This window comes from Motacilla alba, chromosome 3, assembly GCF_015832195.1.
Source record: "Motacilla alba alba isolate MOTALB_02 chromosome 3, Motacilla_alba_V1.0_pri, whole genome shotgun sequence".
Lineage (NCBI taxonomy): Eukaryota > Metazoa > Chordata > Aves > Passeriformes > Motacillidae > Motacilla > Motacilla alba.
This window is the reverse complement of record NC_052018.1, coordinates 85629250-86188808: the sequence shown is the minus strand read 5'-3', so window position 1 is coordinate 86188808 and position 559559 is coordinate 85629250. Positions and strand designations below refer to the sequence as shown.

At 41.9% G+C, this 559559-nt stretch overlaps 6 protein-coding genes, 1 long non-coding RNA gene and 1 other non-coding gene across 14 annotated transcripts; 3 read left to right on the top strand and 5 right to left on the bottom strand.

The window, feature by feature from the left end:
• Positions 1 to 1663: 1663 nt before the first annotated feature.
• On the top strand, positions 1664 to 23472 carry LOC119699284. Of its 2 annotated transcripts, none has more exons than XR_005256381.1 (3): positions 1664 to 1704; positions 19155 to 19408; positions 20079 to 23472. It is a non-coding gene; the product is annotated as an uncharacterized LOC119699284 (long non-coding RNA). The 2 variants fall into 2 exon arrangements; XR_005256382.1 differs by having other exon boundaries at positions 1669 to 1704; positions 19155 to 19253.
• An 11172-nt stretch (positions 23473 to 34644) lies between these two features.
• Positions 34645 to 124751, bottom strand: PLB1 (phospholipase B1). The gene is made up of 60 exons (XM_038132168.1): positions 124149 to 124751; positions 122525 to 122854; positions 113673 to 113769; positions 110094 to 110131; positions 108925 to 108988; positions 108388 to 108446; positions 106926 to 106957; positions 106001 to 106044; positions 104968 to 105052; positions 104442 to 104493; positions 103219 to 103305; positions 102673 to 102735; positions 101292 to 101374; positions 98863 to 98926; positions 98106 to 98210; positions 96551 to 96640; positions 92854 to 92916; positions 91977 to 92057; positions 90398 to 90464; positions 89628 to 89686; positions 88464 to 88537; positions 86908 to 86951; positions 85953 to 86061; positions 85011 to 85062; positions 83070 to 83150; positions 81198 to 81263; positions 80402 to 80502; positions 77622 to 77703; positions 76908 to 77012; positions 76167 to 76262; positions 75632 to 75703; positions 74933 to 74992; positions 74467 to 74527; positions 73692 to 73750; positions 71818 to 71885; positions 70812 to 70855; positions 69447 to 69555; positions 65616 to 65667; positions 65397 to 65477; positions 64233 to 64298; positions 63703 to 63803; positions 62788 to 62869; positions 62204 to 62308; positions 60452 to 60547; positions 59297 to 59368; positions 57638 to 57709; positions 55341 to 55401; positions 54624 to 54682; positions 52038 to 52096; positions 50809 to 50852; positions 49487 to 49586; positions 48040 to 48091; positions 46190 to 46270; positions 45104 to 45169; positions 44456 to 44550; positions 43220 to 43301; positions 41798 to 41902; positions 40612 to 40707; positions 37080 to 37154; positions 34645 to 36597 (listed from the first exon to the last, which is right to left on the bottom strand). Exons 1-60 carry the CDS (start codon positions 124749 to 124751, stop codon positions 36376 to 36378), a joined length of 5373 nt encoding a protein of 1790 aa, XP_037988096.1. The 3' UTR covers positions 34645 to 36375.
• A 5708-nt stretch (positions 124752 to 130459) lies between these two features.
• FOSL2 (FOS like 2, AP-1 transcription factor subunit) lies at positions 130460 to 147677 on the bottom strand. 2 transcript variants are annotated; one of them, XM_038132991.1, is made up of 4 exons: positions 147544 to 147677; positions 141338 to 141592; positions 137650 to 137757; positions 130460 to 136143 (listed from the first exon to the last, which is right to left on the bottom strand). In XM_038132991.1, the coding sequence occupies exons 1-4, from the start codon at positions 147640 to 147642 to the stop codon at positions 135634 to 135636; spliced, it is 972 nt and encodes a 323-aa protein (XP_037988919.1). In that variant the 5' UTR covers positions 147643 to 147677; the 3' UTR covers positions 130460 to 135633. The 2 variants fall into 2 exon arrangements, with proteins under 2 accessions (XP_037988919.1, XP_037988920.1); XM_038132992.1 differs by lacking the exon at positions 147544 to 147677 and adding an exon at positions 147020 to 147526.
• Positions 147678 to 176657: 28980 nt separating this feature from the next.
• Positions 176658 to 338415, bottom strand: BABAM2 (BRISC and BRCA1 A complex member 2). 3 transcript variants are annotated; one of them, XM_038132575.1, is made up of 12 exons: positions 338148 to 338278; positions 334613 to 334772; positions 317219 to 317295; positions 305193 to 305287; positions 288401 to 288595; positions 284559 to 284633; positions 250509 to 250618; positions 214892 to 214991; positions 212881 to 212951; positions 211092 to 211174; positions 196512 to 196665; positions 176658 to 178293 (listed from the first exon to the last, which is right to left on the bottom strand). In XM_038132575.1, the coding sequence occupies exons 2-12, from the start codon at positions 334738 to 334740 to the stop codon at positions 178230 to 178232; spliced, it is 1152 nt and encodes a 383-aa protein (XP_037988503.1). In that variant the 5' UTR covers positions 334741 to 334772; positions 338148 to 338278; the 3' UTR covers positions 176658 to 178229. The 3 variants fall into 3 exon arrangements, with proteins under 3 accessions (XP_037988503.1, XP_037988505.1, XP_037988504.1); XM_038132577.1 differs by lacking the exon at positions 334613 to 334772 and having other exon boundaries at positions 338148 to 338415; XM_038132576.1 differs by lacking the exons at positions 334613 to 334772; positions 338148 to 338278 and adding an exon at positions 332125 to 332669.
• A 20-nt stretch (positions 338416 to 338435) lies between these two features.
• On the top strand, positions 338436 to 410755 carry RBKS (ribokinase). The gene is made up of 8 exons (XM_038132579.1): positions 338436 to 338609; positions 358471 to 358603; positions 363875 to 363938; positions 366688 to 366750; positions 373908 to 374072; positions 379295 to 379386; positions 388991 to 389179; positions 409521 to 410755. Exons 1-8 carry the CDS (start codon positions 338560 to 338562, stop codon positions 409692 to 409694), a joined length of 930 nt encoding a protein of 309 aa, XP_037988507.1. The 5' UTR covers positions 338436 to 338559; the 3' UTR covers positions 409695 to 410755.
• Positions 410680 to 416874, bottom strand: MRPL33 (mitochondrial ribosomal protein L33). The gene is made up of 4 exons (XM_038132580.1): positions 416821 to 416874; positions 415820 to 415838; positions 413120 to 413226; positions 410680 to 410994 (listed from the first exon to the last, which is right to left on the bottom strand). Exons 1-4 carry the CDS (start codon positions 416840 to 416842, stop codon positions 410945 to 410947), a joined length of 198 nt encoding a protein of 65 aa, XP_037988508.1. The 5' UTR covers positions 416843 to 416874; the 3' UTR covers positions 410680 to 410944.
• Positions 416875 to 443528: 26654 nt separating this feature from the next.
• On the bottom strand, positions 443529 to 443615 carry TRNASTOP-UCA. The gene has a single exon. It is a non-coding gene; the product is annotated as a tRNA-Sec (tRNA).
• Positions 443616 to 473139: 29524 nt separating this feature from the next.
• LOC119699247 lies at positions 473140 to 533631 on the top strand. Of its 3 annotated transcripts, none has more exons than XM_038132477.1 (5): positions 473140 to 473770; positions 492351 to 492426; positions 493681 to 494171; positions 516435 to 516485; positions 531259 to 533631. In XM_038132477.1, exons 1-5 carry the CDS (start codon positions 473666 to 473668, stop codon positions 531385 to 531387), a joined length of 852 nt encoding a protein of 283 aa, XP_037988405.1. In that variant the 5' UTR covers positions 473140 to 473665; the 3' UTR covers positions 531388 to 533631. The 3 variants fall into 3 exon arrangements, with proteins under 3 accessions (XP_037988405.1, XP_037988403.1, XP_037988406.1); XM_038132475.1 differs by having other exon boundaries at positions 516432 to 516485; XM_038132478.1 differs by lacking the exon at positions 516435 to 516485 and having other exon boundaries at positions 473141 to 473770.
• Positions 533632 to 559559: the final 25928 nt, after the last annotated feature.

Genomic DNA, 559559 nt, shown 5'->3' with positions numbered 1-559559 from the left:
ACAGCCATGAGCCCTAAAGGGGTTCTAGTCCTGGTTCAGGACACAGCGAAGGCCTACAATAGCTCCTTCAGTCTCCTGGAGAAGAGTTGTGTTGTGCTCCAGTTTATCCCATCGTCTGCATGATGGAGGGTGTGCCGCCGAGCACACCTGCCCTGCAGTTGAGGCAATGCTATAATTTAATATACTTTGTGATCAGCATTTTAAGAGTTTGAATTTGCTATTTCTCCATTATGCAATTACATAATAATAATAATTTAGCTAACATAATGTATGTGGAGTTTTGCTGTTGCTTCTTATGTAAATTAGAGAAATTTAGCAATATGTTGCAAAATGGATATGTCTGTTTCAGGCTGAGATGCAAGAGGTTATATTGATTCAGAATAAAATAAAAAGAAGCTGTTGGAATGATCTATTTTATAGAGAAATAACTATTTAATTATAACTCTTTATCCCATGGCTTATTCACTAACGTAGAAACTGCAGAGCTTCAAAGTATTTAAATTTTAAAAGAAGACCAAACAAAACCCCTCTGTACTTCTGTCTTTTTAGAAAAATTCAGATATTTAAATGTAGGTTCATAAACTGAAGTTATATACAAATGGAGAATTTGAGCCTGAATTTTGAAAAAGCAGCATGAGCAACTAACTAAACATTAAGGAAATAGCTAATCTTTAGGTAGAAAAGAACACTTATTTTAGTTGTTAATGTGCTCATAAGAAGCAGAGACACTATATTTAAAGTATGCTCCAGAAGAACTTATAAAGAAATTTGAAGTCAAATTTACATGTCAAAATGTGTCAGACAGCTCGACTTCTACCAAATTGTAGCAAACACTTCTCATTCCCATTACATTATGTGGCATTTTTATTACCTATTAAGTAATCTAATTTAACCCTCTTGTTCCAAAAATAGTTCCCTCGCATGCAGTGTGGCTCAGAAGAACAGGAGGTGGATGAGACCACAGCAATGAGTCACTCTGACAGGTTTAAGCCTTTAGTTAGCAAAACCTGGCCTTACTCTCAAACCTGGGTGGGCTTGATCCAGAGGAGGCCACAGCTGTCATTTGGGTCTGGGATTGTACACATGCCCTCCCAAAAGGGTATCCCAGGTCCGCAGAAAAATACGTGGCCATGGCTGTGCTTTCCCTGGTGCCAGCTCTGGCTGGAGCTGGTCATTCCAAGCTCCTGCTCTCCCTCCCCACTGTGATTTGCCATCCTTGCCACCGTGCTGATGTGTTTCTGGGACTGCACTGCAAGTCAGGCGTCTGCAGTGATCCAGATGAATAACAACTCCCTCTGGCTCTCTGGAAAGCGGTAACTTTAACCCATGTTGCTCTGGGGGTTCTGGTGTACAGCAACCTCCCAAAGACCCATGTCTCAGCCCAGCTGAGGACTGAACTCTGTGGTATGAGGCTGAAACTGGCAGTGGCTGGTGGAGGAGGGGGCTGGCTGAGCAGCCCCCAGAGCAGTGGGGTAGCTGTACCATCAGTGGGCTAGCAGGGAGGCTACAGCCCCCAGCTGCGGCTCTTGCATCCTACTGAGTCATCCCATGACTCCAGATAAGCCTTGTGCCTTATCGTGCCTCAGCCTGCCACCTGCAAATCAGAGATAACAAAATTTAAATAATTCAGAAGAACATAGCAAGGCTTAATGGAGGTTTGTAATATGTTTTGGACTCCTTACATACACCAGTGGGGAATTTAAGGTATCGCTGTTACGGAGCGTGCTGCTAGTAGTGCTGTCTTCCTTTAATAATCCCTGCAAACTCCCTGTCTTCCTACTCTCATTATCAGTGCTAGGCTTTGGTGTCATTGTGTTGCTTGGACACCTTCTAATTTAAATTTCATGTTTTGATTTCTGGGTGATAACTTCAAACACCAATTTTCTTCTGCTACGCTATGCAGCCTTTTGCTCATTTTAATGAAACCTAGCAACCATAATGTAAATTGGAAATAACTACAGCCTATTAGACTATTGAAATCCCTGAAGATTTGAATTATTCACTATTAACAGAACTTGTATAATTATAGGTTAAGATATCACTTAGGCATTTAGCATACATCAGCTCCACTGTTAATTTTTAGCTCTTGATCTGTATTAGTAACCTCAGCTGGCTAAATTAAAGGATATGCCTCCAATTAGCCTAAATTTAACATTCAAGAACACATCTCTGGTGGGATGATGCTTATAAGTTTAGAACATCCAGGCAATTTCAGCTGATCTACAAAGTATCTATCACAAGTGGAAGAGAAAACATTTTCTTACAAACACTTCTGTGACTTTCACAGGGGTAAAAGAAAAAAGGACAAAGCTATATTTTGTGTAAGATCCAAAGCCAAAAGTGTGACAAGCATTGCAGTCCTCTGCCTCTGTAGGGATCCCCAAAATGTTTGTACCTGGGATAGAGGCAGATGGGTCATTGAACGAGGACCTTCAGAAACCAAAACACTTAGTCTGAAGCAACAAGAAAGCATTGAGATACACAGAAAAAAAGGGGGAGCACTGACATTGTTAGCAAAAAAAAACCCTAAACCAAACCAAACCAAACCAACACAGCAAACAACAAACCAGCAAAAAGTTGTTACTTTTACCCAAGAACCTTTCCTGTGTTTAACACAGCAGGGCTGGGCAGGACACTTCTGTTTGTGCACTGGACGTGTGAGGTTATGTACTGCAGCGCAGGCAGTTGTGGCACCTGTGCAATGTGTGGTTATCACAGAGTTTGGTGCTCTAAAAACAGCACTCTGCACAAGCTGAGTGTCAGAGTTAAGCAGTATAAATCCCTTATTCAAAGCTGAGCTCCTTTTTTGGGATTGTCCCCAGGAATTTTCAACATCTTATTTCCAATTAAATGACCAGAAAAGTTAGTGTGACGGAGTTAAAATCTCATGTACTCACCCAGTAAAATAAGGGTGCTTTCTGATCTGAGTAAACTGTAATTGTCTGGTTAGGGATCTTAATAACAGGATTTCAGCTACCACTGGGTAGTTTTAACTCCTTCTTGAGGGTAAGAAACTCGGCTGCAGTATCTTTGATAACACTCAGCATTTGTCTTTTTTCTTCTGAGACCAATGAGACCAGACTTTCTGTTTGCTAGTGTACAAATTAACTCTTCTGTTCCACTAGGAAGGAAAGATTCCTGGTAACCATCTGTGTATTTTTCATACCATTTGATACCTGCTTGAGGTGATTTGCTTGCAGTACATAGTCCTAAGTAATCACACTTCCACTTCTGCAAAGCCCTTTAAAAATATGTAGCTAGAAAATGGTTTAGGCTTCAAATCAGATGATGAGTCTGTTCACATGTGCTGGTCAGAAGATGGAATAGAATCTTAAAGCTTTTGTCTTGGCCAACACTGAGAAGAAGTACAGCTTTTCACATTGTCATCTCTTATATCCATAAATTCAATAAAATAAATTTCAGTAAACATGAGTGATCTTGTAATGAGGAGAAATGCAGTGCACTTGGTAGCTGTATAATTGTGTCATAAGTATAATTCAAAAACGGTTGCTAATATTGATGAGTGTCTCCATAGGAAAGCTCTGGGTGATAACAAATCCTCTTGCTGGGAAATCTGCTTATAAACTTATTATGGCAACCATTACAGAGAAGGGAGAAAGCACTAAACTGGAAAATGCTATTAAAAATGTAATAGGACCCAAATTATTCAAAGATTAGTCATGACATTCATTCAGCAAAACTTGTTGCAAAGTGTGGATTTTATTGGAAACAATTGGAATCAAAAGATTATACTACTAATACCTAACTATGGCGTATCCAGAACAATTGAAAAAGAAAAAAGAACATTTTCGGCCCACAGCACACTGAGGATTTTTCCTCAGGTTTTTTTTTTTTTTTTCACTTAGGAAATTGGACTGTGTCATATAAAACCTTTTGTCATGCTAAGCAGTCATTGTAGTATGTGCATCTTTTTAGTTAGACCTCCAAAATTATGGGAGTGCCTCACTCCTTAGACGGTTCCTTCTGGCCATGCCAAATTCCAAAACCATAATGCCCATAGTTGTCCTACCAGCCTCCAAATGAGGGCTTTGGTTGATGAATCTCAGATTTGTGACATCCTCCATGCACTTGCAGTCCTGTTCCTGAGCAACCAGGTGTGGTCTGAGCACAGGCAGTACTGGTACTCCAACGCCTCTGTTCCATGAGGCTCCTTCAACCTTTCATTCCTCTGGCTGTATTGCTTGTCCCTGATGCCAGCGTTATTTGTGTCCTGTGTGAAGCAGATGCCATCTAGTATAAAATCCAACAACAGCTCTGAGAATAAGGACCAAAGCTGAGGTGCCTGACTAATTCAAGGCAGCTCTCTGATGAGCACATGCGATTTTTCATCACCCTTTGGAGGCTGTTTATTCTACTCTGTGGTTGCTGGGAATGCCTGTATGCCTGACTTGAGTGCTTTGAATCACCCTACATGGACAGAGACTGATTTCTCAGCCCTTGCAATGTCTCAGTACAGCTGCCTAAGCAGTCTGGCCTCCTCCTCTGCCTCTCCTTGTGTGGGTTTATGCCTGAACCCTTGCAGATTTCTCTTTAAAACTGTCAAATGTTTAAGGAGTTTGGATTTATCTCATCTACTCTGGAATTTTACCTTTAATTACTTAGAACAAAGACTTGTCCAATTCTAATTAAACACCTTTTGCCTCAAGTGCAGACTATTCATGCTTTTGCATGATCATTTACTTTTAAGATTTTGAAAGCATTTTTCACTTGCATGCTCCAGATGGCTTGCCAGTGACAACATTCATGCATTTAGTTCTTTTCTCTCATTAAGCCTGTGGATTTTCAAAATATTTCTGGAATGCGATCTTACAGTTTTCTCTCTCTCTCTTATTTTTTTTTTCCTTTGCCCTTTTCAACCCAAATGCAAGAAAAAGTACAAAATAGGTGTTTCCGTGTCTGACTTAGATGTTGATGTTTTTCGGATGGAGGAAGAGTAGAAAGAGTACAGGCAGAGCTTACTGAACTAGTGATGCCAACAGTCAGAAATACAACAGGCAGGTACAGTACTGCTCAGTCGCTGTAATCCTTTAAATGTGACTATTGTTGTGGGTCTTCTGGGCAGTCAGGACTTGGTGAAGCGAAGGAGAGATCTTGACTCCATTTCAGAAGGCTGGCTTATTATATTATGATGTATATTACATTAAAAAAGACCACTCTATAACTATACTACAAAGAACAGAGAGAAAGATTCATCAGAAGGCGAGACAGGAATAGAATGGAATGAATAACAAAGTTTTGTGACTCCTAGAGAGTCTGAGAGCTGCTGCCTCCTCGATTGGCCACCAAGTAGAAACATCCCACATTGACCAATCGAGAAAGCACCTGCTGCATTCCACAGCAGCAGATAACAAATTGTTTACACTTGAAGCTGAGGCCCTTCAGCTTCTCAGGAGAAGAAAATCCTAGCAAAGGGATTTTCATAAAATATTACAACTACATGTGACCTCCTGCCCAGCCTTCCTGGGTACATCTGCTCAGTGAATTGGAAGAATGAGCCAAGCTATTGACAACCTGAGCTGGTAAGGCTTCCTCACACAGCCTCACACAGATGCAGTCTAGCCACACCACAGACAAGAAAAGAGTCTCCTGCAGCTGGTCATGGCAGCCAGAGCCAGCAGCTGGATGGGGCGAGGGAGAGCCTGTTCCTTGTAGGGCACAGTCTGCCTGGTGTCCCATAACATCTCTTAAATCCCTTTTGTCCCAGCTGCACCCGTGCGCCGATCAGTAAGGATGTTAGAGCTGGCATGAGTTACACAGGAGGGTGAAAAGTCATATAAATGTGTCAGTAAGCAGGAGTAGGACAAGCAGGACTAATTTTTTGCATGTTTTTGTACTTCCCAGAGTGTTGCTTTTCTCATTATACCACCCTCTGCCAGTGGGAGAATCCCATTAATGCAGCCTTTCTCTAAAGGATCAGGCCTGATCCTCCCTCTCAGGTGGGCTGCTGTCCTGTTGACTTCTGAACTGCGTAAGAGTCAGACCCACTGTGTGGCTGGGGAAGGGGAAGTTTTGGAAAACAAATTATGCTTTGTTAAATGGTTAGAAGACACGCTACTTAAATAAGCACTTAGCTCCATTTACATTTGAAAGTTTTGTTGTGCTGCTAGAGTTCTGCCAGTAAACTCCTCCTACATAATTAGAGGCTTTTTGCCTTTAAGATGCATTCCAGTCTGGCAAGTAACATAAGCCATAACATCAAAACCACCACTTCTTTTTGAATTGTTTTCTTTTTTTTTTTTTCCTCTCTTTTTTTCCCTTGTATTATTGTGTCTATGCAAGAGCTTTTGTTGAAGTAGTTATGTCATAAAAATCACCCTAAAAAACACAAAGCCTTCAAGTACAAACTAAAACCTTATCTACCCAGCCAGATGTTACTGTGCTTTAAATACAGTTATGGAAAACCAAGGTAAATTTGTTGGAATGTGCTGACCACAACTGAACAGTCATCAGAGATGAAGTTAAATCCCATTCATCACTATATGAGCTAACCCTATATCCAGAGTCGTATACTCTAACTTGGCTTTTTCATAGCTGTGGTTGGACAGGGACTGTTCAACTTGCCTTAAACTATATCAAGTTTTAATAGGGCCAGAATGAAATCTGCTTTATTTCAGTTTATTTTTCACTAGCATTATAAAATATTTATTCTGACATTTGTTACGTTGGTTGTCATCTCAATTAAGTGTGTTAAGCATTCTTCCTTTTAGGCTTTCATATTCATTTGCCATTTTTTTTGATACCATGAACTCTAAGAATATCTGAGATCCCAATGGGAAAGAAATGTCTGTCACTTTGATACTCCCCATGATCTTTAAATGCAGACCCCCTAAAATTTTTTAATTGCCTAAGTTAAACTATTTTCAAGCATTAATATAGCAGATTATCAACACAAATGACAATATATCTTCTTAGCTGAGTATCACTTTCTAAAGGATGTCATTAGACACACTCAGATTCACTTTCCTCAGTAGACAGTAATTTGGTCTTTCTAACAGTCGGCCACATATTAATTATATTTCTTTCACATGAATGTTGCTAGCTTTCCCCAACAATGCTAATGTTGCCCTTCAGAAAACAATGACAAACTTTTATAATTGGCAAGGCTAGGACCTGAAGAAGTAACAGAAATTTATTTATTAGGCCCCACAGAAAATCCATACTACCTTACACATACAGTGCAAGCTTCACTCACTGATACCCAAAGTCCATCTGCTAATGAAGGACTGGTGCCAGATTTGCCCTAGAATCAGTCACAGTTTGTTACTGAATTCAGAGGAGGTAGATTTAGGCCTATACTAAGTAAAAGAGAAACCTAATTCTTCTCTGAGGTGCAATTAATTCTGCAGTGTGATGTGGAGCAGTTCAATCAGCTCTGCTTGTTTCCCGGAGGTGAGAATGCCCATGGCCAAGCTGTGAGAACCAGCTAACAGTGTGACAGCTGAACAGTTTGTTGAGCCACAGTCAAAGCAGGAAAGGCCAAATGATATATCCTGGTGATACCACGGGCAAATGTGGCTGGACCACATAAATAGCCAAGCTGGAAGTAAACTAGGCATTGTATCTTTATTGCAGAAAGCACTGGGGGTCTCCTGCTTGCCACAGATAGGGTTTGTGCCTCACTCCAGGCAGGTATCATGGCTCGTGATGCGTTTGTACTGCATCTGGCAAAGAGAGTCTGGCATGTCACTGTGACCTCTGTGAGACTTTATGTGACGATAATCCTTGGAGAGATCCCTGCCACCAGCACTTAAAGGTACAGAAAGGCTGAACCAGGAACCAGGAGTGCAGTTGCATACTGGCACGTGCTTTCAGTCATGGGAGACTAAATAGACACAGTGACTGAGGTTTTCAGCGGACCATGAGAAAGTCAAACACTTGGATATATTTTTGTATTGTTTTTTGCCTGCAAAAACAATGAAGGACTAGCAGCTGATATTCCACTTCAGGCCAGAGCCTCACATTGAAATAATGAAATTCTTGCTTCACTACTCAAGCAAACAGACCCAAGAGCATTTTTTCTAAACACAAACAAAAGTGATGCAAATGCAATTTTGTTGCTGGCACACGGCCTCCATGTGTATTGCACCCATTACTTTTGCTTTGGTGCCAGGCTGAAAACAAAATATATATAAACCTACATAGCTGTTTAAGGTCAATCCTGCCAGGCAAACAGTAGGGTTTTCTCTGACCATCTATTTACCATCCATCATTGTCATCTGTATCACCACAGGAGAGTATCATCTCCTCTTTGCTCTAAGTGTTTGCTGTTATCCTCTGCAGCACCAATTGATTTCCCAGTACAGATAATAATAAACACCCATAACAGTTACATAATCCACCCACAATTTTCCAAGAGAGGACATAAAAAATTATGCCTGTGAAAAGCAGAAACTTTTGTCTTCAAAGAATACTGTGTAATTTTGGTAAATAGTCTTAAATGTATATTTCAAGTGTAGAATTCCAAATTCCAATTCCAAAGATTCATTAGTTGTTATGTATCTTTTAGCCCTAGGCCACTGACTGAATCTGGACCACACAGTAGTGACAGAAAGTTGTTACTGCCTGGCAGCCAAGGGGGGGAAGAGGTGGTGTTCCATCCCACTCAGGTTTTTCATGGGCTGCTGACCACAATACAAAGACCCTGGCCTGAACAATGTGCACAGATTAATCATCTGACTCTGATCTGGGAATTATCCCTTTTGATTGGGGTAGATAAGCAATTGCCCTGCATGGCAAGCAGTCTTACCACTGACCTTTCTGTATTTATCGTATGAATAATTAATACAGGCAGATCTGTAGCCAGTCCAAATTGTCAGAGTTTGGGTCATTGATTTCAGAGTGATTACCGTTGCTTATGCTGCTGAGGAGCTGGTCCAACAGGGTTTATACACATTGATGGAAGCCAGATTTTTCGAGAGCATTATGTATACTACTTATATATGCCTACTGTAGACATATATAATTCTTCCGTTTTTTAAAGTTGTAAAATATCTTTCTCAAATTACTTGCAATCAATCGATATCCAATGCATTGGATTCTTTTCCACCCTCTTACTATACCAGATGTCATTAATTTTACAGCAAATTGGAGTAAAACACAAGGGTTTAGATTTTTGAAAGTGCCTTATGGTATTTTTGCTGGGAAACTACTTTCAAAGTTGGGTAAGGCTTTTTTTCTTTTCTTTTTTCCTGTGCATTCATTAATCCAGTCTCAAATTCTGATATTTCTGTCCTTTTCAACCTTTGATAGATAAGAACAGGGCACACCATAGTACATTCAGAATTCCCATTTCACTGCAAACTTTTAACTTGCCTCTATAAATACATAACTCATTCTGCTGCTAGTGGAAGGTGTGTGTCCCCAACAAATGATATACCAGGTATTAGTGGTGTAAAACTCTAAGAACTCTAATATATAAGAAGTACACCTGTCATTACATATTTCAAGACATGGGCAGAACACCTTTTTTAACTGTCTCAAAGGAAGCAGCACGCGTGCAATCTCATGCTTAAGAACAGCCATTTCTGCTTCTCCACATCACATGAACAACAGTAACAGCTGGTGTGATTAATGAAATGAACCACAACCTTCTCCAACCTGATTTGAGTGTTTAGTTAGTCAAAGCAGTTCTTTACTTCCCATGTGACAAAGCAATGGCGGTTCCTATAATTAATAAAAAAACAATAATAAATAGTTCTGAGAATATGAGCTTTATGAATGTTTACTGAACGTTTGAACAACAGATTTAAAGAACCCCAAACTCCTCCAAGCATGACTATATAACCCCATGTTTCCCTGTCCTGAGTTTCTGGAGGCGAGCCGTAACGCCCCAGTGGCTCCAGTGTGGGCGAGAGGAGGGGACACAAACCCACGTGAGTGAGGCCACTGGCCAAACTCCCCATTTGTGGCACAGCTCTGAGGCACACACGCCCACAGAGGTGTGGCTGTGTTTTCAGTGCTGTAGGGCACACGAAGATAAGCTGGGGAAAGAGTCTGGGCAAGTGGAAGATTTGCATCTCCTCATGGAGAACCCCATCAGTGGGGTGATGACAGACCCGACGTGGGGGCCATGTCTCATGGCTGGCTCGTGGTCTGCACTGGTATCAACCTGAGTAGCACAGGTCAGCCTGGCAAAACAGCACCATGTTTACCCTTTGGTATTCCTAAATGAGGCGTTGCAATGTTTCTTTTTCATCTCTGCAGCTGCCATTTCATATTTATGTGGTGCCACACATCTTCTCATCTGCCAAGAGCTTTTAACTCGCAAGACATAAAATAAAACCCCAAAGCATCTCATCCCAGCCACAGCAAAATGGAGTTTTTCATCATTTACTTGGTTCTTTTATCAGCAAAGCAATATTTCTTTGGGGGAGAGGCACAGGGACCTATTGATCTACTGACTTTGATGTCAAATTGGCAGATCACACATAGCCTCCCCAAAGCTTCTCTCTTGCTGAGTACCCCACTTTCCCATGGTTCAGCAGCCTGACCTCCTGAAGGGGGACTTACTCAAGTAACATGTTGCTTTTCCAAATAGCATTTTCTCTTGCCAACACCCATCTTGTCAATGAGCAATTCCATGACCATCAGTGACTCTGGTTACACACTGGACCAAGTAAATGTTTTGTGTACTTGAAGAAGATCTGGTGCATTTGACTGGAGCTGCAAATAGAATGGACTGAAACACAAAACCAACTTTGGCTTTTGAAGAAAGCTCAGTGAAGTAAAAGTCTGGCGATTCTAACAGAGGTTAAAGTTATTTGACCAGGGTTGAATTTGAGCTTGTGAGAAGGGCAAATTGAGAACATGCAAAGACTTGAAGAATAGTTCCCTAAACAAAAAAGGTACTTTATCTGATAAGCATTCACATTAATTTTTATTCAATCTCATTCAAGGAAGTTGTTTTTTTGGTACCAACAGATTATGTTAAGATTAGTTCTGAACTCCTAGAGAAAGTGGTTGGTCTCTGCTTCTGAGCCATGACTGCATCCTCAATAACTAGAAGACAAAAGAGCGGTTTTGTGGCACAACAGCAGACAAATGAAGAGCCTACAATCCTGGGAGGGGACTGATAAGGGCAGGCCCAAAGAGAGGCAGAGGCATGACCATTTGCTTATCAAGGAAAGTCTGAGGTAGGGCAAAGGCAAATCTTTCTGTCAAGGTCTGGTGCAGACAGGAGAACCTTACACCCAGCTGGTCAAGCTCTTAGTGCAGGGGACTCCTCTTCCAGAAACAGGTAAGCTCCTAGCTGTGGCCTTGCCATACAGAATACATGAAAAAATAATATAAATAGTGTGCGCCATACATTGGAATGAAAGAGGGAGAACTGTGACCTAGTGCTGATTAGCCCATGACTTTATTCTGGCTTTTTTGCTTTGCTCTTCTTTTCCTAAAGTTTTCCAGTGTTTTTATTTCTCCCTCTCTCATTCAAGTTGTGTTTGAGAAACTGCTCCTCTCCACGGACTACAGTGGGCTTTGGATCAAATCCTACAGTACATTTGCAGCTTGTTAAATTACTGAACATGCTTGCTTCACAATCTTTGTGCTATATATTGCTTCATCAGATGAAACAATGATGAAATTTGATCATATGGTCTTATTCCAAGGAAGGCCAATACTCTACCTTAGTCAGAACTAGCATGCCAGCTCAGCTTTTTAGTCCTTTGGAAAGCTGGGCTCCACTTAGCACAGGCTTTCACTGCTGGTAGGTGGCCAGACTTACAATACAATAAATTACTTGCTCCTGGAGACAATTGTAATCAGATAAACACAGTGAATTCTTTATACTGTCTGGAAGCAGGCTCTAAACAAAACCCCATTTCATACAGCCTGATGTGACTGAGTTATTGTTATTTTATAGGCATACATGCATTTTGTATGATGGCTTACTTTTAAGGATGTTTATTTTTTCAGTAGTGATGTCTATCTTACTATCACTATTAATCCAGGCAAAGGAAACCTGTGGCTCACAGTCCCTTGCCCATATCTGTCCTCATTCCCAGTACATTCCAAGGATGATGCGAGTCTGAATTTATGGCTCATCAAAGCGCATTAAGTATGGGAAAGGTTTTTTCTCTTCTGATTTAACCTAATAAGTAACCATAAAGAAACCAAGAAGGAGAAAAAATGGTTCAGAATAGGTTTCTCTGCATTAAACACTCAAAGACTGTGAAAAGATTATGCCATCATTACCAGAAGATAAAGCTGGCATAAAGGAATAATATGTATTTCAATGTTGTGAACAGTGAGGTTAAAAAATTAATTAAAGAACCTTGCCCATATAGAAAAGATGGTGGGCTAGTCTAGTCTCCAACCCGTAAATGTGAAAAAACATTTGGGATTTAAAGTGGGTGCCTCAGCTGCTGCTTTGACAAAGACCTTTAACCTATAATTAAATTAGTAAAATCATGAGTTAAGTTGTTTGGGGTTTTGGGGGGGGGGGGGGGGGCGTTTCTTTGGGTTTTTCAGGGGGTTTTTGTTTTGTTTTTGTTTGTTTGGTTTTGGTTTTTTTTGCTGGGGTTTAGCTAGTTTGCTTTAGGTTGTGGGGTGGTTTTTTTGGTTGGTTAGTTTGAGTTGGGTTTTTTTGGTTTTGTTAAATTGCTAAAATCTGTACCTGCCTTAAGACACTAAAACTGCCTCTGTGTCCAAGGAACTAAGTGCCCACAACCATAGCATGTTGGCTGCTTCTGTGGCTTTGTCAAGGAGACCTCACTGGCAGGGTTAGGGAAGGCTCCAGCTCAGTGGATCTCAAGCTAGGGTTATAATAAATATATGGAGACTTTGATACCTCTTCCTTGCCTTCCTTCCCCCTTCCTTTTCTTATTAGCTTTGGTATCAAAGACCTTCACCATGTAACACTTGTTACTTGGACTTCAGAATAAATGCATTCAATGGCCACGAAACCCTACAGAGAGCACACTGCACGTGGGTTGAGTGAGCAGGGGAGAACACTCAGGGACAAACAACTCTCATGCCTGTACCAATTCCTACTCACTGCATCTGCACATCTGTCATTCATCTCTCACTCTTTATATTTGCTAGCAGATTTATTAATATCCAGGCCACTAAGCAGATTTTCTCTTCAAAACCTGTGGCCCCAATTCTTAAGAACACACATTGTATCCCTTAAAAGGACAGAGAGGAGTGTGTCTGCTTGTTTACATTTGATTAGAAAGCACAGCCAATGAGCTAAATTATGACACATTTGCATAAGAAACAGTGAAAATTTGCTTGATTAAGAGTTCCAATAGATTTCTGTTTTCTGGTCAGTACCTGCCCTGCATTCAACTCACCTTATGATGATGGTTAATTCTGTCAAAAGTATAAATAAAACAACCTAGGGGGTCAAGCCTAGAAGCCAGGAGCTGTGTCCCCTGCCTCTTCACATCCAAAATGCCTCATGTTAAAGAAGACTGCAGCACAGCTACTTAATTGTTCAGCTACTTAATGGACAACAAAACCAGTTAAGCATTTCTGAATCCTAGTCTTACACTGGCTGTCGGTTCTCTAAAGAGCATCTTTTCACCTTAGAACCTAGTCCAGAACAGTAAGAGACCCCATAGTGAAGCCTCACATACAGGAACATTTAATGAAACTAACACCCAGTGGTTTAAGACAAATTGTGCACTTCAATTTGCTTGAGAACATCCTATGAATGTTGGAGTGGAAGGATTTTTTATATTGATGGCACAGGCTGGGAGAGTGCTCACCTGGGTCTGTTCCCTGGCCTTAGCTAATAACTTCTAGCATCACCCTGGGCACACTAATTATCTCCTGGTTACATTTAGAAAAATCCCATGAATAGCTTTCCAAAGCCAGCTTTTTTCAGAATTCTTGATGATGTGAAATCATTAAATCAGGATTAATGGTGTTTCTAAAAATACATACCTGTCTAGTCACAGGTTGTTCAGTCCGATGCAGGAAAAAAAGGTTAAATTGTACAACACAAGCAGAGGTTCAGCATAGATGATCATAACAGTCCCTGCTGGACTTAATATCCATGAATTAATGTATGACAGGGGATAAAGGCAGTGGGACATCGTGTGATTACTGACTCCAGCTCCTGCTCCCTCTTCTATGAAGCAGCTCCAAAGCCTGGCAGTTTACACCCCCCACTATATCCCTGATGAAACAGATCATCAATTCATTGCTGCTGGGCTACAGGGCACTGAAAACCAATGGAAGAGGCTACATTGTTTTCTTGTGCAAGAATACGTGGATTTTGATCACAAATGTAGGGATAAGCAAAACTTCATGATGAAAGCAGAAAATCAAGGGTCAGAACAGAATTTTCCTGTCTCTGTCATTGCATAAGTAGCAGACATTTGGGATATCTCGTGCTATATTTTTTGGCTTTTTAAAAACCTTTTTCCTTTCTTTTCTTTGAAGCCTCAGACACTGACCATTATTCAAGTCTGAATCACAGAATGGCTTGGGAGGGACCTTAAAAATCAATGAGTTCCAGACCCCCTGTCATGGGCAGGGACATCTTCCACTAAACCAAATTTAGAGAGCCTCATCCTACCTAACCTTAAGCACTTCAGGGATTGGGCATCCACAACTTCTCTGGGCAACCTGTTCTTGTGCCTCCCCACCCTCACAGTAAATAATGTCTTCCTAAAATCTAATCTAAATCTGTCCTCTTACAGTTTAAAATCATTCCCCCTTACCCTGTCACTAAAAGCATGAAAATCTTAACAGGTTAATGACTTCATCCTGTGAGGTAAACTTTTTAAAATATGGTAGATTGGAAGAGTTCTTTGTCAAAAACACACAGAGTAGCTGCCTTTGACAAAAGAAATTTTTTTTCAGTGTGAGCTTTTAGCTTCAACTGTTCTTCAAAAGTAGATCTCCCAGTGCTGACTTAAGGCAGTGGTAAAGCTTCCATGTGATTTCAGTGACCCAACCCTCTGCCACTGTTCTTTTTCCATCCACCCAGCACAGTGAGTCAACTGACTGCATTTAGGAATTTGCTGCACACCTGTAATTTATTGTGCTGTCATCTCAGAAAGCAGTATTGTTGAGGAATTACATAGTCTTTCCTTTAGAATTTACTGTCCCAATAAAATTATTCAACCAACCTCCGGTTCCTAGAAAACTCCACAGAGGAAATCACATTTTAAAGAGGGTCCTTTCTTATCAGTAACAACCGAGTAAAAAGTGAATCATTGCACATGATTTGATGTGAAACACAGATGGCCTTGGAGTGGCAATCAAATTTAAAAAGTACGTTTCACAGAAAACATTAAGCTGGGTTGTTGGAAAAGGTTGCCCCCACACTTTGAAGCATTTTTTGTTTTAATGTAGTTACCAGTTGTTTCAGGATGCAAGGAGGAGCCCACCCAGGGCAATTGATGTGATTTAGATAAGGGAGATGCACAGTCTCATGCCAATGGCTGAGTCTGATGAGTGACAACACAGAAAATCCAACCCAGCCTTTGCTTTGAGTCTGGCACCCATCAAAAGCCACCTCCCAAGGACACGTGTGACACAAAGCCACGATCTGCGACGAATGGTGAGGGCCGTGAATGAACACAAAGCTGGTTTGTCCTAAGCCCTCCCATGCATGAAGCTCAGTGTAGAGGGCATGTTTGCCAGCACCGAGGAGGTCCATCCTCCCCTTGCCATGCTGTTAGTGATGCCACCACTCGGCACAGCACACGCACTATGTGACTCAACGGGAAAGCAGCCGCACCACGGAGCCGCTGCCCCCATTGCTCCATCAGGAGTGGTGTGCTGCCCCCATTGCTCCATCAGGAATGGTGTGCTGCTCCCATTGCTCCATCAGGAGTGGTGTGCTTTACAAACACTGACGTGCAAAGACCCAGAACTTCTTCTGCTATGGATTTACTACTCCATTCAAGGGCCAGCAAAGTTATGCATGGAAACACAACAGCCTTAACATTCTTCCAGTGCCTCACAGTTAATGTCAAAGAGTTTTGAAGAAAAAAACATCAGTTCCAGAAACTTGAAATCCCACTACCTATGAGATCCAAGTCCACAACAGTCCTCCATTTTTTTTTTTTTTTGAGAGAAAGCCCAAGATTATTCTGCTATTTAGCTGAATCAGTAAGGAATATCATTTTCATGAGTCTTTAGAGGCTATACAGAAATCAAGAGCACCATCCAAGTTTTGCACTAATTTGCTATGGTTAGGTCACTTAAACTCTCCATTCTCTCTTATTCTTTCCCATAAAGTAAAGCCAATTCTAATGACTGCTCTTATGGCAGAAGTGCTGGAAGATTTAATTAGCTAATATTTTTCCAGCAGGGGAAATAAGTACAGTACTCAGCAAATGCTGAATGTTATCACTAGTGCAGGAACAATGGTGGATAGTAAGAGTGCCAGCCCTTTTAGCTAAGGGAGACATAGAAAAAAAATCTGTTTATTGAGATGGGTTCAATTTTTACACATTTTCACAACTGCACATTCCAGAACTTGCTTAAAACCCCAGACATTATGAAATCACACAACCTATTTGCTGCTTTTTGAAACCAGGAGAGTGACTCCCTCTTCTCCAGAAACACGCTCCAGTCTTGCTTCTACTGCTTCTTCACATACAACTTTCCATTACATATTTTAAAAATCTCTATGCCAGGCAAAATTAATTAGTTCAAAAGTCTTACAGAAAACAGATTTATAAACTTGTTTGATAAATGCTGTATTTCAGCCTAGGATGGTTTTTCTTCACACATTAACAGATGAAAGCTACATGAAATGATGATAAAGTACAGGGTCAGAAACTCAGGTAGTATAAAAGTACTCTTCAGTTGGCTTAGGATGACTTATACTTTGAGGATCTGGACACGAACCAAGAGGAAGCTTGCCAACAGAGCTTTTCCTCAGCAACTGTTTCTTAGAGAGGCCATTGCAATCCCAAATAATTTCCTCTATTAAACCCCTGTTCCAGCTCAGGAGTTCCTTCCTTTTGCTGTAGCAATGGGAAAATGCAACCAACAGCATCAAACCCATCTGTACAAGTAGTTTAACTGCACAGATCCATGATTAGTATTTTAATTTGTGCACTGTGCTTACCAAAGAAGCTTGAGAGCCAGCTTCAATTCATAAGGAAACATATTTTTCAAAGCCATCTGAGCTGACGTGTTCACAAAAGAACACTATCTGACTCACTGAAATCAAGATCCTCCTCAGTAATAAAAACCTGGGGAAAGAGAGGATTTGCATCTTTCCCAGGATGTCAACAGGATTTGCTCAATGACAAGACACACTGATCACTGGCAGCCTAAATCCAGCACAGCAGCCATCAGCAGTTAGTCCTGTCCTTGTAGATACCTTAGATGTGTTCATAATTTCCCTCATTTCATCAATTTCATTGAGATGAGAATGCTCACATCAGTAAACACACACATTTGGTGAAATAAGCTTGTATGATAAGACTACACTCTGTACTGGAGTTTCACTGCTACCAGAACATGCAGCTCTGAGCCATCAGCTGCCATTGCCTTTGTTCTCAGTAGCCCTGTGTGAACACACAGACCCCCTGCACGTAGTGAGTGATGGCAACTGACAGGGGAGGTGACAGAGGCACAGAGAGAAATTGGTGTTAGTGCTCCTCTGCTGCCAGGATACAGTCCAGGCTTGTGGTTTGGGTTGTGGTCATTAAGGAGCCCAGCAGAATAATATTTTTCCTTATTTCCCCCTTCACTGTAGCATTCAATTTCACTAGGTTTATAGCTTGCACAGAGAAAGTACTGCTAAACATAGATGAGAAAATATATACTACATACAGAAAATACATCCTTCAGGGACATCATTTCCAGATATCATATTTTTCTGGTTGTAAAACAATGCCTCAGTATCTTCAGCTGTGCATGGTGATATGACAAACCCAACACAGTCATATCAAGGAATTTATCTGTTTTCATTTTTTTTTCCTGCCACCAGCTGTATGAGAATCATTTACTTAAAAGCAACTTTGGAATACAAGTATTTTGACCTCAAGCACATCGAAACACCTCCAGGCAGCCTCCATGCAGGATCAGCTGAATATAGACCCATTTCCACCATGACATGAGGAATAATGTCATTTGATCTCAGTCTTTTTATCTTTTCTAATGCTTTTGTCTCTTTTGCCTACTCCTCCTGTTACCTGGTGTGCAATATGCACCTTAAGAGATCCAGGGTACATTGTCTCAGAGAAATAGCAATTAATTATTAAACCTGTCTCTATAACAGCCTTCCAGGTGTTGAGACAATCTGTAAGCTAAGCACTGATGTTTATCTCTCTAACACGGCACTACTGCATGAAACCTGTCAGCCAAACTGCTGCTGAAGCCTTTTCATTTTTATTCATTTTTATTTTTTATGGAATTGCCTTACAATGGAAAAAATGCCTATTTACAAAAAAAAAAAAACCAAACAAACAAAAAACCAAAAAAAACCCAAAAAAAACCCCAACCAAACAAACAAAAAACAAAAACACAAAAAAAAAAAAAAAACCAAAAAAACAAGGAGACAATCTGTGGTTAAATCCTCCCTTTTGTCCATTCTGGGCAGGCATTTGTCACCATGCAAAACATCACACTGGTTTCAGTACTGTCCTTATCACCTTTGCTGTGTAAGCAGTCAGGAGCTGGAAACCTGGAGCCGGGCTTAGATGCTGCACTTGCCATTTCCAAGCCAGCTCATTTCTTGTGGGATTACACATGTCTACACATCATCTGACTGTTGTCAGATGATATTAAGGTTGTCTGTGGAAGGGGAATGGAGCGGGTGAGGGCTGAGAATCTGCTGCCAGCAAAAGAACCCCAAAATTGTGGGGTGAGCTTTTGTGCCCTGCAGTTGCCAGATGAACCTTTGGTGATTAGATTTCCTTTGTCTGCCTTTACCAGTATTATTACAGTTATTTTTTTCATGGTCTGTAACAACACATTAAAAATCCCTTTCAGGGATCTAAAACTATTGTCCCAATCACAGTGCAAACAACCTAAAATTAACCTAATAAACACTAGAAGAGTCCAGGTTTCTTATGGGTTTGTTCCTCACAATTATTTGGAGGTACAAACTGAAGCACTTTTTTTGGTGCCTAACTACTGTATCTCCCTTTCGAATTTTTTGGTATCTTCTAAGATAAAATGTATCAGCTACTTTTCTTTCTGGCATGTGACTCCAGGATTCCTCTCTGCTCCAGCTGGCTGCCTGCTTGTACAAAACTTGCAGGAATTCAATTCGCTTTTAAGCCCACTCTCCAGCAGCCAAATCAAATCAACTGGTATTTTCAACAGTTATCTGAGGATGCACAGAACATGATCACCCTATTTCCTGAGGAAACCAGACTAGCAATTGCTACTTCTAGGAGCTAATCACTTGCAATGGATGTATGAAATAAATGGGAAAATGAGAAGATGGCAGAAAGGCCAAAGTTAGGTAATAAGAAGTCGAATGTTCCATTGTGCAAGCAAATGAACATTAGTCAGAGTACAATGCCAAGAGCTGGCACCAGCTTTGCAACCAGGCAAGCCATTTAAAGAGAGGATGGGCAGCCAGGAGGGAGGTGGCAAGGTGGCATTTTGTCCCAAATCATCTTCTAAACGCAAGGCAGCACGGGGGGAAACTCCACTCGAAGGGAACAAGTAGGAGATGTTTAAGCAAAAGTGGTTGTGTCAAATGAGCAGGGATGAGCTTCTCCACCCTGGATCCATGTGCTGATCCAGGGAGACTGACCTGCCTCCATGCCCCATTTGCCCCATGATTTGCCATTCACCCTGGCCTTGGCCTGAGGGCTCATCTTCTGTCTTTCATGGAAACACTCCTGCTGCCTCAGCCCAAATGGAGCAAGGAAAAGCTTACTTTGTAAATTCACACACGAGCAGGTGGAGAGCTGCTGCTGTAGGAAGCCAGCAGACAGTAACTTTTTGCATTGTTTGCAAAAGAGGTGTCTGCCACATCCTCCACAGGGCAACTGGTCCTGGGGAGGGACTGTGTTTACAGGCACCTTCTGTACAAAAGTGAAATGCTTGCGCTTTTCAGTATGGGGAAGGGAGAGGGAGTTAATGTGTGTTGAGAGACATCTCAATGTGTTTCTGGCATTTTCCAGGTTACAGGAGACATCTGGGCTCTCACCTTTCTGCATGGGTGGCTACTGGAGTTCTGGATGGAAAGAAACCCCAGATTTAAAGAACTTCTGTGGCATGTTTTGGCCGAATGAAAAGCAACAGCAAACAGGTGCTAGTGGCTGAATGGTAGGAAATGTAGCCCACAATGACAGAGACTGTGGAGCTAGGACTACTCACATGTAGTTTCATGTATCCATTAGACAATGTCACATATTCCATTTGATCAAATGAAGATGAGCCTGGAATAAATAAATGTGAGAATTACTAGCTGAAGTGGTAACAAATCAGACACATATGCTTTGTCTCTAGAAAAAAACTGCTCCTCTTCCTCTATCTGCATCAACAGCAGGAGCTGGCTCTTACCAGCTCTTTCCCTTTTCTGGCTCTCTGCTGTCTGAGCTACCTTGTTCCAGGGGAGCTTTTTCCCCACTGGCTAAGCCTGATGCTTGAAGGCCCATGGAGGCTTTAAAGCTGCTTACAGATTGCAAAGTGACCTTTTTTAGACTTCAGACTGAGATAGACTCATGTGAACTCAGAGTCTCTGAACATGGGTAGCAAATTGTCTTTCATATTTCCAAGCTGTCATATAGTCATTAGTTATAAATAATAAATGTCACATGGCTTGCAAAATACATATCCAGCCTATTTAAGAATGCTTAATGCTTGTGGTAAGTTTTTTATCTCTGAGTATTTTCATCTTAACTAGTGGCTTCAGCCATTGGCCTCAGAACTGCCTATAGGAAGGAAGGAGAAAGGTAAATATCATCCATTATACTCTTAAAAGGTGAAGAAAAGAGAAGGACTAAGCCAAAGACAGAGCTTGGATGAGACCCAGGAGGAATGAGGGTGGACTTGTGCATGCATTAGCCATCATGGTTGCAGTCTTTGCAGAAAGGCTGTGCTTTATGCCTGCTTGTTGCCAGACACCGGGCAGGAAGATTTTCTGCAAGCCCCATCCTCAGCATCTGGCCTCTGGGAAAGGCAGGACAGGAGGCAGAGCGGGTCCCCACTCCTCCCAGCTGCACCCCAGTGCTGACTGCCGTGCCAGTCTGCAAGGCAGGCAGCGGATACACATCTTGGCTCCACGTGAATATTGCATGATTCCTCTTTCCTCTCTCCAGTTCACTAAGCTCTCATTTCCTATGCCTCTGCTAGCACAGTTCAGGCTGAAAAATAGTCTTCGTAATGCCCAAGCTTGTTTGCTTTCTTTGGGGATGTTTATTCAATATCTCCTCACTAATGAGTCAGGTTTTTTCTATGATCCACAAGGCATCAATATTGCATGTGCTCAGAGACCTGAAGGCTAAGAAACACACGGATGCTAAGCACTGTGTATTTCAAGCGGCAAGTGTTTTGTTAACAGCAACAGCTAAACAAGCCAGGGAGCAGCCTGAACTTCTGGAGTCAAAGCGAGATCAAAGCACATAAAGGTTAATGGGCAAAATGCCACAGGAGCCATTCTGCAGTGGGAATTTATGATTTACAAGCGTACCAAGAAAAGACTGCTTTAATCACTAGATTACGCTAAGTACTTGCCAATTTTAATACAGTAAACCACAATTTTTTTTTCTTACTTCAGCATCAAAAAACTTCCCTTTTTAAATATAGAAACATATAATCAGATTCTTATCAAATGCTTTCCCCCTCCTTCCCCAAGAAAAGTATTCATAATATTAATAACACCATCAAGATCTCTGAGAAAGGGGTGCAGAGGATTGGGGCAGATTTTACCTCTTCTTCCCTGTCCCTATCCTGTTTTGTGCCTCCTATGACTATTTGCTTGGAGGCACTTGTCCCATTTGCCTGTGCTGCCCTCTGGATTATTTTCCCCATGACTTGGTGCTGTCCTCTGAGCACAGAAATCCCCTGATGCTCTCCCCAGTAGCCCTGTGTACCTCAGTTGCCCAGCACGCTCCTTGGACAACAACTTTGCCAAAACAAGGGGGCAGGGGATGTTGAGGAGCCCCCCAACCACATGTCCCTGGTGCCAAGGACATGCCACCCAGAGGGTCACCCCACAGCCAAGGGAAGCTGCTGCAGGAGAGAGGCAGCAACCCTGGCTCACCACCTCCTGAAAATGGCATGCTAAAAATTCTATTGTGCACTTAAATGGTATTTATAGACACCATCAATCACAGAGGTCCTAAACGCATTAAATCAAAATTAGTTTAAAAACCAGTGTTCTTCAAGACTCCTAAAAACGGCTCAAAAAGATGATATCATTATAGCCCTCTCCTAAATTTCATGGTTTTGTGTAGGTCTCTGATGCTCAGCAGGGCTTGGTTTACACTGAGGCTCAGCACCTGGCACTGGTATCCATCAAAAAGGGGAACAGAGACAGCAGGAAGCACACTCAGACTGACCCTTTCTGTTACAGGGAACAGGGCTCACAGCTCCCTTACCTTAATGAAATGAGTCAGTGATGTAACACCAGTACAGATTTAGTGTAGAATAAGCTAGACTCAGTCTCACAACCTTCAGAATTGGTAAAAATCAAAAGAGACCACAAAACCAGAGCCCAGTCTCTAAGCCAAGGCAAACAGCTGACCTTTTGCTCTGTTTTTAAACTCCAACCTGCCCCTCCCTGTCCCTGACCATAACTGGGCACAGCTGGGTGCCCACTGCTCGCCTCCAGCCCAGGGGAGGTTGAGGCAGCAAACAGAAAACATATGTGAACTACAGACCTCTCTAAATTAGCTGTATGCAGTATTTTTCATTCTTGATGTGGTAGCATTTTAGGCAGTGTTGGAGCGCTCACAGGGGTGCAGTTTCTTTGGCTAAAGCTTGCTTTTTGGCCATCTGAACCTAATTTATGCAGCTGTAGCAGATGTGCCGTAGCCGAGGACACAGGGATAGCAGCAGGCAGTAGCAGTATACCAGAGCAGAGTGATAGGCACAGCTCCTCAGTCATCAGTGGACATGTATATTGCTATCCTGAGTTTGACTCTTCGGTCTAAAATGAGTTACCCCCTTGAGTTTGGATTTTCCTGGCTACTTGTGTTTTTATTTATGTTTACCAATTCATCAGTGCTGCTTGCAAAAATAAGATAGCACTTACAAGCTACTCTCAAGAGAAAAAGCATTTCACATTCCGAGTTTTACTGGAGCGATGGTACTAGAAGCAGAAATAATGCATAAGTTAGTGAGTCTCATTGCAGTAATGCTGCTTATTCCCTGCATAACTAACCTGCAAGGGTGGAGGAATATTAAGTACCATGTAGGCCACTGATTTTCTTATTCATGCAAAACCTCCACTGCAAGTTTAAGCAACGCCTATACCTATCGTGCAACAGAGTAAGCTGTGATGCAGTTTGCTTTCTCTTCATTAATGTAATTTGTTTCTATCCCTTCCTCAGCTCCTCCTTTTTATTTTCTTTTTTTTTTTTTTTGGTTACTCTTCTGCAGAAAGTCAAACCACAGGCAGCTTTCTTCTGCAAACAAATCCAATTAGTTAAGATTGTGGATGGATTAAGATTTAAGACCTCACAGAGACGCCTGGATGGAAACCCTTTACATTAGCTGGTTCTTATTCAAAAACAAACAAGGATGGAGGGCAGCACCACATTTAACTTGGGGACTGGTGGGTGGAAACCACCAGATAATTAAAGATCTCTCTTTATCACCCTTGAAAAGGGAGGGTCAGATAAGGCAGGATATGACCCATTACTGGCAAGGACAGGTATGTAGGTCACTGTGTCACATGGAAAGACACAGCAGAACCCCGAGCAGCAGCCTGCACACAGTGGCCCAGATCAAAGAAGAAATTGGGGACACCTTCACAAAGAGCTCTGCCCATGGATCAGGGAACAGCAGAACAAAATAAAACACCATACCCGGCTCTCCTCTCCCTCTGGAAAGACAAATGGTTATCTTGGCTGCTGTCAGGAGATAGCTGATGAAAGAAAAAAACTTTTAATGAAGAATTCCTAGGATTTTTTAGGGCCAGAAATACAGAGGGCAAACAGGTGCAGGGAGTATGCAGACAGCTGCATGTACAGCACTACTGACTTCTGCTTGATCCCACTCTTCCTGGAGTTCTTTCATCCAGAAAAACTGTCAAAGCCAGGAGAAGGGAACAAAGATTTCTCTCCTAAGGCATGGAACACGAATGAGGCAGATGGCAGGAATAATACAAAGGTTTCAGCCATTCACTTTTTGGGAACAGGTTAGGAGAGATCTGAATCCAGCTTCAGCAGGGTGAGCCATCAACTAATCTGCAGCTCTGGCTGAATAGCTGCTATTGCTCTTGGAAATAAAAGTTGCCAGCATGTAGATGCCAATAAAGTCCACATGGTCAGCTAAAACTGATTGCATGAGAGAATGCTGGAGGAGCAGCTACCCAGCAGGAGTCACTAAGGGTAGAAGTGCTGACACTCACTTCTCCACTGCTTTCTAGTGGTGACTGTTTAGATCCATGCGACTCCAGGAGGCACCACGCTTGTCACCTGCCCGGCATTCCCGTGATTATACAGTGTTGCACAGCAATAGCATCTGACTATTTCCCTGCATCAAGATGTGGGTATTTCAGGACACAGTATTTTAAATAACTGTTTATACAGTAACAGCTGGCTGCAATGAAGTCATCAAGTGTTTCTGAGGTTATTTAGTACTGCAAAAAAATCGAACGAGAATCTGCCTGAGCTCCTTAAACATGGTCTGTGTCCCAAAGGGTGCCACAAAACCCATGAAAGTGGCAAGAGCTCAGCACTGCAGCAGAAGTTGCTTTGGGTGCTAGCAACCCAAATTTTGGCAGTGTTTGATCTAACCAGCTTGAATATTGGAGGAGAATCCTAACACTGCAAAAGCCTCTTTTGTGATGAGGGTGATTAAACACTGGAGCAGGTTGCCTGGAGAAATGGTAGATGCCACACCCCTGGACACATCCAAGGTTGGGTTGGACAGGACTCTGACCAGCCTGATCTGGATGAAGATGTTTCTGATCATTGCAAGGTAGTTGGACTAGATGACCTTTAAAGGTCCCGTCCAGCCCAAATATTCTGTGATCTCAATTGCATCAGCTATTCCGCCCTCATCAGAAAGGTACTGTTGCACTCTCTACTTCTGCTGCTACCACCTCTGAGCAGAATGCTGCCAGTTTATCAAGAATATCTGCCACCAACAGAGCTTATTAGAGGATAAGAGCTGTCTTGTTTGAATGCTGAGTTGGAAATGCATTTTCTTTTCACATTGTAGTAAATGTTGCAACCCCCTGGAAAATAAATGTTTGATCATAATGGAGAAACAATGTTTTTTAGAGTCTGCCTGTGGAGTTTTTGTATCATTATGAAAACAAACATTTTATATGGAAGAAGGAAATTTATTTTTAAAAGTCTCCAAAAGTGAAAGCAAGACACTTTGCTACCATCCAAACTTTGCAAAACGTTAATTTCTGTAGAAGTGTGTTTTTTTACTGGCCTTCAATAGTTGTAATTGGGTATTGGTTTTCTGTCCAATTCTAGTCAGAATAGCAATATCCAACAAGGTGTGCTGAAAAATTATATCACATTATATGGGCAAAAATGTACTTATAATGTATTTGTAATGTCAAAAGAATGATGTTGATAAATGTCGTTTATTTCACTCCGGGGGGGTGGTATGAGAGATCCGCCAAAGGCTGGTGGGACCCAGGTGAGCCTATGCTAAAAGAACTGCAGGAAGAGCTGGACCATCAAATCTCTCCAAGGGAGCAGTAGACAATATGAAAATATTAGATTAGGGGCAGAGTGGTCATTTTGAGCAAGTTTGTATTTAAAATTGCCAAGCAAGCAGAAGGTTGGGAGAGACCAGGAACACAAAACCTGGGTTCCAGTATTAGCAAGTCAAATTGTGAACTGACGTCAGGAACACAGTGATGATTATGTCATGAATTTCATAATAGTTGGTGCAGTTTCCTGCAGCTCTTGCTCTTGCAACTGTTTCGAGCCTTGAAAGTTTAGAAAGCACTTCAAACCAAAAAAGTAAATAAAACAGCACATCCAACTAATTATTAAACGGCACCAAACTCTCAGGGTTTTCCAGCAGACAGCTCATGCTGTGTGATGGTCTGAGTTGAGCTGATAGTGCTGGCTGCTCGACTGGAGAAAATTTTGTTTTCTTGAGGGGAAGGTGACTAAGAGGGGGTATCTGTTTTTAAAGATAAGAGGCTAAAATACAGTGGCAGTGTGGTTGGTAGGAATGAATAGCTGTAGGTTTCATGTGGCTTTTTTTGTCTGTGTGAGAGATGGAGCTAGGAGAAAGACTAAAAGTGAATCCTAGCTTTCATGACAATCTTTACTTGCTCCCCATCTCTTTCATATATTTCTTACATAGCACAACAGAAGCTTTTGGACACCTGGGAAATGCATCACTAACTGGGATATATATGCATATATACATGTGTGTATAAATTTTAAATATCTGCAACCCTTTAGTCACCTTGGGCCTTGTAAGAAGCAAGAGCCACGACATGCAAGAGGTACCAAAATAAGATTGTAGCTGCCACAAATCCATCTTTAATCCTCCTTTAATTACACGGGCCAGTGGGGCATTAACGCTGAGACAGCGCCGTGCTGCAGAGAGCTCCAGCAAGTGTAAAGGAAGCAGCAGCACCTGATGGTGCAGGACTGTACAGGACAGTGTGAAGTGAAGGCTGTAATTAGGAAACCACTTTATTGTGAAGCAGGCAGCCCAGTGAAAGCAGCTGATGAGACCAGCTGACTGCATCTGTATTGACAATAGCCTGCTAGCATCATTAATATCTGTCATTGTTTTCCCCCCCACCCCAGCTCATCTCTGAGTGCATAGAGTGAGGTAACCTCCCCACACCATAATGACCAAAATCCTCAGTGAATTGCTTTGCTGAGAACTACCCTGAATTTTTGTGTTGCGATGGCCACTATGTTGGGTGGGGGGGGGGGGGGGTGGGGAGAATTTCATCCCTGGGCTTACCTACGGCAAACAGCCAAGAAAGAATGGCTGCATCCTACTCCTGCTTCACACACGCTCCCTCATGTGTGAAGGACATGGAGCAAATACAGAAAATACAGCTAGGCAGTGATAGATGCAAAGCAATGGACTATGCTCAATCCCAGCAGAAAGATAACAAATGCAAGGCACTTCCACAGAGCTCTTCCTCACTGAGCTTAAAATGCTCCTCACACACTCAGTGAATTCATCATTCCTGGCTCTTCTGAGAGGGGGTCAAAGTCCAATGACCTGTTGTCCTCTCAGGAAGACTGGGGCAGAAGGAGAGAGCAAGGTGCTTCTTTGAGGCCTGACACTTGAACAGAAAATGAATCTGCTAACTTTCAGTGCTTAATTCTGAAAAATTTAGCTTATATGCCTCAAAAAGACCTTTGGAAGTCCCTGACTAATCTGTCCCTTGCATCTGGTACCCCATACTCTTTTCCTCCCTGAGGGTATTTTGGGCAGTTTGGCTTGGAGAAGCTGACAGCTTCTCTGTGTATGCTGATGGACCAGCCCTCTGCTTTTCAGCTCAGCTGTGAATGCAAGTGGAAATACACCCAGGAAGAAAATTGCCCTTTTGCTGCCCTTGATGCACCTAGACCAAGCCTACAGCATTTTGGGTCTCCAGAGCTCTCAGTCTAGCAGCTTGTGAAAACATTCTGAATTTACTACCCTTTTAACCAGCAAAGAAAATAAATCTTCCTTGCCATAAATGCTAATGTTGGTGCTCTGAGAAATCCAAAGGGAGGCTGCAGAGGGAGAGAGAAACATTCCCCATGCGATGATTAAAGTGCCAGTTCATGAAAGCTGACGTCAGCGCATGCTTTCAGGGTGGCAGAGCACTTTGCATTTATCCTTTCCTTGTTTGTGCTCCATCTGGATGGGCTCCAGTGGAAAAATAAACAGAGGGAAAAGGAGAAGCTAATGCCTTTCTAATACACTGCTGAATTCCTTTGGTTTCACACAGAGAGCAGGCTCTGAAACATCTAGATTCTGCTTGCCCAGTTCAGTGAGATAAAAGAAACTGAAGGCAGCCGGTGCTCAGGCCAAACTAAGTCATAATTAGATTGTCATAGCAAACAGTCAGCTGGGGCAGCTCAAAGGAAGACCAAAGGAGAGTACATAGGGAAATAACATCTTAGGATTTGATAACTTGCAGGAACAACCCTGTTTCCCATCAAGAAGATCCATCCCAACTCACAACTGCTTTCATATAAAGTTATGAAATTTCAAAACTTAAAATTAAGCTACACAAGTAAGCTACAGGTTTCTGCTAAATATGGTCTGGTGGGAAGACACCCAGGAGCAGTTCCCCAACTCCATGGTTGGGAGACAGAATAAGCACAGCCAGTACTAGGCTGAATAGTGAATCAGATTTCCATTCCCCAGGATAGACCAGCACAGGGAGTGCCACTAACTCCCTCTTTCCATACCTTTTTTTTCTTTTTTTTTTTTTTTTTTTTTTTTTTTTTTTTTTTTTTTTTGTTTCTGAGCTGCTATTGGAGTCAGTGGGAAAGGCTTACCCAATCACTATGGTCACACACATGCTGCAACTGCTCCAACAATTACACTGCAGGGTTTCTTGCTGAAGATGGCTGCTGATCTGCTGATAATTTGGTCTTAGAGCTACACACTGGTACTGTCAGGCAGCAGGGATGATGATTGTGCATGACCGTGGTTTTGGTCTGTGGTCACTCTCATAGCTAGCAAAACTACTTTGTACAGGCAGATCAGGTTGATAAATACAGGAGTAGCTTAGCAGTGAAGCTGCCTCTTAAACACTTTAAATAATAGCTTTGCATTTACTGGAACTATTCAAAAGAAGCAACTTTTCTTTCTCCTCAGACATGCTTATGATTTAGTGTTGGTTCCCATTCAAAAGTCAGGATGGCAATATAAAAAAATCAAAAGGTTCCAAATCAGTAATATTTTTCAGCTGAAAAGTAAGTCAAAAGGCAGACATCCTGCATTGCTGAATATTCTGAAACTAAATAGCCTTTGAAATAACATTCTGAAATGAAAACTTTCACTTTAGGTCCACTTTCCCCCAAAATTTTTCTTTCATCAAGTAAAAAAATGAAAGACAGACCAACAGCACAAGAAAAAAAATCTCCATTTCATCAACCTAATTTCTTCTCAATAGGATCCACTTTTTCCTGTTCTGGAGGACATACCATCAACCAGGTAAACAGATCCGAGAACGGATCCCTAAAAATCCCGACTCTTCCTACTCTACTCGGTGTGCAAGGATCCCTTCAGAGCTCGGTGCAACCTGCAGCCTTGCACCTTGCAGGCTGGAGGTGGATCTTGGAGCTAATTACTGGGTGTGGGAATGCAAGTGGCAGCACGATGGGAGGGCAGTGAGTTTCCCTGTCGTCTCCCTTCCCCACCCCACAATACTCAGGGCCCCGGGTTCCACCGCAGCGCTGCCCAGTGTCTGTGTGCGCACACGGAGCATCGCGGCGGACCCAACGCCAGTAGAGTTTGCTGCTCCCCACCCCTCTCTCCCCCCGGAACAAACTGCCAATATTTGCCGTGTTTGCATTCAATCTAAGGCGAAAAACAGGCGTTGAGCTGGCACAGCCACCAGTCTCTCTGTGTTAGTGATGGAGTGATAAATCGTACGGCAGTTACACAACTGGGCTGTGTCTGTGGAGCCAGGACTGCTGGGTTTAATCTCCTGCTCAGTCACTGACTCATCACGTAGCCTGGAGAACATCATTTCACCTCTCTGCACATAAATTTCATCATCCTTAGTTGGGGAGGTAATAAGGCTATCTCACAGGAATGTTAAGACACACAAATTACCGTCATGAATATTTGTAAAATTCTCCAGATGATGCTGTGACAAAGGCAATAAGTTTTTTGTTGTTGAATAAGTAACAGCAAGGGGAACGTTCTAATTGTCAGGCTGGCTTATTTACTTACCTGGTACCAGAGATTTCTGGCAGCTGTGACAAAATGATGTCTCAGGTAGGGGAAAGGGTGAAGAGGTTGTTTGACTACTGCAGTAGGAGCAGCAGCAGGAAAAGGTCAGCCCAAGCCACAAAAACAAGTACGTGATAGATAAATGTTATGTCAAAGGCTAAGTGGCATTTGTGGCATTTTCAGCTCAGATGCACAAGCAGCTTATGTAGATGACACAGTGATGCAATAGGTATGTCTAATCCTGTTATCAATGTTCCACACAGTGCCATGTCATTTCTTCAGAGTACATGCTGAACTCTGGTTTTGGACTTTAGAAGCATTTAGATACCTGAATTTCTGCTTTTGCGCCTTCCTGTAGGTGCCATTTTTCTTGCCTACAGTGAGGATCTCGGTGTCTGTCCTCCACCTCAGGCTGCCTGGGAAGCACAGCCTGGGTATGTCAGCACCTCTGATCCCTAGAGGGTCTGGGATGAATCGTCAGGGACATGACACGATTCATGCAGTCACTCAGTTTGGCTGTGGGATATTTAGTAGATGCTGCAACCCAGGCCCTAGAGGCTGTACTTGCAGACAGGCAAGGTTTCTGAGGGTTCCAAAGTCTATGCTGAAGTAATATAAGATGGTTGCTGAGAGAGCTAAGGAGAGAGACAACCTGGAAGCTTTCAAAAGATGCACCCTTGATTTTTGTTGTCTAATCTATCCCAGCTGTGTCCTCCCCACTTGCTCCTAACTCCTGTGTTTTCCTTTGATCTGAAAACTGATTCAGAGGATACCTGTGGGCAGCCTGGCAAGTGCAGGTAAATCCCTTGTGGGTGGAGGAGAGCTGCTGAACCAGGCAATTCCTGTCTCTTTAACCAGTGCAAGAATACAGAGCATATCTTCTGCCTCATCCACCCACTGTGAAGCCCTTACACAAGGCCCAACTTCCCTGTTGCTGTTGAATTGAACCACAGCTGAGCAACCCTGGCTGTGGCTTCACTTTGGGGATTCTCTCCTATCACTACCTAAGCCCACTGGGGCCCTCAGGTGGTGCTTTCCATCACCTAAGCAACACAAAGGGTAGCTAAAGGGCTTTCCTCCATGGCTAGTTTTTAATACCAAAAGGAGATTTTATAAAATCTTTGATGGTTAAGATAGGGATACTTTGAAGGTATCATGCTCCTTTTCTTCACAGCCATAATAATTTTACACCAATGAGAAAGCACTCTTAGACATCTGAGAGCAGCTGGCTTCTCCAGCTGAAATAACTCACTCCAGGGTCAACCCATGGATCAGTGGCAGGAATTCCTGACTGCCTCTCACCCCTCATCCGAAGGGACTATTAAATCCTTCTTGTAGGGAAGCAGAGGGCCTGGAAACTAAAAGCATCCTACCACAGAAAAAGATTCACGTAACCCATGCTTCATCCAACAGAGAACATTAGCACACTGTCATACCCAACTTGTACAAATCCTGCTGAAGGCCTGCAATTAGAGAAAACCCATACAGTTCAGCAAATCATGTTTTCTCAGTGAACTTAATGCAGTTATGACTTCATCATGAGTGACAATTTCATAGATCACAGAAATGGAAAGAGACAAGGAAACTTCCTATAGCCAATGAATTGTTCCAACCACCCCTTAAATAAGCTCACCTGTGTTTAATAGGATTTATTTTCTAAAACTGCTCAAGTCCTGTGGTTTTTCTGTCCTTTGCCTTGGGGTACTGTTCTCTCCAATGGTCAAAATCAGAACATTTTTTAATTTGTGCTAGAATGGTCATCAAAAGCATTTAAAGATACCAATTTTCAAAATGAGTATGAGAAATCTACCATTCTCAGAAAGACGGTGAAACATCTGATATCCATCAAAGTGGTGGCAAGGACACTTAAATGGAAGATACTCAGCATGTGCTAAGTTAAAATGTGCCAGTCTTTCTTCCTCCTTCTTCCACCACCCCCTTTTTCAATACAGACTCCTGGACTCCTGCTGGAGATGCTTCTCAGGTCCCTGGCTGAGCAAACCAGGTACTTGGAACAGAATTAATTTTAACACAATAATTCACAGGAGCATCCCGCCTTGTTGTGCTCAAAGACCTATGATACCCAGAAAATTTGTTTTATTTAAGTAATATATAAACTACTTTATGGATAGATATTTTTGTCCTGCTGGCCCCAAAATCCCAGATACCTTCCTTCTAAAAACACAAGGGGGTGCTTGGGAGGGGTGGGGAGGGGTAGAAGAGCAAGCATTGCAAACCTATGATCCTCCAATAGCAAATTCTTTAAATATTCCAGGAAGCGTAAATCACAAATATGGAGAGCTGTAAAAATCCAGAGCTTTTCCTTTCTTTAGGTGGGGCTGTTTCACCTCAATGTTTTAGCAAAATATCCTCAAAGTAACAAAACTCTTGCCCAGATGAACCAGGCTATCACATACTGCCTAGCTGTTAAAATGACATCATTTGTCATTAGCACATCTCACCATCTAGAAGGTGGTGGGAGGAAACATTTAGCAATCTCCAAAGCTGTGCAAAATTCTCTGCAGATGTTTTTTCTGAACTTTCTCTCTCTTCCCTAAGTTCACTGAGCACCTAAACAGGATTTTGGGGCAAACTGACCCTAGACCTAACGAAGCAGAATGCAGGCACTGTACCGTGATGAGAGGAATGTCCATCAGCAGTAACAAAGAAGGCCTGAATTTAAACTCCAGAACTGCTGAAGCTGCAGGCAAATGTTTGCCAACACTTGTCAGGCTTCATCTCTTCCCTGTTTGAAGAACAGATTGTTTCTCAGGACCAAGGAACAGAGTAATATTTACTCCAAGTGTCCTTCTCAACAACATGAGCTGTTGGCCAGTACCCACAAAGGTCCTTTGGATAGTGACCACTCATGTGGGCTGAGCTGTGGCTCTTCTCCAGAGGAAGTATTCATAAAGCCTGTTTTCTCAGGATGTTAGAAAAGCACAAAAAAAGAGATGGTTTTCAGTGGCAGGCAAGACCACCATTGGCCATAGCAAAATCCTTGGCTAAAATGGCATCTAATTGATCCATTTTTCCACAAAGATTTAAAGTTTCTTCTAAGCCTCTCCTTTTCTGCTTCAGTGGGCAATCTGTCTATTCAGCATCCGCTGAGGCAAAATGCCGTAAGGGCATTTGAAACCAAGGGCATGCCATTACAGAAAAAAAGGAGGAATGGACAACTGACAGATAAGATTACATCCTGATTGAATGTGACACTGAATGCAAAGTATCCAGACCTAATTGGTTGTCATTCATTCCAGATTCACGTTACCTTAATAAGCATGGAGGGAACGTTCAGCAGTAACATCTTCATGGAAATGATTTTGCTTGTGGAACAGCTGCAAACGGCATGGTTCCTGATTTATTTTTTTAATGCCAGTGCATTTCACCACATACTTGAGTCTACAGAAGAAAGATGCCAGAAGATACTTCCATAGACTAGATAAAAACCTGCTAGTTCCTGTTCCAGCTCCTACTGTATTTGTGCATTAAAGCTACACCAAAGCTACAGAAAGTAGGGGAAGTCTTCTGTTGCATTACCAGAACAGAGCCAATATAATTTAAGATTGATGATTTCCCAGTTCCCAAAAGCATCAGTAAAGGCAGCATTCCTTACAGGGCTAAATGCTGCAGGGAACTGCAGCTCACCATTCAAAAGCAGAATCACCCAGGCTCCTGCACAAGAATTATTTCCACTCTAGAATCCTTCAGGGTAGTGAATGAGCTAAGAGCCATCTTTCCTCTCACTTCCCAACTGGCTGCCCTTCTTGTAATTTAGGTTTCAGAAGCTCAGGGGGCACAAGCATGAAACCCAAGAAGCACTTGTACCCATCTCAAGGCAGGACAAGCCTGATGTGAGAGGCTGCAGCATTTTGTAACTCTAACTCATGCTCCAGGACTCCCACCCCACTTCCTGCACGCACCTATGATTTGGAAAGGTAAATCAGTACTGAACAACGGTTCTTGAGTTTCCTTTGAAATACCTAGATGAAAGGTTCTGTAGAGAACTATTATCTTTTTACTTCTTCCCAAGCCAAGAGTTGTATGAGCAGTGTCTATCAAAGCTCACAGTAGGGAAGACAACTCACAGGAACAACATTAAGGGATGAGAGGAGATAGCAGCCTTTGGATGTTTGCTCAGCTTCCTCACACATGAGGCTTATATTTTTCCAATGTGTCTGAGGCATAGGTGCTATGGAATACACTGAAATCTTGTCTCCTGATTGGAGGTTGTGTTTGCTTCCATTTCCCAAACTAAATAAATACCAGGTAGATACTTAATGAGCCACAGTTCAGACAAGGACAGGAAGAGCAGCCTTGTGCTGCACTGGAACAAGATTAAACTGCTTCTGGTTCACGTTCTAAATACATCCCCATTTAGTGCCGCATGTAGAGCTCACAGACACACATCTGTGGGTATGATGCAGGTAAATAAAAGCCCTACTATTAACAGCCCTATCTTTGAGAGCAGATCAAAGAAGAGGTGGGTGCAACTACAGCCCCTGAAACATGACTATTTAGGTTGTACTCTGCCCACCTCTTTTTAACTTTAGCAAGGACACTGACAGAAGTGAAATGGAAGAAGAAGTCTGAACACCTTCTGCATGCAAAATAATAAATTTAGGGAACCCAGAACACTTTCTTCTGGGAAACATTATAATTTTCTACTCATTTGCATTTCTGGAGTGGAAATGTAGTACACACTACAAAAAATTGCACCAGTGCAAATCTCACTTTGGCTTCAATAAAATTAAAAGGTTATGTATTTAACATAGGAAATAAGAAAGATATTGGGAAATAAGATAATGCACATCTTGTGAAGAACCTTTTGTACTAATAGATCACATGAATTGGCCTGCAAGTTTAAAACAAGGATGGTCTAACTTCAAAAAAAGGATGGTCTCTGAACTCCTGATTAGAATTTAAAAAACAAAACCAAACAAAAAGTGAAAAGCAATTTTTGCAAGCTCTTCTGTGGATAATAACCATGGAGTCTCCAGCCTGAGAGACCTGAACACCACAAAAGGTCCTATGAGAAGGGTTAAGCCAAGCTAGCTTGCAGGTACTGCATTTTTGTTTAGACCCCTTACTAGATGCTAGTGAAGAAATTAATCACAAGAAGACTCATTCTGGAACCTGCTCCCATACAGGGGAGGGCAGATGGATACAGGACTGTCCCTGGACTATCAAGCCTTGTAGGAGAAGTGACAGATGCGGCCCAGCGCCACACCCAGTCCCAGATGGAAGGAGCCTGGAGTCCAAGGCAATGCAGAGTTATTCTATCTGTGCTGCCCAGCAGTGCACCAGGGATACCACGTGGATCCAAGTTGTTCAGAAACCAGTTTAAAGATGTTTCCATGGCATTGTACTTGCCCATGTAGAATCACCATAGCACCTTCAAAACAATGGTCTTGCTGGAAAATAACATGAGAAATTGCAGCTGCTGTTTATCTCACTCATACCTTACTGTTGGGGAATACCAGTCACAGACGTGTCTCTAACATTTTAAATAGAGGTTTGTTGGAGAAAAGGACAGATGCACAATTAAGAAGCCAAGATGCATGAACAGGTGTTCTTGCTTTGTACAATTGAGTAATATTCATGAAACAGACAACTGGACCCCAGAATGAAAAAGCTTTTAACATTTTGTCCTGGTTTCAGCTGGGATAGAATTAATATTTTTCATAACAGCTGGTTCAGTGCTGTGTTTAGGATTTTGTATGAGAATAACATTGATAGCAAATCAATATTTTAGTTGTTGCTAAGTAGTGCTTAGTCTAAACCAAGGACTTTCAGGTTCCCTTTGCTCTCCCAGCATAAGAAGCTGGGAGTGAACATGGCCATGATAGCTGACCTCAGCTGGCCAAAAGGGATATTCCATGCCATAGAAAATCACGCTTACTATACAGAGTGGGGGAAGGAGGCCAGGATCACTGTTCAAGGACAGGCTGGGCATCAGTCAAAGGCAATGAGCAATTGCAGTGTGCAGCACTAGTTTTTCTTGAGTTTTATTCCTCTCTCTTTTTTGTTACTTCCCATTTAATTTCAATTATTATTATTACATTTTACTTTATTTCAGTTATTAAAACTGTTCTTATCTCAATCCATGGGTTTTACCTTCTTCCAGTTCTCCTCTTCATCCCACTGAGAGGGACTGACTGAGCAGGTGTGTGGTACTTAGTTGCCAGCTGGCATGAAACCACAGCATTACTTTGAACTTCATCCTCCACCTGACTGGTCCACAGAAGATAACTCTAAAATACGTTACTGATCAATGTTATTTGGCACAAAAATCCCTGGGCAACCAAGAAGCTTCATTCATATCCAACAGGTTTTTTGTTCTGCTACTCTCTGTGTCACAGCAGAGAGCAGTCTCATCATAGAAAGATGTTTGTTCCACTTGTGTTACAGAGGGGTTGTTTTAATGTTGTTTTCTGTGTCAGCCTTACGTTGGTGCTTCTTGGTTCTTCTTCGTGACACAACCCAGCCAAGTAAAGAACCCACCAGGACTCCGGCTACTGCAGTCACAATGACAGCCCAATAGGGGACTGAAGATTCTGTTTTCTCCAAGTTGAGATCTGAATTTCCAAATCCACTATTTCTTCTCGTGGAAAGGAAAGGTTTCTCCTACAAAGGGAGAGCAAAGGCTTTATTGACCACAGATCACCCAACAAGTGGTATTTCAAAAATATGACACTGTCCCTTCTCAGAGAGAAATGGTATATCTTTATACAATCAGCTGGTTTTGCCTTCTCTCTATCTTAGCCCAAACACTCTCGTGCTCCATTGTCTGAAAATTCCAAGAACACAAAAAAGATGCCACCTCAGAATCACAAGTGGTGGCATGACTTCCTAATTTGCTTGCTGCAAACAAGCAAATGGAAATGCACAGACTCATTAGAACTAGCTTTAATGAAAGGCTTTCCATTGCAGTGAGGATAAAGATTTTTGTCTTAAATATTAAGTAGATTTCCCTGTGTATAACAAAACAGGAGTATATTTTAGCTATTTGAAACCTTCACACACTCTTTTAAAGAGCTCTACCAGTGTGAAGAAAGGAGAAAAAAATAGAGGTAATTAATGGAGAGAGCACCTTGACCTTTACTTACAGGGTTTGGACACTTGAGTTTTGATCTGTCATGGGTAAAGTTGTTGTAAGTTTGCTTTTCACCAACTGGTTCCAGCTGAAGAACAGAAAAGCAATGTTAAACTTAATGATGAATCTTTTCCTTCTCAGACTCTCTTGATTCAGACAGTTACAACTTCTTATCCAATCTTCTGCTGCTTTCAGTAACAAAGAAGTGTGTTAGAAGGAGCAGAGGAAAGTTTGCAAACATTTTAACACTTGTGAACTGAAGACATTGAGACTGGCTGCAGAATAACTCCCTCGGAAGCGAGGAATAGGGTGTTTATTCCTTTTGCATTGCTCTGAATACAATGCATTTTAAATGTTCAGCTAAAGCAAAGTGGTTCACTATTACACCCACATCTACCATGTACTCGTCTCAAATGGCAGTGTAAACCACAAAGGAAAAAACCCACATGACAGATGTTAGACATATTACTTAGGACATTACTTAAGGAAAGGTGTCAAGGTGCCATGGTGATGGGAGTTACTTCAGAAATGAGAGAGTTACAGAGAGAGGATGGGACAATGTCAGCCTTTGCAGTCTTCACTCGGATAAGAAATTCCCTGGGAATTTTAGCTGAGGCTGGGTTCAGTATCTTGCAAGAAACGAGTTACAGGAGGTTTTTATATTATCAGTTGGCAGCTAAGTTGCAACAGCTGACCGTAGGCTCACCCTGAGCCCATTCCCAACCCAACATAAAATATGGCCAGGCTAATAGCAGGCAGTTGTCCTTGGCTAGGAGTGCACATACTACTGGTTGCCATAGTTAAGCTAACAAGTAGAGGCTTGCTCAGTCATGTTAACTGAAGTGTTTACAACTGTTGTATGGACATGCCTGAAGTAATGACTACAAGATTGGTCCACAGAGAACTGCAAAGTTGTCATCCAGCACTTCTGGGAATACTTCACAGAGAAGGGCTGTTGTTTCTGCTATTGTCCATACAGGCATTTACTGTCCTCAAGGGATTAAAGTGTCAGCTGCATGCTGAAGAGAAACAATAGAGCAACAAGACCAACACAACATGGAAAAAAGAAATTTTATCCAGAAGATTCTCATATGGAAAAACTGAGAATACTTTCTCTCTCTTGTTCATTTTTAATAAAATATCTAAAAAACAGAAAGAAGCTAGCAAAGACTGAAAAATAAAAAGATATGAACCAAAGAAAATATAACGAGGGAAGAGAAGAAAGCTAACAAGTGAAGATTAGAAGCAAAACAGGATGCCAAGTTTTGTTGATTGTTGTACGGTCCTAATGGACTCTTTTATGACTCCTAATCACTTGGCCCACCTACCAGCTAATGCAGTGAAGACTGAATTTGGTAGTCTTTTTGTACCTTAAAGGGAACAGCTCTGTTATTTGTACAATGTATGGCTCATATCTTGCAGCATTCTGCCTGAGGTGCAACTGGTTATTTGTAGATAATTGTAATTCTTCCCAGGCCAGGGCACTTGGTGAGGATTCTGGCACAGAGCCCAGACAAAAGATGATAAAATGCAAAATTCTGTAACCACCCATGCCTACTTCATCTCTATGCAATCTGTTCTTCGGGAGCATTAGCTGCTGGCCTTTGAAGATGACAGTATCGTCAAGTCCATGAGCATACAGGACAAGTTCTGGAAGAAACCCACAGCTCCTCTAGAGCATGTGGCAAGCATGGAGGTAGAACACAAACCAAACACTGTCCACATGTCTCCTCACCTCGGCCAAAGACCTGACAAGGTGGGTTTGGGACCAGTGGAAACCCCTTAACACTACAGAGTCCTCTGACCTCAGAGAGCAGAAGCACACTTTGTTTTGCACGAAGCCAAAAGGGCGAAGAACATTATGGCAAGGGAGAGACTCTGTAAGCCATCCCAATCCCTGCATACCCACACAGTGGCCAGGCACAGTCTGGCCCTTTATGTGCCCTGACAAGAATCCGTGTCATTTGGCCACAAGCCTGCAGCCTGCTGAGCTTTTCAGGGAACAGGGAAACAATACAGCCTTACAGTAAGCTCGCACAGCCTTGCCGTACAAGGACTGCAAGGGAAAAGCAGGGATGTGTTACAAGAACTAGATTTAAATAGTAAACAGCAATATCTGCAGTTGGCATAGACCGACAGATCTCTATGGGAGGGAATAGTTGTGCTTTGCATCAGTAAGAACCCGATCCCTGCCACCCCAGTAGAAAGCTTTGTGTCAATATGCGTAGGAAATGAGTGACAGCCTGGACAGAAAAAAAAAAAACTCTGATGGCATAGGAAAAAGGACTGATGGTGATTCAGGAATGAGTAATGGCCAATAGGAATACCACATGGCAACAGAAACCGAATTTAAGACCGCCATATGCCCAGGTACTGTCCCTTTTTTTTTTCCTTGAAACCCTCAGCCATGCTCAATTTGAATTTTTCTACATTTGCCTGGGGTTTCTGGCCCACCATTAGCCCTGTTTAAGCTATGAAGCAGAGTGAAGCCTACCAGCCTGCTGTCATCTGGAGTCCCAGGCAGGGAAACCTGATGGAAAACAGGCAGATTTGCTGTATGTGCACAAATCAATTACTCCAAGCATGTGCTTGCATTGTACATTTTATAATCCTGGACCTACAGCTCATGTGCTATGCTGGGCAGCTGCACAGATTCCTGCCCTGCATTTTCCAGTCCTTATTTTCAAGCTCATTCTGGGGTATTCTGTAAGTTTCTTATCTTGCTCAAACTTTTACTTGGACGGAAAAGAAATTCCCCTCCATTTCTGTTTGTTTCTTGTGCGAACCAGGATGTAGGATTTCTGCTAGCACAATGTATTTGGCTACTGGTGTTTACAAGACAAGGGGAGGAAATGTTGCTGTGGCATAAAAATGCCATAGTCTTCCTTCCAATGGGGGAAACGTTTCTGAAAGCAACTGTGACCTTGGAGTTATCAAGTCTGGCATGTACCTCTGACACCTTCTTCCAACACTATTCAAAAGCTATTCATTTCCCCCAAAATGACAGATGGGATGTGATTACAAGCATCTTAAGTTTGATTTCAGCCCCCCCATTAGTTTCAGTGACTCTACTAAAACTGCCTCAGATACATGAGTGGGTGGTACAACATACCCATACTATTAATGGCAGCAAAAATTCAGTCACATATATGTTTTCCTAATAAATACAACAGAATTCACTGAAAAAGGGCAAGATCGTTGAACAGACATTTTCAGCAAACCCACAGAACTGAATGTTTTAGGCTGATTTTTTGTTTTAATGCAAGTTGTTTACCAAATCAGAAAGGAATTTTTTGTTACTTTAAGACTCTTGAGAATTCCCATTTTGAATGAGCAAAGACTTACACTGTTTCATGCAATATTATCAGTTCGGATTACATTCCTAAGCAGTGCAGAGTGAGAAGAACCTCAGAGTTGAGCAACCCCCTCTTGTTAGGATATCAGTTTTATGTCTTGCTTACTCTTTTGTTTCAGACACCTTTCTCATGACCTTTTGTAGATACTGCTACCACAAACACATAGAGATCTAAGTTGTAACCCCTTACCATATTGTTCCAGAGAGCCATGGCCATCTCAGCATAGCCTCTCACACTGAAATGAAAGCAGTCTGCAGCAAAGAAACTCATATCTGGCTTGCTAGTCTGCAATAAAAGCAAAAATTATTTCTCAGCAAATTTCAAGCTTTGAGATCTGACATACTATATCTAATAGTGTACTGTACTAGATATTCCCACTTGACAATTTTCGGTACCTTCCTAAAGGCAATATTCTCATGTTTTCACACTGGAAATAAACTTAGGTGCTCCAAACTATGGGCTGATTACTGCATCTTGAGACCTTCTGTCTAATGCAGGCTGCTCAACTTCACACAAAAATTTTCATAACAAAACTAAACTTATCATTAAGTCAACAGTCACAGCTGTTACATGGGCCCTGCCATTGACCCAAATTTCATTTTGTACAGAACTGATAGAAAAGTGCTTATTATTGCTTTTTAAACTTCTGTGACTCAGACTTACAACATTTCAAGGGTTGAAATTTCTTCTGAATTTCAGACAACAATAAAAATGGTAGGCTTATCCAACTATGGTAAATGTCTCTCTTAGGGGGAATTTGCCTCCTCACTACCTGTATGGTGACCATTGCTTGACCTTTTAGGTTGGCAGGAAAAAAAAAAGGGGGATGGTATGAAAAAAGTATCAGTACTGTGCAAAACTGGGTTGTTTTGATGAGGATTCATGCTGGATATTTGTATCCTTAACTACACAGCATACATAATGCTAAGGCTGGAGAAAAGGAGGAGAATCAGTGTTTGGTTTCAAAGGCTGCTTCCTGTTTCTATGCTTGGATGAGTCAGAGATTCAAGTGCTGGTCTCCATTTGAAGAAAACCTGAACACATTCCATAACCTAAATCGGGAAACTGTGGTGAATGCTAACCAACCTCTTCAACAAAGGAAGCAACATGCAGTTCAGAGGAAAATCAGAGGGTGCCTAGTTTATGGGTGCATGCTATGAATGTTTCCTAAAGCCATTTTGATTCACAGGCAGCACTGTGAATCTTCTTGCGAGACTTCCTGACTTCTCCTCCCTCGCTCTTACCACGGATTCCACGCTGCACCACTAGACTGCGCAGAGAGAAGAAAACACAGTCCTTGTGGCATGGATCTTACTGGCTTAAGAGAAATCAAGATACTGGCCCTTGCATAATGGGAAAGCAAAACAGGACTCACACTATCCAGGGGCAACAAGGTGTTCCGAAAGAATGGCTGGATAACAACAGCGAAGTCCTGCCGCTGCTCGTACCGACCGCTGTTGATCAGCTGCAAGGCTTCAGCCTGCGCGTGGTGTAATCAGTGAAAACACAGGAGTTACTTACAAGGCTCATCCAACATTTGTCAGCTAGCAGAAACATGCAGATTAAACATCTTACAGTGTAGGAAGCCACAAATCGTTAGCGTAAATCCAGCTAAATGTTATAAAGCAGTCAAGAAAACAGCTAAGAAAATAATTTGGTTCATGAGGAGATTTTAATGAGGAAAATGCACAGAAGCTGGATTTTTTCAAACAAAAAAAGTAAAAAATATAAAGTTGCTTAATTAAAAAAACAGAAAAAAATAGTTCAAACCTTAATTATAGAAATCAAAACTCCACAATTGCAATGAGATTGAAATTTGCAGAAAATTATAATAAAAGGAATGAGGCCCACATTTTTACAAGTGACAAATGAGTCAAGAATGCCAACTTGAGGTTGAAGCACACTTGATTTTTCAGAAAGGTGTTCTTGAATTAAAATAATACTTAAACATTGAAAAATTACCTGCCCTTTCAAAAATTATGGTCACAGACATTCATACAAATAAAAAACCCCATGTCATTGTAACTTGCCATCTTATGGGTATAAATGCTAACGCTCCTGGTCATACCTCAAATTCCTTAGTTAAGGAATATCCCCTCTTCCTTAGTTAAGGAAAATGACCCCTCTAGTAGGCTTATACAGCCATTACCCAGGGTGAATTTCTTGGGCTTTGTCAGATTCATTGGACAACAGCCACCGCCAGAGTCAGAACATTATGTGATCTGATACAGTGATTCCTGTATTCATAAGAACATTGATGGAAAAAAAGCTTCTGCTCCAATCCAATAGCTATTTATAGCCTCTGTTAATTTTGAGTGAATCTTACGCCTGAGGCTATGAAAAGTTACTCTCAGATAGCAAGCTGGCCCATGGTTGGTTTAGTTAATTTCTTCTGCTAAGAGTAACCACAAAACAGCTGATGCAAGGTCATTTGTCATTCTTGCAGTGACATGTTAATTCATGTGAGCTACTCATTGGACTCATAACAGACAAACAAATATCAACAAAGCAGCCATCATTACTAAATCCTTTTTGGCCGTGGAAACAGCAGCTGGAAACAGAACTGGTCTCCATCTGCATCCAGCTCAGAACTGAGGTCAAATGAGAAGGCAATGTGGAAAGTCTTGCACTGCTACTAACTGGTTACCTGGGTAGGGTTTTGATTAGGCTGTAGCCAAGCTGTTTTCCAGTTATTCCTCTCTGTACTGCTGAGGATATGCATGACAGGAAGGGCAGTGAGGGAAGCAATATAAAGAAACACAAGTGAAGATGACCACCTACAGAATCAATGCATTACCTGAAAATCTCTGTTAACTCTCTTAATTTCTTGCAATTCTGAAGAATTTTCCTCTGGGTTTAAGAAACATGGGCAAACTTTCCTTCAATGAAAGAAATACTAGAGTTAAAAGCCAGTCTAGAACAGTTTATTCACAGTTCTTCAGCACTGTGTGCCTGCTTCAAGAAGCTCAGGAGAGGTGCTCAAAGCTCACATGCAAAAGGGAGAGCCACCTTGGTGGCTTAGGAATGAACAAATATTTCACAAAAGAAAAATCTCTACTGACTTACTTTTCAAAATGAACACCTACCACAGGCAGAAAGAGCTGCAGGATCCGCAACTCTTGAGTCAAACGCAAAAAAAGTGTTTAGTGTGGCACACATCAGCAGGAAATCACACGCATTAGAATAACAAGAAAACCCACCCCATGAATGGGCTTACAGCAGAGTTTCAGACATCTGGGAGTGTGAAGTTAGAAAAGACAAATTTTTCATGTAGTCTGAATCCTTGCACCACTCTGTTTTATTATGTTACCTTCATAACAAGAGGTAATAACTTGTGCTTCACTGAAATTCATCTTCTAAGAATGTGCTTGGAATGAATATGAAGACATTGAGCAAGTTCATCAATTCATTATTTTCCCTTCCAGTGTGTTCCTGTAGTTAATCACTTATATTTTTTTTAATCTGTGCCTAACTTAATTGGAATTCAATTGGCATTGCCTTGCAACTACTGGTCTTTGTTATACCTTTCTCTGCAAGACTAAAGAGCCTTTTCACATTCATTCTGATGTTTTTAAAGGCACTGCTGCTTTCTAAAACAAATCTCTCAACCTTCTTTGAGTTAAGATTTTGGTCTCCTTCATTAGGTGCAAGGAGCAGTTCCTGGCTGTGCTCTGCAGCCCAGCTTGCACCAGAGCTAAGGCAGCATTGGATACAAAGAGAGGAATCAGGGATGTCAGCCTGTGCTGCTGACCAACAGATGGCTGGGCAAAAAAGCCTTCAAAGTTCAGCAATCATATGTTGACTTGTGCTGTGTCATGCTGCCTTACAGCTGAGGAATGAGAACTCTGCTATCTACAGGTGCAGGCTTTTTAGCTGAAGCATTGCAAGAAGTAATAGAAAATTGATGGGTGCATCAGGTAAAGGCAGCAATGCAAGTAACTTGGAAAGCTCAGTGTGGATGTCGTCCTGTCGAAATTGAGACTGAGCCAAAAAAATATCACTTTGTAGGCAAAGAGCTGTTTTGCTCACTTACTTTGCTGCCAAAGCACACTCTGAAGAGCTTGCTGTGATTTGACGCAGTCCAGAGAACTCCAGCATCTCCACCATGTTGATAAAGACTCTTGGGAGCTGCGAGGATTATAATAACCAGACACAGAGACATGTTACAAATAACAGAACATGATACCACTACAAAGAGCAAGAAGTGCCATCCGTAGGTCAGGGAGTCAGTGCAAACTGCACTGGCTGCAGCCAATGGCATGTGCAAGGATGATGTATAAAAGGAGGGGGAGGGAGACATACAGTGGATGTCAGCCAAAAAAATTCCAGCAGCTAGTACAAACTAGCTGAAATGCTGCTTCACTCCCTGGGACATTTCCATTTGCTCTAGGGTAAATGAAACTGTTCATGGCTGGTTTAGCCACGGAAACTGGCTGTAGGGCCATGTTTGGGCCACAGCATAAATATTGTCAAACATACATTTTTTTCTGAAACTGCAGCTCTCTTTCTCAGGGCATTAGCTAGTACAGTCATTGAAATGCAGCACTGAAGGACAGTCTGACTCCAGCTATTTGAAAGATGACCTTGTATGAAACATAATCACTGACAGTCTATCAGAGGTGAGAAAAACATCAGTGTACTTGCCAGGAACATAGCTTGCTAGGGTATCTTAAAAGCTTACCTCCTTATAGAAAATATCCAGAGTGTCCTGAAGGTGCTTTACATACTTTTGCACAGAATAGGTTTCCTATTAAAAATAAAATTTAAAAAAAATTTAAAATTGAGTCAGTCTTTTTCAGGAACCAACAAGGTGATCTATGAGAAGCTATACCAACTTGATGCTCCTTTTTTCTTTTGTCGGCAGATATATTTCCAGATCAAGACGTTTACTGGCACATGTACAGAGGTTATATATTGCTCATGCTTTTATACCATTAATATATTTCTCTGATCTCTGTAGAAAATCCTGAGATATCTTGGCAGAACCTTTCCCTGATAATGACTATATTGATCACATTTTTGGATTTTGGGTTGTCTTTTACGGGACCTAGAGCAGACTGATATGCCTTATGAACAGAACAAGATCTTTTTTTTCAAACTGCCCATCTGGAGAAACTGATATGAAGGCAGTCAGACCCCACAAAGCCCACAAGCAAAACAACTTTGTGACTGTAGTTATAGGGGTGTAGCTGTGGGGACAAAGGCTCCAGGCAGCAGCCTGTAAAGGAAAGAGCAAAACAGAGAACAGTGCCTGGTCTTTTCAACAAGCCGGGGTTCAGACCCCCAGTCTGTGCCACACAAACAGTTTTAGGGGGGATGACCACTGACAGCTAAAGACATATTTTTCACTATAAACTGATGTTATTATTTTGGGTGTCATTCTGAAGCAAAAATTTGGCATCCTCAGTAATTATTGTGTGGAGATGTTTTCCAGAAGACTTCACTTGTGTCCCCTAACATGCCTGAGACACCACACCGATTACTTTGTCCAGTTAAGCAGGGAGAGCTCTTCAGTTTAATCTTTGTGTTTTGTTCAATATGAGCAGGTTCCTAGTACTCAAATAATGCATTTCTCCAGAGCTGCAGTACCCCTGTATTAAAAGCTGTGCATTTGTTTCTGATACAATAAAGATGAAAGGGGCAGGACTTCTAAGTGCTTTTTAAACAAAGAGAAACTTTGGCTCCCAGAGAGAGAGAAAGGTTATGTTTCCAGGGCTGGTCACCTGCCAAATGCCTGGATGAGCATGCCTAATTCAGAGATACAAACCTTGTCCAAGCAGTACTGGCATAGGTCGCTGCCTCCAACAAGGATGGTAATCAGCTTCCAGTCTTCCTTGAAGTTGATTTTCTAGTGACATATAAAATAAACAGATTGCAGATTCCATTGCTTAGGCATGCAGAGGTAACATTCACAAATAGGGCTAAATGGGCACAGACAGTAGGGCAGAACAAAGGAGGTATGCTGAGTTAAGCTGGCAAAAGAAAAGCATCTCTCCAGGGGGAAAATCTGAACTGTTTGCTAGTCTACTGCAATTCACCTTGGCTTCTGTAAGGAAATTTCCTTCAGCAGACAAGCTCTGTAAGGGTAACCAAGCACGGAAATGTGTCTGTGGCAGCAAGCATCCCTAAATGAATGTCAGCTTCAGAACAGGGGTGGACAGCAGAGATTTGCCAGCCATGGCTGCACACTGCAGGCAGCGTGGGGATTAAAGCCGTGTGGGAATGCAGGCTGGAGTGACTCATGTGGCTGTGGAACTGGAGCTGCTGGGGATCCCTGCCAGCTGGGCAAGAATTACCCCGTGGCCAGGAGGGGCAAGGGGTGCCCCAGGGAACAGACAGCTGGATTAAAATAGAAGAGTCCAGGAGGCTGGTGACTTCACTGAGCTCATATAAGGGCAGCTGCAGCATCCACGTCACCACAAGCTAACAATAGGCGCTGCTGAGAGCTGGATCTCATCAAAACATTTTGTAACATTCAGTACAAAGAAAGGAATCAAAGGCAACTATTTTTAGTGTAGTGCATTTACATAACAAACATCTGCGAAAGGATCCCACAAATAGAGGGAGGGCCTGGGAATCACCCAGGTCTGAATTCTCCTCTTTAACCAGCAATTTGCTCAGAAAGACTTTCATGAAGAAGCAATGTTATGGCAGGGATACACCCCTCTCCCTTTTTAAAAAAAAATGCATAAAAAGCTGTGAATAAAACAAAGCACACAGCCTCTCTTCTTCTCTTCTATTGAAAAGCCATGCCAGCTCTCTTCACTCTGCCAAACAATTGGCAATGCAGAGTAACTGACAGTGGGGTGAGCATGCAGCATCCATCAAGAGTTCTGGCATGGAGAGCCACATGCTTTGACAAATCCTGCTTATTCAGTGCCTTCCTTTCCCATTCAGTCTGAGCCAAGGAGCACCAGGCACTCCCGTTCCCTTAGAGGGAATGCTCTCCCTGAACCAACAGCTCACGCCCAGACAGTCATCCACTCAAATTCAGCCAACACTCAGAGCAGGGCAGCCTTGGGTTTCTCAGATTTCTTCCCCTCCCTGCTTTTGATGCCCATTGTTGCCCTCAGTGCAGTTGGCAGGTAGACATCATTCCACAATTCTAGATCCCCTACTAATTCTCTAAAAGATTATGGTGTGACAGACATTCATCCATTCCTGAGGTTTCTGGTCACTAATTAATTATTTGCCTGCTCAAAACCGGACTTTGAGAGGGCTTTTTCTCCTGCAAAGACTTCATAGTCCCTCTTCCCAGTATTGTGGATATTGTGACTCATGTCAGTCTGCTGACCTACCTGCTTCAGCAATTTTACACTCAGCCTTCATGACCTTCACGACCTTCACTTTGAAGGTTGATGCTCAACAAAGCAATCCTGTGATCTCATCAGAGCCTTCAGATTTCTCCTCTTCCTCACTACCATCCTTACATATCCTAGCTGCACTGCAGCCTACATTAGGGGTAATTCATCTGGCACATTCATCTTGGAAAGCACAGCAGAGACAAGGACTTTTCTTTCATCAGTAAAGCACTCTTCATGACTCAAGCAGCCCATTAATTACAGTCATCTCCCAGAGACCCCGGCAGCACGGAGGTGTGGCCCAAATCCCACTCACCGAGCTGCTTCTCATCAGCTCCACCAATGCACGTGCTTGGGCTGGCATGTCACTAGGAGAGAGAACAGAAGATTTCAGATGTGTGCTCCAAAAGCACGTCACCTTCTTGATCCCCACTCCTCATCACAGAGGACCTCAGGATCAGCAGAAATCAGAATAAGGAAAGTGATGCCTTAAAAGGCTGAGCAAACACTGAAGGACCAAGTTGCACAAGTGAATAATCTGAGCTGAAAAGGCTTCAGCTGGGATGGCTGCCAAGTGGCAGGCAACTGGTATGAGTTCTTCCCATCTCAGACTTGGCCTTGGTACATTTTGTTTGGGAAAAAACACTAATGCCCAGATGCACAGAGACATTGAGTTTCATAACTCGCTTCAAAAATCCAGTGGGGGAGTTTGGTGCTGACACAGAAGCTGGGCACCTAACCAGCCTTCCTGATCTGGCCTTAAATTCCTATGGCTTGTCTTATGGCTGGAAGAGAGTGCTTACATTGTGGGACTGCCAGGCTCGAGAATCCCAGTCCAGCTCTGGACAGGATGCAACATCCATGGGCCAAAGCACAAACCATGCTGAGACACCAGCTGGAAATGAGCTCCTGATATACTAGGAAAAGATTGTGCTTGAGCTAATAAGCCCTGACTCTCTCCAGCAACTACACAAATGCAGTTACATTATTTGAATTCCTCAAACCATATTGATCACGCTAAGTCAGCTTTGCTCAGGCAACCTATGAAATATTTAGTAGCTATACAGGCTTTGATAGTTATCCTAAATCTCTCTTGCAGCAGATTTAATGGTTGTTAAAGGTGTCACAAAAAGCTCTGGAAACAAATTTTGTGAGTATTCATGGAGCAGGCACAGTGTAAACCATACAAATTCTTACATGCTTTGGTTTTTAACAAACTAGTAGATTTTTTTTTCTTCAGAAAGAGAAAGGAGTTATTTCCCAGCTGCTTTTTTTTCTCCTTTGCACTGCAAACAGGGATAATTTTTAATGCCATTAGGGTAGAAGTGGGCTTCTATTTGTTAGTTTCAGGCACATTCTCTAGAAATCAAGGGATAAAAGAGATGCTTATGAATTTTTTCCTTTTTACAGATATTGCCTGACAGTGAATTAGGGACCTGTACACTGAAGACTGAGCAGAAAAAGGTACTGCTTGAATTAGAAGCATAACTAAGGCATTGGCTCAAAAATTATAGGCAGAAATAGAATAAAGAAAGGAAGCTTGAATCAAATTTAGAAGAAGATAACAAATAAATCCCCCACATACTGCATTGAATTAAAAAAACAAAACCCTGAAACTCACAATTGAAAACATCAGATCACAGAAACATGCTGAGTACCAGCAGGTCATCAGCATTACCTCAACCCTGACATGCCTCATAAAGGTAACCTGCCAGTCCCTCACTTCTCACCCCTTTGCCTTTCTCCTTTGGGATTGTCCTTACCGTGCTGCAGCATTTCTCTCCGCAACGTTGAATCCAGCTGTTTCCTTAGAACTGCCAGTGGAGAAGCCAAAGAGGTTTGGATTGAATTTCTTCAAGATGTCTTAAAAAGGAAAACCACAGTGTTTAACCATTCACAGTAAAGCCAGCAGTGTTGCCTCCCTGCAGAAGTGGGAGCCAATCGAGTGGCGAGAATATGGACCTATGTTTTCCCCTCATTCACTATCACTTACAGGAGCTAGAGACACTGCTAGCTCTAGTTACTGTCCAAATTTCATCACTGCCATTATTTCTCTCCATGGGCCTGAGGAACCAGGGCCTGGTAGCCCAGGAGATGCATAGGTGGATGTTGGGCAAATCACCAGTCTTGAATTTGTCAGAGTATTCGTGGTTACTTTCTTTCATGTTCCAGAAGCAGATTCCCTGAATATGGCCCTTTACCTCTTACTCCCCCAGCTAGATAATAATACTTGTGGCAGAGAAATGAATTTTCTTCAATTTTCTAGATTTCACTGAAACTTTCAGTGGGGAAGCATGATGCCTGAAAACTGTTACTGTTGTTGTTACTGTGTCCATAGTACTGCTGTCTGGAACCTCTTTATAGAATCTCATTCAAAATGCATAAATTAATTGTACCTTCTATTTTCTTCAAACACAGTGATATGCCTGGTACAAGGCAAAGCACATCAGATTTTATTACTAACAATTGTCAGGTATTGTCAAAGTGCTCCACAGCACAGATCACGTACAAATAGAGCAGCCATTGCAAACCAAGTGCCTTCCAATTTATTGTCACATTGACCATTAAATGGTTTCTATGGCAACTACAGGCCAAATTACACAGAACACTAGGGCAAAAAAATTATAGTACTTTTAGATTTTTTTCCAGTGCTATATAGCAACTTGAAATCATCTGGAAGAACCACAACTTTGTCAACAACCCTGGCTAGATGGACTGGTAATTGTTTCATAACCTCTCATTTGTCCACAGACATTACAGTCAGTCACTGGAAAGCACAAAACAAAATAAGGGAGGAACAGGTCTGCCATGAACTTCTGTCACCTTCAACACATTTACTCCTAATTCTTTTGGCCAAAAGGACGATACAATCACATGCAGGTCCTGTGATGTGGAGGGGCTGAATCAACTTTAGAGCTAATCAGGTCAGTCTGGATCTCAGCTCTCACTCACATGAACTACTTATACCCACAAGAGATGGACATCCCCACCATTTTCAAGGAATTACCATTTCCAGATGTTTCCTAGCATCTACTTAAACCACTTTCAGTGTAATACCCAACTTCTGCTTTTTTAGGATACTCACTGGGTAAAGTAGCCTGGATCTCCAGAGTGTCATCACCCCCAATACTACAAAGGGAAAGAACAAAATCATGCAGTAGGGTTAATCCTGCAGCCATCTGTCTTATTGTCACCACATGTTGTTGTAGCAACCCAAGAAGGAAAAAAACAACCTCCCCCCCACTTCCCAAAAATATTTGCTTCAAACAGGACTAAGGAGATAAACCACAGGAATTCAGGGAAAGTAGTGAAGGGATAACTCACATTAAATAAAGCAAGGCAGCGCTAAGATAGAAGCTATGCCTTCAGGCTGGGAACAGACCATATTGGGAGAACTGATTTTTCATCTGGACATGCTGGGATACCTACCACAGAAAGGCATATTTCCTCACTAAAGCTGCCCCGTGTTACCTTGCTGAAGCTACATTTGCACACAGTTAAGCATAGTAGAGGCTGCATTAAATATTCATTAACTACCTATTTGCAATGCTGCAATGCCAATTACATAAAGCCTCAGCCTCACCATTCAAAACTTGTGTGCAGAGCCAACACACTCTTACACCACTTGTGGCAGCCCTCCTGAAAGTATCCATGCCTGCAGACACATGGAAAGGGATGAAGAGCGAGCAAAGAGGACAACGTACACATGCACACACTTATCAACCATACACATGTCCATAGGGAGCAGGCAGTTTCCTTCCACTCTAGCATGGATATCGAGCTTCACACCCTCTGACGTACATTGTTTGCCCACTTTGCAATAGCAAAGGTGTTTGGAACATCTTCACTGAGTATGTATGCAGAGCTCTTGCCATGTTCATGCCAACCCACACTCACTCAGACCTTCCAGCATTACATACTGCAGTAGATAATCACAGCAACATTTTGAATACGCTCCAGAGAGACTAACAAAAGGCTAAAAGGTACTGTGACACAGAACCACGCTTGTAGCAATCAGGTTGGGTTAACACACACATACACAAAAAAAAAAAAAAAAAAAAAAAGAAAAGAAAAGAAAAAAAGAAGCAAGAAAAAGCACAGCCCCCCCACCCCCCCTGCAGGAATCACTCCTTTTCTCTTCCAGTCCTGACTCCTCCACTCCTCCGATCCTTACCAAGCAATACTTGCTGCCAGCATCCTTCCCCTGAATTTACATATACAAAGATGTAACTACACAACCAGGTGACTCACACTTTTAACTGTGTGCAGAAAAACAGATTAAAAAAAAAAAAAAAAAAGAGCATTTTCTCTCACCTCCAGGAAAGTCCCCTCCAGTCTGTTTGTAGGTCCGGTACTTTGGCTCCGACTGCAGTCTGGAAAAGATGGAAATAACAATTGATAAAATACTAAAAGAAAAAAAGCCCTATGAATTTAGGTGAGATAGACATCATGTTTTGAAAGTGCTGAAACATTCTTTTAACATTACTCTGCATCCAGCCAAGCTTTTGCAATATCCCAGCTTTAGCGTAAGTGGTCTGTGTCCTTATTCACCACCACACACTGGCCTGTGGGCAGCCCTGCATCTCCCATACTCCAATTTTCTCTGCTTCCCCTCATACGCAAAAGGAACCCATCTAGATAGCAGACCATGCAGCACCAGAGGCGATGTAGTCCAGCCAGAGGATGTCAGATTGTAAGGTCAAGGACATAAGACTTTAAAGCTGCTACTCATACTGTTTTAGCAACCCAGTGGGACCCAGATTAACATCAACGGCTTTGTATTTGTTTGGATTTTTTTTCTGATGGAAAATGCTTCATCCTGGCATTTCCTGAAGAAGGATGATTTTGAGAGACTTAATAATCCAGGAAAAAATCCCCAAACACTGATGAAAAATCTCCGTCCAGTTTTAGCTGTACATAAATCAGAGAAGCTGCTTTTTAATCTGCCAAGAAAACAAATCTTTGGTGTACAATCCATTTTTCCTCTCCTGGATCCAGTCTGCTACTTAACACACAGATTTGATGAGGTGTAGACAGGATTTTTTTTGCCAGTATAGATAAGCATGTTGGTGTGTCTATTGCTTTCACTGTGCATTGGTGCTAGAGAAGTCAGAGAGATGAATTCTAACCAGTGACATGACTAAATTGCTCAATGTTTCATTAATCTCCAACTGTATCTAGATTGAGACAGCCTTTCTTCCTGCACTGTGAACTGTCATATCCTTCAAAATTAAATAAATACATAAAGCCATCAGAACAAAGACCTCTGTGCTGAATTTGGGTGGCTCACAGGATGGGAACAGACCTCTAGCAAGATCGGCACCCTGACTCACATTCAGGGCAGCAAATATGAGAAGGGGTTCTTCTGCAGCTTTACAGGGTTTTAGTGGTCTCACCTACTTTTCTATTCTTCAAAAAGCCAAGGCACCAATTCAGCCATAAACAGTGACTGCATTCAGGGATCTTGTGAGGAGTACAGGAGGACAATCTATGCCTTGGTGGACCTTGCTGCTGCAGTCCCCCTGTGCCAAGGATAGTCACCCCGTATGAAGAGCACAGGGCTGCTGTGGGAGATGTGACTATGTGCACTCATGTGGGAAATACTTGGCCACTTTTTCTGGTCCCCCCAAGTAAATCACTCAGTAAAACCCCCAAACACACCTTGCTGTGGCAGCGGCAACTGGTAGGAACTGCATGAAGAATGACATTATGAGAAATTGCCTTGCTCAGCTCTTGAGACAGAGATGTCAAGCATCATAATCTGGCCCCTATGACTAGGGCTTTCTGAGATATTTCATATATTAAAAGAACTAGTATTTTTAAATAAGAGATCTGTGCTAGTGCACATACCTAGCATTTGATGAGGGGGAGGAAATAAAGCAATTAATTTTAAGAGTCATGGTAATGGATAGGAGGGAGACTTGTAGGGCTTTACTGGTTTCTTCTAAAAAAAGCTCAAAGCTTGGCAGCAGGGGGAAAGCCAGGATTACATGAGGTCAAGCAAAATCAGGTTCAGAGCTAATGAGAAGGTGCATGATACATAATGAAACATGCACACCTGCCTGCAAGATAAGCCTGATCATTTAAGGGCTTCAGACCCTTCAAGTCCCTCTGAACTCAACAGGAACAGAAGCTGCTAGAATGAGCACTGGTTTAGTTCAGGAGTTAAAATTCATGGAAACTGTTGACGCAAATGGTTGCTTTCATCCCATGCCAGAACAATTCTGCAGGGCTGTGTAATTCTAGAACTTTTTCTCAGAAAACTTCAGTGCAGATCTGCAGTATTCCCTGCTATTCTTCTCTGGGGCCCTTTCAGTGTTTTGATTGTTTGGGGTTTTTTTGCCTACTTTTTGTTTTAAACTTCCATTTTTAGTACTTGAAATACATCAGAACTATAACTGGAAGACATCTAGGAATGCAACCCAGGAAGCAAAATCTGGAAGCAAAACTCTGAAATACAGAAGTATCAGAATTATCTCAAGTAGGAAGCACTTCAGTTTGCAGTCACTTATTTCCATGGGAGTTTTCAGCAAAATGTCTTCTTGCATCAAAAATGTCAACTGCTTTCACTTCTTTTTTTTTTTTTTTCATGTCAGATGAGACTAATCCTATAAGACAGACACTTCCCTTTTCAAAAACACTTGGATAAACTGTATGCAATAGAGAATGGGATCCCATTTCTGTCCTGGCCTGAACTATTCATTACTGGATTACACAATTGCCAGTGTCACTCATATCCCTTCAGGCTATTTCTTTGCAAATGGAACCAGGTAGGTGAGTTTTGCTTTGCCAAGCCAAAGCAATTTGCTTTCTATCTGATGATGCCTGATGTGACAACATCTGGGTAGAAATTGACAACTGCTCTTCTCATTGTAAACGTGGGAATCCAGCAGTACTCACAGTCACGGAATCTCCTAGTGCTCCTATGGCTTTGATGTCAGCAGGCCGTAGCTCATGGACTAAAAAGCAGTAGAAGAATAAAAGCAGGATTACTGACAACTGACAAAATACTGCTTAATAGAATAAATATGCAAGTCTTAGACTACAATCTGATGGCATTTTTGCAGACTTTCAAGGTAGAAAAAGCTTCAGGTTCTGTGTGTCACCTAGGCAAAATGCGTAACTTCTTGCCTTTGCTTGCAACAGTGCATTACACTAACATGGAAAGAAATGAAACTTGAAACAGCTTAGGTAAAAATGAAAACAGACTAGATATGTTTACAGATGCATACATTCAATCTCTTTTAACTGACTTATAGGTCCAGGTCATAGATCAGTATTTCCTATTAAACATCTCCCCATAAAATCTTCAAACTGCACAGAGCACTTGCACTGCACTCCTGGGCAATTTTAACCTGCCACGTTGCTGTATGATGAATGATGTATAAGATACATGCATACAGTAAATGTGATCACATTTATCCACAGAGACATACCTGCTGTCATGCAGAACTCACTGTGAATGGCAAGACAGACTTCTTCCCTTTGCTGCTAAATATATCAGCTTTTATTGTTTACTTTCCATGTAGGATGTGCAATTTCAACATCTTATTCCTTTTAGAAACAACAGATGAAATTTTTCCTATGTATGATTTTAGATGAGGAGTTCTTTCTCACCTGATGTTGGGACACGACTGGATGGAGTATGACCAGGACACGACAGTTCACTGCCCCAATTCTGAAATGAGAAGTTACAAAATTGTTTCATCTTGTAGCTAAAAGTTAATGTGAAATTTCATATACAGTTTAGTTGTACAGTGTAGGGCAAAACCAAGTTAAATATAGATCCTAGTTTGGTGCCTATGTAGCTCAACAGTTTTTTACACCTCTTTGTGGAATACTACCCAAGCAATCATTACTTCTGGTGACATTTTCTAGCCAAAGCATAAAACTCTTCCAAAGGCAAAACATTTCATCTTGGAATACTGCTTATGACAAAGTTCCATAAGGATGACTATTTTTCCCTCTCCACTGCCTAGAAATTTTGTCCATGACCTACAAGGAGGGGTCTCCAGGTTTGAAGTCTTGCTCTATCTCAAAAGATGTCAGATTTGAAAGCAAATAAAAATCAACAACAAAATCCCCTGCAAAGTTATCATGTTACACTAATGTATTGTATTATTAATGTTTTGTTATATTAGCTGGTAAAGGGTTTGAAGATAATTCCTAGGAGGAGCAGTTGAGGGAACTGGGGTTGTTTAGCCTGGAAAAAAAGAGGCTCAGGGGTGACCTTATCACTCTACCTCTGCATGAAAGGAGGTGTGACAATGCAGGAGTCTGTCTCTTCTCCCAGGCAACCAGTGAAAGAACAAGGGGAAATGGACTCAAGTTGCACCAGGAAAGGTTCAGGTTGGATATTAGAAAAATTTTCTTCACTGAAAGAGTGGTCAAGCATTGGAAGAACCTTATATATTCTATTATTATATTATATTATCATTCCCCATGTACTTTGCCAGGAACCTATTCTTTCCCTAGATACTTTCAAAAATGGCTTGCTTTTACTGAATATAAAATTTCAAAAAACTTCAAAGCTTTAAAAGTTCCAGTAAAGAGTAAACAGTAAAAAAAACTGTTAGGCTATAAATAATTGTACTTTACCATACATTTTTAGGTGACATAATAGTTATTATGTCACCTAAATTCCACCAGTTGAAGATATTGAATCAAACACACATTGCAGAACACCTTAGTTCACCAGCAGAGAGAGCTGATGAATGTCTTCCCCTGCTTTTTAGTAACAACCAACCATATTGGCCAAGAAGGAAGCAAGGGAAAAACTAAAATTGTTCCAGTGGTCAGCCCTTGCAGGAGCAATGACAGCTGTGTACATAGATCGGAAGGCCAGCCCTGCTAGAAGCAGGAGATCAGGCTAGGGATGTCCTGAGGTCCCTTCCATCCTCAATTATTCTGTGATTGCACAATTCTACCAGAGTAAAACTACATAGACCAGTGGTCTTCAGAAAGCATTGCTGCTGTTAAAAAAACATCATGACAAATTCATCTGTTCCTGCAAAAAGATGTCGGAATATGCTCCACTATCAACCACTGAAGTCGGGTTGCAGAGGCTAGAAAGGACAGATAGGCTTATTTTTAGATCAGAAAGTGTTGCTTTACCCTCTCTCTACTCCTTTCCTTTATCGCTTCAAAAGCTGTTGCTCTTAAGATTCAGTGGAATTGCTTATTAAAGTAAAACTCTAGCTCTACGGGTAAAAATCCCATATCAGTCCTGAAAACTATGACTTGATAAGACAATAACTGCTGTTCTTGGTGACCATCATGGCACACAACAATTTTGATAATTGGGTTAGTCATGAGCACTCCCAGTATGTCAAATTACCCCAGTTCATTTTGACTGCCAAGCAAATAACTGCTCCATTTCTTCAAGTCCTACGCACAATATCTGTTTCTCCAGTTTATTGAACATGCCTCATGACAGTTGCTCAGTCGTGGTGGAAATTAAGTCCCTTTGAAAACGGGATTCCTATCACCTTTGTATGGGGTCACACATCCAATATGTAAAGGTGACTGCCCTCTACAGGTTAAGCTCACTTGAGTGTAATGAAGAACAGTGCCTCCCGAGGAGAATATCTAAATTTGCCTCAGATTATTTGGGGGTCAGGATTCTAAAGTAGTTTCTCCATACTGTGAGGAACTAGTTATATAAATTAATTGCACATTCCAGGTTACTTACTTTGGTTACAGTTTTGATACAATTGCACCATTAATATAATTAATTTTGTTTGGCTTTTAGGAAAACATTTGTTTACACAATGAAAAGTGCAATGCAAGGCAGAATTCTCTTTCCAAAAACTGGTAATAGATTATATAATCTATAAATTCAGGATTATGTGTTAAGAGATGAGATGCAGCTTTACAGAGTTTGCCTAAAGTGCAGCAAAAGGTGCAACAATTACCTCTATTGGCTCTCTAGTGGGCTCCACAGGTGTGTAGTTGCTATTCCTGTATGTTCCCAGGAAGGGACTGTTCTGGAGAAAGAGGAAACAAAATAAGAGAAATAAGAGAAACTGGTCAACAAGCACATAGCAAGTGATATCAAGGTATCAAGTAACCAAGAAAGTAATTGCCTAAAATATAAAATTGGAATCTGGACTTTGAAACCATGCTTCTTTCTTAAAATTAATAGAATTTGTGTTTAGTATCTTAGGACAAAAATCACATGTGCCAGATGCCAATTGCAGTTTAATGTTTTCCTCTCCTAATAGTCCAAATTAGACTTTATTAGAAGTTTAGTCCATTTAAAAGGTGCTGATGTAGATTCTAGACAAACCTGGGCAGATCTTCTGTGTCAGCAGCAGGGAGATGAAAGATTGCCTACTGAAAAGATCATTCTTCCCTCCAAGGGAGGCTGTAGAAATTTCATTGTTATTTTTCTCCCCTACTAATGCAGCATGCATTTAAGAAGACATGCACATCATACAGGCTAAAAAAATTTACCTGGAGGCTCACTTACTTCAATCAAGAGAAACTCCAGCATCTGCATAAAGAAGTCTTAAAAAGCATTAACATTAGGAGGCATGTTTTTATGGTACTTAAGGTTGCCTCAAAACAAATAATTTTCTGTGGCTACTGGCACTTTTATCAATGACCTTTTCATTGCATTTAGGCTTACTAAAGGCTCACTATTTCTGAAAAAAAAATGGCCACATATCTTTTCAAGGGATATAAAACTTTTCTTTGCCTACTTCTGAAAAGCAACATCTTTGAATAAGAGTGAAGGAGGGGAAAGAAGCATAAAATCCACATTATTTGGCACTGAAGAAGTTGCCGAGTTCATTTAAGCTGCTTGGAAAGAATGCTGGGTAAATGAATGAGGATCAATTTAAGCAAATCAGAGGACTTCTGAAATATGCTGGTTAGTAACTCAGAAGATTTTCCTTGTCTGACAGGATGGACACAATATGGACAAAAGCCTCGTGCATAACTTGAATGCCTGCCTCCAGACCTAAGAGAACTTAGAACTCAGCTCCCTGATCTGTTCAGTTCTTCAGCCTTCTTGTTGAAACTGCTGAAGAAAGGGAGCCAGTTACTGCTGCCTGCAGCAGTCATTTCCACGTGCTGGTACCTAGCAACTGTCCTGCAAGTTCAGCAGCTTGTTGTGTAACTGCAGAAGCAGCTTCCAAAGAGTCTGAAGTATTCCTCTTATGGATCAGGCCAGGAAAGCCAACCTGACACTAATCCAAGAGACAACAGATTCTGGGTTTTCAAAGCTGCTGTGGTGTCCAAACCTCATTGATTCTGATGGGAAAGTTAATGCAGCATATTCTGTTTGCTGCTTGAGCTGCCTCTGTACTTCACAAACAACAAAAAGCAACCTCTGCTTCAACTGCAAACACACAAATCAGCATGTTGGCACATGCCAGTCTGTATTCGTGGCACAGCAAAGTGGCCATGGGACACCAGTGCAAATATATGAGAACACCTGCTCACTCAGAGGTAAACAGAACAAAGCTTTAAGTAAACTTATTCCAGATGGACCAAATCCCTGCTCTCTGAAGCAAGCAGAAGCACTACAGCTTCGTGACAGCCAACTTCCAAAATGTGGGTGTGTTTACCTGAGCTGGACAGCCAAGGACGATGTCAGCTGAGAAATCAAATGTGTCAGCTTTCTGGCCCACAGGCTGTAACTGGAAACAAAGACAAAAGAACCTATTTTTTAATCATGTCAGTTCATCTTAAATTTGCAAAAAAAATCTAATTAAAAAAAAAAACTCTGACATAAATATACCTTTCAAATCTATATAAAGGTGCCTGTATTTGCAGACCTAGATTTACAGCCAAGGCTGAAATGCATCTACTTCCCAGAAAGAACATGGCAACCGCAAAACAAAAGAGCAGCTCTAGAAAGAAACTTAAAATGGGAAGTGGAAAGCTACAGTGGATCAGTTTAAACTCCTGGAGGATTTTGGCAGGCACATGAAGTACCTTGGAATTTTGCCAGAAGGCGAGGTCATAAACTTTCTTCTCTTGCACAAAAGACATTAAGAGTGCCTCAATTTTTTATAGCTAAGCTGCATGATGGCATCTCCAACAAAAGGTCGTTTATGTGTAGAAGATAATACCAAATCTAATTAGAGGTACTGCTTGATGATTGCAAGCAATCATGTCAGCTGTTAAAATATTAATCCAAAGTATATGGAAGTTACTATTCAGGATCCAAGACACTGCCTCAGACTGCTGGGTACTCCTGCACCGCAATGCTAACTAAAATGGGTTTGCTTAAGCAATCTTTAGTGACTCATCTTTATTGAGCTTAACTCATTTCCAAAAGTAGTAAAACTGAACTGAATTAAAGCCACTTTAATTCCTAATGAGACATTAACAACACAGGGATTTAAAACAAACATCTAAGTAATCCGTTTTAAATTGACAGATGCAGTTACAATTCTTTATTTGGTGGTTTCCCACTGCAGCCCATAGAAACATCCTTATTAAATAATATTCTGCCTTGCATAAAAACAGATGAAGAAGACTTGAAGTCACAAAATGACTGTGATCATGCACTTGGAGCACCCCTCTCCTCACCACACACTTAAAGAACCAAGAAGTTCTAGACAGAGAGCAGTGCCAAAGCCAGAGGGTATTTAACTAGTTAAGGAGAGACAAACACAAAGTCCAGTGTTATTAACTGCAATGCTTATTACAGAGATATTTTAATGGCAGTCGGGTCTAGGTGAAAATCTCATTGTATGCAGAGCCTGTCACCTTACCACAGTATTCCACAGAGCCCTGGCAAGCTGAGAATGGCCTTTCTGGCTCGGATGGAAGCAGTCAGGAGAAAAGTAGGAGACATCTGGTTTCTTGTTCTACAAATAAAAGCATAAAGGACATATGAGTGCAGAAAAACCCCACACTTCCAATTTGGAGTTGCTGAGGCCAAATCAGAGCCAGAAAAGAGAGATCCATGTTACTTGCTCTCCCTGCTCCATTGCAGAAAGGCTCCCAATTACCTGGCAATACAAACTGTAATTCAGCAGACCCATGAACTACCAGAAACGCTTAGCTAGAGATGATTATGTGCCTCCATGGGCAGATCCCTCCAGAAGTAGTAAAACCACAATTTTCAATTATGGGTACAATTCCTCTTCAGCTTCTGCAATAAGGATGAGTTCCTCTCCCTGGTTCCAGTTGTCATTAGAGCTGGAACCACAGGCAGCGTTATGCTCTGCAGTACCTTCTGCAAAGCTGTGAGTTTTGAAATGATCAAGAAGCAAGTAAGTGTTTAGTGGAAAGCAGCCAGTCTGACCAAGCACACCAGAGCAGTCTCCTTTCTAAACAGAACTGTACTTTAATACAGGGTTAATACAGGTACTAGAGCATCTGGAGGAAATGGAGTCTGAAATTTTAAGTGTCTTGTCTGTCACATGAATACTGAGACTAGGGTCACACATGACTGCAACAACTATTTTTGGTCAGAGCAGTTCTTTCTCAAAACTTGAACAGTTTTTTTTTTTCAGTGTGGTTGGACTTGCTTTTTAGAGGACTACTACCAAAATTTGCATCATGTCTTTTGAGACAGAGTTTTCAGTTCAGGAACATCTGAATGTTGTGTGAGATAAGAAATTGAAAGAGCATCCTGAACATCTTAAAATCTGAACTAATGCTTGAGAGACTACAAAAAAATTCAGAAATATTTTGCTTCTTCTGTTTTTATTTTTGTGTTCTCTACCCTCAGTACCAAAATCCCCATGACTTCTCATGGGCACCAGCTTCACGCACAAACAAAAGGCTTCACCCAAACAAAACAAAGAGGCCTATGAAGCAAATTTGTCCCTAGCAGCACCTTAACTTTTCAAACTTTCACCAGCTATTGCAAACATTTTCAGAATCAGTCCAGTTCAATTACACCAGAGCAACCCCTGATCAATATTTTGTTCCATCTCCTCTCAGCTCCAGGTATGTCTGAAAATAGTTTCAGCTTTAGTGAAAGTTTGAGTCTTTTCCTAGATTTACCCTTACTGGAACTTGCCATTCAAGGAACTGAGATATACATCAACATATACATATGAACTACATAAAACTACTTCCATGAGATCATAGGTAAAGTTCCCTTTCTGTCAGACACAGAACAATGAGTTATGTGGCATAAAGGGGAGCTGATGCCATCGTCTTCACTGAGCAATGCAGCTATGTTGCTTTAAGTGCAACTTAATAACTTCGTCTTTTATTAATCATGTAGTATTTTCAGGAAGAAAAATATTTATGTACTTCAAAGAACATACACAAACACATCTCTTAAATCAAGTTTTGACTCATTTTCCAAATCAGTAATCGATATTGACAGAACAATACGTAAAACTAAGAACTGCTTAGATATGAAGAAATCTGTTGTACTATACCAAAAATCCGCAACTTCTCATAAGAAAAGCACAGAACAAAGTGAAACTATTTTGAATATGGTCTCTATAGGTAAGATACCCATCCTTAGTCCTTTAAATGCAGAGATCACCTTTAAATCATACCTGATCAAGAGGAACCTTCAGATTTTGGAGGAAAGGCTGGATGACGACTGTGAAATTTTCATGAGTGTCATATCTGCCAGACTCTACCAGTCTCTGAATGCCAAGCTGCAAGAAACAAAAAACCACCAGCAATACTTCAACTACATCTCTGCATCAAAAACCACCAGCAATACTTCAACATCTCTGCATCATAACTATTTTCTTTGTTTGCATTTTCTGAAAGCACTGGCATCAAAAGAAGTTTTACTTGTTAATTTAAATAGCCACAGCCATTGGCAAAAGAAGGCTGAGATGCTGCAAAGGGACTGAGAAAGATGGAACACTATGCTGAAACTGTTTGTCAAGGACAGGGTTTTTTGTGACTAAACTCCCACGATTAACCTCTACTAGAAAACATCTTTTTTCTGAAGACCTCTGCTGCTAGTTTTGGTCACATGATAGGTTTAGACAGCATCAAATGAGCTCTAGCTGAGTTCCTAGTTTGGGTAAAATACAGATATGATACATTGCTAAAGTATTGCAATCCAGTCTTAAGTAAAGTATTCCAGTCTCCAGCTAAAGTATTCCAGTCTTAATAGTCATACCTGGTAAGCTTTGATGGCGTCCCTCACCATTGTTAAATTTTCTGAGTTTTCTTCTCCTGTGAAAACACAGCTACACAGATAACTGTGGGGGAGGTTAAAGGAGAAAACAGGAACAGAGTTAAACATCTGATAATGCAGGTACCACCCTTTGTCATGCAATGCCCTCACGACATGGATGTAATAAGGGAATCTGTACAATCACATTTTTGTGAAAACATCTTATTGTCCTTGCTATTGTAATTTCACACCTTAATCTTATTTTCTGCCTCACATGAATGATACTACTATCACTAATTTTGGTTTCACACCCAGATATATCAAAGTAGTGCACATTGCACAGAGGGTAGGTTTGTTTCATTAATTACACCCTGGCATCCAAAGGCCCTGCAAACTGACAGAGGTGCACACCAGAGCCCCTGGGGAACTAGAAAACAGTACTTTGAAATGTACTGCCTGTTTTACTTCTGAGCTGACACCTTTCCAATCAACAATTCCTTCTGCATTCCCAAGACAGAGAATTTGTCTCAGTCTGAAAGGTCAGCAAAGAATGCAAATTACACATTGCACTAAAGACTCTGAAACGGGAAACCTGCCTAGTCCTCAAAAACATCATGTTCCTGCAAAAAAAAAAAAAAGGCCGGCAAATCTAAATGTTTGTGCACTTCAACCCCATCTTGAGGAACCCTGTTTCAGTAACTTTAACCCTAGCCTTTGAGGTGTACATTATGTACAGTTCCAGATATGGAAAACAGGTGAAAGGCAAGAGAAGGAAATGCCATCAGGCAGGGTGATGTCAGCACTGCGTGGGAAGGAAGTCCACAGGACTGTGCTCCTACCTTTAACATCAGTTCAAATTATGAGAGAAGCACGAAATAAGAACGCAAACAGGACAAAAGGAATTCAAACAAGCCTTACTCTGCCAAGTAAGTGGGGCACTGAACTGAAGGGTCCACAAATAGCTGTCTCAGAGCGGTGATGTCCCCCACATCAACCAGACTCACTAGAGCTTTTGGAACCTGAAAGGTAAGTCAGACTTTGGTTTAGAAGAAACTGGTTACACAGCCCACAGTGCACTTATTTTACCCCAAAGTCCAGCCATTTGACGTCACTTCCCTTTCTCCACCACTGGAAGGATAAAAAAATTTAAAAGATTGAAAAAGCAACAAATCCTCCACCAGACTCCCCCAACTCAGCTTTTGATTTTTTTCCCCACACCACAGCTCAGTGTTATCTGTCATTTCAGACTGCATCTCACTACTGCACAGAGACAAGACAAAATAAAATGTTTTTTGTACCAGTCAACAGCATATGTTTTGTACCAGAATGCAAAAAAAAAACCAAAACAAAAAACAAACCACAAAATCAAACAAACAGAAGAGCCTAGCTCATCAGTCAGTCGTGCCTCAGTGTGAGCTAGAATGCTGGGATAATTTCACAGTACTTGCCTCCTTGTGCAGAAAATCAAGAGTTTCTTGAATCCTTTTGATGTAATTCCCAGCTGAGTAGTGATCCTGATAGAAACAGAAGAGATTACTCTCAAATGGAGACTCAAGGAATTTAGGTTGGGAGGCTGGAGAATCACATTAATTCACTTCTTTTTCTGCCCTACAACACTGTGGTCAGTAGAATGTTCTTGATTCTTTCTAGAGGCTGAGGATTTTAAACATAACAATTAGTCCAAAACATAGGGAGGCTTGGTGAAATTTTGGATTTGAAACAAACCTTGTTGAGTAGCAGCATATTTAATCCAAATCCACTGGGCCCTTCATGTAAAAATGCAGGAAGGAACCCAATCTGAATGCATGCTGAACAGCATAAACCAAGCAGCCACAAGCGTGCTCACAGCCAGCTGATAAGCTCTCATAAAATTATGTGAAATCATTGCTAGTCAAGGTCATAGCTATAAATAAGGCTATAAAACTTGGCAGCAGCAGCAAAGATGCCTAGCAAGGCTCCTGCAGAAGAAGCACGTTTCTCAAGCACAAGGGGTTGCAGGAGAATTGAAAATGCTCATAAGAAGTGAGCATATTAAAGGCAAGAGAGTGAGAGCTGGCAGTGAAAGGTGGCCTCTCCCTGTCGCCTGCCCACTCAACTCCCATGACCTCCTTCTGGCAGCCCTAAAGGCTCCTCCACAATCCAGAGAGGCATAGCATTCAAATAAGACTGAGCACTGCAGCTACTTCCCTCATATATACACCTCACCAGTTCCTAGCACCTCCCCACACTGTGAGTTATGGCATAATGACAATTGTAGGTTACACTGCTTTGAACTACCACTGCCATTCTTGGATGTCTAAAGAGGCCAAGCTAGAGCAGAGCAGTTACCACATCAGAGGAGTGAGGCATTTCTTCCTTTCCCTTTTTTGCTTACGGTCAAAAAACAGTAGTCAAAGCAGTAGTTCTTATCCTGGAGTAAGCCAGAGAAAACAAAACCATCCTAACTCTGCTGCTGGTATCTTTTTGTATCAGGGTATTGCCAGCAACAACCCCTGTCAAAACCTAGAGCAGCCCATATATAACTCATGTTATCTCTGTGAAGGCTTTATGATTTCCCTTGAGGTGTTTCTACACTGACACCACGGCTGGAGATAACCAGTGTCACTACTCACAGGGTCTTTGCAATAGACGCACAGATCGTTGGCTCCAATATGCACTGTTATGAGCTTCCAGTCAGCACTGAAGTCAATTCTCTGTGCAATAAAGAAGAAAATAATGAGCCTGATTTTCTTTACCTTTGTGATATGCACAGGGTGTCATTGCAGGTGGATCTGCTGTGTGAAGCAACACCTATTCACGTTGTAAGTTTGAAGGAGTCCCAGACAACTTACCTGATCAGTTTTCATAAGACTCACAAGCCTTCTTGCTTGGGTTGGCAAGTGCCTGGAAAAAAGGAGAACTAGTGAGTGAAAGTAACACCCATATTGAGAGATCAACATTACCACGCTTCAGACATCTTAAATCAAGTTGACAGATATCAGAAGGGTTGAGCGAGGACACAGTACAATACTCATGTTGCTGTGATCAAATCGCAGGTTCACATCTTGGTAATAAAATCAACATCAAATCAAACTTGATTATATAATTATATTATTGATGAATACAGATTTTAGTCAAGTTCAGTAATTAATCTGGAACTGTAAGTTCAGCTCCTATTACAGTGCTTAGCACCTAAAACAGCTGAAAAGCCAAATATGGCAACAGTTGTAAGCAGAGGGCCTCTGCAGAGCTAGGCTGCTATCAACCTATTCCTTGTAGACTAAAACACAGGAATCTCCAGTCCCAGTACTTAGCTGACCTCTTGAGCAACATGCGCCTGAAGAACATAGGTTTCAGAGCTCACTGTGCACACCCTCCTCATTTTTGTAGCCTGCACCTACAACACATAACTGTACACTACGTGTACACAACTATTCCAGGGTAATTAAAAAAAAACAATAAACCTTCAAGGTTACTCAGACAAATTAAGATGCTTTCCTACAGCCAGGTGAGTACTCTCTTTCTCTTTTTTCTGTACATATATATACACACAAAGATAGACAAATAGGATAGATAGATAGATAGATAGACAGACAGACAGATAGATAGATGATTGATAAATAGATCTCTAACATGTAATGTTTTGAGTTTTGAGTTACCCAGGCTGAGTGCCTCAGTCAAACTTTGTTTGACTGCCCTGACAGATTGGTCTTCAAATATGCATAGGGAAGAGAAGAGAATGGGGTCAGAAATGGAGTTGACCTTCCAGGCAGGTCTGTGGTTCAGAATGAGCTGCATCTCCCTCCAGGCTCTTGTTAAAGACATTGGCTGTCTATCATTTCTGGGAGCATATCAGCTGACATTAATAAGCATGCCACTTGTTTTGTATGGCAACCAGAGTTTAGCTTCCCTTTGCAATGCTTTGTTTACTGTAGGAAAAGAGAGGTCTCTCACCGCCCTTGTCCAGCTGAATACTGATCTAACACTGGCATGGGAGCATCTACTGAGGAATGAGCCCTGTCATACACCTACTTGAGACACAGACACTGTGTGCATGCAGTAGTTCTTATCACCATTACCCTTGTCCAATGTCATAACCTACTTATTTATACTGCAAAGCTATCACAAGCCACAAGTGGTCACAGTTTCCTTCTGCTCTTACTGTGGAAATCCCTAAGCTAGGACATTGTCTGCAATATTGACACAGAGGAAAACACCACTTATTGATCTGACAGTCCACAACATAAATATTTGATTTCTCATACAGTCAGTGAGGTGCTGATGCGTCCTGAGCCAATGCAAGCAGCAAGATCCAATAACATCTTGAATGAAGTAGTGCCAGCAATGATCCAGCCTTGAACTGCAGTTTCAATCAAATTTAGACCTTGACCAATGGAAACAGTTTGCTAATGGGAAATACAGATATTCACAATTCCTGTCACCTGTTTTCTCCTCTCACCCTTAAATTCTTAACCTCTTTTTTTTTTTTTTTTTTGTTTCCACATGAAATTAGAGACCTCAGCCAGGCTCTGCTTCAGCAACATTACTCAGATCTATCCTTAACTCTATCATGTACTTAAGCCCTTTGGCAATGAATGCAGATAGATTTAGGAACATTTTGCTGTATGAGACCTGCATTATTACATTTTCATCTATTTCAATAAAGAGGTCTTCAAAGCAGCCATGGATTTAATTCTAAGAAACCCTTATACCTGGATCCATAAGCTGGTAAGGCTGCAAAACTATCTGATTTCAGAAATGTCCCAGCACCTCTGGAAAGCACTTTCCAGATAACCATAAAGCAAGACAGGCCAGGTAGCAATTCTTAAATACCAGCATTAGCTGGTGGACTTTTTTTGCCCTGTGAATCACTGGAAAATGGATGGTTTTGGCTGATGAAGAATAAATGCTGAATTGCATCATCATTCCAGGATCAAATACCTAAAGCAGGAGAAATGTTTCCTTATGTTGCAATACATTTCAGTACTTGACTAGGATTGAATTTATCTTCTCAGGTACATCAAGAACCAAAACATTATAGGACAGAACCCCAAAAGAAGTATTTGGGAGTTCAAGAATAGTATTTTACAGGACTTTACTTTTGCACAACTTTCTGCAGAGAGTTATGAGACAAAGAAACAGAAGACAAGCAGAAATCTGGCATGATTTTTGTCTGTGTCTCCTTGCTGAATGTTTACAAAACATGGTTACAAAACAAAAGACAGCTCAATTTCATGTTTATCCAGTCCAGTCACTTGCAGGGGAAGAGAGAAAACTAATTGGTATCGATGAAATAGGCCATTTTCATTAGACTAGCATCCATCAATTCATTTCAAACAGTTAACAAATAGCTATTTAATAGCATTGCCTCAGTTGCTGATACAAGCTGCCCTAAGTCAAAATGGTGACTTAAGAGTTTGTGTATCCTGTTTCAAGTCCTCCCACCAAACCTTTTTGGGATTTAGCTGATAAAGAATATGAGACAGGCATCTCTCTCATTCTTTCATGCAACAAGCAATAGCTGGAGGTAATCTGGATACGTGCTGCATAGAGTATTTTAATAAATTCTCATTGATGGCTGAAGCACATTTCACTGACATACACAGTTACATTCGGTCATCACCAGATAAAAAAAAACACCTTCTTTCAGTTCTGTGGGGGCTGTAAGATACAGCAGTGGACCCAGCACCCTATTTCTGCCAGGAAATCCAAGTATTTACTGAGATTACCAGAATAATCAGAAGTTACACAGGGCCTACAGAAGAGCAATAAAAAAAAGTGATAAATCCTAATAATCTTTGCTTAGATACAGCAAACACAAACACCTCTTGGCTTCTGAACTTCACTTACAAGACTCCTTTGGGAAGCAAGATTAATTTTTCTTTAAACAAACAAATTAAGGTCTGGGTAATAGCAACTCACAATGTCAAATCCAGGCATGGTCTGCCAGATTCTGTGCCCAAACTATGACTGAATTCAAGCAGCCATCTGTTTTGTTAATTAAACAGCACTGACTTTGAGTAAGTATCCAGGGATTTCTAGGATAAGCAATATAGCAACGCTCAACTCACGCAGCTTCCCAGGGTGTGACTAAAAGCAAAGAGCCAAATTCAGGTGACTGCAAGACATTACAATCCCTATTATGTTGGCAGAACTGGCTCCAACTGCACCAGGTCTGCAATGCACCAAAACCCATGGATGACCATTAGTAATTCTCTTTTTTTTAAGATTCTAGACTGGTTTTTTCCCATCTCTCTCCTATCCTTTCCTGCTTGCTTATCCAGAAACCTGAGGCCAGAATTACGTAAGACTTCATCCTGTTTTACCCCTAGTTTCTCTTATCAATTCATTACATGTTTAATTTCTAAAAACACTCACATTCTCAGAGATTTACTGACTGATAAATAGATAAATGAATAGATGTTGAACAGGAAGAGTAGAAACCTCCCAACTGTTTCTGCCAGTTTCTTGTTTGTGGATTTCGTAACGAGGACTGTTAGTTTCATTTGAAAGTTCAGCTATGAAATAAACCCATACGTTTAACGTGTTTTGAGCCAATTTCCACTCTAACTCAACTGGTTCTGCTTGCTCTTCAGAGCAAGTTGTGACAGCACATGAGACAGTTGAAAGGCAATTAGATGAAGCATCCATCACCTACAAATGTAAAACAAAAAGCTACATACTCAGCCAGCGCTCCAGGAACTGCCTGGTTAAGGAATGCATTGGAATCATTCTCATTCCCGATACCAGTTGAGTATCCCATGATCGTAACATTGAACTCTCGAAAGACGTCTGAAAAACAGAGGTGGCAATGAAGGCAAAGGACTCCAGCTGCTCCCTGCCTGCAGCGACTAGAAGACCACACCAGCACTGCCACAGTTTTGCTCTCTAACAGCACAGCTGGTGCCGGTCAAACTTAACAGATTCACCAAGCAGTGGAGAGAGGGGTCACCAGCTGCAGTGACTCAGACAGCAGTGTGCTTGCAATGCCCTGCACTGGTACCAGCAAATAAGATGAGCAGAACTGGGGACTACTGTGCGCAGTTCTCTCCCATGTTGTAGTGGTTAAAGCCTAAAACAAAATTATCAGTGATATGATGTTGACTTTGTGAAGCGAGTGTGAAGGGTCCTTCAGCCCAGCTGGAGTTAGTTTTCAGCTAAAGCATCTGGTTCTGCTTCACTGCTGTGCAAAATCTCATACTACTGACAAACATGAAAAACAAAGCCTCAGGTGCGTGGTTCTGATGAAGTTACACCATGTTCTCCATAGTAGTTTCCAAAGGGAAGTTGGCAGAATAACCTATAGCGAGAGTGAACATGGCCACATTGCAAACTATAAAATCTACTTCCATCTCAAAGACTGAGTTTAACCACATTTTAGCGCGGGCTTTATCAAATGCAATAGAACTCAATGAACAATTAATTGCTTATTCTAATTATATTCCTGTTACATTCTGCTTAAAATAATGGCCAACATAAAAAAGAACATTTTTTATTTATTATTTATAAGAATTTACTGGCCCTCTTCAAATGGAAGTTTATTACTACAACTGATCCAAATTGAAAGTTGAGTGACTCTACATCCACAATAGACTGAGCTACGTAAAGTTACCGGTTTCAGTGAAGAGAAAGTTAAAATTATTCCTTTCAGGTTACATGTATGAGTAGGCAGCTTTATTTACCAAAGAGGCCTACTCTATGCAAATATTTCTTTTGGAAAAATTGTGATGGAATATTTATTAAAAGCAAATGTTAAGTACATCATGAGCACGGACATAGCAAGGTTATTCAGAAATTCAAATACTCACCAAAGAGTTGAAAAGGGAGAGGGAAAAGAAAGCAAAGGAATTTCTATCTGTTCTCAGCTTCACGGATGAAGGCAACTTTTTATTTTTTAATCGTAGCATACTGTTTCTTTTAAAGAAAACAGTAAAACATAAACATTATGCAGCTTTGAGATACGTAAAAGCTCTCTATAAATCTATCAGAAATTAGTCCACTGCATCTCCTCAATCTTGCCATTTATATCTAGCAAAGCATTTACTTACTAGGTAGAGTAGTCACATTCTCCAACGACTCATCTCCTCCAATACTAAAATGAGAAAGAAAAATCCCATTAACTCACCTCTTGTCTGGACACAGGCAATAAACAAAGTGAAAACCTGCAACATATCATGGGGAAAAGCAAAAGGATATTAATTTGGTAACTATCATTCTATCAGAATCCATGGAGACAACAGAAGTGGCAGTGCTATTGGGGAGAACAGGTGTGGTTTCAGTGGTGAAGATGCTTGTCACAAAGATTTACTGCTCTTGCAGATGTACAAGGGTACAGTCAATCTTTTATCAAGTGGCAGAAAAATGCCTGACATAGCTTTATACTCAAATACTTAATTCATACTTAAGTACTGCAGATTAGAAGGTCAACTCTGAGGCCCATTCCAGCCTCATGAAGCCCCTCTAAGGCAACACCAAACACAGACAGCCCTTGAGTGACGAGAGAACTTCAGCAAGTAGCTCCTCACTCCTCCTGCTATCTCCACAGGGATATATTTCTCCAGCTTTTGTGTTGACATACTTAGGCCACGCTCCAGCTTACACAGAGGTATTAGTGCAGCACAGAACTGCTTCAGTCAATATCAATAGAGCTACACCACAACAGCAAAACAATTTAGTCTTTTATGACTGCGTGTTGCTATATGCGGCAAAAGCTCTCTGGCCAAACAAACTATTTTCCATGACACTACAAAAAGTTCAGAAATAGAAAACTTTGAGAAGTCCTAAAACCAACCAGTTCTGACTTGTTTTGTAGATTTGCAACCTGACATCCCAACATATAAATACAAACTGTTGCAGGCAGCCAAAAATGAAAGCATAAGATCAAAAAGCTTGCTTAAAACCCACTGCTGAAAATGCTTTCTGTAAAGCTACCCTTATGACAAAATCTTGATACACCTTCAAGAAGTGCTAGCCTGAGAAGTCGCCTTTTTTCCAGCTTTCTGACAGCTGAAAGACCCAAAACACATCTTTTCATCACCTTGGCTGATGACTTACCTCCAAGACAGTCCCCGGTATTGAGTGGTCACATCCTGGAGGGTATCTGAGGCAATTCCTGAACCAGCCTGGACATTGTTTTTCATTAACCAAATGAAATTAAAGCACAATTACTAATGCAATAGTAACTAGTAATACAAATACATAAACAAATACAATTTACTAATTTAAATAGAATTACAGAGTTGTTTTATTTACTTTTTGAGTGGATGTCTTCCAAAGATTTAAAATGCATCTGACTTTTCCCAAACCTTTCTCCTGAAGGATACAACAATACCTTTCATAATTATTTCAAAGCATCATATTGTATATATGACACAAAATGTATGATGGAGCTGTGGAACAAAGACATGGGTCTAGATGAGGTAAATGACTCTTTTATGGTTGCATTAGTCAACAGTGATAAAAACATCTCAATCAAACACACAAAATGGCTAATGATACGAAACACTACATGAACTCAGCAGAGAAAATAAGCACATATCAGAAAGAAGCACCATAACTCATATATACCAGTCTGAAAACCATTGTGCTAAATTGAAAGATTTATAACAGAACTGGAGCAAGGAGGAAGCACTCTCTACACTTACCCTGAAGAAAGACGAAAGCTAGCAACTACAATCCTCCTAAAATACCTCCAGAATTCAGCAGCAGAGTTCCTGACAGTGATTGTATAGTTTCATTCTAAATCTAGGTGCATGTTAGTACTTGAGTACAGTACTATTTGCTGCTACCTTAGATTAAATCACAATACTACATTTTCTTCTATGTATAAACTTCATTGAAATAACAGGAGATTGGTGCTCAGAATAACTATGTAGAGGCCAAGTGCAGCTTTAAGACAGCAATACACCACTGCATGTTCTGTGAAAGCAGATTCTATTCCCAGTTTCTACAGACTATACTTAGAAGCAGAAACACTGCAGGGCCCTAGATATCACAATACAGCAACCATGACCATATACAGAATGTATTTTGTTTGTTAATACTGCAGGTTCACATCAAAATGCTTCTATTTATTTCAGTAGCCTCCTGTGTGTAGGAGCTGTAGCACCATGTCTGCCAGAGAGTTGTAAAGGGCTCACAGTTTGTACACACAATGTGTTTGTTGTGAAGGCTTGGATTCAGAGAAACCTATGTTCCAATTACATCTTTCTGTCCAGTGTTTCCTTTGACTGGCTGTAGAATTTCAATCTTTGACCAGTATGAAAACATAAGGCAGAAAGGCATAACTGGAATATAGCATGTCTGGATTTTGAAACATATTCCTTCTTGACTACCAAAGATAATCATCAGCAGCAAGAATTGTATCGTGATCAAGAAACCAGTTGAGAGTTAAAACAGACAGAATAAAATGACTGAATATCTTCTGAAGTGCATAGAGTCAGAGGGCTCTGACCCCATACTTCCTTATCTCATTAATGCTAAACTGATTAAAATGCTATTATCCAAAACCACTTAGCTGCATTCTGATCCTGAAAGAACTGAGTATGAAAAACAGGCTCATCAGTTCATTCCTATGCAGAAAAAAACTTTGAAAAGAACAGTAACCTAAGCCTTGTGCTATGTCCCATTCATTTCAACAGCATCTGATCTCTTCTGCCTCCAATCCAGCACCTAAAATACCTATGCACCTGTTTAAAGGATTTGTCTGTGTTTTTGCCTGAGTTCAAAAGCATGAATACCTGAATACGTGTGTGGAGGAATGGAGCGTTGGAAGACTGACACCTTCTTTCTTAATTTAGCTGCTAGATCTATTATAATCCATGAATGAACAGATCTTCACTTCTGGGTACAATAACTATTTCCCCCCCCTGGAGTGGGCACACGTTTGTAGTTTCACCAGGAGAACAGTAAAAACACGTTCTTCTTACCGTCAAAGAATCCCCAAGGGCTGCTACAATTTTCACATCAGCTGGCTTTAGGGAATGCACTGCAAAGGAAAGAGATACAATTGAACCTGGTTAAGAAATAGCTATTTTTTTCCTCTACTGTGTCGGTGAAATATGCCATTGTCATTGTGATGCTCTGTCACATTGTTTTTGCAATACCCAAGTGATAAACTGGAAGTTCTTTCCAGCTCATCTCCTGTGACTGTAGCACCAACATATGCATATTATTCAGTATTTCAGTGGTTAACATCATGACTGAAAAGACAGGAGAGCAAGGAGCAAATAACAATAAGTGGCAAACAATATCCAGCACGAAAGTGAAGGTAAAATAATGCAGAATTACACAAAGCAGGAGCAGCACATTAAACACTTCAAAAGACTAAGGCAAAGACAATATGAAGTTATTTGAAAACCCAAATACTGCTAAATTCCAGACTGACATGAAAAAGTTGTATTTCCAGTTTCTTTCCACGACATTTAGGTGGAATAGCTTATAAGCTATGTCAGCACTCAAATCTGGATTTCATCACAAGTTATGTTGCAGTTCTCCACTGGCAGTGAGTTAAGTGAAGCTACTTAGTCAGGATGCTACCTTGTGTGACAATGTGGCATTGAATCTGTTAAGCATCTGCTGAAAAACATCCTTTCTGAGCAATGTTTTTCACAGTCCAGCAACCATTTCAGCCAAAAATTAACATTCATCTTGAAGGACAGCTGAAGGTAATTCAACCTCTTAACATAAAACAGGCAAGATTACCTGAAGTTGCAGGAGGGGAGGATGGAGATCTGTCCTCACATGGCAGCTGACTTCCATAATTCTAAAGAGAAAAATAAAGCTGAAGAGCATTTGGCTTGCAAATACAGTCAGTAGAAACTAGGACCTTCCCAGAAGAGGCCAGGTTGATAAACCAGAGTCTCTTCAGCATGTAATTAACTAGACAGGTCTTGGTTGCTCAACTCAATAGTCATATTCAGCATTGCTCAGAAGAGTGCAGCATCCTGTACTGACAGCAGTGCTGTTTGGGCACGTGTTCTTACAGGTGTTTTCTGATACATTTTGTCTAACTCAGGGAGTACCTCCCTGCTCTGTGCCATGCACTCAGCCTCCCAAGCCCCTCTGGCCAAAGATTGATTTGCCCTGTGCTGCAGAACATAACTCATTTGGTTACCATACAGGAACAGATGCAGCAGAGTAACAGTGGGATGGTGATGTTGACACTTACTGCAGTTTGGTTAGGGTAGGTATAATTACTGTTCTTATATGTCCTCAGGAATGGCTCAGCCTACAAAACAAGGCAATCTGAATCAATGCAAAGCAACAGAGGAACACATGGAGATTTCCATTCCCCAAACTTTGGCTCTCAGATGTCTGTAAATGATTAGCAGCTTGACACAAATAAAACAGAAGGATTAAAAACAAACAAACAAATAAATAAAAGGCCTTTTTAAAATTTGGGTAGCAACAGTGTACATCTGGGTTATATTTTTAAAACAGAAGTTAGAAAATACCCTCAGGACCCCACTGTGTGTGTCTCACAAGAAGCTTGTGGCCCCACTGCAAGGCATTCCCAGTTAATCCAGCAGAGCTATCCTGACTGGTACCAACACTGCTCTGTTTCCCCCCCACTGAAGCTCTGCCATTCAATGTGGATACTTGATGATCTTGGTTAGGTAGGCCAAACACCCTTCCCTTGTGTTTTAGCCAGCTGTGATGTGTGACTCTGAGGAAGCTGACTCCTGTTTGCCCTCCATCCTCTCTTGGGTGAGTGCTCATGCTCCTCTTAGTGGCCGTGGCACAAACTGTATGGGGAGGAGCAGATCACCCTCACAGAGCCAGAGCTCCAGGCAGGGGGTAAAGACTCCCACAGACCCCCAGCCACTCCCTGCACTTCCACATAAACACAGACACCCTTGTAACTTACCTCAGATGGACATTTGAGGACAAGCTCATCATCCAACTTCTGACTATCTGTCTTCTCTCCTACAGGCTCCAGCTGGGGGGAAAAGGGGATGCACAGAGGAAAAGCAGATGAGTACCAGAGAGCAATGGGTGATGCTGTGCTGCCAGTAATTGGAAACCACCTCTGCAGCACAACAAGACAACTGCAGGGCACTGCACCAATGCTGGCATCTGCCCCAAGCACTGTTTCTTTCTGTGCTGAAGAGGCTAATTCCCACACACCTGGAATGTGGCCTGCTGGTCAATGTGCCTGGCAGATGTCATCTTCCTCATAGACACAGCCTGAACACACCCAGCTTTAACGTACCCCAAGATTTACTGGCTTGATATGACTGGGCTAACAATTCAGGTGACCTTTCTTCATATGATCACTCTTTCCCTTTGTAAACACAATTCAGAAGAGATATGGCTACCCAGTAGATCTCTGGGGCATTTTTGCTGCCAAGGGCAGGATGAAGTGAACAAGGAGAGAGCAACACAACCTTTAAAAATCTTACCATGTTGTTCCACAAAGCACGTGCAGCCTGGGAATGAGCCTTTTGGCTGAAGTGGAAACAATCTGGGGCAAAAAATGATTCATCTGGCCACCCCTCCTAGAAAACAAAATAGGTGCTGTTACACAGGCAGCAAATACGCAACAAGTTGTGTATTCCGTCTTCTCTCTTCCAGTGAGATAACCCAGGTGACTTCTAAACAAAGTATCTGCAAAGGCCTCTGAGGCAAACAGAATTAAACCAGGCCAGGGAAAGTTAGTAACTCAGAACTACAAAGCCTTTTAAAACTCTTTAATACACTATTCCCAAAGTAATAAGGAATACACTGTGACTCTGAGTACAGAATACCTGGGCAGAGATATTAATTTCTTTATTTCCCCTGAGATTTACACATTACAGTCCTTTGAAACATATGGGTTTTCATACCAAAGGTCATTTACCAAAGTACTGGAAAGGACTTGATGTATAGGGAATGTAGAGCAAGTGCTTCCTGATGAAGATTTTGACCTAAAATATCTACTTCATGGCTGTTCAATTGCAGTGCCCCAAATCAAGGTTTGTATTCCTGTCTCCCAGTTTCTCATATTCCATAAGCATTTCATGCAATTTTGGATGGTAACTGAATATACTAATTAATTACTACGTCAGGAAACTCCTAGCTACATTTACAGCTAAAATGATTTTGACAAGTCTGTGGCATTGCACTAGGATTTAATGTAGGTGTGGTTTTCTTGTTAGTTTTACCTGTGTTTTTGGCATTTCAATATTAGTCATAAATGGCTGCATAACCACTGTGAAATCATCCTTCGTGTCATACCTTCCACTCTCCACTAACCGGCGGGTTCCCTCCTAAGGAGTAAAAGAAAAGTTGTCATTGTTCCTTCTTCTGTGTTCAGCTCATCAAGCTGAACACCTCACCCAGGGGTTACCCCTCCCTCCTGTAGAAGGTTTTCAGCTCATGCCAGGCAGCCAATGGAGCCGCCTTTTTGAGACACCCATCCTGGGCTTCTTTACAGAGAGGCAGCCTGGGGATGGCTGCCTGACTGACAAGGACTGGCAGCCTGCTCAGGGATTAGGTTTTCTGTCAAAAATATGTCCTTCCAAAACCACCAAAGTGTTTTTGGTTTGGCTGACACACTGTGCCTGAAAACTTGTTCCTGAGTTACCATGTTGTTTGACTTAACCTGATTTTCAATAACATAACTTATCAAAAAAACTGCTGACTCTCTGACACATTCTACTTTCTATGGCTCTGTAATAATTACTCTTCTCATCTGTTTTGTTGGTTTAGTGAAACAGAATTGCAAAGATCCTGATCCTACTTTTTTTTAAGTCACAACTACAAATATGTCATTAGAATGAGTGGAAACTGTCCTCCACTTTCAAATTAGTCCACCTGTGGTCCCTTGATCAACAGAAGGATGATATTAACCTTCTAACAAAAGCAATGTGCCTTACCTGATACCTTCTGTTAAAGTAGATCAACTTCTTCAACTCATTGGAATTGTTCTTGGGGTTTATGACACAAGGACACAGGACCCTGTGGGATAAGAGCATGGCACTGAGATTTGCTCTTCCTTTTTCCCCCTGGCTTCCAATCTGATAAGCTGCAGGATTAAAAGCCCTGAGAGGGTTTTCTTTGAAATGCCATTGAATGAGAGCATTACATCTCACCCCTGAGTTTCTTCATAGCCCCAATTCTTGAGCAGAAACACATTTATTAGGCATAAATTAATGAACAGAAAGTGAGAAAAAGCTTCCATGCAAGCAAAAGCCACACTGTGTGCCCATGGCAAGGTTTCAGCAGCAGGAGTGGTCTCTGTGAGGAGGGGCCAGGGCTGCCTGCTCTGGACACAGCTCCAGCAAAACAGCCACAGGGTATGGCTGAGCCTCTCAGCCAAGCTGGTGGTGCCTGTGAAAACCTACCTAAGAATGGGCAGAAAGCACCAGGGAGAGAGAGGAGAGAACAACAGCAGGAACAAGGAAGAGGCGCTCCATGGCAGAACAGGCACCCCTGGAAGGGACCACAACCTGTGGATGCACATGAGTGTAGGACTCATGCTGGAGCACAGGACAAGAGTGAGCAGGAAGGAGTGGCAGAAAGATACCAGATCCAGACCCCAAGCCATGCCTCACTGAAGGGGCTGAGGGTACCCTGCAGCAGTAACAAGGGTGGGGGGAGAGATGCTTGGAGAAAAGCTGAAGCTGAGAAGGAGGGAGGACAGGTGCTTTAACTGTTCAACTTCTTTGTTCATTCATTTTCCAATACCAGAATCAGTAATTAAATGTTTATGCTCATGGACACCAAATACAGTTAAGTTCCCCAAATCAGGTCTGTTTTGCCTGCAACAATACTTGGTAGGTGGCCTCCCAGTCTATTTTGACCCACGAATTTTCTTGATCACAGTCCTTGTTTTCTCCCTATTGCTGGGGTAGGGTGAATGAGCAGCTGTGGGAGTGCTTGGCTGGCACCTGGGGCCAACCCTCCCCAAAAAACTGTTCACAAGTACACTTGTGCAACATGCTTTGCTTCAGAACTGTGCAAGCATCCTTCAAGATGGAGTTGCCACAAATTCATTCTAATCAGCTGAGAGAGTCAGAGGTTATAGTGTGTATCACAGCAAGGCTGGTAGAGCACCAAAACAACCACCAGGACTGATACAGAATTCTCCATCCTTAGAGAGCCATTCTAACCTGAGACATTTTAAGATTCTGTGAACTCATATTGGCCACCTTTATCCCTCTCCTGAGGTTTTTATTTTTCTAGCACATGGATATTTTTGGGATGTTCCATCTTCCTGGGCATGTCCCATCACTACTGCAGAAATCCACATTAGAAGAAGGACTCCTTTCAAATATCCTGACAGTGCGACCACAGTAAAGCATCCCTGAGTGAGCTCTTAGAGAAATACCTCCTACAGAGATGCAGCTGATATATGTAAAATATCACAGCTCTCTACTGTGTCCAAACTTATCTTAATGGAGACCAACTAACAAAAGCTTTTACTTCCACAGTACATCTATATGAGAACAATACGAATCTAAATTGTGTTTTCAGAAGTTCCATAAACACGTTACACAACATTAGTAGACACATATTCTCTTTAGGTTGTTTGCTACTCTTAGAATAAAAAAAGAAGACTTTCAAGATCAAAATCCTCCTTACGGTGGTTCTTCTACTCAGTAGAATGGCATTTATTGTCCCACATGGGCTCTCCTTATCACCCTGTAAACTCGGCTTGCTGCCAGACTAGAAAATGTTAAATTCAGCATGGCACCTGAAATTATGTGGAAAGATTACAGCTAATGTGAGACAATCTAATCTTAAAGGCTTTGCTAACTATCCTTGTCCAGTGATTAGGGCCATGAGATACCTGGGTATTCTAGCCAGTAACCTTTGTAAAAATAAATAAATAAAAATTTTAAAAACTACAACTGGCTATTGGGAGTACCAGCACCCTGAGTTTCAAAACCAATTTTTCACTGACAGCCACAAGGAAGCCACAGCAAGAGGGTTGCATCTCTTCTCTCCTGTAAAACCAGTGGCTGCCTACATTCACAGGACAAAGTTATTCTCCCCATCTGTCCAGAAAAGCAGAGACTTGCTTTTCTGAAAAGAAGCAAGTCCTCCCAGAAGCAGCTCCAGGGGACAATGCTGGACCCTATCTGAGTCACCAAAAGTCCACTCAGGGTGCAGGCCTGCCACCTCAGTAGTGGCCTAACACTGATCTGGAAAGGACTGCTGAGCCAGAAAGCAACAGGTGGCACAATGAAGCATCCAAAACATCTACTTGAGACACTAATTAGAGATAAAACTAATCATCAGCAATGAGATTACAGAGACTGAAAATTGCAGAAGCAAGAGGGAGAGTTTTAAGTGCAGAAAAGTAAATCTGTAAATACAACTAGAAAACTTGGTGTCTTAGCGTCTTCTCTATTTTCATCAAAGAGTGCCCAGCTAAGCTTTCTCTGCTGTGGCTTGAACTCACTTGCAGGGTAAGAGTGGAGCCAAAAGTGGCACCTTCATAAGAAGCAATAACAGCAGGGCTCAGATACAGAGACAGCAACAGCTTCTTCTAAATGCTGTGTTGAAACCAAAATGTAGAGACAAGCACAGAGAAAAATGTTTGGTAGTTGGAAATACTAGATCCTTTTCCCTTTAAGAAAAAACTTCTCATGAAGACGTTGCAGCCTTCTGTGAACAAGAATGCAAGCTGTAACATAAATCATCTGCAAACCTCATAATCAGCTTTGGGCAGTTATTGTTTTTCGATTGATGCAGCTCCCGGAGCCTTGCTATGTAAAGCATCGTCACCAGGTTCACATATGCCCGTGGAACCTGCCAAGAGGACAAACAAATCCTTCAGCAAACTCCTGGAGCACTGAGTATTGGTTTTGTCCCTACACAGCCACACCAGACCTTGGTAGCAGCCTGCTGATTCAAGCATTGTGTATTATTTATGACAGAGGTGCTCAAAGTACTTTCTCAATAATTAATTCCCCACACAAGCAATACTAAATTACAGCCCCTGCCTGCACTGCCTAGCTCTATTCTAAATGTTGATAGCTGGTCACTTGAAAATGATGGCTTCAAAAAGGTCCAAACTAGTTGTTATAGGTCTCAACAAGACCCAGACACCTGCTAACTCCTCAAGTATTCTCATCATTCTTCATGTTGAATATCAGAATCTCTCTCTTAATGACCACCAAAATATACTTATTTGCAGTTTAAAGAGCAAGCAAAGCATTTTGCAGTCAGTTAATAATGTTTGTTCCACACTGTTATAATGTTTTTTTGATATTATTTGCCCACAGCACATCAGCTAGAACTGAGAACATCCTTATTCCTTTGGTAAAAAGCTTCATCAGCTCTTTTTGCCTTTCACAAAGATTTTCCTGTAAGCAAACACCTCTGGATACAGTAGTATTCTGCAGATGAAAGCAAGGAAATAAATTCTTTATCAATAATCAGTGACTGCTTTACAAACACAACAGAAAATCCCTGCTCCAACATACTAGAAAAGTTTGCTTTACCTCTTTGTGAAGTAAGTCCAAAGCTATTTGTATATTGTAGGTGTAATTTTCAGGAGAATAGCGCACCTGTTAAAGCAAGAGGGTTGAATTTTATTATTAGTTTACTCAGGCAGGGACAAGAAGGACTAGCTGATGTCTCTCACAGTAGTGTTTATGTTTCTAACTCTTGGGTCAAAAGTAACAGAGTCATAGGCAAAATGGTCCTGCCTCTGCTTTTCTTCCTTCCCATCACAGCTATCTCATCAGCAAGAAAAGAATGAGCAGCCACTGGATACCAGCGAGGGTGAAAATTCACAGGGTATAATCAGACATCACAACATCCTCAATTCCTAGGCTTGCTTGGGCTGGTCTTAAAAGCTCAGCTAACAACTTATTAACGGGGACCATGTATGGGAGAGAATAGTTTGTGTAAGTTTATTTCTGCTGTATGGAATATTAGATCACATCTCCCATGTGTTCCTTGCCTGCCACAAATAATAACTGGCAAAACTTATCTGTTTAGCTGGGCATGAAATCACTTCATATACTTGTCTTTCAGGGCCAAAATTTCCTTCGTCCATTTTAATGGTTTTAACACTCTGATTTCATCGTCTTAAGTAATCCAACACTCATTTTTTCACTTGTGGGACTACAACAGTCACATAAACTTTCTTTTGACACATGCTGGTCTTATTTTCAGCCTTTTTTCTCTCTCATTTGATTTCATGCAGAAGTTCATTGAGAGCCCCACTTGCCTATTCTACAGAAGCAGACAGCTCAGATCCCTTGCTCATTTCCTAAGTCACAGCTCACCGAGAGTGCTGTCTGTGGTTGGCACTATTTGTACTTGTGCCACACGAAGATCGCTGCGATCTTTGGATGCACACACGCTCATGTCACTATAGGACACGAAATGAACAACATGCACACTGCTGTTCTCGAGGTGAAGAAAAAAGGGGAATGTTTATTTTCTGACTCCAACATTTATAGTTTTCCAAAAATGACAGTGGATTGGAGGATGACAGTGCCACCTCTCCAATGACACTGGACAAACCAACAGTCCATCAAATTTCTCCTCCTCCATAAAAGAATTCAAAACAATGAATTATTTACAGAAAGTGTGTGAGAAAGCTCGTTACAGGAATGTAAACATCAGAAGGCTTAGAAAATCTTAAAAAAATCAGGGCGACAAGCTCTCTCCTTGCCACCCACCCAGTCATGTGAAAAGGCACTTGATGTTTGGGTTGACAGCAGAATGCAGGAATGGTTAATTTGCTCCTTCCTTGTTTTATAACCATCTCACTGTGCTGCTTTGCTGTTCTTCCTGATCCAAAATTAATCATGAAGGATGATAAGTATGTGCTCAACTGCCTGTGAGGAGGTAACTCTCATTACTAAGTGAGGAGTCTGCCACAGCCTTTCACCTCCCCTACAATCACACATACTAAAGGCTAAATAGTGTATGTATGTTATATATATATATATATATGTATTCTACACTACATATAATTGAATTGGCACAAGCTGTGCTTAGAACTTTCCCCATTGCACTGAAAATATTGAGAGTACCAAGTAAGACTAAGGAGTGTGACAAGGCAAAGAGGAGTAAAAACACTTGGCATTTTATCTACAGGAGGTAAAGTCACTATGCTACAAAAAGTTATCCTAGTTAGCAGCAAAGCAAAGTCTCAACAATTATGTAATTTACAGGTGTTCTAAAGGTATCCTGAACATTATGCTGAGCAAGCTGAAGGTCTCAGTACAGTTGCATTCCAGAGCTGCACAATTAAGACCTATGCTATTTTGGTCTCACCCACCGCATTCCTCCCTCTTACCCCCTGCAATAAAGACCCTGTGGTGTGACTGGCCCAGTTCCTGCTGCAGGGAACTTACTGGATTCTCGCAGAATTTGCAGAGGTCATTTCCTCCTATGAAAAGTGTTATGAGCTTCCAGTCGTTCTGGAAATCTATTCTCTACACAGAGGAGATGGAAGAGAAGTTTTTAGTTAAAAAAAGAAACGGAGGAAGATGCTAGCAACATACTAAATACAAATTTCCCATTTCTCAGAGTACATGGCTATCATTCCCTAGGCATCCACAACAAAAACAAGTTTGCAGTCATGACTGAAGATGTAGAAACTGCTGTGATCTAAACCAGAATTACAATATCAATGGCATCATGGAAAACTATTTGCTTCAGTAAACTGTTGCTCAAAATCTGGTTGCTTTTCTTAGTAATATCTTGTGCATACAGAATGACTCTTCCTGCAGTCCTAGAAATATATCTTCATTCAAAAATTATGGTATGTGTTTTACTGTGTGATAAATAATGCAGCTATCCTGCTGGTAAACCCTGGAGGACAATATATTTCAGACAAACTGCAAAGAACAGTGGGGCAATATTAACTCTATTTAACAATGATGGCAAAATATTGCAGCACTTTTTGTTTCTTCAAGGATTTTGCAAAGGGATAGCTAGCTAAATCAAGGTAATTATGCTACAGTAAATAAACACCTTCTTAGCTTTGAGGAAAGGTTCAGATATGCTTAGTAGCATGTTGTGGATGTTGTGTTCAATATTCTAATGCTTTAATTTCAGTGCAAAGCACCAGTAAAAAAAGCACCAATAGTTCATCAGCCTCTAGTGGTTTAAAAACATCTCTCTTCAAAGGCTGGAGGCAACATATCCCTGCTAGTAAACACACTGTTCAGTAGTTTGGTCTCAAAATGTAAAAAAAATTAAAAAGAGGGAGAAACTCCCTTCTGCAGTCAACAAGTGTTTTAAAAAGTGGAGGTAAAAAAGATCTCTTAAATCAAAGATATATGACCTCTACCATGAGCAGGCTTTCTCATCAGAAGGGACTTCACTAGTTATATAAAAACAATTATTACCTAAAATAAAAGATATTTCCACACATTTCTGTTAATGTTCTCAGGGCAATAAATGTGGCATAGTGCTTAGAAACTTTGAATGAAAACCATCCAACTGTTCATTGTTAGTTGCTGCTCCTTTTAATCTCATTTCAGATGCATCCATCAGATGGAAATCTTGTTTACAAAAAAGTGAACCAAGAAGGAAGGTACTGCAAATATTTTTGCCAATATGTACGCATCAGAGTATTTACACTAAACATACACACAGATATCTTGAAGGCTTTTTGGCTGCTTTCCAGCTGCACCATTGGAAAGCCAAACTATTATAGTGTAACTTAGGTCATTGATTGCATAGCACATTTGTCAAATTACAAATAGCAAACATTCAAAGCACAAGCTGAGGTGAGAAATATGTAAGCAATCCTCAACCTAATGTGTATTTTACAGACCATTGATTAAATAATTTGTAACAATAAATGTGTAAGTCAAAAATCAGCTGATGACTAGATGAAAGAAGGGACTAATTTGATTTTTTTTTTTGAAAACACATCCCTTCTTCACTTCACATGTTCACTCCACATGATTTGCTACTTGAAAATCTTGCCCTCAACATCCTAGCATATATCATTTTTGCTGGAAAAACCACCTGCTTACAAGATAATTAATAGCACCACAGAAAAATCCTCATAGAGAAAGAGTTCTGTTATCTTACAGGGTGACACAGGCTGGTAGCAGAAGCAACAGCCCTGCATTTACAGCCACTTGCAGTAAAAATGATGAAAAGGTTACAATTATCTGGGTTTGATAGCAGCTATCATATGCTGGTACAAATTCATTTAAGACTAAGGTATAGATTATTTTATGCTGAACTCGTGCTCTGCACTGGGAAGTTTTATGCTGTAGAAACTAATGATGCTATGTCACTTCATTCTAAAGATATTCATGACATGTTGAACTCACATTATCATTTTTCATGAGGTCCACCAGTTTCCTAACCTGCTCAGGAACATCCCTAAAATAAAAGAAAAATAAAATCATAAAATGCATTAATAAAAATTTAAAGAAAGAATCCTGCATAGATAACAAGGCAAATAGGAAAGCTGACTAATGGACATCAAAAACCAAAAAACCCCAAAGAAAGTCCAATTTTCATTGAATGGAATATATGATATAGCAAACAAAGGCTATGTTTTGAGACAGTGAGTGAAAAAGAAAAAAGAGAAAATAATTGGCATCCAACAGGCACTGGGCTATTTTGCAAATGCTGCATAGTTTCTGTTTTGCCAACTATATAGAAAATGCACTTTTTTCTTCCCACCATCAGACAGATGCTATCAATAGACATAGCTCTAAAGTGTCTGGGCTCATACCAATGTTATTATATGGCCTCAAGGCACTGAAGTAGGTCTTATAAGAACTGTTACCAGTGGAAAAAAAATAGGATATGAATTGCACTGAAGAGGGTGCAGGGTGATCTCTAGCTAATTCCCAGCTCTGGCAGACCAGGAATTAAACAATCCACAACTTTCTCAGTCTCTACACAAACCCTTGGTCCTGATGACAAGAGGGTTTGAATATACCTCCTATGAAGTGGAGATATCTTTTGTCTGATTCACAACAGGACAGCTTTCTGAGTAGTGCTTGTGAAATGCTGTGGCTTTCTTGGCTGAAAATGTCAGAAAAAGTATCACTTATGTTGGTGATTTATTTGCAGTGTGATGAGGACTTTGACAAGGATTAGAAACATTTCTTGGCCTTCATGCTACAGGTAGGATTAAAAAATATGTGCCTATTAGACTTACTGTGCTCCTGCCAAAGTCCAGGGTTTGGGCCTTTCTAAGTCACAAGGAATTTTATAGAAAAAAATCAAATTCCTATTAAAATTAAAAGTTTTCCTCTTACTCTGCACGAGCTCCAGTCACAGCTTGGTTTAATGCAGAATTGTTTGAATTCTGTGTTCCAGTGCCAACGGAATACCCTACCAAGGATGGGTTGAACTCACGAAGAATATCTGCAGAAAGAGACAGCACCCTGAAATATTGTTTCCTGCAGCAGGTAACAAATGAGGCAATAAAGGTTAGACTTTAGTAAAAGACCATGAAAAAGCTTTAGGAGATAGGTATGAAAGGTTGAACTTTTTTTTAAAGTATAATAAACATGGAGATTCATCACCCTACAACCATTTCTCTGCCTACAAGATTTCTGAATTTCAGGAATTCAGATATCTCACGACCTAACACAAGCATCTTGGCTAGCAATGCCATTTTGCCTGGCAAGCAAGGATGGGTAACCATATACTCAGGCAGGAGAACCTCATGCCATCATGCTCTAACTGCAGACAGGTTGGAATCAAATCCTTTAGCCTGATGGCCCCAGATGTATTAACCCCAAAGACCCCAGATTCCCTTCTAGATCTTAGGTTACAAACCAGCCTTACAAACACCTCAGATCTAAAATGTCCTGACCTTTAAAAAGCATGTAAAATCTGATCTTGTAATGTGATTCTGCCCCTGCCTAAAACAACTTTCCCATACAGTCAAAATAGTTTCTTTAGGCTATGAGCTAAGACCTTTGATTCATCTGTGACCAAACACATTTTAGACAGAACTATAACCAACAGAAGAATACTGAAACAACCAAACCTAGGAATTACAAAACACACAGTTAAGTCATGCACAGCATATTACAGCCTGGTTGTTAAGCAACTTTTGCTCAGCAGTGGACATTAAAAACAAAGGGACTGCTTGTGTCACACTACAAATTTTAACCCTTTTCTCCTGTCTCCTTTTATAATAACAGGTATTCAAATAATAAGCAGCACCACATACTTATCAAATTTACCGAAAAAGCCACTTACTTGGTAGTGTCGTAACTGTGCTTATGTTTTCATTTCCTCCAACACTGTAAAGAAGAAAGAACAGGAAAAAAGTGTTGGTAAGGTACGTTGGACTCGGCAAGGCAATGGACAAGGTAGAAGAGTGCCCCCTTTTGGGGTTACAGCACAGGTACAGAGCGCGCTGCTGGCTGTGCTGAGCCACCCGCGCTCAGGGTGCCTGTCCCCAGGGGGTCACCAGATCAGAGACACTCTCAGCTCCAGCAGAACAGTCACATTAGAAGCCCTGTACAGGGAGCTGTCCTTTCAGCTCTTTCACGTGTTTTAGCATATTTTTTAACCCAGCTGAAAGAAATGAGATTTTTTCCAAGGCTGCCACTTTAGCTACAATTGCACCTATTAAAATATTTATAGCTTTCCATTTAACATATCTAACCAAAACAGAAAGTTCTAAAAGCATATATTTCAGATGATAAGTAAAATCAATACCTTTGCCTTCCCCCATTGCCTTCCCCCCCACTCACATTTCACTCAACTGGAAGAATACTTCTAGACTGGTGAAATTCACCATTAGGTCCGTGTGCTCTTCATTCTCCTTCATGTTGAAAAAAATTACTACCATACTTGTTGCAAAAAAAAAAATCTCAATGGATTTCTATTAAAGACCAAAATATAAAATGTTTAACTTAGAACATCTCTATAGTGATCCTTTAATCTGGAACAGATTTGAGGTGCAAATGGAAGTGCTTGAGGCCAAGCTGGATGGTGGCACCATAGTCTGGTGAAAAGTGAGCACCCTGGTCTAGTGAAAAGTGTCACAGCCCATGGCATGGGGGTTGGAACCAGATGATCTTTACGGTACCTTCCAACCCAGACCATCCTATGATTCTGTGAATGTGTTTAAACTTCTTATAAAGTTGTGGTGACTTAGTTTGTTAAAAATGATGAACAGAAGATCAGCCTGACAAGTTTGGTGTTAAATCATACAGTTGCAAATTATCAAGTGAGCATGACTGCCTTTCTCCAGAGTCTTTTTGATGTGTCTAACAACATGCTGCATATGTAAAAGTCTGTATTGACTCATAATTGATAAACTGTTCTCCATGATGTAAGCAATACTAGGAAAGGATCAAGGAAAGAGATATTGCATATGAAGCAACAACAGAAAAGATTTTTTGTAGACCACCAATGGGTGGTGTGTGCCACACCGGGCAAGAGCAGACAGGGTACAGAAAGAGCAGGGACAGAAATGCAGAATGAGTAGTGATGCAATGGCAATGGAGTTTAGAAGACCCCATTCCAGGGTCTCCTACAACCGTGAGATTGAAAAAGAACTTAACAAGGACCCCATTTTTCCGTCTACCCAGGTCTGCTCCAGACATGCTACATTGTACTCTAGATAACCACTAGCTGGAGTATTTTCTTTATCACGAGTAACAGTACAACCATGTGCTGTCATGCAAAATGTGACATCAAATCCAAGTTTCCACAAGCCTTCATTTGCTACAAAAACAACTATATCGATCCAAACTGAAGAAAATGGATTCTCTCCCACTGAAGGGAAGATTTCTGGGACTCACCTCCAAGACAGACCTCGGTACTGAGTCAGGACATCCACAACATCATGGGGTCTGGATCCTGCCCCATTACCTGCCTGAAGGAAGAGGAGTTCACCTTCAGAAAATGAGCATTGCTACAGTAACTAGTTCTCTGACTGATCCTAGTGAAAACAACTTAAAAGTATATTCATGAAGCAAGCTATGTCATCTTCCCAAAATAAAACAGATTCCTGTTCTCAAGAAGTTCAAAGGCTGAAGGTATTTTAACTCCACTCCAGGGAATTACCCTCTTCTATCAACTTCATGATTAGATCAAGTGGGGGAAAATTACTTGAGAATGTTCAAAATACTCAGATAATTCTAAATTTACATAAGGAATAAATATGACATCAGTTGCTCTGAATTAATAATTTATTATAATGTTCCTCACTTTAAAAAGTTGTACAGTGATTTTATGTCTTTCCCAGTTTCTCCAAGGAAAAAGACTACAAGGATTTAATGTGACAATTAGCACAGAACATGTGGGAAACATGAATTATTATAAGAGCAGTAAAGCAGTCACCACAGATTGGAAAATCACAGCCAGTCTAGGGGTAATGAGCTTACATACTACAAGGAATAGTGTTAAAATAAAAAAATCTCAAGGCAAGTTCCACTCGACACACCTGATACTCTATTGCAATTTTAATCATATATTTAGTTAGTATGAATCACTATGGCTTTATAGGCTTTGGTATTATCATATATATATTGTTCATATTATATAGATACACAGATATACACAATCAGATGCAGAACTTTTTCTTTTTCTTCTTCAAGCTGCTCACTAATAACTTTCAGGACCAATACCTTGGGAGCTGCCAAAAATCGAAAGAAATTGTGAAGAAAAGCAATTGCTCCAAGACCACTCCAGCAGAATAGTTTTGCTGCTACACAATCTAATCTTACATTTCTTCCTTGTGTGACACTCTTGTGGTCTTCAAATGGGAACTTTGCACTCCGATTAGACTCATGATCTGATTATCAATCAGCCAAGGTGGAGTATGGAAAAAAAATGTGAAAAACGTGTTTGGCTCAATAGGGCATGGTATGTATATCATTTCCCAGGTTAAAAAAAATCAGAAATTTCATTGCAAGTTTTTCATTGCTAGCTTTATCAATGGCTATCTAGTCATCTTTACTTACTGTGAGTGAATCTCCCAGGGCAGCAATCACCCGAATGTCTGCTGGTTTCAAATTATGAACTAAAAAAAACCCCAAATGTTGTGTAAGGGAAAGAACAAAAGAAAACTACAAATTGTGATGGTTATTAAAAGTTTTCCTCAGAATAAGCATAATAAATCATTGCAAAGACAATATTTTTAATATTCGTGACAGCATCAGTTGAGCATGACAGAGACTGATAGGCATCAAATCCCAAACTATTCTTGGTACCATAGCTGGGCAGTAGCTACAGTGACAAAGGAGTCAGCAAGATTGCAGTCTTGAATTTGTTCTTCCTCAAATTTCTTTTAATTGGTGAAAATGACTGAAAAGCAGGCACAGCTCTGGTGCCAGCACAAAGCAGATATTTAGAACCATCACAGGTTCTGAGGAATGACAAAACCTACCCAAGGAACTCCATATGGGTTTTTGCACCTCAGACTGCACTAACAAGAGCCCCCTACAGTTTTTTCCCCCCTGGAAACGAAGGACCTGACTGCCTCCTATCTTTTCCACTGTCACTTTCTTTGTACATGGAAGATGCAGCCGCATAAACTTTCATCACCCTTGAGGTAGTGAACTCGCATCTTGCTATACAACCACTCACATTGCTCCAAAAAGACTCTTAAAAAACACAGTCAAAAAAGTGCACTTCTGCAAAGAAAAGAGTGCCTCTCCTGCATAAACCCAGTTCTGTTCTCCTTCTGTCATCAAATGAAGTAGCTCTATGACAAAAAGGCGTAGTACTATACCTGAAACTGGAACCGAATCAGAGGGATCCCGGTCAGGACAGGGAATATTTGTTCCATAACTCCTCTCCTGCAAAGACAGGGCAAGACTTCACATCAGTCTCACTCTACTCTGGTCATGGTAAACTATTTATGTCTCAGAGCATTAGATTAATGGAATCCCCACGTACTTTGTATACAACTACCCAGCTCAGCCTGCCCTCAGTCTGTGCCTCTTGAAGGCAGACACAAACTCAGCCTGCTCAGAAGTTGTGCAGCCTTATGAATGCAGCACAACTCTTGCCTACCAGTGGGGCCAGTTGTTTTAGACTCTGAGCCATGTTGTGCTCAGCTACGCAACATCTGGTGTGCCCACACCCTGAACATCTTTTGCAAGAAACTGTTTGAACATCCCTGAAATACCCTAGCACAAAACCATACCTCTGTCAGCAGGCCACGTGCCTGCCTTTTGTGTATGCAGTCCTGTATGTGCAGCCAGGAATTTGCCCTCCTGGCTCTTTTGGGTTGCAGCCTACTGACAGAAATACCTCCAAAGTCTACTGTTAGTGAAGGGCTGACCATCAATATACCAGAGCAAACCATCACACAAGACTCAAAGGTGTGTTTTGGCTCCAAATCTCCCTGCAATATTCCTTAAGTAGGCTAACTTGCCTAAGGAAATGATACTTGTATGTCTTGTCCCATTTTTCTGGATCGGGTTTTTAATTTTTAATTTAAAAACCCAACAAAACAACCACAAACATAGTATTGCTCCTCACATCCTTAACACCTCCTACACTACAGCTATTTCCAAAAATCAAAGTGGTAGGTACCATTGCCTCATGGCAAGGTCTGTACACCCCAAGTAACCATCAAAACACATGACACTATAATAAAATATGAACAGAAATGCATCTTACAACTCCAGTTACAAACAGGTCATTTTGTCTAGATGGTCTAGGGATTGTGTTCTGAAAATGAAAATGAACAATATCAATTCACTCTGCTCATTCTTGGGAACACCAAGTTCTGCCCAAAATCAGAGTACTCTGCCTTAAAAAACATAATCATGGATCTTTTTCTCCACACATCTAATCTGAAACTATCTCACAAAAAAAAAAAAACCCAAAGAAAACAAAACAAACAAACAAAAAAAGCCCACCAAAAAACCCCACCAAAAAAGCAACCATATTCTTCAGTTTTATTATGGCAATGCACAGGACTAAATCAGACCCACACAGTAGTTGGATCTGATCTAGTTTCTTCCATAGTAGGGCTAAATAGCCCCATTTTTCACTATCTTCTTATCCCAGGGAAAATAACATTTTTATCCGGATGTTTAACATAGGCTCTCACCATTGAAGGCAAGACTCACTTTAGGCTAGCTGAACACACCTACCTTATCCACACTCTACAGAATGCACCAAGGAGAGAATTTGCTTTAAATATCTGACTATTTCGTCAAGCACAGAAGTAAAGAGCTGGAGTTTTGCATTTAGTTTTCCCAGGTAGCATTGTTAATTTAGGCTACAACACACTCTTACCCACCTGGCCCACTCCCTGGAATACGCCCAGCCCATAGATGAAAACAGACCTACTATACCTGAGGTGTTTCTTTGCGGTTTGATGTCCTCAGGGAAGATGAGTAGTTACTATTTCTGTATGTAAACAAGTATGGATTTTCCTACAGAGTGAAGAGAGTATATTTACCAATGCTGAGGAAAAACGTCAGCTGACGTTCAAGTCTTCTGGCTACGTTTTCTGAGAGAAAAAAATCTTTACAGTTTTAATTTCTGAATGAACATTGCATTAGTGAAGTAAACCAGGTTAGACTTGAAAGTTAAGGCCTGGTCTGAAGCCGTGTCCTAGGCATGCTCTAGGCACAGCACCACCTCCTGCCTTAAACTTAACATCAAACAAAACATAAAATTCTATGTCTTTGATATTTTAATTGCTGCTCAGAAGCTTTTGGATGCCAGTAATATTTTATCACTATCAAATTATTGAAGTCAGAGCTTAAATGCAAAAGCATACAAGAACCTGTTCTTTGAACACAAGATGCTCCAATCCTGACTACTGACAGCTGCAGGGACTAAATTAGTAAAACGTGGCAGCAGAGGCAAATCACAGAAAAGCTAGATTATATAAAATATATGGATTCAATTTCATTGGTGACACAAATCTGAATATTGATAATGCACATCATACCTGCAATTAATAAATTCAGATTAGCTAGATATATTTTTGGACAAAAAAATCTGACAGAGATGATTTAATTTTTTCAAAAGTTCTTTTTTTCAGAATTTCATCTATAGAAAATAAAGACTCTGTGTCACTGAACTTTAGGAACAGTCAGTTTTTGCAGTAACTTGGGCAAGCGCACATTCCCAAAAACTCCAGAAAACAACAACAGTATTTGAAAACTTGGAAATTCTGCAAATAATAAATAAAATCACAAAATAACAAGGAAGCCCTTTTACCTGAGATGGACACTGGACAATTTTTGTGGCACCATAAGGCTGCTTCTGTCCAACTGGCTGCATCTGGAAAGGGAGAGAACAGAGGAATTGTACACATGCTGCGTGGGGGAAGGAAGGGAGAGCAGCAGCAATGCAAAGGTTCTAGTGCCTGAAGTTTTCCATCAGGATCATATACATATATCTAAATATATATATATTTTAAAATTTCTTTTGCTTATGATAAATATTTATCTATGCATAATATACCACATGTATACCTACAAAAGCAAGGAACTGAAAACAAGTCCTCTCACATGAGCAGACTGTCTTCCCATCATGACTAAAACCTCCATCCAAACATTCTGGCTCTTGGGAATGCTGACTGTGTAAGTGTTGATTGTTTATCCTACCTTTCAGAACTGTTTCATTGTTGACACTCTCACACATGTTAGGAAACACCAAAAGGTGCTTTCCTACTCCATACAGAGACTTAATAACATTTATGCTTGTTGGCCTTCTTGAAACAAGATAGAGAGGGGATTATTGTAATGAAAAATTATGGAATTATTCAGAAAATAGTGACTGCACAAAGGGACAAACACCAAAAATAATCACTTCACCTGTTCAGGCAGCTTGCTGAGTGCTAATTAAATTGCAATCACACACAGAGGAATTGGCTGAGGGTTTAGATCCCTCAGTGCATGTCTGCTCAGCTTGGCACCAGCAGCTGCCAGGACCAGCAGCCTGCACAAGAAACAGGATGCAAGGGACTGGAAAACACAACAGCAGCAGGCTTGATGTCACCAATACACTCTGTGCAGGAATGCTATATTCTATTTTGATTCTTCCATCAATAAAAATAATGGGAAAATTCAGAGAAATAGAGAAGAGGCTTACAGAGTTTATACTCTTTGAGAGAAACATTTGAAGAAACAGTCTGCTTTTTTTTGGGGGGGAGGGGGCAGGCAGTGGGCAATAAAACTAATTTCCCCAAAATGTGCAAAATAATTTATGTGCAAAAATTAAAAAATGAAGCTCAGAGAAAAGATACATTGGGATACGTTCCCATCCTCCTAGGAAGAAACAAAGTAGCTATTTAGTCCCATTCTTCAAAGAAAATACACTTTAACACCAAATCATCCCACAAAACACAGGATACATACAATACAGTATTTCTTGACGAGAAATTAAGTTCAAACCAGTGTTAGACACTTGAATGCGTTGGGAGTTGGGTGACAAGAACAAATTTCTCCAGAAGGCAGTAAATTCCAGCTGGCTCAGACACACTGCTCTCCCAGCAAAGACTGACAGCTCCCATGGAGCTCAGCTGCACAGTCCTGGTCAGGGAATAGGGCACTAGGGCTGTACTGTGGCCACCAACCCTCCCCCAAATTCTAGCACATCTGTCATGCAGGCACCTAGTGTGGGGGTCTGCTCTGTACTCAGCAGGTTCTGAGGCATCACAAACCCCTGAACACAAAACAGAGAGGCATGGGCAGCCTCCCACCATGCTGTTCACGTTTGGGTTCTTGCCTGGTTTAGTTTCTCTTTTGGCTGCAGGATAGGCTTGGATTTTGTTTCTGTAACACAAAAAAAGTGCCAAAAGACAAGAAGCTTTTACTCTTATGAAGTTCTTTACATACATGAATGGAGCTTTGACCTCAGATACATGTCCAGAGGTAAAATTGAATAATTTTGGCAAATGCCTATGATGAGGCTCTCTCTGGTAAACATCAAAGCTGTCCAACTACACAGACAACCTCTCTCAGCTTTTCCAATGTCATTTATCTGACTGTTCTCTGGTGTGCTTAGCATATGAATTGCATTGGTCCTAGAGAGTTAGAACAGTTTTGGTAATATCCAGCCCTGCCTAGGACAAGCCCTTAGGACATGATGGCTCAGCTCCTTCTCAGTCAGGCTGAAGTGCAGCCCTAAGGCTAATTGCCACTAGATTTTCAAGGTTCTGCCCTTTGGCCAACAAGCAGGTAAGTATTCCAGGAAAGAGGCTGGTACCAAGCCTCAAAACAAGGTCCTGACAGACTGGCAGAGAGCAGAAGAAGGTAAACCTCTGAATGCAGTTTCATTCTGCTATGCTTCCACGTCCACAAGTCACGATTCTTGATTTTCTATCAGCTCCCAAGACTGTGTTATGGGGTTTTTTAAAATTTTTAAAGAAGTCAGCTGAAACTGTTGGCTAGATTTCCCAGCAGAACTGGAGAGACCTTTATCAGGCAAGGACACCTGCTAGTGCTTTTTATGCTGAAGGCATCTTTCACTTTTTTTTTTACATCATGGCAGAATACAGGCAGACAAGGCAATCACAGGCAGACAAAGAAGCAACCCTGAAAGGCTCCTTTCCGATGATTGCTACTGTACTCTGAAAAGTCCACTTAATCAAAGAGAAGTCAGGAAAAGAGATGGCAGAATGAGTTGAGGGAATTGTAACCACACAGTCTTCCTTCAAACCTGCAGCAAAATGTGGGTTTGCTACATTTTGCACCTCCTCCAGCTCACCTAGGCTGTCCCCTCACTAGAGGAATCACACTGAGAAAAAACACTGAAATAAAGCAGAGCAAGTATTTGTCACCCTTATGACAATGTTTTGGTTCTGGTGGCTCCACAGCATGCTCACTGCCCAAGTCTGGGTAACTGGCCCTCATGCAGCCAGCCTTAAAAGCACAGCTTCATTTTGCTTATCGTTTTTCACCTCTGCTATTTTCACAAAATGCTCCTGGGCAACCAGAGTGACAAGAATAGAGTAACATGACACAGAATTCGTTGCTAAAGGACAGAGCAGAGGAGGACAAATAAAGTCTGAGCAGAAAAGCATTAGAGACAGAAAAATGAAACAGAGGGCATCTATTTTATGACGGAAGAACTGAGGTAGGAACTGTGACATCATCACAAGGAATATCACAGATAACAGCAAAGGAGATAAACGGACCCAGCATGGCTGTTCCAAGGCTACCACTGCAATAGGTTATCAATTTTTAACTCCTTGGCTGCACTAAGTCCTACTAACTTTAAAAGATAACGTATTTTATTAAAGTGACTGTACTATTCTTCTAAATACATCATCTGGTGATGATAGAAGCCTCTAATAGAAACCTCTTCCTGCAAATTATGCTTCTTTACATGATCAGGACTACAACAGCATTATTATGGCTTGAAGTAGCATAAAAGAAAACAGCTGGATAGGACATCCAACTCTAGAGGACATAACAAGAGCTCCTCAAGGTTGTCTATCACCTTTTCACTATGAGCAACAGCAGCACAAAGATGATGGTTAAGGAGGAGACAGTGGTATAAGACTCATTAGTACAGCATGGTGGGGGATGCAGGACACAGTAGACAGGAGTATAATTCCTATAATCTCAGGTTAGGACAAGCCTCAGTCATCTTGTGCTGTGCTGTCAAAGAAGTAAGATTAGCAAAACCAGGATCTGTCACAGCTCATTTAGTTCATGAGGCTTCCCAAAGGGCTACTTTGAAAACCTTTCTAAAAAGTTCTTAGTAGAAAGTAGCAGCAGAGTGAGATTTGTCTTGGAAGTGTAGGGCATTTAGCATTATTCAAGAGCAGCCTCCCTGCACAGCTGAGGATAGCAGTCATGGGATAATTTTTGTATTCTTCCTTCCCCTACCTCTTTGATATCCAAAGCCTGGCTCATGCAGGGTTGCTAAAAGTTCAGCAAGAAACAGCCTCTGTGGTACTGCTTACCATGTTGTTCCAGAGGCCCACAGTCATGAAAATGCAATCTTCCAGAATATCTACTTGTGTCTTTGATGTGGTAATCAAATCATCCTTGCCCTGAAAGAGAAAGTACCTTGAGCATCATAAAATAATTAAGAGTATGGAAAAATTAGTTATTCAGTGACAGAAGTTCTCAATCCATTAAAAAATATTCATGTCTGTGAGAAAAATCAATCTTTGGTATTTTCATTAAGCCACTTACCACTGATCCCAGTTACTACTGGTGGGGCAAGATAGAAAGATGCTGTTTTTGTAAATGATTGTTGCACATCAACAGGACAATAAGAGCAGGGCAATAACACAGCATGATCACTATAGAGGCACACAGTAGAGAAGGAAGACATAGATGCGAACACATGAATCATTTGGAATAAACAACACTTCTAGTTTATACATTCCTTTAAAGATTAGAAACATGCAGAATTTGTCTTAAGAGGGAATGCTGAATTTCAAATGAAACGTAACTGCTGGAAGAGTTTGGAAGGTTACACATGGTGACCTGCAGGCATATCACAAATCAGAAGAAATAAAGAATCCACCTATGACACTTGATGGCATTTAAAGAAATAACAGAGCAAATTACTGACAGAAAAAGTAATGCCATGAAAGTTAGAAGTCTGCTATTTGCATATGGACCAGCCATCTACAAAAAAACCCTGGCAAAAGACAACCCCAGCAGCAAAAAGAAGATTTTGCAACATAGCGAATCCTTTGTTTTCCTGGAAGAAGAATTTCTTCTCCCAGTTCACTTTGTTCTGATACTGATCTGAGAGGAGCAACCTCAGATTTATGGAGCTATTATCATGATGCTCAAAAATCCAGACCACGAGTCATTATCAACCTATTTTACAAAAAACCACCTAATGTGATGGATTTTGATACTTCACTCTAAGTGAGTCATTCTTCAGAAAGTAGTATTCTCCCTCTTCATTGCCAGATCTTAGACAACCTTGACCTTTCAACTTCCCTTTTAAGACCACTTATAACAAAACCATGCCTGACATCCTAGGCAATCCCATCTTTATTCCCTACTGCATACGCCAGAAAAAAAGTCTGAGTTCCCAAACTCATTGCAGGGAAATAACTGTACTTTCAACATAGTTCATAAACACCTTTATCTTTTGTCCCTCTAACCCTTCTAAATACTTCACATCATCCATTTTTTTGCCTTTGCCATCAAACACCTGAGCATAAACAGGGATGAATATGGTGGTGACTACAGAGATATGGAAAAATCAGCAGCACTGACAGCTTCCATACACTTGTGACTTTAGGTGCAGAAGTGCCAAAGCTTGATTTATCTTGGAGCATAGCATTCAAAAACACAGGATCTCTGACTGGTGCTGTTTAAATCAAGTTCCACTCTCAGAACTTCTGTGTCTGATCCTGAGGTATGTTCCACCTGTGCCTGACTACCCTTGTCTTCCAGAATTACACAGCCTAGGACAGGAAAGCCTGCTGAATATTGCACTCAGTCTCAGCAGACAACTCAGAAAGATTGGAGCAGCTTGAGTTTCCTCACCAGTCTGAGCAGCAGATTTCTTCCTTGGAAAGAAGGCTGAAGAACAACAGTGAAGTCATCCCTTTGATCAAACCTCTCAGACTCCAACAGTTTTTCCAAAGCATCCTAAATAGACAACCATTTAATGAAATAAGTATTATTGGGTAGAGAGTGTAATATATGTGTGATTCATCAGGGCTTAAAGTACATTTAAATTATCTCCATCCCTAATAAATCACAGAAATAAAATTGTGTAATCCAGAACAAACATAGTAATTTAATGAAATCTTGTTACACATCTGGAAAAATCCTTGTAGCTATGAGAAAGATGGTTTACCATAATTTTCTTTGAAAGGGCAGCAAGCTTAGCAAGGCAGTGAAGTGTCCTGTTTGTTGCCACCTTAGCCTGTTTAAAAGAAACTCTAGCACAACTGTCTTTGCCTTAACAGAAAATTTCCCTCTTCTAAATGAAGTGGCATTTTACTGGACAAGATGGATCATTTCTCTGATGGGATATGAAGAATCCTATGTTGCCAAAAGTTATGTAGACATTTAAAACTTAAAGAGATACTAAGATTACTCAGGTATAGATAGAACTTATTGTCAATAATCCTGAGGTAAGAAATGGGATTGGGATTGCTATGGATATGTGATAGAAAGGCTGTTACTCAGCTTCCTCACTGCTATTCCTCCCTTACCTCCTTGCTTCAGGCCAATCTGGCAAATGAATAGACATGTCCCACAATATGAGAGCCAAACAACACAGAAGATGCCATACCTGATAGGACCACCTCAGTATGCTATCATGTAATGCGGAGTGTTCAACATAATTGCACTGATTCCTGCAGAAAAGAATTAAAAACATGAAAGACATTATGAATTTTTGATAAACAAGGTGGATATCACAAATTCTTTTCAGCCACTGACAAGTACATACTAAAGAGTAAATTGTTTGATTTGTAGAAAAGGCTACATGGAACACGCTATTTTTTTATATAAACATAGAATGATGCACATTCCCATATCCAGAGCTTTGTATCTCTTTTTGATTTGAACGCCTAGTCAGTTGACAAGTATGCCAGACTTAGATTAGCACAGGATCTCACAAGCTAGCAAGATGCTCAAGCTTAAAATAACACCTGCTCTGGTTTTCAAACATTTCCCTCCCTGCAGTCACACAGGAACATTGAACAAACTCAAAATACTTCCACAAGAACTTTTTCTTTAGTATTTGACTTGAAGACCTGCATCTAGAAATGTGGATGGAAACTGTGGAAGGTTACACATGCTAAAGGATGATTGGCACTGTCAGATTTCTGACCTGCAACATGAGATGGGTATACTGCATATTTTTGAAGCTAGGTGGAGAATTCTGAGTTCCTAGAGGTGTAGATGGGAACAATATAAGATACACATAAGTTTAGTCAGGTTCCAGCAAAATCTACTTCCTTGAAATTTCCTGGATGGACTGGAATCTGAGAAAGTTTCTGGGAGGTTTGCAGATATAAGCAATAAGTACAAAGCTGTAGCTAAACACATAAAATTAGAGTATTCTGATAAAGTGCTATTATCACTGCTGGTGAGTGAAAGAAATATGAATTCAGGACCAGAATCTTACCCAAGCCTAACAGAGGAACCTCATAAAATACATGAAGAGAGTTACATGCCTAAAAATGGGGTTCACATATTACTTTCAGTGCAGACGCTTCTAGCTAGTAAGAAATTAGGAAAGGAGGGAACTTTAAACCCCAATATGTCCTACACTTCAGTGCCTAAAGCTAAGGCATGGCACTGAAAGTGTCAACCACTATTATCCTCTTTGACTTTTCAAATTTCACATTTTGGTATGGATCTGTATTTTTCTCTCAAAGCACAGTTCATAATGACAACTTAGTAACCAAATACTGGAGGTCCTTATCTGGACAGGATCTGGGACTGAGGCTGTCTAACAAACTACTGGGAACTGTGTTTATCAACCAGATAAACACAGCTACAAGAGCATGCTGACAACAAGAAAGCAAATTGCCTTAAGTACAAAAGGAAATATAATAATTCCTCAGAGGAAAAAAAATAGATCCATTTCTTTTTATTTTTAAGGCCTTCAATACATGGCAAGGCCCATATTCCTAAATACATCTTTTCCACATTTCTCACATTTTACCCCTTCATGTTTGTGCAGGAGAAATAAGCTAGAATGCCCCATGCAGCCACTTATGACAAGGAAAGCTTCTCCTCTCCTTGTATTTGTTAAGTACATGGTTACATAGCAGCCAGACCTCTTCCCCTGTTCTATCAGAACATCTCCAAGGTTGTATACTTGCAAAGCTTGTGAAACACTTCAGGATGACTATATTAGTACATATAGTGTCCTATGCCATGAGCACAGGGGAAAAAATGACTGTGGAGTAAGACAATGTGTAATCTCACCAGCTGTAAACTACTCCATCATAGCTGCTCATGTGCACACTCCTACTCCATACTAAATCGGGACACAAACTACTCGTGCTTTTGTTACAAAGTACTGAGCAAGACAGATAAATAGATGCAGTTACCATAAGGAACTGACAACTTGGATGTTCTCTACCCTAGCATACCCTAATCCCAAGTAGAATCTTTCCAATAGCCTTTCCAATAATGTCCTTTAAAATCAGTTGCTCATTTTGTGAACATTGACACGTAGAAATTTAAACTTTCAAAGAGCCTACAGAGCTTCTGACTTGAGAGTTGCTGAACAAAAGTATCACTGAATAAAAAACTGGGGGTAGCTAGATGATGCAGTTTTGTGACCATAATCTAAGTGCCAGGTGTGGCTGGGATGGAGTTAACTTTCTTCAAAACAGCCCCTATGGTGCTGTGTTTTAGATTTGTGGCTAAAACTGTTGATAACAAACCAGTGCTTTGGCTCTTGGTGAACACTGCTTGTACAGTGTTGAGACTTTCTCCTTTTCCTTAACTCTGACCCAGTATTTAAATATGCTGTCCAATTTGATAGGATTAAAAGCACTAGCTTCCTAGTAAAAATATATCTTATGAGAGAGAGCATATCAGAAACAAAGTGAAGACTTAAAAATCTTTTACATATTTTTGTATTAAGGGCAGAAAAACAGTTCAGCAGATTGTATCTCAGTCATAAAGTCAGTGCATATACATAGGTATTTGTTGAACACCAGCAGGAGACAGTGACAAGAAGTTAAAGAAACCTGTTACCTGGCATTACTGTAGTCTTGGCACGCAAGAGAAGCAGTTGTGACCTCAGTGGAATCCACTAGATTTACGAAGGCCTTGGGAACCTGCAGTAATAAAGTAAAAATTATTCATGCTAGATTTGCAATTAAAGATCAGCAAGCAGCAATTATGGTAAATTACGTCTACAACTTCACGTGTATTACCTCTGGCCTGGGACTCTGCCTACACAAAATAAATTATCTAAGTCTTTGCCAATTCTGTCCTGAACCCTGATCCTATGCCTGCTATCTAGGATCATCATTTATGAAGTACTTGTGACCATGCTTTCTAAACTGAGACACAGCAATTCATTTTACATAACCAAAATGGCCACCGGCCAACTAAACTGAACTCAAGTGAACTTGGGACTACCATTTTTGTGGCAACATAGCAATGCAAAGCTGGGGACGAAACATCCTGCATAACAGCACAAGCACTCATGGAACCCACCACAGCTCTCCCCCGTGCAGAAAGCAGCTTTTCATTTACATAATGATATTTCACTTTCATAAGTGCACATAAACAGATTCTGGAAATAATAGTGGAGAGAATCTGAAGAGAATGTGTGGGTGGAATTTCCCCCATACACAACATTTGTCGAAGTCAGTTGGAGAAAAACGAGTGGTTGTAGTCTGATGCAACCAAAGTATAGCAGGTTTAGAATATGCTGTAGGCCTTCAATGCAGCAAAACAAAATTAATGGAAGATGCTATTGAAATGATTCAGTTAAACAGTTTATAGCCTGCTTTAGTAGAAATCTATCCTCATCTAGTCTACTATCATTAGTAGAACAAGACACAGCGCAGAATGCTTTCCAGAAACCATCCTAGGTAAGCAGATAATTCTTAGCTCAGCCAGCTAGAAGACCTTTAGAAAGGCTGAGATTTTTAAATTAACACAAAATAGGAAAAAAGGTCTATTATAAGTATTTTAATGGATGTTTTCCCTGGTCTGTAAGAGTTGTCACCAGGGAGTTAGCAGCCTGTACACTGCCTAGGTGTTCCACACCAGTAATTAGATACCAGTTACTTTCACCAACAGCCCTGTTAAACATACCTTTCAGACCTAGACAGATGTACTCCAATTTTCACAGAAATCATTTAAAAATACCCAAAGATTGAGTGGTACATTAGCTTGTGTTGCAAAACAGAGCAGTTACCCATCCATCCTTTCTATTTGCATGTGTCAGTTTTTTAAAAACAGGAGTAAAACACTTAGTGAAAACAAACAGAGCCAGTGGGTTGATGTTAATGAGACTGGTGTTCTAAGTCATGTGAAGAGTGATACAAGCTCTAGTCTAGTAGGGGAGACTGGAAAAATACACAAAGAGTTTAGCTATTCAGGGTTGATGAATATGTCTTACCTTCTTATACAAAAAATCCAAGACAGCTGTAAGTTTTTCCAGATTTTCCGATATGCAGTTCTTCTGTAAATGAGACAAGAAAGGCCATCAAAACTAGTAGAAAAAATAGTTATCCATTTCTTAAAAGTCACAAACTACAAACTCTGTGTATCGAGCTGCATACTGAAGAGTTATTAAGAATCACCCTATTCTAAATTCAGCCTTAGCCAGCAACAAGTAAATAACAAGTCTTGTAATTCAACCGCCTATAAATAGAGAACTTGACATATAGTAAAAAAAGACAGGGATAGGGAAGAAAAGTATCTTTACACTTGAAGGTGGAAACCAATTGTTCTACTAAGACATCTCAGACTAGGGACGGCAAATTAAGTATAGATGTTTATAAATACAAAACACGTTGTGTGCCAGGAGCTTACATCATTGAATCGAGGCATCCCAACATCCCAGACCTAACTACTCCTTTGGTTCCCTATGGTAGAGACCAGAGTATGGGAAAGTGTCTTAACTATCTGCCTTGACTACTAAACCACCCCACAAAGCACTTACCAGTTGTGTGGAAGCACAGGAGGAACATGAGGTTTCAGCACTAAAAAACACTGTGATCAGTTTCCAGTCATTTTGGAAGTCCATCATCTGGGAGAAAAAAATAAAGGAATCGGATGACCTCTTTGCTATTCTCCTCTCTCACGCACAATTTGCTGTGGGTTCAAAACCAGCAAGACCAAGCAGTAGTCCATAGCCCAGTCCTGACCCTCTTGGTCCCTTCCATTTGACAAACCGTCCAGCTTTTCCTTAGAGGACACAGCAAATGGATGGTTAGGCAACAAGTGCTGCAATTAAAATTGAACACAAAGCTCAGAATAGAGCCTGAAATTGCTGCTGCCATAGGAGACTCTATTGGAAAAAATGGGCATGGATAGCTTAGCACAGAACTTGATATTGCCTCTTTCCATCACTGTTGCAGCTTGCCAACAGGATTACTGTACATGAACTGCTGAGAAGAGGTCACACTAGCAGGTCAAAAACTAGAACAAAAAAATCTGACAGCTAGAGCCCTGCTCAGCAATGCTGTGTTTATTAGGCAATGCTGTACAATCCTGAAAAGCCTTGGTTAGAACCACACAGTTCCACAAACATGCATGCTAAATCCCTGCAGAGCAAAGAGGCAACAGCAGAATTGCCTTGGCAATTACATTTTCCCATTATTTCAAGACTACTTTGCGAAATAACATCATGGTTAAGAATAAAGGAGAAATGAATGCTTAAAGCTCCAGGATGGGACTTATAAATGGGACTCAGCTGTGAGTGATAATTCAAGGTCTCACCAGCATCACCAAAGCATATTTAGGTCTTTATTGGCCTTTTTGAAAATATGTTCCTAAAAGACCAAAAAGGAACTTAAGAGACAAATACTGAGAATTATTATTTTGGGTTGACTTCTCAGAAACACTGGCACAGTTACAGAGTGTAGCTAGCAGAAGTCTCACATCTTTAGCCAACAGAAAGTAAACATACTGGCTTCCCTACCAAGCTCTTCAGTTGCTTTGACAAAAGTAAAAAAGGTTGGATACTTCCAGAACAAAACTCTGCACTTGAAAAGCACAGAATTGATTCTCATTTACAACAGAAAGACTGAAGTCTGTTAACCTCAAGAAATGGCATTTTCTGTTTCAAAAGTTTTTTGAGTGCTGTTTAAGTATTAAGCCACTTTTCTGCCTTTTTCTGCTTCAACGCCATGCTTTCTGAATTGTTCTGTGCTTTAAACAAACCTGATCTACTTTCATAAGCTCCACTATTTCTTCAGCTTGATGCAGGAGGTCTCTGAAAAGAAGAAAAGAAGAGAGAAATTATGAAGGCATCAGTAAGGTTAAACTTTGGCTGATTTTTACCATTGAATCAAACACCGTTTGAAGATTCAGGTTGGATTAATCTTTTACTAAAAGTGTTTCGATTAGACAATTGACTGTGCTACCCAGAGAGCTTTGGGTGATTAGCTCATATTCAGCTATCTGACTTTCAGACATATGCACTTAGATAAAAACAGCAGCTTAGTAGGCACACCTCAACTTCCATTTGAGCCAAAAATTTGTTTTGCAGCTATAAAAGAGACCTGATGTTAACTCTGGTGATACAGACCCCAAAGTGGGGCTTTGTTCTTCCTGATTCTGACAGGTGCCAATTGAGCCACAATGACAGCCTCTGCCAGTACTGAGCACTGTGAAGTGCTCCAGCATCAAAGATTTCCATCCTTCCCCTTGTACACCAACTGCCCAGCCAAAAGCCCCTCACACTCACCTGGCTTGACTGTCTGGCATCTCTCCTGCTGTGCCAGGTTGAGGGGACACATGTAGGACCGAGGGGTCGAAGGTGCTAATGAGAGCTGAAGGACACACCCAGGTTAGGAGATTTCTGCATCCAACAGACTGCTACTCTGCTGATTCATTAAACATAGCTGAACTAAAACAGCACCAGAACATGCAAAGTCTAACGATCTCTTGGGAAGCATGAGAAGTATGCCCAAGCTCGTCTGCAGCTGTTTTTCTTGGTTCTATTCCTCACCTTGTGAAATGAAGGCTTGATGTCTGAGTTTGCCTCCAGACTCAGGTCAAAACTCAGACTCAACTCTGTCCCCATCTCATGTCAGCCACAAGTATTGTAGGTGGGCTTAAATAGAGGCAGCTGTAGAAATGAAGCTACTGAGAAAGGCGACCCAGGGAGACTCATAAAACACCAACCAATTGCCATGTTTTAAACCTCTTTTACAGGGAAATAGATGTCACACCAGGAAGATGATGTGGAGGGCAGGACCCTGGAGCTATGTACTACATAGCATTTCAGTGGGCATGAAACTTCTGCTTGCAATACCCTTTAAGCAAGTAAAGGCTGACTTCAGAGACAACCAATAGGCAACAAATTCCCAGATGTGGTGCATCTATGGCAGTCCCAGGATTAATTCTAAGCACACAGCAGTTCTGGGCAGGCAAACCCACACAAGATTGCAGTGGGCCACAAGCACACACCAGCAGAGACTGCGTAGTGGGTAGAAATAAGAGGCCAAAAAACCCTGTTGGGCATTTAAGAATCTTGCAGCAGTTTGTCACACCCCTTCTTCACTGATGTTTGTCTACCCAGACAGTCTCTTTAAAGGACACGGACAATCCAAGCTGGCTGAATTCATGGTCCCACATACACCACTCCCCAGGCTTCCCTTACACCTCTGCAGTGTGCCTGTGCTGCACCTGCTCTGCAGCCCAGAAGAGCCCTGGAGCTCCTGCCAGCAAGCTGTTAAATTAATTTGCTGAAGTTTTAGTGTGATAGTAAGACGCACCTGCTAAAGTTGTCATGCTTAGTTCAAGTAAGTTCTTTCCTGTGCTATAGAAAGGGAAGAGAAAACAGGAAGTTCCTGTTATTACATTTCTCAAAGAAAAATTATATTACAGCACAGCCTCAATTTCTTATTAGTTATGCTGCATCTCAGAGTGAAATTCATGGCAGCTGTTGCAAGTAAGAATGGGGCCTTTCTTTCCCAAAACTGTCATGTCATCAGCTACTGCTGAGTAAGAACATAGTCTCAGATCTCAATTTTTTGTGTCTCTTTACTCTCTGCATGTTGCAGTACTTGTGCTTGCTTATACATAGGTACAAGTGATGCAGGGGCTTCTCTGTGTATACCCACATACAATGGACACAGATGTTTTAAAAAACTTAGTCTTTAAAGTTTATCTGTGCCAGCGCTAAATCCTCATCTGGAAGGCTGTGACTCAAAAGATCTGCACAGACCTGCAGCTACAAGGTTTAGCCATATGTTCACTCACTGATTTGGATCTGCTAAAGGGGTATGGCAGAAGGAAATGGCATAAAGCTTGTCCATGAAGCACTGGGAACCAGCCAAGCAGATTGGGTATCAGTAGTCCAGGGTATCTGGACTACGGAGTTCTCTCTTAGCTCTGATAAATCCGTGCTTTCTAATCTCTAACTAGTGAATTATTATATTTACTGCCTAGGATTTATCACACAGCAATGACTCTTAATCAAGGGTATTGAAACCCTAAAGTAATTCTATATCCTGTATAAGCACAAAAAATGTGCTACCAAAGGACAGGGAAAGTTTCAGTGTCCCAAAATCCTTTCTATTTTACATAGGCTTTTTGCTCCTCTCTATAAAACAATAAAAAAATTGCTTGGGCCTAACTCCTGCACTATGATACTATAGAGATTAGGATAATGAAACTTATAAAAGCTAACCTTCTTACCTTTGGAGTAAATCCTCACCACATCCTGGTGTCTGTGAAAAAAGAATCAATACAAATAAAATTAATTAAAGTGTAAACTAGACCTAGGTATGATGCTCCCCTACCATACTTCAGTCCTGTTAGAGACAGTACTGTTTTCTACATACTCTTCTCCATTGTGTTGTAATCACTCACAGATTTAGATTATTTTCCAGAACTCCCCTATTACAGTGCATTTTCATAATCTGGTAATCCTTTCTTAGTTACTGCTTTCATTAATGATTTTTTTTACATGTGACTTAAAATAGAATTTGACTCGTTGAAATCAAATTCCATAAAACAAAATGCTATTCTAGACCAAATTTCTCTGGATCTATTCCTATTCCTTTTCAACAAGGGACATGACCTGAAGTCATTTAGATAATTTACATAGATGGCACTCAGACAGAAAAGTGTCTGTTAAAAAGAAACTACATCAATAGAGGAACTTCACTGATTTCAGAGAGTTTGATGAGGAAACAGTAACAGAGATGTTTGCCCTAGGAAAGCAAACATTCTCTAAAAGAAGATCATTTACATGTTTTTCTATGACACCCCCACAAGCAACAAAGACACCAGCACAAAGAAGACTTGTTCCAAAGGGCCATGCACCTGATATGGGTGAAGCACCTTTGCATTTGGGACAACAATTTTTTTCAAAAGAGAGAGGTACTCACAAGGAGTCCAGAAGTGCTTTTGTAAAGGAAAAGTATGATATATTCATGGATACCAATTCAAATTTGAAAGTTGTTTTGTAATAAGGGAGACTCTCCCCCATTTTCCACAGTTGCAGTCTCCGCAATGGCTATCAATTTTTGCTCTACAGGGATTTCTACACTTCCTCAAAGCTTGAGAATTGTGGTTAAATGCTTTTAATTGGGCCTCAAATCTGTTTCAGATATCCACTTCCAACTATCAATACAAATAAAGATCACCCAAATCTAACAATCTTACTACAGGCAGGAGAACTTTACCCACTGATCTATACAGCAGAAACATATCTTTGTGATTCTTGGAGACCTTCTGCCTTCTAGGTAGGAAACCAGTTTCTACAGAAAACACTTGATGAGGTGGAAAATCTACTGCATTTCTCAACAATCTGTATTTGTTCCAGTTTGAATTTTCCTAGCATCTTCTTCCAGTTATTCTGTTACGCTCATTGTTAGGAAAATCCATGCACTCTAATCAAATATCATGGTTCTCTGCAAGAGCACTGTGATCACATTTCCTCCTGCACGAAGTCAGCTGGCTAATTTTAGACGCAGGGTATATTGGAACACTGAACAGCAGGTATTTCCAGCCATTTTTTCACCAGAAGTCTTTGATGCTTATGGAAAGACTGAAGTCCTGAACACCCTGAGACCCCAAACTACATCATCAGCTGACTTCATCATCACAACGGAGGAAATGGGTCACATTCAGCACATTTCCTGCTTGTACTTACTCTTTGCAAACTTCCTATTGCAGTGACTGCTTTAATGTCAGCTGGCCTTAGAGCATGAACTGCAGAAAAGCAAAAGACTTCAGGTTATAAAAAAACCCCAAAACAGTAACCCCAAAAGAAAGTTACATTCACCAGTATATTAAAACAAAGTTGGCTAAAATGGTAACAAGTCTATACTGACCGCTTTGATTGGAGGTTTTAAACTAGTCAGAAAGCATGAGAAACATTACTCAGGTGTTCAGCAAATACTTTGGGTGTTCAGAGGCACTGAAATGCTCAACCATCAAGCAAGAAAAGACTAAAAAACACTGCTGGGAATGACTGAAGTAATAGTGGCATCCCAAATCACCAGCTGAAGAAACAAAGGCAGGAAAGTAATCACAAGTGGAACAAAAAACTAAGACGTTTATGGAGCCTAGCACCACTTCAGTCAATCCCATACACAGGCATCCCCACAGACAGCTGATTTCTGCCCCAGCCCATTCTCAAATAATTTTGTGAGGGAAAGCCTCTGCAGAGACAATATCAAACACAAACCTGAAGATGAAGGGGTCTCAGGGAACGTCACCTGCTCACATGAAAACTGCAAGCTTCTTAGAGCCTTAGACATAAACAAATAAATATGGTTGATTGCTTAGACCTAACAAGGAAATTCGTTGAATGAGGGGTCCTACAGGCTCCATTCTCACACATAACCAAGATTTTACTCATGTAAACAACTTCAAAGAACAATTACACCTCTGTTAGAAATACATGGGAACACAGATCTGGACAGCTGCATTTTCAGTTAACTCTTCTACAACTTGACACTTTCTGCTCAGTTTTCTTACTGGCTGCACTGGGCCTGAGCAAACAATGAAATGTGCTGAACACATCCTGCCACATCCATTGCTGCAGTGATGGCTTAATCTGGAAGAGGTCATATGGACAGCTACTGCAGGCATCTCTGTGTGCCAAGAGGCAGCCAACTGACACAAGAAAACATCTCCAATACACAACAGGAAAGGCAGAATGAATGAATTCTTGCTCCTTAACAACACCTGGCCAGGTGATCAGAGAAGGATGTGAGCGATGTTATTCATTCAGCATGAGAGACAGCTCAGCACCAGCAGGAACACTGTTTAATGCCATCCTATATCCTTATGGTAGGCACAGTGCAACATCAAGTGCTGTAAAGGGACATGAAAGGCAATCTTTGCCTCCCCAGGTGACTTGGCAAGGGGTTCCCTCATCACAATGACCACAAGTGGCTGTCTGACCATCCCTAATACCTAAAGGTAAAATTTATATAGTGACAAGGGTCACCAAGGTACCCACGCATTCCCTACGCCCAGCTGGAGGACACTAATGGTGTAGACACTTTACACTGTTATAAAGTAAATAAGAGTTTCATTCTGTGTTTCTAAAAGAGCAACAGAGCATCTAGGAACAAGTGTTAACCACAAACAACCTACATACAGGATATGCAACCTAATAACAAACATTGCTCGGAGAAAACCTCATTTCCTGATTGTGTTCTGTAATCTTGCAGCTGCACCATCACATTGCTGACTCACTGGCTTTGCATTTTTTCTTTGCAGAAGCAGTTTAGAGCAACAAGCTGTATTCTTTCTTCTTCTGCCTGCCTCAGAGGAAGCAACAGCTTGACAGGTAATTATAGGTATTGAAAACAGAAAAAAAAAAAGAAAGTTGTACTCATACTTTACCTCTAGTTTCTCATATTCTTCCTGATCATCTGCATTACCTTAAAAACATTAAAGAAATGATTATGCTATATTTTTTTTACCTTAGGGAAAAAAAATCTTCATGAGACATAATATACCTAATAGCACAGAATCTGGAGAGAAGGCACCTTTCTCATCTGCCCTGCTTTCCAAAGATGAGGCTCATCCCAACAACCAGACATATTTTCTTTGATTTTGTATACTAGAAAAAGCTTTTAGCTATTATAAACAGGTGAGATCTCTTCAAATTAGGGGAATGTGATGAATTTAGAGCAACAGGTCATTAACTGTGGATCCCCTCAAACAACCCCATCCTCCACAGGCCTCCCCAACCTGTTTCCTTCTTCAGCACATTTCATACACTGCTGTAGTCTCATACTGTCCAAATTTAGAGTACTTTGAACATGTACAAGGTGAAACTCTTTGGAAAGAAGCAATTAACATTAATCTACATCTTCCACAGTCAGGGAGCAGCATAACACTGTTGTGAGTTTGACACAGTGATACAGAAACAGCTGCAATTTCTTCTCTTAGTAGAGTGTTGGCAGACAAAAGAGCCTGCGGAGCCAGGAGTCAGGCCTGTAGATGTTTCAGTAAACATTATTCTCTTTCCTTGAGCATACACTTGGATTTATGCAAATAGATTTTGTTTTTTTCTAAAATTTCCACTAAGACAGCCACAAAGCCTAGGTCATCTGAACTTCAAAGCATGCTCTCAGCTGTTCTTGCTTGCCCCACTGAAACCATCAGCATCCAGCAAGTCCTATACAGAATTAGAATAATTGTCCTTTAATAGTCAAGAGCTATTTTTGGAATATTTAGCCCTGCTGAGTACTTCAGGCTTGTACACCTTTCTTTCCATGTCAATGACAGAGTAAGAGCTGAGCCAGCTCAGTCCAGCAGGTGAGACATCCTCAGGGCAGCCAGTGGTGCTCAAGCATGAGCTCAGCATGAGCTATTTGCAAATTTATATTATTTTTACCACTTTGTAGAAGATTGAGATAGTTTCCTGGCTGTTGTGTGACATATTTTTAACGTTTCAGCCTGTTCAGTCTGTGGGTTTTGATGATGCTTTACTCAAGGCAATAACCAGAACTCCAACTCTGGGATACTGGAGGCAAAAGCAATGAGGAACTGTCTGCACCACACAAATCTACTGCAGGAACTCAGTATCTGAGAATTTTAACACTAATTTCAACTAGATTTGAGAATAGTTCCTTAGGTTATATCGAGAGAGAAAGAGGATCCAGTCCCAGCTTCCATGACTCAAGGAGTTGGAGGAACATTTTTAATGTGTCAGACTGAACAAAATCCCATACCTAGTCTGGGATTTTGCCCCAGACAAGATCCAAATGCAGATGCTTAGGCAAAGAACAAGGAAAATACAGCTATATTTCCATTTTCTATCCTCCCAACTATCCATACTATTGTGCTCCCCGAGCAAGCAAGTACTTAATTGCTTGAAGAACTCCACGACATCTTTCTTCCACAGATTTGCCTACTTGTTTTTCTAATAATTTCACACTTTTGGCTTTCCTCAAGAACTGTGGCCAAAAATGCTTCATCACTCAATTACATATTGGAAAAAAGTACTTCTCATTTGTTAATAACCGGATTGTTTCCTTGTTGCTCTTGTACAGAGTAGTCATTCCCTTGTTTCTGCAAAATTTGCCATTTTGCGTGCGCCTGTATGTCTTTATCATATACCTACCCCTTCTTCTCCAGGCTGAAGAGTCAGTTTCTCTGATCTCATGTTGAAATTTTTTCCTATGTCTGACCACTCTCCCGCTTTATCCTCCTCCTAGGTTTTACTACATCTTTTTTGAGATGAAAAATCCAGACCACTGTCAAGATGCAGGTGACATGGCCCCATACATAGCAGCAGCAATGTGTTTTTTATGCTGTTCTCTTGCTAACTGCTGAAATAATTTCTCCTGACTATCACTAGCACTGATGTCTTCAGACAGTTGTGTTCTGGGGTCAAGCAGTACCTATTCAGAGTTCACCATAGTGCACACATAGATAAGAGTAATATATAAGAGGGAAACGAAGTCTAAATTTTCATTCTGAACATCCTGAATGGCTATGCATCAGCAAGTTAGAATCCACCCTTATCCAGATCACTTCTGAACATGTGCAGAGCCCATAACCCAACACAGATCAGTATGAGCATCACCCTTAATAAAATGGACATGTTCATATTTCTGCTTGGCTCACTCCCTTGGGTGGATATCATCTAATCCTGGCAGTTCTTTCACTGTTTGTTGTCAGTTTGTTCAAGGATTTGGTCGTTACTCCTCTTGTCCCCTGTGCTGAAAGGCTTGGAGGGCAAGGCCTTTTTTAAGCTGTTATGCAAGGACACCGAAGACAAAAAGAATTTGTCAAGCTCCCACAGACTCCATGTTTCAGAAGAATTTGGAAAATGATTTATTGGTTTTCACTCCTTTAACAATGATTCATTGTTTCTCTTCAGATTAATTTTCGTCTTGACTGATTAAATTTTAACCTCTTCAGTTTTCTTAGTTTGTTTTGGATTTACACTTTCCATAGGATGACTTTTTAAACTCCTGCTACTCCCAGTATTATACTTACCCTCTTACTATACCATTGAATCATTCTAACTTACATTTTCAATTTTCTTGACATAAAGAAAGTATTTTTCAGACAGTTATCCCAAAAATTGGGAGAAATATTCCAACTCCTTCCTCCCTTGCTCTTATGGTTAATATGTTTCAACAAACAATTCTTATAGGCTGCTATCAATCAACATCCTTTTTCCTGGAAGTTTTCAGAGGAACTCCAGCCACCATGCATAGTTTTCACGAAATGAAGACGCTCAGATGTTACAATTTCTTCTGATTACTTCAGGAACCAAAACCTCCTAACAGTTTATTATTTATCAGAGTACCTTATGATCCTCTGAAGACAGTGATTATCACAGCCTACTGCTAAGGTAAAGCACTAGTAGTAGTTATCATTATTTTCTTACAGGCAGACACCTGAAGCACAGAGCGAATAAAGGCAAAGCACACACAGCATTTTCAGTCTTGAGCACCTACAAAACTGTCATTGGCACCAAACATGGACTTCAGAGACCCAGTATAGGGAATAAGGGCTCCCCCCTACCCTGAATAATACAGAAATCTGAACAATGCCTGGAATGTCAGGATGCTGACTAACCTTTCACTTAATCTTCTATCACTGAAAATAAGATGATCATAGTTATGAGTTCAGTGAAAGCCTCTGCTCCTTGCTTGAATTTCTGCACCATTTTGGCACCAATCTCACCACTAGTCTAATTGTTTGGTGGTGTTTCTCTCACCAGAATGCTTCAGTGCCTAAGACACAGTCTATCCCCAGAACAGTGCAAACGAATGAACACATCTTCATCAAAAAATGATCAAACATACCCAAAACTGCATTTAAGATCACAGTTTTACTCACAGATTTTCTTCATCCTGCTTCTAAAACTCCTGCTATACACCCACCTTGCAACAACTAAAAATAGAGGTTCCCAAATACTGTGCAATGCAAATTTTCAAAGGGCCTTCCAAAACTTACCTTCTGAGGAGAGCAACCAAAGAAACAGCACACCTAACAATAGCTTCATGGTAACCACCTCTATGAATGATAATCCTGGAGTGCTCTGTGTTAGATGCTAAGGCTGAAAAGAAAGAAATTATCTTCCTTTTTCTCCTTTATACCTTAAAAGTTGATAACTCAGCAGCCATAAAACTTATTAGCTTCTACCTTTGGAAAGCAAAGTGACGATATCTCATTTCATTGCCCATCCAAGGGTCAAAGAAGGGCACAGTTTCTCTCACTTTGTTCAGACAGAGCTGGCCATTTTTCAGGAGAATTCTCAGCAAATCTAAGGACCAAGATCACATGAGTCAGCTTCCAGCAGGGTCAAGGCTCTTTCAGGCAATACATAACATATTAGGTCAGCATTAGCCTGCCTCTGCCAGGAAGGGAAGGAGCCTCTGCTCCTGAGGTGACAAGGACAACTGAACCCTATGCAGCAGCTCACACTCACCCAAAGAGGAAGGTTGTGCTCCTCCTTTTGTCTCTTTCCCTACCTGTGCTCCTTTCTTGCCTTCAACTAGACTCACACTGTGCCTGTTTCTCTTCCACGAGTTCCTCTTCTGGCAGATTTTCCTTCACTGGGTTGTTCCTCACCAGTATTTGCCGTAACAGAGCAGTGCCAGACAAGCAGGATCAGTAACTCTGCCCTCACACTGCACAGGTCTCCAAACCCCTTGCTGTGACACTGTCACAGTAGCAGTCACTTCAGAGGAGTCAAAGAGCATGCAGAAATGCCAGCTAGACTGTGATACAACTCCCCCCAGGGAGACTACCACTATGCCTCAACTACAGCATCAGGGTCAAACTTCTGAAGGGCAGCCTGCTGTCCTCACACAAAACACCAGAGGGACCTTTGTCCTCTTCCGAGCCCACAGACACCCAGAGAGAGCTCCTACATGAATGATGGGAGTCTGCTTAAGTAAAGAGCTTTAAATGCTTAAATAAGCCACTAACACACCCAACTCAGGCAGTCTAACCCATCCTTCAAAGGGGTTTTTGTTTATTTTGGCTTTCTGTTCTTTCATGATAGAAATTTGACATTCTTTGAAGGAACATGTTGGAGGTAGATCTTGTGCTCATTTCTTTTCAAAAACCAGGAATGCTATATTAATTCTGAACACGAACAGCTATTGTTCAGAGCAACAGGCAAGGAGGAATGTACATAGACCGGGGAAAGAATTCCTCCACCTCCTGAATCTCCACCCCCAACTCAGCAAAAGCATACCAGCACAAGGGGCTTCTCACCTCAGACACAGCTGCATCTTCAAGTCTGAGAGGGATGAGCTCATTCTGCTTGGGGGTCTCACACCTGAAACAGTCTGACACTCAAAATCCTTTAACCAGTAAGGTAATGAAAAGATAAAGTCTTGCTCACTGTCAGAGCACAACACCACACTGGCAAGCCCTGCGTGGGCTGAGCTCAGTGGAAGTCCCAAGCTCCGGGTCAGAATGAGAGAGGTTCAGGTGAGGCTGGTCAGGACCATTATCACCTCTCAGTCAAGGCGGCATTGCACAGTCTCAGCATAGATGGGAGTCACCTTTGGTGGGTTTTGTCACTACATCCAAGGGTTTGTGGCTGCTTCACTCCTCAAGGGAAACCTCTCACAATCCAAAGTTTGAGAAACAGACTTCTTGAAGACCCCAGAATGCCTCTTCCTCATTGTACACCGAGAAGAACATGAAAAGGAAGGTAGCAATAATTCATTCATTTGCCATAAACCACAGATCCAAGAGTAAGTTTAGCCTTTACACACTGTGACATGTTCCAGAAGCAAAACAGCATTAATTTCAAGGCTTGTAAATCTCTTGTAAACACTCCTTCCCAACACCAAAGTATCAAAATAGCTCCTAGACTGAACAGCAAATGACAAGTGGCAGCAAAGATCAGAAAAGCTTGCAAAAGGGAAAAGAGAGAATTTTCTGTTAGATATAAAAGGTGTCAGACACAAATTAAAGCTTCTACATTATTGCAAAGGCAAAGCTAGATGCAGCTAGAGAAGGCAAAGAGAGTTCCAGACCATAAACCAACCCTCAGCTGACAGTATTTAGGAATACCCTAGGGAACTCCACCCATCTAGCTGATTACCTAACGATCAACATAGAATGTCTTGTGTCTTCTCTAAAGTGCCTGCTGCTGCTCAGGTGGGACGAAGAGCTAGCTAGGCCTGGTAGTTAACCCTGCCTGAATCATGTGAGTCTTCTTGCTGCTTGCCTGGATGGAGAGGGCTCATAACTGAACTGGCACAGAAGAGTTTTGAGTGAGATTTGGTGGTGAAAAGCAGAAGTTTTGTGCCTTGGCATGTTCTCAAGCAAAGGACCTGTTTCACAGGTCTACACCCAACTGTGCAAAACACCACCAAAAAAAATAGTCAAGTCCCAGTTACCATTCTAAAGCCAGCAACACCCAAACAGATATTCAAACACAGGTGCTAAAGCATATTAGCCAAACTCTTTGGTTCATTGCTACATTTTTAGGTGGCTTATAATATACCTAAAGCTCCACCTTTCATACCTAGTATGGGAGCCACAGCTGGGAAAGCCATGGGATTTTTTTTGTAGCTTGTCTTTAAGCTTTTCCTTAAGTCCTCTGTTAAAGAGAGCTTTTTCTGGCATTTCTTTTATTCATGCAGAGTACCAAAACCCAAAAACTCTTTCAACCTATCTAAGTCCTCACCTATAGGACCACTTTTTAAAAATACAAATAATGAAAGTATGGCTGCATATTAAAATAAGAAAAACCCAACAATAAAAACAAACAGACAAAAAACTCCATAGCACTCAACCACTCACAATTAAACCCAAGATGTTTGTACTTGTTCTGAGTAAGTTAGGGAGGTAGCTTACTCAATTGCTAATAAGCAGAGGTCATATATCAGTGGATAATGTTATTGCATCCACAAAACTATCACGTTACACTGGCATAGCAGAGGACTTCTTGTGGAAATACAAAGCCAACCGAGCTTCCATTTCATTTGAAGATAGAGCCTGTCTGCAACCTGTCACTGCTTCAGCTAATCCTACTGCCTTGAACAAGGCATTAGATTTTGAATTTTGTATTTAGGAAGCATATCCCTGAATAATTTCATCTACGAGGCACCCATCTGTGATGGGTAGAACATGACAGTGCTTACAAAAGCATTAAGAATCAATCATATACAAAAGCAGGACATGTCACATGTCCTTGTGATGTTGTGCCGTTGCCTCCTCCTGCTGTGATTCACACTGCTGGTAAATTTAGTGCATACTCTGGACCTAAACAGAAGTTCTTCCTCCTCAGGGAAGTTCAGACATGCAGTAGAGGGTGAGGAGATCAAGTGAGGCCAGGGGCAGGCAGGGACATGAATCATCAGGCAGCAGTTCTGCGGCTGCAGCAGGCAGGAGAGCTCCACAGCTTGAAGGAGGCTGCTACCACCTGCTGGAGGGAGCACAAATCCTCCAAGGAACGAAGAACACAAACGTGAATGCAGAACTGGAAAGCATTTATCTGCATATGGTCAGATTACTGACAGTAGGCAAAAGGCATTGTAATGTTTAGTGCACTCCTCTAAAAAACTCAGGCTTTTGGAGTCGCAGATGAGAAGGATAAAAATTATTTCTAAAATGGCTTTAGAAAAAACATCTTGGTTAAAAAAAAAAAAAAAAAGCAAACACAAGGCCTGAAATACACTTCCCTAAATTTTTCTAAGCTCAGCGCATGGTTGGACTCTGACTTTTATAGTTAGGATCTGCAAAGCTGCTATAAAGACCTAAGCTGTGGCAGTACGTACATAAATAAGCAAGGTCACCACCACAATTATACCCATTTTTGGATGAGCTATGAAGCAGTGCCCTCCAGCAAGCACCTATCAGCAGATGAAGGCAGAAACATAACAACAAAAACTCTGATCCAATGTTAATAATTGAATGAAACTTGAAATTTCTTCCTTGTGCCTTAAGCAGGGCACAACCTCCCACACAGATTGTTTGATTGCTTGCTGAGGGCACAAGCCCTTTAGCCACTCATCTGTGGCTAGCACCAAAGTACAGCCTAAAGTCCATCTCCACAGACTGCTCGGTGCTGCAGAGAGGCTGGTGGTGTCCAGCCTGCCTCTGCAGCTTGTGTATCTGCCACGGGTCCCTCAATCCCCACCGCCTGTCACAAAAACACGGTGTGCCCTCCGCAGCAAAAGCTGGAACTGCTCCTCACTGCCTGTTCTAGCAGCTGCTGGGCCTTTGATACAGGTGAGCTGCAGATCATGCCATAGGCTGAAATCCTCCCAGCTCCTCGGGGCAGGAGCCCCTGAAGCCTGATAATAACTGCAAGGCTACTGAGGACTCTAAACAGCCAGAGAACAGCAGAAGCCAAGATTTAAAGATCCTCTGCTAAAGACTCTTTTTACTGACTTTTCTGTATTGTGAGGATTCGCTTAAGTCTGTAAGCAGCAAGAAGGTGGGGACCAGATACTTCCTGTGGCCTCCTCAGTTGGCCCCCTGGTTATCAAATCAGGAGATAAAGCTCATTTCTGGGGAGCCCTGTTTACAGCCACAGACTTGAAAGGGTTCACCAGCGCTACCACAGCCTTGAGAAAGCAGTGCTGGCAGGAAGGCAGATAGAAAAGGGAAGCAGTCTGCCTGCCTCTGATAGACAGTGATGGCATTCAATGGCAGGCACCAGAAAACATGAGCTCCCTTCCTGTGTCTCTGGGTGAGTTTGTTGCTGCTCACATGCAAAATACCTAATTCTCAAGCATTTGCATGGAAATCAGGCACCTAAATAAACACCACTGTGAGTTGAAGGAGTCATCTCAAAGTGCTGTGTTTCCCTGTAACATAAAAACATGAGTATTTCCTTTCTCCTGTTCTTTTCCATTAAGCTATAAAATTCCCAAAGCAGTGCCAGCTTTTGGCTGTTTGTATTCACGCCACAAAGGGGCTCTGTTGTCAGCCAGAGCTGTAATTGCAGCAGCCAGTGTGGGAAGCTCCTGACTCTCCTGTGTTCTCTGAAGCTCTTCCCACATGAAGGTGCAACATACAGATCCTGTGGGGTCAGCCTGTCTAGGTGCCACGGTGTCCCAGACTTGCCAGTCCATCTATGCACATCCTAAAAATCCTCTGTTTACCTGGCTCCCCAGGAGAAGTTCGTTTCTCAGCCCATCTTTACACGTCAAAAAACGTATTCCTTTGACCTCAGTGAGCCGGCCCCAGAGGTGCTATATTCCTTTTGCATCATTAATACTTGTGCTGCTCTTGAAAAAGGAAAAAGAGAAGACTGTCAAGTGGTAGCATAGTGATTGAGACAGGGGAAGGAGGTAAGGCTGCTTTTCCTCATATGGGATAAGACTGTTTGACTTTTCTGGCTGCATTTGCACCAAACTCTTAGAGACTTCTACACTCCACAGCCCTCAGGGTTGCTCAGTTTTTGTCCATTAGCAGCAGAAACTCCTGGAGCCAGGAGCATAGGGCTTGGTGTGCTCCCTTCATGTACTTCACACAACACAAATTGTGCCAAACACGTCCTCCCATCATAGTGCTCACCATCTATGCAATGCTCTGATTTGTGGCCAAAAGAGCCAAACATCGGCTGTCCAGGTGCTCTGTGTCTTTCTTTCACCCAGTGAGTGGAACTGCATTGAGGAAAGCGTGAGGGTAACAGAGTCAGCACTTAGAGAAGTGGGCTGAAAGGCCCTTGGACACAGACACGCTAATTTTACTAAGGGGCCGTGCAAGGCCAAGCACCTGAAGCCTTCTGTAAGTGTGAAGAGGTGCTTACAGAAATGAAATATCCCTTTGTGAGGCAAAGGAATCACAGGAGAACAGCAAGCAAGCACCATCAAGTCAATCTTAAACCTGAAGCCACACAGAGCTCAGCACTCCAGAAAGGGAAGCAAGTAAATGGGCATAAAATACATAGGAAGGGTGAGCATACAGAAACTACGGGAGCCAGACTGGACTAGAAATATTTATAGTGCAGGGCAGAAACGAGCATCAGTGCTCTGGCTGGAGCACATGGCCAGTTGGCCTGGGTGACAAACTGCGTGAGGAGGGTCACGCCTGCCTAGCCAATCTGTAACTCTCGCAGTTGCCACCAGAGGACACTAAATTCCTACATTTCCACTCCTGAGCGCAACCAGTATCCTGACCCTTCGGCTGAGAGTGGGGAGGAGCTGCACCTCCAGTCCTTAGGATGAGAAGTCCATGCCAGGGGATTCTTGATGTGATCTGCGTTTGTCCAGGTATACCACCCCATTCTCCCTCCCAATCAGAAGCCAATTCCAAGCCTGCATGTTTTCAGTGACTGCGTGCTTTGAAGACCAGAAATAATATGGAAAATAACAGTGATTCAAACCAACGCTAGATGATTGGAGACCAAAAGCCACTGCCAGCTGAACAGATGCTCTTATCCCATATTTCCATTGAAAGAGTCTTCCAAAATTCACAGCTCTGCCAGGCTTCATCCTGACATTTCAGCAGAATATTGCAAGAATGCCATCAAGTGCTAGAGGCCTTTGTTTTTAAGATGGAAAGGCTGGGCTCTGGAACGAGCTATGGGCACAGGCATGGGCCTGTCCATAGGATTTTCTAAACAATTAATATGCACATTATTGTTTGAAGTGATCTCAATAAATTGCAAAAGCTGCTCAGAATCAACTGGATAACATTCAATAAAAACACAGCAAAGTAATACAACTGGGAAGGAGAAATTAAGTGCACAAATGGATGACTTGGAATAATTGGTTAAGCAGTAGTACTACACAAAAGGATCTGGAGGCATGAGAGTGGATCATATAATGAGTCAACAGTACACTGCAGTTGCAACAAAAACACTTCTTTTGGGATATATTAATGGAGTGTCATAAGCATGCCACAAAAAGTCATTATTCTGTTTCACTCCAAAACAGTGCTCCCTAATGCTTAGCTTTGTGCCAAATTTGGGACACTAGCCGTTTCAGAAAGATGGAGTTAGAGCAGACCAGCCAGCCCAACAGAAAGCTTAAAAAACCTTAAGGAAAGCTGGATGGATTGGGAGAGAAAGAGAAGAGTGAGTATGGCTGCTCTGACCGCTGTTCTAGCCAGCAGCAATTACCATGCATCTGTTTCCCTGGCAGCTCAGAAGAAAGATAGGCAGAGGGGTCCCAGATCAGTGTGGAATGAAGGCAGACACCAAACCTGGGACTAGTTTGGGTTTCATCTCAACAGGCATCTCTGTTTATCTTACATAAGAGGGAAGGTATGCAGGTGGGGGATGGGAGGGGTCATGAGTTTTGATGTGACTGTCAGTGACAACCTGGAAACTTGCTTTCAGGTGAGGAACGGTCCTTTTAACACAACAAAGCGGCACACCCACGAGTGCATACACAGACCACACCTACTGGAGCCTGCTTCCACAGGGTTGTTTGTACTGCAAGCAAAGGAGAAAATAAAGATTGGAGACGGAGCTTGCTTTTTGCCCATTCCTCCCCCCACCCGGGTCAACCTGTCCCTATGAATACTACAACGAGGCTGTTCACACATTACTGCTTTCTATGGCTCCTGGGGACCTTCAAGGTCCTGCTAATATCACTGCTCTAAGATTCCCAGCCCTTACACCTGGTTTCCACCAAGCACTTAAATAAATTTGGGCATGACCCCATTCAGCAAGGCCTTAAGCTTATGCCTACATTTAAGCACAAACTTTAGAGCACGGGTTCCATGGCTTCTGCAAACAAGGCCTTTACCTTAAAAAAAACATAGATAAAACAACTTTTCATTTAGCTAAGCTCAAATGCTTCCCTCAAACTCCTTGAATCTACCTCCTCTCTGACACTGAAAGAGATGCCTTGCATAAGAAGACTCCCTTGCTTCCTCTCTGCTGTAATTCATCAGCTCTTCCCTGCTCCAGGGCACGTACCTCTAGGGACAGATGAAATCTGTTCCTGTTTGTTACTGTGCAAAGCTAGATCTCAACAGCAGTGATAAAGGCCTTTGCACATCCTAGCTTGCTTTCTGATACTTCCCTTTTCTCTGGAATTCATACTCCTCGCCCGCCCTTGTCCCTTCCCCCTCCCCCTGTTTGTTCATACTTCTGGAAAGATGACTGAAGGCTAACCAATGAGTAAGACACTGCTGCACGTCATCGCCTGTCTGCTGCAAGAAGGGGTGAACAAGTTCGTTTGTCCACAGGTTAAAGTGAGGTTGCCATCCTAACAAGGAGCATGTAATTGGGAGACCAAGCAGTGGGAAACCTGCCCTCTCTTCTCTCTCGTCTGGAGCTTTTAATTTCTCTTGTTTTCTTCATTGCGTACAGCACTTTATGCCTGCACAGCATCTTTCAAGTGAGGATCTCAAAGGGCTTCACAGACCTTAATTAAACCTCATAAATCCCTAATTGATAGATGAAAATTCTGAGTCACAAAAAGGTGAAGTGATGTGCTCATGGTGAAACAGTGAGTCAGTTGCAGAGCTTGGAGCAGAGCTGTGGCGATCCCATTTCAGTACTCAGCATCTTCCTTGCTTGCCAGACTTCACGGAAGGCTTGGAGAGTGAGTTCAACAGCTGCCTGATGCAGCTCCCAGTGGCCATTCAGCCACTGGTGGGGAACAACCATCAGTGGCATTTTGACACCAGACTGGCTAAGGGTGGATGGAGGCTGGGTTGCAGGAGTACTGTATTATCTGGGAACAGCCCCAACCACCCCACTCCTCACCGACTGTGACCCTGAAGCCAGCCTGGAGCTAGGGCTCAGTTAATGGCTATTTCCAAATCCCAAGGGGCAACAACCAGTCTCTTAACCCTGCCCATAAGGTGGCCTGGCAGGGGAAGAGCCTTCATGCCCTGATACATGCCAGTAGAAGCAATGCTATTATCCCTACCATGGACCCACAGGGACACGGTGCAGTCTGCACCCCGGGAGCCAGGCAGGCACCTGGCCAGCTCCTGGCTGTCAGCTGGCCTTGGGCAAGTCCCTTCTTTTCTCCTTTGTTCCCCTCCCAAGCTTTTGTTTCACATCCATAGCATGCAGGCTCGGCAGGGCCGGGACCCTCCCGGCTGGGCGTTTGCGCGGAGCGGCCTGTGCGAGTCCGGCTGGGCCGGCACGACAGCACAGCCCTGCCCGCCCAACCCTCCTCGGTGCCGGGGAGCCGGTCCCCCTTGGTGGACATCGTCCCAGTCTGCTTTCCAATTATAGCATTGCAGGCCTGCGACTGTGTTTAATTGTCTGCGTTTTATAAACACTAAACGGCCTTGGCTGACGCCCGAGTTAATGATCCCCTCCAGAAGCGACTTTGGCCGGCCGGCTCCCAGCTGGGCCCTCACCACGCCCACCAGAAAGGTTCAATTAAGAGAAGATGGGAGAGGATAAAAACACAGAAACACGACTTAAAAGATGATGATGCACCTGAGGAAATGACACATCTCCCCTCCTGTCTGCCAGCGAGCTGTGATGCCGCTGCTGAGTTGGGCTTTCCTGAAGGCACCAAACAGCGGTGCCCTCTGCTCCTCAAACCCACCTGCCTGCTGCGGCCAGAACCAGCTGCCCACACCTCAGCACCCTTTCTCAACCATCCCAGTGACCGCCTCAGTCAGGGTCTGACAACAGCAGAAGCCCTGTAGCAGGACAAGCAGATCAGTTCACCTACCGTGTCAAACCTACTTCTTTCCTCCAGGTTTCCCCCTTGCTTAATATTAGCAAAGGGAAAAAACCCAACACAACTCACCTCAAAAATGCAAACAGAATGAAAACCCCCAGAGTAAATAGCCAAGGCTTTTATGTTAATGCAAGAGTCATTGACAGCATCAAAACAAAGGGAAAATCTCTGGGTCAAATTTGCAAATGATGTAAATAAGCCTATTGAGTTTCAGCAAGGGGCTGAAACAGACTGCCATCCACTATGTATATAGGTATATGTGTATATAGGTACATGTGCTGTCCTCATTCCCCTCCGCTACCGCATTCCAACTCGGTGGCACAATGGACGCTGGAAGGGGAGCAGATGACACTTCAGTAGGATTCGTACATATCACCGCTAAAGCTCAGCATTTCTATTTTAAAAAGAAAGAAAAGAAAAAAAAAAGAAAAACTATGAAAAACCCAAACAGGGCGAGTGCACAGCTGCAAGGCGGCTTGGGTAATTGTGCAATGCTGGGAACTCTTAGGTAGTTAATAATTATACTCAACCTTCGGTCTAGTTCCTAACAACACCCCTAGGCGTGTCGCTCTTACAGAATAAGGGCACACGCCCTGCTGTGTCTCCTTGCTTAACAGGAACACAAAGTACAGTAGTAGGAGGTGTTTCCTTGAACTCTGAACAATTGGACATTTAAGGATTAATTACTGTTAAGGAGCTTTGGACTGGCAAACACACTAACTCAGCTCTTGGCTGCGTCTCCCAGCCAAGTTCTCTCAGTCATCCTAATTAGACATTCTGATACCATCTTTAATTATATGATCTCACATGCTATTTTTTTTTCTTCTTCTTCTTTTTTTCTTCTTCTTACCCTGAACCCCTGTCTCCTGCAGCACGCCGAGCGGGCAGAGCACAGAGGGGTGAATTGGTGGTGAGGAAGGCGCCGGGCTGGGAGTCGCTCCTCTCCAGTCCTCTTGGTGTAGCAGCAAGACCATGCACTGTTGGGACCCGAGGCGATCGGGACCCGAGCTCCCCACACTGCTGAAAACACCCCAGGTCTTTCACAAGAGGGAGGAAAGCACTGAGCCTGCCGCAGCTCTCTCACTGCTGTGGGCAAGACGGGACGTATACTGTATTTGTCAGTATTGACTGCAGCCTGGCTGGAATAATCCTGCGCCGAGCGATATCCCGCACCAGCCACAGCGAGTGCGTGCGTGTGTGCATGTAGATACACACATCTGCTCTCCTGCGCACACCTTAATCTTATTGAAACAACAGGAGGAGCATATTGCATGTTATTAATGTTTTTCACCTTTGTAAACATTGCATTGCCGGGGCGCTGCTCCTGCGCCCCAACACGCTGCACCCAGTGGCGCTGTGCGCCTGGCACCCTCCCATCCTCCTTTGACCCAGGGCCTGCCAAAAGCTGCTGAAGCGGCTTCGCATTCAAGCTGATCCTGTTGGACTGCAACATCCTTCCTAGGAAGGGGTCTGGCTACATCCGAGAGTCAGTGACCGACATCACTTTTTTTTCCGTGTGCTGTCTTTCTGTGCCCGTACTCCGGCAGCCCCCCCTTCCCCAAACGCAACGAGGGAAGTTTTGGGCTGCGTGCTTTCCACTGAAACGCTGCTCTGCTGAGCTGGAAACTCGGTATACCCTGAGGTCAGCCGAGGTTCACTAAGCTGGGGAACTCCTTAAATGGTATCGTCTTGAAAAGCCGTCGCCCTTTGTTTTCGCAAGCAGCACAGGGAGCGATGGGCGACCGTTTCCCAAATCCTGGATTCCCAGCCTTATGTCAATGTGGGTAGAAAGAGGCAGCTGCTCCCCGCTTTTCCCCGCGCCAGCCTGCTCCCTGGAAATGGCTCCAGGATCCACCCCTGCCTCTACCGGCCAGAAGAACTGGTTGGCCTCAGCCGGAGGGTGCGCGGCTCCCGTGCTCGTCCCGTGCTCCTGGGGCTGGAGAGCCCGGCACACCTGATCCTGGCCGGGTCTCTGTCCTGCCCGTCCTGCCGGGCTCTGGGCTAGCCTGCGGGCTTCAGCAACCACTGAGCACTTCATCACCTTTTCCAAAACCAGGGGGAAGGAAAGGAGGCCCTGACTGTCCCACAGGCAGGCAACAGTACCCCACACAGGGAGGAGCCCTCTCCTCCCGGCTCCTAGGCGTTCCTTGCTGATTCAGAGTCAACATAATGGGGCTGAGATGGCGCCATTGATCCTGCTGGGCAGGCGGAGCCGCTATATGGTAGGGATTAGTAATGACTTTCTTCCCCCATGGCACTGGGTCACAGGATTTAGCCCTTGGTACAGCCCCACGGTAGAAAACAGTCTGCCTCCCTCCCTGCCACCAGAAACGTGCCCATGGAGCTGCCTCTGGCCCTGGGGAATGGAGAAATGAAAATTTAAAGAGTTGTAGCCGTGTGTCAAAAGAAAACCAGGACTGGAACCAGTCACCAGGGGTGGGGGATACACCTACCCTGCTAAGGCAGCCAGCCATACTATCAGGAGGTCCTTCCTTCGGTCCTCTAGGACAGGCAGCCCTATGCAATCAGGGATCTCCTCCAGCCAGGTGCATCTTGGAGGACCTCTAGTTGCCAAGACCTTCACTGTACAGCTCCTGCTCTGTGCCACCACAGGACAACCTCGCTCCTTGAAGCTGCCTGGCAACAGCCTGGCCACAGGGGAATGCAGCTCTAGCAAACCCCTCACCTCCACCAGGATAACAAGAGCAGGGGGAGGAAGATCATCACTCCAGAATGAGCACCCATCCCAGCTGCAGGTGCTGACAGAAGAGGACACCCGAGGTCAAGGGAAGCACCTGAAGCTGATGTTTTGAAGGCATCACTCTACTTTCCTATTCCCTCCCTTTTACCACAGGCAGTGTCACAGGCAGATCTTCATTTCCTCAGCTGCCAGAAGCAGAGAATGTAATTAGATACCAGTATGGCCTCAGAACACTGCTCAGAGCAGAGATTTAATCTCAGTCCTTGTGGCTCACAAACACGGTGTTCAATTGGATGCTACAAAAGGCAGCCAACATCTCCCATCACCCCTGTGACCTGTAGCAGCCAAGGAGGAGTGAAGGGTTGCAGCCTTTCAAGTCAGCATCAGCCTAGAACAAAGGCTGTGGCAACCAGCTCCTGAGGCATGAGGCTGTGGTGCTGCTCACTGCTGCTCCTGATGGCCTGCCCAAAGCTCTGGCTTTGAGGGGTCAGAGCAGGGCTGTGCCTCACTAGACCATAGGGCAGTCTTAGACCTGAAGAGCTCATGAGCTCGCCTTTCCCCTAGATTATTCATAGGCCTCTGGCATGTGGGCCTTTAAAGCCCACAGGATGGTGTCTGTTGCTCTACCCTCATTAACATGAAACAAAAGTTTCAAAACTAAATGAAGTGCATTTCAGAGCCGTAATATGATATAAGCAACTCAAAGAGGAATTAGTGAATTAGAGCACCCAGTGCTTGAATGGCTTGAGCTACCTAAAAAAAAGAGCTGACCTATTTCCTCCCTTTGCCCAAACTCAGCATCTCCTGCTGTGGTGTGGTGGCTCACATCAGTAATCACCAGCAGGAGTGTATGTTATCATTAGGAGCCACTGATGACTTTCACTGAGTCTGGGAGTCCAACCAGGATTACAAAAACAGGGTGGGGGGCCAGAGGGAGCTCTTTGCTCAGTAAATGGATTGTGCCTGACCCATGAGCTGACCTAGGACCATCAGCTGTAGGCTCTTATTTGCCTTTCCAGGGAACTTGAAAAACTACTTTTGTCTGAGAGGGGGAAAAACAGTAGGAGAGCCTGCACTGCCTGTGGACTTGCAGAGTCATTTGTGGGATGCAGGATCTAGATCACAGCCATGTAAGGCCCGTCTCCTTCTCTTCCCCCACGCTACTCTGTGGAATGGAGCATGCAAAATTAAAAAGGAAATCTGACACTCACACTGCAACAAGCTGAACAGTTTACATTCTTGTCTGCCATGATAGCCTCCTCCCAGCTTAGTCTTTATCTGTTTGACCTTGCTTAGCCAGCATCAAAAGGCTGATATTTAGTACAGAGGAATTCTGGGGTTCAGATGAGATAGCGCTGCAAGGGGGAAAGAAATATGCTCACAGTATGTTCCTTCAGGACTGTGTGGAATGAAAAGCAGAAACACAGAATGGTTGAGGCTGGAAGGCATCACAAGAGAGTGTCCAGTCCACCCTTTTGCTCAAGCAGGGTCAGTTAGAGCAGATTGCTGAGAGCCATGTCCAGTCTAGTTCTGAATGTCTCCAAGGATGGAGACTCCACAAACTTCACTGGTCAACCTATGCCAGTGTTTGACCACTTTCACAGTGAAAAAGTTACTTCCATGTCATCTGTTACAAATTGTGACCATTGCCTCTCATCCTGTCATTTGGTACTACTGGGAAGAGTATGATTGCATCTCCTTTGCTTCCTACCCCCATCAGGTATTGACACACTTTGGTAAGATCCACCCTTAGCCTTCTTTTCTCATAGCCAAATATTCCCTGCTGTCTTGGCCTCTCCTCCCAGCCTTGTCCTGTCTTCATCAAGGAATATCTTCCTGAGGTGTACTCTCACTCAGAATATACTCCTGAGGATCTCACTACACTGGAACACACATGAAAACCTTTAATTTACACCTCAGCCCTGTGAGAGAGTGCCAGCAACTTCCACCCATCTGATAATCCATCTGCACTGTTCATTGTCCTGACACTGGCCAGGCGCTGCTGAATGGGGCCTTACTAGTGCCATGTGAGACTGAGCAGAAAACACTTGGTATGATGATATGAAATTTCAGAACATAGAGACATCGGTAGAATAGGATCACATAGTGTACTGGTTTTGTTTTGGGGTTTTTTTTAATGCATAATTTTTTCCACTTTGGGGTATCTGATGCAATAACCGTGTCACCGTTTCTCTCTGTTGCATGCTTCCCACGTGGCAGTGGAAACATCACTTCAAACCAGTATTCTGGATGCCCTCCTTTCCCCCACACTCCCACTCCAGCTCTGCTTGCCATTAAGCTTCTTCAGATTTAACACGTGCTTATTCTTTCCATTGGCTGCAGAATTTCTGCAGTGTTCCTGTAGCTGCTCCTGCAGGTTCTAGATAAAATTTTAAAAGTGAAAAAAGAAAGAAAATCACCAGAGGCCTTCATCTGACAACTTGAGATCCTCTGGCATGATATAATCAGGCAACTCCTCTTGGCTTTCTCTTGCCACAAAAGCTCTGTTCCAGGTGGGGTCTCCACTCCATGCAAGAGGACCAGGCTACCCATACATGCTGCTTGGAGAGAGGAGCCAGTGCTTTGGTCAATAAGAAAAATGACCACAAGGAGAACTCCAGATTAGTCTCATATTCTGGGAAGGGGAAGGCAAAAGAGAATGGGGAGCCTCTTTTCATTCTTGTATGCACTGAAGACATCATTGGGATGTATGCTGATCCTGATGGAAGAGTTTTTCATGCAGATGTCCCTCACAACCTTTCCTGCAAAAGGAGTGGGTGATCTCTCTTCCAGTACAACTCTGTCTACCCTGTGGTAAGATACAGATCACTCCCTCTCATCACAGTGTTAGGGCATTGCAGGGCAGAGGGAGGATGAGCCTGTTTCCGAAGGAGGGGAAATTCCCTATGTAAAGTGATCTAAACCAAGATGAGGATGTTGGGAAAAACATAATTTCCATGTCAAGGTGGTAGAATTTGGCCTCCCACAGCTAGAAGACTGGTGGAAAAGAGTTTGCTGTGCTGTGCAATTTCATCCTTCAAAACCAAGTTACAGTAACTGCTGTGGACATTCTGGGGTCCACAGCTAATGGTGATCAAAGGCAGTCACAGCCAGCCACTGCTGGGAGAAAATCAGGAGGGAGGCTGGGCCTCACAAGCAACATTAGGCCTTTTGGAAGGGCACTGTCAGCAAACAAGAGCTTAGGGAGCAAGAGCATATCGTCCTGTTAGTCTTTTTTTGGGAGGGGGCGGAGGAGGTAAATGCTGCCAAAGGAGCTGGTCTGACAGAACCGAGGCTGGATGCCTCTGTGCAGCAGCGTAATGGGAAAGCCCTTGAAGAGGCAGGAGATCCTGGAAGCACTCCCTGGAAGCACTCCCACTTGTATGCAGTAGGAGATCAAATGGGGACTCCCCCATGCCCAAGGCCAATGCAGATAGGTATTAAGAGATGATGCTCCTTTGGCATATTTGCTTGTAGTTGCCATGCTCCCCCAGAATATCTGCTTTTTCCTTTAGCCATACCAGGACAAGTGCGTTTAGAAAAAGCTTCCCATAGGCTCTTCCTTACCCTTCTGTCATCCTTGACCCCGCAGAGAACCCTAAGGCTAGGTCCTGCTCGAAAACTCAAACCCTCCTACGCTGATTTCCTGTCAACTTTCCTACAGTATGGATTCCTGAGAGCTGAGCTCATTTCACACAGGCATGTGCATGTATTCCCTTTTCTGGTGACTGATACCTCCAGCATTCCCTATAACTTCACAAATAGTTTCCATACATTTCATAACTTAATCCAACATCTCTCATCTCCTTCCAATAGAACTGTGAGAACACAAGGGTTAAAAAAAAAACTGAAAAAAAAAGGGTAAAAAACCAAGGGACAGGGACCAGCAGGAAACCAGAGCAGACATTACTCCTAAGGAAGTCCATGAGTAAGGACAAGCTTGGTCTGGTGCCAGCTTGGCAGGCCATGATTCACCTATCTCCTCCCCACTGATGTTTCATTTTGAACTTGAATGTGACATCCTCCACTCCTAACCTGATGTATTTGAGTTCCTTCCACTCCAGAGGCTGAAGCTTTTCCCAGGCTTGCAAGGGAATTCCATCTTAACCTCCTCCTTGCTGCCAGTGAAGCAACCATGCTCCCCACCCCAAGTTTTCAGAGCAGAAGCTTTGACTCCTTCTGGTTGAGATTTAAAACAAACAAACAACAAAAAAAGTTAGCACACGTTTTTTTTACCTCCATCCCTTTCCTTTTTGAAGCTAAGATGAAAGGATTAGTGCTTTATTTGCCTTTTAGCCCAGGTGGGCTGCTCTGCTAGCCTCTGTCCCGTCTACCATTGTTGCTACAGGTAACAGCTGTCGGGATTGCAGCTGCTCTTGTGAAAGAAGCCTTCAACTGTGCTGCACCCAGGCACCTGGCAATGCTGAACCCATTTGTTCACAGTGAAGGATCATGCGAGCTTTTAATTGTTCATGGCAAAGGGAGCTTTTTAATGACTTCAATTAACAGAGAGAACTCCAGTTAGTTCTTGCTATACAAAAGTGTCCACAATGTCATTAAAACGAGATTTACAAGTGTCATAACTCTCAGCAGCATAGTCAACAATACAGCCAATCATTACAACTGAGCACCAAAAGAGAAGGGGGGAACATCATACCACTGAGGAATTGGATGAAAAGAAAGGAGTATGGGGTAGAAGGTGCAGAGGAAAAAAGAGAAGTCATTTTTTCTTTTCAGTCTAGATTGATTTTATTCTACAAAATGCTACTCAGTTAAAATTGTAAAAGCAAAACCATTTTAATACGTTCTTTCTTTTGTAGCAGCAAGCTTTCTCTAAACAAGCTTTTTGTTTTAGTGCAAATACTGTAGGCCTGTAATTCAGTAAAATAACAAGAACAGAAAAGAGACAACACCAGAGAGAGTGCCTCAGGGCTGAAATTCCCCAGGACTGCAAGAACGACATCAAGACCACTACGAGCAAAGAAATGTCCCACTTCAGCAGTCATCTTTAAGAACCTCTGTGGCAGAAACTATTTCACTGCAGACAGACAGTAAAAAAGAAAACCCATGATCTAAAACTTTTGAGGAAAAAAAGATAATGGCGCCCCCAAACCTTCAGCAATCCTCGTGGTCACCTATTAGTCACTGAGACTTCATTTCACTACTGACACCTGCTTCACAGCAGCAAAAGGCTACTGATGCTTTCAATTTGTCCCACGTGAGTGGAATCTGAACCAGGCTTTTTCTGTATCCGAGGATCTTAAAGCAGACTTAGTGACACTAGTAACTTATCTCTCTAATAAAGATGCACTATCCCTTACTGATGTTACTTTGAACTACACAGTATATCAAGATATATACAACAGTTTATCCTCTCACTGAGCAAAAACAATTGGATACCTATTTCCTACACATTTTAATATGGTTTTAACATCAAGTAACCACAAACAAGAAAGTGGAATAACCCTTTAATCATACAGGATAGGAGGGGAACAATTAAGTAAAACAGGATTGGGTTTTATTATTATCTTGTACTCTGAGATTTGTCCTGAACTCCACCTACTGTTCACAGAGGAATGATAATGCATCTTTAAAAACATATCTCTTTTTACATTTTATACAGACAACAACAAAACTCAGATTATTTTATTTAAGGAATCAAAAAAAATTATTAGCCTAAAAAAAAAAAAATTGTAGTATTTTTAATGCTTTCTTTATTATATCCAAGTCTTGAACAGAAAAACAAAAGATGTAAACATGATAAATAAATAAGAAATAAATGTATATTGTTCCCCCCACCTCTTAAAATGTTTGACTTGGCCTTCCTAATGAAAATGATCTTGTGTCATGATAATAAGATTTCTTACATTTCAGAAGTCTGTTTTAAAAGGAAAAAACCAACAACCAAAAGGAAAAAAAAAAAAAAAAGGCAACAACCAAACACCAGGAATGTGATTTGGGTGGATGTTAAATTAATGGCAGGCAGATCTGCTGGAGCAGGCACAAGACGGCTGCCTGCCAATAAATAATAAGAGACCAGGGAGAAGGGAGGTGTCTTAGGTTTGTTTTCATTTTGTTTTTTTCTTTTCATTTAGGATGAAGGCCAGGTGGATCCTACATACAGTAAGCAGCAAAATTAAAGGTTCAGATGAACTAAATAGATCATTTAAATAATAATTATAAAAACACAACAGAGAGCTACTGTCCCCAGCATGTTGGTCCCAAATCCCATCACACCACTTGTGGATTGAGACTTACCCAGTCTCCACATCTACAAGAAAGGAATATATGAAGGCAATGCCACAGCTGGGAAAGGAGAAGGAGGAGTGAGGGCAAAACTGGAATGGCAGACATCACCTAGAAGCTGAACGTTTCCTCAATGCAGCTGTTACTACTCCTCCCAGTTTGGCATTGACTCATTTAGGATGTTAGGAGAGGCTTTGTTGGGCCAGTCACCAGGAGGCTGACCCAATACCAGCTGAAATTCCCTGGGCCTTTTTCTATTGATTTCAACAACTCTGTTAGCACTAAGTACAAGAGCTCCCATATCCCCACTACATGCAGAACATGGAGAAACTACATTTAGGAATCAGCAGGGAAGGTACTCATGAAAAATAACATTTTGGGCATGGGAAGGACATCCAGTTCCCAAAGAGCACACCAGAAAAGAATTAAAAGAATAATGAGCACACCATTAAAAGAATAATGTAGAGCCAGACCAAAATGGGAGTGAAGTTGTACCTGCCTGCCAGAAACGAAACAAAAGTTAAGGCTGATCCACAAAACACAAAAGGCTGGAGACCAGCAATCCCAACACAGATATTCTTTGAGAGACTTGAAGGAGAAAACAGACAGGCACAAGGTATCTGGGGTTTTTTCCAAACAGTAGAAAATAATCCTCTTTTTTAAGGAGTTTCACATGGCTCCTGTCAGTATCACAGGTCAGGAAAGGGAAGCATCTTGTTCTGTCTCTGAGCAGGTCAATGACCAGGCAGGAGGGCAGTGGACAAGGACCAGCTGCAGCTCCTTTTGGCAATGATTCAGTGACCAGAAGCAAAGGTAGGTTTTTGTTGTTCCACCAGTTAGATCTGAGGAGACACCTGACTTCTTGAAACCCCTACAGGAGGTGGATGTTCCTGATCTCACAGGAGCCAGCAATCCTGCTCAGCTAGCCTCAAGAGTAGCTGCATCATTTTAAAACTCACCCACCACTTGTCAGTGTTGTTCTCCTCAAAAATGTGTGGAAATGTGTGGACACGCAGAGATGTTTTATTAACAGTTTTAGATTCTCAGTCCAGAGTGGTCCAAACAAGCATTTGGCAAAATGGAAACAGAGAAGCTGCATTTTCACCTAAAGTGGTATCATCTATGTAAAACCCTAGGAAAAGTGGATCCTTTGTGTTAACTACGGGAAATTTAAGATCTACTTTATTAGAAAGGAAGTTTTGATGTACATGTAAGGACAATACAACTCCTTTACTAATTTTACTTATGTGTGAGCTCTATTTGAAACCTCTAGCACCAATATCAAAATGGAAGTGTTTAAGCAATATAGAAAAAGCCTGAATCCAATCAGCTTTATGAAGCAAAAGGATCCCTCACATGTTTCTGGAAGGTTTGGTAAATACTTGGGTTAAAAATAATAGTTATAATAAAAAAAGCCAAAGTCCACCTTTAGAATCAGAATAGTGTCCCATTGAATGGATTCAAGGAATGGGCAGTGGCCAGAGTTTCAGGGAAGTTAGCCCTGCTGAGTAAAGTTCCAGTTCCACTAGACTGAAACCTATTAATTCCCAGTGGAGTTGGTGGGGACTGCAGCAGTTTTGCATCTCATATAGCCCTATAATTGTATGCTGCATTTCTCCAGGTCCAGCCTGAACATGAAATGCCACAGTTTTGGCTGATTAAAAAAAAAAATTATATATATGTGTATGTGTGTGTTTATAAAAAAAAAAGACAAACTCAAACAAAAATAAATACCTGCCACCACAGCTTCAATAGGCAGGACCAAAGAGCTATCTCCTAAGTGGTTTAGCTGGCAAGCTGGGCAATCCTAGTGTGCACAGGGTCATGGTTTGCCAGTGCTTTGACATCCACAGGAATTGAGCTTGGCTCCAAGTGGAAATAGATTACACACATTACTGTTTTCAGTAGTGAACATAAGCACTGGAGAGCTTGTGCCCTCTCTGAGCACTTAGTAGTAGCAGACAAGCCCACAGGCTAGAGAAGGACCCAAGACTAGGGAAAGAGCCCTTTGGTTTGATTCTTTGTCTTCAGGCCAATCAACATCAACAAAAGATCAATTTGCAAAGAAAATGTAAAGAAAAAACAGAGGCCAAAGACCAAGGTGCAAATAATACTAATCGATTTTCCTCTGCTGTCAATCTGTCATTTGCCAGAACTTGTCAGAAGCTCTGTTTTAGTTCAAACGGGTCAACATTTTATCCATGCCATTCCTGCCTGGTCAGGAGCTGGGGCCTTGTGGCCTGTGCTGTGCTGGTAGATTTGTGCTGCTTTGTTTCTCAACAATGAAAAAAATCAGCAAGGGTACAGCCAGCTAATTTCACTGTCTCAGCTGCTGCCAGTCTCCATCCTAGATTTATAGGCATGTGGTGCCACCTCTTTTTTTTTTGTACCATGTTCTGCAAATATGGCCAAGGGGAGGGGAAGATTTACTAACAGGAAGAGATCAGCCTCTGTCTGAGTCAGGAGCCCTGATGAGAAGGAAGATGTAATATTACCTAGACAGCAGGCAGCCCAGGAAAAGTAAACAACAAGCAGCAGACTTGATATCCAGCAAACTAGGGTAAAACCCTGCCAGTGACTGGTGCCAGCCCAGCAGCTTTTCTGATGCTACTTTGGCCCTGAGATGCTAACTTGGTTTTTCGAGGAGCCCAAGGGGATAAATATATCCACATTTTTAAAAAGAAAGGCTTCATCATGACTCTTCTGCTGTCTCTGTGCCTCAGGTTAGAGACTACAAGCTCTGCCCTTGCTGCTGAGCTCTTGGGCTTGGGCTCCTCTTGGTCCCCCTTATCTTCTGGTCGTCCCAGCTGTCATCCTCCTGTCTGGGCAACCCTTCGTGTTTCCCACAGCTATTCCCAAGAGGAAAGATCCTAATTAGACTTTAGAGTTCAGAGCAAATGAGTGAAATGTAACGGGATCGACAACATTGGAAATTATATGCAAAGAGAGAGAGCGAGCGAGCACGCAAGAGAGAAGTTGTAAGATCAACTAACCAGAATGATTTAAGCACAGAGCACAACCACTCAAGTCAATCCACAAAGGAAAGGGACGACTAGCAACTGTCTGCAGCTCGCCTTCAGTCCTGGCCAGGAGCGCTCCCCAAGTCCACTACGGCCACAGAGAGGTTTCCACAGGCAGTCCCTACAGAGCGACATCACCCTCTGCAAAAAACCCTGGCGTGTCAGTCCCACCCTTGCCGTTTCCTGCCTCCAGGGAGCTGGCGTTGGTCCTCACTCTCCTTCCTGGAGCTGTAGCACTTCCCCATCCTTGTTCTTGCTGCCCTTGTGCTTGAACGATCCTGTGCCTGTCTCTAATCCCACGGAGGGGGCTCCCCCCATGGTGCTGTGGGGGATGTAACACACTGGCAAAATGGGGGGCCGCAGGGGGATTACAACGCCAGCAAGGTGGGAGAGTTCAAGGAATCTGAGGACTGGTCCCCACTGCTGCTGCTCCTCCGGTGAGCTTTGGAGCAGGACTCAGAAGGGGAGAGAGGAGACTCCTGATCCAACACGTTAGGGTAAGTGAACACCAAGTTGGAGGAGCCAGGAGTGATGGCTGGTGTTGAGGTCACCACAATGGGAGTGTTGAGTGCCTCCTCCCCATAAAAACCTCCAGCAATGCTGATGGGCTTAATGACAGACCTCTGGGCTTTGTCAAGGACCAAAGAGGAAGATGGGATCTCTTCCTCCACAGGCTCCTGCTTCACCACCACCGCTCCGCTTGCTCCAGTCCGAATGCTCTGGAGGCTGCTGGATGGTGGGCTGCGACGTTCCTCGGGGCTGATTTTGCACACAGGGCTGTGAGCCACCAGCATAAACTCCAGCTTCTCCTTCTCCTTCTGGAGCTCAGCGATCTCCTTTTGCAGCACTGACTTCTCCTCCTCCAGTACTTCAGTTTCCTGCAGACAAAAGGGGAATAAATAAATAAGATAGCAAAGGCTCTGGAACTACTCCTCATCTGGAACAGGGCCACCAAGTCCAGATCCCATCTGGCACACACAGATACACCCCAGACTCTTCATGAGCCAAGCAGACACCAGGCCATTGCCAGTCAAGCATCTTGTGTTTCACGTGCCTATTTGTAGGCTATTCCCAAACATCACCAATCTAAGGGTTATAAAGAATCTTGTGAACTTGCCTTAATTTTCTGATGGCTAGTTTTTGCCACTCTGTCTTGGCCTGTGACTGCAGTCTTCTCCCTTGCTCTCTGTCTGACAGACACTTTAGCAGAGGACCCAGATCTCCTCCCATTGTTTTTTCATGTTAGGCTAGTAATAATCTTTTCACTTCGACAGAGGTAGTGTATAGCAGTCTTTAAACTGTTTCCATTTTATTTCTGTAGTGCATATTCCAGATTAGGTCTGACACTTGTCTAACTCTTGCCCAAAGGACCAACACTGGATCACCCCCTGATGCATCCTACATTTATCTTTCCCGTGGTCATATCACACAGATGGATCACAGTCTGGGAGCAGTTAGTACCTTCCCATGTGAGGAGCTTGTAACTTCACGAAACTCACACTCAGCCCTTCGGGATATGACTTTCCACCTTGCACGCTCCTCTCACTTCTGTCTCTTTAGTCACAACATATCTATAGGATATGAATATATCCTATCCTATGAATTTATCCTGCCTCCCCTCCACTGAGAACACCTCCTAATTTGAAGCAGCAGCACATTTCACAGGTGTGCTTTCCCTGCTGCTGTGCTTGTTAACAAGATCATTGAATAAAACCAGGCTGGTTCTTGACCAGGAGCACTGGAGCCTTTCTTTCAGCTTATTTCACGCAACCTAATCTTGTCTTCTCTTCAACCAATGCCTTACCCATCCCTTGGTTCTTATGCTCAGCTCTACCTTCTCCAGCTTTACTAATTATTACTTGTACAGCATCAGGGCACACATCTCTGCAGTGCTTCCTTTTTGAAGGAAGTCAGTTACTACCCCACCTCCAAAGGAGGAGTAAGCCTAAAGGGTATTGCTCTGATAGGAACACATAACATCTCTCCCTTGTTTTCTATTGCTTTCAGGTGATCCTACCTCTTCAGTGTTTTTGTCCTTAAAACCAGCCTTTGAGGCACACAGTGCCTTTCCTCCTATGAAAGGTGACCAGAGTTAGGGAGACTTGTGCTAGTTGAGAGGCGAGAAGGGAACAGAGCTCCTAGGACATTTTTGGGCACTCAGCAAAGGGAATTTTAGGGTCCTAAGCTCCAGGCCCAAGCCCCCCTCATCAGCGGCTGTTGATGTGGGAGCAGTACCCTGGGGCAGCCTTGGATGAGGAAGGCGGAGTGTGTTTGAAGCATCTTCCTCCAACGTGCTGGTGGAGGAAGAACAATGCCCTTGATGCCCTTGGAGCTGGTTGGAAAGGTGGGCAACAAAGAAGGAGAAATGTATGCAGGGCACATACCGCCTGGAGTTTCTCTGTTAGCTCTCGACGCCTGTTACGACACTTAGCAGCTGCCAGCTTGTTCCTCTCTCTCCGGATCCTTCGCTTCTCTTCTTCCTCAGGCGACAGCTGTGGGCAAGTGCCAAGAAAATCCAATCAGATCTGAGCAAGGCATTCCTTCAAGTTTGTGAGGATTTAACCACAATGCAAAGGAAAAAAGCCTGATCCAGCAGGATGCTGAGCACTCCCCCTCGTCACTGATGTCAGCAGAAGATGAAAGCACACAGTATCTCTGCCGGCACCAGGTCTTAGCAGAAGGGAGAGGAGAAGGAGCAGGGCACAGGGAGAAGATTGTGTAAGAGGACAGTGAATCTGCACCAAGGCCAAACAGATAAAAGATGCTCTGATTGTTTCACAACTTGGGTGGTACGTTAAGCAAAACCAGAGCACAATGTTGTAAGTGCCTCTTTCTTGAAAGAAAATATCTGCTGCTTCCCACACAAAAACAGTTGTTCTCTTGAAGGTCGGGATGGTGTATAGGGGGAGACAAGGAAATCAGCAGAGCTCCCATGAAGTCCGTGAAGCAACAATGATTTATACCACCCAAAAATCTGACCTCAGATTTTTGAGCACTCAGCGAGATAACACACTGCTTCTTGCATCAGCAGGCAAGGCTCCAGTGATATCAAGGGCTTCCTGAGGCCAGCTGACATCCTCACTGATGTAAATCAGGAGCAATTCCATAGAAATCCATCCAGCTACGCTCTTGCGAAACCAGAGGAAGTGAGCAGGAGCTCGCAAGACCTGGTAAAAGCTATGCTTAGTTTTGGGGGTTTTAGATACCCCAGCAGCAGCAGCAATGTTTGTGCCATGGCCAAAGCCAAGGAGCCAGTTCAGCAGGGCACAGAGCGGGCGGATGTGGCCCCACTCTCTGCTGCGGCACCCAGCGTGCAGGAGCTGTGCAGACAGCCCGGCGAGGGGATCCAGCAGGAGCCGTACAGACAGAGCAGCACGGGGATCCAGCAGGAGCCACGGGCATCCAGGGCACGTGCCCAGCCCTTCACTCCAACCTTGTGCCCTACACTTCAGCCTCACCCAGCCCACGTGTGCTGCAGGGACTCTGGCCTGGTGACTGTAAACGAAAGCAAAACCCTGACACCTGGCAAAGCAGATGTCAGGTCTCACAGAATGCCAGCACAGAATGGCAAGAAACACCTCTTCAGAGAAGCTTCAGTTTTAATATCTTCATGGACTGTCAATATTAAAAATGAGACATTCACAGTTTTACGATCTTTTCTTTTTAGTGTTAGTTTTACTCCAACCTCAGCCTAGTTTGTTTTGGCTTGCTCTATCTCCCTAATTTTGATGTTTGCAGTTTCAGTAAGTTAACTTCAGCCTCTGGGCATTCAGCTCGCTCATTTCTGCTTCTTTCAGGATCTGATCTGTCCCTGTGATTTCACCTGCATGTAACATGAGCTCCTGGATGCTAACTGAGCAACACAAGCAATTCCAGAACTGCAGGACACAGAATTTAGGCCCAAAAGCTTTTTCCATCAGCAGCTCACAATGTCCGTGCTAGGGTGGGGGTGTACCTCCATTCTGCTGGGCAGCATAATTCCCCCAGTAAGGAGCCCTGCAGGCACTGCTCTCCCTGCTACAGCTCTGCCTACTCTTTTCCCACCCCATATGAGTGCAGGGTGAAAATGTATTTGCACACAAATATCTACAGTATGGCAAAGCACTGAGCATGCACACAGAAGCTATGCTGACTGGGGCCCCTGTGTAGAGTTTTCAAGAGCCTTTGCATGCTTTGGAAGCACAGATCTCATTGAAATATGTTTGGAGTAAAATTTCTGCTCCAAAGGCCTTCAGTAATTTAAAAATTATCTGTTTCAAAGACTGCTTTGCAAAAATTGCACAGACAGGGCAGAAGCCCTAATTGGATGTTCTTAACATTTTACCAGGTCTAAAAAGGAATATTCCATCAGTGGTTGCTGGATTTGCTTGAAAGTGGTTGGATTTGGCACTCTTTGTGCCCCTGCTGTATGCGTTATTCGTAGCTTGTCCAAGCCCAATACGTGCATTCACTGTCAGGAACGTTCGTCAAAACAGGCTCTTTTCATAAAGTGTTACACAAGGTTTTCCAAAAAGGCACTTCGATGTGGCGTTCAAAGCACCAGACGTGGAAACCTGAGCCAAAGGGCCACAGTAAAGAGCCCCAGTACTGCCTTAGCACGTGTCTAATCAAAAGGACTTGGCTTTGAATGACCCACAATGAACGGCTTGCAAACAAGCCACAGGCCAGGAATTGCTTGGCAGGCATCCTTCAGCAAATAACTCTGAACAACAAATAAAGCAGAGAATATGGTGATCTCTTCACGGCCAATTTGTGAACACAGAGGCAGCATTTGTCAAACAAATTAGTTGTTGCTAATTATTCCTCCAGCTCTGTGAGACTTTCTTTGCCTTTGGACACCAGCCCTGCATGCAGGGAACAGGGAAGTAGCTCCAGCTGGTGGAAAAGGCTGGCACGTACCCGAACCACCACGGCTACTCCATCCTTCCTCCCAAAAATGGGTCCTCACTGCAGCCATACCAGCTCCCCACACAGAGGTACTGCTAAACTCTGACTTTAACCTCTTGGGTCTAAACCAGACAGCAACTCCACATAAAATAATCGGACTGTGAATCAAAACAGATGACGTAGAAGTAAAAGTAGGGCTGGTGAGTCTTATTGGAAACAGACCTCACGCAACAGCATGCGCTCGTGTCTGGAGGGTGCGCCGTGTGTCTCACTGCACTGCTCTGCAGCGACCCACACAAATGCTGCTTGGGAACAACTTGGAGAGATCACCTTTATTCAGATCTATTTTTTTTTAAAAAAAGATAAATCAGCCTAGCACTGTGAATAGCTGTTCACCAGACAGCCCTGGAGAAGGCTGGTTCTTACTAAGAGGAGAACAACAGTGCTGATTTCCAGAAGATAAGATGCCTGCGCCTAGTCCACCAGATCCAGGGCCCCAGCTTGATAATCCCATTAGGAGGTTGAGCACAGGGCAAACCTCTGGGTTTGGAGCAGAAAATCTCTTATGGGATCCCCACCAAAATGCTGCAAAAAGATCAAGCAATTACAGCCTTGTAGTGGGAAGGTGGATTCAGACCCCAGTTCTCCAGAAGGCTCTTCATACTAGAGTTGAGGTGCTCTAGGGAAGCTGTTCCTCCCTGCATGCTGCTGGCTGGTACTGGGGATATCACACAAATGGAGAGTGGAGCAGTGCTAGCAGCTAGAGAGCTGACAGAAAACACTAGCTGATGTAATTTGGTGTCAGATTTGTAAAGGACCTACATGAAAGCTGCTCTGCTTTCTTGGAGGTTTCCTTCTGCCTGGAGCGGCAGAGACACTCAAACTGAAACCCAGGGCTCAACTTCAGAGTTTCACCTGCTTTTGAAACCAAGCCACAATGCGGGCTGGTGGTGCGAAGTTGGATGAAGGCTGGGTAAATCTCTCCATATAATGAGGAGGCAGCAATAAAAGTCACCCATCCAGCTTACACCCTACGTCACCCTAAGAAGCCCCAGCACATGAACAGCACCAGGAATTGTCCTCAGTGCTCCCCTGTGGTGCTGGGAGAGCTCATGAGGGCGTGGGGGGAAACCTCTGGACGTCCGTTTTCAAGGCACTCCCAGCTGCTCTCCCCACTGCAGTTACCTGCTCATCTCTCCGTCTCCGTCCCACCGTGGTCCCGATGGTTTTGATGACACCAGGACGCTGGAGAGCCGTGTGTCCGGCCACTGAAGACAGCGGGGGCAGCGGGTGGCTGTAGGGGTGCGAACGGGAGTAAGGGCTTGACATGGAGGTGATGACGGTGGGCTGGACCATCCACTGCAGGTCTTGGCTGGTTGTGATGGCGTTGATCGTAGGGATAAAAGCACTGCCTGATCCTGGCATATCTACTCGAAATTTCTAGGATGAAAGGCAGAGGAGAAGAGGGACAGAGAGCAGAGAAGAAACCGTCAATGAGAGCAGAACATAAGTGATTACTCCAAAACCAGCTAGGCCCTCAGGAGCGGCACCATTGAGGATCAAAGTGGCACCTGAAGCAAGAACACCAGTAGCTGGTGCCTCTGCAGCATCTTCAGCTGCCCCTGCCTGCCACAGCCCCTGAGGAAGGCACTGGGCTCAGGCACTTCCCCCTCCAGAGCAGCCCTGCCCTCTCCCAACCCCTTTCCTCTTCCCCCACACAGCACCCCAGCATACCCTAACCCAGCCTCCCCGTCCCCACTGCTGCCACCTCCTGCCAGTGCCCACCACTCCTTCCGGCATGGAGCAAAAGGGGAATTAAGGAGTTTCTAGAGAAACACTTCTCTTCGAGCCCAAAGAAAAGGAAGAGAAACTTCAGTTCTGAAATGCCATTACCAAGCAGAGCAAAGCCTCCTCTCACCAAAGGATTGCCCTGAAATTTGGGCTTGGTCCACGTAGGGCTTGGTAAGGCAAGAACAGCAGCCTCCTTCTCCTTCAGTAGCTCTGTGCTCACCGAGAAACCCAGCCCTGAGATGGTTACGTGCGAGGATATGTATTTTAATAGCAGCCTATAAAGTAGGTCTTAGGATTCAGATCGGACAAGTTCCCTGCAGCTCTCTGCACTGTCTAGACAAAACAAGGCAGCAGTAAAACCAAGGCAGCAGGTAATGATCGCCTCCAAAATACATGTACACCTTCTTTCAGACAGAGGTAAATCCATCTGGATAATATGCTGGCACTAAATTGCAAGCAAAACAATCGCTTGTCCCCGGAGGGAGAAGCAGGAGAGAAAGAATGTTTTTGTCTATGCTGAGCTCCTTCAGGAGGCTTTCAATGGTTAGACTGGAATTAACTCACAGGCCTTGCTCCAGCAATCACTGAGCAAGGGACAGGACTTGTAGGACCCACAGCTGTCACCACCACTGGTCTGTAAGCCTTGAAATGACTCCATGAGAAATGCACGTTCTTGGGTCAACAGCCTAGCTTCCCAGAGAAGCGAGAGCCCTTGCATCAGCCTGACCTCAGCTCAGGTAAGCGTCCCAGATAAGGGACACCAACACAGATTTCCTTTTCAGGGTGTGCCTAGTCAAGCACCTTAAGAGCTTTGTTAAACCAAGGCTACTGCAAATAGTATTTCACATGCTGATAGCTACAGCACTTCAGGCCAGCATTATCGAGCTGCCAACACCTGAAGACCAGGAGAGCCAGTCTGAATACTGACAGCTGCTGACTTACACCGCTGAACAGCTCAAAATCTAGCAAGGAAGGATGAGAGAAGGAAGGAGTGAGTCAAGTTAAGCAGGCGGGGAAATTACACAGAGAGGATGACACTAGTACCAAGACCTTGACAAAACCCCCAACAGCACCTCAGAGATTCACTTGGAGCTTGAGTCCCACACAGCCTCAGCTCATCCCACATTTCAGAGTCCATGTCACCTCCCTCAATTAGTTAAAGAGGCTCTGAGACACAAACTGTCAACGCTGCATCAGAATTTATGGGTGCAAATCCCCTCCTTTGCTCTGCACGGTGTAAGCTGTGACCACATGGCACAGAAGAGGATGCATTGGTGCCTCCACAACCAGAGCACAAGAGGACCTTAACCTCACAGAAGGGAGGAAGCGCGAGACCAGTTGAACCACGAGCTCAACTCAAGGGATGTGAGCCCTACTTCCAGATCCGCAAGCGGCTTCTACCACGACCATTACCGATCTGTGCCACCACCACCCTCCCTTTCGTATCCAAAAAACAGATAAGAAATCTTCCCTGTCTTCCCTGCAGGGACACTAGAAAGCTATGACTGCAAAACATCCAGAGAGCTTCTGGTGCTTTGCCATAGAGACACCAGTGGCATTTCAGAGCTAACCTTTGCCTCCAACACACAACAACATGCTAAAAATTCCCAACAGGGGTTGTGAGAGTCAATTCCACCACTAAATCAACTACATAAAATACCAGCATCTGACATAAAAATCAGGCTCCAAGTATTGACTAAGCAAGTACTCCATTTCTAATAACTCCTGTATTAAACTTAGGACCCTTCTGTAGCACTAGTAGAGGTCTCCTGAACAGCAAAGGGGAGTTGCTCAGTTCAGCCACATCCCTCTGCAGCTCCACAATGCTTGCTGGCAGACTTGGGGGGAAGAGACCAGTTCCTCTCTGTGCCATGCCCCATCTCTGTCACCAGCTTCCCTTCGAACAACTCAAAATATCTTAGAAATAAATAAAAAAAAATCCCCCAAACCTGTAGCCTGTACTTTCCAAAGGCAGTATTTTTCCTGGATAACTAATTAAGGGACACACTGCTGTGGCAGGCTGGGTCTTCAGACACAGTCTGCTCAGTCTAACACCAGGTTTTACAAGCATTGCTTCCTGACTGACCAGGCTTTCCCCACATACCTCGCTTTCCCTGCTAGGACACTGCACCGGATCAGCTCCGCCTTGCCAAAATGCTGCTGAGCCCCACATTCTGCCCAGTGGCCACCAGCTCTGACCCCTGGGATGCTGCTGGTTGCAGTGGCAGGCCCTGAATTCCCTGTCTCCTCCCCTGCACAGCCCCTTTGAGCATCAGCCTCCTCACACAGAAGTGCCAGAACTTTCCCCAAACTGCAGCCCCTTCTTTGCTCTCCTCATCCCTCCTCCTCTCAGAGAGCCTCAGTGCCCCTGCCAGCCTGACACTACTGCCCGCCCTCAGCTACCTCTCCTCTTTCCAGACCCCCTCCTGCCTTCTCTTCTCGCAGGACATGCACAGCTCTCCTCTCCTGACCCACAAGAGGCTCCTGGAAGCGGCTCTCTGCCAGCTCTCAGTTCTTCCTCTCTACAAGAATTCAGTGCACTACAGAAAGATGAGGCGATAGGCAGATTGCAGGGCTACACACGCAGCACACGCTCAGCCACGAACCCACCGCTCTCCTCCTGACCCAAGCAAACACAGATGAAGGTATCATTAAAAAACCCCAACAACTAAACAGCAAACAGAAAGAGTCCTGTTATTAAGTGTGCCAAGAACTGAGGTCAGTCTCTGCTCTGCCTTAAAAATATGGGGTTGGATGAGAGCCTTCTCAGATCCACAGTCGGGGGAGGCTCCAGCCAGTCCTGCCACAAGCAGGGACAGACTACGTTAGCAGCTCACAACTTAGCAGCACAGACAGCACAGGGACATTTCAAGGTTTGTGTTTCCTTTTTCCACCTTAAGGTTTCTACAGAGCAGCCCGCTGTGTTCTTTGGTCCACTCTGGACCTTCACTGCCATCTGTAACTAAGTGCTGAGCAGCACTAGAAACCAGTCGAGAAATGGGTATAATGGCTGGGAGAAAAAACATCAAACCCAACAACAAAGAGACAGAAAAATCCTAGAGCATCTTCAACATGACTCAGTTATCAAATATAGGGTATATGTGATAGATCTTACAATAAATACAAGACCCTTGATGGCTCTCCTATGTTGAACATCTCCTCGAAGGAAAACTGGACACAATGCTGTAATATCTCAGGGGAAACTTGCCCACTCTGAAAGAGTACACAAACTCTTCCCATTAAAGTCTATGTTTACCACATGGCAAGTCAGTGATTAGGAAAATAGCATGACACGCAACTTAAAAGAAAAATGTTCCAGTGCTGTGCTGTATGGGAAAAAATAATTAAAAAGCATCAAAGTTTTGGCTCAGAGACACAGTTTCCATTTAAACATGTGACTGATGCATCTTTTCTTGCTTTTGGGGGGAAAAAAAATGGAACACAATAAAGAAAAAATTTCAGCAATGCATATTTTCTGTAGTGATAAAACTGCAGATCTCCATAGACCAGAATCAGCAGAACAGCCCAACTGCTAGGGTAAAGGCAACGCTTACATTTGATCCTAATCTACAACATCTGTAAGGATCAAGGGAAAGACGGAGCACAAGGCCTTGAGAAATCTCCCGGATTCTTAAAGAAAACATTTATGTTCTCGCTAAGCCAACGTCCTGCTCAAAGCCCCGTTTCAGATAGTAACCCTAGAAACTGGGCTCTGGTCCCCGGATCAGAGGGCACGCACACCAGCTGCCTGGGGAAGACGTGGAGCCCCAGAAAAAGGGGAAAACCCAGTTATTGCTCGGACTGTGACAACTCAAATGCGAAGCGGTGACGGAGTTTCTCGACCTCCTGCAGCAAGTGCTTGAATCCAGAGCAGCTGTTAAATCACAGCAGGAAAGGGAGAGTGAGAATTTGCAGTTTGCTGGGCGTTTCCAGCTTTTCGGCCCCCTTTCCCGCTCCCCCAGCCTGTCCTAGCGTTTACTGTAAACCAGGGAATAAGCTTTATCTGAGCTAGAATCCCTGGAAACCCCAGTCGGCAGCCCGCAGAGGGCACCAGCGAGATGCGTTTGGAGCAAGCGGGGAGCGGCAGCGAGTCATTTCTGGTAAAACTTCTTTAATGTGAGGAATGTCACGGGCTGGTACGGCTGGCAGAGTTTAAGACTGGACTTTTTTCCTTTTTTTTATTTTTTTCTCTTTTAATTATCCTATGACTCCTTGACGCGAAGGCTACACTGTGCTCACACTGCCAGTTCGCTCATACGAGCCACACAAGAAAGAATATTGTGAGAAAAAGGGGAGGTGGGGGGGGTGAGAAGCCCAACTCCGAAAAGGCAAAAAAAGAGTGAGGCTGGGCCAGCTGATGTAAACAAGTTATGAAATAACCCAGGTTTGTATAACTGGCCCGATTGTGTAATGCCTTCCCCAGAAGTGGTAGATTTAGTCGATCTAGGCATATAAGTCATTTCGAGGTATTTTCTTAGGAAAATGAAAGGGAAAAAAACCCAAATCACAAGACTGGGCTTTCAGGTCCGTGAATTCACGCCGCTTCCACAGGAAATATTCCCCATTCTCGAAGCGCCGCCCGGTAGTGGGGCTTGGGTGGGGAGCGGGGCCGGGGAGCGCGGGGAACGCTCCGGCGAGCCCCAGGAAACTCCCGCTCGCAAGAAGCCACGGCCGGCCGGAGAGCGGCCGGCGGAACCAAGGAGCGGGCGGGCAGAGCACGGCGGCACGCCGCCGGCCGCAGGGTGCCAGCGTGGGCCCCGTGGCGAAGGCAAAGAGAGTGTCAGCGCCTCGGAGACAAAGTTTAACGAGGGAGAAGCGGGCAGACAACCGCAGGCGCAGGAAAGACACAGAGCCCACTTCCAGCCATCCCGCCGTGTTCCACGGCGGCTGAGACAGCTCCGTGAATAACTCGGGCGGCACCTCCCAAAGTCCCAGCGAAGCCGCCCAAAGTGCTGCGGGTGAGCCCCGGGCACCACCCGGGCAGGCGCGATGAACGTGGACAGCGAGAAGCTCCCAATGAGAACAAAAGCAGGAAGGAGGAAGAGTTCGGTGCGCCCCTATATTCGCGTTACCGACCTCGCAGAGAAGTCGCCCGTAGGAGCCCTTTGATTGCCGAGCGGGTCCCGGCCCGGCGCTGCGGCGGGCGCCCGGCCGACAGGCGGGGGCTCGGCACCGACACCCGGCGACCCCGCTCCACCGGGGGCCGGGCCAGCGGAGACTGCCCGCCGGGCGCTCCCTCACCGCACGTCCCGCTCGGGGCAGGCCGTGCCTCCCGCAGCACTCCCGGCCCGACAGGCGGGGAACTCCGGGCAGCGTCCCTCCGGACGCGTCGCGGCACCCGCACCGGGGTGGGCGGACAGGGAGGGAAGGAAAACGGCGGCGCCCCGCTAAGGGCGGCGGGACGGAGCGGCGGCTGCGGACAGCCCCGCGCCCCGGCACCGCCTGCGCCACCGCGACCGGCGCCTCTCCGCCGGGCGCCCGTGCCTCCACCGCGGAGGAAGCGCCGGCCGCTCCCCGGGCGTGGCGGTGAACTCCCGTCCCGGGAGCGCTCGGGGCCGCCCCCGGAGGGACCGGGGGAGAGGGGCAGCGCCCGGCCCTACCTGCTGGGCTGCGCCGCTCGAGTAGGTCTCGGGGTGTCCCGGGGAGCCGCTGCTGCCTCTGGAGGAGGTGTCGAAGTTCCCGGGGTAGTCCTGGTACATGGTCCGAGGTCGGGCCGGGGGAGCCGCGTCCCCGCCTTCCCACACCGACACCCGCCGCTCCCTCGTCGTCTCCCCGCCCCCTTCTCCCTCCCGACCTCTTCGGCTCTTGCCTTTCGCCTCCCAACGCTCGCCACGGAGAGGGAAAAAAAACAATAAAAACGGCTTTGGGAACGAGGAAGAAAGTGGGGGGGGAAGGTAAAAAAAAAAAAAAAAAAAGAAAAAAGGAAAAAATTCAAAAATAAAGCGATAACAAAAATAAAAATAATTTCAATGATGATAAAAGTGGCTCAGTTGGCAGCCGAGCGCCTGCGGGACGGGACGGGACGGCAGGACTCGGCGGCGCGGCGGGAGCAGAGCCGTGCGCGCAAGCGGGCGCTCGCCGATGTCCTCTCTCCGCGCTGCCCGGCGAAACTCGCCCCGCCGGCGGAGCGGCTCCGGGCCCGGGGGCTGCAGGCGGAGCGGTTCTCCTCCGCCCCCCCAACCTCCTCCTCCTCCACCACCACCACCACCACCACACACCGGCCGCCCCTTTTCCCGGCGCGGGGTGACTCAGCCGGGTCTTGCGCCCCGCGGCTCGGCGGCGCTGCGAGCGGGAGCTCCGCGCGCCCGCGGTGACTCAGAGCAATGGCATCGCCCCGGCCGCGCTCGCTTATTATCCGCCCGCCGCCGCACCATGTGCACTCGCACACGTCAAACCCGCGGCGCACCGGCCCCACCTTGGCGCGCGGAGCCTCCCACCTGCCGCCGCGGCGGGGGAGGCGGGCCACCCGCGGGGGAACGGCGCCCGCCTCGCCGCGCCCGCCGCTCCGCCCGCCCCGCTGCGCCCGCCCCTGCCGGGCCCGCGGTCCGGGCGGCTCGGGCGGGGCGGGCGCGGCGGCGGGGGCAGAGCGGCGCCCAGTTCCCGGCAGGCCCCGCCTCCCCCCGCCCCGCTTGGTGCCGTCCGCTGTCGCACGTTGCCAAAAATGGTCATTTGCGTCGCACGACGCGAGCGCGGGTTTCCTTGCCGCGGATGACGCGCTGCGAGAGGGATTCCCTGCCCGGCCGCCGGGATTTAAAGGGACAGGCGCAGCGCTGGCAGAGCGGAGCGGGGGTGGCTGCGGGAAACAGCGCAGATCTGGCCCCATACACCGGCCTGCCACGGCGGCCCGGGGGGCGTTTGATCCAGCCCTGCTCCCTGCTGGAGGGTGGTCGGCACCAGGGTTGCCCCAGGGCTCGGTGGGTTTTTCGGCGCATCAATAAACCAAGCGTTGGACTCGTCTAGATTTTATAGCATTGTTAAACTACTTTTATTTTTATTTCTTTTACTTTTATTATTTTAGATTTCTATTATTTTGTATTTTCGTCGTTATTACTTCTAAAATTTTAATTTCTTTTAATTAACTGCATTTTTCTTTTATTTACTAATACTGTGTGCTATTATTTTTTAATTTCCTTTTATTTTTAAAATATTTTCTTATTTATTTTTCATTTAAATTTTTATTATTTTAATTCTTATTCAAATTTGATAACTATTCTTACTCCCCCCCCATTTAATTTTAAATTATTTAATCTTTACATTTATTTTTACTTTTAAAGTGGACTCCTCCATCCTCCTAGGATCTGCAGAGCCACGCTAGGTCTCCAAACCAGAGTATGTCACAGGAACATCGGGTGACAGCCCTGGGCTTCCCTGCAGCAGGAACTGGTGGGACAAGGACTGTACCAGCCCGCCGCGGGTGGCTCTGGCATTGCCAGGTCACTGACTAGCACAGGCTGGAAGGTGGCAGGAGCAGATAGAGCAGAGCCATGCACGCAGAGAACGGAGCTCTGAGGTGATCTGCAGCGAATACAGCAGTGATGCTGCTTCACAGATTGTTTAAATGCTGCTCCTGGACACGAAGTGTCCCGTTTCCACCCTCCCTGGAGGATTTGCCCAGCGCTGGGCAAGTCCTTTTTGCTGGTAGGGAGGTAGAAGTCATCTAAGTTCAAGGTATAAAATTCCATGTAAGCTGTCTCACGGACAAAGTATTTTCCCACAGGAGCCCATCTGAAAGCAGTGGGCTTTCCTCCATTCACACTGTGCTCTTGGAAGGCAGAAGCAGCACCCACCTCAACCCTCGATCCTTCGGGAAACTCTAAAACAAAGCACCCCAGGGGGGCTAAGTCTTCAGAACTCGGTTATTTTTTAGCACTGACCCGGGAATTTGGGACTAAAATTCCTGCCGAAGCAGTTTAGTTTTCAGCACCTTCATTATTCAGGCAATTGAAATTCTCCCTCCAAATTAGCTGGCCTATTTCAGGCAGCACCTGACTTTGGGGGAGGTAGGGAAAGGGCTGTAAAAATATACCCATGTTTCTAACTCGAACTGCACTAGGAGTGAGGGGTGGGGAGGGGGAGAGGTGCTCTAGCAGGCACAGCGAGGCTGTGATGTGTTTTTCCCCTTGCGTGGCAGGTGATCAGCACATGCTGCTTTCTGCTGGAAAGAGAATTAGTTCAGGATGTGAGAGGAATCAGGCTGCAGTTGTCAAAAGATGAAGAGAGAAAGTGTAAAACAAGCATCAAAATAAATAAACTTAACAAAAGCCGTGGCTGGGTTTTGGCTGGTCACCACCCTCTGCTCTGCCTCCCCCTCAGGTGAAGGATGCTGCTGGCTCTGAGGCTCACCAGATGTTAGGAACCACTGCCATCACCTGAGCTCATCAACCCTGGCTCTGATCCTGTTTCACATCAGGCTGGTGGGCTTGTAGAATCCAGTCTGCTGAGCAGCAAGAAATGCAAAAAAATATTTGGTGTAGGAAAAGAGTGACGACCAGAAACAGGGAAGCAAGATGGGGGTGCTGGAGCATTAGTGTTGCAGCATTTTGCAAGAGAAAAAGAGAGGTGTTTTTCATCCCTCCTCCTAGAATTGTTTCTGTACTTAATCTTCAGCAGTTAATTAACCCTAAACTACCTGCCCTCCTCATGTTTCAGTTCATGCTCACTTTGAATGTTGTTTTCATACCTTATCCCAACATAATTTTGGCACATCTATCCTGTCCTGCCGAATTTGCATGAGACCTAGTCTGGGAACAGCTCATTTGAAATGATATTCAAGGGCTGTTTTAATATTTGGCTGCAGCTAATGTGGATACAATTAGTTGACACTTGTAAATCCTCAGGTTAAAAGCCCTGGAAGAAAGGCAGGAAGCTGAACACACACCTGAGGCCAAGCCCTCAGCTCCTGCAGGGTGATGAAGCTCCCTGCCACAGCTGGACCGGCACCACCCTGCCCTCGGAAAGCTCCTGACCCATACCCATCAGATGTGATGCTGAAGCTTTACCGTGTATTTAGATTGACTTCACTGGAGTTCCTTCTGCCCTGGGAGCACAAAACCCTGCTGGCTGAGACAGGCTCGCTCGCACAAGAAGGGATCGGTACATCCCATTGGGAAAAAATATTCCATCCAATTGAGTCTCCTCATTCCCATATCGGCCCCTTTGTAATACTTTTTATTGTTTTGGATTGAAGGAACTCAGACTAGCCTGGCTCTCAGTACCCCAGACACATGCATTTTTAATACTCATCCAGACCAAGCTGCATTGTGCAATAGGCTCCCTGCTTCCAAAAAACAAGAGATAACATGTACGCCTGCCTAGTCCGTTCTTGCCTGAACCAAAGACAAATTAAGACCAGCCCAGGTTCCAGGGCAGGAGAGGATCATTGTAAGGCAAATGAGACCTTGGCTCCTCACCCTTCTCGATTTCGGCAGCAATTAGGAGCCTGAAACCCAGACCTGGGAATGCTTTTCACGGTGTATTTACGGGAACAGTGGATATGGGCACTTCGCAGCAGCTTGGCCTTGGCCCTCGGCAAACACGTGGCGGAGTCGGCAGTAAGCACCTCTTCTCCAGCATCCCCAGCCACACCGTGCCACCTGCCTGAAGGCAAGATCATTGATTTTCAACTTAAAATATATGCAGCCATGATTCTCCTTCTCCTGGCTCTTCTTTCAACCCGTAAGACATGTCCTGTGAAGAAGCCTGCAGTAGTCACTTCACCTTAAAATGTGTATTGCCAGCAGTGTCAGAGAGCTCGGATGTGCTGCGGCTGTTCCTGCAGTGGGGCAGGGAAGCTTCTGGACCGAGGGGTGGCTGCAGGAGAGGTGGCACTGAAGCACACTGGTGGAGTGTGGGGAGCTGCAGGACAACCTAAGACAAATCATATACCTCTTCTCCCGATACAATTCCTCATGTCCTGTTTTAAAATTCACTCCCACCTCCCTGCAAATTGGTGCTTTCTCCGTCAGTGTTCATTATTACACGAGTGACTCTTTTGTTTCCCGAGACCTCTTCCTCCATCTGTCTGGAGAAGAACATATCCAGGGCTTTCTAACCCTTCCTGACAATTCTACTTTCGTCTGTGCATGAAGTCTGCTTTCATATTGTCTCTTTAAGTGCTAAGAGCAAGTGTTTTGATGTTAACTCCTGGGAACGAGCTCTTAAGCTACCACCTCACACTTAATTACAGTTATTTATTAAGTACTCCAGCATATCCAAGGGAGAACTGGAGGTTTTCTCCTTCAAAGGGCTTCTGGATGTGGTTCTTCAAATACTTTTTGTCAAGCACAGAGCTCTTCCTACCCATGTCCTCTTGGACTATGGAGCCCTCTCCCCTGCTGATAACCCCGTGGCACGGGGCCATGCGGCCTACCTCCAGCAGCACAGCATATCTTTAGGGCAGGGAGGCACTCCCCTCAATTGTTCTCAGGTGACTGCAGCCACACTGTCCCTGTGTTCGAGCACGCAGCTGGCTCTGCCCCACATTCCCAGCAGGATGAGTGCTGCCATACCGTCCAGTTCAGGGTAATGATACCAGTGCTGCCACTCTTACTTGGCAGGTGATGTAGTGGGCACCATTTAACTCTTTTCCAGCCCTGGTGCAAAAGAAAGCCCAGGACAAAGCCAGATGCTGTGATGCTCTTCCCTTTTCTGATGCAGGGTTGGGTGATGCCAAGAGCCTGGGATACAGGTGGGGAAGCAACAAGGCAGTCCTGCAGCAGGATGGGCACAGGACACCCCTGGCACTGCTTGGTCAGGCTGGTGGCATGGCCGTGGGCTGGGAGCAGCAGCCAGAGGTCCTGCTGGCTCCCACAGGGTCAGCTCTGCAGAGATCCCAGACACCAAAAAGACCAAACTACTTCAAAGCAGAAATGGCTTCAGCTTTCTTAACACGTTCCAGGACAAAGATCCTACCAACCCACAGAGCAGCAGGTGCAAGACATGGATTGGGAACAAGGGCTCATTAGGGGTGACCACAACGCACCGTTTATGGCATTTTGCTGGTGTAGGGAAGCAGAAAACAGCTTCAGGAGATCCCTGCCTAGGGACGAACAAGCTTGCTCCTAGCCCCAGAGTACACGGGATGTGAGAGATGGGAACAGAGATCCCACGAGTCTAGCTCTAAGACACCTCTTGGCACAAGATGAACAGTCTTATCTCGATTCTTGTGTTGGTTTGCCCAGCTCAAAACCTGTTTCAGCAGTGTGAGAGCCTGCCTTGCCCGGCTCCTGCCTCTTGCAGAGACACCACCTCTGGTACCAGAAGCCAAACGGCCAAACTAGGCTCATCCACACTGCAGCTCAGGGACTTCCCCCAAAGATCCCAGGCAGTGCTGCCAGCACAGTCCCAGCAGGAGGTCTTTTATGGGATGGGAGCCCTGCCCCGTGGAGCTTGAACCTGGATCTTTCCCCATTGCCCTGTCTGGTAAGAGACTAGAATATTTTCTCACTGTATTTTGTGAACAGGGCTTCACAATCACATTTTCTTGTGTCAGAGCAGTGGAAAGGACTGAAAAACCACCTTAGGAGTAGAAAATGCCCCCTGCCAGTGCCCCCATAGCTCAGCTGAACAGATGCTGAGGACTTCTCACCTGAAGTGCCCATGCTCAGGGGCAAACACGACCAGGCCACAGCAATGCTGATGAGGGGCAGCAAGCCCTGTGCAATTGCAGCCCGGGATGGTGGGATGGGCTCCGGCCGGTATCCTCACTCTGAGGGTTTCCGAGGTTATTCCCTGAAACATGTGGTGCAGGCCAAGTGGATCACCCAGCTGAGCTTATCAGACAGCTCATTGTTCCTGCCTGAGTGATTCAGCCCCACCAAAGTGCTCTCTGGAAGCACAGCACCCAGGAGGAGGATGAAGAGGAGAAGGAGGGAGGTGTGCAGTGCACACAGATGGTTCTCCTGATAGTGGGAGGCAGATAAGCACACAGGAGTTAATGGCTGAGCTCAGATCTAGTTGAGGCAGTTTGACCTTTCTGCTGGTAAGCCTGCCTTCAGCTGACATGACAGACTTTGACACAAGCACTCAGGGGAATTTGTGGCCAATAAGTGAGACTTACTTTCCCCACCAAGTAATATTGATTAGCGCAGTGCCTGCAGACACGGCTCGAGGCAGTGGCGGGGTTTCAGGGAGGGAGCAGAAGAGACAGCTAAAACGCACAGGTAAAATGATTTGTTGACTGAACCTGCAAAGTGTCCTTTCTCTCTCTTACCATAGCGACCTGTGCACTGCTGAAAACCTTGGGAGAAGGGAGAGTCTTTCCTGTCTGGGCGGTGGCACTGGAGGAGGCTGGTGTCCCTGCATGGCCTGGCTCGTCTCCATCCTGTGTGTGCCCGTGCAATCCAGTGCCTCCTTCCATCTTCCTGAGCCACTCTGGTATCCCTGGGAAAAGAAAACACACATTAGGAGCACCTATGGTTCCTGAGACTGTGGGCATTTAGAACTGAAAACAGACCAAGGGTGCATCTGAGCCCCTGGGAGGGACTTCTTTCTCTCTTGCCATCTAGGAGAGGCTCTGCTCCAGCAATCCATCTGAAAAGGGTGGCACAGGACGTGACACCAAACCCAGATGTGTGCAGCCTCACTCCAGGAAGCAGTGTGGTGGCATTCCGGCTTGGCTGAGGTCCCCATCCCCTGCAGATCTGTGGTCACTGGTGTCCCGGAGCCTGGCGATTCCAAGCTGATTACAATGTCATAAGCCGCTATGGAGCATGGAGCGGCTGGATTTCAGGTTCTTGCTGCCTTGGACATCTCGTCGGTGACATGACAAAGCTGAAACGGTGCTCACGCTGCAGAGTGGCTGCCTAGTGTCTGATAACACTCAAGTACCAGCAGTACTCGCCAGATTCTCTGGGATGTGAGGTGGAGATCGCTATTATGCAGTGTTAACTTAAAGTCCTAGTCTAAAGACCTCCTGTAATCAGCTCCTGGCGTGCTCAGGAATGCAGAATGGGGTTTTTGAAAGCAGCAGAATGCCAGGAAAGTCCACCAACGCCAGAGGTTTATGTCCAAAAAGGAGACAGAGTCCTTCAATTTTATTCGAATAAAGGGAGAGGCCAGCGGGGTACACGCCCGCGGTGCTTTTTCTCTCGAGGTTGCGGAGGGCGCAGCCTCCTTTTATCCTAACCCCGGCCGCATGTTGCCCTCTTCCTTTCCGCATTGGCTGAGGTACTAGGAAGGTACAGCCTTCCCGAACCGCCTACCACGTATTACCGCCGTGAACTATAATTTTATCCCAAAATTCAGGAGATCAGTTCAGCCTTGTGCAGACCCTTGTTTGTCTCAGGAGCCAAGCTGTTTGGTCCTGGTAACAAACCTGCTGCCCAAAGTCAGCAGAGACATTAAGACCCATTTCAAAGATGTTAACACCCACACCTTCACCCATCAAATTATTTCCAAGGACATGAGCACGCATCTTTCCTCTCAAGAGCGACCCAGAAGCTTGAGTTACACGCAGTCTATGTCAAAGGCACTCCAAGTTATTTTAAAGCAATGCATGATATTACATCAACACCGAATCCAGGAAAACCTACCAAGTATTTTTAATGCTAGAGGGTTAGAAAGATGCTCCCACCCAGGATATTATTGAATCTTTCCACCATGCCCTGCACTTTTCTTTCCTCTGCATTTTTCCGCTTGCTACTGTGTACAGAAAGACAAGGAAAAAGCAGATTTTTTTTTTCCACCTGAGGTCTTAGGGCAGGACCAGGAGGTGCTTGCTCTGAACAAGTGCCCACCTGCCATCCCTCTGGCTGTGATCCTGGGGTTTGATCCTGGGGTCATGATAGAAATTCAGGAGCTCCTTAGGAGCTGAGACCAGCAAGTGCTGTCCCGGGCTGCATGGAAAGGGTGTTTAGAGAGGGATGCGATACAAGAGAAGAGCACTCCCAAAGCTGTAGGGTGAAGCTGGGGTAAACACACTGGGGAACTCAACTCTCGGCAGCCGGCTGAAGGGTGGGGTCAGCAGTGGGAGTGTTTGGTGGGTCCGGTTTTGATGCATCCGTGCCCATATGGCTTCAGGAAAATGCATCCCACCCCTCAGTAATCCTGCTTCCACAGCGGGTTTAATGACACGCACTAAAGCACCAGCGGGTCCGGAGTAAGAGGCGGAGCCGCCGGACAGAGCCCGCTTCCAGAGGAACACCACGAGCCGGCCAGGGTCGGGCCGCCGGCGGGGACAGGCCCCGGGCCGCCGGCGGACCCCGCTGCCGTGCCCCCGGCCGAGCTGGGGCGGGCAGCTGTGGCCTGGCAGCCCCTCTGCCAGCCAGAGTCAGCCCTGCAGCCTTTCAGGCACAGGGAGAAATTCGGGGACCGGGCCGGCTGGGTGCAGGCCGGTCCCTGCGGGCGCATCCAGCCCTGGGGGCTGCAGAGCCCCGGAGGCGGAGGAGTCCTGCGCTCTGCTGGGTGCCGTGCTCTGTCAGATCATGCTGTGCTGGCGGTTTGCAAAGCTGTCTATTATCGGCACGTTAACAACCTTTCACAACGTTTAATTACTTGGAAAGGTAATCAGTCTTGTGGTAGTTCTTTAAAAAGCATGCCCATTTCACTTGCTCTTGGCAGAGGACTCTGCTTTTTTGTCTTTCATTCTCGCAATAAGTATGTTAAAACTGATCCTGCTCCCAAAGGCAATACCTATTTGTAAAACAGAGAAGAAGATTGCTCCCTGGCTTACTGTGTACCAGCCCTGCAGCCGGGTGCCATGCCACAGATCTCTCCTACCAACACCATCGTGCACACTTTCCGGGAGACTCCCTGTGTTTGGTTTTTTGTGGGATTTTTTTGTTGTTGTTGTTTGGGGTTTTTGTTGTTGTTGTTGTTGTTTTTTTAATGGATGCTCATTTTATGGTGCCTGGTTTGACACGCACAACCAGGTACTCAGCGCCAATCTCTCCACTTCACTGCCAGAGCTGGCCCCAGTGCTGGCTGCACATGAAATGACAGCCGAGAAGGAGATGTGAGGGGCCAGGTCCCCTCTGCTCAGTCACTGCTGCCCTTCGGCCGTCAGCAGCAGCGCCGGCACAGGCTGCGACAAGCCGCGATGCCCGAGGCTGGGGCTGGGAGGAGGAAGCAGGAAGACCCAGCAGCTGCGGGAAAAGGACAGGCAGAGATCACCCAGGTGGGTGCAAGGGCCAACAGGCTGTCTCCAAGGACAGCTAACCATGACATTGTGAGGGTCAGGTGTCCAAGACCACCATCAGCCATATCTTTGCTGCATCCAGCACATCAGAGAAGTGATTGCTTTCCTTCCATGAAAGGATGCCACCACTGTGCGGGAAACTGTAGCAACCATGGAGGTTTGGTCCTCACCAGCTGATGGCTGCATCCTCCTGAGGCAGCCTGGGACCACTGCAGAGGCACCGTCAGTTTCCCCATGGCTGCCCCTTGCCAGCCTGCTGCAGCCCTGGGACCAAGGAACCAGCTGGACAGTGGATCTGCCTTGGCACAAACACCTTGTGGGGCTTCTGTGGAGGGCACACAGATGCACACACACGCATGTGCGCAGCTGCATGCACACCTACCTGCACATATGCATGCGCGTGTGCCCACCTGTGAGCCCATGGGGACCTAGTGTTTGAGAACCTGCTCAGTCCATGCCAGGGGCCGGACCTGGGGAGGAGGCACAGCACATCAGGCTCAAACTCCCACCAGCCATGGCCACTGCTTGCAGGAGTGGAAAGTATTACATTAGATCGATTAAATGTGTCCTTTTCCACCGGTGAACTCTGTTCTGTGAGCCAACATTTTCCACTTCAGACATTGGAGTACTCACTTTTGGGGAGAAAAGCAGCAAATGGTATCAGAAAGAAACATTATTCAGGAGGGTAGCAAACGCCCTCTGGTAGTTTCTTCCTTTCTCCTTAAGGAAGAACTTGTCTAAGGACTGAACAAAAAGCTCATGGGAGCTTTTTAAAAAGCCTCACAGTCTGCAAATACCCCTCTGTGGAGGCATTGGTGAAAGCCTGGTCCCAGTCTTGCAGCCCGTCCATGCTGGTGTTTTTCTAAATATTCTTGGAAGTCTTGACAGGTTTGTTTTCTTTTTCTTTTTTTTTTTTTCCTTCTTTTAAAAAGCACAGCTTTTAACAGCCCTGGGGCAGAAAGGCTCTTGCTTGCTAAATCACAAGGTTTGCCACACTGAAATGTAGGGACGTGCCCACAAACGGGAACTGGCTGTCTTAGCTTTTGTTCTTGACTGTTTGCCAGAATCCTTAAAACAACAGGAGGAGGTTCAGCCACCTAAATATCCCTGCACTTGCTGGCTCAGGGAGCCTGTAAACACGGGCATTAGCATATCAGACACATGGATGTGTTTGCCAGCACAGCAAACAGTCCCACTGCGGGTGGCTGGGTGGCTGTGGGTCAAGAAGTAGCAGGAACATCTGGAAGTGCCAATGGTGTGTCCCTCCTGGCATGTCCTTGCAGTGGTTGGTGATTGCAGACAGGAGAAAAGTGTCAGGAAACTCCATTGAGTGCTGTAATGTTAGAAATATGGTTATCCCAGATTTTAGAGACAGGTAAAAATGATCCCCATGCTGCTCCACCAGAGACATGCTGAATAGGATATGTCTCAGTGTAATGAATGGTCACATTTTTCCCCTGCCAGCTTGTTTGAAGAACAGTGATGAGAAGGGACAGCAATGGACCAAAACTTGTAGCTCAGAAGAGACAATTAGCAAAATGCTACCTTAAAGAACCTAAAAGCAACCTCTAGTGCAGCCAGTGGTGGTAAATGCTTCCTCAGCAAAGACCTAACCCATGCCATTCCAGAGCCGTGTATTCTTACTTAACTTGGACAGCACACCTTAGTCCTCAGCTGCAGATATTCCAAGGCTTCTATTTCAGTCACAGACTTGGAGAGAGACCAGGTGCATACCTGAGACCTTGCCTACAGTCATTCCTCAGCCACCTCACTGTTATGGTAATGTTTATTTAGACTGGTGGGGGTGGAGATGACCTAGCAAGGGGTTGAGAAGCCCTCCTATGGTCCATCCCTCAGCTGGGCTTGCAGCAGCCACCTTCCTGGCATTTGAACCTGGGAGGTCTGGGGCAGCACTGCATCTGCCTCCAGGCTCAACCCCAAGGTGCTCAAGATCTTCCAACTCCTTCTGCTGGCTCCAGTTTGCTCCCTGTGTGTCCCAACCAGGTAACTTCAGAGGAATTTAGGATTTCAACAAACTGCACTGTTCACCTGAAATTCTGCAGAGCACAAACTCTATGGAAAGAGTCCTCCAGTTTTCACCTGCAGCCCTCAGCTACAGCATTCCCTCAGGCTCTCTTCCTTAAGTCCCTGCACACCTTTGAATCACTGAGGAGCTCAGAAACTCCAAATTGTCCTTTGCCTGAGCTTTGCACCCTTCCAAGGTCTCTCTTGGTTAAGTAAATGGGATGCAGCTCAACTCACACAGCACCTAGGTTTTTCCTCTGCTCTCCTTGACCATCTGCTCCTGAATTTTCACCACTCCATGGCTCAGTCAGCTGGGAGGCAGCGCTCTTACTCCCGGTTCTGCCTCGACCCCCTCACTTGGATGAAAGCTAATGAGCACATGCAGCTGCGTGGCCATCTCTGAGCCACCTCCTTGAGTCTGCAGGTCCCACTGGGTGGGTGAACCGAACCTTCTTCCCTCACAACGTAACGGCATTAAGTTATAAAGTTCATTGTCAGTAAGTAAGCCAATCCCACCCACGACTTCTTTCCACATAATTATGGTTCACGGATATACCAGGAAAAAAGGAGAGCCCCTGCCGGAGATGCTGACGTCTTTTTCCTTTCAGGTTCAATGCTGCTCTATTGCGGTCGGGTTTTCTTTCTCCCCACCACCCGGTCTTTCTCTGACTGGAACTGTTCCCCTCCAAAAACGTGGTGACTTTTGCTGAAAAGCAATTCTGCCACTTCTGTAGCGAGGCAGTGCTCACGAATGGCACAGTGGTAGTTACGGGATGTGTGGTTTACCTCAAGACGTCACATCTCCTCCCCCTGGAGACATCAGAAGGGTTATTGCTCAAATTCATCTTCGATTCTATAAAGGAAAAAGGCCCTGTGACTTTCACTACTACTTTTAATGTTCTAAGAAACCTTCACATTCCCTTCCCCAGGCTGCTTCAAAGGGCAAAGAGCTGGGGCACAAAATGCTGCCTTTTGGTAAACATACGCATTTGAAGTGCCGTCTAAAATCCCATGAGTCAAACTGCAGTATTTCCCACCCAGGGAAAGGAACGATTGATTTTGTTTGGGGATTTTTCCCAGGTGAGGGCTGGTCAGAAAGAAGGACTTTGAGTACCAGATTCGCACTTTATGTTCTTAAATACTTTTGGAGAACCACAGGAATGAAATAGCTGGTGTGCCTTTTAGTGCCCCTTTCTGTGCTCAGCTGGAAGATGTCTCTGAGGACACATTGCTGGGGACATCCATGGTCTGTGGAGGAAAAGCAGGCACCGTGCTCTGCCACGGCATACACCAGCCCTACAAAAGCTGTGTGAACCAAGAGGCAGGCAGGCTTGGTTGTGCTGGACACAGGCGGCGTAAGGCTGTATTGGTACACACTGAAGGAGCAGAGAAAGGAAACCAGCAACCAGCCTAGAGAAAGAATGATGCAGAAGGTAAACAACTGCCATCACCTGTGCAAACACAACCACTCTCATCCCCTTCACACAGGCGCTGGGGAATGGGGCACTGCAGTCCAGCCAGGCTGCCGGCGCTGCTGCAAAGGTGATGATGCTGACATGGAGATGAACTGTGAATCAGTGAGCCCAGCTGCTGCTACCCACCCTGGATTTTGTCCTCTCGGTGGTTGTCCTGGCAAGGACAGCTCCTCTTTTCTTACAAGTCATCCCAAGGCTTTAATAACTTTCTCCCTCTGCAGACCCTTGTTGAGCTGAACTAGTACACGCACAATGCTGCGACTCCTCCGGGCATGAGGTTTTGCCCATACAGCAGCTTATGTGCTTTCCATGAGCTGTTTCAGCCTTGTGTGAGCCACAGCAAGTGGGGTCTGCAGGCACCACTCCCGAGTGCTGCCCACCTGAAGCTGTGATGATGTGGGGAAGGGCAAAGGTTGCAAAGGGAAACTATGTCGTGGCCTTTTGCTCATCTCAGCTTCGAGAGTACAGCTGTGGTGTCTGACCAAAACCATGACTAAGTTCCCCTTTGCTAAAATAATTTCTGATTTCCCGTGTGGTGCTCAAGGATGGGGTCCCCAAGGGAGGCACAGAGTTCCCTTATCTTTTATACAGAGACCTGACACCATGTCTGATGAATGCAGGGTTTACTCATGGGTGCCTCCTTCATGTGTGCCTTACCACACTGGGACCTGCCCAGGAAACGCAGCTGGTTTCCTGCTGGCAGTTGGGCAGCACCTCCTTCACTTAAGAGCTCAGCTTGTCCCCCTGCCTGTCACTCCAGCACCAGCCTCTTGGGCTTCTCTGGGAAGTTTCTCAGCTGTGGATAAAAGTACTTGACTGGGGGATGAGCTGTGCCCCTCAAGCGTGGAGGAAAAGTGACCCAGCCAAGGTCTGGCAGCAGGAACTTGACACCAACCTCCCCACCAGCTGGGACGTGGGATACACACCAGGGAGAAGAAAATGGTTACAACACAACCAGGTGGAAGATGCAACGTGCATGTGTACATTACAAGGTCATTATCTCCTAAGAAGTATGAATAGGGAAGGAGTTCCTTCAACAAAGCTGCCCCAGTGAGGAAAGGCCAGGGATGGGCAGCACCCTGTCTCTGCTGAGGCCGGCAGGTTCCTGGCATGAGCTAATTAACTCTTCAATTGCTGAAGAAGCTCAGAAGACCTTAATTTGACAGTCATCATAAAAGCATTTTGTCTGTCAACAGACTCTTTCATCCAAGGATCTCAAAGTGCTTTACAAGTATTAATTAAACTCGCCAAAGTAAGTATGAATAATTATTGTCATTGAACAGTGTGGAGGCCAGACTTGCCCAAGAGCAAGTGTCAGGACTCAGGGACAGGCATGGAAGGAGAAATTCTTAGCTGCAGTTGCCAGACTGCAAACCATCCTGCAGAGAAAAGCCTCAGACTGCACACTGGTGGAGCTTGCTGGAATATGCTCAAGGGTGTCCTCCCCTAGAAGATCACATTTGAAGAACAGGGGGAAAAAAAATGTTATTTTCATTTTGGAATACAATGCAATCTATATCACAGCAAAAAATTTAGGCAAAAATGACATGAAAATATAAACTCACTGTATCAGTGTGAAGGCTTTCTAAGTAATAGAAAAGGAATGCTGTTTCATTTATCCTGCTTCCTGTAGCAGTACCTTCTGCTGTTCTGTGTGAGATTAGTAGTTTCTGAAAGTAATGCATAAAAAAATCACATGTTGAGGAATTAGGGATAGAATGTAAACACTATTTAAAACCTCAAATGATCAAACCTTCATTTATAAAAATGTGCTTATTATTTCCCCTTCCTGTTATGAATCTCAGTGCTTGGAACACTTTCCTTTTCCTATGCCTCCAACCATCCGGTATCAAGTAGTCTCAGATCAGGGTTGCTTTGGTAGCAAGTTCAGGTATATTTTTAAAGTGATAAAGACTCACTGTCATCATTCAGTCTGAACCCTTGCACAGCCCAACCCAGAGGAATTTAGCTGTTTACCTTGTAGATAGCCCAACTACTTACATCACGCTATTTGGTTAATTTTCATGGATGTACCTGTAACTGCTGAAAATTTCTCTCGTTTCCTCACCTTCCAAACCCTACTCCATGTTGCATGAAGAGGCTCTAATACTGGGCTTCTTGTTTGCAATTTCCTTACCTACAGGAATGTTGTGGGAATTAATATACAAATATTGTGAGATTTGAAGATAGCAGAGCAACAGGGAGGGGAGTCATAAATATACCTCACGCAGATAATAGCGGCTATAAATTCTATTGCCTTGATATGGCTTGGCACCAGCACCCTGCAGAACTCCTTGCTGTGCTTGCTCCTCTCTCCACGGCAGCTTCACTGTTTATTACTGATATAATTACAGCACTATGACGTCTTCTGGACAGTTCTGGATAAAAACAGCCTTTTCACTTTGAAATAAGCACTTTACACAGCAGTGGCAGTTAAACTGAAGAATATCTGTACGAGGTGTGTGATGGTGGTAAACTGACGATTTGTCTTACGCCGGCACAACTTTCCCATGCAATTGTCTTTTGCACAGCCAGTTGGCCTCTGAGTTCAAACAGAGCCACCACAGCTGAGGCTCTGTGCTGTGAACACTGCCCAGAGTGAAGAAACCGAGTGGGTGACTCTTCTTCGTCACAGAGGATCCTCATCATGGTCTTGCTGGAGGTGATGGGAACGTCTCACCCCCGAAGCAAAGCCAGGGGTGGTCTACCAGAAGGGGAGATGATGTGGGTGTGCTGCCCGTGGGGAGGAAACACCCTTAGCACAGCGGTGGCACCGCACAGCCTCTGCTCCAGGCCTGCGGTCGGAGGAGCCCTTCCTCTTCCTCCCTGTGCCGAGGGCCCTTTGCCCTGTGGCTCTGCCAACCCAGGCCCCCTGCCCAGACCCCCTGACTGTCCAGCGTGCAGGTGGTGGTGGGCCCGCAGGAGCCTCCTCACCCACAGGACTCGGGCATGTTCCATTGCAGAATCCCTGGTTAGCTTCAGACAAAATGGCCAGGCAGGATGGTGGCACAGTTATTGACCGCTTAATTGGGAAGGGAGAGTCTCTTTAGTTCTAGAAGCCTCAGCACCCAAGCCATTGCAAACTGAGCTCGATCGCGTGTTTCAGATCGGTGTTGCCTGTTTCCAATTACATCTGAGCGCATTTCTGCAGAGAAGAGCCAAGGTCTTGATTTATAGGCTTTTGGGCAAGAGAATGCAGTGTTTTTCATTATCTTTATCTCTAAATCTGCTCTTGTTACTAGTTGCTTACAACAAATTTGCAGAGTCTAATGCAAAGGTCTTTTGTTAAGGTTTCCTACACTCAGATGCTAAAATCCTTCATTAAAGCCCAGGCTAATTGCTTCTGCATCAGATAGACAGGCCCATCCATTTCACCTTGCTCAGTGTGCCCTTGGGAAGGGAACACGCGTTTTGGGATGCATTCCCCAGAGGTGGGAGAGCTGGAGCCACACCTGGGGTTGAACCTGTGCTCACCCGTGCTGCCCTCCCACCCAGCCCAAGCCCAAGCACCTCGCACGCGCTGTGGATGGTGGGAGAGGCAGCCAGCCTGCTCCTGCACCACTCGCTCTGCACCAGACATTCCTCTGGCTGGATTTTCTGCTGCATTGGCTTCCCACATATTTATCCTGACATCACATGGGCTGGGGCCCTTCCCGCCTCTGCCCAGCAAGAGTTTGCTAATGAAAAAAAAAAAAAAAAATCACATTTAGAAGATGATTTCTTCTGTGGAAGGAAAAGGCTCAAATGCAGCAGGAAAAGAGTTTTATGAGCTTTGCTTCAATACTTGTTGTGCAACAACCTTATGGCATTTCATTATTTATGATTTTATCTAACTACAGTCTATGCCTAATAGCTCGGAGGTGCTGTTGATTAATTTTTTCCAGGTCTTTGATGTACCGGCAATAACTTGTCCATGTCGTCCTGTGTCAGTAAAGTGGAAATTGCCATGCCACAGTCAAGGTATCAAGAGGTGGCCAAAGCCAGAATAACTGCCTGAATCCACAGTAGGACCAAGGTTTCCGCCAGCCATGCTCTCCCTGCTGGAATTGGCTGATGGAGCTGTAATGAGTCAACTCACTAAAACAGGAAAAAAAGAACCCAGCTGAAAAATGCTTTTTTTTTTTAAAGTTTTTTTTTTTTTTCAAATTTTTTTTTTTCCTGGGTTAGTGAGTTGAACTAACTCCATGTGACCAGGTATGCACTAGAGCTGGCAGGGGGATGAAGGGAGCGATCAGGCAGCAAGGAGTGGCAGGAGGAGGAAGAGGAGGGAGAAGGGCAAGTGGGGGCAGGCTGTAAGATCATCTTTTGATACCACACCCTACGTATGGACACTGTCAGTCTAATTCCTACCGTACTGGTTCCATCCTTGATGTTGTAATCTGTTTCTGTGAATCTTTTCAATTAGGTAGTGATTTATTGGTTAGTGGGGTGGGTTTGGACATCCTCCAGCAACAGACACGAAATCCCTTACCATGCTGAGCTCTGTCCTATTGCCTGCAATGCAAAGGCAAAAAGCTTCTTCTCCAGGAAATGATTCTTTTTCAAAATGATTATAAGATTATATGACTAGACTGTCGTGTGATGTAAACCTGTCTGTTTCCAAAAGCTTTGGTGTAGTTACACCACTTACAAAAGGATTTACTTCAAAATTTTTAGCTGTCCCAGCACATTAGTTGCTGGTTAACTGGAGGTCTTCCTGAAAAGACTGCATTTATCAGCATAAACGGACCTGTTTCTTTCCTTACGTAGAGGTTTACAGTCTGCCCAAGTTAAAGTGTTTGCCAGTTCAAAACTTATTATTTCTTGTCATCACTTCTCTTATAGTCATAACCTTTCTGGTGTTAGTCCAATTCTGTGGATTTGTCAATCACCACCACAAAGAAACCCAGAGCCAAAATAAACCTGGCACCACTTTATTTCTGTATTACAAATGTACTGGCACAAACCTTGTCCACAGAATCTCCTATTTCAGCAAAGTGCTTGAAATCCCATTGACTTCAATTAGTAAGTTAAGCAAGTGCTTAAATGCTGTATTTCAGCTGGGGCCTAAAGACCATATCTTGGCCAACTGGATTTGTTGTCTTTTTTTTTTTTTTTTTTTTTTCTAGAAACTTTTAGAGGAATTTCCACATTTCAGTTCAGTCAAAACATAAAAAATTTGGATGAGGTTAAGGAGAGCTGAAAGTTGATACTATGTTGTCTTCTGGCATAGTTCATTTACAAACTTAGTCCCTTAAGCACTAAGGATTCAAGTAGAGTGAATGAAAAAATGAGATGCCTTCAAAGCTATGGGCTCAAAATTTGGAGGGGGGATAAAAGAGGTCTTGCTCAGCAAAATGACACAAGGAAGGGAATTACTGATGAATCAGAAAAACATGGACCACTGTGAATAGGCTTCACTTCTTGGTAGCTGATGGTGTCTGGCAGTTATACACTACACACTACTCCTGTTCTCCCTGCATGCAATTACATATCAGTGTAATGCATGGTTATTACAAAATAACCACAACATGCTAGGAAGAACATTTCATGCTTCTCAGTTGGACAAGGCTCATCTGGTCTTAATTTTTTTTTAAGGAACATCTTCTATTTTAAGATTTTTCCCATTTAGCCAATGGAATCTATGTTAATTTGACCTCTATTAAATCAAATCTTTTCCATTATTCTCTCTAATGATCAAAGAGCTCTGGGGCAGTTTCCTGAGAGGCCAGAATACCTTGCTGCTGGAGCAGGCTGGCTGAGCAGCAGCATGCAAGTTCTCCCCCACCCTCCTCCTTTTGGGAGAGAGGCTTCCAGTCTGGCCACTTGCCCTCAGCCCCAGACCCACGTGCTGCCCTCACCCAAACCTGTTTCTCCCGGCATGCTTGTGCTGCCCACTGAGAGGTTTTGTAGGAGGTAGAGCTATTGAGCACTGTCCTTTTCCCACTGGGTTTGGGCACCTTGCTTGGAGCTGAAGGGAAATCCTTAGGAGCTCTGCCTGCATGGTGGCTCCTCTCAGCCATGTGAGAGTCATGGCGGCAGCTTCTTCTTTGCTTCCTTGTTTTTGACAATACTGGCGTGGACTGCTGCCTCCTGCAGGGCCCATTCCTGCAGGTGACCAGGAGGTGGGTGCTGAGCACAACTGGCACCAGCTGGAGCCTCCCAAGAGGCAGGTGAAGAAGCATCCTGGCCCTGGGTGATGCCTGCATGGTTGACAGCGAGTTCCAGGGGACATGCTGCCTATCCCCAAACAGTGTCAAGAGCCCTCCAGCTCTTAGCAATAGTCTAAAGGACTGAAATCTCGCACCTGGTGACTCAGGACACGGCTTTGCTGGTGATGGAGCAGGGTGAAGAGCCCTGAGTCTCTTGGAGAGGGCACTACCTGCAGCCTTGTGCCATTCCCACTCTGCCCTCCTGGGCCTGTGGCGCTGGGCTGCAGGACGGGATGTGCCAGCTCAGGCTCCGCAGGTGGCTGCAGAGACAGAGCCAGGGCAGCAGGAGCCTCTGCACTGTCCTTCTCGGCACGTCTGCTCCCAGGCAATGCCAGTGGGATGCACTAGGAGAGGCTCAGGCAGAGGATGGAGCCATTTCTCACTCTCACAGTGACTGGACACAGCTCTTCCCTGCCCTAGACAGGGTGGGAGCAGCGCTGCCCGCTGCAGCACAGCTGGGCCTGGCTCCTGTCCTGCCACAAAGCACCCTGGACAAATCACATCCTTACTTTCTGCCTCAGTCCCTTGTTTGTAAAATGGACACAAATACTTCACAAGGGTGTTGTGAAACCTAATTAATTAATTAATACCTGTACTGCACTTTGATGTCCTCACATGAAAAGTCCTATATAACTACAAAGCATTTTTAATGTTATAAAGCAAGAACTACTTGCTGTCTTGCCCTGGCAAAGAGGCTGATTAGATGTTATCAGTTCTGCTGCTCACATACACAGAAACTGCTGCAGTGGGGTTTGGATCCTGGTTTGTCTTTAAAGAGTCACATAGTAAAATGATGGGAAGAGTTAATTTGGCAGTCTGTTCCCTGTGACTTCAGGGAGTGGCCAGAACTGGCTTTATATTTTCTGTCAACAAAATAAGCTAAATAGCCCTAGAAGAAAAAAAAAAAAAACAACCCAAGATAAAAACCCCAAACCCTCACATATCTGTGCATCCAGGTGTGTCCTGATCACATGATCACACCTGCAGTAACTGGACCAAAAGGCTTTCTAGCCCAAGCCTGAGAAAAAAGCTGTACGGAGGAGCACCTAATCCTGCATTAAACAACTGCATACTGCTCATGTTCCACAGGAGGCAACTGGCTCCTAAGTCCGAGTCTGTTTGGGCCAAATCTCATTGCCTGTTTCTGACTGTTCTGCTGTTAAGACAGTCCCCTTTGCAGTTTTACTACTTCAGTGATGGAGACTCATCCTGGGCAGCTGGGACTGAGGAGCCCTGATTCTGCTTTCATCATGAAATATGTGGTACTGGGATGCCAGAAGGCACCATTGCAGAGCCTGTGCTTTAATCTGCACTCAATTGATAACCCATGTTAAGAAGGTGCACAGTTTGGTCCTTCCTTTAGAGAGTTCAGTTATGTCTGTGTGCAGTGGAGGGAAGAAAGTGCAGCTTTAAATGTTAAAATTCCCAACAGACCTGTCCGGCACTGCATTTAAAGATGCACTGGTAAGTTAATGACAAAATACAAACGCCCTGACTCCTGCAATTTAGAAAACTGGAGCCAAAGGAGTGTTAATAATCCTGTTTTTCTTTCCCAATTAACACTGTTTACTTTCTACATTTCCTTAACCTTGAAGAGCAACCCTGCACAATTCCACGTACTCGCCTCCACCTTCAGCCCTTCCAGCACAAACACAATACCCAGCAGTGCAGTTCCAGGCCCACAGCAGCACAGTGCCAGCAAGCTTCTGTTCTCTCCCTCTCTGGCTGCCAGCATCCATTTTCTGTCCCTTCCCTCAAACCTAAACCTTGGCTGTACACCTGCACCTTGTCATTTGCTAAGATGAACAGGTAAATACACACACAAAGCACATTGAAGGGCTTGGGCTCCTTCACTGTCATTTCCAGAGGTTGCCTCAAAGTTTGGGGATGCTCACAGCTGCCTGCAAGCAATAAGCAATTGCTCACAGGCACTTTCTTTGCTTTTTAAAATTTTTAAAAAAAATATTTTAATGACAACTTCTCCCCGTGCTCATCTGGACAGCATTTGGAAGACAGAGGGATTCTGTGTATGTCACTGCATCTGGCAGCACTGTGTCTGAGCTGGGGCTCTCAGCCTGTCCTGCCCAGTGGAGTGAGAGGGGTGGGAGCCAAAGTCCAGCTCAGGTTCGAACAGCTGGAGGCAGGAATACGCACAATAGGAGGAAACCGGGTACATCGCCTTTGCAAAAACAAATAAACAAACCTTCGAGAAATGAAAAAAAAAAAAAAAAAAGCCCCCTCCTGAACCAGCTTGGACAAAATCCTTTCTTTCCCCCAGCAACCGAGGGATGCAGAGGCCGAAGTGTTTTCACACTGAAAGCATGGCATCGTTTGTGAGCTTTTCTAGTCTACAAATAAACAAAACCCAGGGAGTGTTTTGCATTCAATAGTTAATCACAGTTGGCTGAGTGTTTTTATTTTTCTTCACTGTAAAGGCATTCTTGGTCCGCCTCCCAAACAGCTTGTTTTGTCTGAGAGATTTAATCTTGAGTGGCAGGACAAGGTGCAAAGACAAACCTCAAAACAATTCTTATTTTTCTATAGCAAGATGTCAGTATGTAAAAGCTAACTACCCTGCAAACAGGCCCCTCAGGTTGGCATGCACAGGGCTTCTTGCCACAATTGCCAGTCGGCCCGGATACCTTTGCCCACAAAGCAGCTCATTTCACTCGGTTTTAACTCTTTCCTGTTTGTGAACTGCTGTTTAAGCGGTCTAAACAACCAGAATTCAACGCAGGTTGGACCAGTTTCTAGCCCTAGCTCCTCCCTGAAGAAGCATCTTGTTTGTATACACGGAGCACTGGCACCAGAGCTCAGCCTACTTTCAATCCAAACACAGTTTTTCTTCAAAGCAACATCAAGGTACCTTTCATAAAAATGAAGGGATGATGCAACACATACATAGTGCATCAACAAGTACCTGAGCTGCTCTGCTCAGAATTAGCTTAGGCAGTTACTTAAGAGCACTGTGTTGGACAAATATCAGCCACATTTTTGCAGCCATGCCTACTAACACAAGTGAATGACTGAAAAAGTACTGAATTTATTTAAATTTTATGGTTTGCTCTTCTAAGATCTAAAAATGGTTAGAAACAATAAACTTATGAAATGTCACCACTTAGGCTCTACATTTTGTTTCCAAGTGCTATTGCCTCTGAACAATCTTTAAAGGAGATAGTCTGTGCTTAGATCTGTATCACAGGCATCAAACAATTAATAAAACTACATCCAAGTTGCCTGAAAGGTTTGTCCTCAGTCATTTAGTCCCACATTTTGCTTGAAGCAGGACTATCTCCAGTTGATGGATAGGACCACCATGGCTTTGCCTCCTCCTGGCTCACCTGTCTCCAGGGAGAAGCCCCAACCTCTGGGAGGCACCACTTCCACTATGGGACCGCATGTTTTTGTGGAAATGCTCTCTGCTGAGGGCTTGGTATCCTGGAGATTTGTGCATTTGATGGTGTCACTTCTCAAGGCCAAATTTTTGGTAACTCTTCCCCATAAACACAATCCAACAGACCTGGCAGGAAGCAGTCATGAAACTGCCTGCAAATCCATTTCAACAGCTTCTTGTAAGTTCCCTAATTCTGTGTATGTAACAACAGACATAGGGAGATACTTCTGGTGCTTCTTTAAGTTACATGCTTTAAAATCAGTACAAGGTCTTAGCAAACATGGGGGTCTATACAAAGTGATGTTGGTAACCTCCATCATCTTCTAAGTGTTTGCCCTGAATTAACTTCCCCGATTCTTAAACCTGCTCCAAAGTATCTTAGGAGAAGAGAACATAACACTTCACACAGTGTAGCTAATGTGGGGAGCCTTTTGCAACAGTATATCATAGGGGGAAATGGCACATGAATACATGGCTCATTTCTGTAAAAAGCCATGACCCACGGTCCATTTCTAAAGCACCACAATAAAAATAATGCCCAATTCAACAAAATGGCCATGACAAATGCAGAAGAAATAGTCCTGCCACCTACAAGCATGACAAACAAAGTGATTAGGTTATTTTTGAATCTCTCTTATAAAGTACTCCAGCAATGGGTAATGCCAGAGACGGGGAATTGGATTTGCCCGAGCAATGTCCTGACAGTCACCACCTCCTCTTCAAACCAGGCACCTCTGAGTGTTCTTTGCAGCCTTGCTTTGAAAAGCCTTTTCCTCACAAGCAGGCATTTACTCTTTTTGTATGAGCTTTGTGTAAGCAATCCAGGTTGTTGCTGAACACCCATCCACTGGAGGAGAGGAAGGCAGCATCAATTTGTGGGGGTTTTTTGTGCAACCTGCCCATAATTAGCCCCAAGCAGTAGCTGAGTCACTCCAAGAGTGCCGGGTGCTATTAGGACCAGACACGCCATGGCCCAGTGTATAATTACATACCAGCCACCACCGTGTGGAAATGGCTCCATTTACTATCTGACCCCATTAGACAGAAGCTGTCATTTCTTCTTGGCTACCAGGGCTGTGGGAGCTCTGAGGAACACAAGCCAAATTCTCACAGTCCAAACTCACTCACCCAAACTCACCTCTTTCTTGCTGAAACCAGCAGATGCCATTCTCTTTCCTCGTTCACCTGTGAGCTGCCTGAGAGCCCCCTTATAGGCAAGAGGAAAATGGGTGCGTTGAGACACAGCAACCCCTGGATACAAGGGACGGGGAGATGAGTGCAGGAAGTCTAGGAAACGCAGCATGCCAATAGTGTCTATTTCATCAGAGAGCAGGCTCAGTTGGCCAAAACACACAAGAAATCACCCCCAGCTGGCAGGGCTGTACTTGAATTGCAGCTGGATTTTGCAGCTGCCTTTTCCTACCAAGGCAGTAAGAGGAAACGCCTGGCTTCAGCAGCATCAGCAGGGTGGCATTCCCCCCCGGCACAGCTCCTGTGTGGGGCACACAAACGAACCTAGTCCCTGCTGATGAGCAACCAAAGCCTGTTACCTCCTGCAGCCAAGATCTCACAGGCTACATACAGCCCTGAGCCTGCAGAGGCCCTTCTGCTGGTCCCCTGAGGAAAAGTGAAGAATAGGTCTGGGCTTTTGTCACCGCAGGTTGCCAGCCTGTCACACGCAGTTCAAGTGAGGTTTGCTGGGAGGGCTGTGCAACCCTTGGGCTGCTGCTGATGCTGCAGTTCAGAGAAGAAACACACGGCTCCAACCTCGAGCTGCTACTCCTGCACCAGTGCTACATCCCCTTCGAAAGACTCAACCTCAACAGCTCTGGTTTTTGAACAAGTACTGAAAAAATTTTGCTGAAAGGGACAGTGTAATGAGGGAAACAGGATGTCAAATTAGGATCAGCTTGAACCATGTCAAATAAACAACAAGGAAATAAAATGTACCCTGATTGCTGGCAGGCTTGAAGGCTTCCAAAGTACTCACCCCACCCAAATCAAGGGCTTGAAATGGAGCAGCAGTGGAACAGAAACCCCTGACAGTGTAAGATTTGCTGCTCCCTAGTACTGCTTTGCCATCCTCAGGGACAGAAAAAGCATCATTAGGGTTTAACTAGAGTTGGATGAAAACACGGAGTACCCCAAGGATCAATTTTCACTGTGGGCAGCTGCAGCACGAAGCATTAATTCTTCACCCTTTCTGGTGACAGGAGAAACGCGGGGAGCTGTAGACACAAATAATGTTAGACTTGTAATATGTATTTTGCAATGAAATGCTTGCTTTACTTCCTGTTGTTTAGAACTGCATTTATTCTTTAGCACTGCAAGAAAAACCTCCTGTATTTTGTACTTGGTGCACATTTAAAGGTCTATATATTGTAGACTCAGCAAGTGGCAGGGCAGATGCCAAAACTTGCTTCTTTTCTGATTTCTTGATGATTTAAGACCTATTTTCAGCAGCTGATACTGGTTTCCCCCCTTGCCTTTCTGCTTGGTAACTACCATTTCAACAAAATGGTATTTGTGCAGTGCCTTGGAACCAAGAACTGAGCTTTGTAACATCAGACAGTGAATAGAATAAGAAAAGCAGGACTAAAATCACCTACATACCATGTGCCTTTCAAGGCACATGCTTAGAAATATATGGCGGAATGCTTGAATTCTTGCAGAATAATAATTTGACTGCTAGATTTTTATTTCTTACATAGCTAAAATTACTTCCATGTTTCTGATATTTGTGTTGTTTACCTTCCCCCAGAACAAAATTTGAAATTATCCTCTCAATCTGCAGAAATCAGTAAATTAAAATATTAAAAAAACCCTGCACTGTTTATAGACATTTTTCAGACTTACTGGCTTTCCCTGTAGGGGTAAACCTATTGATGCAAAGTATAAACAGGAAAAGATAGTGTCTGATCAATGCTTTATTTAGGTGTAGGTTTCCTTCAGGAAAGGACAATTCACTTTGCCTCTGCTAATTTGCTAACATGGAAATTAAATGAAGAGTTGGTAAAAAAAAATGTACCCAGTGTCATCAGCATGATTATCCTCTCTGATCTGGCAATAGCCTTTCCTCAGAATTCTTCTGTTGTGAAGAACACAACACTTGGCTTAGTAAATAAAAAACAGCTTCTACTTATTTTTACAGCAAATAACTCTATATTTAATGTAGGCCCACAAGAAGTTGGCACATACCTTTCTGCCTTGTTAAAAGAAAGAGCTCAAGTTTGCTAAAAATAGCAGTAACTAGTAAGGATGAAGCAAAATTGTCCCAGAAGAGGACAGAGACCTGAAAATAAAAACTGAAAAGGAGATAACTTAAGGGATTTTCAGTAACATTTAAGAAGTAAGAGTAACTTCTAGGTTCAATGAGCATTTGAGCGTTACAATGCATCAATTAGAGAGACGTAAGTAATTCAAGGGAAGAGTGTTCACTGGCAGCTCAGCTTGGTCACAGACTTCATTTGCTTTGCAGGGCAAGTAACAGCACCCCATAATTAACAACTGTGGTCATAAGTTGTGTCCAAAGCTTGCTACCTCCTTGCAGCACATCTTCTCACAAAGCGAGAAAAGTGGGAAACTCCCCTTCTGCAGTGACAAAGGACTCGCCCCTTCATCTCCATGTCACTGTGGCACAGACAGGGCACTAGAAATGTGTTTCAGACCTGCACTGGTGACCCTCACGTGCTGCTACAGGCTTCTATTGCCTGCTGCTTCTCTGGTTGAGGGTACTGACACAGAAGGATGTCTAAGCTGCAGTGCCTACTCATCACTTACACAAGTTTCTGAGCTCTGCTAAACCCCCAGCCTTGTATTAGGGGGCACTGCTCAATGGAGAGCACTAAAGATCTAATCCTCTCTTTCCTAGGTAAGAAGTCTCTGTGTAAAACCACCTGAAGTGAGACTTAAAGTACTGCACTTCATGGCTAAATCTCATCCACTGACTGATTCACCCAAGATGCTTATTGCTGTAGGTTCCAGACAGGATGAGAGAAAGGGAACATGCAGAGAAACGTCCCTAGGAAGGGTTTAACAATGCACAGGAGATCCATGCTAACTCCAGCAATGATCTTTTCTCAAGAACTGACTCAAGTCTACTCTCTGTATGAATGGGAGGATGTTCAAGGACAGTGACTATACCAAAATGTGCAGATTCAGCAAATGAAAAGTGCCAGTCAACAAAGCAGTGGCCAGCACAATGGAAAGATCAATGAAAGCCAAACAATGTATGGTATAGTTACCTTTTATTTATTCTTCCAGCTGTTTGTCCAGTCTTTCCAGCAAGTTCACAAAAAGTCTGACTTTGAATCCACAAGATTTGGTATTACTTCCAGGACAGCAGATTATGTATGCAGATGAATGAAGGCTTGACTCTAAGTTTGAGATTTAGGGACCTTTGAAAAACCGTGCATTAGCAGGGCTTAGTAACTCCAGACTTACTGCATTCTTTCAGTCAAAACTAGGACAGTGTAGAGTTTAGGCTTTTCAATACATTTGCAACATTGCTATTTTTCTCCTACATTTTGTGGTTCTCATAAGCCAAGGAAAATAGTCTGGGTCTGACTGCTCCCTTCAATTGCATCTATCACATAATAGGGAAGGAAGCGCTGAGAGTCTCAGTGCCGTTAAACTGGCCACAATGGAAATTATAATAAAACAGGAGATAACAGAAATAACTCCAGCTCATCAGATCCCAACTTTTGTGGCTAACATAAATGGATAAATGGTCTTCAATGGATACTTGGTTTGATATAAAATTATTCAAATGAACCCTCTCTTCTGGAGAGAAGCTTCCATTCATTTCAGTGTCTCTCCTCTCAATATTTGGAGAGCTAACACTCCCAATACTTCTGAGAACTATTAGAAAGAAAATAAAATATCCATAAAAGAGTTCTACTTCTGAGAACTATTAGAAAGGGGTCCATGTAGGTCAAAGAGTGAAGGGTGACCTTGAGATAAAGAAAATTTTCATTTAGTGTAATAAAATGCATTTAAAGGCAAACAGTACAGTTTTTCATATTTTCTACCTTTTTTTTTCCCCAAAATACTAGCAACTGTAGCATGACATTAAAATTAGAATGAAACTATTGATTTGTTTCTATGTATATTATGAAAAGTTGGTGAAACTGTTGAATTCAACACAATGGTTTAGGCTGGTTTAGGCTTTTCGTACCCTCAAAATACTTTCTTACGTGGCTTCTAAAACTCTTTAATAATAAAGAAGTTCATTGTCCAAAATTACTAGGACTGAGGTGAAGCATACATTTTTGGTTGAGAATAAATCTAAATTCTGAAGAGTGGACCTCTTTTCAAACTATCTTGCAATTGCTAGCCTTTGAAGTATGGTAACTTCTGAAAAGATAAAAAAATAAATGACTGGTGCCACTTGGGCAATCAGGTATATAAAGCACACACTATGTTCATGGAGCAATCAGTACAACAATGAATCAAAGTTATAAAATGTAAGATTCCAGGAATGTACTGATGCAACCTAAGGGTTTGGTTTATACCTTTTGAAGATGTCTAGAGATTGTTTCTATCAGATTTTGAACACTATGAGAACAAATGTTTTTCATTAGCCATCCTTCCTCTCCCACCCCATTCACAAGGTTGGCTTATTCTTGAACATGTGTCTGTGGCTTTGGCTTTTACCTGAAGAAATGCAGACGTGAGATCATCCCAGTATACTAAACAATACTTTGTTCTTAGTCACTTGAGGTTGTTCAGTTATGATTTTGCTATTCACATAAAACCATTACCTTCTGTGAGAATCCATAAAATCAGAAAGTTTCAAGAAAGATACAAAAAGCAAACCTCAGAAACAGCAAAACTGTTATTAAAGCTAAGGAGTAGCCATAAAATAAGTCAGCAAAAAAAATTATGTAAAAAGTAAAAAAATAAAAACAAATAAAACAATAGTCTGTGTATTAACTCTTATCTAAAATAACTCCCTAAACTACAAAAAAGTATACCTAGCTAAATATTAAAAAGTTCTAAGCTTAATAATAAAACTCTGTGCATTGTGTTTTAAAGATCACAAGCAAGTATTGGATTCAAAATAAGCAAGCATTGTTTTAACCAAAATTACAAGTGCTTATAGTAGTTAAATAAAACTACTCTCAATATGCTTTTACTTTGTGTAATTAGTCAAAAAACTTCTAAAGTAAGTTGTAACATTAAGTTCTTAATCTACTGCCTAAGATGTGAACTAATAACATTTTCCCATGGTCATAACCATGTAATGAAACTAATGCTAAAAAATAAAACAACTCAAATGCATTGCTAACAATCCCATCCTATTCCTAATTTGTACACAGCCCCCAACCAGAGATAACCTTCCACATCTGCTCTGAGCATGCAAAAGCCTCATGCAATGTCACCACAGAGGGAATTCAGCCTCAGACCTTTCAAACTGTTGACAGTGCTCAGATAATGCACTGAGAATCACAAAGGGGTGGGTCACAGGACAGAATACGCCTTCTCTGCAGACTTGCAATAGAACTTCTTATTCTTGTATTTATTCTTACAATACAGATTTTGTTTGCAGCTTAATTTTCAGCCAAGAACTTCAGTATGAAACATAAATTAAATTTTGCCCACAAACTAGCTAAAAATACTTGTAGTTTCTAGAGGCGAATTATTTGCATAATTCTTAATTATTAAGCTTCACTAGGTAAAACCCATCTGTATTCCTAGGGGAATATAAACCCTGAAAAGCACTACTTTTCATGCGAAATAACAAGTTGTAGAAAGGGTAGGAGAATACTGCCAATCAAGTAGCTTGACGAGACTTCCTTGCATGTGATGCTATAGTGTATAATTTAAAATAAAATGTTTTCCAGTTCCACTGTATCATCTGTATACTATTTATTTAGTTCCTTGTATTTAGCAGAAGTAGGGCACATTTTCCAGATACCATTTATAAGCCAACATACTTTGTTAATTTTATTCCTTACTGGAAAGTACCTTGGTCTATTCACAAATTAATTGAGGAAGTGACATTGTGACCATTAGTCCCAACTGGTGCGCCTGACACAAGCAGGAAAGAAAGGATGAATAGGCAGGATTTTGCATTTGGCATTTCAGAATTAGGAGAGGTAATGTTTCCAGTTATATACACTTAAAAATATTTTCTGAGAAGATATGCTGAACTTAAGCATTAAGCTGAATACTTATTCCCCTACATTATTTCATCAGCTATTTTCCAAGACATCATTCATTCCTTTGTTGAAAGTTTGCTTCTTAGCAGTATTTATCTTATTTGGAAAAATTACAGGTCTATGAAAGAGCTTTATTTTGTTATACTGGTTTATGTAACTAGTTCCTTGCATGTTGGTACTAAAGAAACAGAACTTTTTTGTAATGGCAAGGGGCACTTATTAGGAAAACACCAAAATTGTACAACTGGAAGCATAAAAGCCTAACATTTCACATAAAATGAGCTTTCAGCAGAAGTACTAGAAAAACCACCAAACCTCAAACACCTTGCCATATTAACTTCAGACCAACTGGAAAGGCACTGAGAATTGAAGTGTGCAACTCATATCCATACCTGTGAGAGTTACAACCACAGTGAGACACAAACCTCCAAGGCAGAATATGGCACTGTACAGTCCATCAGGCATTCCTGGTACATACGGCAGTTTTATGTTTCCTTAGGATAAGCTGAAAATGTTAACTAAATGTACACATAACATCATATTTCCATAGGGAAGAGCAATCCAATTTAGACCATCTGAAGACAAGGAAACAAGGCATAATGTACAGGACATTGTTGGCACAAGAAAGCGTTATCGTATCAATACACGCCTTTCAAAATTTAATCCAATAGACATATAAAGGAATGGTGGTGGCAGAGGCAAAGGGGTAGGACTAATATCAAATACTCAGCTCTAAGCATGCTAGCGAGGTCTTTGTTTCAAAAACTGAAGCTACCAAAACCAGTTCAGAGGCAAGAAAGCACTTATCAAGACAGTCCAACCCATTTCCAGGCATCCTTCTTCTGGGCTGGTATGTGCAGACTGAAGGATCTGTCCAGTATAGTTTCCACGCCCAAAGCTGTCTAAAGCTTCCCATTAGCAAATGCTGCCTCCTGGAACTGAGGGACAAAAGTCTTGAAATATGTCCTAGTGAAAAAAACAGAAAATACATGATTAGGAAGGAGTAATCTTAAAAACATGAATTGAAGCACTAGATGTTTCCCATGTTTCCTATTTCCCCTATGTGGAGAAGGCTTCACATATGGTACAAAAGGTCCAAAGACAGACAAGGCAATGGAGCAGGAAAATAGTGAAGAGAAGTCAGAATACAGGCAGGAGATAAACTCTTTATCTGTCTCAGAAACCTTGACACAATACTGTCATTGCTGATGGCAGCAGTTTACATGAAATGCAGCAAATAAATACTAACAACATCGTATGAATGGTGAGTCCTTTTATTAAACTTCAAAATTTATAGGATAATGCTCTTTTTTAAAGTGTGCTTTGTATATTTTGGATCTTAGTCTATCTTCTTTGCAAAGGATCAAGCGACTCATAAATCCATAAAATGAGCTAATCCTGCATATCTAAAATTGAGTTAGAACTCTACCTTTGAGATTTTTTTGCTGATATACTTAACCATGTAAGAATGGTGTTTTACATGTCCCAGGGATGTCCTTTACTTGCCACTTATATTAGAAGTTGCTTTATCATTCTGCCTTTGGTTTCTGCCTACTGTGTTTTGTGTTAAACTTTCAATTTCTCTATTTTTTTAAAATTTTGTTTTCTATTTCTATCACTGGTTTCTATAAATTTCTCTCCTGTTCTCACCGAGAAGAAATCTAAAGTGAGAATAGCTGCAATGTCATTTATTAGATTCCTGATCTCTCTGCTGTTTTACCTCCTGAAGCAAACACACACTGATCAGCTTCACAATCATGATGTGTTTCATAACTGCAGTAGAAGCTTTGGCAATCACTGAACAGCAACCATACTTCCTCACACCTTCCAAACCTAAAAACGTTGCAAGACCACAAAGAGAACGCTCCTCTCTCTTTGTGAGGTTGTGCCTGGCAAATTAATGAACAGATAGCTGCAGTCAGCTTCTGTGCACCAGATGTAAACACATATGAGATGCTGTCCAAAGGTAAAAAGAGCAATGGAAAGTAAAAGCATTTCTGGACTGAGGAGCTGATCCCAGAAATGGAAACAACCATAATAAAGAGGACAACCAGCACGCACATTTTATAGCATATACAGATTGTGCTGTGTATTTACAGAACACACTTTGGTTTATTGAAGCAAAGTTCAGAAAACAACCCTCATAATTATGCCTGCAAAGTGATTGTTCATGCTGGCACGCACACGAACATAAACCAGCTGAGAACGTCTGCCTGTCTCCTGATCTCAACAGCTGAGTGCCATTTCTGTATATGTTTTCTCTACCATACCTTTGAAATTGTAGCTTTTGTAAGTCCTGTTTAATTCTATGTATTTTCCTAGCTCATGGAGTACCACCTACATGTTGTCAATGTCAGGATCTATCCCTTTTACTTGTCCTTGCTTTATCTGTCCTAGCATTTAATTATGCTTCTCTGCTTGCTTATTTTAAACAGCTTCCCCCTTCCTCTCTGATAGCTTCTCTGCAGACTTTCTTCCATGCACGTGATCTTAATTGACTTGATAAATGTTACTTGAAACTCCCCTCTTCCAAAACTGTAGAAATTCTTAATCATTAAATGGGATACAATCAGAATTATTTTCCTTCATTTTACTTTTTTTTCTTTATAGCATTTCTGTGCTTTGTATTAAACCCACACTTAGTGCATTATATGCCGTAATTATATATGCCTTTTCTATTAGGTAAATTCCAGAATGAATGCTTATGATACCACAAACATCCTCCCACACCAACTTTATCTACACTTGCATCCTTTCTTTTCACTGATTCCTGCAGGAGAGCTTGTATCCTTTGCTGCAAAACTAAGTAACACCTCCCTACATTCTGATCAGATGTACTGTTTGAAAGAGGATCTTATTTCACTGGTAGTTCATACGAACCTCTTGGCAATGTCCCATACACTACAAAAATTCCTTTAGTACTTCATAATTTTAAATGTCTGCTTTTTTTTCTTTTTATACCTTATAGTACATGCTTAAAGTTGCCCTTATTATTTTGGTCTTCTCCAGACTGAAGCAAATGCAGTACCACAAGTGTACTCAGTTTATGTTCCTCCATTTCTGTCCCTCTACCATACACCTTAAGTATCTCAGATGAAACAAAATCAGAGATAATTATGGTTCATCACACATACCACAAAAAACTAAGTTAACACTGCTCCCTTAACCCCCCTAAACCAAACCAAAACAGGCCCTGCTAAGAGATCTAAAAGCCCAGTATGCCTGATAGGACTGTCTCAGCTACAGCACATTTGGTAGATTGAGGAGGAAAGATGGGAAGTAGGAGAAGGCAAGTGAAACTCCTTAATGAACACTGGAAACCTTTTTCTAAATTTTTTCTTTTCATCCAAAGTTTGGGACAAAACCATGTGTTAAAATACCTGAATTTCCTGTGAAATGGAAATGACAACATTTTAATTACAACAATCTCTCCAGAGGTCACCAGTAAGGAGGAAAAGAAGCAGCAATCACCTTCTGAGTAAGCTTCATCTATTGACCATCTCGCATTGAAGTCAAAGTACATGTTTCTGCCCAAACAGGACCATGACACAAACTAGTATGTCATGACAGATTACATGAAATAATTGTGAGAGAAATAGAAAATTTTTTGAAGGACAATACTGTGCTATAGACTGCATGGTAAAGGCATCTTTCACATGCAATGCTACTCCTTTTAGAAAGATTTTAAATCAAGAGAGAGCACTCATGCTCTAGCATGCTGTACATACAGGCACAGAGAAACAGTGAATATAAACATGAAATTTGGAAAAAGATACATTCCTCATACTCTGTTCATATTAACACATTCACATGAGTTTACACCCTCAATAACTATGATCTGTGCTATACCATAGGAATTCATAAAAAAGTATATGAAAGCTTTTTTTTCAGAAAGTTTGCCACATGATATTCTCAAGTTATCTCCAAACTATTTTGAAATTATTACTTTTATATACACTAGGTATGTTTTTCAGCTCTGGAGAACTGTTATTAAAAAAATCCAACAACAGTAATTTAGGCACTTGTTGAATTACACTGACGATAAGAAAGCTAACTTGACCTATGGTCTTTCAGGGCTCTGTCAAATGTCAGAAATCAGCTTTTGATCAATGCCTTTTCTCCTTTCTGGGAAAGACAGAGATCCTTCTTTCTCCAGCTTTCATCTACCATGTTCTTGGTGGGTCTGTATCACACTGATCTTATACCAAGCTCAGAAGACCTGCATAAATTCTCCTGTAAGTACAGAGAAACTCATTTGTACAAAATACACAGATATTCTTCACATGAGTGTTGAGTACAATCAACACTCATGTAAAGAAAGTAAAACACATAATGAGTGTTGTATCCTTCTCACAATGGTTTCTATTCCAGCTTAAACAGTGTTTAAAAAGTTGCTTTCTTTTCAGCCTAGAGTGGGTGCCAGTCTTCACACACTTATGGGCACATGTCTAACACTTTGTTGAGCTTCTTATAAGACTCCATTGTTTTTTGTCTATTCGTTTTTGTTCCCTCAAATGGTCATTTTCCAAGTTCAAGGTAGTAAGTTATGAGGTTTCTATGGAAATTTTTCTTCATCACTCCAGAAAACAACACATTTTGCTGTAGTTAACCACTATATGTACTTGACACAGTGCAATGAATTCCAGGTGCTATGCTCAAGGACGTCTGTCGAGAGTAAAGCACTTCTCTTTCCGTCACTTTATTATCCAGTGGAAAGAAAGTCTTGCTGTAATTGCAAGTGGTAAGTATCTAAAAGAAGGTAGAATTGGCTCACCTGCTGTTTACATATTTTCCAGTGATATGAAACACTGAGTGTGGTACAAGGTCTCCAGAAGCCCATATATGTCTAAATCCCAGGGTATGGGTATGCCGTGCTTAAAACATACTTGACTCAGAATTCACATGCTTTTGTGAATTTTCATTCTAATTGTACTGGTTTTTTTTCCCCCGGGTAACTTAGTGCTGTGTTTTTTAAATGCAGTTGGTAGAAAATCTCCATTGACCACCTGACAATACCTTTTGCTTTCACATATCTATGCTGAAAATCTGCAAAAATTTAAAATTATGTAGCTGCAATCTCCCGTCAAACAAAATTTCCCATATATTTATGGTGAAAGCATTCTAACACCAACACACTTGATTTCTGCTGTTGCTTTTGCTGGACTGGTACTATAGCCAGCTATACAACTGTGTTCTAGTTACTGCTGCTGGTATAATCAAGTTGAAAGGGTTGTTTAGGTGTTTCTATTTCTCTTAAAATCTTCATGTGGTAAATTCAGAGCAGAAGATCAAGACTCAAACTCTGTATGGAAAAAAGCATACAACATGTTGTATCAATGAGATTTCTGCTTTTTATGTCTGGGACAAGGACAATCATCATGGGGTGATGAATCATCTTCCCAAGTCATTCACAAAATATATTCCCCTCAAACTCCTCAGTTTATAACTGCCAAGATTTCCAGCATGCTGATCTCAAATTCACCCGTGCTAGCCCTATCTGCACTCATGCATTCACTTGTTTCAGTTCAAGATGTGGGACTTTCAAGTGCTTTTTCCATCAAGAGATGATTTGAGGAAAATGAAGGGGATGAAATCATCATGATGGTCCACATCAAGAACAGACTTAGCAGTACAGCAACACTTCTGCTACCAGCACAGTGTCCTTACTGGCAAATTAAAGCCCTTGAGCCACAATCTTCATCTTTTCATAAAGACATAGAGACCTTCTCTCACTGCATCAGGCACATGTATTGTGTTGCTTGTAATCTGAAGTCAGACTCACATTTGGATTTTTTTCCTACTACTGGCTTTGAGAGCAAACTTTATTCTTAAATACTACTCATTATTTCAATATTTTAGTTAATTCTTCTAAGATATTTTAGTAAGTACTGCAAGTGTGGTTTAATTCTGTAAATATCTGACTCTAATTACAGACCCTTAGCATATTCAAAATCATAGTAGCCAGTGTATTTGACAAATACATCCATTTTCTCCTACTCTAGGCAAGGCATACAGGAAAATATGAGTTCTTTTCTAAAACTTTTTCAAGTTAATAGATCTGACCTGGGCAGGCACTCCTGTAGTCATGGTGATCTCTGAATAGTTCTACTTAATCCTTCTAAGTCTTCTGGAGTAAGGTCTGCATTTAGTACCCCATTCTCCTCAGTAGTTGTCTATTGTCTGATTGTCCAGAAGGTAAATTGAGTTTGTTTGAATAATTCTGGGACTGAGGTAAGGACTGAATTGTATCCTGTCTAGCTGTGTCAGATACAACCAAGAATCCCAGGCATTTGTCCCAACTGCTGTCTACTTCTTTTAAAGGAATCCTCTAGGATTTACATCATTTTGCATCCCATACGTCTTTTCTGCTGTACCCTAGAAGAATTGCTTCAAGACATCTACAAGTTTCTTCAAATACACTGAATCCTGATAGAGCAACATCAACTGTATAGATGACTGATCTTCATAAATTAGCTAGAACAGCAATGTCCTCCCCGCTTTCAATTAAATTTGGTGAAAACAGGCATGAAGAAGGGTGTAGGTCAGAGTGAAGGACAACTGAGGCTTCTTGAGGTTTTTGACCTATTCCTTCCAGACTAGTATTATTATGCTGACATTTTGCAATAAAATCTTGTTATAGAAACTATTTCAACACTATAGACATATTAGAATTATAAAAGAGCTTCTCCAGGCTTTATCAACGTCACCTGATTACTCACTTTCTGAAGTACAAAGTATTTTTGCATGGATCATACATACATATGTAGTGTGCCTTTGTATTTTTGTGTTCCTGTTGAAACTTGTTTTGACACAGTGAAAACTGGTTTTGAAAATACTGAACACCTACAACAATACCTTCTGGATGCCAGATGAGAGGGTTTGTCCTCCTGTGACCGCACAGGCACATCCAGCCGATTTGGTTCCTGTAACCCCTAAAAATTCATCTCCTGAACAGAAGGTATTTACCATAACTTTCAAAACTTTCTAAGATTTCCTGTTTGTTTTTGACAGAACAAAATCAAAGATGCCAACCAGTCTTTTTTTACAGATATAAGTTTTCTTTCTAAATTCCTTTTGTCAGGAGCTACCTAATTCAACATGATTACCGCTAATTAACAAAAGAAACTTAAATTAATAAATTGGTGCATTAATTCCAACAGTGGGTATGTATTTAGGTCATATTCCAGATGACTGCTCATTATGTCCTTAACCCATGCTCATGCCCTCCTCCAGCACCTCTATGCCTTGCACTGAACAAGGGCTGAATACAAAAGTGTGGATATCTACTGAGAGCCCATTCTTTTAACAGGCCTCATGCCAACGTTTGAGGCGCAGCTTTTTCCTTTTAAACACAGACATAAGACATTTGAACCTCTTTGCTATTTTTACCATATATAATGCATTAAAAACATATTTCCATTGGGTGAACCATGTTGTCTATTTATTCATAGGCATTTCCACAGCACTCCTCACCAGGCTAAAGATACATGAGCACTCACAGCAAAGCTGAATCAGCCCATCTCCTGCTTTGGGGTAACTATGGGGTAACAGGAGAGTAACTCTACAGCAGACATTTTGCGACCCCTCTGTTAGGAGAAAATGATAGTTGTATCGTCTCCACATCTAAGATGTTACAAAAACTGAAGTGAGAAATAGTTCTCAGCACTCTAACTTTTGATTGCCTAACTGGAACTGGGCAGGCAGGCCCACAACAGGGCCAGGTGCCAAGTGGCAGAGGCTCAGGAGCTAATGAAAATCAGGACTATTACAGAATGCACAAAGTACTCAGGAGACAGCACCATTTCTAAATCACCACCATTCAAATCTGAACATCACAAAAACTTCTCCAAGCACAGCAGCAGAATGAAATAGGTACCTTCCAGGATTTCTTTCTCGCTTCAAATATACATAACGACACTTGGCATGTATTCACGTTTCTAAACTAAGCTTCTTGATGGTATGCTCTTTGGGATGTGGTTTAGAATTTCCTTACTAGGCAGCTTTATCTATAGCAAATATTTTGCTTTTATGTGAAACACAATGTCTACACAGTTCTCCATTTTATACATCTCCAGAACTGGTGATGCCAAGCAAACATCTGAAGTGTTTATACAACAGCAAGACAATAGTTCTTAAATTACTGCTACTGTAACTGGCTAAACATGCAAATGTACAAGGGAGTCAGTGCACAATACCATTATGCTGCTAGCAATTTTTTTCCTGTGTGCCAAAAAAAAAATAAATAAAAAAAGCATCACAATCCCTCTTCCTCTTCTAACATTTCTCTCTCTCTACCTCCTTTTATTGTGAATTACCCACAAGGAGATTAGTAAACTTTTTTTGCCTGTTTCTACCTGCCAGTCCTTGCAAGGCACTGACTGTGCAGCCAGGCTGATGGACAGACAGAACAGTAATCAAGCATCAAGAGATCTGGAGATCTGCTGTGGGCAGCCATCAAAATGCAAGTTTTTAAGAAATACAGTTGTTTTCAGCTCAGTTTAATATACTGCACAATAGAAACCTGTCTCCAAAATTACAAACAAACCAAAACTGTAACAGGAAATAGAAGTGGCAGAACTAGTGAAACCAAGTATATATCAGAAGTTTAAACATTAATATTCACTCACGTCCAAAAGCTGTTTTCTGTATTTTACTAACAATATCTTTTTCCTCCAGAAGTTCTTTCTGGAGTTACTGCTATTTCTGATTCAAGTCACACAGAAAGGTACAAAAAATGTTATATTTAGATATGTTTTTCAACAGTTTGCTGATTGCAGAATTAACAGGTAGCTTTAATCCATATGAAGCAAACAGAAATAAAAATTAAATTTTCATTTCATTTCCAAAAAACCTATGGTATAAACTGATTTTATAAATAAAGTGAAGAATTCAACATTGGTCTGCTGTAAAAATTAAGATGACTTTGCTGCCCAACTTACCATAAAGCAAAATGAATTTTGACAATCTGTTCAAAGCACGAAACAACCATAAATATAACAACCTGACTAAAAGCAAAATATAAAGGAAGGGAGTTCTAAGGAAATGCTGTGGAGCCAAGATTGCAGATCATCATGTAGGCTGGCAATTAATGTTTATTTTAAAGCAGCAGCATAAGTAGGGTTATCACTTCGTAAAAGATGCTAATTTTGATTCCAAGAATATATGTCCTCCAAATGCACGGACCTTTACTGACAATAACAGATAAAAATTACAGCTATTGGACATAATCAGTTCATATAGACCAAGGCCAGTAACTATGAAAGCAACTTTTTAAAACCATCTGGAACTCAAGACTCTGGTATTTTATGTCTCACAGATTTCTGATATAGATATTTAAAAATTTACAAAGGTGTATTGCACAGACACAGTGAATCTAAGTGTTCCAAAGCACACACAGAAAAATGAACTTCTCGTTTTGAAACGGTTTCATCAATGCCTTCTGCTTGCCAGTCAGTTCAAGAGATAAAACACTTCACTTCCTTCACCTTCTCCACAATGTACATAAATAGATGTGCTTCAGTCAGATGAAGGTTTGTGGTCTTAGATCATAGCAAATTTTGCTTCTGCTTTCTTAACTTCCATTTTCCCCACAGAGCAGTGGGTGTCTGTGAAGGGTGCATTGGAATATCTCGGTCACAGCATGGTCACTCTGTTTCCTTATCAGTGGATCATGAGAATGATATTCCAAGGCCATCATGGAAAAACTCAATCTTCATAGAGTCTTTTAAAATACATTGTTAACTTGCAGGAAATTTCCAGTCCTGTGAGCTACAGTATGATAAGTCTGCTCTATTTTTCCTAGTTGCTGAAGTGCCATAGCCATATTTTCCCTCTCCAGGTAAAGGCTAACTTCTTAAAGAGGTAGTGTTTATTCAAGGCACGCATTATTTCCTCTCATCTAGGCTATGCAAACGCACAATGAGCTCTGCTGTTGGAGAGCAATCATTTAACAAACTTTTTATTAGATTTGAAGGAGAGAGTCAATGTGAGATGAGATGCAACTAGGAACCTCTTCAAAGCCTAAAAGGCAGGGTAAAGAATGTGTGAAAGTAGTGATAAGTAGCAAGAGAAAGCAGAAAAGACTGGTCAAGAATACGTTGAGGAGTGAAGCTTGTAAGGAAAGACAAGTGTAGAGATTCAAGAAGAGAGGAGCTCACAGTAGTAATAATAGAATTTGAATGATCTTTAAGAGATTATTGAACCCCTTAATTGTAGTTCAGAGGCAGAAATGAAGAGTTACACCACAGATGCATCCATAACGAGTCTGACAACCAGCATCCCTGAAAACAAAGTTTGCTTGCAGGTGGAAGTACTGATTTCATCATGCCATCCGCTTTGCTTTGCCAGATTGCTTATCAACAGGGGCCGAAGGCAACATACCAAACCATAAAAGAAACCTCCTTGGATATTCATTAGGACAAACCAGTCAGAAGGAAACGGATGAGACGCCACACATCTGTGATTATATAAAACATATGAAAGCAGTTGTTTCTTTTTGCTATTCAAAGGATACATATTTGCTATTAGAAGTAAAAGTAAATGCTCAAAAGATTGGAGACCCATCCAAAGGGGAAAACCAGACAGAAATAAACCTTAATGCTAACAGGTAAAAACAGAATAAAACAAATACAAACATAATTCTAGGAACAAATTAACTGTCACCCTTGAAATAAACTCTTGTCAAACAATGCAAAATGTGGTCAAAAAGTAAAAAGAATACTCAGAAGAAATAAAGTCACAAAGAATAAATGAAATTAAGGTGCTTAAAAATGTTGCCATACCAGAATCTGGCCTTCCAAGAAATGTACCAAGAGACTCAACTCATACACATAAGTCAGCCAAAAAGGAAAGGAACAAATGAGCAAAACACAACCAAATCAGCAGCCCTAGATTACATTCACACCCAAGTTCCAGAGAAACTCAAGTGTGAGAAAGTTAAACTCTTAAGTAGCTTGTAACCTCCTGCTTAAAACTCCTTGGTACCAGAGAAGTGTGATGTCAATTAAAAAAAGGTCTGGAGGTCTGGGAGGATAGAAGGAGCTATGACTCAATGAATCTCATGTCCATACATTACAAATTAATAGAGACTGTTAACAGAAATGAGTATAAAAATTCACAAATAGTCCAAAATTAGTGGACTTGAAAAAATATGATATACTGGGTAGGAGCCAAACTTGTGCTTCTCAAGTCTCCTATTTTCTTAAGGTATCAAAACCACAGGGACAAGAAAAATTCAAGTGACACACACAGCTCAACTTGCCTACAGGTATTTGGGAAGGTTTTTCAAAGGCATAAACCCCCTGAATTACCACAGAAGGAGAAAAGATCCATGAGTGGATAAACAGCAGGCCAAGATACAAAGAAAAGGACAAGATGAATACCATTAGGGTGAAGTCACCTGAGAAGTGCACAGAAATGGGTGTTCTGACCCATGTTGTTCATATTCTTACATGATATGCAAAAGTGAGCAAAGGAAGATGGAAAGCTCTGTTAGTGTTAACAATTTAGTCAGGGAAGGAAAAATAAGGCACAATTATGAGGAACTGCAGATAGTTCTTACAGTACTAGGAGACTAGGAGATAACACACCAGGTGAAAAGTCAGTATTGACAAACATGAAAGAAGAAGTATGTGAGGAAAAAGACATAATTTTACTACCACAAAAAACACAGCCTCTGAAAAACAGATAGAAAGGAGATGTTGGTGCTAAAATGACACTGTAACTAGCCTTCATCTGTATGCAAAAAACAAAATCAGATGCTGTTTGAAGCAGAATAAAGAGTAAATCAGACAATATCATTATATCACCATATAAATGCATGGTGAATGCATCATGAGTAATGGAAAAGGAAACAGAAGGAAAATCACAGAAACAGTAAAGGGAGAAAGAAGTGGGACAAGGGCAGAAAGATGGAGAGGTTCTGGAGAAGGAAGGAGTGAGCAGAACAAGAGAAAAGGTGACAAAGGAGACGTGATGAGTATCATAAAACAAAGGTTATGGAGGGGATCAGTAGATTAACTATTTGCTGCCTCTCTTCATACAAGAAGTAGAGGGTAACAACAACTTGAGCTAGGAGGAGGCAGGAATGCAAAAAGCCAACAGAATTTGTTATTCACACCACACCTGTGTGATCCCTTGCCACAGAATTTTATGATGTTATGCTGTTGGTTCAAAAACCAAGCAAACAGAAGGAAAGCCAGGTAAGATTACTTAACAGAAATGTACCAGTACTGGATAAAGAAATCCTTGAGGATGGTAGAACATACAATGGAAATATGACTACATGCTCTGCATGCTTTTCTACAGGCACCCACTACTACCTATTGATACAGACATGATAGAGGGCTAAATGAATGCAGAGTTTTACCTAGCTTAATGGAACAATTATGAGTATTACTCAAAAGACAAGACTATGGAGCTCACTGTTTTTATGTAGCTGTTTATTTTGTAACTGATCAAGCAACAGTATTTATCCGAGCTATTAAATCTCAGCTCCTTCCAAACCCATTTATTTCTCTCTATCGTTTTCTTTTGAAAAAGGAAGGACATTTTTTTGTGCAAGTTCCTTCCTAACTGTAGTTTCGTGCTCTAATATAGAACTAGCAGCTTTCACAAATGTATAATGGAGTTCTCTAATAAAGCCAAATCAGACAGTGACTGTGTTTCACAGTATTTCTAGAACGCCACTTAATCCCAGTTATCCAAGAACCACCTACATTAAATTCTAACCTTTCATTCCTACAAAGCAGTTGTCTTCCAGCAAAGTGCTATTATACTCCACTTATACCATGCCAACTTCTCCAATCTCTTCTGTGCATTTCTCTTGTCAATGTTCGAGAATACATTTTTGCAGAAAGAATATTTACTATATATCAAAATGCACATATGTACAGTTCACACATATACAGAGTATCTATACAAAATCACAGGAAAACTAATTGCCTAACAGATTTTATTTCTATGCACTTCCTATAGCACCTATACTCCTCATCTTTAAATAGTTGTTTTTCTTTCCTACAGTCAAAGCTTTAATGAGAAGTGACCAGAAACAAATACCCAGGCCCTTCTGTCTTGGCTGAAATCCACATAATGCATGACAGCACTGAAGATCCCTGGCAGGCACCTGTCAGAAACTAACATACCATAACTTAAGAGTCAGACTTAATTATCCAGGGAGACATTTAAAGAAAACTACATGAAAAATATGACTCAAGAAGTGCAACTATCATGATATGTACTGTATTCTCTACTATATGCAGAAGAACTTTGTAAAAATAAAGGAATGTACTGGGAAAATTCTAACTGAAAATCCTATCTACTTCACCTGTTATATCTTACAATCAAAATAATTTTGTTATTAAGTTTTGCTGGTAAATCAACTGCAGAACACACTACAAGGACAAGTACAATCACTAAGTATTTTAACAAAATGTAGCTTTTTCCATTTTCCTTTCTATTGTTCCCATATAATTCTGATCAGCTGACACTCCCACAGAAAATCAGTTTTGATTTAATGGTGTATAAAATCAAATTAACTTCTTCGTAAGCGTCACACGTCTGGGTCGCCACATCTCTTCTCGTTATGGCTGTCACAGCGTATTGCCCCGTCTGTTCTGAGGAGCGGCCCACCAGCGGCAACAAAATGTCAGCTTCACTCCATTTCAGGCAAGGAAATCACTCCTGTTCAGTTTGTGATGCAAAACTATCAAAAAACAGAGCTAAACAAGCGACCCAGCTCACCACCTCAGCCTTTAGTTGTACCTATGCTGGCGTTCTTCCTCAGAAAGAATCCTCTGAGCCCTGCAAGTGTCTGAACATAGGCACACACACCTAGAGAAGAATGATGTCCCTGGCTTTTATACTTCTGTTCCTTGCTCTCATTTTTATGAATTTCATTTTAAGTTTAAAATAACATGCAACAGAGACAAAGACAGTCATGCAAAAAGCTTTGTGAAGTGAGTATATGTCTTGCAAATAAGTTAGTTTTTGGAAAACGGCTCTTTAAAGATGACTAATGTGCAGGAAAAATCACATAATACAGGCAAATACAACTTGATACTTTTACAAATAAGCAAAAAAACCCCCTTAAATATAACCCAAAGAATAAAAATAATATTTATTACCTTAATTACACCTATCAAGAAGTAAAGATATAAAAAGGGTGCAACATTTACATGTAAATTTTATAGTGAGATTCATGGTAGCTGGAACTCAAAAGTTTCATGAAAATTGTGAAAGTTGTTATTTTTTAAGAATTTGAAATATAGTAATAGATATTCAGCCTAAAATGTGAAAGAAATATGAATAATAATAAAAATGGATGAGTTGAAACTGGTTAATGTCAAAATACCAAAAAAAATCATTAGGGCACAGAAAATTTACTGACTAGAACAGCAAATCTTTGACATACTACAACTGACATGTCTAAACAGCAACACAACTGTCCCTTTTTCTTTTCAAATAGCCTTTTATTAGACTAAGAAATACAAAATTTGAATCTGTAAATGTAATCACAGAATCACAGAACTGTTAAGGTTGGAAAAGACCTTCAAGTTCATCGAGTCCAACGATTAACCCATCACTGCCAAGCCCAACACTAAACCATGTCCTAACTGCCACATCCACACACCTTTGAAATACCTCAAAGGGGGTGTGTGACTTCATTACCTCCTGGGCAGCCTGGCTTTACAAACTTTTTGGGGAAGAAATTTTTCTAAATACCCAAACCAGACGTCTCCAGGCACAACGTGCAGCCATTTGCTCTTGTTACCTGGGAGAAGAGGCCAATCCCCACCTGGCTACACCCCCCTTTCAGGCAGCTGTGGAGAGTGACAATGTCACCCCTGAGACTCCTTTCCTCCAGCCTAAACACTCCCAGCTCACTCAGCCATGCCTCACAGCACTTGTGCTCCAGACTCTTCACCAGCTCCACTGCCCTTCTCTGCACATGCTCCAGCACCTCAAGGTCTTTCTTGTAGTGGGGGCCTCAATCATACACATGACGACATCATCTAATTTGCTGATACTCAAGATGAAGGTATGGCTGAGGCTGGCCCAGTTCACCAGCCTGACACTTCCTAACCATGGCACTCTTGTGCTGAGCACAAATCGAAGCTGCAGCCGTGGCTTGCACAAGATGCACCTGCATATAATCTGAAGATGCACTTGACCTCATGGCAGAGCAACAGCCAATATAAATTTGAGAGCACTTGAGCCCTTTGAAGCTTTCACCCTCTGAATGCCCTAAGGGATATATAAAATTTACACCACATTCGGCAAACACTGAATGGTCAGGGATAACATTGTCATTCAGAAACCTGTTTTATCAGCCAGCTTGGAAAAAAAAAAGAGAATACAAACCCTTGAAACAACTTCTTATTGTGATACCAGTTTTCCATGCTCCTACTATTTTTAATGATGAGTAGGTGGATTTATGTAGGATAAAAGAATAAACTGAGTTTTAACTTGCTCACTCCTGAAGTATAAGTCTACAGAGTAGCGCTGGGTCAGACAGAAATTCGGCCAGAGTGCATCTAAGAACTGAATTTCATTTGTATAAACAAACAAGCTTTATTTACAGTATTCCTTCAAAAAATCCCAGGCTTCAAGTCAGCACGTTCTTTAAAGACTCCATTTATGTACACTTGAATGCCTATTTAAGCAAAAAGACAAGAAAGCTTTCCCATGGAAACTGCACAGAGATGTTTTACTTCACACGTACACCACAAACAAGGCTGCTAACTTTCCATAATTTACTGTATTTTCTTAGGCTTCCCATTGTATTTTAGGACCACAACTTTTGGAGAAGCTGCTTACGCAGGAGGCCACAGACATATAAATAAATGACCTACAAGAGGCAAAGCCTGAGATACCAACTGAGAGGAAATGGCATCTCAGCAGCTTGTAAGAAAATTTTAATGTTATTGGTTTCCCTGTTTCTAGCTGGAGGAACAGGTTAAAATTTTGTGCTAGCTGAGAAACAAGCAATCTGGAGGCAATTGAAATCACATTATTAAATCAGGACTTGATTCATCCTTCAGAATTAAATAAAGCCAGAGGGCAACCCCTGGGCTAAGACAATAGCAAGCTTCAGTTACCAGATGCTATCTCTCAGTGAGGAATCTAAATCAGTGGGCTGCTATGGAGCCCAGTGATTTTAAAATCTGCCCAAGAGGACACAGAAAAGAGGCTTGACTTCACGGACTTTATCAGACAGATATAAATTGCTCCAATAACTTCAGGAAGAACATGGGCAGTTTTTCTCTCTGAATAAAAAAGATCCAGCTAAAGTGATACTCTGATATGAGAATTTGCCTTTTAGATTTAGGTGATATGTCTCTAGGTGTGAATGCATACAATCTACTTTTATATGTATGCGTTTTAGAGAACTAATTTTGCTCCTGCCTATAGTTACTACTGATTGTCTCAAGGCTACAGCAAAGGGTTAAGTCCTAACTTCAAAAGAGATGCCTACTTATGCTGGGGGCCACAGAGATAAGCAAGGATACCAAGACTTTCAAGTTTAGTTGAAGGAACTGGATGGGCTCATCTGTTTGGAAAAAAAATCAGCAACCCACACCAAAACAACCTTGGGAGAAGGCTGGGCACAGAATCAAAGTCCCTTTGGAATGAACTTATGACAGCTCTGCCCATGAATAAACAGGCTGAGTTGCTGAAAACAGAGACAGGGCTTGCCAAAATTGAGGATGAGGAAAGCTGTGACTGATGCCATTTCAAACTTGATGATGCTCCTACAGTTGGTGCAAGAGCTAGCAAAAGCTATCCTTGATGGTGTCTTTAGCCCCAGTGAGGAAGATAGATTGATCCCTGAAGTCTGAAAAGAAGGGTGGAGAACTTGGTCAGATACTGGAATATCAAGTGGGAGATCCTACAGCCCTAGAGCAATGGACAGGAAGATAAACAGAGATGTTTTGTCTCAAAGAATGCTGAGCACTTGGGAGACAATTTTGCTAAGAGGGAAAAAGACTATATATAAGCAAAACCTAATTGACAGTATTTAGAAACACAAACAAGTGGTCTCTGATTTAACTAGGGCTAAATTTACTTCAGCAGAGCAGAATGACATTGTTTCTGGAGGGTAAATCATGTATTCTTTTTTTCCCTGTTTTTATTTGGGAAATTTTCATGTGTTGTTTGAACTAATACGTCTCATTAGAATGCTTTCCCACATATCAACATATATTCCCATATACTTGGTCCATAACATGTGTGTGGTAAAAATTAAGTAGAATAAGAAGTTATTTGATTATGTCAAAACATACGAAACTATTCTAAGAAGGCCTAGCAAATATTTTAAACACTGTTTACATAAGATGCTCCATTGTGTTAAAAATCTTTCTTAAAATACGCTCACATGTATCATAACATCATATTTTTCTTGATCCAGATTTATTTATGGTACCTACTCAGGAATCACTAGCTGTTCCTGCAAGCGAAGCGCTTTTAAGTGGAGCAGTTTCTGTCTCTGTGCAGCTCAGTGATTGCTATTTCAGACATTTCAGCACGCTGTCTTCCCCCGCTCCTCATCATCCCTCTCATATTACGCAGCCAGTGTAAAACTTCAATGCAGAGGCTCGAACGTAAGAGGGAATAACCTCACCAAACGTACATGTGATAGCAAGTGTACACATTTAGTGCTTTTAAAGAGAACTGTTGTAATACTTCTAAATTTCAAGTGCAGGGCAGTGAAGTCCATTTGTATACACCCACTCATAAGCGAATGTACTTAGCAGACAGCACATAGGTACTTGTAAGCTTTCAGCTACAAAAGAAATGCATTTTGTAGTATGGTCATAAAAAAAGCCATAGTAATGCTTCCAGTTATTGTTCTTCTTGGCTTTTTTTTTTAGTAAACAAAATACTCATCCTGCTAGAGAAAAGAAGAAAGTCCGTACACACGAAAAAATCGTAGTTGATTAAGAAATGGTGCCCCTATAAACAATATGGTGGCAAAACCAAATACTACCTAAAAAAATTTTATTACAATGCATATTAAAACTCCAAATCAAATATTACTTGAAGTTTTCCACAGAATTTAAATTAGTATAAAAATCTACAAATGCATCAGTCAATTGTTGTTTGCTTCCATTATTTCCAAATTACAGTCTCTGACCATGCCACTCATTTGATTTACTCAGCTTGAACTATTTTTGTTTCAACTCTTCTTTATGCATATTTGCTGATTTAATTTAATCTTCTGACTGTCATTCAAAATGTTCATCCCAATACGCCTTGTGATTTATGCAGTTTGATGCTTTTACATGCTGAACAACTGATAATCAGCCTGCTTAAATCTCTCGCTGTTCTAACATTTTTACACTTTGCAAAATTAAAACACTGCAGCAAGCCTGCTGCCTTACTCTCCCCATTCAGGTAAAATCTCTTCTGCTTCATGAGAAGACAGGGACAATAGCTAGCTTTGGGGACACCACTGCCTATGGCAGCTTGCCCTTGCAACAGAACCTCTCTGTGAGGCTGCCCTGTCATCATTAACTAAAGGGGTTGGGGTACACAGACTGAAATGATCTCTCCTCAGCCCAAAACAAGGGCTTGCAGAAAAAATACAGAGGAAGGAGACAGCAATTATCTGTTTCCATCCAACAAAAAAAAAGCAATAAAGCAAGGGATATTCAGATTTTCAGATAACTTTCTCAAGATCTCATAGAGCTGCCTCCTATGCTGGAATGGTGGTTTGCTCTACCTCCTGTTCTTCCATGCCTTTTCATTACAGCCTAATTCCAGATCTTTCAGGTTTTTCTTCCTTGCTCTCTCCATCTCACATGCTTCCCTTCAGGGTCCCCTCAACACCCACACAACCCCAGGGAGTTACCTGACTGACTGCCACCATGCAGGTTCCTCCTGCTGGGGGCTATCTCATCTACTTAGGCTGGAAGTTCTCTGGAGCAGAGACTGTCACCACTCCGTGCCATACAAAGCCTGGCAGAAAGAGCCTTCTTTTGTTCAGTCCTCTGGCACTAATGCAATAAGCATGATTAGTAAGTACCTGTCTACACTCATCTACGGGAACACCAGGACTGTATGAGAACAGGAACAGGTTCAGCTGTTGTAACACTGAAAATGCACAGTTACGTCCATGAAATTTCTACCCACCAAAGACCATGAAACAAATGGAATGCTTAGTAGGAAACAGCAATCTGACTTACTTTGCTCTCTTGGCCATTTCATTGCCATCCCACCGGGGGCTGTATGGGTAATTCTTCTGGGCCTGGGAGTACAGCTGGCCACTGTTAGTGAAGTGGTAGACGGACTGAAATGTTAGGGTTGGTTGGTCTCGAGGAAAGTAGAGGGGTAGGTCAACTGCAATTCAAAAGGAAAAGAAGAGTTATAAAAATATGCTAGTGTATTTTTTCCTTTTTGCTTATTGGGAATATATCAGACCATTCTATTGGTTTAAAGGTGTCAGAAAAGGAGAAAGTGATGGTTAGTTCTAAAACATCCTTTTGCATTTCTTATAAGTAATGATTCCAACCTATTGCTGTATGGGACACTTTGCTTTACCAAAACACTTTTATAAAGTATATGATTTTAAAAAAGTTTAGCTAGAGTATTGCTATGTTAATCATAAAATCTCCACCAGGATTATTTAGTTATTAAAAAAATCACTTTTATAGTGAAATCTTCCCTTTCAAAAATTCACAAAATACATTCTGTTTTGCTTTCCATTAAAAAACCAAATTTATCTTTATCTGCTTTAACCAATATATTTTAGTGTCCTCATGGACATCAAAAGCATTATCATCCTCATTTCACAGCTGTCTGTGTCCTAAAGCAGCCAAATGAGTTGATATAGAATGTAGAAAGATTCAGTCATATGAGCTGGAAAAGATTTCAACTTGCTGTCATTTGCTAGACAAGAAAACACCCACAAAACTAAAAACACATCACAAAGTCATTATTACTCAAAATATCCCACTAAAAATAAAAATCAGAACCTCTTAGTTCCCTTTGCTTATCACTGTCTCATGATCAGCTAGGTCTGGTGAACATTAAAATAGTCTACAACAGTTAGAAACTGTGTATGTTTTCATGGTCAGAACTAGTTTTTAACTTAACTTTTTCATTGTTAGAATTATAGTTGGCATTTTCTTGGTCTATTTCTTATTTCAGGAGGCTTCAGAAATCTGCAGTTAAACTGAATTATGACAACAGACTTGAATTACTAATATTAAATGTCTAATCTAACACCCAAATTAACAGAAGAATGGTAATTTCTTTTAAAGGTGTAGGCTTCATTTATAAAGCACCTAAAACCATACTTTTTTATATCCTCCAAATGACATTTTTTATATTCTGTACAGTGAAAGAACACTGCAATGGAATTGTATTTTAAATACTTCCAGAGATTCCAGCACTTCCTGTGAAATCTCTGCTAAGAGACTGAGAAATCAGTGTAAGACAGGTTTTATTTTCCAAATTCCACGCTATCATCCTGCTAGTTCCTTCATTTTTCGGTTTATCTAACCACATCTAAATACTCAGATGTCGATCAGCTACACCGTTTCTCCCTTTGCTCGAAAGGACCCTCCAAGCTCTAGGAGTAAAGGCATTTATAGCCATGAAGCACGCTAAATCAAATGTGCTATTGCAGCCACAGTCCCAAAATACAACAAATCCTCCCGTGGAGGACAGCACCGGCTCAGTTCATGACCCAGAGTCTGAGCCACACGTGACAACTCCCGGAGCCCGGGTGACTCAGCCCACACAGCAGCTTCCAGCAGATATTTAAGCAGTAATGACATGGGCAGAGTTCTGCTAATTTGAGGGCAGATCACTGCTCTAACAAAGGTTAGATTCAAAGATTGCTCTGTCAAATTCCTCTTTATAATGCGATTACTAAATAACAACCCTGAAAAACATTGGTGTAACCTGGCCATTTATCAGCAAGCACGCTGTCTCCTCCCCTCACAAACGATGCGTGTGCCTCGGTCTCTGAAGGACTCAATCATGGAAAAGGGTAAAGAATCAAGAAGACTGATTCTCTATTTTAATCTTATAAATATAATACTTCAGCTCTGAGTGCCTAAACTGTTTCTCTAGTGTATCTTTTTCATTCTTAAGTACCAACTCCTTAAGAGAAACTAAGTTTGTATACATTTGTATTTTATCACTTATTTTATTTGTGCGAGAGGAATAACAAACTTTAACAAAGCATTCAAATAATAATTTAGTCCTTGTACTCGACTTTTTAGTTGAGAATTTCTAACTTCCATTAACTTCCCCTTCAAAATTGCCATCTACATAACACATGCAAGCAGCAATAGTTTTTTTCCCCTGTTACCTACAACCAAAGGTGGGATCTCAGGGCAAAGTACCTAGCACTAGAAATGCTGTTTAAAATGGATAATCAAGGCAGTGCTCTCACTACAGTGACACCTGCATTTGTTACGACAAGGTACCACCAAAATATATTCTATTAACAAAAATCTGTATAGGAATATTTAGGAATTACTTACATTATAAACTGATCACATAAATCAGTAGATTCAAAACTGTGCATCCCACATCTCGAGAGCAGCAGTATTACCCTGAACTACAAGTAGAGTTTTGAAAAACTTAAACTGCCTTTGATTTATAATAATACTCTTCACCTGAAATCGCCAAACTTCCAGGTTTCTAACCCAAGTGTTTCCTTAATACAAGGTGTGGATGAGTCCAGACCAAGTAAAAAAACCTGTCCCTAATTCTGGAACACAACCACACCTAAAAGGCCAGTAAACAGGAAATAGCCTTGAGTTTAAAGTGTTATACATATCTCAAGGTAGCCAGCTATTATTTCAGCAATAGGAAAGGAAGGCAAGAACTTGCTTCCGTCCCAGTGGATGCCCGTGCATTGACACTGTTGGTGCACAGAATGAAAAAATAAGCAAATACCACTGCTAATTAATTCTGGCAAGGTGTGTTGGACACAAAAGGTCAAATTCTGCTCACAATCACACATGGCTTGCTAAAGAAAATTCTTCTTTTTACCTGATCATGTGTAGGCAGTCTGACTCTCAATCTGTACATTAATACAAAATCAGATCTGCCTTCATGCAATATCTAAGATGACAAAGGTGTTACTGTAATTACATGCAAGACAACCATTCACACTTTGCCATGAAAAATACATCACAGTTAAGAACAACACATCAGCTTTGTAAATTAACACCTGAACTAGGCAAACTGTAAAAGCCTGTGTTGGTTTGGCATGCCAGTTACCTAAGAACTACAAAAACGTATTCATGTTGAATACAAGTACTATTCCCAAATAACAGCTGACTCACAAAGTACCCTGGTGATATGTCTGCAGAAAATAAGCAGATGACTCATGTCTGTAAATTCCTGAAAGTACCAATAGACCCCTTGCTTAGTCATCTTTTGCTTGGATGCTGGGTTCATGAGCTCTGTAAACTATAATGAGAGATCTAGCTCTTAGTAGGACTCTCTCTCCCTTTTTTCCTCTCTTCTAAACAGTGCAAATTATCTCCCTAAAAATAACTTCATCTGCGTAAGTGAGTCACTTCAACTAGCAAGCTTATACAAGTCATGCAGTTAAGCAGTAATATTTGGTTATGAAGGTAAAAATGCTGCTGTCAAACTCAAGATTTAAAATGAAAATTATGTCAGAGGAAGTCCCATTTACCCCTTCTCTCACAGAAATAGAAACATTTCCTTTGGAAAATTTAAACAATTAGCTCATTCAGGAAAGTAAAGCTTTTTAATTTAGTTCCATGCTCAAAGTAATTTAAATTTGATGATTTCTTACTTTGGCTCTCCTAAGCATCATACTGTTAATGTAAGAGGAACTTCAAGAAGCAGACCGGAGAAGGAATCCAGTAAAACATTGCTTTCTCCTACATTACAATTTACAGATCATTCTTTAAAAGTAAAATCTTAGACAGCCATAGAGTGGGGAAAATAATGTCTTTATGCAAGCACTACATGAGCAGAACTTGGAGGGCTGTTTATGGGTAATTAAGCATTGAGTAAATTCTTCACTGATTGAACCCTAATTTTCCCACACAGTTCATAAGAAAGCAAAAGAAAAAGGACTTGCTTGTTGAGAATGAGTCATGTTGTAAAGAAACTTAATTACAGTTTATAAATAGTTGAAGTTGCTCTCTTTTTGAAACATAAGAAACTATCTAGAAGTAACACACAAATTTGCTTCTCTTGACTTAGTATTTAATGCATACATATATATTCAAAACAGAGTAATCTTAAAGCCAAAATCTTGGTTTATTAATAACTAACAAACTGTGCACTGCATCTGTAAGGTTGAATTGTTTATTTTCTTAAAAAATGGCAATCTGAGGCCTGGAACAGGTTACCTAGTTTGTTAAGCTTATGTCAACAACTACAGAGTTGATTTTGACTATCCTAACTTTAAAATAATATCTTTAGCATTTAATTTTATTACTTGTTCAACAGGATATGAAAGATGGAAGGAATGTCTCAGAAAAAGCATGTACCAGTGCTGCTACAGATTTTCTGAAGGAAAAATGCTCAGAAGAAAAGGGCAGGTTTACCACAGTCCCCTCCTTTCCACCTTTAAGCACTGGAGAATAGGAAAACAAAACCATGCTTGAAATGCATGGTGACCATTAATATATTTCAAAGCCCTTAGACAGTAACATTTAAAAAATTTTCCATATACTGTTCTAGGGAAATGTTCCATTCCCTGTTCTAGGGAAAAGGTTTATTTATCCTTTGTGTGGCACTGGATAAATCCAGATAATTGTTTTCACAAAAGCCAACATTTACTCACTGAATTCATCATTTAAATCCTTGGATGCTGCCATACTGGTTATCTTACTAACCTTTGGGATGCTTGATTCTGCAGCAGTTTATTGCACCTGAAATTTGTTTTGCACTCATGAACACTGAGTGATCTGGATATTTTATTGTTGAGATTTCTACTTTGACAAGATTTTATGGCCTGCACAACCTTAGTTCAATCCGTACTAGCTTTATGGAGCTGCCTTCAAACAGAAGATAACACAGTGTTTCCAGTTCTCAACAGTCCTAGGCTGCACAGAGCTGGCCAAAGGAGACACTGTTCTGGCTTCTCCCATCTGACAGACCCTCTCCATCTGCATTTATTTACTGCACAACACTGAAGTCTTGCTCCAATTAAATGTGTTCATTTCTGCATGAGCTTTACGATGTGATGATTCTAATCATCATAAGAATGATGTTAGCTACGTAAAATATTTAAAAAATGGTTTTACAGCACATTCCTGAGTTGAGACGTTCTTTAGGGATTCCAGATCAGGAATGAAGGAACAAGGAAAGAACAGTCAACCTGCCTGCTGATGCTAAGTACCAGCCTGTGGGATGCAATTCTTCTGAGACTTACTAGTAGAAAATACTTTATATAGCCAAGCACAAGTCCTTCAAATGCTGACTGCCATAGTACATACTTCATAATCCACGATTACTCGACATGTGAGAGGTTTTGTTACAATAATTTCACCAGAAAACCAAGAAGGATATGCCAAACTCAAATCTCCAGGGAACACTGAAGAACCTCAGCCTGATACTAGCCGTTCTCTTCCCAAACTTCCCTGACTCACTCCTTGCTTATCATCCAGCTTTGGCGAGAGACTGCCTCTGCACTCAAGTACTTCTGATGAAGTAAGTAATGGAAACAGGAAACACATATTCTAGGATCCAGAACTGCATTTCTGTCTCCTATTAGTACATATTCATCATCTTTCTGCCTGTTCTTTTTTTGGTTCACTGAATTTCACATTCTCTCTGCCTTACTTGCAATTGAGCTCACACTGCCGGGAAAAACAGTGGATTTGAAGGCATGGCTTCAAACTGAAAAGCTCGTTGAAGTCAGAGCTCTGCAGTTTTCCTGTGACAATGTGGATGAGACCCATGTGAATTTTCAGTGCAACTCCATGGCAATACATATACCATATCACTTACACATCTCTCAAGCCCTATTTTAAAAGAAAATTTATACAGGATTTTTTGACATGACTTCTCCTATGAGACAGGTGATTCAGACAGCCTGTACAACGGGTGAAAAATCTTCACCTAACCTAAAGGAAAAACAGCTTTCTTCAGTTTTTAGATAAAAAATTCCAGTGCAGAAGGCCTTTCAGGATTCGTATTGATCATGGTTCCTTATGGAGAAGCCTGAATAGATTTAGCCACAAGCATTCTGGGGGTTGTAGTGTCTAGCACAAAGCTCCACAGGGCAGGATTTTAGGCTACTTTGCCTAGTGAATCTTTCCTGGACTTGTGTGTGCTGAAGGCCTTTGACCTACATTCTACTGGCAAAAAATGAAAGGGGAAACTTGGCTTAAAATACACAAAAATTACTGAACGCCACAGCTATCCTGCTTTGGTGTGTGATGATTTATTCTTGCAGGAATGAGAAAGCAAGGATGACAAATAACATATCAATGGCATTAGTGTGGGACTTTAGGTCAACGGAGCGCAGTCACAGCAATTTGAATTTGTTAAATATTATTAGGGCTGACATCCCTTCTGGAGAAAAAAGAAGTTTTTTGCAGGAAGATGCTATTTTGAAATCAACATTTCAAAATTTCAAATCTGAAAGGAAAAGCTGTTTATGGAATTTTAGCTGAGACACTTACGGCATTCTGGGTGTGTTGGTAATCACAGCTGGTTTTGAAATAATTAGGTCTGCCCTTGCTATGGGAAATATCCACCCCATTGGCAAAGTCAACACTAGTATACTAAATGAGTAAGATGACTTATGTACGAAATACTTTCAAATAAATACTACAGAAATACAAGTAAATACTCCAAAAAAAAGAGGAACAACTATTTCATTAACAGAATATAGAATACTAAACAATAAAAGACAAACCACTGTAGGCAAAATGGAAACAAGGAATTGTGATGGATTAAACTATTCTGACACATTACAGAGTAGATTTTTTTAAATTAGCTTTCTTTGTTTTGGTTTGTTAGTTGGTTTTGTCTGGTTGGGTCTCTTAAAATATAATGTAACCCATTTTTATTTGAGGAGGGCTGCATGACATTTCTGTATTGACCTTGTGGTTCTCCTTCCACTGATAGTGGGAACTATAATACAATCTAGGCACCAGTGGCAACTAGATTTACGATTACAATTGTTTTGATTTTCTTTCAACATAGGCATATTGCATGGTTGTAAAAATACCCCATGTCTTTGTTGTAACCTGCAACTTTTTTTTTTAAGTACTCCATCCTTCATACAAACCAGCATTTTTTAAAAAAGTGCTAAAAATATTTTGAATGACTGAAGTTACAGTCATGTGCTGCAGACAGAGTATCTAACTACTGGTTTAGTTTTACAGAGGAACTAAGTAACTGATCAAATCAAGATATTCTTCAAGCAGTTTCCAGCTATGTGGTCCAAGACCATGCTATAGAACTATAACTTAATCTGGAAACAGCTTTATGACATCTTCTTGCTTTTGAGTGTCATTGCTCACCCCACCTATGTCATACTCTTATTGGATTTCTCTTATTGGACAGCAAGACTGGACTACCGCCTAAAAATATCCTGCAGTATCTCACAATCCTATATTGACTCCAAAGAAATGGCATAATGGCCTTACAGGTAACTCCCTTCTCTAATTTCTGTAATCAAATCTATCTTAATTAACAAAAAGGCTTCTTATTACCAGCTTCAGGTACTTACTTATATTTTGTTTTATTTTTACTTCAAATTCTCAAAGATCTTCATGCCCTCCTCCTTCCGTTTCTATTTCCTTTTATTGTTTCTGCTGTTACAGTTTCTATAGTAACTTCTGGAAGTGCTGATGAGATTGATGTGACTAAAAGCTGTCTCTTCTACATCTGAATTGTCTGAAGCTTGAAACTTAAATACAGTTGCAGTTGTTATGGGTGTAAAAAGCAAGCCATGCCCTTTCTTGGCACAGACATGGATCACTGCAAAAAACACTCCTCTGCCTTCTGAGCAGAAATACGCTGATAGATGCTGAGAAGTTTTATGTTACTTTCCAACTGGACAGGAAGACTTCTAAATCATGTTTTTACCTGAAAAGCAGATGTGTGAAACCATTGTCTTCTCTCACCAATATTTTATTGCGATTATGAGGCTTGCAAATAAGTTTTTTTTTTTCTCTGTTTTAAATGCTTCCTGGGATTTGAAAGAAAACTATTTTACTTCACTCTCATCTGTGGTCAGTGTGACATTATCCTGCGGGTCAGGAGGACCCTCTGCTGCCACACCTGCTATCCTGTTCTTCCAACCTTTGCTTCTTGCAGGCTTGCAGCTTTCAAAAACCAAACCCAGTGTAATCCCATCTGGCCCACACAGCCAACTAAGCCGCTCCAGGTATTTTTAGCTGCCGTACAGGCCCACTGCATCTTCCCACTCCTGAACATCACAATTACCATTTTTACTCCTCAAGCCACCTTACACAGTACTAAAAGCTTATCCCTCTATTGCTTTTTGACCTAAAGAACTACTTTGTGGAACACACTCTTTTATGACATGCTTTCTAGACCACCAGCCATTTTTGGTGCATTTTGTGAACCACTATTTGAGGATGATGCAAGACAAACATCAGGATCACACCCCTAAGCTTCAGGGAGCAGACTTTGGCTGTTCAGGGATCTTGCTCCTCCCATGGAAGACCCCTATGGGATAATGGTCCTGGTGAGAAGATGGGTCCATGATGACCTCCTCCAAGCTCAAGAACAGTCTAGTCTAGTGAACAGAAAGGCAAGCACTACCAGCAGGAGGCCTACATGGATGAGCAAGGAACTGATAAAACTCAAGCATAAAAAAGAATCACAGGAGATGCGGACACTCCCTGAGCATGCAGAGACAGGAATGGGAATGTCAAAGCTGACCTAGAATTGAATCTGAATGTGAGTTAAGGACAACAAGATGGGCTGCTACAGGAACAGCAAAAGTATGACTAGGGAAAAGACAGCAGTGCTACTGAATGAGGCAGGGGAACTGCTGACAAAGGAGACAGAAAAGCAGCTTAAGCACTCCCTCCTTCTCCCATTGTGAAATTTATGCATCTTTGTGACCAGTTCCATCTCTAAACTAAGGTGTATTCCTTATTATTTCAAAATAAATTATATTTTTATTTCATAAAAGGTACTCAGCACTTGCTTCTATGTGCTATTGCTGTCACATATATATTCTTAAAAAAATAATTTGGTGACAAAGTGATTGTCATTGCATAAAAGGAGGAAAGAGAGGGAAGAATGATTCTGAAAATGTTTCTTATCTTGATGCAGATCTTATTTCTATAAATTTCTATCTCTAATAATCCTGTGGTGCTGTGTATCATCCTGTTTCTTTTCTGAAAGCATTACCTGGTATTGAACCCAGGACTCATCCATGAAACCTCTGCTCATCAACTCTTTCTGGACTGAAAACAAGATATTTGCTTTCTACTTGCTTTTATGAGCAATTTTGAACTTGGTGTATTTCACACCTTTAAAGCAGTTCTCATCTTAGAGAAAAACTATCCGTGAGTTACCAAAGCATGTAGACACAAACCAGACACGGACAAAGAAGAATAAGCACCACAACCTGTACTCAAGTCCTGCCCCTGTCAATTACTTTTTGTGACCTAATTATTTATTTTCAAAAATTGAGTGGATAAAATAGGATTATATCCTTTTTCCGTGACAGGTACCTTTTTTTGAGAATTTTTGTTATCTGTCATACACAGTTCACTTTTCTGAAAAGTGCAATTTTGTAAGAAGTTATTACAAAACCTTTCAGTCCATTTATTAAAGTGCTTGTAGCTGCTGGAAGAACATCAATTAATGTCTGCAGCAATACACTACAGTTTTAAAAGTGTGACAAACACATGTGTTTGCCAGAAATTAAAAAAGTAACATTCACAGCAAAATGACATTTTAAAATACCTGGCCAGTACACCCACATCAGGCCATCTCTAAGATTCTTATAAAGCTAAATTAGTATCACAACTGTTGCTTCCTCTTTGTTGCTGTCCATACAAAGTTTTATGAGCTTTCTGCTGTCCATTCTTCCTTTTTCTGAAAATTACAAATAGGAACCTACAACTAGCTTATCCTGAGCGATATGAAAACAAAATTAACCTAGACAAACAGAAAAAGAGGAAAAGAAAACTTCTTTTCAGATTCACTTGCATCCATTATGAATACCTATATTAAAAAAGTCTCATTTGGCTCACATACAAGTAAATAGCTAAGGTAGAATCAAAGGAACAAAATGTTTAAAGCACTCTTAATGTCAAAAATAAAATGACCAGCTTTCAATAAAATTTTCAAACTAAATCTACTCGACAGTATCCCTTAGAAAAAAAAGGAGAAAAATACACCATGGAGAAAAATGATCAGCAAAAGACTCATTATTTTCCAAATGCTCCAATGCAGTCCTGTGATTAGCCCCTGCCTAAGCCCATGCCTAGTTTAGTGCAGAACCGTGTACCTGTGACTCAGGCTACTTTTCCATCACACTGCCTGTCCACAGCACTGCAGTGTACCTGCAGTTTTCACTGACTTCAGTAAGCAAGAGACACTTCACTACACAGGAGATGGTCCAGAGAATGCTTTGCTCTGGGTGACTGAAACAATGTACAAAGTTTTGAAGAGACCTGGTCAGTTCAGGGTATATCTTGCTGTAGGCAGAACATGCTTTCAGAAACTCTCAAGGCCAGATTCAAAGAAATACATGAAACCAACTGAAAGTACTGAGTCAGAGCAGAAGAACACCAAAAAGAAAGACACTTATTCCCAAGCGTAAGATCCAAATTCGATTTTCTCTAGCCACTTTTACATCACTGGGCCTTTGTTAATCTACAGTTTCTCATTTAGGAATGAAATGACAGTCTTATACAATATTTACAGGTTGTTTTGATCAGCATTGAACTTCTCATTCTAGACTCCTGAAACATTTTTTTTTTTATGCTTGGCATTTTTGCTGAACTATTCTGCTTTCCTGAGATGACCAGAAACCACCTTGTTATTCACATGGCCATGTTCTCTTTTACTTTCTTTAGTTTTCAGAGTCATAAATTCCCATTTTCATTTAAGGAACAATGAGAAGAATAAAATAACAGTACTATATAAGAAAGTTAAAACACCTCATTAGATAAAAACTCACAGAAACAATCTAATGCAAATATTCCACTCAATACTTGGCCTATTTTTTAGGACATGGCTCAGGCAGAGAAGGTTTTTTTCTCATAACATTTTTTTGGAAAGATTGAAAAATGTGTGCAGACAGCAATACTCAAACAAGAATGCATCAGAAGCTGGTCTTGGTAACATCCACCAAAACCCCCTAAATCCAGAAGCAGGTGCCTACCCAAAGCCTGACACTCATAAGGTACAGTCTTCCTTTAGCCAGCTAATGCTTTAGGTCCCTTGCTTGCTTGCTACTCTCTTGTTTCAAAATTTTCTTTTTGCTGGGATGCTACCAGAGACAACCACCTAACTGCACAGACAAGTTAAAGATTAGAAAAAGCTACTTTCATTGGCATTCCCCATAGAAAGAATGATCATCAATAAACTCAAGCTTTTACATGACCAGCTCTTTGGAACTCCTGGGTCAGTGGCATTATCCACACAGAAACTGAAATGCCTTACAGTCAGCCAAGGTCATTTCCAGCAAATGTTCCCAACCAACTTCACCTTGACTGAGATCCCAAACAAACTGGAAATATAAATGCTGGCACCCTTCAACATTCTCCACCCCCTAAAATATTGTTCAGTGAAACAAACCCTTTTTAGTTTAATGTTTTTCCTTTTCAAGGCATCTTAAACAACTACTATCACAAGCAGTGTTCCATTTGCTACTGCATACTGGTCCAGCTTCTGTCCAGCTCTTTAGTGCTGATAACCTAAACATGTTGCAAGATAAAAATTAATCTTTGAAAAGCCCAAATAGAGGTTGCTTCAGAGTTCTACTCTAGTGTTTATAACAATAATGCTACTTAATTCTTAATTATAAACAGATAATGTAACTTGTGTCTTCATCTAATATTGATTGGTTATTGCATCTACGGCTGGACTTGATCTTAAAGGTCTTGTCCAGCCTAAATGATACTATAATTTATATATGGTATAAATACATAAACTGTATACAAGAACAAGAATACAAGGAAATATCTGTCTCCAAAAACTAATCATAGCTGATTTATAAACATGAAGAGAAAGTCTATTGAAAAGTGAGCAGTCTACTGAAGTTCACTTACAAAGCTTCCTACTGTGACTTATAAACATTATCAGTATCAAAAGCAATAAGCCTGATTAACGATTTCCTTTCCCATGTGATGCATGAACTTCTCTAAATGTTTATTTCTTCTGTCTTATATTTGAAAGCACTTGATTAATTCTTAAAACGAAACCACTAAAGAAACAGTTCCTTTGACTGGTCTTTGATCTACTTTAATAACTCCAGCAGCTTCATTAGTCCAGTGATTAGGTTTGCAGCTAGGTAGCTCCTTGGTCTTTTAAGGTAGAATGTGTAGACTCTGGTCTTCTGGTCTTCATTCTATAACTACAGCACCAGTCTTTGTCTTTTTTAGCACATGAAGTTGTTCTAAGGTTATTTGGCTTCAGCAATTCAGAACTATTCTTCTGTTTCTCTCCTCTTTAACCCACTTTACTCAATAAAACTATTCTGAATAATTTCAACTTACTTCTAATGTTTTTTGCTTCCTAGTGTCCAAACAAGTTGGTAACTCTCAATGCAAACAGTTGCAAAACAATGCCAAACTTATTTTGGAAATCTCTGATCCATCTTCTAAAGGAAATATGACTCATGTTAGTGTTTTATAAATCTCACCTAAACCGCAAGCTCAAACCTAAAATTTTAACCAAAATTTAGATGCCAATAAAATGTACTATGGTGCCTTTCATTTGATATGCCACAGTGCTTGCTGTATACTGACCTATTCACTCTCCTCTGAATACTTTATCTGCATACTATAGTGAATATATAAAGTAGAACAGTTTTCAACTTATTGCTATCTCTCCCAGACATTTTATTAGACACTTGCTAAATATTCAACCATAATATACATAGTTATGCCAGTGGTTAGGAGATGAAAGCCTACATTACTTCACTCAGGAAATGAAGTGCAGGTTTCGGTCCTTTCATTGCAATATCCTTCAGTGCATGGACCAGAAACGCTTTTGCACTGAATTGTTCAACAAGTGAGTGATGCAATGGCTTATACAGCTAAGCCACTGTATGGTTTCTAAGGCCACAGGGTTAATACATAGTGATAAACTATTCAGTTATAATTGTAGCTTTCAGGCCAGTTTAATTGAATACCATGAATATTATACAGTTAAAACTCACTCTGTTATTTAGCAGAAACTTGAATTTGGATTCCTCTGAAATCTAAGTGATTCAATATGTATTAAGGTATATTATCTCACAGCACAAATCAAATCCACAGGAATTTTAACATTGGTTAAATTAACCCAAATATGTTGGGGAGTAAGAAAGGTGGGAAATCTTCAGGAAGGCTGTACATAAAGAGGCGTCGTCTCATAGAAGACAATTGTCCAGTGACCAGTTCTCCATTGTAGTTGAAATGTAAGTAAAGATTTAATGAGGATAATTTTCCCAAAGGTATCACTTCAATTCTATTTTTCCCCCAAAATAAATTATAATAACATGATGGAAGAGCTTTAATTTCAGGTTTGAGTTTTCTAAGATCATTAATGATTCTTAGGATCATTAGTATGTGGTAGCGTAATCTTAGGGCATGGAAGGAAAGGGATTAGTGAGACCATTTTTTATGATCTGCAATACAACACAGGGTGAAGGACTTCTCTGAACAACGGCAATCCTGACTGCCTGCATTAAAAACTCTGGGACAAATTTCTATGACATCTCATCAAGACAGCATGAGTCTTCCACATGAAAAGCTAGCCCACAAGAAAAAATTATGTAATATGAAAGACTCCAGTACTAGAATACTATCAAACACCAGTGCTGCAGCTGTCCACATTGCAGTGTAATAATTTTAAACATAAATAAGAAGTATAACAATCAAATCCAAAGAGTTACATGACTGAATTTCCCCAGATCAAAGTATCTTTGATACCTGTGAATTTCACCTTACCACAAGGAAAAACAGAAATTGAAACTTAAGGTTATATGTAAAAGGCAGTATCAAAGCCACATTTACTAATTTCCACATGGAGTAACTCCTACACGCTTAAATTAAAAATGTGTTTTTGATAGTAACACAATCTTCACATAAAGATTTTCAACAACAGCAAACCTAGCTATGTTGTTAGGACAGTTTTGCCTACACAGTTTCAGTCTAGGAATAAGTTTTGGATCCTAATGACAATATGCTGTTTTTTCTTATGTGATATATTTTCTCTACATAAAGGGTCTTTACAGTTGTTATCAATGCATTAATTCCTGACAGCTACAGATGATTTTAGGTATTCCTGGGTTGAGTCATCATCACTAACACTTTCAAAAAGCTAAGTTATAACAGTGAACTCAATCTTGAGTCAAATTACCAGAAAACTTTCCCAAGACCCTTTTGACATTCTGTAAAGCCAACATTTCACTATTGGTGTGCATCTTCTCCCCTTCTCTAGATACAACTGAGATTTTGTGTTTTCTAAGTCACATCAAAAATAGATTAAGCACTGGATAAAAATAGCTAAAACTTTAAAATTGTTTCCTGTAATTGTACATTTTCCCTTTTGAACTTGTATCTTCAGAGGATAGACATTTATGCCTGAGGCAAAGTGTTACTCACTGTGAACAAGGAAGCAAAAATCTTTCCACATCAGCAACAGAGTAAGCTTTGTGAATCCTTCTGCATCATATTCCACCACACCACTATCAACAAAAACACAACCAAAAAATGAGTACAGTTTTTACCTTCAAATACTGGACGATGAATATGTAAATTTTGTCATATGGGGATTGCTATTTTTGTTTGTTTGCTCAGAATCTTCCAGGAAGGATTTGCTTTTTTTATTAACAGTTACAATTTTCTAGCTAATTGTAAATTAGATTAAACTTTTAATCTCAATAATTGTCTTAATTATGCTGTGGTATTGGAGGTCGTTACCCAAAGAAAGGCCATTTTCAGTTTAAAATACACTTTTGAATGAAAGGAGACCTGCCACCACATCTGCAGTCCTAAATTGATAAAAACTGTAGACACACAAATTCCTGTACCTTACTCAAATAAAGATTATTTTTCATTTCTGTAGTGAGTGAGAGGGTAAAACTGAAAATAAGCACAGGCTGAGAAGAGTTTGAATTTGAAAATTTGGAAGGGTATATATAAAAAATACAAAACATGAGATAATAACAAAAAATTCCATATGGAATACTTTTTTGATAGATGGATTAGAAGTTTCAACCATCAGAAGCTGGTATTCTCTGTCTGAAGCAGTATCAGAACTCATGAACCACAATGGAGATGTCATATAGTCATAGGAACATGTGGCCACTTCTATAATAGTTTTCTCAGAAGAAAATGAAATGTCTTTATAAAGATTAAGCTGACTGTTTATGCATATGTTCAGTTGAAGTTATTGTTATCTATTTATCATTGTATTAAATTTGGGTGCAGGCTAGAAGCCATCAGTTTTCCTAACCTCACTTGAGAGACCTGAGATCTGAAGGGCTCCTGAATATCCATGTCATTTGCATCACCCCTTGGAAGCAGAAACCCCTCATCACAATTAACTAAAGGCTTGGGCTCCGGCTCAGTTTAGGCAGGAAACCAAAGTGCAACCCTTCACAGTGCCACAGAACCCCTGACTAATTGATTTGTGAAGTGAATGTGTCATCATGCTTGGTCATGGACCTTGCATCTGCAGGAACGCAACACGACGCAAGAGTTCTCTTCTCTTCTCTTCTCTTCTCTTCTCTTCTCTTCTCTTCTCTTCTCTTCTCTTCTCTTCTCTTCTCTTCTCTTCTCTTCTCTTCTCTTCTCTTCTCTTCTCTTCTCTTCTCTTCTCTTCTCTTCTCTTTTCTCCTCTCCTCTCCTCTCCTCTCCTCTCCTCTCCTCTCCTCTCCTCTCCTCTCCTCTCCTCTCCTCTCCTCTCCTCTCCTCTCCTCTCCTCTCCTCTCCTCTCCTCTCCTCTCTTCCACAAAATACTGGTTGTTGGTGGAACAGCTGGTCTCCCAGCCCTGCCTTTACACTGAGCAGGGGTTTCTGGCTCTTGCAAGGCTTGGAATCACACCTGCTTCCCCATTTTCTCACCTCAGTCACTGCCTGTTAGTATAAAACCCCTTGAAGTATTTATTCAGAAATTAACATACTTCTTCTGCATAAGGAAAATCCCTACTGTCCCTTTCCCATCATCACCTATTTTCTAGAAAAATCAGACTGGCCACTGACACAGAAGTGAAATAATACTGAAGTACATTCCAGTATTGCTACAGAGAGACAATCTGTACATATCATTCTGTGAAAAATGACTAGATTTCATCTCATCCAGTGGACAGCAGCCACACAACCACAAACCATATGCAGAAAATGAGTTTCCCCCACACTACAGAAAAATATGCATCAGAAGAAAACTTACGTTCCAAAGTGACTCAGGAAAGCTGCAATGTACTCTCTTCTCTTATGGTATCCCTGAATAACATATTGTACCTTAAAAAAGAAAGAAAATAAATCCAGAGCTATAAAAAGATTAAAAAACTCAAAGCCCAGTTTGTCATATATTTCTTGTTAAGGAAAATTTATGTTTGACATGGTAGAATTTCTGAATCCTACATTTCGCATGATTTCCCTAAAGAATCCTAAAAATGTCTTTAAAACAAATTCTGGATCTTGCATACAGAATATCTTGTAAAGAAATCTCTTCAATCATGTCTAAGTGAAACTTAAGTCTGTCACAATAGACTGAAGCACTGTTTAACTGCAGGAGACAAAGACTGAAAGAAAGAAATGCTCATCCTTGCCTTACTGAAGTTTGAGTAGAAATCTGTGATAGGCAAATCAGTTATCTGAACTGACAGTAAGCTAAGTGTCAAAATAACATTCTGGTTATAGAAGAGAAGAAAAAATTAAATTTCTTGCACAACTGATCTTGAGTGTTTTGTGAAGACTGCACCTCCAACAAAATCTTCTGAACACTGAGCTCTTTCACTGGTTTCATGCTGACTCAGGGAGCCACCTACTCAACAGCGAGCATCAGTTTCTGAGGCACTATGGGTTTTGAAAGACTTCCATCCTGGCACAAAAAGCCAACAATGCTAAATTTGGAGACTTAAGGCAAAATTCTCCTCACACCATGTATGTTTTCTTGTTGAATTGGATGGCATCACTTAAGAGAACAGGGTGAGCAGGGTTTGACCCATAACAAAACCAATGCATGTGTCACCAGGCTGCAAGGACATCTGGTTTACAACTGGTGACTTAGAAGTACTTATGGTATGGTTCTATATGTGATTCCCTGCGTAACTTCCTTTGCTTTCCAGAACAAAAACTAGCCTTTTAAGAACCTTTTCTCCCTCACTGAAAAGAGCAGGAAGAGTATTTTCTTGGCTATGGCAATACTAGAATTCCTTGGCTGGCAAATGCTTTCCTAAAATTACTGAAAAAGTCTTGGTACAACCATTGCTGAGAACTGTCTTGTATAACTTAAATTCTATTTATAAACTCAAACATTGTATTTTATAAAACAGCAAGATTATTTTGAAGGCTTTGTGTAGGATCTGAAATGTTATTCTGGGAAGAGGAAAACATACGAAAAGTTTGCTTAAGTGACTTTGTTTAAGAAAGGATAAAAACAGCCCGGTGTGCCTGCAGATTTTAGAAAGAGAAAGTAATTTTAACAGAAAACCACAACAAAAACAACTCTAATGATAGATTCCAACATAATTATGGAAACACATTCTGAAGAAACTTTTTCTAAAAGATAAAATTATTCTCTTCATTTAGACAATTGAAGGTAAGTATAATATACAAATAGGAAGTCTGTAATAGGTAAATTTCTAAATGTTGACCCCTAAGCCTTCTTTTGAAAATTATACTTAAATAATGGAGGAACTTTCAAAATACTATAATCGTTCTTTTTTTGTTTAAACAGTAAGCTAACTGGAACACAACCTTTTCAGTAACCTTAAGTAGCTCTTACTGCATAAACATCCAAAGAAACTGCTGATTCAGTTCATCTGGAGGAAACATCTGAGAAGAAAAATCACGGAAAGTACTCAAAACCTACAATAACGACTGGGGTATCAGAACTTGCAACTAGAACAATAATATGCAAACTACACATCTCTATTTACTAAAAACCAGTATACTGCAGTATTGTAGAATACAATAACATGTTATCCTAAATCATAACACGTCGCAGTAAGAAAAAAACTGCTCCAGGATCTGATCCCAAACTCACTCATTTACCTAAAGGAGTCATTCTATTCAATATCGTGCTTAGGCACTCAGCTCTTACCAAGAAGGTACTCCCTGAGTAGTTCAGCCTAAGTATGCCTTGCTTTGCATACCTGGCAGAAGAATAATGATGTCTGTGGAAATGCAGTACAGTGCATAAGGGAAAGGAAAACTGATTGTCTGCAGCAGCTTACCTTGTTTGTTAGCAGCTGGCATACTTGGGGTACATAGTCGATGAGACAACCTCCACCAGGAAAGGCTGGGATGTGAAGGGCAGATGATCCTCCAAGTGCACTAGAAAAATAAGTTAATTTAAGAATACATTACATGTACAGTCCCTGGGATTTGAAAATTATTTCTGCACAGTCCTCTCTCCCGATTCTTGAAGTCAGATGACCAAGAGGAAGCGTATTTTATGCTGTGGTGATAATAAAAAGTATTAAGTGATGCCATCTATAAAAACAGGTTAATACCATGACCCACTGTAAATTAACCGCTTAAATCAAGAGTATCACTAACGCAAAACATTCTCTCGGAAATAGCTTTTTCATTGTGAACAGTTCTGTTTCTTAGCCCTCATCTGTAAGATGTGGAAAACTGTAGTTCAGATATCTTGTTAGTGGGGGAGGAGAGAACCTGAAGTCCTCAGCTATTACAAAACCCACCTTCAGTCAAACCAGCTAAGAATAATCAAAATAATTGGGACTGAGGAGTCACAGATGGCCAGATGCAAATATCAATCACATCATCGACTCCAGTTTTGGACTTCCCAATAGAACACTGATGTTAACCTACTAAATCAAGGGGGCAGTGAGCCACAAAGATTATCAGGTACATGATGATCTAAGGAGGATGCTGAAAGAAATGGGTTTGTTCAGTCTTCAGAGAACACTTCAGAGGGGGGATACTGAGGAGGGAAGTTGAAGGCATATTGATGCCTTCAATTATCTAATGGAAAATTATAGAGATGCTGGAGTCAGAGGCTTCTTTGAAGTGGGGCTCAGTGGTGCTATGTCCTCAGAGGTGCTCAAAGCTCAGCTGAACAACAGGGGCCATGAGCTGGCCCTGCTCTGAGGAGTGGCTTGGCCAGATAAGCTCCTTCTTGCTAATCTACATTGGTTTATGATTACAGTCTATGATTCTATGATTTTGTTCATTCCCAGTAGGAAATGACAAAAACAAGGATATTAATTCTGTCTGTGCACATACTGGACATCTGAACGGAAGGAATTCACAGAAATAAGGTAACTTCAGAGATGTATTTAGGCAGCTTAACCATTTGCCTCTATCAAAGGACAGAAGACTGAAGCACACCTGCTATTACTCAGGATAATGGTTTCTTTGGTGTGGAAAGATCTAACACTTATTTAAATCAGGCTGTATAAGGCAACGACTAGGTAAAGTCCATGCTACTTCCTTCTAGCAGCACTGACCTAAATCTTTCTTTATAGGCCCTTACCAAATCAAAATTTGCATTACACACTGTGGATTACATCATTCACTAACCATCCAGAAGCAACTTGGACACCATAAAAATGCTTCAAAAGCTAAGTTACTTTGGGTGGCCTCCTGTTTACATGCTGTTTCCATGACAAATTAAACGGGCTAGAAAAAAAGGTTCTTCTCTGTAAAACAAGTCTCTTACTCCCCAAGAGGATCTGGCCTCTTATTTTCCTCAGTACTTGATAAGAAACCACTTTGGTAGGTATAAAGGTCTACAGTCATGCATCCCTTTGAAGGAACAGAGCCTACATAAATCAAAAAAATCCCAAACTCATAATGAGGTATATGGAAATCTGCTACTCAGGCAAAACAGTCTGGGTTTAGCAGACTGTTCACCACATGGAACAGTTCTGCAGGTCTGGATTTTGCATATGCAATGATGAAAAAAAAAAAGCCCTGAGTACACCACAGCTACATAAAAAACAAACAAACTTTTCCAGCAGAAGTAAGACTTGAATGGGATTTTTTTTTAAACAGAATTCAGTTTCCTTGCTGCTACCCCCTTACTAAAATTATTCACACAAGAATATAATTTTGCAACTTGTGGATGGTTTAAAGCACTGAAGTATGACTAAGATGATTAGAAAGTTGGAACATTTCTGAAACAGTATGTTCTTACAAAATTGCAAGTATAGCGGGTCCACCAATCTGTAACACTGGAAAATGGAAAACTTGACCTCCTGGTATGTTAGAAGTGGGTTGTGAACCTTACTTTAGGACACTGATTTCCAGTTTATTAAACTCCTTACATATTATGTAAATATATCCATAAAAGCCTCCAATCTTATACACAGAGCAACTGGTACTGTCCACTTTGCATCCTGCCTTGCCTTATTTGACACCAAGTCCATGTTCCCTTGCAGCATGGACATAGCACTGGAGATGCTCAGACGACTACAACAGGAATTACTGGCTTCTCTCCCAGTTACAATAGCAAGTATGAAACTAGAAGTCATCTCTAACAGACTACACATGCAAAAAAAAAAAACTTTCACTCCTATATCATCAGCTTACAGTACATCTTCTAGACTGAATTATTATGATTTGTGAGTAAGGGTTTCCCATTTTACCTGTATCCATCTCTTGAAAGTAGCCATCCCGTAAAAATGTGTTGTCATAAATGGAAATCCAGCCCTTCTCAAATGAAAAACAGACTGCTAAAAGGTGTGGTTTCTGAGAAAGAGGTCCCTCCACAGAAAGAAGGCTGGAGTTCCTAGTATAATTATCCTCTGAAAACAGAATAAAGCTGTACCATATGTAATTTATATTCTGCAGAAATAATTACAGGTAGGGAAAATTAAGAGTGGACAGGCATCTTTGTTCCCTCTATTGGGTCAGAGAATCTGCTTATTAAATATTTTAATAAAATACTGCATTTGCACAGGACCTTGCCTCTGACCATCTCAAAACTGTCCATAAACATTTAGCAATTAAGATTCATCTGCCTCATTAAACTGATATTTACCTTTTATTTTTAAACATGTAAAGAAACTATTGCTCAAAGTTTGATTTGACTATGCTGTACTACAATGTCTGCCATGTTAAAGGAATACATTTGCTGTACCTCACAACCCTGAGACCAGGCAAGAGGATCTAATAATTCATTTGACTTATAATAAACCTACAACTGAAGAAAGAAGAGACTTCCACAATGCCAAAGAAAAACCTGTAAAGGATGCAAAATGGAGACAACTGGGCAAAGGAATGTCACCATGTGGCTCAATATCTAAAGGCTGCTTTTTGAGGTACTTCACCATCCAATCAAAAGAAAAAGTGTCAAACAAAGTGATATAAGAAGCCTTTTATAGTGAAGGACATTCCATTTGGCAAAGTATTTCACCAGCGCAAGCTAAAGATTGCTGCGTGTCAAATCTGCTTTCCAGATAGTTGGGCCTCTTGGAGCATAGATCTTAAACACTTCTCAGTGCAATCAAGCTTTCCTTCTCAGTATCAGTACTACACACCCTTTAAAAAAACCCCCCACGTTCATTTTATCACAACAACAAAAAAATGTTAAACAAAAAGCATCAAGAGATATGATGAGGAAGCACAGACAATTGCTCCCCAACAGCTGCCAGAGTAAGGCTAGTTTCAGTACAATCAATTGAATTGTGTTTGATTTCTACACTGTTTTTTCCAATAAACTGCTACTTTTTAAAGGCTAGAATTCTAACAGTCTGGTATTTTCTGTAATTTTAACAATTCATGAAGCAACAGTCTTAGTGGATGCTATTGCAATTCGACTAGTACCAGATGAAGAATAAATACATGGTAGATCTACCTGTCTCAGAGATAAGATTGTACAAACATGCTGGAACAAAGACCTGCTGGCCTCAGAATTTCATCTGCTTGCTATTTCTCTAAGCCTACTCAGCTGTGCAAACCAACTTCACACATCTCATTTTAAGACAGAGCAGAGACTCCTTTGCAGCAAGGTCCTGTCCTCCTGGACTTCCAGAATCAGTTACAATGTGGTTCTGATCCATGGTCTGTGAATTAAATTGCATTTTGTGAGGAACTCACTACTGAATTCAACTAGTGCAGAAGTCAGCCTGCATTAACAGAAGTTTTGTTCTGTGACATGCTGAAATACAAGTTCAGAAAGCGTAGCTAGAGTATGTTTACATTTCTGCTCTTGACTGGTGCATTCTAAGTGACTTGCTCTGTCTGTCTCTCAATGGATCTATTTATTCAGGCCAATATACAAAATGCAAAATTCTTCCACATTTTTTGGTAACTTATAATTAATTAAAATGTCTTTCTCAAGAAATCATCCTCAATAAATGGCTTAGCATTAATTCACAAGCTTAGAGAAGTGACTGTTTTTGTTCTCGAGTATTTACAGGTAAAGAACCAGTTATTTGCCCATCACTTCATTAAAGAAGGGCACTTCCAAGTTTCAGCCTCAGAAGACTGAGTGCTTTAGCAGGGCACACTTACAGGCATATAGACAGATGTTCTTACTCCTATCCCTACCCCTGTCCCTACAGCTCTTGGGCCTGCCTAGTTCCCCTAAACTCCTTCATTTGCACTGCCTCTTCCCTGCAATTCATTTTGCTTCCCTCTTTCTCCAAAGAGAAAAAAATGCAGGTTTCTCTAGATTGCTGGGAAACTTTTGAGCTAAATCTGAAAAATGAGTATTATTTCAGACCAGCCTCTACATCACAGTTTGAAGAGTTAAGTGCTAACACAGGTTATGCTACTACAGCTAAGGACTTGTGCACACATAATACAGTTTATATTTTGTTCTCCCCCCTTACCTATTCCCATTCCCCATTTCAAAAATTGCATAAGCTTTTCTGTGAAACAAATACCACAAAGAAAAGAACATCAACAGAAAAGTGATACTCTTAAAAGTATACCTTACTTGAAAATGTGTATTTGGGTGAGGAGGTTCAGAACTGTTCATCCTGAATACAGTGTGAAATAGCATTAAACAGCTTTATACCAAAAGAAATGGTACATAATATTGACTCAATATTTCTAACTCAAATATATTCTTTCTGCAAAATACATAGAAAACAGGGAAAAGACAAGTTCAATGATTGTGAATGATGGAGTTATAGATTTGTTTAATTTTGAAAATGTAAACAATTAAAAAACTTGCCTCTGAGTGGAAAGACCTTTTATATGGGTTTAAAGTAATTACGAGCTTTTCTGTCAGGGTGGCCACTGTTTAAGCATTGTCAAATCTATGTAGCAGTGATGGAAAGTAGACTTTAGACTCTTTAGACTACAGCCCTTTATTTCACCGAGATTGGTAAAATTACCTTTTTAACTCTCTGTAATACCAGCTGTATTTTGAAACTGAAGCACACTGCAGACAGACATGAGCATTTAAAGGGTTTATTACTCATGATGGCTATATCCAAGAGTAGCCTCAAGCATGTGGAAAGAAATTCCCTTCTTTTTGCTCTTTTTTCCTATTTTGAGAGGCATGTTCAGGGCTTTGATCTCCTTCCCTGTTCTCTTTGTCTTTTGTTGCTGAAGTAAATAGTTGACTTTTTTTCTTTTGCAGTTTCATCACTTTAGTACATTACACCATTTGGCACAAGAGACACAAGGAACCACATCAAATAAAAGCACGTGACCACAAAAGCTGCCTTAGCAACCATGATCCCAGATTTGCTGTCAGTTTACCATTTTTCAGACTCGCCTGACTGTAACCAAATCCCTCCTATCAAACAACGTGGTGCTTGGCAGACGCCTTGGGATAGTGCTTCGATCAGCAACACGAAGCTTAGCAGTAAAATAACAGAACATTTGTGCCGAAAAATTGGACAGTCTAGGTTTGAGACAGCATTTTCTTTCCTTTCCTGTAATTGTCCATTTAAAGCAAACATAATTAACATATTGCTTGTCCACTCAAATCTATCACAAAGGGAAGCATGTCCAAAAAAAAAAATTACATTCTATTTTCAAAGCAACAATTTTTACTTTGAATTACTTCTACTATAATACTGGTAAAACAGAAATGTATGATTTCAGCTAAGAGATCTAATCGGAGGCATCTATATTATTGAATGTACTGGGAAAAAAAATACAATCACAAATAGACCTAGAGGGAAAACTATGCCAAATCTACTTAACTGAAGAAAGAATCCCGGTCAAACTCAGACTCAGCATCTGGCCATTAGAGCTGAAAGGATGATACCATCATTTTTTCCTTGACCTACTAGCGGTTCAGAGTAAATACCTCTGAGCTTGTCCTGACTAGTGACTGGAAAAAAAAATGAAATAATCACTGTAAAGAGCAAATACTAAAACCAGAATGTATTCTAGTTTCACAGAATGTGCAGAAAACTGCAAGTCAGACTTACTGAGCTTTATTTCAGTTCTTCTGCTGACTCTGTAGGCTCTAGCATGTTATTTCAGCCATTCTGCTTCTCTGCTTGCCACCTATCTTGATCAGATCCTTATACTGAAGTACATGGAAGTTTAATAACATCCATAGACTAGTACAAAAGCCGTGGGATGAAGTAATCTTTAAGTGCTAATAAATACTATGTTTGGGTTAGTCCAACTTCTCTATTCTGCTGCAGGTAAAATTGTAAGAAAGAAGCAGTTGTCTATAATGTATTAGCCATTTTAGACAAAGTGGTTATACCAAGGAGACTTACACAGATTCTAGGTTCTAGCAGAACCTAGAATTCTTTAATCTATCAGACTTAAATGCAAACCATACCTAGAGCGATTCAATACTGGAGGATTTGTGGCAATAAGAGCTCTATCCCCAGGATTCTACTCCTTCTCAAAGAAAATAATTCAAGTAGCATGACATTAATAGATGGTTAACCCTATAATTACATTAGAATTTGTTTCTTTTCATCCCTTCACTGAGTACTGAGAGCTAGAGGTAGAAAGAACAGATACTCCTGCAGTATCAAGTTTTTCTTACTGCTGTAGGATAGCATAGAAGTCTGAAAGTATTAGTATTTCCTCTGTATTTGATAAATCAGGACTGAAAGGATTTTTTCTGTGCTTAATGGATCTTTACACACAGAAATATTCTGCATAAAGGGGACTGCCAGAATTCTACTGGTGTGCTGAGTGAGTGAAAACCTGGGCTGCTAGTGCTGGAAAAGGGAGCACTCCACCACCCTCACATCTCACATTCTCTGAAGAAACAAAACCACAAGAGGATACCAATTATTACCTGGCTGATGGGACACTTGATGTCACACAGTGGTACCACAGGGCACATAAGCACTCTGCCTACAACAGGCACCACAATGCTTGCTTCTCTGGGTGACAGAAGCCCCTTTTATAAACTGACCTGTGGCTCACAGCAGACAGCTGGGCAGGCAGGCAAGCCCAGCTCCATCAGACCTCAAGGTACAAACTTGAGGAAAAGTCCAAGCAACAGAAATTATCAGTGAGGCTTCGAAGTATACAGGTTAACTTAACTGGTGTCAACAATATCACTCCATAAAATGGTACAAAAATTATGGTCACTTATTCATTCTGACAACATAAAAGTGAAAAGTATAAAGCAATATATTTCGAACTGTTTCAAGGTATTAATAGAGAATTGTTTTTCATAATACATTACCAACAGGTTCAAAAAGAAAATATGAAAAGTTCTACAGGTTATAAAAAGTGTTTTAGCCTTCTCTTTAAGGCTAAAAATTTCTGACAAATGTTGCTTTTGTGTTGCAACTTGCTGAACTGATGCCCCCCTTAGCTTTTCTGCAAAAAAATCACCAAGAGCAATGTGTATTGCAAATGTACTATACTCAGTCAACAGGAGCAGGTAATAATGAGAATCCATAACAAATGATAGAAGAGCTGAATTTAGAGACACTTCTTATGATATCAAAAATACAACTTTAGTGTATCCTTCCCCTACCTTCCCAAAAGGTACTGTTTACTAGTATTAATTCCAATTAATAATATTAAATATTAAATATTTCTACTAAATAATAATTCATTAAATAATTTTTACAGGAAACAGATATAAGAAGCCCTGAATCAGTTGCTAGATGCCTCACAGATTAAAGAGGAGGGCACGGCTCCTATACCAAAGAACTTTCTACTATTCACAGTCTACTATTTCAAGCCACGCTGCAGAGAGAGGAATTGAATGAGAAGGTAGGAAGCATGTACATTGCAGAAAGGAGACATAAACCTTTATCACTTAAAATGTAGATAAATAACTTCCAATGCATTTTGCTTATTTCTTAAAGGTTGTCAGCAAATTAAGAGAAACCTGAGTGAGAAGTGAAGAAAGGTCAGAGAAGATTTTCACAGAGAATTCAATGCAATAAGGAAATAACAGCAAATAAAACTCCCAAACCACCAGGAAAAGTTGTAAGAAAGAAATCCAGACAAACAGAGCAGCAGCAAACATCACTGAACAGAAAAGGTAGATAAGATAAGCAACACAGGCAGATAAGTAAATAAAGAGAGCACTGTGCAGTCCTGTTTAATTTTCATTTCCAAAGAAGTTGAAAAATGTACAAGAGAAAGACCATGTAGCCTAACCTCCTCCAGTTTTCTTCTGCATGGACCTCAGAAAGAAAAGCAAATGTGAAAGAGGCTGGAGACTCATCACAGCTATGACAAAAGATTTTGGGTAAAGAAAAAGTCAACTGTAACTGAATTGTTAAACTTTTCCACCCTGCACTGGTTTGAGATACCAACACAAACCTAGGAATTTGTTTAAAATAATGCACTCTCCCCATTTCTCTTTCTCATGAACTGTGAAGGAGGAAAGTTGAGTCAGTTATTCTTCAAATTCCTGTTCTTCAGAAAGGTACCTCTAATGACATTACCTGTTTTGCTGATATATTTATAACCCCCTAAACTGTGAATATATCAAGGGCCTTCTAAGTAGCATGTAAAATAATACTGGGCATTGACTCTTCTACTTCAAGGGAAAAATGTAATGACTTGGAAAAGCTGTGTCAAAGGAACTAAAAATGGTGTAGCATGAAGACAGGAGCTAGGAATTACAAACTTTTGGAAAAAGAAGAAAAAGAAAGAGAATACTGGACTGCTGGTATGCCGTGAGCAGTATGCTCCTCTGAAACAATAGCACCCAGTAAATTAACAAAAAAAAAATCCAGGATTTATTTATTGTAAGGATCCCTGGAAATTCCTCACTGCACTGAAGCCTGGGTGGTATGTTACACAGTGCTTCATAGCATTTAAGATACTGATCTGCTCTTTTATAATCCACTCTGCTTTAGTGATGAAGATCTCCCAAACAATTCAGTTGAACAGAATATTTATCACAAATCCATGAACATATTTTCTAATTATCCATCAATAAAGTGGATAACATAAATTAATAACTGCTCTAAGACAGTATCAGTTACACGTACAAACACATGCTGTATCTATCTGTAATTACTGATGACTCTTACAGCATGCATTCAATAACATCCAGTTTACCACATTATGACTGTTCACATGGCAGGTAATTTTCCAGTACTTGTACTAAACCCAGCTAACCAACAATGCCTATCACAAAGCAGAAAAATGACTCTCAAAACCTTATGACTCTATTGCCTTCCCTGTCTACTGTTCTTTGCCTTTTTCTGAAGAACAACAGTCATTTCCTACAACTTGCAGCCCTTTATGTTTTGTGACTGCACTTGCTTATATTGTTCCTTATTTTATTTATGTTCCCTAATCTACTTGCCAAATTACAGTAATTATCTCTTATTGTTAATCTTTTCCTATATTGCTTAATGTCTAACACTTCCAGTGACGTAGTCATTTTGTAGAGCATTTATTTTTTGCCTCTGTGCTAAAGCATTGCTGTGTTGTAAACTTCTCTCGTGTAGGTTTTTTTCTTTTTTTCATTCTCCTTAGGCCATACAGTAATCCTCATTTGTGAATCTCATCTATCTGGAGAAACATTTTGTATGAAACATCCTGTCCTCTGCTTCATCAGCATCACGTTTAATTAGCTTACATGAAGAACAAGAAATACACCCTGAGAGGGCAAGAAAACTTGCAGAAAAATTTCAGAAATGAAATGAAAGCAACATGCTGGAAAATTTCTGAATATGAAGTTGAGCATTTGGGTCATCGATAAGAATGCCCGAGGGAGACAGAAAGTTAAAGGAGAAAAATGTTTTTCTTTCATACATCTGGCTTCTGACACTGATTTCCATGTGTATGCAGCATGATTAAAGGGCATTCTTGCTCAGATCTTGAAATTGGCTTTATCTTATGTTCACAAATGATGTGGAATGCTACAAGTCTGGTCTGGTGCTCCTGCTAAATGCTCCAGGAGGCCGAGTGCACTCTGGTTTTATGTAAGCCAAATACACATGTGGACACAAGGCAAGAGAACATCAGTTTTTCATGTAAACACAGCCACTGTGGCTTGACAAGCTAATATGAACCATGTTAAACTCTTACTCATTTAACAAGGTGATATCAATCTGCTCAGACAGTTTTTACAGTCCCTTTCAGAGTCTTTACCACAGGAATTTGTGTAAGTCTGTTGTGTTCCCATGAACGCAAATAATTCAAAATTCATTCTAATATGTTCTCTTCAAAACTGAGGGAAGCACAGCTATGGATCACATTGCACAAGGGCAGCCTTTGGTAGGTGGAAAGACTGAGAAAAATTCTCAGAAGAAAACACTGGCACCTTGAAACTCTGGTCTTATACCAGAAGTAACAAAGGTTCCCTCTGTAACAAGGCAGACATTGGTCTACTTTTAAAACAGAAAAGGCAGAAAATAAACCCACAGGTCTTCACTGTGTTAAAACTAAAGCAGGTACCCCATATATACACAAGAAACTAGAAATCTCATAATTTGTAACTTAACAGCAGCGCTTAAGTTGGTCAGAAGGTGAATACAGGTATTCCCAGGATTTTGATTACACTGATATGCCTGGATTTTGGTCATGGAGCATATTCATTATAGCATGTTCTGCAAGGCAAAGACTGGAGGAAAAAGTCCTTTTCACAAAGATTCCCCTTATCCCAGAAGAGGTAATGAACATTCATAGTGCACATACAGATATCAGCCAGGCCATTAGTCAAACATAGACACTTCTACCCCCTAAACTGTCTTTAAAGCTATCCCTCTTTCCCTTGGAAGCTGCAAACACTTACATGGCCATTAAAAGATGAAAAATCCACCTTTACATTAGTATACCTTATCACTTTTTAGGTTTGATTAATATTATTTAACATTAAAGATGTTGAGTGGTAAGATATTAGGATGGCCTAAATGGCATCTGCAAGTGGATGTATTTATGAATAAATATTGGATGCTTTGATAGACCAGGCTCTTTAGCTGAAGAATGACATTTTCAGAAAGATTGTCTGCTTTTAAATAATTTCTGTTCTGTCATTTAGTAAGACTGAAATATTAAGGTTCTACATCTTGAATTGCTTCCTAAACAAAGTATTCTCTTTTTGTAAATTATATTAAGGCTCTTGAGTCATATAGATGTGTAAAAAAGATCAGATAATTACCAAAAATAAAAGCATTGATGCAGTACTACATGTCTTATTAAAATACCTTTTACCTTAAAAATGCAAAGTGTTTTAAGAACACATAATACAATTTGTGTATAGTGCTTCTAAAGATTGCTTCAAATACATTAATAGACAATCCTTAATACAATTTCTGTCAGGGAATGAATATTACTGTGTGTGAATAAAAGCTGAGCAGAAATCACAACTACTTCAGAAGTGGAGTACAACCAGAATTTCTCAAGCAGGTCCTCAGCATCTTTCAAGGTGAAGTTTACTGTTGAGCCATTTCAGTTTATCCGAAGTTCTGCTTTCCATCAACTAATAACATCACAGTGCCACCAAAATCCCTTGGATACTATCTACTCAGGGAGGTTAACTGTTTTCCCATTTTACAACATTCAAAGAAGGTGCTGCACACTGTCTACGCTATCGATCTGCAACCACAGAAGTACATGATTTCAGACCGAAAGAACTCCACAAGCTTTTTTAATTGTAAAGACCTGTCACTCATGGAAAGTTATTTTTGAATTGACTAAAGAATGTAAAAAATGAAACCTTCCATATTACTTAAATCTATAAACAGTGTTTTAGAATTCTAGTCTACCTGGGCAGAAATAGCTGACTTGGGGCTCCCGCCAGCTTAGGTTACTGTTTTGTTGTGAAGACAGAAGTTCTCATAAATCATATGCTCTTTGCTTTTTCTACTATTTCCTGTGTTCAACATCCAGGCCACTACTGAATGTTTTAAAGTGAATTACAATGAATCTGCTAGCTTATGAAGATTTTAGGTGTGCTGAAGTTGGAGTAAAAAAGAAAAAAAAACATGACTCTACAAAAGCAAAAAAATACAGTTGTGAATTTAAATCTAAACTTCCCTGTATACAGCTTGTGTTGACTGGGTTTCCTTCTTGCAAATGACTGAAGGCTTTTCCTTTAGTAACTACTTCTATAGTTAGTGTTTCTTTGGATACCAATTGTTTTTAATTTCTTTAAAAATCATGGTGGCTACATTGACAGCAAAGAAATAATCTCAAACTTTCATATTTTTTACCCTTCCCTAAGAACTCAGGGTAATGATGCAATGGCAGGATACTATACATGCCCAATTTCACTCCAGATTAAGAATCAGGCATAGGGTTTAAAAGAAATTCAGCTGTTTTGTGATACAAAGGAGGGAATGAGATTTGATCCTCTTTTACTGAGGTAAATTCTTATGCACTTTGGTTTAAAATAGCAAGATACTTAGATTAGGATTTGGATCTACTGTACCTAAAGTATTGCTCTCAAGCTAAAATAAAAGCAACAGTGAGATGAGAGTCTTTAATATCATGAATCTACTTCTGACTTCACAAATGACAGCCAATCCAATAACTTATTGTATTTTTTACTTTCTCTTGTTTGCTGGTTCAAACTTGGCATTTGTATAATACAATACAATATTTATTTATTTATTAATTTATTTATTTCAGTTACTACAACCTTGGACACATAAATCCTTATCTGAACGTCTCCTTGATAAAGTGAGATATTGCCTTTTTACCCCTATAACCACCTGCACCTCATACGTAAGCTCATATACAAAATGTGTGATATTAAGTCAACATTTTTTTTCCCCCAAACCCCTAAAAGAATCACAATTTCAAAGTTTTGGTTCACACATCTGCAGTAATTTGATCCTCTTCTGCACACGTGCTATAATAACACAACGTTACCAATGTTAATGTCATACCAATAGATGGACATGACCTAATAAAGGTTGATGAATTACTTCTTTATGAGTTTTATGTATGTAAACATCTGCTATATTATTCCACGAATGTAATCTCTGTATTTCTGTTATTCCTGACTACCTGCCAGTCAATGTTTACCCGTCTTTATTTGCACGAATCAGGACTACTCACAGGAGAAGTAAGAAGGAAGCTGGTGAGCAGCAGAGCAACAAAGTCTGGTTTCCAGTGAGCTCCTACAATGCATCAGACTGGCTTTTTACACAGGCTGTGTTAAGCCACAGCACAGCAGGAGTTCAGTCCTTACAAACATCAGAGAAACCACACTGGAAAGATGTCCTACATGTCTTTGCCAAATGAAAAGCTTCAAATGCTGTTTATGCCTTGCAAGATATCAGAGCACGCATTCAGGAGAGGCATCTTGACTGAAGAAAGGCTTTTTTCACCTGATGTTTAATAAGGCATGAATTCTAATTGAAGCACTTCCTAAGATTAGAATATTTTGTAATTTCTTTCTCCCATATTGACTCTCTGCTCACTGAATACTGAAGTGAGCTTCAGCACTGTATTCAGCACTGAATACAGAGGAGCTTCAGCCTTTACCTCAGATGGCAGTAACAGTATCTTCCTCTTCTTAGTGGTTATATTCATGGAAATATAAAAACTATGGGAATTTCCTATTTTCAAGACTTCCACCTTTCTGCAATTTTTTTTTCAAATTGACCAGCAGGCTCAAAACCATTAGCAGGACATAAATGACAGATACCTGTACATACAGATAACATGATCATATTAATTTTACAGCAAACAAAATCAAATTTCTTAGGAAGCCAGATTAAAAAATAACCCAAATTTCCCACCACACAACATACCTAGGGAGGAACTGAAGTCCTTGACAGAGGTAACCAGCAGGAAAACAGCCAAGACCTCAAGCTCTGTCTATGCAGAAAATGACAGCAATTCCAAGAAACCCACCCCCAAAACAACCCCAATGATTAACCTGAAAACTTAAACAAAAAACTGAAAATCAACTGATTAAACTCACATTGCACATGCAATTCAGATAGAGGACAGTGCTCCTCAGACACTTTCTGAAGAAGAAAAAGCAAGGAAAATTCATCCCATTAGGTAAATAATTTGCCAAAATCACTGTTCAAGAGCTTCTACAAACGCCTTCTTAACTACAACCCAGGAGTGTCAATACAATTCTAGCAATCTACTTTCTTTACCATTACTGCACAGAGGTCATACTCAAAAGAAAAAGTTCAAAAAAGTTCTGTAAAGCTGAGGTGTCAAAGGAAGGTATAACTAGACACCGTCACAGAAAAAAATATTGATGCCTCTTGAGGGATGGAAACTGAATCAGTAAGACAAATATTTTAGGCCTAAGGAAGCTTCAAAACAGGACTTATTTGAAACAGCTATCTCACATGGAAAACCTCAGACTGCAACTGAAAATTTTTTAAATACAAGAAACAAAAGAAAAATATTTATAATGGAAAACATGAGGCAATTTCCAATTGCAGCAAATTTCAAAGGTTGTTCACTCTCCCAGCTCCCAGGCTTTACTGGAAAGCAGGAGTTGCTTAATACCACTGAAAACATCTGACAAAGGCCTTTTAGTCTAAGTTTAGAGATATGACCTTTTTTTTCCTCAATAGTCCAGAGCAGGAATTTATTAATGTTTATAGTTTTGGACATGTGTATTTATGACTCTCTTCTTGAGCAGTACCCACAGGGTGCGAATTTTAAAAGATTCCCCCAGCCAGTTGGCTTATTTTTATTTTTTTTCAGCTGGGAATTTGTTAGAGAAAAGGCTCTAGAATTTCTGGTAGTTTCACAGTAAGTTTACTAATCTTTCTTAGTGGGTAGGAAAAGAAGGTGAATGAATCAACACAAGGAAAATAACGGTCAAAATACCAGAAGGTGATGGAAATTTGCCTATGTTCACTGGGTACAGCAGAAAATATGGAAGCTTTACCACCACTTCTTAAGTTAGAAAATATTTTTGTACTCTGCCCATCTCCTCCAGTTAGAATTTTAAAATCTAATGCAAAATGTATGTGTCAGGAAAGGTCCTGTAATTCCAGAAATCAGTTCTTCTATTATCCAACCCCAATGCCATTTAAAAAACATTGTATAAAGAAAGACCTATTGGTACATGTCCTTGTTGCTCTTGGTTTTTCCACCACTTGACTTTTCAGAAAACTCTGAGCAGATTTTTCTGTTCTTATACATCAAAAAGGGAAAAAAAATCAACCAGGAGCCTGTTTTCGGTGGGTTCTGTTTATCAAGACTTTCTGGCAAAAGCTACTCACCATTTGATTTGCTACTGATTTACTGTAAAACAATTGCCTGTTACACAAGGGTAGTTTGCTCTTGCAGGACAAAAGCCCTCCAGCACAAGTCACTGCCGTTTAAACTGTTTTCATTTGGTGAGTGCAGAGGATACTCCTAAATGTAGTTCTACATACTCTTTTTAAAACTTTCCTTTAGTTTCTCATAAGGCTGCCCAAAGACTGATCATCCTTGTTGGAGCCAATGAAGGTCATCTCAAGCTCTCTGCAGGACTGATGATGGACATCACAGGCAAGAACTCAATGACCATCTAACGTTAGCAAACAGTAGCCCAAGAGCCACCTGCACCTGCAGAATCATCACCACCGGTTTTAAGCAGAGCAAAACTAAGGTTTTCACTCAGATAAAACCAAGTCAAGGGAGGTGGCTGTGGAAATGACAAAGACATGGTGAAAGCTGGCTTTTTTTTCCTGTGAGGGCTTCCCTAAGTTTTAGACAAATGGGTTAATTTCAGAGGCCCTCTCCCAGCATGATTTTGTGCACAGGCACTGTGTAAAACCTGCACTGATTCCTTCAAAGTTAGGGTTAGCCCTGTTTCTCACATCTACAGCAGCTCTTAGAAAGAGTCACTAAGAAGCCTAAGTAAATAATTATCTCTAACAGTGGGTTAAGTCAGCAGGAGGGTTCACTAGTGACTTATGCTGTTTAAAATGTTTGTAAATGACCTGACAAACCTGTGAGCTGCCAGGTGGCAGTTCAGGGATGACAGGTTATTGAGGGTAGCCAAAATAAGCTCCAACCATGAAGAGTAATGAACAAGCTTTGAAGCAGAGGAACTGGATGACAGTAAGAAAGAGATCTAACACAGATGAGTATGAAATGATACACACAGGAAAAAACCAACTCTAACCAAAAATGTAAAATGGGCACCAAAGCATTCAGCTGCTTTTGGGGTTATGATCAAAGTTCAGTTGAAATGTCAACTCAGCACAAAATAAAAAGTCAAAACAAAAAGAAGTATGGGATCATGAGGAAAGAAGTAGAAATTCATCTGCAGCACAACTCAGACTGGAAACCAGAAAATGAGGACAGAAGACTGATTACCATAACATGATGAGTGATGTTGAAAATGTGAATAAGCACTGACTAGTTGCTGTCTCTTCCAATGCAAGTGTAGTGGCCAGTTTTACACCAAGCTAACAGGAAGACCTAGTTTCAAAACTAAAAGGAGGGACATCTTAATGCAAGACGTAGTGGAGCTATGAAATTCCACATTGCAAGATGTATGCAAAGGGCAGGCTGGACAAGTACACAAAAGAAAAATTCATTCAGGATTACGTATGAATCAGATTTTCTCAGCCACCAATGGCTTACGACTGGAGAACTCTTAGGGCAAAATGTCACATGTGCTGGCCCTGTTTCTATGGACTTTGTTATAATTTTGCACATCCATGTGATTTTCCAGTGGGGTGGCATATTTAGATGATACTGCAAGGCAATTTACAGTGCAAAATTTTAATCACAAGAATGTATCTCTCTATTTACATAAAAAAAATAAAAGGATTGTCACAGTATCATGTGATTAAAGCAGATACAAAACATTTAAATGATGGTGTTTGCTTAAAATTGCAGTACAAGTAGTTGTTAGAGTAACCTGAATGAATGGGGAGAAAAAGGCAGAACTTTAGAATGGCTACATCTTCTTTTCCCTCAGAGAAGGTTTTAAAGTAACTAATTTTGTGATCAGTAAAATGTAGTATACCTTCAAAGAGTTTTAGATTTAATGAAACAAATGAAACATTCAAATAAATAAAGATCCTCTTCTGAGAACTTCAATAGCTCTGAAGCAATGACATGACTTGTCAGACATGAACTCAGGCTGGGTGGAACATCTGGAAAAACACCCCATCTGAAGATATAGGACCCTGCCCTCTTCTGCAAGTACAAGTGATACGCCAGGGATCACGATGATTTTAAAAATGCACAGCTCTGCAAAACATACCGTGCTACCTTCCCCACCCCAGCTTAACATACAATCCCTCTGACAATATCAACAGTTGCCTAACATGACATTTCACATACCACCACGATTTGGATGGCATGTGCTTGAAAGAGAACTTGAAACACTAACACTTAATGTGATGAGGTTTAGGAGAAGATTGAAGGAAGTAAACTGAGAATGAAGATTACAAAATGGCTCTTTCATTCCTCAGTGGGGATGAAACAGTACGAACAAAACAACCAAACCCCAAATGCTATTTACTTTGGGAAACAGAGTATGTCAAACTTCTCAGAGTAGGTGGAGTCAAGTAAGGACACAATTAGCCTAAAGCCACCACCAGCAAATTGCTGCACATAGTGATATCCCTGTGTGCAGGTATGACTAGCTGCAAGAATCCAAGGGAGGAGGACAAGCTGTCCCTGGAAAGGAGTGTGGGGGGATGCACCACTACACAAGCAAACCCCAGCCCCTAAATATGGCTGTGATTTAGGGATGCACTTACACACTAGTGAAGATCCACTTACAGGCTGTGCTGGAGTTCTGATTTAAGGCCTCTTACCTTTGTTGCTGAACAAATTTTGTAATTAACTAATGCTGCTGCTTGATTCTATTTGTGTGCTCTTTGTTTTCAAGCCGCTGCAGTATAGAGCAGAGATGTGGGTGATGAGACACAGATGTTTCATCTTTTTTTTGACTGGCTTGGGAAGAGGAAGGGAAATCAAAGACAAGCATTGACTTGATACAATGTTCTTCTCCTTTGTTTGGTGTTTGTGAGAGTTATAACTGCAAACATGATACTTGAGGTTGTTTTACTAAAGGGAATGAGGTAAAAGTATTAGCAAGTGTAACTAGATGGTCCAATTTACTTCATGCAGCACATCTTGGTACTGAAATCCAGAGTCCATGAAACAACATTACATAAGACAGCAACAACAAAACAATCTCATATCAGCCCTCCAAAATTAAGATAAAAGGCCACAGAAAGTTTGTCTAAGTATGGGAGATAAATTCAGCAGCTACGGTCAAATTAGTCCTTGGCTATTTCACAGGGATCAAATAAAACAAGATTTGTCAGAATTACAGCACGGGAGAGATTATCAATCCGAAGGTCTGTTGATGAGGAATTAAAAGACAGCCAACCTACTTCCAAACTATCATTTAATTTCTTTGCTACATCCAAATCAGATAAAAAACAATCATTAACATATTCCCCAGCCTCCCTTTTCTTACTAACTTGTCCCCTCATAGCGCTGTAAATGGTTGTTGAAATGATGCTAAAATACTGCCAGTGTCCCAGCAGTAAATTAGCACAAATTTCCTACTGTGAAAGAATACAGGTGGTATTTTTAAGCACAAACAAGTTTAGGAAAACAAAGAATACCAAAGGGGTAAAAAGAAGACACTTCAAGTTTACACTAAAGAAAGATCTGAAAGGTGGATACTATTTGAGAATCGTGTAAGCTAGAGACAAGGGGGAGTGTGTCACCATGTGAGACACTTCAGATTTGTAATTACATTGGAATCCTATGCTGAAAGGTGGAAGTGGTCAAGAAGAATGGAACTATCTCATCCTTTTATGAGAGGCAGATTTCCTGAAAAACTGTGTTGCTTGTTTTTAGCACCTGAGCTACACAAAGACACACTTCTCAAACATTAAGGAAACAGAAATGATTTGCATCTCTGCTCTGACTGACCTGACTACCTGAGAGTAGCTTTTTGTTAGAAATTAGCAATTGCAATATTACTGAAGAGGCTGGAGGTCATGGTTATATACATCACAAACTTTACAAGTACTGCATACTAATATCTAGATTGTTCCTTGTAACTAAGTCACCACTTTCTATTCTTCAAGACTGCCAAACCTGTGACATGCAACTGTTACCAACTGATTTAGCACATCCATAAGTTTCTAATATGATTGGCATTGTACATAATTTCAGAGCATGAAAGAAAAAATTGGTTGGGAAACATCTAATTTTCATCTTTCAACGTGACAATACATGAAAAATAGCATCTAAAATGCACAAATTTATTGCCTAAGTAAGTGACTTCAAAATCCATGTATTAGTTGGGAAAAAAGAAAGACGCCCAGGTCTTTACATGTCAAACTTACACTCCTGTGGATTGTGTAACACCTGCTCCAAACTGCTTTCTCTTTGGAGATCTACTTTGGAAAGTGACCTATCTAAAGCTGTTGCCAATACTTGGAAAAGGCCATCTAACCTTCAAGGAACCATGCATCTATTCAGAACCTGAAGAGCATTGATGCAAACCTGGCCAGGACTAAAAGTAACTAACTGTAGCTCTTTGAACCAAATGCCAGGAAAGGTTGAAACTTATGTCCATGGTTCTGGTTTCTCTAACTTTGCAAGAAGACATAAAAACACAGTACATGTAAAAGCAAGGGATGCCTGGAGAAAAGCTGACTATTCACTATTATTCATTAAATGTCAGGGTACATGTTTCATAATCCAAAGATACAAAAATTACTTTCATTTAAAATTTTGTACTTTGCCTTGAAAATCCAGGACTCTACTATCTGTCTACCAGGAAACCCCCAGAATTGCTCAATTCTAATGAATAATCTGGACCTGGTATTTTCATCTTTCTCTCAATGTAAATACACATTAAAGGGGAGATGAAACACGGACAACTCCAAAAGACCTGGAGAATAAAAGAGCAAAAGCTCCTAGTCAGGGAAAAAATACTTGCAAAAAAGTATTTCTATTAGTAAAGAACAAGATACATTTTCTGATTTGCTTGTAAAAAAAATGTAACTTTATTTAGTTTTGTTGAAAAAAAGCCCCCAAGCCCAAAACTCCCCCTCTTCGTATTACTTTGTATATGTTTTCCCTTTTTCATATGTTACTAAAGCTAGACAAACGAAAGAGATCTTTCTTACCCAACAGTTAATTCAACCAGATCATGTGCATATTTTCTACATGAAACAGTTTTAAATAGCCACAGTTCCGACTGTCATTGTGACTGGTATCCTAATCAAGGTGCACGTCTCCTCAGCAGGTACCGCAACTGCCCAGACACTGCAGTAACTTCAAAGGACTAAATTAATTCCCAAAAGATAGTTGTGTTTTTCCTTCCTAAGGATTTAGACTTGACACTGCATGTACAAAATTATAAACTGAACTTATCAAGGCCTACTGCAGTATTCTGAGGAGAACTGAATTTATGCCACGTTACAAGTGTAAGAAATGACAAATAAGGCATATCACAGGACCATAACATGGGCTGGAAGGGATTTTAAAGATCACCTAGTTCCAACCCTTCTGCCATGGACAGCCAGGGACACCTTCTACTAGACTAGGTTGCTCAGAGCCCCACCCAACCCGGCCTTGAACACTTCCAGGGATGGGGCATCCACAACTTCCCTGGGCAAACTGTTCTATACCCTCACTGTAAAGTAAGTTCAAAACTCCTTGAACATTATCACCTGAATTTCAGAACTACTTTCCCAAAAGCTCCGTATGAGTTCCCGTAACACAGCTTTACCATCCCCAGTCTTAGCTATTTTTGTCGCTTTAAGACAACTACAAATGCACAGAAAATCAAATTTTAAGTTGCAGATAGATTTTTCACATACATTCAATTTCATGGTACAATCCAAAATATAGATCCTACTACTCATTATATACTACTTGAGCTTTTTGAAAAGTTATGAAAAGGAAAAATTTGAAGTCATTCCCCTAGTAACACATAACAAAACCCATGACTTTCCCAGTGCTGATTTTATGATTACATAAATTTATCCAAAAACCTTTTTATTGTAATATCCAAGTGATAAGCAAACTAATTCTACTTCCTCCTCCATTCCAGGTGTGAATGAACACACTGACTGGAACACTTATACTTCCTCAAACTAATTATTTCTTATTTCCAAACAAAGGCATTTAGAGAGCCTGAAAATGCCACACAAGCAAAAATGATAGAGCATTTAAAAAGAAATCCCCCATAGTTCACATACTGGAAATCATCTCTGAATCATCACTGCCCTTCAGGCTTCCACATACCGTCTTTCACCTCCTTTAGTAGAATTCGGATCTGCCAAACCTGAAACAATTCTACTTTTGTCCTTCAGGATTGAAGAGTTATCCACTGATCTATTTGCTGGTATAATAAAACCAAAATCTGGGTTGAGAAACCACAAGATCAACTGTAAAATATTACTATGGTGGCTAACAACAGTTTCTATGTTATTAATCCAATCAGACAGGTCTATGCCTGTCATCTTTGCCCAGATTTGAACTCCTGTTGCCCAAGAGAATAGAAATTGGTGATGCAGGAAGAAATGCTCAACTGTACAGTATTATTTGCTTGTGGCTCAGCAAGCACTTAACCACATATGTGAAGCTTTGCCAAGATGTCCTCCTACAACAAAAGAACTTAAGAAAAAAAAAAAAAAGAGAACACAAACACAATCAGACAATCAGTAGTTGGCAGATTTTGGGTGGAACACTATTTACCTACTACTTGTTCTTAAAATAGAACCCAGTATTTTTACAGGTTTTAAGGACTGAATTACATTAAAAGGTCTTTTCTGCCTGCCTGAAGATACAATTTTAATCAGCTTGCCAACTGCATTGTCTATTTATCAATAGCTTACTGAGATACATTGGTGGGGTCAAAGCTCAAAAACATACCAAATTATTAAAAAGATCTTTTACGTAGTGGAAAAAAAAGTACTTCTACACATACTGAATTTTTAAATTTCCATTTCTTTAGAGTTCATAGCGCAAATAAGACCAGTGGAGATACTAGAGGAATCTGTATCAGTGCATCTAAGTGTGGATAGCCTCAGGACAGATAAAGTTAAGGCAGGGCAGTAATTGAGGAGGGTAACTGAGAAGACATTTTGCATTAAAAAAATTGACTATAAAAGAAAGAAAACATTTCTAAGTCTAGCAACATTTATCTGGTACAGACTGAGATTATCAGAGGGAGTCTCTATTTGCTTCTAGTTTCCAAACATGAAGTCCTTCTGACACACATGGATACAGTCACACATCCTGACAGCATTTGGTACTGTTTTATCCCAGAAGGGTACCAAGAAGATAAGCACATTAAAGTTTGCAAAAACATATATTCAGATTAAAAGACAGTAAACCATTTTATCAGTAGAATAGCACTAAGGAAATTGTGTATACTGTATTTCTTGCATATTTTCAAATCAAGCCTGGATAAAACTCCTAAACATTTAACAAAAAAATCCTTTCTGGTACTGTGGTAATTGAGACATGCAAGGGATGGCTTGTTGTCAAAAATAAGACAAATAAAATGCATTTTAGACATGAACCACCACTGTCAATTTGACCATGTCAGAAACGTGAGCTCTCCTTTAGTCCCCAAAAGAATGGTGAGAGAACGGTGCAGAAGACTTTCCCACAAAATCTGTCAGTTTCCTTCTGTGGCTTAAGAAAATAACTTCGTGGCACATGTATTAAAGGGGTATGCACATGCAGTACAAACATAACCTGCCCAAGAAGACTGCAGAAGAATAAAAGAATATGCACGCACATAAAAATGAAAAAAACCATCCCAAAGCATGTCCTTTAACAGGTCACTTGTACAAAAGACACTGCTGCTAGCACAGCATGCTTATAAACCCTCTACACCCCTACATTCTTGACTTTAAAGGGAGTCAGCTGTAGGACCCTGTTAGATATTAATTAACAAAAACAGGGAGTTGCCTTGGTGAAAAGTAAACAACATTCCAGTTGCAGAGTCTGATGTAACATGGGTGGTTACATATAGACTCTACCATTAAACTATTAAACAAAATATGCTGAACAGATTGGTAGATGAACAAAAATAGAATGCTAGACTTTCACAGCATTAGTATAACAAACAAAATCAGGATAAATCTATCCTTTTCCTAACATTTTAAGTGTACTCGGTTGTATGTGTAAAGTACTCAGTAATGCCAGTTGCATTGCCAGGATCATTCACTGCTAATGACTAGTGTTCTATTTCAGGGTATTTATTTACTTTTTAAAAAATTCTGCTATAGTATATGAAATTAAGAAAGGAAAATACAAATTAGCATCTGTGTATTGAAAAGGCAACTTGAAGCTTTCAGTACACAGAGCCAAAAAAATAAAGATATTTCCCAGTATTATGAGCCTTGGTGTTGCAAGGCATAACACCACCCATAATACTGACCCAAATTCTTCATTATTTGGTCTCATGCACTGCTCTAATTTATGTCATGCACCAGCTAGTCCAAAAGGACTATGCATTTGTGATGCTTGTCAGAATGCAGAAAACTCATGCCCTTGTTCCTCATGCTATCCCTTCACTGTGACAGCAGTGAGAGAAGAACTTAATTTAACTTTCTACCAGCTCATCATGACCTCCAGCCAGAACAAATCTTGGATAGCAATATGTCCTTGAGAACTCATCCATCCCTGCCGCTGGAGAAGCATGATGGGACTCACCAAAAAAGCCTCTGCTTCCACACTGCAGGACATGGCACACGGCTACTGACATTGTGCAATACTGCTACGACCAACTGCACAGCTTCGGTCTGAAGGGACATTTATGTTCCAAGGACTGGGACAACTGAGGCCTTGGGAGTCTCAGACTGGACTTTCAGAAGAGGTCCTTCACTAAGGAGGGTGGCAGAGCAGACTGGTTCCTCAGGGAGCCTGTAGGATCTCCACTGGAAGGTGCTCAGGACATGCACAGACTCTGCAACACAAAACCTGAGCTAGTGCTGGTGGCAGTCCCACGCCAAGCAGGAAGCCAGCCTAGAGGAGTTCCTTTGCAACAAAGAGCTCTATAACTGCGGTGTGAGAGCTACCACTTACTTGCTGCAAAAGAATTTTCTACAAAACCACTCCAGCTAGCCTGGGTTAAGGCACTTGATGTATTTTATGAATTGATGTGTCCTCCAAAATTTTAACACTATACTATGAAAAGACAGTAAAGAAATTTGTAGTAAGGAGAAACATCATCTTTTTAATGCTGAGATATGTAGTCTAAATAGAATACTGTCACAGAGGGGGAAAAATATTTTTTCAATTATATGCAGATAAATACAAAATAATGAATTGGTTTTGCTTTCACTATTGCATAAAAATCCTGAAGATTTCCCTCCTTTTATAAATGGAAACAGTTAATTCTGAAGAGAAATAATGTTAAAAAGAAGTAAAATAAACAGAGTTTTAAAAATTCATGTTAAAATGCTTTAAAATTAGGAACAACAAAGGCACTGGAATTGTAGACAACACTTAATGATTGTTCTGGACATGCACTGATTCTCTGTATCACACAATTAAAAGGGCTGCTAGGTTTTTATAGATCAAATGTTACCTAAACTTTCAACAAGACTTGCTTTGTCAGGATGTACATTCATCATTCAACTCTCCTTGCATTTTCTATGTTAATTGCAGGAAAAACTGTTACCTGGCATGCAAAAAACAGAGCCTCATTTCTCGAAAACAAAACAAATTTTCAGAGATGTGTGCAGAGCTGAAAATGAAGAGCTAAAAGAGAAACCAGAAAATAGAGATGGAATGTAAAGAAATAAAAACCCAATGGAAGGCAGTATGAGAAACCTAAGCGATAGGTAAATGAATGAAAATTAAAACAACAGGATTTGAGGAGGGACGAAGCAAATTACACATTCATTATAGGCACAAAAGAAACACAAGGTTTGAGCCATGGAACAAATTAGGAGGATCACTACATAATTACACATACATGTCATCTAACCATCTTCCCATTACAGAGCAAAAGAAAAAAACAAAATCTGGAAAGTCGACCAAAAACATGACCTGAAGGAACTACCTCCACAGAACGTCCCAGAAAGCCCTGCCTGCGTGGAGAGGTCTAGGGAAGAGCAGTGGGCACACACAACCTCCCAGGACAGACCGAGGTTGCACAACTGTTTGGGTTAATATCAAAGGCAACCTCAAAGAAAGGAAAAGGAAAGGAAAGCAAGGAGCAGCCACACTGAGGAGCAGAACTGCTTCGCACGCAGTACTTAACATATGGAATAAACAGTACTGAGGCAACACAAGGGAACAATTAGTCTAAACGGTTTTGTAAATATCTTGGACAAATACCAGAAGAGAAGAATACTGAGGAAGACACTGACTAATTCAGGGGAGGGAAGGGGCCTCGATGGCTTTTCTGGCCTCCCTCTGTCCTTATGTGCCCTGTATTTATATTTGAACACTTGCATTACCCAGCATATAGGCTATTTAAGGTCAGGAAAGCATTGCAGTAGCGCAGCTGCCTCCAGCAAGTAGTGCTTGACATCACTAAACCACACAGAAGAGCACAGCCCTTTCATTGGCTTCAACAGCAAATATCTGCAAGCAGAATTGTTTCGCTCTATTTGTACAGGTTTTTCCACTGCACTGTGGTGTCTGCAACTTCAGTACTGACAGAGTTTTGTCCACTGAAATTGTTAAACAGATGAAGTTTCTTCTCCATGTATTTTTAGAGGCCCCTGACCAGAAACCAGCTCAAAGAATTTAGTTTTAAAATCCAACTAAAAAGAATCTACACTTTCATTATCTTAATTTTCAGTTCTTGCCAAATTTAACTTGTCTTCCTCCATGGGTTGTTTGACACGTACTGCATGCACATACTAAATATCACACACAAGATCTCTCATTTAAATTCTGTAATATTCTTTGTTGACACACAAGTATGTTTTTCCAAACTATACATAAAAAGAGTCCCATTCATTAACACAATGGCCATATGATTTGTTGCCTATAATCTGCACTTTCATTTAAACATAGCTGAAGTTTAGTATTGTTAGAGGATGCCTGTGCCAGGTTCAAAATTCAACAAATCCCTGTGATTTTTTAAGGGGACTCTTCAGAGTAAAGCTCCTAGAAAAGAAGCTGTTGGGGAATCTGTTATCTAGGAAAAAACTATTCAATAAAAAAGTCTCGCCCTTGATAATGTATTTTATACATTTTCTCCAGGTAGGTCCAGTCACAATCAGCCAAGCCGCTTGCAGCAGTTAAGCAGTGGGACAGACTGTGATTGTCTCATATGCCTTAAATAAAATAAGCAGTACAATGAACCACATTCTTGACAATAATTAGGGAAAAGGAAACCCCCAGAAATTCTGTAGTCACATTTTAAAAATCAGCCATGATATATTTTGGGAAAATGGCATCTTCCTACAATGGATAGTTAAGGAGGTATTAATATTCCTTTCAAGAAAGCATCAAGTTTAAAATGCCACTGATTATTTGCAAGAAAGATGGGGGCAGAAAGCAAAGGAAATTGAGAGGTGATACCCAGTAGTACTGTGGGGTCAAGAAGTGTATGGGAAAAAGGCAAGTTGGCAGGGAAAACAGCCCTTCTGGTAATGTCAAAGAGTGCATGACAATCTTTTATCACACAAACAGTGGGGCCAAGACCCCTCCCTTTGTATTCTTTCTCCTGCCCATCAGATTCACCACACTCCTCAGCTCCTCTGCCATACTCCTCAATTCATGCTCCCTGTACTGCCACATTCCCTCCTGGAACATCAGTAACAGGAATGTGGTTCCTAGCAGGTACTACCAGCTCTCCCCAATGGGGGGATGGGGGGCAGAGGGAAAAGAAAACAGAGACAATCAAAACCGAGGTCTTTCACATATAACTTAGGTCTGTGTTCACACTTGTCGTGGGTTGTATCTGAAAATCCTAAACTTTTCATTTTCCAGTGGTCAGAGATTTGTAGCAATTGAATATGGCCATTTGGAAGCTAGCATTAAACAGTAGTTGAAGTTTTGTTAATTGTTTTAAATAATAAAACAGAAAAAGTCTGAAGACAGAACACTAATATGCAGATCACAATCAGAATGAAGTTCTCTGAAAACAAATGGCTTAATCACCATATTCAGAAAGCAAACCCCATATCCCAAATATGCAAAAATCAACTTCAAGAAAGCATACTTTGTTAAGATACCACGTTCTGTAGTGGTGGGTTTGCATTTACATCAAGAACTGGGAAAAATACCCACGCAGCAACAAAAGTGGGTTCAAAGTGTACTCTAGGAAATCTGAGTTTTCATAACTGCTGAATAAATGTGCCTTTCCATACCCACTGCATTTTCTGCCAAGATTCTAATTAACTCATTTAACTACTGCTTGACAGTTTTGGTAATTATTACCCAGTTAGAATGAATACAGTAGAATAAATAAATCTCAGGTCTGATCTGAAAGAAAAACCTTCCATGACCTGCTCGTGCCATGACCTGCTGGTGAACCAAGGAGGTCCCAGTTGACTAGACATCAGCAAATGTAATTACCATCTCTAAGAAGGATCAGAAGGAGGATCTGGACAACTACAGGCCTGTTAGGCCTTGTGCTGGGGAAGGTCATGGAGCAGATTACCTTGAGTGTCACCACATGGCATGTGCAGGACAATCAGGCGATCAGCATAACCAGCATGGGTTTATGAAAGCTGACCCGCTTCATCAACTTGGTCTCCTGCGACAGAGTGACCCGTTAAGTGGATGAGGAAAAGGCTGCAGATGTTGTCATTGACAAGCATTTGACATCACTTCCTACCAAACTCTCCTGGAGGTGCTAGCAGCCCATGGCTTGGACAAGTGCAGTCTTCACTGGGCAAAAAACTGGCTGGATGGCCGGGCCCAGAGAGTGGTGGTGAATGGAGTTAATCAAGCTGGCAGCTGGCCACTAGTGGGGTTCCCCAGGGCTCGGCACTGGGGCCAGTCCAGTTTAAAATCTTTACTGATGATCTGGACGAGGGGATCAAGTGCCCATGTTTGAATTTTCAGATGACACCAAGTTGGGCGGGAGTGCTGATCTGCTGGAGGGCAGGAAGGGTCCGCAGGGGGATGTGGCCGGATCAATGGGCTGAGGGCAGCATGAGGTTCAATAAGGTGAAGTGCTGGGTCCTGCACTTGGGTGACAACAACCTCTTGCAGCACTAGAGACTTGGGGAACTGTATCTCAAAGGCTGTCCAGTGGAAAATGACCTGGGGGTGCTGGTCAATAGCAGCTGAACATGACCCTGTGTGTGTCCAGATGGCAAAGGCCAATGCCATTCTGGTTTATATCAGACACAGTGTGGCCAGCAGGACCAGGGCAATGATTGTCCCTCTGTCCTCAGCACTGGGGAGGCCACACCTAGAGTGCTGTGGCCAGTTTTGGGTCACTCACTACAAGAAGAACATTGAGGTGCTGGAGTGAATCCAGAGAAGAGCAATGGAGCTGGTGAAGGTCTGAAGCACAAGCTATGAGGAGAAGCTGAGGGAGCTGAAGTGGTTTAGCTTAGAGAGAAGGAAGGAGGCTCAGGAGGGACCTTATCTCGCTCTCCAACTACCTGAAAGCAAGAAGCAGCCAGGTGGGAGTCAGCCTCTTCTTGCAAATAACAAGTGATGGGAGAAGAGGAAATGGCCTCAAGTTGCACCTGGGGAAGTTTAGATTGGATATGAAGGATATTTTCTTCACCTAAAGGATTGCCACACACTGGAACAGGCTGCCCAGAGAAGGGGTGTAGTCACCATCCTGAAGGTATTTAAAAGATGTGCATATATGGTACTTAGGGACATGGTGGACTTGGCAGTGTTGAGTTTACATCTGAAGGCAATGATCTCAAGGATACTTTTCAACCTAAATGATTCTATTATTAGATTTACTGATAAATTACCAGAAGCCTCAAACTTGTCAGGTAATTTTAAAATTTGATGCTGTCAGTAACTTTGAAGCACTTTTCCTCTGCAAGAGCAATTTAACTCCAAAGAGGCAGTCTTTGAAATTAAGTGTGTTTAATAACAGAGAAACTACTGCTTCAACTGTGATTTCCAGCAATCTAACTTTGTATCTAACTGCTGCCTTTTTTTTTAAGCAGAATTTAACACCAGAATGTTATCAGTGAAAGGAAAAACAAATTGGCCCCAGAAAAACTCCAAATTCCCCTATATATGAATTTTACCTGAACCAGATTTTTCCACTGCATTTTGAAGAAACACCTAGTCAGTAATTGTTTAGGTTAACATTTAACCACAGTTATGAGACCCTACTACTCCCATACCAAATGCCACACAATAAAAAGATGACACCTACAAATTTCTTTCATCAGCATAATTAATGTTACAGAAAACATTTCAAGGAATTCAAACTGTCCATACCATTGGTCCAGAGTTCTTTAGGACCCTTTGTTCCTGAAATGAATTTCCGTATCAAAACAAACAAAATCTAAGAAAGTAATTAAAAAAATAACCCCTATTGCAGATAGAGAGGAAGATTTCAAAAATACTAAGTACTGACCTAGCTAGTAATGAAGATGACAGCAACTTTCAATACTGTTGCCAGGATTAGTTTTGACTAATTGAAAGTGCCTTTGACAATCTCACTGTACAAAAATACAAGTCTTCATATGGGCAACAGTAAAGAATCAAGAACACATTAATGAATAATGTCTGATGTCCCCCCAAAAACTTACTTTGTTCCCTTTTTTCTTCATTATCACTCTTTGTAGGTGGATGAACATGCCTAGAGGCAGTGATATCACAATAAAATCCTGCAGAAGATATTTTAGTTGAGTACAGATTTATAATGATACTTAGAAACTCCTGTGTTGAAACACGGATTATTACAACGAAAGGTGGCATTCCCATGGCACATGACAACTAACATGATACGAAATTGGATGCTTAATTAGGGTAGCCTGAAATAAATTACATACGCACAAGTGAAAAAGGGCAACAAATTAATGGAAAGATTCAATCTAAAGGAATCAAATGGGTTTAAAATTTGTGAAATTTCTGTATACTATTCTACCCTAGTCAGAAGTATGCAGAGGGAGTTGAAGAGGGCTGTGTTGAATCACGTTTTCATTTTCTTTTGTAGTCTTTTACTAATGAATTTTTTTATATGTGTATTTCAACCATTCAAGACAATACTTTAAGTGATAAAGTGCTTGTAAAAATACTCCCTCCACCATCACATTACAGAACCGTAAACATACAGGGTGACACTCAGAGCCTGAGAAAATCCCTGGAAGACACAAACCCTTCCCAATACTCAGCTCTAAGTTTTGCTCTGAGACTTGAGCTCTGGATTAACACAAAAGGTACATCAGACCAAAAACTGTCCCATATCTCCTATAAAGAGAAAGTGGTACCTCATTACCTAGCAACAGAAGTGGTCCCACTGAACTGCCTCAAGTATTTCATACCTCAACAAATAGGTCTAATTGCTTAGTCTCTTAACTGACTTAAAAATCTCACTAACTGAGCCATTTAAAGACAGCATTAACATATCCAGCATTAAAACACCATTTAGATGATGGACACATAATCTTAGCTCTTCTACAACTATTTTCACTAATTGCTCTACAGCAGCTTCAGAAGGAAGAAAAAAAAAAAAGAACAATCAGTACAGTTGGAACACCTGGAATAGAAGTACAAGTCAATCTGCTTTGACTGCCAGTCCCAGTCTGTCCTGATCTCTTCTGAAGCTGTCAACACAGCATCGGAAGTTGGTAGCAGCAAAACAAATTATTTTGTGGACACAAGAAGAGTACATAGCAGCGCTAGGTTGGCAATCAGGTTATGGTACTGGCTATAGTTTCTGAAGCCTTGGCTGACAGGGGCAAGGCACACACAGCAGGCACTGGCCAGGCACCGACCAAACAAAGCCTAATGGAACAGAAAGCTCTGCAAAGCACAGCAGAACCGCCATTCCTTCTGCTTCCCATGTCTGCAAAGGGATTTGAAGAAGCCATGGACTGCTGGGGATGACTACTAACAATTCTACTGAAATCATCAATTCACAAGAATAATCACATTTTAGCATGCCAAATTGAAGATCTTCTGACTTCTATGAAGCAGACATATAAAAAGGCCTAAGCACAACCATTCATTTAGTGACTGTGTATTCATAATCTGTCTGAAACAGCAAGCTTCTACTGGAGGCAGCATGGCATGCCAACTTCAAAGGTGAAGCCCTTCACAGCTCCCCTGTGTCTCAAACATAGTAAGAGGCAGTACTTGGCAGTCAATGGGTAATAATCTATGGTTTTTCTCTTCCAACTCCCAGCAGAAAGCACAGGTAACAGACAGGAAACACCTCAAAGCAAACACATATTTAGTTTTCTCTTCAATTTTTTCTTCCATCAGTGAAAAGCACACAGGAACATTCAAAGCCAAAGAGTTCAGATCAGGTTCTTGTTATTCTCCCCTGCCTGTATGGGAAGGTTAAACGCAGTCACCGAACTCTGCATACCACCCTCAGTCACGAAGAACCCTCTGGCACAGCTCCCAGACCAGTAAAAAACGACCATTTCAGTCCCCAAAGCATGGAGCCTGATCCATTTAAGCAAAACAACTTCTACTGACAGCTGGTTTTCTTAGCATATTCACGTCTGTGTATTTATCAGAGAAAAGCCCTCCAGGACAACAGTGTTTATTGCAGGATTATTTCTGTGAACACAGGGAACACAGCATTCACTGAGCAACAGCATTTCTACCCTAATATAGTTTTTTCTTAAAATGTGAACCAAGATGAACCCATTTTTATGTTCTTTAGCATGGATGACTCACAAAAGAAAAAAAAATTACATACATTGAATTTTTTCTCTTAAGAAAAAAGCCCAAAAGCTTCTGATCCCCATTCATGTGTAGTATGCTGACACAAAGTTTTAAGAATTAACATAGAAATCAGCTGTTCAATCCTGAACTGATTCTTTGGATTTAGAGTCTAATGTCTTTTAATAAATGGAAAACAAAGATTTGATGGGCAGTTTTATTACAAATTTCCTTCCCATATGAGTATCTAGTATACTTTCACTAGAAAGGCAATTTTGAACAAGATGCTTTCTACCAACAGGTTTAGAGCCACTGTGAATAACTCAGGGAAATGTATCAGAAACATAAAGGGTAAATATCCCAGCAGGTCCTTATCATGCCCCAGAGCATGGCTGTGTGTACCTAGCTCAGCTGTATGACCCCCTTCCCAAAGCACAAAAGCACAGCAGCTCACAGCAGAGGATGGAGAGCATCCTGAGGCAAGTCCCCTGCCCTGAGGTGGGAGGAAGGGAAGGATAAGCTGGGGACACACTCATAGATGCTGACAAGCACCAATCTCTCAAGTTGTGTGGTCAGTCTATGTGGTTTCTCAGCTTACCACTTCCTACAGAAGTGTGCAGAAACTGTTTTATATGATACTACAGTAACAATGGTAGTTTCTTAAAAGCAAATACATCTCATAAATATCCCATGTTTCATCTTATCCTGGTCTACTGTTGAAATAATGGAAAGTAACTGTTATTGGCATCTGTTTATTGATAAAATGCAATAAAAAGTCAGAAGAATTATTAAAACTATAGAATGTAAGCTTTTTAAGCGACTGATTTCAAATGAAAGAAACATTAAAAGTTGCTGTTAATGTGTTTTGAAAAATAGTATTGAAATGAACTTTTCAAATTAGCATGTTTTAATGAAAGAATTAAACCAGGTATTGTTATGAATAGTCATTGATGAGATTTTTATAAATTAATACAAGTAATTCCCATCCCTAAATGTGGGTTTGGTTGGCTGATTGTAAGAACTGTACTTGACAATCTTGCAGCCAGACATCACACCATACAAGCCAATAAAGCACCAGTATTGACTTGAATGATCTTCAACTCTTCTCTACTGCATTTCTACCTGCTGCTTCAATATGTGAACCTTTTCAAGCCAATCAGTGTACTAACATCTTCACCCCAAACCTAAGAGGTGGACATTTCCCTGATATTGGAAATCTTTCTTACAGAGTCTATGACAAAGTGCAGTCAAAGTCTTAGTATTATTATGCCTACTATCAATTTAAAAAATAGAGCAAATGTGTTTTACAAAAACCCTTCAAAGCAAAAAACCTATATTCACATTCCTAGGCTCAAATTTGCTGACAAGATCTGTGGGTATGTATCATTTATAGAAAGGGCAATGTGGGAATGTCTGTTTATATGGCAGAGCACAAGAGCAATGAAACCTCCTGGGAAAGCAGGAGATAACTCACTTTACACAAACAGGCCCTTTTCCTCTTATTGCTCTACAAACCTGAAATGTTATTTCATATGTCAGGAAAACGCTATTCTTGTCCGCTCATTCTTCCTAATGTGAACACATTTTAGTGTTAGCAAAATAATTGTGGGAATTTGGCATTTTTCACATTTTGTTGAGTTCCTGGGAATGTTATGTTGGGAACTATCAACTATTACTTGGAACACCTCAAAATCTGCTGCATAGAAAAAATACACTGGTAATTTGCTTACATGGCTTTTGTAGATCCAATTACTGTGAGCAGCAGGAAAGATCTTTATAAGCAGAACACAATTCCAATGTAACATGCCATGGCCTCAAGTCATTAAACTAATCCTGAGGGCTTCTTGAGGCTTTTTATACTTTTGGCAAAAAGTACAAAGAAGTACACATTGTTGCTTCAGTTCCCAAACACTGGGTAGTTAAATATCTAGACTGCTAAACACAGCAGAGATTGGTTTTGGGGAAAAACAAGAGAGAACTGTATATTTGCTATTAAAACACAATTTTAAAAGCACTGGAAACATACTCATACATTTTTTCATGGCACATAAGAAAGAAGTAGCCAGTAGCATAAAGGAAGGTACAACAGCTGACAAGCAACTTCAGTAATTATGCATTATCAGTACCTAGATACTGTGATGAAAATGTTACAAATGCAGAAAGACAGATTGACTTCGATGAGATAAGTATCTCAACCTCAACACACAGATAATGTGACAAGGTGTGGCACAGAACTCCAGGGTTTACTGGCATGATTTTAACATGACTGCATTAGCTATAAATGACAAAAGTCATAAATACATCAGAATGTCAGACATATACCAACACCACTCAAGCATCTTTCTACTGTATTGCTCTACATCACGCATCTAAAATCTGATGCTCTTTAGGGCACTGAGAGAAAATGCAATACTTTTAGGAAGACAAAGACTTCCTTTGTATTGCTATTCTGCTAGGTATCAAGAGGTTAACATCTTTCTAAAGATACTGCTGAAAGCGGGAAAACACGCAACGTATTCATTAGCTCGTGGATGATTTAGACAGATATACCTGGGTGTCCTGAAACATACTTAACCATCAGCATGTGACTACAGCTGGAAATATAATGGAAACTAATGGCAGCCCATTTGCTTTTAAGAGTTCAGAAAAAGAATCCTTTGGAGCATAGAAGGATAATTACATATTTGACTACAATTATTCCCTCAACTGATGCTGACAAAAAGGAATGAATTGATGAAAAATTTGAAAACGTGAAAGCTACTAAACACATTATCTATGTGTTTGCACATGCACATGTAACCAACATTTTCTTGAAGTATCTCGGAAGTCTTATTAAGTCAAATTCTGTTTTTTATTTTCTAAACTGCATCCAACAGTTTATCCAGATCAATACTCTTGATCAAAATGTCAAGATACCATATTTCTTCATTCACACAAACTTTATCCCCAAGTTATTATAAAACTGTGTCAGTATTTCCCATCTTTCTTCCACACAGAAGAGTCATCACCAGTTCAGAGGAAAGTCAGCTGTCTTACTAGCAAAAAAACAACACATCACTGAAACAATGTTTGTTGTTTATACCAGTTTGAATGTGGTATACCTGAAAGTCTAAGCTGGCTATTTTTTAAGCATTACAAGACTGAAATACTGAAGGCAAGGAGATGCATTAAAACATTTTCAATTTCAGAAAAGAAATTTAATGAAAACACATAGATTTTTAGTCTCCAGTCTTCCATTTTAGGAGTAAAAATCCATTTCTCAGCAAATATGCCAACTGGTAAACGGATTAGTAAAGTTCAATGCTCTTAAAATGAAATATTCAGATATTCTGATATTCTCCTGAAAAAAGTAATTTACTAAAGCTGTAAATTCCAAAAGTATAGTTAACCAAGCCCTTTAGCTTCTACAACAATAACTTATTCAAATGTATTATGTTTATATAGAGAACTTACCTTTCCAAAAGAAAAAAAAAATTAAAGATTCCCCCCCCGACAAAAGCTGTCACTTTGTTGTACCATAGAAGGCATTCAAAATATACTGCCACAAGAACATGGTTTTCAGAGATTGTGATGCTAAAAGAATATCACATACAAACAAAACTAGCTGAGAGAAGATCTATCATTTCTCCACCATGTACACCCACACCCACCCACCCACACCCCCCCAAAGCAACCACTATAACTTTAAGCAATTTAAAGCAATAGTATGTTATCATCTAGTATGTTATCACACATATCAGGAAAAGACTGAAAAATGCTGAATGAGATGAAGTAGAAAAAACATTCTAGAAAAAACCTCTCACTCACTGTTCAATACGTGGGGAGAGGTACAGCTTAGGAAAAACCTGAGTAGCTTCTGCGTCCTCAAAACTAACGGAGAGGAGTGCAACATCTTCTCCAGGGTCTTCATTCACATCCTGTACATAGAAAAGCAATATAAAATGGTAAATAACAAACCAAATTATTTAAAAGCTTACAGATAAGAACTAATAAGTCAAATACAAATTCATTTAGGAGATGTTTAAGTGAAGAGTCAAAACTGTAACCATTGCAAAACAGGTCGCAAATTTATTCTTTCTTACTATACTGGCACTTTAAATAAATATTTTGATCTGCTTAATTTCCTTTTATGTATCAGAATCAAATTATTGAGTTCTGAAGTATACAGTAATATAGTTCTTCAATTCAGTGAACTATAAATTTCAGCAAAGATACAGATTTCATTTTTAGGAATTCCTGGCTTGACATCACATGCAAATGACAAAGAATTCTTTTAAAATGCTGTAATATCACTGAATTATGACCACAAATTCTGTATTTGTTATTTTTCAAAGTAGTTTATGATTCCAACTTTCTAGTGTATTGTATTCAACTCCTGTTGTGGATGAAAACATTTTTGCAATTAGAGATTCATATCTAGAAGTCACTGCCCCCCAGTATACTGCAAACTAAACCTATGCATTACTTTCAGCAAAGACTGCAGACTCCAGGAAAGTACTGTAGGAAAAAAAAAAGAGCATGCTTAATACAACTTAATGTATTCACAGTTGAGGCTTTCTTTATATCAGAACAATCAGTTACAGCTTTGGGATCATCTAGAACAAATTGTTTCTGGTTAGGACCTGATGTCCCTCCAATTCATAAATCACATCCAGTACCAAAAAGTGTATTTCTGCCACACACAACTTCATTTAAGCTCTTGACCTCTAGTTAGAAAGTAATGAGTTAGCAGCACAGTCACCTTCACTGACAGCAAATAATATGGTGCTACTTTCTGCTCACAAATAAATCTTCCAACATGTTTGCTCATATGTACATAGCAACTTGCCAAGATGCCTTTGTTCTTATCTGTTTTGGAAAAATAGGAAAGGAAATAAGATATGTACTCAAAGCATGATCAACATGGTGCAGAGTGCCCTGGTATGCTCGGTCCTACAGGCAGCTGTGAGGAAGGAACAGGCAAACCACTTAAATATTCTTAGGAGGCCCTGCCCTATGTGGGGAGAAAAAAAATTAAGTGACCGCTGAGTGGTTTCAGAAAGGCAATCTCGTGCCATTTGAAGCTCTGGCAGGATCGGAGCTGTTAATGTCCAGAGAGACAAGCTGTGTACCAGCTATTACGTGCAGAACACTACATGCCAAGAAACTTAGTGATAAGCTGGAGGGAAGAATGGGTCTTAAAAAAGCCTAATTGTCTTAGATGAAAAATGAGACAGAACTGACAGTGTTTTCTTAAATTCTGCCTTGGTGCGCTGCTCACTTCTGACAGATGGAAGAAAACTGTGCCTGTAAAATGGTCATGAGCACACTATGGCTGGAAATTAGAGCATGGTTTTAACCCTAAGTCACAGAACAACAGTCCATATGAGTGGTGAGCATAAACAATAGCTGTTGTCCTGCTGTGATCAGTGTATGGATGGCATTATGGGATGTGACTGCCTGTAACAGCAATGGATAGCATCTCGTGACCCAAAATGTTCCCTTAAGTGTTATGTTTTTAAGTGGTACTATCATCTGGACTAGAGAAAATAGAACAGATTACAAAACCTTTATCAACAAGACAAATAACAACAAAATATACCCAAGAGTACAATCTACCCTGACCTTTTCTCCAGTATGTCATGTATTTCCATCATTAAGGAAAAAATTAAATAAGGAACAGCTTTCAATCCTGAAGCTGACTATAGCATTAACTGGCTTTTGCTCAATAATTTGCTAATTGTCAATCAAATGAAAAGAACTATTAAGAGAGATTGAACAGCAACCCTTTTAATGCTAATAACAATTAAAAAGATTTTATTTTAATGGGCATTCTTCAAGAGATGACAGGTACATAAAATGGTTAGGTTGATGAGAAGCTCAATGTAACCCTGTGATGTGCACTTGCAGCTTAGAAAGCCAACAGTATCCTGGGCCAGATCTAAGGCAGTGCTGCCAGCGAGACGAGGGAGGGGATTCTGCCCTCCTACTCTGCTCAGCTGAGACCCCACCTGTGTGCTGCATCCAGCTCTGCCATGGACAGTAGATTCCCTCTTTAGTCTGGCATTTATGATTAGTGCTAAAAGTAGATGTGCACACACAGCTTGACACCACGTGTAAGACCAGTCTCTGGAATACTTTCAGGTGCTTACTGACTGAACAAAGTCAAAACAAGAAAACAGAAAAACCTAACTCCAAAACAGACTAGGTGAATGCCACTACAGCATCCATTAACTCATATAGTAATATTACATTGTATTTTCTGTGCTCACTAGTGAACTTCATATGAAGACTCATGCTGGGGGGAAAAAACCCACACAACCACATAAATAATCTCTGTATCTTTTCATGTTAAGCAGCAGTGAAATGAAATGTGCAGTAAGAGCAATAAATTGAGACATATTTTTCCATTTACAAAAATATATACAACAAACATGACTGCAACTCCTGCTCCCAGCAGAGCATCGTTATGTTCATACAGCTACTGTCCAACACAAATCCATGTAAAGAAATTGGCATTCTTCTGTAACTACCACTTTTCAAATGGATGCATATTTTCAGCCCTGAGAAACAAAAATTGTTACTTAAAAAAGACCCCAAACCAGCATTCCTGTAGGTTTTAAAAGAAAGAGAGCAGTAACACCATGAAGCTGCTCAACCTTATCGTTCAGGTGGCCACAGATTTACAACTAACTCCCTTCTATCTGACACCATACCATTTATTCCTTTCAGCCTCTGTTACTTTTATTTCTGGAAGAAGCTGCTTGCTAGAACTGCATTTGACACTGGTGTATCTGTTAGAGCTGCCGTTTATAAAACCAAACCAAAACCACATGTCTTACAGATAAACTGTGGAAAACTTTTCAGCTAATAAACTTTTTTGATGTTGTCTGTGCCAGTTACAACTTAACCCTTTCAGTGATCTCTGTCCAGGTCATCTATAGAAACCTGTAAGTGACTGGGGGAGAAGATGGAACCTTTTAATACCAGGCCATGCCATGTGCCCAGAACAGGGGCTGAGATCTTTTCACTACACCACAGTGTCCAAAGGCAAATGTTGTTTTAATGCTTCTTATCAAACTCTGCACAGACAGCATCTTCCCTTTTTACCACTTCTGCACATGTATTTATATCAAAGAACAGACCAGATCTGAATACAGCAGCAAAGTAAGGGTCACCTCTATTCTTGCTTTTCAGCTGGATTAAAAGATAGAGTGACATCCAACTACTTTGGCCATATTACACCCTTTTAGGAAAAAAAAAAAAAAGAAAAAAAAAAGAATCTGCTGCACTAAAATCACATCTCATTTTTCAGTATTTAAGCACCCATGCTTTTTCTTCTTATAATTTGTATGTAACTTATGACACAATGGATGCTTTTATTAAACAAATTAATTTGATATTCAAGAAAAACTGATTTTGTAAGAATGCAGAATGGCTGTTTTCTATAAATGTTAAATTTCAAGATTAGAACAGTCATAATAAACTGCCATTTTACTGCCAAAATAAAAGTGCCATTTCATACTCACAGAACTTTTTCTACACAAGACTTTACAGAAAGCATTATTAAAATGAACTTGTAACTGAACAGAGAACTCATTCTGGGCCACAGGAATTTTGAGGTTTAAAAACTGAATGTAAAAATGCTTGAGATCATCAGTTAAACATGTGATAATGCACACCTATTAATTTTTCCACAACACTCTCATGCCTGATAGTAAAAAAAACTGAGCCTCTAGAACACTGCAATGTAAAAGAACCAAAACAGATTTTCATGGTGCCTTTCTGCCACCTTGCTACTCTGCCTTTTTTTCTTTTAATATTTTTCTCATTTCTGAAAATGTCCATTCAAATCAAACATTAAAAAAATGGATATACCCCTTAAAACTGAAAATAGTTTTCTTTCTCAAGAACTGCAAGGGGTTTCCTTTGTTTACAGAATACCTTGCACAATGGAACCTCATCCTTGTCAAAACTTCCAAAGCAACGTGGTGAGAAAAGAATGACAACAAAAAAATCTAGACATTTTAAAGCCATAGGCTTTTTTTTTTTTTATAGAAACCTAGCAACAATTTACAAAAATAAATACAACTTTTCATAAATAGAAAACTCATGGTATTTGATTTTAATTCACTGTTTTTCTACTTAGCCAGTGCAGAGGAAAGGTTCATTACATATGCATTTTCAAAAGTATGCATTTTGTCAAGAACTAGAGACCATGTGAAAATATAAATGAAGAACAGAAGAGATGAAAATGGAAGTCTGAAGGCATTTAGAAATTTTTCTCCCATATACTTCATGAAAGGACTTTGAGTATCACAAAACTCCAAAGAAAAATTTAAATTCTATTTCCAATTGTATCAGCACTGTGTTAACAGCCATTTGTTAGCTTTCATTTCTATTAATCTCAATTTACATTCAAATGCATGTTTTAATGTTTACAGCTGCTGTCTTTCCAAGATCCTATATCTTTTAACAAAGTTAGTAGGAGTTGTTTATGAAAATTACCATCAAAACCACTTTAAATACACTATCCAAACGGCATTGTTTTCTCATATCCTACCTACTGTAATTGAAAACTGGGAATTTACTGGAACTGACAATTTATTATGAGTCAGATGGTTGATAGCCAGGCCAACCAAAACATCTGCTCTGCACAGTCACAACTGCTATAACCCATTTCCTCTTGTGCCTGGAGTCCTACCAAGTTGTACATTAGAGTTCCTTTTCCTTAAAGATGCAGAGTATGGAAAATCAGTTATTACCTTTTCTTCATTATCAAAAAAAAAAAAAAATTGCCTTGCAGCCTCTGACTAAAGTATACTTTTGAGAGGAGGTAGTTCTCTATTTGGCACACAGGTACAATTCCCTGCCCCAAACAGTAATGCTTAAAGTGGTAAGTGACTTCACTCTTGTCCTGGGCAGTAGCAGGACCATGAAAGGCTCAGGAGGGAGGGGGCATGAGACTGGGAGGAGAGCATGAAATGGGGTGATGCACAGATCAAAGATGTGGCATTGAGAGCCTGGTTTAGTGTGATTAACCCTAACAAAAATGAGAAGAAAACAAGCTTTGAATTTGGTAGAAAGGATCGGAAAGTATGTGCAGGAAGAGTATTGGCATGCTTTGTGGAGGACAAGCAGCTTCTGACCCTGGGGACAGCAGGAAATAAGGGAGCTAGACTTCTGGTAAGGCTGTTAAGTGTGTACTATGGATATCCACAGCAACTTGTGTGGGGATAAAAGTGAGGGAAGAAAGAGAACACAAACTGTTAAACCTACTGGATGTTCCTTTCAGAAATGAGACGCCTCACAGATGATTGATATTGTAGATGCCTCCCAACAATATGGTGAGGCCAAATCTGCTTCAGGAGGGAGGTTCCCAGTCCCAGCTGATTGCTCCTACTTCTTGCTGGAGGCTTCGCAAGTCTTCAATAGTTGTTTTTGTGGTATGACTAATTGAAGGAATGGAAAACTCGAACAAATGGGGAAGGGATTGCTTAAGAGAAACACAGGATAAACTTACATGATGTGGTGGAGGTTGTTGAAGGAAGGTGAAATAGAAAGGCAGAATATAGATGAGAACAGAATGGAGTGAGGAGACCTTGATCTTAGCATCTGCAGCCAGCTTATACTAAGTGGGTCTTTCAGCAGACACCTACTTGCCTGTGGTACCTCTCAGCCCTACCAAGTCAGTCAGCTTCACTGAAGATGAGTGAGAAATATATGTTTCAGGATCCTTTCTGAAAAAGGAAAGGTCTTCGGAAGAGAAATGCATGAGAGTAACATGAATTCAGAAATTTAATTTCTTACGGTCAAATTTAATTCATGAAATTCTGCATGATACATACCTGTACCCTAAATATTAACAACTGATCAAAGAATAATTTGGTTTTGAAGCTGAAATGTGAATTACACCAGAGAATATACAACACTGTTCACTTCCTTAGTATTAACAGGCCTCTTGCTTCACAAGGGTTACCAATGTTTGGCTTTTTGGCAATGTGCAATAAAATGAAAATAAAGCACAAACAACTTGTATCCTTATTGTGTAGCAGTTTCACTAGCTTTCATATGAGCAGCTACAAGTTCTCCCCATACTTTTCTTAATCTAGTGGTTTTTTGGTAGGTGTTTTTTTTGTTTGTTTTTTTTTTTTTTTTTTTGGTTTGGTTGGGAGTTTTTTTGTTTGTTTGTTTTTTAACTAACAAAACACACTAGGTGAAAGCAGGCTAAGGAATGTGGAGTGGCAAATGAGACTGAGAAATATGCTTCACTCTAGGGAGATATTTAATCACTCCAGGAAATTCTTTCTACTGTCTTCCAGGAAACCCACCAGGTCTGATCAAGGAGTGTTGATGCTTTAAATAGGAGCTTTAATGAAAACAAAGGCAGTTACCTTGAGTGCACTGCTCATGGCATCAAAGCTTTCCATACACAGTCCCTCTCCCAAGGTAACGCAGCAGCAAACACTCTAGGCAAAGCACGTTTGAGGTCAGTGCTGTTCCGATTTTAAAAATTACATGAAAATTGTAGGCTGGGAACAACTTTGTAAAATCTGAAAAGCAAGCTTCTAGGACAACATACTGGGTTTTCTTCATTAAACAAAATAAATCAAATATCTACTGAGCATTAGAACTATCAGCAAGACCTCCAAGCATACCACTGGGCATCAACAGCTGAACACAAAAACAACGGATGTTACACAAACAGTGTGACATCCCAGGGGTTCTTTTCATTGTCATTGTTCAGGGTCTTCTTGTTCAACATTTACACATTCATCTGTTCTGTCTATAGTCCTTTCTTTTGTTATGGTCATGGTAATTTACTGCTACTTTCACAATATGATTGACTGTTAAGAGTTAGGTAAAGAATGCTGTTAGGAAAAGCATAAGAAAGTACAAATGGTTAGGAGGAAGGAGTGACATTCTTGTCTATGAAAATACCTGCTAGATTAAAAACCTTCAAGATTAATGAAATTTCAGACAATAAAAATTAATTTATTTTGACAGCAGAAAAAGTTGTAGTGACACTTTCAGCACAACACTGTTTGCTGAGGTCTGAAAAGTAATCTCAGAAAACAAGGCAGATTTCTTCAATGGTTAAAAACATGTTTAGGCAAGTTTGAGACTCAAATCTGAAATACATAATCCAGGCGTGGCACAGTATAAAAATAATATGTGGTACAGTGTAAAATTAATATTTTTAAATTCATGTCAAGCAATCTAAAATGCTTTCACACATTCATTTTCACATACAAGAGATACAAAACATATTTGCAAACAAAGATCATTCCATCATATTGACTGAATCGAAGTCTTCACTTGTTAAGTATGTTTTGATGACACTACAGTAGAGAATATTTAATATTTTTAGAAGAGACTGATATGTAAGATGGTGATCTTAAATTTCTATTCATTCAATGACACTTCAGTATAAGTACATTTGCTCTACTTACTCCAATTTCAGGTATCCCATTCAGGTTAAAATAAAATTAAAAACCAGCATTTACAGAATTTTGAATACATCTGGTAATAATTTTTTTTTTTTTTTAGAGAAAGAAATACAAAAAAGGAATAAATATTAAAAATCCAGATTGCTGGGTTGTAATCTCACACCTGGCTTTTCCGTGCATTTATAAAAAGCAGCTTTCCTTCCTAGAAAATTTAGGACATCAGTTTATCAAACACTATAAAGGAGTGCTGCCTAATTTTTGTTTCATCTCCTTCTAACCTAACTTCAAGCACACCACATAAATCATTAAGTTATTATAAAACACTACAGTTTTGCCTTTAATTAAATTACCCTGAGAGACACCCCCTGCCCCAATACTCTGATGAAGTTTCGTAGGCAAGGAAGATATTCCGATACCACCCTATCTTTCCTAGAACCTCAAGAAAAGCACCTTGAGATTGACAGGAGCACCTGCCTCTGCCATCAGCAGCTGATAATGAAGTGAACAAAGTGTTCACAGACTGCAAAGCTTAGTTTTTAACTATTCTGAAACAGAAAGCAGTAGTTGCACACACTCAAACACGCTCAAACCAAGCAAATGCTGCCATGTCTTGACAAAGAGCTCCTTCCTCAACCTGTAGTTATGACCCTTTTTTCAATGTAAGCCCTGTTTTAAACTTGTTTATCCAATAAAGATTTGGGGACACATAAAACCTGGAATTCAAATCCTTCCTTAGGATTTTACCAAGATTAAAAACTCTCCAGCCATCTCTTCTCTCGACTGGACTGCAACTTATTTAGAAAGCAATATTTGCATTCCTTTTCCCCATTTTACTGATTTCTCATCTCTTTAAAAATAGCAATGTCATTGCAGAGGCCAAAGAACAGTCATCTTGTGTCCAGTGGAAAACAAAGTCTCCTAACAAATTCCTAACTACTTAACTACACGACAAAGTAATCATTAATACTAATCTAAATAAAATAATTTTCTTGCTAAGCCAACCTTTTAACTGCAAGTATGGCTTTTCTATACATGCATATTTGTATGTGTAGATTGACAAAACAAACATAACATTAGTATATAGGGCTCATAGCTGAAAGATTCAGAGGTAACAATTATATTTGGGAAGAACATAATGTATTTGTGCAAGCAAGGATTCTAGGTACAGAGCTGACTCTTAGAATGACAGCATGACACTAACAAGAGTATTGTTTTAAAGATAATGAAATAGTTCATTGATACAATTAATAGATCTCACCAAAAAGAAAAAAGAAAGCAAAAGTTAAAATGCTGTGAAAGAGACATCAACCACAAGTATTTCTGTAACTGTGTTGTGGTTCCAAGACAATATAGGCATTTATTTTTTAAATCAATCCAACTTTTTAATAAAAGCTTTTCCCCCTGCTCTCCACATATTCTTCCATGTTCCTGGTTCAGTGAATATCTCTGCAAAATCAGAAATACTATAGATTACATGGGTCAGAACAAGAACACCAGAGTAAAGCATATCCTGAGCTATGTCTTCAGTGAACCAGGAAGTACCAACATGATTTCACAGATGAAAAAGTGAATAATCAAAGTGTAAGGTAAAAACAAGCAAAGTTAAACTTGTTCAGTGGTCTTTCACCATTGCAGCTTAGCCCTGCTGACCTGATTTAAAAAGATGAAAGATTTTATTTTAAAAGAAGTGTCAATATTAAAACTATTAACTGCTATGAGTTGTTTTGTCAATTACTGTTTCCTGAAAATAACAGGAATGTTAGTTATTAAAGTTCACAGAACCTTTGATTCACAAATTGCTGTTCTGCATTCCCATCTCAAGGATTTATTTTTATTTCTTTTCCAAAGAATTCTATTATCCCCTTGTCTCATTATTCCATTTATGTCAAATGGATCTTAAAAATAGGAGCGTGTGTCTGTGTGGGGCATTTTCTGCTTTGGACAAAGAATGTGGAAGTCAGAGCAACCTGCTCCCTTGAGCCCTATTTACAAACATTCAGCTTTCCAACAAACAACATACTTGGTCTGCACACAAGTGTCAAAGTATACAGATGTCACAAAGAGTAATAACTGTAATGAAAATAAAATTCTTGCAGTAAGAAGAGATACACAGCTTTTCTCTTGTATTTCTATGAAGGTGGATCCTGCACAGGTGAGAAGCAGGACACTGGAATGAGGGATAAAAGCTGTATTCATAAAAAATGATTGTGACATTGGTATTTCAGAGTTTGTATCTGTACTGCTATGTAAATCAGGCACATAATGTGAGAAAAATTCACAGGGGTAGTCTCCTTCTATATATAATAAAAAAGTGACACTTGGTGACATGATGTTTCAAGAGAGGTCTTTGGAACTTCCAGTGTGACAGTAACTCCTGTACTTGGGCACACAGCTCAGGTGAAGGCTGAATCATCAGGTGTTGTTAACTGTACCCAAGACAGAGCCTGAAACATGGGGTGTCCAGCTCAAATGTGGTCCCACTGAACTAAAGAGGTAGTTGCTAGAACAATACATCATGTACTTCCAGATGGAAGACTGACTCCATCACTGACATTTCCCTGATTACTGACTCAGAAAAGATCACCACATCTTTTATCTGTTCCTTCAGTGCATCCATCACCAAGTTAGGATGAAGAATTTGGAGAAGTATAGTTAAACTCTTTTATGGTGTCTGGAGCTGTATTTAAATAAAAAAGATTAGAGTTCAAAGGCTACTAATATTGATACCACCCTTGAATTTTTAAAGTCTTTCCTGACAATTTCTCTCACACCACCTGTTCCAAAGTTCAGGGGATAATTTTCTGTAAAAGCAACTTTTAATGCTGTCATAAGGCTCGAAGTTGCCTTCATAAACTCAACTGTTTCAGCACCCCAGCATGCACAAATTAACAGAGAGGAATATCCTCTGTTCTTGGTCTGATATATAGCTTTCCAACCATAAAATTGAGTAGTACATTTTTTGTCAAGGAGGGAGAGATCTGATTACATACAAGCAAAAGTTGGATCACAACAAGAAAGCTCCAACTGGAAGCTTCTCACCCTCTCGTATAGGAGAGAGCATTTGATTGCTTTACTTTTAAAGTTTCTTTTTCTTTGAAGCAGTAAATGAAATACTACATTATTTTCAGAAGTTTTCTGAAATAATGCAAATTTGATGTTCAAGCTTCACAACTGATGGGATTTGCTGGATGATTATTGATTTGGCTCCACCTTGCAGTTATGAACAGTTAAGAGTCCATGGGGACACACAGACAATGGTAACTCTTCTACTTCCCCCTTCTTCATGAACTTCAGCTTTCCTACAGGGAACAATTTCAAAACAGTATAGCCCTTTAGTTGTCTTGCATGTACACCTATAGTGGAGCTCACTATGATACTTTTTTGCAGACAATATTAAGCATTTTTTTAAAAGCTTAGGAAAAGTGCAGAATTGGATCTTATTTTAAAATAGCATGTGAAAAATTAAAGTAAGTGCCAGCTAAAAACCAGAGAAGCCAATACTTAAGATGTCATTGTAAAATAGAACAGATTAAATATAAGATGTAAAGAGTAATATTTAAATTCCTATGTATATTATCAAACTATAAGTCTGAAACCATTGAGTCTTTTCTACTAAGAAGCCACTTTGAAAACAGTTGTGCCTCATCAGTGACAAAATTGCAGTCAACAGCATTTTAAGGATCAAGGGAGAAGGAAGATTCAAGTCATATGCATTCTGGAAACTCTCTGAAATTGCCCAATTCAGCTCAATTTTTCTAATTAATCTTTCCACTCTCAGCAACCTGATTTTTGCAAATCTATGTAAAATTTTACCATCTTGATGTCTCACGTGCAAAATTCCTTGTTTTTTTCATTATGTCATTTATCTAGAAATTAACTGTCTCATCTTTTATTTCTAGGGTTCAGACATAATGCTAGAAGCCTATCCTTGTTATTTTCTGAATATTAAAAAAGATGAAATGTTGGCCCACTGTTTCCACGTTGTATGCAGCACCTTTCAACAGTCACAGAAGAAAATCATCTTCATACACATTCTGCCCAACCCTCACAACTACCCAATGCATCAATTTTCACATCCTTGGGAACAGCAAAATATACTATGGAACACAGGAAACTACTTGAAGCTAGATATCACCTCTAGTTTCAAAGAAACATGTTGAGAAACACTGCTTTAATTATAAATATAGTTTAAGTTTTAGCCATTAGAGAAAAGGCTACAAGTCCACTCTAATTAAGACTGAATACATTAAACAAAATCACTAACTGTTTGCAGCGTGTTCCTTTTAAGGTCTACAAGTTAGAGTCTCCTGTTAAGAGTCACAACTGAAATAGCATACAGTCAAACAACACCACACAGGGAATCCAGTTCCAGATACATACATCTACACAGAATCAGTTCAACATCACACAGAACCAGTTCTAATATAAGGTATTGTAAATTTAGGGAACATCAAGACTTGGAACTGTGAGGGTAGTAAAAGAAATACACTGTGTATTTCAACAAACAAAAATAATTAGGAGCTATCCATGGAGCATGTAAATATTTTTTTGTCCTCACAATAAAAAGAATTGCTGGTCATCAATACTGAAATTCAACACCACCTCAGTTTTTCTAATAGCTATGCAAAGAATGGACTTTCTTTAACATTAACTTCCCACTCCTGCAGCCTAAGTAGCTATGGGATGAATCTAAAAATTCTGCAAGCAAAGCTATAGCCATATGTTTCAGTTATGTACAGTTCATTAGCAATACAACAACTCATGTTTAAGTGAAAATTTTAATAGACTTGACTTCTTCAAATAAATCTATTGCATTTTCATTTTTTATTTGCAAAAGCAAGGACAAAAATTCATTATTTTCTTCAAAAACTGTTCTAAACTTATGGTTACATTCAATACTTACCTACGCTTTAAACACAATAAATGTCACCATAATCTTAACATCACTGAAAACAGTAAATCCAGGAAAGCAAATCAGCCTGTCCAGAAATACAACCTCAACTCACACCAGTTTCATTCTACAATCTAAATAAAGCTTCATGGAGCTACACTGGGAATAGACCCCCATTTTTAGTTCTGCTGGGTACTGCTTTCAAATATGTATCTGCTTGCTACAATAAAGTTTATAGTATTTTGCTTCTATTGGTTTCCAGCAATTGAAGAAATAACACTGACTACAACCCATGGTAGTGTCCTATAGCTGAGTAAGTTCAAAGACAGCATTTTGAGAGAAGGTATAACGATTCATTTATGTTCACATTCCTTTGCATGATGCTATCATTGCAATGCTAAAACTCTTTAGACATAGCCATGGCATATACAGGTTCACCCACCCATATATATGTACACAGGTTCTTTTCCAAGAAGTTACGCTCTAGTTACCAGATGGGCACTGCAGCAATTAGCTCAAATGAAACAGAAGTGAAGATCCTTCCATTCTCTCGCTCGTTTGCTGCTTCATTTGGGATTCACACTACAGTCTTGTCAAGTTCTGACCTTTCAGCCCAGACAGTTACTCACCTCATGAACACAAACTTACTCTTAACTATGAAGCTCAAGACCTCTCCCTCTCTGTGCAGCATTGTTAACTGTTTGGCCTGCAACAAAAGCTACTCCTTTGATTTATACTTGGTTCCACAGCAATCTCCAGAAAGCTCTGTCTAGACCAAGCCTTCATTTCTTTTGATTGGTCCCCAGACTCCCTGAGTAGTATTAAACAGAAATTGTTAATATTCTTTGGAAATAACTGTTGCCCTGGCTCCACACAGGCTTTTTAGCCCCTACAGTCTGTGACAATCAAGATGAAAACTTCCACCGTCTTCACAGACTGCCAGCAGGTCTGCTTCTGAAAGTGCTTTGCATCTGGGCTTTAACACTCTCCCAATGTTATCAATGGCAATATTTACACATACATGAAAAGAAACTTTCTATGTTTTCTTTCTCCTCCCTAAAAAATGATGCCATTCCCTTTTGTCTTCCCCCACATTCAATTCCTCAATGTCCTTAACAAACTGAAAGGCCTCTTAAAAGTTTTTGTTTGGTTTGGCTGCTGCTTTTTAAAATACATATCTTTATTTTATTTCCATGGCATATGGAAACAGATGCTTCAATTACTTGAGCTCCTTCAGCTTGAAATACAAACTGGCTACTTAAACATAACCGTCTTGGTTCTCCCTCAGAACAACTGCACTTACTTGACACTACTTTGTCTTAAGGCTATCTGCGTCCAAACAGATGTGCTTATGACAAGTGGCTATTTGTTTGCATTTAATAAATATAGAAAATATATCCTTTTCCACTAGGATTAGGAAACACCGACAGATTTCCATCTTTTCTTTCCCAAAACTTTCATTTTCTTCATTCTGAGAAGAACTTAAACCTCACGGCATTAATCAAGCATAGTGTTCCCACATTAAGAAATACTCTCTGCAGGTATTTTTATATCTATGAAATTGAAGATACTTTACATTAAAACTTTAATCTTCACAAGATTACTATAATTATTAGTTGCACTATAATAACTGGTTTTGTGGCAACCACATGTTTGATGCTCTATTGTTAAAAGAAGAGCAGTCCCTTTCATAAGACTTTACTATCTGGAAGGCAGATGTATAAAGATACCAGGAAAGTCCAGAGACAAAATTAAACAACCCAGTTTTTTTTCCTAATGTTTGTTTGCTTTGTATTGTAATTGACTCATTTTTTTATAGCTCTCACAACAAATTACCTTAGAACAAGAAAAGGAACTAACTGAAGGGCATTGTTTGCCATAGCCAGTTTCACTGCGGAACACACTGAAACGTGAGGTACAGTTATTTAAAAAATGGGGAGAATAGAACAGACACACTCTGACACTGATGCCACATTTCCTCAGGAAACTGAGCTAAAACTACAGCTAAATGAACAACTTATTTTATCTGAAATACAGTAGGGAAACCCTTGCCATAAAAATGTTTAAAGAATGCCTTTGTGGCAATGTGTTCAAAGGATATCAGCAGTACTTCATTCCTTCTAGAGATTATCATTTCCAATTGAAAAGCCATTTTTGAGAAGGAAAAATGGAAATTGCTGTTGTTGTACAGGTAGACAGATGTACGAGATGACGATGATGGGTATTTGCAACAAGTCCATTATATGCTGTACTTAAGGTTCAATAAGGCTGGAAAGTGGAGGCTCAAGATTGATGGTGAAATGACCATTGTTTATACAGCTCTTCAGAAAAAGTCATCCATTCATTTTCTCAGAAAACAGTTTAAGACAAAATGTTGATTGCCTTTATCAATAGGGAGGTGAAAAAACAGAGCAGGGGGTAAGTATGAGCTATAAAAGTTCAAAAAAAGTTCTATAAAAACTCCTCATGTGAGGAATATAATAATTTAAATTACTCTTGATTTAAATTAACTTTGAAAACAGAAAAACTGGATGTGTATTAGGTGAAAGAAAAATGCAGAGTGGGCATAGACACTTCTAACGCTCATCAGTCTATAATGTATTCCTTGAACAAAGCAGATGAGGTTTTATCTTACTGCTTCTCAAAGAAAACTAAGATAACACTATTGAAAGCTTTATTTCCTACCTATTTACGTTGGTGAAGAGCCACTCACTACCAGACTGTAGCAAAGGTGCTACAACTTCTATAATATCTCAGAGTCAACAACTGTCCCCTTGTCTCAGTTCAAATAAAACACTTTGGTACACTGTTCATTAACATGATTAACATAATTCAAAGTGTTTCTAATCTGAGAAACACTTTGTTTCACTATGCTTACATGAAGAGACTTTTCCCTTATGCTCCATACTTTGTGACCTGGTAACTGAATTATATACAAACTACTGGTGGACTAATTGCCAAAAACATCGAAACATGTGTTTCCTTTGAAGATGGGAGATACTGAATCAGATTAGATTTTGAAAAGGGCAAAATAAGAGGCACTATTTTGCTGAGTCTTCACGGTCCAGAAGTTCATTTCTAGTTATAGTCTATGATTTTTCCACCAATTTCATATGAAGGGATGCCACTCTTCTTCTATCATATTTTCAACAACAAAATGTATTATTCAGAACAAAGAATGGAACCACAATTTAACTGTCATGACATTGTAGACAAGTCACATAATGCAGTGACTCCTCAAAATTTTTTTCAACATTTTAATAAATCAACTATTTTTCATATAGTCTGTGATGATTGTGTTCAACTATGTCAGCCAAAATAAGGTTTATTCTTAGCAGAATATGAACATTCCCAGTGACTTATACACTGTTCTTTAATCTAACATAGTGAAATTATTGTTAATGCCAAGTCCAATAGGAGATCCTTTTTCTTGGCTGTAATTCTGCAGGGACCTTAGGTAATGGAATCAAAATCTTGAGCTTTAAACAAGTACTGGCACAAACCTAGCTGCAGTAACCAGAGCAACCTCAAGCAATGTTGTAGTCACCTGGTGTCTGCTCAATAGACTATCTTTTTTTGAGCCTCAGGCAGTTGGTGAATATAAATCTTTGCATTAATTCCCAGTTAAAGCTAATTTTAATTAAATAAACTTAAGACATTCTAGTCCCCACCACAAATGATGTGCAGTATTATTCTAACAAAGAAGTTTAGTAGATATTTGCCAACTTTGAGAAAATCCTCATTAGTGGCTATCACAAACAAAGTAAATGCTGATCTTCAATTTTACTTGTATTATAAATTATGTCACTTTATGTATTTTGAATTGGTGAAAAACTTCTGTCTGTCTTCATATTTTATCAAGGCCTGGCTTTGTTCTTTTATTTACACAAGGGAAGTTAAGTATCTTCCACATTTCAGCACCTGAAAAAGTAATGAAATGTGGTCTGAAGGTACCCAGCTCTGACACTGAGTTACCCTCATTAATTACAAAAGCTTAAAAAGAAAGGTAACAAACTTCTGACACTACTACTAACAGTAAGTTAGGCATGCTAAAACTGATCTGTTTTGGGACATACAGCGTTGTTGTGTCTGAAAGAGAGCACTGAGTCTATAATCAGAAGATAAACAGGTCTTAGACAACATACATCTTCTATAGGCATACAGAAATTACAAGGACTTCGCAAAGAATACTCCACGTATGATTAAAATACCTCTCAATACTGCCTCTTGAAGTCAACATACCTTATTTATTATGCTTTTCACTCAATGAAATAAACAAACCTTATTAATTAAATAAATTCCATATAAGGAGGGTTTTGCTCCCATTGACATAGTGGGGGCCTAGCAGGCTCCAGCACAGTTCAGAGCATGCAAGAAAAAAGATGAAAGCCACTCTCTTCAGAAGAGCATGAAATACTGCGGCACTAATCAATCAGACTTCTGGAGTTAGGGTTTGAGCTCTGTGTTGAGAAAACTTGGCTAATACAGAGATGATAATGCCAGGTTCCACATTCTCATCTGAACTGATGCTGAAGCCATCAGCAATCCTGACACTGGTAAGAGCCGCCTCAGCACTGGGAATAGCAATGATTGTGTAATGAATAGTTGGTATCATAACCAAATTTCAAAAATGAGTTTCTTTCATAAAGTGCTGGATTTTGCATAGGGTAGCCAGAGGAGGCATGAGGCCATTCCTGAACTCAATTTTGGTTTCATCAACCTGACACCACAACAGCTTGAGCTGTCATTTACACCGAAAGATCTGAATGCTCACATGTCAATGTCAGCAGGAAGAGAATGACACCTAAGTCTCACCGCTGAAAGCTTACTTCATGCTAAATTAATTTGATGCCATTGCTCACATGGATAGACTTGAATATAATTTCCACTGTCTTCTACTTCATTTTGACATATTGAACTGACATTAAATAATTTAAATACAGCAGCAGAAAAGCATTTGGAAGGTACTTATCATTAAAATATCTCTGTCTTGAATTTATACATACATGCACTTTAAGCTAACAGTAGCAATTGAAACTATTACTTAAAAAGGACTAAAACAGTATTTAAAAGATAACCTATGACTAAAGCAAAAAATGTTTAAAACAGTAATTAAAAACTATTTCAGTTTGTTGGAAATCGATAAAATTGCTCATTTCCTCTCTACCTCCAACACTGCTGTATCAAAGGACATTATTTGAAGACTTAAAAACATGTACTGAATGACAGCTCCTTAAATTGCATAAAGTTCAACCATGATAAACAAATACTCAAATGGACAAAGGTTAGCACACAGAATAGCTTGTACTCACCTATTAATAAATACCATATTAAATTTAGGTTGACAGCCACAGCTAAATTAGCAGATGAAGTAATTACTGTATTTGATACTCCATGGCTTAAAAATCACAACTACTGGAATCTATTTTTGGTCTGTCACTACCTTACTCTAGCAAAAGTTCATATACCAGATTCCCAATTTAAAAACCAATTTAAAAATGTGGAGATTAATACATCTTATCAGTGATGTTACAGGGCTTAAGTCAGTATTTCAAAACCTTTTGATTCTGACTACAAAAGTTCTCCAGTGCTGTAGAAAGGAAACTTATCAATCTCAATTCCTTTAACTGCCACCAACTGCCTTGTGAACAAGAAAAAAAATTCAAGTTGCAGAAGCATTTCCAGTATCAGACAACTATCACTGGCAACATAAAATTCTTTCAATAGAAAAAGAATGAAAGAGTAATTCATTTGATGAGCCAAATTTCAGCCTGATGCTTTTATAGGAATAATAAATCTCTAAAACCAGGATTCATAATATTGATGCAGAAATACTGAGACAAACTCAAAACTATTAATGGTGCAAAAGACACCACTTCAAATGCTTTTACCTGTCTGAACCAGTTTTGCTGCTTTGACACACCTACAATTCTTGTATATATTTATCCCTCAGAAACACAGAACAAGCACATAACACAAAGAGGCCTTTATATATAATGCCATATAATTACCCTTTACATTTCAGATGGTTTGAAAATCTGTGTTTATGAATATAGTTCTGTGATCATGATCCTGTTGACTTCAATGAGGGCAGAGTCCATCTCATGGAAGAAAAAACACAGTAGTCTCTTGACTGGCCTGAACTGCACCAATTGGGCCAATTAGACCAGCCTTTCTATAAAGGTATCCGAAATATTTGTTTTTAAAAAATTGCACGCAACTAGTTTCATAACAGGAGACATAACACTTCTTGCCTTGATCACTTTCCAGCATCATAAACCTCTGCTTTTTTTCTAACACAAACACAGGGAAGTGAAACTACCAGGTAGTCCTTTCCCATAACATGAAATACAATGAAAATTTCTTTGAAAAACAGGGAAGAAAACCCACCAACTATGAGGTATACACCTGCTCTTCACTATAGCCAAAACTCTGTTTTAAAACTAGAAATCCAACTCTTTTTCAGGACAGTTGGGTTTGTCAGTGATTTGCTTCCAAATGCAAGTGACTTTTTCTCCTTAGTGAATAATCAGTTACTCTGTGTAACTTTACTATTATTTCCAGTATTTGTGTAAGAAAAACTGAGAATCTAGATTTAGCAAAGCCACACCATCCTTCCAAAAAGTAATATGGCAATTTGCATTCCATACTGTGTAATTATCTATAAATATACTGCTTTGTAAGCTTTATTGATTGAAATCTATGCTTTACACCTCGTATTTGCACCATATCTAACTTTCTATAAAACACGCTGCAGGAAGAATACAACAGAAAGAAGTAAACTCTACTCTCATTGCTCTAGTTCTTTACAGAACTAATAAAAAAAAAAACAACCAAGAAAAAAATTAATCCCTGTACTGCTCTGAAAATACAAGAACACATTAAGCAAAAATTCATTTATTGAGAAGTTGTCTACCTGCTTTTCAGCATGTAAATACTTCCAAACCACTGAATAGCTGTGCAACCAATAACATGTTGTAGAAAGAAATTTAAGACAGCAATAAGAATCAAAACATTGTATCATTTTGGAACTGTATGCCACTAATAAGTTTTAAATATTTGCCCCTTGTTTTATATATGAAAACCCAAGAAATTATGTGACTTGCCCTCTCAGCATCAAAAGGAAACTCTCTAAGAACCTCAGTGGAAACAAAAAATATAAAAATTGTTCTTCCTGATCCTTCATGTTGATAATCTCACAGTGACACAAGGGACGAGAAGACACTGATGCTCAATTTGGGGCTTTAAATATATTTCATAATATATCAAAACACGTATTTGTGGTATACCAATCTGTACAACATCCATGGACACACACGGATGCAAAGAGCACATACTGTCCTCTTTTTGTACTCAACAGTTTTGGTCATTTAAAAGTAAGTTTGAGAATTCTGGTATTACTGCTACACTTGAAAAGGAAATATACTGTTAAAAATGGAATGCAAATTGAAAAACAGTGCCAATACACTTTTGAACTTATTTTATGATTTCACAATCTTAAAATAAAATGTATCATTTTCCCACCATAGATATCAACTCCCAGTAATTTGTCATCATTCTCAAAAGAAATACAAAACATATTGAAGAACAATAAATAAACATTTTGCTAACAATTATGTTTGGACATAACCAGGTTAGAACTGCACTGAAAAGCTCTTATCTTCATATGCAAATTCCTGGAACACATACATTATCAAGTTCTTTTACTTATTTTTCATTTTACAGGCAAGCTTCTAAACAAATGCAATTGATAACAGTCTCTAACTATGGTGAGAAAAAAGATAATAAAACAAATCAGGCCTAGTATCCAGAGAAGGATTTACACAAATACAAGAAAAATAAGTAGTTGTCTAAAAATTAACTTTTTATGTTTCTGATGGTATAAAAATTCGAGTTTTAAATCCAATAGTCATTTAAAGCTAAAAAAGCTAAAACATTTATCAGCAACATTTATCAGACTACTTCTTCCCCTGCCAACAATTTTTTTCCAGACACAGTATTCCTTCATGTGCTATTTGGAGGGAAATACTTCTCTGCAATAAAAATTCCTTCTGTATTTTTTTCATTCCCTTCCGACTTATACCAAACAAGAAAGCATAACAGACATCCTTTTATGGTTAAAAAGATCCTGACGAAGGTTCTTAATGTTCTTGGACAAGCAATGCCCACATTACCACAACACTTTCTTGACTTAACACAGTTTGAAGATGAGGATGATGCTTTACATGCTCCAGGCTGAACAGATTTGTTAGGAAGACATGTCCTGACAGATATGCTTAAGAGAATAAGGCCATTGATTAATCAAGAAAGGAGTCCATTAAAATAATGGAATTAATATATTTGTAGATGGTTACTTAACAGGACATTGTCAAGGTATTTTGGTCAATTTTTGAATATTCCCTTCTCAATCATCATTAATACATGCTTGGCTCCATGTCTGCCTAGCTTTCAGTGTGTTAGAAGCTGGATTGCAATTAACAGCTGCATTAAAAAAAGAAAAAAAAAAAGGAAACAGTCCCGAACTAATAATTTACATGGAGTGATAAATTGAGCATTTGCAAATACTTTGTTTTCTGTGTAATAGTTTTGCAAAGATCTGAACACCCTCATGCAGAGGAGAAACAAATAAATATCTGGAGACAATACCGTAAAAATTTCAAAATAGTGTTTTCAAAAGTTTACATGCAGTAAGCTTCCAAAATATTAATCTCAAGAAGAATCTTTTTCATTGTATTTTTCAAAGAATATAAAATTAGAACACAAAGATAAAGAGATAAGACTGGTTTCCAGTCTTTCTCTGTGATTCAAAAAACACTAATGTTTTGTACAGCTGTAAATATCTTAATTGAAAGTATGTTCCGAAATTGCCTTAATATGGTAATGCAGAGATTATTCATCTTTCTCTACAAATTCAGAATCTTGTTTTTTCTGTCCAACCCCAAAATAGCTTTTGCATATTCAATGAGCAGTTAACAGTCTTCATACTGAAAACTTACTATTGATTCTTTTAGCTTACATTAAAGGAGAGATTTCCTTCAGTGATGATCAACTTGGTGGAAGAAGATCAGCTGCACCGTGATTTACCACAAATGTTCCCAAATGGATCACCTGACTAAAGATTTAAACTGTATAATCCCTTAGATGGCCATTCCCAAATTGATTTAAACTACACTGATAGATGATTAAGCTGCAGGAAGGAGTTTACAAACAAATTCAACTGAATGCCTTGGCGCTAAGCAAGTGTAAATATTCTACTTGTGCATTCATCCCACTTGAGGCAAGTTGTTCTAAAACTTTTTGGATGACGAAAAAATTTTGAATATCACCAAGTTTTTCATTCTAGTGTAGATATACTGTAATAATTTTTCTCCCTTTTAATTTAATTTCAGTTTCAAATTCAGTGCATATGTAACCACTCTTTTCAGATGCCTCCCCACTCTCTTCACTCCTTTCCCTGACCTGTTTTTAGTCTCAAAAAATAATTAAGTTCATAGAAGCTCTATGAAGATTAGCAGCCAGGTAGAGGAGAGACACAACTGGTTATTCCACCAAATACTGCCACAGGTCAATTCAGTTTGCTATGAAAGGCAGCAAAAGGGGGGCCACATAGTGAAAACACTTCTCATCTTTTCACTTGATAAATCCTACACAAGACACATGGGAGAACAATAACAGCATAGTGCACTGATTCAAGAAGATGAGGGATTAAACCTGTATGAAATGAAGCTTCACTATTTCTACTGCTCACAAATGTGGTGATTTTACTTAAAACCTACATCTGTATGTGCCAAAAAACTGCTCTAGAAGAGGTGTCCTGCTAAGCACACTCACTTTCTCTCTTGATGAGGAGAATAGCAAAATTAATTAAATTTCTTTTTTCAAATCCCACTTATACAGATCACTATTACAATTTTCTAAGTTTCCTGGGAATGCATCTTTCCAAACCTATGAGACTGCAATTTTTGCAATCTTACATGGATCTCCGCTTCTTGATTGGCTTTGAATGACTCTCAGTTCTTTTCTATTAAATTATCTCTTTGTGCTATATCTTCTTTTATATTTAGTACTGAAGGACTATATTAACATAATTATTATTCATACACAGTTACTCACCTTCTTGTAACAGTGATAACATTTCTGTATCAGTGGCATATAAATTTCTATACCATTTTTCCAGGAGGGATAAGTTTATTCAACTATATTCAGAAAATCCATAATAAAGAAGCCAAGGCAAAATAATTCTGCATACTGCAATGCTGCCTCACATGAGTCAGAGAAATAATATATGCCTCCAAGTTGCTTTAATAGGTATAGTCTCCTGAATGTGATACTATCATTGCCTGAAGGCCTGTAAACGGGCCTGCAGTTTGATCACACATCTTTTCAAGAAGGAATTGGCAACATGTGGTCAACAACAACAACAACAACAACAAAAAAAAAGAAACAAAGAGAATATTTTTGCTATTAAGTTGCTGCCATACAATAAAACTGATGCTGCAAGAACACAGTCGTAAATGCCAGTCTTGTTTATTACCAATTCAGTTTCACAGCTTCTTATGAAACATTTGCTATTGCATCAAGAGAATCTCTCTGGTAATTTCATTCCAACATTTCTTTTGTTTTAGGAGAGCTCATAAAGCACTCAGTCCTAAAGCACTGTATTATTAACACCTCAGTCTTCTATTTCTACCAAACAAGTAATATCCACATATAATTTACACATCTTGAAATGAAGTTTCAACAGTTTCTGATTTTATATTAAAAAAAACCCCAAACTTGAAAAGGGAGTTTGAGTCGCCATGTAAAAAAGAACATTAATACAAGAGAAACTGCTCTTCTGTTCAGTAGCTCTAGTGCAGTCAATATTAACTATACAAAACAAAGCCCAGAAATTACTGCCATTTTAACAGACTTTATTGACATTGTCAAAATAAATGACATGTATAAAATGAAATGGATACACAAAGAACTACATTCTACCTAGAAAGGTAAGTATCCATCCATTTGTAAACAAAGATTAAACACAGCCTTAAGAATATAAAATTAAAATTGTATTTTAGTTTAAATATTTCTCATATACACTGCAAGTCAGATTGCAGGAACTTTGTCTCTGTTCTGCCATTTATTTGCTTTTCAATATTTTTTTCTAATAAATGAAACAGTTGCAGTGCTTTTCTTTCACGCAGAACAGAGCTCAATTCTGTGAACTTTAGAAAGAAGGTATAATTGAAGTTCTAAGTATCTTCAGAGACACAGTTGTTGTCCAAATATGAAGAGGTGTCCAACATCACCTTAAGACACTAAAGAATACCAAAGAATGTTATAATGGCACAACAGCAGAACCCATATTAGTAGAAAAATGGCCTAGGAGAAAATCTCCAGCAACTCTGAAGTCACACAACTCTTTCTGTTGACAGGTATGGCTTGTTCCTCCTTGAACAAAAGTGTGTCAAAATGAACCAAACTTAAATGTCTGCTAATTTTAACTGTGATGAGTTGTGAAGGTTATAGAAAGAGAGTGGAGAGGAAGAACACTGCTCTGGTTAAAGCCTTGGACAAGCTCTCTACTCACAGCTCAGGATTCCACTCTGAATTTGCAAATACCTAGGTCATGTCTGAAACACAGACTTTTTTATCATATGTCACAACTCCTGTGAACAATGTATTAAATTAGAACTTGTGAGATGATCAGTTACTAATTTCACCTAATCTACGTAGGGAGAAAAAGCAACAATATCTACATGTGTGTAAAAATGGGAATCTGGGTATAATTTGACCTATATTTCAAGAGCTTATCTAATCACTTAACAATAGTAAAATGAAAATTAAATAAGATTTATTACTTAGAAAAGGTAATGAGTCTAGGTGAAATGAGATAGAATTAATGATTTTATCTAGGACACACATTATAAATGCTAAACAATGAGAATAATAATTTGGAATGAGCGTGTTTATTCTTTGTTAACCAACACATTGTCCCCAGGGTTTTGCAAATGAATCACTGATTATTAACATACCATCAGTCAGTCATCAGTTTTAGTCAAGACATCAGTCATATTTGTCTAACATTTTTCTACACCAGAAAAGATGTTACAGTAAAACAGAGAATATCTGATATCTCCAAACATATAAACACACTCCGATATATTAAAAGCATATATATTTCAGTCATTTATTACTTAAGACAGCTACAAAAGCAAGTCATTAAAATGACAAAATATGGCAAGAGATGGAACAGCATTATCAGTTTAACTCTATTTCCCTATTTTCCTTCACCAGAAGGACTTCCTAATAGTATTATATGGGTACACTAAAGTGTTATATGTGCACTCCAGACAGTTCATTACACAACTCAATACCAAATTTAATTTACGAACATTTTTTGCCTAAATTTTGATGCACTGGTAACCTGCTAAGGCCTAAGGAGTGCACCTAATAGCACCCAATAAGGCCAAACTAATGCTCCTCCCCACTGCCCCTTCTCTCCCATGGATGTGCTGCTTGCAAAGATTACAGGTCCCAGCACATGAAAGACATACAAGTTCTAGCATGAACACCTAAACTGTTAAAACAGCAACAGAGAGTCAAGAAGTCTAGTTTTACTTGCTCTTCTTTCACTGTCTCACTGAGATGCTGCTGGACAAGGCAGACTTTCCTTTAGCCTTCTCATCTAAAGTCTCCTTTTAAAACAGAAAATGCCTACACTTTCTGTAAACAAGCAACTACCTTCCTAAACAGACGTTACTATAGAAATTAAAAGCTTTATAGGAACACGGCACATTATTAGCTAGCAACTGGTAGACAAAATGCTGTGCATTTTTTTGGTAACATGGAAGAAAAACAGCAGAACACCCTAATTTTTTTTGTTTTTACTTTATGTTTTATGGTATTATGATTAATGACATTGCCACTATCAATTAGACTAAAATAAAATTGATGGATCAGTCAACTTCAGTGTGTTTCCTGCTGAAAGTAATTGTTTTAATGTTAAAGCTTTAATTTTTTAATTTTTATTTTTGTCTTAAACCTCTAAACCCACGAAACAAAGTAAAAGTGAGGAGTGCTAAACATGCCACTACATGATTATTTTACAGACATATATTTTTAAAAACCCCAAACAAACGAAACTTTCTTTTAAGACGGGCAGTCATGAAATGATTTTGTATATTTAACAAAAAAAAGAAGTTACCAATGCAAATCATAATTCAAATCAAACATGACTAAGAATCATATGAAATCACCATACAGATGCACATTCATGTTAATACTATTCTTTCTTAAGAAGACACAGTCTACTAAACTGAAAGCTAGAAGAAAAGAACCCCAGAACATTAAACCAACCCAGTCCTTGTAACAGCACCTGGCACTTTTATAAACAAAATTTACATTAGAATGTCAATATATGAGGTGCTGTAGGATTCAAGCCCTGATCTGAAGCCTTAGAAAGAGCCCCAGTACTAGGGGTACTGAAAGGGGCTGAGGGCTCAGCATGGAAACATCCTTCGGAAAATCCTACCATCATGCTTTATGCACTTATGTATTTGCAGATACAGATCTGCTGGTTCATGAGTTTTACAGATTATTTGTTAGCTTCAAATTCTATGCTGAACAACTTCTCAATTTTTTTTCTTCAAGAAGAAACCGCAGTGTGGAATGAACGCAAGAGTTTTAAAAATATCTATTTCCAAGATCCACTTCCCAGTTTAAGACCACTGTACACTGCTTGTTCTACATAGTATGGGCGGACCATGACAGATAAAACAAGCACCACCATTATGTAATAACTGCAATTATTTTTATGGCTATTGAATTCCATTCTTCCTATGCAATACATAAAATGCAAATGTAAAGCAATAGTACAAATTACAAGCCCTAACAAGGCAGTAAATCTGAACCAAGTCACGCAATATAACATGTCTATAAACTTTCCCACCAGATGCAAAAATGCTTTCAAAAGCTGCTCTTTTAAACTTATTTTTCTTAATTTTTAAAAGAAAATTAATGAAAATACCCCTATCTCTAGTCACATCTGAATAGCAAATTAATAGTTCTACCAAATTTGAGGAGAATTCACAGAAATTGAGATGAAATAGTGTAAGATTTATCAGTGGATGTGGTGGTCCTTTCCTTTACTATTGCATTATAAAAATAAAATGTTTAAAAATAAAAGAACTCTCATCAGAAATACAGTTGATTGGAGACTATGATTCATATTAAGATCATAACCTATAAAAATCATCAGCTGTGCAGAATGAGCTGTTCCAGTTGACAGATCTTATTAACAAAATCTTCCAATAAATTACAGAAAATGCTGATTTTAAGAAATTGCTTTTGGCTTTCAGCATACGGAGCTTAAGGTGCTCCTGACACTAACATATTTTATGTGGTTTTAGTCACTAGATGCTACAAACAACTCATCTTGTTCTGGAAAAGCTGTACTAATAAATTTAGTGAGAATGAAGGGAATTTTTTTTCCCCAGAACTCAAATGCAACACATTTTGATCATGAAGTACACTTTTATACAGCTTTGCTTCCCTTGGTTTGTGGGCAGAAGATATTAAGAAAAAAATCATGACACGATGACTAATTAAATCATAGTGTCTGTAAGTATTTCTGCAGCTTCACTGAACTAAATCAGTTCCCACTTTACTCTTAGCTCTCTAATACCAGAATCAGTAGATTCTGTGATAAAAGAAGAGGTGACCTATTCTGAAAAACCCTGTGAGGATCAATAATTTGACTACAATGGTATGACCAGCCAAGAAGCACAATACAGTGGAATACGAAAGATCTTATACACTTTCACCTGTAGTGACAAGTGAAGCATCTTGCAAAATAAAAAAAAAAAAACCAAAACAAAATCCCCAAACATTTGCAGCTGACACATCTCATGTTTTTTAAGCTATAATAAAAAACTAGAGACTTAAAATATTTCAGCACCAAATAATCTAGTTTTCTGATTTGACAACTTTTTAAACTACCAGAAACATTTCATGACATGAAGATAATTATTTTTCCCTCCCCATGTTATTTTTGGCCTCAGTCAACATGCAAGGTCCAGTGCTTGGAGTTTGCCTACTTCTGGCACTGGGCTGCTACTGTGACAACGGCCAATGCAACAAGCTAAAGGAGAATTTCCTCCCTGATACTTCTTTGTTATTTTCAATGGAAAACATGGACGACAGCAAAAATATAAACTGCAGATTACTGGGCACAGGCTGAAATAAAAGACTCTGTAAGAGACAAGCATCAATGACATTTATACTGATAAACGTCTTCTGCACGCACAGCTTACATTTATTCTCCCAGCCTCTAGATCATGCAATTTACTGTCTTCAGCTGCAACAAATGCTACTGTTTCAAATACTGCCAGTACTAACTTGCAGAGACCCATTTCTAATCTAAGATCTCAATGCCTCATTATAATAGTATGTTATAAAGTGTGCCTTTATTAACAGAAGCCCAGACAATCTTTGATGATCCATTACTCAGTTTAAATAAGTTAACACTGGTATAGTAATCAATCTACTGAATATCATACTGTCATCTACTTCTAAAATATAACGTATTTGCTCCAAATGCTTGCATACCTCTCAAGATAAGGAATATTTTATGGAATGAAGTTCAGGAAGTTAACGTTGAGCCTCTGTCACAAAGTCTTAAGTAGTATCATATTAATAGCAATCTAAATTAGCCAAAAATATCTCTATGTAAAGCATGGTCAGAGTATTGTGAATTATGAGGACTACATTTTGTTTCAGGATCATCTGTCAGTCTTATTAACTTCCAGTTTTACCTTTGTAAAAGAGGTAAAGTGACATCAGGCACCACAGACGTGACAAGCTTCATACGGTATGCAGGTCCATCATTCTATCCAATACAACATAAATATGTTTTGGAAGATAGTCAAATAGAATATGCTGCAGAACATTCTATGCTCTTTTGAAAGGTAGCTGCCTGGCACAGACTAAAACAGTCTAGTGCAAAAAGATCAAGTCAGATCTGAACTCCACATCATTCTTGCCACTGTTGTGACCTCAACGCACTACACATCAGGTTTTAGTTAGTCAGCTACAAACAGAATCAATGAAGTTTAAAAGCAAAACAAAATATAATTCTTTTTCACAATATTCAACTCGGGTTTTTCAAACAGCATTAGAACTTTATACAAGTGCATTTATGTTTTGATATTTGCAACAATTTAACACAGATCTTAAATGCTGTCAAAGAAATCAAACTGCTAAAGCAGTAAAGAACAGTAAAGAAATTGGCCTGGAAAAAAATCTCATTTGACCCTGCATATTACATTTTTGTTTGTTCTGTACTACAGTTAATTACTCAAACATAGACAAGTATTGCAGTCTTTTCACAGTACCTGGAATTTGGTCTACATTGTAAACAAAAGTTGCAGTGAAGTCTTATAAGAGACTTCCAAATGATGAAATCAGACTAAGGAAAAAAACACAAATATGTTCTTATCTTTCAATTTGAACTTGAGGATAAACCTCTTCCATTGACAGTCTTACACACAACTGTTTGGCCCCTGGCAATGTGTCTAGACAATGTCTGTTATTTATTTCAGTTCTAAAAGATATGCACTAAATACAATGGTCATCACAAAAAAAAGCATCTAAAGAAACAGGTCTGTGTTGCATATTTCCTTTACACTTCAGTACTGACAAATTATTGGAAGGCTGCTGGTCACAGCATCATAGCTAAATTAGTCCTGATATTAGCTATTCACTGGAGCACAACAAGCAAGTACGTACACATCGGAAATGAGTACCTTAAAAGATACATACAAGAAGGTGGTGTAATCAGGGAACATCTTACTTAATCAAAACATTAAAAACTCCCACGGAAATAAGAAGAGAAATACCTAAATGTCTTGTTTTTAACAGCATCACTGGCAACACACTCTGAAATCCACTGATACTGCGCAAGCATACTACAGTCACATAAACAAGTACAATTTGTAAATTACTAAGCTGGAGGTTTTTAATGATTTGTCATTATGATTATATATGCGTCCCTAGGTGACGAAAACTAGCAAGAAATAGTGTGGCCAGCAGAACCAGGGCAGTGACAGTGCCCTTGTACTCAGGACTGGTGAGGCCACACCTCAAGTGCTGTATCCAGTTCTGGGCCTCTCACTACAAGGAGGACACTGAGGCATTGGAACATGCCCAGAGAAGAGCAAAGGAGCTGGAGCAAAAGTCTTGTAATGAGTGGACAAGGCATCTGGGGTTGTTTAGGCTGGAGAATTTGAGGCTCAAGGAGGACCCTTATCTCCCTCTACAAACACCTGAAAGGAAGTTGTAATGAGGTCAGCCTCTTTTCCCAGGTAACAGTAACAGGAGAAGAGGAAATGGCCTCAAGTTGCACCAGAGAAGGTTTAGATTAGCTATCAGGAAAAATTTCTTCACAGAAAGAGTGATCAGGCACTGGAACTGGCTGCCCAGAGAAGTGGTAGAGTCACCACCTCTGGAAATGTTCATCTGATGTGTAGATGGGGCACTTAGGGACGGGCATGGGATTATTAGTGGACTTGGCAGTGCTGGGTTAACAGTTCGACTTCATGATCTTAGAAGTCTTTTCTAACCTAAAAAACTCTATGAAAATTTGAAAGAAGTATTTTAGATGTTGAGTCTATTACCTATTTTATTACTGTAGCGTACACAGTATCTGTAAAGAGGCACAAATGCAAACTAGAGTCTGACTCTCAAAATGAGTATGGATGGTGAATACCTCCCTTGACAAAATACTGCAGAGAAAATAAAAAATACTACAACCAACAAAAAGAATTTAATTCAAAACGAACATGCTGATTAAAAACTCAACTGCAAAAAAAGGCAAAGGAAAAGTGTTCAAGGATTTTCCTCAGCCAAAGCCTCATTCTTTTCAAATAAGAGAAACTTAATGAAAAATTTATCGTAATAAACTCTGCAGTAGTTTGAGCCATCAGCTTGATTCTGCAGCTGTTTCAACACAAAGTTTTCACTTATATCAAATGGATTTGCATAAGAAAACCATTTGAAAGTGGATACAAAGGTCCACATTCAATTAAAACCTTTGCATTAAAGTATAACTTTCTAAAAGAAAAAATAATGAATGTGCTTTTTAAAGGTAAGCCAACATTTCTTTCAGAACAGCTCTTTAGCATAGAAAATACACAATGATGCTTTTTTCTTTCAAATGTAAAGGAATATGGCAAGAGAAGTTATGAAGAGAGATTTATCTGCTGCAGGCATTATAACAGGTATTATGTTTCCAACTAAATAAATCTGAAGAAATTTTACTAGAATAACTGAACAAATTTTGCTACAATTTTAGAATCCAAAAGAAGAAACAGTGTACTCTGCATTGATCTTTTAACTATCCTCAGTCTTTTAAAAATACTCATCTATTTTACTTTAAATGTACTCATACTTGAACTCAACATTAAATTTAGTGCCACAAATACTTTTGAAATAACCTGGCAAAGTTGCCTCTCCCGTCTGTAACAATAAACTTATGCTATACCTCCAAACTTTTATTCTTTATAGAAAAAGTACTCTCACTACAATCAGTACAAAGTTGACAGAGTAACATCTTATGATTCCACGTATTCTCAACAACCCCAAAGATTTTGTATACAGATTTCACAGCTTACATCATCAAACCTGAGTACTGGCTTATGATACGAAGTTTTACTGTCATGCTTGTAGTGTGATTACCTGACATCAATAAAAACTTCAGAAGAGCATCAGAAATCACTGGGATACTAGGAGTGATTGATTAGGCAAAAATAATTGTCTTTGATATTTCGCCAGATTTTAACACAAGTAGTATTAATGAAACATAAAAAAGAAAAGGCCAGAGAAAGCACAACAGGTTTGAACTTTGCAAATCATGACAGACACACTATAGGGTTGGCTACAGACTAGAACATAATTCAAACACTTTAAATTCTGCAGTAAAACATTAAGCTGTTAATACACTAACAGCCTTCAATTACTGATTGCTCTTCCACCTTTCAGGGTAATATATTAACAATTATTTCCACTGCATCAATAAATGCTCTATCAATCATGTACCACAATCCAGCAGGTAGCATTGAAACCAGCATAACTGGCAGCCATGATGGAAATAAACTATTTTATTGCAATATATTAAAGGTCTATTTATGTCAAAAATCTCATCCAAAAAAAAAAATATATGGACAGCTAAAAAAAAAATCTCTTTTTTTTTTTTGTTTAATAGCTCCTTTACTAATTTGGAGTAGTCAGAATACAATTACTTAAATCACAACAGAGTAGTCCTGATTCTACCTGCTTTCATGTTGTCTACTTTGCTGTCACAAGAGATGACATTCATCTAGCTCAGAGTACATACAGGAAGCTAAAGGCAGCAAGGGGTATATAAGATCCTGCCTGCTACAAAGCACACTCTGTCATAACCCATGCTGGAGCCTAAATCAAACCATTTTTCTACTGTCAACAAATACTTCTGGAATAAAACAATGTTTCTTCTCCTGTGGCTACTCAGCCAGACTACATGTCACTTTCCTACTACAGATAGTTAACTTGCCAGCTTGTACTGCAGAAGACTGATCAAGAAAACTAAGGATTTCACTAGTACATTGCCCATCAAGAAGGATCTGCTGCTGTAAAAATCCAGGCTATAACATACAAAACCACATTAATTTTAAAACCCCAAAGCTAAGACATTAAGACTTCTGAAATATCAAAATAAAGGCAGACAGGGAAACTTTGATTCTGCTACCTGCTCTGTGTGTCTCTTCATCTCACACTACATAAGCATGCAAAATAAACACATGCCTTCCTTCAGACTGATGAATCACTCAGTACTCAGGATGAACAAAGCTCCAGGAGTGATTTGTGGAGCACTAATGATTTACCCACAGTAGACGAACCTGGTTTAGAGAAGACGTTTAGTGAACATGATTGGGAATTACAGTAAGGAGTAGTATGCTGTCATACATTAAAATGTTACTCTTCAGAAACAACTGCAGGCTCTATCACAGTGTTCCTACATGATGACAGGTACATAAGTCATATGCCACCTCCCAACCTGCAAGGTTGCCCAGAAACTGAACAGAGAGGTACAAGACAGCCCTGCCACTGAAGCTATTGAACATATTCCTTCTGCACTTGTCCTGAAATTCTTGACTCATTTAAAATTGTTTCTGAGAAATACAGCACTTGGGAGTTCTGGCAGGAGCAGACAGCACAATTCACATTACACATTCTCAGTCTTCTTTTTTTCCAGAGTCTTTCAGAAGCAAATCACAGCTAGCCTGCAGTCTAGGTGAACCGTTGCTGTGTCCTGCTTAACAGCAACCTTCCAGAAAAGGCCTTAGCCAACCCTCTTACATCTGATCAGAAACATTCCCATCAAGCGAGAAGAAAAAGCCCAATGCAAGACAGCAGCTGGGAGAAGAACTGCTACTGAAAGTATCTGCATGCTTTCAAGAAGCAGCTCATTACTCCAACAGAAAATCTACAGAAGCTAGAAAGATCATAGAGTTCCAATCTCAAACCACAACCAAAAATTTCAGTCAAGATTACAGTTGTGTGCCTTTATTTTCATGGTTTGTAGCTTGAGACGTCTTATTTGGTGAAACACTGAAGACTCATACTTGCAACTGTGATTTAACAATAGTTGAAGACAGTTCTAACAATAAGATGAAGAGGAGGTAATGGAATCCACACTAACAATTTCATCTCAACACATTAGTTTTTAAAGATTAAGTAGCTGTTCCTCTTTCCAAATATTTAAAAGAAGGCAGACACATGGTTTAAAGGAAAGATGAGTGTTGGCACATCAACTGACTCAAACCTTGTCTGCAGTGGAAGTTCTGACACTTCATTCTGACAGTCACGATAGACAGAAAAAGCAGATCTCACTGCATTCTCTGAATATAGTAACATTGACCTTATGATGGGCTTCCACAGTAGCTGATTCAAAGAGAGACTGTCCCCATGCTGTAAAAACACTAATTTCAAATTCTTCCATGGTGGTAGTTTGTCACAAATTGCTTTTTCTGTTTTTATTTCTCCTCTTAGCAAAGAAATAAATGTTTTTTCATCCCAACTTGCAAAAATACTCTATAGTACTACTTTCAAAAGTACCTGGTCAAATTTCTGTTCAATGTGAACAATGCAGTAATCATTGAAGTTTTAGTTCAAGTAACCAGAATTTGCTTTCATTCCTGGTTAAGAAATGGTATATTTAGTTTGCTTTTCTGCTTCTATTTTCAAGACTATTGGTACAATTGAGACTATTCATTAAAAATTCCAACACTGACATGTCATGTCATGTCCAAACTCATATAAAAGACGCCACTAAAGTAGCACACAAAACAACAGCATGTCCAACATCACCTTCCCAAAACATGACCCAATTAGATTTAGAAATGGTGAACTTTCAAACTCTTGGAGAGCCGGAAGGCAGGAAAGTCAAAATAATTATTAAGGAGATTGCAATAATTCATACTCTCTCACAAATACGGTCAACTTAGACAGTTATTTTACCTTGAGAAGGTATGTAGGAATATTGCTGAAATCAACAGGCAACTTCAAGAGGAAGCGAGCTGAAAATTCTCCAGTCTGTGGAAAAAAGGTAACACTAATGAGACCTGGTAGCTAAAAGAGAACCACAAACAATTCTGAAGATTGAATACTATCCAGAAAAACATGTAAGAGCTCATACCAAAGAGAAGGGTTGAGATTTAAAACAAAATTACTGAATAGACGTACTGGAGAGGAAAAAAAAAATTACAGATTTCACAGGTGTCATATGAAAAAACACCTTAAAAAAACATTAACCCTCATTGCCAGTAAGTTAACAGCAAAAAGTAGTTAGAATAAAACAATGTGCATGACAAAAAATATATTTTGTTACACCCTAAATATAGATGTATCTTGGCTGTACTCATTTCCGGACAAAGGTCTGGCGAGACCTGCAAAGAGTCTGGAAGCAAAGCTAAAACCTGACAAATTGATAAGAACATATAGATAAAATAGAGGCATCTTTACAAACACTGCAGATATATGTAAGAGAATTTGTGTTTCAAAAGTTGAGCACATATCAAAGGTATTATCTGAAAAAAGTTAGAGGAAAAGAGTTGAAGTAGAAGGTTTTAAATAATTTGTCTTCAGAATTATGTAACTCTAAACACCTAAGACAACCATTTACTGAAAATTTGCCAAGCGTCCCATACACATTGCTCTTTTTTACGTATAAAGGGTATGTGAAGGAAATGGAAAGGATTTCCTCTCTGTTTCATACACTTCCTTAAAACCAGACATTGTCCACCTGGTTATAAAGCAATGAAGTTAGCTGTTTTTTAAAAACAAATGCCTGCCTGATTTCCTCCATGTAATTTTTTGTTATCTCTATTTTTTTTAGTTCAATATAGGAGCCACACAGTAGCTATATTTGTTAGGTACGTTGAACTAGAAGTAAAGAAAATGTTAAACATTGATTTTATGCAATTAATTACAAAAACTGGGATAATTTGAGACAAGCTAACCAATTTGTCAGTGCCGATCTGTTTCTGGGTCTATCTACCAGGCATGAACTATAGACAACTCATTCTACTTTTAAATCACTAAACAAGAAAAAACGAGATCTGGAATGGAACTGAAATGTTCCTTATATCATTTGCCAAAAGGACTTGTGTGATGTTGGGCTGTAATTCGCCCTTATGCCAGCTAGCTAAGAATTGCCCTTAAAATTTGGTAGTCACACAAGATAGGTCACACAAGATAGGCAAAGACATTACTCATAGAAACACTATGCAACAGAAAGTGAGTATACATTCAAGTCCAGCTGTGAAACCTTTCCTGATTACACCACTTGTGAGGAGAGGTACCAACTTCCTGATGCTGTATTACTGATGTGTGCAGAAAAACTAACAAATTCTTGTACACATTTAACATGAAGACTGCTATGATGATGGTCAGGGTCCTCACTTCTTATCTGGACTGAAATGGATATTACAGATAGTGCTTCTCCTCTGAACTTTCCAAAAATGCCATACAATATAAAATCCAGAGAATTATTTTTGGTATAATACCAAGTCAAATCAACTGGGATGGCCACTGAACACATGAATGACCTCTGATCAACGCAGCTCTGATCATCAGCTGCTCCAAAAAGTCTAGCTCTTTCATATCATTCAATCAAGATTATTTTGCAAACTAATACTTCCAAAGGTGTTCTGGCTGGACAGGGAGCAGCCCCTGTCCATGGTGCTCATCTCCCCTGCCCAAACCGGCTGGATACAGGCATCAGGTCGAGACAGATGAATTTCTGGCCACAGCCCTGAGTGACTGGGTATTTAATGGGCTTCTGCATCTGCTGGTATTCCTCCAACAAGAAGCTACTAAGCTAGATAACAGTTTGTTGATTTGTCATATATCTTGGAGACTTGCACTAGAGCCAGTGGAACAAAGGTATAAGAGCAAATTTCTGTTCCATTTTGGGTTAGAGTGCTGAATTCAGGTATTCTCTTCAAAATATTTTTAACTCATGCACCTAAGATGATTGCTTTCATAATACTGTGCAAGGCTCATACTTGATTATTTCAGAAATCTGCTGAACTACTATTGATTCCGGAGAGACAGCAGCAACATGAATTTCAATGACTTCTAGGCAGAGAAGATAAAAGGCCGTTTACCTCCTGCTTTCTGGAAAAAGTCCTATTTTGCTGATCCTTGAGGCTAACAAAACAAAAACTTGTAAAGAACAGTAAAGAGAACTACACAAGGTAGTTTCACACTAGTTTTGGTTTTAGGACACTAGTTTTAGGACACTAGTAAACAAGCCTCTGTCATATATACCAAGTTCACAGAACCTTCAAAACTCCCAAGAGTCTTCTTGACAGAGAATAAAGACTTGGAAAAAAGCACATGCTATAAAAAAAACTATAGCTCTGCTATATAAAAAGGATTTGACTCAAAATGTTTTTAAATTTTATTTTATTGGAATGTTTTTAATTAAAAAAGCATTTAAAATTAAAGAAAGTTCTTTATTCAGTCACCGAAGACTGAGAAAAGGCTCGATAAAATTTCAGTATAGTTCAGAAAGCATTCAGCATTTCAATAAACCAGTCTGATGAAATTTAGAGATAGAGCAAGTTGTTTGGGATGCAAGCTATGGACAATAACATATGTGAATAAGTTAGTTTCAAATATTCTGATCTATAAACATTAAAGAGGTCTGAATTTCTTTGATGAAGAAAATTAAATCTGAGTTCCAATAAAAAAATAAAGCCTAGATGACTTGCCTAAGGAAAAAAAAACAACAGATGAATGTGTGAGTTGTAAAGTAAACATCCTTGAATCACCTGTAACTTAAGGATGATTGAAGTGATATAAAGTTGAATTCTAGGCCTTGATAATAGGAGTGCTGAATTTTCATCAATTTTCAGACTGCATCTGTTTCAGAAGATAGAGCTTCTGAAGGCCAGTTTATCTTAAAGAGTATACTATTTCTGAAAGCAAGGGGGAAACAAGTTCTTCATAAACACCATTAGATATTTCCTGACATATCTTACTCCAAACTTCCCAAGAAAACTATATTACTAGCAGAAAAAACCCTGAGTTTTGCAAAGCTTACTCTGTGGCAGAGATCAATTAAAAAAAAAAGTCAATTCACCAATAACCAAAATGCCTACGTTGCCAATGGCCACATTTTAGAGATAGTATACACAGTGTTTCTATACAGAATGGCACATTTCCCATGTGGGAACATGGGCTATAAATTCAAGAAACAGATAAGCCAGTTTAATGTCTGACTGTCCTATGAAAGCATGGCCCTACAAAGTCATTGCTCTAGCCCATCTTGCCTCCTCTTGCAGAAAATAAGCTGGGGTAGTTTTTCCTCTCCTTTCCCGGAACAACTCATCTTAGCATAGACAAGTGCAAGAGAGATACTGGCAGCTGCAGGTACCAATTAAACCAACCCAATCATAATGTGGAAACACACCCTAATACATCCACATGATGCCACATGAACATGTGCCACATGAACACTGTTATTCTGCCTCTCAAATGCTCAAAGCTAACTTGAACTTCCACACTGATGTTGTACTGTGCCCTCTAAACACAGCATATGGCTTTTCAGCAGTTTCAAAGTTTTCACCTATAAACCAGACTAATGAACACCAGGTTCAAAACCAGTTCTTACCTGGAAATCTGGTTCAACCAACGTAATGGAATACAGCAACATACCAAACAAGGAATATAGAAAATGAGCTGAAGTCAAATAGTTTTCTCCATCGGAAACAGAAAGCACGGAGATCCACAGGACGTTTTCCGAAACAAAAGTTGTATTTGTTAAAAGCATTTTAGATGTAATAAGAGCTTACCCAGTTGTTTTTTTTGCCAGCATAGATTTCCATGTTTTCTCCATACTGGGGCTCTTCAAGTAAAGTCTGATACTCAAACATGAGACGAGAACTCTCCCTTAATCGGCTGCACTGAAATTGATGATACTGCTGCACAAGCTCTTTCACAACAAGCAGGAGGCATTCAGGGTTTGAAGGATTCCAGGAAGCCAAATTCTGTTGATTAGAAAAGAACAAAACCCAAAATTGTTTACACCAATAACAGACAAGCAATCCCCCTTCCATACTGATACCAAAGGCATGTATGCATGTGGAACCTTTATGACAAAGCTAAACCACAATATTAGAATACAAAGGTTCTACCATGCTTTGGACGAAAGCCAGGTAAAACAGCAGAAACTTACTGACAAATAGGAGACCTACCACAAAACTGATAAAAGGGCTAATACCAGGCTTATGTAGGCCCAAATGACCATTCTATTCTTTCCTAAAATTATACCATTGCATCTGAGAACTGGAAAAGTTTGAATTAAATTAAAACTGATATGCAACACACAAGTACAACCTTGCACAGTAACTGATTCAAAAAGCAGTCAATCAAGTGAGTATGGCAAATTAACACCAACTACAGAAACTGCTCTGCTTCATTATCTCAAACAGCGGCTACATTACCAGTGGTAGAGCAAACGGGTTCTCTTCTCTTGGCTCAACCTTGTGGTTTATTTCACCTTAACTGCCTCTTCACTTGAATTACCCTTGACTCATCCCCTTAACACAAATGTCATCCGTACACAGAAGTCTCTTTAATATGCCTGGCAGAAATTTTTAATACAGGTTCACTGTATTTCAAGAAATGGCTAACAGAAACAAAAATGATAATACAATTAAGATAACTGTGTCAGTAACACAGTAGTGATGTTACCAATCCTATAATTGGCTTAGATCAATCTTCTGAGCATAGTTAAGTTTTATTAAGGAAGTATTTGGTGTTACAAACCATACCTAATGTGATCAATGTTACATGCCTACATCTAGATGACCAAAAAAGACCTACATTAAAGGCAAAAGGGGACTCACCCTGTAGTCCATGCTGTTAGGACATGGGACAGCACTGATTGAAAGTACTTAGGAACTCATATGCCCTGCACTCGGATCTTCAAGCGGTTTTCTTGATACAATCACAGAGCATGTTAACACAATCATGTGGCTTTTGGTAAGCTTTGAGTATAAGTAAAATAAATCTGCATTTCATAGAATCATGGAATGGTTTAGGTTTGTAGGGCCCTTAAAGATCATGTAGTTCAGGGGAGGGACACCTTCCACTAGACCAAGGTGCTCAAAGCACCTTCTAACCTGGCCTTCGACACTTCCAAGGATGGGGTATCAACAGCTTCTCTGTGCAACCTGTCCCAGTGCCTCACCACCCTCACAGAAAGTAATTTCTCCCTTATATCTTATTTTAATTTACCCTATTTCAGTTTAAAGCCATTACCCTTTCTTCCACCACTCCCTGCTGTTACAAAAGCTCCCCTTCCAGCTCCCTTGAGGACCCATTTAGGTACTAAAAGGCTGTATATCACACAGACATTTGACAATAAACTAGCTGCAACAGAATTTTAAATTGCATTAATTGTACAGTTAACATTAAGAAACCCAGAACTAGCACAGATATTGGCATTTTACAACTAAGTGATGATATAATACAGTAGCTTCATAAAATTACTTATCCATATTTGTATTCAATGTAGTTAGATGCCATGTTACTTCTTCCCGTAAGTTGCAGATATTTTATAAACAAATTCATAGTTTGTGTGACACCAAAAGTAATAAATACACGTAACAAGAGAAGTTGTTGAGTCTCTATCCTTAGAGATACTCACAACCTGACTGGACAAAGACCTGGACAGCCTAATCTATCAGATCCTGCCCAGGCAGGGCAGCTGGGCTAATGATCTCTATCTAAAGGCGTCTTCCAACCTCAGCTAGTTTTAGCTTTATGAAGAGGTTCACAAAAAGCTCGAACTGAAACAGATCTTAGCAAGGTGAGACTCCACAGCTCTGGCCTGAAAAGAAACAAATGAGTCTGTGTATAAATTTTATCTTCTAATACCCCTGATACCCTGCAAAGGCAGATAGAAAGCTTAATCAGTTACTCACCAGGCACCATGCTTCAGCTCTACAATGAAATTTACTTGTAGCCTGATCTCCAACTAGATGGCTATTTCCATTTAAAAGGGTTATAGATTTTATTTTTTTCTGATGACTTTAGATATGTCCCTATGGAATAGTTTATACAGACTTCAGTATATGTGTATGATGGCTCAACATTTCAAGTGTTTCTCTTTCCACAACTTCATAGTTTTTTGCCACTTAAGTAATATATATTAAGATCTCACCAAAATGAATTTGTCATTTTTAGCATCATCACTTGAAACATACCTGTCAAATGTGTCAGTGAAAGCAATGGGAAGTATGTATTGCTGTGTTTTACACACAGGAACAGCTACAGGTTTGAACTGTATTCCTATTTTCCTGTTCACTCTGATTCTGGTCAAAAGGGCTGCTCTGCATGGCTAAAATGCTATTCTTGAACCTCTGCCTTTAAAAGTTACTCCAGTGTCACAGACTTCACATTTGATCACGGCTTGATGTAAAAGTACTGTTTTCTCCTCCTTCTAGACAGCAGGAACACTTACAAAAAGGTAATTATCATTGCCATATCTTAAAATGTAAACTACATTCCAGAGGAATTGGTCAATTGGTGATATACTCATGCAATTAATGTAAGTTCCTCAAATACTACAGAGTGACTGAAAACCTTCTTCTACCTTGTCTGCTAACTACAGCTGGTAAAAATTTGTTTGCAACTTGAACCTATTTAAGCTTATTCAATTCTACAAAATACTAGAGAAAACCTGTCAGGTAGACAGCATCTTCTAGGAAACACATTTTCTACCATGCAGCCTGAAACCAGACTGCATATAACCTTAAATTTCCTGTTCCCAAGCTGCTGCTCAAATAAAACATTTCCAGAAAGCCAGAGGATGTAATATGCCAGTATGTATTGATATCAGCCAGACAAGTGGGAATAACCTTTCCTCCTAATGACATTGGTATAACACAATAGAAATGTTCTGTCAAAGGAAATGACCAACAGTATTTTAATAACTGACCTAAATGCAACTGAACCTTTTGTTTTTTAAATAACATTACACTACGGAACAAAAAAAGAGCAAGAGGAAATCCATTGTCATTTGTGCAGCACAGAGCTAAAGGAGTGCTCTTTTCAAAGAATTCAAGAACACTGCATCAAAACAGTGTTTATTCTGTATTATCTTAAAGCTACAGGAATTAAAATTAATGATTTGACTGTAGGATGCCTACTAAACACCTCTCATTCAGCAACTCCAGTTTCAGAGTACAAACTGGTTATAAAAACAAATCACCTGAAGAACAATTCAACTACCCACTCAGGACATACATGAATTATAATGGATTCTCACTGATGAAAGAAGAAACATAGAAGGGCTACACAAATTTTCTGAAACACAAGTTCTGATTTATATAAAACATTTTTAGCTTTAGAATTCTATTATTGCAGTGCATGTTATTTGGCATTTGACCACTACATTTCCATCCATTTTGTTAACTTTGCAGAAGGGCTGTACTTTCCACAACTTCTAAATTCATAAATTTTAACACAAACACTACCAAATACAATGCCATGTTTATGTACGAAATTTCTTTTTACATATCTTAGTGTAACTTATTTGACCTAAGCACTAGGTTCATTCACCTGAAAATACTTTTAAACAACTTTACTCTAGTCCAATTTCAACAGGATGTCAGAATACCTGCTATATTGTTCTCAGTTTCAAACAGGACCTTTTTTAATCTTCCTTCTGTTTTTGAAATCAAAGATAAAGTAAGCAACTACCTGTAAAATACATTGTTAAAATCTAAGGCAGAATTTGATTTGTCAAGTTTATCCCTTTTAGAGCATCTACATCACTACAATTTCAGCACCAGAAACAGTCTTCTGAGGACACACAATTCGTCATTTTAGTTGATGAGAGTAGTGTCCCTGCAACAGTAAGTTTACCTTTTTCTTTAGAGGGAAAGGACCTTCTAAATAAGATTTTATTTAGTGATGCAGTATTGTTGTCACTATTAGACTTTGGAAATCATCAAAATCTTAAACTTAGAGCAAAAAACAGTAGTAACCTATATGTTTCATTTTCTGATTGTTTGCCTGAAGGCTGCATTCCAGCTGAACCAATACAGCTTTTTAAGAGATTGTAATTAAGAAGATTTAAAACATTAGAAGACCAGAGCTTCTGGTGTTTGTGTTTCATGGCTACAAGTTCTGCTTGAAAATTCAGATCTTGTATAAGTATTAAAATCTGATGAAACTTCCAAGATTATGAGGTTTAGTTGTTACAACTTAAAAAAAATCCTGGGAATAAGAACACAGACAGATCACTGAAGCCAAGAAGAATACAGAAACAAGACAATTATGTATCTAGAAAAAGACTTGTTGCTTTCTGTGGCTTATATAAAAATCTTCTGCCTTGCTCACAAATCTATACATTACCATTTTACCAAAATCACATGCATGCTGGAAAGATTTTTTTTCTCCTGAATTTGCTATAAAATTGTGAATAAAATAGATTTTATATAGAAAAAAATGATCACAGTGACTGGGGTATTGACAGACTAAGTTACATATTTCACTCACTAAATCCTGTCTAATTTGAAATGAGATTTCTCCAGCCTTTCCAGGGAGGTAATAAAATTTAACTGAATAATCATTAATGCATTTAAAATAAAGAAATCCAGACTTGGATACAATCCCTTGCCTTGTTTGCCAATAGATATCTTTAAATGAACTCTGCAGTGCAAACTCCCTAAGTTACTCAACAGTTAGCCAGTTAGACTGAAAGTGGCCCACCGTACAACAATATTCCAGTATGAATCAACCCAAACTGCAGCTGCAACTAGCTCTGCATTCATGTTGATCTCATGTGATGGCCTACATGCACGACTCACATTGGTTAGGACTATCATTAGTGTTATCATTTTTTCAGTGTATCATTGAAGGACTCACCTGTCATTTCTGAGCACACAGATGGAGGCTCAAATAATCAGTTCTCTTCTGTCTAGACACTGCTTGCATGTCTCTCCATGATCTCCACTAACACTATGAGCAACTTCATGCATCAGATCTTAATTTAAACCTTTCAGGTTTTAATTTCAGCACTTTTTTTTTTTTTTTTTTTTTTGGTTTTGCCATACTGCAACTTGTGTAACTTCCATTTTCTAAAAAGATCAATTGTTGCCTCATCTTAAGAAGTACAGAAGGTTAGCAGGTTTAGTAGCATCCAAAGATGACTGTATATTCTTGTGGACACAAAAGTCTGCTAATGTCATCTGTGACAACTGGGTAAACCCCCTTTTTCCAGTTAGGGAATGAATGAAAAATGATCTTCAGGAATAAACTCCAAATGGCCTGCAGAAAAAGTAATGGAATGAGAACTTCCATATCATAGACCAGACTCCAGAAGCATCACTGCCCACACAGCTGTAGCTACTGTCATACAGAAGATAGCCAATAACTATTTACCTATCCATAAGTAAGCAATTCAACATAAAGAAGTTAAATGCTCCTTCATGGCAGAAGTTTTCCTGGCTGACTTTTTTCATTATAGAACAAGTTTCAGGACAAAGTCTTTCAGAAAACAGTTATCTAGACCTTTAAGTGATAAACCAACAGCATGTACATACACCAAGCTTTGCCCTCTAGCTCAAGTTATGTGGCAATAGGAATGGCAAAATAGTGTTCAATTATTATACAGAGATTAATAGACCATAGGCATCCATCAAACCATGTCTACACTGGAGAAATCCAAACGATTCAGGAGATCTCTTCTGACAATCTGCCAGATATTAAGTTAAACAATCTCACCAAGGAGCATTGATTTTCACTAAGAAGTATAACCCCAGAGATTTTGTTGGGCTGCACATTCAATTTGTGAATTCCCTGGCTCCTGATCCTCTCTGCTGACAGAAGCTGGCTGCATAGTAAGTGAACAGTTTGATAGGGAAAGGTTTTCTTGACATTCAGACATGACCAGAGTTGAGAAAATGAATTCACTTGAAGTTGGTATAAAAGGCAGAGTAGAGCTGTTATAAGGCCACCCACAGAGTGCAATTTAAGCCATTTCAACAGTAACTCATTTAAATGAGTAGCAATGACACCAACTGGATTTCCAAAAGACAGAAGGAAAATTTGCAGCCTGACACTATCAGTTCTAGTGAGATCTTACAGGTGAGGCAAGTGAAAAACCCCCAACAAAGTAACTTCTCAGCCCTATTAGCAAAGACATGCAGAGTTTAGCTTTCCAAAGATGCCATACTATTCAACTTCTGGCAAAGAAATCACATTTAAATTTTGTTCTGGAACATTCTGTGCTTTGTATTCTCTCCTTTATCCTTCCAAGAAAGCTAATCAAGAACCTATGCAAACTACTCAGTGTCCACGATTACCTATTCCCCATTTCTTGTCACAGTACAACAGGCCTCATGTTCCATAAAGCTGCTAATTCATGGGCTCCTTCACAGGTTATTGCTTATTTCATAACTCCAAGCAATGTCTGCAGCAAACTGTAATTCTACACCAGCAGAAATGAAATACAGTAACAATTTCTAATTGATTTGAAGTTGTTTTTCTTTGAAATGTGTTTAAATACCCAGGTTGCCAGAATATCTTCCAGGAATGTGATTTTAAAGAAGACAGATTGCAACTGTTTTTCCTGGCTATACTACAGGAAATAACAGCGAGATCTTATTTTAAGTTAGTGTACTTCTATATTTCTAAGCAAGAAATTAACTTTCATGAGAAAATGTCAGTAAACAAAACCTCCCAAGTCCGTAACAGTGGTAATGCATTTCTATAGCATCTTTCATCCTGAATTATCATAAAGAATAATGTTAAGTACAGATTTGCATTTTGTTTATATCTCTGCACACCACATGCACACAACTTGCATCCTACAGTGGCTTAAAATCAGTACCAATATAACTTTTTACCCAAAATGAGAAAGATCACAGTGTGATATTAGCACTTATCCTCCACATAAATACAGAGGAGATACTGGTCCAGTGGTTACAGCATTAGCCTAGAAACTGGCATATCTGGTTTCAGTCCCTGCTTTGCTCTACTCTGCATAGGCCACCACAGGGAAATTGCTCACAGAAAAAGGCACAGGATAATTATCTACCATATGCTCACATCTTTCTATCAACAGATATTTTTCACAGTATTTGCAGGGCTGGAGTGTTATAACAACTTCAAAGGCTTCAGTATCTTAGCAGCCAGCACTTAAACATCCTACAGGCTGCAGCTTCAAATCAATCACTGTAAACCTACATGCCATCTACTTGTCATCTTGTTTTCGCAGGTTCTTCATATCCCTCTCCCCCAAAGCACCACTGGAACAACTTTCTGGAGTGATCTTCTTGAAATGATCATTTTTGGGCTCAAGCAAACATCAAAACTTAACATTTCATAAAAACAGTTCAACTCTGGAGCAATTCTGTCATTGCAAATACAACCAAAGAATTTACAGACCTTGTGTGCTCTGCTGCTGTGAATACCAGATAAAAATGTTTGCACAAATGTTTGGGATTGTCAGTATTTATTTTAATTTTTATTTTTTGGCAAGAGACTGTGAAAACTGGATACAGGAATTAGAATAGCTTGTAAACACTTAGTGGAAATCCCATATACCTGAGAGCCTTGAATTAGCAAGAAAATACAGAGCAGGAAAACAACATAATAAGAAATTAATTCTGCTTTCAGAAGAGCATCTTATATTGTGCACGAAATTATTTTCCCTTCTTTCTTCTGCTGGCTACACAGTGTGCTTCTTGATAAATGATGCAATACCCAAAGCAGCTCTATAACAGATCCCAGCAAATCTGACACATGGAGAACACTCTTCTGCATTCACCTAGAATAAATGCAAAACTGCCGCTCAAGCACCATTCACCCAAAAAAGGAGAAAACTCAGCTTCCAAAGGTTACTACAATTTTTTTTCTATTTCCTGCTGAAGGAGAAGTGAAGAGACAGCTGATCTTGTTAAGTTAAGAGTACTCAGGAAATCCATAATCTGTGAAGCTGAGCCCAGGAGAACATTTTTAGTTTGTGCACTCTTCCTGAAAAAGTCTGCCTGTTTCTCCCACAAACCTCTCTTAGAAGATAATCAGACCCTTAAAAGCTACAGCTGCCTACTATCTAATTAATCTCCTAAAGACTTGACATGCATAAGCTTTCTTGTCCTACTTTGTTAAGGAATTAGAGCAAGTTTTGTTTCTTTACAGACCTCTCAGCACACTTCTCTCAAAGCAGATAATACCTTTACCCGATCCAAGAGGGAATTTCATAATTCCTCAGCACCTATTAAATTCTGGGTTAGTGAATCCAATGCACTAATCATTAGTTTGTCCACGTGAGTACACTGCTCTTAGGAATGGCTACCAGAGGTGTATATATTCAACTAGATATGCAAGTAAAAGGAGCAAAGCACGAAGACAAGAAAAATTCCCCCACAAGACACAGACACATGCATCTTTTCCCTAAAGATTCACTTACCATGCTGCGATGGCAGTGTGAACAGGCCTCAACTCCTCACACCCTCAGTGGACCAGAGAACAGACCACTGTTAATGCTTCACCTCAAGAGTCCCTTTCAAATAGCAAGTCTTTCACTCTTATCAGCTCTTGTGTTTTTTTCCTTTCCTGTCAACACAAGTAATTTTAGCTACAGCAAAAAGGCAGAACCTTTACAGCTAATGTTTTGGATAGCATCCACTAACATCCCTTGAGCATTTATCTGCACATGCAGAACTGTTTTCTTCTAACCATTTATACCCTTCCAAAATCCCACAAATTAAAATCCATGTATAACAAGGTGGATCTTACTGTTGTGAGAGCAGTATTGCCATCTTTATTTTCACATGTGTACTATAAGACCTTGAAAATACAGTCCCTAAAGAAAACATTTACAAAATACCATTGTGTAAATCATAAGATACTAGAAATCAAAATTATTTCTCTACCATACCAGAAACATTATTGCAAATTAGTTCTCTATTCTCAAGAAAAAGCATGAAAACACTAATTGGGTTTCTATACAAAAGTAAAAGCTGCGTCTCTGGGAAGATGGGTATACGGCAGAGTTCATGTAAAACTGTATGAATACTTATACTGCAACAAAAGACTCAAGACGCTGACTAAATTTGAATTATATTTTTGTACTTATCTCTACAAAAGAGCAGATATGCCTGAGGAACTGAAATAGAAGACAGCAAGGGAACACAGACATAAAAGAATATAAAGAATGAGTAAAACAAGGAGAGGTTTTGAAACAAATATAGGCTGAAACTTAAACTGGTAAAAAGGAAAGAAAATGTATCTTCAGCCCTCCTCCATCTGGGGAAATGAACAGATCTTTTGAAAATCACCCTGAGTGGAAAGACATTTATTTCTTTGCCCCAACAATCTCTTCTGAAAGTAAGAACCTTCAGGGTACCAAACTCAAACTAATTTCATTGGAGAAAAGTGCAATTATAAATTATAACACAATTCACAAGCCAGAATTATATCAAATACAAAACTACATTATTAGACAGAATGACCATCTCTAACTGTCCTTCTGTAATCAGTTAGTTTAAAAGGTTTTTCTACTTGAATATTCATAAGCAATGACCAACTTCCTCTACAGAAAAAATGAATTATAATAGCACATCAATGTGAATTCAATGGGCATACAACACAGAATTTAAATGTATTCTCAATTCAGGAAGACTATCCTAGAGTCTGTCTTTTCTCTTGAAAAAACCCCCACCCTCACCCAAACCCCTGGTAAACGTATTTCTACAAAGCTAACAAGCTGTTGCCTTCAAGACATGCCATTTCTGACTGTATATAGGGTTCTCGTAAGGAAGCAGAGTGTATTGTGACAGTAACACCACACATAAGGGCCAGAATCCTTCCATTTTCCACTAGTTTTTCTGAAAATACTTTTGTCACCATTTTTAACAAAACACTGCTCAAGTAAAGTATGATTATACATTAATAAACTGAAGAAAAAAATAGTGAGAAATACATTACCACTTTGCTGGTTTACATTAAAGAATTATAAATGCCAACATATTATCACTGTACTCCCAAACTTCCACCTAAAAGATGTTCTGCTTTCATATGTCTGGCTTGGGATATCCAATTTTATATATTTGGTATGAGCTATGGCTCGAGGGTGAATGATTTTCAGGAATTCATGATACCACCCTTACCACTAGCAAGTTCTGTACTTCCTGCAAAGGAAAGACATGCAAGCCTAAACATCCTTTTCAACACTTTACATTAAGATTTAAGCATCCCGTTATTCTGGTCCAAGCTTCTGGCCCATCTAAATCTATGACCATGAAAAATATGGTCAAACCCATATGACAAACGAAAATCTTTTCCTAAAACAATGCTATGAATGGAAAACCATAAAATGTTTTCTCTCTCTATTTTACAAGTGCACAATGATTAAGTCCTTCATTACATGCACTTTATTTAGTATGGCAGAAAAACGTTTTCTCCCACTTTGCCATCCTTCAGTCAAATGTCCATGCACATTCCGAATGATCTCCAAAAACTAGTCTCTCCTGGACTGAAATACTATATTTTAAAAGCTAACATTCTGTATTTTTCATATTCTAGGGACAAATTGCATTATCAGAGAGGCTTGTGCCAAGAAACAAAAGTAAGTGTTTCTCCCTGGAGCCCTTTACAAAATGAACGGTTAATTTTGCCTTCTATACCAGCAAGATTTTAGCAAGAAAGGCAAAACTACCTAGCTTAACAGATAATTTGCCCCCTTGAAAGTAAAGGAATATTATCAAACTATAGATTTTTCTTTTTTTTTTTTTAAATTTCTGGATTCACTAGGTGAAAAGTCAAGCCAAAATGCTGCTATTAAGTAAAGCACAACTTTTAACCTCAGCATATTCTCTTCTGCTTATGCGCTGAGATAGAAAGCCACGTTTTATAAACTGTGCTAGGAAATGCTGAAGTTTGGCAAAAAGAAAGTGAGGTAAATATATGCAATGACTACACATGAATAGAAAATGACAAAGTAATACAATGTGGCTAACCATCTCTCAGCCCTATAAATATTAACAACTCTAGACAAAAAGGACAAAAACGAAAGGCTGTCAGAGAAATTAAGAAGACTAAAACAAGGAGAAAAATGAGTAATTTCCCAGTGTAGAAAGGTTTTGATGGACTAAAAGATAAGAGGAAAACCTTTCCTGTCATCCTCTTGAACTCCTTCTGCTGGACTGTATAGCCACCATCTTTACCACACATCTGCACAGATAATCCTAACACTTGCTCTCAGCACTGTATGACTTCTCAGAAAGACCTCCTGAATGCTGGCCTCACACATGCTGCAGTCAAGCTGGCCAGGCTACGCCAGGAGAGGATTCCCAGCCAGAATCCTCCTTTGGGGATTTCTCATTTTAAATCCAGTACTTATTCAACTTGGCAGAGGGGCTAAACAGATAATCTCCAGAGGGCCTTTCCAACCCTAACTATTCCATGATTTTGTGATTCCCTGAGGAATTGTGTGGAGCTCAGACACCAAAACCAGATCAAAATACATTCAAAATTATATTATTTCAGATCTGGCTTTAAAAGGAATGCTGTACTGGTGTATCTCTATTGTTCAAAAACATGAACAAAAATGTATACTGTAAGTGCCAACAATACCAGTCAAAAAGTCCTTGGGAAAGTTCCTGAACAAATTACCTCTCTTATGGTATAAAATGTGATTTTTTTTCCATTGTCTATCAATACCAGACAAACTTCAGCAAGGCTGCAGTGACTTTATTCATATATATATATATATATATATATATATATATATATATATATATATATATATACACACATACACACATATACATACACATGTACACGCATACCTGCATTCCCCATATATACAAATAGGTAGGATCAATAGAGAGGGACATGAATAAAAAAATTTCAGAATTAATGTTTGTTTCAGAAAATTAAATGTTAAATAACATGGAATTATAAATAATCAAAACATATATTGACATATAAAGTCAAGACATGGCTGAAAAATGAACACAACAAATGGGAATATAAAGTAGTTCAGAAGAAGAAAAAAACCTTCTAATAGATTGAAGGATCCAATTCTGCATTCCGTTAATTCCCCAAGCTCAACTGAAGCTGAAGTAATTTAAGGCTTTCATTACAAGAGCAGCAGGTTAGGGGGTCCAAGAATGAAATCTGCTGCTGCCATTTGAAAGAGAGCACACAAAAGAGCTAAACAGGTTGAACTCACCCATGCATTTCTCAGACAAGCAGAACCCACTGCTGTGGCTTTATATTTTAAAATCACACTCCAAAACCAGTGAACTCATTGCCCTTATGGGGAGCTCTCACACTAGAACACATAACAGCTAAATCCTTGCTAACAATACAGTTGACAGACTTTTTAGAACAAAATAGTTCACACAACATTAGTTAATATAAGGGGCGTTTGAGCTTTTTTGGAGCTACTGTGAGCAGAGGGACAACTGACACTGTTAAACATGTGTCTCATGCACCTGAGTAAATAAATAAAAATTAATGGAAGAGGGGGATATTTAAAGGATCTCTTCACTACCTATTAAAAGCTAACTCAGCGACCAACAGAAATAATGATTAAGACTTTGAACTGAGACACAGAAAAAATACAACCTTCACGATAGTCTTCATATAGCCAAATGAGTCTAATAGGCACAAATACAAGAACTTAAAAACAAACATTGGTCTACACAAGATATAGAGTGTGACAGCCAATACATTTGAGTAGCACAATGAGCTGAATTAACTCCACAGTGACTGGAATCTGTACTCAGTATCAACAACTACTCAAGGGAAAACAATCCTCCCAATGCTAGGTACAGGCATGAGAACTGCAGCAGCCTATTCTCTGAAGGTCTGTGATGACAGTATCTTTCTCCCATGCAAATGCAGCACTAAGTATTCCCACAAGGAATATGCTATATACTAGCCCAAAAGGATACATTTAGCACCTATTAGGCTTCAGGAAATGCTCATGTCCTCTTGCCTCCGGTTCCCATTAAGGCTATTGAAGCCTTTTTGATAGCAAAAGGTGAGCAGAATTAATTCTGGCAAGACTAGCTGGAAACCTGAAGTAGAATACTAAGATACCCATTTCCTTGAACTGACAGTTACCTTGCCTACACTTCTATTGTATCCTCTTCTCCAAACAGAAGAGAATTCAAAATCATAGAAAAAATGGGGTTAACATTTTGAATAAGCACTTCAGCTATTAACTGGCTCACATTAACAATCAACTAAGCTAACATAACAAACAATTCTTGTTACTCAAACTGGCGTCATGGTAATGAGCTCCAAATTAATCTCATCCGTACACAATCACTAATCTTGTTGTGTGCCAACTGAATTTTTAATCAGAACGGAGTGAATCATAGGTTGTTTTTAAAATACATTTCTAATACTTGTCATCCAAAATGAATAAACACTAGAGCAGAAAAGAACTTTTCTATTTACATTCGGAGAAGTTGATTTTTTTTTAATGCATACTATACACGCAAGTATCAAATGCATTTGATAGGAAAACATTCTTAATGACAATAAAATGGAAAAATGTTTCTTTTCAATAATTCTTTGAGCATGAACAGCACCACCAGTCTAAAGAATTTAGCCCCCGACTGTAATTAAAATTGTACAACAAAATAAAAGGACCACTTGCCCCACTTTTGAAGCGCTCTGCAATACTGACATCATTGGCAAGATCAACATGCACACAATCAGACCCTGCGACCAGCAGACTGACTACTACTGGTAAGACAAGTAACAAAGCACATACTTTGTAGTGCTGAACTTGAGACTCAAGCTGAGTTTCAAATCCAAGTGACTTTAATGTTTGCGCAAGACACAAAAGCAAAGCTAAATTTCAATGAGCATTTTCAACTTGATTCTGCAATTGCAGTATCCATTCAAGAAAGCATTAGCCCTGCTTATAAAACAAGGGTGCTCAGCTCTACTGCTGAAATACTGGTCTAATCATTCAGGAATTCTCCGTGAAAAAAAAATCAAAAACAACCCAAAACATTAACTATTCCTCTACAGCATTCCCTTTTTAGAATGCAGTATTTCTGGAATCTTGCTTTAGCTCTCTGGCTAACAGCTGCTTAACTGAACACCTATTACCATGCTCAGACGAAAACCTAACTGGAAGCTCTGCCCATGGCCATGGAAACTGAAACAATCTGCAACACAGCCATTCAAATGTCTTTGGGGATGCCTACTGACAGCCTCCATTAGAGCCACACGAGCTTGAGGAATCTGGAGTACCTGGTTCTCCTTTCATGCTAGGCATAATGCCTGACTCAAGCCATCTAACAACATGTGATGACTTCTTAAAAAACAAGACACTCAGACAGATGAGACCAGTGTATGCAGGCTCAATGACAGAATTCCCACAGATCCGATGGCACATATTACTTACTTTGAGACTGTGCTCCTCATTGAATAACATCTGCATGCTTTTGTGCATGGTAGATTCTGTTTGGATTGCCAGGAACTGTTGCATCAGAAGTATCTGAAGACTGCTCAAGATTAAGAGCACTGAATTATGGTCAATGTGCTAATCTGTATTTGACTTCTAGTCAGTAGACAGCTATGTTAACACATTTAAGAAATCTGCTAATATCTTAGAATTCAATTAAAATTATCTTCATTAAACAGCTCTCACATTTCTGGAAAAAAAGGGAGCTATTCAAAGACTTAGCATAATAGGCAAGTTATTGTTGATGCAACATTCGGAAGAAAAAATCTACAAACCATATGGAACTTTAAACAGTGAATGCAAAACTAAAGGTACACTATGTAGACCACAGCTGCCAAGGTGGGAATAACATCCTCCAATACCATCAGGACAAACTGAAGGTTACATTTAGATACTTAATGCTTCAGCAAGGCATAATGACCAAAGGAACACTGTTGGCTTGCAGATTTCTTCTTTGGTTTGTTCTAACTACTTTCTAATAGGCTGGTTAATATCTCATTATGTATCAAGAAGCAAATGGCTCCTCCAAGTTGCTTTCCAACAAAAAAGACAAGTTTTTTCTGTGCTTAGACAGAAGAAAAGCAACACTTCCAAAAAAAGCATCATTAATGAACAATACAAGAAAGAAAGAAAAATAAGGATGTTTTTATCTTTGCAGGTTTTCCTGTAGATAACAACTGTTAGTGACTTCTTTTCACATGAGAAATATGGCACCATAGCACTCTCAGCAAGCTTCTCCATCTGAACAGCATTTCTGCAAGATGCCCCAAAATTATTTTACATCTCATTTGCAATTTGTTATTAATTTCTGTTTGCCAGTACATTAAAAGGTGCTTCTCTTCTTTTAATATCAACTATAAAAAGGAGTTGCTAATGTGAACACTTCTCAGGAGGTTGTAAGATTGTGGAGGTTGTAATATTGTGAAACTTGTGAAACAAATGAGAAAAAGAGGAAAATAGAATTGGTAAATAAAGGAGTGTGAAAACAATTCTAGAACTGCCACAGAAAGAAAAACCTTTTCTATAAAGTAGTGTAATGAAACTGCTGTTCATCAGCACCATGCCTCCTACCCAAAAGAATTTGCGAGCTTAACAGCAAAGTGACCAGGAGAAGTAAAGAAATATGACATTCACCTTTTAAAAGTTCTACTAGGTATGTTAAAAATACTTATTAAAACCAATTCTTCTGATCTTTGTATGTAACTTACTATGAAGTGAAAGGTAAAACCAAAACCCAGCACTTGTCATGTCACACATCAAGAACATGCTCAACCTCCATCATGACACCCGTACCACAGCAAGACAGCCACTGACTTCCTTTGGAGACCTCTGGAGATGTGTTCATGAAGCACAAGAGAAGCTGCAGGCGAGGGCTCTGCACTGTCTCATTAGTAAGTTTTGAGAGGGAGAAGTATTGTAAAAGCCTAAGCACTTACAGCTTCTTCAAACAAGGCTTCATTACTTGAGGCTAACTGTGACTAGTGAACAAAATGCTTGGTTCCAGGTTGTGGTGTTTCTCCTTCCATAGTAATAAGGCTATATAAAAGTATTTTCTCATTAATTTCCATTCCTCCCACCTTTTAGAAAGTAATTTCTTTATCTAGATAACCCTAACATACATGAGCAGATAGCTTTCTTTAATGCAGTGGTTCCCATAACATATTAACTCGATACATCCTTCCTCAACAGAAAACAAAAATCAACAACATGACACCAAATTACAGTACTTTATTTTACAGATAAATGCTTTTAAAGACATTTAAAATGCTTTTTTTCTGAGACAGATCATTTAAGATGGTCAGATATTAAACAGACATATTTTTACAGATATTCTAAGTAACTAAAGCTAAAGGGTAATATTGTCTTGATTCAAATGTTTTAAACATTGCACCCCCTAACTCCTTCCTCCCTATTTTAACTTTAAATTCACCTTTAGAAAGCAATAAATTCAACTTTAAATTCAACTTTAAATCACTTTAGAAAGCAATGTGTTTATACTCAAAATACCAGTGAGATAAAAGGTGTGTTTCTTTTTAATTTGCATTGTTAAAAAATTCCTGTTCCTGAAGCTATTCTAAAAAAAGGAAAGTCTCTCTGCAAGGTATAAGGTTCTCAAATAGTAAAGTACTTACATGCAAGGCAGAAGGATCTGGCAAAAACTCAGCATCCTCTCCAAAGATAAAATCTGGTGGCAAGTCAGGATAGTGAGCATTGAAAATTATATCCCCTGAAAAGCAATAAATGGAAACATTGTTTGCACTTTTATATATGGGCTGATAAATAAAAAATAAAATAATCACATACAACACACATTTTTAAACACAGAATTTGACAGCTATATTACATATATTTCACGTATTTATCCATATAATTTTTACAAAATTTCACATGCAAGATAAGCATCAGATGTTTTGGGGGATGAAGTCAAATTCCTGAGGCGCAGCTTCTTCCTCCTCTGCAAGCAATGAAACATGAAATACATTATAGCTTTGTATCTCAAATGGCAATTCAAACACTATTGAGGGTTGCCTCAAAACACCGAGTTAGAAAAGTGATCTTGTTTTAATAAAAAGTACCATATTTAGATGGCTGTGTTTTGTCTATTAAAAGTCAATTGTAAACTACTAAAGATCACGACTTTCAAAATACCAGAGCTTTTAAAAATTAGTAGCACTTACTCCCCTTCTTCTCCTCACCACTGCCAACTCTTAGAAGGAAGAATACACAGTTCAATAGGAACCATTCCAACTACCCAAATTCTGGCCAAGAGAAATGCAGTAATTCACATTTAAATGGAGAGATGAAAATTAACTGAAAATATAAGACTTCATCACAGCTTGGCACTGAGCTCTCATCTTGCCAGTGTCACAAGATATGCAATTAAAAGAAATTTGGGTTCTAGTATTTCACTAGTACACATACTTCAGAGTTCATATAGATCAAGAGCTGGTCACATGCATCTGAGCTTTCCAAAAAACCCACACACTGTTCAAGAAAAAGAATTAAAAAATAAAAATAAGTGTTTCTAGCCTTACTTGTCTACCTCCCCATCATTCTTTATGACAATATGAAAGAATAACTGAGCTTTTGCATAGAACAGATTTATGAGGTAGGAGACATTAGAAAAAAAAGACTGCCTACTACGTGTTATGACTCGTTTAAAATCCACACAGCAAAGTAAAACCAGCATGGTAATTCTTTATAAACAATTCTGTTCAGAGAAAGTTACACCACTTTTTATTTCTTAAAAAACTGTGAATACAGAACTGGAGAAAAGCATTAGATGAACAAATCTTGCAAAGCCACATTGCTGGCTCAGTGATGTCACCATCTCAAGGCATTTAACATGACAGTTTTAATTGAGGATATTCTGTAAACTTGGCCTTAGCTGGAAGCAAGGATGCCATGAAGATTCATTGCAGGGGATGAAGGCTCATGAGCAAGGTATTCTCTACAGTATAGCTCCAAATCACAAACTCTGATCACGCGACGAGTAGAGCACAGTGTGGGTTTCTCCTGCCCGCACTCCCACCTTCCTTTCACAGCTGTCAGAAGCACGTGCAAGTATGGGGTGCAGAAAATAGCAGAGGTCTGCCAGTTAAAATTCCCAACACACTCTAAGTAAAAATAAATCCTTTCATTTAATTTAAATTTAATTTAAAAGAATGAAACGTGCACCAGTCCTGGAGGAGAAGGCATAAAATTGCAACAGGAAATGCATCTATATTAAGTAAGAAAAAAAAAATTACTAGATTAGCCGAAACCCTAATACAGCACTGAAGAATTCAAAAAAGTTGATGTTTACTAGGTTGGGTAGTTCCTACACCACAATGACATAATCCTTTTCTTGATATATACTGCAATTAAAATGTCATGCATGGCTCCTTTCAACAATCTCACCAATTTCTGCATAAAGAGCAGTGAACTTGTGGTTATGTACTGAAGGAGATTCACCTTAATACATTATTTTCCTGAGTTTTGAAAGGGGCATGAATATGAGTTATGAGTAACTCAGAAAACAGTACAATGATAAAGCCTGGCCATGACTTAGGCAGCCCAATGCTACTCCAAAGGAAAGGACTGTGCTTCTGCCATGCTCCTGCGTGATGCTAAGTAACTCATTTAGCACACACTTTTCATACTGCAGGTGCCAGCTGCATGCTTTTCATTCTCTGCATTCCTCCTTTAACAGAGCTGGTGAAACAGAGTAGATAAGATATACCTACTGCTCAGCGCACTTAAGAGCTGCACTCCAACTACACACATACTAAAAAAAGCTGCTTAGACTAAAAGAAGGATCAAAATAACAGCGTATTTTTATGTTACACCTCCATACTTGAGAAGTGAAAAACTATTACAGAACCCTACATCACGAGGCAGCTTCAAGACTCTGCTTGAGTAGTGAGATTGGCAATAAACCATACCCACCTCTACGAGCTGCACAGTAAGGGGTGAACCTCAGCAAAGCTGGTTCAGTGGCAGTAGGTACAACTTGGAGGTTCAAGTAGGCACAAATTCTTTCCGTTCACAGAGTGGTCCCACAGCAGCTCCCAGAGCACCATTATTTGCAGTACTCAATATAACAGTAAATTAAAGCTGGCATTATGAGTTTAACATGCTAGGTGGTAAACTTGAACAACCTGGGATTCAGGTCAGCTGCATATGCCAGGCAATGATTCATGCTGGGGGATCAGGGACAGCTGGACATGGTACCCTCTTCTGACCACTCAGCTGCGATGCGTGGTCACACTGAGGTCAGGTACATCACGTTGCAGCTGGACAAACTGATATATTACCTATCTCACGTGCTCATATTTGTTCTTTAGATCTTCTGTCAGACCCCTTCTTCCACTAAATATCAGCAGCATTATGAGTCCTTATCCACAGGATAATGACCAACTATGCAGATATTTGCATTTTAAAAGTGTTCATGACCTACTGATACCAAGGAACTATTCAGGTAGAACAGAGAATCCAGAGTAGAAATTAAAGTTGTGATATTTGATTTTCTGTTACTCATAATTATTTATAATTGCTAAAATTGTTTCTACTTGTCCAGGATAAACATGCCTCAAATCCAAATTCCCAAGTCCTTTCAATAAAAGTCACTTTGAGACCAAATACATCAGTATTAATGCCAGCGTGTATATCGAGATTATTTTTGCTATAGTGTAATCAATTTCCAAAAGGCCACATTTTATACAGCTACAGAGGTTCTCCAGCCTTCAGAATAAATAAAACTAGTAGTTCAGTGCCTGTTAATTATACATTCACAAAACACTACTGTTGAGACCATACTCAAAATATTCTACAACCTTATGGAAATGAAAAATGATGCCATTGCTCTTATGTTCTAGCTAAACAGAAATGTACCCTTTATGTCCTCCTTCCTACAGTACCATAAATTTTTAGCCAAATGTAAACCTTAATTTTTCCTGCTACAATCAAACCTCATACAGGCCGGCTGACAATTTAATAGAGACACAGATGTTCAGAACAAAATGTTGACTCCACTTCAATGTTAACAGTTAGAAAAGAGCAGTGACTTTCTATCATCAGTGACTTTCACTCTGGAAGTTAAAGACAGCATCTTACTATTAAAGATTTGACCTTAGAACAAAATTTTAACATATATAAAAATGATAAAAAAAATTCCCTCTGTCAAATCTTATTCTATTAAGTCTCACTTCTGCCATGAATCCAAAGATGTTCAACTAGTTCCTGAAACAAAAGAAAAAAAGAACCTTTTTTTAACCATATCAGACATCCATACATATCACCCCCAGTGTCTCAAATTTTTCTGTTCTGTGCTTTCCCCTTCCATACAGTGTCACTTATGTCTTGCTTAATTTACATATGAGAATAGAAAAGGTAACACCTTTGACCCTAAAAGGCTTAGGCACCAATGAAGGTGTTTGCCCTATTCACAGCTATGAGCATGAGCTATTTTCCTAAGTTACAGCAGCAAAAACACACAGTAACAATTCAGACTACAGATTAAGAGGATACATCCTAAAGCTGAGTTTTGTTCTTGTTAAATATCAAAACCTAGGGAAACTAAAATTGCTGTTATCAGTTTGCTTGGCAGGGCTGTGACGCGTAAACAAAACATGCTTCATTACACTCAAATAAAAGGTATTTAAACCATCACAACAGCCAGCGCAAACCTGGTTTTACTTCACATAATTATTAACACTAGCCTCTGCAGTAAGCTTACAAAATATAAGGTGCTAAATCTTTTGAATCACAAGTTAACAGTTTGTCTTGACCTACTAGAAATAGCCATTTTTATAACAAGTACTATATTTAATGCTTACATGATATTATCTGTGGCTTACCCTCTTCAAATATAACTGAGGTAAATAAAAGTAACACTTTTAACCAATAAAGTCATTTGCAAAATTACTGTGCTTAGAGTTTATGAACATTTACCATTCTAACCTTGGAGGAAAAAAAACAATGAAAAAATCAATACAGTCCTGCATTCTCTGCTCTTCTCACCCAAATGACGGAAATACCCTTTTCCTTGCATCTCCAGCACAAGTTTCTAGTTTTGCATACATTTCAACTCTGTTTGTCCTTTTTCCACTCTGTTTGTCCTCTTTCCCTTGATGGAAGGCCAGCTGTGTGGTGCTCTACAGTACTACTGACCATGACTATTCCAGTGTAAGAGCAAGGCAAGCAAAACCTTCACACTCCTCATTGTTGTAGATATACCAGCCAATAATTACTTTGATGGAATTACATTTCCAATTATCCAAAAATATTACTTTCTCTTCCTTTCTTTCTCCTCAGGCAAGCTGCGTTAAATGTTGAAATGTTTTACTTCACAGAACTTCAAAAGAAAAGTTAATTTGCTCCCCACAGACAAAAAGATAGAAATATTAATACTTAAATCTATAATTTCCTTTAAAAATCACATGGTCTGCTCTTTTCACATCTATCAAAATGCATAAGCAAATCTAACAGAGAAATAAGAATTGACTACAAGTAAGACAGGTGTATCTCAGCAAGAAAAGGAGAAATTTCTAAAATCCCTACAATAACTTTCCACTGGCCTATCCAGTTCTTCCCCTCCTGGTAACTTCATTTTTGCGGTATTTTTATTCTTTTTTAAACAATACTATGAATTTTTAGTACTGAAAAATGTTATGCTAGGAGTGCCATAGCATTAACATCCTTGTTTAACCAACAGCAGCAAAATTAGGAAGTAGCCCACCAGTTTAACTTCCCAAACTCTACTTCTGAAAACATATCTGTATGCTTCAGTTTCTTCTGACACCAAGAATTTTAAAGTCAACACTAAGTATGTAGAATAAACATGTGTGGCCACTGCAACCTAGAATAAGACCAATTTGAATGGAATTTGCTATGAAAGAGATCAACCCATTTGGCTTTTAAGAAATGCAAATGCAACTTGATCACAAAATGCATTCACAGATAAGGCAATTGCTGAAGCAAGAAACCAAACTATGTGCAGAATCAGTTCTGGGAAAATACAGAATGTGCTCTTGTTGAGTATTAAAAAGGAAAAACCAGTAGAATTATATTATTCATCAGTACAAAATTCAACCTGTCTCTTCTAGAAGCCATGCAAACTGTAGACAAGAACCACTGATCAGTCTCTTCTATAAACAAATTCTTACCTAAACCAGTCAGTTTTAATTGCCTTTACAAATACAAAAGTAATCAGTTACTCACTACAACCTGCAACCAAGATACTAAGTCAGTGCAGTCAGCAGTATGAAAGGATTTAAATTAACTAAATGCAGACCTGCCTGGAATCCTTGTCACTGGATTCCATGCTAAAGAATTTGCTCAGCAGGCTTTAAGTCAAAAGCAATAATATAACACCTATAGAACCCTTTTCTAATTGGTTGGCAAGAAAGATTAGTACCTGAAATTACAATAAAACTTGTTAAATACAAAACTACTACTACTGAAAAAAGATACATGAGTAATTCTACTTTGCTGTGGTACTGCTGCTGACAGGCTATTCTGCTCTCAAATAAAGGGTGTTTTTGAGCTTAATTTCTGATGTGATGTGCAAATTGAGATATCAGAAAAGGAGAGGCAGAAAACTCAACTTAAAGACTCAAAATCATCTCATAATAGAGGGACAATTTGAAAAAAAAAATTATTTGATTGCATTAGAAAAAAACAACCCAACTTCTCAGCACCTCTGTGACACTCCAGAAGAAATTCTAGCTACTCCACTGCACGCAAGGCTGTGGAAGACCAAGTCTCCATGAACTTGGTGCAGCTGACTAAAACAAGTTGTTTAGTCTCATTTGAGACGCCTCAGGACACATTTACAGCAGCTATAGTACATGGTTTCCAGAGAGATCAGTGCCCTGTGAGGCAGAAGCTGAAAAGGCCAAGAAAGGTATTCTTGGGAACCTCAGAGTTAAGACACCTATAGTTAGGTTAGTGAATCAAGTTCTGCTTCTCCAACAGAAGCAAGAAATATATAGGATGAATTTGCAGGATGTTATTTTTATTCTTGTACAAAGGGGTGTAGGTTTGGGTCATTTTTTTCTTTAACTTCAACTGACAAATGTTGCTGTAGGAGGAAAAAAAAAAGAGCTGTAAGACTACAGAAAGTCTGTTATTTTGTAAAGTGGGAAAAACTGTAAAAATGAAGTATTATAAAGTAAACTGGATCCCAAGCTGAGCAAGAAGGCATCAAGACAATCTCAATAACTTGCAGTTCTGTAGCTGGGCAACTGCTTTCTCAGAAATCTTAGTACTAGAATTGAAGTGGACAAAGATGAGAATAACAGATAATTCAAGATGGGATAAGACACTGCTAGAAATTAAAGCCAGGCAACACTGAAGAAATTAAAACAGAAACACTGGCTAGGTGAGAAAAGGACAGGTGAAGGCAAAGGATAAATAGATTCAAGCAGATGGCCTAAGACCATCACCAGTATGTGCAGCCCAAACAGGTGAAAAAAGGAGGAAAGAGCAAGGTAGCAAGGCATTATGGCAATACCACCATGGAGGCTAACATAAAATCTTTTAAGCCTCTCTAAGTCCACACTTGAACATAGATACTTCTAAGGTCGCTTCTCTTGATGAAGAAATACACTAGGACTTACAACTGCAAAATCTTCTGTAATTTACTTGCTCAAGAGAAGTCTAGAACATAAGAAAAAGTGAACAAAGAACCCAAGTAAGAGGAAAGTGGTTACTTTAAAGGGGGAAATACTGTTGCAAAGTTTGTATTCAAAGAAGAAATAAGTATATGATTTGACTCTCTCTTGACATTCTCATTAGGTACACTCATTAGATAACAAACAGGTTACTGAGAGAAAAAGATTTATTACTCCTGCCACGTAAAGCAAGACTCAGCCATACTAGAGAAAACATATTGCCTGGAAAAATCTTTGTTAAGTTGCGTGACCCTAAAAAAACACATTTATCATACAGGTAAGGATAACACCTAAATATAATCTGAATTACAGCAACCAGGAAGTCCTTCCCATAAGAGCCTCAACCTAAATACAGCCTGTGTCAAATAACCTAATGGTGCAAAAACCACTAACATATGCATTGCAGCAACATACTTATGAAAATCTTAAATCTTACAGTAACTTCAAAAATCATTTTCACAATTGTTTATTGGCACAATAAACAAGTGTTTAGCAAATTACTTGGCAAAGTGGCCTTTAAAGGGGCAATAAGGAGGTCGGGCTGTTTTCTACATTTATCTTTTTGTTTGTTCTTAATAACTTCCTTAAAATAGAAATCCACAAGAAGACTGGATGAAATTACTGAAAGAGTTCCATCACAGGAATAAAAACAGATGAAATTTTGTACCACGTATTATGGGCAATATTCTTAGACTGGTTAGGCATCAAGACTGATTTCCTCCTTTAAGGCCCATAACCAAAAAGAGTAATAATCTAACAAACAAAAATCAGAAGCAAAAAATGAAAAGCTAAGCTTCAAAAGAGACAAAGGAAATGTTCTTCAGGATCAAGGAAACCAAAATGGTGGCAGTAGAACCCAGAGCCACAATCCACTCACATAAAAACAGTGAAAATCAGACAGAAGATGAAAATACTAGAGTTCAAGAGGCCGCAGAGAACAGTAGCATTGCAAGGGCAACACATTGTTTAATCACTGTGAAATTCCAGATGACAGCACTCAAGGTCAGAGAGGGAAGGAGGCATCAATGCCTGAAAAAGAAAATGTGAAGAGCAAAAGCAAAAAAAAAAGGTCAGATTCCCTAGCAAGCAGCAATGAAAGCTTGAGTGAAAAAGAAAAGTCAAACCCAAGATATTCCAAGGATTTCTGGAAAAAAATTGTAATTTGATTCTAAATGGCATGTTTTAATTATAAAGACTACTGCAGCTTATAACTCTGCTTATTCTGACAATTTCTGCTGATATCTGCACTGATATTTTATCAACTAAGATTGAAATATCTGCAAGAGTTACGGAACACTTCACCTCAAAAAACACAAATACTTCATTGAAAAGGATACTAACTTTTCTAAGCAGATACTGTGGTCCAGTTAACAATAAAGGATACCTCTGCATGCTACACAAAATAAGTTTTGTTCTAGAAACACAGATTCAATCTCTTACAGGGTATTAAAGACAGTCTTCCTGAAATTAAAACTCCAATTAAGAATTCTGAAAAACTCAAATACAGAGAAAAGTATGGAGTTTCATGCAACAACACTGAGTACTGGATGAACTAATAAAAACAATACGGCCATCCCACATTTCAACTGACAGTCAAGGAAGACAAGGCTCAAATTTTCTAAATATTACCACCATGAAAACAAACAAAAAAATTATTTCCCTTACAGAAAAATATAAAATGAAAGTGCCTCCCTGAAAGCATCACTTGAAGTGCAATGGAAGATAATTAGTATGACAAACTAGTTTATCTTGAACACTGGCATAGTATTTTCTCCAGTATAAAATTGTGGATATCTCCAAGGTCCCTGGCAGGAGCTGAGAAACTCTTCAGTGTAACATTCCAGCAGCTCTGTGTACATGCAAAAGTAAGGAGAACATGACATCTTAAAAAAAGCCCATTACACAGCAAACAAGCCACTCTGAAGTCACAGCATGTTTGCTCCTACCAAAGTTTACAAAACAATTATTTCACACTATAGGTAGTTAGCCTTGCCTGCAAGTACACTTTTTCCTTTTTTGAGAAGCTGTGAACTTTCTGGTCTTTTGGAAAACAGGATTGCACTGTGCAGTTACACTTCCCTAAAGCTGCACACCAACAGTTTCCAACACACTGGGATTGCTACAAGGGTGCCTGTGCAGTGGCAGCGGTTATGATTGATGATATGCAAAGACCTAATCTGTTGCAAAGAGGATGTAAGACAAACCACAAAGGAACTACACACTTCAGCCTGTATTTGGTACCACATCTGAAGCCCATACACTGGAGATCCTGAACACGTTCAGCCAATCTTTTTATTCTGGCAGATTTCGCAATTTTCCTTTGCAGAAATATTCTGCCCTTGAAAGATAACATATCTAGCAACAGCCTACAACAAAGTATCTACACATCTCTGTTTGCACACTATGGCTGTCTTCCCCTGCCATCGTTACAGATCTAAACACAAAATTATTAAAGCTTTCTTGAATCTGCTCACATCACTATTTATTTCACATGCTGTGAGACTTAATGATTCACAGCATTTTCAAACATGTAACACTGAAATGTGGAGGATTACTATTACTTGAATTCACAGCTATTATTAGACACCTCTGAAAAAGATACACTTGTTTACACCATTTTCAGTTGTCTTTGTTAAAATACAGAACATGTTTCTGTAGGTTTTTTCATTCAATCATGTATAGAATATAAAAATTATAAGAACACTGGAGAAAAAAACCCCAGATTTCTCAATACTGAAATTTAATGCATATTCCATAATCACATTTTAGGTACTTTAATTGGACTATAGTAATTTAATATATTAATATAGTCTTTATGTCTGTGCACTTGCATTTGAGCATTTCAGTCTATTTTCCTCTATGAATCAGGAACAGCTTCAGCCTCTACTTGAAATAAGACTTACATCTCTCAGAATGTACAAACACAGCCCTGTATAAGATAAGACGGTCCCAGAGAATATGATACCACTCTATAAAGCATGCCATCCAGTGAAACATATTTTGATTTGATCATAGTCATCAAACAAGACTCAAGTGGAATCTACTACACGTTGCAGAACACAACAAGACTCAACAGTTTAAGTTTATTACGCATTTTAACAATTTTTAAAATATAAGTTCTACTTGGGAGGGCAGTTGGCTTCATACAATACGGCCATTACTCACAAGACTTCTGAACAAATGTAAAACCACTTCTTTTGTCTTAAAATAATTACTAGCTAGGATTTAAATCTTCCAATTTTATTCTGTGAGAAAAAAATAATTGGTAATCCTCTTGAGCCATAATTTCACATATTTAGAAAAGTCAAAATAGCTATAGTAGGCTGATACATGAGACTGGCTCCTCTTCTGAACACCTGAGTAAGCTTCCAGATCAACTTCTGGGAAAGACAACTTTCCTTACAGGTGCCAAATGGAAGCTTTAATGTACTTCTAGAATATAAGGAGCTTAACTGTGTTGATTTCTGTTCATAAAGGATAAGGACTTCCAGTGCATGACATATTGTAAAAAAACAACCAAAGAAAAAAAACTGCAGAAGGTATACAATAAAATTCTTAATACATAAAATGTCTTGGAGAGCTACAGCATGTGTATGGTGCAGTCTGAATGGATACTATCAAAGCAGTGTTTTAAATGCTTACCATTTCTGCTCACACCAAGTACCTGCTCCTCCAGACAGCATACTGTCACAGATTCGCAGGATAGCTAGGGCTGGACAGCACCACTGGAGACTGCCTAGTCTAATCCTTCAGCTCAGAGCAGGGCAAACAGGGGAGATTGCTAAGGGTCATGCCCAGCTGGGTTCTGAACAGCCCCAAGGATGGAGATGCACAAACTACACAAGCTCTGAGCACAATCTGTTCTACTTTTTGACCACCCTTGCAAAAGAGTTTTTCTTGTGTTTGAATGGAATTTTCTACATTTCAATTTGTGACCATTTCCCTTGTAAACCATGACAAGTGACCACCACTGAGAAGAGCCAGGCTTCTTCATTTATCCCCATCAGGTATTTATAAACTATTGGTGAGATTTGCCCTGAGCCTTCCTTTCTTAAGAAGCCCCATCTATTTTGGCCTCTCCTCATACAACAAATCCTCCGGTTCTTGATCATCTTTGTAGTCTTTTGCTGTACTCATTGCAGTATGTCCACGTTGCTCTGGTAACAGACAGACAGAACTGGACATAGTACTCTAGGCATGGCTTTACCAGAGTTGTCCTAAAACTATAAATGCCAAGCCTTTAATTCTACTTTATCTGAAATTCTTCATCCTCTCTCATTTTTCAGTTGTTAGAGATAAAAACAACACAATCATTTTTCAGCAGTTCAAGTGTTTAGAAAATGTTACCTTCTGAAAATATACAAAAGTAAATTTTATTTTAAACCTTTGAAAAAAGCCACAAACTAAGACAAAGAGAACACACACTAAGAGTGGGCAAATGAACTGGCTGTCTACAGGTTCTCTAAGCATAAAGATGATTTAACAATACCACTAAATCAGACAAATCAAATTAACATTTCTCTGTTTTGGTCAATTATACCAGTCACTGTTTAAAGATACCTAATAAAATAGCAGACTAACATATTTTATTGGAGCTTAATAAAGAATTATTCCTAAAAGAGACACAAAGAAACAACACAAAACAGCTTATATGTATTATATTATAATAATATATATTTTATATATATATACAGCTTCTGAAATGAATATAAAAATGGTGATGAGATTGTCTTAGTCATAACATTTTATTAGAAATACCAGGTTGTGTCTTTTGGCTTTTAGAACTCGTTTTTCAAAACTGTCGTCTCACAGAAGCCTTTAAACTTATCTTAAATATTACATGTTCCTGATGGTTGCGTGTTCTTGGAACTGAAGCGTTAAGAGAAAACAACAAACACATGTATCTCAAAACTCATAAAGTTAGACAGACACATGGGAAAATTAGTGAGGCATGGAACACTGAAAGAAAAGCCAAGATGCAGCTGCAAGATTTTTTAACTTACATTTGAGTGTTTCTCCTGCATAAGGGATGTGTAGCTTAAAACGATCACAGCTGGGTCCAGGGGTCAAGGATGTACAGCTAAAAATGAAGATAAGAGAAGAAAGAATGTGCTAAGCAGTTACAGATGGTAGCAAACACATTATTCTACAGGATACAAATGACTAATAACAAAGATATTGTGACTACTACAAATACTCATCCTTATGATTCTGAGAAAGAAGAAAAAGTGGGAAAGATGCAGGAGGCCCATTCTCTTTTGATCAGCAGTTCTCAGAACAGCATAAGAAATGCCAGGATTTGTGCCAACTCTCTCCCATTTTAAAAAGAAAACATACATGCAATTGCTCTGGCTTGAATGTGTAATCAGAATGCTCTCAATTAGTCAGTCAAAGCCATCAAGTTCTCTACTTTGTGTACAATTTTGCAAGTCACAACTCTGTATGTCATAGTAACATGGTTACCCATGTTTATCCCTGCCACTCATACAACTGGGATCAATCTTAATTTTAAGCCACTAACATTTATTAATTTTTTACCTAATATAACATTAAAGTTTTCCCTTGTGGAAAAATCTCACAGTAGCCTTCAAGAGGACAAGTTTCAGAATCAGCTACCTGAGGCTGTAACAACTGAGCATGTTATCTTTTTGGCCTGTGACTCTCCTGTTTATCTGGAGCAGTAGAACAGCAGCCGAGCCTCATGGTGGTAAGTGAGCACTTCATGAATAGAAAAGTCACTGGAAAACTGTTTAGTGCTTGGGCCAAAGATGATCAACTTTTTCATAGCTTTTAAGTCATACACCGAAATTCACAAATAAAAAAATCTCAAAATCTCAGCTGCAAAAGCAGAAACAGGGACGTACATTGTTTCACTGGCAGGAATGGTCTCTCTGCTGTGGGCTGCTGGGCATATGATGAGTACTAGGAGCAAAAACATTGGAAGCCCTTAGAAGTTCATTGTTTTATGTTTTTAGGGATCTTGATAGCCCTGCATCTTCTTGCCAGCCTAACATTACTGAGAACTGTTCATTGCCCCAGCACAATTGTTGCAAGCCACCTAAAAACCAAAGCCATACTGGTCAACTCTAGGAAAAACAGTGAGTGATAAGAACGGTAGACAAAGGTAAAATAACTTGACTAAACGTGATATATCAGATCACTGGTAGAGCTCTAATACACACCACTGACAACATACTGAAACAAAACCCATATTTACTGGGCTATACATGCAGCCATAAGCAGTAAGGCGTGTAAGCCAGAAAACTGTCAAAAATTCTCATCCTACCTTGTCAGAAAAAACCCCATCATAACTCCTGCAGCTCTATCTCTCTATCTCTCCCACTGCACAAGAGGCATCAGGGCAAATGGAACAATCCTAATTCTCACTCACATACTCAAAATCGTTCAGACAGCCATTTCTCTCAGGTCCTGGCTCTACAGTCTCTTTCCCTCTTTCCCCTTGCAAGTTATGGAAACCATATGCACTAACTTCAGACTGTTTATATTCAGTGAGCTACACTTACTACAGTCAAGTTTGTGCCTGCATGTACCTTTCTCAAAAAGAAGCAACCATGAAACTACAGACCAATTAACTTAAATGGAGTTTGCACAAAAATACTAGAAAACATAAGCAAGCCACTTGTGTGCAGCTAGAATCTAAGGCAGATACAATTAAGAGCCACATGCAGTTAACAGCCTACACTGATTCAGCAAGAATACACCATATTTTTTCAGCAGCATTACAGAAATTAGATAACTGTCCTTTCAAAAGGAAGAAACACATCTATCTTGTCCCGTCCTTGCCTTAGAAAGGTTTTTGCAACATCTTCTGAGAGTATCATGAGAAGCAATCTAGAAAGACATAATTTAGATATAAATTATCTACTATCAGGTATGTGCAGAACTTGAATGGAAAGCAAGCTTGAAAAAAAGGATTAGTTTACATCTTGCTTCATCCAGGAAGAATGACTTGACTTGGCTTTCTTCTGCTGGAATAACACTTCACATTTTATTGAAAGACTGATGATGGAGAAGAAATGATGCTTTGTGAAACTTGCTGATGATGCAAATTTGAAAGGGAATACAGCATGTTAGACAAAAGGACCAAAGCTGAAATATGTTTTGATTTAATGGTTGCACTATTTATCTTTAAATTTCATCTAGGTAGGGCTTATCAAAAAAAGTGAGCATCACCAGCCTCATTGGGAGTAAAATCAACTTAAGAATACAAAATATTAGATCCCTAGTACAACAGAAACAAGAGCATATAATTCTTTTACAAGAGAATATAATTCTTTTCCAAGAAGAACTTTTTAAATAGGTGAGAACAGCAAAATGGGAGTGCCTACTGTTAGGGCATTTTAATGTCTGTGGATGCACTTAACAGCTATACAGACATTATTAGCTACTTCCAAATAATTTCTATGGCTTACAACAGATATAAGGCAAATTCTAGGAAGTATACAAAAAAAGTGCACCACAAAAAACCCTTTTCAACATCTAAAATATCTCTGCAACATCATTTAATATTTAATGAAAATTTCTTTCAAAGTATCACAGGTCACAGTCTGAGACATTTCTCAAATACCATCAAAATTACAGTGTTGTTAGCTTTTCAACAGACGCAAAAACTTCTGATCCTGCAAATACCCTACAATCTTTTCTATTAGCACAATGGGCCATTTGGAAATACTTACGGAAAGTATAATATTCTTTAACATTAAAATAAAAGCTTTTTTTAATGGTAAATGTCCCTAAAAGCAATACTAAGTGCTTTTCCTATATTATTATACTGTACTAGAGATGTTTTTAATTTTATTGGTCTAGAAATGATAGAAAGTGACAGTATTAACATTTTTTCCCCCCAAATTGTTCTGGCTGGGCTGCACAAGAGACTTCAGTAACTGCAATAGGCTGAGCAACCAAGCAGAAATATTATATACATCCATTTGAAAGGAGGCAGTTTCTGTTTAGAATAAACAGCAAAAGAACAAAACTCCTAAGGCAAACCAAAACTTTGGTACATGTAGGAGTCTCTGCGTGACCTCATTTCAACAGAAAGCCCCAAGTAATGGCCTGACTAGGGACAATATCTCCTGCTTGAATTTCCTTAACACACAGAACCTCTTAAAATTAGATGCATATCTGACCCTGAAACATGACCTCTGTCTTCTCCAAAATGTAAGACTTTTGTTTTTTGGAAATGTGATCCTTTTCCTTAATGTGGTCCACAAGACAGTAACATTTGAAAATTAATGACTTGTAACTAAGTCTTTTAAAGATTATTTGTTGTCCTTTCTGTACAGGGAATTGACATATAGAACAATAATACCTGGTGTTGAAAATTAACATCATAAGCTGGCTCTATATCATCATATATGGGTGTGCTATCTCCCTCTTTATTAATGGAAAAATATTACACTGGTTTGCATTTATTTATCTAAGTAATGTCAATATTTTATATAAGATGATGCTGGTACTCTGATGCTCAGAGCAGTGATACATCTTGGTCTTCATAAGATGATTAATGCTATACCTCAAGATCTCCTACAATGGTTTCCCTACTAAAATACCAAAGAATCATCAACTTGAAAAGTTCCTGGGACTAAGGAATATCATAAAGTGCATTGCTTAAAATCATTTTGCTCTATTCAAAAGGGCTGTGCTGAGACTTTTGGTTGGAGATTGGTATATGGAACTGAGTATGCAGCAACTACAGCTGAATACAGCTTGTTCCCTTTCACAGCAGATTTTAGTTAAATTCCTTAGGCAGATACAACAGATTAAACTCAAACTGAGACACATTACATCCTTATGAAGTAATTATTCCAAGTAGGAGACAAATAGAACTTTCCTTCATTGAGTGTTTGATGCACCTTACAGATTGTCTGTGACTACTGGGAAAAGGTTTCTTTCACAGTTAATACAACACACATAAACTGAACCTGTTCTTATTCAAAGACACTGTCAGCACCAGATGTTTAGTTATAAGTATTGCAAATTCTTTACCAGTCACAGAAGGAAATAAAAAAGATTAACCAAACAAAACAAAAACAACAATAATAACAATACAAACCAGGAAAGTCACTCAGTTTTGTTGCTCGGAATAAGGCCTCAGTCTATAACAACAGGTACAGTGCAATGTATTTTTCTGCTAAATGGATCAGAGTATCCTAAAAGCCCTTAAGAATACAGTTCTACTTGACTTTAACAGCAAGGTTTCCTCTTATACCAGTGCATTTGTGATTGTACTTTGTTGAATTGACACAACTTCTGTTTTGTTTAAGCTAAAACATCCCCCCCCCCCCCCCCCCATTTTGATATTTTACAGGATTGAAGCCACTCTGATAACCCTAGATTTCAAAACCATCTTCCCATCAACTAGTTTTCGAAAACCATCACTTGAAAGCACTCCCAACAAGAGAAGCAGTTTTAAATTATTTGGACTCTGGTAAGTTCTTATGCAAAAATATGTTCTGTGACAACTGAAGAGATTGCAATGAAACAAAAGCACAAGTGTTTGTCACCTTAATCATGAAAGCTAGGAGACAGATGGTTATTCTATCCAAAGACTTAAAAAAACCTCACAAAAACCCAAACCCATCAAGACCTCTCTCCAAATCCACATAGACCTCTCTCCAAACCCACCAATTTATACCCCAAAATTCCAGTCAGAGGCTTGTTTTTTATACCACTCCTAAAATCTCCTGCTTAGAACCATATAAAACTATAGCAAACATTCAGAACTGCCAACAGAAGTCCAATAGCTCTACAGGAAAATGAGTAATCTTCTTCTTATTTCTTCTTTTTTTAATTTGTGGTATAGGTGTAAGCCCAAATAGTCACGTAAGATTTATCTGATGACTATCATATTTACTGATTAAAAAGTATGCAATGCATTTAGTCATTCTTCCTTCCTAGATCACACAGAAGCTTTACTGCCTTAACTATCAGAAGACAAATCATCAGTGAATTTTACTGTACAACAGCAAAGTCAAATTAGACTAAGAATTTTAGCCTCCATAATTTCAGGAACTTAATATTGCCACTGCCTAACCTGAATAGTCAGAGATGCAAAAGCTTCCTTAATCTCATGATGCTTAGGCAGCTACACTCGCTGTTCTTGAGGATCAGTACTTCACTGGAAAACAGACAACTGTTTTTTGTTCACCAAACTCTTGGTGTAAAAGCCAAAAAAGCTTCACATTTTGTTAGAGACACCTCAATGGAGAACACAGTTAAAAACCCACCCACACACACACAAATAAAAAGCAACACCACAAAGTCAGTTCTGACCACTGGCTGTATTCCCAACCCCTCCTACCATACCTACAATATGCTTCCAACTGTTCCTGTATGCGTTGTTATAAAGATACTGTTATGGGAAAAGGAGGTCAAGTTACTTTCATAATATAAGAGGCTAAGAATGAGTATTATTTTAGGAATGACAAGACACAGTTCAATCAGAGTTCCAGAGGCTGAAGGTTTTGCCAGCAAGAGTCAAATGCAGTTCAGAGGCAAAGACAGGTTGTTTGTTTGTTACCAATGAGAGGCAGCAAACTCAAAATTCCACTCAAAACTCTTCTGTGGCATTTGCTAAGAAAAGCATCTCAATGTTCAAATCCAACAGAACAGCCTTTGTCAATGCCTTCAGATTTTTATTTCCTCCAATTTTTGTAGATGGAAATCTGCTCCAGTGTTCCTTGAAGACACAGTATTTAATCCCATTCAATTAAGACTTAATTGCAGAACTCACAACAGATGGGTATGCCGTGTACAGAGGCATTAAGAATAATTAAAGCGTGTGGAGGATGGAGGTGAATAAAAGAAAGGCCAGCAGGTGACAGGTTTTCTGCAAGATCAGGAAACAGAAAAATGGTGAAAATCACATTTTAGAGCATTGACATTGATGACCAAACCCTGTATCAGACAGTAGCTCCCTGCAGCATTGCACAAAGCTTTACAGGCTCCTACACAGTATTTAGAGTATTAATCAGCTGCTCCTGGAAACAAACAGATCCAACTAAAATTATGTCAACCAGGCAAAATTTGAAATGGGAGAGATACGCTAGTCAACCAACTTCCACCTTCAGTTTCCCTTCATATACAGACATATGTATTACACGTACTAGAGAGAGACTTGGTCTTAAAAGACTCACAGCATTGCTTTTGGGAAATTAAAACACAGCTACATTAAATCACTACTTAAATGCATCTCTTAATTAAAATACTAAAATCTGAAAGTCAACTGCTAATTATTCAAAAAACTTCCCAGCAGATAAACCCACTGTTTTCAGAAAACTCATTTGTACCCTATCCAGTTTCTTCAAACTTAATATAAAAATAAACTATAGAGAAAGACTACTTCTGGCATTGCAATAAAGATTATGATGTTGTTTTTGAATCCTGATAGCATAGGTGATATTCCGTAATTGCAACATCATATTTCAAGCCACAGTTTTCATCTGGGAAATTCCAAAGTGTCTCCAGATATGTCAACTATAGCCTCAATAAAACCCTCATCTACTGTAAACCCTTTACATACGTTTATGTTTTCCTGTAAGAAGTTCATTGCACTAACTGGAACTTTTAGAGGGCAGTGGGATATGAGGCAGAACATATATACTAGAAAAACAATACCTCACTTCCCTTCTGCACCCATAGGAAGATGTGTAGTTTTTAAAGGTAAGTTCAAATAACTATTTAATCAATTCAGCTGCCAGCTTTCACTAGAAACACTATCTTAATAAAACAAATACAGCACATGTGTATTAACAGAAAACATAGATTTTCTTAATATGAGTGAGGGTTTCCCAAAGCAGATGTTGCAGGTGGGGAGAGCTCTGGGACTTCTAGAACTACAAATCTCCTTCAGAGCTGCCAGAGTCTTGCGGCAGCAGTTCTGCAGTCACCAAAACACGGCTGCCTCTGTTGGAGGGAGATGTCCAGCCCAGCCTCTCTGAGGGAAACAGAGGAAACACACCTATATATGTATTTTGAAATCCTCTCTGAGAACTTCTACATTAAATTAAAACACACACAAACTTCTCATGATTCTGGTATATTTTAGCACCAAACTCCCTGTTCATTTAGCCTAGTAAGGCTGGGTTTAGAACAGCTCTTTTCCAGCCACCATAGCAGGACAGGTTGGAAGGTGCTATCACAAAAAAGAAATGTGAAGTACATCTACTGTACTTGCAAGAGGACTTGAAAGAAAAGCTCTGAAACGATCTCAGAACTTTCCATTCATAAAATCTCTGTAGTTTACGGTGGGAGATCATTATTACTGGGTCTCAGGGAGCTAATGATGATACTTATTAAGAAAAATAATTTAGCATTGACAAAGTTTTCAACGAAACATATTTCACAAACATGCTTTAAAAACACTGATAATCAAACTTATTTCCTTTGTAAGCAAGATCTTTTATACTCTGGTAATTGCATGTAATTATTTTTGAAGACTACACATGGCACACGCATGCCTCAAAAGAATGAAATAGAAACATAAAATTTAAATTTTAATGAGGGAATGATCAAAAATTGAACAGAAATAAAGTCAATTGTGATGGGACAACACTAATAACATACACTCTAGTATAGTATGTTTAGGTAAATAAACTAATGAATTTGCAGTATCATAAACTGTCAAATGTTCACACAAGGAAAAGGCACTCTTTCATTATACTGGAAGACCAGCTGTACCCCAAATTCTTGGAACTCATAAGCAAATTTTTAGTGAAGAGTATGAGGGAGTGGCAGATGCATCCTTTGGATTTACTTCATCTCCCTCCCCTCCTGACAGATTCCAACCATGTTTCAGATTTTCACAGCTGCCATTCAATTATCTATTATTTTGCAATGAGCTACAACCTAATAATGTGTCACATGTTTTATTTCTACTGTTCACTAAACTGAACTCCATTTCTGGAGAAAGAAAAATAGAATCAGACAGGGAACGTTTTTACTTTTAGCTTACTCTAAAAGAGAACCATTCTTCACCAAGTATGAAATTACAGTCAACCACCTGGAGTTTCATATCCTTTCAGTGTTCACAGAAAAAGCATACTCATACAGCACATCACAAAAGCTGAGCTATTATAAACATCAGCTTTAATAAGCCACATAGCATTGCTCACAATACTGGCTGTAGTAGCCAAAAAGACTCCCTCTCCATTTTCTAAGTAATTGATTTCATTTTATTGGAAAATGCAGTGAATTGGTATCAGGGAAAACCCTCAAGGACTAAAATCATAGCCTATGTTTATATATTTTCCCCCTTTAACAAACTAAATAAACAATAAATGGGTCACATCCCTGTCCAGGATGGGGGGGTTGGAACTATATCATCTTCAAAGTCCCTTCCAACCCAAACCATTCTATGAGTCTATGGATATTAGGTGGGATCCAGTGACCCTGTGTCTTCATTTCCCTTTCAAAGTTTTCTTCTAATTGCCGAGTTTTAGATCTTTTTGGTCGCAGATGCCTATATTAATTGATTTCCTAATTTACAGACACTCAGGAGAAATTTATGTTAATACAACAATGAATTCAGTTCTTTGAATATGAAAGTTAGGTCAAGCAAGGATCACCACATTTAGAACATAAATCCATAGTTTGCAGTTGCACACATATTCAAAAGGGCAACTTCAGATTAAGTATATTTACATAAAATATTACAGGACTGGAGACACAGCACAAAGCCTATGAAAAGATAACACCTGAATAAAAATATCAGTAGTTCTCCTATTTCTAGCCTTATTTTAGATCAATTACAACAATAAAGATACGTAGTAGACTAAAAAGATCAAAGGGCAAAAGAAATTCACAGGTAAAATTACAACAGACCATCCTGTGGAACTGCACCTGGAGAAAGCAAGCCCCACATCACTGCATGTTACATTTTCTCTAGAAGTCTCATTCTACAGCCCCTCAGCTGACCTTTTCTTTCTCCAACTTCTCATTCTCACAGTAATTATCACAGTTCACAGCCACCTCAGCAGTGCTAATACTATTTTCAAGATGACACCATAAAGCAAAAGATTAAGCATCATTCTCCCAATGGTCCCATCTAACTATACCTAAAGAAAGCAGTTCCATGTACATTTCTCTTGATGACAGTAAAAAAATTCCTCTTCTTGCCTGCAAATTCTTGTCCTTGCCCTCACTGTCCAGCTCCTGTTTTCTCCCAGCATCACAGTAAGAGCTAGGCTTGGCTCATCTCCTATCAGCCTTGCAGGCACAGAAAACCATGTAGGACCTCCAGCTATAACAAGACTATTTATAAACACAGTCACCTTAAGATCCCAGTGAAAAGAGGGTCCAGTCTACCATAAGTTCTTGTAAGTCTGAGTCCCCAGCCCACTATAGATGCCTTGATGTGTCTTTATGCCACTTCTAGCACATTCCCTACACCCCTAAGTTCTCCCCCTTTCTGCATCTATCTAATAAAACTGAATTTTGCCTATGCACAACAGATTAAAACTAAAACAATGGAAGTCATGTACACGGAAGACACTACACCACTAGAAATCTCTGAGGAAATTATCCTTCTAAATGTCTTCATTGCCTGTTTGCAGTTGGCCTGAAACCATATCACTTTCATAGGGTTTAAGCTAAGGCTTATGACTAACACTTATGGCAGCCTGGAAAACAGGACAGATAATCACCATCTATTAGTTCAAAAAATTCTCAGTACAGAAGAATTCTTAACAAAGAACATGAAACCATGTATTACTCAACCCGCCCCCCCCCCCCCAAAAAAAAAAAAAAAAAAAAAAACCATGGCTGAAATGCATGAAAAACCTATCAACTTTTTACTGAAGAGACTGAAACCAACATTCTAGAGGAAGGAGTAGAAGAGAGAGAAAGAAATAATTAAACTGGGAGACATTTTGAAAGGTTACTGGTAGCCCTAACTATAAACAAGACCAATCTAATCAGGTTTTTCTAGTGAAAAAAGAACTGACCTTCCAAAACAGAACAGCCATTACTATGTCATAGTTTTGGTTTAAAGATATTATTTCAGTCATGCATACAGTGATGCACAGGGCTTTATATATTTGACTTTTTTTTTTTGTCTCTTTCCCATAATGAAATTCTGCAATTTTCCATAATTAATTCAGTTTTATCATTGTGATTATTTAATAATAATAAAATATTGCTAATAAAATATAATAAAAATATTCAGTCCTAGTGGTCTAATTTTATTCTTTCAGTCATATACCACAGATTACAGAGAAAAGAACCTGTGGCCTACACTGTGGAGTGGTTTGCCTCAGACATAAATTCCCTTCTCTCAAGAAAGACAAAATAAGCATGTTCCCTTTTATTGACTTTTACTTTTTTATGGATTAGTTAGGAGGCGTACCTCACGGACTGAACTTAGTACCTTCCATATAGACATCAACTTCAAGAGCAAACTGAACTCTGTTAGTTTACACATACAGCTCTAAGTATTCTTTTGAAATGCTCATTTTCAGTTAGAGAATAGCTGCTTCAATGAATGTCTACACTGGGCAGTGCAATGCCAGGTAAATGCCTAAGGTCATATATCAAGAAACAGATTAAAAAAAATTAATAATTACATTTCATGATTCATTCTTATTTCACACACTGCTAGAGAATGATCTTCAACTCTATTGCATACTGGTCTGTCCAGATAAAGCCTCTGATCATCTCTTATGCTTTTAAAGCCCCTAATCTCATCAGACAATGTCTGCAACAAAAAGGCTAAACCAAAAATTCACAATATTTTGCTTCATATTCATCCCAAGTGTACATTAGCTTTTTAATGTTATGCCATGTATACATGCATGCATATGAGAGAATCAGGCATATAAGAATTAACTGCATATGTAAGACTGGAGGAATGTACTGACCACCTACCCAGGAAAGTATTCTTCTCTACTAATGAGAAGGGGAAAAAAAAGTGAGTTGCTCTCAGCTTCTGGTGAAATGCAATATGCATCCAAGAGACATGGCATGCTAGAGATCTGTGCAGTTCACATAAAACAAATGCAAGGACTTGGAAGTGAAGAAATTGGACTGGATACCAATTATTAGATTCTAGCTGTCTTTATAAAAAAAAATAAAGTCTTAGGATTTTTTTCTCCTGTAGTGATGCACAATGCAAGGATATAAGGGACATCTGTTACAACAGAAAAACCTGGGCATGGACCTACACTAACACGAGCCCCATTTTCAAGAAACATTCAACGAATTCCCAACATACAAATAGCAAAACCACATTGAAACACCTTGTTAAGGTACACCTTTCCAACAGCATTTGGCACACTATTGGCACTACATCATGTGATGTTCTCTTTACACAGAAAAGAAACAGCTGTATCAAATAATTTCTTCTCATTTTTCTTAAATTATAATAGTGATAAACACCGCATTTACCTTCTTCAAGGCCAAACAAGAGGAAGCTACTCACTGTTCCCATTTAAAAATATCAGCAAAGACATATTGTGCACTATTTAAACTGAAAAAAAAACTCAGGAAAATGTATGTAGTCTTTTAAATGAGAGCCCAAGTTACTGCAATTATCTAGTGCTACCTTTACTTTTTAAAATCCTTTATTTCCTCATAGCACTTAAAACCGACAAACACAAACTTTTTTATTCTGAACAACTTCAAGCACCTTGTTTAAAACTGGTGTAAAAAGAATGCCAAATGTTGTGGAGATTATTTATGAAACCATTGCCAAACATATGCCCTACACGATGCCCTACCTTTTACCAGACAGACATTTTGCCTTTGTTTTTTCATCATTTAGAAACAAATGCAGGAGAATGCAACCTTGGAGACAGTCAAGTCTTTTTTAACCAGCACAGAAAAACTGCTGTTCCAAGTTCCAAGTGCTGCTCCACAGCACCAACTCTATCAAACTGTCCCATCAGAGTTTCAGTCTTTTACCTCTTTATTTGAGAGATAAACTTCTAGTAGTAAGATTCTTTGCAGTGAAGAACTGTATTTGTCATCAGAAACTGGAATGAAACTACTCTATGAAACAGTTCATGACTTACCCAATACAGCAGTAAAGGACTCGTAAGACCACACCTCCTAGAAACTACCACATCCTTTCTAGTACACATTTTACACAAAACATAGCTATTTTTTAAAACAAGTTTTCATAGTACTTGTGTTTAGAAGAGTCAGATTAATTAAACTTCATACATAAACACGTTAAAAAAATTACCTACAGACACCAGTGTGAATGATGGATATGAACCTTTCTCAAGTAATTAAGTAGAATCTTTCATTTTAAATTAATCAGAAGCAAAAGACCAAGGCAAAGCTTTAAATAACTGCTACAGTACTAGAATAGAATTTCACAGCTAAAATCAACATTATTTCACAAAATATGCACATAAAAATGCATATTTACTTTAAAAAGGGAAATGCCCAAAAGAAAGGGAAATACCAAAGCATATTGCAGTCTGCTTGATAACAGAAAAAAAAGTAAATCATCTCTGCTTCCTAGGAAGCAGGGCAATAAAGTTATAAATATCTTATTACAGCTTGATAATAAATTTTTATGTTGAAATTTACTCCAGAAATAATTACATTCTTTTGACCACTCTTCATATAGGTTTCTTTCAGGAACATAACTACTTGCACACATAGCTCAATATCAAGCAGAGAGGCAGAAATCAATACTGGATATGACAAGTGAAAAGAACAAAATGCTAACATAGTTTACTACAAACCACTTACATAAAAATTCCACAGTTAATCTTCTCATAAATATGGAATAAATATAACCATGAAAGTATGAAATTTAAAATTTTCTTATGAGTGGATATCTGAAAAAATAGAATCTTAATATATGCAGCTTTAAATCACTGTATTCATTTTGAAATTTTGCCTGGTGGAACACATCAAAGTAATTTAAAAAAACAAAATCAAGTTTGTTGAGTAAGAAGAATAGGCTTGCAGCATAATTTGAAGCTCAAGCATGGGCCCTGATGAACAGCTGTAGGGGAAAAAAAGAGTTCTCAAAGGCAATGACCACCACAACTATGTCTTTCACTCTTGTAACGCACCATAGGAAAAGCAGCAGTCTCTTAAATAACTGGATTCTACATTATACAACAATTAAACAGCCTTCACATAGGAAAATATCCTCTATTTCTAAATCTACATAATAATCACTTTTCCCTATTCAACATCTTTCCCATGATTATATGTGTAAATGCTAAGAAAAATGCCGCAGCCACAATTCAGTTGGTTATGAGTAGATTTTAATATCTAATTAAGATGGGTCAGTATTTCAAAGAGACACTAGTAGAGATTAACTGAATGATACAATAAATGGCATTGACTCAAGTGGCAGCAGTATTTTCTTTGGGTCTAGAACAAAGTAATATCCTATGCAAGAGTTAAATATGCTTTCATCCACTCTGTCATCTTGAAGAATGTCTTTTATTAATGCAACACAGACGCCTGCCAGGGTTTTCTTATCACCAGAATCAATGCTGCTTAAGGTGCTATATTTCAGACATGACCTTACACCCCAGTTCTACTTTTGTTCACTGTGGGGCCCTATCTACAAGAAAACTGGGCCACCTAACCTTTTATTAGTATTTCCGTTGCAGAGCCTCTTTCTTTTCTGTTACACCCTATTACTGAGCTCCATTCAGGGGTCTGCATCAGCAGGGGCCAAATAAATTCTATAAATAGTACTTGGTTCTGAATATCCTAATCATAGATGTAAATATGTGTGTCTTATGAGACTGGTACTGTCTAATAAGTTTGTAAAACACACAGACATTATGAAACTGTAACATATTATTATAAAACATTTACATACTCAAAGACTGCAAAACAATAGGATTTCCTTACTATGACATATTTCCCTCCCACACTTGAAAGCAAAGCAAATTAACATATCATCATACTTCATACATCTAACATCAGCTCTTTAATACAGTTTATAAAACACAACAAAAGTTGTCAATCTCAGCAATAAGTCAGAAAAAGTGCAAAACAAGTTCCTTACTAAAACTATCTGACATATGGATTGACTTTTCAAATAATTAAAGGCTTAATATGCTTGCCATTTACAAATCAAAATCAACTGATGTGACAGGCTAAAATCTGGTACTTGATCTTCTACTGGTGAAACAGAAAGGAAATACTTTCCACTTCTGAGAATGTCAAAACCAAGGCTCTGAGTGGGCAAGGCCTTAGAAGTACTACTTTATTCAGTATGTTACCATCACTCCTTGTTAACCACAGCTCCTGTTTCTAAAACCTAAGCAATGAGAATGAATGGATCTTCAGCTTGAACATTTTATTTTGTTATATACTGTAAAGCACTGGTTCATTACTGAAGGAGGGTAACAACAGTAACTCCTGATTTTCTCTAAGAGTAACAGAATGCTATGTGACAGTGGAGCAACCATATAGCTCCTCCCCAGAAGCTTAGAGATGCTTCTGTTGTCAAAATTAATAGCTATTGAGGTGATTACCTTAAATATTAAAGGATTGTAAAGGTTGCAGTAAAATTGTATTTATTTATTATTAAAAATCTTATAAATCATATAACACACCAGGTAAAGCAGAAAATATTTGCATGTTCTGTAATAAACTCAAGCCAGGCTAGGGTTTTAACAGCCTAGACTAGCATGTATACAACCCCTGTCACGTGTGAACAAATGTACCACCACTACTCAAAAGCAAAGTTCCTGAACTGATAGTACTCCCAAGTGGTCATACTCATTTGCAAACAAGAACTGCTCTTTATCTAACTTCAAACATTTAATCTAGCACATTTAATCTAAACCTGCCCGGTTCCACTTTTTAAATTTAAAGCCTGGTTTCAACCCATTGAAATGGGAGTTTTGCAATTGATATCCTGAACTTCATCCCCATTCTCTAAAAATAGTTCTCATTTTCTCACCATTTATGTCCAACTTCAAGGGCCTCACAGTTCTCTTTCTTCATGTTGATATCACCTACATTTGCCTCTTTTGATTATTTTGCCTGCATTATTTTGTTTCCTTTTAAAAAGCATAATGAAAGTGAAAGTATACAGGCACTTGCATCATCTCGTGATGTGAGGACAGCAGAAGAGGGTAGGCCAATGGCCTTCAATTAATTTTTGAACTCTCAAAGCCCTAGAAAGTTTTCCTCTACTGTTTGTATGAAGCAATAAATTTAAATCTACTAATAAGGCTGTGGGTTAGGGATTTTGCTATTTATCAGCTCACATGAGACTCAGAGAAACAGTCTGTGGAGTGTCAAAGAACTTCTGTATCAAGGTTAAAGACCACTGAACTAGATCCTGAGTTATGGAAGGGACATCTCTGTAATACTGTGATTCACCCATAGTATGGTAAGGAATTCCGCACTGTTCACCAGTTCAGTGACAGCATAAAGCACTAAATCATGAGAAATTTGTATTTCCATATTGACACATGAATTCAAAATTTTATGTGATAAATAACCAACAATTTATTTGTAACAAACAAAAATCTCTCCTAAAAACACATGCATGAAATTTGCATTTCAAAGAAATTTCCAGCAATTGTTAATTAATTCTGTTAAAAGCAATGGTTTTAAGTAACTAGTTGTACCAAATAAAGAAAACCTTCAAAATAATTCTGAAATAAATGAAGAATCTTGATTATCCTGACTCCATCTCCTAACAACCTCAAGCTAAAACAAAGACTCAACATAAAGAATGAGGTTCATGTTTATGTTCCAGAACAAGGAAAAAAATATTTCTAACACGTGCATTTAGGTGGGCCAGTGTCTTTAAACAACCTATGAGACAACCTCTGTCAGGTGCTGCGCTTGTGCGTAAACTCCATGTTAACAGAGTTACTCTACAATTTGAAACACTGGGTTTGAGTGACAGGTACAGCTGCTGACAGCATTTAGTTTTTTTAAAGAATAAACTCCTGGAAAACATTCAGGTTTTAACAAAGCAAATATGAGATCTTCTTGGCAAGATCAGTGGCAAAAAACTTTAGACACCTATTAAAAATACCCGTGAAAAGAGTCAGCTAGAAAATACCACTTATTACTATTTTAATCTCTTAAAGACAGGCAGCATAAGCATTCAGTGGGTAGAGAGCAAACCACTTAGCAACTTACAAACAGTTGTGTTTTCTCTCTACTTTTCTTTGTACTCCTTTCTCTTAGACTTTAATTGGAAAAATATAAGAGCTCCCATCACAGCTTTCCTAGAAGGCTAGTTCAAGAGAAAGCAAGATCTAGCATGAAATGACAGCAGCAGATGCAGAACTGCTCAGCCTGTCTTATGTAATTTGCAAGCCTAAATATCAAGCCAGTCAACACTAATAACAAAGTCATGGCCTCTTAGACCTCTATGTAAATCTGTACTCTGTCCCAGCACCTCACAGGGAGGGAATGGTTCCTTTCAAACTAACCCCAGAATGCAAACCTCCTTCCTGAAAAGGCATTGTTACAACCCGAAAAGCACCTCCGAAGCTTTTCATAAAACCATAATAAAACGGCCTTCAGAAGCACATTAAACAAAGTCTTCAGCAGACTTTAAACAACAGTGATTTGTGGTGGTTCTGAACACCTTTTGTTATTTTTATTATGCTATCATTCAAAACGATATGCAAAGCAGTAGTTTGTACAAACAAGATGATTTGTATATCTAAACCAAAAGTAATGTCAGCCTCTGGGCTCCTGTAGCAAAAAAAAACCCCAAAAACCCCCCAAAAAACCAACAAAAAAAACCCCCACTGAATCAAAAAGATGCTGTTAGATGCCCAACTCTATAAGAATAAAGCAATTTCTGACATGTGTCATCTACACATTTCACTCTCCTCATGTATTATTCACAGAGGTTATACACCAAAGTCTGTTTGTACATGCAAATCCCAAAATTCTATTACTACCTGAAAACTAATCTGAACACTTCTAGAATTAAAAATAAAAGGAGCAGCTTAGCTCATTTCAAACCCTTGGCCCTATAGCCACTTGATGTATGGAACTTGAGGGAGGCCAGATAAAGCAAAAGTTACTTTTTCTAGTCATGAATTTGGCATATTCATGACTACAGGTAAGGTCACACAAATTTGTCTTTCAATTTTTGGTAAACAGAGAAGATTGAGTAAGCAAGCAATAAACAACAGAAAAAAGTGTTTGTAACTATCTCACTGCTGAAAACCAGCACTATCAAGTGGCAGCGATGCGAGTGTCTTAACAAGATTATTTTTGCCAAAAATATGACAAATTTAGTCTTCCAAACTACAAAATGGTAGAAAGACAAAAATTAATGTAGCTAGTATGTCAGCTAGTATGTCAACTCCAGCTGTGTTCAAAATGCTTTAACACATGAACCTAATAAAACTCAGCCCTGAAAAGACAGCTGTGAGGGGTTGAGTGTTCTTTCTGGATGAGGAACTCACCCAGACTTCAAGTCTGTAATCCGTAAACAATTAGTAGCATCTAGTCCTACTTTTCCATTCCTGACCACACTGGAAATGAAGGGTGAAAGTGCTGGAGAAATTCTGTTCAAGGCCACTTCAGGTGACATTTTATTATGTTCCTCCTTCCTTTTCTCTGGAGCTGCAAAGGAAGAAAATAAAATTTTTAAATTACCTACTTATTTGATGTAGATCCACATGTACTTTGCAAACATCAGTAGCAAAAAAGCTAAGCACACAAAAGATCAGGAGTGTAAAGTAACAGAACTGTGCACAGGTTTATAGAGAAAAAATAAACACAAGTGGGATTTTTCCTCCCACCTCTGCAACATTCAATGGAGCCTGTTTATTCAGTATCAACATAAAGCCAGAATTACGTCCTAGGCACCTTTAATTAAGGCCCTATCCCTCTGAGAAGGAGACATAAAATTGAGGGCCACTCTGACACTTCCCAGCCTAGTCTTTCTTATGGGCATTCCCAGTCTGCAATTAAGAAGTCACAAGTTCCACCTCCCCTGAAATCAGTGGAACTTACATTAACTGCAGTGAGCCCAGGCGTTTGATACCTCCTGGTACTCTCACCTGCAATTCCCAAGAGCACTAGTGTGCTCACTGATAATCAGTATTACTTTTATACTACTTCATTAGGTTGCAATTTATAGGACTTCACGATGCCTTTTAAAAGCTAACACTGCTTCTTTTTCAGTGGTATCACCACACTCTTTGAAAGGCATCCTAATCTTCACGTAACAGATCAGGAAGCTGATGTACACACATTTTAAGTACAGTTTGTTCAGAAGTGCTTACAATTGCATGACCTTATGTTAAATCAATTAGGCCATTAATTTAGCACACTTTAGGAACCTGTTGCTTTCTGGGTGAAATGCAGAAACTGAGCACACACACGTTTTAAGTCATTGCACCACGAAAAGACTACAGTACATGGACAACAACAGAACGCGGTAAGAGAAGTGGAAGAAAAGAAGGGCAACCAACCTATTAACATGTTGATGCATGTGATCACATTCTAAGGCACAGAGCTTCATATGAAAATTAACCAAACTTGGTAGTTTTGGAAAACAAGGCTGTAAATGACTGAAGATAACATGAACTTGCCACTGATAAGTGGGACAGAAGAGCTCATACATAAACACTCAGCATTAAAAAATATTTTTAAAAATAACCATTTAACTGAAAAACCCTAATACACATTGCATTCACTTTCTTAAAACTGCATATGGACTGCTGTATTAGTAAGTGTTCTATAACAAGAGTGTGAACAGCTCATGGCAATAATTGCAATCTTCTGTTGTTTCTCACACTCAGTTTACAAGCATTAATTAGTAACTAATGGATATTCTGCAGAATCTACTAAATCTCTGTAACTGGGAGCAACATTACATTTTACATTCTGTTCTCATGAAAGCCATTCACACTGGAGTAGAAGGAAGCAACGCTCAAGAGTGTTTGTCCTAGATATTCAGAATGTATCTTAATAAAGCAAAGGCCAGGCACTTTAAGGCAAACTGAAAGGCTAATAAAGTAAGACTTCCTAAAAACAGTAATTATCTTTAATACACTGGCTCCTACATTTTATGGCAGTGAAGAAGCTGGACTATGCATCCATGCCCTGACACATAATGTGTTCGCATATATGACTTGTTTAATTGACAATGGAACAACTTAAGTTTGTTTAGCAAACACCTACAGCAATTTAAGATACTACCTCCACTTTGCTACTTTTCTACTAAAAATTTCTGCCTACTCGCCTTCATTCTTCCCCAGAGGGACTGAGAAAACACAAGCCCGTTCTTGATATATTTCAATGCTAACTCCAATGGCTTAGATTGAACTTCTAATAAAAATTAGTTTAAGCTAAAATACTTTGCACGAGAGTGGTTACAACAGGGCACATACTTCAGTCTACCAGCCCTGCCGTAGGGAAGAGTAATTTTAAGCAGGGAGCAGCTGGACTGGTGAAGTTGAGAACTTCTTAAACCATGAGAACGTGCTGAAAAAAAAAGCTATCCTTCTAGCAGTCCTGATGTTAAACATGAAGATCACAGAATTGGTTCTGATAATGACACATTTTAAGGGGACTGTGTTATGAGGGTGAAATTGAGAGACACGATACACCTGGTGATCACAGCTGACCAGAAGCACTTTCCAAAATGAACTTTGAAATGAGATTCCTTATCTTTCAAGTAATAAAATTTGCAGTTATTATCAAAACAAGATTTAAATGACTGTTAGGCATTATTCCATATTTTATTGCATCATTTTTTAAAATCACAGTAACTTCTATTTAACAAGTCAGATACACAATACTTAAAGGGTTGCTATCAAGTAAACTCACTGATTTATTTTGTAAACAAAGGGCTTTACAAACTAGAACACAATTTGTACCAGTTTCCTAAGTTTCAGTTGTCATATACATTGTTTTTCTTCAGCGTAAGTTTCCCACAGTACTACTGGAAAGTGAACACAAACAAACCCGGGGTGTTAAGGAAAACAAAATTCACTCGACTGTTTCCCTCCCAAAACAAAACCTTTGAAAGAAGCAAACAAACTAGTAGTTGAATTCTCTCAGATTCAGCTGGCTGTCACTGCGACTTCGGGCTAATGTTACACAGGCTTCACAGTAACCATGAAGCACGGGCTCTGCTTTGGGCACCGGAGAGAGTCGGGATGCAAGACACACTGAGCTTCCACCACCGGCCATACCATAATGAGCATTACGAGAAGATTTAAAAAGGTAAAGGTGAATATTGTGATGGAAACCTGGAAGCGTGACAGGACCTCTCCTGTCTAACCCTCTTGGCGCGGCCGTCGGCAAGCGGGCTGCGTGGTTTTCCCTTTGGGGGCGGGTGGCAGGAGTTTGTGTCTGGGTGTGAGTGGGGAAAGGAGGGGACGCACGACGGCCGCCTCCTGCAGCCGTGCCTGAGCACATCCATGGAATGCGATCAGCAATGTGGCTCTGCGGAGCCCCGGTCAACAACGAAATTACCTAAGCCCTGGCACGGAAGGAGGCTCAGAATCCCAGAATTAAGGGCAAAGCTGGAAAGGACCACAGCGGGTCATCTGGACCGACCTCCCTGCTCAGGCAGGGTCATTCTGAAGCACATGGTACAGAATGATACTCAAAGCAGCTCTTGAGTATCTCCAGGGATGGAGACTCCGCACGCACCCTCTCAGGACAATCTGCTCCAGCGCTCACCCACAAAGGAGAGAAGCTCTTCCAGGGGGAACTTTCTGTCCACTCCCGTTCCGGGCTGACCCCGGCCAAGCCCCGCTCCCTCCCCAGCTGGTGCCGCCACCCGCGGCGCTGCGCCCGCCCCGCCCCGCCCCAGCGGCGGTGCTAACGCCGGCCTCCGCCGGCTCCGGGCCAGAGCCTCCCGGCGCCGGCTCCCCTTCCGCCCGCCGCTGGCCCGGGAAGGGCTGCGGCGTTGCTCGCTCCCTCCCGCTCTCCCTGCGCGGCTCGCTCGCCCCATCCCGCCCGTCCCGGCCCCGCCATTACCTACGGCGGCCGGAACTCGCCGCTTGGCAACGGCGTGCGCGCCCCCGCGCCCGCCGTGCGCGCCCCCGCCCCGCCGCGCACCGTGCGCGCCTCCGCTCCCCCCGCGCCGCCGCCGCCGCTCCCGCCCGGCCCGGAGGGGTCTTCACCGGCCTAATATTGGCGTCCGCCGCAAGTGCCTGTGCGGGCCGTGCCGCCGCGCAGGCCGTGGGGCGGCGGCTCGGCAGCGGCCCGAGCGGCGCGGGACAGAGGGGAAGGGAGAGGGGGCGGTCGTGGCAGCAGGCGTTCGGCAGGGACAGCCCTGCCGGGCGAAGGTCCCCGCGGGCAGCCCGTCGCCCATGGCAACCCGAGAAGCCGCGGCGGGGCCCGGGGCGGGTCAGGGTCAGGGTTCGGGTCCAAGGGCCGCCCCGGCGCCATGGCCGCGGAGGTTGTGGTGGTGGGATCCTGTATGACCGACCTGGTCAGGTTAGTACCGGGTGGGGGTTTTCTGCCCGCACTGGGCGGAGCGACCCTGAGGTCATGGGAGCGCAGGGCGTCACGGTGCCCGGGGAACGGCGCGGGCACGCCGGGCCTCCCCGGGCTAAGTCGGGCCGGCATGCGCCCCGGGCCGGGCCAGGCGGGTGTCACGTCTGTCCCCAGGCCGGGATGGCAAGAGCGGGGTCGGCGGCAGCGCCGGAGGCAGCGGGCAGAGCGCTCGGCCCCGGGCAGAGGGAACCGCGGCTACGGCGGAGGAAAGGACTGAGCACAGGCACAGATTGCTCAGAGGGGTTGTGGAGCCTCCATCACTGGAGACGTTCAGGAACGCTCTGGATGCACTCCTGTGCCATGTGCCCTGGGATGACCCTGCTGGAGCAGGGAGGCTGGACCTGGTGACCCGCTGTGGTCGCTTCCACCCTTATCCATTCTGGGATTCTGAGACTCTGTGAAGGGGTTGGGGGGGGGCTGGGGTGGAGGCTGCGCTCGGGTGATGTCAGCTGCAAATAGTGCTTTGAAATAAGAGTGTGGGAACGGGGAGAGGTTTGAACGTGTTGCGTGCCGGAGCTGTGATCAGCTGTCTGTGACTCTGCAGAGACGAGAGACTTGGGTTTGTGTTTTCAGCTGTGCCGGGTGGGTCGGTGTTGCCCTTGGCCAGGGAAGCAGCGTTCCGTAGGCACCCGCACGGGAAACCTGGAACTCTGATATTCGTTATCAGCAGAGGACTCTGAAACGATTTTATGAAAGTAAATCAAGCTGGTCGACCGTAACACGTTTTCAGTTCAAAGCACACTTGTCTCCACTGGAAAAGCGAGAAAGTAAGGTTAATATGGCAAAGAAACCAAAGCTAGCTCCATGAATCAGTAGGTTCTAAGTTGATTACTTGCATACAACATTTTGTGTGACTCTTTGAAGTGAGATTGAGGGAAAGGAGAGAGAGGGAGGCCCTCCCAAGGTGTTCATATCCAAACATATCAAGAAGTGCATATAGGAAGCCCTCAAAAATTTAGCAGCTCTGAATCCCAAAGCTATTTTTAAATTATTTTAAAAGTTTTAAAAATTAATATCTAAATTTTAAATAAATATTTATTTGTTTTCTGAGCTTTTTGTTTTTCAAATTAAATACTTGGGTCTCATTGTCTTTTTTTTCTCCTTTTTCTTTTTTGTACGTAGGTAAGGTTTGGGAGCTTCTTTGAAAAATTGAAGTACAGAAGTTCATGAAAGCTCTTGGTTCCAGTAGCCCTGGCTTTGTAGTCAATACTAAATAACAGGAGAATTCAAGCAAAATTGCAAGAATTCACGATGCAAATTCTAACCTGAGCTGGCTGGCCTTGTCAGTCCCAGTAAACTTGGAAATCAGTCTTTGATTTGTACTGTTTTAAACACATCTCCATACTCTACATGCAGACTTGATTAAAAAAGGATTTAAAGTGCATTTATCTGGACTGCATCAGCTTGTCCTGCTCTGAATTCTGCAATAAAAAAATGTCCTTTATCAATTATACCAAAGCCTGTGGGTCAAGAAAGTGCAGAACGTGTGATTAGAGGAACGTGCTGAGGAGTGAGTACTGCTTAGGCATAGACTTATGTTGCAGAAATGATGAAGCCCCTTAAATAATCATGGAACCTGTGTCGGAAAGATTTAATGCTTTGTGTAATTTGCAAAACATACTGGCAGCTTTCCAAGGAGAATAGTTGTCTATTAAGTCAGAGTAAGAACTGTGGAACTGATCTTGATGTTATGTGTGAATGAGCTCTCAGATGCTTATGACGTTGCACTGAAATGTAAAACTTGGTGCTCTAACCCCAAGACATTCATTTTCCTGTCTGTCTAAAATGTGGGGGGAAAAGTAGTAATAAAAATGCCAGTTTAAGCACTGCTGACAACTGCAGCTTTGGGATTTTCTTGACACTTAAACAAACAAACAAGAAAACTTCTTACTCTTTTTTTTTTTTTTTTTTGGCTGCATGTTTGATATGATAAAAATGCAGTCATTTATTTGAAGGCGTATTAACTGACCATACTGTAACCAGAAACTACACCATGGGCTGGAGTGACAGATGCTCTTACATTGAGATTAAGTGGCTGAAGAAAAGCCATTTCACTTTTCAATCAGCTGAGAGGGTTTCTTAAAGTGTACAAATGCGATCACAAGTACATATCTGACACCATAATTAGCTTCTGCTTTAAGTAGCGTTGAAAGGGCTTTTTATAAGTGATAAGCTAATCAGCTTCAGTTGAAAAAGAAGGGATGGCTTCATTCTTTCTGTTACTAGCACAGATCTTCAGTCACTTAATAAAATAAGAAGAACAGTGTGTTTAAATTGAGCTGGCAAGAGTTTAATCTGACCAAAATTTCCATGTGGTACCTTTAGACATTGTTTAAATGTATCCTGGGCTAGGAAAATCTGGGTAAAATTACCGGAAAGTACTAAGCAATAGGCCTGATTGTGCCTAGGTGGAACAGGAAACTATAAACAAGTTTTATGAAATGTAAAAATTGTCACGTTAGGGTTAGGATTAGATTCCAGGAGCATAACTCTTGACTGTCTTTGTATATGAGATTTAGAGGGGGCTGCATACTCTGGGTTTAAAGCTAGGGTTCATTTCAGCTGGAATGAAGGAGCATCGGGGTTTTGTGGATTTGTCATTTGGGCTGATGTTTCAGTTTATAAAAGACATGGACGAGAGTGATCATGTTAAATGCCTATCACCCGTTTGGAGGAGCCTGAATAAATTTGTGAGAGTTACACAGAGGAAGCCAGACACATTTTTGTACAAGTTGTGTTTAATGGGCATATTCACCACTCAGCACTAAAGCCTATCTTTCTTAGAAGGTAATAATATTGATTGAGACTCTGCCAGAGCTAGACAATGCTGTGTTATAACTCAAGCTGGTAAAATACCCTGTTGGCCCCTTTAGGACACAACCTTGGCCCTCTGACTGGTGAGCTAGAAGCTCAGGGTCAGACTTGAAATGGTAGCAGCAGACTTTAAATGTTAAACATTCCCAGGTCTGTAGAGGCAAGGTACTGAAAAGCTTCAAGCCACCACTGGACATATGGTAGCCAGATTCACCATGAAAAAAAAAATTAGCATATAATGGTTTTACTCAGTACAGTAAAGTAATGATTTAAGGAGTGTAACCTCTGTGTGAAATGGAAGTGTACAGTTTGAAATATGCTGAATCTTACATAATGACCAAGACAGAAAAGGACAGGGACCTTTAGTTGAAGATAGATACTCAGATGTAATTCTGAGAAATAATCAAATTCAGAAGAAAGGGTAGCGAGTCTTAAAATTCTTCTAAAAGGAAGGGCCCCAGTGGTTTGCTTTTAAAACACTGTTCTCATTAGAAATTCTTCTCTCATTGTCCTGTAGCGCTGCAGTGGCAGAATGCGGGTTTTCTAAAGCGAGCTTCATATGAACAAAACAACCTCACGTACATACATGCAGTAAACCACACTCTTTCGGCTTAATAGGACCAGGAGCAAAACATATTTGTGGTCACAATCACAATCAGCACTTCATTGGCAATAGCAGGCAGTAGTAGTAGAAAACAAAAACAGCATTATTCTGTATGATCTAGATATCAGACCAGACGGGTACCATCCACAGTATTATTTAAATAGTTTCTCTTCTGACTCATATTTGCAGACTGGTCGTGGCATTGGCATTTTAATTCATATTAAATCGGGACAAGACTAAACATATAAGCCAATGAGAGTCAGACACACTAAAACAATTAGAATAAACAGGGGAAACTTTGGCATGGCAATTGAAAACAGCAGAAGCATAGAACAAAATGTAAGATGGAAAAACAGTCTTTGGATAGTCACAACAACAACAGTCTTTCATTTTAACTCAAGAGAATGACACCACAGTCCAAATAGTGGAAAACTGCATTTTTTAGAATTTTCAGGATTTCAGGTCTTAGTTTTCTGTGGACCTCTTTCCTCTCATCACATTTCTTCACTCCCTTTAGGAAGTAGAACTAAAAGTTCTACTTCCAGCCCCCCCTGTAACAACGACCATTAATAATTACTGCAAGTACTGAACTGACTGTAAGCATTCAGCAAGACAGAAAGGCAGAGAAAGCACTGAGCTCCGTACAGAGTAGTGTGTTGCTGATCTGCAGTGAACAGTGGTGACAAATGCACATTGGTATGAACATCCCAAACACATCAAATCCTCTTTGCTAAAGGAGCACAACCTCTGCTTGGGCCAAATGGCAAAGGTATCTCATTAGTGAGAGTCTGTGTTTTCCTTTTAAGTGTCTAGTGATGATTATTGTCTGCTGAAGTACTGAAGTAAATGGCTCATTGGCACATTGGAAATGTCTATGATCCAAAACTATGTCTGTACTTTCTTTTTCAGAAGTGCAGTATTTGGAACAATAATTGCAGACTTTTTTTTTGGTGGGAATGTGAAAAAGGAATTTTCTTGTGTTTCTTTCGAGTGATCAGAGGAAGTCTTGCATTTTCTTCTTTGCTTTGTTTCCAGATCTCACACATGTTCTCGTTTCCACCATTTCTCATGCATGTCACCAACTTTTAATGGTTTTGCCTTGCTTTGATATTTTTTTTGCTCTTCAGTTTCTCCTAGCAGTGAAGTGTTCTAGAATCCTTCAAATCCATTTCATTTGTATTTTTGTTTTTATCTGTAATGCTTTCCCTGCAGCAGCCACTCCTCATTCTAGTGAATCTGCCATTGCCAGCAGCATGGGAAAGCACAACTGTGAAGGAATACAAGCTTAGTCCAGTTGAAGAAATTAATCTTTGGATCCAATGAAAGACATCAAGGCACGAGAGAATGTGTCATCTGTGAATTGTTTCATTTATGTAATAGTGAAAAATCTGGGCTTGATTTCTGACCCAGTGCTGTCTGCCCCTTGTCTTCTTCTCTGACCTAGCAAAATTTGAGTGCATTTTAAATGCAGGATGTACAGGCTCAAGATTTTGTTTTTCTGCTCTGATTTTAGAGATCCTAACTGTTTAGAGAAACTCCTGTTTGCCTTCTCTTGTGTGGCAGGAAGAAAGCTGTGTCTTGGAGGCCCAAAAAAAAGAAAGGGATGAAATCAAGTTGATGAAATCTTCAGTAATGGCATTCAGTAAGAAAATTGTCATCTGTGCATATACAGCTTTTGAGTATCTCTACTGGCCCAACCACTCGTGATACAGGGCCTGATCCAAGCTCATTCATATCAAAAGAAGCTTTTCACTGCTGCAAACTGAAATTAAATTGTCATCCTCCAGCAAAGTCTGAGTGATAGTTTATTTTTGGGTGAGACACAGTTTAATATTCTAGCATGTTAAAGGTATTCGGTGTTATACCCCAGACTTGAAAAGTTTCCAACAAAGTTCCTCTAACGAAAAATGACAAAATATTGAAGAGGGGAAAAGGAGGGAAAATGTCTGCTTGGGTGCTTCTTAAATTAACACAAAATAACTAGGGCAAGGCCACCAGGGGCTTTTTTAAACTCATTACAAGGGCTGCATTTGCAACTAAGGTTATGAACCCCAAGCAAGAGACAGTGCGCCATTGATCCCAGCTGGCACCTTCTGAAAGAAACTGTTGTTTGTGCCACAGAGGATGCTGTGGGCTCTCTCTGAGAAGGACTGGTGGTGCTAGAACACCTGCTCAGCCCTTGTCTTTGGCTCTTATCCATGAAAACGGGTTTTTTCCTCCCCTTCCTAAATGGAAATGTGGAAGTTTTAGAGGTCTTGGGAAATATGAATGTGAAAGTGGTCACACAATGTCTTTTAAGTTAAGCACAACAAAAATGTTGCTTTCTGGATTCTATTTAATTGAAATGTCCTTGCCCTTTCATTTGGTGTCTTCATTTTGTGTCCTATGCTACTGTGTATTGTAATTAGGCACTGTTTTTACTTCCAGCGGCAATTCCATTTCAGCAATAACTAATATGCCTCTCTTTTTAGACTCATTTATCTTGTTAAGTTTTAATAGTATGTATTTAGTAGCACTTTTGAGCTAAAAAATGCCCTGTGTGGTACTACAGTACAGCCTGTACTACAGGAATTCCAGTCACCAAGAACAGCATTATTTGCCCTACTGTGCATTGAGAAAACATTTTGCAATTTGAGGACAGGAGGAACGGTAGTTTGCTTTGTAAAAAGATGGCAATAAGTAAAGAGAGTTGGAGTAAGGTATTAAAAGGGGCAAAAATTATAGGAATGACCAAAGTTTTTACTTTAGGAAGTGTGAAGAGTCTACCTAAAGAGTTCAAATTGAGATAAAAAGCAGGGAAACTATAGTCCTAACAGTGACATGTCCCCAGTTGTGCAAAGGCCCCTTGCTTTTCTGCATCTCTTTCTGCCAGCTCTGCCTATCTGCTTGCTCTCTGCAATTTTCTCACGTGGCTTCATGGCAAAATTCAGGGAAAAGCTCTATTCTAGTCCTGCTGTTTTCTCCCAGCAGCAGTATTTTGGAAGATAGAGCACTGAGAGAGTCTTCTGTTACCTCCTCCTTCCCATGAATGAGTTCCCAGCTGTCTGCTTCTTTTCCTACCAGCTGCAGTGTCTGGTCTGCTTAAGTTTGTAAATTGCTTTGAGATCCTTCAAGATAAAAGGTTCTTCTTAAGTGAGATCATTATCGCCCTGTACATTTCTCCACTCCCTTTTCTCAGTTCAAGCTTCTTTTCTGGACTTGGGGTCCGGCACAGTACTTAACGTTCCTAACTCATGGCAAAACAAAGCTTACACACAAATTTCAGCTTCCAATCCTTGGAATCCTTGTGGAGCTTTGACGCCTCTTAGAGTACTTCAGAGCTGAAGGTTAAATATATGTATTTTCCTGAGCTGATGCCAAGATGCTTAGCACTTGCCACACTGAGATCGTACTTCTGCATTTGCGTCTGACTTCATGTTATTTTGTGTGCTTCAAGAGTCTGTGGAGTTCTCTTCCTCCCACTTCTGAAGTACTTACTCATTCTAGGAAGCATTCCAGCTACAACGTTGCTCTGAGATCCTGCACTGGGTTCTCATAGCCATACTTTGTTCATGTTCTTGTGGTTAAACTGTATGCCTGTCAGGGCAGGGATTTGACTCCTCTGTGGTGTGGTGAACTTACAAAGGGGAACCCTGACAGGAGTTCAGAGGGCTCTCTGTTCAAAGGTTCATAGGCAGTAACACTGTGTTTGGCTAGGAGAACCTTATTTCTGTTCAGCTGCAAGTCTAGTTGTCTCCATCTTCTGTAGTTTAACTGGCTAGTAAAAGAGTTTTTCACTGTATGGTATCTGTGTGTTTAGTCCCAATATCATTCACATTCTAGTAAAATTTCCCTCTTTCCAATGAAAGTGAGGTCATCTTAAACCTGTGTTTATGATATTGCAGTCATTTCCATGGCAGTAGACTATGATATCATCAGTGGAGGATTATGCCTTTCCTATGTGTGTTAGCAATTAAAAATTATGGTTTGTGAGATAAAACTAGTGTTTACCAAGCTTTTAGCTTTAGTCCATGTGAGACTGGGAAACTATTGCTTAATCCTCTAGAGAGTTCACTTGGGTAATGGAGTAAATGAATCTAGAAACATTTTGATCCTAGCAGGTGATACATTTTTTGGCGTATATTTTCCTAATGAAAGAAGAAAATCAGCTACTCCATCTTGTGTTCTCTCGCCTGGCCAAGAACACTTGTCTGAAACCCAGTGGCACTCCTTATAGTTTTGTTATTCAGAGCTACTTAATTGTTTGACTTAAAGAGTCACAATTTTCTGCTCTCACTAGAATGTCATTTTTCACCTTTGGAGGTCAGTAAGCTATTAGACGCTACCCATAAAAGTAAAACAATGTGATTATCAGTCTTTTCATCCTTTTAGTGGGTGCTCTATTTGCCAGCTATCCGTAGCTGAATCTCTTTGTTGAACCTTCCTGAGGGTGTACATGCTTTCTCATGGGCTGGTGACAGGAGAGGCCAGTTTCAACACCATAATGGCAAAAGAAAATTCATCCATTTAAAATGCAGAGTCCAGTGTTGGAACAGTTGCTAATGCTGCGAGATGAGAGTGGCGGACTCAAAATATAATTTATTTCATCCCTTCAAATACTGAAGAATTTGTAAGCCAAGGAAGTAGACTTTCCTCCAAAAGAGTGTGAAAAGAAAGGGAAAAGACATTAGATGATTGTTTGTAGAGAATGGATATCATCAGTCTGGAACATGAGACAAAATTAATAGTAATTTTTTGGTAATGTAGTTTCACTTTAGAAATACACTACTTCTCGGCATATTTCAGCCTATCTATTTTCCCACTTAACAAAAGTGAACTCTCATAAAATATCTCTTTCAATGATCTGGGTATGACCATTTGGAAAAAAATGCCAAAATGGTGTGCCCTAAGTACATACAAACTTATTGAGTTGCACAGAAGGTCTAGGATGGGAAAGGATTCTTCCTGAAATTGTTACCATATGAGTGACTACAGGAGAAATAAATTCCTTTTCCCATTGTCGTTCACTGCAATGGAACCAGGCTGGAATAAAAGGATAGACAAAATTATTGTATGTATTTTTTGGAGACTAAAATTACTAATGCCATAACAGACCTGGCTCTTATTTGCTGACTGTACAGCCAGGTGATGTTACAGCAACCTGGGCATGCATCTTCCCCATCATTCTGCATTCCTTCTGAGGCTTCATGTGTCTGTGGAAAACCCAGAGTTGATACCTCTGTTGAAAGAAAGTGAAATGTCAGGAAGTAAAATGGTTGTGATCAGGGAAGAGAATGTTGGGATAAAAGCTTATTTACCAATTGTCCAATATCACAGTAAGAAGGTGTTGTGATGCACTAGATTGTTATTTGGATGCTGCACTGGGTGTTGTGTTATACAAATGTTTCCCCCCTTTCCTCAGATGGTGTATCCCTCGGATAAGGTGGTCTCTTCCCTGTAGCCCCTCCCTTCGCCCCTCCCCACTGGTGTCCCCTTGGCTGCGGCCTTCCGTCCCCGCCTCCCATACCACGGGTATAAATGTCCCTTGGGTTTGGAACTCTTCCTCTCCTTCTTCACCTGGAAACCCTACGATGCAGATGTCTCCTTCCAACTAATAAACAGGACATCAGAACCACGTGGAGAAAGAGCGCTTCTCGTCCTTTACTTCGTCCATGTAGGATCCGTGTGGGCTTAAATCCCAAGCTAGCCGGGGGGATTTACAGCCCGAAACCCACGGGTTCCTTCAAGAAGGGGTTTGTGTTTGCGCTACAAAAAGATGTCATTTTATCTCAGTAATGCTCTGTAACATATGGCCGTTGCTTCACATTATAACATCCTGCTTTACAGAGAGCACAACTATTGCCTTTTGCTCTCTGTAGGGTTGTTAGCAGCTGAGCAGTTCCAAATAAATAGCATGAAAAGCATCAATACACTAGGCTCTAGCAGTGTCAGTACTGTAGAGTATTCCTTGGGCTTCTGCTATATCCCGTGATACACATGGAATATTACGTTGTGTTATGAAAGTATCTATAATTTCTAGCCCCAATAAATACTTTTTCCATATAACTTCCACAGATTTTTAATGGTTTGGTTATTGTCCTACTGTTACTGGAAACTGGCTTTGGCCATTTAAATTAAATGTCTCTTGCCTTTTCAGTCTGGAGGTGTCTGACATGCAAGATTCGCAAGTCAAATAGGAAGTTGTCTAAAGGAACTCCTTTGAAAATATTTGTCGCAATAGGCAGGTGTTTGGCACTAGATTTTAACACCCAACACTGAGGATATTATATTTTCTCCCCCTTTGTGAGACACAGAATGATGTGATTAATATTCCATTCTGTCTTGTTAATGAATTACTTGCTGGCTGTACTGTTAAAGGAAATAACAATTTTCCTAGATGCAATTCTAGACTTAAGTATCTTTGGGTGAATTTTAGTCCTCCTGACAGTAAAGAGCTGCTGGCACAAATGAAAACCTGCAATAAAAATCATACAGAGTCAATGGTAACAAATTTGTGAAAAAAACCACTCTGGCCAGGCATATATATTATGTTGCCTCTAGGAGCTGTCTGAGCTGTTCTTTCCATAGGGGTTACCAGTAAGGTTTTGTTGCTTGTTTTATATGGCTCCAGTTGTTAGCTCCTATATCAAGCTGCAGTAAGTTATTTGATGCTGACATCCAAGTTCCCTTGAGGATCCTTGTATCATATGCTTCGAGCCTGAAGAAAATACAAAATTACTTTTCATCAGTATGTTGCCAGAGTAGGTGCAGCTTTGTAGAACACCTTGATCTTTGTGACAACTAATTATAAAAAAAGAAGGTGGTAATGTTCCCAAATATATCAATGTGCTCTCTTCTGTATTTTATTCTTTCTTCTTTCCATTTCTGAATTTAGTCCTTTTTTCCTCCTTTTTCTCCTGTGCGACATCAATACCATGTCATTGCTGAACCATGAAATTTCCCCTAATTTGCTTTCACCTCTTCTTGTTGTCCTTGTACATCGTGTTCTTACACTGCACTTCTCTTCCGTATCGCTCTTTCCCTCTCGTTTTTCAAAAATAACTTTCACGTCCGAAGTATCATAACTCTATTTTGTTAATTTATTCCATCCATCACTTGCTATATCTCCTGTGTTCTTTCAGATCCCTATTTATAAAAAATGTATAAACCTTAATAGTATAAACAGCAGAAAGAAAATACATTGGTCAGAGCTGAAAATAAAGGATAAGCAGATCAAGTTCAGGTCTCGTGGGAAAACTGGCATTTTTTATGTTCTCAGCAGCAATGAGATTGAATATTCATTCTTTCTTCTAATTGTCTGATCCTGTTAGTATTATTCATTGGGAATATCCTGTTAGTATTGTTCAATAATTTTTAAAATTCATTTTCATTTTTCTTTTTCCCAGAAAGGACCAAGTGAAAAATGACCTGTTGGAAAAAAAGTAGCTGGTGGTTTTGCTGCAACTCGTACTACTCCATATAGAGACAGCAAAAATATGCAGATTTTTCTTCAGTTTTTATTCCCTGTTGCTCATTAAATTCTGTGCTTAAATGGAGACACAGGAGTGTTGGTAGGCATTAGAAGCTAGGGCTATACAGAACTACACTTTTCCTTCTGATATTTAGGGACCTACCTCTCCCAAAAGAGCTTAAATTGTAAAAAAGGTAAAGGAACTTATTTAGAGGGGATTCCTACCTGTCACATCAGAGTTAACCTTGGCCACTGAAGCCCACGCACACTTCCCCCCACACCCTGCACGTTCTCATCTTTGCCCTACAAGCCTTAGTGTTACTGTAATACCAGATTTTAGTTGGTGCCTTTATAATTAGGTGGAACTTCAGAGAACACTTTCTTTTATCAGTGAATCAACAGTAAGATAATTTCAAAGTAAAAACTTCACCAAAAATTTATCCTAAAGTGGCTGGGCAGTTAAACTTGATGATGGTTGTAGGTCCCTTCCAACTGAACTATTCTATTCTATTCTATTCTATTCTATTCTATTCTATTCTATTCCCATATAATAAATATACATGTATTTAAATACACATGTATTTAAATGTACTTATTGCTTTCATTATTTATGATACATTGAATAAATGTATGTAAACAATGTCTCCGTTTGGTTATATTTTTTGTTGATGACCCGTATGGATTCAGCAGGAAGCACTGCACATACAAACTTGATAAAAAATATCATATTTCTCAAAATTACTGTCCTGGCTCTAAGCTTATAGAACAACATCCTATTGAAGAAAATGATAAGTACTTGGACCACACTGTACTTTGTGTGCAAAATGCTAATACTTAATGGTGTGGGGGGGTTATTTTTATTTTTTACCTGAAAAAGAGTGACAGCAAGATTTTGTATGGCAGGTGCCCAGTTTTCTGTATGTATAGTAAAGTATAAGTATCATACTTTATCAGTATCAGATATCAGTAAAGTATCAGAGTCAAAAATAGTACAGATTACTTTGTTGATTTACCAGTATATAGAAAATCATGATGACAAGAACAAGGACCATGTGGCCTGTCCAACCAACCATATTGTTTCCACTTTGTTCACTGTTGTCTGATACATTCTTTTTTTAAGTGGTGTAGAAAAAAGATTCATGTTCACATGTCTTGTTTATCTTAATCTATCCTTGGGCATGTAAAGATCACTGTTTGCTTGCGTTGCAAAGGTTGTTTTGTTTTGTATTGGTTTTTTCTGCTTCAGCAGTGGTATTTCATCATGATATAATGTTCTGTTCAGCGCAGGAACTGTAGGCAGCCTGCTTCAGTTCTGGGTGAGCACAGCCTGTTTCAGAGACAGTCTATTCTAACATTACTGTCAGATTGCATTGAAAATAATTATGTAACTGCCATTCCAAAAATAATGTAATCGAGAGACATCAATGAAGAACAACGTGGGAGGCAAATAAAGCTAGAGAGTAGCAATTCTGAAAATTTCCACAATCTTTCTTAAATACAAAACAGATGTTTGGTAAGAATGATGGAATGTTTGCTGAGACTTAAATACCAGAAGATAGATTTATTTGAGTTTTTAGATCTCTTTAGAGCTTCAGCTGCAGAAGTAAACATTCCAAACATTATGAACTCATCAGTGTTGTTCCACCTTTTCCCCAGATTTAAATGCTGGTGATGTGAGGAAATGTTACAGGTTTGTTGTTCCATGAGAAAGCTTTTTTGTAATTAGTCAAAAAATAATTTGTGTTGAAGTTTTCATATTCATAACATAATTTAGGAAATTGATGTCTTAGTATTACCATCATATCACTGAAATGCAGTACAGTGTACTATCCTAAATGCTTCAGGATGGTCATCTGGATGCCTTTCTATTTGCTTCAGCTTTTAATATCTAGGAGGGTAACATCTGATTCTGTGCAAAGGGTGAACAAAATTATTCATTGAAATTCTTGAAGAGCTGTGGACAGCTGCTCTCATTCTATGTGTTACAAGTTTTGGTCTTTTTCAATTGAAGCTGTGATGGTACATATACGAGGATATAACTCTTGTAGCCCTCCTATGTGTAGTCATAGCCATTCATTCGATTTTCTCCCTTGCTATAGATTTTCTACAGTTGTGCCACTTCAGCTGTTTACCCACTCAGTAATGAGATCTACAAACCAGTTTGTCTATTTATATATATCTATAAATCTATTAATGTGCTTACATGAACAGTTTGTATATTTATCTGTTGTTTATATATATTTCTGGTTCATAAAATACATATTTTCCCTGATGGCAAAACTCATTGAGAAGATTCCTGTGGCTTTGCACCAGTTTATCACTCACTTGTTTGTGTTGTGGTGATAAATGTTTTTTTGATGTAAAATCAAACAGATTTAAAAAACCCTTCTGAATGGATGATGGTGTAAAGCTTTTGCATCTCACTGTGCTGCAGAGGGGCTCCTGTGTAAGTGTCAATTATTGTGCCTGATACCAGCTTGGGTAGTGCTTCTATAGTGTTCATCACTGTGGGCTACAGAGAGAACTCAGACCCATCAAACATCCAAGCAATAGGCAAGTGTTTGAATTGTCTAAAAAGTTTTGAGTTTTTTAAAAAAGAAAATCTTGTCATGTTCAGAAACATAGAAGAGGAAAAAAATAGAGATTTGCTATGATTTTTAGAGTTTTGTCAGTCATTAAAGGTCTGTAGGAAGTCTACAAACCTAGAACCAGATTTCCCCATGCTTAAACCAAGGTATAGTTAACTAAATTCCTGAGGTAATCTCTTTCGAAATCTTGGAAGTCTTCTACCTTCCAATAAGATATTTTAATGGATGATTAAAAGGGGTGAAAGCATAAATGAGTCAAGAATATCAGATTTTGAGAAGAGTGTGGTCTTTTTGTCTCCATGTTATGGATACTTTCCCACAGCACATGTTCTTCAAAATAAAGCTAGACAAAACAGACCAAGGCTAAACCAAAATGTTAAGCCAGATCCAAAAGAGGTCTGAGACTTTTTCACCACAATGTTGTATTATGTTGGAGGCAAGAACTGTTCTTTCCTTTGTATTTGTTCAGTTGTGAGAATCATGAAAGGCCAGTAAATTGTATGTACTAGACAGTGGCTAGTTACACCTACTCTAATCTCTCTGGGATTTTCCCCATTCTAGGGAATTCCCAGGAGTGGAGAAAGCAAGTTTTGTTCAGTGATTCAAAGAGAACAGAATCAAAGCTAAATTCTAGAGCTTTACATTATATTACTTTTTATTAAGTCAGTTTTAAATTCAGTATTTCTGCTGCTATTTTCCTACCCCTGATCTTCACTCTCTTCAGGAATTAAAGAAATCTGAATGTTTCTTTTGCTACTATTTAAATAACAGTCATTTTAAGCATTTTTGGTGATATTTAATCCAATGTAGAAATTCTCTTCCCCTCTGAGTTGCCCAATGAGAATATTGTTGGGGCTTTTTTAGAGAAAAATATTCACATGCTTTGCTATTTTCCTTTCTCATGCATGCCATTCTCTGCAACGTACTGATACTCTCTGCTTTTCCATATATATAATCAGCTAAGTATACTGTACTACTTAAGCAAACCTTAGCAACAGAGCATTAAGTGTTTTCAACACAAAGTAGTATCAAGTGCAAGTTCCAGCTTTGGCTCAGGGCAGTCTGGCTGTACTGCTGCCAGCAGAGGCTCTCCTGCTCCTCCCTTCACAGGCCCACCTTGGCTTCTCGATAATGAGTTGGATGAATGCACTGATCCAAATGAAAATGACCCTTTGAACAAGCATGTTTTGAATTAGGAAGCTCTGTAAGCAATAAAAGCAGTGCTAGAGAAATAGTGGGGAAATGCTGTGAGGAGAGGGCATGGCTTCACATCAATTTAAGCCGACAATAATAATACATCTTTTTAGTTTTCATGTGTTGAAAACAATGAACAAACATTTGTTAGGTGTGAAAAATCAGAAGCAAACCATGATTAATTTCAGGATTAATTTATGCAAATTCTGCTTAATATGCATCTCTCCCTTTCCCCTTCTTCATACTTTCTATCTCTGTATGTGATCTAGTCACATACGTAGAGGGGAACTTTTTGAGAAAACCCAGAATATCAGGAAAGGTGTGCTAATGACTCAGTACATTGTGCTTTCACCTTTGATTCAGTGCTTCAACACTGTAGTAAAGGATTGTGTTCTGGTTTTAATGCCATCCCTCCAAAGGGATATCTGTCCTTAAATACAAATGCTAGTCAGCTGTAGCCTCTGTGGGAACTCGCAGCATGCTCTGGAAGAGAGGGTTGAAGTTAGTGCAGTGGTAGAATACTTATGTCTGTGCCTTTATTCATCCCAAACCTCTGAAACATAAGTGTATGTAAGATTCTTCATTTGTCACAAACAAATGGGGGCAGAATTCCTGTGTGCTTTACATTTAAATATTGTTTTGTAAAAACTCGGTTGAAATTATGAGTGAGGCTATTCATTGCTTGTGATGTCCAAAGTAATTCAAAATATTTCAGTCTGAACTTTCCTCTATAAATATGATTCAGTTGTACTGTGCACAATTTGCAAAACATGCAGTGATTTTATTTAACATAGAATATATTATGAGTTTTTAAGTTCAGTTTCTGATTGTTCATAAGACATAAGAGCTCAGTGTCCGTTGCACCATTTATCCTCTCAAAGGTGAGCAGAATTTGTCATGTAAGCAAGGAGGAGTCTGTTGAATAGTAACTTATATTGGGTTTTTCAAGTCAGTGTTTTAAAATTACGTCAGAAGTTGTAAACGGCTTTGCAAAACATTTTATGTAACAATTCTGAATGCCCATGTGACATTTTTTCTAATTAACTTATTTAGCCTAGTTTTGGAGTAACATTAGCTGTTTCATCACTTATAGGCTATTTTGGGTATTCTTTGTGACACCATGAATAAGCCAAGAATTTATAGGGTTTCTTAATCATACAGATTAGTCATCACTGCCTGCTCATAAAAGAAGCCTTAAATTCTCATTAAAATTGTCTGATGTGAATCAAAAGTTAGTAGAGTTGCAGAATTAAATTATGAGAGAATACCATTATATTAGCAAAGAAAACCTGTTTCAGGAGTACTGGTTTCAGTGAAAGTAAAACCTGCCTATATAGATCAGTATAAATATCAGATCAATTATATAGATCACTATATATCCAAATTTGTTTCACATGGAAAATAAGTGGAGATTTGGTCTGGAATGATTTGCAATCATGCCTAAAATGAAATATGGTAAACATTTTCTTGTGGAGAACTTCAGGAATTTGCTACATGTTCTTGCTTGGTCTGTTTTAGCTTATTTTAAAAATTGAGCAGTTATAAATCACATTTGCACTTGATCCTTTGCCCTTTGTCTTGTACCTTTCCATCAAAGCAATAAAAAAGGTCATTTCCCTGTCTTCCACAAGCTGTTTGAACCCCACAGGCAGTGGTTATGCCATGCTGCTTGAAACACCGAGACCGAAGTTCTCATCTCACCAAGCCTGTTTCTTCACCAGTGAAATTATGATGCTTCCACTGGAGTTGCATGTTGATGCCAACATAAAAGAGAGAAGAATCAAGTCATAGTCTGGCCACAGTTAAAACAACAATATTTATGATTGAACATACTTGAATATGAACTCTGAGCAGTGCTATTAGGAGATGTGTGCTGGAATCATGAAAATTTATAATCTTTGCTTAAAAATATATTGACTTTTTATGGAAGCAAATTCTATTTAGAATAAGCTATAATCTCTAAAAAAAAACAGCCAAAGGAAGAAAAATGAATTGAGAATTGATGCCATTTTCATACTGCAGAATTTAAATGAGAAGACAGTGTCAGCTGGTGGATTAAGCTGATCTCTCTTTTTGGTTTTGCTCCTGGCTTCTTGACTGACCCAAAGCGTGAAAAGACAAAATGCATTGATTAAGTTCCATACCTGCAAAACAGGAATAATTATGTTGTTCTGCTTTTTAAGGTGTAGTGAGATGTGTGGGTGAAAGGAACTATACAAGAGCTGCTATTTGTTCTTATTACCACGGCTGGGTGAAACATCCTTCCTTACTGAACGGCTCCTAATTTTAGAGGTGTAAGTGCAGTACCCTGAAGAGGAGCTTCCTCAGCTTAGTCTTGTGGCCTTCATTTTATGGTCCACAACTGACTCTACTTTGGCTTCCAGTGTAGAAAATGGTGATAAATTGCAGATGTTACCATTAAGGAATATTGTTTATGTGTTACCATTCATGGATACTCTTTATTGTTGCCCCCTTTTTCCCTGAGAATGTACAGTTACTCATTGTTAGGAAACAATTTCTGGATGCTGCTGTGGGCAGTTTTAACTTCGCTGTATTAGGGGCTTAGCAATCTTTTCCAGATATATATGTGTGTGTGTGTGTGTGTGTGTCTATATATATATATATGTAAGGTAATAAGTGTATTTTTAAAAAGCTTTTGTGTTTTTATTGAAAATGATTTAAACATTTTGCAACAAAATGTACCTGGCTCTGAATCTCTGGAAATGAGTGCTGTGAGCTGTATGTGTGACTCTTCGGGGGTTTATCTGTGGCCACCCACACAAAAGAAACCTGGTGACTGTGTATGCTATCCTAAAATCTGGCATGCTGTGTTAGTGAGTGTCTCTGTTAGTGAGGCTGCATCCCTACCTGCATCTCTCTGGAAACTATAACTACTGATGAAACACAGACCTGTAACAACTCTGTCAAAGCCAAAATCTTAATTTTCTGGGAGTTTGGGACTTGTTTGACTTTGCTAGTTTCATTTTAGGCTTTCTTGATTTTCTACTGATCCTAAACCTTTGGACTGAAGAAACTGAAAATTAGAGGGAGAAAAAAAAGTTTGCTTTTTCCAGAGAATTTTCAGTAAATTAGACCGTGCTCTGTCATTAGTTCTGTAAGATTCTGGAAACACCGATACGCCCCAGAAGGTGCAGCATAAACTCAAAATTAATATATACATTCTTCATATCCTTTCAAAAAACAATCTGTAGTGATTGCCTAGTGCAGAAGTATAGAATCATAGAACATTCAGGGTTGAAAGGAACTTTAAATATCATCCAGTCACAACCTCTTCTGCCAGAAGCAGGCACACTTCCCATTAGACCTAGGCCTTATCCAACCTGGCCTTGAGCACTGCCAGGGCTGGGGCATCCACAACCTCCCTGGGCAACTTCTTCCAGTGTCTCACCACCCACACAGTGAATAATTTCTTGTAATATCTAACCTTTTATTTTGAATTGGAAGTCTGGCAATTTTCAAAGAGTCAGAGAATAGTTGAAGTTAGAAGGGACCACAGTGGATCATCTGTTCCAAGCTCCCTGCTCAAGCAGAGTCATCCTAGAGCGCATGGCACATTGCATCCAAGCAGTTCTTGAATATCTCCGGTGAGAGAGACTTTCTGGGCTTAGTCACCCACACAGTAAAGAAATTCTTCCTCATGTTCAGGTGGGAACTTTCTGGGCATCAGTTTCTGCCCATTGCCTCCTGTCCTATTGCTCAGCACCACTGAGCAGAGCCTGGTTCCATCCTCCTGGCACTCTCCCTTCAGATACTGATAGACTTTGGTGAGGTTCCCTCTCTGGCATCTCTTCTCACGGCTGACCAGGCCCAGCTCCCTCAGCCTTTCCTCATACGTGAGATCGGCTGGACCCGCTCCAGGGGCTCCATGTCCCTCTTGTCCTGAGGAGCCCAGAACTCAGTTTTTGAATTTTGAAGCTGCTGTGAGATTTCTGGGTAAAATGATGTTATAAATTGACAAACAGAGCTGAAGTTAATAATTAGGATGGATTCTTCTGCATTCTTTCAGACTCCCATTCCCCATGCTTCCTTTCTATCCTTCAGACTTCTGGAAAACTGTCTGAGGTAACTGTTGTTGACTGAGCAGGTTGTTAGTATATCATAGAATGCCTTCCCTTTCCACATGTTGTGAACTTGTTTGTAGCGTAAGAGATTTTAAAATTACATTTTTAGGCCTGGTATCTGGAATGCTGGCCTAGAGAAGGCAAAAATTTTTGTTGTCTGAGTGTTGAAAATGCATCTTTGGGTTACGTATTTTAGTAGAAATTACAAAAGTCAGGTAGTCTTTGCATTCTGAGAAATTCTACCTCACAGTCTCAGTGGTGTCTTTTACTCTTTCCAACTTTTGCTTGAGATAGCAAAGCATCTGGTGGGGTTAACAAAACTGCAGTTTTGTTTTGTTTTTTTCCAAAATGGAAATGAAACCAGAATACATTCCTGATGGCTTTCGGCTTGTATTAGTGCATCTGGTTCTGGGCACCCATCCGCAGAAGGATGTAAATGTGATTGGACTGCATTCAAGGAAAAAACAAAATGCTGTGAAGTTGTAAAGCTTGATTTGTAAAGAGAAAAACTTAAAAAAGAAAATGTTAAATATGTACAGTGTGCCTGCATGACAGCAGAGAGGCAGGTTTTGGTAACAATTACAATTCTTAGGGGTGTGAACACCAACAGAGTGAAAAATTACTTAAGGATAGTTTAAGAAGGTATAATTACATGTAATGGAATGAAATTACCTAAATGTAAACATGAGCCTAATGTTACAGTAAAAAAACCCTATGAACAGCGAGATCTATAGATTTATGATTTATCTGTATTAAGTTAGCAGTGGAGAATCCCAGTCAGGGATACAACTTCTGTAGAAGGGTACAACTTCTGTAGAAACATGAAACATGAACAAAAGAAATGCAGTCCCTCTCTTGAGGGGACAAGAAACTTGACTGTGTGGCATATAAGGAGTAAACTTAAACTAGTGGGATGTGGAGTAGAACCCTAAAAGGTCTTTTGAGTGTTTTTCAGTCTTATTGGCTGCCTGTTGGGCCATTTAGGATTATAACGATGTAGCTCTTATATTGAAGATGCTTGTTATCTTCAGTCACTAACATATGTAAATGTTGCTTTAAATTGGAATAGCCTTACTACACGATTGCCAAAAGCTGGAGAAACTATCGTTGGACATAAGTTTTTTGTTGGTTTTGGTGGGAAAGGAGCCAACCAGTGTGTCCAGTCTGCTCGACTTGGGGCCAAGACCTCGCTGATCTGCAAGGTAAGTACTCACTTGCTCTTCAATTACAGCTGAACTGAATGTTCATGCAAATTCCAGTAAACCTTTTGGTCACTTACCAAAAAGCTTTTGGTATGTTTTTAGCTTTTTAAAATCTCTCTCTAATTCTCTTTTCTTTTTCTTATTTCAGCTATAAATTTAAGCATGGAGGAGGCTGTTTAAGAACATTGCCAGAACCAAAGACTAGTTGGCTACAGATCTGACAGAAATTGGTTGTAGAGAAGGATTGCAAAACTTAGGTTGATATACCATGGAAAAGAGAATTGGGAAGAGTTAGACACGTTCAAAATTTAAGAAATCTTGATTAGGCCTTCCTCTTTATGTTCCCCACTGTTACAGCTATCAGCACTTCATTGATGGCATTCAGCTGCTATGGTCGCTCTGGAATTTACTTTGTAGATGATTAAAAATCAGACACTCACAAGCCAGTGACAAATTTGAGAAGGAATGTAAAAGTGCTTTGAGGGTTGAATCATTATCTCATTACTTGAGGTTAAGATAAGGTGATCATATCCAAATTCTAGTACCTTTTGTGCTATGGGATATTTTTGCCTACTTTCTGAAATATCTGATGTACTGCAGCTCTAAAGACTTGCTCACGGACCATTGGGCTGATTCAACTTGGCAGATGCTATATTCTTACAATGTTTTTCTTTGATTTTTGTCATTAAACATTATAAGTTTTGAGTGATCATTACTACGCTTAGGATCAAATTTTTTCTCTCTGTAGTCTTTATTGTCTATCCTGTGCTAACTGTAGATGAAACTTCAAATTGACTGGACATACTTTTTTTTTTTTGCCATAGCTGGGGAGGATGCTAAATTTGTTGGATCATTGTCTGTCAAGGATTTTTTGAGAAGTGCTGCAAACATCTCAAGGAAGCCTTCCTCACTGTTCTTTCAATTCAATATTTAGACTAAACAGTGTTGGTTATACATTTAAATTACATCTGAAAGCATTTCTCTGGGTTATTATCACTAGTTGTTCTACAGTGCGGGATTGGGTTTTTTTTGGCAGTGTTTGCACTTCTGTCATATTGTGTATATTTGATCATCTTTGCATTCAAGAACGATCAGATTCAAGTACAAGATGAACTGGCAGTGAATTCCCTTCTAACATTTCCTGCTAAATGTTAAAGGGTTTTTCTTCATTGCAAGTGTGAATTTTGCTTTATTTTTTTAAATGATCTAGCCCTTTGCTCAGTGCAATGGAAACATACACATTCATAATAAAATTTAGTAGCTACTATATTTTCTAAGTACTTTTCAAAAACATATTTCTGTTATTTCAGTAAAGATCATTCTTCTTTCTGTCTTTACATCTTTCTTTCTGTCTGTCCATCTGTCTCTTTCTCGTTTTCTCTTTCTTTCTGTTGTGTATTTGTTGGAAAAAATTAGCATTTTCTATTTTTTTAATTTTGAAAGTTGTTATTTATTTTTTAAAAATTGCACTTTATAGCATCACAAAATACTATCTCATCTCATACAAGTCTCATATACAGTCTTAAATCTGCATAGGTTAATGAGATATAAAATTTCTTGCTTAATAAACTAAGAAGAATCTGGCAATAATGGGCTTCTACAATTAAATTATTTTTACTGCAACAAGTAATCTGAAGTATTTGGTGGTTCTTTAAGCTGGATTGCCCCTCACACACATACTCTGTGCTCAGTTACATGCTTCTGTTTTGGTCATATTTCCCAACATTTTTTATCTAGTGTGGATGCAAAAATTAATTCTACAATCTGAAGTTAAGAAAATGCAATCAGTATTAATACTAAAGGGACATTCTGTTGGCATATGGCATCCTCTTAGTAGCAGTGTAATTTAGAGGATGTCCTCAAAAAGACTGGAGATAAACGTCTCAGATCAAGTGACAAGGAATTCTTCATACCACAGAGCTTTAAAACACAAGAGTCAGTGTTTGGTGAGGGTTTGAGAGAGGGAGAAGTATAATGACTTACTGTTATGACTAGAGATGCCACAGAGTGCTGTGGAATTTAATGTAAAAATTGTAAAAAATGTTAAAAAATTGGGTTGCAGTAGGGGAAATGCAAACAGTGTTCTGTTTCCTGCCTGGATGTCTCTGCAAGTGGCCACTGTTACTCTGAGTTATCAATGTGTGCCACAGTAGCAGTCAGTTTGCTCCATCCTGTAAAACAATGTACTGATGGAACAGTTGCAGAGAAATGTAAAGCATCCCTTTCAGGGTACTAAAGGATCTAAGCAAATAAATTAATTGCTCAGGTTCATACAAGAACACTGTTGCAGTACTGAAAAAATAAGTGTTCTAGAAAGATTTCAAACTCCCCTAACTATTTTCTTTCTTTTTGTCTTGACCAATCCCAAAAAAATCTGTTTGGCATCCTAGAATAAGATGGTGGAGGGACATTGCTCTGAAAGAGATTGTATGTGCTGAAAAACGTTCTGCTTTACTTCTGTGAAACAATTTGGAATGATCTTCACTGGACATTACTGATATTGCATATACTAAATTCTGTTTAAGCCATGGCTGCTTTTGTTTCCCACCTAGAAACAGAAAGTGTTGTATTACCATGTTGTGTAGTCTTTTTAAATGATCCATATTCCAAATTTAAGTTAAAGTGCTATGGGCTAAATTCTCACTTCATTGTATGAGCATAGCTGTATCTCAGATGCAGGACAGAGTATGATGGGTATCTTCAGTTGTTTTTTTCCCTTTGTATTACTGTCTTATGCTTGTCTTTAGTACCTGTTAAATTCCCTACTGATAAAAAAGAGTAAACACTTGAAATAAAAATCAACATATAAAATAAATAAAAATTATGAAGAGGTACATGCTTTTTGTTGTAAGTAATTTTCAGGTACAGATGAGTTTGATTCTAAAGCTGCTAGAATTTTAGTTGCTATGATGCCTGCTAGCTCCCTAGCTCCACATGGAAAACATGATCATAAGCAGGGAAAACCCAGACTGAAAAATACTGATGTAATTCCACTTATTCTGATACATAATCTGTGTGACAATAATGCTTGTACCAATGGCTTTTGTTGTTAAGAATTCAAGAAAGAAGAAATGCTATTTCAGCTCTTAACAGTGTTCTGTGGTCTGCAGACTGAGACATCTATTTTTCTGTTTATCCAGTAGTCCATCTAGGAGAGTCTGTGCAAAAGCAGAAAATATTTAAAACAATGTTATATAATTTGACATGGTCAGTAAATATGCCTTTAGTCTAAACTGAGTCTAATGCCCAATACTCTTGTCTTCCTTGGGGGTAGAGCCTGAATGGAAAAATAAAGTGCTTCAAATGCACTAGGATTAACTGGGTTGGATACTGTTGAACTAACATGGAAAAAAGTCTTCAGAGGAAAGTGACCTCCATGGACACCCTTGGAGGGCTTCCCTCCAGCACTGAAATGTCTTACTGCGAGCGAAAGTACCATGGCTGATCTCAGCTGCTGTGATAGTTGAAAAGTAAGGAATGCCTGTCTGTTAGTCATGCAGGATCCAGAGCTGAAGGAAGGAATTTTCACCTGAGCTTCTGGAAGAGGGTTATGAAATATTTTCTCGCTGAATTAACTGAGCAGATTGTGAGATTTGTTGTAGAAGAATCATAGTAGCAAGGGAGGGAGAAGGTGATACCATCAGACTGAACGTATTCCAGAGCAGAGCTGTTAGGGTGCAGAGGTAAGCACAGCTCAGGTTTAAATTGCAGATGGCTGCAGTCATCCAGCCTAAAGCAGTCAGAAGAGGCAGCTTCTGACAACCCGCCCTGTCTGGCAAACTGGGAGTTGTCAGAAGTACAAATATACTCTAATATGAAAACAATGACTAACACAGTGACCCAAGAAAATGTTGGGTTGTTTGGGGGTTTTTTCCATGTACTAGAACAATGTTCCATCTGGTTAGACTATTCTGACCTTAATTGCTGTCCTCCTTTGCTGAAAGACTGGAACTATCCTTAAATAATGCTTTAGAAAAAACCCTTATAGATGTTGTAGGAAATGGACGTTTCAAATCATGGTTATGCAATCAAATACATGAGGAGAAGGATTATCCATCTGTGACACTTTAAATTTAAGAATTTTGAATCAAAGTGTTCGATTCTTGTGATCACTAGTTGGGACTCAGGCCTTCTCAGCTTTCTGAAGGACTGAATTCATAAATAGACAAATTTCTAACAACAGCCAGTAGAGGCAGCTGCTTTGTGCTTCTAGTAACTGAAGTACACCATTAGCTACATAGTGCTGTTTTATGAGAAGATGGATAATTGGTTAGGACTCCTCTAGACCCACAACCAGGATCTCGATTTGGCTTCTAATCTGAAAGATACTTCTTTTTATCTCTCGCAAAAATGCATTCTGTAGCATTGGTTAGTCTTTGACACTGCTCAGATACACAACTCACTCTTGGAATTTGGAACACATGCTATGCATGCTGAAGACAGGCTAAGAGTGGTGACTCAAAAGCTTTGTTGGCTTTATAAATATATTTTGAATGCTCACATGATATTAAGCAAATTAAACTATTTTTTTTCTCCATGTACCTCATCTCCTTTGTTCAGCTTTTGTAATGTAACAAAAAGAAATTTATATTCGTTTGAATAAACAGCAACCAGAATTGTTTTCAGCTAAAAAGATTAATGGAACTGAAATTACAAGCTTTTAAAGTTGCTATTAAAAAAACAATAGACCATAGCTTGACTCCCTAACTCAATTTGATCTGCTGTTGCTGGATAATGCAAACAAAAAATGTTGAATTTCTAAACAGTACATTTAGTTCTGAGAATTGCAAAAATTAGTAATGCTGTGTTTATCATCACTTTCTGTCCCATAGACACAGTTTGATATTTTTCCATCAAGGAAACTTGAGGTAAAAAATTCAAAATGTAAACTGAAATTAAGAAGGACACCAGAATTAATGTCAATGCTTTCAATTCAAAGCTGAAAAATTCAGTACATGTCCAGATTTAAAAATCGCCAGAAGTTTCAGTGTCAAAGGAGCACAGGGATTGTACAAGGATGAAACTTGAATATTGCAACATGGGTGTTTGTAATAGAGCAGGAGAACGCTCGCTGCTCTTATTGTTTGCTAATACTATTAATACATTTTTACCATTATTTAATTTATTATTTGTTGATTAATAAGGCAAAGGGCTTCTAAAGTCTAAAAGTGTTGTATTTAAATTACAGTAGAGCATTTGGTTGTCTAAAGATGGTCTGTTTATCCTCTCACCTTTCTGTAAAGAAAACCCATTATTTTATCTTTTGTATAGGTTGGGAGTGATTCCTTTGGCAATGATTATGTTGATAATTTGAAGAAGAATGGTATTTCTACAGGTAATATTTTACTTTAAATATTTTGTATTATTTTTGAACTTCAAAAACTGGTGGTGAAGGATTTATTATTGTTTTACCTTATTAGATATGTTTTACCATTCAGAACTATGAATAACTGTTTTGATGCAGCTGGCAGGAGTGAATGAATAGGAGAGAAAATATGGGGACTCCTGAAATCAGCTGTACCACTAAAAATAAAATGTAGTGTTATTGCCTCTAAATCTCAGATGATTGCATCATTGCAAATCACCTGAAGATAGCTTGCTGTTATGCAATTGTTTAGTCTGGCATTAATTATAGTAATGCCTAGTGAGAAATTTAAAAATTCATTCTGATTACTCATTCTCAACTTCATGTTGTCAGAGGAGGGATGGAGTGGAAATTCAATGGTAAATGCAGTACATTTCACCTTTGCTTTGTGAACTGACCTATGCAGTCATTTTAGAGACTGCAGCTGATGTTAGCACATATACACACAAAAATCAATGTTAAAAGGTATTCAGAAGAAGGGAAAATTAGGCATCCACAATATTCTGTTATCTTTTACCTTTGTAAAACCAATTCCCTCTCTACTGTGCGCTGCTTAACTATATAATCACTTTTTTGTCTACACCACCCCTGTCTCCTTTGGGGTGGACAAGGATGGACAGATGTAATCACTAAGTGGCAATTCAATACTCTGTTTATCTCTTCTGTTTAATGTGCAGCCACAAGCTTAATCTACTGCATTATTTAAGTCCTGCCTTAAAGACAAAACTATCAGTATTTTGTGGGCTTTTTATTATGCCTATCAGTGTAGCATCTAAATATTTCACAAATGTATATATAGGTTTATTCATTGTGTGTCTTTCAAATTAGGCAAGAAACCAAGCAAGGATGCCATGAAAACAGTGTGTGTTAGTGTACAGTTCTGAATGTCGACAAAGCATGCCTACCTCGTGTCTTTGATCATGTAAATGAAGCAATTATAATGCATAGCACTTAATGAAAATGCATATGCCACAAAGAACCATAATGTTTCCTGATTTAAATGATTGATCTTACAATCTTAACATAAATTTTAAAATAATCTTTATAGCAAGAAAAGTGTAGGGAAAATATTCAGAAATTCCATCATATTGCAGTTCAGTGATACCTAGGTAGATCGGTTGAATGGCTGGAATGTTTAGGTTCAAGGTCCCAGTTTCTGCTGATTGAGTTAAAAATATCTCAGAATTGTGTTTGATTGTCACCTCCTCCATTGATCAGCCCTGGAGAAAAATAAGATATACTGCTGGTGAGGTTGATCTAGGATCCTAACTTATATTTCAAGATCTGGAGGCAAGGGTGATTCAGTGTGCTCAGAGGTTTTTTCTCAAGATGGTCTTATTTCAGTCATGGGCTTTTTGTCCTGGTTTAATAATTTTCTAGCACATCCCTGTTGTTCTACATAAGGATACTGGGTACTGGATGAAAACCCTTGGGGTAATGCCAGTTCTGCCAGCTCTCATAACTTGGGTCCTTGTTGTATGTCTTTATGTTGATTTTCTGTTTCCTAGCAAATCAGCACACCCCTTTTCTTTCTAATTCCAATCTGTTTTGTAATTTTCCCCTTTCCCTGTGTTCTAGTCTTCCACAACAAACCAGCTGCCAGTGCTGCTCAGACCATTTAGATCTTTATTGTTCTGTTGTTCCTTTTCCCTCATTTGCACCGGGCATCTTGCTGCTTATGCTGCAAGAGCATTGAGAGTACAGAAGACACACATTCTCTGCTTTCAGCTCCAGTGTGCAGAAAGAATTCATGGTGAAAAGAAGCTGTAATTGCAAGGGAAGTCCTGCTCTGACCCTGGTAACTGAGCTAGACAAGGGTACCTCCAGGGCGAGTACCTGCAAGACTTCAGCAAAACCAGATGAGCATGATGTAAGGTGTTTTTTCTGCCTTCTTCAAATTGGAGCAGATTGTTAAACTGGCCACAAAGGCGCATCTTGAGAAAGAAGCCCACTTTTGCCCAGCATTAAATTCATGTTCTACAATGTTAGAACACTAGAGCTCCGTAAAAAAAGATCACCAGAATTTGTCTCAAATAGAATAGTAGATTTCTCTCAAATACAGTTTTTGGAGAAGAAAAAAGAAACCCTCAAATTTTTGGTCTCTTTTCTGCTACAGTGCTACTGGTTTCTGCTACCAATTTCCTGTCATTGGTTGGTATTTGACAAATTTGCTGTCAGCTGAAAACAGGTTCTTATAGTAGGAAAACATGGAATAATCTTTCTAACAGACAGTGCTGCCAGCATCATGTTAATTTCTCTGAATAATAATCCAAAGAGGATACATATAACCCCACCACTGCCTTCATAGCATTAGTTAATATTCCTGCTGAAATGCAAATCTACACAGAATGAGATGCTGAGTTGTTTTAATATTTTTGTTTTTCTTTAGCCTTGACTCTATTGTTGCATTGGATAAAAGAAATATTTCCAAGTAGGAGTAGAGTGCTTGAGAAGGCTGTATAAATAACATGCTTTCTCTAATGCAGAGATGTAGCCAAATTAAAGAATGTTGGACTCGTGTTTCATTTTGTGGGTGTAAATTAACACTTTTTGTTGTTAGCTTCTCTGGCATTGTTGCACATGAAAGAGTAATTAGCATTTTTAAATTGCTGGAGGTTATGGGTTCATTTTAGATTTAATTCAATTAAACTGTGTCACATGCTATTGGTTGAAAGTAATGTATTGAACTACTGCATGCTCTAACTTTTCCCTTTCTTAGCATTTGTAGGTCAAGCTACAGATGCTGCTACTGGAACTGCTTCAATAATTGTCAACGGTGAAGGTACATATTTGTGCTCTGAATTGTCCTCTTTGTTCTGCCTTTTCAGCCATAAAAGAAACCTTTGACTTGTCACTGTTAATTGTGGATTTTTTTTTCTACATTTTTCCTTTTTTTTCCCAAGATTTTATTCACACTTTATTGCACTTCTGTTTATTGCAGGCAATGTAGAATTAGGTGCCTAAAAGCTGCAGAATCAGATGCTTAAATTAGCTGTGTGATAGCCATATTTCAATCAGCCAGCTGAGCTATCTCGTTTTACATTCCTGCACGTGCAGTGTATTAGAAGGTTAAAGCTCTCCTTTTCCACTACAAATTACCCAGCACTTTTACTGTAGAATCATTTAGGTTGAAAAAGACCTTTAAGATTATGGAGTCCAACTATTAACCCAGCAGCGCCAAGTCTACCACTAAACCATCTACCTAAGTGCCATATATCTACATGTCTTTTCAATACCTCTAGGGTTGGATAGCTCAGCCACTTCCCTGTGCATCCTATCCCAGTGCTTGACAATCCTTTTAGTGAAGAAATTTTTCCTAATATTCAATCTAAGTCTCCCCTGGCATAACTTGAGGCCATTTCCTCTGATCCTATGAGGGAAAGGTTTGCCTCCTCAGGACACCAAGTGGGTCATAATGCTCTCAATCAGGAAGAAGACTTGTCCTCAGTATAAGTAGAAATATTTCTGTTGATCTTGTAATTTTACCACAAATCTTGATTTCAAGTTGCATCTGCAATGATGAGTACACAGTGAAATGGCATTTTTTTTCCATGTTAGTTTTCCTTAGCCTATGCCTTTGCTCTTATTTTGCAGGGAAAGAAATAAAGATTTGGCTTGTTTTCATATTTTTTGTTCAGACTGCTAAACTATCCTCAGAAAACTTTATATCTTTTCCTCAAGCATAATTTAATCAGCGAGTTGATCAACCTAGTTTTATATTGTCCTGAACACACAGTATATTAGATTACAGTTCTCCTTTCCTACTATGACTTACCCATCACTTTTACAATAAAATCACAGGTTGAAAAAGACCTTTAGTGTCTAACCATTAACCCAGCACTGCCAAGTACCCCACTAAACCATCTACCTAAGTGCCACATCTACATGTCTATTCAAGCTATTTCCTCAAGCAATTGAGAGCCCTTTAAAAAAGTGTGTCTGGATCAAAATATAGAGCTTAGGACTGATAATGTTTATGCAAACATAACAAATTAAGTGTGATTGGATTAGTTCACTTCTGGAGTTGCTAAGAGGCTTCATTTGAACAGTTACCACAGCTTAGCTGACACATCAATTTACCGAGCTTCTATGTAACCTTATGGTTGTACATTGGGCTACAGCTCAAAATGGGAAAGGAAACATAACTATTTACTCACGCAGCAAAACTGGGAAGGAACTGTGACTAAAGGCAAGCCGACACAGGAATATTCAGGAAAATTAGGCAAATTAGCTGGAGATGTGAGTTTAATTTTCCCTAAGTAAGATTAATCCAAGCCTTGCATGACAGCTCTAACTCAGAAATAAGGTAACGCTAATACATTGGATAACCTGGATACCTGCCTGTTAACTTCCACCTCCTTTTCTGGGTTTGGATCAGCAGGTAGATTACACAGCAAATCTTGACACTTCTTATGCTGTCTACAGTCACTATGGCCATTGTAAACAGGAGGGACAGTGGGAATCCAGTAGTGTTCCTGGGCCTCACTGTTTTGTACATGTCTTGCACTAGGCTTGTTGTCCATACTAGTAGAATAAGAACCAGTCTTATAATTTTCCAATTCATATGCATGGTTAGCTAAGGTAAAAACAGTCTAAACTTGAATGAACAGAGGATGACCTGTTAAAATTTTACCACCAAGAATTTTTCTGAAGGATAAGGAACAAAACAATCTTGTGGATGTAAAACCTTTATTAGCACCAGGAAAGGGAAATGGATGTTTGGGACCATGAGGTTCACAGTGGGCTATCTTATGTGTTAGTGTCAGTGTGAAGGGTATATGATAGTCTTGTGATTCACATAGTGACATGAATAATGCATGAAGTCATGTAGTTTGTGCCTCTGAGTAACTGAAAAATCATATGCTAAGTTAGCATTGGCCTCAAATTTAATTTAAAATCTAGTAGAAGAGCAAACCTGGTCAGAACTATGCTCTAAAGCAAACAGATGCACAGAATTGGTAATGGTTCTCGTTGTTACTTCTCTCAAAAACCATCTGGCGCCTGAATTGAGTAAATTGCAGTAAAATAGCAGTACTTATGTGCTTTGCTGCTGCAGGAGACATTTTCTTTTTTTTTTTTCTTTTTTTTTTTCTTTTTTTTTTTTTTTTATGTAGAAACCTGGCTGATTTGACCTAAGCAAGCTTTACAGCACTTTTCTAAGGGCTTGTCTACACATGCATGTTTTACTGCAGTGGCTGTGCTGGCATAGCTGAAACACCACAGCACTCAATGGACTGATGTAAAGTAGTTTCTTTTAGTTCAAATTATACCTGAAAGGGAAGCATTGAAGTTGGGGTTGGTGATGCTGTTTTGTGTTGAGGGACAAATAAAAACCATAGCTATCATCTCTTTAAATTGACAAGTTTTCATTCCTGTATTGTTACACATGTAACCTACCCTTCTTACCAATTCTTTTCACATACTGACACTTGGGAAAAATACTAACTCAAACTAGCTGAGAAAAATCACAGGGAGAAGCAGGACATAGAAAAGTAGAGGGTATATGATGCTGTGATGGATGAGTGAAGGAAGAACAAAGAAAAGCTGTATAGATCAGAGTCACATGAGGCTCTGAAGTATATCTTCCCTGATGTTACCTCTGTCTGTCTAACTGGCATTGCAGAATTTTTTGGAAATTTTTGACTGGTTACTGAATTGCACAAGTGTAACTCACCCACTATTGTAATTGGCAAAGTGCTAAAAATTGGAAAATATCAGGCACATTTGATACTCTCAAAGTTGATTATATTCTGGGGCAATACAGTATAGTCTCAATAAAAGATAGAGAGGTTCAATCTCTGTTTTAATGCAGAATGGTAGAGAGATGTTTAACGAGTTTATAGAGATGCACTGAAAAATGTGCAGCCCAGAGATGCTGCAAAGACCTCTGGGCTGGTCTCAGAAAGCTGTGCAAAAATATTTCCGGGATCTTGTGTTCCTTTCGGTTGTTCTCTTTTATGCTGCTGCCTTTTAAGAAAGTTTTGATTTGACTAAACACAAGTATAACAGTATCCTGCATATCCAAATCTGTACTTTCTCTCTTAAGGATAAAAGCTGCTACATCCAGCTGCTTTTCTTAAAACATTTTCTTCAAGGTGCATCACAGACCCAATGTTTTGTTTCCCCTTTCAGTCTGCCTTCTTGCCACTAGCTCTGTCACTTACCACACCTTCTGCTAGCAATGTGATTTTGGATGGTAAGAGCTCCATAAAGTGATTATTTATTGTACTTTTACACACACATGCAGTGAGGGAAAAACCCTCTTTGTGGATAACTTTTTACGTGATTACCTCTGAAGGTTATTGCAGCTTTGTCCATAACTGTTACTGACTGTTGATCATGCCATTATGTTGGCCTAACTGGACTAGAGGTTTGAACAAGTCCGACAAAATTAATATTCATATTCCTAGCAAAAATTCAGTGGAGGCACAACAGTGTTTGGCAAGTCATGATTAAAATTCTCTTGATTATTGCAAGTTAGGACTTGGAGCTCACCTACACAGAACACTGCATGATAACCCTCACTTGAGACAGGCATTGTGCTGACTTTATGATAAAGTTATTAATCCTTCATGAACAGTGAACAGACAATATTTTGTAAGCTGAGTGTACCTTCAGTACCAAAGCACTACTAGTAAAAAAATATTAAAAAAATATATTTAGGTAAGGCTAAGTAAATAAGGCAAACTTAGAATACATATGCAAACTTGTTTGTATTATACTTTCCATAGAGGAAAATCTTTGGTTTGAACCTTCAGGTTTATGAAGAAATGTCACCTGAATTTTAAAGACTTTCTACATATTGACTTTCTTCATTAACTTGAATGTTTTATGTGCAAGACTCTTCAATATTTCTATCAACTGGTTGCTTAGAAATTATGATACCATAACACTACCCAAATCCACTCTCATATTCATGAACTATGTGATTTGGCAACACATGTTTTTCTTATAACATTCTTTTCTGTTCACAAATATAATTTTCTTCTGTGTGAATTATTAAGCACAAGCTCTGCAGCTATTGTTACAATTACATTGTTTTATATTTTGATTCATTCTAAGCACTACTGATGGTTTTTAGGCTTGTCATCCAGTTTTAAAGATATTTATTGCACTGTGGTGTTTACTGGTTTGACATTTGATTTTCCCACTGGTACTTCTCATCTGGTGTCATCTATAAGATGACCAATGTAAAAAGAGGTCTGTCTTGAGTTATCCATCTTTCTAAGAACTGGCAGTAGCAATTTTAGAAGCCCAACTTAGGACAATTTTAGAAGTCCAACTTTTTATGTATGCAGCATTTATCCTGACTGGACCCAGTCCCCATCTGGTATAAGCCTGTGCAAGTTTATCAGTTTCATTTAGCTGTTACAGCTTATAGCAAGTGTGAAAGTGGCCCTTAATATTCTAGCTGATGTCTGCAAAACTCAAAGTTATGTAGATGTTCCCATCAAAACGGATATTTTTAGTCTCAGAAAAGAGATTTTAGAATTAACAGTAATGCAGTAAATACATTATCCTCGTTCTCAGTGTGGGTAATGTTTTACCTCACTGGAGTAGTTTTAGAAGTTAGGTCTACAGTTTAAGGCTTCACCCGGGGTTAACAGAGGTACATAGACTTTTCTGGACAATAGTTTATCTCTTCCTCAAACAGATATCTAAGATATGTAAGACTGCAAAAAGCTCATAAAATATTTGTCTCTTCTCCTTGTTGAAGGAACATAGAAAAACAATTTTTAGAAATTAGTTTTCTTAGAGTTTTCTAGTGTGCAGGATTTTTTTTAACTTAAAAAATTATTTCATGTTGGACAAGATGAATCTCACCCCTCTTTGCCATCTGTCTTTAACTCTGTTGTCCCTGATGCTGAATTCCCATCTGATTTCCCTGGCAAGAAATAATTTCTTTCAACAAAATGGTTGCTGTTAATACAAAATTTTGTATTAATTGTGAGTGCATGGGTCCAGATTCTGCCTTCGTGCACCCTGGTGCAAGTTTGCGGTAACTGCTATCATTCAGTAAGTGTGGTATATATAGCTAAGAACAGAATGGGGTGGGGGGGAGGTTTCCCTCCAGCTTGGGTTTAGTCTGTCTGGACTGTTGCACCACAGTAGTAACTGCATTTCCCTGGCAGGTTTGAAAGCAGACTCTAGGTCTCTGACCTTTTTTAGTTACGAAGAAAATCTTCAGACTGTGATCCAGTGTAGCACGGTCTACCTTGAATTTGTACATACGGGTTTAAGCAAATAGGCCCCCCTTACTGCCTTGGGCCATTAGCTCCAAAGTCTGATAATAATATACATGTCAGTACAGCTAAATAGTTCAGCAAGATAATGCAGCAAGACATGTGAATAGAGTCTGAGACTCTAGGAAGCACAGAGGCCAGGCAGAAATGAAAGAGATTCTTGTTCCACTGATTCCCTGTCTTTTACTTCTTGCGCTGCTGTGCCCTAAAGCTATCAAAATATACGCTTGGCAAAATAGGCACAATTTGCCTTTGAATATTTCCCCAACAAGATTCAGATATCTTTGGTAACATTTACGTGTTGCAGAAGGTTTTTTGTTTTTTTTGCTTTTGTTTTTTATCCAAGATGCCCATCATTGTCTGTTGAAAAGTAAGGCGTTGGCTTTTAAGTGCTGAGGTTTTGCTTTTCATATGCAGCTGTTCTGTACCAAACCATTGACAGCAGAATTGCTTTGGAAAGCTTGGGTCCCTCCCTCTGAGATCACTATATTATTCTTTCCATTGTCCTGCTTTCTTTTTGGAATGTATTTAGGGAGAGAAGCTTTGCACGTTCTTAGTCAAAGGACTTTGAAGTCACATTCAACAAAAATAATGTATTTAAAAACATAAATATTTATTTGCAGAGTAATTCAGTTCATTACAGAATTGGTAGCCTTTAATGATTGGCAGTCCTTAAAGGAATCTTCAGCGGGGGCGGGCTGAGCCTGTAAATCAAGGAACAACTGACTTATTGAAGTTAATACCTGAGTGATTAATAATAAATTTTAATTTGAAGGCACCCATGCCTGAAGGTCTCTAAGTGTTGTAATAGAGATTAAAAAAAAAGAAAGAAATTGCAATAAAAGAAGGTGATTTGTGTGTCTGAAAAAAACCAGAAGAATATTTGGAACCAACGTAAATGAACCTCACCTAACTGTAAAACAAACTACAAGAATAAAAAGGATCTTAGATGTGCTTTCAGGCACTGCCATGCTTCCACACACATAGCTTTGTTTAGACCATTCTTCTGGCCATCTCCAAGAGCAGAAGAAGCTGTTGCCCACCTTCTTTACTCACTTCTGATAAAACTTTCCTAAGACACAGGCAATCACCTTTCTGGGCTTTGGTGACAAGCTGGTTCTGGTTTTCATGATTATTAGGAGCCCTAACTTGAAATGTCTCAGGTAAATGCTGCAAGCCTGATTCTCTGAAATCTAAAGAACATGCATAATTTTCTTAGCTGTGTGAAATACTTTTTGTTCCCAGCTGATGGGAGAATTAAAATTTTTATGCCATTTTTGGCATATGAATTCAGTAATCACATTGATGCTTTTTCTCTTCCAAATGCTACTGGAATATTTTAGGAAGATGCAAATATCACCCTCAGCATGTATCCACCATCTCCACTGTGACTAGTGCAGTGCTTCTTTAGAGTTCATAGAAGACACCAAAATAAGACTGGGAAATACCCATATCTGATTTTTCCCAAAGGAATTTATATTGTGTTTATTGTGCAGTGTTAGTTCATTAGTACATCAGTCATTTTGATTATCCTCTGAAATATTTGAATATGTCAGCAATTCATACCATTTTAATGGGTTTTTTTGGGGAAGTAAGTTGAAATACTCATCTGAAATATATTGTAAAAAGTGCAAGGAATTGTTTTACATACTTTATTGTCAAAGTTAAAGTAAAAAACACAATATCTTCTCTTTAGGACAGAATGTTATTGTCATAGTCCCAGGAGCCAACCTGCTTTTAAACTTTGAAGACCTGAAGAGGGCTTCTGATGTCATCCGTAAAGCCAAAGTGGTTGTTTGCCAGCTAGAAATAACCCCTGCTGTTTCTCTTGAAGCTCTGAAAATGGCACGTGCCAGTGGAGGTAATTTAACATAAGCCATTCTTTCTCTTTCATTTGTGCTACATGAAAAATACTCTTTATCGTGCTTTCTAAATAAACATCCTGTAGTCTATTCTGGTTTCTGTCATAATAATTTTATTTAGAATTGAAACAATAGCCAAAAAAAATCATGCTATGCTAATGAGAACTGAATTAGCTTAAAAATTTTTGCAGTGTTAACCTTGAATAGCAAATCAACTCCTAACCTTACAATCTCCGTGTATATGTCTGGTGCTGCCTTGCCTCCTGTTTTTGTGCTGTGACTAAACACAGTATAATGTTGATAGGTCAGGAGCTATGGGCCTGACTCTGCTATGATTCCAGAGCAGAACAGGCATAATGAATGCAAGTCAGTAAAGTTCCTCACACAGGCAAGTGAATAAAATGATTTCAAAACCAGACTTATGCCCTTGTTCTTCCAGCATAGCAGTAGGTATGGCTGTGTTTTTTTGTCTAGTAGGTGACATCCTTAAAATAAAAAAAAAAAAAGCTTTTGTTTCCTAACCAAAGCTCTTGTGTGACTGGGCATGATGCCGCTGCACAGACACAGTCATGGTCTGTGAAATTATTAGAAAATTGTTACTGTACTATACTTTTAAATGTAGGGCATTGTTCCTTCAGTGTAGCATATACATAGATGAAAGCTGATAGTTTGCTTGAACAGGATGGGGTTTCATTACCAACATAACGTTTTTGTTGTTTAAGTGCCTGTAATGCTTTTAGTTACTCAAGCACAATTACCACAGTATCTGAACAATAAGTAAATAACTATGCAAGAGAGGCATCTATATGAGATTTAAAAAATGTTTTTCCCTTTTATCCAGAAGATCAGACTGGAAGGAGACAGCTCATAGCATAGTCAGTCATGCAGCGCATCAGGGATGCATCGGATCAGACTGCAACTGGGATTACTATTTTCTTGAAGCTGGGCCCAGACTAGCTGCAGTAGATCACAGCACACTGGAATTGTAGGCTCTCCAGTTCACCTTCTGCACCATGACCTGTTGTGCACCTGTTGCACTATATTTTTGTCGTTACCTTTTATGAAAATGGATAACAGCATTTTTAATCTAATGGTTAATGGACTCTAGTTGAATCATTAATCAATATCCATGACTTATTTTGTCCATTTCTAACTCTATGAACAGTTTTGGCAAGATGCTTCACACTTTTGTCACCCTCTTATGGCAAGATGCCAGCCTGTGACAGAAGACAAGATTTTTTAAAAGCAATTGAGAAAAATTCAAACCTGATACACAGAACAGACATGCAATCACTTAGCAACTGTAGGCAGCACAATATATCAAGAAAATATAGTAGTTAACTGTGGGCCAGCTGTAGTTCTGTGCTGTCAGTGTGTTATCATTGTGCAGCTCTTCTGTCAGGGAAGTTTGGTTGCCTCTGCTTTAAAACAATAGGCTACACATGTTCAAATGTCTGGTGCCATCAAATCTAAGTAAACAACTGAGTTTGTAGCACGGTAAAAACCTATCTGTAGGCAACAGTAAATTGTTAATGCAATTTCTCTTCTTCTAGCTTGCAACACCCTCATGTATTATGTAGCACTTCATGTTAGAATGTTCGCTTGACTATTTTTGTGTAAAACAGATGCATACCCAGATGCCTCAGACCTCTGTTTCAATTAGGGTTTTTTTCCTTTTTTTTTTTCTTCATTCTTACTGAAAGAAATAAACCAAAGAGAGAAAGAATATGGAGACACAGGCAAGAACTCTTTGCTTCTCTTCAGTGATGGTCATCTGGATTTGTAAAGCTGGAGAGGGACATCTCATCATGTCATGTACATGTCATGACATCTTCTCATTTTGGCACTGATTGTTCATTATTCCTGTAACAAGGAAGGAAGGAAGGAAGGAAGGGAGGAAGGAAGGGTTGTGAATAATTATATGAAGTGGGTATAAATTGTAGTGGAAATCTGACTGGACAAATAAAGGTTTTTAGTGGTCAATGGTGAGAAGCTGCTGCTGCCTCCAAAAGTCTGGTTTTGGACTTCTCTAATGACAGACTCCATAAAAGATGGCTGATAATGGCCAGCATATTAATACTGTTGTGAAAAATTATCTGGAAGCACCCTCAGTTAAAGGTTCCATGTCACTTGGAAGAAACTGATCTGTTTTTTGGATGCTTCAAGCTTTTAATCTTGGGCTACAATTTTTCATAACAGCTGTTTGTCTGGTTAAACTCTTCGTGGTTTCTGCCAAAGCACTGTGGTTGCAGAAACCAGGCAGTGGAAAATGCCTCCCACCCTACCCTAGCTTTTGAATTATGAATACCAGCTACCTTAAATTTTACTTTAGACTTGATAGCAAGGGAGCTTTCTTTTAAAGATAAGCCTTTACAACAGTATGGAAACCTGCCTGATTTTAACTGTATTATCAACCTCTGGAAAATAAGTATCTTTCACACAGACATCAGAAAATTGTTAAGAGCTTCACAGCTAGCTTCCCCTGAGCATCTGTCCATACAGGCACTTGTCCATTTGGGCAACATGACTTCCAGTGTAATTCCTAAATCTGGTTTTAGGCAACTTCTTTTATACTGTTAGGGATCTGTTGTAGGCCCAGGAAGCACAGAGCAGGAGCTTGCTCAATTTCAATACAGAAGAGACAAAGCTAGATGTAAATGCTGGTGATGGAGAGTTGATTTCAGGCAAAAGAAATATAGGAGAGATTTACTTGGTTTTTGGGGGTGGCAGAGGAAGAAAGAAAGAAAGGAGAAGCTGAAAAAGGAACAAAATTGGAACAGAGATTAGGATTTGTTGAATAGAGATTGGAATATGGAAGTAGAGTCAGGGAACAGGCTGTGGGCACTGGAAGTGGGAACAGGAATTGTGAGCCATAAAGAGATATGATGTGGTGAAAGCTGAGTGAAAAAGGTTACAATTGCATAGTTCCTATGCAAGGAGGCATAAAGAATAAAAATTCATTGAGGAGAATGGATCTTGGCAAAGGGAAGGAAGTGAAAAGCTTGAAGAGTAGTCCTACGGGAATCTTATAAACACAAAACCAAGTGCAAGGTGTTGCACCTGGATGGAGCAACCCTGGTGTCGACACAGGCTGGGGGATGAATGGATCAAGAGCAGTCCTGGGGAGGACGACTTGGGGCTGCTGCTGGGTGAGAGGCTGGAAATGTGCACTCACAGGCCAGAAAGCCAAACGTGTCCTGGGCTGCAGCCAAAGCAGCGTGGGCAGCAGGGCCAGGGAGGGGATTCTGCCCCTCTGCTCTGCTGAGACCCCACCTGGGACCCTGCCTCCAGCTCTGGGGACCCAGCACAGGAGAGACATGGACCTGTTGGACAGAGTCCAGAGGAGGTCACCAAGATGATCAGAGGGCTGGAGCACCTCTCCTGTGTGGAAAGGCTGTTTGTTCAGCCTGAAAAAGTCTTAGTGGTGACCTAATTGCAGCCTTCCAGTAGCTGAAGGGAGCCCACAAGAAAGATGGAGGCAAACTTTTTACAAAGCATGTAGTAACAGAACAAGGGGCAATGGCCATTCAACCCAGGCCATTCTATGATTCTGTAATTCTGTGAAAGAATTTCAGCAGAAAAGAAGTTCCTCAGGAGGATCAAACTGATTATCAGGTTCAAAAGCCATGCTCTTCTTCACAATGTGAAAGAGGATCTTAGGGTTCCTCTATCTACCCCCATGCTCAGCAGATAGTAAATATGGGAGAAAACTAATAGTAGTATATTACATTGTGCTCATGATCAGTCTGTATTACTTAAAACCCAAGTTGGAACACTTCCAGTGCTGCTCCTGACCCATGCACATGTCAGTTTGTTTTCCAGTGTGTGCTGTTTTTTGTTTTACTGAGGAAAGTATACCTTAAAATTTTATGTTTAAGAAAACTTCATTAGCGTTGCAGTTAAGAAAATAGGAAATGCAAGAGTTAAGGTTGCCTGTGAAACCTTAATTTGTCTCCTTTCTGCATATGTATTATGTTGCAGTCTTTAATTATGTGATCACATGCTGTTTTTCAGTGGTATGTGATCATATAATTAAAGACTTTACTATAATACATACTGTATTGTAATAATTTAAGGGAGCCAAATTAAGATTTCATTGGAATTCCTAATCCTGGAATTTTCTGACTTCTGAGTAAAAGTCTTTGTCACTTTAATACTGTTTTCAATGAGGCAGGTAGAGAAACATGATAAAGTTGTACAGTCAAAGGCTAAAGCTTTCTAAGTGTCAATCACCTAAACTTGGCACTCAGATTTCAGAAGTCTCTGTGCATCTTTGTCTGTTAGGGCATTAACTGGGATTCAGAGATGTTCAGGGTGTCTGACTATTACATGCTATAGCTTACAGTCTAAATCTGTGTTTAGGACTGAAAATTTAGGCGTCCAGATTGAAAGATTTGATCACTGACTGTAAGGAATATTTCTGAACTAAGACTGTGTGCTTTATTTAAAAATGATGGCCTTGTGGTTAAGACTCAAGTATTAATCATGGAATTGGCAAAGTGAAAAACCAAGGCTGCAGACTTCCTATGTTAATAATGAGTAAGTCACTTACACTGTCCTCATGACAAACCTTTGCTGCTGCTACTAGGGGCCTTAGGCCACTACAGTTTAAAATTAGGTTAACTAACATATTCTACCACATGTTAAGTTTAGGTCTAGCTTTGCCAGATAGCATACTAAAAATATGCAGTGCCTTGTCTACACTACAGTTTTATAATGTGGCATTTTGAACAAGTTAGGTAACACATTCAGAAGCATATTTAACTCCTTGTCTGGACATGCCCTTCATTACTCCATAACTCGTGATTCTTCATGTACAGAACTCAGATAACAACACTGAAAAATTCTAGAACTAAATCAGTTCTTGTAAAACTTATTAATATCATGGAAGAAACATCATCAGCTAAACAAATTGCATTAATGTCTAAGCATTTTTCTATTTTTTTTTCATTTAATAATTTCTTGAGGGTTTTTTTCTGTAACTTTTCTGCCATGTTCCCATCATGACAGGTGCCTGCACATGAATTAGAATGGAACTTTAATATAATAAGCAAAACCTTTAGCATTTGTATAAGAGGAGGAGGCAGAAACTGAAAGTAATTTGTGTGTTAATAATAAATATTGGGGTCTGTGATTGAAACACAATGGTCTTTCAAGTGACGGTTTATGAATCTAAAACACTCCTGATTTAGATTTTCTTTTTCTTTGTTTTTTTTTCCAGTAAAGACTTTGTTTAATCCAGCTCCAGCCCTTGCTGACCTAGATCCACAGTTTTATACCTATTCTGATATCTTCTGCTGCAATGAAACTGAGGTAATGGTCATATGTTGTGTTAAAGTAGGAGTCTTAAGCAGGAAAATTTCAGCATAGTCTTCTCAGAAATACAGCATAGGGAGCAGGAAAATTGAGCCATACTCCTCTTACCTGACCTAACCAGCAAAGAAGATTATTCTAAAATAACTTTATCTTGCACTTGAAATTAAATTAGCTGTTTGCAGCAGGAAAGTTGGGTCCAGCCTTCCTTACAAGTAGATCAGCAAAACGCATCCATAAAAGTACACTTGTTAAATGTTATCGCTGAGTGGTAAATATTAAAATAGTTCCTTGTCCTTGTTCTGTGGTCCCTTGATATGATTAGCAGGAATGCATTAGCCATAGTGTTCTGACAGTTTTCAACTCTGTTGCCAGGAGGTGATGCACGCTTGCTGCACTTGATGGTAAATAGTAGCTTTATATGTCTCTTCCTGTCAGATCTGTTTTCAGTGCATCTTCTCTGGCCTTCAACTGTATATTTTTCTTTTTTCTTTTTTCCCCCCCCCCTCACTTTCCTCTCTTTTCTAATTCAAGTGTTATTTCTCCCAAAGGAAATGGATTTTGTCACAAGAGACAAATTAACTTCATCTCATAAGACCTTTGTTTAAATTTGCTACTTATTAGCATTAGGCATGGTGTGTTCCTTCTCCTCACCCTCTCTTTCTATAAACAGGAATGTGGGAGAAGTAACCTACTGGGTAGGAGCCATGCCTTAATCAGAATTAAAGTTATCTCTAAGAAACATGATTTCTGCAATGAGCATGATCCTCTTGGGTGGAGAGGAGGGGGAAGAGCTGAGAGAGAGCATGGCCCTGCTTACTTGTAGTGTTTTTTGTCGGATGACAATGTCTGTCAGTGTGAATTTTTGAAAACTCAGTTACCCTCTTTTGAAATTTCTGTTAAAACCCATCACAAACTATATCAGAAGTTCTCAATCCATGAGTCTCCTAACATTTAAGGGCCACCCTAAGTAACCCAAAAAGACTTCTAAATTTTATTCTGGGGTGTTTCATTATGGTTCTGCTGAGTTCACACACCCCAGAGAATTCAAGAATTAGCAAAATAGCTAGGTGGGAGATGCTATGGCTCTTCAGGTGTTTGGAAGTCAGAGTTTCCAGGATAACTGGCAATGATACAAGTTGTGACTCAGACACTGTACAACAGATACCAGAATTCAATTCTATGTGATTAAGAGAATGCTAAGGCAAAGTATTTATTCTTGTTCAGGGGACTCGCAGAACACCAGTGTCATGTTTTCTTAATGCTATCAGAAAGCTCTTATGCTTGGACTATGCCTCTGGATTGGCTAAATGGTGCAATGGCTCACATTTTGGGCTGAGAACATCCATACTCTCCCACTATTTAGTAAATATCATTCATTGTTTGCCTTTTTCATAATGCCACTTGTTAATATTTTTCCTCCTGCAAAAACTTCTCCCCCATATGTTAGAAACAAAACTTTGTTTTTCTTTACTTGTCTATTCCTGACTTTTCTCTCTTTGCATCACACATGTTAGAGCTTTCCTTTTGTTGTATTTTATTGCTAGGGGACAGTCTTGAAAGAGGCATTCTTTAGAAGTGTACCTTGCTGGATCCAGGGGTATTATTATTACCACCACATGGAGAAAAGAAAATTACTTCTATTTAGAGAACAAGAAATACAGGTGTATAATTATAATAGATCCCTGCTCACTCATCTACCTTTTCCTGCAGAGCTGGGGGTACAGTTTGCATTCTTTTCTGCTGTTTTCTTTTCAAAAGTAATTACCATGTGAAGATAGCTAGGATCACTGGATGCAAGGTCAAGCACAGAAATATTCTCTCTGCTGTTCAGAGCCTCATGTCTTCTGAATTTATGGAAATGCTAGACATATGGGAGTTCCTGCCAGCCATATCATGGGAGCATAAATCCAAGGGTACAACATATTCTGAGAACAACAATGGCTCATAAATACCTTTGTTTTTAGAAACAACCTTTTGAAACTTTGCAATGAAATTGATTATGTTAGCACAAATGTAATATTCAGTTTTGTTTGATTTCCTTCTCTCTGGGTGTCTGATTTGTATTGAATTGATTTTTAGGGATGAACTGTTGCCATTGTTCCTTTCTTGTTGCTGAGAAATAAAAGGAAAAATCAAGCATTTGTTTTTCTTATGTCACAAGTTTGAAAGTAGTTTTTTTAGTAATTGTTGTATGTTCATATACCATCTGTTTTCTGTTATCTTTCATGACTTTCTTTAATTTCAGATCTCTATAATGAGTACACTTGAGAAGTTTGATATACAGACAAATGTTTACATACCCAAATAAAGGTTAGCAGTCACATCTCTGTGTGGCACTTAAAATCAACAAGTTAATTCTACAAGTCTTAAATCTAATTTTTTTAAACTTTATACATTCAACCAACTACATATGCATTTCCATCATCATCCTAAGTCAGGGAGTACCTAAGAATTTGGTGATTCTGAACATATACTGGGAAAAGATCTTTTTATCCTACTTTTTTTTTTTTTAATTTCCCATAGTATTTACTGGCAATTACAGTTAGAAAATAGCATTTGGATAAGATGGACCTTTTTTCTAAGCCACTAAGGTCATTCTCTTGGATTTTAAAAAATTATTATTCTCTATGGCCAAATTTATTGAATGTTCTGCTTTCAACTGCCTTCCTGAGGTGTTCTATTCCAGCTCCATTGCCTCTCCTACTTGGTATTTCTAAGTCTCTTTCTAAATCCTTCTAGCCAAAATCCTATTTATGTTCCAGCTTTACCCTTTCTGAAATGTTTTTGTTGTTGTTGTTGTTGTTATCTGGTATTTTGAGCTACTTCAAGGAAAAAAAAATAGTGTATTTCTGCTTTATCTTTACTAACTCTTTTAAATAATTAATAAACCACCTTGGGTTTTAAGGTGAATTCTTTGGGGCTGCCCAGTTCAACTGCTTCTAAAAAATTCTTTTAAGCAGAGATGTGTACTCTAAGACAAGATTAAATTTGCACAGTTTCTTAGGAATTTATATTTGCAAGTATTTATCACAATTTCATCATAATATCCCTCTCTTCTTTGTTCACCAAGAAAAACTTTTAAATTATAAAATCCTGTGCTTTGTGGAAAATATGTGAACAGCATGTTTGTAACAGAAAATTATGTTGGCTGTCAAACAGAACACCAGCCATATAGTTTAAGACATCTCATAGACTGGGTGGAGTGTTTGTATTATCAAAGATGAGAAGAGGGGGATGGTCCTTGTGTTTAGCTGAATTACTACTGAGTCAGAAGTTTCTGTAATTTACAGTTCTAAAGGTCAGGGTCTTGATCTGCAGTGCCTTTGTCACAAAACAGAAGTTTAAAGATGTCAGCTATAGTGTCAGCCATGGGATGCTGGCTCTCAAACACACAAATATCAAATACAACATTAACACTTTATATTCCACTCTTTATTAAATGCTTTAGGATTTGATGAAATCACATGCAGTATCTGGTATAACAGCACAGCTTGTTCTTATGGATTTATGTGCTAGAGAGAAGCAAACAAAATTACACTATCAGTGAATTATCTACTATTAGTTTGTCTAGAAGGCTCTTCACAAGCTGTTCTTTTCACTCTTGCTTGTTGCAATAACAGGGGGTTTTATGTCTGACATTACTTTCTTTTTATGTGGTTCATGAACAAAAATGTCAGAACAAATCTTGCAAGGTTATCAGTTCTTTCACTGCTTAGCCTGTAGTTCAGTTTTATCTTTTCCCAGAAAGATCAAACTTGTTGAGACTAGTTTGTTAATTCCCAGATGTAGCACAGCCTAATCCCTGAGGTTTGTGCAGGAATGTGCTAGTTCTCCATTCCCTTAATTCTTCTAATGAAAAATAAATGTATCCAGTGTCATCCTGGTGAAAACTAATGGTTGTTCTTTTCAGTCATCTATAAATGTTGAAAAAGAGACAACCCTATACCAGACAAGCTCTTTGGAATACTTACCATTTTTTTTCCCACGTATTTGTGTGATTCCTTGCTGCAGATGGCTCTAGGCATAACCACAATGTCAATACAGTTCATGTGTTGTTTTTCTTTCTTAGCGTGTGCATGCAGTTACATAGCCCTGCAGGTTAGGAACCAAAATATATTGCACATCAGCAATTTCAATTTGATCCTAAACGTTTTGAAGAACAGCTGCTTCTCTGTTCAAAGACTACTGAGGAGCCCTTCAGGAGAAGAAAAACTCCTGAATGGTTACAGCAAATGATTAAGTTTGACAAGCCATTTTTAATGCAAAATTGGGAACTACTTTCTCCCTATTGTAAAATGGATATCAGACTTCTGATCTAAAGAAGGCCTTGCAAAGATTTAATTAAATACTAGCAATGGAGCTTCAAAGTAGAAAGCGCTACAAGTTAATTGCTGATTTTGTTAAAGCTGTAAGATGTATAAAAATAACACAGAAAAACAGATACATTCCTACTGTTTCCTTTTAACTGTTACTGTCTATTAACAGGATAGATAATTTTTTGGAATAAATATTTGTTACTATGTCCAGAATCAAGAGACATTATTGCCTTTTGCAAGATTCAGGGAATATGAGGTTTATAAAACTTTATCTGTAGTCTGGGATAAGGTCATTTAAGATACTGCTTGTTAATACAGAGAGATTATTAGTATGAATAATCTTCCTTAAGGAAATATAATTGATCTCTCGAGGAGTCAAAACAAAAACAAGTCCTTTAGAAATTCCTTTAGAAATAAAATATTTCAGAACATTTCTTGATTTTGCCTCTTGTGTTTTAAGTAATGGAAAGCTACTGTTCTGCCATTACACGGAAGCTGCCAGCAATTCACAGTATATTTTATTTCCATCTTTGTTCTAAACCCCTTTTTATCAGTTGCTGGAAAGTATGATTTTTCCCATATTTAGTCTAAAATGAAAGATGTTACTTTTGGGAGGGAAATTATAGCTTCAGGCCAATTCATTTCAATCAGTTTTTAATTATTCTAGCACGATAAGTATTTCTGCCTGCCTGTATGTAAAAATTTTTTAATTTGAAACAACTGGAACTAGCTTGGCTTGTGGCCTGACCTTGCAATTTCTTATACACTAAATCTGTTGTACTACTTCTTGGGGACTGTTCACATGTGTTAGAATTAATGAGATTGAGTTCTTGTTTTGTCATTCTCAAAAGAAATCTTCTAAGGTACAGGCCAAATTTGTAGCCAACTGACTTACTGTGTTTAAATATTTGAAATAAAAAGTATTTTAAATTATCATATGTAGATTTAGATGCATTAGCCTAGCCTAAAACTGGGACAGCTTCCCTGTTATTATTTATTATTTCTCTTCCAGTAGTACCTGGGAACATTTGCTAGGTTGTTATTGTGCTAGGTGCACAAAACCCAGTCCAAATAATAGACTGCTCCCAGAGGAATTAATACTTCTTGTTATTTCACCAGTTCATATTTGCTGAGGATCAGAGGATTGTGGAAGTTAAGAACAGACCTCTGTATGTTCAGCCAGTCCAACACTCTGGTGAAGCCTGTCCAGTTTAGGATGGATTGCGCAGGGTTTTGTCCAGTCAAGTTTTGAATCTCCCAAGGCTGGAGCCTGTGTGACCTCTGGGCACGTATTCCACTGCTTCATCACCCTTGTGGTGAAAAAGCTTGTCCTAATATTGGAATTTCCCATGTTCTAGTTTGTGCTTGTTGTCTCTAGCCCTATCCATGAGCACCTTCAAGAAGACTGCCTTCATCTTCTCTATACCCACCTACTAAATTGCCCTAGACAGCAATTAGATTTTCCCCTTAGCCAGGAGTTCTTAAGGTTGAACAAGCCTGCTTCTCCCAGCCTCCTCTTGTATGTCCTGGTCTCTGGCCCTCTGACTGTCTTGATGACCTTCTACTGCAGCGTGCTGTGGAAGGTCAGTGTCTTACTTGTGCCAGAGTTCCCAAAACTAGATACGATGCTGCAGATTTGGTTGTGCAAATGCCAAGCAAAGGATCCAGAACATCTCCCTGGAAGTGGCTGCCCCAAATGCACCACAGCTAGGAACAACTGGCAAATGTTCCTATGCTGGGAACATTCTCAGTTGTAGCCAGTGTAAATTACTGTTGCTGTTGAAAGGAGTTAATTGTTTTGGGTCAACTTTTGCGGGTATTGTGGGACTCAGGGTGGTGTTAGTTTTAACAGAGATCTGCCTTGCAGTCTTTGCTTCTCGGCCACACAAATGGCTGTTCTGGCACACGAGAGTGGGCCATTTGAACAGGAGTGGCAAGGAAAAAGCAGGGCCATTTTCTTTTATGTAGCACTTCTGGTTTGTGTCAGCTTACCATGACTAGACTCCACAGTGTAAAGAGAGACAGAGCCTTAAGTAAGATTAGTTAAGACTATGGCCAAGAACGTTCGTAGCTATGAAATTAAAAGCTTTAGTTAAATTTTTCTAGCAGTCTTGCAAGGAACATTTTGAAAATAGTATGTAGATTAATTATATAATATCCATCATAGGTTTATTCTGACAGCAGTTGTGGGGAATGTCATCTTGCTTTAATAAGTCCATTTAACTGAGTAGTTTTATGAGACTAGCTGCAGAAAAATAAAATTCTTCATTTGCTGCTCTTTTGTACAGTATGATGGCAAATGTCCACATTGGGCTTTTAGTATTGTTATTTAATTTTTTCTTTACATAACCATTAGTTATTTCCCTCAATTGTGCCACAGTTTGTTTTTTAAATAAGATTCTACTGAAGGGAGGAACTTAAAAACTCACCACAGTATTTAACATCAGTTGACATTTACTGCAATTTCTAATCATTGGCACAGAATCTGTCTGGCTTCTGCTGCTTTTATGGTTCTTCCAGCTTGTTCCAGTGTTTTTTAGTTGTACCATCCTGCTGTAGATGAGTTAGATGATAATGGTTTGAAGCAGCCAAAGATCTACCTTTACACAGACTTTGTCTGTTCAAAATAATTTTGTTTATTGGTATAAGCAGTGTAAAGATAAGAAGAAAGATTTCTACAAATATCTGTCCCAAAACAATTCTTTCACTACTCAAACAAAAAAATCCTGTTGATTTGGGACATGGGAAGCACAAAGAGGAGTACTGTCATAATGCTGAGCATACAGGTTGTGCATTCATTAGGAAGAATTATTATATTTAAATACTTCATTTACCTTGCTCATGAGCTTACAGAAGTATGACTATCCGGTAAATAAAGCAATATTAAATATACTGTTACTCTACCAAAACCAAATCCACTTTCCTTCTGGAGACTTTGCCACAGAGGTAGAATGTTTGGAATTATTGCCCCTCATAAAGTACTCTGAAAATTCAGTTTGCCTGTTTCATTCAAGGATTTGTGTTAAATTATTTTTATTCTTGTAGCACAGGGCACCAAATGAACAAATACATAATTTGTTCACCTCGGTGAACAAATACATAATTCCTACTCCAGAGATATTAAAATTCACGAAGAGATTCGGACTCTTTAGACACTTGAATAGAGTGTACATATATATTTTAATATTATATGTCATCTCTTTGTAGTTACTGCAAAACCATTATTACTGAATTGATTTCCTGGAAGCCTTGTAAGAAGATACATTCAAAAGGTTTTGTGTGATACTTTTTGAAAAAAAATTTCTTATTTGAAAATACTTTTATAACCTTTTTAAGACTGAAATATGTTTAATATGCTGGAATAGTGTATGCTGCAAGAGAAGTTTGAGCAGCATGCCAAAGAGAAAACTGGACAGATTTAGTTGCCTTCTTATAATTTAGATCTTACTATATTCTTGTTTGGGATCAGGGTGGTTAAAAAGAGTAATTTTGTTGAGTGTACACGTTGACCACGCCTTGCCCCTGCAGTGCACAAGTTTAACAACCGGGTCCCGCCACACCGGGCTCTGCCTCATAGTGATCAGACCGACAGCGCTTGAAATCATTTGTGCATCTGTCTAAGTAGGGACTGCAGGACTTAGTCATGTGCGTTTAAAAACTAAAGCGATTAAGTGCTCTGCGAGTGATGCTATAAACGCTGGGGAGTGTGTTGGCACGGTGTGGCCCTTCAGAGCCCCGGGGTGGCTGCTCTCGCCCGGGACGGGCTGGAGCTCAGGAAATGACAGTGGCGAGCGGCGGGCGCTGACTCACAGCTGGGGGCGGTGTGCTCGGAGCTGGCTGGAGCGGTTCCTGTCCCCCGCTGCCTGCCCGCCCTCTCTGCGCTACGGGCACGGCCTGCGCTCCGCGGAGCGCTCCTTCAGTCGCTGCCGTGTACAGTTTGTTACACCAAGAACTGCGAGCGCCGAATTCAAGCTTCGGTCACGCGGAGGAGAGTAGTTTGAAATACTTCAGCAGCTGTTTCCCGAGAAGCTGAGCTGCCCATGCAGCAAAGGTCAGGAGAGTAGCTGCTGAATAGTTCCAAAGAAAGTTTTCCACTGAAAATAAGCCCTAGGAGTGTGGAAGTTATGCTCGGCTATGAAGCAGTTATCTGAACATGCTTCAGACTGCAGTCTTCGAGATCCAGCAGCAGCCTTGCAATGCGAGCTGCAGTAAGGCTTCCCTTTTCTCAGGCAAGCAGGACAAAATTTAGTGAAGACAGCAACACGTAATGTGTCGATTTACTTACAGTTGAAGGCATACAGTATTATGTAGGAGAAGTGCCTGGTAGACTGTTTCAGAGAAAAGAAGATTTCTCTTCCTTTTCTTCCTGTTTCATTCTTGTTCTTTTCCCTTCCAAAAAGACACGTTACACTTGACAATACAATGCCACCAAGAAAATGTGTGAAGTGCTGAAAATGTTGTTTGATTCTGAAGTCTTCATTGCAGATTTTGGTGAAGTTTTTCTCTTGGTTGGGTTGAACTAGAAGAGATTAATTTTAAGACCCAGCTGGGAGAAGTTAACTTAAGCTCACCATCAGTTAGAAGAAGAGTTTAACTGCGTTTGAACAGAGCCAGCACAGAGACAGAGACATATGGACATGGCTGTAACACAAATATATAATAATTTTTTAATGGGCCTTTGTCCAAAGAGGACTTTAAATGAATTTTAGGTATTCTCATCCAAAAATATATATTAAACTGAACAGAGTGGTCAAAGTTGAGCAGTTTTTTTTTTTCCTGGAAGAGATTTTACCTTGTGATGTCCCTCTAGCTACCTGAACACTGAGAATTTTTAAAAGTGTTTGAAAAGTTCCTCACTTAGTGATAAATTTCCCTCAAGAATAGTGACCAAATTGACTTGCAGCATTTTTTCACATTAAACCACAAAATGCTTTTGCCAAGACTGTCACTGTGTCCATTTCACAGACGAATAAACAGAGGCATGTGGGAGAAATGTGATTTTACTAAGGGTTGTATACCAGGTAAGTTGTAGAAGCTGAAACAGAACCCACACCTCCTTTGTCTCTCCTGCCTAGGCTTCTCTCTGTTAGTCTGCTGTGCCTGAAGTATATACTGATTTGAAGCAAGGAGCAAGACACAGCTGAATATCAGCGTAGGAAGTGGTTTCATGATCATCCTACAATACACATTTTTAAAAGATACTAAATACTGTTTTCAAATGCAACAGTTGTCCAAAAATGAATGCTGTCAGATTATGATTTTCATTTGCGTGGGTTGTTTTCCAGGCAGAAATTTTAACGGGCATCCCAGTTGGCAACCTTGAAGATGCTGAAAAGGTGGGACGCATGCTGTTAGAAAGAGGGTGTAAGCTCGTAATTGTTACTCTTGGAGCAGAAGGCTGCATGATGATATCAGGAGACGAAGCCATTCCAAAGCACGTTCCTGCTGGGAAGGTCAGGGCTGTGGACACTACGGTACGTTTTTGTGGTTTAACTGTCTTGCTTTGGAAAAGACTGCTTAAGCACTAGGGGAAAGCAGTGAGTAATCAGCCAAATCTTTGGGCACTAGCACAAAGGCTAATTTATGATGTGAAATTGGTATCTTGCTTCCAGTGCCTCATATATTAAATGTCAATTCACCTGAGTTTTATAGTCTGTATTGTAGATGAGCTAGAACTATTGTACTAAAGGTGTCCTCATGTTCCTCCTTTACTGAAGTACCTGTCTCTGACTGTAGTATGTGATGCCACTGAGTTGAGCTGCAGTCTTGTCTTTCACCTTTGCCCTTTCATTTAATTCATCTTGTCTAGAACTCAAACACTGTGAGACAATGGAGATACTACTCACAGTCTGAAACTGAATTTTGATTCTTCTGACAAAGCATGAATTACTTACCAAATCTAGCATAAGGTGATTAAAGATGTAATTTTTACAGAATATAGTGGAAAAACCCAAAAGTTCTTGCTGTTTCGTGATGACTGTTTTATGATGCTAGGTAAGGGATTCTTGGTCAGGTGCATTTTAAACTTTGACATTAGGATACTTCTTTGCTTCCTGCTCAGAACTAAGTGCAGAAAACATGCTCTGTGAAACCACAAAATACAACACCCCCAGCAAAAGAGAAAAACAGGACAGGCAATAGTTAAGATATCATTGCTATGAAAACCTTACCACATTGCACATATGGGGCTATTTTGTGTTCCTAGTATTATCTGACATAAATCCAAAATAATTCCAGTGGAGTTACTGAGTGCAGAGCAGGTCACGTTATATGTACTAACTATACATTTAAATGCCTGTTATAATAACGTCATATTACATATGTTCTGTTACAATAGTTCATTAAAATCCTGGAGATTTTACCATCTGGTACATTCCATATCTGAATTGCATTAATAACAACTAGTTCTTGTAGCATGTTTTTTATCCGTGGACCTCATACTGATTCACAAAGAGGAAAGGCAACTGCTTTAAGGATGAGGAAACAGAGGCAAAGGGAGCTGAAATTACCTAGGTCAGAAACGTGCAGTAGCAGAGCTAACAGTAAAGTCACTTCATCTCAATCAGAAGATCGCTTATAGGTTTGGACTGTGATATTCTGATACTGTGGCAAGCATTGTTTCATTGGTCAATATAATCTTTTTCTGGATAACTCTTGAAATACAGATACTTTGGTATTCTTTTCCTCTTTTGCTGCTTTGTCATTTAGAAGTTTGACCTTGGGTTTCTACTGGTTTTGGAATGTCTTAAATTTCTAGTTGGGGGGAAGGAGACATGACTAAGGTTCTTGGTTCATGCATAAGGTTCTTGGTAGGGCACTACAGATGCCAAATTGCCTCTGCTTGCTGTTAGCCCAGAATTAGAAGTGCCAAGGAAGTGAAAGGCAGTGCTCCCAAAGCTGTCCAGAAGCAGGGTTTATTAGCTTGGGAGCAATACCTTGTGAACCTGGCAGTACAGCTTCTTGCTCTGAGTTGGTAAATCCACTGCTGCTATCAAAGCTTACTGTTAGACCTTCTTCTCTATCACACAGAAGTGATGTTGAAGAAATATGTGTGATCTGCTTCTTCAAAAGAAGAAAATTGCTTCCAGATCAGCTATTTTTTGTTATCTTAAAGATAAAGATTTGCTGCTCTTGGAATAAAACAGCAATACTGAAACCACACACTGTGGATGAAAAATGCTTTTTATCTTGCCTAGCAGTTCAGAGTTTCATGTCTGAACGAATGTAATGCGCCTCTTTTTTTAAAAAAAATCTTTTTATTTTAAATAAAACCAGTTTCTTTTAATTTACTAAATCCTTGCCCTGCCTCCTTGTGGCCAACAGGTTATTGGCTTCCACATAGCAGAGGATTTTCACAGTTAATTTTGTTAATCTACTTAAATACCAGTGGGTTGTTTTCAGTAAAACAGCTGTGCTTGGTTTATTCTTGCAGCCTGAATGAAAAAATATGTGTTGGCCTTCCATTATAAAAGTCCTACAGTGCTTAGCCTGATTATCACTTTGCCTGAAAGCAAGTGGTTTTAAAGCAACCCTCACAAACACTAAGCAAACTAATGTCATCCTCAACTAACCTGGATTGCTCTATTGTTAAAATAAGCATTAAACATTCCAGTAGGACATGTTACTTTCTTCAAGGCATGTCCACAGTAGATCTTTCCCCAGGGGAAGGATCAAACTTGTAAGGTGGCTTACCAAGTAGCCACCTACTCACAGGGTATTCAGAGTTGTTCATGTGTATGCTCTTAGCCTGCTGTTTGATACTAAAAAAAGTTGCTACTTTAAATTGCTCTGACTTCAGCATCTCTAGGGACTGGGCACAATCACTTTGGGCTTTGTGCCTGTATCTGTATTGATACTGTTTAGATCTGCAGAAGGTGAAGTTACTGCCGGACAAAGAGTTAAATGACACGTGTACCCTATTGCAGAATTTGCAAAAGGCTACAGAGTCCTTATTAAAAAAGAGTTTGCCATTTAGGAGATACACATGCAAGATACAAAATTAGCTTCAAAGTCTCCTTTCACTGTAGAAATTTTCCATGGCTGCTACCACTGCCCAGAGCCCTCTCTGCAGCCCTGCAACTTCAGTACTGACCCCTGGTAATTTCTGTTCTGCACAGCAATTTTAGGATTTTTTGAACAACAAAATACTTGGGTAGGTACAGCCACATGATTAAGAATTTGAGTTCCTTGTCCCAGTTTGTGTGCTCCCCATTCTCCATGTTTAAAGGTTCATCAGATACACTAAGGGTTGACAGGCTGTAGAGCCTGGCTCTTCCTCCCTACCCTTGAGGTGGTTAATCTAAGTGTTTATTGGCAGAACACTGGGAAAAGCTGGCTCCATCTCCCACTCTGTGGTGGAACATGAATCTTCAAGATTGAAAATCTGGCGTTTTTTCACCCACACTAATTCAATACTATAAAGAGGGAAAAAAGGCTTGTTGATTCTTTTTTTTAGCACTAATTATCTTAGTGTGGGCTTTAGTAATGTATGCAATGCTTCTCATGACTGTTAGCAGAGCTCTCCATACACAGTCCAAAACATGTAGAGCACGAATAGTCATTCAGAGGGAAGTTTTTCAAGACATGGCATTGTAAAGCTGAAACATCTGTTTCTCCTGTTATAGCTAAATAGTGCAATAAGCTTTTGTTAAGAAAATTAACTTTCCCTTCATTTTGCTAGTTCCTGCTATCTACTTTCTGTATGAAAATTTTGAATAAACAGAAAAATAAGTGAATTATTGAAAAATAATCCTCGAATTTACTCTGTGACAGAAAGATCTGATTAAGCCCACCAGCTATATCAAATTTGTATTTGAAACAGTTGACGTACATGAGACATTTGACACATAAAGTACTAATATAGCTATACAATATATTCTATTTTCATTACTTTAAATAGTTGCTTTTAAATTTACTTGACTATATTAAGTTGAATATATGCATTTACTTTATTTTTGGAAGAAGCTATTTCCATTCTAGGTGAAACTAGCACATGAAGCTACATTAAAATAGCTGTGAAGGATAATTATATAATTCCATTTATATGACACTTCTTCTGTTGGTAGCAGAAGGTTTCACAAATCATTCACAAATCTGATAGCATTCCACAGAAAACAATAACATCATACACACACATTTTGCAGTTGCGTGTGTGTGAAGCAGTTTGCCTGCTGCTGAAGCAGGAGCACAGCTGAGGTGGAGCACAGCAGCTGCTCACAAACAGCTGTGGGACATGACCACACTCCATCATGACAGAATTGTACTTGAGGTGAAGGGGATGATCTGTGTGATGAACCACACGATGATCCTGGATTTTGACATCTGCTGCTGCAGTAGTGCTGAACAAGCCGTCTTGGCAGAGACATACATATCCCAGTGAGATAGAAGGCCACAACATCATCCATACTGGAGAATGAAGTTCTGCTCTTTTTGCCCCTTCACCCTTGCTCTCCCCCTCTGCTTCTGACAATCACACAAAGTGTGATTTACAGCACTATTTACGTCTATTTACATTTACTAATTATATTCCATTGAAACTGCCAAGGAAATTTGTCAGAAGAATGTAATTACTCGAAGCTGGGATATGGCCAGCAGTGAGATTAGTTCCCTTCCATTTTGAAAAAAAGAACTATGGGATAGTATGGAGCTGAGCACTTCAAGTGACAGCTGGGAACCAAGTCAAGTCCTTGAGGTACTGCCAGAGACCTGCCTGAGGCTTAGTATGTGCAGGTGGACTTCAGAGGGGCATTCAGGCTGTCTGGAGCTCTAGGTTACTCAGGATCTGGGCTTCAGAGCCATGCCAGGCCTCCTCTGAGGTGGGGCAGTCTGGTTGTCGGTGGCAATGGCAGGCTGGAATGTGTCCTCTGGTTCTGGGATTTGCTCTGTGGTTCTGTGGTTGCTCCTTGCAGCTGGAAGTGGGATGTCTTGTCTAGGGTCCATGACTCAAATCGGAGAGCTGGCACTGGCAGAATCTCTCCTGCGCAGTGGCATTAGTGGAAAAGGGGGGGCTCTCTAAGTAAGCTGGAATTTCCCCTCTGTTGCTCCCCATTTCTAGGTTACAGCAGGAAGATCACTTTGGGGAGTTAGTTTTTAGAACCTCCAGTTTTCACCAGAACCCAACTTGGATCAAGATGACAAACATATACTTGCACCAGTTTGGGTGACTTTCTAATTTTTGTCTCATCTGGTCTTCTAAATGCATAGTATGGTTGCTCTATTTAAGATCTCTTCATCAGTTGACCTCTAGATTTACACATACCACACTGTTGTGTGGAAAAAGTCCTGCATTAGCACACTCACAGCCAGGAACAGGCATCTGCATCTCTGGCTTAGGTATAGATTTATTTTCTTAAAAGGCAAATGGATGCACTTGAGAACACAATATTTAAATTAAAATTTGGAATCACTTTTCTCCCTAATGCCCCTAGTAATCTCACAAGTCAATGTTCCCTCTTTTAAATGTCATGGAGAACCTAGAATGTTTAACTTTGCAGTATTTCTAAGCACGACCATTACATTTACCATGTAATTTCTTGTATTACCAGCATTTTCCCTGTCTGGTTGTGCTTTTTGGATACAGAGATTGCACAACCTGCTAAGCGAGGCTCACAGGTTGAAGTGCCATGCTTGTAAACATGAAAGTCATTTAGGAGAGAGGATAAAATTCAACGTTTAATCTACTCTGCTTGAAATTTGTCATGAGCATATGATCTATTCTATATAGTCCTTTACTGTGCAGTATTCTCAGAGATATGATACATACTATTTGTCATAATCAAAAATGTTACCTTTATTTTTTCATGTCAGTTCTGCAAAAGAAAGGCTCATTGCTATAATATGAATTGTCATCAGATGTTTTGTGTTCAGATCCTGTTGTTTCCCTCAGATTTCTTAATACAACTTATTAGATCTGTCTCTTCTATTAGGAGAGAGAATTATGAAGGCTGTCTTTAAACAGTAGATTGCTCACTGGGCAGCTTTGTATTGAACTCTGAAGATGTTACACAACCTTTATTTTAATACAGCCTCATATAAGTGTATAGCTGTATAATTTTAGATATGTCACAGTATTCAGGCCTGTGCAGCAATTGTGGTCTAAAGAAGGCAGTGTGGTTTAGCAATTTTAACAAAGGACTGATTAAGAGTTCCAGGGCTCTGCAAAAGACTTGCTGTAAATCCTTGGAAGGGTTACGTGTCTTCTTTGTATCCCAATTTATCTGTCCATAAATTGGAGCTGCTATTAATGTGTTGCATATAAGCCATGAGAAGTCTGTTAGAGATCAGAACAGAACCTGGGAGGCCTTTTTCCCAGGCTTTTCATATAACCTCAGGCCAGTTGTGCTTCTTCTGGGGCTTTGCAAGCTCATTGAAGTGCTTCTGCTTGAAGTTGAGAGGCCTTGTCTGTAAAAATATGGTTTACACTAAAATTCTCTGACTTAGCTGTATCTTCTGGTTTGGAGGAAGCCTGAGCCAGAGGAGTGAAGTGGACACTGAAATAAAGCCTTAGAATATAAATAAATCCAAAACAGTCCTCCTAATAACAGCAATTCTTTGTCTCCTGACTTTGTGGCCTAACGTCTGAGGCTCAAGGGGATATAAATACAACACTCTGTGCAATGACTAATTACTCAAAATTCTGTGCATCAGCAGAAGTGGGACTTGTGGTTGACTCTAATATTATCAAATGCCTTTGCTATTTAATAATCTTGTAGCCGTGCATTATTTAGCATGCCGTTTGCACAAAGAACAGTGATTTTATTTCAGTTATCTCTCAACAAAGTAAAAATGCAGCTGGTAGTAAATGAAGCATTTGGCAGACAATGTGTCTGATGTACAGTTCTCTAACTTGCTAAGGAAAGAAAAATGTTGACTGTTTAACCTTTTCCTACCCAAGGATGTAGCAAGGAGTAAACCTTTGCGGTTTTCTATTTTCTTTTTTTCCTTAACCCTAAAATGTATCTTTTTCTTTTTCTTTTTCTTTTTCTTTTTCTTTTTCTTTTTCTTTTTCTTTTTCTTTTTCTTTTTCTTTTTCTTTTTCTTTTTCTTTTTCTTTTTCTTTTTTTCTTTTTCTTTCTTTTCCTTTTTCTTCTTCTTTTTTGTTTTCTTTTCTCTTTTTTTCCCTCTTTTTTTCTCCTTTTTCTTTTTCAGTTCTTCTTTATTTTTTTCCCATCTTCCCTCTCATTTTCAAGGAAAGAGAAGTTACTACTGGGCAAAAAAGTCTTATTTATCAGTGGAGTTTATTCAGACACACCAACACAGAATAATTATGCTCAGAGCTCCCATTAACATCCCACAAAACAACAGCATAATAGCTTCCTTTCTTTAACATTCAACCCAAATAGGTTGATAAATAAGTTTAGTTCCAGTCATAGCCCACTTTCTGACTTAGCCTTCTGCATTCCCTTTTTTTACAAATATGGAATCCATTGAATTTTGGAACAGAAAAACCATGAGGAATAAGTTAATCTGCCAGGCACTCCAATCAGTGATCAGCACAGTAAGTCTAAATAAAGCTGTATCTATTATGTTCTGAAGTTCAGCTGAACTGTGAAAGGGCACATGACTGGAATGACTGCATGTGAGTTGACTCACGGTTAAGTCTAGATGGGACTTGCTTAGTTCCTCATGAGTTTCTGCTTCTGATTCAGGCCTTCTAAAGACACTTCAGTTTGTTAAGGCTTGGTCAGTGGCCTAAGGGGATACCGGTATCCAGTGACAAGAGGGATTGCTAGGGTGGCATCCCTCTGCAATGGCAGTCAACTGAGAAAGTGTGGAGCAAGCTGGATGCACCCTCTTTCCCCTTGGAGAGCAGAAAGCTATATTATCCCCCTTGTACAAATTGGAAAAGTGGAACAAAAATGTTGGTGACTGGGTGCACTGAAGCACAGGCTAAAAATTTTCTGCTGCAAGTTACATAGGGAGTTGGAGTGATGCAGCCAAAAATGAAGCACAGGCATATATTGTCCCATGCTGCTCTCTTAACTTCTGGACAACATTGTCGGGGAAGGAAACACTGTTTATCTGCCTAGTAACTGTCTATTTTAATCTGTAAGAACAAACAATGTAAACAAAGTGAACAAACAGAAGCAAGCTTGTACAGAACAATTTGCAGTCTTGTTTTCCAGTGGAAGATTCCATGGACCACCCAGGCTTTGCTCTAGTCCTTTTCTCAACCATGGAGCATCTAATTAAATCCCTTTCCATTTCTGACTCTAAGTGGAAGAGAGCCTACAGTCCTGTACAGTTTCTTTCCAGATGGAAATGCATAATTTAACAGAGATACAGCTGACAGGGAGAAGTGGGCCCAAAGCAGTATTAGCATTTGCCACCAATTGCATTAAATTACAAGGGGTACTTAATGAAGACATATTATAAAAAGAAGATTAGAGCCAATATTTAGTTTTTAAGCCCCTACTAAGATTGTAGTGTGCCAGGCAACAAAAAACTCAATAAAACTACTTTAGTGATACCAAGAGTTTGATTTTGCTACACATGATGAGTAACAAGTCATGGCATTGTGTCCCATTGTGTCCTACAGCTTTATTCCATATATACATACACATATACAGAAAGTTGCTAAGCACCTTACATTATTTACAACATAAGAAAAGTACTATTCAGAATGCTGTTTTGTAGATAGGGAACAAAACATGCAGACACGGGCTCTTCACTGGCAAGTGAACCTGTTTCCCTTGTTTAACCATGACTTGTTCTCTACCATGACTTGTTCTCAATGCTCAGCTTAAAAAATACTGGTGGAAAATTTTTGTCAGGCTATCAGCTGCCTCATTTTTAGAACTGGAAATCATTGTAAATATCCACATAAAGGAGAAAGTACGTAGCAATGCAGAGTTGCTTTGCATTGGATGCTTTGTGAAGAAGCTGTAGGGAGTTTATGGAAGTATGCTATGAGAGCAGGTGCTTTGGCTCCACTGCTGGCATACTGAGAAACATTCCAGTTTGGAAATTAACCCAGCTGATTATTATTCTGGACATAGAATGTAGAGATGCTGGCAGTGTATGTGTAGCAACCAGAGTGTTTTGTCTGTGGGCCAGAACATGGGAATGATACCACATCCAACATCTGCACCCGAGAATACCTTCGGATGAGGTCTAGAGAGGCTGAGTTCAGAAATATCTTTGTGCCATCTCACTTCTGGGATGCTTTAGTAAATGAAACAATGGTATAATTTATGCAGGTTGAGAGCAGAGCAGGAAATTACTTTTATTGCTTCTCTTGGGCTAACCATGGAATGCAACACAAGTCAAAATTATTACAGCAAAACATGCTGCATCCGTTTTTTGATTTGCTCTCCTCCTCTTGACTTTATGATGAGTCCAGCTGAGGGTCTCCTCCAAGAAGATGCTCAGTCCTGTTATGTAGCTCACCCCGTGTTGGAGCAGATCCTGGGCTGCCAGTGCACACGAGGAGTGCCAGTTGTAATGGTAGATAGAACTCTGGGATATCTGAGTTGCAGAAAGGATGAAGAGGAAGACCAACTGTGTGCAGTCATCCTTTCTAATGCAATTCCTGCAGTTAAAAATAGCTAGTGGAAGCTGGCACTTCTGGCACATCCAGAGCGTCACCTTCCCAAGTATCTTTTTCTGGCCTGAGCTGTAGGAAGTTGCAAATGCAATCCGCTGTGTAATAGTGCAGCGTATTCTTGGCCAAACCCCTCATCATTTTTTTCCTCTTCATGGTTAGCTAACAAATGTTATATGCCTCCCTTTCTTCTTTGAAACTGTTCTCTGCAGAGCCAAGTATCATCCAGGCTATTGTGGAACATAACTTACTATTCTCAATTTCTTCACATCAGTTCTAGCTGTGATGAGAGGGAAGGCAAACCTGGCTCTGGAACCCCTTGCCAGCCTAGTTGCCCTGAAATGCCAACTGCAGTAATGATGATATTGAACAATGTCAGATTTCATGATTTCACCCAACAGAGTTTTCAATGCCAAGTAATTTTTGTCACTACAGAAACCAGAAAGGTTTGAGTTAGATTGGTGATATTGCATAACTGGGTTTTCAAAAGAACAAGAACAGAGAAATGAGAATAGTGGGGAAATCAGGCTTCTTGCTTTTGCAAATTATAACTGCAGGAAATGCCAGAAGTTGTATTTCTTATAAAGAATAAAAGAGTTAATGTTTAGTAGACTGTCCCACAGACAGAATATATTTTTCAACTTTAATTAGAGAAATTGAAGGAAACTAAAACTGTAAGTTGTGGTGATTTATAGCAGTAACCTATAGGAATGTCTTTAATAGCAAGTTTACATTTGAGTGCACTGATTTTGCCACTTTTCTCAGGGGTTTTTATTTTTTATGTCCATATGCTTAAAGGTAGACATACAGACCATAAACCCAGCTATTGTAGAGAAAGTCATCTGTAGAAAAGCAGATTTCCAAATTCTAGCCGTGATGTTTGTCAGCTGCCCAAATGTCTTTGAGGAGTGTTTGTTTTATTCATTTCAAAGCACAAAGAGATACAGAAATATGGGGAAAAGGTGAGGAAATTCTCTGGAAGCTTGTGCCTCATTGCTGGTATCTATGATTTTGTTACTGAAATCATTAAGCAGGCAGTGTGTTGCTTGGAAAGATCTGTTTTACAGGGAATCTCACAGAGAATGCCTTTCTGTCAGAAGCAGTACCTTGGTGGTCACCTACTGCTGAAAACCATGAGTGACGTGTGGGAGCCCTGTTTACTGCACTCCTGCCCCACGGGTTAAGGACAAGAGAATGAGTGGGTAGCAGAGGGCAATACTGTTGAGCAGAACAGCAGTTCTGGCTTCTAAGTCACATCTAACTGAAATTCAGGAGAGGAGATACAGCTTGGGTAGTCATCAAAACGATTACACAAATTCAGTTGGAAAAAGAATGCAGGGAGCTGGCAAGGGGACAAAGCTGGGGAGAGCTCAGACAAAAAAACCTCCTGAAGTTTGGTGGTTTTTCTTCCCTTCCAGGATGTGTAGTTCAGAGGTAGGCAGAAGCAGTGGCCAGCCAACAAAGGCTAGATGCTGTGGTTTTGAAAGAGGCACTCGAGCATATGGAGCTTTCGTGCAAAAAAAAGAATGTTTTTTTGATCAATTCCAGGCGAGATGGAAGTTGTGTCATTCCGAGTGCTTCTCGTCAGATTAGATGGGATCACTAAGAGTCCTTTGGCATTTTCAGTCTGAGAGAAAAAAAATGTGGCTAGTAAAATTGTCCAAGACAGATATTCCCTTCTTCTTACTTAATTGTTAGATTGTGGGGTCCTGAAGCCGTGTCAGCCTCATATGTGACACTGGGTGACACAGTTAGTGACAATTTGGCCAGTTATCTCCTGCCTGGGGAGGGAAACCCACTGCCAGAATTTCCAGCGTACTATCAAAATACCGTGATGTATTTTGGGCAGAACTGTGGCTGGAGTTTCATTTCATCATTAAATGATATTTGTGAATTAACACGGAAGCATGAGCTTTGTTGGGACGAAAGCACAATTTGGCACAAGTGTGACATGAATAATGAAACGAGTGAAGTACTGCTCAAGGAAATGAGATAAGTGAAGCTTTTGATTAGAGTAGGAGAGTAGCTGCATGTTGTTGAGGCTTGATAAACCAGTTTGAGAAGTACAAATCAACCTTCTGAGGAGCTGCTATATTTAGCACCAGGTTTCAACCACGACTCTTGATTCTGTGCAAGTTCAAATTTTGGGAAAGGTGGATACAGCTCCTGTAGCATGCGCAACTGAAAGTCCATCTTCTGTCTGTTAGTGGTGATGTCTGCATGCTTCTCTGTTGTTGACACATTGTGGTTTATAACTTCGCAAGAGTGCCACTGGAGAGTTTTGTGTTCAGATGAAATGTAATGAGAATTTTCCAGTACTGCATTTTGTATATCATACATTTTTTATATGCACTGCAGCGGGGGGAAGAAAATGTGTGGAGGGTTTCTTCTGCTGTTTCTGAGTCTCTATGTGAGGTATGAACTTCCAGATCAAATGAAAGGAGGTCACAGATCAAAGCTCAAGTGTGGAACCAGTGAAGAAGCAGATAATGAAGGCAAAAGTGAACTCAATCTTAAATAGAAAATTTACACCGATGTGTATCCTAAATTGAAAAATTCCATGCCAAAATATCTATTGCCGTGGAAGTGTAGGAATCAGAGTAGTGGTGAAATGTTTGGTTGACAGGAATCTCACAGGTTCAGCAACATGGATCCATTGTTTTCAGAGTGGTATATGGAGTTCCTGGTTCCGTGCTCTTACTCCATTGTGTAAGAAAGAAATAAATTCGTCACTTCTCATAAATGCTATCTGGAGTTGAAAGCAGTTTATATGAGCATCATCACACTGAATTGTTTCGATGATTCAGAAAACAGAGTGCTCCCTGTGGGTGAACGCTTTGTTGGCTTTCTGGGGTTAGACTAACAGTCTACTACACAGAATAACTTTGCTCCCCAGTGCCGAGCAGCATACTGGAATATTATTATCCAGGAGAATGTAGCTCTCCTGCGATATTTCCCAGATTTCAGTGTGCACTAAGAGAAAGCCATCACCTCACAGACGCCTTGCAGTATTTTTCTCGTAAACAGTGAGATGGGAGCTCCTCTGTTCTGATCCTGATTGAGAGTCCAGCAGAGCTGTGGAGGTCCATTTAATTGTTTTGCATATTTCAATTTTAGGGTTTTCAAGCTGTGCCTCACTTTCAAAGGATGGGTAACTGATATGACTCCTGTTAGCCCATGAAAGATCTGGAGCTTTGGATTCAGCCCACAGATGTCTCAAAGTGGGTGTTCTTAACATCCTTGATCTTAAGTTGGGTTAATTTCCCATCATGTGAAATGAGAGCACTATTACCTGCCTTCAAAGTTGATGCTGTATATGGGCTTTGAAATGTAAAGCAGATACTTTCATCTGTGCTTTTTAGATGACATACAAATTAAAAATTGCAGAGTTGTGAACACTGTATGTTTTATTTCCAACATTCATCACAAACCAAACATTTCAGGGGAATTCATGCATCTGTAATGCTTGTCACTGATCTTTTTAGAAACAGTGCATAACTTAATGTAGTAGGATGTTTCAGAAAGGAAAGAAATTGCTTGCAGGAGGCCTTGTATTGAGATTAATCTCTCAGGAATGCAGGGGGTTAACGGTCAGGCTGATTAATCACTGTTAATGACCCATCAGGAAATCTGTCAGGAAGTGGGTAAAAATTCCTGATGGCTGATGTGAAGCATTGTGTGGTATGCTTTGGTTTTGATGTTTCCCAACTGATAGTCTACACTGGGTGTGGTTTAGTTACCTTTTAAGTTCTCAGGACATGTGAAGGACCTGATGATATGATGGCCTTGTTCAACTTGAGTAAGTGGGCAAGAAACTTTCCCCGTTCAAGGCTGTGCAAGTACATCGCGACATAAATGCAAGAAAGTCAGGGACTGCTCCTTCCCACAGCTTCCCAGAACAGAGTCTGGTAAAGATGCAGAAAGGAAGCGTGATCATTCCCTCATTCCTCCAGACCCAGCCCACAGGGTACGAGGGGAAGAGTGGAATAGGCAGCTTTCCCTGTGTGAACAAGGAGTCAGAGTATTAAGTCTTGGACACACAACTGAGTTAATGAATTGCCTGGTGTTGACTGAGGGTGAGGTTTCACAGTTGGCTCAAGCTGATCCAAGATCATGCTGAAAGGAGTGTTTCTAACCTCTTTCTCGTTTGCTGTGGACTAGCTATCATGTGGTAATACAGCAACTTGCTGATCTGGGTGGAAACTATTGTTTCTTGCTCAGTGTTGGCTGGCCCAGTTGTCAGAAGGATCAGAGAACTGATCTGCCTCACTGCTTGGCCACACAAGTGCTAAATCTGATGCAGGGGAGGGCGTGGGAACGTGAGACAAGGATAAAAACATGAGTGGGGACTGAGCCTTTCAGCAGTAGCATAACCATGGATTGGCTTAAGCCTATTATGAAACTGCAGTCTGAATCACTGGAATTAAGAGTGCACTGTCAACCTACAGGGAATGCAAATTAAAATGTGTTAGCTTACACCTCCTGCCGTTGTTAAACACTGGCTGTGCTCAGCCATGCTGCACATGGCTGGGAGGAACGAGGGGCAGCATCTTAACAGTTCCCCATGACTTTGCCTGGAGTGTGCAAACCACATCAGACAGCACTGAGGGGGTTTGTGGGGAAGGCAGAGGGGAAGAAGAAAGGAAGAGACAAGCACCACTACCATGATTCTCTCTATAAATTTTCCTTTGGCTTAGGGTAACATCTACTCTTTCTTTGTGACAAGACCGCAGAAACACCCAGTTAGCAGAGGACAAATTGAGCACAGTAATAGAGTTGGGGATCCAGACCCTAAAGCTCTGGGATACAGTGTGCTTTTCCTAGTTCTTTACTTTCAACCCAGGTAGCTTTGCAGTGCTATCTGGTCAGTATCAAATTCAAGTTAATTTGGTTCTTATTGATAAATTTGGTAGTTCCCTGTTAAGGACTTCCTCCCCCTTTACTCTGGCTCAAAATTCCATGCAAAGATACAGGAATAACTGTGTTAGTGGAAAATCACTTTGTAATTTTCAAATATTTCATGTTTTAGGGATTTGTAACAATAGGTCTCCTCCTTTAGGCACAGCTGTGCAGAGCCACACCAGTATCTGCAGGGTGCCCTACAAGGACAGCAATGCTTCCACACAGGATTAGCAACCCCAGACACTGTGGGAGTAATCATCCTTGTTAGGCCTTGATTTTAGGAAACAGTTTGAAGATAGTCAAATCAGTTTAATTTCAGGAGAGTTTCAAGATAGTGGAGTTAGTTTAATTTAAAGATTGTCTTGATTTAAACTGCCAAAATATCATTCCAGTGAAACATGAGGATATATGTGGGGAGGAAAACATTAACCTCCCAGAAAAAAAAAAATTAAAAGTATTCCACAGGCAAATAAATGCAGAAGTAAAAAACAAAACAAAACAAAACAAAACAAAACCAGCCAGGAACATTTCCAGAAATAAATCATTCTCCTTCACATAGAGGATAAACATGGGTTCTTTCAGGAAGAAGGAAATCATAAAAATCCAAAAGCTGCATAACCGATCCAACCACTGTGAGTGGGGTTTTCATGGCAAGGTTTTGGTAGTTGGGGACTACAAGAATGGCTTCTCTGGAAAGCTGCTGGCAGCTTCTCCCATGTCCGATAGAGCCAATGCTCCAAGAGGGAGCCACCACTGGCCAAGGCTGAGCCCTTCAGTGATGGTGATAGTGCCTCTGGGATAATGTAGTTTTACCCATTAAGAGGAGGTAAAAATGGTTCTGTGCAACAACAGCTGGAGAGCAGGAGAGAAGCAATGGTGCAGATACCAGGGTCAGTGCCGAAGGAGGGGCAGGAGGTGCTCCAGGCAGCCCCTGGTGCAGACCATGGTGAAGCAGCTGTGCCCCTGCAGCCCATGGAGGTCCCTGGGCATGCAGAGATCCTGCAGGCTGTGGAGGAGCCCCACACCAGAGCAGGTGAATGCCCAGAGGAGGCTGTGACCCATGGGAAGCCGCACTGGAGCAGGGTCCTGGCAGGACCTGTGGCGAGAGGAGGCCATGCTATAACAAATTTGCTGACAGAACTTGTGACCCCATGAGGGACCCACACTGCAGCAGCCTGTTCCTGAAGGACTGAACCATGGGGAAGGGACCTACTCTGAAGGAGTCAGTGAAGAACTGTAGCCTGTGGGAAGGACTCATGTTCCATGGAGAATTCCATGGAGGACTGTCTTCTGTGGCAGGGACCCCATGCAGGAGCAGGGAAACAGTGTGAGGAATCTTCCCCCTGAGGAGGAAAGAACAGCAGAGAAAACCTGTGGTGAACTGGCCACAATCCTCATCCTCTCTCATCCTGCACTGCTGTGTGAGGAGGGGGTAGAGAAAATGGAAGTGAAATTAAACTTGGGAAGAATAGAGGATGGGGGAAGGTGTTTTAAGATTTACTTTTACTTCTCATTATTCTACTCTGATCTGATTGGTAATGAGTTAATTTCCCTAAGTCAGGTCTGTTTTGCCTGTGATGGTGATTGCTGCCTGCCCTTATTCCAATCCACAAGCCTTTTATTCTGTTTTCTCTCCCTTGTTCAGCTAAACAGCGGAGTAGCAGAGTAGCTTTGGTGGGCACCTGGTATCCATCCAGGGTCACCCCACCACACACTATCATCAAAGGATACTCTATTCCCTGAGCATTTCTGCTGAAATTATCCCTTAGATAAGACACAGACCCAAATGGTGCAAGACCATCTGAATATATCCAAAGGCTGTAAATATTTCTCTAGTTCTACTGGTAACCTTTCACCAAAGCTCAGCCCAGGGATTCTTGTAGGGAGACATAGGCTTTTCCCACTTGTGAGCAATGGATAATGGATAGTGAGTGCCTTTGCTGACAGCTATTTTTGTATTACATAGGGCTAATTTGCAGTTTGGGTACAGAGTAGGCAGAGGTACAGCAAGGAATGTTGAGCAGATGTGACAGAGCGATAACATCCTCAGCATAATCCAGTATCTCACAGTTGTGGAGCACTATAAATACAGCAGGAATTCTTCAAGGCCCGGTTCCTTCGACAGAGTTGGGCATCTCTGCATTGCCATGGATGTAGGCTGCACTAAATCAGAGTAATCCTCAGGCTTCGTTTATTTGTTCACTTCTGTGAATGCTCTTTGGAGGCTATAAGCATCATTGTGAGCAATGTTATTAGTTCTATATCATGAGGCACTTTTTGACAGCTTTTGGATTGATGTTTTGATTTATTCACTCCATGAAGAATTCATCATTACAGGCAAAACATTTCTCTTGTACTGTTGTACAACATCCTTTTCAGGCGTTTCTTTGGGCCTTGGTATCATGCTCTTAAAATGCTATTTATTGGAACGAATCCATGTTAATAACCAGACTGTACAAGGACTGTAACTTCTTAGAAATCACCTGAGAAAAGTTTTCTGAGGTTCACTAACAACGTCAGGTTTCAGGAGGCAGAGCCCTCTGATGTTCTTCCATAGTTGCTGTTGCTCTTGCCCAGGAGGACAGGCTGGGAGGGCAAAGGCTGAGCAAAAGATTGCCCTGGAACAAGGCAGTGCAACTGCGGCCTCTCTGTGAACTGTAGCTTTTGGCCTCTTGGCCTCCAAATTATTTTGGTGAGCAAGTCATCTTATTGTATAAGTGAAATACATCCTAATAGTCTGTGTGTGATGGATTGGAAAAGGCTTTACATGCTGGAAAGGCTGTTGAACAATATAGTTTCCACTTACAAAGCAGTTTCCTTAAAAAGCTTCTCAGGGCAGCATCGTATAAAAATAGTTATACTAAAGTTGTGAACCAGCTTCTGACAAATCAGGACTAACAAAAGCTAAGGTATAAATAGAAGTGTTTTCATGGGTTTTCTCTTCTCTAGAGGCCCACAGTCTCAATCAGTGCTGGATTGTAAGAAACAAAAATGCCCTTTTCCAGACACGCAGGAAAACAAGGACTTTACAGACTAGTGGCACAGAATATAAATAGGTTTTCAAAACTGCTTCAAACCCATAAAAATTAGTCAAAACCATGACATTTGTATTTAAGAATGAGCCACAGCATATCAGACAATTTCAAAATCCAATTCTTTATTTTATTTCAAACAAACTAGCATCTCCTGCTTTACAGAAAGGTTAAATACATTATACTTTCATAATTATGGAATGAATTGTCTCCAGGCACTCAAGGATATGAGGATTATCTTAAAGTCTGCAGTGTATTAGAATTCCTGGAAGACAAATGCTGAAGAATGTAAAATATTACTCTGTATTTATATTTTGTCAGTGGACACTCTCAATGCACCTTAGTGGTCATTTTCAAATTAATTTTTTTTGGTGAAGTAGGTTAGAATTATTTTTCTTAGAGCAGGTTTTGAAACAGCTAAATATAAGTCTACTATTTATTATTCCAGTGTTTGTGTAATCTTGATTTTACTCTGAGCCTGTTCCTTCTAGTGCTCTGTGCGAACCATTTCAGAATCTACCAAACCCAATGCAGTTTAATCGACAGTACCAAAGAAGGAAGGTCTGTTTCTGTAAGCCAAAAATAGCTCTTACTGCAGTTAACCTTGCAGCTGAACCAGTTGTGCTATTGCTCTTTTAGTCATGTTTGACCAGTCACGTCTGCACAGACCAGAAGCAAGGCTGAGCAGGGTATCTACATAATCGATCTGATGCATGATGCTGTTCTCAGTGCAGCAGCTCCTCTATTGAAACCCCCCCCCCCCAAAACACTCACTTACCAACAACTGAATTTATGATACCCTTTGGGTCTGTGATAGCTGGGCTTTGCAGATACTGACTGCTTCAGTCTATGCATGGGAAGTGAGGATTTCAGAAAGTTTACTGGCATCAAATCCTTCTGTATATTCTCCAATCACCCTGTAATCTTTTCTCTTTCAAAAAAAAATCTAGAGAGCTTTTTTCTATTCTGGATGGGAGTCTGCTGTTCTCTCCCTTTTCTGCTTTCAGAGCCTTTTATCAATGTTTAGCCAAGCTAAAAGGGAGATCCCCAGCCATCTCACCACCTCAGAGCATCACCCATAAGCAGAGAGCTGCAGTAACATTGCAGGGAGAACTTGGACTCCATCTCACTGGCACACAGACTAAAACCTGGTGACACGTGGTTAGTCTTTTTTTATTTCTGTAGCCAACAGTGCAGCAATTATTAAAAAAAGAAACCCAAAAAGACACTATTCTGCTCCATGCTGCTGCCAGGTAACAGTTTATGCCATTTGACAGCAGATATTCTGAGTATTACTCACTAAAATATTTGGCTACTTCTATTTCCCAGTGATCACTGTAAAAAATGTTCTTCCTGCTAGAGCTACAGCAGAACAGATCTGCATGCTGAAATCCTACTCCTGTCTGTAACAACAGCACCAAAATAGCTTTAATAATTAATCATGCAGTGATTAGATTACAAACTATGAGGTGGGATGGAGATTTTTGTATTATGCATCAGACAAAAGACACTGGCAATGCTTAACTAGCAGTCACCTGCTCCTGCTCCACCTGCCATTGTGGGAACACTCCGGAAACCAGAAGGGAGACAAAGGCCCAACAGAAATTGATAAAAACCTTCACCTGCCCCTGGTATGTTCAGGAATACAGAACTGTTGAAACAGGTGCTGCTACAGCTGCATGCAGGGGTACAGCTTTGCTTATTAACTTGTCATTTGCCAGGCCATGCTCTCCATTGTATCCTGATAGAAGACAGCATTCAAACTCCAGGCCAAGTAAGAGTTAAGCAGGGAGTTTTCTGGTTGGAAACACCAATGCAAACAGCCACTGTGGCAGGGCTGGGCAAGGAGAGGCCAGGCCTGGGGTAGGGCCCCTATCCTCTGCTCACCCCTGTTAGGGTCCCTTGCAGTGCCCATGTTGCTCCACCCTGTCAGCTGCTTGCAACATTGGAAACAAATTTCTGTGGAAGTGGCATTGTTTTGGGGGAATGACATTATATGCAGCTGATCTCAGGGCAAGTAAGAGTATAAGACTGAGAAACACTAGTATCCCGATTTGGCATATTACTTCCTAGTCTTAATTTCCATTAGAAATCTTGCTGTTTTGACAGTTTTTCCAGGCCCTTTGCTCTTGTCGCATGACTCTTGTGGCCTATTTATTACAACTACAGAGGTAAAATCCCTCAGGGGAGGTAGTCCATATGCTGGATCTGGAATGAAATAAGGTAATCCTAGTGTGTCTAGTTTAATGCCTTCACTGGTATAAAAGTATGATTTAAAAAAAGGGACCTTAGGACCAGTTTTATGGTACTAACAAGAACTGCTATCAGTCTGGCCTTAGAAATCAAGAGAGTTTTAGGGGAGGAGGGGGAAAGAACACTGTGGACTGAAATGAGCAAATCAAGTTAAACACGACCATCAATCAAGTTAAATTTTGCCAGTTGCTGGGGTCACTTCATAGCACTGAACAGCTAAACAACAGTTATTGTTAAGAAGCGCTTGGGAGGCAAGCAGCTGTCACTCCCTGCTGACCAGAGCCCAACCAGCAGTATCTGGGCAAAAGGGTCAGAGCAAGTTGGGGCATGGCTGGTGCCCATGTGGGACAGATGTACTCCATGCCTCCCCAGGGCTCCCATGGGACACGCAGGGCATGGCTTGGGAACGACGGGTAGCTCAAGAGGGCCATGGCTGCCAAAGCTCCCAGTGAATGTCACTGTCCTCATCCTCCATGGTCAAACTCAGCATAGGTGGCAAAGCTTGCCCCAGGAATAAAAGTGATTTATGTGATAGATACAATGCCAGTTTTCAATGACAGTGGAATATTTTTTAATAAACAACAGCTGAGTTCTGGAAGTGTCAAAATATATCCCTCTGCAACTAGGAATTTACAGACACAACAAGCCACATGGCTTATTTTTTCCTCCCCCTTTTCACTCCCCTTCTACCACTGACCTTTATGAAAAACGGAAGTTAAATACGAGAAAAATAGCTTTAATGAAACACCAAGGTTGAGAAATCAAAATCAGACACTCCAGCAACAGGAAGTTTCAAAAGCAGTGTTCGTAACAGCATCTTGCTGTACTGTGGCGCACTTGCTTTGCTTTAAGTTTTAAGCCATATTACAGTGTGCACCTTGACTCAGCAGCTGGGCACAAGGATAATATTGTGGCATTAGTTTAACTTCGCAAAATTTCCTAGGCATAGAAAAGTGTATTGAACTCAACCCCTGAACAATTTCCTGACCCCTGCAATCAGTGCTACAGCTTGTGCCTTTCCGGTAAAGGCATCTGAATTGTTTCCCTGTACAAATACACTTAAGCTTGTTTGTTATTTTATTCTAGGGCGCTGGAGACAGTTTTGTGGGAGCACTGGCCTTCTACCTGGCCTACTATCCCAAGTTATCCATGGAGGAAATGATCAGGAAGTCTAACTGCGTCGCATCGGTGAGCGTCCAGGCACCGGGGACACAATCTTCATATCCTTACAGGAAGGACTTGCCTCAGGACCTTTTCTAATTAATTGTCTAGCTCACTGTACTGATTTTATCTCATATCAGACAGCATTATTCTCTGACTGCACTGAGGTTCTCCTCTGCTGACTGGAAAGGCCAGCAGAGTCTCTCTGCTTCTCATTTCAGGAATCCTGTGTGTTCCTGTTCTACAGCAGTAAGATGGGATGCGGGTGGTGGTGGCTCTTTCAAACACAGCACAGCAGGTCTCTCTGGCTCCACACAACCCTGTGGCTGTTCCACACAGTGTGCCTTATTGAACTACATGAAGTTTACAGCAAAACACCTGGAGGGTATTGGGCTCCTGACAGTATTTGTACTTGATTTTATCAGAACTGCTTATGTGAAATGGCAGCACATGAAGCAGAGCATTAGCTTTGAGGCTACAACGTCAGTGCTCAAACACCAGGGCCAGTGTTTGGCTCACAAGAAAGCCCCGTACATCGAGCCTAGGCCCACCTGTGCCCACATGCCTCTGGTGTGGCACTGCACTCTGTGCTTCCCCACACTCAGGAAGGTCCCTCCAGCTGCAAACAGGACACAACTGCTACTGAGGTAGACTTTGAAAAATGTTTCTAGCCACATTGCTTTGAACACAGGCAAGCTAATTAAGGGGAAAAGCTTACAAAAACAGCAGAGAACTACGTTGCCTGTTTTCTTCATGTTTGACAAAAACTCAAGAATGAAAAATCTGTCCTACTAACCTGGCTGAAAATAATATAGGCCTTTAACCATGTTAATAGCTTATTCAAAAACTCATCTAGGTTCCCATTCCTTCTTTCCTCAGAAGGAGCTGGTGCAACATTACCCCTCCAAGTAATGACACCAGCTCGTGGTCACTACTGTCGCATCTGTGGCTGATAGGTTAGAAAAACTTGCAATCCTGCCATTGAATTCCTGCTGTGGAAAATGTTAATTTTTATTGCTTTATAAAACAATAGTTGCTTTGAAGATTACAGCCTCTTTCACAATAGAAAACACAGACAATGGGATTTGCTATTTAATTTTTTTTAATTGAGCACTGTAAAAATAACTCAAAAGATAAATAAATGTTACTGTGATGATCTATGTCCAGACATTAAGAATTTTCTCTCTCTACATTGTTTTATTCACAATGGCCTTCAAATCACAGGAGACGGTGATCCCAGTTCATTTCCTCTCTTTTCAGCCCATGTTGCTGGATTTCTGAATCAGTGTTCACCCCATCCTCCCCCCAGACCATCCTCTTCTCATGTATAAATCAAGTCCAGTCATTGTTCACACAGAACGGATTTTTCTCTTCTCTGTGAAGAGGACACGTTGTTTTGCTACAGGGGAGAAAAAAAAAAAAAAGAGGAAAAAAAAATCCGTTAAGAAGCCTGAAGTGTTAAAATTCAATTCAACCAGCCCACGTTCCATTTCTCCTGGCTGCCTTCACTGCTTAAATGAGTGTGGAGCAACTGACTGGCACAGCACTGTTGTTAACCAACTCCTGAAGGAGTTTCGCGGTGCTTTCACTTTACCACATGTAATTTTTAGTTCCTAAGATGTCCACTTTACCTCTGTGAGAAGAAGTGTCGGAATGCGAGTGAAAACACTCAACAGCTGCTCTGTGTGACTATTCTGAGTCACAGCTGTTCAATGCAGGGACATAAATAGGTTCTTTCTGCTTTCTACTACTCTTCAACTCCAGAGCCCAAACAACTACAGATGATGAGTTGGATCCAGTTGGCCTCACAGACTGACTGAGAACTTAAGCATTATCCTGTGATCTCTCAGTGAGGCACAAACTGGCCGTGACCACAATGCTTGATGCAGGTGTTTGCAAAAAAAACCTGCATGAGCAGGTTAAGCATAGTCAATACATAAATCAAAACCAAAAATTACAAAATAAAGCAAAGCAAAGCTTTAAAATGCCATCTGAAAATCAACAGTTCGGTTAGTTTCATTATATGAATTCCTGAATTCCTTTGAAAGCTACGCAAGAGCAATCCACACAACAAAATCTCTTCTTCCACAAAAAAGTTTCACTTTAAGAAATACTGCAGATAGTACAGATTCTGTTGCTGCAGTTGGGTGGTAGTGAAACTTGGGCAATCCTGCCACTACTTCACTAAAATGCTTAATTCTGTGGATGTCCCAGGTTTCTAAGAAGTATAAAACATAAGGTGAAAACACATGCCAAGTGAAAATGCTTCCCAACATATTCCTGATGTGAGTTGTTATCTAGACTCAAATTTACTTCCCTTCACACATGCAACACTTTCTCACATCAATTTCTCACTTGTGTTCTACTACAGGCTACAAAGATCAAACCTTTCTTCAGCAACCTACTACATGTTCTGAGTTCTTCTCTTTCTTCACTTCCCTACAAGTTGCAAAGCTTCTGGAGGATCACTCTGCACACTGTTTCAATGCAGTAATTTATTTTTCTTATTCAAGAACATAATCCCAGAGATCTCCGATTGCCCTTCTGTGAGGAATTCAAAAGGAAAGCCACAACTTCTGTCACCTTTGAAAACTGCATATTGCTTCCCTGGTGGATTCTCTCACCTCTCAAAGCTGCTGTACTGTTAGCTCTGAGAATGAAAAGGTAGTCCTCTAACGGGAACATTTTAAGAAAAAATCAATTTGAATGCATTATCACAGCATTGAACTGGCCATGTGTTATCTGCTTAGAGCTGCTTAATAAATTTCTTATGTTCTACAACTTTAAACAAGCTTTTTTTGCATTAGCTACATCATGTTATTTCTAATATGGTTCAGTTTAAGCTTTTTAACATTAAATTCAGCTTTTTAATGCTAACAACAGAAACTTGAACCCTTAGTCATATTTCAAAAAGCTGGGTGAGCAAAAGACAGTGTGGCAGGTGCTATAACCTGTCCAACAAATCAGATTCTTAAACTGAGAAAATCTGCAAGGACCAGGGGAACATAAAAGAATCCACTAACTGCCATATGGAGAGTGATATCATTTGTGGAATAGGAAGAATCTGTGCCTATTTCTTTAGAAGAAAAAGTCCATTTTGTAAGAGGTGGTTAAAATTTCTGGCCTAGAGCTCCCATGGCAGCTTAACAGAACACTTCTGTTGATGCATACTTTGTGCCTGCTTGTTGGAGGTAGCAGTCTAGCAAACCACACAAAGAAACAGAATGAAAGAACTCCTGTGTCACTTGACTTCGCCAGTGACATGTGGCATGGCTGTCATCAAAGTCTCTGATGTGTCAGGCAAGTCATTACTTTGTTTCACTGCCACAATCTGTAAAATGAGGGTAACATTTACTTCCCACTGGAATGTCATGAAGAACAGCAAGCGTACAGTCATTTGAGTATGAAACATATTATGACATATTCTACTTAGATGGGAAAAATCCTGTTGCATTCAAATCTTTTCTCCCACAGAGCCAGAGAAGCTCACACAAAGCACGCTGACTTCTTCCCCGAGCCCTTACCGATGGGATCGTATCTCAGCAAGACCAGTTTTTCCTGCAGTCGGAGTCTCCTGACGTTGAAGCAGTAGCCTGTCTCTGCAGCGCTCTTCATCCTCACCAGGATGTACCTACAGTCACAAGGGATGTCTCTGTGTCAGTGCACAGGCACTCAGTGAGGGCCCACCACATCTGCCAGGGCACGGGCCAGTGGACAGGCTTTCAGCACACAGTTTGGCACAGTCACACAAGACACTTCATTTCAACTTCAGGGATAGGAGTATCAAAACTACATATGCTTAACTTTTAACACAGACAAACACTAAACCATAAGATCCAGCATCAAGTTTAAGTAAGTAATTCCTTAAGGATATTAAGGATATATCCTTAATATACAAGGATACAAGCCTAGAGAGAAGCAGCTCCTCCAAAAAACAGTGAGGCGGGAGGAATAAAAAACAGGAGAGACAAAAAGAAATTAGGAAAATCGGCATACAGTTGAGTCACTAAGGCTTAAAAGCTAAGGGCAAGAGAGGAAGGATGATGGTAGTTAAAGATGTTCAGGCTGTAGATAACGCTGTATCACAGACTATCACTTCCTTATGCAGAGAGGAAGCTAAGCAGATAGGCTGGCACAAGAGGCATGCGAAAGGAGAAGCAGAAGCCCTCAGCACCATCCATCCTGACAGAGATACAAAGCTTGATATTAACCCAGCCACGGGAACCCCCTTCCCCACGGGAGGGCTCTCGGTTTGTGGGGCAGGCTGGCAGCAACTGTGGTGTCCCAGGAGCAGGAGACTGAGGAAGCTGCTCCACAGCCCCAGTCTGGAAGTAAGCCAAGATCCAAGCAACTTCCCAGACAGAGGGCGTCTTCTGAAGTTTCAAAAGAAATGTAAAACCCACTAACCAGTCTGTAAATTACATCTGTCTCTTCCATTTCAATGGAATGATAGATACATCTCAGTTAATTTTCCATTTTCCTGTTTCTAAAACAAAATGGTCAAAATGAACCCGTTCTTCCTCACTTGTACAGCTCTGACCAGTGTACTTCCTTAAGCTCTTCCTTTTCAGCTTTGCAATCTAATTTACTATTGAGTTCAAAATAAAGAGAAAGACACTGGATTCCTGCAGACAACTGACCGAGCATATTCTTGGGATTATCCCTGGTTGTTGTCCTCTCCTGTACACTACTGCAGGTGTGCTGTGGAGCTTCAGTAACCACAAAGACTCCTTTCCCTATATCTCACTCACTTCCTCAAAGCCTCTGTGCAGTTTCCCCTTTCTGGGGGAATCAGTGGCATCAGTGTGGCCAGGCCTTCAAATTCTTGTGCACCACGCATGTGAGGCCAAGCCCATTCCAAACAATACACCTTGCTCAAAAAAATTACTCCCCTGTGAAGGAATGTAACAAGAAGCAGAGGCAAAAAACACTAGAAAGCTGTCAGGGCAGGAAGAAACCCAAGGGGAGTGGAGAAGGATAAATAATGTAAGAACATATTCCTAGAGTGCCTATGGGGCTGTAAAAGAACAGAAAAAAACATTGGGATAAAAAATTAAAAGGGAGTGTGTGGTAGAAATCCCTACATTAACATTAGTAACAGCATTTTAAAAAGCTACTTTTTTACCTTGCAGAAACCTCCTGGTTTGCTGTGTTTGTTTTTTGAACAGATAGCAGTAGAACAATGAGATGTCAAACTGCTCTCTGTCAGGCACATCTTGGGAACTGCTTTCTTAATTTAAACTAACAATTGTGCAGAAATTCTGTAACAGAAGAATCTGCTCAAATGTGGCAAGTGGTTGGTACTGGCTCTGCTGGGGGGCAGATTTTTAAAAAAACCAAAATACAGAAAATGTACCAAAGGCCATAGATCCCAGTTCTGTGTGGTATCAAGTATAATACACTCACACAGAATGCAGCTTCTGGGAACGGGAAGATAGGAACATGTTCACATAAATGAACCAGTTTAGCCTCTTGGATTTGTCCAGCTAATTTTCTTACGGAGAGCATTTTGGATCCAAGTCAGTTTCTCCACATGATCTTGTTTCCTTGTGCCCACATTGTAAGAACACTGGTGTGCTCAAAGCACATATTCCTTTCTTTCCAATCCTTAACACAGGTCAGAGGACTGTGACTAATTTTCTTCCAGAGCCCACTAACATCTTTGCTGAGCTGCACAACAGAGCAAACTAAGATGCCCAGAGCACTGACTGCACCCCATCCACTCGTCACATCCAAGCTCAGGAATATGCTCAGCCTAGGAAGTGTTCTGCACTCTGGCTATGGCAAAGCTTCACAGCACCTGCCCAAAGCCCACACAACAGACAACAGAGACCCACGCTGCACCTTAGTTTACTCTCCTCAGCTAAAAAGGTATGGCAGGTGAACAACAGGAAAAATACTTGGATAATTTACAACCTCTCTAATCACAGAGCACAGAGGTGTGCTCCCCCCTGTGCAGAGCACTTCCGAGATTACTGCTGAGCTCAATGCGACAGCCCATAGGACAAAACCTGCCTTTGCTGCAAGTTCAGAACCCATGGGAGAGTTTCACACCATTCTGTACTCACCTGTGAGAAGACACACATACAGAATGACTGAGAGGATGCAGCCAGACTCAAGGACTGGAATTCTCTCAGGTATATTAAAAATCTAGAGAAGCTTAACATTTTGTAAAGATAAAACATAACAGTAATCAAAAACTGGTGAGGAAAACCATCACTTACTTAGATTTGCTCTTGGCCACTGGTTTTTTTTTTTTCAGCATGAAGAAGAGAAAAACAGAAGAAACAGTTACCATTTTATCTTGTTTCCTTTATATGCAACATACAAAGATTAAATGTGTTCCATGGCCTGACTTTGCTAAAGCCCCAGAGAGATAGTGCACAGAGATTTACTGTCACGATAAAGCACCACTCATTCTTCCACGTGCTGTCAGCTCCCTGCTCTTTCTGCCATCATGTCACCTTTGTGAGTGTCTGTGCAAATGCAGTGCCCAGCATGAGGGTGCACTTGCTGCACCCTCCAGATGTTCTCAGTAAGTTTTCAGCCGCAGAGCCAAGTACGAATTCTCTGGGTGAAGGTGAAGTTAAGACAGGAGTGAGGAGCACTGCTGGTGGAAACTGCAGCCCCAGTCTCCTGGATTTGCACCCACTCCAGCTTCGGTTCCTGCTGCGGTGCCGCAGGGTTTGCATGGCGCACAAGGGTTTGCACGGGCACAGGTGCAGAGCAGGGAGCCCTTCTGAGCTGAGCCCGACCTTGCCACGGGCCTGCCTTGGGGCTCGCTGATCTAACCCACAGCACAGCATGAAACAGGCAGAATTATTTTTCTGTCACACCTCACTGAATTTAAAGAAATCATAAATCTGCAGCACAAGTTCAAACCCCCACTAAAATTACAAAAAAAAAAAAAAAAGAAAAGAAAAGAAAAAGAAAAAGAAAAGAAAAGAAAAGAAAAGAAAAGAAAAGAAAAGAAAAGAAAAGAAAAGAAAAGAAAAGAAAAGAAAAGAAAAGAAAAGAAAAAAAGCTTATGTGTATTGTGTCTGTGCAAGTCTCGTTTAGGTCACACTGCGGTTCCTCCGGGGCACGCCGGGAGGCCCCGCGGCCGAAGGCGGGGAAGGGTCGGGAGGGGTCACGAAGGTCGCGCCGCCGGGGCCGCCCGCTCAGCCCGCCCCCACAGCCGCCACCGCCCGGCCCGGCCCGGCCCCGCCGCGCCCGCGCCACTCACGGGCCGCCGCCGTCAGGAACATCGCGCCGGGCCCGCCGCCGCCGCGCCGCCCCTTCCGCCGCCACAACCGCGTCCGGGGCGCGGGGCCGGGCCAGCGGGGCCGGGCCGGCAGGGCCGCACCGCCCGGGGGCGGGGCCCGCGGCGCTGCCGTGCCCCTGCCAGGGAGCCCGGCCTGGGAAATGCGGGATGCTGTTGTGTGGGCCGGGAGGGCCGCTGGTATCCTGGGCTGTGTCCAGCACAACCTGTGGCCAGCAGGTCGAGGGGGTGATCCTGCCCCTCTGCTCAGCCCTGGTGAGGCACATCTGCAGTGCTGTGTCCAGGTCTGGGCTCCTCAGTACAAGAGGGACACGGAGCTGCTGGGCTAGTGGAGTGCAACAGAGATGATGAAGGGATTGGAGCATCTCTTTCATGAATAAAGGCTGTGGGAGCTGGGCCTGTTTAATCTAGAGACGAGAAAATTGAGAGGGCATCTCATTAGAGCATATAAATATCTCAAAGGTGGGTGCCAAGAGGATTGTGCCCAGCGACGGAACAGGTGCGGTGGCCATAAAATAAAACAAAAGAAGTTCCACCTCAACATGAGGAAGAATTTCTTTGCAGTGAGTGTCAGAGGACTGGAACAGGCTGCCCAGGGATGTTGTGGAGTCTCCCTGTCAGGAGACATTCAAAATCCACCTGGACGTGGGGTGTGTTCCTTCCTGAGTGATCTGCTCCAGGTGATCCTGCCTTGGCAGGGGGTTGGACTAAATGGCTTCCAGAGGTCCCTTCAAACCGTGACAATTCTGTGATTCTGTGCTCTCCCGATGCAGGCCTGTCCTGGCACGTGCCAGCAGCCTGTCTGTGTGTCTGGCAGTGGCTCACAGCAGCAGGGCCAGTGCAGAGGGGGACAGGCCCAGCTGTAATGGCCCCACAGTCTGTGCCCTCTGACTGGCAGCACATCGGGGTTCTGTCCCACTGCATGGAATCTTACAGCAGTTTGGCTCAGAAGGGACCTTAAAGATCATCTCATCCCAACTCCCTACCGTGGGCAGGGACACCTCCCACTAGACCAGGTTGCTCAGAGCCCCAACCAACCTGCACATGGCTGTGTCACGTTGCACTTCTCATCAACTAAGACACCCAAGTCCTTCTCCTCAGGGCTGCTCTCAGTCTAGTCTCTCATCCTTCAGTGCATTTTAGGCATTGGAATAGGTTGCCCGGGGAGATGACGGAGTCACCACCCCTGGAGGTGTTTAAGAGGTGTCTGGATGTGGTGCAGGGGGATGATTTAGTGATTTAGGGGTTACAGTGATAGTGCTGGTTGATGAGACAGGCCTAAAGGTCTCTTCCAACCCCAATGATGCTATGATCTGCTAACCTCTGCCTGCCTTTGTTCTCTTTTTTATTAAAAAGGGGGTCTTGCTAGCTGTCAAAGTCCCCAAATCATTAGGCAACTAAATCTATCAGTGTTTATGAGATACTGTACAAAAGCCATGGGCAGGGAGGCTCAAGGCAGGCACCAAAGCAAGTCTTCATATTCCTCTGACCCATTAGATAATGTACTGTAATATATTACCCTCTGAAAAATTCACAGAAGGTCTGTGGCTTACTCTGCTTCCATCAGTTAGGTAAACTGTTATTGATGGAATTCCAGTCCTTGAATATTTAGCAATTACTAAGGCAAAAAAAAAAAAAAAGTCAGCTTGACATATTTAGATGAAAAACAAGATGTAGAATGTATAATAACATGCAGTTAATTTTATATTCTATGGCATGAAAACAAGAGGCTGACCCTAGAAAAGACTGGAGTAAAACAACATCTCCAGGAAAACATTGCTGCTTGTGTCAAGTGTTTACTTGATATGTTGTTCCTTTATTCAATTCAATTATTTTCAAATGCCTCCTCTCAATGCTACAACATTTCAGTCTTTACTATGTGGCCTTCAGAAGTATAAATCTAGTAGTTACATAATCTGCCCATGAATATCAGAGTGAGAACTTGAAAACATTTGAGATGATAAAATGTGAGTGCTGTAAGACTCCTTCTCTTTGATCTGCGTTATTGCCTCAGTCAGAGCACAGACTGAAAAGGAATGGGATTGCCAACCTCCTGACTTCACTGCCAGGAATATAAATCAACATTAAAGATGATTTCTAAATGAAATAGCAAGTTAAACATTTGTAGAAATACATCATCAAATAGAGGTTACTGCCTCTTTTTAAACCTCTTGCCTGTTGGCAAAAAGAAAACTGTTCCAGTGACATTTTCTCTGCTCTGCTGTGACACGGGCTGCATAAATATAGACACTGTGGATTAGAATAGACTTCAACAGTCTTCAACTTTCTTTTTAGCAGCCTCTTCTGTAGACAGTTCTCAATAACTATGGGTAAAACCCAGGGAGTCTGAAACTGGTATGTGTGGCAAGGTGCTGACAGTGTCACATGCCCCTGATGGCAACAGTCATAGCTGACCTTGAGGAAAAATTATCCTGGCTGGAGGAAAGGAGGGAGAGTGAGAATTTCTGACCCTGGCTCTGATTCAGATTTGGCATGTGGGCTAGGATAAGTCATGTTCTTTGAGATCTTTGATGGCATGTGCAGTGCAAATGCAGATTTTTCCTTCAACTTTGCCTAAAGAAAGCAAGGAGTGTGATGAACTGTAATGCCAGCCTAGATAATTCTGGTACTTGCTTAAAGAGTAGTCACTCGTGACTCCAGCAGAGAAGTTGCTGGTGCCAAACTGATCAATGTCACTCAGAATCAAACGTAGGGTGGGTTTTTACCTCCCTAGAAAAACAACAATTTGTCATGGTATAATCTAACTGATTCTTTCCCATTTTATGCTTTATATTCCAGGCTGAGCCCTCCTTCACCTTCAGGAAGTGAGGAGATGGCTTCTCCCTGCCAAGAAAGTGCAGCCAGGTTTCTGGCACACACTGAGCAGGCAAAGGGCTGGTGTCTGAGGTTGGCGAGGGTGAGGCTTCTTCAAGTGCAACGCGGTGCCTCTAGTCAGTCATCGCTCGAAAAAGTCACAGAAGGGGAGAGGGGGGCAGCAGCTGAAACGTTTGCAAGGTAAATATCCTCTTGGCACTAGATTTTCTACGTGAGTTGCTGTAATTAACGCATACAAAATCCAAGGCTGGAAACAAGAGAATAACACTAAAGCCTGGGAAAAGCTCCACGTGTCCTTCCTGGTTTCCCACAAAAAACAGGCAAACAGCTAACTAAGCCAAAAAAATGCAGACAGATTGGTGGACATAGCTTTTAAACAGCCAGGCTACATTCTCCTCCCTTCTTTCCCTTTCTCAGCATGTTACCACTTAGCAGTGTTCTGCTGTCCGCAGAGTTAAACAAACACTCATGGGCACCATTGTGCAAATCACTCATCCCAGATAACAGATGGATTTTTACATTCTTTCTGCATATTTGAATCCATTATCCCAACAGGGCCAGAAGAAAGTGGGCATTAGCTTAATGCAGTTCTGAAAGAGGAACTGTTCAGGTCAGGAGAGCAGGAATTATGGAAAGAGCCATCTGAAGTGCTAAATCACTTTGAGCCAGTGACTAAATCCATTTCAGCTGCTGGTCTGTTTGAAGTGGCCTTTAGCCTAGTTCTTAGGTGTGATAATCTTGTTAGAAAAGGTGGAAAAGCAATGGGCTTGGATGGTTCCCTTCTCACCTCCAGAGCTTAGTCTCCTTAGATCACATGTGGGGCACTCTGGTGGGGTTAGGGCTTAGCTCTGTTTTCAGGGATTTACCTGCACCCTGCTTCTTCCTTCCAGAGCATTGGTCTCTGGAATCTGTTCTGGAGCTCCTTTCCCCTGCACTGACGTCATTCATATGTAAAGGGGAAGAACAAAGACAGCACTCGCCTGTTTCTTGTGTGATTTTTCAATACCCATTTCCCAATCCCGGCATCCACAGTAACAACATCCTTTCAAACCGCCCCCTCTTGAAATGCCACTGTAGTCAAACAGCTGCAAATCAAAACACCTTGTAAACAAGTGACTGAAATCCCGTGGGATGCCCGAGGGCTTGGGCACGTCTCAGAGCGATTATAGTTCCTGCTATACAAATTGGAGTCCATGTAGCACAGCTTGTGCCAGCTACGAGCTCTTGCTTTTTATTTTTAGCCCTGTTTGTCAAGGGGTTCTCATAATAAAAAGAATGACGTTCGGTATCAGTGACACACAGATAAAATTAGATAGTAGCCGGAAGTGATCCCACAACTAATCCTCCCCATTTTTTCCACAAGCTTTGGGATCCTGTGGGCCTCAAGGACAGCTTTTCTCTGTGTGAATTTCACTTCCCATCAGCAGGCAGCTGAAAAACTGGGCTTGCATAGGACTTGAGTGCAAAAGGAATGAATGTCATTGTCAGTGCTTATGCCAACAGCTGGGACCATCTGGGACACCAAAGACAACAGTGTCTAGATGTGTACAGCTGATCAGAGGTTGTTTTTAGCAAGCCTTGAAACGTTCTTCCCTTTTTGGGGCAACAGAACAATGTTTTTGTCTTCCATGCGTGGAGTTTTGTGCACAGAGCAGCTTAAGTCATCAGGGCTCAGTCCTGGAAGTGATTAGTCCCCCAGACATAAGACACCCGCACTGATGCTGAAGATATCATTCCTTTCTTTGGAAAAAGCTGCCTAGGGGAACGACAAGATAGGAGATGCATTAGCTTACATCTCTAAAGTAAACATTCTCTCAGGAGAGCAGGATCAATTCTCATTTGTTTTCGTGGGGGTTTTTTTCCCTTCTAAATCTTGGATTGCTTTTGTTTTTACTTCACTGTAAAAGAAGAAAATACAAGAGGTTAACTGGTCAGCAGATTCTCTCTATTGCTTAGAAACATTGAATTCAATCAGGCAGTCTACCTAGTGCACCTTCAAAGGAAGGTGCAATTGTTTGCTGTATAACACAAAGGATTTAGCTGTGTTATTAGGGAAAAGAAAGTGTATCAAAATCAAAGCTGTGAACCTGCAAGGCCAAGAACTTTTAAGCAGGGTAGGTAAAGGCAAAGAGAGAAGATAATTATGTAATGTGAACATGGTGGGACACAGATAGGGCATTATTTTTTTTCCTCCTGTAGCTTACTAGAGAAGGATGGATCAAGTGCCTGGACTTGTTCTATTTTATGTCAAAAACCTACTCTGGAATGAATTGGTGTATCACCTGCATAGCTCCTTGGCAAGGGGATATCTTTAGCTTCAAGCCAGAGTTAACAGCTGTAAGGGAAAAGAAAGCAGGTGCTTCAAGGATACATGTGGATCTAGAGAACCAGAAGAAGGATACAGCCTTCTGCATCCCGTGGCCTCCCTAAAGACTTTCTCACTTGAAGGAAGGTCACAGGGTTCAAAGCTGTTTCTCAAGTGTAGCTATGTAGCATTGCCTTGATGTCATGCAGTATTATAAACAAGTTATTATTTCATTCAGTGTTTTGGGAAATGATGGGACTGGAACAATACACCCACAACAGTTGCCTCCCCTATCCCAGCAGACTCTTTAGTGAATTACTTATGAGCTGTACCTCACTAACTGATGCCTGTCTGTCTGTCTGTCTGTGTGTCTATGTCTGGTAATATTGTGTCTCTGAGGAATTTCAAGTAGGAATATTGTGGATTTTGTGAGGGGCAGAGAGCTGGGAAGGAGGAGAGGGACATAAATTTGCAGTGTCTTGTGGTTTGATGGATGTTTGATTTATGAACATTGGGCTGAGAAGGCCCCAGGGCTTCATAGCTGCAAGCACTGAATGCATCATCGCTCCTTTTTCCACGCATTTGTGCTTCTGAAGCCAGTCACTCGTTTACACCTGATGGGATAGCAGAAAAACAGAGTTAAGCAGGGCAGTGTTCCATTCATTTCTGTCTGCTTAGCTCAGGTTCAAGCTAGACCTGGGATGAATACTTAAAAACAATAGGAATCATCGTATAGGAGCAAGTTCTAGAAATGAGGTTCAGCAGGAATGTATGTAGAAATCTGAAGTCTTGGGCTCTTGCATAACTGTCTGTGGCTAGTTCCCTAAACCCTTTTCTTCTGCTGTAGTCTCCCTAGATCCATTTTACTTAAAAACATACAAGCAATTTGAAAGCCTTAATGACGCACAATGTGTGTTCCTTGACCTTTGCACAATCTCTGCAAAGAGACTGTCTTTCCTCTTTCTATTTCATAAGAACTGACAGTTTGGCCTTGCCCTGTCATCCCAAAAAATAAAGAAATAATCTCCCTTCTATAGAGGGGAGGCAGCCCACCAGGTTAAGAAGACAAAGACTGTAACAATATTCATTGGTGGCCTTTGAAAACCTTCATTGGTTGCAAGGGTTTTGTTGACCAGTAAATATATATCTACACTTCAGTCACTTTTTAGTCCATGTTATATTCTTCAGTGATGCCAAACGATTTGATCAAATAACGTAAATGTAGCTCAACTTTCTGGAAATATCCCTTGCCTGAAAAAGAACAAGTTATTTCCCGACATCATTATATAGACCAAAATATTCCTGAACTGCACACAACTGTAGCTCAACTTTCTGGAAATATCCCTTGCCTGAAAAAGAACAAGTTATTTCCCGACATCATTATATAGACCAAAATATTCCTGAACTGCACACAAAACAAAGCTAAACTGAATTACAAATTTCCTCCAAAAGTTATCCTAACCAAAGGAATCAGAAAAACTATTTATCTTCATTTTTTCCCCAACTGTCACAAAATGGACTCTAACCTCACCATTACAGGAAAAACTGCTGTTCCCAACTGTGTAGGTCAGTAAGAAACTAGGTGTTGCTCCCTAAATGTAACTGGTCCCATAACTCTAGCCCATATCTTTAAGGTCGCCTTGCTATCTAGTCTAACTCAGTGTGTGTCCAAGGGGCATAGTTGCCTAAAACTCAGACAGGTAAATATGATAAAGACATGGCCCATATCATGTGACCTTAGATATATTCCTGTCCAAATATTCTGCCTGCTCACATGATGAGCCAGTCCATACTGGGATACGGCTGGTGGACTGATATTCCCATCCCTGCCCTGCATTAGGTTCTGATGACCTAGTTCTGGGTAACTGAAGATCTCACCTCTTCCTCAGCACTAAAATACTCTTGCATCATTTTGAAATCCTGTTGCTGGCATTGAAGAGTTCACATAAACCAGTACTGTCTGTAGTTACCTCGTGCTTGCATGTAAAATCACGGTCAGGGCATTTCATGCTAGCAGTAAACCAGAAGAATTTACTGGAAGGGGATTAAATTTGTTTTCAGCATGTCTGCAGAGCCAAATCAATTCCAAGGGTTTTCTGAGCTGCTGAACAACCAGAGGCAATCATTGCACTTTCCTGCTGCCAGTTGCAGCCTTTTACCTCTTCTGGGCAGGAACTGTCTTCCACTCTGTATTTGTACAATTGCCAGCGTTGTGGGGTGGCACCTCATTGAACCCTCTGAATCAATGGGATGGCTTTGGTGAGCCTGCACAGGACAGCCAGCAGGACACCCCTCCAGCTGCCCTCCTGCCTGCAGTACCTGTGGGTAAAATACAGGCAAATGCACTGGAGTTAGACGTACATCTGACGCCAACTGCATCTGGCAACCGCTCTGGCAGTGCAGAGGACTGCCCCAGGATTTCTAGTTATTTTTAATTCAGCATCAGATTGGACCCAGTTGCTCCTGGTTAGTGATCTTTTTGCAGTAACAAACTAAGATTACATGAAGAGCTTAAAAAAGAATTTCACCCCTCCAGGGCTAAATTACTTCCACTTATATACAACTGTCATATCTTTAAAGGGCAAACCCAGAAAGCTAACACTGAAAAATATAACTCTACGACTGAGCTTATCTGCCTGCCTTCTCTAGGCAATCATGTCTCATATCTAGAAGGTCTTTCATAGCAAAACCCAAAATTCAGGCTAAGTAGATGGAAGATTTATGTACAGAGTAGGAAACAACAGCTTGGGAGGAGGTGTATTTGATTGCTGGAGCCAGTTACAAAGAGAAACCTCAAACACCATACGACTGCTTTTCCATAGCATCTCACTCACGTCTGGTAAAACCACACCATGCTCACCCAGACTTTGCAAACTACTGCTCACCAGCTGAGAAAGTCATGGTGACATGCATGTTATGGAAGCATCTGACACTGGCAAACAGTTCCCTTCTATATTTAGCTCAGCATCCATTCCAGGCATTTTATAACTATTTTTCATGAAGTAGTAATTCAAAAGTGGGGAGAATGAAAGCCCTCTGTACCAACTTCCCTGTCCCACAGGAGGCCTCCTACTGTTCGACTCACATTTAGGGAATTTAATTAGGAGCCGAGTTACACAGGAACATGAAGGGGCCACACCTTCCCTACACTTTCTGTGAATATTCCCACTCATATGATGAGAGAGTAGTCATGCTTCACATAGTGGCTGTATTCATCCCTGATTATATACCTGGATTAATAATTGAAGCACTTAACCCCAGGGGCAAATGGGGAGAACATGGAAATTATGGAGTGGGGAGCTCAACATGTCAAATGTCCAGAAGTAGAAGTGCTCATAGCCCTTTGTTCAAAAACTTTCCCTTGAAGAACATTTAACTCTCTTCAGAATTATTGTCTCTTTTCCTCTCAACCCCTTTTCTATAGTGGCATGGAGAAAAGTAGAAAAGGAGAAAGGAAAGACAAAGAAAAGTTAACATTTTTCATTGGGTTGGGGTTTTTTTACATTTAAAAAATCCCTTAATTTACACAGAAAAGTCTGCAGATTTCAGACTTTCATCCAAAAAAGGGAAGATTTCATTTTTTTTTCCTGGTTCTGCCTGTAGAAAATATCCCCTCTAGAGTTTTTTGGTGTTTTCTTTTTCATTCTTTTTATGTGAGGTTAAAACGTGGCACTGCATTGTCTTCAGAGAGCAGCGCACTGAGACCAGTGACTAACTGGTACCTTGACAAGAGTCCTAGTCTATTCTTCAGCCACAATTGTATCTCACATCTCCCAGGCTGTAAATGCTTGGGTGTAAACTTAGAAGCTTAGGGGACATTCGTGTCTCCCTACTACACTCATAGCTTCATATAGGGAAGCTATACCCCTTCCAAAGAAATCCCAAGATTTAGAGAGACTGAATTGCTTTAGGCCTCACAGGTTCATTCAGTCAGATGCAATTTATCATTTAACCCTTTCAGGAGATCTACCAGTTGCCAATCTTGGCTTCATTTTCTCATTCTTAGAACTGCTGAGCAGAAAGGTCAGTGTGAAATACAGCAAGGAGCAAAGGCTATTTGTTTGAACCTGACTTTTTTTCTCGAGAGGGAACAACTTGCAATTGGCAGTGTGGTCCAGGATGCTCAGGGTTTGTAACCTTCCATAACTCTGCTGCAGTCCCTGGTTAAAAGGGAGGATGGAGTAGCTGCCTGCTCTGCTGTGTTCATTGACATTGCTTCCTGTGAGGTTGTCTGTGTTCCAGAAGGAGCCTGTAACTCACTGACCGGTCAACAGAAATTAGGTCGGAGAGGCTGGGATTCTCCAGAAAATGTTAATAATTTTCCAGTATGACTATGGCTATCCAGAAATCCAAAACAGTGGGATAGCACGCACATAAAGACCATCTTCAACTTCACTTGCACCCAGGACTCCAGCCCCTTTGGAAACGTGTGTGATTGCCCCATGTGCATGGCTCAGTTGTCTCTGGGGAAATGCTGCCCCTCCCCAGCCTCTGACTCTCCCCCACGACACAGCATCCATTCCCAGTCAGAAGGAATGAAATAGTCCTGGCATTTGTTTGGTACCAGCAGATGAACTCTTTTGAAAATCTAGACTAAAACTCCCAAAACAAAGCCGTAACCACCAAGGCGTGGATATGCAGCCACATGGCTTTCTGCTGAGCTCACTGGCATCCTTGAGAGGTTTCCCACTGATTTCAATGAGTTCCGTGGAGGAAGTTTTAGCTAAAGCAAAGTATAAAGAGGTGGCTGAGGTCTTAACCTGATACCATCCAACCCTAGATATTTAAAGTCCCATCCACTGCTGTAGTCAGCTAGGGAAATGTGCCACTCCAGAGAGCAGGTGAAATCATATCCTTCCATTAGAAGCACGAAAACTGAGGTTTAGGTCTTCCAGTTAAGTGCCTTACATCAGGCAGTCCTCCTGTGTGGTCTCACATGGTTAATTTTCTGTGCCACTCTTGGCATCTCAAAGGTAAGGGCAGTTACATTTCCCTGTTTGTACCTTTTGGCAGCTCTGAGATAAGGACGCTTTTATCTTTTCATGTTTGCAAAGGAAAAAAGTGATTATACTTCAGCAAAGCAACCCCCTGTCAAAGGAATGCATACAGATGGACTTCTGTCTCTTCACCCTCTCTTCTCTTCCAGTACAACCACATTACCACACTACCAACTGACCTGAGTGTCCTAACCATTGTTCATTCATATTTATTTCAGCTCCAAGTAGTGTTTAGTCTAGAGGCTAAGAGCTCGCTGCAAGATGGGCTTCAAGTATATACACAAAGAAAGGCAGCTGAGCAGTGGGCCTGTTTCCCTTCTAGCAGCTTTTGTTATGATTTTAGATGTGAAATCCACTGACAGGGTGGAGACTGAACTGACATGCTGAACTGCCTTGTTCACTGATTTGAAAATTTTCTCTCTTAAAATGAGTCACACCAAACTCTTATGACATTACCCCATGATCCAAAGAGTGACTTCACATTTGGTCACAAGAAGAAAGAAGAGCAGCATTTTTTTTTTAGCTTCATGGAACTGGGAAGGTTTCAGGCAGTGACTCTATACAAGGAATGATACACAGTCATCACTGAAGGAACTTTCTATCTCCCTGTGAATTACCAGATCAAGCAGCTTTTTCTAATCCTTGTTCTAGCTTTTAAAGTCAGGACACTTTAATTTTATTTTTTTAATTCTCTGCCAAAATCTATTTTTGAAGCTGTTATTGCAGTAGTTGCCAGATACAAGAAGGCAAGTGCCTGCCCCCGTTTGTCTAAGAGAATAAGTGAGTGGGATCACACAGGAATAGACTGAATCTCCCAGATGAGACTCCTGATGCACTGTGCAATCATTAGTGAGTTAAACCTCACAAATCCTGCCTGAGTTAGTGCTAAGTCCCTTTCACTGGGGGAAGGCAGAGAAAGACAGGTGTGGCAAAGGGCAAAAGACATCTGCAAAGAGGATTTTTCTCCTTGAAGAACAAAAGGAGTGAAGGTGTGTCTTGTAGATAGTGCTTTACTCAGGTTGATGTTGTCACTAGGAATCTTTCCATTGATCTCCTCAGTCATTGCAAACATCATAATTAGAGCCTGCTGAATAACATTGGCAAATGGTGTATCTGTCTGTTCAGCAGCTTACCTCCTTTGAGGTCTCTTCCAACCTAAATCATGCAATGAGTCTACACACAATTCTGCTGTCAGTTTTGAGTAACTTGCTCCTTGGTTTAGAGATTGCAAAGTAGGAAGGGGCCAGTGGTATCATTAGTCTGAGCTCCTGTGTACATAAGCTGCAGTATCATACTGAATTGCTTTTTGTTGGAAATACAGAGTAACTTTCAGGGGAATTGTTTTTGTTTTTGTTTTTTTAAATATTGCTAATGAATGGATAAATCTACCCAAAGCTTTAGGTAAACTGATTAATTACTCTCACTTCTAAAATATCAGGGTTTTTTTCTAGTCAGAATTCATTCAGTTTCAGTTATCAAACCTGGTTTTATGTCAGCATTGAGAGATTGTGATCAAGTCAACCCTTCACATGATCTCTGTTTGAGCAGACTGAGCTCCTGGAGTCTTTCATGCTAAGACATGCTTTCTAGTTTCTTAATCAGCCCAGCATCACTTCTCTGTACTTTTTCCAATGTGTTATCATCCTTCTGGAATCATTCACAAATAACCTTTTCATTCGTCAGGCTGCTCTTCAGACGGTTGAATAATATTTGCCTGATGAATTTACATTAACCTTCCTATTGGTTGGTTGTATTATTTGTGAATTGTTAACGTGGACAGCTGCAGAGGTTTCTTTTCCTACAGCTCCACTGGCCATGGAAGGCATTTTCATGCATTGTTAGTCCTCCCTCTGGACAAGCCCCTGTGCCATCTGCCATTGATCCCAGCTGTGCCACAGGGAGACACCAGCATGCTAACTTGTAAAAATGTTCCCATGTCTCAGGATGGAAAGGGACATAAAAACCAGCTCCTCTTGGGTTAGCTCAGCTCTTTTACTTTTTTTTCAGCACATTGCCAGAATCTTTTCATTTGCAAGAAATTCTCGCAGAGGCATTATTATACATCAACTATACTCCTGAACTGTGGACCTCCTGAAAAGAGGGGATGTGTCTCATCCCAAGAAGTTCAAATGTCTGCTTCAACTGATGCTAGTTACTGTATCTAATGCTAGTTACTGTATCTAACCTCTCAGTCACAGTGATTTGTCTTAATTACCAGGCTCTATAGTTAGTGATTGACATGCTGGGTTATTAGTGAACAAGCAGAAGGCTGGTGTGACTTTTGGGCAAAGTTTCAACACTGTAGAAGGATGTCCTCTCTTCAGAGTGTCCTCAGCAATTCTCATCCACATTTGAAAAAGGCAGATGCCCACAAGAAAACTGTATCTATGTAACAAACACACAAATTTTAGCTCAGCAGAGTATCAGAGTATCAAGCCCCTCTCGATTTCAAATTAACCTGATTCCCTTCCCCTTGGCTTGCCGTCATTTGCTGCAATGATGCAGACTGTGGAATCTCCCCTTTAGCTTTTCATTAGAAGGACACTTGTTCAATTTCATGTTCTAGGCTTCAGCTGAACTCTCCTTTCTTGCCAGCTCATGTTTCCATTCAACACACAGCTGGTGAAGAAATAGCCCCTTCCCTATCCTGCAGCCTGCTTCAAACAGATAGGCAATTGTGGTTGTGTTTGCTCTCCGTCTCCCTGAAGCCATTGAGCCATTCAACTCTCTTCCCTGCTACATGATACTCAACTACCACTAACCTTGTCCCCTCCAAACCAAAATCAGGTGATGGGAAAGCTCACATCCCTGTGTCTCTCTTCCTGAGGTTTTGGACTTTTGCAAGCAGCTCTCAGTGCCATCAGTATTGCAAGAAAAAAGGCCTCTGCTACTTTCAGCTAGAAGATCAGAAAGCCATAGCCACCTTCAGGCTTTGATCTTTAGCCAAAGCCAACCTCCTTTGCTCTCCTGACCTTTTAGTTTTCTTTGGTAGACATAAGTGCTCTTTGTTCTTTCCTTCTCTCTGTTCCCTGTTTTCATCCTCCTCACACTCTCCAGACCTTAGCTGGAACCTTTTCATCCCTGTAGGAAAAGGTGTGTATGAACTTCTGCTTCATAGGTCACCAAGAGAAGGCTGGACCAAGAGATCCTAGGTGATTTGTTCCCAGATATTAAGACAATAGACTTTCCTGTCAATGTTTTCCACTACAGGAGGTGATGCATGCTGTCCTGGTGACTGAAAATGCCCAAGAGGGAAAGGGAAGTGCCATAGCAGATGTCTGCACCCAAAGCAGAAGTGATTTGTTAACCAAGTGTAGCCACAAATGAAGCTTGGAACAAGGGAATGGCAAATAGCAAACCATTTCTAGATGATCAAATCCATCCATTCCAACATGCCACCTACTGGACCTGAGCTTGGAGCCTTGGGAGAGATGGGGCAGATGACACTGAAGAAACAGGGAAGATGAGCTTCCACACTCCACAAGGATTTCTTGTAGATGGTCCCTCCCTCCCCTTTTCTGGTGTCTGGACTTTATGATCAGTGTCCTCAACTCTGCTCTGCCAAAAGCTGTAGAGACCAGGGCAGAGGGCCTGCCAAATTTCCCATGAAGCTCTGTGAGAACAGTCTTTCTTGTTTTGCTTTGTAGATGGAAAATACATCAAAGCGGCAAAAGTACAGGCTTTTTAATGTGGAAATCTTGAGTCTGTCCTCCTCTACCAGAGCCTCCTTCATGTGATGCTGAGCAAGTAGGGCATATGCTTAGATGTACCCCCTAGTATGGGATGCTCCAGCTTCAAATGTAAGTGGCCTGTGGTTAAGAGGCACTGAACAACCTTCAGAGTTTCAAAATATTGGATGGTCAGCACTTCTGTAGTTCTTCATTGTGTCAGTTTCTTGACCTCTGTGGAAACCTTGAGAGTGATGACAGAGAGGATGGTGAGCCATTTGCCCTGGGTAATGGAGGTGGAGAAGTCCATGACTCATGACCTTACTGTACATGTCAAGGTAGTGCAAGTCACTGCTGGTGAGCTGCAAGTGAGCTGTAAGCCCTGAGGAACTCTGTGTTCTCCAGATCTGATGGAACTGAAGAAGGTAGAATTGAGGGGCACATCTGAAGTACTGCCATAAATCTCTGTGTGTCTCAGCTTTTTCAGTCTGCTCACTTGAAAAATAGGCAAATGAAACAAAAGGAAAAGAGAAACCCACTTAATACTATGGCAGGTAAATGTTCTTTCATACTTCTTAAGTGCCACTGAGGGCAATGTTTTATCATTGCAAAAACAGCTGCTATTTGTCTAATCCTTCCCTAACATTTATGGTAGATAACATTTACATTCCAGTTCTTCCCTAAAGCTTTGTCACAGGGATTTAGGCAGGAGTTCAAGTACCTGGCAGCTGGAACTATGCCTCTACTAAGCCACCTAAAGACTGACATTCCAGGCCTCCCCTCATGGAGAAGAGCCTTGCTCCCCTAACTGAGCTTCAGCATCCTGAGTACAAAGCCTGTCAGATTTCATTGTTAACGAGTGAAGAAATAAATTGGCTCTAATTATTCTATGAAGAGCTTAGATGGAATTTTACAGGAAATAAGCTTTGTTTAGAGATTATCAGAGGAGACTCTGAGCCAGTATTCCCAGGTTTTATTTCTGGTTCTGCCCCTCATTCACTGAGTAGCCCTGAAAGAATATCTTGTTTTTCCCCCATCTGTAAAAAGGGGTGGTGGTATCAAACTTCCTGGCATAAGTGTTTCTAGGCTTAAATAATTAACATCAGTGAAGCAATCTGAGTTTTCTGTTGGAAGATGCCATAGTAATAACCTAAGAAATATTTCTAGCTGCTTTGGTATTTGGCATTCTCATTCTTTTTCATATATAGAAGACAGCCCTCAAAGAGAAAACAGAATTTTCAATCTCCCAACTGGTTGCTGGGCATTAAGGAAAACTGGTGTTTAACTGGGTCATAAATTCACTGAAATTGCATTTCTTCTCAGGCTTTGAAGAACAGACAGACAGACTTTTGCTCAGCTACTTGTTCGTCTAAAATTTTCAGTCAATTTTTTTATGCAAACAAAGCTTTTTGCAAATTCTATTACTTTTGTTTTGAGTAGTTTGCAAATTAACTCTGGCTTTTGTTTGAGTAGTTTCTGCTTGCAGACTGATTGGCCAATCAGCTTACATAGTATTGTGTCTGCTCCTTAAGTGGATAATGCTCAGGCTCCCAAATACCCTACAAAACCTTAAAAATACTCAGGTTCCTCTGGTTGGAAGGGACTTTGGGAGGTCTTCTGATTAACCTCTGGTTCAAAGACGGAGAAGATCAAATAAAGGATGAAGAGAGGTTGCTCAGGGCTTATGACAGTTGGGTACTGAAAGCCTACAAGGATGGTGTCCTTGTCCTCCAAAGAGGCACAACCTCTTTGGGCAGTATTTGGCTTTTCTCATGGTGAAAATGCCTTTCCTTAAAGCCAGACTAAACATCTTCCATTTTAGTTAGGTCCACTGTCTCTTGTCTTCCCACCACACCCTACGGTGAGAAGCCTGGCTCCATCTTTTTGATAATTCCCTTGGAGAAGCTGTCAAGCTGCTGGTTGTCTCCTACAAAGCCCTCTCTTCTGAGGACAAACAAGCCCAGTTCCCTCAGCCTCTCCTCAGAGGGCTCTTGCCCTCAAATCTCTTGGTGGTGTCTGCTGAACTGGCTCCAGTGTGTCCATGTTTTTCTTGCATTGGGGATCCAAAACTGGGTCTGGTTCTCCAGTACCATCCGAGTACCTAGGGAAGCTGGATAAACACATCTGTCACCCTCCTGGCTGTTCAGCCTTCGGCTTCTTTTGCTGCCAAGGCACACTCCTGGCTCACGCCCAGCCTGCTCTCTGCCTGGATACCCAGATCCTTTTCTGGAGAGCTGCTCCTCTCCCTGTCAGTCCTAGCCTGTACTGCTGCAGTGGCTCTTCCTTCCCAAGTGCAGGATTTTGCATTTATCCTTGTTGAATTTCATGAGGTCCCTTTCAGCCCATTCCTCCAGCGTGTCCAGGGCCCTCTCAATGGCAGCTCTGCACTCAAGTATATCAACTGCCCTCTAATACTTTGATGTTGTCTCCAAGCTTGATAAGCAAGCACTCTATGGGCTTATCTAGACAACTGCTAAAGATGTTTGAACAGGACAGGCACCACAAGAGACCTACAGAACCCAGCTTGTAACCAGCTTCCAAATAGGACATGACATCTATTTGCTCTTCTCCAAGTCTGACCATCTAAACCAGTTTTTTACTGTCTGTTAGTCCACCCACCCAGACCATGACATCCAAACTTGAATACAAGAATGTTGTGGTAGACAGCCTAAAGCCTTGCTAAATTCATGGTAAGATACCTGCCAAGAAATCACGTACGAATAAGAGCTGCATCTATTATATTTACCTGTATGTGTGTGCATGTGCAGTCCCTTTTTGAAAAAAGGCTTGAGAACTACTGTGCAGTCATAGTTTAAGAGTTAGTCAGCATGGTAGTGAATTGAATTTGTGTCTTAGAATTCAGCTTCTTAAACACGTGCTCTGTTGTTTTCCACTTTATGGTTTTCTGTTTTACCTTTCACTGGGAATTTTTAAAGCCACCATCCTTGTCCTTACATCCAACTCCAGCTATGAGTCAAATGGGTCTGTGCATTTGAATGATGAGCTACTTCTAACCGTAAGTCATTCTCTAAAGTTTTTCCTTCCTGTAACTCCAAAAGGAGTTCCAATCTTTTTAACCTCTGCATTCCCCAGTAATGTCAAACACATGGTCTGCAGAAGATATGGACCACCAATAAAACCATGGGAAGCTCATGGACTGAGAGAATGGATGCAAGTGAGACACTCTGTGAGAATGGGATTGACTCCATGTACTCCAAGCCTGTGTAGGCTTGTCAACCTAAGCAGCATGGATCTCAGGCACTTTCCACTTTGTGTATATCTAGGCTTTAAACCAGATCTTCAGCTGCAATCATCACATCCTTGCTACTGATGTTCAGCTCTGTCCTGTGTCCATCATCTCATCTCCTGCTGTTTGGAGATGTAGCACAGGGAGTTTTCCCCCACAGCTGTGAAATGGAAGCTGTGTGTGCTCATCATCATCTCTTCTTGCTAGAAATATGCTTTTCTTAATGAAGTTAAGAATATGCTCTGAGAGCTTCTGGGTGCAAAGTGAAGCCATGCATTGAGGGAGATGTGGCCACTTTTTAGCTGGATTGGGGAGTTCAGTCCCCCCTGTGAAAATCTTGAGCTATTGAAGGAGGATGTTGCCTAAATGAGCTGCTCAGATGCAAAATCGGAGCCATCCTCTGCAGTATCTCAGTGGGTGCTGCTGAACTCGAGTGCCGCCACACTTAAGACTCTTGTTCATAATGGACAGTGCAATGTTACCTATGCCATGTACTTATGCCATGTACTGACCTGTCCTTAGCTGGAGAGGAGACTTTCTGAACCTCTGGTTCCTCTGTCGGAGATCTCCCATCCAGATACTGAGTGGCTCAAAAAGTTAAACACAAAGGCTGGTGGCAGAGCAGCCAGGACTGGTGCCAAAAGGCTGGCCTTACCTCTCTGTACAGTAGACAAATTTCCAAAATCCCACGTTTGGGCAATACTTCTAGCTTCCCCTCCTTGGACAATGCTAGGTATGTAATGGTACCGTAGCCCAGATAACTTACAGGGAATTGTTTTTCAGACTGGCCTGTGACCTCATGCCATGTTGGACAGTATGGTGGAGATGCACAGGTCCACAAGTCAGGCAGCACTAGAGCAATGAATAAAGCAGGGGAAAAGTAGCATATGTGAAAAATGCAGAGGCTGCTGTTTGTGTCTGACACAGCCAGTGCAGCTTGGGTGAGCGTATGGCTGGATGTTTTTTCTGGCTGATCTCCCACCCAGAGTGCACTGATGACCCTTGTTTGGGAGCTACCTCCTTCCAACAACACACATGTGAATCTTGTGGTAATCATTATTTTCATTTGCCAAGAGGTGCAATAACTAGCCAACTAGCCTAACTGTGGTAAAGGCCAATCCAGTGACTCCTAGTCTGCTGAATTTTCAGTGTAATTCCTTTATCAGCTTTATAACACAGCATTGGTAACAATCAGGCAATTGCCAGAGTGGTGTAATGACCCCAGGGCTTTAGAGCCCTGGATGGAATGGCTGGATTTACTGATAGACTTTTGTACCTTGTTTTCTGGCACACAGAAGATCCATTCTCTGGTGATGATCTTAACCATGAATGTAAGTAACACAGCTTGTTTTTTTTATGCCAGGGTTATTTACCAAAATTGAGTCCTGTTGGAGTAGGAAGGGAGGCAATCTCTTTGTGCAGCCTTCCTAGCCATGCAAGAATGTACCTGTGTGATGTAATCATTGTCTTGAACCAGCTAAACCTCCTTCCTTTCTAGGATGGTATCTGCACCTCTAGGTCAGAGACACTGTTTTGCCAACAGCTGAGGATGTTTCCCTGCATGTGGGGAAAGGTCCTGCTCTTTACATGATGGAGCCTGCAAATGCTGCCCTTGCGACTGCTGTGAAGTACCTCTTGGACCTGGAGTAGTGACAGGCTGGAACTCCTGAGAAGCCACAGAGGTTTTGACATGCTGTGGACACCAGCAGGCTTGGCCTGAGATGTGTCCCACACCAGGAGTGAGAAGCCCCTTTTGCCCTGGCTGTCAGCAGAGTGTCTGCAACACAGTGCCCGGCCAGTGCTGCCAGGAACACACTGCCCACCCAGGACCCATGAATTCTGATCACTTCAGTGAAAATAATTTGGTGCAATCAGTGGGGAAGGGAGGTTTGCTGCTACCGCACCCACCTGTACAGATACACATGCTCCTGCAACCATCTTCTTTGTGCCACGGTTTCAGTGAGCAAGCAGACAAGCCTGCTTGTAACACACAGTGGTGTGTCAGCCAGCGAGGATGGCTACAAATGTGGCTTTCTCCAGCTCTGCTCAGCAAGACCTCCTCCTGCTGCTTGGAACAATGTGTGGTTACCACAACATGACATCTAGTTAAGAAAACAAAGCCAAGCACAATCCACCCAAACTTCAAAACTTCCCCCTTTCCTTCAACAACAGATTTTTCTTGTCAGGTTCAAATTATTTGCCAATAAGTGCTGGAAAAAGCCGTTGCTCTGGTTTGGCCTGTATTTATTTGCTGCACCAAACCAACAGAAGGTGTTTCTGGGAAATGAACATAAGAGGGTGCAAGAAAATGACATTGGCCTGGTTTAATTTACTAACCAAGGCTAGCTTCTTCAAGTGTTGGACCACAGTGATGGGTATTTTGTACTACTCCATTGCATTCCTCTTCCTGAGCTGATGTGTTCAGGCTTCATGCTATAATTTCTGGTTTTGGTGAATGGAGAGCAAAATCCCCAAAGCCCACAGGCAGCATCACCCAGCCTTGGTGGGCAGCTGGCTGGGTCACCTCTCCGCATCCCAGCCCACAGGTGAGGTACCCTGGGAGAGCAGAGAGACAGACACTTGGTGCTCGTGCTCGCTCTTACTGTTGTTTTTGAGGAAGTCTGCTACACGTTTGCAATGGAGCCAGGTAGTGGATGGATGTTGTACAGAACTTCAGTCTCCCAGTCTGTCAAGCTTGAAAGTTTTTCCAGCTTTCAATTTTGTCTAGAGTTTCCTTCTTAAGATTCCCCCCTTCTTCAAACAGAGCCTCAACTCTGGCTGGGTCCCAGAGATAGATACCAAATGGTGCTTTTTTCCCTTTCTTTTGCTCTTTCTTCCTTCTCATGAAGCTGGCAGACTCTCCAAACACACATCCAACCAACGCACAGTGCATTCGAAAACAGGCCATCTGGCTGAGCACTCCTTGAGAATGAGAAGACAAGAAAAACAACCCTCTTGGAGCTGGCAGCCGAAAGGCAGGCAGCCCGTACGTGGACTTGATCTCGTGGTGCAATCCAAGAGCTGTCCAATCCAAGGGCATTGCAAAAAAGCTCTTTCCTAATGAGCAGAATACGGCTGTCTCCAGAAGCGGCTCCAAGTCAACAATTTGAGTGGGATGCTGTAACTCTCCTCGCTGCACATGTGCTCATTAATTAAAGCCACTTTGGAAGATGCCCCGGACACCCCCGCCAGGGCTGCCAGCCTACCCTCCCTGAAATCCTGCTTGCTGCTTTGCAGCCCCCTGCTGGGCCCGGAACTGCAGAGCCCCAGGAGAAGGACGGGGCCATCGGCATTCAGCTCTTAACCGCAAAGGGGACCTGTTGCGTCACCGGTGAGCAGCTGCGGGGGAGCACAGCCCTGGAGGAAGATGCACTCCATTTGCTTTGCCATCATTTTTCCCCCCTGAGTTTGGTAATAGCCAGAGTGCTCCAGGCACAAAACCACTCTGTGCGGGTCAGCAAGTGTCAGGGACTGAAGTGAGCTGAGCAACCAGTATTGCATTGCTTCCCTATTTTTTTCTGGTGGCTGAGGACTGGATTCACTAAATCAGGATGGCTGAGATGAACACAGAGCCATTAGCAGCCAAATCCATCAACAGCAGAACAGGGAGCACTCAATGAAACCAGTAGGAGATGAGTTTAAAACAATTTAAAGAAATTACATCACATTAATGGTACAGAACTTTTGGAAGTTACCGGCCCAGAAGGTTGCAGAGGCAGAGAGCATCAGTGGGCTCAAAATGGGATTAGACAAATTTGCAGGCAACAGGCCCATAAAATGACACTAAAAGGAAGAGGCAAATGTGTAATGGAACATCCCAATCCAACAAAGGTGAATGCTGAGAAAACAGATGGGAAAGGAAAATGTCCAGGTATGTGTGCTCCCTGGATCTTGCCCTAGGTGGGAGCAGAGTGCTGGGTGGGGGGGACCATTGCTCTGCCCCAAAAGGCTACTCTTCAGTTTTTATTGTAGGATTCAATCACTGTACCAACCCAATCTGAAGGTCATATGAACAGATTGTTGCCTCTTTAAATTACCAGAAGGAAGCTAGAATCCAATTTTTCTCTGAAAGCGGAATTTGTGGAACATGCTTCTGTGAATGTTAACAGTCATGAGCCTTGGCTTAATCTGTTTGCTCTCCCAGTCATTGCATTTCACACAGTGACAGGGTGATTCATTTTACTCTTTATCTTCTTACTTGGGATCTCCCTGTTTCTGCATCTGCCCCTGCAGTACTGATGGGAGCAAGGACAGCTCATAGCTACATCTCAGTTATGTGTGTATGGCTTTCCAAAGGCTAGTTACAGCTCTGCATCTCCAGATGGCACTTCCTCAGGATTCTGCCATGGCTTCTTGGATGCAGTTGTGTTTCCAAGGCCAGGGGTTAAAACTCTTGATCTTTTGACTTTATTAATTCAAGACTAAGGTTCTTTAAGTGAAAAGTTACCTGCTTATCTTGAAAAATTATGACAAAGCATGTGCAGCACCAATGCAGGTCCTCTGTATTTCTGCCACTAAGTTATCAGAGACATTCAGTACCTGTTCCTTCTATCAACATGCAATTTATTTGTCCCCAAACAACAAAAGTGAGGTCTAAAACAGGTTTTGCATCATTATTTTTCTAAACCCACTGCTTTATGAGCTTTAACAGTTACAATGACATGTACCTAAACTGAAAAGAATAAACCCCAGGAATTTGATGAAGTCAAATATGCCCCTTTTTTGGTGCTGACTGAATTCAAACACAGGTGGTTAGTTCAGAAAAACCTGGTAGTGACAGGAGACGGGGAACTGTATTAAATCAGAATGAAGTGCAACAGTGCAATTGCTAAATCATACCAGAGAGAATATAAATAGTAACTGAAAAGCTTCAGCATGGAAAATAATGGGGTAAAGGGCATGACAAATTGAAAGGATTGTCTGTGTGATTGAATTTATTCCTTTGCTGTCATGATATCCCACAACTGATAAAAATCTGTCTTCAAACAGTTGAGCTTTTTATTCCTATTGCTTTTCTTTGTAGGTTACTCTGAACTTCACTCTGCTGTTGTTTTGAAAGTTTCTGCAAGTCTGCAGCCTCAATTTATTTATAACCAGTGTGTGCCCATTTAAAAATTTTTCCTTTTATAAACTCTAACCTGCTATTAGCCACATTTAGTGAAGGTTTTAGGGCATAATTCATCTCCTCCAAATATGTGTGTTCTGGTATGCTAACACTGTCCCTTTTCTTTTTTATTTTTAACTTACAGGAAAGCAGAATAATATGCAAAACCAAGATGAAACATGTTTCAGGTCTACATTACAATTCAAACAGAAATGTAAGTCAGCTGAAGACATCAGAACAAAATGCTTTGTAAGTGTTCTGTGCTATCAGTTCCTCAAGGGATAGTTACAGGTAGCACGCCTTTCAGTGCATATTGCTTTCTTTGCAGCCTTTGATGTGACCTTGTGAAAGGTAGGTTCCCTTCAGGAATGTGCTCTGAGGTCTGAGGTGAGTCAGCTGGATCTCTGGGAGTGTGGTATTTCCAGAGACCAGGTTCCAAACTTGCTTGAGATGTTTGTGTGAACAGTACTCTTTTAAAAGAAAGAATATCAGGGTATAGTCTCGTGATACTGAGAATACAAATTCTCAGTATCAGTTGTGCTGTGGGAGTGTCAGTTGTGCCTTATATTCCAATAAAATGAATTAAATTTTCTTCAGGTCCTTTCCAAAATTAGATGTAGAGAGTGTCCAAACCATCACCAGTGAAATGATGCCAGTTGGAACACTTCTAGTGAAAAATTTGGTTTTGAGAGAATATTTTCATAAAAAGTGTTCACTGACCTCCAAATATGCCTCCCTTGCAGAAACCCAAAAGTCTTAAAAGCAAAAGAGATTTGATTGTTGGCAGTTTGGGGATTATTCCTCTCCCTTTCCCCCAGCGTTTTCCAATGGAAAATATTCAGGGTTTGGGTTTTCAGCCCTTTACTGAAATGTCAACATTTTCCAAAGGGTGAAGGAGGGGAAAAGAGAAGAAAAGAAAAACATGTTCTGACCAGCTCAAATCAGAGCCAAATGGCTCAGTCCTGGATTTGGTCAGGGAAGTATGCTGGAGGGGAGAAAACGGGAGTGTCTTGGTTCCACACACAGCCTGGCTGGGCTGAGGGCTGCGTATCAGATCCATTCGTGTGAGCCATTACGGTCTCCATTTCCCCAGGACACTGTGTGGGATAGCTTTTAAGCACTCGAGGTCAATGTGTCACTTGCAAGCAGTGCCCTGTTGCTTGCCACGGCCACTTGGGCTCTCAGTGTGTGTGTGTGTGGGATGCACACAGGTACATTCTGCTCAAGTCCTTCACTATTTCCATGACGTCTTTAGCTCCCAGAGACAACAATAACACCTGGCGCCTATCCAGACCTGAGAATTCAGCTCTCCTCCATTCATGAAAGAGGAGAGAGGAGAAAAATGGCATGTGCCTGTAACCATACATGATTGCCTGTGTCCTCTGCCCAGGTGACACTGTCTTGTCCTGTGCAATGCCTGGAATTTAGCCTTTGAAAGCCCAGGCCATCTATGGACCAGCTGGCTCGAGGTAGGGAGAAATGCTGGAAGAGCCAACATAAAGGCTGCTGACCTACTCATGCACATTCATGTGCCATCATGCTTCTGGGGGAAAAGGAGTGGCTTCATTTCCACAAAGCGTTGCTGGTCCCCACCTGCATGCTCAGCCTCTGCAGAACTGTTCCTGAGATTTGGCACAGTCCCTTCAAACCTGGGAAGGACCAGGGCCATCTCTGCAGCTGCCTCTCCAAGGTGTCTCCCACAGCGGCAGCTGGGGGAAGTGGTAGATGGATGCATACCCTGGCTAGGTCTTTGTCCCCCTCTAGTGACTCAACTGCAATTCCGAGTCCTACTCCCTCTGAGCAAGATGGTAATTTAGGCCAGGATGTTTCCTTTCTGAAGGCCAGTAGGACATCTAAGCACCAGTGGCAGGTCATATATTTATACACACTCAGACATTATCCACTGCAAGTGTAAACAGTAATTTGGGAGCCTGACTTTCTGTTCTAATAGGCCACGTGTGCCTGCTTTCCTCCCGTGGAAGATGGCAGTCACAGGCTTCACATGATAGCCCATGCGTGATCCTCCCAGGAGGAGATCCAGCTAGGACCACTGCTACCAGTGCAAAAGCACATGCTCCCAGTCCCTTGTAACCAAACACTTGCTGAGTCACAGCCCAGTCACCCGTACGCTTAGCGAGTCGAGTCAGCCATCTGTCACCAGCACATCCTCCTCACCGTGCTGTGACTCCATGGGGAAAACAACAGGAGGCAGATTATGTTTGACTAAGGAGCCAGGCTCTCGTGCATTTTGGCTCTGAGTAACCCCTGGATTGCCTTTTAACCAGTGGTGAGGGCTTGGGCTCCTCTTAATTTGGCTCTTTGTCAGGGAAGAAAGTGACATTCAGGTTGAAACACTGGAAGCTTTGCCTGACTAATAGTGACTCCAAGCAAAGCTGACTCAGACAGGACATGGATGGCATTGTACAAAATGTCCCTCCTACGGACAGATCATCTACACGGGTCCCCACACTGGTGTTCTCCTCCAACCAGTGTTTAAAAAACAGCGCTGAAATATAGGGTGCCCTGTTTCCTAAGGCCTTGTCCCACCCGTTGTGTCAGCTAAAGGCTGCAAGAGCAGCCTTGCCGTGTCCCTTGTCCTAATGAACACCTGTGTTTGCCTGCATTCAGCCACGTGTCAGAGCTGCAGCCCTGCCGGGCACAGCCCAAAAAAAGCAGGATCGCTTTCTGTCGTGTGCCTGTGTTACCCACCAGATGAGGCACTGCCCAGGTGTGGGAGCCAGACTGGGGGTGTGTAAGCAGCTCAGAGTAGGGATTCACAGGGGATTTCACAAAGCCAGGTCCCTGCACTGCTTGCCACAAGCTCCCCAGGCAAGGCTCTCCAGCCTCCTCTCTCGTGCCTGAAAGTCTCATGCCCATCAGCTCCATGAGGGACAAATCACCCACACTAGCAATCTGACCATCCTACTTTTTCCTGAGGCAATGAAAGAGTACAGAGTCGATGTGGCCTTTTTGTTGTGGAGGAAAAAAAAGTGAACTCAATGCCAGGCACAGATCCCAGGCTGTGGAGTTCAAATCACGCTCAGAGCACATAATTCCCGTTTGTGTTTGTGTGCACGCAGGGCAAGGGTGGGAGCTGGCGGGGGTGTGTGTGTGTGAATATAAGAATGTAATTGTCATAATTTAATCCAAAACTACTTCTTGGAAGGAAAAAAAAAATCAGGCTGACACAAAACAGCATGTTCAGTTATAAACACCACATGAAAGAGCCGTATTATGTTCTGCTTGGTAACTGACATGGAGTTCTAACATTCTCAGCTGCCCACTACTGGGCAAAGGCCTTTCCAACTCCCCCCCTCACCCCCAAAACAGCCCCCCCCCCAGCCAAACTGCAGAGCAGATACCAATTTCTGAGGCCGCAGAGAAATTCCACATAGAAAGTTCATTATGGGCAGAGCAGGCTGGCTGGCAGGCAGAGTGGTGTGGAGCACAGAGATGGCCATCTGGGACTGGGAGTGCTCCCAGCTGTGCACGCACATCTGCAGGGCTATGGAGAAGTTGGCACACACTGTGGGAGCTTCAGAGGGGCTTTTCCCCCGAGATTTCCCATAACAGGACCGTGTATTCCTGGAGTGCATGCCTTGCAGGCATCAAGGCTGCTCCTCCCCAACCAGCTCAGGGGTCTGCAGGCTCGAAGCAGTAGCAGCCATCGGCAATGGTGTCAGGGCTCCCTGCGCCCTTCCCTTCTCCTCCCAGGCCTTCAGGTGGAGTGACTCATTCCATGTAAAGAAAGCACAGTCATTCCGGCTTAGATCCTCAGGGGTGCTTACCTACTTAACTCCGGATGGTACTGCACCCCTCAGAAAGCACCCGGGAACACCGGAAATCTGATAATTCGCTCAGTATTCTGTAATTCACCAGGCAGAATTGCCCTTTCTGCTTGTGGGGCCAGGAGATTATGTGGAAGTGCCCTTCCAATCCTCGCTGTCCCCTGTGGTGGGGGTCGATTGGGGTCTCATCCTAGCTAGAGGCTCCACAAATCATGGATTGGAGAGTTGTTGCAACAGGATATCACAAAATAAATGCCTTCTGCTTGAAGAATATGTTTTTTAGCTTGACGCTAACCTTTATTTTTCGTGGGGCTGGGTGACATTATTAGCACCCGTGCTTACTGCTGAAGTGAAGCATCTTTGTTGCAGCGTGGGTGGGACATGGGTTATCGTCAATATGGAGCAGATCTAGAGAATGACTTCTGTTATTTACTTCTCTTCTGTTCTTGTAGGACATGTGACACAGTTTAACAAAGATCTGCTTAGCAGAAAAATCCAATTAAAACCTGAATTGTCCTTCGGCTGTGCTTGGCATGCTGCCATTTCAGCAGTCCAATGCCGTGGGAATAAAGTGGAAGAAGAGTAAACGACACGTGCTCCTCGGGCGGTGACACTTCGGGACAGCGCGGCGAGCGCTGCCTTTTGCCCCCGAGGCTGGTCGGGCTCGGCAGTGCCGGCCGCCTGCCGGGACAAAAGGGACAGGAGCCGGGCAGGAGCACGGCCCACGCCGCCCGAAAGGTGGAATTGAACCACTCTGTCGCTAGACAGCTACAGGTTTGAAGCCTGCACCCCAGACCACTGAGGGTCATCCGGGCAATTATCACTCCCCCTGTAACACCGTATATGAATTCCCCTGTCTTTTTTACCCCTAGGCAATGGCGAGAGGTGTTTTCCCGCAGGCACGGTCTCCCCGCCTTTTCCCCGTGCGACCGCGGCCTCACAGAGCACAGCGCGCGGCGGGGGCGGGACGGGCGGCCGGGGCGCCCCCCGCCGCTATCCCAGAGGCCCCCGGGCGCTCATGCAAATAGAAGAGCGGGGATTGGCTGTCCCTGCGGGGGGCGGGGCGGCAGGCGCTCCGGGGCGGGCCCGGCACGGCGGGTGAGTCACGGCGCTTCCCAGAAGGAGCGGGGCCGCTCCGCGCCCTTCCCGGACCTCCGGGGACCCTTACAACATCGGACAGGGCAGCTTGTGCAACAGCGGGGGCGGCCCGGGCCCCGAGGTGTGCTGCGAGGAGACCAGGGCACGGGCTCCGTTTTTGGTTTTTTTTTTTTTCCTTTTTTTCTTCTTCCAGTGGCTAATGCCAGATACTCTGGAGGATGTGAATCTCCCATGAGATACACCCTAGAACAATAATATCCTCTGGGAGGAAATTCCTCCCTGGCCCCCAGCTGAGGATCAACTTATGCCCCGAAGTATGAGGATTGAAAACACTTGTAATTTTATCCCAGCGAGTGTAACTATACAGGCTATTTTCATAAACCCTTGAAGAATTACCCACTTATTTGCCTCGAGAGATTCCTCTGAAGCACAGCTATTTCTGCAAATGCATGTGGTTTCCAATGATTTTTAATTAGATAATTCTTTCTGGTGTAAGCAACAAAAAAACCCCGAGGCCCACCCCCCCTCTTGCTCGCCCTGGGGAAGCTTAGACTCAGAACTGGGACAGCAGCATCCCAGTAAAAGTGGTAGGGAACAGAACCAGAGCCACAGCCCGAAGCTGGGAGCAGTTTTGTGGATGTCAGCAAAAGAAAGCAGAAAGTATATGGTGGGGCAGCACCATTCCCGCTCACACGCAGGAACGCTGCTGGGCACAGCTTTGCTTTGAGTGCATGGCTCCAAGTCATGGCTCACCCTCCTGGAGCTGAACCAGCTCAGGTATGCCCTGGCTCGCTGACTCCCCAGACAGACATGAGCATATTTGAGGCCTTACTATTTATAGTGAGCAACTTAAATGTGTTTTTATAACAGCATCCCGACTCAGGAGCAGGGCTCTTATCAGGAGACAGTTTGAGAGCTGCTTCTGTGCCTGCCAGTGCAGGGCAGATTTTTTTCTTCGTTTCCTTGGTTTGTAGGCATCACGTTCCTCACTACATTCCTATCTCTTTACCTGGTACTTACTCCAGTAGCAGGTGGCGCAATTTAACAAGCGTCCTTTGTGCATGAAAATGCACGGGGTGAGGATCTGGGGGTGTGCATGGGAGGAGGTGGAGGGCAATTAGTCATGGGGAGGAAGAGAGGAAGAGGTTAGCACGGGGGTTGAGGAAATCAGGTGTCCGCAGCTATCCCTCAGGCTGCCGGCCAAGCCCATCCTGACGTCTGCCGGAAGAGGCGCGTCAGCCCAGAGCTATGCTCCTGTCAGCCCGTCGGCATGTGACCCTGCTGGCCGATTCAGGCCGAGCGCGAATGGCTGCCAGGGGCCGGAGCAGACATTCCCAGCTTCTGTGCTTCGTGTTAGAGCCTCGGCTTTGAGGCCACTTTCACTTTCTCTTTGCTTACCTCTCTAGCATCAACCTTTTCTGGGTCTCTTTCCTGGAAGCATTTCATGGGAAGGCTTCTTAGTGTGAGAATGCTGCTCTCATCTTCTCTCTCGTGCAGCCTCCAGCGTTTTTAAGCAGGGATGTCTTTCTCTCGTGTCTTATGAACAACCTCCTTGTACTTTCCCGAAAAGGAGTATGCCAAACACTCAAATCCAAATTAAAAATAATAACCAGCCAAAATACCTCCAACCGAGTAACCAAAGGATCCATCAGAAATGCCAGCTCCTAAAACTTCCCTTATTCTGCAGTAAAGGGAGGTGCAGAGATGATGAAGGCAGCAGTTGCTAAAGATCAAGCAGTAGAGGAAGGTGCCTGAGAGTGTCAGCAGCAGCATAGGGAATGATGCTGGACCCCAGAGTTGATGGGGAAGCAGTAACAAAGCAGTTGTGAGAATTTTCTCCTTGACCGGATGTTGGTCTGTCTAGGTTCAGCTCTGCTACTGGAGCGGAAGCTGTGCTAGCCACTGACTTCCCCAGCACGGGTAGAAAATAACATCTCCAGCACCTCTGTGTGTCTGGTTTTTAGAGGCCTTTGCCACCCCTGCCCCGAAGGGACCGTGCATGGCTTGCTGTGCCTGACAGAGGTGCCATTCTCCTTCTGTGAGGAATGGGGGACATCGGGAGCAGGTGCCTATAGGCAATAATTGGTGCAGTTACTGCAGCTGCTGCTCACTGTGACTGCAAGGGCCCAGCCCTGACCAGGAACTGGAGAACAGACCTGGCTGCTGCCTGCAGGTAATGGTCATCTCAAAACTTCTGATTAGATTTATAAGCCTACAAGAAAGGCCAATTGGTAGCTCCTAGGATTTCTGAGAGTGTATGAATAAGTGTAGAGAACTGTTGATTTGAAAGGCTTCTCAGCATCTGATTTGCCTTAAAACATTTCTTGGAAATCTGTAAGCATTCAGCTTCATCTTTAGACCAAGAGTCTTTGAAACTCTGACCCTTGCTATTAAAAGTATAGAACAAATTCAGTTTATCAGCTTAATGATGGAAAAGCTTGCTCTCCTCAATAATGCTCCTAATTAAAGCATTTCTGAGTGTCTTTGGACCTGATTCTCTACCTTATGCAGAGAGCTACACTGTGCCAAATGGGTGCAGAGCACTGCCAATTTAGGTTTGATTCAATGCCCATTCAAGTTAATAGAAATCCTCCCACAGAAATCGATGGGATTTGGTTCAGGCCCCAAAGTCAATGGGAAATTCTGATTTGGCAGTACTTTATGCTCACACTGCACCAGTATAAGCAAATATTCAAGGTACAAAGCCTTGGAGAATTTGGAAGGGGCATTGTAAGGGATTTCTGGGGCTAACTGTAGGCTAGGCTATTTAAGCAATTCACAATGCCTAGGACTGTCTGACAAAGAAGCTTTAAAACAAATCACTCTGAACTTTTCCTGTTCATTTTTTATAGCACTCCTACAACTTAGCAATACACTTTTTATTTTTGTGATGGGGTTTTTTTTCTGTCCTAGGCTGACAGAACATAAAAGCATCTGCAATGCTTTGCTCTTACTACTTCTTTTAACCACCAGAACCTGATTTGTGTCAGAAAAGATAAGCCTAGATCCCTACAGTATTAAAATAATTATTTGGTGTAAGGTGGAGGATGAAGAGGGCTGTTATTCTTAGCAGCAGCAGTGAAATTTCAGCAGCTGATGACGTCAGTGCTAAAATGTCAGTGTGAAACAGGCTGGAACAAATTAAGAGTGTGGTGTCGTCACTGTGAGAGCCACGCTGCCCTCCAGAGGGACTGTTGTTGGATGCTGCAGATGCAGTTCAGGAGATGGGGGGGGACAGAGGCTTGTGGGAGCTTCTCAGAAACTTACAAAAAAAAGCAACAACAAGCATCTCAATACCAGAAAGGTCAAAGAAGATGCTATTTGAACATTTCTGCCCACCTCAAAGCATGAGCTCACAGCGAGGGAAGGGCCACTACTACAAACCAGATTCCAGGAACTGGAACAGAAAAAAAAACCAAAAAGACAAAAGCCAAAATAAAATTGTCCATCATCTACTCACTTAACAAACTGAGCTAACTCCAGCTCTGATGACACTCCTGTGACTCAAACTGTAGAGAAATTCGGCCTGAGATGACTTTTGCCATGATGTGCTGCTTAAAAGAGGGCAGTGTGCTTGGAGTAGAGGTGATCCTGAGGCATTTTATTACTTAACTGTGCTATTGCATTTGAAGAATGCCTTCAGGCTATCCAAAAATACTGAACTCAAGGTACAGAGAGCTCTAATCAAAATGGAGTAAAATTCCAAATGCATTCATGCTCGTCCTTAGAGAGCCCAGTCTTGCACATTTCTTGGCTAGTCTCAGGTGGTGGTGTTAGACCCCACCCTGTCAGCTCAGGGCATGGATCCTTGTTTAGAGATGGTATCTCAGAGGGCCTGATAACTTGGGGTCTTGAGGCCTGCATCTTCTTGGTCCAGCACTTGATCTGCCTTGTCTGCAAGGATTGTTGGCTGTGGGATGTCCTGCTTTGGGGGGCTGATGGGGAGGGTTGGGACCATCCTGGCTCCCTTCAAGGGGACCTACAGTACTTTGTAGGAAATATGGGAAAAGTCAATATTCCCTGGATTAGTGTTTGTAGAAAACTAGTCCTGGTAACAAAACTGCCGTGTGTTGTTTCACTCCTTTTTAGAACTGCCTGTCTCGTAGTCACAGGGATGGATGTGGTTAGAGCAGACAGAGCCATCAAGACATGTGCTTATCTATCAATTGTACCAGCTGTTTCTGGCATGCAGCAACTGACTGACCACAGTAAGGAAACGAGGATGTAATCAGTTAGCAGAGCTCTCCTTTCTCAGCAAGGACGATAAGGATTGTTGGCAAACCCACAGAGAGTTACGGGAATAGAGGAATTGGTGTGCTGAAGTCACTTCCTATCACTTGGGAGTCCCTGTGCTCAGAGCATTGTGTTTGCTTTCCTAGTATGGGTCTTGTTGGTTGTCTGCATTAGTTCAGACATATAAGTGCACTCAGCCTGTCCCAGCACACAGAAGCCCTCTTGGGGAGATTGCCAATACAGTCTTTTATCTGCTTTTGTGGGAAGGATTCAGACTGGCTGTGAGCAAAGAGAGCGATTCTTCACATATCTTTACACCAGTAATACACCTTGCTGCAGAGATTTTTGCAAAAACAGGCATGACTTAATCAATTCTGGGAAGAGGCATATGCCAACAGAAACACTCTTTTGCCAACACAAACTGTGCTGCCACTAGAGGAGTGTCAGCAATCCCACTCTTGTCAGTGCGGGGACTCCGCTTCACTGATTAGGTGCTGTATGGGTGGACAGCGCAGGAGGTTCCCAGCCGGTGAGGTCAGCGCTGAGGGTGAGCCCCTGCTCCCTCATCTCAAGAGGAAGTGGTGGCCATTTCAGCTGCACCTGTGTCAACAGAGAATTTATAGAAACTGGAGGTGAGCTCCAGAATGTGCAGCTGGCTGGTGTTGCAGCCTGTAGATGAGAAAGTTGTCCCTGCGCTGTACGTGGTCAGCACAGATCTGATGATGCCTTGGGGGTTTCTGGTGTCTTCTCTGAGGTCATGACAGCCAACTCAGAGAGGGCACACACTGCAGCCCTGTGTGCAACTAGTGTCTGTCACTGAGGTTAAGAGAATGCCGTTTGATCAAAGCTCCCTTACCAGGGATGCTGGAGAAGCTGGACAGGCAGATACAATGCCAAAAAGCATTGTGTTACCACAGTGCCAGAATTTCAGGTCTAAAAATGTGACTGGCAAAAGCAGGGGAAGCAAAAGGTTGAGTGCTACCTGCACTGCATCCTGTTTAGCCCAGATTTGCTAGAGCTTTGGGGATATAGGAAATAAATGTCCACAGAAGGAAAAAAAGACTTCTACTTTTCCTAGATTTATTGGGTGGGATGTGTATGTGAAATTGAGCTTTACTACAAATCCCCTGTAGACAGTAGTTGAGACAGAATGACTTTGTTCTGGATGTGTTTGTAAATATATCTATATTTTTAAGACTTACCACTGTAAGAGACCCAAGATGATCTGTGATTTCTGCAATCTCATCAGAGAGCAAGTGAGTGATTCCATGCAGTGGAGACATACAGCCCCATGACTCACAGCCCTGAGTCACAGCATTGGGACACTTCAGCATTCAGAAGCACTAGTAGTGACAGAAATCAGGATGATGAGCAAGCAGCTGTTACTCATTCTCAGCTGGACACTATAAGCATGTTTGTACCAGTCAGTGTGGCTCTGGCTCTTCTTTGCTTCCTTCTGCAGACCTGCAGTCATCTGGATAGCATAGTGACATGGCTCACTTAATATTTGCCTCTGGGCAAGGGATGATCAAGTCTAGTCTCTGGCTCCCAAAGTGTCCTGCTTGACTCTATTAGGCTCAGCACAGAGTTATCATGGCAATTTTCACTTTAGATTACTTCTTTCATCTCTGGAGATCAGCTCACGTTACTAACACAAACACATTGATCATCACACAGAGTTAAAAAGTCTATCCCTATTTTTAGCTGGGGGGGCTGAGGCACTAAGCAGGTAGGCAGCTTGATCTTAGTGACAAAGGAGGTTTGTAGCAGAACCAGGACAAAACCCCAAAAGCCTTAAACTACCTCCTAATCTCTGACAACTGAACCATATGCTCCATTGCATTCATCACTTCCTCATGAGGTGGCAGTTTGGATGAGAACAAGTGCCCAGGAAGTCACCCTGTTTATTCTCTCTTGGCCTCTTAATGCCTGTGGAACTTTTTTTATTGAATTCTTTTAATGGCCATCAGCTTTGGAGTGGGAAATTATTCCAAGAGACAAAGACTGGGTTTGTGTGTGTGCACGTGCGTGTGTGGTTGGGAGAGGGGAAGAATAAAAAATCCATTTCCAGATGGTTGAAAGGATGCATAGCACTTTGCTATTGGCAAAAACAACCTCTTTCATTTTCAGGATGTGTAAGTCACAGAATTGCAGCTGGAAAAAAATTAGTAGAGAGGGAGGCAGTGGGGTAAAAATAAGAGTGCTTAATGAAAAATAACCTAGCCCATATTTGAAAATCCAAGTGCTTCATTTTTATATAATTGGGGGTGGCGGGGCAGGGGGGAATGTACTTGCTTAGGAGGATTTGTGTAAATCAGGTCCAAATATGTATCATCTCATTTTCTTCTTAGCTTCTTTGCTTTGCATTACCAACTGTAGCCTCACAGGAAATTCAGTCCCTGGCAAGCTTCAGCTCCAGACAGGAAACATTCTGAGGAATTTCTTCCATGTAGGTACTATATTTGCTTGGAGGGATAACATGGTGGAGATATTTACCATGGCTGGATTTAACTAGCAGGATATTATTCATGTTGATGGAGTTGCTGGGAGTGATCTCTGTCTGCAGCCACCAGCATGCCATGTTTAAACAAATCGTGCTGCTCTGCTTGCCTGTGGGAAGATTTGCTTTAGATCTGGGCCAGATTCTCCTTCCTCCAACAGCAGCATGGCCCAGCTTATGTCAAAGATATTTGCTGATGTCAGGGAATATCAGGATCAGGCCCGTGCAGCAGGTTTTTATCACACTACAAACTTGGTCTTAAGCTATTTGCATGCACAGATACTTGCAGCAAGCAGGCATTTTGATAGTAGCGACTGGAGCGGCGGGAGGCTTGTGTGTGTGTGGAGATGAAGAAAGGCCTTTGCTCTTGCCTTTACTCTCTGAGGGGACCAGACACTGAGAAAAGGGAATTCTGGCAGCACATGGCCTTTCAGATGAGTGAGAAGTGCTGAATGTGGCCAGCTGAGACACGAGCCTCCTGCAGCCCTGGGATGCTTTCCTACTTTCCATTGCATGTTCCGTGCAGGCCTCTGTATTGCTTATTAGTTCAGAGGAGTCTAAAAAACAAGTGTGACACATCCGGCAGCCACTCATCACTGAACAGTGATGTGGTGGGTTGAACAGTTCTTGAAGCACCCGAGAACAACATCCCTTTCTTATCAAAACACATGAGTGCTTTCAAGTCTTTAATGCAGTTCTCAGGATACAAAGCGTGAAGAGAAGAGTGATCAGTCTGAATCACTGTCTCCCAAGAGAAACGTGAGGGTTTTAAGTACGTGGCTGGGAACAATCCTGTGCTGGCAAGGAAATGGACTGCATGACCCATCTCAGAGATCTATGATTCACTGCAAATGCGGAGAACAAGCACGAAAATGTGTAGTAACATGTAGTGGTACCTTGCCTGCTATTACAGCGCAGCCTCCAGCCAGAGACAACCCAAACAAGTTCACAGGTGTTCTCTGGGAACAGGCTTTTTCTGTGGGGAGCCATGAAAGACAGCAGGAGTGCCTTCAAAGCCTTAAAGGTCTCTGTGCCACCATGCCAAACAGTGGAAATGTAACTGTGTGAGCAGTCCTGAAGCATGGATTTTTTTAAGATTGCTTTTTTTTTTTTTTGGTTTCTGAGGCAGGAAGCACAAGTGCATGTCCTCCCTTTTAATGCTATGGGGAGAAGAAAAGATTCAGACTCCCCTGCAGTGTTGGTGAAAATGCAGCTTTGGCCTTTAGTGCCCTTTGTTACATAAATACAAGTAGAGTAGACATATTAATCACCCTGCCATTGAGGGAGGAACAGAGCAGCAACCTCAAATGCCACCCACTCCCCATTCTAGCTCCCATTTGATGTTGCTATTTTAAGCCACACATTATTTCCTGCTGTGATTTTATTTTTTTTACCCAGCTTCTAATTCTGGCTCTGAGGTAAGCTGTGACATACATACCCCTCCTCTCCCCCTCCCCGCCTTCCTCCTCCCCCTGCACCCACGTCCTCTTTATTGCTGTCTTTCAGAAATTTTCTCTCTCGTAAGCAGCCGGGTCCCAGAGGTTAGTTATTGACTGCCCACAAAAAATATGAAGAGGATGATCTTCTTCCTGCTTTTGGACTTAAGTACAAACAATATTGAGGTCATCATTTCCAGGGCAGACTGCTTTAAGAGTGCTATTCCCCTGCTCCCTCCTTCTCAAGGAGTTTAGCGTTCTTGAGAGGATACCTGGCTGGGAAGGAAGGCTGCTGCTCAGCAGCTGATGATGGGCCATGGCCCGTGTAGCCATCTAGTGAAGGGTTGTACACCAGTGACACATGCTCTGTGGAACAGAGGAGACAGGACAGAGCTCAACTACACGACTAGGGCTTTGTCTCCTCAGCCTGCTTCTGTGTAAAGGCAATCAGCAGATTTCTAACCCCTGCGTAGCTTCCCCCACTGGCAGCCACCTCATCTTGTCTGCCCAGAGCGCAGCTTCTTTCTGTCTGGATCTGCTGCATCCACGTGTCTGCTGTGGCTTTCAGCTGCCACCACCTCAGTCCTGAGGAAGGCTGTGACTGCATCAGGGCAGAGGGAGAATGGAGCCTGCAGTCCCAGGAAGGGCTTGGTGCACCAGGCAGCGGTGGCTCTTCCCCTGTGTGTGAGTGTGGCTGAGCACAGATAAGAGCTCTGCCAAGGTAAGTTTGAGCCCTAGGAGGAAATCTGAGGCTGCTTCTGTACCGCAGTTGAGGAACATTATGGGTTTATCCTCTTCTATACTCACTCACCCCTTCCCTCCCTGCCAAGCAACCCATCCTGAAAATCTCCTCTGACTGGATGTTTGCTTCTGCAGACAAATCCTGCTAGCATAAGAGCAGGCTGGGTGGCAGCAGGCTGCTGGCAAAACCCAGGCCTTGCTTCTACTTCCAGGGAAACAGAGGTCTGGGCTGCCCTCAGCCATCCTGATGTATACATTTCACACAAACAATCTCACACCTTTCCCTTCCTGTGAGTTGCTTTTGGAGCTGCTGCACGTGGCTCTTGTCTGCCCGGTGTGAGCAGTAGCTGTAGGAAATCCCAGGCTGGGCATCTACATGTTCTTTGTCCTCCCCTTTCCCAGACAGGGATTCCAGTTATGCCCCTCCTGAGCTTCCTGGAGAGTAGGAGAGGCAGAGAGTGAGAAGTGCTTTGCCAAGTGGTTTAATGTTAGTCACGGCCACTGAAAGTCTTTTCCGTGCTCTCATCAGAACTGTTATTTTTATTTCCACAGCTGTGTTTTCATGTGGGTCCGCAGAAAAGGCTGGGGAGTCACATCCCTTCCCAAGAGCAGGCCACACGCTGGCTTTGCACACTTTGCCACTGGTTTAAAGCAGTGAGGAGCACTGGGCACCTGTCCTATCGCAGGCCACACCACAGCCCTCTCGTCCTTGCTGCAAAGAGCTTGCAATTGAATTGAGCAAGCTAACTTCCAGGGGATGGGAGGGTGGGAAGGAGGGAAAAAGCCAGGCTTGAGAACTGATCACACCAGAATTAAATGACTGTTTTCCCAGCATACTATGTCCCCATGGGCAACCGTTTAAAAAGTTCTGGCAGAGTAATTTCTCCCACAACAGCACTGCTGGAGAGTTTCCCCCTCGAGAGGGGGAGAAACAGGACCTCAAAAAGGACTGGAATAAATTGGCTTTACAGAAAATGACCCAGCTCTCGGGTGTCACACCCAGCACTGCGCAGCAGGAGCCAGCCAGCAGCTGTCAGGCGTCTGGTGTCCTGTGCTGGATGAGGACAGCTCTCCAAGGACCGATGTCCACATGGCAGCCAGTGCTGCCATCCTTGCTGGCACAGACTTGCGGCATCTTGTTGGGGGTCTGTGTGGTGCAGGGAAGAGCTGACTGGGCCGAGAGGCTCACAGAGGGAGAAGAATTCAGTTTATACTGGGTGTCGCCTGCTTGCCGGGACCATCCGCCAGCGGCCGGTGCTGGTATAGGCCCTGGTGGTCACTTGAACAATAAGGATACCGGGAAAGAGCCTGTGGTTTACAGATAAAATGGCTGTGGGGTAGGGGCAGCCTGGGGCACTGGTGCAATAGGCCATATGTGTTATGGCATTCGAGGTATGTGATAAATAAACCATTTTTTGAGTTTGGCTAGGCTGAGAATTGCATAAACAACAACAACACCACCACAATCTGGTGTCTGGGAATGGCACAAGATGGCAGAGATTTCATGCCCTGTGGACTAGCTGTTACCCCAAAATCTTCCTTTCCTTGCAAACCTGGTCTTCATGATCAGCGTTGCTGTATGCTTCCTGGCATGGTAGCAATCTGAGAGGCCCAGCTCACAGGAGATGCATCTGGCAGGTGCCCTGACTGCCTGGAGAGCCCCCTTACTACTGCCATTGTTCGCTCTCCTTGCAGCTCAGACAGAGCTGAGTGAAGAATTTTCTTCTAAGTGAAGAAAGGTGGCTGTGGAAGACATTCCGTGTGAGCTCTGATGAGATCTGCCCCTCCCATGGCCATTCAGCTCGGCTTGCTCCTTTTTCTCATTCCACACACAGTTTAAAAGACTGTTTGTAAACACCAGTCTCTGCCTCTGCCTCTGGGGCTCTGGGCAGAAGGCCAGGCAGGGATCTAAGAGACAGCAGACAGTTTTAAGAGGCAGTGGCGTCCGATTGCTGGGGTGGAGAGGATACGCCTTGCACTTAATAGCCATGGTGGCAGGAGTCACCTACAGTACCAGCAGGTCTCAACAGTATTTCATGGCTCCCTGAGACTGAGCTTGGGTTTTACTGAAATGACCGCTTGACATGCCAAGGTAAATTCTGCATCTCTCAAGCCAGCTCTGCTAGAATCAGTGGGGAGTTAAGCTCTGTTTCCTCAAGTGTACATACGAGATCAGGGCTCTGTGATGACAAACACCACAGTGGACACATGTTTGCATTTGACACAGCACAAGTTTAATATTTACTCTGTTCAACCTCTCCTTCCCTTAGATTGCTCCAGAGAACTTGGCCACATACATGGACTGGGGCACTCCCATCTAATTGGGCAGTGAAAGGCCTGCTGCGGCATAGCACCTGCTCACTGAACACAAGAGAGCTGACCTACTGTCTGACACGCTGCCAGGGGGTCTGCCCAAGCCTCTCTGTCTCCCTTGGCTTTAGTCCTTTTGAAAACTGGTTAACAAGTGCCATTGTTTGTCATTGTGACATTGTGGAGCAGGGACAAAGCTCTGCTGTTGAAGGGAGGCTAGAGCTGGTGAGAGTTAGAGCTGTGCTCACCTCTCTCCGTCATCTGCAGCACTTGGTGGGCAACAGAGAGAAGGACAGGTCTTCACCCAAGTACAAGTCTGAGCCAGAATTGCTTCTGTCACACACTTTACCAGCAGGCATGCTTATGCAGAGATTTAGATGGAGCTGCAAAGCTCCTGCAAAGGTGAGAGCCAGTTCTGGGCAGAGTGGTTAGCACTAGGAGCCTGAGTACACACAGGTACAGAAAACAGAACTACAGCTGGGAAGCAGCCAGTGGTCCAGACAGGCTGAGCATTGACTGTAGGGTTGTCCTGTCTACACCTGAGCTCACACCTCACTGCACAGATGAAGCCTCTGTGCCCTGCATCCTGAAGGCCTGGAGCTGGGATGGCTCATTTCCCCCATGCAGGTACCTCTGCACTGGGCTCCCAAGGCTTCACACTGTGTGTGACAGCTTGTACCTGGGTCATGTGTTATACCTGCACAAGGGACTCCTGTGGGAACAATGTGGGAGGTCAGGCCTGGCTGAGGGAGGAAGAGAAAAGCTGGTGGCTCCTTTAAGGGAGGAAGTCAACAGGACTGCAGAGAAGGAGCTCTGGAAGCTGTGTTTTTCTCTCAGCGCCTCAGGGGCTGGTTACTAAATTTGGTTACTGGGCTTAAATAATGCAGCGTGGCAGAGCCCACTGGGTTTGAACGTTGTCATATCCACATAATCCTCTCCTAGGTGGCAGAGATCTCTTGTTCTCTGCTGCTGCTATCTGCACAGGAGCTTGAATGTGATGTGAAACATCATCTTAAATAATTATAACTAGCAGAGAAGAGCCAAAGCTGCAAAGTCCCATCTATTTTCACTGTGCTCTGTCTATCTATGTAATTTCTAAGGTGCCAATCACCAAAGCATCCAAGCACTGTCTAATCTGGATCTGAATTCCCTTGGTGCTCATGGACGCTTCAATCTTAGCATTTTGTGTGAGCCCATCTCTAGCAAGCATAGGGACAGAGCTGCATACTGTGAGCGAAAAAGCCTCCTATTGTTTCATGATTTACTGACCCGAATCCCATTTGGGTTGGAGGAGTAGAACTTCATGGTCACCCCTGGCCCAGGAAGCATTAAATCCTCTCTGTTATTTCAGCAGAAGGCAGGGCAGGTTTACCAAGGGAGGGCAGGGAGCTGTGGTGTAGTGCCTATCTTCCACGTCACACAGTGTGGAAGTAGGGGCAGATCTGTACAGCCTGCACAGTCTGTACACCAAGACTGCATCCAGCCTGGTGGCAAGAAGGTCCTCTGCCACCCCTCACTGCAGATCCAGGCCTCCCCATGCAGGGACAAGGGATAAGCACAAGACAGTAGCCAGTGACCTGCTTTGCAACACGTAGGAGAAGAGGGAAGAAAATGATGCACCCAGTTGCTCTCTCATCTGACCTAGTGCCTCACATTTCATACAGACTTTGTGAAATAGATTAAAACCTGCCAGAAGACCACTCATGGCTAACACATAAGTGCTAACAGTGGCAAAGGGACTCACTGTACTGAACATAACTCACCTGGAGTGAAATGAGATTAAACCTTTCCTTCATTACCAGGGAAAGGATATTTGTTCTTAGTGAGAACCTGTCAAGTTCAGGCAATGCCAGAGCAGTGCCATTACTTTCCATCCACTGGGCTTCTCTTAGGAAAAAGATCTCTCTCAGTCTCTGCCTATAGTCTCCTTGATTTGACATGACACGACAGCAGGTTTTCATGGCAGAGGATACTTAGCAGTTACTGGGAGAGAGTCTTTCTTCTTGTAAGCATCACATTTCAGTCTCTACAAAAGTGCAGGTCCTCTCCACCCTCCCCCATTGATCAGCCCTATCCTTCTTACCCCACATCTGCTGGAGTATTGTTAGTGAGTTTGAATAAATACATGTTACATCTTTTTCCATTAGTGACATGTCAGAAATTAAAATGGCATTAGCTGTAATGCCTGCAGCAAATCTGCCTTCATTTGGGGCACTCACACATGGTTGCCCAAGAGGCCAGGAACAACTTTGCTTTTCCTTCAATCCATCCATATTCTCTGCACACCCTTTGTAGCCTCCTTCCTCCAGAAATACTAATGGCACCTTCTGCTGCTGTTGTACTAACAAACTATCCTCAAGTCTCCCAGACATAATGTGTAGGAGAAGTCTCCAGGTTACAACATTTCATCCTCTCCAGTCACCTTAGACACGTCCTCTCCAGACATGTATCTGAGATTTCTCAAGCCCCATTGTAAAAAGCAGATTATTTTTTTTCCCTTGCTAAGGCCACTGTCTAACAACTCCAAAACTGCTTCCATAGCTAGGACTTGGCTGGCAGGAATCTAAGTGTATCAATAACTCGATTTTTCATCCATAGCCACAACTGCCTTTGTCCACATGATCTCCGCTCTTCCATATACATTGGCTCCTCAGCTAGACTTCACGTTTGACTCTAGGCTATGCCCACTCTGCCAGTCATCCTGCTCCTTAATTTCAAACCTTGTTTCTTCTTAGACATTCTGCCTTTCTTGCTTCTGCCTTCCCCTGCCTTGTTTGCCCCTTGTCCTTCTCCTGACTACCCATCCTATCCCCTTCCTTCCCTATTTCCTTTTTCAGCCTCCCCTGCCTCCCCATCCAATGTATCTTCCTCAGGCAGAGCTGGACATCTCTGCACTGACTGGTGGTTCAGGCAAATGGTTTGCATCTTCTCTGAGTTGCCCAAGGCAGGAACTTGCCCTCCTTTGCTGCTACTCCTTCAGGTATGTGGTATGGATCATCTTGAAATCCAGAGCATGAGGAAAAGTCTACACAGAGCATGTGTAGCTTAACAGGAGGACATCAGCTCAAAACCTACCTCTGCCAAGAAGGACCAACAAATAATGGTTGAGGGGAAGCTCGAGTTAAAAGACGCTGAAATGCTACAGCTATCAAACAAGCCAAAATATTTATAGCTGTGATTTGCAGGGTAGCTGATTGTGCAGGGCAGGGAAAAGCTTACCATTGCCTGCCATTAAGGAAGAGGGAAATTGCAAAACAAACATCCCCTTTGGATATTTAGTAGCACGCCCAGAAGATTAACATTGATTATATCTTCCTATTAAGAGGCAAGATACTACCCTGCTTTAATTAACAACGTGGGTTCTCAATCCTCAATTGCCTCTTTGCAAGTATCAGGTGAAACATCAGGGCTGGTGTTCCCAGTGGCATGAAGCTAGACTCTTCTGGTTAGCAGGCTACTCCTGAGGCCCTGCTCTTCAAAGCTATTTAGGTTTCAGGCCGCTGATGTTATTTAGATGCTTAAATCCTTTAAGGCTCCGGGCCTTAGGAGCTAAGAGGATGGCTACAAACTCCAGATTGCCTGGTTCAAGTCAAGTCAATGTAAGTCCTGATTGATAAATGTTACTGTTAGGTATCTGCATGATGTCAAATTTCTTCCCTGAGGGTAGGTCATTCTGCAGTTGCCTGATGTAGCCTCTGTGTGCTTTTTTTTTTTCTGAACAAGGGGGTGATAGCCAGCATCAGTCCTCATAATGGCTTTGACAGACCTGTGTAGAACTCAGGTTGTTCTACAGCTATTAATTCATTCAGACAAGCAAGCCTGCTGCTTGATGGGTGCTTTGTTTCACTCGGGGGGTGGGGGAGAGAGCACAGGGAGAATTGGTGCCTTTCCCAGACTTGCACAATAGCAGGGCTGGAAATAGGCCCTGTGCAAATTCAATTACTCTGAGTTGCCAGCATTAACTGCTGGGCTGCCCACTTTATTGTAGCTAGGGAAGGAGATGCAGAGAGCAAACTGGCTGCTGTGCTTTGGATGCGATGGAAATGCTGTCAGATTTTAGCAGTTCAGTGACCTTTTCTTAACAGTTCCTGAAGTCACAGCTTTCCCAACACTTGGCAATAGGTAAGGGTTGTGCACAGGTAAAAGACTTTTGTTTCATGGTGCAAGATGTCTATGGAGACATGAGCAAGAGAGAGAGATTGAAGAGATTGCTTCTTCCACCAGCCTTCTGCTTAATTACCGCCTGAAGAATGACATTGAACTCAGATCCTTACTTCAGGTCAAAGGTTTCCCAGAGGGAACACAGATATCTTAATGATGGAGTATACTGCTTCCCCAGACTTCCAGCCAGCCCTTTGTTAATGGTAGGATCCTTCCCTCCCTCTCATTTCAGCACCTTTAATCTATCTGGAGTCAAACTAAGCTCCTCAGATCTAGGAAAGAAAAGGGACCAGTTTTTCCTAGTGAATCTTTGAGCCACGAGAAATAACAGTTGTGATTCTCAGGCTTTTCCCATCATTTTACACCAAAGGCACTCTGCCATCAACGTGGTGAGCTTCTGGGAGAAACCAGGCTGTGTCCTTTCTGCCTTGTGCATCTCATTAAAGAATAGTGGGCAGTTTGGCTGGAGATTCTTCAAGCAGGATGGGGTCAGATCACACTCTTGCTACCTGGAGGCATCAAAAAGCCTGAAGTGCTGTCAGCTTTTCTTGTGTTTTCTGGGTTGCTCTGCTTCTCCCAACCATTCAAGTGTGGAGTACAGGGGCTCACACTAGAGCAGCTCTCGGTAGCTCACAAATACAGTGGAGAAAAGCGAAACTACAGGGCCTGTTCTTAAATTGTGAGGTCTCAGACAAGGCACAGTTCTGAGGTTCCAGAAGTGCATGGAAGATGCCAAAACTGGAGCAGAATTGACTTAGGGGTGATGAGTGGGGCTGTGAGGATGACTTCTTGTAGAAAAGTTTTAGGCGGGGGTAGGGGCTTTGAATCCATCTACATTGTGTGTGCTGTGCTACAGGGATGCAGAGGACTCTGAATTGCAGAGAAAGATCTGAATGTTTTAAAAGCCATTTAAAAAGCATGTCAGGGTATTCCCATGTGTGTATCTTTGCTGAAGTTAGAGACAGAAGGGAGATTTCCTAATTGCCTTTCCAGTTCGCACCACTACAGGTACTGTGTACAGAGCTGGCTCCTGGAGAGCTCCTTTGTGAGGATACAGTGCAGCTGGCCAGCATCACTCAATGGTTCTCATGTGTTAGGCCAGTGGGGGTAGAGACACTGCCTGAGATTGACTAAACATTGTGACTTTTGTCCTCAGAATGGCCAAAACCAGAGAAATCTTGGTAGGTCTAGTGGGGCAGGCAATAGTGGGGGAAGGTGGGAGTGGTGAGTGGTGGATGTTGTCTCTCACTGCTGTTGTGGGCAGGGGAAAAGCAGCCCTTGCCTTAAGGGCTCAGGTAAGGCTGCTGGGGAAAGCCATCCTGGGGGAAGATGCCAGCTCAATAAAGGGAGCTGGCATGAACAGAAATGCTTAAAGCTCTTTTATTATATATAAAAACCACCCAATGCCTTGCTCCCTGGGGAAGAGCTCCAAGATAGTTGTCAGTCTGGCTTGCCCCTGCCCTTTAATCTGAACATGCCCAAATGGGCCAGGGGCTTTATTTTTGTATTATTGAATTGTCTTCCTCCCACTCACTTGTGCTTTCCTCTCAGATGCCTGTGGCTGCTTTTGATACTTCTCTTCCCTGTTTTGGCCTCTCTGTTGGGCAAACTTTGTGGTTTGCCACCTTTTCTTGCCCCTTTTTCTACATCTTTGATGGTACAAGAAAGCTTCTGGTTGTTTCTCTGTTTGCATTTCACTCTCCGTAGGGTTGTGTCTGATGTGTTAAGACGAAAACATGTGAGTCCTTCTGAGTTCTATCTAGCAGGGAATGTTCAGCAAGAGAGTGAAAAGCACAATGTGAAAAGGTTGTTCATTCCTTATATTTCTCAGCATCATAAAGACAAAAATATTTCCTACTTGCTTCACAATAAAAGCTCCTGGTCCTATTTACTTTGTTCTTATGTGACATGCTTTATCTAGCAATTTCCAAGAACCTTGACAATGTTATTTATATAAATAAATAAATCTCATGTTGCTTCTGTGCAATATGCATTTTCCTCCATTTTGCAGTTTGGGGAGCCAAGGCAGTTAAAAACTAATTGGCTTATGCAGAAGTACAGAATAATCTGTCCTTAAGAAAGAGAATAAGAACTTCACAGTCCTGCCTTCCGTGCCTTCATTAATGGAATGTTCTCCACCTCTAGTTAATAGGCAGTCTGGTTTTCCTTCAGGTCATGATCATAAAAAGATCCAATTGTCACTTAAAACATGTAATTAAAGTGCCTGCCCTTAAAACGACCTTCACCAAAATGCACCAGCCACTGTGCAGGTGGGTAAAATGGTGCTGTATTGAAAACGATGAGGCTCAGAGAGATTAAGAAAAGTGACCAAGGATTTGGAGAATGAAAACTCACCCTGTAATACAGAAATCTTACTGTTCTGAGTCCTAGAGAATGTTGTCTCCCCTTTTTTGGGGGGTGTGTGTGGGGTGGGGTTTTTTTTTTTTTTTGGTGGAGTTTTTATTTTGTTTTGTTTGATTGGTGCCGTCCTATCCTGTTGTGTGCATCCCCCAAACTTCCTAAAGTTTGTGGGGAAGAGGAGACACTGTCTAGGCAATCTGCACACCTGCTGGCTGTCTCCATGAAGTGACCGAATTGTGACCGGAGTGGGTTTTATATGGACTGGGTTGGCCGGCTCAGCTGTGTCCTGGAGCTTACAGAATACAGATCCACCGAACTTTATTTATTTATTTATTTACTGCCTTCCTACTAACTCGTGCTATTGAAATAGGTTTTTTTACTCCTTTTCAGGAGCGGAAAAGAAATAATTTCAAACGGCAAAGAAGTCGGGAATGCATGTGATTGTGTTATGTGCCTTTCCTGGAAAAATCCCTTTATGCGATAGGTGGCCTGAAGACACTGGTACATTTGGACTGCAGCTTTTCCAGTAACCCAGCAGGATTTGGTGGGTGGAGGAAGGGGAAGGAACTCAGCGAGCTGCGACAATGGGAAAATCTTGGCAGGGACCGCACACGCGTCTTGCAATCGGCCTCAATGTCCCAACTGTTACCAGAAGGGATTGCGTCGGGATGAGGAAACCTCAGAACAGGGTGTGTGAAGGCAGCCGCAAGCCCGAGCCCTGGATCCGTGCGCTGGGCGGAGGAGGCGGCCGAGGCCCGGCTCCCCCGGGCTCGGTGCCGCGGCGCGGCTGCGGCCGCAGGGCCCGGCGCTGCTCCTCCCCGCGGGCCGCAGGGGCCGCGCGGCGCGGCTGCCCCCTGGCGGGCGGCACCGGGCACGGCTCGGCTCGGCTCGGCTCCGCACGGCGGCCTGCCCGGCCGGGCCCGCCCGCCGCTCTGCGCGCCCGGCCCCGCTTCCTGCGGGGACACCGTGCGCTGGGTCATTTCCTTCTGACTCAGCGGCATCAGTCACGGAGCGCATTGCTCCGGCTCTTGGCTCAGCTCTCCAGCTGGGAGGATGTGCTCTCCCGCTCACACGGGCTGTGGGGCAGCTTGGAGGCAAAGCCCCGGGCTTTGCTTCCGCGGGTCCCTCAGAACCACCCAGTGCGGCTGGAAGGCTGCTGTTCCCCAGCCTGACCACTCTACATCCCCATGTACCTGCTGGTACGGTCATATATCCATTATATATGTGCTGGTTGAAAGGCATCGGCGTGCCCGGTGGGCCTGGCAGGTCATCTCCAGACTTTCCAAGCTCAGACTGCCATGCCAGCACAACAGACCCGCTGCACAGAACAACAGCCTTCTCTGAGTGTCCCAGCATTGCACACCGTGGGCAGTCAGGTCTTAAGGCTGCGACTTTCAGCTTATGCTGATTCAAACACTTCTGGCATAGTGAAACATAGCCTACATCTAGGTATTGTCCAAACCCTTCAGAGGCTGTGCTCTGCACCTAAGATGTGTACAGTATATAGTTTTATATGATTAAATTTAATGGACAAATGGACATGAATGAAAGGTTTTCTTTTAAGCAGCACGGGCTTTTGACTATGTAGCTGAAGCTCTTTCCTGTAAAAGTCAAGACTGGCTGCTGCTCATGTTGCACTGCTGAAGCAAAATCACTGCACAGATGGGACAGAGGATGCCATCCTATCTACAGATGAGTGGTTTGAAAGCTAAGCCTGTAAATAAATACCCTATGCCTGCACATGACTTGGCTGGACTAGTTTTAGGGAAAACTATCTATTAATGCCATGGGAAATCAAAGTGTACTTTGCAATTTGGGACACGCTCAAGGACCTATCTGTGCAACAGGAATGGCCCCACAATTGCTGTGCCGATCCTGTCATTCCTGTGTGTCCCACTTGTCTCTGCAAAAGGACATCGTGTGACTGACGTCAGGCAGACAGGACAGAGCAAGGGCTTTCAGGCTCTGAAGAGCTGCAGAGTTGTTTACCACAAGGAGCAGGTAGAGCTGGTGGTTCAGGTTCCTGTCTGTCAAAGGTGGACATAAGGTGCTCAGTCACAGCAGAGTCCTGGGCTTTACACTGGGAATTGCCAAGTTATGTACAAGATAGACATGAAACAATGTTAGAGATTCACAGCCTCAGAAGCCTCAAAAAACAAAGGTAATCTTCAGGCAAACACCTCCAAGCATGGACAAATAGACACTCCAGTTGTGAAAATCAGCGTGAAAATCTCACCCAAAAGGTTTCCAATTATTCACAATAAAATTGCAGTGTCTGAGAAGCTAGAAATCCCCATTATCTGGAAGGGACACTTGGAATGGAGACACTTGAAAGGAAAGACGGCTGATGGCTGGTCAACCAGCAACATAAACACCTATCTGTCACATTTTTGCCACGAAATGCTTCCTATATGCAGACCAAACTTGATACCTGTAAGCATACTATATGAATGCAAAATATCCTACATAAATCTAAATTCTATAGACAGTATATAAGTCTATGTAGATAATACATGTCCACACAGTAGGATTTTAGGGCTATGTCTGTATCAGTAAATCTGGGGCAGTACAACTCCATCGTCTAGAAATTAATAGCTGATTCCATTTAATTTATTCTTGCCATGGTTTTGGCTTGTGCCAGTTAACACTTTTCCAGACAATTCCCAGGCACAACTGAGGGAGTTACTGTGGGCCAGGGGCCATTCCCAACAACCACTTGGATCCAAATGCCTTGCTTGAAGGATAAAAGAGTTTAATGTTATTGGTGCAAGCCATCCTGTGCCAGGGCTCTCGGTGCCAGAGAACAGTCCTGGGCACGTTTAATTTACTGGTATAGACATAGTCTATGAGCCCAGGGGATTAGGCAGGGTTTTAAGGGTTGCATGCCTGGACTTAGGTAGTTGATTTCTCCCAAGATCCATTTTAGGGAACCTTGGGGTTTTTTGTGGACATGGGCCTTGAGCCTTTAAATCTATCACCTCAGTTAAAAAGCCTTGCCTTCTGGTGTTCATGACCCTTTAGTATTTTCCCTAAATAGCAAAAATCTGCTGGAAGGTAAAGTGGGTTGTAATTATGCAGTTTTATTATCGCCGTCTTCATGACAGTGGCATATAACAATAGTGAGATCCGTTTAATTAACACTTTAAAAATATTTTTAAGGAGAAAGTCAATAAAACCTAGGAGATAAAAATGAAACCATACAAACCAGTAATGTTTCAAAGCCTGGCTAGTTTTCATCAGGCTTCATAGAAAATAACTTCCTTTGTCTTTAGGTAAAACCTGGAGATTTTAAGATTACACTTATATTGCTGTATGAAATTAAGAGGGGACTGATTACATTTTGAAAGGAACACCCCTGCAGGTGTATTCAGTTACACTGATCCTTGGGGTACATCTCTTGGGAATGGTGCTGTTAAGTTTCTAGTATGTACTTGAGCTTTGAGCTTTTCTATGTTCTCTGAAGAACAGCACGGAAAGGCATCTGACTGACAGCAGCAAACCTGCACTGAAACGCAGGAACAAAACTCCTTTGGTCAGGATGCTAATTGCAGTGCTCCGAGTCACATACTTTTCCTGACCCATCTGTCTAGTCTAATCATAGCTCTTCCTCCTAACTCTTTCTGTGTGCCACCTCCTTAGCCTGACTCTCACCGTAACCTGAGTTTCATTTCTGTCAATGCAGCCACCGCATTAGCGTCAGGACACACGGCCAGGGCTGAGATCAACACTGACATAACGAGTGTCCTTTCTTGTCTGTGCAGCTCTGGTCCATCTGGTGGGACTGCTGCTCTCCTATGCAGTATGTGACCTGGGTATCCAACCATCCCAACCACAGGCTGTGTTGGGATAGCTCTGATATTGTGATGATGGTGCACTACGGTGACGTTAGCAGCAAGGAAGTGGGCAAAAGTACACTGAAATTCCATTTATCTGTGGGTATGATGAGTGTCTGCCATATATAACCAAATTAATCTGGCTCTTCAGAAGTCATCACTTGGGTTTACGAGGGAGAAAAGAGGAGGGCTGAGAACTGATGAGATGAACATCTGATCCTTTAGATGGGATCTGTCTGTCCTGTGTTTCTTGCCATTTGCTATGCATGCCTCCCAGAGATAGAGTCCCACACACCTGCTACAAGCGTGGCTTTGTGATGCGTGAGCAGGTTTATTCAGGGGATTTGATGCTGTGCATCTGGGCCCATTTCCCACCTAGAGGGCAACCAGCACACATCTGAATAGATCTGGCTGAGAAAGAGGAGAGTTTTTTTCAAAAACAGGCTCCAGAAAATGACTCATTAATACCTCTAGGAATACTGGCTGTGGTGTGGAAACTAAGATGAAGAGTTTTTCTCTGCATTGTCTCCCCTGAGTGGAGTCAGGTGTGTGACCATACTTTGGCTTGTCTTTGAGGGCTAGGAGCCTGGTGCGGGGCTGTAACCTGTGTCAGGCTCTGATGCCTACTTCTTACGCACTCGAATGAAGAGAGGTCATCCTAGGGTGGAATTTGGAGGCAGGCCTGATCCTTTCACTCTGGCCTTCTGTGCCAAGGGGGTTGGCAGAGCCTGGGAGCAGCAACCTGGCTGGCGGTGTGTGAAGACTTGGAGCAGCAACCTGGCTGGCTGCGTGCGACACCCAGGCCTTTGGTTACTGAAGTGCGATTTGCTGCCTGAGCGTGTGCTCGCCGACATAAAGGAGCTCGCTGCTGCTACGCGGTAATGCCGCTCGTGCCCTCGGCCCAGCCGGGAGAACACGCACGCCGGCAGAGCTGGAGAAGCCCGGCAGCCCTGCATCCCCTGCATCTCCTGCTTGCCCTGCATCTCCTGCATGCCCTGCATGCCCTGCATCTCCTGCATGCCCTGCTTGCTCTGCATCTCCTGCATGCCCTGCTTGCTCTGCATCTCCTGCATGCCCTGCTTGCACTGCATCTCCTGCATGACCTGCATCTCTTGCATGCCCTGCTTGCCCTGCATCTCCTGCATGCCCTGCATGCCGCGGCTCCTGGCAGAGCGGCGGGGCCGGGAGAGCCGGGACAGCGCCAAGCCGCGGTCTGCTGCGCCCCCTGGCGCCGCCTGGCGGCAATGCAGCACGGAAGGAGTCGGGGACGAGACGGGAGGGGCTTTTCACGCGCGTGGAAACAAAGAGAAATGAGGGAGGGATGGATGATAAGATCTCCATGAAAATATCTCACCCCCCCCCCCCCTTCCCCCTTTATCAGCCCTTTGTCTTAGCCCATCTTTTCTTGCCAGCTCCCCCCACTTTTTTGACCCTTTGTAGTGTTAGCGTGACTGCATGTAGAGCTCATGGTTTCTGCTGCCAAATCTCATTTCCTCCCTCCCAAGGCTGTTTTCATCCTTGTTTACACAGCCTAGAGAGCTGTTTCAAGTGGAATTTCTGGTGAGTTGCTAGAAAATAAAGAAAATAACTGTCCTTAGCTGTGGGAAAGTGATAAAGGTTTAATCGCTTGGTCTTGGCCTCTAGAAGAGTTGGGGAGGAGGTACAGGTGCAATGTGCAATCGCAGAGTTTAGAAAGCAAGGAGTAAATAGCATGCTTATGATTTATTCTCATTTCAAAATCTTCTAAGGCCCCTCCTTCCTTGGCCGGTCTAGCAATCTGAGCTTTTGAGGCAGAGGCTTGTGAAGACAAGTTATCTTTTTCTGTTCCTCACAGTGCAGTTTTATTGGATGCTTGGACCCCTTCCATTTGCTTCTGGCTGGTTTGTGGCCACAAATCCTCAGTCATTTGCAGTTCTGCATTTATTTTAAGGACCATGCATTTTACCTGCCAGCCTTTCTGGGAGGATTCTGCCGTGCTGTCACTCCCGCAGAGGCCTCAGGTGGTGCTCCTGCTCCTCTCCCAGCCTTCCCTGCCATGCTGGGCGCTCAGCGGCACAAGTTCACACACACTGACTTCAGCAGAACCAAAACTGTCTTCCCTGCCCTGCAAGGAGCAGATGGGAGTCCTAACAGTTCTGTGAAATATCACCAGTGCTGGCTGCTGTTTTCTGCTCACCTGATGGTGGTCTGAGAGGTCTGGCTAGGCTCAAAGTGGGGCACTGTGGCCAGGAGTTGCCTGGGATGGCCCAGCCAGGGTACAGCATAGGTGTGGCCTGGCTGTTGCTCCCCTCATGTGTGCATTGTGCCCACATTAAGGCATCAAGTTCAAACTTGCACGTCCTGAAAATTCTTCCTAGAATTTCTCTCCCTGGTGATACTAACCTGGCTCTTTTTTCATTTCCTTTAGAAGCACTGAAGCTGCTCACAAATACATATCTAGATGGGGTGCCCAACTAGAGGAACCAGGAAACCTCTTTGATGTTGAAAGCTGTGTTTTATTTCTACACTTGGGATAAGCCCAGAGGCTGTCTGGGCAGCCAGGAAGTTCCAGAAAGGAATTTCCCCCCATCAGACCAGGAACAACAATAATATTTTCCCCCTTCCTCTTCAGAGACTGTGTGTGCTCATTTCCTAGCATTTTTGCTTTAGAAGTTTCTCATTTTTGCAGGACCCTAGGACCTTTTTCTCTGTTGCTGCCCTTCTAAGCATTATAGTTTGAGGTTTCTTGTCCTTGACCTAAAGACCTCAGGTCTGAGGCAGCTGATGAGCTGGTAAGCTCTTTCTGTGGGGATAGACTGAATGTTTCTTTCATCTTTGGGCTGTCTGCTCCTGACTGCATGGCAGGGCTCAGAAGCACTGTGTGATCCCAGCTGAGAGAAGACATTTGAAAAGGATGTGAGTGACTTGCAGTGACTGTATTTGAGGGAAAGAACGTCAGGTGAGACAATTCCTCTTCTTCAGGGATCAGAAAGAAGCTATCCAAAGCAGAAATCATTGCTTCTCTTTGCTTGTGTTTCTGAGGAGCCAGGCTGCCCTGCTACCCTGGAGTTTCTGGCTGGCTGAGCTAACCTGTGAGTGCTGTCCCAGCAGCCTGTTACCGAGTGGGTGTCAGGGGGCCCTTCCAGGCCCTCTTGCAGAGGAGCACATGTCTGCAGTACCATCAGGGGAAGCACAGTGTAAATGCCTGCTCTCTCAGGTTCTTGTTGTATCAGCCACATGCTGACTTTCCAATTGGCCCGAGCAATTTGCAGGGACAGAATGGGCAGCAAGGGAATTATAACAGAGATGGGGCTGCCCAGCAGTGCTGTTGATAGGATTGTCTCTTATTATATATGTCACGTGACCTATGCTGGCACAGTCACTGTTTCTCTATCAAATAGCATCTCTTCAATTTCCTTTTTCCTTCTTTTCCTCTTTTATGGCAGTCAAAACCTGCATATGCCAAAACGTGTATCCTAGGTATTTCATTGCTCAGATGAGTCTAAAGGATACATATGTAAAAGATAACAAATAGCTGTTACCCTCAGCCACCTTTAACCTTTAACCAGTCCATCTTGATTGCATTCCCTGCATGTCCAAAGTGTTTGCATGACAGCAGCTGGCTCAGTTCTGGGACAGTTTGTAGGCTTTAAGATAATGGTGGGCAGTTCTCACCTTTGGTTGCTTATAGCTTTAGTGAAGGGCTCCTTTGTGTGTGGGATCTGTTTGCCAAGTGCCTGTCCCATCCTCCTGGTACAAAGAACACACAGTCAGAGCTTGGAGAGCCCTTGTGTGTGCTGCAGCTTCCCCTGCAGCTGTGCCATGGAGTGTTTGTGCCTTGTGTGGTGGGGACTCAATTTAGTTTGGCCTGTGTTAAGGCAGACATTGTGCAGGGGCCGAGCCAGAGCTGATCCCTTCTGGAGGGGCCCACAGGCTCAGCAGTTCACACACCAGGAGGAGGAATGCCCTGTGGTTCCTGCTAGAAGTGACTGGTGGCTGGCTAGGGACAAGGCTTGGTGCCCTTTGTCTGTTTTGTCAGTCATGCTATTCTGGGAACAATTCTCATTAGTTTTTGTGGATTGTCCTTCTCTTCTGCTTTTAGCTACATACACTGGACTGTGTTTGAATCTGTTGGTGGATGGCCCTGCTCTGGAGCACCATTCAAGATGTGCCTGGCTTTGGGTCCACATCTTCCTCCAAGCAAGCTCCAGGCTCAGCTTTCATTTTGCTCCTGCCCTCCTGTTCTCTTTTAGCATTTTCCTTGGCAGATGCTCCTTCCCTGCCTGGCGCGGGCAGTACCTCCAGTGTCTTTTTTGGACACCACCCAGTTAGGGCGGTAAGCAAGCAGGAATGGATGGGGCTTTCCCAGCTCAGCCTTGTCTCCCCGGTGTAATGAGGGGAGATCCCCAACAGATGGCACTTGAAGCTCTTTCCTGGCTGGTTTTTCCCTCCAACCTCGCGATGTTCAGACCCGTGTGTGCACAGATGCAGCGTGAGCCTGATACGGCACGGTGTGTGGAAAAAGGAGACCAAAAAGCGGTTCGCTGTGTAACAAGGGGCGAGCAAATCCCCAGGTGACTTCAAAGAGTGAAAAAAAGCATCACTTTCCTTTTGAGAAGGCTTGGCCAGGCCTGCCTAATGAGGCTTTCTGCACCCACACACATTCCTGTTCTTGCACCTGGCAGTGTCAGTGGTACACCTTGGGCAGGATAAACTGCAGAAAGCATTAGCTTGTCCTCTGATCCCAACAGGAAACATAGCCCAGAGGGAATCTGTGCATTAAACTAATCCTCACTGCATTGTCTTCACCCCTACTGCCTGTCTCCCCATTGCACTGTTTGGTCAGGATTCCCACAGAGGAATGTCTCCAAGGGAAAGTAAGATGAGGCATAGCAGACATCCAGTGATGTCTTTCTTCCCCATGGCAGCAGTGGCCAGGAACACGTGGAAGTGAAGCAGTACCCTGCCTCAGCTCACAGTCCCCTGCCCTCTCCCTGTCACCTCAGTGCCATGTGTTCCTGTAGGGAAAACTTGCCACTTGCCTCCTTTCTGCTCCCGGTCTGGCCATGAGGAACTTAAAGAGCTCTTCAAGAAATGCTGGAGCAGGCATCTGGGTCTGCCCTAAATGTTGTGTGATGCATTTTTCATGCTTTTATCATGTGACCAGCAGAAACTTGGACTAGGTTTGAGATTTGAGATTTGGTTTTAACCCAGTAGGCACATCAAAAATTCCAGGGGTGAGAAACCCACAGGAACCAAAACCAGAGCAGAGTGATTGCATGAGATGCTTGGGAACAGAAACACTGAATTTTGCATAGCTCCAGCAGTGTGATCTAGTAACAGGCTAGATTACAGTCTGGCCCATACGGCTAGGGGCCAGGAGGTACCACTTCTATTCTTGGATCTTCCACAGCTTTTCTCACTGACCTTCAGAAAGTCAAGTAATCTTCTCTGACTTGGGTTTTTCTTTGGGAATAATACAATGGAAAATATTTTGCTATCTTCAGATAGAAGTTACTTGGTAGTGTTCTGCAACCTGTATGTGGAGGAGCACTATCTCCAGCCCTCTCAGGAAGCTTTCTTTCCACTATGTGATGCAGCAGTGTGACTTGCCATCTGCTGGGAACCCATTCAGCATGTTGAGCCTCATCCTCAAGGCACAGATCACCTAAGACAAGGGTTGCAGCAGTAGGTTGTAGCTCTGCTTTCTGTGAGGGCTTCTTTTCCTCTGGGGGGTCTGCTAAGCTGCTTGTAACTGTTTGCAGCAGTGTGTCACTGTGCCTCACTCAGAGGAGATGCTGGATGCCATGGATTGATGATTCTGGTCATATGAAATACAAAGCAAGAAAGAAACAGCTCCTCTGCAGGTATTTGCTGAAACACGCATAGGTAAAGGTGGCAGAAGCAGGATTTGTAGAATTAGTTTCTCTCAAATTGCAAGTGCCCCAAAAAAGCTTCATCAGCACTTGTTTTTGCTGCTCTCCCTGAAAGGCCTGGCCCTGCAGCAGGCTAGGAGGCTGAGCACAAACCCTTCCCAGGCTGGGCTCCCCACTGCTGTCCTGTGCTGTAGTGGGGTGGGGCGAGCTCAGGTAGAGCCTGTGATGTGTTACAGTTGGGATGGCAGGTTCTGCTCTTCTCTGTTTCAGGGAGCTTTTTCAGCTTCATCTGTTCTGAAACAAACAACTGGGCCCTGGCATGTGCCTGCTCCTGCTTGATCTCTGAATGGGAAAGCAATCATACACAGTAGTTTAAGCTGACTGTGGTTTATATCTTGCAGACCAGTACAAGGACAGTCAGTGTCTCCAGAGCTGAAATAAGGAATGAATACAGGCTTGGGGAATTTTGCTTTATATGGGAAAAAAAAAAAAAAAAAAAAAAAAAGGGAAAACATTATAAGAGAATCTCAGTTGTTTGGGATATACATTGGTTATTGGTTAGGTCCCAGGAATAATTCTTATCTAGTATTAAATATAATATTGCATATCTCTATGGAGGATTTTGGTTTCAGTCCCTCCTGTTGGATGCAGGATGCCAGACTAGCAATCTGCTCATGTGCACTATTCTCTGTTTTTGTTTTTTTTTTTTTTAATCCATGAAATAAGAAAAGCAGAAGTACCTATAGCAATATGTGGTGGCTTAGAGTCATAAGGTTGGATTGTGATTTCAATGTGGTGTGAACTCAGGGAAAAATAGGTGAAAACAAGTCCACGATGTGAATGCAGAACACACAGAACAAGTATGGTTTAACAGCTGAGACAGTTTCCTACTGCAGACATCTAAGAAGGCACTATCTGAAAAGCAGAAATTTTGCTTTCTGGCTCAGACTCTGTGCTTGTTGTACTCCTTCAAGAGAAAATACTTTGCTAAGTGGAGCTGAACCGAGGCCCTTTCCCCAGCAGCAAAGATGTGCTCTCTCTTTTCCACCGTCAGCACTTTAGGAGTGCTCTTATCTTGTTACAAGCCTGCTGGCTGAGAACTGGAAACCCATAGTTAACCAGCCTGTGCTCCTCTGAACACAAGCAGAGACCTCTGCAATGCTCCCTAGCTTGTCCCAGGAGGAAGGCTGGGACAAAAGGCTCTGCTGGCTCCCAGGGACTGGTAATGGGCAAAAGGGACCTTTCACCTAGACGCGGGGAGTTCATCGCTGGCACGGAGCTGGCAGTGGGTGAAAGCCCTTTGTTGTTACTGCTGGCAAACGTGTCGGCGGCTTCCTGTGGGTTCAAAGTGGCCGGGAGCCTATCAAGTCAGCCCCTGATAACTTTCCTGACTGTTTCGCCAGGGAGGTGCTGGGTGACTGCCCATGGAAACGGGGCACCTTGCTTGTGCCCGAGGACAGCTGGCGCAGCAGGAGCCGGTGCTGGCCTGGCCCCGCGCCTGCATTTCTGTGGGGAAAGGCTGTGGCGAGCTTCCTTGCTGCTGCAGGCGCCGTGCAAGTTCCCGGGGTGGCTCAAGGGACTCAAGCCCTCCCTATGGATCTGTGACAGGACAGACGAGTCACGGCATCCCGTTTTGGGATCCTTGGACTGAGCGGGCTGCGGGCCAGGATGCGGTAGCGCATAGGCAGCTACCGACCCCCCATAGCCCGAGCAGAGCCCGCCCACGTCGGGGGACTCAAGGAACGCCGGCGGCCGGGAAGGGCCGGTGACCCTTTAAGCGGAGTCCCCGCCCCGTCCCGCCCCGTCCCGCCCCGTCGGGCCAATGTGCGCAGCGGCTGCCGCGCCGCTTGTTACAAGTTTCCCGTGGCGGCCGTGCTGGAGGGATCCCGGGGTAGCGGCGGCGGCCCGCGGCAGCGGCGGGGCGCGATGCCCGCCCGGGACTGAGCGGGCGGGAGCGCTGCCATGAGCGGAGCCCGGCGCCTCGCCCAGCGAGCTCTGCCGTCCCGCAGTGAGCACTCTGAGCCGAGTGTCTCTCGTCCCCTGCAGCACGCTGCCAGCTGGTACCTCCCTCCTTTCTGAAGCATAACTGAGGAGGGGGTGGAAGGCAGAGGAAGTTTGGTGTTCAGTTCTTTTCTGTAGGCTTTGGAGAGGGATTCCCCTTGCGTCCCAGCGCGGAGGGCTGTAGGACAGGGTGCGGTGGCCGAGGGGAAGGGGACGCAGCCGGAGCGGCTGTGCGGAGCCGTGCCCCGCCGCCGTGTACCTGCGGTGCTGGATGCGAGCTCCGCGCAGCTCCGCCGAGCGTAGCGGCAGCGGCGCGGCAGATGCGTGCGTGTGTGTATGCTTAACCCTTTCTTGGCTCCTCGGATTTGTACCATGCTGAAGATCCTCACCAAAAAGCTCAGGAACCAGAGTTTGAACGAAATTCAGCCTTTCCAGCTAAAGGTAAGGAAAGCCGGTTTTGTCTCGGTTGTTTTTTGTCCCCTTCAGGTAACTGCTAAGAGGGCCTCGAGAAGCTGGAAACTTGCAGTGTTTATTATGCTAGGTCAGTTTCCTCTCAGCCAGTGTGCTCAGGAGGAACTGGCCTGGGCTGTATTCCTTGTTACTTAAAGTCCCGTTCCTTTTCACTCAGAATTACCCTGCACAATTCAGATAATACAGAAAGGTGCATGAAGACAGATGTATCTGTCTGTTCTTTAGAATGTTTTCCTTTTGAATGGGATTCACATTTAACTGTGTAGGTATTTGCCTAGATACCTTTGTACGTGGGCAATCCGTAGCCTCTCTGCCCTCTCCAGGCTAGAACCCCACTGTGCTAGGTACTGTACAAACATGATTTACCTAAAATGCCTTTCAGCTTGTTATTTGCATTTCTCTCTCTTCTGGTCCTGAAGGCCAGAATCTGAGCTGAAGTTTGCAGGCTGGATCATTGCTTTGACCCATAGCTTTCCAGATTCTTCTTACATCCGTTTTTAATGTTTAAAATAAAACTGAGGACCACAGATTCAGGATAAGAACTGTCTAAGCCCTTCCTGCCAAATATAAAGAGGAATTTTTGAGCCATATACCACAGGATAAAAATGGAGCCATGACGAATGAGAAAAAAATACCGGATCCTGATTTGGCAAAATTGTTGTGAACCAAGGGATATCCCCTGAAATCAGCAGAATTACTCTGGATTGGCACCAGTGCTGTGGGAAGTGCAGCACCTGGCCCCAAATACAAGAAGGGATCTGGGAAAAGTAGCAGCCCTCGTTGCCTGAGTTGGGGGCTGGGGATCCGTATACCAGACTCTAGTGGAGTCTTTTGTATGTGTTACACAGAGGCTCATTGCCGTGTGGCTGCACTTCTGCGCAGTCACTCTGGACAGGCTGATGGCAACTTTGATGAAACATCAGCGCTGTTTCTAACAAAGTTTGCTGTACTTCTTCCTCCGGGGATTGCACATTCTGTGGCTCTCAGGGGAGGCAGGGTTAGATTTTATTTTTGGAAGTAACGTAAGGGCAATGCTTTAGGCTGTAGTGGATTGATTCAGTGCAGAATATTTGCAGAGGCAGTGAGGGTTTTTTTAACACTGTGTTTCTGGGCCTTATGACTGCAATCTCCCCCTTTAGCTTTATTGTTTGTCTCTTGGAGCCTCAGGTGAAACCGTGAGAGTCTTTTGAAGGAGCTCTCGGAGGTAGATACAGCCTTCAGGATGCTTGGAGGCATGCAGGAAAATGTGCATGAGTGGGCATCTGCAGCCATTTTGTTCATGTTAGTGCCAAGGTTTTGTGCTGCAGACAGGTGGTCTGCATTTTTGCAGGCTCAGTGGAGACAGTTAAGCTTGCACTGTGCCTTGCCTGCAAGGCTATTGCATAGCCCATCAGCACTGTCTTTGCAGTCTGCAGTGGGGAGTGCTACAATGACTGGTACACATGTGTATGGGCAGAAAGCCAGACTTGCAAACTCTGGGTTTAAATCTGTTTTGTAGGCCTTTGGGGACCATGTGCAGCTGCCTGGTCTTGGTTGAGCCTTGCAGCAGCATACTAATTGCTTAATGGAGTGTGCAGTGCTCTCTCTTAGGTGTTGACCAGAGCTCCTTGCAGGTAGGGACCCTGGGGAGGTGTCACAGGGGGTGAGCAGTGTGGAAGCTTCTGATGGCTGTGCTGTGTATGGACCCTATGTCAAGGCCAGATGTCCTGTACCATTTTTCTCTACTGCCCTCATGATGTGGGGCTGCCAGGCACTGACCAGACTTCAGCCTTCCTGGCCTTGGTCTGTGCCTATGCAGGTCTGTATGTATTCTGGCTTGTATGGTAAATGGATAATTTAAAAGGTCCTGTCATTGAAACCTAGTGAAAATATAGGTGAGAGCACAGAATCAGGTCTGTAGAGGTCTGTAGCCTTGTAAGTGGAGAATGAGCATCAAGTTTGGATAGAGTAAGAATTGAGCTACATTCACCACCCAAACCAAGTGCTTTCTGAGCTTTAATAACATTGTGTTTAGCTGCTCATCTCCTTCATTGCCTACTCGCTTCAGCACTTTAACTTTTTTGGGAAGTTCTCAAATTGAAGGAAAAGCAAGCTGCTGTTGTGCTTCTAGATTACAACTGTACTGAAATTAGCCAAAGTCCCAGGAGACTGTCCTTGGGTAAATTGTCAACTCATTTTTACAAGTGTGGAAGATTTGACCAATCTTGGATTGGCACCCAAGCTTTGGGAATCTTTTCAGGATGAAATTTCTGCCCATTGTAAAGGTTTTATTTTTGTATGATGTGTCCTGAATTGGTTTAGTGTGGCTGTGATAGGTCCTCCTAGTCTTCCCCCACTTGGAGAAGCTGAGAAGATGCCATGGCCTTCTATAAGTGAAACCACAAAATAAGCAGTCTTTGGGTGTTGATGTAATGGACTTCTCTTTTTCCATTCTAAAGCTGGCCTTTAGGCAGTTGACAACCCAGGCTCCTCAGAGGACTTTGACTTGAGATGTGCTGGTGTCTCTCAGAAGGTGTCCCTCCATTTCCCTTTCACCAGAAGTCACCATAGTGGGAAGGGAGGGACTGACTGACACTTCGCCTGATGTTGGGTTAGCCTGCTCAGCCAGCAGTTTCTGATAAGGTTGACTGGGCTGTCAAGTGTGATAGTTAGGGTTCAAATTTGAGTGCCTCGCCTTGGAAGACAGCTGACCTTGCTTCACAGAATCCCAGAATGGGTAAGGTTGGAAGGGATCACAGTGGATCATCTGTTCTAGGCTCCCTGCTCAAGCAACAAGGGTCATGGTAGAGCACATGGCACAGGATTGTGTCCAGGGAGCTCTTGAATGACTCCACAACCTCTCTGGACTTGGTTGCCCACACAGTAAAAAAGCTCTTCCTCGTGTTCAGGTGGAACTTCCTGTGCATCTATCTGTTCCTGCCTGTTACTCCTTGTCCTATTTCTCAGCACCACTGGGAAGAGCCTGGTTCCATCTTCTTGACACCCCCTCTTTAGGTGTTTATATACATTGATGAGATTCTCTCTGTTGCCTGTGATTGAAACTGACCAGGCCCAGCTCCCTCAGCCTTTCCTGGTAAGAGAGATGTTCCAGTCCCCTAATCATCTTTGTTACCCTCCACTGGACCCACTCAGGAGCTCCATGTCTCTCTTGTACTGAGGATGGCAGTACAAGAGAGACATGATAGAGGGGAAGGATCGCCTCCATGACCTGCTGGAATTGCTCTTCCTAATGCACTCCAGGATACCATTGGCCTCCTTGGCCGTAAGACACATTGCTGGCTCATGGATGGCTTGTTGTCCACCAGGACCCCCAGGCCCTTCTCCACAGAGCTGCTTTCCAGCACCTGAGCCTGTGCTGGTCCGTGGGACTGTTCTTCCCCAGTACAGAACTCTGTACTTACCTTTGTTGAATTTCAGAAGGTTCCTCTGTGCCCATCTCTCCTACCTGTCCTTCTGAAGGGCTACACAGCCCTCTGGGGTATCAGCTACTCCTCCCAAATTTGTCATTGACGAATGAGTTAAACAATATTGGGCCTAGTATTGAACCTTGGGGGATACCGCTAATGACAGGCCTCCATCCAGAATGTCTGCCACTGATTATGACCATCAGCCAATTCTCAATCACCTCACTGTCCACTCATCCAATCCATGCTTCCTGAGTTTTCCTATGAGGATGTTGTGAGAGACAGTGTTGAAAGTCTTGCTGAAGTCAATGTAGACAATATCCACTGCTCTCTCTTTATCCAGCCAGGCAGTTGTTTCATTTCAGAAGGAAATTGGGTGTGTCAGGCATGACATTGGTAAATTCATGCTGACTGTTCCTTGTTATCCATGTGGATAGACATGGCCTCCAGAATGAGGCATTCCATCACATTTCTAGGGATTGAGGTAAAGCAGACTGGCTGGTAGTTCCCTGACTCCTAATTCTTGCCTTTTTTGAAGACTGGGATAACATTTGCTTTTTTCCAGTTCTCAGGCACCTCTCCTGATTGCCATGACCTTCCAAAGATGATCGTGAATGGCCTAGCCATGGTATTGCCAGCTTTCTCAACATTTGTAGAAGCATCTCATCAGAGCCTATGTACTTGTGGATGTCAAGTTTTCTGACATGTCTTTCCATTGGATACTTGTGCCCCTGTAGCAGGGGCAGCATGTCCGCTCCTGAGCTCATAGTGCAGCCTGTTAGCTTAAGAGCTTCAGCTCTTCAACCTTCAGCTTCTGTGGCTCAATCCAGGAAAGGAGAGGGCATTGCCTGGTGCCTTGGTCTTTAGTCTACCACTTGCTTCAGTGGTCTGATGTTATTGGCTAGATGTTAGGCCAGATTTAGGAACCTTTTTGGCTGCTTTTGAGCCAGAAGTAGATGTGACTTTACAGGTTAGGGATCAGGGATCATCTTTGATAATGGCTGGCAACTGGGTCTGTTCCAGAGCAGTTGAGACAGGAGGAAAAAGTGAGATCAGGGGAGTGTCCCATATGGTAGTGAAATGCTTCAAAACCAGGAAAGCAAGAGGGGCCTCTAACTCAATGCCTGATTTTAATTTTTTTTGTGTTAGTTGTCCAATATTACAGTCTAGTATATTTTTTAAATTTTTCTTTCCTAGTTTTAGACTTGTAGCCCTGAGAAGCATTTCCTGAACTACTAAGTCAGGCTGATCAAGGAGCTTTTAAAATGCATATCTTGGGCTTGCATGTGGGTTTGTGATATTGTACTGATACTGAGCCCCTAGAAGTGTTCTCTAACCAATTCCATGAGCTTTCTGTAAATCAAATGTCTTATTCACCCTCACAATTTGGGGTTGGGGTTTCTCACTCAAATGTGTTTCTTCCAAGTTTCTCTTTAACTCTTGGGGCCTTGCTATTTATGTAGTGGCTCAAATGTGGGTGTCTGTTTTCTGAGCTTTACTTGCAAGCAAGCTCCTTCGGGCAGGGAGCATCTAGCTGGAACAAGTCTGTGCATTGCCAGTCAAACTAAGCCCTTAATTAGTGGCCCTAGGTGTTATCAGAATGAAACAGTTGGATTGTGGTGTGTTAAAAAATTAAGTGGCTGGAACATGCAGCTAAAGAAGACTGAGCACTTTAAAGGTGGCAATTTCATTCCAACTTGCTGTTGACACAAACAACTTTGGAGGTGATACAACTGATGTTCTAATCCACAAAAGTTGTTAAATTACTTATGTACTTGGCATATTCACTTTGATCTTGGGCAGAGATAATACAGACATGTTTGTCACTTCCTTAATGTTGAGCAGTGATACAAAGTCAAATGTGAGTGTTCTGGTGACAGAGAACTGCATTTCTCTTCTACATAACTTTAGCCTTATACTTGCTTAAAGGGAATTGTGTGCTAGGTGCTAGCAAAGCCACTGTGTCAGTTCTCTTCATGTACTCTTGCAGGTTATATGTGAGCATACACAGCACTGGGGGCCCGAAATCCATCTCAGTTATTTTCTACTGGCATCTGTATCTGCAATCAGCTGTAAGACTCTGGTCTGGCTGGCCAGCCCTGACAGGCAACTGGGGATCATCTTCATCCTCCCTGTGTGAAGGAGATTCAGCTGGCTGTGCAAAGTGAACCTCAAGCCTGCAGGCAGTGACTCCTGCAGTCAGTGTCCTTGTGGTAGCTTGTTACTCTGTGGAGCTGGGAGCATTATTTTTTTCCCCCTTAGACCAAAATAAGAGTGGAGTAGCATTATTATTGATGCACAGTGGGTATGCTTTCAAAGGTCTGCATAAGTGCTCAAGCTTACTATGAATGAGGACAGATTGATTTCTGCCTTCCTTTGGGCTGACTGCTTGTTGCGTGTCACAGATCTTCAGCTTGGCACAGGGAAAATTTAGCTTTGTCCGCTGTGGTGTATGCAAGTTTTCTCTCCTTTATGGGTTTTTCAGGAGATGCCACAGGTTCATTCCTCTAGAGCTGGAGGACATTGTTTTTCATTGGAACTTTGCTTTTCTTCCTGTTACGCCAGCTGGCTACATTAGGTGCTTCTGGTTTGTCGTAATTGCAGGAAAGACACAAATGCATGAATCTAAGTGTGTGAGTACAATTTTGACTTTTGGAGTACATATGAATATGCCTGAAATTAGGCTTGTGATAATTTGTGCTGAAAATATGTATGTTAGTGGGTTAGAAGGACTGTGATAGGTACTTAGCTGAGGCAAAGAGTAGAACAGGCAACCCCAGCCACTTTAAGCCTTAGGTTTTTGAGACTTCTGCCTGAGGCATTGTAAAATAATGAGTTTGTGATTCTTTCTACTTGGCTTTGAAGATCTGAATCTTTAAGGGTTGTCATCTTTTCTGTGCAGACATTCAGCACTGATAATCTCCTGTAATGACTTGATTCCAAAGAGTGATACTTCAGACAAATTGCAGATACTGCATATACAGCATGATGGGGAATTCATTGAAATTGAGGTAGTTTGTTGGGACATTCTCTCAGCTGGCCTTTATGACTGATAGGAAACTATGGACTAGCTTAAAAAAAGTCCACCTCCCTAAGGCACAAAGAAATCTCATTACTTTTCCTTGTATTTCCCAATTCTTGGTTTTTATTTGAATGAAAAACTAAATTCTGAAAAGTCAGTGCTATGTATTTAACTTGGGGACTTCAGTGAAAACTGATTATTTTTCTTTGCTGGATAGTGCAGTTCTTCATTTCCTGCTGTCATGCATTGTCCTACAAGTTCCAAATTTGTTGCACTGTTTGGGATGCTAAATGTCTTCTTGAGCACTGAAAGAGCTCATATTTGAAAGCAAAACAAAGTAATTATTTATTTTTATTATATGGCTTTCACAAAAACGTGGGTTCACTTTTTTTTTAATAGTAAGAAGCAAGGCTTGCATCTGCTTAGGAGAGTTCTGTGGAGCGGTGGGTGGGCAGGGCACCGCTCTGCTGTAATGTGTCAGCCTGGCCAGCTTCCCTGGCTGTTCCTGGAGCATGCCTGGGGTCACAGCAGTGTTGTTGGGCTTCCTCAGAATGGGAACCAAGGGCTGTATTCCCTTTTCAGTGGGAAATAACACTCCCACACACATCGTAGGCAGCGCCAACCCCTCCCACTCCCGTGCCTTTATCTGTAGCCCCTGTTCTCCTGTTGAGTGGGATTCAGGTTGCCGGGTGATCCAGCTCTTCCTAGCAACCGGCAGCACAGGTATGTGTGTGCTGGGCTGCGTGCTGCCGCAGGAGCTGCTGTACGTGGCCGTGGGCAGCGCCTGTTTGTCCTCCTGCCACCGGTGACCAGCAGTCAGCCAGCTGAGCTGTTTGTGAATAGGCACCAGCACCACCCACAAGTACTCAGCGGGAACACCCAGGCAAGGATTTAGAGAAAAGCCAATTAGTTGTGACCTTTATCTGCTCTGAAAGCATTCCCTGTGCAGCGAACTCTGCTGTGACCCAGGCCTGAAAGTCGATGTAAAGGACATATGGCCCAGTGTGACCTATGCAGAGCTGTCTGCGTGCCAGTCTGGGCACAGGGCTGCCCAGGCTGTGGGGATGCAGCGAGCAGGTGAAGCATGGCTCCAGTAAGGTTTCTTCTCGTTTGGCATGGTCACTCCTTGGGGGTGGACAGCTCAGGGTGTCTCCAGGCATTTCTTCCCTCTCTTGCTATGTTTTTGCTTTTTGTGCCCATCATAACCTCCTTTCTGCCATGGGCTGGTCTGTTTGGACACAGACCTGGCATCCATATGTACCTCAGTCTGTATGTCACACTGAATGGTTCAGTTCCTGTAGGACAGGCATTTTTAGGCTGGGGCATCTCAGGAGCTGGCAGAGGCAGAGGGAACAGATCTTACATGATGACGAGGGGATTTTTTTTGTTTGCTTGTTTTTGTTTGTTTTTCTTTTTTGTTTGTTTTGTTATTGTTTTAATCTCCTTTGTAATTACTGCAGCATATCAAGTGCTCAGCCAGGTGGACTTTTGCTGTTGTCCTGTTGAGCAGCTCTAGAAGAATTAGAATGCCACAACAGTGCACCCTTGTGAAGAACTCACATGATTAGTTCTCTGGACCATCCTTGATGGCTTCATGGAGGGTGTAATACCGTGGATGCTTATGGAAACTTCCTGTTGGACTTGTATGTAATAAACTATCTTGCTTGGTACATTTGCACTGTAGCTGCCACATGGCTGCATGTGCAGTAATCCAAATCCTGGTTCTTTCAAGTCATTCTGTGTTAGCACAGCAGAATGTCATCTAAGGGTGGCAGGGACTAAAAGCCCAAAGAAGATTCTGTGAGGGCTTTACAAAGCAGCTGGTGTGGACCAGCCCCTTGTTTCTTTGATTCCAGCCCTCTCCTCCCACAGCACTCTTCTGCAGGCAGCTCATCATCCAGGCTCAGCTTGCTGCAGTGAATTCCAGCTTGCCAAGGCCTGAGCTGTGGTGCTGGGAGCAGATCAATGTCTGTGCATCTGGCATGCACCCTTCTGATGAGTGCTGTGAGCCAGGAGATGCAGTGAAACCTGGGGAGGTGTCCCTAAGGCATGGTAGCCTGGTAGGCTGTGGGTTGCCTTCCTCAAACAGCATGACTGGGTTGGTTGGTCCTTGTGCCCAGCAAACACACCTGACCTGACCAAAGGCCTCTGCAGCTTTGCCTGGATTCACCTCCCCATCCTAGCTCCAGCATCAGGCCATATGAGAAGAACTACGAGTTCAGGGCTTGAAACGCTTTCTAAGGAGGAAAAGGAAACAAATGCCTGAGTTTAGGTCTCCAGAGGAGGCTTTTATTAGCCATGTCTCCTGTTTCATGGATAGGTTCACCTGAGGTTTGTTGCCTGACTTCAGGTAGATGGTCCTTATCAAAATTTCGATTTATGAAAGGATGGGAGATGCCTGGTATTTGTGAGATGTCCAAATACCACAATATTCATTAATGTCCACAATGGCAATAGGCGGGCCTTAGTTTCTGATATATCTAGGGACCAAACTATTGTTTGGTATCTGATTAATTGATTTGTCTGGGCTACAAACCTGGCTTTGAGCCAGGATTTCAAGGAGATAACGCAATTTGAGTTGCTGATAGCACAAAGATCCTACCCCTTCACACTTATTTTACTCAGCAATCTGTCTCATCTTACTCCTTCCTAACGAGGTCACATTGTTTCCATGATGCATGATGGTTTTTATTTAACTGATGTCCCTATTTCTTGGCATGACACAATCTGCCAAGCTCTATATGGACATAAGATGAGAATAAAATTTCCTTTGGTTGAATGGGGAATTTCCCATCCTAAGGAAAGGTGCCAGACAGGCAGCTAAGTTCTCCAGTTTGCTAAGAGTATGTCTGGATGTAAGCTGGAAAAATATAAAGTAATCCTTCCATATCCTGTCACCCAGTTATTACACACAAAGCCAAGTGGTTATTCCAGACAGTTGTCTGCAGCCAGACTATTCTTGCATGTGGTGTTTTGTTTTGTTCTTTTTAAATATAGTTTTTTCTTTATTCCTATGAGTTGGTTATTCCAAGGGAATAAAGTTCTATGGCCAAAGGCTAATTAAGAGGAAAGAACAGAGGTATTTGATGTGAAGCATATAAACTGAAATAATTTAGAGTCTTGAAAAATCAGCAGCTTCCATGTATAGACTTTTTTGTTCTCAGAGAACTCTTTTTGTTATGGCTTGGACAGAGCCAATCACTTTTGGGAATCCGCTCAATGGTATGTTGCAGAGGGCTGCAATGCAATGGAGCTTTTCCCATCTTGTCCCTGAACTGATATGTGGGGATGCTGATTTAGTATGCTTGGGCACTGTCTCAGTAGCACTCTGTGGTGGGGTGAGTTGGACCTGGCAGAACACTGTCACACTTTGCTCTGTACATCCCCCTTACCTTGTGACATTGCAGGTAATTGCATGATGCTCTGTGTTCTGCTTCCATGAATGGGATTTAAGAGCATCCATCCCATGCTAGACCTACAGTTTCCCCCAGTAGCCTGTCCTCCTGCATTAGTAACCCAGTAAGTTTCTCCTGCCTAAACCTGTTCATTTTACACCATCTAATCTGTGTAGGGGTATTTACATCCAGAACATCCTGCGGCAGAGTATTTCACACCTTAACTACACACTGCCAAATGACCACCTGTTATCTGTTTAGGACCTACCTCATACTAATTTAATTTTGTGCCTTCTGTGCCATATATTGGAGAAGAGGGTGAATATTCAAATTCTGTCTTTGTGAATATTTGAATTCTGTCTTCTTTTCTAGGTCATCCCTCCATGTGTGGGATGATCTGACAACCCATTTGTCAGATTTTCCCAACTAGGAACCACTTGGAATCACAAAATATTTACCAGGAAAGGATCTGGTGCAGCGAGAGACATTACAAGTTATGACATGTTCCTAACTCTTACTTTGAAGGTGCCTGACCAGACGGATCAAAGACCTGGTCTGAAAGGATTAACCTACTGGTTTGCTCTCTGATAAAACACAAGAAGTTTGGTGTAAATCCATAGACGTGAAACAGCTCTCATCTGCTTGCACTCAGAGGGGTTAATGTGAGATTTTGAGGGGAGGAGAAGCCTGAAATATCTCATGTGCTCCAAATGTATTTTCCAGCCTGACTGTAAGGCATTGTTCCTTGTGTTTGCAAATGTGGCTAATGTAGTTCTTTATGGCTGAGCAGAGGTGAGTGTCGAGTGAGGTCTCCCAACACAAGCAGCTTCTCCTCTGCTAAGGAAGTATCTCAGGGCAAAGGCAGTTGCCCTCTGAGCCTTTTGAGTAGGGAATGGAAAAACTGTTACCAGATGTGTTGTTTATGCCAGCTGCTGTCAGCCGTGCTTCCCTGGTTGAGGGGACTCATGGAATGCTGAGGAGCTGCTGTAAACTGCCTGAGAAGCTGGCCTGTGCAAGGAAACCTTTTCCCATCACGGCAATAGTAACTGAGCTCGGCTGATGGGGTGGGGTGGGCTATCAGTCGGGAGGGCTGTATTTAAATCCCCGTGGCCAAGGCTGGAATGGTTGGCACTGGTGTGAGCAGCCAGCTCCCATGGTCCCTCCCTGAGTAAATCCATTACAGATAAGATCAGCTATTAGAGGTGCCTCTCCAGTTCTAGGTGTCCCCTGTACTGTCTTCCTCCTATGTCTGAGAGGGCTATAAGCATCTGATAAATAGTGTTGCTTTAAATCTGACTGTTTGGAGCTGAGGTTTAGCAGCAAATGGGCTGTAAATTACAGATGGAGCTAAGTCACTGTATCTTAGTGCAGCGTGGATGAGGCCCTGTAAAGAAGGTCTTTAACCCTTCGGGTCCTTTTTGTTTTCCTGGATTGCTGTGCTTTATGGTGTCAACACTGCTGAATAACACTGCTCCTGCCGGGTGTGAGCCAGGAATTGCCAGGGCTCCAAGCTGAGAGCTGTCAGGGGAATGGACCTCCTTTGCAAAGGGATCTCTTTGCATCACAACTGTGTTGCTGCTTGTTTCTGATACTTTTCTTTGTTAGTTTTCATCTGAGCTATGTTGTCTCCCTTACACAGGATGAGAAAGCTAACAGGTGAACGCCAGCCTCATGAGAATCCTTGAAATTTGTATAGGAATTAGCCATAGCTCTCTTTATTGCAGCAGCAAAGCTATGAGTGGAGTAACCGAGCTGTTGAGAAACTCATGGTGTAGTTCTGTCACTTGCAGGTGACTGCCACCTGGGGCCGGGCTGGGTTGGGTATCTGTGAGGAGCAGAAGCTGAGTGTGGGAGGAGTGTAGGAGATTGGTGGGACACTTACTAGGAAATGGCACACCTGTGAGCTTTACGTGCAGGTAGAAGTGGAGTTGGAGGAGTGTATGGTTTCTGTCACTTGTGGCAGAGCTATAAACCTTAACTGGCCTCTTAAGCTAACAACGTAAGGATAGTTTGAGAATTTTGTAAAAGTTCTTGCTACCAGAGTGATACACATCTCAGCATGGAGGTGCATCATTCCCCTGGCTCCCATGCTGAAGTGGTCTTACTTTGGAGCACAGCAGTCTGGGAAGTCAAGAAGGAAATTGAAGGATTAAAGACTCTGTTTCTGTGGTAACACCTTTGTTAGGAGATGCCATCCACCTCCTGAGTGAGGGCTGTAGTGACTTTGTTCTTTCTCTATTTTTAACAAGTGAAATTTGTAACATTGAAACCATGGCTCCAAACATGATTACAGCTATGTTTAATCAGAGAGATTCTTGTTCTCATAGTGGCTTTGAGGATAAATAAACTTAATAACGTTCTCTCAGATTTGGAGTATTTTGTGTGGTAAGGAACGGAGTCTTGGTGGATTTTGCCTAGGAGGCCTTTTAAAGACTAATTTTTTTAATTGATAGCATGCCTTTTGTCTTTTGCTGGCACAGAAGTGTGATGCCTGATGGGAGGAGTGTGTGCCTCTTTATGGGTGACTATACCATTGGTAGAAGGAAGTCTGTTCTAGTCTGTTTGCACGTAATTATTTCTATATTGGGTGGAATTTAAAAGCATGTAACAATATTTGCCCAGAGTTCCTGAGAACAGACCCAGGGTGGATAGGAGTCTCAATTGCAGGCATCCACTGTATTCCCTTCCTTGGGACTGGGGAACATGGGGTATCTAATTTCTGGTGCCTGTGCACTCCAAGTGTTCAAGCACCATAGGCTCATTGGTGGTGTAAACATACTTTTCTGGATTAATGGTGAAGCATCAGGACTTGCTGGGTTTCTAGAGGTTTTTGTTTGTTTGGTTTTTATTTTGTTAACCCTCTTGTGTTTTTATCTTTGGTCTCCTCCTGCAAAATCATCTCACCTTAGCACTGGGAAGAACAGGGGAAGATTTTGAAAAAGAGGTTTGCACACTCTGGCTGCTGCAAAGAGAAGAGATGTGGGGCAGATGAGAGAGTGCCGAGAGTCAGCTGTGTTGGCCTGAACCATTTTTTGACCAGTCAAAACAACAACCCTTTTCCAGGGCTGAAGCCAGCCCCACTGCACTTGTCTGCATAGAGTGTTCTGGTTTAGTCCACTTGCAGATGAGGATCCTCAGCACAAGGGTAGTGTATCTCTGCTTCAGTTCTAGTCAGATTTGTCCACAGGTGCCAATTCTTTCCAGAGGCTGTAGACAGTATGGTGAAAACACACCTGTGTATTTGTGAAAGTGCAGGTGGATGAGGGCGAGGATTTAAAATGGTAAGAGGACCAAGCATGTGCCTCCTCACACCCATGCACCACTCATATGCTCACTGTTCTATGTAAGCCTTATGCCTTCCTTTCAAGATCTAGGTAACCCAGTTTAAGCCCATGCTTCTGGAAATGCAGCTCAGTGATTGCTCCTCAGAACAGAAGCTTGGTTTCCATATTCTTTGATTAATGATTGCCACCACTTGCATCCTGAGAGCTGCCAGTGACCATGTTTGGCAGTGTATGAGAATGGTAAGCACTGAACAAAAATAATAACTGTATTGTTAAAGCATTGCAGATTTGGCTACCTGGAGTGACTCTCTGCTTCCCTCACATCTGTGAAACCACTGACAATTAATATACTCCAGGCCCATGCAGAAGCTGGCATTTCTACAACAGGAATTTTGCTGTGCTTGGCATAGGTAGGGCTTAGAAAACAAGGCTCTCAGGGGATACTGTGTCCCACTGGCCCATCCCAGCTTTCATTTACCCAAAAGCTGCTCTGTCAAGCAGGACCATGTTCAAGGATTATGAGCCCTGGGTTTGACTGTAGCCATTTGCAAGGAGATGGTGAATAGAGTACCTACTGTGAAAATTAGAAAGGAACACAGTAACATGGAAAAAATATTCTAGAAAAGCTTTTCCAAACCAGGACGGTTCTTGCTGGGAGTTTGGCTGTTGAAGAGCCCCAGATATAGCCTGTGCAGTCACATCTCACATGTGGATGTTTGAAGATTGAACTGAACTTTAACTTGTCAACTTTTCTTGAGGAGAGAGCCAGCCTGTTGTACTGGCATAAATTCTCTCTGATATTCACTGAATATCGCTCAAAATTAAAGGAGATCTTGGGAGAGGAGTTACACATTATTTTGAAGGTCTGTTTGACTCATTCCTTCCTTCTTCCTAATGTTCCATGGCTCAAAACTGCCTTTCAGTGTCTCATCATCTACCTTGTTTTCCAACTCTCTCTAATTCAGAGTTTCTTATGTAGGATGGCACCGCCCTCATTCAAGATCAGGCAGTGTCCTGTGGCAACTGTACCAGTTGTTGACTTGGAAAAATAACGCAGGGGAAATTTAGTGAAATGTTTTTGCTAAAGCCAAGCGATGGAAATGGAGAACAGCCAGCAGCAGTGCCCTGTGCTGTAGATTGCCCGTGTCTGTAGCAGCTGCTCTGTAGGCAGTGTGGCGGGGGGGGGAGGTGAGTACTGGTTTCATTTCTCCAGTCTGAAGTCTGAAGAAATGGAAATCAGTTCCCCATCACAGAGAAACCAGTAGTCATTGTTGAGCTCATCCATTGCTTTTTGGTTGTGTGCCAGGAACCAGGGTGTGAGACCAACTTAGCAGAGTCTCTTTCCAGGGCTCTTGGAAGGGACTTCACTTAGTTGCAGAGATTCCCTGGAGTGGTCAGCCTGAAGTGAGCAAGCCTGGGTCACAAACAGCCTTCTATGTACAGCAGAGGCAGTATTGGCCTCTGCCAGGGAAACCACTTCTCTGGAGGTAAACTCCCTCCTTCCCTCCCTCCCTTGCTCCCAGAGGGAGATTGGGAATGATACCCTCCAGCCTGTGTGCATTCTTCATTCGAGTTAGGAACAAGGGGTTGCCTGTGGTCAGTTGTATCTTTGTATTGTCTCTTCCTCATGAACGTACCTCTGCTGCACCAAACCATGCTATTGGTGTTTTAGGTATTTAGGACAATGCAGCCTTTAAGTGGAGCCTGGTGGGAGAGTTTTAGTCTGCCTTAGAAGTGAGATTTCTTATCCTTTGTAAGCTCAGAGATGATTCTTAATGTCATTGCTTTCGATTGTATGATAGCAGGATAGTTTCTCTTCTGGAAGCCAAACCAAGAGGAACTCCACTTTAACATAGTGGGACTTTTTAATTGTCTGATGTATTTAAGAGCTTTAGACTTTGAGGGTGATAAGAACCCTTAGGACCTGGGCAATTTCAACTGCAGTTTATTGCTCAGTTGACAAGCAGCAGTGTGATCAGAAGGACATATTTTTCTGTGTCTAGTTTTTTTCTTGTATCTCCTAGTTTGTCATTCATGTTAAAACTCCCTCAAAAGTGTAAGCTTTACTCTTACATTTTCCTTAAATACCATCTGGTGATTTTACAGCAAGCTATATTTCCTTACTAGAGATGGATGAGAAATGAAATCCATGGAGAAGTTAGTTTATGTTTCTGTCTGGAACAGAAGGAGTTCTTATCATGACTGAAGGCATGTCAGGTGCCAGAATTGAAGATCCCAGGTGTTACCCTGGGTGATCCTCATCAACAGGAGGCTGCTTTCTGATGCATTTAGTGAAGAAAGACTGAGGGTTGGATGGCCACCTGTCCTTTGGTTTTTGGCTTCTTTTGTGCATAGCTTGTAAGCATTCACACATTTATGTGAATTGCAGATTTTTTTTTTCCTATTCTCTTCAATTTTGCATGTTAAGGCAGAGAGTGTGTTGTACACAGTCCTGGCAACTTTTCTAGTTATTCCAGCTTGAGCAAGAGCTTGGACTATTGTGATACCAAGAGGTGTCTTTCACTCTAAACAGTTCTGCTGTGAATGAAGCCATGATCTAGTGGAATTTTTGATGTGAAGTTTTTGAATTTTCTGCTACAGCAGTGCCACAGTTCTGAATTTCTGAGGAAAATGGGACAAAAGTAAATATGTGGCTAATATATTGGAGGCTGGAGGCCTGAACACAATACTGCTGTGTTTAGTGAAATGTTTTTGAATGTTTAGGAGAGGGTACTGTTAAAGCCTGGGAAGAGCCAAGGGAGAGAGTATTTATCTCCAACTAGTCAGAGCATTAGTCTTTGATTCCATAGATCTTTAGTTTTTGGAAAGTCTTGTTATCTAGACTGACAGAGAATCCTTTTTTTTTTTTTTTTTTTTTTTTTTTATCTTCCATTAATCTTTGCCTGTGTGAGGTGTCGTGGCAAGGAATTTCAGGTAAAAAATTCAGCTCTGCAAGATTAATGGTTAGCCTGCTATGAATGATGGGGTCTCTGTTGGGGGACATGAAAGCTGGAGTCTCTTGTTTGAAAGATTTTTCTTTCATGTGGTCTGAAGAAAGCCTCTAGCCAAGTATTTAAGGCAACTCACAAGGGAATTGGTCTTTGGTTGCCTGAGGGACTGGGGAGGGCTCAGTAGAGGAGAGTTACCCATATGAGGCCAAGGGCTGGCAAAATTTCACTTGCACAGGGAAGAGTGAATATTTTGGAAGCCTGTGAGCAGTAGACCCAAAGACCTTCAAATGTCAGTCATTGACTCAAATCCACCTCCTATCTTAAGCATCTCAAGCCAGTGACATTGTGCAGTAGCTGTTTGACCTGCGTGTGCTAGATGTCATTGACTTTTTTTTGGAAGCAGTGCCATGCCATGTATTGACATTCACATTGTACAGAAACTGGAGCTGCTAGATTTCCCACGCACTGAAAACCCTGCCATGACCAAATGAAAGGTTTTTGTGTGGGAATGAGCCACAGATTAAGGTCAGTACCTCTCGAGTTAGAATGGGAGCCTTAGCTTTTACAACGGAGACAGGACCTCTGTCTGTCTGTACAACAGCTACACAATGGCATCTCAGTGTCAGCTGTCCCCTCTGTGAACTACCATGGTACAAACAAGGTATTATACCTGCTCTGGGGACAACTAGAAGTCTCTGTGTTTGGCAGTGTTCCTCAGTGCCAGCTGCCTTTATTAAATGATGCATGTGTGTGAACACATACAAGAAAATTGTAGTTGTGGAAGGAAAAACAACGTCCTGCATTTACTTCAGGAATATCTGCAGCGGGGATAAATCTGAAATCTAACTTGCCTGATTCATCTTTTGACAGTTGAGAACGTAGTTTAAAGATTAGCAAGGAAGGAATATATATTTTGATTTCTCAAAGGGCAATGGAAATACAGAAGGGCAAGAGGTAGCTTTAAAGAAGGAGGGGGGAAAAAAGGTGTCAGCATGCTTTTGGGGGGTACAAAATGCCCCAAACACCGTCCTGGAGGACGGTCACAAAATAGGTGTGTTGATTTAATAGCTGTGAAATTCAGTATTATTCAGAATTTCTCAACTATTATTGTTTCTCTGCAGCAGTGTGTCTTTCATAGACACCTAGGTAAGTGTAGCTGCTCTTTTGTGTCTCTGGTGGCTGAAACACTACAAAGACCTCTCCCCAGGGTGGTGGAGGTAAAATTGGTCCAAATCAGTGTAATAGCTGCACGCTTGCCTCCTCTTCATAAAAGTCAAGTACATCACATCAAAGATGTAAAGTGGAAGCATAGCATGTAACCTTTTGAAACATATTGCCACTGGATTCTGTTGTGAGCAAGTATTTTGAGGCAGCTAAGAATGAGGGCCATGTTTGTTATTCTGAATAAAAAGGTGTAAGGCATAATGAAGTTCATCTTGCCGTGATCATGTTGTTCCAGAACTGTTTCTTATAAAGGTTTCTTTTAAGTATTGCATTTTCCTTTGATTGATTTGGTTTTGGCTGCTGCCAGATACACATACTAAGCTGTGTAGCTCAGTGGTTTGATCTAATAACTTCCAGGTAGGCTCTATGCAGCTGAACAAAAGTCACTTTAGTAACAAGGTAGGTAGGATTTCCTCTGTGTAGGAAACTCAGAAGCAGTGTGATCTATCTGATCTATAAAAGCTTGGTTTCAGGTCTCTCAGTCCTCTCAAGAGGCAGCTACCAGGTTTGTTCAGTGTTAGATGTGTTTTGAAAAAGTATGTGGCTCGAAGTCCATTGGCTGACACAGAGCAGATGTTCCTGAAAAGTCTTGATATTGACAAAATATGTGAGTTGTTGTTACTCTTGGAGCATTCAAAGGTGTTTAGTGAGTACTGTAAGTTATCTCCTGGAGGTGACAGCATAACAGTATTGTCTGTGTTTCTGTGAAATCATGTTTCTTTTATTTCTATTAAATGCTTTAGGGTTGCCCTGTAGGAAAGCAAGGTGAGTCTGTTCTGTGGTGGATTGTGTGTGAACTTCAAGGGGGAAGTGTGGGTACATACACAGGATGGCTAAAGCTAATGTGCCACTTCCATTTGTGGGTGCCTTGCAAGTGCTGTTGACAGGATGTGTCTTTATCTCGGCAGTGGAGATTTTGGAGATTCGGTTATCCACGTGATGTGGATGTGGTAGGCCATGATGGTTGTAAGCTACATGTCTGGGAAGTGAAAGGCAGGATATGCTCATTGTACTTGGGAGAGAGCTGGCAGTGCAGCGTGGTGGAAACAGCAGTAGTCCATGTGTTCTGTGTTGCTGAAAGTTAGAGGATACGATGGGAGATTGGGGCCGGGAGATGAGAATGTGCGTACAGGAAGGTGCTATGGCTGGGTGTGTGTGGTTAGGTGGGGTGGATGCCTCCAGGATATGGGAGGGGGAGGGTGGGGGAAGTGGCTTGGGCAGCAATATTCAGTGTTCATGATGAAGCCTTTTCTTTCTCCTTGTGCCCTAGATCTCCTATCCCCCAAGTGATGAGGACAGCGATGACTCTGAGGGAGAGAACCAGGAACTTGCTCAGATCGACAGAGGTAAAGGGATGAAGATAGAAGGATCCCGGGATACTACGGCTGAAGTCAGTTTTTCTTTTCACTCGTGCTCTTGCAAGTGCCTCCTTCTCAGTCCCCAATGTACCACAAACAGATGCATTAAATCAGTCACCTTTGAAGCATTTGGGACCTCACAGGGAGAGGATGGTGTTGCCAGATGCTGCAGTTGCATTTTTACCACCAGAAATAGACATTGTTAACCATGTGTTAAAGTCCCAGTGCTCAGACATGGGGCAGAGATGGTCCATAATTATGCCAGCAGCAGAGCTGGGACTAAAAATTTATCTTCTATTCCATGCTTTTGCACTTGTGTCATCTTTGTTCTGGGCTTCCTCATCCATGCTATTTTGAATTTTAACCTTCAGTTCATTCATTCCCCTGGACTCATTATTTGATTATCTCTCTCCCTTCCTCCTAGACTGTTGGTATTGTGCACTATTCTTGCATCTAGTGAGAGTCTTTGGTAGAGAAGATACAGGTGCTCTGCTGTTGTTTTTGGACTTGATCTGAAGTAGCTTAGACCTGCAGGTGAAATCTGTAGTAAATGCATCTCTTAAATTACACTAAGTTTGCCATTAGTGCATGCCCTCTGCCCAGGTTAAAGCAGATTTTTATGCAGGGGAAGCAGAAGTTCAATTCCTGGCCCACAGGATGTGTCCTGTTAGAATTCAAATCCCTGCTCCATATACTTAGCATAAAAAGAGATCAGCAGAAGTAAAGCATGCCTAGCTTGTGGCTGAAGACAGGCTCTCTTGTGGGACAAGTCTTTCAATAGAGGACTTTGATTTCCAGAAAACAGATCTCATTTATTTGAGCCATAAAGGTGATGCTTAGGATAGTGTAACTTACTTGGCTCTTCTGCCCTGACAAGTGGTCACTAGAAGTTAATGTTTTTGGCTAGAGGCAAGTGCCTAGCAACGCATTGTAAGCTCATGTCTTCTCCACCTTGAGGAGGTGAGGTGGGTGACAGATCTATGTTCTTTCTCTGGAACTAGACTTCCAGGTGATGGTTTGGGATGACATCTAGCAGTCGGATCTGAAAAAAGGTCTGGAAACTTACAAAGGGAAGCATTTTGCTGAGGGGTGTTTCATCTGGGCAAGAGAAGGTGGGGAAACAGGTCAGATGTGTACTTAGGAGGAGATGAAAGCAGCAGGTCAGGAGAAAACATGCCCATTTTATATAGGCTGTGGGACCCAGCTCTGCTCTGCCACTTCTCAATCTCCTCCTCCCACTAGAGAGAAGACGGAATTGTACCCTGACTCCTCTGGCCACCAACCAGCTCCAGAACCAGGAGAGCCAATGCTGCAAGGTTCGGGCCCTCTTCCATGCCAGCCTTGACCGCCACAGCTCGGAAGAGGAGCTGGAGCGCATCAACCGAGAGTTTGCCGCGGAGAAGCGGAAGTGGTCCCAGGTCAGCCGGCTCACCTGCTGCGGCGACGGCAGCACCACCTCCTCCAGCGACGAAGAAGTGAAGAACTTGTGTGCCATGTCCTTCCGGCCCGTGGCAGAGCAGGGCGATGGCCTTCAGGCCAGCCCGAGCCCCGTGCTGTTCAGTGCCTCCCCTCCCAAGAGACTCCAGCCCGTGGTGCGGAGCCCAGCCTCCGGATCTTTAATCTTTACAAGCGTTGGGGCGGGCCTTGAGCAAGTCATGCCTTGTAAGAGACATCGACAGGGATATGGGGATAAGGTCAGCAGGCCCAGCCTTGACCTGGAAAAAATGCAGCAGGTAAGGCAGAACTTCGCGTGAGGAACTTGCTTGAGAAAAAGGCCTGGTAAGCAAAGACAGAAAAGGGTTATTGAGGTGAGGATCAGTAAATTCATAGGGTTACTGCTTGTGGTCATGTCTTCAGGGGCACACCTTCAGGGTACTTCTGCTGTCTGTCTAGGATGAATTGGGGTAAGTGTAGATACCCCTCCTGAGAGGTAAAGGCACTGCTTCTTGAGTGGCTCCTGCTGCATTTGGGCTGCTCTCTTGCTGCCCCAGGAGGAAGGCAGCACTTGTACTGTCCAGTTCATTGCATTGCACAGGAACAAAATCACTGGCATTTGCTTTCATCAAATTACCACTGCTTCCATGATCTGACCTACCTCACTTACTCCAAAATAAATTAATTGCTTAGCATGTATAAAAAGAGCCTTTGGTGAAAATGGTTGTCAACTTGATGATGATAGGAATTTCCACGCTTGTTGAGCTCCTTGGGCCTAGATCTCTTTATGCCTCCTAGGAGTTCTATAGCGATGTAAAAGAGTACTTTTTACCTTAACGCTTTACAAACTGCTTACAGTTTGCTCTAGATGCAGTTACTGTTGATTTTGCAGGACTTTAGTTTGGCATGGGACTGAGGTGTGGAAATGCTAGAAGTTTGCCTCATCTCTGCAGAGCCTGGGAAATGGGGCAGGCTGCCCTGTGCAGTTCCCATCTGGCGCCTCTCTTTCAAAAGGCCTTGCTGTAGAGTTAGTATTTCATGTCTCTTCATTATTTTTCTATTTGCACTGGTGTAGTGTCAGTTTAAAAGGATATCTGTGGACATCTGCTGGCCCTGGTACATTGCAGTAAGTTAAAAACAATTATTTTCAGTTCTGAATTTCCTCTCATTAGGAAAGAATTTCACTGCCTCTGGTTTGTTGGATGTACTAGTTTTAACCTTGCTTGCAACAATTCTTTTAAGCCTACAAGATGGACCCACTAAAAGAAAGGACTATGCATTTATTTTCTAAGAACCTTAAAAGTGAGATTTCTATTTCCCTATTACATTGTTAGTTTTTCTCAGTCCTGCTGGCAGCATACATCCCATGAATACATAATACAGAGACTTGTGCTTTCAGTACGGTTTTCCTCACCCCCTTTTCAACCTTCTAGCCAAGTTTCTGCTCACAGAACATTCAAAAGGCCCAGTCTTGCATTTCACATCACCCAAATCTTCTACTGATACTGACAGACTTTAATTAGTCTCACATCCTTATGAGAGAAGAAGAAAGCTGCTAAGCCTGTGCCCAGCCTTCTATTTTTTCAGATTGCACATAAGTAAATGGGAGAATGTTTCTTTTGGCCCAGGTGACTTCTCTGATTAGGATGCCAGGCATAGCATCTGCCTGCTCTCCCTTAAGCATCTTTCAGCACTGTCTTTAGGAGTGTATTGATAAAGGTTAGGGGCTAATTTAAATGAGCTTTCCAAACTGTTGGGTTTTTTTTGGGGAAACCTTGTGAGAATAATTGGCTTCCTTGTCCATTTGCTCTCTGTAGTTGTGGATTAATTGTGGCAAAGATTTTTGCAAAAGAAGTTGAAACCTGGAGTGGAGGTGGCAGTGTGTTTTTTAAATAACATTTTTACTGTGGATGTCATTAACATTCCATGGTTGTGGAATCCATGTTCTAAAGAAAGGATAGTCAGCTGGTAGGTTTGACAGAAGGTGTACTGAGGGCACAACATGACATGACACACGCATGCACAGTGAGATGCAGCCTGAATATTTTATTTGGTAATTTGTATTATTTTTATAGTTTTAGTTGGTTGACTTTCAGCCAGTAACATCTTGAAGCCTTATGATGAGTCTTTGCTTGCTACCTGTACTTATTTGTCCTATGAAAATCATTCAGTGCCCCCATTCCCCACTTATAAAATGGGACCAGGGTGTTTGTATTTTGGTTTGTTTCCATTTTCCAAAAAATGGCTCTTATTAACTGCCTGGGTGGTGTGTGGCATCATGTGTTTCTTAGTCAGGTAAATGATGCATATGAGGAATGTTTATTATTAACAGGCTACTCTAAGGCTTCATCTGGGCTACGAACATCAAGCTTTTCTTGCTTTGTGGTTCTTATCCTTGCTATCATATGCTTGCCCATGAGAACACAGCTGAAAAGTTTATCAGCTAGACTTCTTTTTATTTTTGAGCAGCAGATGTGGCTTTCACTCTTATCCCTGAGTCTTACTTCCCATCCCTGCAGCTCTGTGCAGCTGACAGATGACAAAGAGTATCAGACAAGATGAATTTGTGCCTGTGAAGCAAATGTGCTGTGAGATAAGAAGACACTTTGGGGGTGTGATGTGGTATGGGTAACTCAAGGGTGGATGAAGAGATGCCAAGTGCTTTGCATCAAATTCTGTTTATGTTGGATGGTGATGGAATATTGGTCCAGAGAGTTGAGGTGTAGATGGCTCTGTGTTGGGATGTTGAAGAAGATTTTGCTTCCTCCCGTGGGTTGGGGGCAAGTGGTATCCAAATGTCTCCATGTATTCCAGTGATTTGGTGCCTTTTGGTAAAAAAGAGGAGAAAATCTGGGAGACAAGTGGGTTGGGGGCAATCAGAGTGCTTTAAAGAAGTTAGGGAATTGCTGTGCTTTCTTAGCCTGTGAATAAATGGAAATCTCCATCATCCCTGCCTTTCAGTTCAGCCTCCTGCAGCAGGGAAGGCTGTACCAGGAGCAGGTTTAAAAAGCTCTGTTTTGGTTAGAGGCCAGGCTATGCCTTTCCAGCATCACAGGGTACAGTAATTCAGCCCTTCTGTGTCCCAGACATGAGTTTGGACTGTTGGCAGATGTATTCCCACCCTGGCTGGTCAGCTGGCCCACCCAGTGTCTCCCTGTTGAGGCCGAGTGAGGATATTTCAATGCATGCTTTTCTTTGCTTCTCCAAAGGCCTAGAAAATTAGCTCAGAAGACTTCTATTCTTTCCCTTAATTGGGCAGAAATGCCCTGGCTTGTGCAGACACTCGCTTTGCTGCAGTGAATGCCCTCTCCCAGCACCCCTTGATCGTGGTCCTTGGACAGATACGTTGCATGCAGGCCCTGCTGCCAACCACTTGCTATTTAATGAAGCCTGCTGCCACCCTGCATGGCTGCTACCACTTTAGCATATCTGACTTTTTGGCAATGCTGAGAGCACAAGGTCAAGGAGAGCAGGGACATCCTTGGCTTCAAAGTGAAGGCACCAGGTTCACCTGAGGCAGAAGGAGGTCTAGGGTGTCACAGAGACTTCTTGGAGCATCCCCAGGGGACTAATTGATCTTGGCATGTTTTGTAAACAGAGAGGAAGTAAAGGATCCTCCTGTGCTATTCAGTGGGACTGCCAGGAGCACCTTTGAAATCTACTTAAAGAAGCTTGTGAAGTCAGAGTGTAGCATTTGCAGGGAGAGAGATCTCCTGGGGAGAGAGCAGCTTTCGGGTGGTACAACAAGTAGTCCAAATTCTTTGTGTGGGTAGGTGCCTGATATGGAAAGCATAATTTTGAAGTACAAGGCGAACAGTATGGGTACATGGGTATAATTCCAGGTGTGCTGCAAAGTGATTAGACAGGTTTCATGTCTTGCTTAGAGCTTTCTGCTGTGGTTTGCCTGCTTGTATGAATAGACAGAATCAGAAATTCTTAGAAAATCTTGAGTTGGAAAGGACCCACAAGTTGATATCCTGGCTCTGCACAAGACAGCACCAAGAATCACACTGTGTGCCTGAGAGTGTTGTCCAAATGCTTTTTGACCCTTTGCAGGGTTGGTGCCATGGCCACTAACCTGGGGAGCCTCTTACAGTGCCCAGTTACCCTCTGGGTGAAGAACCTTTTTTTATATCCAACCCAAACCTCCCCTGACACAGCTTCAGGCCATTTCCTTGGGTCCTATCGCTGGTCACCATGGAGAAGAGAGCAGGGCCTGCCCCTCTGCTTCCCCTCATAAGGAAGTTCTAGACTGCAATGAGGTGTCCTTTCAGTCTCCTCTTCTTCAGGCTGAACAAGCCAAGTGATCTCAGCTGCTCTTTATTTGGCTTCCTCTACAGAGTGTCAATACCATTTTCTTTTGGAGGCTTAGTGCATTCTTTGAAATGCAATGAGATGCTAGGATGAAAAGGTGATCTGAGGAGATCAAAAATGCATCCTAGGCTAACTTTTGGATTGTTCATTGCAGGGTCTGTACCCCCTTTGGTGGGTGACTAGTTTCAGCGCAAGACATATGAGTGGATCTTCATATCGACTTGGCACTGGAATGGCCTGGATAAAGTGCCTGATGAGAATCCTAATTTGGGTTTAGCTGTGTAATATCAAGACCATCTTTCTTCTGCTCTATTTTTCAGTAGTGACTGAAAAATTTTGGTTGGACTGAGCATTGGTGGGATGATCAGCACCCCATCAAAACTTCCTGTGAGTCCATACTGGTTACACAGAGGTTGCAGAACAGCACTTGCCACATGTGACCAAGGACCCAGTGTGTGACCCTGGTGCACTGGGGTCTGGGCTTTGGGCTGCTAATGGCTCCAGGGTGAGCTTTACATATCCTTAGCACAGCTGGGTTTTGCCCTTGGCTGTCTCTCCAGGACTTGACAAATAGCTTCCAGATAGCTTCCATGTGTGAGCTCATGAGCCCTTTTCACCTCTTGGCCTCCCATTTGAATCCAGGCCTTTTCAGAATTGTTACCATCTGTTTGCCCATCTGAGCTTCTCTCTGTGGCGAGAGGGTGCCGGAAAATCTACTGCTGGTGCTGGTGGTAGTTTCAGCACAGTCTCTGCCCTGGGCCTCACTCCCCAGAGTGACTGAGTGGAGTTCAGGGGCCTGTGCAGAGCATAATTCTTAAGGGGCCCAGTACCAGAACTTGTCTCTCAGGTGTGGGAAGTTGGGCCATAGCAGTTCTTTGTCTGTGGGCTTGTTGAAGCAACATGGTAAAGAAAGTGTTGCAGAAACTGGTTGCATCAGTAGAGAATGAGAAATTCTACTTCTGGTAACCTCCTGCAATTTTGCTTTTATTTTTCACCCTCTGAAATATGCTGCAGCAGCTGTTCTTCCAGCACAGAAGTGCCTGTCTATCTCAACCCTGACAGTGTTTGGCACTGAAGTGGCCAGCAAACAAATGCTGTGTGTGGCTGCTGCAAGGCAGTCCTAGCATGAGGAAATTTGGGGCTGAACATGATCGATGACATTGTCTGGTCTGCTTGCCTGTGAGGATGTAGTTCCATGGAGGGAGGCTCTAGACATGTACCATATGAGTGGGAGATGGGGCATGGTACAGGTGTCTTGTTCTTTGCATCTTTGGAGGAGCTGAGGAGATGTTCTCCCGCGGTTTGATCTCTGTTGTAAAGATTCAGTAAAGGCTCAGTGCTGGCTAGCTGATGTTCAGTTTGCTGACATCAGACGTTGATGGTCTGGGAGGTGGTGGGGAGAAAAACGTGCTGTCTGGGAGGTGGAGAGAGACTCAATAGCAGGGGAAATCATGAGGAGCTCCACCCAGCCCCAAGGAGAGGTGATTATGACTCTGCCAGGCAGCAGATACCTCTGTCTCTGTGTCTCCTAAGTGTTCCCTGGATGGTTATCTAATTCATGCAAAAACATTAGGAAGTGCCTAATGTTAGGAGGTGCTGCTGCAGCTGGATGAATTGGAATCGGAATGTTAGAGAGGAGTAACCCATGTACAGCTTGGCCTGGCTGCTTCTTAAAAAGCATAATGATTTCCTCCTGGAAGAGGCAAGTAAGTTGACTGTGTTGTCTTTTCACTGACAGTAAGGTTCATCTTGCTGCCAGCTTGTAAATGCCAAAGGCAAGGCAGGCAGGATAACCTAGTCCTGTTCCTAAACTCTCAGCATCAACCAGTGTACCAGAGATTAGAGCATTCTCACAGAATGGTTGAGGTTGCAAAGTCCCTCTGGAATTTATACAGCCTGTATGTTAACAGCTTCTCCATGAGGATCTGTGTTCTCTGTGCATTGTTGAAATACAGAATTAATTTTAGTGGAAGTCCACTCCAGTTCTGCCTTGCCCCATGGCATCTGCTGATACTGTGTTCACCTTTCAGGTGTGCTGCTAGCAGACTTTCATTCTGAGCACACACCTCTCTTTGCACCTCTTCCACTGTTGTGTGAGCCCTGGCACAGAATATGTAGTCCATTCCTAGAGCCAAATGCTTCTGTTCTTCTCCCTTGATGTTTTCCTTCCTTGTTTTGTCTCAGTGCATTTTTGTTCTGTTTTTGTAACATGTGCAAAGGAACAACAGTTCAAGAGGGAGATGGACAAATGAGCTGCTGTCTGGAAATACTTGTCGGTCTCTTTTTCCTGGGGTATGTGGCTGTGTAATTTTGCTGCCTTTTCCTGGAAGCTTGCATTGCTGGTGAATATATCCATCTGGAATACCAAGGGAGGGTGGAGGGTGAGCCAGTAGCTAGAATATATGCTGAGACATCTGAAATGTGGTTCCTTGAGGTGCTACTGTGAATCATGAAAGAGAGCGGGGATTAAGTTGGTCAGGGTCATTTGGCTCAACCAGAGAGCTTGGTTGAGCAAAAGGAAGATGAGGGAGGGGAATTTTATGTGGCTGAAGTTTGAGAAGCAGCAGAGATTAGTGGAATAGGAAGGTTAAGAATGGCGGAGACAGAGCTAGAGAGAGTATTTTTGTTGTATTAAGATTCCCAAAGGGACAATAATAGCACCTGGCACCAGTGGCAGAAAATTATGAGCCTGAGGTTCAAGCCAAGGGCTTATCATTTAGATTGGCAGGCTTGCTGGCTACCTTCCCAACCCTGCTGTCTTTCTTTTTTTTTCTCAAAGCTCTAAAGCCTGGTAAGAAGGTATTAGACTAGAGCTGAGTCTTTGGCTGCAGTCCAAAGAGAGGAGATCAGATGGGCATATGGGCACCGCTGGCATGTGGCCTTGGGATGTGACTCGGGGAGAAGTCCTGAGTGATGCTGGTGATGCTGTGGAGGACGTGAGCTCTTGGTCTGACTCTGATGGTTAGGTAGGCCTGGGAGGAGCAAATCAGGAAGAAGGTAAAGCACTTCCATCTGAAAGCATCTGCCAGAAGCTCTGCATGTGAATGGACAAGGTTGGGGTTTTGACCTCTAGCATTTTGCTCTCAAAGCACCACATAGAATGATTCCTACTGAACTAATAGAAAGAAAAGCCCAGTCTCCCATATCTGCTAGCTGTGTTTTATGGTGGGCTGCCAGCTGGCCACAGGAAACATCACTCAGCAAAACGGAGAGCTCCTAACTGCAGCAACAACACAACTGGTTAAAATGTGATTGGATGTGGAGCGAGCAGCAGTCACAGAGTGGGTGTTGGATTGGATCCCCAAGGGTGGCCATCCTGCAACATATCGCTGTTGTGTCTCTCGTGTCACTTTCAAATTGACTTCTGGTCCTTTTCAAATAAGGTTTTCTGAAGGATATTTTCTTTCTTGTTTTGACACAGTACTGTGTAGGAGGATAATGTTGGCATGTTGTTTCCCAGTCTTTGAGTTCAGCCCAAGTAATCTCAAGAGCCTGACAGATTAAGAAGTTTTGCTGCAATGTGTGTATATATTTCAAAAACACCAGCTCGGAAATGCTGCTTGAAGTGAAGGTCAGGACTTTCTCTGCAGTGCTCTCGTCTTCTGCAGTAGAGCTGTCTTGTCCTCACCTCCCCCAGCCTTGCTGTGGCTGGACTAGAGGGGCTGCCTGGGTTGGGTCCCAGTGTGGCTGTTGAGTTGGCCAGATACCTCTCCCTGCCCACTCCTCCCTCAGCATGTGGCTCACTGTGATACAAATATCTCATCCTTGCCTGGGGAGAGAAGGAGTCTGCAGGTGGCTCCACCATATGCTGTCACTGCCCAAGTTGTATTTGGTCTGCCGGTGAATGGATCTCTCTTCAGGTGTAATAAATTGCATCTTTTGCTTTGAAACCTCTGAAAAAGAAAGAGCCTTACAGTTTAGTTCTTTGGGGAGCCAGTGAAGTGGCTTGAGGAAAGTGGAGAGGGTGAATGTCTATTTAGAACCAGTCTGGTTATTCCTCATATAGTCCAGAGGGCATCTGATGGTGGTGGCAGTTTTCTGCTTGCTTTTTTGACTGTGTTGAATAGGTTATGAAACTGAAATAAGCAGTAGAGATAGATTAGGTTTTTTCTTTCCTCTTTATTCCTACTTTACCACTGCTAAGTGTTGAATTCCCTTAGAATTCGGCAGCCACAAGCTAACAGGAGCTGTTGCTTAGAATTCAGGTGGTTATAGACTTGTTCGAAGCACTATACAGAAGAGATGGTAGCAAGGAATGGAAAACAAGAGCTTGGTTTTCCTTAGCTTTTCCCTGGCATTGCTTAGCTCTGTAGTTGTGAAGCAGAACACTTTCCTTGCCCAGCATGGCTTGGCACTGGTGTCTGAGAGGTGACACGAGTGTGCTTTGCACCCAGCAGTCTCCCATGGGGCACTGCCCATGAGTGAGAAGGAAGGAAGGAGGGGGGTGGTAGTATGAGTGGTAACAGCAGGAACAGGGCAGTCATGTGATGGTGCTGATTAACTATTAATACTGGGTGTTTGTGCTCCAGTTTGTCACCACACACGGAGAGCAAGCAGCTTGTCCAGAGCATGTCTGAGTCTTGAAAACGCAGCAGCCATTACTGCTCAATAGGCAGAAGCTGGCTGAGCTTTTAAGGCCAAGCCTGTGACTAGAGTAAACACTCTAGGAAATACTGTATTTGAAACAAGCTTTGGAGTGGTAGAATAGCAGCCTGGCTGTCAACAACACAGCTGTCCTTGGCGTGGGCTGGAGTTTAGCTCTGATTTTCTGCCTTAGCTCTGAATAACCTCTCCATTGTTGGCTCACATGAGAACCGCACTGCTGGGCTCTGCTCGCACTTTCTTTCAGCCTGTTGATGTCAATGGGAGTTTTGGGCATTGGTCCACAGCTCATCTCACAGGGGGAGGCACTCAATAGAGGCATCTACTTCTCATCTAGATGGAGACTGAGTTAAACCAGAGCAGATTCCCTTGTAAAACTCCCTGCCCTTTTCCAGAGCTGTGAGCCCAGATACACTTCTTGTTGAGCTGCAATTTGTATTGAAGAAATGCTGACCAATAAGGGAGAGACAAACCCTCCCTCTTCAAGCCAAAAAAACATGTCACAATGCTTTTTCTAAATTAAAGATTTCAAAAACATAGGTGTCCTGGGGGCCACAGGTAAACTGCAAATAAAATACAAATGAAGACACTTAAGAGAAACTCTGGGAACTTGCTGGTTTTCTTCATTGCAAACAACCTTTTTGGTTTCGTGCTGGATGAATTTGTAAAACTGAGCTTTGTCTGGAGTGTTAGGAACTTAATGTAACTGAAGTCAGTGGTCATGTCTGTGACCATACTAGGAAAGGCTGTATTTTTAATTCAAAAACATGCTTGTGCTTTAAAATCCTGGCATATGCTTGCAAGCTATAATCTCACCTTCACATGTTTGATTATGGAAAAAACAGGTTGATCTGCTGTACAAAGGATAAAGCCCTAAAATACTTTGCAAGTTACTTTGCAATCTTATTGTAAGCATGCTCTTTTTGACAGCATAAACAAAATAAAAATTTGTCTACCTGTGGAGGCTTTAGAAACTCCCTATCTTGCCTGTGACTTCAGAGGCTCATCAAACAATCCTATAGGCTCTGCCGTCATGGTACGTGGGCATGTTATGATTAGGAAACAAGAAACAGTTTTTAAAAAAAATAATTTTCCAAATTTCAAATCTAGTGGATCTGTGTAGTTCCTAATACAGGTAGAAATATCTTTAAAATAGAACTAATCAGATGGCTGATTTTTCTAACTTCTGTAAACCTGTTCCTTGTTATGTTTCAGGTGATGTGGTTTGCAGCTGGGAGAACCACCATAGGTCAGGGAATGCCCTGAGTTTGTTCAGGAAAGTTTGTTACTGCTACTGTTTGCTGTATGTGCCAGAAAGACAGACAGACCTCACACAAGAACATGGTGTACCTGACTGGATGATAAGACTGTATATTGATCATACTTTCAAGTGAGTCTTTAAGTCGCAGTGCTTTGTTCAGAGCTGTGGTGGAAATAGCACAGTGAGTTCATGGTATGTTTATTTTCATTGTAGTACTGAATTTGGTGTGCTATCCAGTCAAGCTCTTAACTAATTTTCAACATAATATAATTTCCTGTTGTCCTCTAAATAACATAACCAGCCCTATTAGTTTCAAATTATTATTAGCGGAATGAGTGCAATTATGAGCCCTGAAAGTGGTGCTCTTGGAAAATATTTTCTAAGCAGAAAGACTTATAGTGCAGTTATTCTAGCGTTCTTGTCTCTTTTCTTTCATAGTGCACCAATATTCTATTCAAGCCTGACTGGTACAAGAAGTGTGAAGGGCATTTTTGCTGTGCTAGTTTGTCCTGTTTGCATTCTGCAGACTCTTACTATGGGCAGTTGTGCTAAACAGCCCATGGACTCTCTAGGGCCGAGTGAAACAGTAAAACCACAAGAAGCTGAAAAAAGCCAGATTGCTATCTTGTGATGGGGCTGCTGGTAGGCTTAGAGGTAGAAAGCAGCTGTAACTACTGCTGCAACTGTGAGACTTGCCTATGTTGCTCAGTCCACTGTATAAAACTCTGTACTGAGCTGAGGCACTGGTTCATCTGCTTTCCAGATGCAAGCATCCAAATCATTCAAACACCCTCAAAAATATTCATATAAATGGATGGAAACGTTTGCTTTTGTTACCAGCCTTTCTCTGCACAGAGGATTCTAATGAACTTGGCCTTGAGACATTCTGGTCACTTTTTAATGTGTTAATCTGTACTTTTGCCTTTCTGCAGTGTGTGAGTGAAGGAGCCCTCTTGGTCCTAGGGCATGACTCTTCTGTAAGTGTGAGACCAAAAATCCTGAGCTGAAAGAAGGAAACACTGATATGATTTGTGCATTAAAACTGATGGATGTGTTATGAACAATGACATGTGTTGTACAGGCTTTGTTAGGATCTTGCAAGCTATTGAGTTGGTTTATTTTCAGATATTTGGAAAGTGGATCTTGATGCAGACAATGGAGTGGCATGCTTGAGGGCAGCAGTTCTCCAGCAAATGCTTTGAGGGTTGCTGTGCTCTGCTAACACCTGTTTAGACGGGCAATGATCTGCTTCCCACACCGATGGTGCCTCACTGCCCTCACATACAGGAGTTTCAAAACACTGGCAGGGGTAATGTGTGTCCTGTGCTGGTACCCATGGACAAGTAGAGATGCTGAAGCTCACTCAGCTCATTGGAGTGTCCAGGGAGAAACATGGATTACTGAATTGGTTGTATTGTTTCTTGCACTGGGGATGGTTCCCTGGACCAGCTCTACACCATCTCAAGCTATGTGCACTGTGAGGATGTGAATGAAAGGATGCAAAATGGTATCAGAATCTGCAAGTGCTGATCAGCAGCGCTGAAGGGAACTTTATGTCTACTTAAGAGGAAAGACAGTGCACCAGGCAGGAGATACTGGCTCCTCTGGAATATTTGCAAGCTGTTCACATGGGTACAGGCCTAGGCCAGCCCTTTTACAGTTGGTAGGTCAAACCCCATCACAAGTTCTGAGTTTCAACACTCAAGCACCACCTGAGCAAGACCCTGTGTGCTGTGCAGTGTTGTGCTGCAAGGCGCATGTGGGCAGGCCCTGCTGCATGTGGGCATGGGAGAGCAATCTCCGAGTACAGTCATTAGTTATGTTCTGCATAAATGGATTAGCTCCCTGGAGTAAGAGGCCTTTATCCTATTAGCTGTCTAGCTGCTTCAGCATGTTCCCTTGTCACTAATGTGTAAGTGAGGTTCACTGGGGAAGAGGAGCAGGGGGACAAGTAGGTGATTGGGTGGGGAATGTGGGAACAGTTGGCTTATGCCATCATTTCTCTCTGTGGTGATTAGTGTTGTACTGCTCCCACTACATGGATGTCTGTTTGTAGGCAAAAATGGTATCTCAGGTTTTTTAATCATCTTCTGGTCTCCAATTTCTGATTTAGTATTTGTTTATTTTCATGTGCTCATGCAAACACATGAGATTTCCCAAACGGGCATAGTCATGTGAAAGGAGAATATGCTCAAATATTTTGCAGGGCAATGCAGACACAATACATGTGTGTGTCTTGCAAGGAGAAGAAGAGGAACTCTCTTGCCCTGTGTTCAGACCCTGAGCAACCCCCATGGCTTGGGATGTTTGCTTCTGTAAGACAGGCTTGTTTTGGCTTTCCAAAGCTGTTTATATAGTCAGTCTGCATTTGGCTTTTTCAAAGTTTCCCTACTGTCCATGAATCCAAGTTCTCATCTGAAGATGTGACCTTATGTGTTTTCTGCTTAAAGTTCCACTTGTGAGTGCTCCCAGCAGCACCAGATGAACCCAAGGCAAAGGTTCCTGCAGGGTAATGTCCTTTGCACTCAGCTGGAGAGCGTGGGAGGCAATTCAGAGCCACCTTTTGAGGTTCCTGTTGTGAAGATCCAGGCCACTGACAAAGCCTTTCTTCATTTAGTGCAATGAGTGTATCTCATGTTGCCCTATTTTTGAGAAGCTCCACTAAGACAAATCCTCTGGCTAAAAATCTCATGAAAAGGTACATATTCCAGGTTCTCCTCAGAGAAAACCCCCTGACCTCCACTGATTATTTTTGTGGATTAGGTAGATTTTGTGTGGGTTTTATACCTCCTGAAAAGTTCCTTGTGCTAACTTTAGGACAGGGTTTTGGACTGACAAACAAGCTTTTAAGTCCAAGAATTTTTACTTTTAAACATAAATACTTCATATGAACATCTAAAGTGTTCTAGTTGTGTCAAAACCAGGAAGAAATTGGCTTAAAAATCTAGAATTGAAACCATTCTGAGCTGGTTGTTTTAGCCTACTTTTTCCTTTTGCCATCCACACACACATCAACACTTTTATGTAGCAAACCTGTGTGAGCATGCAGTCTCTTCTGGAAATCTGGTGTTCTGTATGCCTGGCTGTTCACTTTGTGGCTGGTGTGCAAGAGGCCCTGTGGCATGCACAGAGCATTTGGAATATCTTGTAGTTTTTTCAGCTACCCAAGGATAGCATAAAGGCACACACTTTTATTCCTGGGTCCTCTGGGTTTGGAGCAGCTGTCTGTGGATTCTCTTCTACTCCATGTCCCTGTAATGTCACAGCTGACAAGAGCTGGTACCTTTCAGTTATTTTAGTATTTTTCTTCTTCTTTCCCAGGGTATATAGCTGTGTGATTTTCAGAGCTCTGTGTTAAAGGGGAACTGTGTTTACTGTGTTGCCTGACTTGTGCTGATGTCTTAACCCCTTCTTGGGGGACTTGGGGATAGCATTTAGACAGCAAATGGTGAAAGAGTCTGGGTCTGCTTGTTTCAAGCCCCCAGCACTGCCGTCTCCCATGTGCTGCATCAGCAGGGGTGAGGGGAATGGGATAAAGCTGAAGGAGGGAGACTGCCTTCTGCTTAGCTCTGTCTGAAAAGTCTGTGGGGAGGGAAGGCTTTGGAGTCAAGTCTGAGCTAAGGCCTCAGTTAGAAGTGAGATAAACTATAGAGACATCAGATGATATGTTGGACTAGACTGGACATTCCCTATGGACAGCTATGGAGCCAAGGCCAGGAAGGAAGGGAGGAAACAGTCACGTTGGCCGCCCTGAATTAAAAGCTTTGTAAGCTTTTTCTCAGGAGCTGCTACCATGCCTGCCAGCTGTGAAACTAGACCCCCCCAGTCCCTTTGCAGCCCTCCTCCTTTCACAGACTCCACTGAGCAGGAGGGGCAAGCCCGACATTTGAACTTTGGTAGCTTTGGCATGTGCAGATGAGTGATAGGGAATTAATGAATCCTGCCCTTTCTTTACAATTTTTTTACTCCACAGGTGCTGGAGTTTTTGGTCAGGTCTATTTCCTGCACAAATGGAGCTTTGGGTTCTTTCCAGGCCTCAAAGAAAACTCTGTGAGGGATTTAGGGTTGGCATGGAGTGAATAGATGAACCATCTGATGTACCCTGCAGATCAGCAGACTCAAGACTCTGCCAGACCAGCAGGGAAAGCGGCTGCTAAGCCAGAGATGCTCCATGGAGAGTGTTCACTTCCTCCATCCCCAATTTTCAATCAAAGGGCTAGTGGTAAAAGTGCCAGGGCAAATACAGCCTGTTTTATCTGATTCTAAAGGGATAGGGCTTCTGTGCAGGTCCAGAGTATATCTAGAAACTGTGTGCCACAAAGAAGACAGAGGAGCAGTAGGAAACCAGAGTCACCTACAGACAGGCAGACAGTCTGTTTGCTTAGACCACAACTGTGTGAGTAGGTAGCTGTGTTTATGTTAGCTGTGGCTCTAGTGTGATATGCAGGGAAAACTTCAAAAAGCAGCCTGTAATTTGAATAGTTTAATCTGTTCTCTGGGCCTTGGGAATAGTGGGAATTTGGAAGTTCTGCCAGGTGGCAGACCTTGCTGGCCAGACTTCAACTCCCTCTCTTCTGCAGCAGGCATTGACCAGGCCAGGGGCCTGGTGCCACTCTGCAGCGGCCTCTTGGACATTGCCTTTCTGGGACTGTGGTGCAACTGGGCTGTGCTTGTTTAGAGAGCAGTTACTGGTGAGACTGACTTGCTGTTCTACCAGTTGGTATATGCTGTAGGCTCTCACCCATTTCTCTTCAGCAGTGATAGCTGAGCCCTTCCCAGTAGTGCACAAAATGAGGTGATTAATAATAAACATGTTGGAAAGGATTTTGGTGATCATAGGAATTACTTTATTTTGGTTTTCATGGCCCGCTGTTTGCTGAGTGCAAGTCCTTGCAATACATCTTTTTTTGTAAGGCCTTGCCTGGCTTTTTTTTGGGATTTGTTCTCAATGATCACTTAATAATCAGCATTTCCTGTGCTGCCTTGTCCAGATACACTTAAGTTGTCAGTGTTTGCACTATATGGAGGCTGTGGATTTTTGGCCCCTGCTGGCAGAAGTGCTGCCTGGATAACTGGGATTCCCATCTAGGTGGAGATGGGAGCTCTTTATGACAAAGTTAAGAGACTCGACAAGTGTTGATGTTTTGAAGGAGCCTCAGATGGACTGAGGATAAATGTGGCAGAAAAAGCACAAATGACTAATTCAACTGAATATTTAACTAGAAATAACTTCCGAAAGAGTTAAGAGGCTTTTCAGGATGTTCCACACTATCACCACAGTGTTTGGATGCTGGGGTTTGTTTTTGTAGGAGGGAACTGTTGGCCAAACCATTTGAATTGGCCTGTATTCTAAAGTGCTGTGAGGCTGTTTAACTTCTGATGGAGGAGTCTGGAGACTGTGACTAATGATAATTGTAATTTAAAGCTATGGCTGAACTATAGCCTTTCTGTTGCTGTGCTGCTTCAGGGGCTGGGCAGGGAGCTTGTGTCTGTGTCTGGCACATAGATGCACTGGATAGTGGCTTTGCACCCCTGGGCCCAGACAGTGGGTGATCCCCTGGCCAGGGCATCCCCGGTGATGCAAATGCAGAGTACTCTCAGGTGCCTGCTAGGAAAGCTTGGCCCTTTGGTTTGTTTGCCAACTTAAGTCATGTCTGCCTGGGAGCCTGGGCCTGGATAGGGGTTGGTGTCAGCTGGAGTTGCTTCAGCTTAAAAGCAGTAAGGAGGAGCCTGTGACTTACTGTTTTTTCTGTACAGTTTTTGCACTGCAGGGCTAAGAGGTGATGCCCATGTCCTAGCAACACTTCTCAGCGCCAAGGAATTAAAAAGCCCAGTCCAAAATCAAGCTACAAAATACCTTTAGGGGTTTTTTTTGCCTGTTATTCTCCTAAACTCATTGGGACAGCAGACCTGGCTGTGCTCCTTGTAGAAAACTCATCACTGTGTTGGCCAAAGGACAGGAGCCATGGCCCTGCTCCCTCGTGCCCTGCCACGTGGGCATGAAGCACTGCTCTCCTGGCTGGAGGATTTCTCTAAAGCGGAGGGCATGGGGCTGTGATGTTTGAGCCTGAAGGTGCAGGGAGCTGACGTATTGGGAGAACACTGAAAGCTTCAGCCTTGCTGCTGAACCAGGGCTGTGCTGGGCTTTCACATCTGGCCTGCGTAGGCACTGCCTTTGGGGGTAGCCGATCGCCCTGCTGGAAAAGGGCCTTGCTGGATCGCTGTTCATCAGCAGCAGCAGAGTTAGGCTGCCGCTGGTGTGGCTGCGAGTGCCTGCCCGCCCCGCTGGGCAGCAGCTGTGCCCCTCCCGGTGCTGTCCCAGTGCCACGCGGTGGGATGGAGGTGGGACCCGGTCAAGCAGAAGCCCACAGGCACAGTGTGCTGCACAATGGCCACTTTGTGCAGCGCCCTGACCTCATCTGCCCACTGCGCTGCAGCTGCACCCCTGCCCTGCCTTAACCCTCTGCAGCTCTCCTGCCCCAGCAGTGCTGGGTTAGGGGACAAGCTTGCAGCAGCAGGGGAAAGTTGTTCCTGCTGGCCCAAAGCTGACTCTGAGGGCTGCGAGGAAAGGACATGGGGCAGGCTCTTTGCTCTGAAATGCCTTCCCAGCGGAGGAGGGCCATAGGGCTGTGCTTCCCTGGCTGGCTCACTGGCTGTAATGGGATTGGCGTCGGGCTGGAGCTCACGTGTAAGCATTGCCTCTGCACCAGCATCCGCTTCTGCTTGTTGTCCCAAGATTTTCTTATTGAGGCCCCTTCAGTCCTCGGCTTAATGGGCCATGGAGCTGCCTCCCTGCCTTGCTGTGAGGCAATTTTCTCTGTGCACATTGCATCACTGGGCATGGTTTTTCCCTTTTCATCAGCCCTCTCCTGTGGCTTAGAGTGCAATTTCTCCTCACCCTATACTGTTTCTTCTTTCAGTTCTTTTTTTTTTTTGTTTGTTTCTTTGAACAAAGCAAGCACAGCAAGCAACATCATCGGTCTGTTTCTGTGCTAGACATTGAAGCTTGGTCTGCCTTCTTGTTCCTGGAAGACTCTGGACAGCTGGGAAGCTGGCTGGTAGGGTTAACAGCATAGAATTAAATCAGGGGTTATGGAGCTGAGGAGGCTTTTTCTGAAAATTTGGACTGTTTGAACTTTGTATCCTGTCATGAGCCTTAAGATGTCAACAAGAAACAGAAATGTCCATACCTTTAAAGTTCACTTGTCCTGTGGAGGGTCATTAGCAAAACTAAAGAAAGGCAGACTTCTGGCCAGCTTGATGTTCTTTGGAAAGTCTGATCCTTGAGTCAAATTAAAGCACAGTTACTGAATACAGATTTTTTTTTTTAAACTTTGAAACCTCTTTCATTAAGCAAGTGAAAATCCCTGCAACATTCTTATATTGTAACAAGCTGATTGTATGTATATCAGTATGTAGCATTTAATGAAGTGTGTCATTAAATGATGAGTTATGTTGAGAAATTGAGAGTTCCTGTGCTCTTTTGCTTGAAACAGGCTAAACTAGTCTGAGAAAACCGGTAATAGTGAGACTGTGTCGAGCTCTGGACCGGCCCCTAAGTTTAAAACTGGAATGAGAAAATAAAATTAAATAAATAATAGCAATTTACACCCCCTGCAACACTAATGGACAAAAAAGTTGTTTTGTCTTGTGGAGGTAGTGAAAATGAAACTATTCTAAAACCAGAATTGTGTCTATAAAAAGCAGACATAAGATGAAAAGTGTTTATTAATATCTATTTTTGTAAAATATTTTGCATTGTTTGCTGGTTTGGAAGTTTGTTCAAACTTTTAAACATTTGAAAATTAAGTTGTGATGCCTTTCTTTAAACTGTGCATTGACAGAGTTTTGAATACTTAGTTTTGAACTGTTGCAGCAGTGTGACATAAATTAATTCATCTTGGGGATGTCAGTATTCCTAGAGTGATCTTGCATTAAGAATGCCTGTATTTTGATTGTTAATATATATTACAGTCATCAGGGTGGTGCAGTTTGTATAGAATAGTTCTGCGGTAGCTTTTGTGCATAAGCAAATGCAGGCATTCACCATTTCCTTCTGAGTTAGTTCAGAACTGCTCAAGTCAGTGTTGGAGGACTTGGAGCACTGCTGCTGAAGCAGTTGGAGGTATTTCCTGAAGCAAGGCTGGACTGGAGAGCTGTGCTCCAGGAGAAGCAGGGCTGGTGGCTCACGTCTGTTCTAATGGCGGTATTTTGATGTGTCAGTGATGTGCAGCAGAGCCGCACGTGTACCAGATCAGGGGTTCATTCCCTTTCATTCAGTGAATATGTGATTCTGTTTATTTCCAGTCCCTGCAACTTCCTTTTGAATCCAGGCTCAGGACTGAGAGAGTCTCTGGGTTATGAGCAGGAGGTGAGATTGGTGGGCGGTTTCTTGGGCTGAACTGATTCTGCTGCTTTCTGGAAGGTTAACACTGAAGTGTTTCAATTAAGCTTTGCTTTTAGAGTGAGGCATAACTCTTGTGTCCTCAAAAAGGCTTTAACATTTCCTTAGTCATGTCATTTCCTCCTTTTAGTAGAAGTCGCAGTAGATAGCAAAATAAACTTCCCTTCATGCAAATAATAGTGCTCCCAAGCTGTATTTTTCAGCTCTGATGCTAGCAGTTCTGTCAGAGACCTGCAGGAAGGACTTTTTAATTGAAATAGGGACACTGTCTCTTTTTCTTCCATTTCATTTTCTGCAGGTGGAAGAAAGTTTTGGAAACCGTACCCTATGGTTTTATTCTCAGCTCTGCTACTAATATCCTCCATGACCTTTGACAAATCTCTGCTCTGCTCATTGTCATAACTCCCAGAAAATAGCTTGAGGAAATAAAACTGCACTTTCACATTGCTGTAGTAGTTAGAAATGATCCCAAGGTTACTAAATTGAATATGTCACCTTTCTTATAGGCAGTTTCCCCTGCTTTAGGCCACTGCAAGTCATGTAGCCAAATAAATGTTATTTCAGCTCTGCCTTGTATCTGTGTAAATAGGAGTTAATGAGTTGCTGCATCTCGTGGTTGGCTTGTGACGTGGAGGTCTCCAGAGGGAGGATGAGGAGAGGCTGCTGTGGAAAGTCCCTGGCTGTTGCTAGGCAGCACTGCATTTTAGCTTCCCTGTCCGAAAGTCTGTGCTCAGGTTTGGCAAGAAAAGGGAAGACTGAGGGATGGAAAACCATTCAAAGATGGCTTGACTTACTTTTTCTAAAGCATGGCTCTACTGTGCTGGGTGGAGAAAGTGTGTGGCTGCAAGTGATGTGGAAGCAATTTGATTAAATAGAATAACATTTGATAACTTGCCTTCCATGTATTCATTCTCATCTGCAGGATTATGTGGCTGGCTTGCTCTCTCTCTCTCCAGCTCTCTGTTTCAGATTTTACTATGATGTGGGATCTGGAAGCTGTGAGAGTGCAGCAGAAGTGGTCTTGCTCTGGTTTCAGTCTAAGTGGAAATAAGAGAGCTCCAGGGAGCTTCATATGCTGAGGTTTATGCTCCAGTTCAACAGCCTGTGGATAAGGGGATGTCATGTTTTTATTTTTCTACTTAGTTCATCAAAAGGAAACACAAGAGGAACAAAAATTTTCTAGGGTGTCTTGCTCTTGCTGCACAATGAGACCCTTGCAAACCATAGCAGTAGCGTAACTAGTGGTAAGATTCTCGTATAATTAAAGCTTATCACAACAGCATCACTGAAAGAATACTTCTGTTTTCTGCCAGAAGAGTAGTATTTGGGATACAGCTGAGCACTTGAATCTCTCTTGGAGGAGTCTGGCTGGTTGTCCCATCTACCTACAGGCTAGCTCAAACCTTTCATTCACTCTTTGGTGTCATCTTGCAATTTCTGTCTCTGTTGGTCCTCCCTATATGTTTTAATATAAGGCCAGGATGGGTAAATATCTTGCTGCCTCTGCTGATTTTAGTTGGGAAATAACGTCTTTTGTTGCACCCTGATGAAGTCACTGGGGGACCTGTGGGTGTGACCATGCTAGGCATTTAATCCCACTGGACTGTACTGGAAGGTGTTTTACTTGCTCCTTGGCCAGCAGAGTTCTGTTTTTCCCCTTTCAGCAGAGGATTCAGTGGCGCTACTGAGGCGATGTAGAATTTTGTGTCACAGCCTCACTTCATCCTGGGGGTTCAGCCAAGTGCCACTATAAAGCTCAGCTTTACAGTAGCCTCGGGAAGCTGAGGGTCTCACTCAAAGTCAAACAACTTGTAGTCATATGGCATGCAGCAGGGTATGTTCTGCTCTAACAGCATTTTCCCCCTAAAGGATGGGGCTCAAAATCATGAGTCCTTATTCTAATTTTCATTGCTCAGCCTGACTTTGTCTTGCACACTCTATCCCACCTGTGGGCTTGTGGCTTGAGCTATCTAGCCTACCTATCTCATCCCACCAGCCAACATTCCACAGCACCTGGAAGAAAAACTCAAGGAGAGACCAAAACTTTGCAAGACCTCACAGCTTCTTACTTTGCCCTTCCTTGCACCCTGGGTTTTGTCAGCCCTACCAAGCTTTCCTTCCTTCTCTTAAGGAAGGGGGCCTTAACAAAGGCAGTGACCTCACAAGAAATACCAGCCTTACCATAGTGCCTTGCAGCCTGGCTGGGAGCTGAGTCCAGAAATATTTTATATGAATTCCCAGGATTTCTTGTTTAGTTGGACAGCTGTGGGCTGGGCTAGCTCAGTTCAGCAGTTCCCTTTGTCTCCTGCCTGGTTTGTGCAAAGAACTGTTGGGTCTTTTTGGGTTAGAAACCTTGGAGCTGTGCTGCCAGGTCAGACCTGGGATCAGAGCAGACAGGCATGGCTACTGTTGAGTCCTTTGATAATGGAGACAGCAGTAGGATTCACCTGCTCAAGGATTAACAGAAAAAGCTCAAAATCTTTGCAGCACCTCCCTTCTTCCCCCATGCATGCTTGGATAGTAAAATACACTGTCCTTGAGCCCCAAACTATTCATGTGAAAGTTTCAAAGTGGGACGTGTGTGCCAAGTTCTGGATTTTAGATCAAAGAGGCTGATGTGCTTAGAAATGCTGGGAGGATCTCTAACTCCCTCTCCAAGTTTTGGGCAGTAATGTGGATTGGGACTGCTAAGATGTGCTTATGGGATGTAGAGTGACAGAGGGTGGTGGAGGAATGGGACTACTTCCCACCTCCCAGCAGTACTTTCTACTGGAAAAATAATAAATACTTTCACCTAAGCACTGACTTCAGTTCTGGGGTGGTGCTTTTTCTTCTGAATTTTTTTTTGGAGGTTGTTTGTATGCTTTGTTTTTTTTTTAAGCTTTTTGAGTTTCCAAGCCTCCCAGTACTGTGCTGCTTTTTATCTTGCTTTGTGCTAGAGAAAGCAGAAGTATACAAGCAAAAAGAGAGAAAATAGAAAGGTTTCACTATTTACCACTCATATTGGTAAAATGGTGGGATGTCTTTCTACAGCCTTTAAGAGCTTCATCTGAAAAACACTTTGTAAAAGCATGTGATTGTGGGGAGTGTTTTCCCATACTTCACAGCTTTCCAACTGGAGAAGTGTTAAAAACAGAAGCGAGGAAAATCTTTTATTTTTTTCAAAAGCTGATGGAGAAGATTTTTTCTGACATGCCTCCTTCACCAGGATTTTCAGTGTAAAAAATATAGTTAAAGTATTTTTTTTAAATGAAAGAACTGTTCTCTTGAAGCCTTGTTTTTCCACTTGGGAGTTGTTTCGTGACAATTTTTTTGAGGGGAAAGAATGATTTTATGCACTTGCCAGCTTTCAAAACACTGCCTCAAAACTGGGATAGAAGTTCAACTCACCTGTTTATTTCTGTAATTTCCCAGAATAATTGCTGGTTCAAGTATATCCTGTTTGCTAAGTTGTGTGGTTCATGTTATGACAACTTTAATGACTCTTGCAATATATGGCAAAGAGATTTAGAACTGCAGGCAGGTGCTTTTTGCCCTTTTTTTTCTTTCTAAATAAATAAGCATAATGCAAATATCTGTTTAATAATGGGAACATCCACATTTACATGAAATAGACAATTTTTTCCTTTGTAGAGGAAGGTAAATTCACCTGCTTCAGGGCAAAGTTTAACCACTAATTGTTGGAAATTAAGAAGAAATTTCCTTTCAAGCAGTTGTTCTATCAGTTTCCTTGTGAAATTTCTAGTATATTCTTTCAAAACCTAGGCCAGAGGACTCTGCAGGCTGTGTGAGACAGTCTCAGATTAGTTTGATATACATGCTGGTCACCTTTGGTAATTCTTAATCTTTCATATCCCACTTAACCATCCATCCATCTTGTTTTAATAAAGTGTTGATTAAAAGGGACTCCTTACAATATCCCTCTTTCTGTTCATTCATGCTCTTTCTACTAATCCCTGGATTCTACTTCTCTTTCAGAAGATGCTGCTCAAGAAGAATTGTGGAGTGAAGACTAGAGTAATTAAAATTCGTGTAAGTTGCCCCTTTTCTGGTGCAGTTCCTTCATCTTTCCACATATACCTGATGTGGTGATTCTCTGAACATCTGTGTCCAGAAGATGATTTCTGGAGATTTCTTGTGGCTTGATCAGCTGCATAACAAAAGTTGCTAGTGTGGAGTATAGAATGTAGTTGCAATTTAGGTTAGGTGCTGACAGTAATACATTGTCTTTTCCATTTTGGAGACCGTGATTTCAAAGCTTCCTTGGTGTCAAAGTCTACATCCCATGCTGTGAGCTCATACAGCATAGTTGTCTGGCAGGGTGTTGTCTGGATCCTTCTTGACCAAGTGGTGTTTGGTAGGGGTGAGAGGTCTGGTAGATAGCTGGTGGGAAGGGACTGTACCTGCATGATGCACCAGTGTTTGCAGAACCACGTGGCATGTGGGACTGGGTGATGACAGGTAAGAGCTACATTGCTTGGATGACTTTTTAGCTGGGATGAAGCTGCAGAGTCCCGAGCCTCTCTATGCTTGACAGCCTGCATCCCTATCAGATATGCTCAAGTCTCGTCCTTGTAGATTTGTTACCTGCTCCTCTGAGAGTTTTGTCTTTAGCAGCACGTTCCTGGACTCATCAGCCAACCCCTGCTTCCTTTGTGGGTACCTTGTATTTCTTTTGGTCAGTGCTGTATGGTCGTGTGGGAGATGTATCCTGGGCTGAATCAAAGAGCAATGTGACAAGTAGGTTGAGGGAGGTGATTCTCCCCCTCTACTCTGCTCTGGTGAGACTCCACCTGGCATACTGCATCCAGCTCTGGAGTCCCTGAACAAAGAAAGACATCTAACTGTTGGAGCAAGTCCAGAGGAGGGCTGTAAGGTTATTAACAGGACTGCAGCACCTTCCCTACAAAGACAGGCTGAGAAAGCAGGGTCTGCTCTGCCTGGAGAAGATAAAGGCTCCTAGGAGACCTTGTATCACCTTCCAGTTCCTAAGGGGTACTGGAAGGATACAAGGGAGCTGGAGAGGGACTTTTTCACAGGAGTGTGTAGTGATAGAACAAGGGGGAATAGCTTTAAGCTGAAGGACAGTAGATTTAGATTAGATTTTGTGAAGAAATCTTTACAGTGAGGGTGATGAATGCACTGGAGCAGACAAGCTGTGGCTGCCCCATCCCTGGAAGAAGAATTGTGGCCAGGTTGGATGGGATTCTGAGCAATTTGGTCTAGTAGAAGGTGTCCTTGTCATGGCAGGAGTATTGGAACTAATAATCTTGAAGGTCCCTTCCAACCCAAAACATTCTATAATTCTGTTTGTTTGTGACCTTGCATGTTGTCACCAAAGCAGGTGTACCTCAGTCCACATGATCCTCCATGTTTGTGATATACAGGAAAAAACAGATTAGGGGGAAGAAAACAAATATCCTTCATTATGAAGCTGCTATTTTAACTGCAGTGTTTTTTGTAGCCTTGCAAGAGGGATGAATGACAGATCAGGATCCTTTCAAGGTTTTTACCTTGCCCAGCAGGCAATAGGAACGCTGCCTTTGTGTATCCAGAAGTGGTGCAGTTGATAAGCTTGCTGTTGGATGTCCTTGCCCATCAATGCTCTGGAAATGAATTTGGTATCTGAGAGGAGGAGGAGCAGGTAGAGCTGGTGCACAGCTGGGGGTGGTATTTTTCTGACTTCTCAAACACCTTCTGTCAGGGCTCTTCAGTCCTGTCTTCCAGCAGCCACACAGTGACCCGGTACTTCTGATTGCACAATTAATCTGGATCTTCTATGTGCTTTCATGTGCTTCTGCCTGGATTGTTTTCAATATAGTTGTGTCCTTCTGTGCCCCATGAGCTCTCCCCAGGCTGTGCCTGCCCTTCAGACCTGCCAGCTGTCTAATCCTGCTGCAATGTTTTAGCACATCTTGTTTATCACCTTCCTTTATGCCTGCCCCATGCTCTTTCACTGGGTTTTTTCTGGGTGTCTGTCCCTGGACACCAACTATTTCTAGTGGTGCTTGGTGATGGTTCTCTAGTCCCTTGGGTCTCAGTGATGCCTCGGTGAGGTGGCTTCCTGACACCTTAAGCACATTATTGTGGCTTACTGTTGTGTCCCTGGAGAATCTGAAAGGAGAATTATCCCTTTGCTCCTTGAGCCCACGTCAGCTTGCAGTAAAATAAACAGCAGAAACTGAGAGCACACTTCTCTGACAGATGGCACCAAATCCACTCTTCTCTGGCCAGCCTTGCCAAGCTGGGACAGTGCCTTTCCACCTGAGGCACTTGTGGCTTCCATGATAATAGCATGTGATACTTCACAGCCTCTTGCTGGTCTGTTGTGGTGGCAGAGCTGTTAAGTAAAGGTGCATTTTTGCCTTCATTTTTCAAGGGATTGTGAATGCCCACTTTTGTGTACCCAGCTGAGAAAGGAAGCAGCAGGTCCCTGGCAGAACTCTTTGCTGAAGTGCCTCAGCTCTGGAAGCAGCTGAGAGAGGTCAGTACTTCTGAAAAACAGTGCCATACTCTCATCGTACAAAGGGAAACCCCAGTCCAGCCAGCAGGACATGCTTGGCATGGTATTCCTTCTCAGTGTTGCCCAGCAGCCGAAGAGGAGGTAAAGGGCACAAGTAGAGATGTAAGATACTCAGGTTGCCCAGAGAAATCGTGGAATTTCTGTCCATGGAAAGAGCCATGGTGTGCCAGGATGCAGTCCTGGGCAACAGGCTCCTGCTGACTCTGCTCAGGGGAGAGGGTTTGAACTCAGCTATCTCTAGAGCAACCTCAACCCTTCTGTGACTTCTGGGTCTTGTCCAGCATTCAGTAGTGGAGTCAGAGCACCCTAGGGACCTAAGTTCTATTGGAAGGGCTATTCTAAGGCCCTACTGGATGTGGCTTTTTGCCAAGAGTGATAGCAGGAGGCAAGGTGAGAGGCTTGGCTCTCTGTTGCTGAGGGTCTGGTGGCACAGGTTCATTGTTGGAACCTGTCCAATGTGGTGAGGGTAAAAGAAATGAAGACAGATCTCATAGTGATGGGTTGACGAGCTGTTACAGGAGGCACCAGGCAGCTGTCTGTGTGTCTGAACAGGAAACATCACCATGTGAACCACTTTGCTCGTGTCACTGTAGCACTGATGCACAAGTGTTCCTGTTTCAGCTCAGGTAGAGTCTCTTTCTGAACTGAGATGGTCACAGATATCCAGACAGTGTACAGCTGGATGAACAGGCAGTGTGTGAACTGATCTGAGGAGCAGGCAGGATATCTAATGGCTTGTGCCAGGGATTTGAAGCAAGGATCCTTGATTTCTCCCTTCAGTTTTCCTGCTGCTGAATAACTCGTAGGAGAAAGGATAGTGCTTATTTCATCTTCTGTGAGGACAGTGATGAAAGTGACCTTCTAATATCATCAGCAGTGAAATATTTTCATCCTGTTTTTGCTGAGATCAGTCTCATATGGTTGTAAGATGATGCTTGCTTTTAAAAAAACCCTCCTCCTGGCTGATATTTTGGTTGCCTTGACATCTAGGGGCTTTGCTGGTGTGTCAGGGTGCAAGATGTTGTTTTCTCATGCGTCATTACAGCTATTCCTTCCTCTGTCTTCTGCTGGAAGAGTCTCCCATGAGAAGGTGAGATGGAGGGGCAGTGTCTTTGCCTTCTGGCATGGAAACACAGCTACAGCCTTTGGAAATGTTTGTGGTCCTTAGTAGTCTTTCTTAAGCAGGTGACCTGCTGCTGTTTTAACACTAAGGTGTCACTTTTCTCTTGTTTCCTGTGCTTAAGTTTCCCAAGGGCTGGCTCAGGTGGTGAGCAGCTACAGCCTTTCCACTCACTCGGTGGCTCTTAAGTGGGGTGATGGGATAGTGATGTGACTACTCTTAAGAGCCTAACAGATTATGGAAGAGACATTGATGACCTTTTCTAATATGTAGCTGCTCAGTTTGAAATGTTTTCAGGAATAGCGCTGTGAGAGGTAGCAGCCTACAGTGAAGAGCAAATAGTATTAAAAAGGAAAAAAATCTTGCTTCTGTTCCCACCCAGTAAAGGATAATGGGACAGAAGAAGCATCCCCTGTGGGCAAGTGGGAAGAGATAAATTAGAGATGACAGCATGTACATGAGCTATGGATTTGTACATAATAGGTAAATGTAGCAAAGCACATGCCACTGCAAGGTTGGGGCAGGTATTGGCCTATGTGGGTGTTGCACATGAGCTGGGCAGTGTGAGTGTACAGACCTGGTCCCTGGTGCCTCAAAGTGTCAGCCAGTGTCATGTCTGTAACTGGAAGCAAGGCACTGGAAGTGGGAGAGGGGTACCCACATGTTGTAGGTGTTCTGGTGTCCAGATTGTGTTTGCATGTTGACATGTTTTGCAGTGGAGACAATTCCTTGGCGCTGGAAAGAGGTGACCATGTGCATGTGGGACGCAGCTCTGCCCTAGACCAGGCTTGGTCAGCTCTGAATGCAGAGACCTGTCTTCCAGTGTATCTATAATATCACCAGTCTTCAATTCTCCAGGCTATCTTGGGATGAGGGTTAACAGTCTGTCATTTATTCCTGTTTTTGTTTCTCCTTGACAAACTTTTACATGCAGTCTCTGAATGGGATTAGTGGAGCTGAACTTGTCTTTACAGCAGTAGGTGGGTAGAAGACACCCAGGGGCTTACCAGTTGTGTCTCAAGGATCTTGTTGGGGCTGGCAGAAAGGAAGGAAGGATTTCAAGGCCAATCTGATAACCTGACTGATCAGAGAGATGTTTTCTGCTATGTAAAAATAAGAATTTTAAATCAGAACATAAACCTCTTGTGCTCTTGCCTTGATCTTATCAATGCTGAGAACGCCCTCTGCTTGGACAGGGGCCAGATCCCTCGAATGACTTCCCTGTCTCTTATCTCTTACTCTGCATCCTAAAAGGCCACTGGAGAAACATGCTGGCTTCCCTGCTTTTAAAACAAGGGACCTTTTCAGCTTGGAGCTGAACAGGAGATATGCTGGCCAGAGCCTTCTGGGCAGATGCCTGAGCTAGTCACATGTGCGAGGCGTACCAGGTGACAGCAGTATTGGTGTAAACCTCTTGTTCTGGCTGTGCAGCACTAAGTAAGGATCTCTAAAAAAAATCAGAAGGTTCAGTGTGTGTATACATACATATGTATATATATATATACACACACACACACACACACACACATACACACACACACACACACACACACACACACACACACATATACACACACACACACACATACACACACACACACATACACACACACACACACATACACACACACACACACACACACATACATACACACACACACACACACACACACACACACACACATACACACACACACATATACACACACACACATACACACACACACACACACATATATACGCATACATATATATAACCCCCACAGATATTGCTTCTTCCATCACAGGCTTCCAAGGAGCTGTGCAAGCATTTAGCATTGGATGCATATAAATATACAGATAAATACCATGATTGCAATTTCAGAGTGAGTTACCCTGAGAAACCAGCAGAAGGTGTAATTCACCTGAAGAGAGAGTGATGAGAACTTTAGGCCATGTTCCTAGAGCTGTATCCTTATTCATACCACATCATTTACCTAGGGTATGTCAGGCAGCAGCAATCCCAAACTGCAGCTTGCTAACAGTTTCTCAAACCCTTCTTGGTTATTTCTAGTATGTGACTGACTGTCTAAACCTGACCCTGATCTTAGAATCAACAAGAGAGACTTGCCTCCCTGGCCAGTCACAGCCTTGGATTACTTTATGGTCAGAAGCCCTTCATGGAGATTTTGACATTCCAGTTTCCCCTGTGGTGTCTTGGCTCCAGTTGATGGTCACGCCTCTGCTGAGCAAAATGGAGAAGACCCTCTGCTAAGTGGGAGCATGAAAATCCCTTTGGGTATCCTACACTCCTCCTAACCCAGCCACTGAACTGCCTGCTGAAGGTGATAGTTGGTCCTAGAGAACATCAGCCCTTGTTCTGAATAATTCCTGACAAAAGACTTTATCCAGAGTTTCCTCAGTGTGAGGAAGGGTCCTGTGTAGCCAAGGGGGGGATTCCTCTGTCTCTTAAAACCTATTCCAAATATCTGGCTTTTACTGGCTTTTTTCATGGCAAAGCCTAATCAGCCTTTAGCCTGCCCATAGCAGCTAGAAGTGCGACTGTCATGTCTCTCTTCTGGTTCTGTAAGGATAAGAACTTTTATTGCTTCCTGCTTTTCATGAATTCCTGCCATGTATGCCCTGGCACCTGTTGAATCATGTAAGTGCCCACAGAACAGACTTTGTGGAATAATCAAGAGCTCTGTGATCCACGCAGCACCATGAAAAGTAGCAAGTGGCTGATGAGTGAGGAGGCTGAATTCCTATTTTCGGCACTGTTCCTGCTTTGTGGTCTGATGTGAGTTGTGGGTCTGGGTTAAGAATATGGGAAGGTGGGGAGTGGTAGAAACAAGGTGCTGCCCAATTGCTTCTGGGACAGCCTTGTGTGCCGATGGTGGCTATGGCTAGTGGCACTGTGGTTCAAGGGAATGGAAAGTGGCAAGGCACGTCTCACAGAGAGAGGGTCAGATTTAATGACTTCTGGATCATATCTGGGTGATGGAGCAGAGAGAGAGAGATGTAGGGGATGGCACAGGCTCACAGAGAGCCAGTGTTTTCCGTCAGAGCTTCAAGTCCAAGATAGCTGATTAGGCACACCTGCTCACTGTATCCAGGCCCACTGCAGTTGTTCTGCTCCCTTTGTGTTCGCGTGGCTGTGGGAACCTGGCACCCGTTGCCTCTCCCAGTCCCTAGAGCTGTGATCCTCTTTTCCCACACACCTCTCCCGTAATACACCTACTTCCTGCACTTGGCTTCCACAGCTGGGGTGGTTTGTCCAGAGGCAAGTGCACCATGTCAGCATGTGTTTGCAGCCTGCTCATGCCAGGCTAATTAATCCTCACTTTGCAGGTTTAATTTGTGTACCCTTCAAGTTGAAAGCAGTGTGCTGCTCTGTGCCAGCCTGCCTGGCCAGAGGGAATCTGCTTGCCCTGGCCTCATGCAAACTGGAAGCTGCACACGCCCAAGTACGCACCACGTGCCAGCTCTGTGGGAAGCATGGTACCTGGGCTTCCTGGCCCCGAGGGAGGAGAACTGTGAGGCAGCTGGTGTGATCCCTCTGAGAGGAGAGTGTTCCTGCTGCACAGCAAGGGCTGGAACAGGGAGAGTGGAGAGGAAGGAGAGGGTGAGGTAGTGTCACTTGTGTACAGACCAAAACTAAGGACTCTATTCAGATGCACTTGGAGATTTAGGGCCAGATTGTGACTTGCCTGTGTCTGTGTTTGTTTGGAACTTCTCTTGTGCTTGCCTCTTCTCCTGCTCAGGCACATGTAGACCCTGTAGTATTTCCAGGAACTGCTGCAGATATGCAGGAAGCACAGGCAACTTCTTATCAGAAGGAAAAAAAGTGGGTGCAAGACATGGCTTACTAGTAGGGAAATACAGGTTCATTCACTTGGTCCTAAGAGCTTTGTTTTGTCTTCAGAGCATGATCTTTACTGGGACCCTGGAGTGGTGGGTTCCCCAACTTGGCCAGGGAGCAACAACAGACTGCCCCTCTGAATGACCCATCTGTCCCTTTTAATTGTGCAGCCTCTTTCCTTCAGGTTGTCAGGCAGGCAAAATCAAAGCTTGCAGTCAGCTTTGTCAAAGACCTATCTAAAGATGTGTGAGAGAGGAGAAGAAAGGCTTATCATGCTGGTGCCAGCAAGGACCCAGAGCTGAAACTGGCTATTTCTGCTTTTGGGCAAGTGACCAACAAGCATCTGCTAGGCCCTTTGAAGTACCTTCCAAAAAGGTTCAGTGTTGTCTGTCTGGTGGCACCTCTGTAAGTCTGGTAGTTGCCACCTGACAACTCTGCACACACATTTGCAAACATTTGATTTTTTAAAAATTTTTTTAAACCTTTCTAAGAAGAACAGTGATGTGTTTGTAAACTGTTGAACTGCTCTTTGCAATGTGGTGGTATGGAAAGAAATAAGTGTTAGGCAGCTTTATGTTGGTGATGGCAGACAGGTCTTTCAGTCCTTTAGGGGAGGGCAATGAAAATCATAAGAAAACAGTGCCCACTCCAAAGTTTTGGGTTCCTTGTCAGAAAAACATTTGGAGATGACCTTTTTTTTTTTTTTTTTTCTTGGAAGAGAAGAGAAAAGGGTAGTCATAAAATGAAGTTCTGGCATGGTCTATTTTTTAACTATTCCTTGAAATAAAATTCTATGTGAACCTGGGAGTGTAGGACAGACTTTCAGGAGGAAAGAAGTTTGCCTGTGAAAATTTCCTCCTTGAGCTGCTCCAGGTCTGTGACTGGAATAAATTGTTAGAGGCCCTATCAGAGTTAATGAATAAGCAGTTAAATGTGAATTGTTGCTCCACTGGAGGAGCTGGTCCTGCTTGCCAGCGACTATTTATTGAAAACTGCCTGAAGCAAGACTGTAATTGAAAAGAAATCGCCTCTCATCAGAAGGTTGAAACACCTAAAAGTTAATTAATTCATCCTGGCTGTAGTGTACTGTTGTGGCTTAACCCCATGGTGAAGTTGCCAACTTGCTACCCCAGTGGGTTGGGGGAGAGAATTGGGAGGGTAAATGTGAGATGGCTTGTGGGGTGAGATAAAGACGATTTAATAGAGAAAGCAAAAATTGTGCATGCAAGCAAAGCAAAACAAGGAATTCATTCACTGCTTCCCCTGGGCAAGAAGGTGTTCATCCATCTCCACATGGGAAGGCAAAACACCAGCTTATGCCATCATATGGTATGGAGAAGTCCTTTGTCCAGTTTGGGTCAAATGTCCTGGCAGTTTCCTTCCCAGCTTCTCGTGCCCTTCCAAACCTTCTCACTGTCAGGGCATGAGAAGCTGAGAAGTCCTTAACTTAGTATAAGCACTGCTTAACAGACTGATAGTTTAGTTATTGCTGTCACCACTATTCTCATCCTAAATCTAAGCCACAGGATACACCAGCTACTAGGCAGAATATTAATTTTATCCCAGCAGAAACCAGGACATGTATGTATTATGCATTGAAGAAATAGAGGCAGAGATGCTGGGAAATGGCCTGGGCAGAGCCCTGTTTGGAATTACAGGGTTATTAGATTAGATTAAATTAGAAGCAGGCATGTGGGTCCCCTTCCCTTGCTCACAGTTGATGGCTTCACACATCAAAGTTGAAGAGTGAAGAAGTTAATTTTCTAACACTTAGCAGGGATGAGAGGAAGGAGGACAAAGTGGAGTTAAATCAGTGTACCTGTAAATGTTCCTCTGTGGAGTCTGACAGCCTTTACTCTTTCTGTGCCCTGCCTGAATATTGGTGCTTCCTCTGGCTCTGCCCACTCCTGGGCAAGGCAGCTGTCTCACAGACAGGCAGCATCCCAGGCAGGCATCTGTCCTTGCCAAAGCTGTTCTGGGGATTTATTCCTTTCCACACAGGGTGGTGGTGGATATCGGATGTGCCTTTACAACTTGCAATTACATGGTGCCTTTCATCCCAAAGGACTTTTAACAAGTGAGTCTACAGACTGCAAAGGGATCATTCACCCACCACTGGAAGGCAGCATCCTTTAAACGGAGCTCAGCAGCACTTCCCAACCACTGAGGCCCAAGAGTAGGAAAGAAGGGACTCCTGTGCTGGATTTGCCTTGAGTAGGGATGGGTTGGCAGAGTGCATAAGCTGATCTGGTTTTGAATCTCACCTGGATACTAGAGCTCTTAAGAAAGAGGACCAAAGAGTCCTCTTAATGTTCCATCTCCCCTAGCACACCACTCCCTTCGAAGACATTGTTGTGTTGGGTAGCTGCGTTTCCCCACTCCTATGGGGATTGTCATTCCCATAGCTGAAAGCTCACTTGGACCTGTGCTCACTTTGGCTTTGTCCAGAGAGGAGAACCATGATTCTATGGAATCATGAGACCAAAATCATGTTACTGTCTGCATTTGAGATATTTCCCCAGACTTCATAGGAGTGAGTGACCTGTTTCTAGGAGGAATATGGCTTCATATTAATAGATTTAGGTTCACATGTTTGTCTTCTTCCTCTATACTCTTGCTGAAATGTACAATTATGTTACAGATGGGTTTATGGAACAGTTGTGCATTTGTCTGTTTTCTAAGAGCTGCTGACATGATTGAAATCAGCATTTCTTCTGTGATGTTTATTCTTACTGGCCTTCTTTTAGGCACCTCCCTCCACTCACTACATTTAGGTGTACTTCTTTGTTAATACACTTCAGATATGTTTCAAACCTGGTTGTTTATTTGCCCCCCTGTATTTAAAGGTGATAATGCTATTGGTGAGAACAGTGCGTGTAGGCTCATGTACATGGGTGCAGAGGCATCCCTTGACCAAGGTGGTTTGTGCATAGTTGCTTGAAACATGTGTAAGATGAGTTTACCTCCCTTAGGAGCTCATCTAACCCAAATCAGGTGTGCAGTGGGGCAGTGTGGGCATGTTCAGGTCCTGGAACTACCTTGTGTTCTGAGCAGCTGTACGAGCCAGTGATGAGCTGTGGTGCCTTAGACCATCCCCTGGATGCTGTGAAGTTCCAGCTCTGCATGGCTTGAATTACTTTACAAGCAGGCAAGGTTTGTATGAGTGGAACAGCCCTCCATGTGATTTCTGAGTCAGGAGTCTGTGTGTGCACAGGGGGATGTGCACAAGTGACCAGGGAAGTGCCTGTGTACTGGGGAGAAGCTGAGGCAGGTGAGCATGTGCAAGTGAGCACGTGTGTTTGACAGAGTATATGTCTGAGCCTGTGTGCTCTCCTGTGGCAGCCGTGTGAGTCTGACTCGGGCCATTCTCCAGCTGTGTAAATACATTGCTTAGCAAATTGAGGGCTCTGGTTAATGATTTCCATTAGCACAGGGCCCATATTAGGCTCCATTCTGTGAGCGGTACCCAGCTGTCCGAATGCCATTAGAGTGAACACATGAGCCTTTAATGTCAAGTGCGTATTGTTTGCGCTCTGAGGAGCCTCTGCAGGAGCTCGCCTGGGGTTGCTCACCAGGGGCTGTCAGGCAGGTTTATGGCAAGCTCCCTGGGGACCTGCTGCGGTGGCAACAACTCTTAACACCCTTCCCTAGTCAAAGCAAAGTCCCAGGCATGGTGTGCCCAAGGAGAAGGGCAGGCTGGCTAGGATGCTTGCCCAGACTACAGGGAGGCAGCTGGCCCAAGCGACAGGGTGGCAGGAACATTTTCCCCTCTCTGGCAGCTGGCTCTATCTGTTTTTGTTCTGGAAATACATCTACAGAGCTTTGCCTTGTGCTACTCATCAGGACCAGACCACCACATGCTGTGATCCCAAATGGTGTCTTGGACTAAGCCAGATCAGGCCTGGTCATCCCTAGAGCTGGATATGAACTCCAATCTAAAAATGCTCCTCTGCAAGAAGAGAGTTGATGGATTTGGAGGTTTCTTACCTCCAGCAAGGGCAGTACCAGGGGTGCTGTCCTGTCAGTCAGGGAGCAGGTGCACGAGGATCCTGTGTAGCTCAGGGTTATAAAGGAGTGCAGATTGGCCAGGGTGTTGCTATGAATGAGGGCAGTCAGGTTACTGCCTCTCCTGTTTTTGCCTGCAGTTGGGCACAGACCCATTCTCACTCTGCCTTTGTCTGCAGTTGTTGAAAGCCAGTGGTCATCTTGTGGCTGCTTGAGAGGTGCCAGGATGAAGAGGCAGGATTGGGTGCATTTTGAGCCTCGCTTGCAGCTGCATGACTGCCCGTCAATCTCGGTATCCTCCTGCATCTTCTTACATCCCTGACCTTCCACCTCACCTGTTCTGTGCCCATTGTCCTGGCAGTACCCTGGGAAGGCTCTCTGTCCCACACATTGGCCCCAGAAGAAGACCCAGAGCGAAACCATAGCACAGCTTTCCACCCAAAGCCTGGTGAGTTTTGTAGATGACTTCTGTCTGTCCTTTGGAGCCATCTTTCCCCAGCCTCTTCATCTGCCGTCTGCCAAAAAAGAAAGGATTCAGCTGCCTTCCCTAATCCTGTCTGGCGTTTCAAAATGGAGGGGACTGCCAGGTTCTTTGTTTCCATTCCCTCTTGGCACTGGCAGGGGACCTTCTCTGCTCTGGAGAAGGACAAATGTGCTGATTTATTCTGCCCCTTAGCTTTGAATAGGGGTTGCTATGTTACCTTCCAGCTCTGAGGCCTGCCAGAGCATACACCATATATAACCCCACAGCAGGTGGCTATTGAGTAAAGGCCCTTAAATCTGCCTCTCTTGTTTCTTATGCTGCTGGCCAAGGTGTCAGGGGGATGTAGCAGGGCATGATTTGCTGGCTGAAACTCCAGGCACAGCTGATGCCAAGCACCATGTTGGCATTTTCCATTCTTGAGTGCCTGTCTTAATTGCAGAAGAGATACCAACTAGGCAGGAACATGCTGCCCACACTGGCTTTTAGAGGTCTTTCCTTACATAAAGGCTGCTGCCCAGTGGGGTTGAGCTGTGACCAAGAGCCTTGGAGACGAGAGGCTTCCAGATCCTGCTGCAGTTATTGTAGCACTCAGGGCCTGGCTTGGACACTTCCTTAGCTCACTCTGATTTGCTGTGTGTGTTTGGGTGAGACAAACCATCTGAGCAGCTTTTAGGGGATATTTGTGTGTTGCTGTCTTGTGATGACAAGTTAAAATGCAGGCAGAGGAGAGGTGGATGCATCAAAACATCACCTTGCCATGTTGTTAGGTGTGTGATAGACCTGAATCTGAAGTGCTAAAATGAACCCCTGTCTTCTGTTAGACAGAGCTAGTAAATGTTCCTAAAAAGCCTAGTTCTTTGAGAAACAGTCCCACAGTGCAGGCTAAGCAAAAGAGACCATAGTTCTAGTTAGGAAAGGCCTAGAAAAGGAACAGGGAGTCCCATAACACCAGAGCCCAGTCTGAATCACATAGAATGTTAAGAGTTGGAAGTGACCTTAAAGATCATCTAGTTCTAATCCCACCTGCCATGGGTAGGGACACCTTCCATCAGACCAGGCTGCTCAAGGCCTTATCCAGCCTCATCTTGAGCACTGCCAGGGTTGGGGCATTCACAACTTCCCTGGGCAACCTGTTCCAGTGTCTCACTACCCTCACAGGAAAGAATTTCTTCCTAATATCTAAACTAAATTTTACCTCTTCCAATTTGTATCCGTTACTCCTTTTCCTGTCACTACAGTTCTTGAGGAAGAGTCTCTCTCTGGCTTCTGTGTAGACCCTTTCCAGACACTGGAAGGTTCCTGTGAGGTCTCCATGCTACCTTTTTCCCTCCAGGCTGAACAGCTCCAACTTTCTCAGACTGTCTTCACTGGGGAGGTGCTCCAGTCCTCTTAACAACTTCATGTTTTCTTCTGGACTTGCTCCAACAATTTCATGTCCTTCTGGTAGGGACTCCACAGCTGAATACAGTAGTCCAGGTAGGGTCTCACCAAGAGCAGAATGGAGGGGGAGAATCCCTTCCTTTGACCTCCTGGCTGTTCTGCTTTTGATGCAGCCCAGGATTCCCCTGGCTTTCTGAGCTGTGAGTGCACAGTGCTGGCTCACCTTGAGTTTTTCATCAACAACCACCCCCAAGTCCTTTCCTGCAGGGCTGCTCTCAATCACTTCTCTGCCCAACTTGTAGGTTTTTGGGTTTTTTTTCAACGTGTTTGTCATTGGGTCTTTTCCTGACCTCTGTGAAAATAGTAGTAAAGCCCTTCCCAAGAGTGATGGAAGTGCAATGAGAGTAGGGGATGTTTGAATGAGTCTGAGCTGCTGAACTTTCCACATATTCCTTGGGAATGAACTCTACAGAATCATGATTAAACACTCTCCTGGACCGTAGAGCAGTGAGACCTCTTCTCCTGGCCAGAAAGTATCAGTGAAATAGCTGTCCCACTAGTGCTTCTGCTTGCATAAGGCAAGAAACAAACCAAAGTTCCTGAAAAAGTTAAAGGAAAGCTCTTCACATCTAACAGAGTGGAATTACTTCTTTGGCACCATAATTCCTCTGGGATCTACATATCCTAGCACAGCCTAGTGGAAAACAGCATTTCTGTCCTGTCACACAGTGCAGGGTGTACATGGCTATTTCTGGCCTCCTTACTCTGGATCTGTTCTGAACACTGGGAGCAAAAGGGGAGAGAATGGTCTTTAGTGGCCATGGTAAAACCAGTCTGTAAGGCCTTGGGGGTTGGATCTTTTCCTCCAAGCAATTCTCAGCCATTCCTCATCAAATTGTAGAGTCTGGAACCAAAACCTTTGAGTGTTTCAGCATGCCTGGGACTTTAGGAAAGGGTGGTTTGTAAATCCTTATTGGAGAGCTGTTGAAAAATGGGGCTGAAGAATGCGTTTCCAGAGATAACTTGGTTTGTCTTCATGCTCTAAAAGTGTACCAGATCTTACTTCAAGGCCAAGTGAATTTAGCTTTTCGATGTGATACCTTTTGGTAATGGTACTTTTCTGACTCTGGTACTCTAAATGCATCATGGATATCCCTGTTTCACTTAGTGGCTACAGCTGCCATGGGCCCTAGTCAGGTGGATCCTAGGGACCTCAGTCCTGGAGGAAGGGAGGTGTGCCTGCTTTTTATCTTGAAGGGTACGAGCAAGGATGGGAGCAAAGTGCTCGCACTGCTTACGTTAGTGCCATTTGCTGCTAGTGCAAGCATGACCACCCATTCAAGGAGGTGTAATTGTGTCAGAGAGGGGGATGACAAAGCACTCAAGGCAGGAACTTCACCGTTTGCAGCTGACACAAGCACTGACTTCGTGCCTCTCTTTATTCCCCTGCAGAGCACCAACGGAGGCCGCCCACCGCCCCACTTTCTCTATGATCCCTCCACTTTTGCCTTCCGTTCCCTCAGCACCTTGAAGCCGCTGAGCCCGATAGCTCCAGTGGAAGAACCGTCATGTGCCTACTGAAGGAGTTTCTCCAAAAAACCTCAGGAACTATCAGCCGGTGTCCTGCCTGGCAGGGAGAAGGGGAGGTGGTGATACCCAAGGGGAGGGGTGGGAGAAGAAGGGGCAATGACACATCTTTGCAACGCAGCTGCTCTGGCAGAGGAAGCAAATGGCTTGGCAGCAGTGCCTGTTCTCATACCACTGATGGATCTGAACTGTGGCAGAGGGAGTGAGTTTTGTCTCTCAGGGCAAAGCAAATCAGTCAGGTCCACAAACTGCAAGAACTGCCATCAAGTCAGTGTCAAACGTGAGGATGGTGGCAACTGAAGATATCCAGGAGGTGTTCAGGGGTTAGTATGACCTGCATGGCAGCAGGGATGAGTGATTAAGCTGTGAAACCAAATCCAGTCAGTTTCCCAAGGATTCCTGGGTCTACAGGGCTTTGCTATAGACCTGACACTTCTCCCACTCAGAAGTGAGCTTAGGATTGGAGAAAGAGGCCATACAGAGCTGCTTGCAAAACAAGAAGATCCCTCTCTGAGATTGTTATAATTGCATTCGCATCAAGCTCTCTCAAGTAGAAAACCTGGGAACAGGGAGGTGTGTGGAGGAGTAACTGGCACATTTAGCTGTGCATTCCAGATGATCTGCTGGCAGCTCAGTGATACTGTCCAAAAAGAGATTGAAATGGGAGACCGAGACATCCATATGTAGGTCTGGGGTTAGAGTGAAATTCTAGAATTGGAAGGTCTGTGTTGGGCCATCCAGGAAAATTCAGCACCCACCTTCAGTTCTCTCAGCATCATCAAAGAGAAGAACTTGGGAGTGACTGTGTGCTCATGGATCTGCTCTCTGCTGAGGCAGTGTGTGTTCTGGGGTATGTAAAACTTCTCCATAGTATTGTCCCACTAACATGATGGTGGAGGTAACCAAACTCAAACCAATTTAATGTCTCCAGCAAGCTTTTGACTCCCCTTGTTAAATTCAGGTACACTCCTCTGGTATCAGTGGGACAATATTCCCAGATGAAGCAGGGAGTGGAGGAAAAGTCGATTTTGTGGCTATTGGTGGAAGAAACAGGAGAGGAGTTTGAGTGAAGGTGGGGGACATTTCTCCATAGACAGTTCTGAGGCTGTTGGGACCGTGCTAGGCCTTGCTACCACTGGTGTTTGTCTGGCATCGGTCCTTGAGGCATGTGTGTGTTTTGTACCAAAGGCAGGAGTTAACAGGACAAGCTCTTGCTTCTCCTGTTGAGGCAGAGGAACAAGGCCTTTCCTCTTGCTGCACCTGGTGGAGAGAGTAACCTCTTGCTGTAGGCATTGCCCACCATGAGCCTGTACCTGAGTGCAAGGGGAAGCAAATAGTTTGTCCAGATCAGGAGGAGCAACTGTGAGTAATACAAAATAATTTTTGTTTTTTCAAATCTGCCTCAGTGTAGAGTCTTTGATGCTGCTCTCTGGTTGAGACCAAGGGTCAATCCAGCTGCCAGCAAGAGGCTATCCAGTGAGCTGGTCTGGGCCCTTCACTGAGACCCTGGGGAAAGTCCAAAGGCTGTAGGCTTGGGGACCTGAATCCCCCACCCCCCCTCTTCTCCCTAACTCCTGTCATTCAGGCAGGCAGAGCAGCTGGGCTAGGTGGTGAGGGGATGTGTGTCCTGATGCTGTCCCTGCTCTGCCTGCTGTTTGGCTCCAGACTGTGACAGGTGGGCCACCCTGTGCACCAGCACCACCTCCAAGAGGTCACTTGTGTTTACTGGTGAGGGACCTCTGGCAGACCATCATGGTTCCCTGCAAGTCCCTATCTCCAAGAGAGTGCAATTCCTCTGCTGATTCCTCCTGGCCCTGTGGAAATTCCGCTTGTCTTGTTTGGATGGCACACCTCAGCCTTTTAACTGCTGCCAGACCAAGCTGCCCAGTGCAGGACAGGAAGCATTGCTCCTTTGGACCAAATCCCTGTGCTCAGGAGATGGGACAGCCATAGCCTGGTACCCATCTAAGAGGCACATTCCTTGTGCAAATGGCTGGGGTGGCAGCCTTCTGCATGGCCCTGCAGCCTTAGGCTTTGCTCAGCAAGAGCTGCCAAGGTGCTGGGACCCAGAGGTATGTTCCTGCCAGCCAGCAGGTGGGGCAGGCTGCCTTGCCCCGGGTGGGAGCAGGGAACAGGGATGTCCTGCGGATATTGTTGCCTTTTACTACTTTTGTAACTTTTCTGTCTTTTCTTTGTCAATCAGAAGAAAAATAATAATAAAAAAAATTTAAAACCCCACAGTGAAATAAAGTGTAATAGCTGCTATATTCGCACCTCTGGTGGGTCTGGTGCATTTGCCATCTTGTGGGTGTTTGTGGGTGGGGGTATGGAGGGGGTGGAGTAGAGTGATACAGTGCAGCCAGTACCAAGCACTCCACAATGCAAGGAGGCCACGTCTGCAAGTGAATGGCTTTGAAAATGAAGAGCTTGTCCAAACTGAATGCCAGGTTCTCTGTATGTGTACCTGCTCCATTTGAGGTGTGGTGTAGCGTCCCTCACTGGTGCTTCCCTCACCAACACAGTGCTTTGGCTTTTGAGTAACTACTCAAATGGTCTTTGGCTTGTAATTTTAACTTCAGGGAGTCTTGCATGTCTGTTCTGAGAGTTTCCACAGCCTTTTTGTTTACAGCCAGAGTACTTTTCCTTCTCCATAATTTAGCTGTAGTTCATCCCTTCCTCTGGATTTTGCTCTAAATACTCCATCTCAGGTACTTGTGCATTCCCCACCCCTTGTTATTTACTTGAGCTAATTCCTGTCTCTCCCCCACTCCTAACTCTGTATCTTCACCAGCATCTCACAAGGCTATTACCTATGTCCCCTTTTCCAAGGCCTCCTGAGAGATACTAGTATAAATTCCCTTAGCAGTCCTACTTAGATTCATTTCCAGGAGGCCTTTTCCATTCTTCCCTCCAAGCTCTGATCTCCTCTAGGCTGCTTGCCATCTCTCTTATCTTGAAATCCTCCCCTCTCTGTCAGCTGCAGCTTGTTAATTGGCCTTGGCCAATTTTGCAAGGGTTGTACGGTGCCTTGCTGGCTCCCCCGAGCCCTTGCTCTTGTGCCTCCCTTACAGAATGCTTTCCTCTGGGATGTTTCTCCCAGCACAGCCTGATCCCTGAACACAGCCGCCCTTGGAGCCCCGGATGCCATTCAAAACCGTGGTGGTGGCTGTGACTCCAAAAACCCTGATCATCTGTAGGAATCTGCCGGGTCAAACTTGTAAGTCTATTTTGTGCTTTCAGAGAGAGGGATGCATTGTCCTTGCATCCTCTAGGCTGGAGTACAGACACCTAGCACTCTGAATCCAGGGTCCAGCCAGTGAAGAGCAGGAAGCTGGCATACAGCTTGGCATTGCACAGCCAGCCCAGTGGCCAGGATGAGCTGGGGTAGAGCTGCTGCTGCCCCAGGGCTCTCGTCTGGGCCCCCAGCATCTGTTTGGATTTAGTTCAATTGTGCCCACCCATCATCTCTCCCTGCAGGTTGGGCCTCTGGGTATAACAACAGAATAGGGCAGTTTTTGTGGTGAAACTTGGTAAAGAGCAATATGGCAACAAGTCTGAAGCTCAAGGAAGGCAGGTTAGGGGTATTCATGAAGCTCTTACATGGTATTTTTCAGCTGTAGCTACCACTCTTACTAGCAAAGGAGAGTGGGGATGTTGGCCTCCTTTGGATGCCAGACCTTGGCATGTGGGAACTGTTTCCCAAAGCCCACTGCAGGAGATATCAGCAGAAACCAGGGAAATGAGAGCTGAGCTGTGCTATTCAAGCCACGGTCCTTGCTGTATCCACTGCCCCCTGTTGCTGCCTTTGGCCTCTATCCTGCAGGGCTGATCACCTCTGTGGGTTCCAAACCAGCTTGTGTAAATACCTCCTCCTCTGCCAGAGCAGGCAGGGATGCCGGCTGAAGTCTGAGCACGGGTCAGCTTGGTGTGGGTCCCTCAGGACCTCTACTTTGCTGGAGCTCATGGCTTCCCACCAGGTTTGGGTCCTGGCTCAGCAGGGCAGCCTGTAACTTCTAAGCCGAGTCCTTTCTCTGCTCTGAGCCGTCTTGCTTGGAGACGTGCAGGTGTTTCTCTTCAGAACAGAAAACACCCTGTGAAGAGAGCAGGGCAGTTGTGCTGTGTTAACTATCTGCAGGAGGGTGAATGGGGACAAGCGGCTGTTTGAAGAGCTTGGCTACAGCTTCTCTATGCTCTAAGCAGGACCATTTAAGCTAATACTGTTCTCCAATAAAGTAAATTAATTAGGTTAATGCTATGGCCTTTTAAAAATAGCAGAGAAGAATGAAGATCACAGCAGTGGCAAAAGGAATTGTTCCACGTATGCCCTGAGCATCCATTTGCAGCCAGCACGCAGGATCATCTCTTCTTGGCGTTGTCCAAACATTTTCTGATATACATGTATGTACATGCATACACACGTGTGTTATATATATTTCTGTCTCACTGTGTTTCGTTTGTGCAGAAATCCCTGACAGTCACCCACGAGCAGAGTGCCCTGTGCTCACATGCCTGGCTCAGTCTTTGGCAGGGCTCCACGTGAAGCCCGTCTGTGGCACACTCACCACCTCTGTGCAGCAACGCGCACTGCTGCTTGGAAAACCCACCCACCACCCTGTTTCCAGCTGCACGCTGAGTGTTGACCCATCTGCCTACCTATGGGATTGACTAGGAAACTGGGCAAAACTGGCAGTGCTGCTGGGGCCAGGCTTCTCACCCCAGGCTTGATGGAGGTCACTGAAGCATGGCTTGGTAGAGGAAAAACTGAGAAGCAGAATTTCCAGCTGGACAGACCATCTCATTCTAACAACTTTGGGCTTTCCCTTGCTCTTCCTGAAGCTGCATAGCATGTTGAGGCAAGGTGTGGGGTGGAAGAATGCATTCAAGGGTGTGTATCAAGTTAGGATTGAATGGGCTCTGTGCTGATAAAGCATGGGTCTATAGACACAATGCATTTACAGGGGCATTTATGTGCCTGTAGTGTTTGTATTTATGGCATATTAGTTATATTTTAATCAGAAGGATGTATTGGAGGAGTAAAGATAAAGGGGCATGCATGCATGCATGCAAGTGTGGTTCTGGGAAGATGGATGCTGGTGGATGTGCATGTGGAGCATGGGCAGAAGAGCCTGTGCAGGGGAGGGGCATGAATGAGGCTGTGTGTTCCCAGGTGTCTGCAGGCAGTGATGCATGGAGGACATACAGATTGGTTATGTATGCCAAGGCAAGGGTGGTATTACTTTCCTGTTCTGCAGTCTCATCCATTATGGCAATAACTGGCAGACTTTTGCAGAGTATCACACCAGTAATGACTGGAAAAGTGAAGAAAAATTTATGAATGTCTGATCTGTGCTCTTGAGGCACTTGGGAGCTTTCACCATTGAATTAAAAAGAAGCAGGCACCTGGACACCAGTGACTCAAGACTAGATGATCTCAATACAAATTAGAGTGTGATTGTATGCTGTTGCTTCTCAGACAAGAACTCCAGGAACATCAAATGAAAGTAGCAGGTGGCAGGTTCAAAGCAAACAACCAGAAGCAGATCTGCACAGAGTGTGGGGTTGCACTGGGGAACCCTATGCCACAGGATGCTGTGGCTGCTTGGTTTTCACACTGCTACAGACTTGAAAAGAAAGAAGAAAAAAGAAAAATATTACCTAGGAAACTACATGCACAAATGCCACCTCTGGTTGAAGAGGGTGGTGACATAGGGGCATTTTCTGGGGGAGGTTACTGTGTGCCAGTCCCATCTCTGCCCCCTCCTCAGTGGCAGGGGTCTCCTTCTGCCAGGGTTCCAGGTGGGCCAGTAGCTCCAAACAGGCACATGCACAAGCAACTGACCCTGCTGTGCCAGCAGTGCCTTGTATGCATGTTCATTGCCTTTACACTTCCAAGAATTTTTCCCTGGAGAGGCCTCAGTGGTGACTTGACCCTCATGTGTTTGGTGGTGAGGCTGGGGGTGACCCCATTCATCTCCTGCACTGCTCCAGGGAGTGCTTGAAACCTGAGCCGCTCGCTGATCTACCTGCATGGCTGCAAATGGGCATCCTACAGATCCTCTCTGCCCTCGGTGTGAGGGTGCTGGGGCCTGCTAGGAGAACCCTGGCTCATCAGGCCTGTCTGGCATCCATCACGTCCCTTGGCACAGCCAGGCTGAGCCTGAATCATCCATGGTCGCTGTGTGCAGAGGTTGGTCACAAAGGCATAGCTCAGGCTCAGGTTTCTGAAGGGTGTCAGGTCTGTCCTGAGTGGCAGGCCAGTGTTCGTGTGTCATAGGAACAAAGTGAGTTTGTTTTGAGTGCTGCTGCAGGCTTATGATGGGTATGTTATGCATGGAATTATCTTTTGAAATTTAGGAACATGTTAGGAAAGCAAGAACAAGCATCCTCCAGTGATGGGTAAGCCTCACGTGGTAAACTTCAAGCCAGTAAGCCAAAGAGGATGCAGCTGGAGCAGCAAGGCTGTACAGAAGTAACATCAGTGATGATGAGAACATTTAAGCATGTGGGTATCGCACCATTTCCTGAGCTAGATTTCAGTGGGCTTATTCAAGCAAGGGGGTGAGGAAAGAGAAGCTGTAGATGCTTTAAGAGCTCACTCTGGCTGTAGCTGCATGCCAGCCTGGCAGGACCTGACCACACGTTTTCAGCTAACCTGGGGCAGGATGTGCAGACACATGAGGAGCCCAAAGATCTGTTTGCTTTTGTGGCTGCTCACATCAGTGCCTGCTGTAGCAACAGCTGGGTCTCTTGGTAGGTTGGCCAGGACTGATTGCATGTTCCTCTCTGACGTGCTCACAGCAGAGCAGCTCCAAGGTTGGATGAGTGGAGGAACTGAAGGTGCCATGGGAGCTGGATGCCAAGTAGGGAGGTGAATGGGAACAACGAAGCCCCTTTGAAAGGGATGTGGTTGCCATCTGCAATGGGAGAAAAGTTGTTTCCTTACGAAAGGGTCCCCTAGGTGCAATGCCTGCCTTGCCCTGGCATATCCTGCAGACACTCCAATGCAGGCTGGTTAGCCTCTGTCCTTGTTCTAGGGGCCTGGGAGTGTGTGTGACACAGGCCTTTGCTCCCCACTGAGGGATGGTGAGTGCTGCTGGTGTGAGACCTGTCCTGGTGTGCCTACAGCTCTCCTGTTTTTGTGCTCCTGCAAGTGTTTGAAGCACCTTTGCTAAGTTTTTCCAAAATGGGTTGCCAAAGTGCTCTAACCTGGGTGGTTTCTTTGCCAGTGGGTGACATTTGGCAATATGTTGGTCAGGGTCTTCCCCAAGGGCAGGATGCTCAGCAAACCTGGCCTTGGCAGTGCCACCAAGCCAAACACATCAGGGCCAAACCTCAATCATATATAGCTCTTGTGAAGCCTGAAAACCTTTTTCAGATCTTTGCCACGGAGCCTCCACAGGCCCTGTTTTGAACAGATATGTTTTGTGCTTTCTTGGCTTTAAACAGTTCCCCAAAATAAACCCTCTGCTATTTACCAGCATTGTTTTCTTTCTGGTGTTGAATGCTGATAAATAATCAGACTCATTACATTGTATTCATATCTGCCCTGGTAGCAAATAATTACTACAATTACTACCAAATCAAAATGCTTCTGTTTCTCCTGGTGTCATTAGCATGTCCCAAACATTTTGTTCTTGTGGTTTAAGGTGCAGTAATAACACAGTCCAAGTGCAACACCCAGTTGAGCAGAGCTTCCCAGCACAGCAAGCTTCCCAACCATGATTGCCTCTGAGATGCTGCTAATTTTCAATCACAGTGTCAGATCCTCTTCTACCGCAGGGAGAGCAACTGCTTAGCCTGTGATTTACCCAATTTATTCCGGTAATAACCGGGCTGGCTGTGTAGCCATCTGTCTGTTTCCCGTGCTCCTCCTGCCCCTGCCCTCCAGCATCCCACAGGCCTCGTGGCAGCAGAGGGAAGGCACCGCTTTGCCCGGGCCATGAAGCGGGTCTGCGTCCACCGAGGAGGGAACAAATGTTCATCCCCCTCTCTGCTGACCTCTGGATGCCAGGGCTGCCAGCAGTGGGGCCTGCTGCAGTTATTCCAGGCAGGGCTGGAAAGATCCCCATTCAGATAGGGCAGGGTGGGTTATCAAGGTTTGGTGACATTTTGGCCCAAGTGAGGGGAGCTACAACCAGTTTGTGAGGGGGAAACCAAGGTAGGGAGCAGCTGAGGCAAGGACCCAGTACAAAGATAGGGGAACGACACACAGCAGCCTGAAACTAAGTCCACAGATACAAAAATCATCCTGGTCACATGGCTCTGTCTGTGAAGAAAAACACTGTATTGACTGGATCATTATAAAACTTCTAATTGAAGAGCAGAGTCCTCTCTGCCCTGTGTAATGTTACTCCAACAGACCTGCACAGAACTCCTTCAAAGCAGATGTCAGTCAGGGTACAGCCCTAGATCAACAGTCATTCAGGATCAGTATTGCTTGGAACCACTGTGCAAAATCAAATATAAATAGAGCAGAGAGCATTTGAAGCAATTAGGGTCTCGGGGGAGATTCAGTCCCCTTAACGAAGCCAAGGAAAAGGGAGATGATGCATCATGTCTGTAATGCAGCGAGGACATGCAGAAGCTGGATTACTCAGAAAACTTGGAGCAGCACATATGGTTCCTATTAAATCACCTGACCTTTCCATCTCCAGTGGTATTTCTGGGGCTTTCATTACTGTAGTGCTCCACAAACTGTAGCCTTATGATTGCCCCTGGGAGACAGCACAATATTTGAGGTAAATAGGCTTTTACTTGTCCACACCAAAATACTGAATTTTCTGGGTATTTTTGAACCCCACTGGTACTGCACAGAGGAAAAATCCTCCCTTTGGAGCTGAAATGCAGAACAGAGTAAGCAATGAGTTTAGGTCCTTAGAGAAATCATTGGTTGCATGAAGACTTTCATCTGTGGCTAGAATGGAAAGGGAAGCAGGTGGCAGAAGTGTTGGCACTAAAGTGCTTGAGGTAGATACTGCAGGATGGTTAACCACCACAATTGATCCCCAGTGACTGGGATCATCTGAAGCACCAGCTAAAAGAAGAACATGTTCTATAATTTGTGGCCATGGGAATCCAATCTCTTTGGGCCTTGGCCCATAGGCAGTGCTGTCTAAACACAATGAACAAGGTACTCAGAGGGGCTCCACGCTTCCCATTGCTCCTTCTGTGAGCTTTGTCCATGCCCATGTTACAGCTGCTCTTCAGGAGAGTGGGGAGCTGGGGCAGCTGAGTGGCTTTGCCCAGTTGGGCTGGGTTGTAGGAACCAGGCCTACACCCCTGTCCAGAATGTGCAGGATGAGACCTGTGAGTCCTTCTGCACCTCTCCAGCCCCACTCATGAGGGAATGCTGCTCCATCAAGCTCCTCTGTTCTGGACCCAGGACTTCAGGGTAGCTCACCAAAGGCACCTCCTGCTGCTGAGCTGGGGGTGCTGCCGAGGGCTTCCTGCATGACCAGGCCTTTGCTCTGTGAGTGATGCTGCTGCTCTGTGGAGCTGAGGCTGGCCAGGGCTCGTTGCAGTGTGGCTGGAAATGCTCTGGACATGAACCAGAGACTTTGGGCTCCTCAGCTGGGGTCATCTGCTGTGTGGTTGCTTGCCACTTTAAGAGGCTGGGTACTATGGACTGGGTAACTCCTCATCTCAGAAATAAATCTTCTAAGACCTGTAGAGGTTGGAAACCCCCATCAGGCTTTGGAGATGCCAGAATCGCCTCTTCCTGATGGCTGAGCTCACAGGTGGCCTGGCCTTGACAATCCTACATCAACCAGGAGAACAACACATTTTGTCCTGGTGCTGGCACTACCAAAGAATTCACTTACTGCAAAGGAAGAGTATTTATCTTCCCTCTGGGAAATTAAAAGTTTCCTGATCTCTGAATCACTCAGTTGCTTCCCTCTGTATCAGGTAAATAATTTGGGCGTCCTGGGCTTGTGACAGTAAGAGCAGGGATGGAAATAACCAGGGTGTACCTCAAGTCATCCTTTCATGTCATGATCGTGGCTGGGCCAGGCTGTTGGGGATGCGCAGCTTTAGTGGGGACTCCCTTCCTGGCGAGGGCAGAGGGAAGGCTCCATTTCTCTTCGAGGCTGTGTCCAGGTGTCCCACCACAGCTGCCAGCACAGACTTGCCCCTGTTTCTCTGAACAGCAGAAAGACCCTGAGACCAACATCAGGCAGATGGGGATGTGCCTGAGCTGATGTGACCCCAAAGCCAAGATGCCCCTTGAAGATGGTGGAACATGTGGAGCTGCCTTCCAGTCAGTAGATTCCCCATGGGGCCTGCAGGCATCATGACCCTCCTGCTTCTCAGGGACTTACCTGGAGCAGCCACTTAGCTGATTTGGGGGCAAAATAAGGGTGGGCAGGAGGGTGGCACTGGCCAGGCTGACAAATTGCTGTTCCAAATCAGTTCCTGAAGAAGAAAAGCAAACAGCAAAGATCTGCTTGATTTCTCTTCTTTTTTCCCCACTTTGATAAGCCAAGAGAATGAGTGGCAGCAGAGATCCATTTCAGCTCAGGGGTGTGCAGCAAAGAAGTGCCTGTAGCCAAAAGCAGGACTGGTAGTGCCTGAGAGGAAGAAGAGGTTCTTCTCCCTGTGGGTCTATAAACTCCTGGCTCACAAAACAGGAGGACAAAGTGCATTGCCAAAACGGCATCATGCTTAATGTCTGGGTCAGTGAAGCTCCAGCTGAGCCCAGGCAGCCCCATCCACTTCCCCACCCCTTGAGAGCTGGGCAGCAGCCAGGGGCCAGGCTGGCACCTCACCCCCGGCACTGATGGGAAGGTGAAGGAACTGTGGGAAACCCCAGCTCTGGCTGTGCTGTCAGCCTGGCAGCAGCTGCAGTAGGGAGAATATTCCTCTGCCCACGTGCCCTCCCCTCCCTGCCATGCTCTGCCTCAGCTGTATGAAGGCAGCAGCAGCTGGCTGTCTGTCCCAAGGGAGCAGGGAGGGATGGATGAGCCAGCCGCCCCAAGGGCCTGGCTGCTGGACATGAAGAGCAGCTACAGAGCAGGTGCTGGGAATTGCAGCTGGGCAATCTCAGCACTGTGTTAACCCCATGGAGCACGAGCAGGTCCCCATTGCGTGTGCTTGTTGCACGGACACCCAGAGCACAGCTCTGCCCCATCCTCTGCCAAGGCAGTGCCTGGTACTGCTGGGGCTGTCCCCAGGGGTGATAATGCAAAACCTCCTCCCTTGTCTGGGGCACCATGCACTCTGCCATAAAAGCAGCCTTTCCCCATGTGCCCCTGTGCCTTGTCATTTATTACACTGCAAGGGGAAAAGGTGGGCCTGGCACTTTCTGGGATTTTGGGATGTGATGCTGTGTATTCAGTGGGGTGGGCTCAGAGAACACCAGCACTAGGGAGACTGCAAATCTCCCATGGTACAGTGCCCTATGTGCAATAAAAACCTAGCAGTCCGTTTTGGTCAAAGCAAAGAGAGCCCTTTGGAAAAGCCTGTCTTAAGAGGACATGCTGTTCCCAGAGCATCCTACAGCCCCCTGATGATGCTGCAGTTGAGGTCAGTGCTCACAGTGAACTGCTACAGTATTAGCAGCCCCAGAGATTATAAAATCTCAAAGAAGGCCTCAAATCTCACAGCACTGGCTTTAGAGATAGATTTAAAACTCTGCAATTTGAACTCTGGCTACTCTGGGTTTGGAAAACTTTTGGATTTAGTTGGTCTGCATTTGTAGGTACCCTTTGCATTCCAATGGCAAGGTCACAATAATTACAGCAGAGAAAGGAGTTTATTTCTTGAAGGATGTTGAGATTATCATATACTTCTATTTAGAGGGAGGAGGCTTTAACAGTTCTCTAGGCTCTGAGAGGCCCCTGACAGGATAATAGATTAGCCTCAGACCAATTTATCTGTGTGGTTACTGCTCACCTGCTCTAAATGAGCAAGTAGTGGACTTGCCTTTTCAAGGAAATCTATGTGTTTGCAGATGTGCTGACAGAGCATTGTTTCCACTGGAAATATTGGCAAGGAGGAGGGAGAAAGTGGAGTGAATCTCAATGCCCAGGAAAGCATGAAGGCAGGCTGATAAATAATCAGGTGGTGAAACAGCTACTTGGCAGTAAGTGGCAATAACTGGTGAGGCAACTGCAGTGCAGTAAGGGCCAATAAGAAAATATGATGTCATGCATGGCTGTGCTTGGCCAAAGTGTGCCACTCCCTGCAGAAAATAGCAAAGAACTGTAAAAACAAAATATGTTTGTGCTTCATCTGGAAACTGAGGAAATAATCACTATGGGGAAGTAGCAACCAAGCTTTTGGTGGGATATTTAATTTTTTTTTCTCCCAAGGAAGACTCTGCCACACAAAGCTGGGACACAAAGTGAACATTGGCTGCCTCTTTATGTGCTCTAGCCTCTGGGGCTGGAGCAAACATAGAGAGAGGCCCTGAGGATGTGTTCCAGAGGACCCACAGCCTTGTGTGTTATGGTCCTTTCTCCTCTCCCAGCTCCTCCACATCAAACTGCAGAGTGAGCCATCAGGAGATGGAAAAATAGAAATATACAGGGTATGGAGCCCAATGTAATGGTTGTGTGTGGGGAGGAACAGTGCGACTGAAGATGGGGAAATCTTCCCAAAATTCTTGCAGGGAGATACATCAGAAGGCCAAACTCACCATGAAAGTGAAAACCAGAGAGTGAGGCTCGCAAGTCCCTGATCCCATGGTTTTTGCTCCTGATTTTGCAGGTACCTATTGCTGCACAGCAATCCCTGTGCCAACAGTGTTTCTTGCTGGGCATCCTCAAAAACAAAGCCCCTACAATTGCCAGCCTCTAGCAGTGCTTCCACTTGTCCCAAATTTCTGCTGAGTGAAAAGGAAGCTGCCTTGGCTCCACCCCAGAGACAGACACCCTTCATAGGGAAGATGGGGTCAGGTTCCATCAGTACTTGTGGAACAGTTTGGGGTGAATTACAGAAATATAATGATTCCTTTGATTCTGGGGAAGATTTCCCAAACCTCCTCACTGATCCGGTCCAACTTCAACTCCACTTCTGCCTGTCAATCAGCACCAGGCTGATGCTGACAGTGGGGTGACAGGGCTTGCTCACCTTCCCCACTCAGGTTTAAAAAGAAGATCAGACCCTTTGAAAAGAAAAACATCCAAAGAAGAAGACAAACAAAGCACCCAGCAGCCCACGCTGGAGATGTTATGAATTGCTTTTGAAGTTGCTTGTTTGCCTGCATAAGGACAGAAGTGCCTTCCTCTAACAATGCTGCAGAAAAAAAACCACCGTCCCCCAATTTGGGGTGCTCTGGAGGGCAGCCATGCTGGAATTGTGATTAAGTGTTTTGGGCCATGCCTTTCACTGCAGCCTGCCAGATAAATATTTACAGCTGACCACGAAGAAGCAGGGAGGGGGAAGGAGAGGAGAGACATCTGTAAATTCTTTGGAGTCTTGCTGTGTTTTAATTTTAATTTAGTTCTTTTTTTTTTTGTTGTTTTTCCATCCACACATCGTCTCTTTCTCTCAACCCACAGACAGCTAAAGAAAAGAGTTTTGAAAGAAAGAGGTTATTCCTAAAACCTCAGGGGACGGATCCTGCTTGCAGTGACCGTGGCATAAAATCTGGAGCTGTGATAAACCAGTGCTGCAGAGAGCAGACCACAACCTTTGGTTTACTAACTGGCGTAAATCTAACGTAACATTATTGATCTCTGTGGATTTACTCTCAGCCTCATTGCCTCCTCCCTTGTTTTCTTCACAGCTCGCTCTATCCATGCGAAGTCACTGCCTCTGTGGCTGCAATATGCCAGTAAATTGCAGTGTTACACCCACTTCTCAATGGTGTAAATGATTCCCTCTGTTTGGCCTCTGTTCTCAGAAGAAAGCAATTCTCCATGCCCAGTGGGAAAGCATCAGCCACAGCATCAGCCAGAGCATCTCCTCCCACTGCTCCCAGCCTGCCAAGGTGTCCACAGCTGAGCCCTCCAAAGAGGGGGCAACCTGGGACGACTTACGTAAGTGAGGGCCCTCAACCCTGAGGGCTCTGTGCATCTTGATCTACGAGCATGTATGTCATGCTCAGAAACATATGCAGGAATCTGTAGCTGTAAGCCACTGCACTACCCTGTAATCCAGCCCAGATGTCCCTCTCCTTCCATGGTGCACTCAAGGGACCTCTCCAAGCTGTGGCTGGCAGGGATGGAAAGCATTGCTGAGGTTCCCTCACCCCAATGAAAAGTGACCCTTGCAGAGGTCCAGAGCAAGAAGGCTGGTGGGGACGATTGACTTTGGGATGGGGATTGGAGCAGGAGTCAACTGATGCTGGTCCTGGTGCACAAGCTGGGAGGCTGGCGAGTTTGGGGCCTCTCTGAGAGTCAAATATGGATGTGTGCAGTCCAAACACTGCTTTTGCTGGAGCTCCCAAAGCTTGGTGCAGAGATCATGCAGGCAGCTGAGCCTGCAGTGGTAATGTGCTGGGGCTGCTCACCTCCTCAAAGGCTTCAGATTTGAGAAACAGAGGCCAAGTAATGAGATTCTGGGGGGGAATTTAATGCTGATCTATGTGGGAGAACAGGGGAAAGAGTCAATGCTTTGTTGTAGGTCATATTTGCAAGTGAGCTACCAGGATCTCCTCATCTCCATATGGTAGCAGCTTGGGCTTGAGGCTTATCCCTGCTCTTATCAGTGACCTTCTGAGTAGCCAAAAAAGTAGCATTTAAATAAAAACTTCTATGATGGCTGCAAAGTCATCTGGGAAGTTACTCTTTCTGTTCGTGTCATAAAACTGCATGGCCCTAAATAGAAAGTGTGGAGGCAAAGGTCTTGCCCCCAGGGCTTTGCAGTCTCAGCACAAAGAGTGCGGTTATAAAGCAAGTCACGGAGTCCAGGAAGGAAATTTATGGCTTGGGAGATGGATAAATAATACGCCAAGATCAACAGCAGTGGTAATGTTGAATTGTACCGAGTGGAGTTGCTCTGCTATTACAGGGCTGTAACAGGCTTGGAACCTTGCACTGCAATGAGCCAACTGCTGGAGAGCTGCTGCAGCCGGGAGGCCCTGGCATGGGCACCACCGACTCCTGACAACCTGAAAGGCTGTTTGGATGGGAGAGAGCAGTGCCACTTACCAGGGATGTGTCCTCCCCACCACGACCTTGCTGCTGGGCTCAGCGCTGGCTCGTGATGAAGAGGGGGGTTTTACAGTCACGGCTTCACGCATCACCTCCCAGCGGTGATGTGACCTCACGGGGTGCTGACATGGCCCTGACTCTTCTTTTGTCGACCATCTGGAAGCCTTTTGGGCCCTCAGATATGGTGGGACGAGGATTGGGGTTTGTGTAGTTCTTGGAGAGTGGAAGGAGACAAAATTCAAATCTTGGCAGTATTTTATGGCTCTTCTCAGCTTTCCCATCCACCTCCTTACTTCTGTTTGACTTTCTTCTCTTCTCTCATCCTGGAAAGTGAAGTCACTCCAGTGTTTACTTTCTCTGTTCCCTGCCCAAGTTGTTAAACATGTCCTAGGTCACCCCCACTAATGGATAAAAGAGTGGTGGAAATCCACTGGTGGACATATCTCAAAGGAGAGGTTGGAAAAACATGTCAGAAGCACTGCAGGGATAGCTGATGCACTCTTGGGATTGTGATGGGCTGAGCAACCTCCAGTAGTCTTTTCCAGCCCTAATTCCTGAGTTCCTCTGACCCCTGAATTCTGTGCTGTTCAGAACATGTAGCCAAGTGCTTAGTCCTGTACTTGTGCACTGTGCACTGTCTGAAAGCAGAATGAATTGCTTGGGGGAACACGCCAGCCACCCCCAGCTGCTCCCAGGCACTGTACGACTATTCCCTGTGCGTGAGCTGAGACACCAGAGACAAACTTAACCCCTCTCCTCGGGGTTTGCCCTTTGAATACTCTTGAAGCTCCAGCTCCTGGAGTGCTGTGCTTACACGTGTCTCTCATGTCCCACATCCTCAAAGCAATGACAACAGGGCTCCTGAGGGGAGAGGAAAGCTTGTGTGTAGCTTTCACAGCAAGAAAGCGAACCGAAGACCTCAATCCTTTAAAAAGAAATGTTACATTTTAAGAAGGATCTTCTGATTTTGGTAGGGAGAATGGCCTGAAGCTTGGCTTTGACAATCCTCATGGTTAGAAGACCTAGTGTGAGAGGGACTTGAGAAACAGCTGGAGAACAAGACTTCCTTAAGATGGCTAAAAGGAGCCTGGAAAGTTATTATGGAGGGATCCATAGTGGGCAGTGGAGGATCAGCCTTTTGCTCAGCCCTTCTGCCTGTGACACAGACCTGCATCTGTCCAAACACTGGCGCTCTGCTCCGCTTGCCGACTCCAACCAACGAGGGGCAGCGCGGTTCGCATCCGCCTCCCGCGGGGATGGAGAGCTTCCCGCTCCCCTCCGTGTCAGGCTGGCTCGCTGCAGCTTGCACCGGGTCAGGTTTCAGGCTCTGGGCTCTGTGTGTGTGCACTCGCGTGTGCTTTTAACTCACTCTGAAGTCTTCGCAGGAAATTAATTTGTGTCAAACGACTGGGTTCTGTCCTCCCTTTGGTGTCTGGAGGGCAGGGGCTGGAGGACGCTCTTGGTTCAAAATGCTGCAGCTACTGCTCTGCTCTTCTGGCCTCACGGCTTTGTGTGCCTGGTGCAGCTCTTCCCCAGAATCAGCTAAGTGAGGGGAAACCTTTGGGTGACAGCGCAGCCATTCTGGGCATAGTTATCAGGCATGAGCCCAAAAAAGCAGTAGAAGTTGTTATTCTGGAGTTTGAATTCATGTTTGCACAATAGCAGGGTAACAAGTGGCGGGATTATCCAGAAAATGAGTAAGAATGACAGGCAGCAGCCTTCTGTCTGTTCCTCAGGATGTAACATCTCCATCACACAGCAAGTGCTGCAGCTGACCTGTTTGCAGTGTAGGTGACATGCCCATGGATCTCCTCACTCCTCCCGTGATCCTGTCAGTTCCTGGAAGCCAAAGAGGTTTGATGCAGGTTGGCTCTTGGCTGAGAGTCCTCGGAGAAGAGGCCAGGGTGTCTCCAGACGTGACCACTTCTTTTCTGGCTCAGTAGGATTGATCTCTGTAGCCTGCTGTGACAGAGCTCTGCGAGTATTGACTCCTGGAGATTGAGCTGATGAAACAGGGCCTTCACATTTCTGTGACCAGGGAATATGAGCCTGGGCCACACATGCCTCTCACAGCCAGATTTCACTCTCTTTCTTTGAGCTGTGGATTTTTAAAAATTTCTTGCCCCAAATTGCTGTGCTTAGAGATCCCATTTACTCGCTAATCTACAGCAATTTTACTGGCCCAGGGGAGCGGTATTTGGGAATTAAGTGAATGATGCTCTGGTGATTAACATGCAGTTCATAAATGCTGTGCATCCCTTCAGCTCAATGGCTGTGGGAGGCCATAGTGGACTCAGCTCTACAGCCACTAGAGTGGTGAAGTGATCAGATCATTATTTTCCCACTGTCAACAACTGTCTGTGAACCCCACAGGCGAAGTGTCCAGAGCAGGCTTACACAAAGGATGACAAATAGCTATTGCCCTCACTTACTCTGCCAGTTCAGGGCTGAAGGCTGCATAGTAGATCTCATGGACGTGACCCTGCTGAGGTTCCTGTGGGTACAAGGAAGATATCATGCAATAAAGTTCCTTTCCTCTTCTCTCACTGTGCTTTAAAAAGAAACAAACCCTATTGCTTATAACCACTTCCTGCCCCTACCACTGAACAATTAATTCTGCCACTGTGACCTTAAATTCTGCTGTTTACCAATGTTGGAGTGGTCACGTCTCTGACAGTGTCCTTTTACCAAAAGAGCTTTGCTCACATGTGCATCCCTGAGTGGGTGCACGTTGCGTGTTACAGCCACCCATGACCTCCCTCATGTCCATCACCAGTGGTGGAGAAGAGCCTCCCATGGCATGGTGGATTCGGCAGGATGTGCAAGTGCATGAGGGTGTGCACATGCATGCAGTGGGGGCACCACTGCAGATCAAAGGGAAAATGAATCTCTAAAATGTTTAGTTTATAAAGTGTATTGTTGTTGCACTGCCGCCCAAGGCCTTCAAAGGGGCCCAGATTTATTGTCTCAGCACAGTTCAGAGATATTTGTTGCAGATTAAAAATGGAAGAAATAGGAAGGGGGCCAGGCATCTAGATTACTGAGTAAAAATAGAAGCTCTCACATTTGTTTGCTGTATGAATTTGGGTTTTGTTGCTTTCTTCCCCTGCTAATTCTTTTCCCCCCTCCCCCTTACATTTGTTCCTAAGAGCCAAGGGGTCACGTCTGTGTTTTCTTGTGTGGCTGCACGCAGCATGTCCTGACAGCTCTGCTATCTCTTAGGTAGAAACTGAGATTATCCAGGCATGGCTTTTGGAAAGCAAAACTCAGTACAGGCAAATCTGCTTTGCTTTCAGTACTGGAGGTACCGTTTAATCTCAGCCCCTGACTGTTTCTCTTCCCACAGCTCCTCTGCTTGGAGGAAAGTCATCAACTCAACACATGACAAACAAATTAACTCTCTTTTAGAGAGTTAAGAGAGCAGTCATTTGGATCCTGCTCAGCTTGTCATGTAACGCAGCCCAGAGAGCCTGGGCCATGGTGTCCAGCTTGTTGGCATGGCGAGGTTGGCATGTCCCTGGCAGGATCTGACCAGGCACTGGCTGTGATGGTGCTGTGGGCAGGCGCAGAATGCACCTACACTGCCTGAGCCCATGCAGGTGTTTGTCCAGAGCTTCTGCCCTCACTTAATACTTATATACTGACCTTCCCACCAAACCAGTCTCCAGTCACTCCTTTCTGTAGTGTGGTTGGGGTGATGGTGGGAGGCGGCAGGGAAAAGCATGTGTTGTGAGGTGGAGAGATGAAAAGCACAAACCATGACTTCTTTTCACCTTTACTTGCCTGAATTGAGCTCTTTCTCCGAGTTCCAGTGGGCTGATGGAGGTTTGTTCACACCATCATGATCTGACTTTGCCATGGAATGAGGCAGGGTTGTCCACATTCACGACTGAGAGAAAATACAAGATCTCAAATACTTCTCCTCACCACCTCTTACTGGTTACCTCCTGGGCTAAATGGGCTGGATATGTTCTCACTGGGGCACTGGCTATGGCTTGTAAGGCAAAATCTCTGGGTATCAAGCATTCAGTACCAACAGAGCACCTTTCACCAAAAGCTTACACTGCAGGCTGAGAAGACAGCCATGAGGAAGGAGATACAAATCCAGAGAGGGAAAGTGCCGAAAGCTTTCGAGCCAGAGATGGTATCAAGTACCTTGTGTTTGATTTATGGTTCTGGTTCTCCAAAAAGCTTTACTCCAAATGGTAAATTCCTCTTGCAGCTCTGAGCGCTTCCTAGCAGGCCTGGGTAAATTTAAAGGGCTAAGATTTGGGATCCTACATCCTATCACTCGAGGGGAGCATAATCTTCATGCTAAGTGTGAGCCCTAGCTGTGTGAATCTTAAAGCCACAGCTATAAGCAGAAATTCTTCATCCATCTTGTGACCCTTTTAGGAGACAGAGCATCCCACATAAGTCCCCTGCTAATGCCTGTCTCTCAGGGATTCCAGATAGCCATCCCATAGCTTTCAGCTGAAGAGCTGGAAGCTGTGGCCATCTTGCTGGATGCCAGGGACCCCACTCAGCTGTGTTTGTGGTGTTGGGTAATCTTATGAGTACTCAGCCCACACCTATCTTGTCACCTTTTACCTCTGCATCATGCTGTCCATTGCAAAGGCTGCCATACATTAAAAAATCTCTGTCTCCAGTGAGGTTTAGGTATGGATTTTAATATCATAATTACAGCATGTAAACAAAATACCACTCGATTATTGAAACCATATTCAGTGAAGCTTAGCTCCCATGCAAGAGATACATATGAATTTAATTGCTGTTAAACCTCTGCAAATGTACTTTCAGGAAGGCACTGGTATTATTTAACACACAGACCAAAACAACTACTGAAATCTAGAGCCCGTGCTGGAGATTAATCAGCAGGCTTTGGCCATTTCACTGTACAACTGGTTATTTGTGGGATGCTTCCTGCATTTTGGCAGCTGGTACAACGCTGTCACGCCCACGACATCCAGCTCCAGCCATTGCTCAGTCCCATCCAGCGCCTTCCCTTGAGCTGTCCTCCTCATGGGAGAGCAGCTGCAACATAGCTGCTCTTAACAACAGTGGCCAGGCTGTCTTTCATACCAGCAGGATCAGCACTGGGAATAGGCTTGTGAATGCCAGCAGAACTGGGTGCTGCTGTTGGGACAGGAGGGCAATGCCACCTTTGCCGGGATGTCCTCTGGCTGGGCAGCGTGTCCATCACATCCCTCTCCTGTGGCTGCTGCTGTCTGCAGCTTGGCTTCTCCCTTCTGCTGCTGACATCTGGAGCAAGAACGTATACAAAAGTCTTTACAGAGCAAAAACATACACAGAAGAAGGAGATTAGGTTCTTTTGAGCCTTTTCCAGGCCCAGCCTCCCCCAGAGCTCTTTGCTATGTTTTGCTTTGTACACTGGGAGGAGTAGAGCTTGGGTAGAGAAGAAAGGACATTTTACAGGTTAATGAAGCCTAGATTTGATCCAGGTGTTGCTTCCCGGGTCTTTTCAAACCCTGGTGACAATTGAAGATGTTTTGCAGAGCCCAGAGGGTGGTGGGGAAGCTTGGGCAGCTTACAGATGTGTGCTTTCCGTGGCCTTTCCAGCCTGACAACCTAGCCATGGCTGTCCTTGGCTCACTGCGCCAGAACCTCTGCAAAAGCAGCGAGCTGCCTGAGGCAGAGCCCTTGTGGCTTGTGGGCGCTGCCAGGAAGTGCTCTGGGCAGCAGCAGTGGTGGCACAGAGCCTCCAGTGTGAGTCCTGGCTGGGAAGAGCCCAGTGAAGGACAGCAGTGCCCCTCTCTGTCTGCCAGTGCTGCCCACCTCACCAGGAGGAGCTTCTGTCGCCTCAGAAATACCTTCCTTAAAATTGGAGGTGCTGTTATTCTCAGTTTACAAACAGATCCTCAAAAATGTTTAGATATCCATTTTCCTGCTCAATTGAGAACTCGGTACCTAAATGCCTACTTGGACTTAGGTGATTGGTTGATAAAATGTTGTAAATAAAATTTTGACCTTCCAAACTGTTTGCTGGTGGCCTTACCCCAAGGCATTTGTTTCTTCCATAGTGCAGGTCCCTGCTCCCACACGAGGCAGCCAAAGAGCTTGTGGCTCCTCAGTGGGGCTCACCTCTGCCTCTAGCCCTGTTGGTGCTCCCCTGTGGCACCAGGAGGGCCTGAGATGCTGTGGGGATGGGCTTGTGCTCAGAGGAGATAGGACATCAAAGTCCTGGCCACACACAGCAGGAGATATGCTACAGCTTCTCCCCCCCTCCTCTGCCCCCTCCTCCCCCAGCAACGGGGTGGCACCCTGTTGTTTTTGGCAGTTCCCAGTGGGAATAATTACATTGTGCATGCCTTAAATTCCCTCTTTTGCAATGACAACTGGATGCAATTTCCTTCGGAGTCTCACAAATGAAGCTCTCACATTGTTGGAAGCCATTCAGTGAGTGCTGCAATATGCTCAGAGGTGGCTGCTTCTCAGCAGGACCCCAAGTGATTTCTAGAAACCTTTCCAAAGCCTGTTGTGCACCTTGGGGTCTGCTCAGTGGGTGAAACAGGGGAGAAAAGTCTTTCAGCAAAATGCCAGCTTGTTATTGCCACACTGCAGAATACCAAGATAGCCTGGTTGGAGGCACACACTCACGTGAGAGAGAGTGTGAAATGCAGACCTGAAGGTTTAAAGATTTCATATGTTGTTGGGATTTTGCTCAGGAAATGCCAAACCAGAACTGAAACCTGTGCTTGATGTTTGATTCTCATTCATGCTTAACATAAATATTACTCTTGCTAACCAAACATTCTCCGGAACAGCTCTACGGAGCTGAGTGTCTGCAGAGGACTTCATGGACAAGTTTTGGCCTTTGCCTGTGACAGCAAAGGACTAGATACAGCCCAGGTCTCTTCCGTTCTTATTGTCTTGTGATGAAAGAGGGAGACTCACCAGGGCAGGCTGCTCAGAGAAGTGACTTTTGAGACCATATGCATGTGCATTAAGATGGTCTGTTTGGTAGGAGAGGAAATAGTCCTTTTGATCTGGAGACAATAAAAAAATATTTCCTCCAGCAAAAGGCTGGAGGACATGGAGGAAAATGCTCTTCTGACAATGTAAAGTACCACATCCCTCCTTCCTACACGCTGTGCTGTGCTGAAGATGGCCAGCATCAGGCCATCAGCTCAGCACCAAGTCAGGCTCTGAGCATGCTGATCTAGCTGGAGATGTCCCTGCTCACTGCAGGGGGATGCACCAGGTGATCTTTAAAGGTCTCTGCCAACCCAAACCTTCTATGGTTTGGTGCAACTTTCAGACTTCTCCTGTTGACTTGTGAAGGCTTTCATGCCAACATCCCACCAAGTGCTTGACCACTGAAGGACAGCCTGCAATGCCCTTCCAGAACGTTCTCCAGGCAGCTCATGGAAGAGCATGGTAACTCGAGAGGCCTGATGAAACCCAGCTCCTGCCTGTGTGGGCAAATGGTCTGTGCAACATACATCAGGAGGAGAGAGGAGAGGATAAAAGAATGCCACTAGGACTTGCAAAAACAATGTCCAAGGGAGATAAATGGCAGACAAAGGAAGAGCAATATGTATTGTGGTTGGAGGGAAGGCATAAAAGAAAGACCGTGCTTCTGTCATTTGTAATTTGGGAGGGAGGTCTTGCACAGAGAGTTTATTCCAAGTGCCTGATCTTTGCCCTGTCTGGGAAACATAGGAATTAACTCAGATATTAAGCAAATGCTTTGGTCTCACTGGAGAGCAGCTTGCACTTATCTGGAGCAAGTGAGGCCTTGGGCAAAAGTCCATGTCAAACAGCACCTTGGGGAAACTGTGCACATGGTTCTGGGTAAAGAAATGCCATCTCAGTCCTTGAGCATGGTGGGAAAGAAGCTGCCTTAATGGCTGAGTATGGAGGAAACCAGCATGGCCCAGCAGAACATTGAGGACATTTTGGGAGCTCTGCTGGGCTATGAGCACCTGAGAGGGTCAGCTGTCCCACAGGGCTTGATGAGCAGAGCTGCCCTCCCAACAGCAGTGCTGGGCAGGTAATGCTGTGTTTGTGTCACTGTTTTTTCCCATTTCCTGACAGCAGTAGCACCTCAGGTGTCCTTAAGGCACGGCAGCCATCTCTCTGTGCTCTGACACAGCACAGTCCATGCCAGCCTGCAGTCCGTGCAGTTCTCAGCAAATGTACAAAGTGCAACACAAACCATAACATTCCTCCATTCGCAGTCCAGTGCATGCAATCAAACCTGGAGAATGTAAAGGAATAAACAGGCACTTAGAGCTGAGGTTCACTTTTACCTGGGCCTAAGTGCAAATCCCTGTGGTGACTGTGCCATGGGATGCTTCCAGTTTATTCAGGAAAGACTTAGCAGACCTTTGAATAAAGCAAGATGCTGGTCTAATGTCGTCATGTCACTTGGACAGAAATATGGGAGCATGGTAAGCACATGGTCCTGAGGTGTTCCAGGTGCTCAAACTCTTCTCAGCCATTTAAGACTCTACGGGACCTAAGGATGGCTGCTGTCCTTTGAGGAGTTCATCAAGGCTGTACTCCTTTCTGTGGGCACTGCAGGATTGTGTTCCACACAACATTGCAGGCTAATGCTCAGGGACACTGCTGAATAAGGGCTTATGGAGCACTGGGAATGAGAGAAAAATGTCTCAACTTACTGAAGAAAAATAGCTTCAGTAGAAAAAAAATACCTTTCTGCATACAGGGTGGAATATGATGGTGCTGGCCACATTCAAACCCAAGAGCAGCTACAGGTTACAATAGCTTTCCAAGACCTGCCCTAATTTCTTTCTGATTTCAAAGCTTATTTGCTGTGGGAAGAGAAAATTTGCCCCAAAAGGAGGGAACCAGGGCATTTGCTTTATCTATACTTCATTTCCCTCAGTAATTGTTTATTCTTGGGGAACATCACTACCCATCCAGTCATCAAAGCATCAGGTTCTCATAGCCACTGTCCTGTCCTTGGACTGTAACTGAAAAAAATGGAAGAGTTCACTTTGGACCTTTTGGGTGTTGGCAACATTTGGAGATACAGTCCCATGCTGGTGGTGCCTGTGTGGTCTAATTAGCCTTTATTGCTACTCTTGCCTACCCTTATTTCCATGTTAATTTATGTGTCCCAAGATGCGCCTGTGCATCTGTTCCTTATTTCCTGGGTATGCATTTATTTTCTTGCTGAGTACTGAAAGGGAAGGAGATGAAATGCATTGAAGATCTTGATTTACAGCTTCAGCATTTCCCTAAATCTGTTAAGAACTGTGTTTTCATGTCCCCCTCCTCTCTACCCTCTGTGACGGCAGGGAGACACCCAGCCTAGCAAGCTGGAACATGAGCACCAAAGCAGAGACAGACTCCTGTCACCTCACTGACCACAGTCCTGAGTGCACTTTTTGGGATATCTTGGCCCCCTAGTGCATCATGGTACACTCACCATTTCATTCTTCCAGCAACTCTCCTGTGTCAGTTTGAAGCTGATGATGTGACTGGTGATGGTGATGCACGGGGACTAGTTTGGGATGCAGCTTGTCTAAGACAAAGAGGAAAAGATGGAAGCAGGTCAGAGCAACTTCAGCTCAAGCAGCCACCACCCTGCCTGACCCCATGGCTGCCCAGCTGCCTCTTCCTTGTGATGCTTTGCTACAAGGAAGAAATTTCTGTCAGTGGAACAGACTTAAGCTGACTCCACAATGAATTTCATCACACTTTTTCTCCTTCACTTGCTGTGCTGTGGCCAGTGATGCCTCACACATGCATGTGTCAGAGCAAGCCTGTGCCACCAGAAGAGAGGGAAAACTCACCAGCAAGGCTCAGGACAGGATGATTCCCTGAACAGAGTGACAGCCAGACTGCTCCAGGACATCATAGCCTGGACTGGACTGTTCTGTCCACTAAGCCTTCATGTTTGCTTTACTGTGCCCAGTCAGGGTAAAAAGGGAAAAGCAGCTGCTGGTTGATGCAAAATGTTGATGTCAGTGGTTGATTAGGAAAAATCTGTCTGGTGAAAAAAAAAAAAAAAAAAAGAGAGAGAGAGAGAAAATCTGGTGCAACTGACTCTCAACTCCTTGAAAAGGGACTTCTTTGGGTGTGGGTCCTTCCTGGTTCCCCAACAGTACATACTTGCCAATCCATGCTGCTGTGATTAGAGGGCTTTGAGTCAGCTGGGATAGCACATCCAAGAGAGGTCACTGAGATAGGTCATCCCTTCCTGCAGATTCTGAGGTCCTGTATGACTACTAGCAAGCTTTCCCAAGCAGGAATGATGCCACTCTGGAGTTAGAGCATTTCTCAGCTTCTGGAAAAGCCTTTGTTTAGGTGTATGAAGCAGCTTGTTGGAACAGGTTGTGTCCAACCACTCTCCTCACTTCACCCTTGTCTGGGTATGCACAAGGAAAGGAAAAACAGAGACCAGTTTGTGCCTTTGGCTGTTTTGGGGAATCCTGCCACTGCATGGGTCAAACCCATGTGCTTGGACATCCAGGGATCAGCAAAGGTAGAAGAGGTCTGGAGGTCTTCTGGAAGACTTCTGGAGGAGGCAGCAGGACTTGCACTCCTGACCAGGATAATTTCTGTTGGGAGACTGAAGAGTTTTATCTATTAGCTTTAATTTTGCTGGCAAAGGAAGGCGGCAGGCACCTGGGAAAAGCTCCCCCCTTACCCGTGGCACATGAAAATTCCCTACCAGGCTGGCAGCCACACTTGGGTTGGAGGATGGACCCCATATATCCTGGGTGGACTCCCTGGAAAAGCTGACATGTGCCATTCATGATGGTACACGAGCTGAGGACCCCTGCAAGGCACCCCAGTGTCTTCGCCCTGCGTGGCTGGCCTGAGGAGTCTGTGCCAGTTGAACCCAGCCTGCTGCTTGGAAAACCCCTGGCTGTGCCACGGGACTAAGTGAAATATCATTTCCCAGCCGAATGGACAGATTGTTAAATATACAATGATTTACCAGCTCTTTCACTGCAATAACTGTTCACACATTGTCTCTTTGCCTCTTTCACTGTTTTTATGATTCATGCTATTTGGTTGCCCAACTGACATTTCCAAAATGAGGTTTCTGAGCCCCAGCCTTTCCTTCCTCCTCTCTCCCCTTTTTCTTTGACAGTTTATAGGCCTGAGAGAAGTTTTTCCAATCACGATAATATCTTCATGTTTTGTTGACAAAAGGTCAACCTAGGAATAAGCCAAACTGGTTTTAGAAAAAATATTTGCTTATTTAGTAAGGGGATGTGTGTAGGAGATCAAATTTATGAGGGTGAAATTGAATCTGGTTAGTCGAAGGATTCTGAAATAAAAGCTTCCTACGCACTCACAAGGGGAAGAACAAGACTTATAAATTGCTTTAGGCTGAAGCAGAATGTAGAAATAAACTAAGTTTCTGTGCAAAAGGTAATAGGATCCAAAGGAAGAACTAAAACCAGAGCTTAAGAGGCAGCAGCCCCTTCACTCCCTCATGCACAGTGTTCATTTCACACTATCATTCCTTACAGAAGAAAGGTCATCATCAGGTTCCCCAGTATCTGATCTTCCAGTTCCCCAGCATCCATCCTTATCTGTTGGTCAAACACTTGCTCAGTCTCAAAAGAAAGATCCAGTGCTACACTGGTCACCTAGACAGGGAATCTCTTCTGTAGCATGATTTCTCTGGTTTGACTTTAAATTTTAGTTCTAAAACAGGTCTCCCACCTTTTCATGAGAAGAATGGTCCATGCCAGGAATCCTACTCAGTTCAGTTCATGTGCTGAACACCTATGTTTGGAGGGTCCTGTCCCAAACATCTTCTCTCTTTTCTCTGAAAAGACTGGCCAACAGTGCAACAGGTTAAGTCACACTTTTCCATAGGGAATATGAAGAAGGAATGTGCCACATACATGCATATATATATATATATATATATATATATATAAAATCATATATTTTAAAACCGTATATGTGCATGTGCATGTGCATGTGTAGGTATATGCATGTATATGAATCAGAATGATTTAGGCTGGAAAACCGCTCTGGAGGTGATCATGTTTAATCCCTGGAAAGACAGCCCAACCTGATTGTTCAGGCCCTTGTCCAGTTGAGTTCTGAGCCCTTCCAGATGTGAAGAAATTCTCCTGACAGCTAATTGGAAATTTCTTCCTGCACCTTTTGACTGCTGCCTGTGTCCACCATGCACTGCTGAGGACAGTCTGACATACATATGAGTACTTCTGGGCACACACACATATACACATACAAACACACACACAAGGGGTTTTTTTGTCCTTCCTCTGCGCATCTGAGAGATAACAAGCAAGTGGACTTTGCTCTGGCCCAGTGCAACTATTCCTATTTCTAGTAAACTCTGAGTGACTGTGGGGAGGATCTGGCATTTTCTTCCTTCTCCTGCTGTTGCACAGCTCCAGTTCCTTTGTATTATTTAGACACATGCCCCCCTCATGGATTGGGACATGACATTTCTTTCCTCTTTAAACATGATTATTACAAAACACGATTGGAGCAAGAACTACAGTAAAAAAAACAAAAACCAAACCTGTTTAATGACGTCCCATTGACACTGGATACTTGTTAAAAAGATCAACAAAACATTAAGCAGGTCTTTGCAGCTATTAGAAACAAAGATGAGCCATTATTGCAAGAGTTCAACTGGTTTGGGTTAACCCTACTGTCATGCATGACACATTTGGCAATTCTAGATAAAGAGGAGGCATGATTCAAAAATGAAATCCAATTCACTGGAGATTTAATGTCATTTTTAAGAAAGATAACAATATTGGTTTTAGATATTCAATATTGTTTGTAGATATCCTGCCTCTCTTTCTGTATGTAGCCACCACAGGTCATCCCGGTAGGACTGGAGATGAGCTACCATCAAATCCTGCTAGACACAGGACTTGCTTGGGCACAGCTGCATATGTCTTGGGCTTCGAGCCATAAGAAGAATGAGGCCAAACTATCTCCCAGCATAGAGGCAAAAATGATGAAGCTGCTTGATTGTGAAACAATCTTCTTGCTGGGAAAGCTGCTTGGGATTTCATAGTTGTTCTGTCCCCAGACACACCACAGCTGGTGTGACCTGGCCTGTGAAAG

Coding starts and splice junctions, on each gene's coding strand:
- FOSL2 (XM_038132991.1), bottom strand. CDS start 147,642: ATGTACCAGGACTACCCCGGGAACTTCGACACCTCCTCCAGAGGCAGC. Junction 141,593..147,543: donor CGAGCGGCGCAGCCCAGCAG/GTAGGGCCGGGC, acceptor CTTTCATCCTAG/AAATTTCGAGTAGATATGCC. Junction 137,758..141,337: donor GGAGACGGAGAGATGAGCAG/GTAACTGCAGTG, acceptor ACTTGCCCACAG/CTGTCGCCTGAGGAAGAAGA.
- RBKS (XM_038132579.1), top strand. CDS start 338,560: ATGGCCGCGGAGGTTGTGGTGGTGGGATCCTGTATGACCGACCTGGTC. Junction 358,604..363,874: donor AGACCTCGCTGATCTGCAAG/GTAAGTACTCAC, acceptor TCTTTTGTATAG/GTTGGGAGTGATTCCTTTGG. Junction 389,180..409,520: donor TCAGGGCTGTGGACACTACG/GTACGTTTTTGT, acceptor ATTTTATTCTAG/GGCGCTGGAGACAGTTTTGT.
- LOC119699247 (XM_038132475.1), top strand. CDS start 473,666: ATGCTTAACCCTTTCTTGGCTCCTCGGATTTGTACCATGCTGAAGATC. Junction 492,427..493,680: donor ACTTGCTCAGATCGACAGAG/GTAAAGGGATGA, acceptor TCCTCCCACTAG/AGAGAAGACGGAATTGTACC. Junction 516,486..531,258: donor CTAGAGTAATTAAAATTCGT/GTAAGTTGCCCC, acceptor ATTCCCCTGCAG/AGCACCAACGGAGGCCGCCC.
- MRPL33 (XM_038132580.1), bottom strand. CDS start 416,842: ATGTTCCTGACGGCGGCGGCCC. Junction 410,995..413,119: donor GCTGAGATACGATCCCATCG/GTAAGGGCTCGG, acceptor TCTCCCCTGTAG/CAAAACAACGTGTCCTCTTC.
- BABAM2 (XM_038132575.1), bottom strand. CDS start 334,740: ATGTCACCTGAAGTGGCCTTGAACAGAATTTCTCCAGCACTTTCACCC. Junction 284,634..288,400: donor CTGGCAAAAAAAACAACTGG/GTAAGCTCTTAT, acceptor TTTTTTCCACAG/ACTGGAGAATTTTCAGCTCG. Junction 250,619..284,558: donor TTCCTACATACCTTCTCAAG/GTAAAATAACTG, acceptor TTCTATGTACAG/GATGTGAATGAAGACCCTGG.
- PLB1 (XM_038132168.1), bottom strand. CDS start 124,751: ATGTTGCAGTCCAACAGGATCAGCTTGAATGCGAAGCCGCTTCAGCAG. Junction 90,465..91,976: donor ACCGCAAAGAAACACCTCAG/GTATAGTAGGTC, acceptor CTGTCTTTGCAG/GAGAGGAGTTATGGAACAAA. Junction 57,710..59,296: donor TCCTTGGCTGTCCAGCTCAG/GTAAACACACCC, acceptor CTCTTTCTCCAG/AACAGTCCCTTCCTGGGAAC.